Source organism: Perognathus longimembris, chromosome 5, assembly GCF_023159225.1.
Source record: "Perognathus longimembris pacificus isolate PPM17 chromosome 5, ASM2315922v1, whole genome shotgun sequence".
Taxonomy (NCBI): domain Eukaryota; kingdom Metazoa; phylum Chordata; class Mammalia; order Rodentia; family Heteromyidae; genus Perognathus; species Perognathus longimembris.
The window spans coordinates 48,685,009-49,234,656 of record NC_063165.1 but is presented as its reverse complement, the minus strand read 5'-3'; the positions used below and the strand labels follow the sequence as shown (position 1 = coordinate 49,234,656).

Genomic DNA, 549,648 nt, shown 5'->3' with positions numbered 1-549,648 from the left:
TTCATTGTATGTGGTGCTGAGGAATCGAACTCAGGGCTTCATGTATATGGGACGAGCACTTTACCACTAGGCCATATTCCCAGCCCGATAGTTGTTTTTTTTAATGACATTCTGTTTTATAAAAAGGTGCCAATATGTCTACCTCATAAAAAGCATTAATTGGTTCAAGAAAACATAGGTAACATCCTCAATCAATTAATTTATGGTCCTGAAAATCTTAGGAATTTAAAATACTTTTATCCTGGAGGCATATTTTAAATTCTTAAAGTCAGACTGAAAATGCTAGCAACCAAGTATTTCTCTTTTTGTTTTTTACTAAAGTATTTTGAGTTTTTGTATTTACTGTCTTGGATATGATAGAATTTTAAAATCTTGGCACTGATTGTAATTCTACCATTAAGGACCCATATACTTAATCATTTAGCCAATGTCAATATAGCCATTAGCTATATGTTTATTTGTCCTAGCATTTTTTTTTCCTGGTGATATTCTTACTCTACATAGTATGGCTACATCCTGTGCTGACCTCAGACTCACATTCCTTTTGACGCCACCTCTCATATACTGATAACGCCACCTCTCATATACTGATAGTACAGATGTACATGTACCAGCACTTGCAACAATTCTAGAGTCACTTGACACAATGTAAGCAACACATTTTAACTCCTAAAAGCTAAGTCTTGTGCCGTCATCTTCAAGTCACCTGCCTAGCACAATTGAGTTTAGTACTTGGACATGCTGTTACTAGGATGTTTTGCTGGTCCCAGGATACCATTACAGGTCCAGGCTAGACTAGGTCTATAAGTATTCAGGGAATTCTAAACTATTTTCATAGAATTGTTCATAGCCTTTTTGAATTTTCCTTCTAGTACACATAAATTAACTTATTTGGAAGTAACAATTTCTGAAAATACAAATTCAGAAACAAAGTAATAATTCAAGGAAGAAAAGTTGTCTTTCTACTCTCATATCAACTATTACTCATAACCAGTAGCAAATCCTTAAGATTATTGTAATTCTGCAGATACAGGAAGAAAATGGTGTTTCATCTATTAGATGCTGGCAACGCAGATAAGGTTTCTTTGATTGCAGAGTGTGGATGGATTTCATCCCATCAGCGGCAAGCAGTCAGTTCTGTAGAAAGCAGTCAGTTCTGTAGAAGACATGTGGTGGATATCTATCCAATTCACTTCTGACACTGTCTTCTAGAGGCAGAGGCAAAAATCCATAGGTTGAGGGCCCAGTCCCACCAAACTGCCTCCCACTTGAGATGCTAGTCACACATCTAGAACTTCTCTCAGCTGTGAATTTGGGATTCCTATGATTCTTACTAGATCAGTTTGCTAGAGTAGCTTGCACTACACAAGAACTACATTATTATAAAGGACTTGTGTGCTCTACCACTTGAGCCACAGCTTCACTTCTGGTTTTAGAGTTGTTAATTGGGCATCAGTTTTATGGACTTTCATATCAGGGCTGTCTTCAGATCACAGTTCTCAGATCTCAGCCTCCTGAGTAGCTAGTAATATACACATGGACCACTGATACCCGGCTATAACGGGTCTTTTAAAGGGTTTAAATGAGCAGCTAGTCAAAAGCTACATAGGCAGTATGTAGAAGGGTCCTGAGTACACAATTTTCTGTCCACATAGAATTGGGATATGCTAACTCTTGACACATGAACGAGTTCTTATTTAGCTTCCTTCAAGCCTCCACATATTCAGCTGCCCAGAAACTCCAAACCCTGTCCTCTTATTGAGATTCTTGCATGAGAATGATTGAAGCATAGACAGCCATGTAGAAATACAACTGGACAAAAGGATTTGTGATCTAATGCCAGCCAGCTGAGTGGTGAAACCCAGCCAGGCCTGTCCAGATTTTTGGCCCTTTATACAGCATTCCTTTCTCCTGGGAATTAGGTACGCCTGAAATGGGAGTCTTAAGATCTAATAATGTCAGACAAGGTGAGAAAATTTTATGACCAAAGCCAAGGTAGAAAAGTAGGGAAGATTGTAGTGTATTTTAGTTTCTGTGATGTACCTTGGGAAAAATGTTCTAGTTTCTGTGATATGTCTTGGGGAGAAAATTTGGAACAGGCTAGAAAATCAACAAAACAGTGTATATCTTTCCCTTAGTCCTACCACCCTTGGAACTTGGTAAACTTTTTCAGAGATGTCTACTTGTTTTTTAAACTAATGGTGGCATTTATTTATGTCAAGTGCCTTTAAAGTTTTAAAGACTTGTACTAAGTACATGGAAAGTAGGGCAGAATTGCAAAGCTTATGTTGGTAGAAAAGCATATAGGTGATTCACAAATGACCAAGTGTATATCTAATGTGCACACTGTGCAGTGAGCCTGGCAGCTAAAGATTGTTCATTTAGTCATTCAGTGAATGAAATGAGAGTTCTAATATGTGTCAATTACTATTTTAGGCTCTGAAAAATACAATAATAAGACCACCTTTGTCCTCAAAAATCTTTATCACACTGAACATAAATATAAAGGGATAAGTGGTGTGAGTAAAAGTAAATCAGGGCCAGGGGATAAAGAATTAAGGAACTAGGTTTTAGTTACTAAGGTAGGATGCACCTTTTCTAAACTTAGGTTTAAACACTTGAGGTAAAGTCAGGCCCTATTTATAAACTAACATTCCTTTATTTTTCAAACCTATTAATTTCTAGATTTCAGAATTGCTTCAGTTCTAAGACTAGTATACCTTACAGATACTTCAAAACCCCCATCTTCTGTCATGTTTTAATAGACCCCTGGCAGAGAACTGAGCTCAACTTTAATTAGAGCCGTTAGTGGCATCTGGACCTCCACAAGGGTTAACAGAGATGAGATTTCTGAAAGACAACTTGAGTTTCAAATGGCCGTGAGCCATTTGTTTCCAAAGAAAGAATCTCTCACAGTGACAACTACTGCTAGTGAGACCCAAACACTTATGTATATCCCTTTGGTCTGGACCACACTTATGTCCAGGCTCCTCCTAACAAATTCTTACTCATTTTTCCAACCTGAAGTACTGCGTGTCTCTATTGAAGTATGTGTCAGTATACGTAGCAGCCTTTCCTACCTTGTGTTCTGGAGAACAGAATTTATTCACTTTTGACTCATTCATACCCCTTGGGAACTATCATATAATACATGCTAGTAATGACGCTAACTCTCTGACAGATGGCCATCTAGACTTCACTTGATTTTCCCTTGGTGTTAAGTGCCTACAACAATTTATGACTTTACCCTTCATGGAATTGCTGGCATTCGTTTTCTTGTAAGTTTATTCCAGATAATAACATCTAAAGCAAAATTCACTTGTTTTGCAACCTGGTCATCCATCCCATCATCTTCCTCACTGATTTGTGAGCAGAGACATGGAGGAAAAATGTAAACAGGGCCTTAGAAAACTGGGCACTGGGGACTGGGAATATGGCCTAGTGGTAAAGTGCTCGCCTCCTATACATGAAGCCCTGGGTTCGATTCCTCAGCGCCACATATATAGAAAAAGGCTGGAAGTGGCGCTGTGGCTCAAGTGGCAGAGTGCTAGCCTTGAGCAAAAAGAAGGGACAGTGCTCAGGCCCTGAGTTCACATCCCAGGACTGGCAACAAAAACAAAACAAACAGAAAACTTGGCACTGTATAATCTGTAACTTTATTTATAAGGATTCTTACAATCCTGCCTATCTTTTTCTAATGTCTGCCAGTTTGTCAGTGACTGAAGATTTAAAGCTAGAAATGATCAATTAACTCTGGGTGTGATCTGATAAGGCAAAATACAGTTAGAGTACTTACAATAATTTAAAATTATATTACTGATTATATGGCAGATCATAATATTTCATGTCTAGAGTAGAGTAGCATTGTGTTTGGGCAGCCCAGAACCTATCTAGCTCCACAGAAACCATATCCTCGCTGCTAAGTTTCTGACCAAATAAGAAGAGCCCACATTTTCTCTACAACATACTCTTCTTATATGATCATATGAATATAGCTATTGAGCCTTTGTGATCCTTTCCTAAGAATATCCTCCTTTGGTCTCATGGTGTGAATGTGTAGTTTCATATAATTTATCATGTCCGAGTATAAGTTTTTACTTTCACCATGTAAGTTTATCTCTTTGGGGGAGGGTAAGGGGAGCACAGAAATGGTGGGACAAAAAGTGAACAAATACAGCAATGATACTCACTAGACATGTTGAAAATGAACTATACAACTTGTGGGGGATGGGTTGGGAGAGAAAACCAGAAAATGAGAGAAGAGGCGACACTGTTTGTAAAGAAATGTACTTTTTACCTTACTTGTGTAACTGTAACCCCCCTGTACATCACCTTTATAGTAAAAAAAAAAAAAGTCTTCTTGACACCAAGTCTGCTCCCACAGGCCATAAAGAAAGGAGGTGGGAACACTGGAATATCAAACGAAAACATTCAGACACTTCCTCAATGCTACATGCTTAACATCTTAAACTTGGTACTATAGTCCTGAACCTGTTTCCCCCAATGTCAGTTGAATGTCATGATTACTTGGACCCATAAGCCCCCAAATCTGGTTTGTAAACCTACCTCTATGTCATTCTCTATTAGCATGGTCTAATATGGAATTCCCCCTGACTTGTGAAAATTAAACAATGTGAAAATACTTTGTGTGCTATAAACATTAAATTGATTGTAATTACTAATTTTATCCAGTTGGTGTATATGTCCGTACTGTACTAGACACCTAACATTTTGCTTTTTTTTTTTTTTTTTGGCCAGTCCTGGGCCTTGGACTCAGGGCCTGAGCACTGTCCCTGGCTTCTTCCCGCTCAAGGCCAGCACTCTGCCACCTGAGCCACAGCGCCCCTTCTGGCCGTTTTCCATATATGTGGTGCTGGGGAATCGAACCGAGAGCTTCATGTGTAGGAGGCAAGCACTCTTGCCTCTAAGCCATATTCCCAGCCCAACATTGTGCTTTTGAACTAGGAAAGACACTGTTTCTTTAATGGTGATACTTGGGTTTGAACTGGGGGCCTTGTGCTTCCTAAGCAAGTGCTCTGCCACTTGAACCACTTCACCAGCCTTTTGCTGTTGGTTATTTTTTGAGATAGGGTTTTGGCTTTATGCCCAGGCTGGTCTGGGCTGCTTCTCTATGTCACATGGATGACAAGCACAGTCATTGTGCTTCCCCATAGCTGGGGTGACAGGAGCATACCACTTCACTCAGCCATTACTTGAGATACAGTCTCATGAACTTTTATGGCTGGGCTGGCCTCAAATAGCAAATTCTTGATCTCTACCTTCCAAGTAGATAGGATTACAGTCAAGTACCACACCTGGCTTTGTATCATGTGGCATAATGATAGTGAAACAATTTTTCTACCTATCACTTGGCCAATTTCATCAAAAGTCACTCCTAAAGCTGGTTCTAGTACTCACACCTGCAATCATAGCTATTCAGGAGGCTGAGATCCAGAGGTTCATAGTCAGGCTGGGCAGAAAAGTCTAAGAAATTCAATCTTCAAAATAACCAGCAAAAAAGCAAAACTAGCCAAGAATTACTAGCTTATGCCTATAATCCTATCTTCACAGGCGACTGAGATTGGAGGATCAAGGTTTGGAGCCAACCCAGGCAGACAAATCTTAGAGACACATGTCTCCAATTAACCAGCAAAAAGCCAGAACTGGAGATGTGGTAAAGTGCCAGCTGAGCAAGCAAGCACAAGGCTCTGAGTTTACCCCAATAACTTAGAGAAAAAAAGACATTATTGAAATGTCTTGAATGGGCTTACGCTTGCTAGGCAAGGACTTTACATCTAGGACAATATCCCCAAGTTCTCTCTGCTTTAAAATAATATTTTTTTCAGATAGGGTCAAGTGCATTTACCCAGGACCAGGTTCAGACTGTTACCCTCCTAGCTCTATTTCCCATGTAGCTGGGATTACAGGTTTGAACCACCTAGTTTTATTTTCTTTTATATATATATATTTTTTTTATTATCAAACTGAATTACAGAGAGGTTACAGTTTCATACATTAGGCATTGGATACATTTCTTGTACTGTTTGTTACCTCGTCCCTCATTCCCCCCTCCACCTAGTTTATGTTCTAAGACAGGGTTCTCACTAACTTTTTGTGTAGGCTATCCTGAAACCATAAAACTACTATCTTTACCTCCCAAGTAGCCGAGACTGGCATAAACCACTGTAACCCAACCAGAAACTTATTTTAAAATTGAGAAAATCACATGAGTTTTTTTCTCCCGTTGACAGTGGTAAACTGAGTTCTGGCATTTATAGGACAGATCACAGCAGTACTTTCTGCTCCGCTCCATGGGTGAGAGGGTTTATTTCTCCATGGATATCCCAGTGTAACTTACAGAAGTAATACAGACTCTCTGGGAGAAGAACTTGGTCCACTTTGGAGCAGGAGTCTGCTCCAAAAGTGTGATATTAACCAGGAATAATGTCAGCTGCTCCAAAGTAAGCACACAGCCAATGTACATATTTTCAGCCCACCATCCTTTCCAGATTCTGCACTTGGCCATGAGCTCCAGGCCCAGAGTAGGGTAGGAGACCAGAGTCAAATATTTTCAAAGTCAGCTTGCTCCAAAACAAGCAGAACAGACCAGCATGGAAGGTAGTTGTTTGTGGTCTGGCAAGAAGAAAAGAGAAGTCATTTTCAAACCCAGAGCCTTCATGGATGTAGAGAAAAGTCTCTCTTTTTTGGGTCAGTCAGTACTATCACACTTGCTGTCTTGGGACAGGAAGATGGAATGCTGGAAGATGAGACAGAAAGTAAGGCGAGTTGATAAATACACCTTTGAATAAATAGGTCCTCCCTATTTGGAGCAGTGAGCAATGGTCTCCTCCTCCACATTTCCCCCACCACATTTTACCACCAGAGGCTTGGTCCACAGTTGCCATCTTCTCCCTTCTCACGTCTCAACCAGTCCTGGAAGTCTCCATCAGATGTTTGTAATAATGAGTCATGAGGATTCAGTCCCTAACATACCCAGCATTAATTTGATTTGTAGTTTTGTATTTTGGGCCAACAGTTGAGAAACATTTATGGCGTATCATGAATCACAGTAAGACACTTAAAAGGCAGTATGTTAGTCTGTGGGGAAATTCATTTGTATAACATGGTTATTGGAAGAGCAAGAGCAGTGTATCAAAAGTCAGGTAACATCGTGATGGGCTTTGTGTGTTATTTCATGTACAATTTCTTCTCTCCTGTGTGTGCTAAGGGTTCAAAGGCAAGTAAGAGGGTGTGTTTCTGCGGACCTAGAGCTTAGAACCTATTAAATGAGGAAGCATGATTTCAAAGTCTCCTCTAGCTCCAAATTCTGACCTTTCTGAAGAGGATGTTCCCAACAGCTGAGAAACTGGGTACACGGGTATGTACTCCTACCATGTTAGTGTTACAAACTATTTTACTTTAGGATTGCTGTCTTGCTCTCCTTTCTTATTCTTGCCTCCTAGGTACCCTCTCTATAGGTATTTTTTTGCCTGATGTTAACTTCAGAGAATCTTTGGTAACTTTGAGGACTTAAATATTTTTTATTTTACCCTTACATTTAAATGAGTTGAACATGTGGGTTTTCAGTGTAAAAATGGCATTATAATGTTGCCCTTTCCCTACCCCCTTCATTTGTAGAACCAACAAGAACAGTACAATCTCTATTTGAGGGAGGGAACCCAAGAAACATCTCTAAAACTAAGCCACAAAATAGCTAGAAGGCCTGCCAAAGCTGTCGTAATCAAGCAGAAGTGCATATGAGGGAAAGAAGGGGATGCTGCAGCTCCAGAAAGAGCCTGGAAAAGTACTCTTCCCCAAGATGAACAGCTTACACAGAGGGGACAATTTCAAATCTTTAACTTGCAACATGGGACTAGAAGACTTAGGCTTTACTCTCTCTCTCTCTCTCTCTCTCTCTTTCTGTGTGTGTGGGGGGGGGGGGTGGGCAGCATAGGTACCTGTTGCCCTGTGAAGAAGTTAGCCCTAAACAAACCAATGCACAAAACTAATAATTATGGAAAATTCCAGAGTTCCTTACACACAAGTCTTCTGCAAATAGCTGATCCAGGAAAACCTTTCTTATCTGTTTCAAAAATAGGAGTCATCAAGAAAGCGCAGCAGAGAGTCTAGACTATTTTGAAAAAGGGAAAAAAATGGGACACTAAAACTATAAACAAAAAAAACCTTGCCAAGAGATAAGAGCTGGGACTATTTGGCTATGAATTATTAATAATGAAATGGAGCAGTGTGTGTGTGTGTGTGTGTGTGTGTGTGTGTGTGTACCATAGATTGAACATTGAGCTGTTACTTGGCTTACCTGTTTACATCTGGCACTAAACCCCTGAGTCATAACTCCAATCCAGCATTTTCCTGTTAATTGGACATGGAGTCTTTCATACTTTTTTGCTGTGGCTGGCTTCAAAGCTTATTCCTCTAGATTTCAGCCTTCTGAGTAGCATGAGCCCCCAGTGACTAGTTTGGAACAACAACGTATTGAAATCAAAAGCAACGAGCAAACCAGGTATGGCAGGATTCACCCATCATCCCGGCACAGGTGTAGGGAACTCTGAAACTGAGCTGTAAGACCAAATAAGGGTTAAGATGTTGGAAGACCTCCTCGTCAGTACACAGAAGGCTGAGACCTGGACTCTGGAAAGGTTGAAACAGATAAAGTAGGATAGATGTCTAAGTTATGTCTAAGTTGCAGTCTTTGCCCCAAAACAATAAGGGAGCCAGTTATTCAATACGTACACAAACTCTGTTTCATGTCAATGATTTTAATAACAAAATAGATTGATGTCTTGTTTTCTGCAGGGATCTATAGTACCCTTCCTTGTACTAAACTAAATGAATACACTTGCTTATGGGAATTCAGTGTTCAAAAGCTGGTGAGCCTTGACTCCCCTGGCTCCTTGCTTGCTTAACATTTTGTCTGTTCTCATTTTTTTTCTTGGCTCCAGTATCCCGTCATGCCATCCCAGGTTGCAGAAAACAACACATGAGGTGGTTGAGGCAGGAGAATTTCAAGTTCAAGGCCAGCCTGGGCTATATAATGAGACCCTGTCTCAAAAACAAAGCACCTAGAGCAGAGAAATAAATACTTGGGGGCAAGATAATGAGACAATAGGAGCCAGAGCAGGAGTTGACAAAATTAGGAAATGAAGACAAAATTGAAAGTAAAATAAATTGAACTGTGACAGTTTTGCTTTCCTTCTGCACTTACTATATCATTGTCTTTTAGCTCTCAGTATGAGTATGAAGTCCATTATGGAACAGATCCTGTTGCTTCCAAGGTGATAAAATTCTAGAAACTAATGTTTTCTTTGGCTTTGATTCGATCTATTCTTAGCTCTTCTGGGGGAAATTTTTCTGATCTAACTTTTCACCTTACTGATTTGTTCTTTAGTTGAATCCAGCTGATAAACTCACAGAGTTCTTAATTTCAGTTGTTACATTGCTAACAGCTTCTTTTTTACATTTGCTTATTCCTGCTTAACATTTTGAGTACCCTCCCTTATCCTCTACTTTCAACAGTACTGGGGTTTGAATTCAGGGCCTTGAGATTGCTAGGCAAGTTCTCTTGCCAAGAAGGTATGTCTTCAGCCCCATTACCTTGCTAAGTGTTTATTATGTGCATTTAAACTCTTGTCTCTGGTCCACTGCTTCCTACTTCCTCTGGGATAGATGGTTAAGCATGTCCACCCCATTTTTATTATTTTCTCTGACAGCTCAAATTACCTTGGGAATTTTAGGTACCAAGATGGGTGATGCAAAACAAAAACAAAAGATAGGTAATGTGCACCTGGGAAGGGAAACTGAAATCCAGACTGTAACTTAGACTCCTTCTCATGATTATGTGTGTCTTAATGTGGAAAACTCAAAGTAATGACCTTCATTATTTTAGTCTGGGCTTGATCATTCCATTTCCTATATCTCTTTTCTGAGCTCTTCTCATTGTGAAGAGCTTCCTTCTTGATGATTAGGTGGGGGTGGGTACCAGTCAAGCATGAAGACATGGATCTGCACCTGTTGTGAGCTACTCCCACACCAGCCACACTGCAGCTCTGCCATCACACTACCTAACCAGTTCACAAGCAAGCGTGCAATAGCAGTGCCTAACCACCTCCCAAATGAAGACAATTCATTTATAATATATTCTACACCACTCAGCTGGCACTGTCACTCTTCTGCACCACAGAGATGATGAAGTAGCAGAGACTCCTTGTAACAATTTAGGGAAGAGAAGGAAATAAAAGAAGAGAATGGTGACCTTCCCCCTCCCCCCGTTGCATTCCTTCCTTGACTATTATCTTTTCTAGATTGATATTTCCCATGTACCCATTGTCTTCCCACTTCCTGTCATCCCAAAGGTTTCTCCATATTTTCACATTATATTATGCTATCCATTCACCTGTAAATCACTTCTGTGGTATCTACAGGGTGGGTTCTGAAAGGAGGCCATAAACCTATGTCCACTTACCATTTTGTTCTCTTGGCTAATGTGTACTATTTCCCCTGCCGCTCACCAAGCTGTACTCTCTTGGACTCTCAAGTCTGTTTTCACTTCTGTATTATCTGTCTCTGTGTAGTGCTATTTGTTTTACATGTTGAAGATTTACAACACCCTCATATCTGATAGGGTGATCCTTTCTTGCCTGTTCTGGGCCTTTAATTTTTTTTCTCTGTGAATCCAGAGATTAGTGTATCATAGCCTGTGAAAAATTCTTTCGTTTTTATTAGAACCACTTCGAATTTATAGGTTAATTTGAAGTGTTGCCATCTTTATCATATTGAGACCTATAATCCATTAACAGTGTATAATGCGCCATTTACTTAACCCATAAAAATCCTATTAAACTTTTATAGGATTGATTCTTAACTACCTTAATGTTTTAATCATCATTATAAACTCTGAGGGTGGGTTTGCTTTTTTCCCCCCACAGTGAAAATACCATTTTTTTCCTGATCATACAAAAAGAGATATCATCTAGTTAAAGATCCTTACAGTGCAGAAACTGAGCCTATAGGATTTTTTGTGAATCATAGGTCTTAACATGTTAATAAAGCCACCAACTGTATTTTATACAACAGATTTCTTAGCCTACTACTGTCCTTGCCATCACCATGAAAACTGGACCTCGGATGTGTGCTTAGAATGATGGGAGTGGGCTAGTGAGGCAGAGAGCCCACAAGTTATTAGAAAAAGAACATAGAGGAGAGGTGATAAATCATAAGATATTCAGAGTTATTCTTATCAAGGAAAGGGTGAGGGAGCTGAGGTCTGCTGTTACTTTATCCACCCCAGTTGCCGCCTCAAACTCCTGGGTTACAAGCTGTCGCCACTATGAAAACCTTAGCCACAGAATTCCAGAAGCATGTTGAACACTTCTTTCTGGCCAGTGATAGGACAATTTGAGCTTTAAGTAGGGTTAGATTGTAGCAGATTGAAACACACCAAATTTATAAGTTCATAATATTAATGAAGAGGTATCCATGGAGGCTGGAGGTGTGGCTCCATTGATTGAGCTCTAGCCACTGAATGAAAGCATCAAGCATTGAGTTCAAGTCCCAGCCTTAGACAAAAGAAAGAAAAGAAAAGAAGGAAGGAAGACAGAAGGGAAAGAAAGGGGAAGAAAGACAGGAAGGAAGGAAGGAAGGAAGGAAGGAAGGAAGGAAGGAAGGAAGGAAGGAAGGAATGAATATCCCTAATAAATTTACTTCTAAGGAGAATAGAAGGCTGGCTCATCATTATGTTTGAGAAATTAGGTAAATTTCTATTTTATCTTGCTTTTCCTATATGAACTAATAGTAGATGAAAGGAAGCATTTTCTATAAACTTATTCAACTAATACAATACAAAATTATTAGAATATCACCATTTCTTTGCAACCCACTTAAGAAATTTGGAAATTAGCAGGGAGGCAGTGACTAAGATCTGAGAATTGAAGTTTGAAGCCAGCCAGAACAAAAAAATCCTAGAAACTATTACCTCCAATTAACCAACAAAAAGTGGAGATGTGGCTCTAGTGATAAAGAAACTAAATGAGAGCTTCAGGCTCAGTACTGGTGGGGGCGGGGGGGGGAGACAGAAATGAGCATCCACAATTGCTAACATCAGAAAAAAAAAAGAGCAAAGATCAGACATCATGTGTCTCTTGGTGAAGGAATTTATTACCACCTATAATCTTACAAGGGGTATCAAACCTCAGGCTGGTGAAGACTTTGAATCAACTGCCAACTTTCAGTGGGCCAGAGGATCATGCTGAATGTGCAATCACCAGACAGGTCAGTAGGCTCAAGTTTCACAGCAGTGTGGAAAAGCTTAAAAGTTAAAAATGGACAGGATAGTAGGGCACTGGTGGTTCACACCTGTAATCCGCGCTACTTAGGAGGCTAAGATCTGAGGATCATGTTCAAAGCCAGCCCAGGCAGGAAAGTTCATGTGACTCTTATCTCAAGATACTACTCAGAAAAAGCTGGAAGTGGTGCTGTGGCTCAAGTGGTAGAATACTAGCCTTGAGCCAAAAAGTTCAGGGACAGGGCGCCCCAGGACTGTGGAGAGAAGGGGGGGGAGCAAGAGGGAGGGACGGAGAGAGAGAGAGAGGAGAGAGGAGAGAGAGAGAGAGAGAGAGAGAGAGAGAGAGAGAGAGAGAGAGAGAGAGAGAGAGAGAGAGAGAGAGAGAGAGAGAGAGAGAGAGAGAGAGAGAGAGAGGATGCTACAAGAGAGGGAGGGAAGTGGTGACATTGTCCAAAAACAAATGTACTCATCTGGGCGCTGGTGGCTCTCGCCTATAATCCTAGCTACTCAGGAGGCTGAGATCCGAGGATCACGATTCAAAGCCAACCCGGGCAGGAAAAGTTCCTGAGACTCTTATCTTCAACTAACCACTAGGAAACAGGAAGTGGTGCTATGACTCAAGTGGTAGAATGCTATCCTTGAGCTGAAGAGCTCAGGGACAGGGCCCAGGCCCCAGAGTTCAAGACGCACGACTGACAACAAATAAATAAATAATTTAAAAATGCACTCTTTACTTGACTTATGTGACTGTAAATCCCTCTGTGCATCACCTTTATAATAACAACAATAATAAAACTTTTTTTCCCCCCTCAACTGCACAGGATGACCAGGCGCCAGTGGATCAGCGCTTATCATCCTAGCTACTCAGGAGGCTGACTTAGGGCTTTCCAGATTGGCTTCACACATACAAAAAGTACTGCGAGTACTGCATCACCGCTTTGAGGGAAGAGTTACTTTTTCTATAGTTACAGAAACGAGAAACTAATTTTAAGTTTGTCAATACCATTTTTACAGGTAGTGGTTTTCGTTTTTGTGTTCTGGCTTGTGTTGTCTTTGGGAGAAAGGTAAACTCAAGCAGTCACGCGGGCGGCCGTCTAGTCCGTCCTTCGCGCAGAACTGGGATGGGACCCGCCCAGGCAGCGCCAGCCCGTTGGATCCGCGTCCTGAGAGGTTGTGCGCTGGGAATCTCCGCTCGCCACTCGGAGCAGCGAGAGTGGGCGTGGCGGGAGGGCAGCAGGTCCACTCCTGGGGCGCCATGCAAATGACATGCAAATGAGCGCGTGTGAGTCGCCGCCGGCTGATTGACTCCAGACCCCCGGAGCACCGCGCTTTTCCTCGCTCGCCGCGCGCGCGCGGCCGCTCCGCGGTCGGCCACTTGCTGACTCCTTGCTGGGATCTCCGGGTCAGCTTCGCCCAATCCGGCCGCTCCGCGCACCAGGTCCCGGACGTACGGGCGGGCCGGCAGGCTCCCAGCGCTGTCCACAGGGTCCGCGGCGGGAGCGCCGAGCCCGCGCTGAGCGCCTGCGTCCGGGGCGCCCGCCCGCGGTCCGCCTTCGCCGCGCGGGTGAGTGAGCCTGCTCCACGCTTTTGTCCTGGTGCGGTCCTCGGGTGTCACCCCAAGGGGGCGGGGTGGGAGCCGAGGCCCTCCCTGGGACGACGGCCCCTGTCTCCCCGGTTGGAGCGGGGCTCCCAAGTGTTGGGGATGCAAGGGGACCCGCCCGGGGACGCGGGATAGCCCGGCGATACTTGGGGACCGCGGAGCGGACGTCTCCACCGGAATCTCCGAAGGGGTTGCCTTGGATTGGAGGGGTGCCAAGCGCCGCTGGCAGGGCCCGGCGGCGAAGAGTGCGCTGGGCACCCTCAGGGGCTGGAGGCCGCCCAGGCTGCCAGGACCCGGGGGTCCCAGGCCACGGGGCTTTTTGCAGACTCACTCTTACTCTGCACCCCAGCCCAGGCGCCCGCGCTCTGCCTCCTTCGCTTTAGCTTGGGGTGCCATTGTTGAAGGGCCTCGTTTGCAGATTGCTGAGATTGGAAAGTTTTCAATAAACTCATTCCCCGTCCCCCCCCCCCCACCATACTGTGAACTGTTAATGGGTGAGCTGAAACTTAGGGATCTAAAAACCTTTAAGAATCAAACGACGGAGTTTCTAGGATTGTTATTCGTAGTTGCTAAAGATGGGACGTTGGGAAGATAGTTTGGAGGATTAAAAAAATGGAACGAGGGACACTAATTTTACCATCACTCTAAGGAGAAAGACCCAGCTCATTGGGGCTTAGAGGGAATAAAATTAGCTGTTGTGATTCGGGGAGCAGATTGGTGGGGGTGAGGTATACCTGGACAGTGGGCACGATGCTCGACTTTTACCATCTCTCCCCTCCCCCGGGCAGAGCCATGGTACAAAATGGTGCTGTTGCTGGAACACTGCAAGGCATGAGCCCCATCTCATTGGGCTGAAGGATTTTGTGCTAGTTCATCCTTTCATATTCAGTTTCTTTCGTGCAATAATTGGTTAGCTGAGAAGGACATTGTTTCCCCCAAAGGTCAGATCTTGGGGAACAGGTATGGAACAGGCCTTGGTAAGTTCCTGATCTAACTGGCAAGGCTAGGTAGGTTCACCTGCTTCCTGGAGCACAGTAGACAAACAGGCGTAGTCCCTACATAGAGCAGGGCGCCCAGCTGACAGGTGGTGAAGTGTCTGCTGAGAAAGCTTACAAGAGAAGATGCCTGGCCCCAGGTGATGTAGAGTCTCAAGGTGGGGTAACAAACAGGACTTGGTTCTTCTGTAGAGGTCACCAGCAAATGCACTGCGCTCACCATGGACTCACAGTCTATTAGTGGGACCCCCTTTCCTTTCCTCTCAAAATAGAAATAGTTTTATGTCTATATAGTTTTATGGTCCCAGCTACCTAGGAGGCTGAGGTAGGTGGATCACTTGAGTTCAGGAGTTGGAGACTAGCCTTAGTAATGTAGACCTTATTCAAAACCGTGTGTGTGTGTGTGTGTGTGTGTGTGTGTGTGTGTGTGAAGAGCCTAGAGCCTGTGAAGCCCAACTAGTTTATTGTTTCTTTGCCTTTTAAGAGGTTCACAAGGCAGGGACTTGAGAATGCAGCTCTGTTAGGAAGTAGAGGTTCATTGTCTTTTTGAAAACACTTCTTGATATTCTGGAAATATTTCCATGGCCCTTCCAAAGTCCAGCCACCTCTACTCCAGCTGAAACCAAACACCAGTTTGAGAAGTTCATTTGTGAAAGCTTCCCATCCTATGCTTTCTGCAAATGTAGTGAAATTTCCAGAAGCACCCTTCAAAGGTAACTTTTCACAACAGAAGACATTGTTCTTGCGTGAATGTCAAATCATTTTTCTTTGACCAACATAGGACACACACAGAGGACATAGGGCATTGTGATTTCCATGGAAGTCTTATATGTGGGTGCTTGGGTTCAAGGGAGGTAGGCTGGGTGACATGGGGACTCAGTATCACAAAGCTGTGAAACAGAAATCCAAAGTGAGGAGAGAGCAATAAGCTCTTGTGCTATGTGATTCTTGTCTCTTCCTTTTCCTCCTCCTGCCTCCTAGTCCTGGAGAGGTGAGGGGCTAGACAGCATCCTATGCACAAGCCTCACACTCCTTCACCTGTGCCATTGTGCAGATGCATCCTGTTTATGCTTATTGAATTTTGGCTACAGGCCCTTGTATTTATTTGAAGCCAACAGATACAGCAAATGCAGTTTCCTTTCTACACTCAGGTTGGATGGACCTCAGCATTTGTCTTCACTGCGCAGCAGGTGTAGCCCTTCTGCAGTAGTTTGTGCACCAAAGGCCAGAGCCACAGCCCTTGTAAAGTTTGCTGTAGGACTGGAGTAGAAGCAGGGCCAGCAATTGTGCTGGTGACTAGAGGATTCTGGACTTTCTGATGCTCACATGATCTTTTCACTGCCCTCCTGTCCACTGTCCCTGGGTAACTGAGGATGAATGCTCACAATGGACACCCCACTAAGAAGCTGTGTGAATTTTTGTGTAGATCCTGCTTCTCAAATTTCCTAGTGTTGTCCCATCCCCCACTTCTGTGCCCTCCTCTCCTGCCTACCCCTCCTCTCTTGCCTACCCCTGCTCCGCTCCACCCACCCCGCCTCTTGAGTACAGAGCCCTCTGGAGACCTAAAGCCCCTCAGGGACAAAAGAAAGGGGATGAAGAGAGGATTTCCTTTTCTTTCAGATTTGCTGCTTGATTTTTTTTCCCTCCCTGGCTCTGGGCCCTCAGATCTGATGTTAATTTGTCAATCCAGGACCTTATAACTTATTTCTCATAATCCTTCAGGAGCAAAATACTTATGCTATGGGGCTCTCATAGTTGAGTATGTTGATTTTTGTTGCTTCCAGAGGTTGAAGATTTCTGGTACAGAGTAACTCTTTAGATCTCTAGCAGCTGCTTGTGTGAATGGTGAATTTTGAACATAAGTTAAGCTTGTGTTCAGATCCGTTCCACTCACTAATTGGCTGGGTGTTTTTGGATGCTTTTGTGAACTGTCTTCAATTTTCTCATCTGACCATGAGAGCAGTTATAAAAATTAAATGAATATGTGAATAAAGAAGGAGAGACGAAACAAGGGGTAACAATGGTTACATGTATTGAGTAGAGTTCTCCATGTCTATAGAATGACTGTAAATTAGCCAAAATACAATTAAAACAAAGGTCATATGCCAAACAGACTTGGGAGTATAAAGGGAAATGGTGAGCATGAATGAAACAATTCGAAAACCGACCCATCATGTAATTTCTAGGTTTTTATGATACAGACTCAATTAAAGAGAATTAAAAGGTGGCAAGCAATGCCAGGACATTGATAATGAGAAAAGTGGGGGCATCAGACAGGAGAGAGAAGAGCAGGAATACTTAGCTCCAATTCCTAAGGGTTCTCTGCCCCTCATGTGCTGGAACCTGGTGTGCTACCTTTGGCCTTGTGATGCCCTTCCAACCATATATGTCTTCTCCTGAGATTTATTTTGTGGATGTTTTTCATTTCTGGGCTTATTTTCTCTCTGCTGCTAGGAATATTCCTGGAATGGATTCAATTTTATGCTGAATCAAAAATAATGAGAAGCAATTTAAGGCCAGAGTGAAAGCCCAATCCTCTAGAAGACTTTTGACTTCCTAGGGGTTTGTACTGGCTTGTCATGCTTCATTTATTGTTTCCTATTTACCAGTTCTAGAATTGAAGGGCATGAGGACAAAAAGAGACAGATCTACTTGGTCTTTACATTAGATCAAGGAAGTGACAACTTACTGCTTAGGAAGCCAAGATATGGAGTCCAATCAACCAGAGGATGGTGATGGGGTGCAAAGGTACATGGCCTCATCTAAGCCAGAGGAGTGGATACATACCCCTTCCATCATCTGTTCCACCCAGCTCTCTTGAGCCCTTAAAGACTGTTCGCTTTTATCTGATTGTGGCATAAGATGACTATCCCTTCCTTTTGCTGATCTCACTCTGTGATCTGTTTGTCTGCCTCCATGGCCCTTGGGTGCCTAGCATCTGCCCACACACATTCCACTTACCAGAGTCGCACTTACTATCCAGAACCAATGCTATGGTTAGCACTTTATTTTGAGTTAGCCTTGACTCTGGAATGCTCTGTCCTTTACAGAGATTTATACTCTGATGAGCAGTTCTAGGCTTTAACTGACCCCCCTCACTTTTGTAGGATTTCTGACCTCCTTTGTTAAGGGTAGAGTAGTTGGAGTGTCTTCTGAGATGATCTAATGCCTGAGTTTCTGCACTGTCTCCTGTCATGTGACTTCATCTCTATAGGTTTCTGCTTGTGAATCTGTGGCCAGAGAGGAACTCTTCTCTACTTACCTCCACAAAGGGCCTATTGCTTGGTAACCTTTATTTGTGGTAGAGTTGTAAGGAGTGGTGTCTCACTAGACCATGAGCCATGGTTCATTTTTGTGTCATTTCCAGGAACCAGTTGCCAGTCCACTACGGGTGATCCACACACCTAGACTTGGACAAGCTAATGGTGCCATGGGAGGAAGGTGCTCAAGAAAAGGCTTCAAGGGTGGCAGGTGTGACTCAAATGGTAGAGTACCTGCCTCATCACCACAGGCCTTGGAGTCAAATTCTGCTATCACAAAACAACAAAGCAAAGCAAAATGAAACAAACAAGAAACAAGAAAAGATCATATCATTTGCTTTTTGTTGCTTCATGAGAAAGCCCCTGCTACTCATTTACCTGACTTCCCAAAGTGTTTGTATCTTCCTTACAATCCCTTTTTCTTTTCAGCTCACTTCTTTTTTCTCTTCAGCTCAAACCTCCATACAATACACCTAAAATGGATCTGTTTTCTGCCTTTTCCATTATTCAAGTTTTAAGTTTTGATTTGGTGTTTTCCTTTTCATGGTGATAGAGTGATCATTTTCTGAGCTCTGGTGGCTAATGTAGAAGTTAGCAAGCTCTGGAGAAGGCGGTGGGTTGTTTGAGTGTGTGCTTTCAGGATGGCAGTCCTTCCCTGCAGCCTGCCTCTTGGGATTACCAAAAGCTCTGTTTTTCAGTAGAAACTCACGGTGGACAGGGTATAGTTTATGTATTTGCTACTTATTTTTACCAACCTGTGATGTTTTGGGGAGTTGCAGGCTTCTTGTTGCAACTACATCGGAGCTTAGCTCTTTCCCTCTGAGCATCCCAGTTGTCTCAGGCATAGAAACCTCTGGCTTCGTTTTCATGCCTTGCTTTTCCTTTAGTCTAGCCTTTCACTAATTCATGCTTAGAGTATTAGCCACAGTCCTCTACACTGTGCATTTGATTGCTTTGTGAATCTTAAAGCACAGACTGTGTTACTCCCTCTGCCAAAGTTTCACTGTTTCGTTAAGCTGAAAGTTCAAGGGCCTCCCTGCTCTTCTCTCAGCCCAGCTCATAGCAATCACATACACATTGCTCACCACAACAACCAGACTTGTTCATCACCCCATTTATACTGTCTCACTGGATTTGATGGACAGCTCAGCCTCTCCCATAATAGTCTTCCCCTGTCTCTGAGAGACAAGTTCTTCCATCCCTGAATACTTGTTCAGAGGATGAGTAGAGGTCCTAACAGCTGCCTCAAAAGGAGGCTGCCTCTGACCTCCTCAGCTGTAACTTCTATAGCAACTAGGACCGGTAAAACTCTCTGTAAGGTGACAAGTCTTGTCTTACTAGAGAATGTTTAAATTTTTTATTTTATTTCCCTGCTAAAACATTATATCTAGAACTACTTTGAAAAAGTTTAAGGGAGAGACATGCCCAGTGCCCCTGTTTCCTCAGAGCAGCAGTTCCAGAATGGGCTGATAGCAGAATCTCTTTGGGAACCCTGTTTGAACAATAATTCTTGCCTCCCCCATGCTCAGCCCAGACTACCTTTGCAAGGTCAGGAAATCTGTTTTCACAAAGTTCCCTGGGTAATTCTGAGGACAGTCAAATTTGGCAATTAATCCTGGTAGATTTTTGTACTAGGTAATTATTTCTTTGATGTGTGTATTAGCAATGGTTCTTCATAATGAATAGAAACCAACTCTGGCTAGTTGAAGAGAAAAAGTAAAGCTAATGTAGTATAAGATGAAATGTAGTGTAAGATGAACTATCCATGCTTTCTTGACTCTAAAAGTATTAAAGGCTGGAAGATTCATGTCACTTTGTAGTTTCTTAGGAAATAATCTCTTTACAAAGTTTAAGAAAACTTTTTGAGTTACAATATTGTACTTTCCTGTCTGTCAACCACATTTTTATTCACAAAACTTCATGGCAGTTTTATCATCATTATCACAATGGAAACACAAAGATCCTTCTGAACTGTGTTTGTCTTTTAAGACAAAATGCTGTATTTCATCATCTGTTTTCATCATCATGAGTTTTGAATGTTGACCCTTCCTTGCATTCCTGGGATAAATACTTGCTTGTGATATATAGTACTATTTTTTATTTTTGTGGATACTAGAGCTTGAACTCAGGGACTTACACTCTTATTTAGCTTTTTCTGTTCACAACTGAGGCTCTACTACTTGAGCCACAGCTCCATTTCCAGCTTTTTGCTGGCTAATTGGCAATAAAAGTACGTTGGATTTGTCTACTGGCTCCAAATCTTGATTCTCAGACTTCATCCTGTGTAACTAAGCATGAGGCACCAGTAGCTGGCTCGTGGTATACAATTAAAGAAGCACAAAATGGAGGGCTGGGAATATGGTCTAGTGGTAGAGTGCTTGCCTTGTATACATGAAGCTCTGGGTTCGATTCCTCAGCACCACGTATATATAGAAAAAAGCCAGAAGTGGCGCTGTGGCTCAAGTGGTAGAGTGCTATCCTTGAGCAAAAGGTTTTCCAAGGACAGTGCTCAGTCTGAGTTCAAGCCCCAGGCCTGGCAAAAAAAAAAAAAGTACAACTGATAAGTGAATCAAAAAAGTGTTTGTGCACACACACATATGTATGTACACATAATATTTAATATATAATTTAAAATATAATATGTAAAATTCCAAGCTATTTCCCAAGGTGACTATATCACTTTACATTCTCCCCAGCAAGTCATGACAGTTATACTTTGCACATCTATGTCAGCCCTTGGTATTCTCCGATACCAAAATTTTACATTTTCATTTTTGATACTCTTTTTATTTGCCCATCCTGGGGCTTGAACTCTAGTCCTAGGCACTGTCCCTGAAATTCTTTGTGCTCAAGGATGGCCTTCTATCACATGAGCCACAGCTCCACTTCTGTCTGGCTTTTTCTGAGTAGTTTTTTGGAGATAGGAGTCTCACGGACTTTTTTGCCTGATTTGGCTTCAAACCATGATCCTCAGATCTCAACCTTCTGAATAGCCAGGATTACAGGCATGAGCCACTGGCCCCAGGCTATTTTGACATTCTAGTATGTGTAGTTTTATCATATTGTGATAAAATGAATTAATTTGAATTTTTAATAACTAGTGATATTGAGAGCATTTCTGTACTTATTTACCAAACCTGTATGTCTGTGGTTAAGCTCTGTTTAAGTCTTTTGCTTGGGTTGTTTATTTACTCATAAATTCATAGTTCTTTTTAAAATCTGGATAAGAACCTCTTGTCATGTCTGGAAAGTGCATTTTCTTTCTTTTCGTGGCTTTCTTTTTTCATGCTCTTAACAATACTTATCATGGCAGAATAGGAGACTTTAATTTTGATAAATCCAATTTATCAATAAAACTGATAAACTGGAGTTGCTTTTGGAGTTGAATCCAAGAAATCTACCTTATATAATGTGAAGAAATTAGGAGTGTTTTTCTTTAAAATGTCTTATAGTTTTAAGTTTCACATTTCTTGTGAGTCAACTTTTATATGTGCTGCAAGGTAGGGTGTTTTCTTTCTCCCCAGAGGAATGATTGTTCACCACAGTGAAAGATTCTCCTGCTATTGAATTACCTTTGTACTTTGGTTGAAAGACAATTGAGCACGTATGTGTGGGTGTGTTTCTGAGTATTTTTTTCATTGATTTATGTTTTTATACTTTTAGAAATAACAGTCCTGATTTTTATTGTTCCTTTTCCAGAAGGTTCTTCTATTTGCTCGGTGTGTGTGTGTGTGTGTGCGTGTGTGTGTGTGCTGGTCCTGACTTGAACTTAGGGTCTGGGTGATATCCCTGAGCTAAGCTTTTTTGCTCAAAGCAAAAAAAGGCTCTACTACTTGAGCCACAGCTTCACTTCCAGCTTTTTAGTGGTTAATTGGCGATGAGTCTCTCTTACCCAGGCTGCCTTTGAACCACAATCTTCATATGGAAGCTTCCTGAGTAGCTATGATTACAGGTGTGAACTGCCAGCAACTAGTTTTATCAGAAGTTTTGATATCAAGAAGTTGAATCCTTTGACTTCTTCCTTTTCAGAGTTGTTTTGTAGATTCTAGATCATTTTGCTTTTTACTTGGGTGTTAAAACATGTTGGCTTCTGAATGAAATCCTTACCAAAATTTTACTAGTGTTTCACCTATAGATCAAATAGAAGGGAATTAGCATTTTAATATTGTGTCTTCCAGCCTATCAGGTAGCTCTATGACTCTATTCATGTCTTATTTATTGCTTGTAGTTCTTAACGTAACTATTGAACTGTACTTTATTAGACATATTGCTATGCATTTCATGTTCTTGAGTTGCTGCAGTCTTGTGGATGAAAGGATTTTTCTCTTGATAGTTTAGAGTAGGAGTGAGTAAACCTTATTGTAAAGAGGCAGATGGTATATATTTTCAACTTTGTAAACTATACCATCTTTGTCACTTCTGTCACTGCAGCATGAAAGCACAGGGAATATGTTAATTGGTGAACACAGATATATTTCAATAAATCCCCCAAATAGACAACCGACTGGACTTCACTCATGGACCATAGTTTGCCTACCCTTGCCTGTTAATATGATGAATTCTATTGATTGGTTTTCACCTGTGCATCTGCATTTCAGAGATGAAATTCATTTAGTTGAGAAATCTAGTCCTGTCCTTGTGTCTCAGCTTGTGTTGTCTCATACTGTGAGCTTCTCAGGGCAGGGCCACAGTGGAACCACTTCATGACTCCAAGCATCTGGACTATGGCTGCTGAGAATTCATGGTTGGCTGGAAACAGCTGTGTCTGTGGGCAAAACCACTGCTGCAGCTCCCTACATGGGTTACCTCTGTGGCCTGCAGGAAATGGGGCGCTAGGGAGTTGGACTCAAATGTTTGTTGCTGCATTCCATGCAGATAATTTATTTTGGAGACTATTTTGGAAATGAGACAAGTTTTGTCTGTGGGTTTTCCCTTCTAATTACTGTCCTTTTCTTGAGGACTGTGGTCAGCACCATGGCTGCCAAGCCCAGGAACTCAGGCCATGCTGAGTGTTCTAAAAGAAATTGACTGGCCCTGTTGCAGGGCTTAGGTCCCTTCTTTACCCTCGTAGCTCTTCAGTGTGGACCAGATAGAGCCACGGTGACACGTGTACCAAACTGATATAGTACAATTAGATGTCATTGTCCATTCATTGATCAGGAGGGCTGGGTGTGAGTTGATGGAAGGGTCTAGAGCTAAGAAAACTGGGTTTAAATCTCAAGCAGGTCACATCTTATTAGATGAGTGAAACTGGACACATTATTTAATTGACTCTGAACTTAGTTCAGAGTTAAAGGAGGTGCGTGCAACATCCTAGCCTTGTTGTGAGGTTCCATTAGCACCTCCACTCTTCCTGGGTGGGGTGAGGCAAGAGAATGGTAGATACATACAGTCTAGGGAAAAGTGCAAAACAAACTGGAAATCTGTTGGGAAAATCTATAGTTTGGATCTTGAGTCCATCCAAATCTATCCAAGCTAGAGTCTTGGGCCCCATCTTGTGAAGGAATGGAACCATTAAAACTGTGGGGCCCAATCTTGTAGCACATTCTGGGAATCCAAGCTACTCTAGAAGCAGAGATGAGTAAGATTTGCAGTTAGAGGCCAGCCCAAGCAAACAATGTTCACAAGATCCACTTTCAGTCAGTAAACTGAATGTGATAGTGTGTTTGTCGTCTCACTTATGAGGAAGAAATAGGAAGGAGGATTGTGATGTAACACTTGCCTTGGGCCAAAATGCACCAGACCCTATGTGAAAAATGGCTAAAGCAAAAAAAACAAATAGGCTGGCATGTGGCTAAGCAATAGAGCACCTGCTTAACAAGTGGGCAGCCCTGAGTTCAAACCTCAGTACTGTAAAAGATGAGGCTTCAAGGGAGGCCTCAGGTCAGAGTGGGTGTGACCTTACACAGGATGTGGGACCCAATTCTCTTCCTCTCCCTTGTTTGTTTTTTGCCTCCTAGCCATGAGGGAGCAGCTTTGCTCTACCATGTGCTACGGCATGATGTGCTGCCCATGCAGTGGGGCCAACATTCAGACTGGATCCTACAAAACTGTGAGCTTTCTTTACATTGGGTTTCTCGGGTGTTTTGTTATAGTAAAGGAAAGTGACAAGCACTTCGGACTGAAAATTGGGTAGGAGCATTCAAGGATTGAGTTCCTAATTTTTTTGGCCTCTCCTGGGCCTTGGACTCAGGGTCTGAGCACTGTCCCTGGCTTCTTTTTGCTCAAGGCTAGCAACCTGTCACTTGAGCCACAGCGCCACTTCTGGCCATTTTCTGTATATGTGGTGCTGGGGAATTGATCCCAGGGCTCATGTATAGGAGGCAAGCTCTCTTGCCACTAGGCCATATCCCCAGCCCTTGAGTTCCTAATTTTATTCTGAGGCAGGAAGAGCTAATAACCAGATGTCATTTTGGGCCTTCTGTCTTTGGTTATTGAGCCATATTCACCAGGATGGGAAACTGGTGTTTCTCTACTTCCATTTTGGTGGAATCAATTACAAAATTGCCTAGGATGTGTTGGTGTTAGGCCCCTAGAAGCTGGCCACATTAATAAACCTTTTTATGACTACCCAGTGATGAAGAAGTGTGGAGAGCTATCACAAACTGCTAATGTTGCAGTACTGAATGAAGATGTTATGAACTTAACAGTGAAAATTTAAAAGAGGTGTAGCAATTGTCCTTGAGGGATGTCATCTTTGTTGCTCCAGCTAACAAAACGCCCCTGCCAGAGGTGCCTCTGTTTTTGCAGGCGTTCTAGTTTTCCGTTGCTGGTAATAAAATCCCCCATGCAGTGGCATAAAGCAGCAACCATTTAATTAAGATGAGGGACTCTGTGGGTCAGTCATTTGAAAAAGCCATGGTGGGATGGCTTATGAAGACCTGAATGAATGCCTGGGGTGACTCACAGGCCTACAGCCTAGACTCCTGTGTAGATTCCTTTGTCTACCCTCCGCCACCTAGGATGAGATGACTTAAAGGCTGAGCTTTGCTGGGACACTAAGTGCTCCACATGGTCTGGGCTTTCTCACAATGTGCTGACCAGATTTCTAGAGAGTGTACTAGAAGCACATAGGGGACATTTGAAGGGAAAGGATTCAGTGAGATCTAGGTGAAAAGACCAGTCATAGCTTGTCATCTATATTCAATTGGCCAAACCAGGTACAAGCCTGTCCACATTCAAAGTAAATAGGACCTCCATTCCCTTATTTTGACGAGAGGCCTGTCAGTTTACCAAGGGGAACTTCCTGCATTCTCACTGGTACCCATACGAGGGACCAGTCACACCTACTACCTTCTCAACCAGGACTTATGGTGAGTTAGACTGTTCTCTCTGGCTTCTTCCCTAATTCAGCTTCTTCAGGACAGATCTGCTGTGTTTACCTGTTTTGAAGATTTCCTCTTCAAATAAGCAAGAGAGTGAAAGCATACATGAAGAGGGAATAGGTGTTTTTCTTTTTCTTTTGGTGTGATTGGATTCATGCTGGGAAAGTCTGCAGAAGGACTTGAAACCCTTGTCACAGAGAGGTATGTGGTTAAGTACTAGATGTAAATGGACAGAGCATTTGAATAAATGCCTTCCACACAGGTTGTCAAACCAATGGCAAGCATTCAGGCCTTCCAACATCTCCATCTCTAACCACTTTCTCCTTCTCAGTAGAAATAACCAACATTGGCGTGTTGATTATTTCTGAGCACTTGAAGTGTATTAACTTACTTGTCCCTTCACAACCTTATGAGGTATTTTTATTTGGGTTTGGCATTTTCTTTTCTTCTTTATTGTCAAGGTGAAGTGCAGAGGGGTTACAGTTTCATATGTAAGTCAGTGAGTACCTTTCTTATCCAACTTGTTACTTCCTCCCTCGTTTCCCCCCACTTTCCCTCTCCCCCTTTGCCTCTCCCCTCATGAGTTGTACAGTTGGTTTACACCAGATGGTTTTGTAAAATTTATGTATTTTTTTCCAGTCCTAAGGCTTGAACTCTGGCCACTGGTCACTGTCCCTGAGCTCCTTTTGCTCAAAGCTAGTGCTCTACCACTTGAGCCACAGCGCCACTTCTATGGGTTTGGCATTCGTATACTGTGAAGGCCCAGGCTTGGTCCCAGTTTGGCACTGTTGGGAGGTAGTAGCAGAGCAGCACTGAGGTGGCACAGTGGTCTCCAGGTGGGACCAGTGGGTGATGTTGTGGTCATTGGGCATGTGTCCTTGAAGAGGATAGTGGGACCTCCAACTCTGTCCTTTGTCTTCTTCTTGACCATGAGGTAAAGTAGTTTTCTCCACAATGTTTCCTGCCATGGTGAACTGCCAGATGCCCCAGACAAGAGAGCTAGTCCATCATAGACCGAAACTATCAAAATAAGCCTTTTTTAAAAAAATAAGTTAGTTATCTCACGTGTTTGTTATAGTATCAGAAAGATGACTAGTGCAAATGAGCTCTGTCAGTTACCCTGGTGTTTCAGATGCAGAATTAGCAGGACAAGGATGTGAGGGTACCGACACAGGCACATAGGGTAGCCCTGATCCCAAGGGGAGACAGCAATTTTGATCCAGAGCCTGGCTGGCTTGTGCCTTGTGGCACTCTTCTTCCAAATCTAGAGGATTTCTTTCATGACTTTCACATGCAATCTCAGTGTCCAATCAGACTTAACTAAACACAACCTACCCCACATCCTGCCTTGGCATTAATTCAGTTAAAGTAGTCTTAATTCAGAAGAGAAGGCATCGGAATTGCCCTGCTGTGTTTATTGACAAATTTAGGCTGTTTTGGGGCACAGCCCGGAGGTGGGAACTCATGGGGGGTGAGTATCTTGACATGGCAAAGTGACAGCAGCTTGGACTCAGACACAAGAAATAGCCTCAGACAGGGCTTTTTTCCCCCAGTATTGTAAATTTAGCCAGCTGGAATTCTTTTCCATCCTATTCAAGCTTCCTCCTCAAGTCAAGCATTTTGCATTTTATTGGGAAATATGCATTTCATTGTATAGCTAGAACACTGTGTCCTCAGCTGTGGATCTTTGTGAGAAGCTGGGTGTTTATGTCTGCAGGTTCTTGGTGTTGTAAAAGCTCAGATGCTAACACAAGAGGTTGGAGACATAGCAATGTCCCCATCAAAAAAGTGAGAGGCAAACTGTTCCCTGCCTCGTGTTGCCACCCAGGGATTGTATCCAGTAATGTGGGGAGAGTTAATAATCAAGAGGATAGTCACATTGGTTGCTTTGCCGCCTGCCTCTCTCCCATTGCCTCTGGTCAGGAGCCCTGAGCCAGGCCTGCAAGGCCTGAGCTGCTCAGCTATCCAAGGTAGGACAGGGGTAGGGAGTGGGTGTGGGGAAGGATCCTTAAAATAGTCTCTTCAGAGGAAATACTCTTATTCCAGTGATCACACCGCTCAGAAAGGTTCTAGAATTTTTGTGTCAGAGTAGCATTTAAGACTCAAAGTTTTTGTCATAATTAACTTATACTGAGAAGTTCTTTCTTTGGGTGGGAGAATTTTGCTTTGTGTTTTAACTCTACCTGACAACCTTGAAGAAACTATCATTTAACATTGTATATATGGATATAAAATGATGGTTTCTACTATCTAAGGGAAACTTGATGCTGGGATCTTGCCCAAACTGGATGACAGTAGTCATTTAGACATTAAAAAATATAATAAGTAATATGTGACATATCTAAGTAAATGAATGCTTGTGACATTGTTAATCTGTAGGTACTTAGTAAGATTGGGTGTGTTTCCATAATTTTTAAAAGGTATTTGTGAGTTGTTTGTTCTTATCTTTGGCCCATTCTTTTAAAAGTAAACTATCTGCCTTTCCTTCTTGAATTATGGAATTATGGAATTATGATAATGTTATTTGGACAGTCATTTAAAACGCTTGGGTTGTGACATATCTTCCTCTTTTGAACATGGAATTGAGTTTGGGAGGGGGTGACATAAGATAGGGTTGAGTCAAGCTGAGTTGGCTTTTGCCATGTTATTTTCATAGCCATACATTTGGAAGACTATAAACCTGTTATGGACTTGGCATTGGATAGAATCAGAAATAGATAATTCAAGAGAGGTGATTCAGATAACTGCTTGACTAATTGAGAAACTGATGAAAACTTCATGCTGTGTATTTTAAACATTTTAACTTAAACTTTCACTGTGGAGTGACACCTACTCTTTATCTGTGGGTCTGAGTTGGGACTCTCTTACTTTTCTTGCCTATACTATGTAAGGAATTTCTGTCCTTCCCAATTTCAGTCTTAGTAGAATGGAATGGGAAACAGATAGTCATCAGAACTCAGAATTTTTCTAGTTTTTTTTCTTAATTTTCTTTTCTAATAATCTCATCCAAGCCTAACTCACTAATATTTTTAAGCAATTATTATTGTCTAAAATTTATTACATATTTATATGTACTTACTTTGGGTGATATTTAGAGTGTATGCAAACCTAGTCATACAATTTGAATAATAGATATGATTAGCTTAAATAGTTTTGAGGGGCCGCGCCCCGCCCGCTGGGCTCTGCGTCCACCCGCCCAGGGAGCAGCCTGGACGGCGGCCGCGGTCCCCGCCATGTCCCATGTCTGCAGCCATGAGAGAGAGGTTCGACCGGTTCTTGCACGAGAAGAACTGCATGACTGACCTCCTGGCCAAGCTCGAGGCCAAAACCGGCGTGAACCGCAGCTTCCTTGTGCACGGAGCCATCGGGCTGGTGGCCCTGTACCTGGTGTTCGGGTATGGAGCATCCCTCCTCTGCAACTTGATTGGATTTGGCTACCCGGCCTACATCTCAATGAAGGCCATAGAGAGTCCCAATAAGGATGATGGTGCCCAGTGGCTGACCTACTGGGTAGTCATGGTGTGTTCAGCATTGCCGAATTCTTCTCTGATCTCTTCCTCTCCTGGTTCCCCTTCTACTACATGCTAAAGTGTGGCTTCCTGTTGTGGTGCTTGGCCCCGAGCCCTTCTAATGGGGCAGAACTGCTCTACAGGCGCATCATACGTCCTTTCTTCCTGAAGCACCAGTCCCAGGTAAACAGTGTGGTGCAGGACCTGAAAGACAAAGCCAAAGAGACTGCAGATGCTATCACTAAAGAAGCCAAGAAAGCTACTGTGAACTTGCTGGGTGAAGAAAAGAAAAGCACCTAAACCCTTGACTACATTGAGTTTTCCTGCCCTCTGTACCTTTTTAGAGCTTGATGTTATATTAGGGACTGTGGCATAGTCATTTTAATAATGTTGCTTTGGAAACATTTTTGATATATAAAGAATGGAATGTGTTATGTGTTTTAATGTTATTGTCTGTATACATAGGAAGCATTTTAATTTAAACTTAATGCAGTGGGCAATATCTAAAGTTTTGAAAATATATTTTGCCTCTCTGTAGGAAAGTAGGAAAAGACAAATGTCCTACCCTGCAGGAAATACAAACTAAAAATAAAATTATGTATCCCCCCCCCCCAAAAAAAAATAGTTTTGAGGAAAAGCCTCATGACTCTTGCTAGGCACATAACTCACCTGCAGGGGGCAGAAGTGTGCAGACTGATGAGAGAACTGGACAGTAACCTCTTTAGCCCAAGTGTTCAGTGTGAGACAATATATCTTGCATTGGAAGACGGGGAAGTGTTGCTTCAAGAGTGATTGTGGTAAGTGGGAGTTATTAACAAGGGCTTCTACTCTAGTTTCTTTGCAGCAAAGGAAGGAAACAACAGAGCAGAGACAACCTGTAGAAGGGGAGAAAAATACTTGAAAACTATAGACCCAGCAAGGTATTCATTTCCAATATGTATGAGGAACTCATAAAATACAATAACAAGAGGGGCTCAATGATGCACACCTATAAGAACAGTACTTAGAGGTTGAGGCAGGAGGATTGTGAGTACACTTGCCTAGCAAAAGCAAAGCCCTGATTTCAAATTTGAGTACAACCAAAAATAAATTATAAAAATGAGGATAATCTTGCCTACTTTGAATGACTAAAGATTAAATGAGTGTGTAAAACACACCATATTGCAAAAAGATGAACCTGTGATTCTCAGTATGTGTGTTCTATAAATATTTGAATGAGTAGTATATAGCTCAATGGAAAACTGGCTATGTTACGATAGATTAGGCAGAAGCAGAAACAAAAACAACCACATATTAAAAAAAATAACCTTTCTACTCATGTGGTTAGTTCTGAGGTTGATTTGTGTCCTTTAGTTGGGTGACCTGGAGAGTTAGCTTTGGGAAGTTCCCAGAGAGTAGCTGTCTGTTGTAGAGGGAAATGAGAAACAATGGAAGCAAATTTTCTTCCATGCTCATAGGCAAGGAAGAGCTCCTCTCCTAGGAGAGGGGAAAGTTAAGTGTTGTAAGTTCTGCATTCATTGACTCCAGACTCAGTTACGTTCCTTTATTTTGTAAGGACATTGCAAACACTGGAGATTTCACTGCTGAGGCCCTGATGTGTCCTGTGCTGTTCTAGAACAGACTAGTGATTTGGAGTTGGAACACACCAGATAGTTGCTATTTCACGTTCCATTCCTCTCTCTCTCTGTCTAAAATTTTGGCACTTAAATGAATGAGAATGTTTATATTAGTCTTAAACACTTGCCAAAGTCTCATGTTCTAGTTGAGTCAATCAGTGAATAGTTTACATAGAAAAGGAGAAGCCAGACCTCCAGGCAGCAGGTAGTGGCAGAGAGTGGGGTCAGGATGAGTGGAGCCTGTTGCCGTGGGCACTATGACTGACTTGGGGAGCAGCCAGCTTCTGTGAGGTGAGGGTGCTTCTCTGACTCCAGTTAGTAATCAGCATTCCCAAATGATTCCTTCCTTTTCTGTTTTTTAAAGAAATTTCATCTGAGGAGACAAGCTAGGGGTTGCTAATTTATATTATGTTTACATTTTGAAAACTGCCTTTGCTTTGAGCTCCTAGCTCTGATGCACAGAAGAAGGAAGAGGGAGAGGAAGAGGGAGAGGGGGAGAGAGAGAGAGGGAGAGGGAGGGGGAGAGAGAGAATGAGAGAGAGAGAACATAAGAGTAAGAAAGTGAGAGAGAGAGAAAGCAAGAGATAGCATGAGAGCGAGTGAGAGGGGAGGGAAGGATATAACCCGCTTCAGATACACAAATGCTATTGTCCTTCTGTATCCGTGAGGAACTGGCTTCAGGACTCCACCACTGCCCCAGGTACCAACATATATAAATGATGTGGTATTTACATCTAACTATGCACATCCTCCCAATATACTTTAAATTATCTCTAAGTATCATAATATCAAGTACAATGCAAATGCCATGCATATACTTATTAAACTGGACTTTCTGGGGAATATGGAAAAGTCAGTTCAGTACAGCTGCATTTTTTTTTGTCAAGCATTTCTGATGCATGGTTGTTGAATTTGAGGATGTGGAAGCTGTGGACATACACTGCTGACTATACCAACTCCTTGGATCTTTTTTTTTGGCCAGTCCTGGGGCTTGGACTCAGGCCTGAGCACTGTCCCTGACTTCTTTTTGCTCAAGGCTAGCACTCTGCCACTTGAGCCACAGCACCACTTCAAACCGTTTTCTGTATATGTGGTGCTGGGAAATTGAACCCAGGGCCTCATGTATACGAGGCAAGCACTCTTGCCACTAGGCCATATCCCCAGCCCCCTTGGATCTTAAGAGAATTGAAAAGGGTCCTCATCCTGTTCCTGTTTAGCAGGTATGGAAGAGGCTCCTGTGACAAGGAAGAGCTTGACCCGGCATGTGAAAATAACCCTCCGTCCTGTCTAAATATGGTTGGATACAGTTTGTAACCTGGGAGGCTGGTGGGAGCAGGGACCAAAAGAACCTTTGAGAGAGGTCTTGCCGGAGAATATAAGATTAGTTGAGGTTCAGCAAGTTCCTTTGTTGCTAACTCAAGAAGCATATTTGGAGGGATAAGCCCCTTAATTATATCAGCGCATCCTAGCCTTGTTGCCATAGTAACAGTGCTAAAATAGAGGCTCAAAACTCAGAAAACCCTACCTTGGAGAGATTCCATTGGAGCAATGGCTGTTTACAGAGACCCCTGCTATTGGAAGCTATGGAAGAGATGATCAGGAGCTTTGAATACCTCCCTTCCTTCCTGTCCCTGGCTATGGGACCTTTATTTTGGGTTTCTCTCTAATCTTATATGGCATTTGGGAAAGGATACCTGCCTGTAGGAGGAACTGGGTGTCATTTAAACAGACACTTCTCTTTCTCAGACCTTTTCTGTTAACTGGCATTTCTGAAAGCAGTCTCTAAAGCCAGCTTTCCTACCTTGCCCCCCATTCCTGTTAGAGCATGAATCTGTTGTGGCAAGCTAGACATACTCTCCTCCCTGCCCTCATCTAGTGTGTAGGTCCTTGGCCTGCTGTTTCTTCTACCTCATAGGGGAGGACAAAAGATCCCTTACATCAAGGTTAACCTGTGGGACATGGTCATTTGTCATGGTCAATTGACTTACCTGACCTCTTTAAATGGCAATTCAATTTGCAAAGATGTGTTAAGGGACATGGTTGTTCCTTATAATCTGTCAGATATCATTGCTCCTAAATTTGATATCCATCTGGCCTTCTAGGTATCTCTGCCCATTTTGCTTTGTTTATTAAGATTTCCCCTATATTTAAAACAGTAAGGGTACTCAACTATTTAACAAAAATCTGTTGAGTTGACTGAGTGCAGTGGTTCACCTCTGTAATCCTAACTACTTGGGAGGCAGAGAACACGAGGATCACAGTTTGAGATCAGTTCTCCTCTTCCATTAGTTGATTTGTGTTGACTTTATCTGATAAGCTCCTTGAGGACAAATCTTGTATCTTCCTGGCCATTTAGGTGGTACATGCAAGAAATGGGCTATTCCAGAAGGCAAAAGGGGGATTAGGTGGAAAGGAAATCCTGGCAAGAGGTGTTGATAACTCATTTAAAACATGTGAGTGGAAAGGAAAGCTAGACATATTGTGCAAAGGACAAGTCTAACTGTGGATCTTCAAGAGAGAATGTCTGGGGCTGGGAATGTGGCCTAGTGGTATAGTGCATGCCTAGCATTCAAGAAGCCCTGGGTTCAATTCTTCAGTACCACATAAACAGAAAAAACTGAAAGTGGTGCTGTGGCTCAAGTGGTAGAGTGTTAAATTTGAACAAAAGAAGCTCAGAGACAGTGCCCAGGCCCTGAGTTCAAGCCCCAGGACTGGCAAGAGAGGGGTGGGGGAGGAGGGAGGAAGGGAAGGAGAGAATACCTGAAGGCAGAGAGAAATAAAATGGACAAAAAGGAAATGGTGATGATATTAATGTAATAGTGAGGAGGAGATTGTATAGTATACCATAAAACATTATCCATATATATATATATATATATATATATATATATATATATGAATCAGGGTAAACTACATACATGGTATGATTTTTTTTAAATGTAGATAACCACGTATTACTTCATTTGGCTATTATGAATGTTAATTAAGTCCAGTCCAGGCCCCTCCCCGCTTTCTTAGCACAAATCAGAGTTTTCAATAGCAAGGTCATGTTTTTCTAAAGTAAAAGACCCTTATAGTATCCCTGACAGACAGTTGCCCAGGGCCTTTTGAATACTTGTAGGTGCGACTTGAGCAATGCCCCAGTTCTGATTTTTGCTGACTAATTGGAAATAAGACTTGAATTTGTCAGCTGAGGCTTGCAGTTTTTAAGAATATACTTCCTGGTCAGCCTGGCTATAGGTTCATCAATCTTACTCGATCTTTTCAAAGGACAAACTTTTGATTTCATTGATTCTTTTATTTCTCTTTTCAATTACATTGACCTCTGCTTTAACCTCTATTATTTTCTTCCTTCTGACTTGGCCTTTCTGACTTTCCTAAAGTAGATTAGATTATTTAAACTTTACTTCCTTACTAACATAGTCAATTAAAGCTATACATTTCCTTCTACGCTTTTACTTTATTTTTTATTTTTGGTGCCAGTCCTGGGACATGAACTCATGGCCTGGGCCCTGTCCCTGAGCTTGTGTGCACAAGATTAGCATTCTACCATTTGAGCTACATGTCCACTTTAAGTAATTTATCGGAGCTAAGAGTATCATGGGCTTTTTTGCCTGGGCTGGCTTTAAATCGCAGTCCTCAGATCTCCCGAGTAGCTAGGATTATAGGCATGAGCCAGTGGTACCCACTTCTGGGTTTTGGGGAGTTAATTGGAGCTAAGAGTCTCACTGCCTTTCCTGGATGGCTTCAAAATCCTCAGTTCTCAGCCTCCTGGGTAGCTAGGATTACAGATGTAAACCACCTATGCCTGGCTCCCATCTGAAAACTTTTTTTTTTTTTTTTTTTGGCCAGTCCTGGGCCTTGGACTCAGGGCCTGAGCACTGTCCCTGGCTTCTTCCCGCTCAAGGCTAGCACTCTGCCACTTGAGCCACAGTGCCGCTTCTGGCCGTTTTCTGTATATGTGGTGCTGGGGAATCGAACCTAGGGCCTCGTGTATCCGAGGCAGGCACTCTTGCCACTAGGCTATATCCCCAGCCCATCTGAAAACTTTTAATTGGAATTGTTAGACCACTTCTATTTAATGTAATTGTTGACATGACTGGATTTAAATCTGTCTTCTATATTGTTATTTACTTAATTTCTTCTTTTTTCTCCTATTTTCCTTTGCACTGAGAATTCTTATTTCATTTTATTTGTACTATTGGTTTATTATTTGTTTTACTTTTAGAAATGTAATGTTTGCACTAATGTTTATAACATACTTTATTAATAAAGTCTATCTTCAAATAACATAACACCACACCATTTTATATATAGTATAGAATCTTAGAACTAGGCAGAGTGGGATACTCCTGCAATTCTAGCTACTCAGGGGAAGAAACTGCAAAGATTGTGCTTCAAAACTATCCTGAAGGGAAAAAAAAAGTTAGAGAAACTCCATTTCAATTAATAAGATGAGCATAATGGTGTATCTATAATCCCAACCCATACGAGAGACATAGGTAGGAGCATTATTGTTCAATCTGGCCCGGGCAAAAAATACAAGACCCTCTCAGAAGAATAACTGAAAAAACAAAAAAGGATGAGGGTAGAGCTCAAGTGGTAGGGCACTTGCTTAGTAAATGTAATTCCAGTACCACACAACAAAAAACAAAATTAACAATACAAACTAAACAACATTATACTCCAAGTTGTTGATTGCCTAGAGTTGGGGGACTTAGGGTTGATGGGGAATAACTGTGAAAAAATACAACATTTCTTTTCAGGTGATGAAGATACTCTGAAATTCATTGAGGTGATGGCCATACAACACTGTGTCTATACTAAAAATGTTACTGATTTAAATGCAAGGTTTGTCAGTTCTATCTCAATAAAGTCATACACATGTGTTATATATATGTTTATATATTAGATAAGTTTGTGTGTATATACATACAATTGTATGCTTGCATTATATATGTATGTATTTAAATCATCACACTTTAAATTTGAAGGCTCCATTGATAAAACCTAGCAAGAGTCAGAGACGGTCAAAACATTTTACTAATGGTGCTGAGGACAGATGGGACAAAAATATTTCTGAAGGGAACATTAATGGAAGCTGATGGAAGGATAGCATTTATAGATATTATTTTATTCTGTGTTCTACTTTTTTTTCCAAATTTTTATTATCAAACTGATGTACAGAGAGGTTACAGTTTCATATGTTAGGCATTGGATACGTTTCTTGTACCGTTTGTTACCTCGTCCCTCATTCTGCCCTCCCTCCTCCCCCTTCCCTTTCCAAACCCTGTGTTCTACTTCTGATTCTAAGTGTTGGCAACTTGCTCTACTGAACAGTGTTCTTAACCAGTTCCTGCCCTTATACTGGTCATGAATTTTGTTAATTCCTGTAGATAAAATGTGATGTGTGCTTACTAGTTTTATAGATAAAAGAAGTTCCAAGTCATTCGATTACTTTCAGTTCTCACTAGGCATTCAAGCTTCTCTCTGTTGGGTGTCCTGGGGTCCTGTGTCACTCTGTGCTGATGTTACTTGTAGTGTTACAGGTAACATTGTGTGTGAAACACACAGTGGAGCCCGTGGGGAGTTCTCAAAGCTGAGAACTGGGGGATGGTTTAACTACAGTACTACGTGGTAGCCCAAATGGCCTCATCTTCACTGCAGGGAAGATAGGCATGTCCTGGGGTGTTATTTCCAAACACTCAGAACTCTTGTAGGTGGTTTTGGACATTTATGGTATAGATAAACTCCCAGATATATTAAGTGAGAAAAGAAAGGCATAGAACAGTGTGTGTTATGTGCTACAATTTATATTTAAAAAAGAGTAGGGACAAAACACTATCTCTCTAGAAGACAATTCCATGGCTGACTCTGGAAGGCAGTAGGTGCTGGGTACCTAGGAGCATGGTGGGTGTGTACCATTTTAATAGCATTGGCTATTCAAAGAGAAAACACAATCCTGCTAGGATGACTAATCAGACTTCAGACTTAAATTGTCCCCATTTCTCATCTTGAATTTCTTCCCCCTGCAGGCCTTCCACTGGTGACTATTTACCTTTAACAGCATGTGGCTTTCTTCCTCTCAACCTAACAGAACCTGCAGAGGGATGAGGTAGCAGGTTGCCATACAGAATCGAGTCTGTGTCAGAGTCACCGGGAAAGCTCATTAGTATACAGCTTGGTGGCCCTACCTCTGAGTTTCTGATTTGGCAGGTTTAGAGACCTAAGAGACTGCATGTCTAACAAGCTCCCAGGTAATGCTAACCAGAACCGCACATGAGGCCCACAGTTTCTCCAGTAATGTGTGGATGTTTAGTTCAGGTATCCCCACTGTGCCCTCATATCCACCCATGAAGAAATTGAAATCAAGAGAGGCATGTTGCCTTGCATGGTCCGTAGCTAACTGTTGTTCCGAGTTCTGTCCAGCCAGCAGTGTCTGCCCGGCTCCTAACTCCTCCCAAGGCCATATGGCCTCTACCATTGCAGGGCTGCCTCCTCTGTAGATCCCCAAGCAGACATTCCTGTGGTCACTGCTGTCACTTCCCAGCAATTACAGGCTTAATTGGTATTTAAGAGGCAGCATTAAAGTCATGCTAATTACTGATTGCTCTTCTCAGGTTTCATTGCCAGGGTGCTATTAGCATTTAAGGAAAGACATTTCTTTATAATGAGCAGTTTGTTTAATGGGAATAATTGGGCCCCTGACCCCTCAACTCTTCCCACTCACCCCCTCCCAGGAAAAGTGGTGAGGGCTAATTTCCTCTGGTAGTCATGAGATTTATATTAAGGTACCAGACCCCCACCCAAAACCATTGCCTTCCATTCATGCTTTAATATTTTCAGTGCTTTTAAATTAAATGTTAATAATACAAAGGGACCAAATGGTGAGTGTTTCTGAAATCCCATGGTGATCAATCCATTGTGATGTTCAGTGGCCCTCTGGAGAGGCTATTAGTGGTTAGCACTGGAAGGGCCTCTTTCCTGATGAAATGACTTTGTGTCCTCATGGACCAGGAGAACCTGTGTCCTTTGTTTGCCTGAGTATGGGATACATGCAATGCTGTGTAGATTCACTTAGAAATTATCTTTGGAAACCATTTTGTATGTATTATGAGCTTTGATAGTTTTAATTGTCAAACAGCCAGCAGCTTGTTAATGTGTTTTTTCATGACCAAAAACAAGTCCTTTGAAAAATATAAAAGAATAGTGTTTATAGTACAAGGAACTGATAAAGTGGCTATATCCAGAAGTATCCTAATTCTGGGTAAAAGAATGGGAACTGTGGCATTTCCTGGGGCTTGGTACAGGAAGAGGGCAGGGTTGTGGGCCTGAGAATAGGGGGAATAATGAGCTAGCCATGCCTCTGGCTAGCCAACACACTTGGGTGCCTGGGATGGACAAGAAGCCAGCTGTGCCTATGCTGGAGGAGGGGTCAAGGTGAAGGAACTGTGAGCCCTCACTGAGAGTGAAGATAAGATGGGCCGAGAGTTTGACTTTTGTCTTGAAGGCTGTTGGGGTTCAGCTTTGGCCTTGAGGGGGGAAGGGCAAAGGAGAGCTATCCCGAGACACTGCCCTTCCCCGAGCCCTGGGGCAGTGCGGAAGCAGGCCATACCTCCCTGGGTCCGGAACCAGAAGGGCTGGCTTTGCGACCCCCAACCTCTCGCCAGCTATCCCATGTGCTCCCCATTTCGCGGGCTTTGCCCATGGGGTGGTGCTATGCAAGTGACGTTAGCCTATGGGGGGGTCTTAAGACAAGCTCGCCAGCCTATCGCCAGCTCTTGGTAGATACCCCTTTTCTCGTCACCATTACTATATTAGCTGTTAGCCACTCCCTTATTAAATTAGATTTTGCTCTTGAAGCTGTCTCCGAGACTCCGCATACGCCTGGCTTCCTTCGTGGGTAAGGAGGGAGGAAAAGGGATCTTGTTCGGCCACGTGCACCTGAGGTCTTCACTAGCCCCCCACTCCACCCTGGCCTTGCCTGCGGGTCAGGTGACGGGGGAGTGGGTGAGAAAGGGAGCATAGAGAATAGAGTAAGCCTGGCATCCCCGCGCTAGGGGAGGCGAACCTAGCCTGGCAGAAGGCCAGGAGATGTTCTAGTGGGTCTGCCGGGCATAGTTTTGAGAACAATAGAAATATCCATTCTATCTCAGCTTCAACCTGTTCCTGTGGCTACATATGTTCAAGGAGCACCTGGGTACACACAGTCTGGTGCACCTGGAATTGGCTTTCTGCTGGTGCTCCCTGCCAAGTGGAAATGAGCATTAGCTAGAGGACTGAAGTGAGGTGTGGGTGCCATTCCTGGCACTCCCTGTTAGAGCCCTCCCACTACAACCCTTTCTTCATCAGTGGAGGAAAAACACCACCTTGGATGAGATTTTCCACCCTGAGTCTCCTCTGTAGAAGGATTTTTCATTTGACAACTCTACTGAAATGCCATGTGAGAGTGGGTTATTCTCTGGGTTTGTAAGCTGTCCCTTAGCAAACTATTGTACCTTCTAGAAGAGCAGAAAGGCAAGGAGAAGTGGTCTAATGTACAACTTTCCTTGGCAATCATGAGATTTGTAGTAAGCTACAAAAAACAAGTCATCTGTGTTTCTAGCGCATAGATCTACTGTTTACCACAGATAGTTACCTTCTCCTTGGGAAATGTGATTTGCTTCCAGACGGAATCCCTGAAGGAGGATCTTCAGGAGTCTGGGCTGGATAAAGTGGGTAGATCTTGTAGCTGTCATCAGGTGGGTTCTGAGGGAACAGAGGATGAGGATGTGCATGAAGCTCTGGGGGACAGTGAGGGTTGGGATGCCCTCATCTGAGGCCAGACCAGTGTGTGGTATTTTCTTCTTGCTCTGTCAGCCCCTTCTTCCTATAGCCAGGCTCTATTGCCCAGGAGACAGCTCCTCCAGAAGGCCACACACACTGCCTCTCACCTGAAGGAAGTTGACTCCCACCGCCTTCCTCCACTCCCCCCACCCCAGCATCTCCACAAGTACCACCCTCCACACAGTCTTCCCACCTCTGTCCTAGGTGGAGGAAAGAGGCACCTCAATGTGGGCTCTTGTAGTTTACTGAACGCCAGCCTATGTGGTAATCAACGCCACCTATCGTCACCTTTGGGACATTTCCCTGCTTCCACAAAGCCTGTCGTGGGAACTATGTGCTCCTCCCTCCCACTTCCTATGTTGCTGGTTTGGCTTTCCTTTCCTTCTCTCCTCTCTTCCTATCCTCCTTCCCACCTAGGTGGCTTTAGAGTTGTCTCTCTGTGCAGCCTTAGGGCCTCCTCTGCTGGGCTGTCAGCTTCCTGCACCTAGGGAGGCAGACCTCCAGGTCCTCTCTGGCCTCCCAGACCACCTTGTTGCCACAACAAACAAAGGAGAAGCTGCTGGTGAGTGGGCAGAGTTTAAGTTCTCCTGATCCCCAGGGAAGCTGCAGCAAGGGGGACTGTTACCCCCAGGAGAGCTTGGGCAGGTGGGGGTGAAGGCAGCAGACTTTAGCACTATTGATCTTGGCTCATTGGAATTCTAGAACTGGCAACGCTAGTGGGAACTGTCATTGGAAGGAGCCAGGAAAAAGATAGGAGTCCTGCTTGGAGTCCTGGTCTTTGCTAGAGCTTATTTGTGTTGGAGGTCCTGAAGCTTCTCCTCTTGGCTCCAGAAGGCCGTGCTGATGAGCACTGTTGGCTTTGGGGGTCTTTGTCCTGGTGCTTCCCTGGGGCTGGGGCACTGGTGCAACTCTACTACCTGGGCCCGTATGCATAGCTCCCACTTCACCTTCCCTCTCTCTGTCCAGGGAGAAGACACGCATGTAGAACAAACATAGTGCCTTCTTTGGGCAGCTGCACAGTGTAAATATTCTCAGTAACATCTCAAAACTATGGATCATTTTTTGGGATGAGTGTTTCCATTGGTTTAGACAACTTTCCCTCATGAAGAAAGTTACTTTCCTCAGACCCCCTCACACTGTCTTTGAAATCTTACCACTATCGCACTCTGGGGGTTCTTGGCTATATCTGGTGGAGGGTCTGTTCTCTCATTGCAAAGGATATCCTGGGTAAAAGGGGATGAGGATGTCTTCAGTTCTGAGGAGAAGGGTCTGAGGAGCAGAGAAGACGAAGAGGCAGAGATGATGAAAGGAACATAGAATGTCAGATTTTTTTTTTTTACTTAAACTGTTACCCCTTAAAAACACCATATGGCTTCAACCTGAGGAAGAGGGGGCCCCAGAAGGGTCTCAGTGCGTTCTTCAAATGCCTGTTGTTAACTACAGCAGTGGAATGCCCATTGTTCTGTATCCATGTGGAAGTCCCAGATCTGAATGTCTGGACATTTCTGACTGGAGGCAGTGTCTGTGGTAGCATAGCCTCAGATTTTTCTGTGTTGTGCTGCTGCTGTACAGGATATCACCAATGGAGTGATTCATAAAGAACAAAGATTTCCCTCAATTTGCTTTCAATTCTGGAAGCTGGGAAATCTGGTGGCTGGCAATTGGGGAGGGCTCCCTTATTGTGCCATCCCATGGTGGAAGGAGGAAGGGCAAGAAAGTATCAGAGTATGATGAGGGCTTAACACTCTTTAAAATAAATCACTCTTAAAATTATGAATCAGTCCCAGGACAGTGACAATCTATTCACAAAGACAGAGCTCCCAGAACCTCATTACCTCGCCACACCATTACATTGGAGATTAACTTCCCAACCCATGAATTCTGGGGCGGGGGGAGGTACATTAGAGTCATAGAACGCCCCCCCACCCCACACACAGGGTTTAGCACACTGGAAGTTATATAGGCAGAAAGATGGGATTTTCAGTATAAAAGTTGAGTCTATTGTTTCCTCATATAGGAATATAGTGAGACCTGAGAACTCACAGTACCACCGGAAAGGACAGAAATTGCTTGTGGTGGTGGCACTTGTGAGAAGAGATGAAATCCTATCATAAAGGAGGCAAAGCCAGTGGTTGAGAGCTCCTCTTTGAACAAAGGAGACCCTGGATGTGGGATGAGGATAGGCCTTGTGGAACTGAGCTTGGTAAGAATCTCACAGGCTAAGGGTCCATCCCCTGGAGTTTCCCTTGGAACCTAATTACTAAACTTCTTAAGACAATCCCTGATCATGGGACCCGATAAAGTCCAATCTTACTGCTAAAAATATGTTAAGATTAAGGCTGTTTTTATCCATTTGTCATTCATTAAAGCCATCACACATTAATTATTTTTTCAAAAGAAAGAAAACTATGCTACAGTTTTACAAGAAACTTATGACCAGATGTTGAAATCTTGGGATACTCTGCCATGTTTAAAAATATTGTAAGAAATCTTTAAACAGTAAAATTTAAAAATAAAACCCCAAACACTGAAAAGATAAATAATACCAAAGCATTTTTTTATTTCAAGAGTTTTATTGGTCTGCTTATTTTTCTTTATTTCTGGAAAGGATTCATAAGTTATAGTTTAATACCAGATGCTGAGGCTGTATAGTGGGGAGGAAAGGAAGAGAAAACAAGTACCCAAAAGAGAAAACTAAGAAATACTAGTAGTTATCTAAGTAGTCAGTGAATATCTTTATTAGGCAGGTGAATCTTGAATCTAGAAACAAGAAACAGTGGTAGTAGTAATGGCAAGAAGACAGGGGTAATGCTCATGTTCCATGAACTCAATGTGTCCCAGGAAAATATGGAGTGCACTGACAAGTTCTTATCTTCCACCCTTCCACGGAGTTGCCTGGAGTGAATGTGATGTGGCATAATGTTGTCCCTAAAGCCCGCCCCTCCCCCCCCCTTCTTGGCAAACTACAACTGTGGGTGAGAATCCACATTTAGAAGGAGGATCTACTTGGCCTGATGGGAGAAAAGAGGAAAACCAGAGGCCAGTGGTGGTCTTGCGTGTCAGACAACGGACTGTCAAGAAGAGACCTTCTGAAGCCAAAGATGCACCTCACTCCAAAGAAGCCTTGAAATTAATCTCAAAATCAAGAAGACAGAAATCAAAGGAAGGGGTAACATTGTCCAAAAAGAAATATACTTTTTATTTGACTTTTGAAATGGCCAATCCCTTAGTACAATACCTTAATAATAGCAATAAATTTTACTTTTCAAGAAAACAAAAAAACAACATGAATAAGTAAGTCAGCCTAAACATTAACAGAATGTGTTTGGGTAGATGACATTTTCAGATAAGTACTGAAGATAGGAAGTTTATTTTGCCTTGTCTATAGGTTGTTGTTAGTAATCATGAAGGGACTAAAAGCTAAGGAGTTGATTTACCACAGTTTTGTAGATTCGCTCTTTCCTCATCAAGTGGTTCAAGGTCTGGGAACAGATAGTTAGGTCCAGCCTAGCTTCAGTGACCAGACCATGCCACTGCAACTCCCTGATGTTGGGTGGTTCCAACCACAGCCTAACAAGTTGGTCCAGCTGCAGGTGTGGGGAATGTGAAGAATAGGAGCCGTGGCAGCTGACTTCATGACGTCTGTCCCACTCAGCCAGGAGTGTCTTCTATTAAAAGCCAAAGGCTCCCTAAATGTGGTCCTAATTAGCCTGTGCATTGCTTTGAAGGATTACATTTTCATCCAGGAGTTTAGAAGTGATGCTTAGCCCAGTGGAAAGGGCACGAGCAGGAGGTGATCCTGAAATGATGTCTCTCATATCCCAGACATCAGGAGTAACTAAAAATATACTTGTTAACTCTGAGGAATTCTTAAGGCTTAGACCTATCTCCTTTCTCTTTCAACATCCCTCCAGAAAGTGAGAGAGCAAAGGAATGAGCCAAAAAGGTTTAATTATCTACTCTGCTGACGTTATTTTATCTTCACCACTGATATGAAATCTGGACAGTGTTCCAGTTAAATCTCAGTGCTCAAGGCAACCTCTGCAAACGTGGGTCTTTGTCCTGTTGGTTGTGGCCACGACCCAATTTTCTACCCTTTCCATCCTCCCTCAGATTTCCCATAGCTCTCTGTGGCACCAGAAATCACCCATCTGTGGAATGTCCATCCATCAGGAGACTCCCTGGACTGTGTGTGCTTGTCCCCCAGTCCTGCTTCCCCAGCTCAGCCTGGCCATTTGTGGTTGAATTCTGGCATGTACCCATACTGAGAGCAACCAGGACTTGGTAGGATAAATTTTTGCCATAGTTCTGTTATTGGCATAAGCAGAGAAGGAAAATAAAGTCTGTCTAGCTTTTCTTTTTTCTCCTTTACATACAAAAGTTCCCTGTTCAATGTCTTAACTTTTTCTAGCCAGTCAGTCAAATGCCTGGACAGATTTGCTTTGGTTCTCTAACCTTTCCACTTGGTTTAATGTTAATACAGTTACAGCTGGTTTATTTAAGACCCAATACATCATATTGTTACTATTATAGCAAGGTCACATTTAAGGAGAGCTTTCAGCATGCCAAGCATAGTGCTGAGGACTTCAGGCCTTAGAACCACTTGACATGTGTTCTCAACATCTTCTCTGGTTTGTATATGGTTTAATTGTGTCCCCTAGGGAGATGGCATACTGGAAACTCTGTCCCCGTTGTGATGATGTTAAAAGGTGGTAAGACTATTATGCTGTGGGGACCTAGTGGAGGTCGCAAGGCTGGCCCTTCATTGATCCCTGGTTTCTCATCTTGTGATAACCCTTCTTGTGCACATGCCTGTCTTTTATACCGATGTCATGAGGGCTTCACCAGAGCTGGCACCATACTGTTTGGACTTTCAATTCTGAAAACTGGGCCCAGAAACCTCTTCTTTTCATACATACCAGATTCAGGTATCTTGTTATAGTGACGAAAAACTGAATTATATACAATGCTCCCCATGTTACAATAGGCTAAAGGTTTGCTAGAGGTCTTACAACAGAGCTAGGATTAGAAACCAGGCACTGTGATGCCAGTGCTGGTTGGCTGTTCTATACTATTACGTACATATACACACGGATGACACCTTGTTGCATACATATGCACTCTTCTAACGTACTAGAATGCTGGCATCTTTATAAAAACCCTCTCAGCAAAAACATGTGCTGAGAAAAGAATGCTTTGCTGTAAAAGTCTAAAAGATGTATGAATTCTGCTCCTGTCCACACCTCTGAAACCAGGATCACAACCTCCATCCTCAAGACCAAAGCCACGCTGAGCGGGGGTCACTTTGTCTGTTCTGCTCACTGCTGGGATTTGAGAACAAAATACTACTGTACAGTAGTGAGTGCTCAAAAAAAGGTGTGATGACCAAGAAAACTTTCAATAAAGCTGTCATCATTTTTACGGATAAAAGAATGGATTAATTCCAAAAAGCATGAAGGACAGCAACTGAGATTAGCCAACAGCCTTTATAAGATGTACATTGGGCTGCTCTCATCTTCCTTGCTCTCCTGACTGAGTAGGAAGTTGGACATGGCAGATGCTTGGGGACTTGCGCCATAGCTATAGCTGCAGTGGCTCATAGATCTTTCAGGAAGGTCTTGTAGAGGTGCCCCAGGGTTAGGTGAGCATCAGCAGGTGGCACAGTCCCTGGGGGCATGCTGGACCTGCCCCTCTGAACAGCTTCTGCAGGAGAGGGCACATATCTCATGTTTTGCAAGATCACAATAATTGTTTTTAAACTTCATGGCTCCTGGGATTTGGGTCCTTTCCTGTCGTGCTGGATACTTGCTTCACTTTTGAAGTCGTCTCTAACTTGATTGAAAGTCTTCAGTATCACACCATGTGGGAATCTCCTGGTTTGGTCCTTACTGAAACTCTGGCACTGAAGTAGGAAGGTGAAACTCAAACTGGGGCCGAGGAAGAAGAGTAAGAAGCCAGGCCAGGCCAGGTGGTTTACGTGTATAATCCCAGCTACTTGGGAGGCAGAGGTCAGGAAGACCATAATTCAAGGCCAGCCCAGGCAAAAATTTGCAAGACCCTATCACCATATGAGCATGGTGGTGTGTTCCTATAATCCCAGCTACTCAGGAGGAAGTTGTAGGAGAATCATTGCCCAAGGCCAGCCTGAACAAAAGCACTAGACCCTATATAAAAATCAAGCTGAAGGAAAAAGAGGTGTGGGTAAGCATGAGGCTGAGTTCAAACCTCAGTCACACACACACACACACACACACACACACACACACACACACACACGAGCTATAAATTAGCACCAGATAAATTAACAGAAATCGAGATAACTCAAAGCCATAAAAATAACTCAAGCCATAAAAATTCAGTAGCTTTTACACTTTGATTCAATAAACAAAGCTTTTGAAATACACTCTGAGAAAAGAATCTAGACTAGAAGAAAAAGTATGTATATCAAACTGTTACTCGAGGTGTTGCTTTCATGAAATTAGAAGCAGGTTGATGGGGCAACTAGCAGGCATGAGTAAAGGAATTATGATTTTGCTATTTGATGGAATATTATGCAGTCACTGAAAATAAGATTTATAAAGAGTGCTCTGTATCTAGGAAAAAGTTTGTGGTTTAGCTCAAAGAAAAACATGGAAATTGGAGGCAGTGGTAATATGTGTATATTTTTGTTCTTTTTTTTAAATTTATTTATTAATTGAACACAATTTTTTTGACAAGGTGTTGTGCAAAAAGGGTACAGTTACATAGTAAGGCAGTGTGTACATTTCTTGTGATATCTTACTCCCTGTTTTTCTACCCCTTCTCTAGGTCAGGTAGACATATATGCAATATACAATGTATCAAGAACATATACAGTAGCCATGTGGCCATGCCCAAGAAAGCTCGTCTAGGGCTTTAAATGTAATGTCGATATTAGACCATATGTCAACAGTAGTCTTATATGAACGTACATACATAGCTTTTGAGCTATTGTATTCCCCTGAGAGGTCAATTTTTGACCTTTATATGTTGAGTAATTGTTTGGTTTTAGTTACATACTGTTGGGTCGCTACCCCAATCCTGTGGGGAATACTATTTGACAAGCAGTTTTTGGTTTCACAGACTTGGTCTCTACTGTCTCTCCGTCTCCCTTTGTTAACAGTCATATATCAGGGAGATCATGCCCCTTTGTTTTCTGTGTTCTAGGCTTATTTCACTCAACATTATTTGTTCGAGTTCTGACCATTTCCCTGTGAATAACAATATTTCACCATTCCTAATCGCTATGTAGTATTCCATTGTGTATAAGTACCATATTTTTTGGATCCATTCGTCTGTGGAGGGGCACCTGGGTTGTTTCCATATTTTGGCTATTGTGAATTGTGCCACGATAAACATGGAAGTACAAATGTCTTTTTGATATCTTGGGGTTTGCTGTTTAGGATAGATGCCTAGGAGTGGTATGGCCGGGTCACAGGGTAGGTCTATATTGAGCTTTTTGAGAAACCTCCATACTGTTCTCCAAAGTGGTTGTACTAATTTGCACCCCCACCAACAATGGAGAAGGGTTCTCTTTCCCCGCACCCCCTCCAGCATTTGTTGTTGCCTGAGTTCAGAGTATAGGCCATTCTAACTGGGGTGAGGTGGTATCTCAGGGTTGTTTTTATTTGCATTTCCTTTACTAGCAGGGATGTTGAGCATTTCCTCATGTGTTTCTTTGCCATTTTTATATCTTCTCTTGTGAAGTCTCTCTTTAGCTCCTTTGCCCATTTCCTAATAGGTTTATTGGGCTTGGAGGGGCTTAGTTTTTTTGAGTTCTCTGTAGATGACAGATATTAGGCCTTTGTCTGTTGCTGTGCTGGTAAATATCCTTTCCCATATCGTTGGCTGTCTTTCTATTTTGGTGGCTATGTCCTTAGCTGTGCAGAATCTTTTTAATTTGTAGTAGTCCCATTTGTCAAGTCTTTTCCCTATTTGTTGTGCCCCTGGGACTCTACTCAGGAAGTTCCTTCCTGTGCCTATAAGTTCTAGTGTCTTTCCTACTCTGTCCTTCAGTAGTTTCAAGGATTCAGGTCTGATATTGAGGTCCTTGATCCATTTTGAGTTGATCTTGGTGCATGGTGATAGGCTTGGGTCTACTTTGAGTTTTCTGCATATGGCTGCCCAGTTCTCCCAGCACCAGTAGTTGAAGAGGCTATGTTTATTCCATTGTATGTCTTAAGCTCCTTTGTCGAATATCAGCTGGCTGTAAGAGTGCGGTTTTATTTCTGGATCTTCAATTCTAATCCATTGGTCTTCCAATCTGTTTTTATACCAATACCATGCTGTTTTTGTTATGATGGCCTTGTAGTAGAGTTTGAAGTCTGGTATTGTGATACCTCCTGCACTGCTTTTTTTGCCTAGAATTGCTTTAGCTATTCTAGGTTTTTTGCTGTTCCATATGAATTTATGGGTTACTTTCTCTATTTTAGTGAAGAATGTAGCTGGGATCTTGATGGGGATTGCATTGAATTTGTATAACAATCTGGGCAATATGGCCATTTTCACTATATTGATTCTGCCTACCCATGAGCATGGGAAGTCTTTCCATCTCCTTGTGTCTTCTTTGATTTCCCTTATTAGATTTTTATAGTTTTCATTAAATAGGTCTGTCACGTCCTTGGTTAAGTTGATCCCTAGGTACTTTATTCTTTTTTTGGCTACTGTAAATGGAATTGTTTCCATAATTTCCTTTGCTGTTTGTATATTGCTGGTGTACAGAAAAGCTGCTGACTTTTGTGGATTGATTTTGTATCCTGCTACTTTGCCAAATTGGTTTATTAGGTGTAGGAGTTTGGGTACTGAGTTTTTTGGGTCCTTCAGATATAAGATCATGTCGTCTGCGAATAGGGATAACTTGATTGCTTCCTTGCCGATGTGGATCCCTTTGATGTCCTCCTCTTGCCTTATTGCTATGGCTAGGGATTCCAGCACTATGTTGAAAAGAAGTGGGGAGAGTGGGCATCCTTGTCTTGTTCCTGAGTTTAGGGGGAATGATTTAAGTTTCTCTCCATTTAATATGATAATAGCAGTTGGTCTGTTGTATATGGCTTTTATTGTTTTGAGGAATGTTCCATCTATTCCTGTTCTCTCCAAAGCTTTTAATAGGTATGAATGTTGTATCTTGTCAAAGGCTTTTTGGGCATTGACTGAGATAACAATGTAATTCTTAATTTAAGATCTGTTTATGTGGTGAATTACGTTGATTGATTTACGGATGTTGAACCATCCTTGTGACTGTGGGATGAAGCCTACTTGGTCATGATGTATGATTTTCTTGATCAGTTTCTGGATCCTGTTAGCTAATATTTTATTGAGGAGCTTTGCGTCTGTGTTCATTAGTGATATTGGTCTGTAGTTCTCTTTTTTGTTGGCCTGGTTTGGGAATGAGTATGATATTAGCTTCGTAGAATGAGTTTGGGATTTCTCCCTCTGTTTCTATTTCACGGAAGAGTTTGAGGAGTATTGGTATTAGCTCATCACTAAAGGTTTTGTAGAATTCGTTGGTGAGTCCATCTGGGCCTGGGCTTTTCTTTGTTGGAAGGTTCTTGATTACCTCCTGTATCTCACTGTAAGTTATTGGTTTATTTAGTTGATTTATTTCTTCTTGGTTCAGTTTGGGCAGTTTGTACTTCTCTAAGAATTGATCCATTTCTGTAAAATTATTGTTTTTTGCTGAGTAGAGGTTTTGGAAATAGCTCCTTATGATTGTTTGAATATCGTGTGTACTTGTAATTTTTCCGGTGGAGTCCTTGATTTTACGTATATGAGTCTCTTCTCTTCTTTTTTTTGTAAGTCTTGCAAGGGGTCTGTCAATTTTATTTATTTTCTCAAAGAACCAGCTTTTAGTCTTATTTATTTGTTGAATGGTCTTTCTATTTTCAATCAGATTTATCTCTTCTTTAATCTTTTTGATCTCTCTCCTCCTAGTCATTTTAGATTGTCATTTCTTGTTTCTCCAGTTGTTTTAGTTTCATCGTGAGGTTATTCACCTGCTCTGCTTCCATTCTTTTAATGTGAGTGCTAAGGGCAATGATCTTGCCCCTCAGTACTGCCTTAGCTGTGTCCCATAGGTTTCTTTGTGATGTGTTTTCATTGTCATTGTGGCTTATGAATTCATTGATTTCATCTTTAATTTGGTCTGTGGCCCAAGTGTTGGAAAGCAGTGTGGGGTTTAGCCTCCAAGAGTGTGTATAGCCTCTGTGGTATCCGTTGTTGTTGAGGGTTACCTTTAATCCACTGTGATCAGATATAATACATGGGATGACGTCAATACTTTTGTATTTGCTGAGGTTCTTTGTGTGGGCTATGACGTGGTCTATTTTGGAATATGATCCATGGGCTGCTGAAAAGAAGGTGTATTGGGTCTCTGTAGGGTGGAAGATTCTGTAAAGGTCTGTCAGCTCCATTTGGGATATGGTGTTACTTAGGTCCTCAGCTCCCTTGCTAATCCTCTGGGTGTTGGATCTGTCTCTTGGAGAGAGTGGGATATTAAGGTCACCCACTATGATTGTGTTTGCGTCTATCTTGTTCTGTAATTCTGTGAGAATTTGCTTGACATATGTAGGGCCTCTTTTGTTCGGTGAGTATATATTTATCACTGTGATGTCTTGATTCTGGATTTTTCCTTGTTTTAATATGTAGTGTCCTTCTTGTCTTTTTGAGTTGATTTTAATGAAAAGTCCAGCTTGTCTGAGATCAGGATGGTACACCTGCCGTTTTGGTAGGTGCATTTGCTTGGTAGATCTGGCTCCATCCTTTCATTCAGAGCCTGTTTTTGTCTCTTGCTGTAAGGTGGGTCTGTTGTAGGCAGCAGATGTCAACTTTTTGTTTACGGATCCATCCTGCCAGTCTGCTCCTCTTCATCGGAGAGTTTAAACCATTTATATTTAAAGAGATCAAGGATAAGGGTGTTTTTGCTCCTTCCATTTTCTTGTTGGGCTGTTTTTTCCTCTTTTTTTTTTTTCTTGTCTTTAGTGAGCTGTTCTTTCTGTTGGACTTTGGCTATTGTAGTTTCTTTCTGTTTCTGTCTGTGTGTCTTGTACGATCTCTGTTTGGTGGGGCTCCCCTCTTAGAATTCGCTGTAGGGCTGGTTTTTTATTCACATACTCCTTTAGCTCCTCTTTGGTGTGGAAAGATCTGGTTTTCCCTTCGAATGTGGACTCCAATTTTGCTGGATATTTGATCTGAGGTTGCATATTTTTAGCCTGACGTACTTGGATGGTGTTCTTCCACTCACTTCGTGCTTGGTAAGTTTGTGTGGATAAGTCAGCTGTTATTAGAATCCTCTTCCCATTGTAGAAAATTTCTTTCTTCGCTTCGGCTGAATTCAGAATTTTCTCTTTAATCTCGAGGTCTGAAGTCTTGAATATTATGTGCCTTGGGGTGGCTTTTCTGGGGTCTGGCCTGCCAGGTGTCCTATAGGCTTCGGTTACCTGGATGGGGTCCCTTGTGAGATTGGGGAAGTTTTCTGCAATAACTTTATTGAGAACATGTTTAAGCCCTCTGCTCTGGTATTCGGCTCCTTCTTCTATTCCAATTATGTGCAGATTATATCTCTTGTCTTTGTCCATTAGTTCCTGGATTAGTCTTCCCTGAAGCTTCACCGTTTCTTGGAGTGTGGTCATTTTCTGGTTGTTGTCAGCTGCTTCATTGTCCAGGCGAGATATTCTGGATTCTATATGGTCAACTCTTTGTGTTATGGTTTCAATTGCGGAGTTTATGGATGTCAGAGAGCTATTTATGGTTGTCAGATCAGCTCTGATCGTGGAAATTTCTTCCTTTAAAAAGTTGTATTTTAAATCTATTTTTTCATGCATTTCAATTCTCAGGATGTGAAGGTTTTCTTTAAAGGAGGCTTGCATTGTATCCATTTTTGCTTCCATTTCTTTCTTGGCTTCCTGGGTGTCCTTCAAGATTTCCACTCTAAATTCCTGGAATTGTTTTCTGATTTCATTTCTGACACTTTCCATCATTCCTGTTAACATGGCTTCACTTTTTTTTTTTTTTTTTTTTTTTTGGCCAGTCCTGGGCCTTGGACTCAGGGCCTGAGCACTGTCCCTGGCTTCCTTTTTGCTCAAGGCTAGCACTCTGCCGCTTGAGCCACAGCGCCACTTCTGGCCCTTTTCTGTATATGTGGTGCTGGGGAATCGAACCCAGGGCTTCATGTATACAAGGCAAGCTCTCTCGCCACTGGGCCATATCCCCAGCCCCTCATTTGCTTTTTTATTCTCCATCTCCTCTTCAGTCGTGCTGCTTTTTGGAGCTGGCGAGTTGGCTTGCTCTTGGATGAACTGTGTTATGTTTCTTTGTGATTTGCGCATCTGGAGATCTGTGGGTGGCTTCTCAGGTTCGGTTTATAGCTCTGCCCTCCCTCCTGTGTAGGCACGTCTACCAGAGCAGGTGCTGCCACTGTGGCCCCGCCCACCTGTGCGGGGTACTCCTACCAGATTGGGCGCTGTCGCCGGGGGCCCTGCCCACCTGTGCGCTGTGCGCCCGCTACAACAGGCGCTGGCGCTGTGGCCCTGTCCACTTTAGCAGGGTAGGCTTCCCAGAGCGAGCCCCGGGTTGTTGGGTTGTGTTTGCGCCCTCCCACAAGTCCGTTGTGGGGGGCGGTATGTGTGGGGCCCAGTGGGATCGACTGTCCGGGCGCAGGGTAGCACCCCCAGACTTCGCCTCCGCTGCGAGGAGGGGGCGTGATCAGGCCCAGATGTCCCTGCTGTGCTGGTATTGCCCACCAGCGTCTGTGATTTTAGTTGTAAGAGTCCATGAGGTCCAGGCGCCTTGGGTGGGGCTTGCACCGCTGGCCGTCCTCCGGCCCCTGTTGGGAAGGGGGCAGGGCCGATTCAGCCCGTTCAGGATCCTGTGTGGCCTTGGGGCTGCTCCACCCTTCCCCTGCTAAACTGACTTCCCAGCTCCTGATGGGAGCTTCCCGTCTGATTTGGGGGTTCTTTGTTCGCTGGGGGTGGGGAGGGGGAGGGAGGGTGATCTAGCTTCTTTGTAGGGCTTGGGTCTCTGATAGCTGATCTCCCATTGGGTGAGGGGGTAAAGGGGGACTCACTGATCCTGGATTGTGTGTGTGTCCCGCGCAGCCTTTGGTCCCTCAGGGGGTGGCGAAGTGTCGTGGTGGCGTCCCTGGTTCCCCCCTTCTGCCGCGCTGGGTTCCCCAGCCACCGTCCGTCTGAACCCGGTGTGGACCCGAACTTCTCGTCACTGCCGTCATATGTCTTGGTCCGCACCCTCCCTAGTGACCGTGGGGTCTCCGGCTGTCTGGATTCTGCGCTCCCAGCAGCCTGTCTGCCGATCGCCGGGTTCCCCTTTCCCAGCCTGGCCCTGTTCGGGCCAGGGTCGGCTGGTGGGGGAAGGGTGCCCCAGAGATTCTCTGGCTCCATGTAGGTTTTCGGCTCTTCTTTTTTACTCCTTTGTGTTTTCCTGTGTATCTCCACTGCTTCTGGCTGCTGGTTTTGCTGGGTTCTTGATGGGGTGTTGTGTGTTGGGGTTCCCAGCTTGCTATTCAGTTGGAGCGAGTCGGGGTGCCTCCCTACTGTGTCGGTGCCATCTTTCTCCTCCTATTTTTGTTCTTAAAAGCACATATATGGGGGAAAAAAGGACTGTTTGCATGTGCAGAGACAAAAGCAGAGATCTCCATCCCCCAGAAAGATATATACATTTTTATAGGTAGTGGCACTGAGGCAAGCTCTCTGTATTTTCCTGAACTTAAGTGAGAAAGTACCTTGCAGTACTCTGATTCTACTCTTATAAATTGCCACTTAGGAAGTAGGTAGAACTGTGACTCACTTGTGACTTCTTTGCTCTGGAAACCAGGCTGTATGTACAGAGGACTAGAATTTCTCAAAGTCAACTCAGAGGTCACCTAAGCAAGTGCACTTAATGCCAAACCACAGCTCTCTGGAGAGGTAGATGTAGAAATCTGTGTTGGGAAGGAAAAATACTAGGTGAAGGCCTAAACAGAAGCGGGAGAAAGCAGGATGGTGCCCCACTCCATTTGGTTTTAGCCTTGCTATGAGGAACAGTGCTGTCCATGGCAGGCTTGGTTTTCTCCAGGCCAGAAACATTGAGGAGGCCATAAAGGAGAGGGAAGCCCCCACCCCACCCCACCCCACAGGTATGATGGGAGCAGAACTAAAGGCAGGGTTCTATCCATCAGACTCTGGATGCTGAAAAATCCCAGTCTGTCACTGCTTTAGGAAAAGTCCTGCATCCTCAGAGTGAAATTAAAAAATGGCTTGTTCACATATCATTAAGCTCAAGATAATAGTATTCTGGTAAAGCTTAACTAACTGTGTAAAATGGAGGATAGTCTTTAATAGTGGCGATTGGTCATTTAATAAATTTTTTTGTTTGTAATTTGATTGTCAAGGTGATATACATAGCGGTTACAGTTACATACATAAGGTAGTGAGTACATTTCTTGTCAAATTTGTTACCTCCTCCCTCATTTTTCTCCTACCTTCCCCCTCCCTAATTCCCCCCAATATATATGTTTTTTAATATTTTTTGTTTATTGTCAAAGTAATGTGAAGAGGGGTTACAGCTTCATATGTAAGGCAGTGAATACATTTCTTATCAAACTTGTTACCTCCTCCTTCGTTTTTCTCCCACTTTCCCCCTCCCCAGTTCCCTCCCCAATCTCCACCGAGTTGTACAGTTGGTTTACAGCATATTGTCTTGTAAATATTGTTGTTGCATTGGTTCACCTTTTACCCTCTGTCTCTCCATTTTGGTGTTCCCCTTCCCTAGTTCTGACAAATGTACATACAATACCCAGTGTACCAAAGTCAGTTACAGTGACATCAGGGGTAAAACCATGGGGAAGAGAGACAAAAGAAAAAGGCTTAATTTTATATGGTACATTGAAAAAAACAACAACAAAGATAAACCACTTATTTCCAAATCTTGTAGTTTATTTCGCTTGGCATCCTCTTATGTGATCATATGTACATTGCTATTGAGTTATTGTGCTCCTCTGCTAGGACTATCCTAGACAAGTACTAATTGTTTCCAATGAGTGAAACCATAGAGTTTATGTTTCTTTGGATCTGGCTCACTTCACTTAGTATGATTTTTTTTCCAAGTCTTTCCATTTCCTCAGGAATGGAGCCAAGTCATTCTTTCTAATAGAAGCATAGAATTCCATTGTGTATATGTACCACGTTTTCTTGATCCATTCATCTACTGAGGGTCATCTGGGTTGATTCCATATTTTAGTGATGGTAAAATGGGCTGGATATGTGTTTTTTTTTCTTTATTGTCAAAGTGATGTACAGAGGGATTACAGTTTCATACGTAAGGCAGTGAGTACATTTCTTATCTAACTTGTTACCTCCTCCCTCATTTTTCTCCCGCCTCCCTCCTCCCCATCCCCCCATGAGGTATACAGTTGGTTTACACCATATAGTTTTGTAAGTATTGCTGTTGCATTGGTTTGTCTTTTTATCCTTTGTCTCTCGATTTTGGTATCCCTTTCCCTTCCTTAGCTCTAATACACATATAGACACTATTCAGGGTACTAAAATCAGTTACAGTGATGTCAGGGGTAAAACTACAGGAAAGAAATACAAAAGAAAAAGGGCATAATTTCACATGGCATGTTAAAAATAACAACAACGATATACCACTTATTTCCATAATTTGGAGTTCATTTCACTTAGCATCATCTTATGTATTCATATGGACATAGCTATTGAGCTATTGTGTTCTTCTGCTAGGACTATCCTAGACATTGTACTAATTATTCTCAATGAGGGAAACCCTAGAGTCTATGTTTCTTTGGGTCTGGCTCACTTAGTACGATTTTTTCCAAGTCCTTCCATTTCCTTACAAATGGGGCAATGTCATTATTTCTGATAGAGGCATAGAATTCCATTGTGTATATGTACCACATTTTCTTGATCCATTCATCAACTGAGGGACATCTGGGTTGGCAATATTGCCAAAGGCTATCTACAAATTCAATGCAGTACCCATCAATATCCCAACACCATTCTTTAAGGAAATAGAGGAAGCAATCCAGAAATTCATGTGGAACAATAAAAGACCCCGAATTGAAAAAACAATCCTGCTAAGCAGAAAGAACAGTGCTGGAGGAATTTCAATATCAAACTTCAAGCTGTATTACAAAGCTATATTAATAAAACAACTTGATATTGGCACAAGAACAGGCCTGAGGACCAATGGAATAGAACTGAAGATCCAGAAATGAACCTGCAGACCTATGGCTAGATATGTCTTTATAGAACTACAAATTGACTGAATCCATCATGTGTGAGGAGGCCTGGCTAGTTGGCCCCTGTGTCTACCAAATAATAGCTGGCCTAAATTGCTTGAAAATAAATGTCTGCCAACTAGCAGACATCTCAAAGCATTGCAGGGACAGCCATACATCTCTTTAGGGTCCTGTACCTATCTTGTTACTGTAGGGGAGGGGCACTTAATAACCAATAAATGCCATACTGCCCCTAGACTCAATGCTGAAAATAGGATGTGCTGTTGTATGTTAGTAGAGTGATCCTGGCAGGGTGCAGAATTTCAGGTTCAGGAGAAGAAAATCATGAAGGGTTTTAGGGTATTGCCCCACTGGATCCCATTATTCTGCCCACTGGGGCTCTTTTTTTGGTATGTTAATTTGGTTTCTCCAGTAGAAATCTACCAGGACTGTAAATTCCTGGTGTTGAGCCCTCTGTCCTCAAGGTCTGGTGTTCCTTCTACCAGGTATGGGTCTGGCTGATAATTAGCCTTGGCCCTTGGCCTCCCTGGTGACCTATACCAGTACATCAGTCTGCCTTCCCCTTTCTGGCATGATGGAGGCTCCCCTCTGTGGTGAAGGACTCCCTCTCCTCGAATATGTAAAATGAGTTGTGTCTCAGGAGACTGGGGAGGGGGCAGGAGTGGACTCTCTCTCTACCACCTGCCACCTGGAAACCTGCTAAGTGACACTTCTGAGCTGAGGTTCCTCTGTTGACCACTGAATTTCCCAGTGTGTAGTCCCTAGGTTCTTTTCCTCCCTCCCCCACTCTATCTCCCTCTCTTCCTTCCTTCCTCCTTTCCTTTTTCTCCTCTCTCTTTCTCCTTCTCTCCCTTCTTTCCTCCTTCCCTTCCCTCTCTCCATCCCCACCTCCTTTATTCCCTCCCTTCCTCCTTTTTATGAAAATATTGTTTGAATTCCATGCTTTGTGCTTGCTACATAGGTATTTGGCCACTTGAAAACTTGAACACTGCCCTCAGCCCTTTTTATGCTTTAGATATTTTTCAGATTGGGTTTTGTGCCACTGCCCAAGCTGCCCTTGAATCAAGATCCTCCTACCTATACCTCCTATATAGCTCGGGTGACAGGTGCATTCCATCACACTTGGCTTGTTGGTTAAGTAGCTAATTTGTTTTCTTTTTCTTTTCTTTGTTCTTTTAGTTTATTTGTTTAGCAGTACTGGAATTTAAATTCAAGTTTTCACATTTGTTAAGCAGGCAGTGTACCACTTGAGTCGAGCCTCCACTAAATTTTTGTTCAGTCTCTTCTTTAATCATGATCTTCCTGATTGCTGTCTCCTAATTAGAGGAAATTACAGCATGTACCACCATGCATGGACCCATTTTTTTCTAGACAACTAGATTCTAGAAAACAAGCCCCATCAATATCTTCCATAAGTGTACAGACAAAGAGGTAGACATGAGCACTGGAGAAACAGACTGCTCAAAAGGAACATGCCCATCCCTGTGACAACCAATTGTTGCAGATGGAAAAGAGTGGATGCTCTTAGCAACATGATGCGCTACCTTCAGAGGCACTGGGACTGGAGGGTGTCCTTTGGGAGGAAAACAGGCAGGCCAGAGCCAAGGTTAAAAGATTTTTTAAAAAGGTAGTCTAAGTTTTGTCACAGGCATTGTAGCTAGGTGGGAGAAGCTTCACTTGTTTACCCAAGGAGCAATGCATGGCAGGCCAAATTCCCCTAGACTCCTGAGCCTCTTGCAGAGACCTTCTGTGTAGAAGAGATACATATATCACCTCTGCTTTGCAGCTCCATGAAGAGCCAGGGACGGGCTGAGAGCATCTGGTAGAGGCCAAGTCCACACCTGGCTAGAGCTGTGGGCAGGGGAGAGGCCCAGCAACATGCAGACCTGCTCAGGGCCCTGCGGATGGAGCCAAGAGACTGGACAAACTTGAGCCAAATTTTTCTTGTGTGTGTGTGTGTGTGTGTGTGTGTGTGTGTGTGTGTGTGTGTGTGTGTGTGTGTGTGTGTGGATGCTAGGGCTTGAACTCACAGCCTCACACTCTTGCTTGGCTTCTTTACTTACTGTGGGCATTCTTCTACTTGAGCTATGCCTCAATTCCAAACTTTTTTTTTTTTTTGCCAGAACTAAGGCTTGGACTCAGGGCCTGAGCACTGTCCCTGCCTTGTTTTTGCTCAAGGTTAGCACTCTACTACTTGAGCCACAGCACCACTTCCAGCTTTTTCTGAGTATGTGGTGCTGAGGAATCTAACCCAGGGCTTCATGCATGCTCGGCAAGCACTCTAACACTAGGCCACATTCCCAGCCCCTATGCAGTCCAAACCTTTGCTGGTTAATTAGAGATGGAGTCTGCCCCAGCTGGCTTTGAACTAGAATCCTCATATCTCAGCCTCCCAAGTAGCTAGAGTAGTAGGCTAGAACCATTGGCACCTGGCTGGAGCCCTTTCTTCTATTCTCAATTACTTTTTGCTAGTAGATGGAAAGTTCTTGGTGCCCAGGGGCCTCCTCAGAGTCAAAGGGAGGACAAAGGGAGGGTCCTCCCAGGGTTTCAACTTTTCCTGAGTTCCCCGTCTCTTCACCATTCATGGTGTGCATCTTGAGTCCTCCCTCTCAGAAGGCAGAATGGAATTTGAAATGGTCTCCGCTGAGCCCCAGACTCTCCATTGGCACACAAGGTGCTTGACATTCAATGCTGCTGAGGACAGCAATCTTTCCTCATCTTGTTTTGACTGTAATGCCAGCCATTCACTTCATCTGCCTTTGCACAGCTCCACACTTCACGTTCTGGGTGAGTGGGTGTGTGTAGAAATTTCATTGAGGATCAAAATGAATCAACAAGAGACCAAGCAGCCAGGCCAGCCTTGGTAGGGGACTGAGAGTCTCAGGCTCAGCCAATAGAACTCTGAACCTAGGATACCTCACTCACTGGTAGCCAGCAGGGGGCTGCGGATCTAACCTTTCATCTAGAGAGGGGTGGCTTGGGTTGGTGAGGAATAGAGAGTGGGGAGGCCAGATTAGGAGACCAAGGGGTGTCTTGGCTCCTCCTGCTGTACTGTCACTGGGTGGGGGGGGCAGGGGTGTCACACTGTTTAACCTCTGACCTTGCTTGTGCTTGTCGGGAGCACAGTAAACACTAAACACGCAGTGACCATGTGGACAGACTGTGTTTGAGCCAACTTCCTGTTTTGGTATCTGGGTTTTTTTTTTGTTTGTTTGTTTTGAGACAGGATTTTACTGTGTAGCCTTGGCTGGCCTTGAGTTGAAATTCTCCCGCCTTGGAGTGCTGCTTGGATTATAAGTGTGCAACACCATGACTCCTCCCTGCTGTACTAAGAGCACAAAGCTGTTACACCTGGCTTAGGTGGCCCATGTGAGCACTATGAGAACACGAGACCTCATAATGTAGACATCTGTAAGTGGGTGGGAGAGCCCCATCATCTCTGCTAGCTCTTGACCCGCAGTTGAATGGGCCTCTCTGACAGCGTCAGTCTAAGGAATTGGGATTTGAGGAAGATTTCTATAGATAAAAACTTTGGGAATGAATGAACATCTGGAGTTTCCTAGCTGAGGGGAGTATGTGTTTGACCCTATGACTATGACTTCTGTGTGTGTGTGTGTGTGTGTGTGTGTGTGTGTATGTGTGTCTTTCTGTCTGCCTGTCTGTCTACCAGACATGTACCAGGTGTACCATTATTGGCAGGATAAACTGATCTCTGGAGCAGAGTGATTGGGATGCCAAGAAGTATTTGGTAGGGCCCTCCCTACTCTCCTGTGTGAGAGGTTGGGGAAAGTTTTTCTGCTTTCTATGGTGATATATGTGAGTGGCCCCAAGGTTGGGGCTCATATTCAGCTAAGAATGTATTCTGGTACCTCCAGGGAGTGTAGTAGAGGTCTATTCCCAGAAAGGTTTGGACAGTTCCCCAGGGCCTTACTGGGGACAGACTCTGTTCCTGAAACCTGCTGCCTCTGGCTTTCCTTAAGCTGAACTCCAAGCCACTGAGGTAGTATGCCAGCGGCTCGTTGAGTTCTAGGGCTCTGTGTGTAGCCAGAACCAGACACCAGAACCTGGGGCTCTACTCCCAGCTGTTTCATATGGCATCCCTAATAATATGATGTTACCACCCAGGGTCTGAACCCTGGAGTCAAGAGATCTGGGTCCAAATCCAGGTAATAATAAAAACGAGCTGTTACTTATTGGATTTGAGATTTGAGCTGCTCAGTTCAAGGTCTGAGATCTTCCTTTATCCATAAAATGAAAGTGATACCTATCCTGTGGAAGTGCTATGAAAATTAAGGTGAATTTGGGTAAAATTCTTAGTACAGAACTAGCTTCTAGTAAACATTCAATAAGTGCAAAATTGTTTGTTTGTTTTTTTAAATTGTAGCAATCAGTATTGTGACTCACAGTTCCTTCACTGATCTGGCCCTTAGGTTTCCTTTCTATAAAGTGTGAGGTTAGATTAGCTCAGGGTCCAACTCTGCCATCTTCTTGGAAGGAGTTAGGTCATAGCCTGAAGAAGCTAACAGAAAGCTTAGCATTTCCTTCCTTCCTACTTTCCTTCCTCCCTTCCTTCCTTCTTTCCTTCCTTCCTTCCTTCCTTCCTTCCTTCCTTCCTTCCTTCCTTCCTTCTTTCCTTCCTTCCTTCCTTCCTTCCTTCCTTCCTTCCTTCCTTCCTTCCTTCCTTCTTTCCTTCCTTCTTTCCTTCCTTCTTTTCCCTCTCTCTCCCTCCCTCCCTCTCTCCCTTATCCCTCCTCTCTTCCCTCCATCCTTTCCTCTCTCTTTCTCTTTCAGGTGTGTGCATGTGGGTATTGTCAGTACTGGGGCTTGAACTCAGGGCCTTGGTGTTGTCTCTTAGCTTTCTCACTCATGGTTGGTATTCTACCAATTGAGCTACAACTCTACTTCCAGCTTTTTATTTATGTATTTTCTGTTTATGTGGTGCTGAGGAATCAAACCCAGGGCATCATGCATGCTAGGGAAGCACTGAACCACTCAACCACATTCCTAGCCCTACTTCCAGCTTTTTAGTGGTTAATTGGAGGTTAACAGTCTCATGGACTTTCTTGCCTAAGCTGACTTTAAACCTTAATCATCAGATCTCAGCCTTCTGAGTAGCTAGGATTACAGGAGTGAGCCACCAGAGCCCAGCAAACATAGCATTTATTTAAATCCTATACTTATTTGTAATATTTGTTTATGGTTGGTATCCTATACAATAATGTGAATGTATTGATTTTAACATAAAAATTATTCCTCTAAACTTTTTGAGTGAAATATATGTTCCATAATGACATTAGCATCAGGTACCCTCGCAGGACCACCCCTCCCCCGCCCAGCTGTATCTCTCTTGGGATGGAGGTGAGACTGGACAGTTTTAAAGGTCTTTCCTAATGTCTCTCCTAGCTGTGATGTTCCCTGTTCTTGCAGAATGAGCCTCCTCCTCAAAGGAGCTAAGATTGCTGTGAAAGAACCCTGAAGTAACTTCAGAGAGGCTGTCTCTTCGTAACTGTGCCCCTGGTGGGCTAGATAGGGCTGGGTAGGAGCAGAACCAACAAAAGCAAGGAGTAGATGCAGCCCCCACTGGATAGCTCAGAGGTTTGGAAGAAAAGCCCTGCTGTGTCAGCCTGACTTCTTGTCCCTGAGCTGCTAAAGCTAGCTTGCTCGGGTAGGGAACAGTCTACCACCTTAGTGAATTCCAGGTAATGATAAACCATTGTTTCCCATCCATAGTAGGAGATGTGTGCCCTGTAGAAACAAAGGGCTGGTCACATGGCTATTGCATCCTTCTGTCAGCACCGGGCTTGTGTCCAGCCAGTGGGAGGAGAGGAGTGGGAACTCAGAGAAGGACACCAAGCTGTGGGGAGGACACAAACATTTCTTCGCTGTGAATGGAAAGGCAGAGCAACTGTGATCTCTGTGTATAGATACTGTCCACTTGTGGTCAGTGTTGAACAGACTTGTCAGGACTGGCCACTGTGTATGCAGGGTCCCCCTAAGGCATGAGGGATTGGAATGAGCCATCCATTTGTTGAGGACAAACATGTGACATTCCCTGGGTGAGAGATGAGCCACATTAGTCAAGTCTGTGCTTGTCAGATAAAAATGATAATAAGAGTCTCAGAGAATGTCAACAAATGTGGCAAATTTCCTATTGGCTTGGTGCTTTAAATAATAAGATTTACTGGCAGAAAATGAGGGAAGAGGTGACACTGTTCAAAAAGAAATGTACTCATAACCTGACTTATGTAACTGTAACTCCTCTCTACCCCACCTTTACAATAGCAATTAAAATAAAATATAATAGTATTTAATGTATATTCATAAACCTCTCCTAAGCAAGTTACCAAATTGAACCAGGATTCGGAGTTCAGCAGGACTGGATTCCAGTTCGACTTTTTAAAACAATTGGCCTACACTTGTCAGTTTTGTGTTAGTATCATGAAATACATGAGGAAGGCTAACTCACAGTTCTGGAGATCAAAGGGCAACATTGGTTCTGACACTGGTGAAGGCTTAACAGTGGATCATTTCACAAGATGGACCAAGGAGAGATCACATGTTTCAGTTGGAAGCCAGAGACTGTTTTGGGGCATGCTCTCACTCACAGAATTCCAGAGTGTTACCTTAATCCCTTCCAAGGGCAGCTCCCTGTGACTGAGGCTCTTCTCTTAAAGGTCCCACCACACTAGAAACGAAGCTCCCTCCATGACCCTATTGTGACCTTGAGGAGGTCACTTGATCTATTGATTTTCACCAATAAAAGGAGTTTATAAAATACCTCAATATGGTGAAGTTGAAGTAAGGCCTGTTCTTCTAAAATATGACATTTATTCAATGAACTAGCATCATCTTCCTCATAGCGTGTATAAAAAAATAGATGAAGCAATTGTAACAAGTGTATTTAAATGCTCTTTTCAGGTATCACAGTATGGTTAACACTTTCATTTATGGGATATCTAGTGTGAACAACATGAAGTGAGATTAAATTCGGAAAAAAGTTCATAATTTGTTAAATCAGTAGCTGATTGGGTGTTAATTTTAACTAAAAACTTTTTTTTTTCTTTTTCTTTTTGCCAGTCCTGGGCCTTGGACTCAGGGCCTGAGCACTGTCCCTGGCTTCTTTTTGCTCAAGGCTAGCACTCTGCCACTTGAGCCACAGTGCCACTTCTGGCCATTTTCTATATATGTGGTGCTGGGGAATCGAACCCAGGGCCTCATGTATATGAGGCAAGCACTCTTGCCACTAGGCCATATTCCCAGCCCAACTAAAAACTTTTGGTAATGTTAGCTAGGAGCATTGCTCTCCTATGGTCCCTCCACAGCCTCATCTCAGTTAACTTAATGATTGTATTCCTCAAAACTCCCCATCCTGTCCCTTTACCAGATGAGTTTCCCTGCTGTTACACACACATGCAGATCAGCTCCATACTGGCAGTTTACCCATGTGGATCTCCAGGGCTCATTCTCTAACTGTGTCTTACAAGTGTCTTTGAGGATTACATTGCTCTACTCTGGGCCTATGTCCCAGCAACCCCACTTCTGGGCATTTACCCAAAAGATTACAAACAAGGCCATACTAAAGCTACAGCACAACCATGTTCATTGCAGTATTATTTACCATAGCTAAAATATGGAACCAACCCAGATGCCCCTCAATAGATGAATGGATCAAGAAAATGTGGTATATAAACACAATCAGGAAAAATGAAATTGCCCCATTAATAAGGAAATGGAAAGACCTGGAAAAAAATCATAGTCAGTGAAGTGAGTGAGACCCAAAGAAACATAAATTGATTCCATAGTTTCCCTCATTGGTAATAATTAGTAAATGTTTAGGATAGTCCTAGCAGAGGATCTCAGTAGCTCAACAGCTATGTGCATATGACCATATAAGATGGTGTTAAGTGAAATGAACTCCAAGATATGGAAACAAGAGGGTTTTTTAAAATTGCTGTTGTTATTCTTAATGTACTATGTGAATTTTTTCTTTTTTTCTTTCCTATGGTTTATCACCTGTTGTTTTGGTATTTGATTTCAGGACCCTGGGTATTGTATATATGTTTATCTGAATTGGGGAAGGGATGGGGAATATCAAAATGGTCAGGTAAAGGACAAACCAATGCAATAGCAATATTCATAAGACAATTTGTTGGAAATTAGCTGTACAACTTGGGGGGTGGATTGGGGAGAGTAAAGGTGGGAGAAAAATGAGGGAAGGGGTAATAAGTATGACAAGAAATGTACTCACTACCTTACATATGTAACTGTAACCTCTCTGTATATCACCTTGACAATAAAATTAAATTAAAAATATACAGTAAAGGAATGGACAAAGTGATCTAAGTTCCCTCCTATTCCTGGCATTCTGCCAGCCAACCATATTCTAGTACGTTAAGAGTAAACCAGATTTGGAAAGATAGTGGGAAATCTTTTTTTCCGCTGAGGGCCGTTTTTTCACAGTATAATTTCAGCCATATGAAATTATCAGTATAAGCAGAGGGCCTTAGACTACTGACAACAAACATAAGAGAAGCATAGGAGGAGTCTGTCCTACTATGTACCAAGTGATTTTGTGGGCTCTACACAGCTCCAGGGCTAGACATTCTCCATCCCAGCACTCTAATCAGTGAAAAGTAACTGATTAGTTAATTCACGACAGGAATGAAGAATCCATTTTTGTGATTACTGCGGTATTTGAAGGAACTAGAACCTTTGGTGAACACGAGATGTGTGAGGCTGCTATTGGTCTGACATCGCATACTATTTTACAGTGAACTTTTATATACAAATAGAAATGTACTCAAAATAATGGTTACAAGTTCAGTATACACACAAACCAGTGACACCTCCATTTATGATTCATCATGAGATATTAAGCATAATTGTAAACACTTATATGGCTAGTAGCACAGTGGGTTTGTGTAGATCAGCATCAACACAGTTGCATGAGGAATACATTGTATTGGACATCAGGTGGTCACAGTGCTTCTAGGCGATAAGAATGTTCAGCTTCATTAAAATCTATGGATGACAGTGTCAACCAAACTCTCACACCTCCCCCAACTGTGATGACTGTAGTTACCATTTATTGAATGCTTGCTATGTGACAGGCATTGTTAGAAATGCTTGGTATGTTACAGTTACAATGTATTGGGTGTTTGGGGGCAATCAGAGTTATATTAGGTACTTGAGGTTCCTCTAATCACATAGCCCTGCCAAATAGGTTTACAAATGGGACAATGAGGCTTAGAAAGATAAAAATCACCCCAAATCATCCTGCAGTGTGCCAGAGATAGGGTTCATGTGCACACAGGACTTTCAGCAAAGCCTGGGATGTGATCCTTCTACCAAAGCCCTGTCTTTTAGTCACCACGGGCCTCCTCATTGGTTTTGAAAATATTGTTACTGTTGTCACCGGACTTCTGGTGCCCCGGCTGCTGTGATCACCTCTCTAATTAAAGCAGCCCACCTGAAAATCCACCTGGATTAGCACCTTTCCTCCTCCAATATGTAGAGCCACCAGAACCAAGCTGTGTCTTTGGGCTGCTTTTCTCCATACTCACCAGGTATGGAAGGAACACTAGAAACTGGGGCACTATGTGCCAGCCTTGAGCTTTGCAGGCACAGCAACTGTTTGGAGGGAGGAGTTTGAAAATAACTGTAAACTCACATCTTGAATCCCGAAAGCTTGGCCTGGCTCTTGACTCCTTTCCCTTTGCTGTGTTGCACGGGGGAAGGATTTGGGAAAGAAATATGTCTAGCCTCTAAGGAAGGCTTGTGTTTATGTGCACGTGTGGAGCCAGATGGGGGCGTGCACTGCCCCTGGCCCAGGAGCTCTAGGGGGAGCTGTGCTCTGCCTGGATGGGCGCAGCCCTTACTCTTATCAGTGTGCATGTCTCTGTAGCCCTGCCCATGCACAGTGCGTTCTGTCCCCCTCCTTGGGAGACTAGTCCCCACGGAATGCCTCAGGCAGTGATATGTGCTAATGAGATGCATGAGCTTTAGGAGTGTGGCTACAATGTGCATTTGGTTGATTTAGTTTCTGGTTCTAGTTTGGTTTCTTTTGCATGTGACTTGTATTGCTGAAACTTTCTCTCAGCCTCTTGTCATTAAATTCCAACTTAAGCAGAAGTCCCAGCAGGAGGAGAACAGCTCCAGGAGACCAGACCACACTTACTCTGTGAGTATATAAGCATATGCTCTGTGAGGATATGTTTATTTGATTTTGTGTGTTTGTCTGTGTGTATTTTTAAGACCACTTAAAAATACCTATCTGCCAAAAATGTGGGCACTTGGGTTATGCTGGGGAGTGACAACTCCTTCTATCATGGCTTGCTGCTGTGCTGGTGTATCCTGGTTGATATGGGTATCTCATCTGTCTGTAGGGGCCTAGCCACTTGTTTTATGTATATTCTGTGAGTGAAGACCCAGGCAGCTGTTGCCAGGGAGAAGCTACTTGGTGACTGGGAGAAGAATTTAGCAGTGAGGGGCAAGTGTAAGCTAACTTTCCACATTTTTACTTGGTAATGCAGATCTAACTAGCTAGGGGTGCCAGCAGGAAACCTAGAGATCATATCCAGGATGTGGCATGATATGCCTATTTCACAGACAGAAAATCTGAGTGAGAAGCAAAGAGTACAAAGGATACATGCAAAAGTCACATGCCAGGTTTAGAGCTGGGACCGGCACTCATGTGTCTGGAACCAAATAGAATAGGGCTTAGGGAGGTAGATTCTTTATCCTTATGGCCTGTTCCCCTGTTCATCTCATTGTGTACTTTCTAGTGTTCATGAGATTTTTCTAGACAACAAAATTGAATTGAGTCACAGCTTGGAAGTTGAAATCCACAAGTGTTTATTGAGAACTTACCACAGTATGGATTTGTGGTATTCTAGATATTAGAGCTATAGTAGTGAGCAGAACATACAGCCCTGTGGCCTGAGGGAGCTTACATTCCATTGGTACACAGATGTTAATCCAATGACTACTCAGTTATGAGATTACCAGATTCTATGTACAGGATGAACACAAGAGACCAGCTTCTCACCTTGGGGCAGATTTCTGTGTTCAGTGTTTCCCATCAGCTATTCAGAACTGGAGCCCAAATTGCTTTTCACTTATATTTCCTCTGTGGTTCTGGTCCATTGTGCTGATCTCTCAGGAATGTGTGTGTGTGTGTGTGTGTGTGTGTGTGTGTGTGTGTGTGTGTAATTATTTTTGTACTGGTGCTTGAACTCAGGGTTCTCTTGCTTTCACTTCACTTTTTCACTCAATGCTGGTGCTCTTCCACTTGAGACACAGCTCCACTTCCAGCTTTTTTTGTTGGTTACTTAGAGATAATAATCTCTCTGATATGTCTTCCTGGGCTGGCTTCACACCATAATCCTCCAAGTTCAGCCACCCGAGTAGCTATGATTACAGAGTTCTGCTCCTCTTGAGTAGCTAGGATTATAGGAAAGAGACACCAGCACCTGGCTCTCAGAATTATATTTAATCTTCAAGACATCTTCTATTCCATGTGCTTCACATAACACACTTGACAGAGACACATCTTCTGTGTTTTCCTCTGAATCCTTCATCCTGGTTTTGTCCAATTCAGAATGACTTCCAAACTGCACCACCTGCCATTAGAAATGCTAGCTGAAAAGGTTTGAATTCCCTAATTTTCTCAGGGAGAATAGCCTCAGGTTTTTATTAATTTCTACCTCTGTTAGCCATGGACTATTGAAACATCTTCATAAGCAAGGCCTTCCAGAGTCTTGGCTGAGGACCTGTTCCCATCAGCATGGTCCCAAGCTGTGCCTCTCTCTGCTGACAAGTCTCCAACTTTCTCTCTGGAGGAAAAGATGGAATCCAATTAGATGTTGATTTGCTCTCTTTCTCCCTGACCTTTACAGCTACATACCACTGCTCATCTCTGACCACTTCTCCCTCTCCATTGGGCCTTTTAAGGAGTCAAGAGTAGATAGTAACAGGGAGAGCTGGGAGGCTGGCTAAAGCTGGATTCTTTTGTTTGGGCTTTTAAAGAAAACTGTACTTGTTTTTGTCTTTTTTTCTTTTTTTTTTTTTTTTTTTTTTTGGCCAGTCCTGGGCCTTGGACTCAGGGCCTAAGCACTGTCCCTGGCTTCTTCCCACTCAAGGCTAGCACTCTGCCACTTGAGCCACAGCGCCGCTTCTGGCCGTTTTCTGTATATGTGGTACTGGGGAATCGAACCTAGGGCCTCGGGTATACCGAGGCAGGCACTCTTGCCACTAGGCTATATCCCCAGCCCTTGTCTTTTTTTCTTTTATGGTGTTGGGGCAAGCCTTTGCCACTGAGCTACCTCCCAGCCCTAAAGATGGATTCTTAAAATATGTATTGGTCCCTGAGAACCCTTACAAGGCCAATGAAGTCCAACTTACTTTTGGTATGTTGTCTTTTTTAAAAAAAAATCTCTAATTAGGACTGGGAATGTGGCTTAATGGTAGAGTGCTTGCCTAGCATGCACGAAGCCCTGGGTTCCATTCCTCAGCACCACATAAACAGAAAAAGCCAGAAGTAGCCCTGTGGCTCAAGAGGTAGAGTGCTAGCCTTCAGCAAAAAGAAGCCAGGGGCAGTGCTCCGGCCCTGAGTCCAAGTTCCAGGACTGGCAAAAAATTTTTAAAAAGAATCTCTAATTATCTCTCTCTACTGTGGCCTTTCCCAGAAGCTACACGTATTGTGATGGCCCAATAAACTAGATACAGAAGTAGATAAGAAAATCTACCTGTTTTCTATTAAGCCAGACATATAGAACTTTGTAGACTGGATTGCTGCTCAATAGTAGAGGGCATTTTTATTTTTATTTTTTTTTATAGGAAAACTACAGAATTTTTTTATTTGTTGGGAAAGAGATTAATGACAGAAAATTTTATATATTATTAAATAGAATTAAAAAGAATGAAAGAATATAGACATCACAGTAATCAATTTCCAGAAAGGCAACAGATATGTCCTATCATAAAATATGCATAAACAAGATGTCTTGTATCAGTGACCAATTTATATCCAGTTAAGATTTTCTACATTCAAGCACATTTAAAATCAGACATACGGGCTGGGGATATGGCCTAGTGGCAAGAGAGCTTGCCTCGTATACATGAGGCCCTCGGTTCAATTCCCCAGCACCACATATATAGAAAACGGCCAGAAGTGGCGCTGTGGCTCAAGTGGCAGAGTGCTAGCCTTGAGCAAAAGGAAGCCAGGGACAGTGCTCAGGCCCTGAGTGCAAGGCCCAGGACTGGCCAAAAATAAAAAATAAATAAAAATCAGACATATGATGGAAAACTGCACATGACATCTGAAAGTACATCACTCAGGCATTTTAAAAGTCCCAGCCAGTGCTACTCATGGGTATTTTCTTCAACATTATTTTCTAGAGGGCATTTTAAAAGCATATATGATGCTCTGAGTTCTAACTCCAGCAAAACACACACACACATACACACACACACACACACACACACACACACACACACACACACACACACTGCAAAACTGAGCAGCACTTTTTACTAAACTTATTTTTTTTCCTTTGGTCCTGGGACATAACTTGGGGCCTGTGCATTGTCCCTTTTCTGCTCAAGGGTAGTGCTCTACCATTTCGAGCCACAGCTCTACTTCTAGTTTTCTGGTGGTTAATTGGAGATAAGAGTTTCACGGTTTTCCCCACTTCAGCTGGCTTTGAACAGTTATTCCCAGATTTCAACCTCCTCAGTAGCTAGCATTACAGGCATGAGCCACTGGGTGCCTGACTATCTTTTTGCTTTTTTTAAAACCTATACTGGGGTATGAACTCAGAGCTGCATACTTGATAGACAGACCATGTACCATTTTTGCCATACCTCCACTAATTTCTAATATACTAATTTTTTGGTGGTGCTAAGGTTTGAACTCAAAATCTCATGTTTGCTAGGCAAGTACTCTTCCACTTGAAACATACCTCTAGTCTTTTTGCTTTTTTTGTGTGTCATTGGTTATGGGGTTTGAACTTAGGGCCTGGGCACTGTCCCTGAGCTCTTTTGCTCAAGGCTAGCATTCTACCACTTTGAGCTACAGCACCACTTTTGGTTTTCTGATGGTTAATTGAATAAGAGTCTCAGAGTTTACTGCCCGGGCTGGCTTTGAATCACACTCCTCAGGTCTCAGCCATCTGAGTAGCTAGGATTGCAGGCATGAACAACCAGTGCCTGCTCAGTTTGTTCTTAAGATAGTGTCTCATGATTTTGTTTGGGCCCATCTTGGACCACAATCCTCCTATGTTTGCCTCCTAAGTAGCTGGACTTCCCTATACCACTATGCTTGGCCTACTAAATTTGCATAGCAATAATTCATAAACAAAAGCTCTTTGGGATCCTTAATAACTTTTATGAGCATAAAAGGGCCTTAAGATGGAAAAACATTTGAGAAACACTAACCTAGAGGGTTGTGCGAATAGTAGTTCTTCCAGAACCTAACATGACCCAATGGAGCTTAATCTCATGTTATTCCTGACTTAGATGTTTATAGTATATCCCTAACTGTGTGGGTTTCCTAGAACAAGTGATTCCTTGGGAACTCTGGGAACACTGCACCCTGGAGGAGGGGGTCCGGCCTGTGTATCACCATGCACATTGCTCTGAAGAGGGTTCCTGAGGCTCTCTAGATGGAACAGTGTGGCATAGGCTCAGAGCCTGGCTCAGATCTTAGCCTGATTCCTGCCTAGAATGACAGCACAGGCTGCTTCCCAGGCTTACCTCTTCCTCTAGGGATTATAGCCAGGGATTCTTCAGCTGAAGGAAGAGCTGACTCTCAAGAGACATGTATCTAAACCCAGGCCAGATGTGCCAAGGGCTTGGAGTGGCGATCCAGACCAGATGTGGAGTTGGGGGAGTGCCCAGCTCAGTTGAGGGCTCAGCTCTGCCTGACAAGGTCCTCCCTTTGCTCTACACTCAGATCAGAATCTGCAGCTCTGAGCAAGTAAAAACCTGTGAGCTTCCACCCCTAACTCCCCAGGACTCCACTGAGAGCCTCTGCAGTGGCAGCCAGGGGTTTCAAAGGTCACCCCAGCTGGGCGGATTAGAACAACAGATCTCCCAGCGAAGTTGGCTGCCAGGCGGCAGAAGGCAAGTTGCAACATCTGCAAGCAGAGTTAGAACAAAGCCCCTTCACTTTGTCAGTCTGGCCCTGGGCTCTGTGGCACTCGGGCTCTCCTCTCCATTCTCGCCAGACCTTGGACAGGAATCTCAGCAGCAGCTGCCTCACGCCCCGCCACAGTGGGGAAGAGGTCACGGTAAGGTGTGTCCCCACATACCAGTGGGTGGCCCTGCCCCACTTTGCCCTGGTGGGTTTTGGCAAGCCAGCCTTGGCACAGCGGAGGAGCAGCTCACTTCAGGATTATGAAGTGATTAGGGTATTTGTCGGGATTTGAGCGCATTGCAGAGAGGATTAAGGAAGGCTAGCGGGGCTGTCACTGCCTGGAGTGCTCACACATGGGTGGTTTTATGGTCTATGATGTATATATATATTCTTGGGGGGGGCGGTGTCCAGTGGCCGTCTGCCAGGCTTGCCTGGGAGCCCTTCCACTCAGGGAAGGTTTGGTACTTTCAGGATGCACTGCAAACTCACTTTCAGACAGTGACCATTTAAAGTGTATTTATGTTGAATAGGGAACAAATAACTGGCTTCTCTAAACTTATTTTGCTGGATGACCAGAACCCTGAAGTTTTACTTTATTTTCTCCTCTTGGGATTTTTTTTGTTTGTTGTTGTTGTTGTCTCAAAGTTGTTCTCCTTTTGGCCACAGTTGAAAGGGCCTTTTACTGGGTTCAAGGGATGATTTAAAGTATGTTTGATCACACTGAAGTCCAATTAACTCAGTGCTGCTTTGAGTGAATAATAAATTGTGTTACTTGTGGAAACTTCATACGGAGATAGGCTTTGGCCCAAGCATCAGCGAGGGGCTTCTAGCTGTTGGATTATTGCCCATTTGACTCCCTCCCCAGTGTTTTTCTCTTACTCTGTCCTTCCATCTGGATTTACCGGATATTATATGAAGCTCCCTGGCTCATGTGATGGATTGCAGCCACCAAGCATTGCTCTGATGATAAAATTATTATAGACACCATTCAGCTACTTTACTTAAAAAACAATTGAAATAGGGTTCATAGGCTTAGTGAAGGATTTAAAGAGAAAGAATGGTTTGGCTTGATTTATTTTGTTGTTAATTCCCCCCCCCCCATATTCTTTTTTTTCTTATTTATTGTCAAAGTGATGTATTGAGAGGTTACAGTTTCATACATTAGGCATTTGATACATTTCTTGTATTGTTTCCTGCACCCCCAATATTCTAGTAGCTGTTAGTTGGCAATGTGGTGGGAATCTGTCTGTGCTGATGATGGCAATGGGTGAGGCAGAGCGCTAAGGGTGGGTGAGCTGCTTGGTGTAACTAGCCAGCTTGGGACTGAGTTCTGGTTTTTCTTGAGAACCTCATCACAAGGGACTAACTGTTTCCTTGCTGCCTTGCTTGACTTGGCTTTGCCTTTGCAGCCTGAAACCAGACCCCTGCTAGGATAGATGGCTGTGGCCCCTATTAATGAAATCATCTGGGGGTGCCCAGAGACTTTGATGGACTTCATCAGGTCAAGGTGGCCAGTGATGAACGAATGTATAAAGATAATATCTTTCTGTATATTAGAGTGGACAATTATTTACCTGTAAAGAAAGAATGAAATCTCCTGGCCACATCTGGTGCATGCTATGAATTATAAGGATTTGTAGAAAGCATTTCAGGCCTCATCTCAACACTCTTGGTTTCCACCCCCTACCCCCAAAGCAGAGGGGACTTTGCCTTCCAACACCAGGCCTGAGAGCAGAAAGCAGAGTGTGATGGTCAGTTTCTTATCACTGTATAAACAGCTGAGACAAATGATTTAAAAGCAGGAAGGAGTTATTTTGGCTCCTAGTTTCAATCTGTAGTTGGCTGGCTTCATTGTTTGTGGGCCTGTAGTGAGGCAAGGCATCATGGCAGAAAAGCCTAGTAGAGCTGGGCTGTTCATCTCATAGTGGTCAGGTAGCAGAGAGCAGAAACCAACTATGGACAAGAGAGCTCCAAAGGCACACTCCTCTGACCTACTCCCTCCAACCAGGCCCACTTCCTAATAGCCCACTCATCTAGAAATGTATCAGTGGCTTCATCCATTGATACTATTAACATCACCTCTCAATGGCTGGATTCACCAGCTGGGGTCCTTCAACATGTGAGCCTTTAAGGGGACACTCTGAATCTAAACAATAACAGGGAGCTATATTCCCTTCCCTTCTTCCTCTGGGCACCTCCCAAGCCTCTGCCTATTGCATATTTGCTCACTGGGAAGAGCAAGATATGCCTTTGGGTCTCAGAGCCTCCAGGAAGCCAGCAGAGCATGAGTGTCATCTGACATTGATTTGTTTTCCATTTCTGAGCTGTGTGACTTTGGGCAAGTGTAACTGGCTTTCTGGGCCTCCCTGCTTTCCTTTGTGAAGGGGAGAGTCAGAAGTGCCCGCAAGATTGTTAGATAGGGTGAGGTATAATGGAATGGTGCCATTAGATCAGATGGGGCAGTGTTGCCCAAAGCTGCCATTGTCCTCGGGTCTCCTCCCACCTCCTCTGGGAATTCTGTCCTCTGCCTCCTGTGCACATAACTGAAGATAAGGGGACCCCTCGGGACTTTTATCTGTCCTTGGTGACAGGGACTGAATCTCTGAGTTGGAAAGATAGATTCTCTTTGTGAAAGGTCTGCCACGGCTGCCATCTCCCACTTACTGGAAGTTTTTTGTGAGCTCCTATGGCATTATATATGCTCCCATTCAAGTCTTCTCAGAAAACTTGCAGCCAAGGAATGGAAATCGCTTACTTAGCCCACATCAGGAAAGTAGCTGTGCCCCTGGGTTTGTGGCAGGGTCATAAAGATCTGAGCCTCATATAAACTGCTCCTCCTCTATCTCAGCCCTAGTCCTGGTCGAACAAAGAGTCTTTGTCATTTTCCTGATTGGAATGTTGAATATTCCAATGAGTGTGGCCCCAGGTAGCTATGCAAGATGTAAGGACCCCACAGCAAAACTGGGTGCCGGTGCCTCATGCCTATAATCCTAGCTCGTCAAGAGGCTGAGATCTGAAGACTGTGGTTCCTGCCAGCCTGGCTAGGAAAGTCCATGGGACTCTTACCTCCAATGAATCACAGAAAAAGCTGAAAGTGGCGCTATGGCTCAAGTGGTAGAGTACTAGCTATGGGCAAAAGAAACTCAGGCCCAGAGTTAAAGCACCAAGACTAGTTTTTTGTTGTTGTTTTTTTTTTTTTAAAAAAAGGAACCCCACAGCAATTGGGTGATGAATAAAAAGGATATATGCTTATAATCCTAGATACTTGTCTACAACTCATCACCAGAAAAGCTGGAAGTGGAGCTTAAGTGGTAAAGTGTTAGCCTTGAGCAAAAAAGCTGAGAGACTCATGAGTTCATGGCTTCAGAGGTTTTAGTTAGCTTTCTGTTTCTTTTAGGCTTGTGGGAAGTGTGGAGGATTATGAAAGGAAATGTGTGTCAGTTACTCACCTCATGGCCATCAGGGCAGGGTCCCAATATCCCTGTGAAGGACCCTCCCTCCAGTGACCTTACTTCCTCCCACTAGTCCTGGTCTCCTACTTTGGCAGTCCTCTGCAGCCATGCCAAATCCAATCCATAGCAAGTTCCAAAACAAAGCAAGACAGGAGGAGTGAGTTCTATAGATGAGCAAGGCAAATGTACCTCAAGCTTGTAGGCTTACCACAAGTCATTATATTTTATAAAGAACTAGAGAAGTAGGATGGTTAAAGGTTCCTGACACAAGTGATAAATGTGTGAGACAGAAATGCAAATTACTCTGGTTTGACCGTTACACATTGTATATAAGTATTGAAGTATATCAGTATGTGCAACTACCATGACAGCTTAAAACATCATATAACTATTCTGAAATGGTTCTACAAGAATATGGAAAGCACAATATGAAAATGACAAAATGGCTGGGTGTCAGTGGTTCACACTGGTAATCCTAGCTAGTCAGGAGGCTGAGATCTTAGCATCACAGTTCAGAGCCATCCCCAACAGAAAGTCCATGAGACTCTTATATCTAATTAACCATCAAAAAACCCAGAAGTGGAACTGGGGCTCAAGTGGTAGAGTGCTAGCTCACAGGCTCTGAGTTTAAGTGCTAGGGCTGTTGCCAAAAAAAATTTAAAAAGGAAGAAAAAAGACAAAATATAAATTGTTGTATCTAGGTGGCAATTATGTATTCCTTCTACTCTCTGTATGTTTGAAATTCCCCATTGTGATTCTTGTGATTCTTCTTAATTTAAGATTTCTATAGAATTAAATTGATTTTAGTATTTTCTTGTAAAAGCTCACATGTAAAAGCTCACATGTAAAAGCTCACTGTGGGTGACTAGTTTTCACTGTTGGCTATTTAGCAGGTTTTGTTTTGATTTTCTCCTTATAATAAACTATGCTTTTTTCTTGTTTTAAAATTTTTATTTTTTTTTAAATTTCTTTATTGTTAAAGTGATGTACAGAAAGGTTACAGCTTCATATGTAAGGCAGTGAGTACATTTCTTATCCAAGTTTTTACCTCCTCCCCATTTCCCCTTTCTCTTCCTCTCCATTTCCCTCTGCCCCATGAGTTGTACAGTTGGTTTACACCATATAGTTTTGTAAGTATTGCTGTTGCATTGGTTTTTCTTTATATGCTCTGCCTCTCGATTTTGGTATTCCCTTTCCTTTCTCTAGTTCCAATACACGTATATACAATATCCAGGGTACTAAAACCAGTTACAAGTTATCAGGATTTTTTTTAAGTCTAGCTTTTGCTATAAATAATACAATCAATGGTGTGTGTGTGTGTGTGTGTGTGTGTGTGTGTGTGTGTGTTAGTCCTGAAGATTGAACTCAGGGCCTGCGCATTGTCTCTGAGCATTTTCTCAAGGCTAGTGTGCTACCACTTGAGCCACAGCGCCACCTCTAGCTTTTTGCTGGTTAATTGGAGATAAGAGTCTCATAAAATTTCCTGCCCCAATTGGTTTTGAACCATGATCCTCAGATATCAGCCTCCTAAGTATCTAGTGCCCAGCTACCAGAGTAGCCACCAGTGCCCGGCTTCATTTAGTGTTTTTTTTTTAATTAAAAAAAATTAATTTTGGGCTGGGGATATGGCCTAGTGGCAAGAGTGCCTGCCTCATATACATGAGGCCCTGGGTTCGATTCCCCAGCACCACATATACAGAAAATGGCCAGAAGGGGCGCTGTGGCTCAAGTGGCAGAGTGCTAGCCTTGAGCAAAAAGAAGCCAGGGACAGTGCTCAGGCCCTGAGTCCAAGCCCCAGGACTGACCAAAAAAAAAATTTAAAAAAAATTTAATTTTGTTGTCAAGATAATGTACAGAGGGGTTATAGTTTCACACCTAAGATAGAAGATACTGAGTGCATTTCTTGTCATACTGATCACTTAGTATTCTTTCTTTTTTTTTTTTTTTTTTTTGGCCAGTCGTGGGCCTTGGACTCAGGGCCTGAGCACTGTCCCTGGCTTCTTCCCGCTCAAGGCTAGCACTCTGCCACTTGAGCCACAGCGCCGCTTCTGGCCGTTTTCTGTATATGTGGTGCTGGGGAATCGAACCTAGGGCCTCGTGTATCCGAGGCAGGCACTCTTGCCACTAGGCTATATCCCCAGCCCCACTTAATATTCTTATATATGCATTTTGGACTGCATTTTTTATTCTTTCCCAAGAATGTTTTTCCCCAAGAAAATTCTAAAAGCATTAAAAATCCTAAAAAATAAAATTCTAAAAGAATGTGATTCTACATTCTTGGGAAATGAATTACATTCTTGGGAAAAGAATATAGAATGACTAAGGGGAAAAATGACAGGGTTTTGTTGTTGTTGTTGTTCCAGAACCTTTTTGCCAAATTCCCTTCCAGGAAGAGTGTACCAATGCATGAATCCCCTGGGAGCCTGTAAGGGAGCCCGTGCCAGGGTGGCTCACTAGCACTGAATGGTATCTTTGCACATCCATCTGGTTACTTGACAAAAGTAATAGCTTGTTATTAATGTGCACTCCTGGGTTACTATGGGGACTAGGTAATGTTCATTTGTTTTTTTGGTTCTTTATGTGTCTTTAGTGGACTGTGCAAATCATGTCCTTTGAGCTAATTCCTAGAGCAAAGAATTCTGGGTTTTTTTTGTTGTTTAATTTTAATTTGTTTTTTGCTGTTTTGGTTTTTTTCTTTTTTGCAGTGTGGTCTGGTACTAGGGACTAAGCTCCAGGACTTGAGCTGGCATGTCAGGTTCTCCACCACTTGAGCCACCCCTTCAGCCCCCTTTACCTTTTATCTATTTAGTTATTCATTGGGGGATTGAATTCAGCCTTATTTTTGAGGAAGGGTCTTTCTTTGTGCTCAAGCTGCCCTGGGCTGCAGTCCTCTCACTTGTTCTTCCTCTTGTGGTTGGAGATGACAGGTGAGCCCCACTGCACCCAGCCACAGGTTGAGATGGAATTTCACAAACTTGTTTTCTTGTCTGAGCTGGCCTTGGGCCTCCATCTCTCATCTCTGACTCCAAAGTAGTTAGTGTTATAGGTTTGAGCCACGCATCTGGCTAGTCCTTGTTTTTATTATAAACATTTTATCCTAGATTATTATTCATCTTTGATGTTGATGAAATATATACCTAATTTTACATTTAACCCTGTACATGTTTGCAAATTCAACTTCTTTCACCCCTGTCTTGTTACACCAACATAGGAACCCTTGCAGAAGGCAGAAGGATCTGGGTTCAGATGTGACCCCCTGCTATATATGGGCTTGGGTAAATTTCATCGCATCATGCTAGTCTTTACACCAGGGTTGATGAGCTTGTCGGTTGCATAAATTGTCATTTACATAGTATTCTGAAGCGAGAACCGGTGTTTATCATCTCTGAAGTGCTTAGTGCAGTTCTCCATGTATAATAAATGGGACCTAAGTGTTTGCTTTTACAGCTGCCCATGAGTCTTATCATCTGGAAAGTAATTCTGTTTGCAAAGCTAATGCCTTATCAGTGAAAGAGAAAGTGGGGGATGTACCCTGTTACAAACAAACCCCGTACTTCAAAAGTTGAGTTCTATCTTATTTTTCTTAGATATTAAATTTAAACAAACAACTTCTGTGCTCCAGGCACCTCCTTCTTTCATGTCAGCTTTTTAGACTTAGAACATGGGGCTTAAAGATGACCAGTATCCAAAGAAAATGAGTAGAAAAGCCAAAACTAGGACATGGAGTCTCGTCTGTTCAGGTAATGTTTGTCCTATGTCTGTCATGTGTCAGGCATTAGGGATTTCCTAAGGAGTAGGATTGGTTCCCAGCCTGGACTGTTCTAGTCTGTGAGGGCTTGCACTTAGTCTCGGAACCTGGAACTGGAATAATTAGGATATACTCCAGGTGAAAGCAAGAACTCAATGACCTTGACCGGAATCTGGCTGCCTAGCCTACTTTCCCAGAATGATTCTCCATCGTGTCCAATGGATTTTAGATCACGAATCCCTTCCTCAACCCTTACCATCTGTCCAGAAATCCATTCTCCATTTATGAGAGCCAGAATCTGCTTCTGTTAACTGCAATCAAGAACTCAGGTTTCGAAGGCCACTTTTAAAGTTAATACTAAAGAATTCAGCCATAGGAGCTGGGGATATGGCCTAGTGGCAAGAGTGCTTGCCTCGTATACATGAAGCTCTGGGTTCAATTCCTCAGCACCACATATATAGAAAACGGCCAGAAGTGGCGCTGTGGCTCAAGTGGCAGAGTGCTAGCCTTCAACAAAAAGAAGCCAGGAACAGTGCTCAGGCCCTGAGTCCAAGCCCCAGGACTGGCAAAAAAGAAAAAAAAAAGAATTCAGCCATAGATTTAAACACAAATAGTAGGGTTTATTATCAAAGATATAGAAAACTGTCAAGATGTCAGCAAAGGGGATAGTCACACACCCATATGATGGAATGTTTTAAACCACACTTCTTAAAAGCACCTTCCTTCCTTTAAGAAAAATTATGAGAACAAATAGGTAACTTTTTCATATCTATAGTTGTATCTCAGCCATGTAAAATAGGTATTTTTCTGCACTCACTAAGACAAAATTAGAGGAAGATGCACAACCATTTGATGTAATAGGGTGGTAGTTTTCTCAAATTTTCTGTGGGCTGTACAGCATGTCTCCAAGAGCTCAGGGAGCTGAGAAGTCTGAATTTAACCCCAGCTTCTGCCACTCACTTGTAGATGGGAAAGTTTCTGCACCTGTCTGAGCTGGGCTTCTTCATTTGCAAAATGATGATTCCACCTATAAGACTGGTATCCTATGGCACAGTTGCAGATCTATAGTTGACAATGACATATTTCATAACAGCTTCAAGAAGAGCTTCTGAATGCTATGACAACCAAAAAAATGCTGGCTGGAAGCATAGCTCAGTGGTAGAGTGCATACCTAACAAGTGGGAGGCCCTGAGTTCAAACCTCAAAAGGGGAAAAAAGATGATAAATGTTTAAGATGATGGATATACGAACAGTTGTGATCTGATCATAACATAATGTATACAAATGTAAAACCATCCTATTGTACCATGTAAATATGTACAATCATATGTCAATCAAAAGTAAAATAATACAGCCTTTTCAACAAATGGTGCCGGGAAAACGGAATATCAACATGTAGAAAACTGAAACTGGATCTCTATCCCCTGTACCAGTGTCAACTCAAAATAGATCAAAGACCTCAGTGTAAGACCTGGAACCATGAATCTATTACAGGGAAAAATGGGAAAAACATTAGGAATCCTCTGCACAGATATGAACTTTCTGAGTAAAGATCCAGCAGCACAGAAAAATTAAAGAACAAATTGATAAATGGGATTGTATCAAACTAAAGTTTCTTCATGGCAAAGGACACAGTTAACAAGCTAAAAATACCACCTACAGAATGGGAGATCTTTGTTAGCTGTACATCAGAGTCTTAATATCTAGAATCTACATCAAGCTTAAGAAACTTAACTCTCAAAAATCAACAGCCCAGGGCTGGGGATATGGCCTCGTGGCAAGAGTGCTTGCCTCTTATACATGAGGCCCTGGGTTCAATTCCCCAGCACCACATATACAGAAAATGGCCAGAAGTGGCGCTGTGGCTCAAGTGGCAGAGTGCTAGCCTTGAGCAAAAGGAAGCCAGGGACAGTGCTCAGGCCCTGAATCCAATGCCCAGGACTGGAAAAAAAAAAAGAAAAGAAAAATGGTCAGCATCAGTGCCCATCAAGGAAATACCAATCAAAACAACACTGAGATTCCATTTCACCCCAGTTAGAATGGCCAACATCAAGAATAACAGACGCTGGCATGGATAAGAATGAAAAGGAACCCTAGCACACTGTTGGTGGGAATGTAAACTTGTTCAACCACTCTGGAAAGCAGTATGGAGATTCCTCAAAAAACTAAATCTAGAACTACCCTATGATCCAGCAGTTCCACGCCTGGATATTTATCCAAAAGATTACAAACTAGGAGACAGTAAGGCCACCCACACAGCCGTGTTCATTGTAGCACTATTCACCATAGGCAAGGTATGGAATCAATCCAAATGCCTCCCAGTGGATGAATGAATCAAGAAAATATGGCATTTATACACAATGGAATTTTACTCATGCATTAGAAAGAATGATATTGCAACATTTGCAAAGAAGTGGAAAGACCTGGAAAAAGTTATGTTAAGTGAAGTCAGAGCCAGAGAGACAAAGGATGCATGTTTTCTCTCATGTATAGAACCTAGAACTCATTTCTAAATATATAAGTAAACACTTTGGGGGTAGTATCCAAGTGTACATAAGTGTATTAACGGAAATATGGTAGATTCAGGGGAGAACTCAAATACTGTAATTCCTTAGCAAAGCTAACTCACAAGGGGCTGGGAATCTGGCTCAGTGGAAGAGCGCCCGCCTGGCGAGTGCGAGGCTCTGGGTTCGGTCCCCAGCTTTGGAAAAAAAAAATCACAAAAAAAGAAAAGCTAACTCACAGTACAACAAACTAAACACCAGGAAATGAGTACTTGAAAAGTGAGATATGAGTAAATGAATGAAGAGAGGAAGCAGGGAAAATGCAGTTATAAAATTCAATGTATGGGCTGGGAATGTGGTTTTCTTTCTTTTTTTTTTTTTTTTTGCCAGTCCTGGGCTTGGACTCAGGGCTTGAGCACTGTCCCTGGCTTCTTTTTGCTCAAGGCTAGCACTCTACCACTTGAGCCACTGTACCACTTCTGGCTTTTTCAGCAAGAGTGCTTGCTTTGCATGCATGAAGCCCTGGGTTCGATTCCTCAGCACCACATAAACAGAAAAAGCCAGAAGTGGTATGGTGGCTCAAGTGGTAGAGTGCTAGCCTTGAGCAAAAAGAAGCCAGGGACAGTGCACAGGCCCTGAGTCCAAGCCCCAGGACTGGCAAAAAAAATTCATATCCTATAAAATTAAGATAATTGAGGTAAGAGGTGATGTTGGGAGGGATGGAGGAGAATGATGAAAGGGATGACTTTGATGAAGATACATTGTATTTATAAACTGCTTTGTTGAATGGCAATTCCTTTATACAACTACTCAAAGGTAATAAAAAATAAAATAATAAAGTAAAAAATGAGATAATGTATCAAATACTCTATATAGTGTTTGGAACTGAATGAATTTTTAATAGAGGATAATTGTTTACATGTTCATTTACTTATTTTGAGACAGGACCTCAAAATAAAATTTGAGGCTAGCTAGCCTCAAATTTGCAATCTTGCCTGTCTCCAAAGTGGTGAGAATATAGGAACATACCACCACACCCAGCTAATTATTTTTACATATTGATATTTTCAAAGTTTTAGCATGATATACATTTAAGGCTTAATAATTTTACAACCCGAAAGAATTTTTTTTTAATTTTTTTTTCTTTATTTTTTATTAGCATCCATAAGTTATACAAAGAGGTTTCATACATGCATACAGAGTACCCCATCGAATTCAACCCACTATCACTCACTCATCCTCCTTCCCCCTTCTTTTTTTTTTGGCCAGTCCTGGTGCTTGGACTCAGGGCCTGAGCACTGTCCCTGGCTTCTTCTTGCTCAAGGCTAGCACTCTGCCACTTGAGCCACAGCGCCACTTCTGGCCATTTTCTGTATATGTGGTGCTGGGGAATCGAACCCAGGGCCTCATGTATACGAGGCAAGCACTCTTGCCACTAGGCCATATCCCCAGCCCCAACCCGAAAGAATTTTTCGTAACTGTAATTGGTAGTCATGATTTACTTCTCTCACCAGCCCCTTTGTCCCAGCTAACCTTGCTAGTCTCTATCCAACATCTAGTCCCACAAGAGAGTTCAGGCTCAAGGTGTTCTTACCAAGATGACATCATGTTTCCCCTTTACTTACCCACTCTAGGCCTTAGTTATAAATAGAGGAGTTTGCCTGGATCATCTTCAAATACCTCCCTTCTCCGATGCCCTATTACTTTCAAGCTTCTTCACAACCTTGTCCGTATCCTGCTTCTTTCCCTTCATTCAACCATAAGCTCACCTTCTCATCCAGAGCCTTTTCCCATGTTCCTTCTCTTCTTGGGACTCAGCTCCCCCTTTTTCCATTCCTGTGAACTCTTGTAGTTGAAGGCAAGCAGTTTGACTCTCCGCCACAAATCCATTTTGTAGGGTCCATGACCGTTACACAGGTTTCCTGTTCTGAAACCTCTGAGCTATGCCATTTCGCTACTTGTGTCCCAGATACCCTCTCCAAGAAGAAAGGATCAGGGCCTGTCTGGGACAGGCTCTGCCTTGCTTGGTTAGCTGTGTGTAGAAGCCACAGAGAGGACACTGATCCAACTGGACACCTGCATCCCCTCAGACCCTCTCAACCACCTGCTTGTGCAGAGAAGTTGGTGATGATATTTGTAAGGTCTGACCTACCCCTCTTCCTTCCTTTTGCAGGCCATGGGGGACGTGAAGCTGGTTGCCTCGTCACACCTGTCCAAAACTTCCCTCAATGTGGATCCCTCAAGGGTCAGCTCCGCGTCCCTGACTGAGGCACCTGCTTTCATTCTGCCCCCTCGGAACCTCTGTGTCAAAGAAGGAGCCACAGCCAAGTTTGAAGGAAGGGTAAGAAGTGTGGCTGGGTGGTGGGCTGGGAGGGGCTGCCACTCTTTCTTGAACCTTATACTTGGCACGCTGAACATGGTAGAAGGCCTTCTCCTTTGGACCTTCCTATATACACTGAATGTTTTTTCTGTTTCTGAGTTTGCGATGAGCTTTGTGTTGAAGACTCTGGAATGGGGAGGACAAGCAAGTTGACCATCTTGAGGCATTTTGCTTTTTATGTAGGTTGTGTCTGGATAGAATTCACCTACTTATAGGAGACAAGGCCTGGTGGCAGGTTGGTATAAATATGGACTCCAAAATCTGGACAATTGACTGTAGTTTTTCTCTCACTTTCTCTGGGAAGCAGTGTTCAATTCAGCTAGCTGACCATGTATCTCCACCCAGAGCAGTAAGCTCCTTACTTCAGTTCTGTTACCTCTTGCCAATGAATCCTGGTCTCTTGTTCTTCCAAGGCCTCAATTTATTCTTCTGCATATGCATGACAATTCTGCATCCACTTTGTTTTTTTTGTTTTTTTTGGCCAGTCCTGGGGCTTGGACTCAGGACCTGAGCACTGTCCCTGGCTTCTTCTTGCTCAAGGCTAGCACTCTGCCACTTGAGCCACAGCTCCACTTCTGGCCATTTTCTGTATATGTGGTGCTGGGGAATCGAACCCAGGGCCTCATGTATACGAGGTAAGCACTTTTGCCACTAGGCCATATCCCCAGCCCCTCTGCATCCACTTTGTATGAAATAGGAGACATAGACTCTTAAGAATAGCAGATATTTTGCCAGGTTAGAAAGGCAGCCTGACATCACATGAACTTGGCATGGTGATGCAGGAGACACAGGAGCGTAATAATGCTCCTGAGAATAGTCCTGGGGTATCTATCATAGGAAATGCTTTAGAAGCTAGAAGGCTTTGATGTGAGAAATAGCAAAGGGTGATCAAATGGAGAGGAATTCATAAGTTTCTCTGTGACTTTCCAATTTAGGAATTGGCTCCTGAAGCTTATGGTAGTACAGGGACCAGCAGATGGCACTTCTCAGATGACACTGGGCCTCATCTTTGTGTGAGATATAAGGTTGGGTCACATGGTTGTCTTGAAAGTGGGGCTGCTGCCTTGAAAATGGGCTAAGGCTGCCCTGAACTGTGTGCTAGGCACAGACTTGTCTGGTTAGGACCATTTGCTAATGGATATGGCCTAACATCTTTGCATCTTGGTTATTTTACTTAAAAAAAAGATTGTGGGGGATATTGGGAGTGTTTGGGAGTTCTGCTAGCATGCAGGCTCCTTTCTATTACCCTGAATCTGGTTCACATACCTCTCACAGGAAAAAAGTGACAGAAAAAAATTCCTGGATGTTTATTTGTGGCTGAGATGATCATAAAAAAGAAGGAAGAGCTTGTTTATATTCCAGTGTGAATGAGCCTTGGAAACATTATGCTAGTGGAGGAAGCCAGTCATAAAAAAGCTAGTATACATAATTCCATTTATACGAAGTATCCAGAATGGGAATATCTGACTATCAACAGAAAGTACAGAAGTGGTTATGAGAGGCTGGGGAAAAGGAATGGGAGGTGACTGCCAGTGGGCTCAGGGTTTCTTTCTGAGATGATGAAAATGTTTTGAGATTAGATAGTCATGATGGCTACACAACTTGGTGAATACTTATAAATGTTGAACTACACCAATTTAAAAATAAACATTTAAAGCCAAGCACAGGGGGCCCATGCATATAATCCTATAATACTAGCTATTCACGAGATAGAGTTCAGGAGAACAGCCATAGGCTGGGGACTAGTCTTCAATGCACAGGCCTTTAGGCGACATTCAAGATCCAAAATGTAGCAAACAAGTATTCTTGAAATAGAGCACAGTCTATGTGAACATACTAATGCAACAGTTGACTATTGTGTTGATTGCACATTCCTTATGAGTCTGACTTCAGGATTCTTTACTATTTCCCCCCTGTCCCAGCATAGCCCAGAACACTGCCCAGAAGCATGTGGGTGTAGAGTGTACACATAAGGAAGACTGGCTAACTCCAGAGGAGAGGCTGTAAAAGAAAGGGCCCTGTAAAATAGTGCTGCAATCATACATTGTCATTGTAGCCAAGAACATAGAGGGACACTTGCTTCGACGAAGAGTTACCTCCAATCATCCCAAACTAAGAGAGTTTGTTGTGTTGATACCAGAGATGAAGTGCAACTGGAGACATTCCTTTCAGGACTAAGAACTGAGATTGTTTCCTGAATGGTCTGGGCATCAGGAAGTACTAGTTATACTCAGGTATGCCCTGAGCTCACTTCCAAGGCCAAGGAGGGCATCTTCTCATTGACAGGTCATTGCCAGATCTGAGTGCTATGATCAAGAAAACAGCTATTACTTGTCCACTCAAGTGAAGAGGAGTCTTAAGAATAACACAAGCCCTGAGCCAGTGGCTCATGCCTGTAATCCTAACTATTCAAGAGGCTGAGATCTGAGGATGGTGATTTGAAGATAGCTCTGGCAAGAAAGTCTGTGAGCCTTGCATCTCCAATTAACCACCAAAAAAGTCAGAAGTGAAGATATAACTCAAGTGGTAGAGTTGAGTGAACAAGCTTAAGGACAGAACCCAGGCCCTCTGAGTTCAAGCCCTGGTGCTGGCACAGAAAGAGAGAAGAGGAAGGAAGAAAGAGGGGTAGGGGGAAGAGAATAATACAAATCCTTTCAAGTGAAAGAAAATAACACTATTTCTGTTCTCTATAAATTCTATTACACTTCATTTGTTTGTTTAGTTGGTTGAGGGCTTGAACTCAGGGCCTGGGAACTGTCTCTAAGCTCTTTTGCTCAAGGTTAACACTCTATCACTTTGCTCCATAGTTCCACTTCAGGGTTTTGAGTGGTTAATTGGAGATAAGAATATCATGAGGACTTTTCTGCCTGGTCTGGCTTTGAACTGCGATCCTCAGATCTCAGCCTCCTGAGTAGCTAGTATTACAGGCCTGAGCTACTGGTGCCTGCCTTCTATTATAGTCTAGTTAATTCATTTATAACTGCTTGGGTGACACCCTGTGTGCTTATGCTTACTTATAGATTTATAGGCACAATCTAGTTCCCACTAATGAGGGGAACCATGCAACCTGTGTTTATTTGGGTCTGATTTATTTCACATAGCATAAATCTCTCCATCTTCCCATTTCCTTATGAATGGTTCAGTGTCATTCTTTTTGGTGGATGACACAGATCAAGGTGCATTGTATACATAAATTGCTTTGTTAAACGGCAAAAATTCAGTACATAACCTAAAAATTAAGAAAAATGAGGGAAGGGGTGTGGTGGAATTGGTGACAGAATGTTAAAAGGGGTGACATTGATCAAGAGACACTGTATTCACAAACTGTTCTGTCAAAAAGTAACTCCTTTGTACAACTACCTAAAGAAAATACAAATATACTTTAAAATAAATAGATAAAAGAGAGAGAAGAAAGAAAATAACACAATGCCTGTCAAGTGATAGGTGCCCCATACACACATTTGCCTCCTTGAGGAAAACCAGGTGGGGTGGTTGGTTGGTGTCTGAGACTCCATCCACTCTCAGCCATCCATGGGGACTTGGCCAGGGACATCTTCCACAGCCCCATCCCCTCAGGTCCCTTCACTGCTAGCCCTTCCCACCCATAGCTCTCTTCTTTTCCTCAAGCTGTGTCTGCACCAACATATACTTCCTTCCTTCCTCTCCCTTTCATTGGTGCAAGTTCTACTTCCTTTAAACTACTTTCCCTAAGTGTTTTCTTTTAAAGCATTTTATTAGAGTACAGAAGAGCCATGGTTGTGCCATGTGGAAAATTCCTTATAATCTCATAAGATCAATCATGAGTTATAGCCACAGGAAAGGTTTGACTACCCTGGCCTTTAAAGTGTATTACTGACTCATCCCTCTGCCTATAAAGTTGTTATAAAGATGACAACCCATTTTTTAAAACAGAATCTCAAAAACAATATACAAATCTTTGCCTGACCCTCAATTGCAACTCACCAAAGGTAGCTACTATCCATGATGTAGATATCCTTCCAGAAATATTCTAGCAAATGTGAGCATATATTTGCACATCCTGTAATGCACACAAGTATATAAACACTGACCTTGAATTTATTCTCTTTGCTTAGCATCATTTGGCATTCTTTTCTCACATTAGCAGCTAGATATACCTGTTGGATCTAATACTGACCCTTACCTGCTTCCTGAATTTCTGTAATACTTGCATGTAGGGCTTATTTTTCATCTTATCAATTTCTAATTCTGTCAGTTACTTTTTTTTCCTTAATGAGTGAGTTCAAGATCTAGTTTTCTATTGTTGAATAAGATAGCAATAGCCCCAGGTGATTATTTAAATTTAAAAGACTAGTTAAAAATAAATAAAATAGCTGGATGCCATGAGCTCATTTCTGTAATTCCAGCTATCTTAAAGTCAGGGACCAGAGATTGGGAGGATTGTGGTTCTAGGCAAAAAAAGTTTGCAGGAACCCATCTCAACCAATTAAAAGCTTGTCAGCTGTTTTGAAGGCTATGCAGGAAGCATAAATAGGAGGACCACAGTTCAGGGTGGCTTGGGCTTAAGTGTGAAACCCTATCTGAAACATAAACAAAAGTGGATCGGGGACTGTAGAGTACCTGCCTGGCAAGCTTGAGTTATACAATGGTTGGTAATTAACCTCCACCATTTCCAGCTGCCTCCTAACACCGATGCCTCCCAAAACGAAGACCAAGTGTCTCTTGCCACTTATGTTTTTTTTGCTGTTTTCCTTTTCTATGTCTACGTTTATAGTGGGATAAGAGAAGATGGGGAGGAACAGCTTCAAAATGTTTCTTGTCTAGACCACCTTGGAGTTTCCTGCTTAGGTTTTGTAGGCATTTGAGTTTGTGATCTTGCTGTAAATGTCCAATAAGAGAGCTGAGAACAAAAACAAAACTGGCAGGAGGAAGCAATGTAAGTGAGACAAAGTCTTCCTCATTCCTATGGCACTCACTAAATGCTGTAGCTTTGTCCTCCAAGAAATAGATACATGGAAATGGAAAGTAGAATGGTGGTTCTAAGAGAGAGAGGTGAGGAAAGCTTGACCAGTAGATAATAAGTTAGCATTAGACAGGAGTGTGGGTGTCTAAGGTACTACTGCACAGCATGGTGACCAGAAAATGATCATGTTATGCATCTTTCAAAAAGCTAAAAAAAAAAAAAGAGTTTGCAAGTTTCACCATAAAGAAATGATCAACACTTCATCTGAGCATGGTCTCAGTGGTCTTTGAAGTGGGAAAGTAATGCTGAACCTGTCCTTTATAATCTCTAGGATGTGGGCTGTTTTCAAATAGTTGAAGTTTTAAAAGAAAGAAAGAAATGATCAGTGTTTGAGGAGATAACTATGTTTAACCTGATTCTAGATTATATGTGTATAGATATGTTGAAACCTTACATCATACTCACAATAATAGCAGTCATTTGGGGCTGGGAATGTGGCTTAGTGGTAGAGTGCTTGTCTAGCATACATGAAGCCCTGGGTTTGATTCCTCAGTACCACATAAACAGAAAAGGCTGGAAGTGGTGCTATGGCTCGAGTGGTAGAGTGCTAGCCTTAAGCAAGAAGAAGCTAGGGACAGTGCTCAGGCCCTGAGCTCAAGCCCCAAGACTGCCCCCCACGAAAAAAAAGCAGTCACTTTTATATTTTTGTATCCATTGAAAATAAAAATAAAGCCACAGGAAGATTGGGGGAAGGAGATAAGCAGGTAGATATGATGAATATTATAGAATTACACTATATATGTATGAGTATAGCACAATGAAATCCACCAAAACTATTAAAATGGAGGGAGGAGGGGAGAAGACGAGGAAGGATGGAAGGAAAGGAGGGAGGGAGGGGGACAAGATAAGACAGACAGAACTAGACGTTTGTACATGCCTGTAATCCTGCCTACGTGGAGAAAGAGATCAAAGAGTTCTGAGTTTGAGACTAGCTCTGACAAATTTAGAGTGATCCTATTTCAAAAACAAAATACAAATAGAAGGGCCAAGAGTGTGACCTAAGTAGCAGAGCACGTGCCTAGCATGTGTGAGGCCCTGGTTTCCATACCAGTACCACAAAAAATAAGTTAGTAAATAAAATTTTAAATTCAGAAAGAAATATATCCAGTTTTTCAGGTATATGAAGAATATTTAGGTATATTTAGAATTAGGGAGTTAATGATAAGAGAAGAGTGATTTCAGCTGAGCACCAGAGGATCATACCTATAATCCTAGCTACTTAGGAGTCTGAGGCCTATGGATCAAGATTTGAAGACAGCCTGGGCAGAAAAATCCAAGAGGCTCCATCTCCAGTTAACTAACAAAAATCTGGACTGGAAATGTGGCTCAAATGGTAGAGTTCCCACCATGAGAGTGCAAGGCCTTGAGTTCAAGCACTGGTATCAGAAAAGGCTACATCTAGGAATTGATAACCTTGTATGAAGAAGAAAAGCAGAGAATTAAACTTTTTACTAATGCCTTTTACTTTGTACATGCTCCATGACTGGAATTTCTTTTCACAGTAAGTAGAAATTACTTCTGTACTTTTAAAATGTAATAAAAATACCTGTAAAAATATTTGGTACAGCTATCTAAGTTCAGTGTCCAGATTCTATCAGATGAATGGCCAAAGACAAATAACAAATATAACTTACTTTTGAAAAATGTCGACAGTTTCAGCATGGAAAAACATGTAACTCATCAAAATGCGTTACACAACTCTGCTGGCAGTGAAACAAATGGAAATTAAAATACCTTTCAAGTATTTATATACCTGAAAAACAAGCAAAATAACAGCTATGGAGAGCCTAATGCTGGGGCTGAAGGAACATTTCCTTCAGTGGGAGAAATGAATGTTGGCTCAGCCTTCTGGGGTTCAGACTGGCAGAATGTTACAGCAGCAGTAAAACCATTGATCTGCTTTGCCAAGAATCCTGTTTTGACACTATAACTTAACTCATAAAGGAGAAGAACTAAGTAGCTGGTACAAAGATGTTCAGAGCACTACTCAGGAAAAGAAACAATTTGTGCTCAAAGGGAGATCATTAAACAAACACATCAAGATGGCAGTTGTTACATAATCACATACTTGACATTTTTGGTAGCTATATCCATAAATGGAAATATGTGTGAATAACATAACGTGGAAAGAAAGTAGAAGCAGCCTTATCACAACCACATAAAAGCATCTGTGTGTGAGAATTTGGAACCATACAAGTAGAACGTGTTTTGTTGTTGTTGGAAGTTCTCTAAGTATCTGTATATTTGAAATTTCTCAGTGGCAGTTTACCTATGAGAGAAGAGAAGACTGGACCTATCTAGATGTGTCTATTTCTAGTAGTAAGGTCTTTAGGTGCCTTTTGGTTTTCTTTATTAATTTTTACATATTTTAATTGGATTACCTTAAGAAGAACAAAGGGATAACATTTATAAATAGGAAAGGTATCAGGAATATGAAAACCAAGTAAGGGGATATGGATTAATTATTTTTAATATTAGGAATTTTTATTCAGTAGGCAGATTTTTATGGCTCTTATTTTTAAAAAGTAAAATGAGGTGATAGATGCATTAATTTAGTTTACTATATCTGTATGTTTCCAGTGATAAAGTTTGAAATATGTAGGCTCCTGTTTTCTAACTGGTTCTAATTATCTTGACTCTCTTCCTTGAAGGAAAATCAAAGCTGAATGGAGAAGTGAGAAATGAGAGATAGAGGGCCCAGGTTAGGGGTGTTCTGATTCTAACTGTGTACTGCACATGGCCAGAGGGTCAAGGCATGAAATTCTGGGTTGATCTTAGTCAAAACCCTTGAGCTGAATTTCCCCTGTGTTCCAAATGATGGTGGGAATACAAAGAAACATCCTCAATAAATTATCAATGAATGAATCTAATGAATTCATTCGTTGAATGAATCGATCAATTATCTAATGAGTGATCAATTATGCTTACAAAATTAAACTGTGTCCTCTCTGTGTAACCTTTTCCAGGTCTTCCATCCCATTGTGTTCTCTTCTATTGTCATATGATTGAAGGTTATACTAGATGATTAACATCATACACTATAAAAAGAGCCCTGGACTACAGTTCTACTTGCAGAGTTACTTTAAAACTTATGGACAAGTCACTACACCTCTCTCAGCCTCAGGTTCCTTCTTCTAGTCAAAGGTTAGATGATTCTTAAGATCTTTTAAGATCTGAAATTCTGTAATACATACTGTATGATCTCTATTTCACAAGTTTGGTTTTTATGTTGTTATTATTAAGTTTGGCCCCCTCTCCGTAGGATCCACCCATCCTGATTGTCGTTATTAGAGGTATGAGCCACCACATCTGGCCGATGCATGTCACACTCAAATGCCAGTTCTTAGAAGGTATCTGGTAAATAGATTGTTTTTCTTCATTTTAAAAGCATGAATCTCTTGACTAGTTAAAACAAGATAAATTCTGAGTGTTTAGATTTGAGTTTCTCAACTAAAGTTTACTGAGCACTTTCCCATGAGCTACAGTTAGTTGTTCAGAACCAGAAATTTTGAGGAGAGCAGGGCCAACTCTCCTCAGTGATCACTGTTATATTTGAAAGTACAAGTCAGTTTGAGAGCTAGGCCACATAATCTCAACATTTTGTTTTCATCTTTAACATTTTATTATCTCACTCCGAGTTTATTTATATCTTAGTGGTAGAGTTTCTCTTATAACTGATTATACCTTATTATTAATAATATATAATGTATGACACTCTTCCAGATAGAGAATACTGAATACTAATTGCCTCTCTCCTATTCTATTGAGGACAGAAACACAGAAATAGATTGAGTGTAATATATGAAGAGAGTGCTAGGATCTGTCGGGGAACAATGAACAATGTTCTCCAGGAAAACTGGGTGAGGAATGAGGCCTGGTCCAATGGTCTCCTCTGAATTGAATTTGTATACCTGTGGGTAGTAGCAGTGAAGACTTGCTGCTGAGTGTTCCTAAGTGTAAACCCCTCAGCCCTTGCAGGACTATTGCCTATGAGGCTTGTCCTAGCAAGTAACTTCAAGTGCTTCCTCTCAGACCAGAACCCTTCCATGGTTTTTAGACCAGGCTCCCTACCTGGCATTCAGCATCATCCACTAAGCAGCGTCAGTTCCCTGTGGGACAGATGTGAAGGAATGAAATATCTCTAATGGTATTCGGCTAGCATTTAACACTATTAGGAACGTTTAAGGATATTATTGTTCTAATAGGTTTTTATTGCAAGCAAGTTTTAATTATTATTCCTCAAATAAGCTAAGTTGTCAGAAGTGAGTGACCTGTTTGGCTCCTCAGTTGATAGCTGCCAGATCCTTCCCTTGTACCCAGCTGCTTTAGTGGGGAGTTGTCAACCAGGTAGCCCCTTCTTTGGCCGTGGGCCAGACTGTAATCATGACATCCCTACTACTTTGAAGAAGTAGTAGAGTCAATTGCAGCACCAGCCACAGAAAGTGGCTGAAGAGTTCCACTGAGTGACCAGAAGCAGAAGCTGTAGGAGCTGAGATAACAAAAGCCTATGAAAGTACTAAGAGGATGAAAGGGCTAAGTACTGAAAGGATAGAGAGCTAAGACCATGGGCAGCAAACAAGTTGTGAAAACCCAAAGGTGAAGAGACTGGGAAGACTGCAAGCCTCATTCCATGGATAAGTCCCAGAGAACTACCAAAGATAAAATAATCATGGTTCTCAATACCTAAAGCTCAGGAGCTCTAACAGTGCTTTCTGGGCCACTGCGTTCAAAGCAGAGAGCTCTGACCTGACTGCCTTGAGCTGTAAGTCTCCAGCATGGGGCCATACACCTCTAGTTGTCAGGGCCCAGTGCTATCAGCACTGAGTCTACAGACCCAGCTCATAAGCCACTGGCACTCAAGGGCTCAGGCTGCCAATTTTAATGGAAATTTCCCTTCTTATTCACAATTTCTACCAGTGTAGAAACTCTATGATACCCACTAGCTTCTTTTTCATTGGCTTGCTACTTAGACCTGGGCAAGTCTTCACAGTCCTTGAGCAGGTTCTGGGATTTTCCCCCTTGAATTTCTATCACCCTTTGTCACTGGCGTCTGTACCCACTTCTGTCAGAGTGCAACCCAACCTCTTCCAAATGCTCTTCTTCCAGGGAGCTCATTCTGCTTGTCTTTGCCAGTTGTGGATCATTCTGAGGTTTTCTAATACTGTATACATTTGGCTTTATGTTCTTAATTACTTAGGTACTTGTCATTAAAATAAGAGCCCCCCTGGGGGCAACTTCTTACTCATCTTTGGGTTCTCCATACCCTCTAGTATGGAGCCTTGTCCCTAATAGATCTTTAATAAGGCTTGGTTAGCTTATCACTGAGCAATGATGGATTTAAATGTATTTGAGCACTGCAATCATCCTGGTGATGTCATCTACTCTGCTTTTGAAACTTCCTGATATGCGGTTGTTGGTGATGATTAAGGATTGCTGGTGTGGGTCTTCTTGATCTCTATGTAATTTTATTGTTGACTTTAGTTTCTTCATCTAAACTGAGGAGGTCAAACCAGATGACTCCTCTGACCCTTTCTGCTCTAACATTCCGTGATTGCATAAACAAAATTTGGAGTTGGGACCTCCTAGTTCTATTAGCATGCTTACCAGTTGCCCCTCCCCCAAATAGTATGTGACAGTTATGACTCTCTTTAGGCTGGTTTGAGTGTATCATTTACAGGTTGACTCATTTCAGTAAACACTAGCTGTATACAGGATGTTTGCTACTTCTAGAATAAAAAGATGAAAAAGAGTCAAATACTTGCCCTACCCTCAAGGAATTCACATCCTTAAATTTCTGGGGCCTGAGTCTCACCTCTCACATCATTCTACACAGACCAGCCTGAGTGCTAGGATGCTGCGTAGCACTTTGGTGTCACAAGTCAGATCTGATGGCTCCTTCAATCCACTCCCTACTCCCACAATGGAGAGAATAGCGATGGTCAATCCTGTGTCCTAACAACTGGATGAGTGATGATGAGAATGAGGAATAGACCGTTTTTTTCCTCCCCTTAGATGACATGCTGAGTCCCCAGGTCTCTCCTCTTTGAGATGCAGGTTCTTTTCCCTCAGAAAACCTCACCAGGACTGTGGGCAGGACAAGACAACGCGGCAGGGTGGGGCCTGCTGAGGGCTGGAGTTCAGTAGCGCCATCCCAACATCCCGAGCCTGGGAGGGAGTACTGTATGTGAAGTGTGAAAGGCTTGGCTCACCCTACACCCCAAAGCCTGGGAACCATGACAGGGGAGTGAAAAATGAGCCTGGAAGAGTTGGAGCCAGGAAGGCAAGGAAAATTAAATCAAATCTGGATCCTGATTTAAAAGGCATTAGACTGGGGGGAGCCAGGCACCTGGACATACTTTCCACAGCCTGTCACATTGGGCTTGCATCAGCCACCAGCAGCAAGGGAAAGGGGAGCCTCAGAGACTGGTGACCCGGGCCACAGCCACTACAGCCAAGGCCACACAGCCGCAGGTACTGCCAATTGAATGCCATGCTTTTGGGCTGGACGATGAAGACACTTGCCCCTGCTAAGACTAGAAAGGAAAGGGGAGGGTATGTTTCTGGAACAGTTTTGTGCCAGTCAGCCTCCCACACACAGAATGAACGCTTTACATGATTAAGGAATTAATTATCGGAGACAGAGCTCCCCACTTCTTTATGTGGTGGCATTTTTGCAATTTGGAGTTTGCAATTCAGTTCTGGATATATCTTAGTGCCTGAGGCCCTTTGTGGGGTGTTTCTCAAAGTAGGGTCTCACTTGGGCAGTCAGACTCACTAAGGGTAGTCAGAGGGTGGTTCAAAGCATGCACATTTGAACATGCCATCCCTAAGCATGTTATTTTGCAAGCCACCAAAGTGAGAGCCCATGGTCTCCAGAAATGGAAGCAAAGATCATACCGCAGATATCAGCTGTCCATGAGGAGCACATGGGAAGTAGAAGATGAGAGGCTGGACTTCTGCATCATCTCTCATTTTACTTTGGAGAACAGTATGTCTGAGGATCTGTCATGGGAAGGGTGACTCGAGATCATCATAGATCAATGATTCCCAGCCTTTCTTTCACTCACACCCCCTTGAGGAGACCCTTCCCCAGTAAGAATGCTACAATATAAACAGATCATTACCTGTTTATGAATTGTAGGATGCATATTCATAATGTTGTATATGTAAAAAGAGTTCGGTTTTTGCCCTACCCCCCACAACTGTTTTTATAAATCCCAGAAGATATGATAACGCTCCCTTTGAGAATGCATCCTGTAGATCACACTATAATGCCTAGGATCTTCTCCTGGAGTGAAAGTAAAGGACTAGAAAATCACAGGGAGAAAATATGGGTAGAAATAACAAGCCCGGGGCTAGAATAGCATATAAAAATGAGTACTGACCACTTTTGAGTAGTTGCTACAGATATGTTGCAAGTTTGACTACATGCTTTGTACAAATCACCTTTCTTTCAAAAGTAGACACATTTGTTCAGGGCATGCAATCACAAGCATAAATGAAAATCAAGAGACTTGTGCTTATAAGGATACCTGTGTATTTCCCCATGCCTATATAAGGAGTTATCTGGATTTTAAAGGTGATGAGAAATGCTGTTTAGGTAGAGGAATGGAGGGCCTTGGGTCTGTGTTGTTCTTTTCTCTATCATCTCTTTTCTCCTAAGTTAAGCCACAACCATCGGGTGAGTCTTCTCCAAAGTTCCAGGGTAGAAGAGGAGTATGGCAGATTATGGTTAAATACCCCTGTAAGGCCTGGTTCACCGGCATCTTCTTCATGGAACATTGGTCAGCCCTGTATTTGCAAACACGTGTTTTGCAGAATGAAACTGATGTCAAGGCAGGAACCCAAGCTCCTCTGCACAGGAGGTGGAGGGAAAGAGTAGAAAGAGCATGGATTTTGCATCCAGGAGTTCTGGGTTGGGATTTCTCCTCTTTGTGCTCTGAGAGATGGGAATAATCTTTCCTACCTCACTGCACCATTGGAGAGCCACTGCCATAGGCGGCGAGTACCAATAAACAGCCATAGCCTAATAAAGTGGACATTATTCTACAGAAGCACCCTTAATCTAGGGGAGGGGGGCATTCCAAGGTTGCCAGACCCACAGAGTGGATATAAGCTATGTTTTTCACTGTGTGTGCTTGCCAATGATAATTATAAGTTTATTAATTTGTAAATTAGGCACAGTTGAAGATACTAGTTAAAATAAAATGCAACAATTATAATAACCTATTGTAACAAAAGTCACCTAACACTGAAGTTGTTTGTTTCTGAAATTTTCTATTTAATATATTTGGAGAGCAGTTGACCACAAATAACTGAAAAAGTTAAATGTAAACCCTAGGGTAAAGGAGAAACACTATAGAAATAGTGGTGCATACTTTTAAAATCTTGCTTTGAGACTATTTTAAAGTAAAAAGGGAATAATCTGTTAAAAAAGAAAACTTAGAAAAGCAAAAGTATAGTCGTCTTTGCTATATAGTCACCGCCACCTCCCTCCTTCCATTGCTCTCTTACATTGAGCTGCAAACCCAGATACAGTGTCCTCATTTTAGCCTGTGTGTCTTTCTCTGAGCTGGAGATTTTTTTTGTTCCTAAGGTAGGGATAACTGGTACTTATAGGGAAAGGGCAGGGCCAAGGGGGCTTGCTGGAAGAGCACTGACTATGGTTGAGGGTATTTGCGTAGTTGCTAAGTATTTTCCTGCCTATGAAGTAGGAATTACATTTACTTATAGAATTATTTACATGAAATATCTCCATTGCATATGTAATATAGTAAGTGCTTTAGTCATAAGTAAGATCATCCATACTATTTTCTATCTTACTTTTTTTACCCAGCATTATCAGTCATTCTTCAATGCATACTGTCAATGTGATTTTAATGGCTGATAATTCCATTAAACTTGATAAACTACCATTTACCAACTCATTCCCCCAGGGGCTTTTTATTTAGATGGTTTCCAGCCATTTCCTTGTAAAAATTAGATTTGGATGAATATCTTTATTCGTGAAGCTTGTCATTCCATATTTAATGTAATTTCCCTGATTAGTTAGCAACAGAGAGATTAATGAGATCAAAGAATTGAACATTTTTCAACTCAACTGCTTTCCAAAGGGTTAGCTACAGGGAAAGAAGGCTGAACTTAATCCCCTCTCTTAGTCATGCCCTGGGAGACAACTATGAGTCCTGCCTCCTTAGTTGCTCCCATGGCCACTCCTCCATGGGGGTAATTAGTGGTCTGTTAGCAGTTGGGACTTCTCCCTTGGGGTAGAAAAATTTCAGGCCAGTTTTAAATAAATGGTGGCACCTGGAAAGTGAAAACCTGTGTCCTTAGCCTGACCGCTGAGCAACAAACTCCTACTTAAGGCTTCGTGCATATGTATTGTATCTCGTACATATACTTAAACTATGGGATGGCAACCTTGTATATGTGCAGACCCCTCAAAAAACCTATCAAGTCATGATCATTCATTTCCCTAAAATCAGCCCAGCATCATTACTATGAACTCTCCAACCTTAGAAAGATAGAGTTTCTTTAACCATGATGCTGCCCTTTTTATTTCCTTCCCTTCCCTTTCCTTTCCTTCCTTCATTCTTTCCTTTCTTTCTTTTATTTTTTTGCCAGTCCTGGGGCTTGGACTCATGGCCTGAGCACTGTCCCTGGTTTCTTTTGCTCAAGGCTAGTACTCTGCCACTTGTGCCACAGCGCCACTTCTGGCTCTTTCTGTTTATGTGGTACTGAGGAATTGAACCCAGGGCTTCAGGCACGAAAGGAAAACACTCTACTACTAAGCCATATTCCAAGCCCTCTTTTTTTCTTTCTTTCTTTTCTTAATGCCCATCCTGGGGCTTGATCTCAGGACCTGAGAGCTGTCCCTGAGCTCTTTTTGCTCAAGGCTAGCACTCTACCACTTTGGACCATAGATCCACTTCTGGATGTTTTGGAGATAAGAATCTCACAGACTTTCTTGTCTGGATAGGCTTCAAACTATCATCCTCAGATCTCTGTCTCCTGAGTAGCAAGGATTATAGATGTGACTCATTGAGGCCTAACAATCACATTTTCCCTAGATGCTACACTATCTTTCTGTTAAATTCCTTGCTCTGCCACTTTATTTTGTTGTTTGTGTCTTCACTCCTTGTTAATTAGAGAAACCTCAAATCTGGAATCTTCACTTCCAAGACCAGCCAAGGGTAAAGGCATTGTGGTTAACAAAAAACAACAAAAATAACAAGCACTGTGGGGGAGAATGCAGGCAGGGATACATTGTATATACAACAGAATTGAGAAATACAAGGGAAGATGTGGGTCGAAGGTGGGGATGAAGATTTTGAAGTGATGACACAGGTCAAGATGTATTGTGTTCACAAACTTCTTTGTCAACTGGCAAAAAAAAATAAATGGATAACCTAAAATTAAGTAAGGAAAGGGATGTGTTGAGAGGGGTGGGTGAGAATATTGAAAGGTATGACTGATCAAGATGCAAAGATGCACTGTATTCATAAACTGCTTTGGTGCATGGCAACTCCTTTGTACAGCTACTTAAAGATAAAAAAATAAACACACACACGCACACACACACATACACACACACAACCAAGCACAGGTTTCCATGGGCCATCTACTCTCTGATCCACGAGAGCACCTTTGTCAAGTGGAGTGTCTCTCTCCATCTGCCCCCTCTGGCCTTAGCGTGGAGGCTGGCACTTCTCTGGATCTACTAAATTACCTTCTGAGCTGGTATCCTTCTCTGGATGGACTTCAGTCCACAACACCCTTCAGCTTGGCTTGTCCTGGTGCCAGACAAGAATTAGCAAGGCCTGAGGGTACTTGGAAATAGGACAGTGGAGGCCGGAAGTCAGGGAGGTCACTCAGAGCCTGAGCCTTGTGGAGAGGTCTGTGACAGCAGCAGAGGAGAGGAGAAGCAGCAAGCTAACTTGGAGTTCCCATCTCTTTACCCTGGTGGTCAGAGAGCTCCAGAAAGCCCAGGGCTCAGAATACTGAAAGGCCCAACAGAGCACCTGGTATGTGCTAAGTGCTTAAGCAATGAAAATACAAGGCTAGGCAGGGGAAAAGGACAATATGAAATATACAAGGAGAGGTGTGAGGGAGGAGAACCATCTTGCTCTTAGAGGTTCATTAATATCCTCACAGGATGGGCATACTTCTTAGTTTGAAGTGCAAGATCTGTCTAGCCACACAAAGCAAGTCTTATTTCATTTCATTTTATCTTATTTTAGTGTTGGTCTACTGGGGCTTTCACTTAGTGCCTAGTGCCTGGATGCTGTCCCTGATCATTTTTTCTCAAGGCTAATCCTCTACCACAGTTCCACTTTGGCATTTTTTTTGGTACTTAATTACAGATAAGAATCTCATGAACTTTTCCCACCCTGGCTGGCTTCAAGTCATAATCCTCAGATCTCAACCTCCTGAGTAGCCTTGTGTTAACTACATGTACCTGGTCACAGGAGCAAGTCTTGAACTACTTAGAAATCTTTGCTCCTCTTTTGCTCTTCCTTTTCCATATATCATAGCCATGGTCCATGCTCTATTAACTTAAATAAAAGGCATAAATAAAACTTAAAAGACATACCCTTATTCAGAGTGTATGTATACATTTGCCTCACTGGGCCCCAGACTAGAGAGATGCTTAATACCCTCAGGATTAATATTATCCTCTCTACTAGCAAAGGCAAATATTTCCGCTGCTTTACCTGCTGAAATATGCTTGCAGCAAATATTGCCAGCTGTCCACATCTGTGAGTCCTGCGTCTCTGGATTCAACCATCTGCAGATGAAAAATATTCAGAAAAGAAATTTCTTTGGTACTGAACATGTACATTTTTCCTGTTATTTTCTAAACAATAGTATAAAACTATTTACTTGGAGCATGATACCAGTGGCTAGGGCTTATAATTCTAGCTACTCAGGAGTCTGAGATAGGCGAACCAAGGTTCTGAGCCATCCAAGGAGGACAATCCTAAAGAACCTTATCTCCAATAACCCAGCAAAAAGCTGGAATGGGAAGTATTGCTCAAGTGTTAGAGTGCCAGCACGGTGAAAAGACCTAAAGGGTATAAAGTCTTGAGTTCCAGCCCCAGCACCAGAAAAATAAAAAATGTACATGGCATTTACTTTGTGTTAAGTATTATACTGAAAGAAAACTAGAGATGCCATCATGCCATTTTATTATGAGACTTGAGTATCTGTAGAATTTGCTGTCAGAGGAAGGCCCTGGAACCTGTTGCTAACCCCTCTACAAAGGGCCACCTATACTGAGTGAGGTCCCAAAAGGCATGAAATCCTGAAGACTCAGTTCTTACTAAGATTGATGCAGCCTAATTGAGGTACAGAAATGAATGTGCATGTCTGTTCTTCCACTGAACTTGAATTCGTTGTTTTCTAGGCTTCTCCTATGAGAGCCAGCACTCCAGTGGGTAGAAGACAGTCCTTGTATCTAGAGGCCAGTGTTCTGTATCTAGCATGCTGATATGGGAAGATGCTCTATAAGCCTTTGTCCACTGAATGAATAAACACTCGTGAGTGAACCCAGTGCTTTATGGCTAGTATATAAAATACTGTGCAGCTAGGCACTGGTGGCTCATGCCTGTAATCCTAGCTACTAAGGAGGCTAAGATCTGAGGACCATGGTTCAAAAGCCAGCCCTGGCAGAAAAGTCCATGGGACACTTAACTTCAATAAACTACTCAGAAAAAGCCAGAAATGGAACTGTGGCTTTAGTGGTAGAGTGCTAGCCTTGAGAACAAAGGGCCTGAATTCAAGCCCCAGGTCTGGCAAAAAAATAAATAAAATACTGTACAACGTGCAATAAAAGCCATGGGTGAGAAGCATCAGAAGAGCTCAAATAGAAGGTGACATTCCTTCTAGGCCTTTCTAGGAATCTTAATTTATTCAGTTACAGAATAAAGGCATGGTGCTTAATAGTGCTCTCAGAGTATGCCCTGGGGGCCACTGGTAAAACATTTTGCCAAAAGACTAGGTCTTGACGTGGTTTGTTGATACTTGGGGCATTCTTGCCCATGATCCTGTTTAACTCCCCTAAAGGATGGGCTAGGCTGTGGTAGAGCATGTCTGAATTGGGGGCCCTGGTACAAATTGCTGGACTTCTTTGAACTTCATTTCCTTCATAAAATTAGTAGTAATGCTGACTTGGCAGGGCTGCTGAGAGGATCAAATGAAATGATGTGCTTACTGTGTCTCTTTTGTGATCTCCATCCGGGGGACAAGGCAGAAGGAAGTGGAGCCTGCGTTGTCTTCCCTCCTGGCCCCCTGAAAGCCAGTAACCCCAGCCTGACCTACTGCTAGGCTGCTCAGGAGGAAAGCTGAGAAGTGACAGAAAAAATGTTTCTTGTGCAGTTCATGAGTTAAGAGAATATTACTTAATTGCGGGTTTGATGGAAAACATTATGTGAGGTTGGTTCAGATCTTTCCAGAGATCTGCCAGCAACCTCAGAAGTGGAGCCTTATTGGAAACAGCTGGAAGAAGGCTGGTGCCGGGCCTCCCCTTGCTTTTCCATGCCCTGGAGCTGTCTCACTCTGCAGACCCAGCCGGGACTCTGCCAGAGGAGCCTGGCAGCCTCTCAGCTGGGGACAGGCGGTGGCTCTGCCCAGCTCCCAGCTCCGGCTTAAACCTGAAACCAGATGAACTTGAGGAGAGTTTGGTCAGGCCACCAGATAGTAGTTCTCAGAGCATGGAGTTAATGTCCCACTTGTGTCCCTGTGAGAAGAGTTACTGTTGTGAGGTTCTCTGGGCAGGGGATGGGCTGCTGGCTGCAGGCCTGATGGATGGGCTGTGTTATTCTTTGAAGTCTTTTCTGCTGTCCTGACACCAAACATTAGCTAGAGAAAAGGGGATACCATCAAAGCCTAGCACGCACACTGGTCTCTTCCAGAGCCTCCCACTCCTCTGCACAGAGATCTTTCTGTGAAGAACCTGTGACTTGGCCACAGCTGACGCCCACTAGGTTTATCCCAGCTCATCTACAGCCCTGTCATTTTGGCTGAACTTCTCCAAAGACCTATCATGTGCCACTCGGTCTTTCTTTCTCAAGAGAAATTTAGTCACTGCCAGTCTCTTTCTAAATTTACCTTCTAAAAATGTGCTCTATGTTAAGTGTAGAATTCGATTTTAAGTCCGGTTTTAAACTTCTTTTTTCATTAAAGTAAAATATGTGTATTGTACAGTTGCTTTTGAAATGTTGACATAATAGAAAAGGAAATAATCCCATCACCCAGAGATGATAACTTTTTATACATTGGTAGATATTTTAAGCTTATTTTTCTCTATTCGAATAGGAAGAAAGTAAAAGTCTTAATAAGTAAAAGTGGTAAGTGGTAAAATGGTAAAAGTAAAATGGTAAGTAAAAGTTATTATTGATAAATAAATATAGTATTATAAGCTGTTGCTGCCTTTAACTTATTAAAGAACATTTATATTTTCTAAAATTCTTCAAGATAACTTTTTATAGTGGAATCATTTTTGTTTTACTGGTGTACCATAATGATTTAAAATAGACTATGGTTTTGATCCTTAGATTTCCCTTCCTCCCTTTTTCTCACCCTTCCTTCCTCCTCCCTTTTTTCCCTCTGTCCCTTCCTCCTTCCTTCTTCCCTCCCTCTCTCTATCCTTACCTTCTTTCCTATCTCTATCCCTCCTACCCTCTCTCCTCCCCTGGACTTTTGAGACAGGGTCCTGGGTATGTAACCCAGGTCTGGAGCTTGCAGTCCACTGCTTCTGCACCCCAGATACTAGGATTATAGGCACGTACCACCATGTCCAGCTGACAGACTTCTTGAAACAACCTTACCTCGGTCATCATGAGCATTAGGAATTGTCTAAGGAAAATAGTAGATGTAGAAGAATCAAATGTTGCTAAGTCTTTATAGCAGTTTCCAAATTAAGATAGCCTTGCAAGATATCATTACTATTGCTAATATTGTAGGTTTTTTAAAAAAATCTCAAATGATTCTCTTCTCTTGAGCAATGTTTAAGAATTAAAATTTCTCCTACCCTTCGAAGTGCTGATTAACACAACACTGGTCTTGGAAGTAGGCGAGACTGACTAGCCCAAATGAAGAGCAAACAGAAAACAAATGTACAAATTGAGAAATAGGGCCCCCAAACCACTGACCTTAAAGTTGATAGTCAAGAGATTTTTCAGGTTCAGATCTGATAAAGTAATTTAAAATGTTAAGAAAGTAAGTATTCTTCTAAGAAAATAGGATCAACTAAAATGTATTTAAAATGAGTTGAGTACCTGAAAATGTCTTCAAAACAGTTTAAGGAAGGCCTCCCAAGAAAGAGCTAGAGCTGGATAGTTTTGTGGTTGAGTTCATTAAAGCCTTCAAAGAACAGATTATTTCTAGTTCTGCATTTATAACCCTAAGGTTATTTATAATATTAATGGACTATTTCTTTCATGTTCCCTCTCATGTTCCTTTTGAGTATTTAGGCCTATTCAGTTCTTGGAACATGAAGATTTAGGTTGTAAAGCATCTTAAAGACTGTAGTGGCTCCTTGTGACAATATCTCAGCCAGCAAAGAACATCCTGGGGATGGGGAATCTACCATATTGCAGTTGGTGTTTTTGCAGGCATTGTTGCCTGCCTTGTACAAGTTAAGTCTTCCTCCCTATATTTGTTCCCATACGTCCTTTTGCCATCCTCTTATACTTCATGTAAACTTGTGCAAGAGCATATATTGGAAGACATATGTCCTACTTTTGGTACTATGTTTTATTACACACCAAAGGTAAAATTACCCATTCCTCCAGCTGCCCTTTATATCCATTCAGTGAATATCTGTTGCACCCAGGCAAAGTACCAGAGACCACTGACATTGTTATCCCCTGGCAGATGGCAGGCCCTTCATCAGTGCTCTGTTAGCATGTGGCTTCTGTACCCAAAAGCGCTCTGTTAGGATGCCCATGGGGAGTGAGAATGCTGTCTCCTTGTCGGAACACTGTGCTCTGTTCTGTTAATGCTTTTTGAGATTAGATTTTAAATGACTTTTTTTAAGCTTCTTTCACATGTGAACTGCCCTCCAACCCCAGTGTTTTTCCTAGTAGGATGTAGAAACTTCATAAAACTTGTTCTCCCTTTTCTTTCTTGGACTTTTGTTTTTTTAGAACATTGATTCTGCCAGCCAACATGCTGTGTGTGTTCAGTATCAAAGCCAAGTGCAGTTATCATGGGCAGCCTTGTAGTCTTCCTTCAAATAATAAACAATAGTCAGAGATAAATTCACAATAAAGCTAGTAAATATACTGGGCAAGGGAGAAATATAGAGTCTTAGGACCTACATCAGAGAAATTATGCTATTAATTTTAAAATGCTTCTTGTGCCAGGTGCTAGTGGCTTATACCTGTACTCCTAGCTACTCAGGGAGCTGAGATCTGAGGATCAGGGTTTGAAGCCAGCCCAGGAAGGAAAATTTGTAAGTCCCTTATTGCCAATTAATCAGAAAAAAGCCAGAAGTGGAGCTGTGGCACAAGTAGTAAAGTGCTAGCCTTGAGCAAAAAGCAAACCTCAAGGACAGCATCAAAGCCCTGAATTAGTCCTAGTACTGCCACTTCCACCCCCCCCCAAAAAAATCCGGAAGTGGATGTGTGGATCAACTGGTAGAGCACCAGCCTTGAGGGAAAAAAAAGTTAAGGGACAGTGCCCAGGACCTGAGTTTGGTGGCTCATGACAGTAATCCTAGAACTCAGGAGGATGAGACAGAAGAATCAAGGGTTTGAGGCCAGCCTGAGATACATAGCAAGATAATAAACAAAATACTTCTTTATAGCTAGGTATTGTGGTACAGACCTGTATTTCCAATGACTCAGGAGCTTAGGGCTAGCCTGAGCAATATAGTAAAACCTCAACTTTTTAAGAACAACGAGAGAGAGAGAGAGAGAGAGAGAGAGAGAGAGAGAGAGAGAGAGTCCTTTCACCAATATACCCAGCTCTGGGTTGGGATCTGGGAGTTCATTGGTAAGCCTCTCTTCTTTGTATTTGACAAAGTAGATACTGTGCTAAGGCCCCTGAAGGAAAGACATGGGCAATGAGAGCACAACAGCATGGCATGGTCTGGGAAATCAAGATGAATATCTCTTTAGTGACATCTGAACTGAGATGTAAAGTTAGGAGAGCAAGATATCAGTCATCCATTCACTCAGTCCAGCTGGGATTTTGTGGCCTTCTGGGAGTACAGAAATCTTCATAATAAGTACAATGTCTAGTTTCATCTCTTGAGTGACTCAGTTGAGTTTTTTGTTTTAATTAGGTTTGGGGTTTTTTTGGGGGGGAGTGGGGGGGGGGCGGGCAAGGGGATGGGCTGTGGTAGTACTTGAGATTAAACCCAGGGCTTGCTCATGCTAGGCAAGCACTTGAGCTCTACATGTAGTCCTCTTGTATTTATGTTGTTTTTGAGACAGTGTCTCATTCCAGCTCTTTTGGGGTTGTCTGGTGTTTTTTTTTAGTACTGGGGTTGTAACTCAAGGCCTCTAGGTAGGCATTCTACCACTCCAGCTGTGGTTCTATCCCATTTTGTTTTGGATAGGGTCTTAAGCTACCTGGACTGCCTATATATGCTTCCTACCATAGTTAAAAGGACATGAACACACCATCATGCCCAGCTTTTACACTGAGATGGGTTTTTTTTGAACTTTTTGTCCTAGCTGGCCTTAAACTATGAGCCTCCAGACCTCAGCCTTCAGAGTGGCTTGGATTAGAGGTGGGAACCACTGTACTAGATTTATTTTGTTTTTGAGACAAGGTCTCCTTAATTGTGCTCTAGCTGCTTTTGAACTTGGACTTTTCCTGCCTCCACCTTCCAAGTAGCTAGACTGACTAGTCAAATACTCTACCATGTAAGCTATACCCCTAGCCCTTTTGGTTTTATTTGCTTTTGAGACAGGATCTTGTGCTAGCCCCCCCCACCCCCCGCTTTTTTTAAGACAAGGTATTGCTTATCTTTGCTCTGGTCAACCTCCAATTTGAGATCCTCCTGCCTGCATCTCCCAAGTGGCTAGGATTACAGGCATGCACCACCACACCCATCTGGACAACTAAATCTTGTAGTGAATTATGCCCAGCAAACCTGGAATAGCAAAAGCATAACCCATGTGGCTGGTATAAGTGCTGTCATCTCAAATGGTTGTGAGCCACTCAGTCTTAAAATATTCTGATGTTTCCAGTAAAGTCATCCAAATATCCTCAGAGTTCCAATATTTTGAGTTGAAACTCTTACTATGCCAACTCCTTCTTGCACCTGGAAGTAGCCCATAAATCTCTCATCAGATAGTGTGTACTGACTTTTTTATGAAAAATGTAATCCTGTGCTTGCTGCAGGCAGAAAGAAATATGGAAAGTGATGTCATGGTGACTAGTTGCCTTACATTTTCAGCAGTCTTTACTGTGATCAATGTGCATTTTGTGTGTGTGTGCACACACATGTGTGCATGCATGCATGCACGTTCATGTGTGCCTCAATCCTGGGGCTTAAACTCAGGGCCAGGTGCTGTCTCTAAGGTTGTTGGGGTTTTTTTTGTCAGTTATGGGGCTTGAACTCGGGGTCTGGGTACCATCCCTAAGCTCCTTTGTGCTCAAGGCTAGTGTTCTACCACGTGAGTCACAGAGCCACTTCTGGTTTTTGAGTGGTTACTTGGAGATAAGAGTCTCATGGACTTTCCTGGACTTTTTCAAACTACGATTCTTAGATCATAGCCCCTTGAATAGACAGGATTACAGGCGTGAACCTGTAAAACCAGCTGTGCACTGGTTTTTAAATTTGTGGCCACTATAGAGAGCAGTGTAAATTCTGTATGTTGGGAGAGGGAGATTACAGTGGTGGGAGTAATTGCAGAGATTGCCTTGGGACAGAGTGAGTGCACCTGGAACAGTCTTCAGAGGCTGGAAGAGTGATTTCCCTAACAGAGAGGGATTGCATCCCATTTGGTTCCACTGGCCATGCTTAGTTTGGGGTGTCAGGTGGACATATTTCAGAAGAAAAGAGGAGGAGAAATCTGATGTATAACATATTCATAGACCATCAGAAATAGAAGTGCAATTATAATTATCACCTTTTGTATCAGGGAGATAACTGAGAGTTGATTGTATTGGCATTTTTTGTCTTGAATTTAGGATATTCATCTTTTCAGCCTTATCATAAATATGACCTGGAGCTGTGTCCCTGGTACTAGTCTTCATGTGTGTAGAATATCATGTTGTTGTGGTCCAGGAGGCAGCAACCAGGGTCATGAAGGGCACCAGGGATCTTGGCATTAGAGGGGATCTGGAGAGTCATTCAGGTCCTGACTGTCCTTGTTCCTTGGAACTTTCCTTCAAGAGGCTCAGTGGAATAATCAGAGCTGAGAACTCTGCCTCTTCAGTCACCTGTGAGCCTGGTTTATGCATCCACCTTGGTAGGGGAGTAGAGCAGACTACCAGGGCAGCAAAATCACCCCCAAAGAAGCCTAGGGCCAAGGCAGCATTGGCTTTTTCCATTTCTCCACTGTCCAGCAAAAGGAAGGGGAAAATATCAATTTTGGAAACAGGACCCTGGTCCAGACCCAGCTCAAAAGCTCTTAAGAGAGAAATGCCTCTGGAATCAACCCTACCTTTGGGAACAAAGGGTTCTCAGGCCCTACGGGTGCCTGTTCCTTCCCGGCCACCAGGGGCCCAACAACTGGGAGACAACACCTCATGCCCTTGCTGAGGCTGTGGTGGGCACCCGTCTCAATAACTGGCTACTGGGGGAAGCTATTACTGGGAGGCAAGAATTTTGTCAACCTTCCCAGAGTCTAAGACTCCTTGGGGAGCCAAATGGTAATATTTTGGGGTGTCAGCTCTTCCAAGCTAGAGAGGCTCCCCAGGGCATCGTGTCCTTCCAGTTCTTAATCTGATGTAGCCTTCTGAACAACACAAAGTATGAACCCAGCTATCTTCTCAGGAAACATCAGGTCCTCCAGTGCCCCAAGTTCTTTTCAGATATCATGTTCCTAACCACCCCACATCTCCTCCCAGCTCCTCAGATTGGAGGTGACTATCAGATGTATTCAGTTTGGGTATGCTTGTTTGTAGTGCTAGAGACTGAACCAAAGCCTTATGCATGCTAAGCATGCACTGTATCCCTAAGCTACACCCTCAGCCCATGCATGGGCTGCACCTACTCTCTGAGCAGAGGCCTGAGCATTCACCCATATTGAAGCCAAGTCCTGCCTGCAGACCCCTCAACCCAGGGCTACCCGTGGTACTGACTTCCCTCCAGGTTCCTGTGACTACAGTAGGAAAACAGACACACAGGCCATTCTCAGATACCTCTTGATCCTAACTCTTTGATTGAGGATACTTTAGGAGTGGGAGAAGAGCCCCGAAGTTCCCACCACAGGTGACAACGTCATTCTTTTCTTTCTTATAGGCAGTTTGAGAATTAGGCTGGTCTTGAATCCCCTCAAGCCAGTGCTGCCTACTGGGTCTGACAACACACTTTAGGGGAGGGGAAGGTAGCCTAGCCTTCTAGGCAGAGTCTGTGGCTGCTGCTGGTGGAGCTGCCTTCTCTGGGGATGAAGATGCTTGGTGCCAGCCCAGCTGGGCCCCAGCCTCCACAATCCTTCCTCCCCTAGGATCGCATAGTTGAAAGGGACATTGGCAGGAGCGGAGAAAGGAAAGTTTGAGTGTTGTTTTTAACTAAATAACTGGGCAACTTTTCCCTCCACTTTTCCAGATGCTTCTTCAGAAAAGAGAGCTAGTTGGCTTAGACTGGGAAGCCTAAATCTGCTTTAAATGAGTTTTTGGAACTAGGGCTCACACCCCCTTTGGTATTCCTAAGGCACCACCAAAAAAAGCCCAAAGAACCATCTGCCCATAGGCCTGCTCACAATAGGACTTCTTTTGAGGGTTAATGCTATGTGTATCTTCTCTGTCCTTGTCCCCAGGGCACTGCCCTGATATTGCTGAACAATAGCTTGTGACCGGGCTGTGCCTGAGCAACTAAATTGGCAAAGCAGTCATTCAGACAGAAGTGGCTCTGCGTAAACTGAACTGCTTGTGGTGAGATTTGCAGAAGCAGGGGACTCTGGCTCTTCTGAGGCTGTGTTTGCCCTGTCTTGAATCCACCCCTTTTCATAAGTCACCTTCCAACATAGGGTCCCAGAGGACCCCTGCATAAGCTGGGCCGAACTGTAGGGAGATACATCATCTGTACACTTGAATGGCTGCTTCTAACAAACTCTTAGCCTCTGGGCCTGGCCCTGTCAGCCACCTCAGCCCCACCTCCCTTGGGACAGACTGCATCTGGGGATGGCCTGAGGATTCTTACTCAGCTCACAGCAAACCCTTGCAGAGCTCACACTGATGTTTATTCGTAGTCCTCTGATCAGATCTAACCACGCATGCTTCCACAGACTCCCCACTTACTGCACTACTCAGGGGCGGCTCCAAGAGAAGGCCTGTGTGGCCAGAGGAGAGCAGTCGAGAACAGAGCAGGGACCTGAGGGGAGGAGAAAAAAGGCAGGGCACAATGAAAAAAATTTTTAAATAGAAAAGCAATTTCAGTCTCATTTACACTATTTATGACACCAGAGGCCGGGTACTGTTTGGCAGAGGGATAAACATGTGATGAAACAACATACTATTCAGAAAAGGCTCCACATATATACATGGTCTTAATTGATCTTGTGGTAAATCTATAAAACATTCAAGTTACCATTTTAGCCATTTTTTAGTGTCTAGCTCAGTGTCACTAAGGACATGCACATGATTGTGCAACCATCACCAGCAGCCACCTATGAAACCCTTTGCATCCAGAAAACTCTATACCCATTAGGCAATCACTTCTCATTTCCCTTCCCCCAATGCCATTTTCTCTTCTACCTCTGAGTTTTAATTCTCCAGGTCCCTCACGTAAGTGGGTCCTTCATTTCTTTTCCTTTGGTGGCTTGTTTTACTTAGCGTAATGTCTTCAAAGTTTACCCATGTGGTAGCGTGGTCAGGATTTTCTTCCTTCTTACCGAGGAACAATATTCCACTGTACAAGGATGCTACATGTTGCTCATCCATTCACCTGTTAGTGGATACTTAGGTTGCTTCTTACTGTGAAAGTTACTGTGAACATAAGTAAGGAAATATTTGTTAAAGTTCCTGCTTCCAACTCTTTGAACTATAAGACATAATTGGAATTGCTGGATCCCATAATTTTTTTCTTTAATTTTGCTGATCCCAGTGCTTGAGCCCTGGCCCTGGGTGCTGTCCCTGAGCTTTTGTGCTCAAGACCAGTGCTCTCCACTTGAGCAACACCTCAACTTCTGGGTCTTTTTTATTTTTTAATGATTAATTGGAGAGAAGCTTTCACAGACTTTCCTGCCTGGGATGGCTTTGAACTGTGATCCTTACATCTCAACTTCCTAAATAGCTAGGATTACAGGCATGAGCCACCAGCACTCAGCTGATACATATTTTTTTGAGGAGTTGCTATACCATTTTCCATATAGCAGTGGCACCATTTTCTTTTATTCTATATTTTAAAAAGTTATATATACTCTTTTATAATTAGTTTCTAATGAAAGGAAGTAGGGACTAATGGGGACCGACAACAGCAGATAAGGATGTCAGTCACTGATGGACAAAGGAAAGTGAATAGGTAATTGGCCAGGCTGAGCTTTAGCCTCCTCTGTGGCACTATGCCTTGGTTAGGAGAGTGAGCAACAATTTAAAAAGTAAGCCTGTTTGAACCAGAACATTCTCAGAAAAAAAACTAAGTAAATGGAAGCATTCAAAGCCTGGGTTATGGGGCAAACCTGGAAACTGGAGACAATTTTTTTTTAAAGTCAGACTCTTGTCTAATCAGACTTTTGTCTGGTGAGGAACAATTAAGCCCTCCCCCTCTCCCCCACCCACATTCCTCCTGTCATCTGCATGTGAGACCCCATACCCAAGAAAATTGAGGCTTCCTCTGTGAAGATGGAGCCTGCCTTGTGCACAATTCCTGAACATAGGTACAGCTGTAGGTAGAACAAGAAGACTCAAGGGAAGGGGCTGAGTGAAAGAAGACTGAAGTAAATAAAATCCTTCCCCATGTCCTCTCCTCACTCTGTCATTGTCCTAAATGTTGATAGACAGACTTAATTACAGTGTTTCTCTTTATTCCCACTGCATTCAAAGCAAGAAATAGGAATATTCCCCTTCATAGAAGCCAGGCATAGCAAAAGAGAAGATCCACAGATAATGATAGTTGGGTTTTTTCTTTTCAATTAATCTTACTACTGGGAGGTCTAAAAAGTTAAACTTTTGATTTCCTCATATATATGGGGAAATAATATATAAAATATGTTTTTCATATATATGAAAATCAGAAAAGTATCATCAGATGTTCAAAAGTAAAGCAGTTATTAATTCCACAAAAAATGAAAAGTTCAAGCAATTTAATTATAATAAACCATGTGGCTTGGCAGTGAGTAAAGTTAAAATGTAATAAATGATATTATGCATTGGCATAATAAAAGTTGTGAAATGACTGTTGGGGAAAAGTTTATGTGTGGGGGAAGAGATTTGAAATGTAAAGTCTTATATTACAACAAGGCACTTAAGAGATTATCTTGAATCCATTTGTACTGCTATAATAAAATACTACAAATGCAATAATTTATGAATAATAGAAATTTATTTCTCACATTTCTGTAGACTGGGGAGTCCAAGCCTAGTTGTCCCTGGTGAGTGTCTGGTCTCTCCGTTTCCAAGATGGTGCCTTGCTGCTACACCCTCCAAAGGGGATAAATGTTATTATACTCACATGGTGGGAGGCACAAGACTAAGAAGGTTTCTAATCACATTCACCTCCTCCATCACCTCATTCTTAATAATGCTACTTGTATGATTACATTTCAGTGTGAGTTCTGGAAAGGATAAAACACCTTCAGAAAAAATTGATGCCTAAAATTAAGAGTAGCCATATGCCGGTGAATCATGCCTGTGATTTTACTCAGGAAGCTGAGATAGGAGTGGTTGTAGTTTGAGGCCAGCCTAGATAGGGAAGTCCTCAAAACTCTTTTTCTCCAAAATAGCCAGCAACAAGCTGGACAGGAGGCATGGTTAAAGTGGTAGAGCACCAGCCAAACAAGCAAGCCAAGCAAATGTGAGGCTCTGAGTTTAAATCCCCATATTGACATAAACACATAAATGAATGAATGAATGAATAGTTGTGTTTAGAAATGATGGAAGAAATGTCCACATTGAATTAAGTGGTAATGGGGGTGCTTTTTGTTATTACTTGCTGTACCAATTGACTTCTTAACTATTTGCCACTACGGAGAGAATAAAAATAAAACATTTTATTTTTTTTCAAATTTTTATTATCAAACTGATATACAGAGAGGTTACAGTTTCATATGTTAGGCATTGGATACATTTCTTGTACTGTTTGTTACCCTGTCCTTCATACCCCCCCCTCCCCCTTTCCCTTTCCCCCCCTGAGGTGTTCAGTTCACTTTCACCAAACAGTTTTGCAAGTATTGCTTTTGTAGTTGTTTGTCTTTTTTTACCCTGTGTCTCTCAATTTTGGTATTCCCTTTCAATTTCCTACTTCTAATACCAGTATACACGTTTTCCAAAATACTCAGATAAGATTACAGAGATAGTGTAGGTACAACCACTGGAAGGTGATACAAGAACATCATCAATAATAGAAGCTACAGATACAGATGGGACGTTGAAAGTAGTTACAACTGTGATATAACAATCGTTTCCATAACATGGAGTTCATTTCACTTAGCATCATCTTATGTGTTCATAAGGGTATAGCTATTGGGCTCTTGTGATGCTCTGCTATGACTTGCCTAAACCTGTACTAATTATTCCCAATAAGGGAGACCATAGAGTCCATGTTTCTTTGGGTCTGGCTCACTTCACTTAGTATAATTTTTTCCAAGTCCTTCCATTTCCTTACAAATGGGGCAATGTCATTCTTTCTGATAGAGGCATAAAGTTCCATTGTGTATATGTACCACATTTTCCTGATCCATTCGTCTACTGAGAGGCATCTGGGTTGGTTCCAGATTCTAGCTATGACAAATTGTGCTGCGATGAACATTGTTGTGCTGGTGGCATTACTGTGATTTTGTTTGTGGTCTTTTGGATAAATACCCAAAAGTGGGGCTGCTGGGTCATAGGGGAGTTCTATATTTAGCCTTCTGAGGAATCTCCATACTGCTTGCCAGAGTGGCTGAACCAGTTTACATTCCCACCAACAATGAAGTAGGGTTCCCTTTTGGCCACATCCCCTCCAACAATTGTTATTATTAGTTTTCTTGATATATGACATTCTTACTGGGGTGAGATGGAATCTCAATGTTGTTTTGATTTGCATTTCTTTTATGGCCAGTGATGTAGAGCACTTTTTCATATGTCTTTTGGCCATTCTCATTTCCTCATCAGAGAAGTCTCTTTGCAAGTCTTTAGCCCACTTGATGAGGGAGCTATTGGTTCTTTGCGGTTTTAAAACAAAACATTTTAAAAAATACTTTTTCATTTTGATAGTCAGCCCTACTGACATTGCAAAAGGAACAACTTTTGATTCTCAGACGTGACTCACTATGCAAATTAGGATGTCTTTAGAGACTGGGGGTGGGGTGGGGATGGGACGGACATTCTGTCCCAAAGTAACATCTTCGTGTGGTTGCTTTTTGCCACATATGCCAGGCCAGGTGTTCTCCAGCAGAGTCACAGAGATTCTTCTCTGGCCATATTGATGCAGATGGCATAAAAGATCTTGTTTTCATAGGCCACCTGCCTGAACTCAGTAAGAATTTGTACTTTGTGTGGATTAAGTGTGTGTGGGGGGGGGGGTGGAAATGGTAGCTTGGAGAGACAAAAAAAAAAATCTAAAACTAAGCCAACTCCACCACGTCATGGCATTTTCTAATCACCTTTGCTCACCTCTATTTTCATTTTATCATTCATTTTGTTTACTTTAGTGGCACTTTGCAGTCAAACCCAGGGCCTTGAGCATTTATCCCTACTTTTAAACATAAGTGGTTCGTATTCTAGAGAGTTCTCATGGTGCATGGCCCTCTAGGGGCATGCTGGAGCCAGTTTGAAAGTCTGTGGTATCTGTGTAGGGTAACCTGTTAATCATCCATCCTTCCTGACAGTGAATTTTGTATCTTTCTCCAGGTCCTACAAAGACTGGCTAAAAATGCAGATTTATTGCCCAGATTTATTTCTTCCCTACCACTCACCATGTCCTTTGACATTCCAGGGCTGCATTACCCAGTGAGGCAGAAATCCAGGGATGGTCCCCACCTCAAAAGTGCACATAGTATTCCGGGAAGGAAATGATGTGCTTTAGAATATTACATAAAAATACTTTTCAAGTTGGTTTAGTTCTTTAAATAAAAAATGATAAACCAATTTCACTAGAGCAGAAGGTGTTCTTAGTTAAAATGTTAGGCTTTTAATCAAATCAAGAATACAATGCTGGAAGTTATCTGTAGGAATGTAAGGTATATAGGAGACACACAGAACCCAAAATTCACCAAAGTATTTCTTGGCTTAAAAAAAATAGTTTTCACTGTTAACAAAATTAAGAGCTGAATGGATTCCAAGGTACCTTATTATAAATAATTACTGGCTTTGAAGAAGGGTTTTGCTACACTTGAGAATCTATCCATGAGATATTGCACATATGTAATCTCATTTGATCATAAATTTTCCCCAATCTCCATTGTTCAGATATGTAAATTAAGGGCCAGGTAAGTTAAGCAACTTGCCCATGGTCAGCCAGCTGGTGATTGGTGCAGCCAACACAGCAATCAAGGAGGTCTGACTCTAGAGCCCTGTATACTTTCCTGAATCACTTGGATATCTTATTTGCCTATGGTAGAAACCAACTCCAGCATGGTTAAGAAGAAGAGATCTTATTTCATATACCTGAGTGGATCCAGAGCCCAACTTTCCCTGGCAGTATCTCCATGTCTTTTCTTCACCATATAAGTAACATTTTAGTCTCCAGATTGCTTCTTTCTCTTGGGTATAGGCAAGAAAAGAATGGTTGAGAATGGAAGAGGATGGCTGCAGACTGCTTTAGGCTTGCATCTTCCTGGCTTCGGTGCCCAGTATTCAGAGATGTAATTGCAAGGAAAACCTCTGGTTGGGTTGCCTCTGATGGTCTGCCTAATGTGAGACTTAGCACTTTGGCCAGAACATAGCCCTCAAATTGGCTTCCCCACCAGACTCCCATGCAATATGTAGATGGAAAGGGAAAATTCCCTCCCTGCAGGGAGACATGCTGCTTACCTGGAAAGGGAGGGCAGGAGAACCTAAGCTCATCCAAAGCAAACCAAACCAGAGCTTAACTGTTCAACTCTAGGAGGCCACATTGCTTCTTAATATCTTGGTATGTCAGATAGTCTATCTTAACTTGGTAGCAAAAGCTGGAAAGCCTCCACAAGATCCTGACCTCGTGGGTCTGTCTCTCTGGCTGAAGACAGGGTCCTTGGAGCCCCATGGTAAAAGGGAGTGAGGCTAGCAGCCCGAAGCTTTGTGTGGAGGTTCCCAGTGAGGCTGGCTTCCCCCAGCCATGGCAGAGGACCCAGAGTTTAGTCAGAAGGACACTTGTTTTCTTGCTTTTGTGTGAAATGCGTGACTCTGGGAATAATCAGTGTGAGAGGTTCCCCAAATCCTGTGTCTTTGTTGGGTTGTTTCCGAAGATTCAGATCTTGTATTATTAAGGGGGAATTAAAGAATTATGTGTGTTGCTAGAGCATCACCCCTGTAATTCTAGGCTACATGGGAGGCTAAGATCTGAGAACCATGGTTCAAAACTGGCTTAAGCAGAAAAGTCCAGTTGTCTCCAGTTAACCAGCAAAAAGCTGGAAGTGGAAGTGTGGCTCAAGTGACAGAGCACCAGCCTTGAGAGAAAACACCAAGCCAGGCCTCAAGTTCAAGTCCCAAGTATCCAAGTATGCATGCACTCACATGTGCATGCGTGTCCACACACACATTATGTGTATGCATGTCCACACACACATTATGTGTGTTGATAAAAGGAAATGGATCCTTTTTTTTTTCCAGTCCTGGGGCTTGAACTCGGGGCCTGAGCACTGTCCCTGGCTTCTTTTTGCCCAAGGCTAGCACCCTGCCACTTGAGCCACAGTGCCACTTCTGGCCATTTTCTATATATGTGGTGCTGAGGAATCGAACCCAGGGCTTCATATATACGAGGCAAGCACTCTTGCCACCAGGCCATAATCCCAGCCGCCCCCCCCCCATTTTTTTTTTAAGATTCAAAAGGTGTGTATTGTCTACCAGGGTCACCAAGCTCTAAGATGCTTTGTACTGTTGGTGAGGCCAAAGAGGAGTCTCCAGACCTGCACATACAGAGCTGCAGAAGTTTCTGTGTCCTGAGGCCCACAAAGAGAAAATGGTAGATCTCAAGGAGAAACTGTAAACATCTGTCCCTGAAGACCCATAGGCTTTACTGAGCCAGTTAGAGGAACAGTCTCCACACAGACAGTGTTGTTCACGGAATCACTATTGTCCCCATGGTTTCACCATTTGGGCTGGGGAAAGGAGCAGCCAGTAGTGTAAGCCTGTCCCTAGTTGCTGTCTGCAGAGGGCTTGATCGGTATGGTCTCTTCTTGATGCATTCTTTGGATTCAGTTGAGGATTTGGACTGTTGACAAGGGGATTATTCCAAGCCTTAATTAAGTGCTTGCCTGCCGTGGGGCCAAGTGCCAGCTGCTGACACAGGCGCAGACCCAGAAGCTTGATCACGCCCTGCCCATCGCTTGTCCCTCACTCTTCACCCTCCTAATGTGCCCATGAGGTAAGACTCACAGACAGTGGCTATTATCTGATTTGTTTAGTGGTAGGTGGGTGTTTTCTCTTCTCTGGGCCTGTCTGCCCATTTGCTACTCAAGGAAGCTCATATCCAGCGGTGGGATAGGAGAGTGAGTCTTCTACCAGTTGCTCAGCTGTTGTTCCAGTCTCAGATCAATCCTCTTCTAGTCTTTGATGATGGGAGAACTCATTTACTATGGAAAGCTGCTCTGCACCAGTATCATGCTGTAAGAAATAGCAATGTTGGGAAGCTGGTTGGAAAGAGATGTGTCTGGGGAAGAAATCCCATCCAAATGTCCCCTTCTGGCCTGTCCTCCAGTCTCAGCCTTTCCTAGCATCCATCAATTACTCAACAATCAAACACATGCTTGCCGATACCCCCTCAAGTCTGCTGTTCCTGTCCCTAAAGATTCCTCCATCCACTGCTCAGCCTTCTTTGTATGTCTTCCCAGCCTCCAGAAACAAGCTAGACAGTGTTTTCCCCTGGCTTTCACCCAATCCCAGCCGTTCTCTTTTTTGCTCTCCCTCTATCCCTGACATGGGCAGAGCTCTGGCTCCATCTTCCTGGCAGCCCTGACTGACAGTGGGTGTGTCACAGCTGGGCCCTGCAGCTGTGGGGGCTTGCAGTGTGTACATAGGGCCAGGCCTGCCAAAAACCTCAGAGAGTGGCTCATCAAAAGCAGCCAAATCAACTCCTTTCTGCTTGGCACCATGATCCCAGCAGGCAGATGTGTCCCTTGAAGTCTTAGAGGGACTGTGGGGGACAAAAACCCTGCCACTGCTCTGGGCTCAGGCTGGGGCAGCTTGACCTGAGTAGGTGGGGGTAGCCCAGAGACTTTCTCCGCAACCATCCACACACCCAGAGAGAGCCCTCATTCTCTTTAAAGGCCTTTTGAGGCCATAAAGGTTTTTGAGGACATTTTATGGAGTTGCAGTACAGTTTTACTATTCAAAGTTATTATAGGGGTCATGGCTACTATATCTTTGTTTTTATGACAAGTGTTGGTTATGCCCTTGATTTATTTGATACTGGGCTTCTGTTCAAGAACACAACCTCCAATTAAATGCGGTTACTGTGGCAAAAATACAATTCTCCTCAGAATGACCCTCTTCAGGGCTGTTTCCAAAAACTCATTATGGTGAAAATTCAAGGCTGCCTCTTCATGTTCCAGAGTATTCTGCCTTGTGGTCACTTGGTTTTCTCATGTGGCGGATTAGAAGGTACCAAGGTTGTGGGTTAGGCCCAGAGGCGAAGGGAAGGGAAAGGAAAGAACCTTCCTCAAGAACTAAGTGGGTCACCATTTTAAACCATAACACTCTAGTGATGGATAGAGTCACATGTATACCAAGAGTAATTTTCTTCAATGAAAGGAAATTATTACAACCCAAAGAGCTCAGGAAGCCAGGCCAGGCCCAGCCAGACCCAGGCATTCAAGGCCTGGCTCTCTAACTGTCCTCTGGGTGCCATCCTCACTCTCTTTGGCATGCATGGCACATGTGGTCCCAGTCCTGTCCTGCAGAGTCTCGGACAGCCTGAGACTAGGTTGTGCTATAACCTCATCCTTTATCAATGCTTTGAAATTTTCCAAAAAGGAGAGAGTAGGTAACTGCTTTTGCCTCTGTGAGACTAGAGGGACCAGTAGAAACAGACACTCTACAGAACTTGTCCCACCATCACCAGGAATTGTGATGAGGTCCACAGGCAACTATTCAGTTTGGAGACCAGAACTGGGTTCCTAAATGTGCTGTGTAAGATCCCTGGCAAACCCCCCACTTCTCCACCCTTTGTGGAGCCTCAGCTCCACAGGCTAGCTGTGGTTGGCTTTGTGTGTCTGGGAATCCTTGGTGCCACACCCAGGTGTCTGTCACCAGGCCTGTTTCCACTAGCCCTGGGGCTTAACAAGGATTCCAGCCCAAGTCTTTGAAGCTTTGTTCCAGGTATCCCAACCCAAGACAGCTAGTGTCCATAGTATTGTAAAAGTCAAGTAAGATTCTTTATGTGGTGGTCCTCTGACAAAGTACCAGCGTATTTCTACTCTACTCTTGCTGAAAAGAAAAAGTACCCCTGTTGTGTGTGTGTGTGTGTGTGTGTGTGTGTGTGTGTGTGTGTGTTTTACTGGTATTGAACTCAAGGCCCTTTCCATGCTTAAGCAAACACTCTACTGATGGAGCCATACCCTCTGCCTTTTGATTTTGGTTGTTTTTGAGATAGGGTGTACTACCTTTTCTGGGGCTGGCCTCCCCATCCTCCTGCCTCCACTTCTCAAGCAGCTGGGATTACCAGTGTACATGTACAACTGAGTCCATCTCCCAGCTATGGCTTCTAAACTGAAGGCTAGAGGTAAGGGCAGATAAATCCTTCCCCCCGAACTCCCACGTCCTCCAGGGGATAGGATGTGATACTCAGGAATCCCTCACAATGGGCGGATGAGAAGGGGCACACTTGAAGTTTTTAGATGATGTTAGGGGGTACTTGAACAACTTTTTCCCATACTGAGAGGACAAGTGTAGACATTGCAAATCATTCAGACCTTGGAACTGAGCAAGGTCACAGAATTCCTGCCTTTGTTTTCAGATTCAAGGGCTATAAAAGTATCACTTGAAAGCTGCAACTTTCTTACATGATGCCAGTTTCAGCACATGTAAAACTTCTAGAGTATCATTTAATAGGACATTTCAGAGATAACTTTGGGTTATATGAAGACAGGGAGGAGAAAGGAGAAAAACACTGAGGGATCGTGTCCCTGAGGTCTGGAATGCTGGCAATGTCCCCAGTTAATCATTGATACCTCAGGGCCCAGTGGGCGCGCGGCCAGCCTTCTGCGGGGGGCCAGCGTGCTTGATACTGGAATGTTGGGAAGCTTTGGGTGCCATTAATGATTTATCTCCTCTTGGTTGCAGTGCTGGCACCCCTTCTCTCTGAAGCTTCACAGGAGGCCTGGGATCAGCTCTGGAAGAGAGGGTGGGCCAGCCCTGCCTAAGACAGTGCAAGAACCCATCACTGGTGCCTGTAATCCTAGCTACTTGGGAGGCCTAAGATCTGAGGATCACGGTTCAAGCAAGCAAGCATAGGCAGGAAAGTCTGTGATAATCTAATCACCAATTAACCACTAAAAAAAAAGCCAGAAATGGAGCCGTGGTTCAAATGGTAAAGCACTAGCCTTGAGCAAAAATCCTCACGCTATAAGACTAGTATCAAATAAAGTGAGGGAGGTGCAAGAGAAGATAAGGGTGATTTTCAGATTCACTATATGACCAGCCTCCCTCCCAAAGGTCTTTGTTCTATAGGAAAGGATTTCCTTGAGCTGGGAATATGGCTTAGTGATAGAGTGCTTGCCTAGCATGCACAAAGCCCTGGGTTCGATTCCTCAGCACCACATAAACAAAAATCCAGAAGTGGAGCTGTGGCTCAAGAGGTAGAGTGCTAGCCTTGAGCAAAAAGAAGCCAGGGACAGCGCCAGGCCCTGAGTTCAAGCCCCAGGACTGGCAAAAAAAAAAAAAAACACACACACACACAAAAGGAAATTATTTCCTTTCTTGAAAATATAAAGAGGCTGGGAATGTGGCTTAGTGATAGAGGGCTTGCCTAGCATGCATGAAACCCTGAGTTCTATTCCTCAGTACCACATAAACAGAAAAAAACGGAAGTGACGCTGTGGTTCAAATGCTCAAGTGGTAGAGTGCTAGCCTTGAGCAAAAGAAGCTCAGGGACAGTGCCCAAGCCCTGAGTTCAAGCCCTAGGACTTGGAGAAAAAAAAGGATTGGCATCAAAAATATAAAGAATGACTTAACTTAAGAAGTTAGTACTTATCTGAAGTCCCTTTGCCAACAGAAGGCCACAAGATGACATAATTGGGCCCATGTATTGGTCTCACCTATAATACCAGCTACTCAGGAGGTGGAGATCTGAAGAGTCATGGTTGGAGGCCAGCCTGAGTAAAAAGTTATCAAAGCTCTATCTCAACAAATAAACTGAGTGATGGCAAATGCCTGTGATCCCATCAATGTGGGTGACCATAGGAAGAATTTTGATCTGAGACAGGCCAGGACATACATAAAAGGCTCTGCCTGAAAAACAACTAGAGAACAAAGGGCTAGAGTTTGTTTGATTTCTTCATCTTCTACCTGATAGATTTTAGGAAGTTACCCAAAATCTCTGTACCTCAATTTCTTCATCTGTAAAATAGGAACAAATGTGGCATAGACCTGGGAGGATTGCTTGAAGGATGAAATGAGTCTGTTTGTGTCAAGCATTCAGAACCATACAGGAACGTGGTGAGAATGCTCATGAAATAGAAGCTCTTACCCTTTCTTCTTTTTCTTGAAGGTCCGGGGTTACCCAGAACCCCAAATAACCTGGCACAGAAATGGGCAACCTATCACCAGCCGGGGCCGCTTCCTGTTGGACTGCGGCATCCGAGGGATTTTCAGCCTTGTGATCCATGCTGTCTGCGAGGAGGACAAAGGAAAGTACACCTGTGAAGCTAGCAATGGCAGTGGTGCCCGCCAGGTGACAGTGGAGCTGACAGTGGAAGGTGAGTCCCAGGAGGCAGAGCCTTGGTGGGAGCTGATAGTCCCTTTCACAGGCCTTTCATCTCTGTCTTGACTTGCAATGGAAAGCACACCCCAGGCCTGGACTCAGGACATCCAGTATCATTGGAGTTGAATCACTGGACAAGAGAGATAACCCAGAGGACACTTTGTCAAACTCAGAATTACTCCTTTCCCCTTGAACCTTCCTGTAGCTTCTACAACGTGAAGACTAAGTGTGGACATTTATGGTGGCTTACTAAGTCCTGCCACATCTGACAGACTGTGTCCCACCCCTCCTTACCTGCTCACCCAGCATTTTCACACAGGCCCCTTGCTCCTCCTCAAAAAGGCCTTCCTGAGATTTCACCCTGGTATGCCCTGTCTAATGCTCCTCCTGCTGCCATTTACCTAACGCATCCTCACATCCTCCTAGCCTTTTCTCAAATTTTCCCTTCTCAGAGACTCTGTTCTGACTACCCCAGCCCGTGACTGTCATCTTACCCTGTCACTCATTCTTCTAGAGCCTTTCATTCTCACCCTGTGCCATCCCCGTCTATCCCCATTCCACAGGAGCTGTGGGGCTGATGGGGCATCATCCTGTCCACAGTCATATGTAGAGTACCCAGCACACTCCCTACCCTGGTCCATACTGAATATTCAGGGAATGAACAACATTATCATCTTAGCATCATCATGAGATAGTACATGCACCATACTGTGTAATGGGGACATGAGAAATTATACAGGACTCTAGGCATTCACACACAGTGAGACCAAAGGAGGATACTCTCTGGAGACCAACACAAAGGTGCAATGCCTATGTGCATTTGATCATTTAAAATAATGTTTATCAAAATGAACTCCAGGTAATGGGGAAAAAATTGTAACAATATACAGGAGAGAAACATACCAATATGTTAACATGGATTAATTATTGTCTATTTTCCTCCTCGACACTTAAAACTAGGAGAAACATCTGACACTAAGTACAACTGGTTTTATGCCACTGATAGATCATTCAGACATGGAAAACCATTCTAGACCAGGCCACTGACTGATGTTCAGGGGACTAACATATGGAAAGGCAGGGTGGTCTGCCAGCCTCCCAGAAGTAGGATGAGGTTCCCTCTACCATTCCAGGCCTTTCTGTAAGAGCTTACAAACCAGAGGGCAAAACACAATTTTCTCTCTTTCAGAAGACTATCTGCTCTAGGTAGTTTTCAAGGCATGCTGTGTGTGAGGGCTGTGCATGTGAAGGTAGCTAGAGAAAGGCCCAGAAGGGGCGAGGTGCACTTGAGCCAATGGCCACTCTTTACCTTGCCCCCCCCCCAACCAAGCTGGAGTCACTGGAGAGCAAATAGACTGTTTTACATAGCAGTGTACATAGTTTGAATGCTTTCCTTAAATTCTTTAACTGGTAGGTCATTTTCATGACCTTCAAGTGCCTATGGCTAGGGCTTTAGAAAGTGGCCCCTGGCCATTCTCAGGATGGGCCTCATGGCTGCCATTCTGGTTCTGTGCTATCCCATTTTACTCATTTATTTTTTATGCCTTAAGTGTGAGGTGAGGTCCACAAACAGAAAGCACTCTGTCCCCTTTAATGAATCCACATTTGGGGCTGGGAATAGAAAGAATGCTGAGTTGGTAGTCAAAATCCAAAGTCCTGTTTCCAACTTTTGCCAGTATGATATGACATGAAACCTCTGCAGAACAAGGGTGTGAACTCCACAGTCTCCGCAGCCTGGGTCAGCCCTTACCCTCTATGATCCATGGTAAGAAAGACAAGTACATTCAGCATGCAAGGGAGTTATGTAAATTCTAGGTAAGATGAAAATTTTTTCCTCAACTCCCATTGTTCAGGTAATTGGATTTGTTGTCTCATACAAGTGGGGCGATGTTCAGTAGATCCTAGCAAGGAAAGCAGTGGAGTAGGAAAGTTACATAGAAATGAGAGAAAACTTGGGCTCGTGACCCTGGCCCTATTCTTTCATTTGGTTTTACTTGGGGCAGATGGACTCAGACCTTCTAACAGGAGGAGATAGAGAATGGCTTCATGGCCTCATGGCTACAGCCTCTTTGATTGGCGTCCTGTGTGCCTTCTGCCCCTGCATCAGAGGCCTGTGATTTGCTTATATGTGCTTTGCAGCCACCCCAAAGGATCACAAGCCCGGAAGACTCCACTCTTGTCCCTCTTAGTCTGGCCCAGTTGTTGGTTGCACCAGGCTAGCACAGCCTATCACAGCCCACCTGTCTTCCTGCCTACCATCTGTGCTGTGTTTCCTATTTGTGCTGTTTCCTTTTGGAAAGAGAAGAGGTCCTGGAATTAAGGGTATAATTCAAATGTTGCCTTTTAACCCTCTAGTGATCAAGTTTAGGAAACAGTGATGTGCCACAGGTCAAATGGCGTTGGGTTGAATTATAGCCCTGTTGATTTCTAACTGTGGGAAAATGAATACTTCTGAGCCAATCTATCCAATACAGAGATGATGTGAGCTACATGAGCAATCTGAAACTTGCCAGTAGCCCCAGTTTAAAAGTTAGATGAAATTAATTTTAATGAAATATTTTATTTTCAAGTTTATCCAAAATATCATTTCTGTGAATCCATGTTATGTAAATGTTAGTAATACAGTTCTTGACATTCTTCAGTATCAAGAATGTATTTTACCCAGAAATCACATTTCAGTTTATACTAGCTATATTTTAAGTGTTCAGTAACATTTGGCTAATGTCCACTGATTTATGCAATGCATTTCTAGAAACTTCCATTTAAATAGGGATAAACAGGCTACCTATGGGAGAAAATAGAGAGAGAAAAACCCACATGGATTTTCTAGATGGTGAGCAACCCTAGACCGTTGCACTCACATAGTGAGCCTTCAGTGTAGGGGGGAAATTAGGAACGTGTCCCAATGGTGGATGTCCTCATACATAGCAGGAGACAGAGAAGGTTCTGGGCATTCAAGGGACCAGAGAGTCATTTACATCAATAAGAGGTGGTAGAGGGCTAACTTTAAAGACCTATGCTTAGGAGCTTAGGGAAAGGCAAACTGCAGGCCCAGAGCAGATCTGGACCTCAGTGGATCCCAGCCATGTTACAGGGTTGGTAAGTCCACATGCATGTGCATGCTTCACCTAGAGAATCTTGCTAATAGAGATGCGAATTACACAGGTCTAGAGCCAGATCTGAGAGGCTGCAGTTACAGCCAGCCCCACGGGACTACACATGGACTAGCAAAGAGAGTCTATTACAAGTTGGTGGAGATTAAGCCTACACTTGAGTGTGGTATTTAATATCTATAGTCCTTGCACTCAGGAAGCTGAGACAGGAAATTCTAAAATTTGAGAACTACCTAGTTTGGCTAAAGGCCCGCTTGAGATATATAACATGAGCAAAATGGTCTGGGATATAGTTCAAAGGGTAGAGCATTTGCCTAGCAAGCTTGATGCTCTGAGTTCAAATCCCAGTACTACCAAAAAACAAAAAACAAAAACAGCTAGGAAGTGGAGAAACCTTAGTCATCCCAAATGTTCTTTTCCCCTCCTATACACTAGATGTCACCAGAGGCTTGTTTGCCAATAACTAACTACACAGTTCTCTTTTGTCAATGCCTTCCATCCCCCCATGCCAGTCTTGGTAGACATCATCATTATCTAAGCGAAGTTCCAGCTGGTCTCCACTTCTACTCATGCCCCCAGTGCTATTGAAAATATCTTTATAAAATGCACACCATATTTTTTCATTCCCTCCATTTGATTCCTCTAATGGTTTACTATTGTTGCCTTTGAATTAAAGCTTACAATCTTTTTTTTTTGGCCAGTCCTGGGGCTTGGACTCTGGGCCTGAGCACTGTCCCTGGCTTCTTTTTGCTCAAGGCTAGCACTCTGCCACTTGAGCCACAGCACCACTTCTGGCCATTTTCTGTATATGTGGTGCTGGGGAATCGAACCCAGGGCCTCATGTATATGAGGCAGGCACTCTTGCCACTAGGCCATATCCCCAGCCCCGCTTACAATCTTATGCAATGCCCTACTCTTTACTTCTCCAGTCCTCTTTGCCTACTGACTTCTGAAGGCCCAGACTCTCTAGTTCTCTCAGGATGCAGAACCCTTTCTCTCTGAGAGCAGTGGCTTGTGTTCCTATTCCCTTTTGACTTGGATATTCTGCTCCTCCTCTGGCTTCAACTTCATCACTGCCTTGGGCAGGTCCTTCCTTCCTCAGCACCCCAAGGGGGCTAAGTTATATGCTACCCCAAAGCACTTACCTCTTCCCAGTTTTTATTCCAAACTTATTGGTGTTTATGTTGCAATTATTTGTCTTAATTTTTTCTTGCTCCACTAGGTTGTAAGTCTCATAAAAGCAAAGATGGAGGTCACACCAGCCTCCTCATCCTCAAAACAAAACAAAACAAAAAACTTTCTACATTTTGGTGGTCTCTAACTTGCTTTTCCATGTTTTCTTTTAATGTTGTTTCTTTCATTCTTTTTTTCCCCCTTCTACTAGGCTTGAATTCATGCCCTGAGCACTGTCCCTTAGCTTTTTGCTTAAGGCCGGCACTCTATACCGCTTGACACAGCTCCACTTATGGCTTTTGCTGGTTAGCTGGAGATAAGAGTCTTACAGACTTTCTTGCCTGGGCTAGCTTCAAAGCATAATCCTTAGATTTTAGCCTCCTACGTAGCTAGGGAGTAAGCCACTAGCATCTGGCTTCCTTTAAAAGGGATCGTCTCTGCTATTTATTCTACCATTATTTTTATTCTCTTATCCAGCCTGTGCTCTTTTGTTTATGATTTATATGGTATGACCATTATCATTCATTTCTAAATCCAAGCATGTGTTAGGAATTGATGCAAACATCTAACCATCTTATTGTCTTCTAGTGTGTCTGAGAGGTCCCATACTGAAGTAGTCATGCTTGAACTGCTACATACAGACTCTCTCTGTCTTTTTAATATTTTAAGGCTTCACATTTATTTTCTTCTTGAAACCATGTGCATGGGTGACTAGCAGTGAACTCCAACTGAGAATGACACAGAGACATGACTAAGTGTCATAAAAACTGGACGTTTGTTCTGGTAGAATACAAAACCACTATTTTGAACAATCCTTAGGAAACACTTTGAAGTTGGCTCAACTAGGGCGATGACAGCTCACTGGTTTGCCTGGGAGAGTCAAGTATAGTCCTTTTGTCCTGGCCTAATTAATTATGTCTCTTTGTGTTGAGAGTCACTGTTTTCATGATAAATTATATCACCACCCTGTCTGTGTGTGTGTCTGTGCACGCACAACACATCCTGATCCTGGGGCTTGAGCTCAGGGCCTATGTGCTGTCCTTAAGATTTTTTTGGTGCTCTTCCACTTGAGCCACAGATCCACTTCCGGCTTTTTGGTGGTTAATTGGAGATATGAGTCACACAGACTTTCCTGCCCAGTCTGGCTTTGAACTATGATTTTCAGATCTCAGTCTCATGACTAGCTAGTATTACCTGCATGAGCCACTGGTGCCTGGCTTTAACCAGACCTTTTGAGGAGTAGTTCTGCTTGTAGTCTCAATCATATAACTCACTTTTGAGCAGTGTGTCCTGTTTCATTCAGTCTTGCTGTGTCCTTTGACCAAAAACAAAAAGGTGCCATGTTTTAGTTTTATCCCCTTGTCTGTTGAACTTTTCATTCCTAAAGTCTGCCAGCATTCTTTACTTCATCCTTGAAAATCTGAGGTTGAATATTTAAATACCTGCTACATCTTTGTCTTTTCTTTTTCTGGCCAAATCAATCCCGAAGTCTCCAGTTCTCTTAATCGCTTTTATTTTGGCTTCTTACCTGAGTTCTTCTTTCATTTATTTTTTTGGCAAAGGCTTACTGTTCTGCCAGATTTTCATACTTTTGCAAAATTACTTTTGTCTTATCTGACAAATTGCAACTTAAAATCTTTTTCCTATAAATAGGCTCTGTCAGTTTATCTTAGCCTAAATTCTCTTTGTTTGGATGTAAGCTCTGATGTAACTCACACTAAATAAAGTGAGCACTCTTCAGTTCCATGCTGACCTGCTACATATGCATTGCCTTTGAATCACACCCCCAGTTGCTCTTGCTCTGACATGGGAAACCCCTGCCATATCACTGGGAACCAGCATTCTTTGCTACTCCATGAGGAAAGGCAGTATTATTGCTTTTGTTTTATTTTATAAAGAATTTTTGCTTTTGGATTAAGATGTTCCATTCCCAAGAATTTCAAAAATACTCTTTATTGGAGTAACAAAATGCCCCAAAATTACCATCTTTACTTAAAAAAGAATCTTTAGGCTTTGTTTTTTTTGTTTTGTTTTGTTTTGTTTTTTGAGTGAGGGTTTCATTATGTACCCTAGTCTGATCTGGAATTCACTACATAGCCAGGGCTGACCTGGGACTCACAACCCTCCTGCCACATTCTCCTAAGTGCTGGGACTACAGCCTTGTGCTACTACAACTACAGTTTGTAACCACTGTAAGGTGTACAGTTTAGAGTCATGAAGTCATTCACAATATTGTTCAAGGATTACCACTATCTAGTTCTACAACTTTTTCATACCTGCTGAATTTGCTCTCCCTGTTGCCTATTCACCTAAGCCCTGGAAACTATTGCCACCTCCTCTCTCCATGGATTTGCTTGTTCTGGACATTTCCTATAATATATTTAAACAAGATGTGGACATTTGTGACTAGCTTCCTTCACTTATTGAGCTTTTTTTTTTTTTTTTTTTTTGGCCAGTCCTGGGCCTTGGACTCAGGGCCAGAGCACCGTCCCTGGCTTCTTCCCGCTCAAGGCTAGCACTCTGCCACTTGAGCCACAGCGCCGCTTCTGGCCGTTTTCTGTATATGTGGTGCTGGGGAATCGAACCTAGGGGCTCGTGTATCCGAGGCAGGCACTCTTGCCACTAGGCTATATCCCCAGCCCTATTGAGCTTTTTTTTAACAGTACTGGAGTTTGAAACCCAGGGCCTCAAGCTTATTTGACAGGTATTTTTGCCACTGAGCCATGCCTTCAGCCCTGATTTTTGCTGGGTATTTTGAGATAAGGTCTTACTTCCTGCCTGAATACAATCTGAGTCAGTGAGGCTTCCTGTGGCAGGTAGATATTGGCATGTACCACCATGTCTAATTCTCCATTGAGAAGAGATCTTGTGAACTTTTCTACCTAGGCTGGCCTCAACTCACAGTCTTCCCAATCTCAGCCTCCCAATTAGCTATGGCTACGGAACTGAGCCACCAATCCCTGGCTCCTTGGTGAACTTTTTCAGAGTTTACCGAGATTATAGCATTGATTAGTTAGTATTTGGTTCCTTTCTATAACTGAGTAGTAGTTCATTGTTATGGATCCACATTTTGATTATTCATCAGTTCATCAATCTGATTCTTATCAAATCTCTAAAATGATATTAGCTATGCAGCAGCATTGTAAGTGCAGGGAGTTGTATGATAGGTAAGAGCACTAGTGACTGAGTGTGTGAACCAAGCTGTTAGAGCATGCAGAAGAAGCCACGTCTACCCTATGGCTTGAATGGCACATGTTACTTTCTCTACTTCTCTCTTTTTTTGTTACTAGATTGTGTTTTGCTTCATTTTTTCTCAACTACTGTACTTATAAGTTTTAGAAAATACACCTGAATAAAATAACTGAGAGTCTTACCACCTGTCGACAACCACTATTAATAACATGTGGTATCTAACAACTTTCCTAAATCATATGGATACACCTCTCTTTTTTTTCTTCATAAAATTCATTGATTTGCTGAAGCTTTGAATATGTACAATGTTCTGGGGCTTTTCTGGACGTATCTGATGTGAGAATAGAAATTCTGGGTGAGGATATGGCGTGGGGTCACCAGCCTATTCTGGTGTTCAAAGGTGAAGGACTGCCTGAGACCTCCTGGGCCAGAGTAGGTAGAACTGGGAAGGGGTCCACTCGGCACACAGGGGCTTCATGGGGAGGAGGCGGGAGAGAAGAGCAGTTAGGTAAATGCAGGAGCACCTATGTGAGAAAGAAAGCACCTGGAAAGGCTGCCCCATGTAAAGTGCTACTGGCCTTTGGAGTGAGACAGGACAGAAGATCAGCTGTTGGGTTGGGCAAGGTAGTGGTCAAGTTGGAGTTCCATGGAGGTGCAAGGATTCTAGCCTATGTGCAGTGCTCTGGGCAGCAAATAAGATTTTAACTTTAACTTACTTCTGTATGTTTCATCTATTTCTTGAAAAATTTGCAGTGCAGGGGGTCAAACCCAAGGCCTCAATAGGTCTACACTTGGCCTCAGCATTCTCTCTCTCTCTCTCTCTCTCTCTCTCTTTCTCTCTCTCTCTCTCTCTGTTTTGTTCTGGTCCTGGGGCTTGAACTCAGGGCTTGAACATTGTCCCTGAGCTATTTGCTCAAGGCTAATAATGCTCCACCACTTGAGCCATAGCTCTACTTCCAACTTTTCTCGGAAGTTAATTGAAGACTCACATGAACACTCTTGCTTAGGTTGGCTTCAAGCCGCAATCCTCAGATCTCAGCCTCCTAAGTAACTAGAATTGCAGATATGAGCAACTAGTGCCTGGATCCATTTCATCTATCTATCTATCTATCTATCTATCTATCTATCTATCTATCTAGTGCTGGTACTGGGGTTTGAGCTCAGGGCCTCATGCTCTTGTTTGGCTTTTTCCAGTGCCAAGGCTGGTTCTCTACCACTTGAGTAACATCTCATTTTTTGCTGGCTCATCAGAGATAAAAGCCCTTCAAATTTGTCTGCCTATGCTGGTCTTGAGCCTCAATCCTCAAATCTCAGCCTCCTGAGCAACTAGGATTATAGGCATGAGCTACTGGCTCTGGGCTTTGTTTCATCTGTTTTTAAATGTAATTTAATGGCAGAGTGAAGTGTAGTTGTACATTCTACTTAACCACTTATTCCTCTATTGTGTGATATCTGTATTATTCCTAGTTTTTAACATTAAAACTAGGACCAAAATGCACTGCTCTACTAATGTTCTTTTCTCTTTTTAGCATGGTCTCCCTTCTTCAGAGTCATAGGAAGCAGGGTGTTGGTTGGAGAGAAGAAAATCCTTCCAGTTTATGATATTTACTTGCTCTGATTCTTTCAGGAAGATTGGACTTCCTTACTTCCTCAGCAGTGTGTGCGGGTCCAGCATTTTGACTGGCCACATCATTTAGGTCTTTCTAGAGCAAGAACCTTTCTTTAACAGAGATTTTGAATGACAAGAACCAAGCCTTCCTTATGGAAGGAAACAAGACTTGGCTCACTAAGTGGTGACATTAAACAGAAATGCTGTGTAGTAATCACCAGCCACAACTTAAATGTGATTTAAGTGTTTATCATTAATCATTTCTCCCAAAGGATCTGGTACAAAGTTAAACTGGATGTGGCTGAAGGAAATGCTCAGCTGTGATCTTCCTCTTCCATTCTGTGCTCCTATGCAGTCATATAAATGGGATTGATGTGAGAACATAAGAAGCCCACCCTTTCCGGTTAACACCTAGCAAGTCTGCCATATCTGAGCATGACTCTTCCCTTCCCTGCCCACCTTGGGTGACATCTTACACACATTCCTTGCTTGTGCCAAACAACTTCTAGGGTGACCACTCACTCAAAAACATCTCCTCTTCCATGTTCTCTTCATCTTCTTCATGTTTAAAACAAAAAACAAGGGGAAACCACTCCTGGTCATATCACAAATTCTCCCTCCCCAATTGCAGCTGGATACAAGGCCACTGACCTTTCTGGATTTGCTGTTTAATTACTTCCTGCCCAGCATGGTCAGCATCTTACCCAGGATGGGCAGCATCTGGTATGGGAACTTCTTCCCTAGGACTGGCAGTGCCAAGCATAGCAGGACTTTGCCTAGGACTCAGAGGTACCAGGCAAGGCAGCACCGCAGACTTGGGGAAGTGCTGGTTCCATGGTTGAACCTGTCATGAATAGATGCGGTGAGAATAATATACAGGCATCTCCCTCCTTTCTTCCTTCTCTCCCTCCTTCCCTCCCTCATGCTCTCTCACTCTCTCTCTCTCTCTCTCTCTCTCTCTCTCTCTCTCTCTCTCTTTCTCTCTCCTTCTCGTCCTCCTCCCTTGAACTGGATGGTGTTCTGGAGAGCTTCTCGGCCACCACAGGTAATACCCACATTGGCAGATCTGGTGTGACACCTCACAACCCAGCAGAATGCTTAAGCTTTCTAGAATCCAGTCAACCCATTACTCTGTTCCTAGCTTTGACCTTGCATGCATGATTTAATTTGCCTGGATCTCATTCTTCCCACTCATGAAAGAAAGAAAGAAAGAAAGAAAGAAAGAAAGAAAGAAAGAAAGAAAGAAAGAAAGAAAGAAAGAAAGAGTGGTGTAGTGACAGTCTTACTGGATTATTGCAAGAAATTCACAACATAATATGCATAAAGTGCCTGGTCATAGTATCCATAGTGACTCAGCACATGCTTATCATGTGTAGTCATTACCACCATTGTCCCCTTGCCTTGGTGTTGAATCTTCTGTTGAATCTTCTCTCTGTATTCTACATTAATGGCTCACACCTCACTCTTCAGCCTTATTTCTGTTTCATGCTTGCAGGGAGTCCTCTGAAGAAGTATGGTCATCCTGTTGTTTCCAAAACCTTGGGGTAAGTCCGGCAATGTTCAAGCCAGAATCAGGAATGGATTGGCTTTGCCTACTGTCTTGACCAGGAGAGGTGTAGGGAGGGAGCCTTCATCAGCATCTTGGTTGTAATAGCTAAAGAGTGAGAGGCTAGAGAGGTGGGATGGGTCATGCCCATGTTGCCTGCTGACCTGACAGTTCTGCAGGTAACCCCTTGGCTCAGCTGCTAAATTTAATAGGAGACCTGGCTATTGCCTACAGAGACTGTGAACTGTCGAGGCAATGGCTAGAAGATGTATATGAGCAGATCTAGAAAAGGCAAGTGACAGTAGCTGCTATAACAGACAAGCCCCAACTGCAGTAGCTTCACCCAGGGAGTTGACTTCTCAGTGAAGGAGAATTTGCAAGTGTTCTTGGGCAGGCGAGTGCCTTCCGTGTTCTCTTCCAGCAGCTCAAGCTTCCTCTGTGGGGTAACTTTATCTCTTGAGGCCTTTGCATCTAGCCAGCAGATGGGCAAGAAAGAATGTGGAGAATCTTGTAGGAGGCTTCCATGAGTCAGTGCTGGAGGCTGCAGGAAACACTTGGGCTCATGCTCTGTGGGCCAAAACCTAGGCTCTGTGGGTAGGCCAGAGCCCAGTAGAACTCCGGTATTCCTAACTACAAAGGTACCTAGTAAATGAAGTATGACTGTGTGCCCCGGAGGTAAAAAGTCTGGTACCACAGAGTTTTTCAGAGGGTCAGGAGAAAATGTATTAGGCTTAGAGTTGGTAATGCCACCTTTGACTGGTTTCTGACCATGACTGAAGTGACTTGGGTGGGTCAAGGGAGGAGACTGAATTGCTGCCTTGTTTAGACTTCTCTGCTGATTTCTTCCCAGGAACAGGTTTTCAGCACCAGCCATGGAAACTCGTCCTAGCATCTGGGGTGAGTGCCCACCAAAGTTTGCAACAAAACTGGGCCGAGCAGTGGTCAAAGAAGGACAGATGGGGAGATTCTCTTGCAAGATCACTGGCCGACCCCCACCACAGGTCACCTGGCTCAAGGTAAGGTTTTTGTCTATTCTGATTCTGATCCAGGCTAGGAAACCCCAAGATTTCAGGGTTAGACCCTTGGACAAGAGGGAGTCTGTCTCCTATCAGTTCTTTGTGTTCCAACCCTAGGTCATTCTCAAGGGTTCTCTGTTGGTTTGATAGCAATGTTTGTTCTTGCTTGCTTGTTCTTATTTGTATACTTTCCCTCTGCTCCTCAGACCACAGTGTTCCTGTAAGACTCACACTCACTAATCGATGTAAAACTCTTGAGTCAAACATCTCAAGAGAGTAGAATTTGAAGTTAGGGCACTTGTTTTCAGGCCACAGGTCTCTGGATCATAATTTGTGCAAGGATATGATATTAGACTAAAATACAAACTCTTGGAAATTTATTTCCTTATCTGTAAGGTAAAAATAATGGCAGCTATCTCAAAATGTTGGGACACTCCAGGTGCTAGGCTTGATAAATCATTCAGGGGTGAGTGAAGTGAAGACAGTTGGAGAAGATGATAGGATGGGGTGGGAGTGGAACAGAGCAGTGAAAAATGTATGGAGCAGGGAATAAGGCCAAGGAAGAGCAAGTTTTTCAGACAGAAAACTCCTGAATAAAAAGTGAGTGATTGGGCACATTTCTACCTACATTCTCATTCTTCTCAATTTACCCTGAGGGAAAAATAAATAAAAGGATAGCAGAGAAATCCTGAATCTAAGATTCCTTCCTATGTTTCTTCCTCTGAAACAGTTTGGGTCTTTTTGAGATAGTTGCCATGCTTCTGTCCTAAGCTGGGCCCAACTCCATACTAGGTGCATCGACCTCAAGGCAAGCTGCTGGGAGGATCCCAAGATTGTCCTCTGGGTGCCCAGGCTCTAGTGTCTGCCTCACAGGATTGCCAGGAGGCAGAATGACAGTGACAGAAACCCAGCAGACTTCTGTGACCAAGCTCCCTCATTAACATCCACAGGAAAACACCCCATTGCAGCCAAGTGCCCGAGTATCTATGTCTGAGAAGAATGGGGTGCAAGTCCTGGAGATCCATGATGTCACCCAGGATGATGTGGGCGTGTACACGTGCATGGTGGTAAACAGCTCCGGGAAGGCCTCCATGTCGGCAGAGCTCTCCATCCCAGGTATAGGGCCAGGGACTAGTACAGAGGGGCACCTCCTAGAGGCGTCCAGACCCTGCTAGAGTATGCTCATGCATTATACATCTGTGTGTGTACCCACACGGCACACTTTCATACCTGAGCCTTCCCCAGTGATGGGGTCTTTAACAAGAAAGGGGGGTGTGCCTGTAGCACATAGTGAGTCCTGGAGGAAGGTTTTAGGAACTAAGCCAGCTGTCTCCTTCATCTGTGTCCCTATGCCACGTAGATCTTCACCTTTAAAAAAAATGTATCTGTTAGAAGAATGGACATTACTAAAGTCTTATATAATCACTACTGCCGAAAATTCACATGTCACCTACTCTGTCCTTCAAATCAGATATTCTCTCAATTTAATTTTTCCTACTCAGAACCTCACATTTCTTCTCAAAAGACTGGACAGGTCAGCACTCCTCTTCTCCATCCCTGACTCTTCCTTACTTTAGCCTCAGCCCTACCACTTTCTCTGAACAAATCCCTCCTTTCAGTTCTCTTGCTTATAGTTCCAGCCTGGGTAAGCTGGAGCCATAGATGGGGAAAGGACTGGGTATCACTTCATTGGACACAACACCCAATGGTCATAGATTTCACTGGTCACAGACATTAACTTGGGCTTGATTCACCCTTTCTACTCCTTGCTTCCTCTTTTTCCTTCTATGATTTTTCTCTTTTGCTTCTCCTTCTTTTCTCAAGAACTGTCCCTCCTTATTCCCTGTACTATTTTCATCCTGTACTGTACAATATACAGAAAGAAACTTTTTCCACTGTACCCTAGAACATAGTGTGTACATAAAGTCATCTAATTTGAGTCCTGGTTCATGAGGCAATCCCGACTTGTTCTGTATGTGGTACATGCAGGCATTTTCTATTCCAGTGAACACCATTAAAACAAGCAACCCCCCTGCATTGGAAGCTCCCTGTGGATCAGGAACCTGAGTCAGGCATGTGGAACTAAGCTTTAACCACTCTTCCTTTACTTATCCCCCTAGTCTTAAACTTTAAAACTTCTCACTCCTAATACACTTAATGACAAAATGACTGTTGGCTGAGATTTATTTTATACTCTCAAAAACAAACAAGACAGAAGGCAATAGAGAGGAGTGAGAAAACATTGCTCTTTCCTTAATCTTGCTGATAGCTTTCATTCTGTCTACTTTGTATATTTCGAAATTTTTCATGATAAAATTTGAAAAAGAAGAAGCGAAGAACAGAATCTATTACATGCTTATCTCTTGGAACAATGGAATAAGCTTATCTTTTCCTGTATGTTTTTAAAGAATATATTTGTCAAAAAAGAGCACTAATTGGGGAGGGTCTGTTTTTTTTAAGTTTTTATTCCCTGTGGTTATTGTATATGATTTTGGTACACTGGATATTGTATATAGGCTTATCTTAACTAGGAAAGGGAAATAAAAGTGAGGGAGGGGAAAAGAAATGTACTCAGTACCTTATTATGTAGCTGTACCCCTCTGTACATCACCTTATCAATAAAAGTTTTTATTATAAAGGTGATGTACAGTGGGGCTACAGTTACATAAGTCAGGTAAAGAATACATTTCTTTTTGGATAATGTCATCCAGGGGGTCTGTTTTTGAGAGCCACAGGTAAGTTAAAGTGTGTGAGTCTGACAGTTTCTGTTAATAGGCTTGTTTGTCCATCTGTTCCTCCATTGATATTCTTTGCCTCTGTGAAGAGGAACTGTGTCTGTATGCTCAGGGCCTGGCCACTATTGGAAAGCCAGGGAAGACAGCTCTAGAAGCTTGAAAAGTACCCAGTGCTTGGGAGAGATTCTCAGGCTAACCAAAGCCCAGCACCAGGGAGGCTGGAAACAGTGAGGCGGGAGTGAGGGAAAGTCGTGACCAGTAAGTGCTAGGGACATGAAGGCTGTAATAAAGGAAAGGGTAGATGTATTATCATTTGTTTCTCTTGGCATAGAACATTCCACTAATTGCCTTTTTCTTCTTTTCCATTTTAGGTTTGGACAATGTCAGTAGGTAAGTCTAGGTTTTGTGATTGATACCTTTTCGCTCTTGAAATGTCCTTTACAGAAAGAAGGATGCAATCTAGAGTTCTGGATTCCAAGTCATCATATAGGAATGGAGAATTGACTGTTAAGGAGGGGGAGGTGTTGTTTTATCTGAGATGCTTTGCTTTGTTCTCCTGTTATCACATGCTAACTGGCTCTGTATCTGGGTTGTCATTGGCATGAAGACTCTTGAATACTCAATGCCATCTTCTTTCTCAGTGTCCTCAAAATATTTTCCCAAATGAACCATGCTTAAGAGTGCTTTACAAATGCCCCAAGCCAAACATCACCCACTACTTCACTCCATAGTCAGGAGGAACCTCCTTTCCTGTGTATGAGACAGAGAATAGACATTGAGTATCCAAGCAGAGCCAATAGCCTACTGTAATCAACATGTAATTACAACTTGGATCCCTTCATGAGGAAGAATGACAGATGCTAATTTGGATTACAGTGTAGAGGACCCTTTTCAGACAGCTCATGTTTGTAAGAGAAGACCTGTAAAGGGTAATTTTAGCAGGAGAAGAAAACCTCATGGATAACATGTTCTAAACAGAATAGCACGTGTAAAATCATCAGATGAAAAGTAGCCTGTGAAGACCCCCAAAGAACCTTGCTGGGCAGCAGCAGGACCGTGTCTTATGAGGGGCAAGAGGCAGCTGGAGCTAGCACACATAGGGGCATCTCATGATACTCAGATTTATTCTTCATAGAGTAGAAAGCCATTGGAAAATCCTTGCATTTCAAGTGACATAATTAGATTTCTGTCTTTAAAAGATTGATCGCAGTTGCTCTGTGTCAAAGGATTTAGGGAGGAACTATATGGGCAAGGATACCAGTTGGCTGGTTTGAACTCAGGGACCCTAGAGAGAAGAGAAGTATAGATTCATGAGGCTTGGTGTTATGCCTTGGGTCAGCTGACTGCTGGTGCTCTGGCTTGGGACACTGAGCAAGCTGTAAAGAAATAGTTTGCCCTTACTCATCCCTCATCTGTGGGCTGTCGCGATCCCTGGAATCTGCTGTGATGGGGAATGTTGGAGTAACCAGATGACCATTCTGTTGTTGTGATGAGGAATGTTGGAGTAACCAGATGACCATTCTGTCCCTCCTTCTCCTCCCCCTCCCAACCCCTCACCCACATAGGTCATTCTTAAAAGGAGCAAAGGCCTCCAATTCAGACATCAAGAGGGAAGGGGCCAATGGAATGTCCAAGGGGCAGACACTGGGCACACTGGAGACTGCGGCCAGGAGTAAGCACTGTTCAAGCCCCAAGCGAGCTGGCTCCACAGCCTGGGCCACAAACAGCCAGCCACAGCCCCTGCATGAGTCCTGGATGGAACCTTGTGGGGACTCACTCAGAAAGATCCTGAAGGCCCCCATGCTACAAAAGACATCCAGCACCATCACGCTGCAAGCCACAAAAGTGCGGCCAGAACAGACAGCACCAGTCTTGGGGGCTTTCTCTCCTGAAGAGAGGAAGCGACCAGCTGCCCTCCAGCCAACCACCCTCTCTACCCGGTACTCTGGCCTGGGAAGCCCAGAAGTGACGAGCAAGATTGCTACAAGGAAAATTTCCATGGAGAGCCAGAGTGATTCAATGTTCCCCAGATTTGAGAGCAAGCCCCAAAGCCAAGAAGTCACTGAAGGTCAAGTGGTCAAGTTCCAGTGTGAGGGTGAGTAGAACTGACTAGTCACTGGTTCCCAAAACATAGACCACTGGTGGCCACTCCCTTCCTTTAGCACACAGCTGGTCTGCATGTCCCAGATGCCCAGTCCTTTAGACTAGACCCACCAAGAAGCCACCACCCACAGTTTTCCTTTCAAGAAGAACTGTCCAAAAAGCCAGGTGCCAGTGGCTCATGCCTATAACCGTAGCTACTCAGGACACTGAGATTTCAGAATCACAATTCAAAACTGGCCTAGGCAGAAACATCTGTGAGACTCTTATCTCTAGTTTACCAGCAAAAAGCTGGAAATAGAGGTGTGACTCAAGTGGTAGAGTTCCAGCTTTGAGCAAAACAGAGTGTTCAATCCTTGAGTTCAAGCCCCAGTTCCAAGTTAAAAAAAAAGAAGAAGAAGAAAGAAAGAAAAAGAAAGGCCTTTAGAAGCCTGTTGCCTGTAATCCTAGCTACTCAGAACGCTGAAATCTGAAGATTACAGTTCAAAGCCAGCCCAGGCAAAAAGTCTATGAAACTCGTATTTTTTGGTAGCTGGAAAAAAGCTGGAAGTGGCTCTTGACTCAAGCGGTAGAACAGTAGCCTTGAGCAAAAGAAGTTCAGGGACATTGCCCAGGTCCTGAGTTCAAGTCCCAGAGCCATCATCAAAACAAAACAAAACAAACTAAAAATTGCCTGGAAAAGTCCTTTATTCTATAGAAATACCCAACAGTGACTCGCTATTCCTTGTAAGATGGAGCAATGACCTTGTACCTTAACTTTTGCCTCTCTAGATGAAGCAAAAGCCTCATCATCACTCTCATCACAAAGCAGAGTAGGTCTCTTCCTGCCTTTTCCTGGCCTGTCACCCTCACCTTCCTCTACCCCATTGCCCCTGGACTCTGTCATAGGACATTTGCTGTGTGTAGGTTGGGTCGAGGAGGCAGGTATGGGGATGGGAAATGAGCCCCTCCTCCCTGGAGCACCTCCCTCCTAGTGGGACCCTCTCCACCCCATCCCACAACCACCCTATGCTCCCCCAAAGAATTTCACTCTTCACCTGGTCCTGCAGTTTCAGGAGTCCCAAAGCCTGAAGTGACCTGGGCTGTGGAAGGCAATCCTGTGAGGAAACAACCAAGTGTCCTTGAGATTTATGAAGATGGTAGATTCTATTACTTCTGTCTACTGAGAGCCCGGGCAAGGGACAGTGGGAAATACAGCTGCACAGCTTCCAATAGCCAAGGCCAGGTGTCCTGCAGCTGGACCCTCTCAGTGGAAAGTGAGTATATCACTCAGATCGTCACAGATTCTCAGGGTGGGGAGACATTCGTGGGGTGCTTCTCTTGCTGCAGATAGCTCAGCAACTACCACCCTGTATCCTGTGTCCACAACAAACATCAACCAACCCACAAACCAAGGCCAAAGTTGATGACCAGTGAGTGATTCTTAATCAGGATTTCACAGCAGAATCACCTCAAAATAGACATGGCTGGGCTCAGTCCCAGCCCAGCGGGGAGCTACCTTTTTAAGTTCCTCAGCTGTCCCAGTAGTGCCATGACTCAACTTCTAAAACCACAGTGAAGCCAGTACTGGCTAAAGACACAGGTTCAGAGATGTGAAATGGTCCAGTAGGCCACATCGTGTGTGCTGATTATGACATCCACTTAGGAAAATGATGTGTGATCACAGTGTGGTGTTTGCACTATATATAATCTTAAGACTCCAAAATAAATGTTTTAGTGCTTTTAAAACACTGTCAACATTGTGCTGACTTTATAAGCATTATCCTGATTTCTATCCTAATTGACTCATAAGCATAACATCAATATCTTTGAGTATTACTTCATATTCCTTAAAAGTATGGTTTTAATAGCTATATAATATTAGGGGGATGTATAATTTAGACATTTTCTTATTTTGTTGAATGTTCCGGTTATTTCTATTTTTTCTTCTATTAAAATTAAATTATGATAAATAGGCCTGGGTAGTGTGTGGTTCAGTAGTGGAACACTTCCTTAGCATACATGAGGCCCTCCCCAGCACCACAAAAATAAAGCAAAACTCCAAAACTATGATAAGTATCTTTGCATCAATTTGTCTTTCTATAAAAATTTCCCATTGCATTTTTTTTAATGCCAGTACTAGGGCTTGAACTCAGGAACTTGCCCTTTTGCTTGGCTTCTTTGTTCAAGTCTGGCTCTTTGCCACTTGAGCCACATTTTCACTTCTGGCCTTTTATTAGTTACTTAGAGATAATAAAACTTTAAAGACCCACTTTTAAAGTATATTTCAAAAGCCAGGAATGGTGGTGTCCCACACCTGTAATTCTAGTTATTTGGAAGGCAGGAATTGAGAGAATCTTTCTCTGAGACCAGTCCAGGCAAAAAGACTCCCCTTCAATCAATCAGTCTGGAATGGTGGTGTGTGCCCCTGGTGCCAGCCATATGGGAGGCCATAGGTGGATAGAAGGTTAGTGTCTGAGGCTGGCCATAGGCAATATTGTGAAAATTAAAGTGAAAAACACCTGGGAGCATGGCTCAAGTAGTAGAGTGTCCAGCTAGCAAACATGAGGCCCCAAATGCAAACTCTAGTACCAACTAAAAAGAAAGAAGGCAGGAAGGAGGAGGGAAGGAAGGAAGGAAGGAATATAATTTAGTAATTTTTAATGTATTCACAGAGTTTTGTGGCCATCATCACTCTTTAATTTTGAAATATTTGGATACCACTCCTTCCCCCAAAAGAATCCTACCTCATTTTCAGGTACTGCCTATGCTCCCATCCCTTCAGCCCCTGACAATTAATCTACTTGCTATCCCTATGGATTTTCCTATCTTAACATTTCACATGAATAGAATCATGTGATACTCTTTATTTACCAGTTGTAGGGCTTGAACTCAGGGCCTGGGCGCTGTCACTGCCTGGCCGCTGTCTCCAAGCTCTTTTGCTCAAGGCTAGCACTCTACTACTTTGAGCCACAGTACCACTTCTGGTTTTCTTTTTTTTTTTCTTTTTTGGCCAGTCCTGGGCCTTGAACTCAGGGCCTGAGCACTGTCCCTGGCTTCCTTTTGCTCAAGGCTAGCACTCTGCCACTTGAGCCACAGCGCCACTTCTGGCCGTTTTCTGTATATGTGGTGCTGGGGAATTGAACCCAGGGCCTCATGTATACGAGGCAAGCTCTCTTGCCACTAGGCCATATGCCCAGGCCACCACTTCTGGTTTTCTGATGGTTAATTGGAGATAAGACTTTCATGGACTTTCCTGCCTGGTCTGATTGAACCACAATCCTCAGATCGCAGCTTCCTGAGTAGCTAGGATTGCAGGACCCACCAGTTCCCAGGTGTGATATGTGATCTTTTGTGATTGGCATCTTTTCTCTCAGCAGAATGTGTTCAAGATTCATCTATATTATAGCATGTGTCAGTTCTTTTTTCATCTTTATGTCAGTTCACTGCTCATCGTTTTTCTTATCTCATTATATGGGTACTGTCTGCTTTGTCCATCTTAGTTAATTAACACTTGAGTTGTTTCTTTTAGCTGTGGTGAAAAGTGTTGCTTTGATCACTGTAAACAGGATTTTTGTGGTGTTTTTTTTAAATACCTATGGGTAGAATTGTTAAGTTGTGTGGGAGTACTGTGTTTAACTTCCTGCGGGGAAATGACCAACTTTTCCACAGTGGCTATATCATTTTGCCTTCCACTAGAAATGCACAAGTGTTCTAGTTTCTCCACATCATCATGAATACTTGGAGGTTTCTTGTTTTTGTGAGTGTGTATGCTAGTCCTGCAGCTTGAACTCAGGACCTAGATATTGTCCCTGAGCTTATTTTGTTCAAGGCTAGCACTCCCACTTGAGCCAAAGTGCTACTTCCGGCTTTTTCTATATATATGTGGTGCTGAGGAATCGAACCCAGGGCTTCGTGTATACGAGGCAAGCACTTTGCCACTAGGCCATATTGCCAGCCCCCTAACATCCTTTCTTTGGTCTCTTTCATCCCTTACCCCTTGTAGAGACCTTATGTTGCTCCACACATACCTTTGCTCTTCCCAATGCTGAAAGGGGAAAGAAAAATCTTTCCCCTGCTTGCTAATGCTCAAACTCCTACTTTACATCTCCACTCTTCTAGTCCCAAAGCATACTTGCCTGGAGTGAACTTTCTGTGCATAGGCAGCCTCCAGTCACCCAAGGATGTTCTAAAGGCCAGTTCTGTACTAAATACTCTGTTTGCAGTCTTCCATTTAGTTATCTCTATCATCCTTGTTGTTGTTTTTCCTGAGACTGGGACTGGAACTCAGTTTGAAGCTTTCACTCACTGGCTGGTGCTCTACCATCTGAACCACAACTCCAAACCAAAAGATATTTGAGATAATTATAATTGTACCTATTCTTCAGATGGGAATACCAAGCTGTAGTAAGGTTCAGTGACTCATCTAAGAGCATATACTTTGTAAAGCTCTAACCCATGTTGGTCTCAGAGTCATCACTTCAGTGACTCCCGAAGGCTAGTGAGGGAATGAGGGAAGGAGTTGATGGTGACTCTCTACATGTGAGATCATCTTCCCATCCCTTCCTCAATGCCAGGCCTGGTTAGAGGAACCATCTTTCTGTCTTGTAGCTCTTCTCTCATAGAGGAGGGTCTAGGGGATAAGGATGGCTGTGAAGTCAGAGAGCTGACTGCTAAACCACCCCACCACTGGATTTGACTGTAGGAGTTGATGAACTTTGTCTAGAAAATGAGCTAAAAATGGAAGGAACATCATGGCATTGTCACATTCACACCTAGAAAAGTACCTTGCGCATACAGTCCCTCAGGTTTTCTTGGCTGAAACCCCTCAATACAGAGTGGCTTTCCCCTCATCTCTATATTGAGAAGCACCAGCAATGTCTGCTCAGCATCGTGACCCTTTTGACGCATATCCTGCTTAGTCTAGAGATTATCAGTCAACTAGGAATATTTCTAAAACTAGAACATGCATTTTCTTGGGCCCCCCAGAAGTTCTGAACCCTTGATCTAGGTTGGGGCCCAAGACACACTTGGAAAACTACAATATACATGAGGCTTTGTCATTGGAATCAGTCTCAGAACTGGAAAAGAATAGTCATAATAATTGAAAGCAGAAATACCCTCCCTGTGAGCTTGTGGTCTCTAGAAGAAGAGAGAGAGTGACAAGATTGGGTTATCACTGCTGTAACATATAGAAGAGAAGACAGTAGAGCCAGATACTGGTGGCTCATGTCTGCAATCCAAGATACTTAGGAGGCTGAGATCTGAGAATCACAATTCCAAGCCAGCCTAGGAAGACGAATCAGATATTCTTTTTTTTTTTTTTTTTGGTTCACATACAGCAGAGCATGTTTTAATTAAAATTTTATTTTTACTTTGAGATAATAGTAGATTTACATGCACTGAAAGAAGAATCGAAGCCAGGTTTTTAGACCTCAAACCCAATGTCCATGGGTCCCAGAATCAGATATTCTTATATCCAATTAATCAGCCAAAATCTGGAATTGGAAGTGTAGCTTAAGTGGTAGCCCTGGGCAGAAAAAGCCAAGCAAGAATATAAAGTCCTGAGATATAATAAAACACTGTAATGTAGAAGCAGACCAAGAAAGTGGGGAAATAGAACATAGTGAGGGTCAAGAGCAGGCAGGAGAGGCCTAAAGTGAAGAGGAGAGAAGACACTCTGTGGTCCTGAGAAGCCTAGCACAAGGGTACTTTATAACTAGAAGGCACCCTGGCAATCCCCTTGCTTCCAACCTGGGCAGCAACAACCTGGGCTGTTGCTTTCTGATGTGCAGGTAGACAAGGTTTAAGTATCTGCCCAGGAAGCCCAGTACCTTGGCCAGTACCGCATCTGCCGATCAGGCTTGGGATGATTGAGGTGGCCTGTGTGTTCTTTGCCTTCACAGGGCCAGCCATAATGAAGGTAGCCCCCTCGTTCTCCAGTGTTTTGAAGGACTGTACTGTCATTGAGGGTCAGGATTTTGTGATGCAGTGCTCCGTACAAGGGACCCCAGTGCCTCGAATCTCTTGGATGCTCAATGGTGAGTCCCCTGCCCTTGCCCAACTCTCACTTCTTACTCTATCTCAGAAACATGGAGTACAGAGAGCATAGAACCGAATCTGCTGTTAACTGGCTAGGCAGGTCACCAACATGAAAGGCCTTAAACTCCCCATCTACAGGATGGAAATAACACTACAGGGTAGTGGATGTAAGATTCAATTAGTTCACATACATTAGCTAATGAGATGTCCAATACATAGATTACAAGTAATTCCATTTCTTTTTCTGTGATGAGACTCATGAGAGGTCCATGATGAATATTTGAAACATAAACTAATGAATCATACCACAAGTTCTTAAAGGATCTTGTCTGTTATATATAGTAGCAGGTAGACTAGGGCTCAGCAACTAGGAATTCTTTTTTAATGTTAATTATAGCTCTATAGAAATATGCCCACTCTTTTTTTTGAACCAAAGAAGATCTTTGAAAAAATTAATTATCATATGTTATCACTTTTCTCTTTTTTAGCAAGAGCCCTTTTAATCTTAAAGGTGTGAGGAGCTCTGATTTTATAACAAGAACCACTAAATGGGTAAGATTGGACAGCAGCTACAGGAAGGATGAGTGAGGAACTGCCAAGAGTGAAGACCTTCTAGGTCCCTCACTGAGTAGTGGAGCATCCCAGTTCACCTCTCTGGATGCAGGCTCTCTTATCAATGGGGAAAGAGTAGAACAGAAGGCCTGGTGTCTGGGCCAACTCTCACATCTACTAAATCAGGCTCCCTAGGAGCCAGTGCACATCATGTATGCTCCCAGGGGCCCCCGGGTATGTCTACACCGTGGTGCATTGCCTGGGAACCTTCCATGTTGGCAGTTTGCTCAGGCTGTGCTGGAAACAAACTCTGAGCGACAGGAGGTGCTGAGTACCTTCCTGTAGGCAATTGTCATGGGCAGCTGAGAACTGAGGCCTGCCTTCCCATCTACTCCTCACCTGAAGACAGAGCTTCTGGGGAACCCTGGGGCTGATTGCAAGGATACAGTCTCCTTGAAGCTGGTTTAGAAATGAACATAAGAGCTAATAATGGATCTGAATAGGCAAGTTTCCCCTTTGCTTGGCTCAGAGTCCAGAACAGGGTTAACAAACATGATCTCAGAAGGGCCAGGTAGTAAATCTTTTCAGCTTTTGGGGCCATATAAAATTATTTGCCTCTACTGTTGCAACATAAGAACACAGCATAGACAATATGTAAATGAATGAGTTGAGGCTGCATGGCAAGAACATTTTATTGATGGACACTAAAATGTGGATCCTGTGTCATTTTCATGTCATCATATTTTCTCCCTTTTATTTTTTTCAACTACTTAAATTTGTAGAACTATTTTCGGCTTGCAGTTTGTACAGCCCCAAGTAGTGGGCAGATTTGGCCTCATAGATGTGTTTGCTGACAAACCCCTGGTTATACTCCTTCCTGGGGCCTGGATTCTGGGTGACATTTCTGCATGCTTCCCACTAGAGGGTACTCGTGCTCAAGTTGGGTTTCCCTGGCTGCTGTCGCCCAACCTAGGTTCCATGCTGAGAGTTTGATGACTCCCAGTTGTGACTTGTCCCTAGCCAACCACCCTTTTCTCGGGGCTTCATCTTTGTTTGTGGGGCCAACACAAATTGTACTCCAGGAAAAAAAAGAGATCATGATGCGTGTCAGCCTGTATCTGAATAGCAGAGGCATGTTGACAGCCCCTTAGAGAACATGCTGGTGATGTCAAGGAAGAGATGGGCTGGGTGTGGCATTCAGTCCCCTCAGTGGCAGAATCCTAGCCCTTGCTCCCTGCCCCCACCTAGCCCAGTCTGACTTTCATGGAGTGCAGGGGGCTGGGAAGCCTCCCTTCCCTCCAGCCTTGTGGTGTGCTTGGCAGTCTCTTTGCCAGACTGCTGTGGACACGTGAAGTGTTGCTATGTACAGAAGAAAACATCGCCTTGCACAGAAAGCATTTCTTCCTGTAATGTCTCCTTCCCTGGCCACTCTTCCCAGCCACCCACCCCTGATTCTATGAACTGGGGCCTGGCAAACAAAGAACCTGACAGTTTCTTCCTAGATGGTAAGCAGACACATTCCTGCTATAAGGCCAGAATCTTCAGTAATGAGTTGGTTGGGCTTCCCCTCCCCCTTAAAAAATGAAAAGGCCACATCCTGGAATGATAAAAATCCCAAGATCATATAGCATTCAGGAAACCACTAAGTTCATTGCATGGTCTCCTTTGTCCATGCAAAGGACTTACAGAAAGTGACCTGAATATAGGTCTTTTGGTGGAGGGTGAAAGTCATCTTTAGTTCCACATTGAACTGTTCTGTGAATACAAAGATGCACAGAATTAGTGGAGCAAGTTGCAATTAAAGTTGGGATGCAGAATTCTTTCTGATACACAGCTACAATGGAAAGTAAAATCATTGTTCTGGAATCATCTGAAGGGAACTGGGAGCCATATGTCTGGGCAAGGTCTGCTCTGGGCAGTGGGCCGAGTGATCCTTGAAGATTTTTTTTTTCCAGGCACAAACCCTGTGAAACTGAGGGATGGAATGGAGACTATACAGAAAGCTCAGATGCTTGTCACTTTTCCTCGATACACCAAAGTCCTCCAGAGTCACTCTCCCCAGTCTTGCAGGCTGTCTTGCCCATGGTGGACCTGGGCCAGCCCCCATGCCTGACAGTAGCATGCAGCTGAGGCAGGGCTTACTTTCCCATCAGATGCTCTCTGGCCTGAGTCCTCCTGTGCTTCCCTCCTCAGGGCAGCCCATCCAGTATGCTCGCTCCACGTGCAAGGCGGGCGTGGCTGAGCTTCACATCCAGGATGCCCTGCCAGAGGACCATGGCATTTACACCTGCCTGGCAGAGAACAGCATGGGGCAGGTGTCCTGCAGCGCCAAAGTCACTGTGCATGGTAGGTATCTCCAGGATCCTTCCCGGATGCATCTTCCCTGCAGACATGGCTTTTATAGGCAATGGGATGATTGGCCCATATCCAGGGAGCAGAGCACAATCCGCCTTGCTGCACACCGTGGCTGGTAGGCGCCTGCTTCAGCAGACGCTGCTGGAATGTTGAGGGACAGAAGGGAGGGTCTGTAGAAAGCCCTGTCTGTGCTTGAGCCAGGCAGGCAGAGGAAGTGGCTTCCAGGAGCTCACACAAACAAGGAGCTGTCTTGGAAGGGGATATGCTCCCCCATCCCTTCATCCCATGTAGTCATGGGCAGATTCGGGGGGGTGGGAGGCAGAAGCAAAGATTCCAGCAGCTCCCTGTCTGGCAGGAAGAAAAATCACCTCACTGTAAGAAAAATATCCACATGTTGGCTTAGCACACAGGGATCTCACAAATGACCCCCTCTACCTTGGGAAATCACAGGTCGCAGAGGATGGGCACGAAGACTTCTATAGGGTCTCAGGTTGTCCCTCTCCTGCCACGAAGCCTCCCTACCAGCCTAAGCTTGTTTTTACACATCACCAGCCAAAGTGTTCAGTAATCTGATTATCTCTGTCATCTGTTGATCAGCCAAGCACTTAGTCCACAGAAATCACAGGACAGTCACAGACTCAGGACAGATCTGCCTGGGCTGTGGGATCGGTGGGCACGGTGACAATTCCTGGGCCCAAGGTCTTCAGGTAAGCCTGATTACGGCCCTCAATGTGGACTGGGTGTAACTAACCTTTGGTGCTTGGACTGGGTGCAGTATATTTACATTCCCCGCTAGACTAGCATGGGAGGCCACGCTTCTTCCCCCTATCCTGAGGACTCAAGCCTTTTGGGAGAGTCCCACACACACCCCGTAGTATGAAAAGCTACCTTCAGGGAGGCTGCAAGAGATGGTTTCACATAAAATGTGCCAATCACTTTCTGCCTGCTGCTTCACCTTGCCTATTGTACCCCACAGAGACCTCCACAGCTTGGGGTGGGGCTGGGGTCCCTGCTTTATACAGAAGGATCTGGAGGTCTCACAGAGTCATATGACTAGACCAGATGCATAACATTGGTAGAGGAACTCAGTCTTTGAGCCCGGGCCCCGAGACCAAAGCCCAGGCAAGTCTCACAGCTGCCTTTTCTCAGAGGGCATCTTCCCCTGGTCCCAAGGGAGAGGCTGGCCACAAAGGCAGGGAACTGTCCATGCCTTAGGGACAAAGCTACAGGCACTGATGTAGGATGTGATTGACAATGGCTCCTTGAAACTCCCTCCTCGGAGCGGACTGGAATTGCTCTGCAGAAATGCCTCAGCATGTCATCCGTGAAGTGGCTACTCCTATCCTTCTTTCATGAAAGCCCTCCACTCCCAAATCAGGGCTGACATGGCCCCTGGCAGCTTCTCAGCTAGCCTTCCGGTTCACATGTTTATTTATTGTGTGGGTCCTTGGGGCCTCAGAGACTGGGATGGGATTTCCAAAGAAGCAAGAAAGCTCAGAGCCTGGTCTCCAAGGGCCAGAGGAGCAGCGGTCCCCTCCCACCAGGGCAGGCTTCTTGGAGGTCAGTGTGGCCCATAGCCAGTCTGTAATGGGCAGGAGAGTGAGCATGGTATCGGGTCAGTTGTCCCCTCCCACACAGCTCAGCCTTCTTTCTTCTTTTTAAGTGTTATTGTAAAGGTGATGTGCAGAGGGGTTACAGTTCCATGAGTAAGGTAATGAGTACATTTCTTTCCGAATGGTGTTAATACCCCCTCTCTCATTTCTCCCACCCTCCCCCCGACTTCCCTCTCTCCCAAGTTGTAAAGTTCATTTCCAGCATAGTATCTAGTGAGTATCACTGTTTCAGCCTTCTCCCTTTGAAGACTGTCTCATCAGCTCCAGCCAGCAGCCAGCTAATCCAGGCTGTCCTGCCTTGTCTTAGATTGGATTAGAGACCCAGCTGAGCTGTCACCCAGTGACTGTGATAGGATCCCTAGATGAAGGATCAAGAACGCTTTGGAGCTATTTTCCTGGCACCTGATGTTGGAGTAGGGTAAAGGACTATATGATGGTCCATTCAAGTGTGTTTGAAATTAGGAAGAGAAAAATCCAGCCATGGCTCTGCCACGCTTTTCAAGTTTGCTCTCAGGCCAGGCTTGCGTGAGTGAGGTTGTCCTGGGTGGGAGATTTACTGGCCTGTCAAGGCCAGACAGAGGCTCAGAACCATAAATGGTTCTCAGCAAGGCTGAGATGTAGCCTGCCTAGGCCTACCGGCATTCAGGATGTCTCTGCATAAGGCTGGAAAGATGAGCGTGGCACAGTGAGACCTCTGGCATCCTGCCCAAGTCTCTCAGGCAGTGGGGGGACTGTGTCCTGCACCATCCTTAGACTTGAAGCTCTTCTTACTCCTTGCTTACTCCTATAGGCTCCAGGTCCTCTGGAGGCAAGTAGGGGCGCTGGTTCCCTGTTGTCACAACCAGCACTCCAGCCTCTCCTGCAGCTGCCCAGACCTTGCTCTGTCACCCTCGATCACCCTCTGCCCAGTGTGAATCCTACTCATCACATCCGAGCCCTGACCACCCAGGTGCCAACTCCAGGCTGAACCTTCTTCTTCTGTGGGATGGAGACACTCACAGCACTGTAAAGAGTGTGTGACTGCATGTATGCACTGTCCCTGGGATGCAGAAATGCTCAGAAAGCACATACCACCTTTATGACTACTGTCCAAATTTTAAACAGGATAAAGTATCCTTGCAGTATTTATCCCCAAGGATCGACTTGCTATAGTTGTATCTGTCTGTCCAGTCAACAAAAGAAAGGAGTGGAAGTTCGAGCTCAGCCTAGACTACATAATGAGACTAGTCAAGAGAAGGAAGGTGTTGGTTGAGGCCAGATTTCAGTGCCTCTTTGCAAGGCTCTGGCCGCAAGGTGGCGGTATGCAGCAGCGCATAGCCCTCCAGTTGTCTGCTCGAGGTGGTGGTGGTTCCGGGAGCCACTCTGCTGGGGAAAGCCTCCATCTGGCAGTTCAGCAGATACTATTCTGAAGGCCAGACGGAGGAACTCTTTCTCACCTCTTCAGCCTCTCGCCAAGGTTTTGCAATCTTCCAGACGCCAGCCCAACACTCGGTGCTAGTACTTTCCATGCTCTGCGGCTTCTCTGTTGTAGCACAGCACTCTGCTCCTGAAATCCAGGTTAACTCTCACCCTGTGTCACTTTCTCCAGAAAGGCTTTCCTAGGCACCCCAGAAAGCATCCTCTTAACATCCTGTAGTCCCTAACTGCACCTACTTATCAACCAGTCTTTTCTGAGCACCTGTATTTATTTGTTCAGGCATTGTTCTGGGGGCACCACAGTAAGCAGCTCAGACAGGGACCCAGCTTTCTAGTGAGGATGCAAGCAACAGTTTCATTTCATATGCCAACAAGTGCTGTTAAGAAACTGAATGGGGCTTGGGAGGGGTTAACTCAGTGGTAAATCCCTTGTCTAGCACATGAAAGGCCCTGGATTTGATCCTTAGCACCACAAGAGAAAAAGGAAAAAACATCAAAGAAAATGAGCAGAGTATAGGACTAGAGAAGGGCAGAAGGGGTACTTCCTAAGCCATATGGTCAAGGAGGCCTGTGAGGCTCTGATGAGCCAGGTAAGAATGTTTCAGGCAGGTGACAGGTAGGACATCAAGTACAAGGGCTGGGCTAATCAAGAAACAGCAAGATAGTCTGCATGGCTGACAGTGGGCAAGGGACATGACACAAGGTCTCTAAGGGTAAGGAATAAACATTTTATTCTGACAATGACATTGAACTGTGTGTGTGTGTCTGTGTGTCTGTGCATGTGTGCTAGTCCTAGAGTTTGAACTCAGGTCCTGGGCACTGTCCCTGAGCTTCTTTGTTCAAGGCTAACCCTCTACCACTTGAGCCACAGCTCCACTTCCAGCTTTTTGGTAGTTAATTGGAGATAAATAGTCTCACAGACTTCTTTCCCAGACTGATTTTGAACTGTAAACCTCAGATCTTAGCCTCCTGAGTAGCTAGGATTATTGGCATGAGACACTGGCACCTGGCTGTCATTGAACTCTTCATTGCTTGTTTAGTTATCTGCAGTCTCCCTTCAGGAAAGCCTATGTTTTGCTCACTATAGCATGTGTGAGCCTGTGTGTGTGTGTGTGTGTGTGTGTGTGTGTGTGTGCACATGAGCATGTGTGAGTAAGTGCTCCATGGCCGAGAAGGCAACTGAAGTAATTGCATTTCCCTGCATTGCAAGGAGAGGGTTCCTCAATGTACTCACTTATCTGTGTCTCAGGGCCCACTGAAGTGTACAGGAAATCCACAAGTTTGCTCTCAAGAGCAACAAATGTGCACACACACACACACACACACACACACACTCTTTCTTTCATCCCCTAGTGCCGGGCTCGGGTCGCCTCCCCTGGCGCGGGGGGGTCAGGCTCTCCTCTTATTCTAATCGCTCCCTTTCTCACCCTCTCCCCTGGTCACCCGACCCGCAGGTAAGGCCAGAGTGGAGTGGGGGGCTCAGGAAAGACCTCAGGTGCACGCGGACGTACGAGATCGCTTTACCTCCCTCCTTACCCTGGAAGAAAGCCAGGCGTACGCGGATCTCGGAGACGCTTCAAGAACAAATCTGATTTAATAAGGGAGTGGCTAGCAGTTGATATAGTAGGGGGCGACGAGAGAAGGGGTGATCGACCAAAGAGCTGGCGATAAGCTGACGAGCTTGTCATAGGACCCCCCATGAGCTAACATCACTTGCTTAGCACCACCCCAGGGGGAAAGCCCAAGAGAATGGGGAGCACATGGGCTGGCAAGAAAGTTGGGGGGCTGTTAGCAAAGCCAGTTCTTCTGGTTCCTGACCCAGAGAATTGTGGCCTGCTTCCGCATTCCCCCAGGGCTAGGGGAAGGGCGGGTTTCAGGAGCGCTCTCCATTGCCCTTCCCCCTCAAGGCCAAAGCTGAACCCCAACACCCTAGGATAGGGGAAACAAGATCCTAGTGCTAACAAGAAGTATAGCCTGCCCTCTCACCCAAGTTGGAGCCTAAAGAATAATTATTACTCCAGATTACTGCTAAGCCAGGTAGACCTGACACAGAGACAATAATTCACTATGTTTGAACCAACATGGGTAGGGGCTTCCTTCGGTTAGAATACTTTTCCATATATTTCTCCCTGCAGTTTCTCTGTCAAGGCTAAATTCTTAAGTAACTGTATTTATTAATGATCTGCCAGTTGAATCACTTTTAATAGAGTTTCTTTGCCTAATGATTTGTTTATTTAACTGGAGACACACTGGGCCTGTTAAAGGCACCTAAGGACGTAAAGTGTGGGTGAGTTAAAAAAAAAAGAATAAAAATAAGATTTAATAAGAACACTAATTAGAGTATTTGTTTTGATGAAGAGCCTCTGATGAAGACAATAGGGATTTAGCCAGGCACTCACCATGAGAACATCAGAGGTGCAGGTCATCTTCAGATCAGCACAAGCACAGTGGGCTGGCTCTCAGTCACCTACTTGGCTCTTTCCCAGTTATACACAGGTGCTGGGGATACTCTACAATCTGTCCAGTCAGTCAAAGGCATGGACTCCTCTCTCTAGGAACTATGAACACTGACAGCTTTTTTCCCCCCTGTGCCCATACTTGGGCTTGAACTCAGGGCCTCATGTTCTCACTTGGCTTTTTCACTCAAGGCTGGCACTCTACCATTTGAACTACAATTCTATGTTCTTTTGTTGGCTCACTGGAAGTGGGAATCTTACAGACTTTCCTGCCCGGCTGGCTTCAAACCTCAGTCCTTAGATCTCTCAGCTCCTGAGTAGCTAGAGTTTTCACTAGCACCTGAATTGACAACTTTTTAAATCCTTATGCTGGCTAAGGAGAAATGTACTGAAGGAGAACAAGCATTGGTTTAAACTTGCCCCCCTTTTTTTAATATCCTAAGAATCTTAGCTCACACAAAACATCTGTCTGCAATCAATTTAATCTCCAAGAAGTCAAGCAGTCTATTAAATGTTAAGACAACATGTAAGTGATATTTTTGTTTATACAGGTTTGAGGCTGGGGTAGGATTTGTGTCACACGCGGGCCCTTCTCATTACAGAGTTGTGGTCATAGAAGTACCCATATTGGCATAGAACCTAGAACTGAAGCCTCACTTTACTAATTGGACAATTACAGAGATGCTAGCTGTCTAATTCTACAGCCACGGTGGGTCAAGCTACCATTTTCTGGCTAGGAGAACTTGGTCAAGAATGCTGTTGGGCACATAGCCTCGTTTTCCAAATGGCAAAGTGTGCACCGTCTTGATAGTGATGGAGAGTGTGGTTTCCTGGCCTCGCTGATGGGAACATTGGGTGGTTTGGACATGCTACCTTTCTGTTAGGCCCATTATAACTTCTAAGACCATAGGAAGGCTGCAGTTGCCGTGAGCTCTGCCTCCCATCAAGCAGTCCCATCATTACCGATTGGAAATCTTTTTTGGGATGTCATGTTCTTTTCATTCTCTGCCTTGCACATTTCTCTCCCTATTTATTTCTTGGTTTGTGGAGAATTCAGTGGGAGAAAGGAGGACCAAATGAGAACCAGTCTATGGGAGAAGAATCATTTTTTAAGTCCATAAAATTAGCCCTTTTTCTGACTTTCCAAGGAGGTTCTGTGGGTTATGAGACAAAGTTTTGTTGAAAGGAAATTTGGATGCCTCCCTGGGGCCTTACAGCTTGCCAAGTGCCATGGAAATGGGAATTTAGGAAGGGGCTGGGTTGCTCTTCAGCTGAACTGAAGGAGCCTGCCTTTAATGAGTCCTGGAACTTTGGAAAAAGAGGAGACCTATCCTGGATTCCTAGACTCTGCGCACCAAATAAAGAGGGGAGGATTGGCTTCAAGAATGCCCTGTTTGATGGTTTACTAAACTTCCATAGAATAACAGGGTATGTGAGAAAGCAGATTTGCTGTTGGAATGGTATTTTGCACTAGTAACCAAGGAAAATAGCTCATGTTCAAAGACTGTAGAGAATCTTCAGTAGATCCAAGATAAAGGCAAGCACATGGGTGGGATGAAAGAAAGCCATTTATGTTAGTGTACAGGGAGACACTGCATTTAGGCTCAGCCATAGAACTAAGCCATAGGAGGTTCTAAATGTCAAGTCTAAGAGGAGCAAAGGCCTCACTTGTGGCTGGGGATTGAAGAACAGGTTACACTAATTATTGCTTTACAATTAATACCAAAGTAACATACTCTTCCCAGTCAATGTGGCTATTTAAAGCTTCCTCTAAGTAAGATGTTTCCAGCCAGGTACCATGGCTCACACCTGTAATCATAGCTACTTAGAAGGCTGAGATCTGAGGATCATGATTTGAAGCCAGCACAGGCTGAAAAAGTCTATGAAATGCTTTGCTCCAATTAACTACCAAAAATTTGGAAGTGAAGCTGTGGCTCAAGTGGTAGAGTGCTAGCCTTTAAGTGGAAAAAGCTAAGGAACAGTGCCCAGGCCTTAAGTTCAAACCCCAGTACCAGCATCAAAAAACAAAAAGTTTCCAAAATGTCATACTGCCTTTGTTTTTTAAACTAAAACCACAGTAAATTAGTGTTTTTAAAAAGACACATTGTTTCAAGAGAAAAAGTTTAATGTTTGGAAAAGCTGGCTTGCTTTACTTAAATTTCATACAATTATACTTTTGGATTAACTACAAGTAAAAGAAATGATCAGAGAGGTTAAGTCAGCTACCTACAGTAACCCAGCCAATGGGCAGCAGAACTTGGCCTATAAATCATGCAGAACATCTAAGTCATTTGTTTGATGCTTTGGCTATACTAGAGCAAAAAATTATTGTTTAATGATTAGGAATGGTCTTAATAAACAACTCTCAATGAGTCCAAAAGTAGAACAAAAGTAGCCAGGGAGGAGAAACTGTGTAATATCATAAAGGGAAAAGGTGGGGGGTGGGGCGCACATGCTTTTCCCACCTTCCTACTCTTATTTCCTTTTTCTCTTTTCTCCTCTCTCCCTCTCCTCTCTTTTTTCCCTCCCCTCCCTCCTCCTCTCCTTCCTTTCCCCTCCTCCCCTCCCTTTGTCAAGTCCTAGCACCAAGTACTTAGTACCTTAGTCTCCACAGTACCATGTTCACATGGCCAAGTGCTGCTTTGTGAGCAGCAGTTTATTCTTCAGCTTAGTTCCTGTCCTTTCCACAAAGGATAGGCCTGAGCCTTTCTTTCCCTTCTCTCAAATGGAAAGTGACAGTCATCTTAGTGAGAGAGACAATGAGTGACTAGAGAGCCACCGGCTAGTCCAAAGCCCCAGAGCAACAAACAATTCACATTAGATCTTTAGTCCTAGGCCAGTAGTAGAGAAGACAGCTCTTCTGTGCTCCAGAGTTATATGCAGTGCTTCTTTGGGCTTGTTCTCAGCAGAGAGCAGGACGCGACACTGTGGGAAAAGCCTGGGATATATTTGGTTTGCCTCCTTGGAGCTGGGTAGCCAGTCTGTCACCAGGTCCCACAACTCTCCCTTGCTGTTTATGTGCCCTGCAAGGCCAGTGCTCACCTCCCCAGATGAGGAAGACATAGGATCCCCCAGACAGAGATGCTGGGGGGCCTCTGGCCTCCAAGTCCGACCTCCTGCCCCCTTCACCAGGGCCTTGAACCACCACTGGACAAGACCAAAGTGAACAGACTACACTAGATTTGCACATCTCTGGGCTAACTGTTGGCCCTGGGCACATTTGCCATACAGAAAGCTCTCTCTGGATTTCCATACCTTGCCTTTGTTCTCAGCTGGGCAGAGAGAAGGCACCCAGACCAGAATGCAGCCAGTTGTGTCCCTCCGCCCTGCTGGGCACTGCAGCCCCAGGGGCACAGGGAGCCCCCCTTCCTTCAGAGTCCCAGCTCTGCTGCGGAATGGGAGAAATGTTTTCCTAACTTAATCTCAGTGGCAGCTGTTAAATTCCTTTTCTGTGGAACATCCTGGTTTAGAAAACTTGTCTCCTTGTAGTTATCATAAGGTTGAGTTTGCCCAATCTAAAACTCAGTAGAGACACTAAGCCTGGCAGTATACACTTATAATCCTAGCTACTGAGGGGGCAGAGATAGGAGGATTGCAATGTGGGATCACAGTCAACCCAGGCAAAAAATCTAAGACCCTATCTGAAAACCAAACTAAAGCAAAAAGGGCTTAAGGGATGATTCAAAATAGAGATTCAATAAAGAGCTTGCCTAATAAACAAGACCCTAGTTCAAACCCCAGTACCTCCAAAAATCACTTGCAGTAGAGTTAGGCAAGTCAAAAACAATTTATTTTCATACTTATGTGCTAGATAATGCACTGGTTGTTTTACATGTTATTGCTTTTAATTACCTCAGAGCCCTGCTATGTTATATATATATATGGTGCATATGACATTTATCACCATTATATTATTATCAATAATTGATGCTTACTACATAATCACATTAGAGTACAGAACACTGAGGCCGGGGAAGGGTGAGTAGACTTGCTTCAGATCACATGACCAGAGCCATGAGTTCAGAACACCAGTTTCCTCCTTCTTTCCCTTTTCTCTTGCAGTACTTTGGTTTGAACATAGGACCTTGTTTTTGCCAATTGAACCACACTGCCAGCTCTTCTTACTTCACCTAAGTCCATGCAAGTGTGAGCATAAACTGATGCAGACCCCATAGGCCACAGATGAATTGGCATGAATTGTTTGGCTTTGGAAAGAAATTAAATACACACACATAGAGGAAGAACTGGGGCAGAGGTGAGAAGTGTGCATAATTATTAGATAGTTTCAAGTGAAACTATCTACAAGTGAGAACAGTATAAGACAAGTGGCCACAAATGTGGTCCAGGTGATGACCATCTCAGGATCATGACCACCTCAGGATAGTTAGGCAGTGCCTAGTCATCAGGAAGGCACTGTTACCTGGGGGCTGGATACCTAATGCTCTTATCACCAGATGTGGTTCATCTGCCCATCCTCCATGGATTCAAGGATGGGTGCAGGAGAAGGGCTCAGCACAGAGCCATAAAATGAAGGCAGAGGTACAAGGCTTGTATCCTGCTTTTAGTTAACTTGTGGCCCCAAGTAAGGAGTCTGTGCTTTTCAGCTAAAGCAGTTTGGAAGTACTTGTCATCGTCTCACTCCCAGCAAAGTGGGGCTAGGGTGGGGTTCCAGGAGTCTAATTTAGGGCTGCTGAAAGGAAGCCACTTACCTGGAACTCAAGATCCATCTGGATCCTTAATTCCAATAAGGTGAATGTTTGGGTTCCTGCCTTCCTTTTCTTCCTTCCTTCCTTCCTTCCTTCCTTCCTTCCTTCCTTCCTTCCTTCCTTCCTTCCTCCCTCCCTCCCTCCCTCCCTCCTTCCCTCCCTCCCTTCCTCCCTTCCTTCCTTCCTTCCTTTTTCCCTCCCTTCTTCCCTCCCTTCCTTCCTTCATTCCTTCCTACTTTCCTTCTTTCCTTTCTTTCTTCCATTTTTTTTTCTTTTGCTAGGATTAGATCTTGAACTTAGGACCTTACACTCTCACTTGCCTTTTTTGCCCAGGGTAAAAAAGAGCCACACCTCCACTTCCTGCAGTGTGTATATGGGACTGTTGGCCTGTTTGCTTGCCTCAAGAAAGATAAAAAGGTTTGAATGGTCAGGTGACTCAGCTGCTCACTAGCCTGAATTGAGGGTGGCCATGGTGTACATAAATTACTCTATGCTTGCTGGGAAAGTTCAATACAAGCAGGAACTTCAATCTGCAGTTCTGGGAACAGGTTCATTCTGAATGTTTAATTCCGGTCTTTTTATTCTTTTCATAGGGTTTTAGAGAGGAAGTAGAGCTATAGGCAATGGTGACCTTGCTGGGGGAGGGAGGGGTTTGCACAACGTCAGTCCCTCTCATCTCCTCCTGAGGAGATGCAGCAAAAGTTGAATTCCAGTTCACTTTGTGATATATCCTCTAGTGTTATGTGTGTGTGTAGGTGTGTGTATGTGTGTGCATGCACATGCCAATACTGAAGCTTGAACTTGTGTTCTTGTGCTCTCACTTGACTTTGTCTTAGCTCATAGCTGGTACTTTATTACTTGAGTCATGCTTCCAGTCCAGTTTTTTGTTTTTTGGCTGGTGAAATGGAGATAGAGTCTCATGGCTTTTCCCCCCAAATGGCTTCAAACCACAACCTTCAGATCTCAGCCACCTGAATAGCCAGAATTATAGGCAGGAACCTCCCATCACATTTGAATTCTTCTTAGTACTTGCCTTGGGTCACATGAAAATGTCAGTAGTCCTCAGGTGAGGGCCCAGGCTTGTATGTTACTTTTGCTGCTAATAAGCCTACCAAGTAACAGTGCCCAGACAGTAAGTCATTCTAGATCCTACAAGTGATATTCTTGATAACGAATATAATGGTCCTTGGCTTATGATGGCTCAAGTTATGATTTTCAATCTTATGATGGTGAAAAATAAATATACCTCCAATGAAATCCATACCTCCTGTTTTGAATTTTGATCATTCTCTTGGGACAGTGGGGGCAAATGACAGCTCCCACTCAGCCTTGAGATTCTGAGGGTGAACAGAAGAGCTGCCAGTTTGGACTGTGTTGTCAAGCTAGAGGTTGATGGATGTATTCCATGTATTTTATTTTATTTTGCCAGTCCTGGGCTTGAACTCAGGGCCTGAGCACTGGTCCTGGCTTCTTTTTACTCAAGGCTAGCACTCTGCCACTTGAGCCACAGCGCCACTTCTGGCCGTTTTCTGTATATGTGATGCTGGGGAATTGAACGCAGGGCTTCAAGTATACAAGGCAAGCACTCTTGCCACTAGCCCATATTCCCAGCCCCAGGCCAAAATAATTCTAAGGAAAAAAGAGACTGTACCCTAGTCCAGTCTAATTTATCCCAGCCCCTATCCCATGTATTTTTGATTATAGCACTTTCAGCTGATGATGAGTTTACAGGATTGTAGTCTCACTGTGAGTCAAAGAGGGCCTGTGGTTGCATATGGAAGTTCAAATATTATCTCCAGACCTCTCCAAAGGTCTGGGATGGCAGGACCTTTAGAGACTGATGAGGACGTGGAGCTTCAAGAGGAGAGAGGGCCGACCACACCTAGATTTCAGCATAGCACCAGCTTTCTCCCCTGCAGCTCAGGCAGATATGGGCTTTCAGGGCCCAGCAAGCTCCCTCATGGGATGGGGACAGCAGCTCCCAGGACACCCTCGCCCACCTATCTCATTTCCTCCAGGGGCTCCCAGGAAGTACATGTAGGGTTTTAGATTCCAGAGGCAAGATCCCACAGAGTGACTTGGATCTGGGAAGAACCAAGAGAGAGTGGCATCTGCATACCAACTGCCATTGGCTTGAAGGACATGAGCTGCAGTTTGGATGTTTCCACAACACCTAGGAATCTGAGTCCATCTGTGTAGAGCTCTATGAGGCTGGAGCCCTGGCTGGAAGCAAAGAGGCAGGAACAGGGAGTCCTCTGGAGAGATGAAAACATTTTGTCCTCAAGCCTTCCCAGTCTGTGCAAGACAGGAAATTCCTCAAATCTCCTGAGACAGCCAGCTTTCTTGACCACTGCAGTCCACTGAGGATGGATCTGTGCATTTTCAATACTCCCCCCGCCCTCCCGCCCAGCCCACTCCCAAGGCCTCTGCCAGCACTCTTGGCTGCCCTGTCAACATTTGGTATATGGGAGAGCCTCGTCTGTGGCCATGCCACCAGGGGCTCAGCCCTCCTGACTGCACCTGTTTTGGAGAAGTATCCCAACCCCTACCCCCAGGGCTCTCCTGGCCTCTTGAGGCAGCTTTCCCAGACTCTCCCTTTTTCTCCCTCTCTTCCCCCTTTCCACACGTTCAGAGACTGGGCTGTGAGAGCTTTGCAATTGTTTTCAGTGGCTACAAATAAAACTTCAGTGACATGTTTGGAGTTAAACCAGGGGTCCCGCTTCCTGGAGAAGGTTTGGTGTTTGATTCCCTGTGCTGAGAACACAAGATCAACAGTCCTTATCCCAGAAAACTTTGATGTTAAGTTAGACATATTCTATGAGTATGTTTTCTGTTAGTGTAAAAAAAAAATCTCCAAGGCTAGATAGTTTGTAAAGAAATAGTTAAGTTTTTTAAAGTAGGTAGCCGGTAAAGGAGAACGCCACACGGTATTCAGGCAGGAGAGAAAGTTTATTACCGAACTGCTGGCCTGTGGCCAAGATGATCCATGGCCGGAGAGAAGGACTGACCCCCACCCAGCCCTGCCTTATCTAGGGCAGGGGCAAGGGGTGTGGCCAGGTGGATTAAGATGTGACCTCAGGGAAAGGGTAGGTAACTGCCTCCAGGTCTGCTGGTACCCAGGTTAACTGGGTGGAGACTTAATGAGGTGGGGGCATCTACATGGAGCCTTCCAGGGACGGACCTTACAGAAATGAGATTCATTTTGACTCATAGTTATGAAGGCCAAAGAGCATGGCACGGACATGAGCTTCAAGTGAGAACACCCTTTGGTATCATGTCATGACTACTAAGTAGGAAGAGGAAGTGGTTCATGCAAAAGAAGGGCATGGGAGAGAAAGACTGAGGAGGTGCCAGGCTCACTTGAAACAATTCATTCTCGTGGCAATTAATTCCACTCTGTAAGACCCAACTCTTTATTTCTTTTCCTCCCAATCTTTATTTCTTTTCCTCCCAATCATGGAATTTGAAGTCAGGACCTTGTGCTTACTAGACAGGTTCTGTACCACTTTATTTTCCAGATAGGATCTTATTGCTTCGGGGGCGGTGGGGGGGGGGGCGGGGGACGGGACTAGCTTCAAACCATGATTCTTCAGATCTCCATATACCAAGTCGCTTGGTTTACAGGCATGAACCTGAGAGAGGATGAATGAAAATCCACATAACCATACTTAGTTTGGGGGGAAGACAGTACAATAATCACTTCGTGAAGGTAATGGCCCCCTGGCCTAATCACCTTTCAGAGGCCCATCCTCCAGCACCACTGTATTGGGAGTCAAATTTTAATATGATGAGCTAGGCTCTGTGATTCTTCACAAGCCTATCATAGACCTAGCATAGCCTTTCATTCTGAATTCAGTCCCCAGAAGATAGAGATAGATAGATTTAGATATATAGATAGATATTAAAATTTTAACTTAAGTTTTCATGTGTTTAAAGTACAGCACTAGCTCTCGTAGTCTTAAGCTCCACATCTACAAAACCACAGAAGAGGAAGAAAAACAAAACAAAACAAACCCTAAAAGGTACTTATTGAAAGTCAAGGGGCTGGGAATATGGCCTACTGGTAGAGTGCTTGGCTCTCATACATGAAGCCCTGGGTTCAATTCCTCAATACCACATCTATAGAAAAAGCCAAAAGTGGTGCTTTGGGAGGAAGAAAAACAAAACAAAAACAAACCTTAAAAAGTACTTATTGAAAGTCAAGGGGCTGGGAATATGGCCTAGTGGTAGAGTGCTTGCCTCTCATACATGAAGCCCCAGGTTCAATTCCTCAACACCACATCTATAGAAACAGCCAGAAGTGGTGCTGTGGCTCAAGTGGTAGAGTGCTAGCCTTGAGGAAAAAAGAAAGAAAGAAAGAAAGAAAGAAAGAAAGAAAGAAAGAAAGAAAGAAAGAAAGAAAGAAAGAAAGAAAGAAAGAAAGAAAGAAGGAAGGAAGGAAGGAAGGAAGGAAGGAAGGAAGGAAGGAAGGAAGGAAGGAAGGAAGGAAGGAAGGAAGGAAGGAAGGAAGGAAGGAAAGAAAAGAAAGTCAAAGCCACCTGGCTGACAGGACAAAGGGCAGATTGAATCTGAGCACTGAGTGCTGGAGTGGTTCGATGTGAAGTAGACAGCCTTTATCTCCTGGAGGCAGCGTTGAGGCCCAGTTTAGGGGAGGACCCTACGAGTGGGAAAAGACTCATTGTGAATCCATCTCCACAGAGAACTGCATAGGAATGAATCGACTAGGCCTGTACTCCAAAATCACTCTGGTTTTCATCTTTCACTAGCAGCTACAGCTCCTCCCTCAATCAGTCAGAGACTGCTTTTCTGTTTCCTCTCAGTTTTTGTTGAGGTACTATTGGTGTACAGTAAGCAGCATATATTTAAGGTGCTTAATTTGATGAGTCTTGATATATATATACACACTTGAAACCTTTCTCTTCATCTAAGAAATGAACATCTCCATCACCCTCAAACATTTCCTACTGCCCCTGTGTAATCCAACTCCCCACCCCTGCTCCCAGCATCCACTGATAGCAATCACTGTGCTTGGGTTTTTGTTTGGTCTTTCTTCTTCTTCTCTTTTCTGTGTGTGATGCTAAGGAAGGAATCCATGGCCTTACTTGTACTAGGCAAGTACTCTATCACTGAGTTACATGCCAGTCCTGTAGTGTTGTTTGAGAAAAGGTCTATGAAACCCAGGCTAGTCTTGAACTTGTGATTCTTCTGCTTCAGCATTCCAAGTGCTGGATTACAAGTGTGTGCCACAATTCCCAGCTTTTGTTTATTAAAAAATCAAAATAAAATAGTTAGCCACTGGTGGCTCACACCTGTCTATAATACTAGCTTCTCAAGAGGCTGAGATCTGAGGATCATGGTTTGAAGCCAGCCCAGGCAGAAAGGCTTGTGAGGCTCATATCTTCAAATAACCACCAAAAAAGCTAGAAGTGGAGCTGTGGCTCAAATGGTAGAGCACCAACTTTGAACAAAAAAGCTCAGATACAGCTCCAAGTACTGGCACAAAAAAAAGGGAGGAGGAGAAGGGGGAGGAGGAGGAGGAGGAGAAGGAGGGGGAGAAAGAGGAGGAGTAAGAAGAGGAGGAGGAGGAGGAGGAAGAGGAGGAGGAGGAGGAGGAAGAGGAGGAAGAAGAGGAGGAGGAGAAGGTGGAGGAGGAAGAAGAGGTGGAGGAGGAGGAGGAGGAGGAAGTGAAAATGGGGCCTGAGGTTTATGGATCAAGTAGTATATCATATTTTATGCCATAAATTCAACCCTCAGTGCCACTGAGGTAGAGGAAGAGGGAGGAGAAAGCAAAGGAAAATGAGAAGGAGAAGTTGTTTGGGGACACAGTTCAACATGTTCAGTATCTTAGGTTCAGTCTCCAGCACTGATGGGAGGAAGAAGGAGAAGAGAAGGGAAAGATGAGAAGAAAAAGGAAGGAGCAAAAGGCAGAAGAAAGCAGAATCTCCCTATTTTCTGTGTGTGTGTGATACACATAGATCATCTCTGGGAAGTTGAAGAAGAAAATTGGTTGCCTTGGAGAAAGGCTTGATGGTGGGGAAGATGGGTAGGAGGGAGACTCTGGCACCTTTTGAACTTTGTACCATGTGACTATATCACTTACTCATAAAGGTAAACATGGAAGGGAAACTCTCATAAGACACCAGTTTCCCCAAACCTAGGTCCTCTTGAGGAGCCCAAGACTAGTGTGTGCTCCACAGAGGCTCATCGTTCTGTCCCTATTGCCAAGCAGAGACTGGGGATACATTTTCTTCCTGCACATCTCTAAGACCTCCAAACTCACATCTGTTCGCCAGAACCTGAGCCCAAGCACAGCTGTGTCCCAAATGTCACTGAGCCTGTTGAATGCATGACTGCACGAAGGAATGTTCATACCAGGTTCTGTTGTCCCCACACAGAAAAGAAGAGTGACAGGAAGAGGAGGCACCTGCCCCTGGCTTCCAGCAAGTCTGCCGCACCCGTCTTTCTGCAGGGCCTTTCTGACCTCAAGGTTATGGATGGGAGCCAGGTCACCATGACAGTCCAGGTGTCAGGTCTGTTTCTCTCCTCTAGTCACATTTGCCACTTAGGCACTGTTCCCTAAGGAGCTACATAGATCATTGATCCAGAATCAGCATGGAACTGCCAGGCAATGAACCCAAAGAAGTAGCCTCATCTCTTGGCCTCTCTCTTCTGCTCTCCGGGTAGGACTTTCTGCATTCAAGGTTAAAGGGAGGAAGAAGATGGCTGGAGCTAGTGGGGAGAGCGATTAAAGGGAAAACTGTGTAGCCAGTGCAGCTAGAGGGTTTTGAAGCCAGTTCTTACCCAGAGTGTTTGAGAACTTCCCAACACTCATAGAAGATATTCTTAGTTGCATTTTTGAAGTTTTAAGGTGAAAAGATAGAGCAGAGGGCCTTCTAAAATGGGCAAACAAGATCAGAGAGTTCATGCCTCGCTATGAGCTCTCCCCTTTTTGCTGGAGGTAAGCAGGAAACACTCCAGAAGCCCCTGTCTCAGTACCAGTAGCTAGGGGGAACAGCCAAAGGTGTGGTCGCATGCACCCATAGATTTCATCTCCTGCTCAGTGCTTCCAACAGGTTGCAGATCATTTTACTGGTTGCTTAGTTCCTCTTAAACTGCAGATAATAAAGATGAACTGTGAGAGAACTCGTGGACTTACCTGGGATGGATTCTCAGATGGCCTCCTGTTCCTGTGGCTGGAGTCCATCCTGTGACACCCTAGGCAGTAACTGTGCTCCTTTCCTGGTCCACTCTCTCCATGCCTCTCACTGAATCCTCCAGAGGAAAGTGATCAGAGGTGTTCTGTACTTAGTCTCCAGGGATGTGACGAATACTCTTTAAAACTCTCCAGGGCCTGAAGCCCTGAGCCTATCTTCTGTAACGTCTTCCATCTTGTCTGGAAGCAGAACTAATGGTCAGCTCTTACATCAGAGCAAACTCTTCGTGGTGGCCATTTCTTGATGCCTCTACACATTCCAGAAAAGCAGACTGATAAAACCGACAGCACTATCCACCAGGTACCATAAGCCGGTGTCCTGGAACCACATCTATATGGTAGCAAAACAAAATGCCAACTGTGCTCCTTTCCAGTGATGGCTTGAAGGAAAGTTGCTATGAGGCTCTGCTTGCTGCCTCTGTGTGTGTGTGTGTGTGTGTGTGTGTGTGTGTGTGTGTGTGTGTGTGTGGCGGGACACTGTGTGAAGCAGAGCAGGGACAGGTGCAGTTCAAACCCCCTAATGCAGTTACCAGCATGATGGAGACCTCAGTGTTATCATTGTAAAAACCATGCTTCTCTGCTTTTCTTTTTCATCCCTGAAATTATAATTTCACTTCTAAGTTCTTTCTGGCTTCCCCAAAACTGTTGTTTAATCGTCATAACAGCTGTGTACTAGGTGTGTCTTCTCTGGACTAAATGTCATTCTATTGGATAGCTCAGGAAGATGAGGGTGACCCATTTAGTTCCCCAACAGTCTTGGGATCCCCGCTGTGCAGGTGGGGGAGACAGAGGCCTGCAGCTTGGGAGTGTTTCGTAGAACATGATACACCTGAGATGCACCGTGGCAGCTGGCCAGGGAAGTTCCTCCCTGACAGTGGCTCTGCCCACTTTTTCTGGTTCAGGGAATCCGCCCCCAGAGGTCATCTGGTTTCACAATGGTAATGAGATCCAGGAGTCCGAGGACTTCCATTTTGAACAGAGGGGCGCCCAGCACAGCCTTTGCATCCAGGAGGTCTTCCCAGAGGACACCGGCACCTATACCTGTGAGGCCTGGAACAGTGTTGGGGAGGTCCGCAGCCAGGCTGTCCTCACTGTGCAAGGTGAGCCCAAGCCTCCAGCAGGAGGGCGAGGGATGCTTCTGGGGGCCCCTGCTCAATGCAGTTTGGAGAGGAGGGAGCCATGGGAACCTGACTGGGCCTGCTCAGCCCTGGAAGCAGCTCCTTATCTGCAGTTCAAGCTGAGCAGGCTGCCCTACCAGCCTTGTGAGGCCCCTGCCCTCTCTGGGCTCTGGGTGACAAGCTGCGTAGAATGTTGAGGGAAATCTGCAATGCACTTACCTGGGCAGTTTGGGGGATGGGTTAGGGGCTTATGCATTCTTGCATTTAGAGAGCTTATATCTAAGAGGGAAGGAAAGCTAACCACACACACACATACACACACTTCCTACTCAGGTACTTCTGATGTGGACCATTAACATCCAGCCCAGCACCCCTTCCCTTCAGGGCTCTCTCCCCTTGCTGTGGATATAACAGTTTTGTATTAATATTATCCTTTGGGTAGCAAGCAAGCTGCCTGCCACCTCCACCCCCCACAGCATGGAGTGGATGCTCCGTGACAAAGTGCTCCCCTCTCTAACTTTCCCCTTTGCTAACTTCCAGAGCCCCATGATGGCACCCAGCCCTGGTTCATCAGCAAGCCTCGCTCCGTGACGGCCCCCCTGGGCCAGAGTGTCCTCATCTCCTGTGCCATCGCTGGTGACCCCTTCCCCACTGTGCACTGGCTCCGTGATGGCAAAGCACTCTCCAAGGACAATGGCCAGTTTGAGGTGTTACAGAATGAGGATGTGTTCACCCTGGTGCTAAAGAACGTGCAGCCCTGGCATGCTGGCCAGTATGAGATCCTGCTCAAGTGAGTCTGCATACCGCCCCCCTGGCCCTCACCTCCAATTCCTGCTCCCCTAACCTGTGACTGGGCAGTCAGATGAGGCTCACGTAAGTGTGGGGATTGAGCTTCAAGGTAAATCAAGGGCAGGCTTGGTGTAGCTAATGAGCTTTTGTTTCTTCTACTTGAGTAGCACAGGTATTCACAGAGAACCCACTCGCTGAGCTCAATTCTTCAGGAGCCTCTGTCATACCAAATTCTGGATTTTGCACACCATGTGGTTTAAAGGAGAATGTAAAAGGGGGGGTGGTTAAAGGTAGAAATGTAGGCAGATCCATGGAATGTATTAGATACATGTTGCTACATAACAAAATGCCCTAAGATTCAGCAGTTTGAGACAACAAACAGTTATTACCTCATGGTTTCCATAGGCTGGTGTGTTACTCTATTTCTGGTAAATATAATGACATACCTGAGGCTGGATAATTTTATAATGGAAAGAGGTTTATTGAGCTTATAGTTTTAGTGGTCTAAGGCTAGAGGCTCCATCTGGTGGTGGCTTTTTTTCTGGTTGAGTCTTGGAGTACAGAAGATGTCAGGAGGCATGAATGTTTCCTAATATCTCTCATCTTTTATATATGTTAGTATTCAGTTATAGGGGTTCCATCTTGATGGCTTTATCTAACCTTAGCTCCTCCCAAAGGCTGCACCTACAAACACATCTTAATAACTCCCAGTAGAGATTAAGTTCTAAAACATGAAAACTTGGGGCACACTTAAACCATATCCAGACCAGGGCAGCTGGGAGCTGTACACTTCTTAGCAGCATGGTTTTTTGTTTTTGTTTTTGTTTTTGTTTTTTTGCCAAACCTGGGGTGTGGACTCAGGGCCTGAGTATTGTCCCTGGCTTCTTTTTGCTCAAGGCTAGCACTCTGCCACTTGAGCCACAGCACCACTTCTGGCCATTTTCTGTATATGTGGTGCTGGGAAATTGAACCCAGGGCTTCATGCATACGAGGCAAGCACTCTTGCCACTAGGCCACATCCCCAGCCCATGGTTTTTCTTGTTAAGTGGCAGTCAAGACTCAGGAACTGAGTATCAAAGGCTCAACTGAGACTGGAAGCCCCACTTCCAAGAAGGCTCACTCCTGTGTTGTGGCAGAAAGCCTTGGACCCTTACTCTGTGTCCTCCCCACATTCAATGTCTTCATGACGTAACCACAGGCTTCCTTGAGAGATAGCCATCCAAGAGCGAGCACAAGTCTGAACTGACAATGCCATTTGTGACCTAAGCTCAGACATCCTACACCTCCCATTCACCATTCCCTCTGTTGGGAGTGAACTGGTAAGTATAGCCCACCTTCAGAAAGACAGTAATTAAGGTCCATCTCATGGAGAGAGAAAGATCAAATATAACAGACATTTTAAAACCATCATAAGGCAGTTACATTTCTCTGTTTTACCTTTAAAATACTTCAGCTATTTTTTGTTTGTTTGTTTGGTGCCAGTCCTCAGGCTTGAGCTCTGGGCCTAGGCACTCTCCCTGAGTTTTTTGATCAAGGCTAGTGCTCTACCCCGCTTGAACCATAGTTTCCACTTCCAGCTTTTTGATGCTTAGAGATAAGTGTCTCATGGACTTTCTTGCCTAGGCTAGCTTCAAAGTGCAACGCTTAGATTTCAGCCTCCTCAGTCCAACTCTTAAAATTCTATGCCAACCCTAGATTGGTGGAAACAGAATGCCTGTCCTGCCCTGGGCTTGGTGTGAGCCTTGAAGAGCTCCTGTCTGCACCTGGACCTGGGAGGCTATCCCCTATCCTCAGGGTGGTTAGACCTGCACTGGCTCAGGTTTCTTGCTACTTCGTAAGCTTTCTTTCCAGACTTTATCTAGTCCCCATTCTGAGCCCATCACATTTATGACTTAGAGCTACAAATAGGCTCTGACACCAAGTGCCAGTGGCTCATAGCTGTAAATCTTAGTTACTCAGAAGGCTGAGCTCTGAGAATCACCAGCCCTGGCAGACAAATCTACCAGTGTCTATCTCCAGTTAACCAGCAAAACGAGAGAAGTGGAAGTATAGCTCAAGTGATAGAGGGCCAGCCTTGAGCAAAAAAGCTAAGCAAGAGCACAAGGTCCCAGTACTAATACCTCCCCCCCCCCCAAAAAAAAGGCTCTGTAGTCACATACCATAGCTTCTGCCATAATGGAGCACTGTGACTACAATTATTAAAAATCCCAGTATAGGGGCTGGGGATATGGCCTAGTGGCAAGAGTGCTTGCCTTGTATACATGAGGCCCTGGGTTCGATTCCCCAGCACCACATATACAGAAAATGGCCAGAAGGGGCGCTGTGGCTCAAATGGCAGAGTGCTAGCCTTGAGCAAAAAGAAGCCAGGGACAGTGCTCAGGCCCTGAGTTCAAGGCCCAGGACTGGCCAAAAAAAAAAAAAATCCCAGTATAGAAGACACTGCACAAAAGGAAATTCACTCTACCTGACTCATGCAATCATAATCTCTCTGTACATCACTTCTACAATAACAATAAAATAAAGTAAATTTTTTTTAATTCCAGTATATGCTGGGTGCCAGTGGCTCATACCTATAATCCTAGACTCAGGAGGCTGAGATTTGAGGATTGTAGTTCGAAGCCATCCTGGGCAGGAAAACCCATGAGACTCTTATTTCCAGTTAATTACCAAATATAGTTGGCTCAAGTGGTAGAGCACAAGCCTGGAACAAAAAAGCTCAGGGGCAGTGCCCAGGCCCTGAGTCCAAGCACTAGGACTGGCATACACACACATATACAGAAAGAGAGATAAAGAGAGAGAGAGAGAGAGAGAGAGTGAGGGAGGGAGGGAGGGAGGGAGGAAAGAGAGAGAGAGAGAGAGAGAACAAGATGTCTTATTTGGGCATGTGTTTTATACTTGTATTAGCTAGCATTTGCAGTGTGACAAACCACCCCCCTATTTCATAATCTTTAAAACATAGCCATTTTTAAAGCTATTTATTATTTCTTATTATTTTTAGGTCTATTAAGACATTATGCTAATGTGGGCAGATCTCAGTGGATCTCTACTGACCTCAGTGTCCTACTTGTGATTAGCAGTTGCTATTCTGCCAATTGATGTATTCGATTGCTTTCACGGTTATTATTGGGAAGGTGAATCTACCTCCCAAATAGGAGCCCAAGAACACGTGCCTAGTGAACTCAAGGCTCTGAGTTCAAACCTAAGTACTACCAAAAAAATTAAAAATGGATAGATAGATAGATAGATAGATAGATAGACAGACAGACAAGTAGATATGAGGAGTTCATGCTCCATAGACTGGATGGAAATGGATTCCCTGTGAAAATACTTGCAGATGAGCTTTCTGTACTGAAGTACCTTGAGACAACATTCATGTTAATCAAGCTCAAAATCTATAGGATGAGTGATGGGATGAAAGAAAGGCTGAGCCTTGGCCAATGAGAAAGGATGTGGGTAGTGAACTGACCAAACAAGAAAGGATTGAGCGAAGGAAGTGAGAGCAAAGCAAAGGGCCGTGGGAAGTTTGCCAAACCAGAGATGGGGGTTGCCTTGGGAGGCAGACTGTCTGGGGCCAGCTGGGGACAATCATAAAATTTAGCTTGTCCCAGCTGGAAGGGACTTCAGAGGTTTCCTAGCCTTCTCCACATTGAATGATGGGGGAAACAGGTCTCAGGTCATGGGCTTGCTCATGACCACCCAAAGGCCACCAGCACAGCCTATGTTTGAGCCCTTGTCTTTTGATTTAAGTCAGATGCTCTCCCATTCTTGTAGCCTGGCCTAGGGTGTTCCTCTCCGCTGCTCTGGATCTAGGGAGCTGGAATTTGTACTGGTGTATCCACCCTGACAGCCTTCCCCTTCTCCCCTCTCCTGGGAGGCCATTGCCCTGGCCTTGGCTTTGTCTCCAACTGAAAAGGAACAAGTCAGTGGAAAGTTCTCCTGGGGAGTGTGTGGCAGGGCTGCCAGCACCCTCCTTCCCTCCCACTTTTCTTGTCCCAACAGCAGCCAGACCTGGCCTCAGAGAGAACTTCCTCTCTAAGAGGAAGGCTGGGAGGCTGGGAGAAAACGGCAGGGACCCTGGTAGGAGTAGGGGGTCTTATTGCTCCCTGCTAAGATTATGAGGCAGGGATGAGTAGGTTTCTAGCCCTCCTTCCCTCACACCACCCTCCCTTAACTCCTGTACCAAAAGAGAAACTGGCAAGAAAAGGCAGGACTCCAGGTCAGATGTGGTGGTCTACATCCATAATCACAGCTATTAAGGAGATGGAGGCCAGCCTGGGTAGAGCTAGCAAGACCCTATCTCAGAACAAAACACAAAAAGTCTGGAGGTGGAGTTCAAGTAGTAGAGTGTTTGCCTAGTATATGTGAGGCCTGGATTAAACCCCCAGTATGGAGGAAGGGGATAGGGGGGAGGGGAGGGAGACAAAGCTCTAGATTCCCCTTGAAGCATTTGAAATGTTGGTGCTTTCCAAGACATTGTTTATTTAAGCTAATTTTGCATTAAAATCATCGCACAAGTGGGTGATTTAGGACTGACAGGAGTTACTTGCAAGGTGAGGCCTGAGAGTGAGTTGAACAGAAGACCCTGGGGAGTTTATCTGAGTCCAGACTTCCCACTATGGGGACAGATAATGGTAAATATGGGAGTCTCTACATGCTTCTCCCAACAAGGAGACATTGATATACATCACTTCAGCTCAAGGGACAGGGTTCCACATGACTCAGAGCCTCATGGGATGCGTGGGATAAAGTGAGACCCTCTAGTTAGCATCTGTTCCTGGTTTCTGCATCTAGGTAGGCTGCATTATGCTTGTGACAGGAAGAAATCCGAATGAAGGTGTGAGGATAGGACTACCAGGTAAACATAGCCCTTGGGCCATAATGGAGCCAGACACCAGTGTCTCACACTTGTAATACCTGTTACTCAGGAGGCTAACATCTGAGGATTGCAGTTCCAACCTAATCTGAGCAGGAAAGTCCATGAGCCTCTTTTTTGTTGTTGTTGTTGTTGTTATGGAGCTGGAACTCGGGGTCTGGGCACTGTCCCTGAGCTCTTTTTGCTCATGGCTAGCACTCTACCACTTTGAGCCACAGCACCACTTCTGGTTTCTGGTAGTTTGTTTTTGTTTTTTTTTCAAATTTTTATTATCAAACTGATGTACAGAAAGGTTACAGTTTCATACGTTAGGCACTGGATACATTTCTTGTACAGTTTGTTACCTTGTCCCTCGTACCCCCTTCCCTCCTCCCCCTTTCCCTTCCCCCTGCCCCACGGAGGTGTTCAGTTCACTTATACCAAACAGTTTTGCAAGTATTGCTTTTGTAGTTGTTTGTCTTTTTTTACCCTGTGTCTCTCAATGGTTTCTGGTAGTTAATTGCAGATAAGAGTCTCACTGGCTTTCTTGCCAGAGTTGGCTTTGAACCATGATCCTCAGATCTCAGCCCCCTGAGTACTTGGATTATAGGCATGAGCCACCTGTGCCAGGCTCTTGAGACTCTTATCTCCAGTTAAACACTTAGGAGCTTAGGAGCTGAAAGTAGAGCTGTCACTCAAGTAGTAGAGCACTAGCCTTGAGTACAAAATCTCAGCTACAGTGCTCAGGGCCTGAGTTTAAGCCCTAAGACTAGCACCAAAAAAAGAAAAAAGAAAGAGAGAGAGAGAGAAAAAGGAAAAGGAAAGGTTTAATGATATCTGGTGCCTTTCTGGCAACAACAACAAATAATGATTTTTTTTAAAGTGGCAGTCATGGAAACTCAAGTGTACTATGCAAACCACCGTTCTTAAGGAGTCCCAAATTGTCCCCTTGGGTTGCAGACAGCCCTCTCCATCCTCCCCGACCAAAACGGACCTTTCTTGACTGGGCAGTGCTCACAAACACCAGCAGAGGGCAGCCTTGCAGGCTGGAAGAAACATCTTCAGTCAATGTCTGCAGAAGCCAAGGCCCCAGCCCTTTTCCTGAACAGAGACTTCAGCTGTATTAAGGGACAATAAGCACTTCTGTGTGGTAGTAAAGAATCTGTATACCTCCCCATCTGAAGGAAGAAAAGAAAGGGCCACTCCTGCAGGGAGGGGCTTGTTAGGTTTTTAACATGGAAAGTTCTGATCTCAGGGCATTGGTTGGTGAGGGGAGGTTGGCGTGCAGGAGGAAGAGGAGGAGGAGCAGCAGAAGGAGGGGTAAGTGGAGGAGGGCACCAGTAGAAAAGTGACCCCTCAACATGTTACGTGTCTTTGTAGACAGAGCAGCTCCATCAGAGGCCCTGACAATGCTTGATTCTCCTATTGGGTGACTGATTGATTGTATTATATAATAAACCCACGGGAAAAAATATCCCTACTTCTAGATGTCTATCTTAGCTGCAGTCCAGAGTAATCCTTTTCTCCTTCCTCTTTTTGGAGCAAGAGCTGGGAAAATAAAGAGTGACCATGAGATTAGAGAGCCCTGCCCTAAATCCAAGTTTGGGATGGATGACAGGGTGAAGGCTGTGACCTCCATTGTCCTTGGAGGTCTGCCAGCCCACCACCAAGTCCATGCCTGCCTTGGTGCCCCTCACAGCACTAAGGCCTTTTGGTCCTTCTTGATTCCTTGAATTCTTCAGGAACCGCGTTGGCAAGTGCAGTTGCCAGGTGTCACTGATGCTACAACAGAGCAGCCCTACCAGGGCCACACTGCGGTGAGTGTCCCCAAGAATTGCCCCGCCAAGCCCCTTCCTCTACCCATTCCTTCCCCACGGCCTCTGCAGCCCCAGACATGGACCAGAGGCTGAGGCTGAGGCTGCCAGAGCCAAAGGGAGAGATTGGAAAGGGACTCGGGAGGGAGAGCAGAGGGAAGGAGGGGCGATGTGTGTTTCTTTTTCTTTTTTTGCACACGCCCTTATAAGGCTACTGAAGTCATTACCGATGTAATAAACCAAGTAGGCAAGCAAGCAAATGCCTCTCCCCCCCATGTTCCCTTCTATAAACATAGCCTGGCCAGGCCCCCATCTCTCCTCCCCCCTCCTCTCTACCCTCCGCCCGCCCTCCGGGATTTGCTCTCCCCTGACGTTTCTGGCTTACCCAGCCCCTTTTCCTTCGCTACTTTCCTTTTTTTTCCCCCTCACGGGTTACAGGGGGCAGGAGCCAGACAGCTGTGAGGACTTCTGTAGTGGAGGAGTTGATGCGGATGGTGGTGGCGACCGAGATGGGAGCCTGAGGCCTGGCTGGCCGGCAAGAGTACAGGCTTGGCCAGAGGAGGAGGACGGAGAGGACGTGCGGGGCTTGCTGAAGAGGCGTGTGGAGACCAAGCTGCACACGGAGGAGTCGATCCGCCAGCAGGAGGTGGAGCAGCTGGATTTCCGTGACCTCCTGGGAAAGAAAGTGAGCACCAAGACCGTGTCTGAAGAAGATCTGAAGGAGATCCCGGCTGAGCAGATGGATTTCCGCGCCAACCTGCAACGGCAAGTGAAGCCGAAGACTGTGTCCGAGGAAGAGAGGAAAGTGCATAGTCCCCAGCAGGTAGACTTCCGCTCTGTCCTAGCCAAGAAGGGAGCCCCCAAGACCCCTGTGCCTGAGAAGGTACCACCTCCAAAATCTGCCACCCCAGATTTTCGTTCCGTGCTGGGCAGCAAGAAGAAATCACCAGCAGAGAACGGCAGTGGTAATGCTGAGGCCTTGAATGCCAAGGCTGGGGAAAGTTCCACGCCCGTGGGCAATGCACAACCTGCAGGATTCCTGAAACCCGTGGCTAATACCAAGCCTGCTGAGACACTGAAACAGGTGGCCAACTTCAAGTCTACTGAGCAACTCAAGCCTGTGGCCAATGCACAGCCTGCAGAGGCCTCGAAGCCAGACAGGAAGGAAGAACTCAAGAAAGAGGTTAAGAATGACGTGAACTGCAAGAGAGGACATGCAGGGCCCACAGAAAATGAAAAAAGAGCAGAGAGCCAAGGGACTGCCCCAGCCTTCAAAGAGAAGCTGCAAGATGTCCGTGTGGCAGAGGGTGCAAAGTTGCTACTCCAGTGCCAGGTGACCTCTGACCCCCCAGCCACCATCACCTGGACACTGAATGGAAAGACACTCAAGTCTACTAAGTTCATTGTCCTCTCTCAAGAAGGTAAATGAGGCGGGGGAGAGGGGTGGTCGGGAAAGATGGGGATCCTGTGTCAGGGCCACTGTCAGTTCATGAAGCTGTTGTCTGGTGGATGGCTTCTTATAGCCCACAACCTAAGCTGGAATTCCAGCTCCTGTTCCTCCTTATTCACGGACTAGGTTCTCTACTCAGCATCCTTGAGTGCATGCCTGCCCCTTGCTGGGGAGAAGGCTGGGCTTGTAGAACATGCTGTGTGCTAGTGTCTGCCTGGCAGAGCTTTCTCCGCCCCCCACACACACACACCCCAATTTCCCCAGAGTAGACCTGGGCCTGAATTGATTGGTATTCCATAGCCTGGCATGGACAAGGCTAGGAAATGGGGGCCAATGACAGAGGCAGCCAGGGACTCTGAGCCAAGAACTGCTTGAGAAACAGCACTGTAGGTTTGAGGAAGGCTGGGCAATGACCAGACAGTAGAGTACTGTGAGTTGGAGTCAACAATGGACTAGGTCTTGAGAGCAGTGGGTTTGAGGGACCAGCGGGAGAAGATAGAAACCCAAAAGAGCCCCAACTACACGTACTCACTGGCCAGGTTCACAGAACTAGCTGCTCGCTTCCTAATTTGGATGAGACTTTTGTTGTTTGTTGGGATTTCACATTCTTGGATGATGGGGAGAAGGGGGGGGCAGGAATCCTACCATCAGTGGCACTTTTTTTGGGGGAAGGGGGTCTGGAGTTTCTGGATGGGCCAGTTTATACCTGGGGAAGAGAGGGACTACAAAGAGGATTTTCCTGCTCCCACAGAGGCTTTCAGATAGATAGTCCATGTCCCTCTCTGGTGGCCAGAGCTGTCCGAGCTGAAGGCTGAGGCTTGGACTCTGGCCAGGGTAGGATACAAAGATACTAAGTCCCTCAAGAGGTAGAATTTACCCTTGGGGGCCTGAGACAGCCACCAGAGAGGCCGTAAGGACAAGTCCTAGTAAAATGAACTCAAGCAAGTAAGCTGAGCCCTCAGACCAGGCACTCTTCCCTTCTGCGCTCTCTCTCTAGCTTGGTCACCCTCCTCATCCCCTCTTTCTCTTGTGCCTCATCCCAGGCCATCTTCCTCTTCAAGCCTGGAGGGATAACCCTGCAGGTAAGAGGCAGCTCACTTTGCCTCTCTGACAGCAAATCTGAGGCAGCTGAGCATAGAGAATCTCATCAGAGAAAAAGCAGGTTTTTCTGCTAATGTGTTACCACAGGAACTTTTTACACATGCATCCTCAGGTTGGCAGGCCCTCCTGAGGTGTCTCTTTCATCCCTGTTGGCTCCCACTGCCTCTGCTGTGCACACAAGTGGCCATGGAGGACCACCTATGGGATATGCAGAGGAACGGAAGCCGCCCTCTTCCACCATATTCCTGGGAAAGGGGCCTTCTAGTTGGAAAGCCCTCAGATTGATTGGAAACTGTGACCAGGAACATTTCTCAGGTTATGTTGTGGTGATTCTTCTGGGCACGATGGGAGAGTGGGCAGTCACCAGCTTTGGGGCACGTGCAGTGATCTAGGCTAGCACAATGAGTGCTTCATGACTGCACTGCACTAACTTCAGAGAAACTAGGTGCAGACAGTCTTGGGGTCGGCGTGGGAAGAGGGCAAGGCTTTCACATGCTCTCTCTCTCTCCCCCACTCCCCTCAATGAGCCTGTCTTTCCACGGCAAAGGGGAAAGTGCCTTGTCTGAAAAAAATCAGCCCTGCTCCCTATTTCCTGCACTCACCACTCACTTCTGCTTTAAAAGCAGTGCTTTGTTAGGGGAGAATGTATCTTAAGGCTTATCAGTTGCTACTTGACCATGTTCAACAGCAGGGAGCAGGGCATGCTCTCTGTGGAGGCACAGGCTTAGGCTCATAGTAATAATGAAAAGGAAAAAAACCAGGTTGGAGCCAAGTGTCCCTGAATGGGTCACTAGGACTGACCTGAGCCCTGATGCAGGCCAGACTTAAGCAGCAGGGAGGTGGTCAGAAGGTGGACCCTCAGTCAGGGGCCCCTACAGCACCAAAATAGACTTCTCATAAGCCATCTGGGCTGGAGAGGATGGCTTATTCCCAATTTCATCCTATATTATGCCAGGGAATTCAACTCTAAAAGCAATAAGGAGCTATGCAAGACTTTGGGGGTAAGGAACATCATGCACAAAACTAGACCTTGGGGATTCTGATTGACTTTGTGCCCAGAACACAAATCTGGAGCCTGCTTAAGAGTTCAGTGAGTTGTTTTAATCCATAGGCTGTTTAGGTTGTTCATATAGCTGTAATTCATACTCTTGAGTTGCCATCTATTACAGTATTCCACTTAGCAATGTGTGACTATTTAGCAATTCTGTTATTGATGTCTGCTTTTCAGTTTGGAGTTATAATAAATGTGTGAACATTCCTAAAAAAAAAAAAAAAGTTCAGTGAGACTTGGACTAGCATGATGGGCGTGGCCACATAGAAGTCAGAAGTAATAAAACCTGTGGCTTGGCTTGAATGGCAGGGTGGGGGTGGGATAGGTAAGAGGAGGAAGGATTGGCAGCTCAATGTGTGCTTGTGGGCATTTGGATAAGCCTATAGGCCACCAACAGGATTATATCACCCTGGCTAGCACCAAGGAGACCCAGAGAAGATGTGTGTTGGCCATTGGCAGGAGTTAACACTCAGAGAGACCGTCAAATAGAAATGTTCTTCCTGTGTTCCCAGAACTGTAGAGCTACGGTGTTCAGGGTGCTACTAGCTGACCCCTCCAGGGTTAACATTGGCTCTTCTTTTCTAGACCAAGTGCTTTATCTTTCTGCTTTGCTTTCTGCCTCCAGGCCAGGTTTCCCTCCACAAAGCATGTCTCCCAGTCTCATTAGGAGGATTTGTTTTTGTTGCTGTTGTCAAGATGTGACTTATTTTTAATTGCCTTCAGGATGGAATCTTGTCAGAGTTTTTTTTTTTTTTTTTTTTTTTTTTTTTTTTTGGCCAGTCCTGGGCCTTGGACTCAGGGCCTGAGCACTGTCCCTGGCTTCTTCCCGCTCAAGGCTAGCACTCTGCCACTTGAGCCACAGCGCCACTTCTGGCCGTTTTCTGTATATGTGGTGCTGGGGAATCGAACCCAGGGCCTCGTGTATCCGAGGCAGGCACTCCTGCCACTAGGCTATATCCCCAGCCCCAGAGTTTTTTTTTTTTTAATACACAAGTCCATCCTACACGGAAGAAGGCAGCATGATAGTTCCTACTATATGAAAGGTATTATTCCAGTCCTTCCATTGGATAGATTCATAATCGACTTGAAGAACTCTGAATTAGGAATTTTTCCTTCTGTTTTACATTTTCAACAGTAAGTTATGTTTGATACATGACCTTTTCTTGCATAGATAGATCACCTGTTGCAAAAATGGCTTTTGCCTTTCTCAGAATAGTGTGTGTGTGTGTGTGTGTGTGTGTGTGTGTGTGTGTGTGGTTTCCTTCAACTGTATTCCAGGCTGAGGGAAAGAATTCACGGTAGATATGGTCAGTGACCTCAGAGCTAGGTGCAAGAGACAGGCATGTATTTCAGTAATGGCTTTGAGAGAAGTGTCTTGGTCATGGTGAGCTCAGGGTGCTTGGAAGCCTAGGAGAGGTACATCTAGAGCTAGGGACTCATGGGTGATATAGAGGGCACTGTCCCTAAAGAAGTAGCCAGGGGGTGAGTGGCATTGTTGATCTATTCTTACCAGGTGGGCAAGTCAGAGACCCTGCTGAGGAGGCAGAACCTCCAGGCCTTCAGACTATTCCCTGCCCCTACCCCCAGACCCCTCCTCCCTGATCCCACCACCCACTCGGAAAATGAGAGCCCTGGGAGGGATCTGCAGACACACAGCACTGACTCCCTGGACAAGAGAGGCTCTGGGCAGAGCTCCTGCTAAACCACTCAGTGGATTCCTGTTCCCTTTTCCTTTCCTGCTCACCCCCTCAAAATTCCCCACCAGACTGAGACTTCTAAAAAAAAAGAAAAGAAAGAAAGAGAAAAAAGGAAACTCTGGGAAACAGTTTTCTTCTGGAGGTCAGGAATGAGCTGTCCCACAGGAAATACCAGATTCTTCATCTGCTCTGGCCAGGCCATCCCTCAGCCCAGGCCTGCTGGTGGCCAGGGTCTGCTCTGGCTCTTGAAAGAGCTGGGGAAAGGGGGCATGGCCCGGTCCAGACTTCCCTCCCCAGCAGCTCACTACTCTCTGCTGCATGTGTCATTTTTGTTTAAGGCAGCCAGGCATTGAAACTGTAAGAAAACCAAAGACTTGAGACGTACATTCCTGGGAAGTAGAGATCGGCTCCTAGAGCCTCAGCCCCACCTGAGGGAGGGAAAAGTTCAAGGTGGGATCAACTTTCCCTAGGCCTTCGCTTTCAGGCTGGAGGTCATTTTAGCATATTCCTGCTGCCCAGATGAATGGAAAGTTCTCTCTTTAGAGGGGTAGGTGCCCTCACTCCAGTATCCTTGTGTCTCTCTGTTCTCTGGCATGCTAGACTTTCTAAGGTTCTAACAAAGTCCATTCTGCCGCAGTTTCTGCCAGTTGTCTCCTAACCACGGTGGGAAGAGACCCTGGCCAGTTGCCCTCCCTGTGGAAGGACAGAGTGAGGCCCTGTCAAAGTGATAGGATGTGTGGAAGGGTGGAAGGGCGCCAATCAGCAGCGCCGTCCTGGGAAGTCTCAGGCCTTTCCTTTCTCTCAATCTGAGGAAGAGTCTCTGGGCCCAACTAAATGCCATACTTGCTCTCTTGATCTCCTTGTTAGTCAGATCAAGGTGTCCCTCTAAATTGGAGAAAGGACTGGTATAAAGTTGGGTGATGGTATCCTTTTTGAGATCAGAAGACCCCTGTGGGAATTGGGCCCATTATTTTCCCTTCTGGTCTGTTCCTCCCCACCCCAACACACACACACACACACACACACACACACACACACACACACACACACACACGCAGCTCTGAGCTTCTAGTGCCCATGGCTTCTAGGAGGTGGGGATGGGTTGCTCCAGGCAGCAGGATACACGGCTCCTTAAGTGATGGCCACTGCCCTGACCAACAGGGCAGCGTTAGGCAGGATGCCATGCTACTGGCTTATTTGTGTCAGAATGCAGGAACCTAGGGGACTGCTGCCTATATGTCTGGCCCAGTAGGCCCAGCCCTCAGCTGGCCTTTCCCCATACCCTAAGGGAAATCCCAGGATTCCCCTATCCTCCAGCCTTACAGAAGTAGCCAGCGAAAGGTGAGAGAACCCAATGGTCAAAGAGCAGACCCCAGATTCCTATGTGTGCCAATGTGACTGTTCCCCCCCCCCACCAGCCAGGCCAAAAGAAGTGTGTGGGGGGGTGTCAAGGGTAGGCCAGTTAATGATCTGCCTCTCTCTGAGGCAGTCAGAAGACCTGGCCCAAACGAAGACAGCCCCAGGTGCCGCCTCCTGGCACAGTGCCTCTAATCAGCCACAGTTCTTCAGCTCAGATTGTCTTCCTGAAAAGCCAGTGCCGTGGCCCCATACTAGAATCCCCTTCTCCTAACAGATCTTCCCAAAAGCCAGTGTCCCTGGCTGGACAAGGGTTCCTTCCTCTGCCATGCACCTCTTTGTCAAAAATCCCCTTTCCAAGAGACACCCTCAGAATCAGTGCTAGGCCTGGCCAGATCCCCCTCCTTAGCCACTGTAACCAGCATAGTTTTGGAACCTATACCTAATTCCTTTCCTCTTGTCAGGGGCCCAGGGTGCAGGGCCATGTCCATTTGTTCTTTCTATTGCATCAAAGGCTCTCCAGGGACAGAAGCCACTTCTTTTCTTCTCCTGCAGCCTCCAAGGAATGGAGAGTGTTAATGGAGGGGCATACTAACTTCTGGAAGCAGGCTATCAGCAAGAGAGTACACTGACCTCAGCAAAGCAGGGTTTGATTCTCACAGGCCTCTGCTCCTGGCGTCTGCTGTCTTCCAGATGCCAGGCAGGTCCTGAGAGTCTTCCTGGGCTACTCACCATCTCTTCCTGTTTCCTCCACAGGCTCACTGTGCTCAGTCTCTATTGAGAAGGCACTGCCCGAGGACAGAGGCCTATACAAGTGTGTAGCCAAGAATGCTGCTGGCCAAGCCGAGTGCTCCTGCCAAGTGACTGTGGATGGTAAGCCAAGCCCACTCACTCCTTGTCAACATCTCTTAGCGCCTCCTGCACCTGAACAACCTGCTCCCAACTGTTCCCATTCCTCCATAGGCATTCCTTTGGTGAGAATGAAACCATCCTTTACAAAAACAAGACAGGAAGGAAAGTGACAGCCCTCTTTGATCACCCGTATAGTGGCCTCTTCCTGCATCCCCTGCTAGGAGGAGGGGCTCTTCACCTCCTCCTTCTCGTCTTCCCCCTTCTCCCCTTCCTCCTTCTCCTCCTCCCCTTCCTTCTCCTGCTTTTACAGTCCTGACCTCACATCCAGAACCCTCTAAACAGGAACACCAGGCCCTAGGGCACTAGCAGGAGAAAGGACACACCCACAGGAAAATGACTATGAGGGATTTTTTTTTTTTTTACAAGCCAGCAAATAAGAGTGAGCGCTGGTGCCGGGGCACACAGACCCAGCCTGGGTCCCGGGGATGTGAGGAGGGAGCTGAGTGTGGGAACATCTTCGAGGAAAAGGTGAGTCAGGCTGAGGCTTAGGGCAGAGAGAACAGGGCCAACTCTGCTGGAAGAAACCTTAATAGTGAGACAGGGAGAGAGGAGAGAGGTAGAGATGGGAGGAACCATGGGAGAAGGAGCAGACCCATCCGGTGTGAGTGGAATTTCCATCTTAGGCAGGTTAAAAGCCCCACTGGGAGATTTGGGATTTGTTCTGAAGAAATGCAGGAAGTTGGTGTTTGTGACTTTTCTCCTCTCCATAAGGAGTATAGGTAAAAGACTTTGGATAGAATGAACCTTATGATGGCTTAGACTGATACTGTTATTATTTACTATAATTAATTATTAGTATTTTATCATCATCATCATAACAGTATTGGGGATCAAACCCTCCAAGACTGTAAGTACTCTACCACTAAATTATGTCTCTAGCCCCAACACCCTCATTTTAGAGATGTGAGAAAGGAGGCCATTCAGGGAGGAATTAGACTGGTTGAGACCCCCCTGGGCCCTGTATGGTGAGGCAGGGCAGAAGACCATCTGGAGATTCCAAGTCTAGTGCTCTTTCTTTGTATTTTAATACTTGCCTGCAAATGTCTAAAAAGGTTGTTTTGCGAAAACAAGATTCTTGCTCTTGACATGCCTGGTTAATAACCCATCAGTGACATGTCAAAAAGCAGTGTCCAAATAAGGCAGCTGGAAGAACAGCTTTGTCTTAAAGCTTGAGTCCTAAAATGCTAACCTGTTTTCCTGCCACCTTGCAAGATGCAGAATCACTGTCCTCATTCCTGATTGCATAATCTGATCTCTTGATCATAAAACTGATCTACTGAACATAATGAATGGGAGAAAGGGGTCAAAGTCTTATAAAGAGATGTCTTTTAAATACAGTGACAAGGTAAATTAAACCGCTAGCAGCCATAAAAGGAGATGCTGATATCCTCTGAGATTGTGTCTGCTCCCAAGAGTGCTGGACATGGCTGGTCTGAGTCTAGAAAAGCAGATCTAGCCGATCAGAGTTCATGGTGAGCTGAAGCGGGGAGAGAGAAAGGGAGGGAAAGGAGCTGATAGCTCAGACTTCCAGACTCTCCTCACCTAGAGGTCATCACCCAGGTCAGAGTCCTGCTTCTTTCCAGGTGTTTGTAACATTCTGGGGAATTTGACCCTGGAAGCTGATTTCTGACAGCCCTACTGTTCATTTTAGACTCAGTCCATTCACATCAATCTATGTTAATGAGGTTATGTGACTTGGGAATCCCAGACCTCTTGAACTCCTATTTGCAAGGCTCCCTGCAAATTGGAGAGTAATGCATTCTCCTTGTCTGTAAAGTGTTAGAACCATACCCAGATTTGTTTGCAAAGTGAAATTTCTCCTACAGATTCAGAACCTTTAGTAACATTTTTTTCCTTCAAAGTTTAAGGAATTCTTTCTGCAATTTAAGGGACTCTGCTTGCCCTGAAGGCCACTGGAAGATTCTTTTGCTGTCCCCACTAATTTATTTATTTATTTTTTTGTCAGTTATGAGGCTTGAACTCCAGGCCTGGGCTCTGTCCCTGAACTCTTTTTACTCAAGACTGGTTGGTGCTCTACCACTTTATGCCACAGCTGGGGTTTTTTTCGGTAGTTAATTGAAGAGTCTCATACACTTTCCTCTCAGACTAGCTTTGAACTGTGATCCTCCTATCTCAGTCTTCTGAGTAGCTAAGATTACAGGTGTGAGCCACTAGCACCTGGCTTTGTCCCCACTAATACAGTATGTATGTGCGTGTGTGTGTTTGTGTGTATGTATTTGTGTGTGTGCATGCACACCATCCTAGGGCTTGAACTCAGGACCTAGGTGCTATCCAGACTTTTTTGCTCAAGGCTGGTGCTCTACCACTTGAGTCACAACTTCATTTCTGGCCTTTTTAGTAGTTATTTGGGGATTCAACTCTCACAAACTTTCCTGCCCACGTTACCTTTAAAACTCAGCCTCTTGAGTAGCTAGAATTGCAGGCACAAGCCACTGGTACCTCACTGCATTATCTATCTCTAGCTCTTTCATGCTTAGGGTTTGGCCCCTGGCCACAAACTAAGAGCTAGGCTTTGGGAGAAAAGGTAAAAGTGATCAGAGAGAGACTAGCTGAGATAATGGACTGAGTCTTAGTTAGTTGAGGCTGGTTTGGTTTTCAGAGAAAAAGAACTACAGCCACCTTCTCTACTTCTTTTCCCCTGTTCTTATGCTTGGAGAATTATCAGGGTGATGGGTGGGCTTCTGCCACAGTTAGCTCTATTTTTCATCAAGAGCATGAACCTCTCTCCTGCCATGTTACATCATGGCACCTTTCTCCCTCCTTTGGTCTGATGCTCTAACTAGCTGTATAAACTTCTAGTTTTTCATTTATCCCTTCTTCCTCTCAGCTTTCCCCACAGCATGATACTTAGAGATTCCAATGAGTTGGAGTGTCCTTTGAAATTATAGGCATGGTTTGGTACATATGTGAACTAGAGCAACTTTATAAAGAGGACAGTTCATAGTTTTAGTAAAAAAAAAAAAAAATGCTTGAGAAAGTGCCTTGACTTCCACCAGTAATACTAGGTACTCTGGAGGCGGGGATCAGAAGGATCATGGTTTGCTGCTGGGCTGGTGGGGGGGTAGTCATAAGACTCCCCTCCCCCTTCTCAGCCAATAAAAAGCTGGGCATCGTAGCACATACCTTTTATTCTAGCTACTCAGGAAGTGAAATAGGAGGATTGGGGTCCAGGTCAGTCCAGGTATACATATTAGAATCCTGTTTGAAAAATAACCAAAGCAAAAAGGGCTAGAGGTGAGGCTCAAGTTGCAAGAGCACCTGTCTGGAAAGTGCAAGGCCCTGAGTTCAAACCACAAAAAGGGAAGGAAGGGAGGGAGGGAGGAAATGAGGAGAGAGAGAGAGAGAGAGAGAGACTTAAGCCATGTGGGGTGATACACACCTGTAATCTCAGCACTCAGGATGCTGGAAGCAGGACAATCTCAAATTTGAGGCCAATCTGGACTATATAGCAAAACCCTGTTTGGGAACTTTTTTTTTTTCGATGAAAGAGGTTTGGGGCAGGGGGGTGGGGGAGCTACTTGCTGTGAGGAGAAGCTGTGGTTAAACCAGTACTTGAATTTTCAACCAGTCTAGTCATTGTTGGAATCATCCAGTCTATCCACAAACAACTATTTGGCTGACTTCTGGATAGGACCAGTCCTGTGTCCCTCACAAGAGACAGCAAGGTTCTCCTCCTTCAGGTTGCTTTCTCCAGTCACTTAGCAGGGATGACCACACCCCCTGAAAGCTATTCACTGTCATTCAGTCAGTCTGAGCCCAACTGCATTAAAACCACACACTGAGAACTGAGGGCAAGGCTCAGGTGGCAGAGTACCTACCTTCTAAGCGGTATGTCAGGATCTTATAAAAGGGAGGGAGCCCAGTAGAATTCACTGTTTGTGTCATGCACATTATTATTTCCCTTATACAGTAAGATAGGGGAGGTAATCTGTACAGTGTAACATGTCTTGCTATTTTAGTTGTGCTGTTTGGACCTTTTTACTGTGAACATGGGTATTTTGAACATTTTGTGGATTGCTTATACCATCCTTCTCTCCAAACTTAGCAGAAGGGAAGTAAGCCTAGAATGGACAAGGACTTGCCAGAAAACTAACCCAAGAAGGAAAAAAAATATCTGGCCTTCAATATCTGCTGTAGCCTGACCCTAGTGCTTTACATTTCCTATTTATACAACAGCTGGCTGACAACCTTTCTCATGCTCAGCAGCATGAACAGCCTTCCCAGAACAGGCACACTAAGTCCAGGCTGCACCCCTGTGCCACCTGGCAAATTATAACATGGATCACCGCAGGTCTCAGGTGTATCTGGTCCTAGAGTCTTTACTTTTCTATGAGTTGATATGGCACTGTATGCAGGGCCTACAAGAATCCCTCATGGGACTGCATGACCCACTTCCTGGGATCCAGATACACAGGAAGTGAGGAAGCCTTCCTTAGGTGAGCAAAGAAGATAGGAGCCAGAAGACATCCTGGTCCCTTCCTGGGCCATCCAGCCTTTTCCAGCCCAGGCCTCCCTTCTCCAGGAACCAAGGGCCCCAGCTTCAGCCACAATGAGAATAGTATTTTTGACCACACAAGGTCATATATGCCATTTTGGGGTTAATACTACCTACACACACACACACACACACACACACACACACACACACACATTGAAAATAAAAACCAAATAGCACACAGGCGACAAGGCAGGAAGATCTTGAGTTTGAACCAGATATTTAGGGCTGTACAGCAACACTATGTCTCAAGAAACAAACAAAAAAGGAAAATAGAGAGAGAGAGCCACCACATGTCATTGTTCATTCATTCAACAAATATGAGTGCTGACCTTGCCAGGCACTGTTGGAGGAGCCAGCATTTGGAACAGTAAACAGAAGAAGTACTTGCTGTGAGGACTTGACCTTTTAGAGAAGAGGCAATAGTGAAGGTGAACAGATATGTTGCAATGTCAGGTAACACTGTGTGCTATGAGGAAAGCACAGCCCAGTGTTTGGAATACTATTTCAAAGAGGCAGGTGGCTAAGGCCTGTGGAGGAAGGGACATTTGAACAGAGACAGAAGTGAGCAAAGGAGTACCAGAAGATGGAATAAGCAATAGCAAGATGGTGCTATGACATTCCAGGAAGAGGAAACAGGCCAGGCAATTGGCTATAGCAGGCCAAGGTCAAAGTCTCTGAAGCCATGTAACCTGTGATAGGAAGCCAGATTTTCTTCTGAGTGTGTTGGGGCAACAACATTGGCACTTGCAAAGCATCACTCAGATAGAACAGATCCAGGATGTGTCAGGAGTGGAGCCAGGAGACTGGTCTTAGTTAATGACACCAATGGAACCTTAGGTTCAGTAGAGTAGACAGAAATGATGGGGGTTCATAATCTGGTTTGATGTAGAGAGCTCATAGGAATTGTTGATGTATTGAGACTAGACAAAGGGAAAGAGGAGTCAGTCCAAAGGCCTTATGTAGTCTACGCTTTGTTGAAGTCTTAGTTTTCATGGAGGAGTGCAACTCAAAGCTTACACCTACTGAAATCAGTATGTACGAACTGGGAGACAATCAAAAGTTCTCTAAGTGTGAAGCTGAAGATGTCCATTAGGCCAAGGAAGCATATCTCCTTGCCTGATATTTGGATAAATCTGAGACTGAGTGGGGCTGGGCATGAGGAGCATCCATGTGTAGAGTCCATCAGATGCCTTGGGAATTTACTGAGGTCTTAGAAGCAGATGTGGTTGGAACTGGGACAAGGGAGAGAGGCAGAGACCAACAAAGTGAGATCAAGGGTTTGCAGAAAGAGATTGTGAAGCAATGGCTGAAGGGAGAAACCCAGGAGGTGTCCCAGAAGCCAAATGATGAGGATGTCAACAAGAAAAAATGATCAGGATCAATGTATCAAATATTGCTGCTGAGTATGTATAGAGATCAGCCGGAGAGTTGGCCATCGGATTTGGCAATGTGGCTGAACTTGAGGAGGAATGCAGGGGAGTGACAGTAAGAACAGCCTCACCTGGGATATGTAGAGGACATCCTGACTAGTTGAGTAGGAATCTAGACCCAAGCCCTCCACTCTAACCACTGAGGTCCGCTGCCACCAAAGCCATCGGCCCTTCTGATTATCAATCACCTCTGTTGATCTGCCATGTTTCTCAGTCCACTGTCACGTTCACATTTATTCTTTAAATCATCACAGGCAGCTAATGAGTAGGGGACTGAACTAACTAGACCTGCTGGGTTTTTGTTGTTATTCTGGTATTCCTATTGAGGAAGATCAAGGTCTCTAAGGTTCACAAACTTATCCACAAACTCACAGCCACTAAACAGCACCAAAAAGGAACTCTCAAATTTTCTGACTAGAAATCTCTCTTATTTAGCAGGCTGCTTTGTTGTTTGGCAAAGAAAAGGGCATCCTGGGAGAGGCTAGAACCAGGGCCCCCAGACCCACTCCCCAGAGGGTCCCCAAGGCCTCATCTCCCCCTCCCCCAGCCTAGAGGGGAAACAAACAAGCAAAAAATTAAAATAAAAAAATAAAGCCACCCTGGACAGATTTCCTCCAGAGCTAGTCCAGGAGTAGAAGGGGTGAGGCATTGTCCATATAAGGACAAGTTTCCCTCTGTCTGTGGAGGCCCCCCACTTCCCTACACCTCCATCTTCCTCCCCCTATGCTACTTTGGGGGCACCACAGGCCAGCAAAGGACTCCAGCCCTGGGGCTCAAATATAGAAATGAAGTTCAATTTCATCACAAAATGATTAAAATAGACAGAAAACTAAAAGCTGCTCTTTAAACTTTTATTACTATTATTTTTATCCCCCGGGCAGCAGCGTGAGCACAAAGCTGGTTTTGATTAAGCGCGTGGTCTTTCCAGGCCATTCCTCACCGGCGGTTCTCACAGAGGTCTGGTGGTTCCATGTCCCTGGCCAAGCCCCGTGGCACAACGCACAGCCCCCACAGTGCTGGCACATCACACGAGCAGGGAGTGTGGTTCCCCCACCATGCTCCAGGTTTGCTCTGAGAAGGGAAACTTGAGCCCTTTTCCTCACAGCCACATGAAAAGATAAGGCGCGGCCAAGAAACTTCTCAAAACCAGTCTCAAAGCACCACCCAGGCTGGGGTGCTCACACCTCCAATGAGTACTGAGACCATGCTGCGGCTGACAGGGACTGGTCCCCTGGCTTTCTGAAGGTGTCTGAAGAGTGCTCCAGGGCATATGGTCAGCAGAAGGAAGGGGGTTCATTAAAGTAAACAGGGCTTCTCAGCCCTCCAAAGCACACATGTGTGCCTTTCTTTCTTTCCTGGATCTGGGGACACTGAGATAGAGAAAATAGGCATTGTGGTTTTGGTTTTCCTCTGTGTAAACGGAGGAGCAGAGACAGAGGACGGTTTTCATGACCTGTCCAAATTCTGAAGCTGTGAATGACAAAAACAAAATGAGAATTCTCTCTCAGCCTCTGACCATGATGATGCTCTGAAAGAATGCTCAAAATGACCCAATGGGAGAGAAATAATATTAGGCCCCACTCCTATCTTTCAGAAATCTAGGAAAACAGGCTTTTCATCCTTTGCTCACTCCTACCTCAGTTTCCCCATCTGTAAAAACAGAATCCTGATTCTTCTGTCCCAGTCTTCTCTATGCCCTGAGACTCTCCAGGAGAATGCTGAAATAGGAATGCAGAACTGTGTACACATTCTATCATTCCCAATTTGGTGGTGGGGGTGAGGGGAGCAGATGAACAAAGAAAGAAATCTCCTTAAAGTCTCAGGGAAGTGTCTGTCCTTCTCTCCTTGCTCTGAGGTGGGCAAGCTTCCTGACATCTTGGCAGAGCTGGCTCCCAATGTCAGAGACCATGGACTCACCATGTGGAGCTATGTTACTCTTATGGAATGAGGTGGGAAGTAGTTGCTACAATAGGGCAGGGCTCAAGGTAGGGACTGGATTATCAACCTCTGCTTAAAAGGATTTCTTCTATCTTTATTCCCTTACTCTTTACCCCTTCTCATATACTGCTAGGAAGTCCTACTTAAAGTCCAACCTGAATCTTTCCTACAGTTGTACATTTACAGCCCTCAGTATCTTTACTGTTGTTACTGTTATTGTTAGGATTGGGAGCAGACACAGGAGAGTTTAACACTTTGCCCAAGTTTTGCATCAGGGTCTAGTGCTTGCTAGACAAGTGTACAACCACTTGAGCCATACTCTAGTCCTTTCACTTTTAGTTTGCTTTTCAGTTTTACAGTTTTGGCTTAAACCTCCATCTGTCTACCTTCAGAGGAACTAGAACCACAGGCATGAACCAAACCATGCATGGTTTATTTATTTATTATTTTTGAGATAGGGTCTTGCCAACTTTTGCCTGAGCTGGCCTCAAACCTTGGTTCTCCTTTCCTCACTTCCTAAGTAGCTAGGGTTACAGGCATGAACCACCAGGCCTAGCCCTCAGCAGTCTTCAGTGGGACATGGCCTGCTGTAGCTCTGTGACCTCTGAGCGGCCATTCAGTTGGGCCTATACAATACCTGAGCAGAGCCTGTCACTGTGAGCTGGAAAGAGTATGTCCTCAGCCCCTATATTCTATGTTCCTGGTGCTTCCCTCTCCCAAACTCCAGGGGCCCAGTCTAGGCAAGATCAGCCAGGGCTGCCCATCTTAGAGGCGGAGACAAGGCGGTGATGGACCTTCCTCCCAAGCCAAGCCACAGGAATGTGACCAAAGCCCCATCTGGAAAGTCCCCCGCCCCCTTCCTCCCTAAGAGCTTCCTCTTCAGGAGCAGGAAAGGAGGACAGGAAGGGCTGGGGGAGGGGGCTGTCCTCCCAGCCTTGTGTTCCTTGTATAGAGGGAGGCTGGTAAAAACTGGAGATGATGGTAGCCAGTCAGCCAGCAACTTCTTATCTCAGTCCTGGATAGTTTGCCCAAGTCTTAAAGTCCATTCTTCTGGGAAGGGCTGTGCTTCCCAGCCCCACCCTGCCGCGCCCAGCCCAGCCGAGAGTACTGATTCCACCCCACCCCACCGGGGAGAGCTTCTCAAGCATTAACCATGCTTCCTATTGAACCAGAAAAGACAGCTTGAGGCTGAGAGCTGAGAGGCTCCGGCACCCCCCTGTCCAGTACCTCCAGTGCTGCCCAGCAGGGGGCAGCTGCAGGGATCACTGCTCCTGTCTTGGGGGAGGAGGTAGTAGAAGCCCTCAGATTAAGTCCTTGCCTCAGTCTCAGGGATGAAATGTGCCAGCTGCCTTCTCCAAGGCTTTTGCCTGTCCTGGCCCAGAGCAAAAGCAAGTCTGAGAAATCAGAGGCTGCAAGTCCTCCCCTCTGCCAAGTCCATGAGCCTAAGGGCCAGGACCCCATCCCTTTGGAAGACCTTTAGGAAAACCAGGACACTTAGCTGACTGAATTGGGACCCAAGGAAAAAGATGGAACAAGCCAAGCAGAAGGTGTCCAGGTGGCCAGGGCCATTCCTGGTGGCCTTTGCTGCCACCACAGGAGCATTAAGCACTCCCCCAACCGGTGCAACCATCTTGCTGCTCGTGGCTCTGCCATCTGATTTATCAGGCTGATGCAGTGTAGCAGTCTCTCCTTCTTTGGTGCTCCCAGTGGAACAGCCAGTCCAGGCGCCAGGCTGATACAGAGAGGGCCTCAGAGAGGAATGTGGGCTGCTGGGCCAGCACTGGGTCGAGGTGGGGTTCTAACTGAGGTGCCTCTTTTGCTCAGATCCTTGGACAGCTGCTGACTGACGGTGGTGTTGCTTGTTTTGTTCCAGATGCTCCAGCCAGTGAGAATGCCAAGGCCCCGGAGATGAAATCCCGGAGGCCCAAGAGTTCCCTCCCCCCTGTGCTAGGAACAGAGAGTAAGTACTGACTTGGATTTATCATGCAAACCCTGGGACAGCCAGGACTGAGGTGGTATCAGAGGCTTGGCCTCCTGGTTACCTGCGGTGCCCTAAGTGCTTCCTGGAGGTCTGGCTTCCCGGTGCTCAAGCACCCAGCCAGTGACCTCTTATGGAGGCCACAAACTATGTCTTCACACTCATCTGTGCCTGGGGTTGGAGGGTTGCCACTGAGACTTAGATCAGGAGCAGCCCCTGATCTCCCCAGTTGACTCTAGAGGAAGCTTTCTAAATTGTAGTTCTCAATTTCTCACTTGGGCTGACATAGCCAATGGGTCTTCCCAACCTATGACATCCCACAACACAAGTGAAGCTTTTGTTATGTTCATGCCCTGGATGTACCTACCATATATAGGCACGTGGGGCTCCATTGTGTACCCCGGCCACCATCTCTCTTATCGGATCTGCCCCTATTGACTACTCAAGCCAAATCTTTGAAGTCAAGTACTTGACCTTGGGCTGGGAATATGGCCGAGTGGCAAGTGTGCTTGCCTCCTACACATGAAGCTCTCGGTTCGATTCCCAGCACCACATATATGGAAAACGGCCAGAAGGGGCGCTGTGGCTCAGGTGGCAGAGTGCTGGCTTTGAGCAGGAAGCCAGGGACAGTGCTCAGGCCCTGAGTCCAAGGCCCAGGACTGGCCAAAAAAAAACAAAAAACAAAAAAACAAGTACTTGACCTTCTCCTGAGCTTCTTCTTATTTTCTCTTGAATCATTCCCTTTGGATATCTTTCTGACCATTTCTCACTGCAAAGCCACTTTATTCCTGAGGTTTAACCCTCTTCAGCTTAAAGAAACAATTCTGTGAGTTCCCAAAGCATCAGCACCTCCTTCCTCCACTATCTTGCTCCCGGAATCACGAAACTGCATCCATATGTCTTCAGCTGCTCCCTAGGACCCCATCTGGGCCTTGCTCAGGGAAGACCCTTGAAATTATGTGACATTAAAAAGCCAAGGGAGGGGCTGGGGATATAGCCTAGTGGCAAGAGTGCCTGCCTCGGATACACGAGGCCCTAGGTTCGATTCCCCAGCACCACATATACAGAAAACGGCCAGAAGCGGCGCTGTGGCTCAAGTGGCAGAGTGCTAGCCTTGAGCGGGAAGAAGCCAGGGACAGTGCTCAGGCCCTGAGTCCAAGGCCCAGGACTGGCCAAAAAAAAAAAGAAAAAGAAAAAGCCAAGGGAAGCAGGGTACTGGTGGCTCACACCTGTAATCCTAGCTACTCAGGAGGCTGAGATCCGAGGATCACAATTTGAAGCCAGCCCTGGCAGAAAAGTTTGTGAGACTCTTCTTATCTCCAATTAGCCACCAGAAAGCCAGAAGTAGAGCAATGGCTCAAATTGGTAGAGCACTACTAGCCTTGGATGAAAAAGCTCAGGGACAGTGCCCAGGCCATGAGTTCAAGCCCCACGGCCAACAATAACAACTATAAAAAATCCAAGGGGGCTGGGAATATGGCCTAGTGGTGAGAGTGCTTGCCTTGCATACATGAAGCCCTGGGTTTGATTCCTCAGCACTACATATATAGACAAAAGCCAAAAGTGGCACTGTGGCTCAAGTGTTAGAGTGCTAGCCTTGAACAAAAAGAAGCCAGGGACAGTGCCCAGGCTCTGAGTTCAAGCCCTAGGACTGGCAAAAAAAAAAAAAATCCAAGGGAGAAAGAACCTTCACTGGTCACTGTGACCAAGATCATAGCTACTTCTTCTTTATTTATTATTTTATTTATTTTTATCTTTCCATGGCTAACTTATCCATTAGACACCTTTTTAGAGGCCCACAAAACTGTTCCATCTTACAAAATCATAGGAAAAAATAAACTGTTAGTTTTGAGACAATATTTTAAATTCATAATATATTCATCTTTATAAGTAGAGCAATTGTGAACTGTAATTTACATAACTAAGGTAACATGTAAACATATTCTTACATGTATAAATACATATTTACACATATACCTTTCTTTTTTTCTTTCTATTTTTTAATTGCCAGTCCTGGGGCTTGAACTCAGGGCCTAGGTGCTGTCCTAGAGTCATTTTGTTCAAGGATAGCACCCTACCACTTGAACCACAGCTCCGTTTCCAGATTTGAGGGGGCAGTTAGTTGGAAATAAGAGTCTCACAGACTTTCCTGCCAGGGCTGGCTTTGAACCACCCTCCTCAGATCTCATCCTCCTGAGTTACAAGGATAACAGGGGTGAGCCACTTATGTGTGGTAGATATCTCTTTTTTAATGGAGGAAGAAAGGGCCCATGAAGACAGAAGTGCCTCAAAAGTTATAAGGCAGCCCTGGCTTCCCCTATGGTTACCATACTGATTTGAATAGCTGAACTGTCCTTTGATACCTCCAGTTTTAATAGGGTGCAGCATTGTTTGCACATTCCCAGCACACTTAGTCTTAAACAGAAGACAAGTTCTTCCTTACCTGTACTAATAGAAAAAAGCAGTTCACACACCTGTAATCCTAGCTACTCAGGAGGCTGAGATCTGAGGATCAAGGTTCAAAGTCAGCCCAGGCAGGAAAATCTGTGAGACTCCTCTCTCCAATTAACTACCAGAAAAGTGGCACTGTGGCTCAAGTAATAGAGCACTAGCCTTCATCTGAAGAGCTCAGGGACAGCTCCCAGGCCCAGAGTTCAAGCCCCATGACCAGAACAAAAAAAAGAAAGAAAGAAAAAAAAAAAAAAAAGCAGTTTAGCCCGATTCCTCCAAAGCCCATTTCTCTTTTTTAATTGCACAGCAGTATTTTATAACATCTTTTTCTTCGTAAAGTATTAATTTATCTTTCTAAAGCTGACCTTGGGTTCTCTACACATGGTCAGTGGGCCCAAGGGTAGTATGGAGGGGGTGGGTGGCAGCCAAAGTGAACTTACAATTTCTCCTAGGTATGTAATCCAAGTGAGTTCAATATCCATGAGAATAGTGAAGAGATCACTATTAAAGAGCCTCGATTGTTAAGAGTAGATTTTTAATAAGGTGTTTAATAAGAACCTAATAGGGATGGCTTAGATCCTTTTATTCTCCAAAGCTATTGCCTGGGCCTTGCCGTGCTAGTTATGGGACATGTGAACAGACCAGGTGTCCCCTGTAGCGAGCAGGTGGGTGATGTGGTGGTTCACCTCTTGGTCACAGGGGTACAGCCACTCCTGTCCTGGGTTCTGGAATTCTGTTCCAGTGGAATTCTGATGGAGGAGGAAAACAAGTGTGAGATAATGAGCAGACACACAACTGGGCTCTTTGGCCTGAAGAGCTATAGAGGCTGTGGAAAACCCCAATCAAGTTGTCAACATCAAACCAGACCTCTCAGAGGACGGCCAGGCTACGGCTACGTATTGGAGTCTCAGAGTCACCTAGGTAGCTCAGAAATCAAAGCTGCCTGGAACGCCCCTCCACCACTACCACCCTGCATCTCAGGACTGAATCAGAGCCTCAGGGGTAGGACCTGGACTCGGTGGTGCAGCAGGAATCCAGGACCCACTGTTGGTTTTGAGCAGGAGAAGAAGCCTCCTCCTGCTATGAAGTGTGAAACCACTGGGGTCCTCTCCTGCCCACACTTTCAGAGTGTTTCAGTGCCTGTGGGGTTCAGGCAGCGCTCAATATGGAGCAGCAGAGCTGGGAAGAAGTGCTTCATCTTCATAGAAAACACACACATTCATGACAGTATTCCTTGTCTGCAAGGGGTGTTTTACCCTGTGTAGACAGCCTCCTTTTTCAGAGAATGGGAGTGTGTCTCCACAATGCCTCTCTCTGCTGGCCCATCCACCAGCCCCCATCACCTGAAACCTGTCACCACTGACAGCTGGACAGCTGCTAGCCCCTTCTCCCAGACCATAACCATTCTAGGGTGCCCAGCCAGGTGCCCAAGAGACACCATAGGGCTTGGGTCCTGGAGCTGCCTGAAGAGGTGGCTGCCCAGAGATGGGAAATGAAGATGTCTTTTAGGCCTGTGTCCCCAATATTTTCTCCCTTTGTGGGATTATTTATTGTTTTTAACGACAGGAGTTATAGGTGCAAACATTCTTTTTAAAGCATTTTAAACAATTCAGAAATGTACTGAGTCCAATGTGAAAATCTCTCTCCCAATTTTAGGAACTCCAATTCAATTACTGTTCTGTGCAGTTATATACGTATGTATGCAAATATACAAATATCTCAGGTGGAGGTTTTTTGCCTATAGAAATGGAATCCTGCAGTCTGGGCACATTTTTCTTTTACTGTCTTCAGTCCCAGACATGTCTGATTCCATGAGTGATGTGTGTGTGTGTGTGTGTGTGTGTGTGTGTGTGTGTGTGTGTGTGTGTGTGTGTGTGAAGGGCCATGAAGTAGCTAATCTGAGGAGGAAATCCATCTTTCCTGAGGAAAGGAAGAGAGACTTCCCAGTTGCAACAAAGCATAGCCATATCCCTGTCTATGCATACCCCTGTTCCCAGCCAGGCCCATACGGTCATGTGAACCATTTGTCGGGTATGAGCAAGAACGGTGCTGTCTACATGGTGGCTTGGGAGTCCCGGGAGACTCACTTGTGGAGTGTGAGGGAGAAGCCAGGTCATTTGCCCCCCCAACCCAACTGACCAAAGAACAAGAGGCCAGGCAAGCACAGGAGGGAGGAGGGAGGAGTTCGTGTGGGAGGGTTTGGGGGAAGAGGGAAGCTGGGGCTAAGGTTATGAAGGAGAGGAATGCAGTTTATGCGGTTTGGTTGGAGAGGAATGATAACATTGGTGGGGGAGGAAAGGCAGGCAGAAGCAGTGGGGAGAAACAGCATGGATGCTAGGGTGACTCTTGCGAGCATGGTTGAGTTGGGCAGCACTAGTTTTCTGGATTCCTGTGTATCTGGCATCGTCTTAGCTGCTCCATCTACATCACTCCAGCTAAGTTGTTGACTCCACTGTGCAAATCATCATTGTTCCTATTTTACAGATGAACAAAACTGAGTCTTAGAGATGAAACTGCCCAACCCAAGGTGTTACAACTAGAAAGGAGTGGAACTGTGATACCAATGCTAACTTGTTTTCCTGCCATAACCTCTTGGCCTGGCCATAGACTCAGGGCCTTGGTTTGTGCTTAAGGTTGGACCATAGGAAATAGCAGGAGGAGGTGGAGGACTAGCTGATAACACTGACAGAGGTTTGGGTGTCAAGTCCGAGGGAAAAGGAAAGCAGCTGACATGTTGTCTTTGAGTCTAGAAACTCCTCAAGGTGTTTGCTGCATGCCTATCAATTGATTGTTTCTGTTTGTTTGTTCTGTTTTTTGCCAGTCCTGGGGCTTGAACTAAGGCCCTGAGCACTGTCCCTGGCTCCTTTGCTCAAGGCTAGCATTCTACCACTTGAGCCACAGTGCCAATTCTGGCTTTTTCTATATATGTGGTGCTGGGGAATCGAACCCAGGGCTTCATGTATGCAAGGCAAGCACACTACCACTAGGCCATATTCCCAGCCCTCAATTGATTGTTTTTAAGTAACTATTTTTATATAATTTCAAAGTTGCACAAAAGTTCCAAAAATAGTACAAGAAACTCTTACACTGTGCTTTACTTGACATTCACCAATTGTTTACAGTTTATCCAGTTGTTTTATCACTATGTGTATATTCACTTAATATTCATTTAGACACCTCTTTCAAACCAAACTAGAGATACTATGCCCTTGTCTTCCAACTCACTGTGTGTCTCCTGAAAATATCACCACAATGAAATGATCAAAACCAGGAAATTTGACATGGAACCAATGTTATTATCTAACCAATTCACAGTCCACCCTCCATTTTTGTCAGCCGTCCCAATAATGTCTTTTATGGCTGGCTTTCTCTCCTCTTGATGGGAATCTAAAACCAGCACCCCTGGAACACTTCCTCCACTCCTCCAGCCCAGAGTGAGTAGGGTCCTCTTCTGTTTGGGAGATAATACAGGCCTGGGGAGAAGCACCCAGAGTCCTCAGTCTGAGCTGCATATGGAATGGGGAGATAGGAACAACTTGGCATTGATGAGTTCTAGAACAATGCTCAGGCCCAAGGCATAGCAAGATAGCTATGGATCTACAAGGCAGCAGCACAAGAAGGCTTGTGTTCTTTCATTAACTAACTATGAGACTTAAGTGAAAGATTTGCATCCCTCTGGACCATTGCTTCTTCATCATCCATGGCTGACCCTAGGCCTTTTCCAGCTGTGATGTCAGGCCACTGATGAGACATGTTCAGGTGAGGCAACTAACTCTCCTCATGTGATGTGTGGAGACATGAAGCTACAGCTTCCGCTCAGCTGAGTTTGTGGGGAAGGACCAGTTCAAGGTGTTCCAGCTGGAAGAGATCTGATTGGCTGGGGAAGTTCTTAGGAGTTTTGTATTGAGGAAGCCAAGCATGCTGCCTGTGTGATGACAGATGGTCCATGGGGCTCAAAGAATGGTTTTAGAAAATCCAGGTGAAAAAGAAAAAGCACAGATGAGGCAATGCCAGTTGACAACAGACTCAGGGATTCCTCTAACCTGTCTTTATAAGCCGATAGTCTTTTGAAAAAAGAGATAAGTATCTATGCCGGGCATTTACAACATCACAGCTGACCATGAGTCCATTCGTAATAAGTAATTGATTTTTCTAATCAATTTTTTGATTCTCCACTTTAAAGGTCCTTTGCCTCCACTATGGAACAGTAGTTTAAAACTCATACAGGCCCCAAATCCCTTTGGGTTCCATGCCTGGCCTTAACATTCATCTCTGGCATAGGTCACTATGGACCGTCCCGGGGACCACAAAAACCACCTAGATTAGGATTTTTTTTGGTTTCTTGGCCTTGACCTCCATTCATATATGTCTTTCTGTGAAAGTGTCCAGATTTCATGAAGGTTTCCTCATGATCAGACCTTTCTATTAAACATTTTCTACATGCCATGCAAGGTGCTATACCTTGACAGGATCCAAAGGGCTGGAAGGAAATGCAGGAGAGTTTGGATTTTGACGTCAAGACTTTCCTGACAGTGAAAGATGTAGGGAAGAATCTGAGATTGTTTTTTGAAGGTCTCTCAAGATGGGCACCGATTCTATTTACTCCCTACCAAAGAGGAGCTGTCCTTGTTATGGAACCCAGCACCCTACCCCTACCTCCTGCCTTTGCCTGTGACCCTGTGACAGCTGCCCCCAGGCTTCTACTTCTGGCTCCTTCTCCACCATTTTCTGTGCCTTCCATAAGCCTAGCAGGGTGAGTCTTACTCATGGAGCTCCTGCCAAGCAGGCCCTGCTGGCCCGGCCATGCTGGGCTGCCTCTTTCACAGCTATCCCCACATTCCATGCTCTGAAGGTCTCTCAAGATGGGCACCGATTCTATTTACTCCCTACCAAAGAGGAGCTGTCCTTGTTATGGAACCCAGCACCCTACCCCTACCTCCTGCCTTTGCCTGTGACCCTGTGACAGCTGCCCCCAGGCTTCTACTTCTGGCTCCTTCTCCACCATTTTCTGTGCCTTCCATAAGCCTAGCAGGGTGAGTCTTACTCATGGAGCTCCTGCCAAGCAGGCCCTGCTGGCCCGGCCATGCTGGGCTGCCTCTTTCACAGCTATCCCCACATTCCATGCTCTGGGAGCTCAGGGATGAGTGTTTGTAGTAACAAGAGAAACTGTGTTCCTCTGAAATCTTCTAATGTGACAGACAACCTTTGTTATAAGGGAAATAAATGGGTAATTTTCCCAGAGATGTTAATCTAGGAAAACAAGCAATCTGTTTCCATGTGTTTATAAAGGAACATGTTAGAATGGAGGAGGGGACCAAGTCACCCACAACCCTGAACCCACCTCAGTGCCTTCCATACTCAGGCTCCCCTGTGATTCCTGGTTGCTCACTCCACCCTTACCCAGCCTCTGTCCCTTTCTGGGGCCTGTGGCAGGCAGTGCATGCTGATTTTGGGAACGGTGAAGGGTTTAATGTCTATTTTTAGTTAACTACCTAAAAAGGGAAATGTCCCCAGAGAGACAGATCCAGGGACTTCCCGTACCCAAGGCTGTTAACACTAGCTCCCCACTTTCTCCTCCCGGACCCTTTTCATTGTGAGTACGGAAGGGGTAGGGGAGAACTACTCATTTGCCTTCAGAATAGCAGTCCAGAAATTTCTGTGAGGAATTGATCCTTCCCTGCCAGAATGGAAGGCAGGTTCTCAAGGCCAAAACTAGGTTAGGCTTGGGCCAGCTGGGGCAGAAGCAAGATGGATTAGCCAGACACCAGGCATTAGGGGACTGGTTTTCCCCACTCTGCCCAGCCTTCCCAGGAGACTTCTTGATTCAGTGCTTTGATACATGATCATTTTATTGGCCTGTCTCCTATCTATGGTAGACGGCTCAGCCACATGGAGGTTTTTATCTCAGAGGTCACAGGGCAGACATCTTAAGAGAGCCAAGAGTTCAAGCTCCAGGACTATATCTGTCAACATGAGGTCTGGGGCTGAGGTGGGTTATTCCTTGGGAATTCCCAAGTTAACAGAATCTCTTTGGTTCCACTCTTAATAGCAATTGATCAAGCAAATGCCAGGTCTCTGCTAGGTCCAGGATGCAGGAAGTGGGCCTGTTGCTGACCCTGACAGCTCTCTGTGTGGGGTTTGTGGAAAGGTGTGGGTGTGGGTGTGCACTGGGGGTGGTTTTCTGCAGCTGCAGAACCTTAGATGAGTGCTGCAATGGACCCACCGCAGGACAGGAACTCAGCCTGGAGAGAGTGATGTCTGAGTAAGAGGCTGCCTGAAGAGTGAGCAGGAGTCAGCCAGGGGTGAGGGACCAGCAAGTGTAAAGACTGAAGGCAGGAGGCTCAATGTGGAGTTTAGAATGGTTCCAGGCCCATCAGCAGTGCCTGGGAGCCTGGAATCCGTATGTGACAACTTTTCCAGGTGATCATAATGCATGATAATACAGACATTGAGTCTTCAGGGCATGAGGAAGGGTTTTCCTCATGAGGGAAGATCTGGAGAGAAGGCTGGGAAATGAAAGCCAATGACCTTGGACCTGACTTGTAGTGAGCAGACACTGCAGAGGGTTCAACCATGAGATGACTTTGGATTTACGCTTGAGGATGATCACTTTAGCTGCGTGGTATTAGATGTATAAGAGTAGGGAGGGAAGATCAGAGACCAAAGGATGGTACCTTTGGACTGGGATGGGGGTGCTAAGTATGAGCTGGCATTTAGTTGATCAAATTGATGGGATTTGCGACAGGGCACAGGCAGGAAGGGCACCTCCAAAGAGACTGGGATAAGGAGCAATTTGGGGACAGGATCCTGGATTTGGTGTTGGGCATGTGGGCTTGCAGTGTATGTTTGGCATCCCCCAGAGAGACGATGGCCAGATGGTTGGATGTAAAGGTGTGAGCTCTCTGGAGAGAGTGCTGGCTCCAGGGACAATGTGAGTGGGAGCAGGGACAGGAAGGTAACTCTGAGAACAGCCATGAATGAAATAGTCTGGGGGTATGCGAGTTTAGGGAGCAGGGCTATGCCAGGAGTGCTGTGTTACCTGGAGCTGGTTGCTGGGAGAGGTGCCCAAGCTCTCCTCGAAAGTAGACCAGGTGACAAGTAGAGGTATCCTTTCCTGGTCCCCATGAGTGGTAGCCATCAAGGGATTTGCAAATATAGGTAGATTTCATTTTCCTTCTAGAATATTCCTCTGTGATAGCAACTGATGTAGAAAGTTTGGGGTATTATTGGAGAAGGGCGTGAAGGAGAGGGGGCTGATATGAACACTAAGATACAGGTGAGACCAAAGGAAAAGAAACTGATTAGTGATCTAAGGACTGAGAGTTTGGACATCTGGACCAGCAAGAAGAGCATTTACGGCTGGGGATATGGCCTAGTGGCAAGAGTGCCTGCCTCATATACATGAGGCCCTGGGTTCGATTCCCCAGCACCACATATACAGAAAACAGCCAGAAGTGGCGCTATGGCTCAAGTGGCAGAGTGCTAGCCTTGAGCAAAAAGAAGTCAGGGACAGTGCTCAGGCCCTGAGTCCAAGCCCCAGGACTGGCCAAAAAAAAAAAGAAGAAGAGCATTTACTGGAGGGTCTACATAGGGGCCAGGGGATACAAGGTTCGGTGCCATGGTGCTCTTGTGTAGGCACAAGCTGAACCCCACTGAGTGGCATACTAAATAGTTGAAGAAGCTAAATTTGTCCCAGAGAGCAGGAAGGTCCTCTGGGTCTTTGTAAGAAAGAAGGCAAGTAAGGAAGGGGTCCATAGTAGACTGGATTTTTTTTTTTTTACAGTGAACTATACTTCCCCACTTTTTGAAACTGAAGCTCCATGAGATTAAATAATGTGTTTTAAAAGGCATACATGAGTGAGTACTAGGATGATATTTGAACACAAGGTCTAGCTCCAGAGCCTGAAGCCTCTCTGCAGTTCTCAGAAAGACGGTCTCCAGTGCCTCAAGCCTATCATCCTTGCTACTCAGGAGGCTGAGATCTGAGGACTGCTGTTCAAAGCCAGCCTGGTCAGGAAAAACGAGAAATGGCACTGTGGCTCAAAGTGGTAGAGCACTAGTCTTGAGCTGAAGAGCGCAGGGACAAGCACCCAGGCTCCTGAGTTCAAGCCCCATGACTGACAAAAAATAAAAAAACAGAGAAGAGTCTCAAAGTCTTAGATTTGAGGGTGAAACAAAAAGGTAACTCACAGAAAGAAAGCAGCCACAGGCTGACTTACGTGAGACTGTCACCTTTTTCATAAAATGGGGACATGGTGAGGTGGCTGGCTTGTGTTTGGTAGGGGTAAGAGCCACACAGGAAGCTGCCTCTGAGAAAGCAGGTTTTAGAATCCAGGGAGTCGCCTTTCCTTTGTGAGTCCAGAACACCATTAATGGATTCCAGCAGATGGTCACAGAAAATATGTGTAACGTGCAGAACATTCTTAACATTTAAAATTGTTTTTACTGTTAAGAACCAGGGCAGCTTCAAATGCTAACCAATTCAAATGTCAGTAGTTCCAAATTTCTAGAGTAAACATAAAAACTTGGCCTTAGATCCTATTTAACTGCAACATAAAAGATCTATATTGGTTAGGGCCCTGCTCTGATCTTAGATAGGTTTACACAGAGACACCAAGTGGGTGGGGTGGGGGGATTTTAGAAGCCTATGAGTTCATGCTGCCTCTCCTCCTGTTAACCCCAAGCTTACCCCGCAGGGAACGTTACCTCTCTACCCATTCCCACCCCACGGTGAAGGAGCTCAGCCACAGGTATATCAGTCTGCCAAGCCTTTCCTAGGTGAGATGTGGCAGACTGGGCAGCATAAACATAGAAATTTATTTTCTCACTGTTCTGGAGTCCAGAAATCCAAGATGAAGGTCTTTCTCTTTCGCTTGTAGATAGTTGGCTGTCTTTTCTCTGATCTTCCCCTTTGCAAAGCCTTCCTTCTGTGTGTATGTCTAGTCAATGATCTATCTGTCTCTCTATATCTATCCATCCACCTATCTATCCCGACTCATTTCTTCCCTCTCAATCTCTCTCTTCTTATAAGGGGACTACTCAGGTTACATAGGCTCATTTTGATATATCCCGAAAAGAATAATAGAGGGTAAATCTCTTTAAACACATTTGAAAGAGGATTAATAAAGTCAAAATAGATTGTTACAGCTATGAAAATTGAGCAAGTAAACCTGTGAAATGGTTTTTGGAAAGAGGAAAGGTCGGAGAAGCAGTGATAAAATAGTGAGATTGATTGGAATATATTATAAATATGTGCAGAAACATAGCAATGAAATTCTCCTCTAACTAATGTAAGCAATAATTAATAATATTAAGAATTATAATAATAATAATGGCCCCGTCTCCAAATGCAGCCATATTCTGAGGAACTGGGTATCAGGAATCCAGCACATGAATTTGAGAAGACACCATCCAGCCCATACTAACAGTCCTTCTCACAGCTTCTCTGGACAGATGGCCTTCCTCCTCCTGAGATCAGCACTACTCTGATAGAAATCCTCCCTCCTTTTCCTTGAAGACCTCTCTCTTACTTCATGCCCACTCCCTTCTCAGACATTCTGGGTGAGGGCTGGCTGGGGGCTTTGTGGCTCAGCCTGCTATCTGAATCAGTGTCTAGTTTTCCTATGTTCTACCCCTCTAGCATCTTTAGGTTCTCCCTCACTCTCAGGAAGTCCTGGCCATCTACCTCTCATCTCAGGAGGAAACTTGGCTTCATATTTCTTTACCATATTTCTCTTGGTCCAGAATTCTTGACTAAGAAGTGCCCTTTCCTCTCCCCTCTTCTCCACCCCCACCTATTTCCTTGAGCATTTCCCTGGAGTCTCTTTGACTCACCATCCTCTAAACCTGCCCCCCATAGCACCACCCATTAACTCTGTGCTAGCCACACCTGGAGCTCTTTTCCACATCTATCCTGCCCCCTTGTTCACAATGACATTCTCAACACTATCCAGGGCCTTCCACAGCCTTCTTCTTCCCTCAGCTCCTCTCAAAGGCATCAGCTGGGGTTGTCCCTGGCTCCTTTTCATCTTTCACTGAATTCTTTTCCTCAAAGCACTGACCCAGCCTCCCAACTTGCCTGCTTACTTCAGATTTAATCTGAAATCTTTTCTTTCCAGTCTCCACCTAGAACTCTGTCCCTTCTAACTACATATTCCTTTAATACAGTTTCCCACTTACCTAAGGAAGAACTTGCAAAGTAACTTTGGGTTTTTTCCCCTCTTGTTTTGCCCCCTAAATTCCTTTAATGTTTCTTTAATGTTGCATCATCTTTCCTGAATAGACCTTGACCAATGACTAAGAAGATCTGACAGTAGCCCAGTTGTCCCCAAGCAGTTGGGGAAAACTGTAGGGCCTTGGGCACAGTCTGATAGCTATTTGGGTTAGGACACCTTGCTCCCTTAGGACAAATGGCCTAGCTCTAATCTCTACATTAGAAAGCAGCAGCATCCAGGAGAACTTTCTGTAATGGTAGAAAAGGTATGTTTGCACCTTGTGGCTGCTAATCATGTGGGAAAATTGGGCACTTAAAATGTGACAGAGGGATGGAATACTGTCTTCATGCTATTGTTCTCTAATACCAGCCTCTACCAAACACCACTCTGCTCTTAACACTGCTCCCTGTCTGCTGCTTACATGAGCTCCTCTCCATGTCAACTTTCAAGACCTGGGGTACTTCCATGCTCACTGCTGGGCTTTCCAACCATGTCCTTAACACGAAGATTCTGTTTTCTACTCTTATTTTAGTTAATTAGCTATTTTGGTGATGTTACTAGAGTTTGAACTCAGGTAGACAACTGCTTTTCCATTTGAGCTATTGTCTTCTGTTTTTAAACGATTACATCTTGTTGACAAGGTAACAGATCTTTTTTTTCTTACTTTCTTTTTTTTTTTTTTTTTTTTGGTAGTACTGGAGCTTGAACTTAGGACCTCACAGCCCCAACAAGGTTTTGCTTGCTTGCATGGTGCTCTACCATTTGATCTATACCTCCAGCCAGGCTTTATACTGGTTATTTTTAGAGATGAAATCTCATAGGTTTTATTCCTGGACTGGCTTGGAACCACAATTCTCCAATCCCAGCCTCCTGAGTAGCTAAGATCACAAGTGTGAACCACCTAGCTTACAAATTATTTTTATGTATCTTCTTCTTCCAGATTCTATTTCATGTTTACTGTTTCATATGTTCTTTCTTTCCCACTTTTTTTTTCAGTACTGGAGATCCAACCCAACCACATCCTCAGCCCTAATTTCTTTACCTTTCTATCTTTCCATACACACACACACACACACACACACACCTATATGTATATACATATGTATTCTTTTATGAGCAGTTTGAAATTGTACATGTAAACCTTTAAATACATAGTACATATGTCATTCAGTGTGTATTTTTCCTAAAAGCAAGGAAAACATAGAAAGCTAGAGTTTAATGGTGAGAATGGCAAATTAACACTGATATAATACTATCATCTAATTTATTGACCATATTCAAATGTTGTCAGTTGTTCTGTGAAATGTTCTATAGATAAAAGCCTTTCCTGTTTCAAACACCCCAACATTTTGGGTCTTGAGAATAATCCCCAAGTTCTTACATTTGTTTGGTTTTCTCCTCTGTAGGAAACCAGGCTCATAGTGGGTACTGATTGGCACTTTGCTGACACATAGTAGGCCCTCGGCAAGTGTTTGGAGATAGAGGGACCGCTGATGGCAATGAACAAGTGTGTACTCAGGGATAGGTCATCTCTCTCTTAGTCATATGCCATAATCATCACCTCTGTGGTCAGGGTGCTTCTGTTAGGATCCCCTCCTCGCAGTGTCCTCGTGGGACAGTCAACTGGGTCACAGCACTCTCCTTTCTGTAGAAACACACACAGGATCATCCACAAAGTTATCAAACCTGCCTGTGGTCACAGAGCAACCATGGCCAAGCCAGTCCACAGTGCACTGCTGCTCCTCTGTAATCCACAGTAAAGTGAGCCATTGGCAGTGTTAATCTACCTGTTCTTTCAGCAAATAGTTATTGGGAGCTTACTGCATATTGAGTAGGTAGCAGTAAATAATAATAAAAATAAAATTCTGCCCTTAAAATCCTACCTATAGGGGCTGGGGATATAGCCTAGTGGCAAGAGTGCCTGCCTCGGATACACGAGGCCCTAGGTTCGATTCCCCAGCACCACATATACAGAAAACGGCCAGAAGCCGCGCTGTGGCTCAAGTGGCAGAGTGCTAGCCTTGAGCGGGAAGAAGCCAGGGACAGTGCTCAGGCCCTGAGTCCAAGGCCCAGGACTGGCCAAAAAAAAAAAAAAATCCTACCTATAAAGGAAGGAGAAGAACAGATAATAAATAAACAATAAGTGCCAGGGGAGTGGTTGTTAATTCAGGGTAAGAGTAAGAAGGAATGCTTGGGACAGAGGCTGTGTCTTATATATGGAAGATCTCATTGGTGAGTGGCTTCCCTATGCTTTTGTATTAAAGTATAATTTCCCTGTGCACTGTCTTTAGTGCACAGTTCTATGAGTCTTGACAAACTCCTATAATCATTTCATGGGCATCACAATAAAGATAATGTATCATCATACCAACACATTTCCCTATATCCCTTGGTGCTCAAGCTCTCCCCGCCCTCACCTATGGCAGCCATTGGTCTATCCTCTGTCCTTGTAGTTTTCAATTTTCTAGCATATTGCACAAATAGAATTGTACAGTACACACTGAGTATCGGTGGTTCACGCCTATAATCCTAGCTACTCAGTAGATTGAGATTCAAGAATTGCAACTCAAAGCCAGCCTGGGCAGGGAAGTCCCTGAGACTCTGAAATTTTATTTTATTTTTTGCCAGTCCTGGGGCTTGGACTCAGAGCCTGAGCACTGTCCCTGGTTTCTTTTTGCTCAAGGCTAGCACCCTGCCACTTGAGCCACCACGCCACTTCTGGCCATTTTCTATATATGTGGTGCTGAGGAATTGAACCCAGGGCTTCACATATACAAGGCAAGCACTCTTGCCACTAGGCCATATTCCCAGCCCCATCCCTGAGACTCTTATCTTCAATAAACTACTCAGTAAAATGCTGAATATGGGGCTGTGACTCGAGAGATAGAGTGCTAAAGAAGGTCAGGAACTGCACCCAGGCCCAGAGTTCAAGCCCCAGAACAGCCAACAACAACAATAACGAAAGAATTATATAGTGCATAGTCTTTTGACTCTGATCTGTCATAGCTAAAGAGAGACTTTAGAAACATCCATTCATGCTCTATATGTCTGTAGTTGGTTTTTCAATTTATGAGAAATACTCAACTGTATCGTCCATTCCTCAGCTGAGGAGCACAAGAAACCTAGTTTGAAGCAATCATGTGTGTGTGTGTGTGTGTGTGTGTGTGTGTGTGTGTGTATGCAGCTATATGCATTCACACATGGGTGTTTGGGTATTATTCATTTGAATAAATAGAAAAGTTGACCTTTGAGCAAAGACCTGAAAGAAACATGCAGTCAAACCATGAGGATAGTTAAAGTTATGTGTCATATTATTAATTATTCAAATGAATAGATTTGTGCTATGAAACATTTCTATTCAAGTTATTCTTCCTTCCTTTTTTTTATTGGTACTGAGGTTTGAGTCATTTTCTTATTTGAGTAATTTAGAGAAAGTAAAGAAAAAGGAAGATACCACTCATTTATCCATTTATTCATTGATCCTTTCAACAAACATTTTTTAAGTGAAAGCCACAGGTCCACAGTCTATGACTCAAAGGAAGCTTGAGATCCTCAGATCTTACCAAAGACTAATTTTAGTTTATTTAACTAACATAAGTTCCTCACTGAGTTTCCTGAAAGTTAAGAGGAGAGAATTGTGACTTTGGGGTTATCATCTTTGGTGTTGGTAGTATTGTTTGTTTTCTTGGCTTCGGTTTTTTATGGGGGGGGGCAGTAGTGGGGTTTGAACTCAGGACTTTATACATGCTACTTAGGTGTTCAACCACTTGAGTCAGGCCCCAGACCTTTTTATGTTATTTGTTTTAATAGGATCTCATGTTTTTGCCCAAGCTGGCCTAGTCCTAATTATGACTCCCATGTAGCTAGGATAATAGATGTACAGCACTACACTTATTGGACTTATTGGTTGAAATGGTATCTTAATAACTTTTGTCCAAGGGCTGGGAATATAGCCTAGTGTTAAAGTGCTCGCCACCTATACATGAAGCCTTGGGTTCGATTCCTCAGCACAACATATATAGAAAAAAAAGCCAGAAGTGGCACTGTGGCTCAAGTGGCAGAGTGCTAGCCTTGACAGTGCTCAGGCCCTGAGTTCAAGGCCCAGGACTGCCCCCCCCCCCCCAAAACAAAACAAAACACTTTTGTCCAGGCTGGCCTCAAGTCACAATCCTAATCTCATTCTCCACTGTAGTTGAGAATACAGATGTGAGACATTACATCCAGCCTTGAGTTGTCTGAAAAGAAGATTTAAGCATTTTTTAGATGTTTTATCACGTTAGAGGCTTCAGGAATCCCTGAAAAGCACCGCTCCCCCCACTTCCCCAAGAACTAATACTCAAAATGAGGTTGTATACATGAAAGGACCAGAAGACCTCCTAGAAAGACACTTGGATGGTGGTTCTCCTTGAATGAAGGGCCAGAGAACAAGAGAGCATCTTTCCAGGAGTCAGGATCTTTGTGGGATAACAACTGGCAGAAAATAACTTGTAAATTTCTTTGTTTCAGGTGATGCTACTGTGAAAAAGAAACCTACCCCCAAGACACCTACGAAGGCAGGTAATTAGTCACAGTTCCACCTGGGGCCATAGGTGCTTTTCCTTTACCTACTGGATGACTCCCTGGGCATGTAATCAGGAGTCCCTTCCGAAGTTTAAGCTCCACAATCTATCATGCCTCATCTGTTCCTCAAATCAACCTCTGCCCAGCCTATACCTCACCCTTGTCCATGACTGCATCCTTCCTCTGTCGCCATTTGTGTGCCCACAATCACCCAGGGTGGGTAGCTTTCCTGTCCCTTCTGCAAGGTTCTGTGCAAGCTTCTTCCTCTGCTCTGCCCCTGGGGTGGGGTGGTGGATGAGCCAGTCCACACTGCTTCTGTGCCCTGCTCTGCAAGTCCTTGTTCCTCCAGCACTTATCTGTTTTCCATGGAGAGACTTCAGCCAGTGTGAACCAGAGGTTAGATGGCAAGGCACAGTTAAATTAATAAATATGTTAGAACATTGATTCAAACCACTAGACTGAGAAACAAACTCCTGTACAACCATGGTAGAGATATAACATGGCAAGTTCTGTGGGACATTTCTAAGAGTATCAAAACAAAGAGGTGAATCCTCCCAGCAGATTCTCAAGCTCAAGGTTCTAGAGCAGATATTAATGCCACCAGTCTTACTCTGAAGGTAAGAGAAGAGCCAACAGACCAACATTGGACAGTGGCAGCAATAAGATCAGAATGCCTGATGCCCCTCCTCCTCACTCAGTTTCTATCATTCCCCCTCCCAGCTATGCCTCCTCAAATCATCCAGTTCCCTGAGGACCAGAAGGTGCGGGCAGGAGAGCCTGTGGAGCTGTTTGGAAAAGTGGCTGGGACCCAGCCCATCACTTGCACCTGGATGAAGTTCCGAAAGCAGGTCAGTGACAGAAAAGGAGTGGCCCAAAGAAAACCCAGAGCCCCTGAGCTGAAGGAAATTAGAATTTCTGTATAGAGACAGTGTTGTCCTGCATGGCTTGAGAAATGAGAGAGACCATCAGATATGAGGGCTCACACATGTAATCCCAGCACTTGCGAGGATAAAGCAAGGAGGACCAAAAGTTCACGGACATCCTGGACAGCTTAACAAGATCCTGTCAAAATAAGATAAAAAGGGATATAGTTCAGTGGTAGAAGGGTTTATCTGGCATGATTGTACTATGGGTACAATCACCATTTACCCTCTACAGGAAAATAAATTTAAAAAAAATGAGAGAGCCCCACCACCCACCTGTCTCCCAAATCAGAGTTCTTATTAATATTTTCTTCCAAGTTACCCAGTACACCCTGTTTTATGGGCAATTTGTATAATAAAAACCACACACACATGGCCCATCTCATCATGCTGTCTGCTTAGAATCCTATTCAGAATTAGGAAGCTCAAAGCCTTCAGATAACCCTTTAGACATTGTGGGCTTCCAGGCCAGCCCACTGATGTCTGTCTATAATAACAACTTAAATTTACCACATGCCAATGGGATCAAAGTGAACTTAAGTGCTTTTTGCATAGAAAAATTAAGAGTTAAATTGATTTTGGAGGTAGGGCGGTGTGGTTCAAGTGGTAGAGCACTTGCATCGCAAAGATCAAGCCTCAAGTTCACACCCAAAAACCTCAAATAAATAATAACTATAGTAGTGATGGAGCTATCCATTCTGAACATTTTGGGCAACATATATTTTATTCCTGGGATTTTTTTAGGGGAGGGAACATAGTGCTCTCAAGGTTCACCCATGCTATAACATGAATCAGTACCCTATGCCTTTTTATAGATGAATATTCCCTAGATGAGTAGGGACACCACATTTAGTTTATCCATTCATCAGATCTGGACACTCGAGCGATTTCTACTTGATTAGAATCTCAGTAGCCACATGTAGTATTGGACCACCAAAAAAATTAGAATCTTCAGGGTGGGTTTGGCAAGCAAATGATGGCTCAGCTGGGCTCTCCTATGATCCCGGGCTAGAATGGTAATGGGGAACTCCTGAACTACATGCTAGGAGCATCAAGTCCAGTTCTGATCTGGACCCTCTCAAGGGACTTGGCTCAGGAGATGGGACTTTAGGGGGAAGCTCTAAGTCAGACAAGATGGGACCTCAAAATTTAACCAGAGTAGGAACAGGGAAGGAGGACTTTTCCTGACCTGATTCTCTAGTACCCACTCCTGCCTCCTCCACAGATCCAAGAGAGTGAATACATCAAGGTGGAGAACAGCGAGAGTGGGAGCAAGCTCACCATCCTTGCCGCCCGCCAGGAACACTGTGGCTGTTACACCTTGCTAGTGGAGAATAAGCTGGGCAGCAGGCAGGCCCAGGTCAATCTTACTGTCGTGGGTAAGTCTGGGGACCAGACGGCATGAGGATAGGAGGTGGGGAAGGCAGGAGGCATGAACCCCCAGGACTCATCGCCTCAGTGCCTTTCTCACTGATGGAAGCTTCCAACTCCCCATCCTTCCCTCTCCTTTACTCCCATACGACTTCTGTCCTTCCACTTGCTACTGGACTCTAGAACCTGCTCTGACTGCCCACCCTCCATGCCCACCCTTCCTGTGGTTGTTTTTTGGCATGTGTGTGTTAGTACTGGGGCTTGAACTCAAGGCCTGGGCACTGTTCCTAAGCTTCTTTTTTGCTCAAGGCTAGGGCTCTACCACTTAAGCCACAGCTCCATGTCCAGATTTTTTTTTGGTAGTTTTAGTGGAGAGATAAGATACTCACACTTTCCTGCCAAGGCTGGCTTTAAAAAAAAAAAAATTAATTAACTTATTGCCAAAGTGATGTACAGAGGCGTTACAGTTCCATACTAAGGCAGCGAGTACATTTCTTATCAAACTTGTTACCTCCTCCTTCATTTTTCTCCCACCTTCTGCCCTCCCAATTCCCTCCCTTCCCCCACCTTGATGTTCCCCTTCCCTTCCCTAGTTCGGATAAATGTATATACAATACTCAGGGTAACAAAATCAGTTACAGTGACATCAGGGGTAAAACCATGGGGAAGAAAGACAAAAGAAAAAGGCAGAATTTCACATGGTATGTTGAAAATAGCAACAACAATGATAAACTACTTATTTCCATAACTTGGAGTTCATTTCGCTTAGCATCATCTTATGTGTTCATATGTACTAGCTATTGAGCTATTGTGATCTTTATCTAGGACTATCCTAGACATGTACTACTTATTACCAATGAGGGAAACCATAGAGTCTATGTTTCTTTGAGCCTGGCTCACTTCACTGAATATGGTTTTTTTCAAAGTCTTTCCATTTCCTTATGAATGGGGCAGTGTCATTCTTTCTGATGGGAGCATAGAATTTCATTGTGTATATGTACCACATTTTCTTGATCCACTCATCTACTTAGGGGCATCTCGGTTGGTTCTATATTTTAGCCATGGTAAATTGTGCTGTGATGAACATGGTTGTGCTTGGTAGCTTTAGTATGGTATTGCTTGCAATCCTTTGGGTAAATGCCCAAAAGCGGGATTGCTGGGTCATAGGGGAGCTCTATGTTTAGCCCTTTGAGGAAACCTCCACACTGCTTTCCAGAGTGGTTGAACAAGTTTACACTCCCACCAAGAGTAAGGTTCCCTTTTGGCCAAGGTCCCTGCCACCATCCATTATTAGTTTTCTTGATAATGGCCATTCTTACTGGGATGAGGTGGAATCTCAATGTTGTTTCGATTTGCATTTCTTTTATGGCCAGTGATGTTGAGCACTTCTTCATGTGCCAGGCTGGCTTTGAACTGTGATCCTCAGACCACAGGATTACAGGCATGAACCACTAGTACCTGACTGTCTCCTCCTTCTTGAGTTTTAGTAGAGATGCTACGAGGTGATCGGCTGGGTACCAGCCACTTTTCCAAACAGCTGCACAGGCTCTCCTGCATGTGCCTTTGGGCCCTGAAAAAACCTGCACCCTTGCATTCCAGGCACTTCGTAAACTCCTCTATCATGTCCACTAGCACCCCACTCCCTCTGAAACCCTGGCCTGGATCATTGCTTCCTTCTGACCTCACTGCTCCTGTGCCTCATTTGGGAGCACTGCAGCAAGGCCATATCCTCTCACAGACTCAGAGCTAGGCCCTGCTGACCCCTAGGCTCTGTTGAGACATCAGTGCTGCTCAGGAAATCTTTGCCTTTGTCTCTGGTCAATGCTGTTCCTCAGTCTCCCCACCCTGCAGGCCTTTGCTACAGATTCTCTGAGAAATAATGTCATCAGCGTGACTTGGCTCAACCTAATGGTCCCCACACTTTCAGGTCTTTGTCCTTGCATTACTCCCTTATGTCAGCTCTGCGGATGTCCTACCTTTGTCCTTTGCAAGGCTGCTCCCTTCTCCTGCGCTCTAAATTCCTAGCTCTTATTGCTCAACCATCCTCTTACTCTTAACTTCTCCTTTCTTCTGTTCCTTCCAGCAGCCCACAAGAATTGCCATCTTTCCAAATGCCCAGGCATTTGTCTTCCTATAGTACCCCCCTTCTCCTTGCCCACGTCTCCACCTGTGCTGCTTCACCTGCTTTTCAGTGTCCCATATTTTAACTCATTTCCCTTCTTTCCTCTCTTCCTCTGACCCCTTTGTGTCCTTAAATCAAGAGTTTGGATTCTTGATCCAATGCCTAACATATGAAACTGTAACCTCTCTGTACATCAGTTTGATAATAAAAATTTGACAAAGAAAAAAAGAGTTTGGATTCTTGGAAGGTCAGAGACTAGGTGATAGTTTCCATAACTGCCCCCTCAAAAAGAGTCAGGAGCCTTTTGGGGATGTAGCTTGCTATGTGTTTAGACCCATACCTGACAGTACTGGCTTAGCCCCACACCCCATCCTACCAGCAACCATCAGTTTCCACTTTTCCTTAGCGTTTTTCTCTCATCTATCCTTGTTGGATAACTTTGGCCCCAGCAACTTTGAACTGCTTCTCTGGCACCACTACCCCAGGCCCCCACACCAGGCACCCCCAAGTGGTGCCACACTTCCTTCTCCCAGCCCCACGGCACAGGCTGGAGTTCTGGCCTTTTATGGTTGAGTTTCTTATTCTCCACGGCCAGAGCTGACAGGGCCATCGCAGTGGCTGCCTGCCAGCTGGCAGGAGCGGCATGTTAAATACCGTCCTGGGAGGGGAATGGAATGGAGCATGGGGCTTTCTGTCTGCTTCCCTCACCCCCCCCCCCGCCCCCCATAGAGCTAAGAATAGAATCACTCAATAAAACAAGGACTCACATTGATGGCTGCAGTTAAGCCGTATTCATTCAGAGCCTATGAATTCAGAGACTTAGTTCACAGTAAACCTGAGTTAGCTGATTCACCTGTGTGGATCCAGGGACATCTGTTTATTACCTGAGCAAGAGTTATTAAATAAATGAGAGAAAACATGTATATGGCCTGGCCTACTCTGGACAATTTTCAAACACTTTAGAAACATCCATTTACTGTTAAAAAAAAACTCCTGTACCATACATAGTCTTTGAAGATTTCTTTCCTGATAATCTGTGATTCCTTTTTTTTTTTAGACAATGATAAAACTAGCCCTTTCCTTAGTTGACATGAGTGATGTTCAGCTGTTTTAGAGGCTAATTATTATTGTTATATTTTAAGAGGCAGTGCAGAAATTTTCAATGCTGTTTCTTTCTGAGCCTGAGCTCCTGGTCAGCTGCCCAGGACAGGAGGGAGGGAAGAGAAGAGGCAGATCCAGATGCATTCCTTAACATTACTCTCCCAAGCAGGAGAAAAAAACAGGTCTCTGCATAGCTTTAAGGGAGAAAAACAAAGTAGAGAGAACCCCAAATACCCAGTAATCCCCAAATACCCTCTGAGTTTGGAACATGCATGATTTGTAATGGCAGATTTTTCTTCCTAATGCTTGGCAAGGCTGCTAAGAAAGATGTTCTCTTGATCTTTCGACATGATTGCCTGGAAAGTACCAAGCTGGATCTGCAGTTTAGGATCTGCTTGTGGCTCTGTCACTAACTTGCTGAGCTTCCTTGCCTCTGAGGGTCCCTTTCTGAGATCACAACTGATCCAGGTAGATGACTACTGGAGGTCCAGGCAGCAGAGTTCAGCACCCATGGGAGGATGTCTAGGCTGGCCTATGCAAGCCCCAAAGCAGCCTCATATGCATAAACACAAAGAGGGCAAGGGGTGATCAGCCATGTTAATGGGAAGCAGATAAGAGCCTCCCAGATTCCCAGGAATAAGAGCACTGCTAAACACAAAATCCTGAGCTGGTGCCATGAGGGACCCTGAAGGGTTTCCCATTCTGTCAGTCACATCTCCAGGGAGCCCTGGGAGAATTCTGAGGAAGCGTGGGGTCCAGCTCCTGACACTGAGCCAACGTCTTCTCTGCCAGGCACTGCCCAGGGTGTCCCTCCCAGACTGTCTGTCTGTAGCATGGGAGCTCATGGGAGCACCCTGATCTGAGGGTTCTCATTCCTGGCTAGCTCGGCCCTGTGTGAGCCCATAGGCTGGAAATATTGGCCCTATGTGAGCACATAGGCTGGAAATATCAAAGAGCCTAGAAAAGGTGGGAGGAGGGCAAGTCCACTCTCATAGGACACTTGGGTCTTTTTAAAACTCCTTGAGGCACCAAATACCTTGAAAGCGGCGGCATTACACTTGGCATTAAAGCCCCCTCCCCAAATTTTGCATCTTGTGTTGCAGGTGAAATCTGTTAAATGTGAGTTAGGGACATCTGTGTCATGAATAAGACTTCTTTCGTAATGCTCATTTCTCCAACTTGTCCTTTCTTAACCAAACCAAAGAGGGCTCTAACCGTGTCCTTGCAAGACTTCCTAGAGATTTGGGGGGGGGGGGGGGAGGTTGGGGGGGGCAAAGAGTGTCTTTTATCTCTCTCTGAGGCTTTTTTTTTTACTTCCTTAGCTGATCTTGAGAGGATTTGAATCACTTGCCTCTAAGAGTTTTTAAAGCAATAAACATCTTTGCAAACACCAGAAATATTTCCTTAAAAAGACCAATATATCTTTCAGAACAAACAGTTTTCCTGAGAGGACACATTAAACCATGAGTGAAAGTGGCTCCATCAATGGAGGACTCTAGCATGGCAGAGATGCTGGGAAGTGGCTCTGTCACGGTCCCAGAATCATTCCCAGAGCAGGATCCAGGCTTGGAGTGTTGGGGACACACAGATCTGGGAAATGTGTTCTGAGCTGGAATGTAGAAGAGGCTGGAGAGGGGAGGGGTGAGAATGAGTGTATATATGTATATGGATGTGCATTTGCATATGTCTATCTTTGTGTACCTGGATACACACAGGCACATCTGGATTTTTCCTCCTTCCCTATGGACATAGAATCATTTGAGAGAATTCCCTTTGGCTTTCCTCCCTGCCTGGATGGGAGAGACGTGCTCCAGTACTTTACCTGTCTATGTCTGCTTACTTGATGTTTGCCAAACCCCAAGGAGAGGTACAGATCAGCACCATTTTCCAGATGAGAAAGACAGACAAACTAGTCTCAAATTCCCTAGAGTTCACCTACTTATACATCTGTATAGCATGAGCTTAATTGTTGGTTTGTAAGGCTCTGTAAACTCAAACTATGTGGGAGAGAGGGTGAAGGATTATCTGTAACTAATATATCTGACTAAACATTTACAGATACTAGATCTGAAAACCAGAAATTTTATCCCCCCCAAAAACAACTAATGAAAATCAGTGAAACTTAAAGAACTCATAAAGTGTTGGTTGCCATAATTTGACCTGAAGTGGGTCAAATCTAGTTACTGGTCTGTGTCCAGGTCATCTGAACAGGAAGGTAGCTAGCCGAAAGGACTTCTCATTTGTGTCCTCATTTCATTTTCTGTGCCTTAGTAAGTGAGGGATATTGTGGTTTGCTTTTGAAATTCGTTATCTCATTCCATAGAAGTCCTATGAAGATAAAGGAGGAGGGTAAAGTCTGGGGGTACAGCTCAGCGCTAAGGTATGGGTTTGGTACGTACAACATGAGACCCTAATTTAAATCTTCAGCACCCAAAATCAAAACAACAAAGAAGTAGGCGTGATGTGATTTTTCTGTGCTGTAGGTTAGAAATAAACTCCTAAAATAATAATGACAGTAATGACTAATTAAGTCAACCACTTCCTAAGACCTGAGCTGTTATTATCTACATTGTCCATTTGAGGAATCTTAGGCACACAGCATTAATAGCTACTGAGCAGGACTGGATCTGTGTTCAAACCTTGACTTGTCTAACTTCAGAGGTCAACCAGTTATCTGGCCCCTTAGTAAGGACAGGCATTTCTTAAATTCTAGAGAAAGTAGAAGCACACTTCTATTGTATCATAGGTCACTAGCCTCAGGCCTGAAGAACACGCTCTCTCTCCTCTCTCTCTCTCTCTCTCTCTCTCTCTCTCTCTCTCTCTCTCTCTCTCTCTCTCTCTCTCTCTCTCTCTCAAAACATATTTTTGATAGGAAATAGTCCACACCTCCTGAGCAGCTTCCTAGATGTGTTTACTCAGAAAAATGTTTATGACTTAGGCCAACTACAGGAAGTCATGACTTGTAGACTGGAAAACTAGCCAAATAACAGAGTTTCTTTCAAGCAAGAAGTAATATGTGGGGCTTTCTGCACTGGAGGGTGTGGGCATAGCTGCACCTGTGATGTGTGGATGAGAGAAGAGAGCCAGGAATTGGGACCTGGGCTTTGAGGTACTAAGTTGTTTCTCCCCATGACAGAGCTAATTAACAAATGTTCTCAGGAGGGGTGGGGAGGATTTCTCCGTGGTAGAGTGTTTGCTTAGCATGTTTGAGGCCCTGAGTGCAATTCCCAGCAACCCTTCCTTAAAAAAAAAAAAGAAAGAAAGAAAGAAAGAAAAAACAGTTGTTTTCCTTTCTTGTGGAGAGTTTTAGTGATTTTGTACTTCTCCGTGTCTAGATAAACCAGATCCCCCAGCTGGCACACCATGCGCCTCTGATATCCGGAGCTCCTCCCTGACCCTGTCCTGGTATGGTTCTTCCTACGATGGAGGCAGCGCTGTCCAGTCCTACAATGTGGAGATCTGGGACTCAGAGGACAAGACATGGAAGGAACTAGCTACATGCCGCAGCACCTCATTTAATGTCCAGAACCTGCTGCCTGACCTTGAGTATAAATTCCGAGTCCGTGCTGTCAACGTCTATGGAACCAGTGAGCCAAGCCAGGAGTCTGAGCTCACAGTGGTGGGAGAAAAACCTGAAGGTAGGAAGCCTTCGTGTCTTCATTGCCTTGAAATCAATGTATAGCATATGGAGAGACTCAATGAGAGGGCAACAGAGGAATGCTGAAACATCATCATGACTAGCAGAGCCTTTGATGGTCTTGACTTACAAGGTTGTGATGTGGATCCATGCTTTAAAAACAGCAATGTAGAACCTTAAAACAATAACAACAACAACAAAACAATTAGACTGGTGGGCTATGGGTATGGCTCAGTGGAAGAGTGCTTGCCTAGCAATTTTGGTACCTATGACCATGAGGTGATAGAAGCACAGACCTAGAAGGCAGGCTCGGGGGTAGACCTCAGATTCACAGATCACCCATTATCTTCTTCCTCCTCCTCTTGCATTCACAGTTGAATGTCTACTCAGTGTCAGGACTTGGGATATGGAAACAGATAGGAAAGAGCTTAAATCCAGAGGGACAGATTTATGTACAGGTAACTGTTGAAGCAGGGAGTATCTAACTGTAGTAAAATAGAGTCACAGGGACACAGCAGAAAGCATGGAGAATTTTGCCATGGAGACCAGAAGCCTTTCTAGAGGAGGGACACACTGTGTCTTGTAAAAGGCAACAGGAGAGGCTGGGAATATGGCCTAGTGGTGAAGTGCATGCCTTGTATATATGAAGCCCTGGGTTCAATTCCTCAGCACCGCATATATAGAAAAAGCCAGAAGTGGAGCTGTGGCTCATGGGGCAGAGTGCTAGTTTTGAGCAAAAAAGAAGCCAGGGACAGTGCTAGGCCCTGAGTTCAAGCCCCAGGACTGGCAAAAAAAGAAGAAAAAGAAGGAGGAGGAGGAGGAGGAGGAGGAGGAGGAGGAGGAGGAGGAGGAGGAGGAGGAGGAGGAGGAGGAGGAGGAGGAGGAGGAGGAGGAGGAGGAAAGAAAAGGGAACAGGACTCTGAGAAGACAAGGTTGGGCATTCCATATAGAGTACACAGCACAAGCAGAAGCAGCAAGTCATGGATATGGGTGGGATGTTGAGAGGCTTGTGGATACCCAGGACATATGCTATATGAGGAAGAACAGGAAGAAACTGTCTAGGTAAAGCTGTGAGGTTCATCAGGAGTGAGAGTGAGCAGTAGATCTGGTTTCAGAAGGGGAAGTAGGGAGACAGAGCTTTGCTTCTCCAAGGGTCACTGTGGTCCAGCAGCCTTGGCACCCAGGGAGCTGCAGATTCTCAGCCCTGGTGCCCTCAGGTCTTCAGACAGTTCACTTTGACACAAGTTATCCAAAGCTGCTTTATTCCCACATGACGGTTTGAAAGCCCTAGAGTAGCAGACGGGTTGCAGAGGTGGGGGATGCCTGTCTCGCAAGCCATATAAGGCCCTGGACATCATTTCATATATAACGAGACAGATGCATAAGCTTCTTGTTAGCTCTCATTGGGTGCTCATGGCCTATATGCCAATACTGGTAATTTTGTATGACCTGGGAATGACATTATAAATATCCAAATGGCCATTGACAAAGAAAAGGTCCTTCTCCCCTCAAAGGATGACATTGGACTCAGCCCAGGACCAGAATGGCTTCTGTGGTAATATCTAGAGGAGGAGAAGATATGGGAAGCCATGAACTAAAGACCCAGGATGTAGACTTGACCATTCTTGAAGATGTGTGTGTGTGTGTGTGTGTGTGTGTGTGTGTGTGTGTGTGTGCCGCTTGAACTCAGGGTCTTTCACTCTTGCTTTGCTTTTTAGCTCACAGCTGATACTTTACCACTTGAGTCATACTTCTAGTCCAGCTTTTTGCTGGTTAATTTGAAATAGAATTTCACAGACTTTCCTGCCTACGTTGGCTTTGAACCACAATCTCAGCCTACGGTGTAGCTAGGATTACAGGCGTGATCCACTGGCACTTAGCTGAAATGACTTTTCTGGCAGAGTTAAGGTTAAAAAAAAGTTGAAAATCTGTAAAATGACTCCCAGTTCCTGGCTTAGCAAATTTAAGATCTAGTTGGGGATTTATTGTTATGAATCATTGTGGCTAGCATACATTGAGCACCTGCCATATGCTAATAATATGTTAATTACTTACCATGCACCATTTCACTCAGTCCTGGTAGCTTAACGAAGCAGATATGGTTATCACCCTCATCTTGCAGACAGGGAAAAGAAGGTTTAAAGGGGAGAAACTTCACAGAGCTGGGGAATGGTGAGTGGAAGCTTGAACTCAGAGTTGCCTGGCCTGAAGCCGGTGTTCCTGTGTCCGATTGAGGGAAAAGGGCAGTCATACTGTGAACTGCCTCTAGTTCTTTATGTAAATGACTTGGAGGTCATCTTTTTTTTTTTTTTTGTCAGATATGGGACTTGAACTTGGGGTCTGGGCTCTGTCCCTGCGCTTTTGCTCAAGGCTAGTGCTCTACTACTTCAAGCCATAGCCACCACCTCTGGTTTTCTAGTGGTTAGATGGAGATAAGAGTCTTATGGACTTTCCTGCCCAGGATGTTTTGAACCATAATCTTTAGATCTCTGCCTCCTGGGTAGCTAGAATTACAGGTGCCAGCCACCAGCACCCAGTGAGCTATAGTATCTTAAGGCCATTTGAGTCCCAAGCTTGGGGCAAAAGTTAAGCTACAGCTGCAGATTAAGTAATGAAGTTATTAATGCCATGGATATTGAAGAGGTCCGTCAGAGGGTGGTAAAGAATGTCAGCACCAACACCATAAAACAAGAGCCTGAGGAACCAGAAGAAAGGATGGCAAGAAGGCTAGAGTCCATTGTAGATTCAGGAGAAAAAGTGGGCTCAGAGAGCTCAATGAACTGCATCAAATGCTAAAAGATGAAAGTTATGAGGGGTTAGAGGATCTTTGGTTTCAGCCCTTTGCTTAGTGATGATCTGTGAACTCAAATCCACAGAGTGGAAAAGTGGTTGCCCTGGTCAGAAGATGCTCAGGCATGTGGAATGTTTCACGAACAGGAAACAGGTACTGCAAGATAGTAAAAGACAGAAATGAACTGGGCACAGGTAATTCATACCTGTAATCCTAGCAGATTTCAGGAGGCTGAAATCTGAAAAGACAGAAAAGTCCAGAGACTATTATCTCCAATTAACCACTAAAAATAAAGCCAGAAGAGAGCTGATACTCAAGTGATAGAGCACTAGCCTTGAACAAATAAAGCTCAGGGACAGTTTCTAGGCCCTGAATTCAAGCCTCAGGGGAGAGAGAGGTGGGGGGGGAGGGAGGGAGAGAGGGAGGGAGGGAAGAAAGAAAGAAAGAAAGAAAGAAAGAAAGAAAGAAAGAAAGAAAGAAAGAAAGAAAGAAAGAAAGAAAGAAAGAAAGAAAGAAAGAAAGAAAGAGGAAGGAAGGAAGGAAGGAAGGAAGGAAGGAAGGAAGGAAGGAAGGAAGGAAGGAAGGAAGGAAGGAAGGATGGGGAGGGAGGGGAGAGAGGGGGAAGGGAGGGAGGAAGGAAGAAAAGAAAGTGTTCATTGGCTAGAAAGGAAGTCATTGAGATCCCTGCTGTGGTGGAAACTGATCTAGTTTCTAGTGGAAGGGTGGTTGAGGCAGAAGGGACAATGCTCCTGAGGAGAAAGAGTTTAAGAATGGGAAGCAGCGATCAGTGTGAGAGACTAAAGTATCAGAGGAGCTTGGAGTGAGCTCTTCTAGAATCACCACGTAACTAGGAGCATCACAAGTATGAAACTAACTCTTTGTGACTTGATGGCCCTCTTGAGTTTTAAAAACTAGATATAGAATACATATTAAAACTTTGTGTGTGTGTGGCAGTGCTGGGGTTTAACCTCAGGGCTTCAAGCTCGCTAGGCAGGCACTCTACTGCTTGAACCATAACTGGCCATTTTTGGTCTGGATATTTTTTAAATAAGATTTTACTTTTTGCATGTACTCCAATCCTCTGCTTATGCTGGGGTGACAAGCACATGCCATCATGCTCACGTTTTTTTCTCTTGAAATGGGGTCTTGAAACCTTTTTGCAAGCAGGACCAGGCCACCAGAGCTGCTCTCAGCAGGCCAGGGCAGCAGCTCCCAGGCCTACGGGCTGGACCCTGGGGGCTGGGAGGAGTGTTGACAGGCAGGTGGCCTTGCCCTTGAACTTCACAGCAGGAAGTCTTATGTAGCGTCCTCCACCCCTCCCCCCGCCCCCCCCCACCTCCAGCCCTTTCCCTACAACAGACAAAAAGGAAATTGTGAAATTGCTTGACATCCAGGGGAGGGGTACAGGCCACCCAAGGCTTTCAGACAGGAAGTCATCCCATCCCAGACCCAGCTGGATAATCCAAGGGGGAGAAGGGAGGGGAAAAGGATTGGCAAGCTTTAGAGCAGAAGTTGAGACAGGTTGGGGGTTGAGATTGCAAACAGAAACCGTCTATGCACTGTTGTCATGTCTGTGAGTACCAAGCTGGAGAGCTACTCTCTACTTCAGAAGGGAATAGCTTTCAGAGACTGGGGGAGGGATGGCTCAGAAATGGGCTGGATGGAGTAGGAGTCAAAGGTCACTTCTGGGGAACTGTGGGATTGGATCCCGATCGTAGCAAAATCACAGCTAATTAATCCTCGCTCCACAAAGCTCAGCTAGTGGCCCTCTAACATTCAGACAACACTACCCCTCCTCCTGCCCCTCACCTTGGCAATTTCAGTTTTCTCAGTTCCATCCCTGTGTACACTGCAGCTCCTACTCCATTCATTCATCCCAGATGTTGTACAGTCCTATGGTGCTCCAGGGCACTGGAGACTCAGTGGAGGACCAAGTGGGCTTCCCTTTAGCTCCAGGAGCTTCTCTACTCCAGAGCCACACCTAGCCTGACGACTCCCCATCCAGCTCCCCCAAGGTCAAGTGAACAGAGCCCCCACCTTTCCATCCCAGGCCCAGGTCCTGAGTTCTACTCTCACCCAAATCTTGTTCTGGCTCCCAAATTCCCTCATCTTTGCTCCTGATCCTAATTTTTTCTAGGCTACATAGTTTTCCCAAAACAGTTGTGGTGAGGCTTCCTGCTCAGTCCCTCTAGCAACCCATGGGCCGTTAGAGCTGTACAGCCTGGACTGAGCAGTTAAGAGCCATACAGCCTGGGCTGCCCCTGACCGAGGCTACCTCTCTGCTAGGCTCCCAGAGGCTGTGTCCATGGCCAGGCTGCCCTCTAGTGTCCACTTGGCATCCACACAGCATTCTTTGTGCAGCCCTGGGGAAGTGGCAGCCAGTCCCACTGCTCAGCTAACCTTCTTCCAGCACACTCCAGGGTGATGAGACCCTGGCAGAAATACCTCAAGACCCTTTGCCAAATAGCTCTTCCACTTTAGCTCTTGGATCTCATAGCTCATTCTAAACAGATTAAAATAATGTCTAGCCGGAGTTCTTTTCCTCCACAATTGGAGCTCCTTCCTTAGCAGTAGAAAGGAGAGAACCAAGCCGCCCCCTTTGTCATGACTAGGGCCCTCGATGCCCAGTGACCCGTGGTCTCTTTCCTGCGCTCCTCTCCTATTCTTCTGCTCTGGACATCTTGCCTGTCAAACAGAGCAGAGCAGGATGAGGAGTGAAACGGACTCAGCAGCCTGAGGTCTTGAGGATGCCCAGAGCCAAGGCTACTCTGAACAGTGAGCCTCCAATCCCTAAGGAGAAGGGTTTGGTGCCCCAACTAGAGCATGGGAGAGGCAAAGGTGAGGGCAGGTGTGGCCAGCTCTGGGGTTGCCTAGCTGTTGTCGGTGTGGTAGGGTGAAGTCAGCTCTGGAACTGGGGCCTCTCCGAGGAAATGGGGCCTCATCAGAAAATGCCTGGTGCCGGGTGAGTGAAAAGACCCTGGTGGCCCACCGCTCTGTGCCTCTCTGTCACTAACAGAGCACAAACTGCCCCCACCCGTGAAACAACAGGCCAGGAAAGCCTGCCTTGCCACTCTCCCCAGCTCCTCAGAACACTCTGGTCCTCTTACTATACCATGGAGATGTGGCAATGTTTTTTTTTAAAGGCACCCACAAATGAGAACCTCTGTCTCAGAACAGGCACTTGGCGGTCAGGACCATGGAGCCTTCCTGGAGGGAAATATTGCTACTTTGTCTCTAAGACCTGGACTAGGGACTGGCATCCACTGGAATTGAATCCCCTGTGTCCCTTAAAACCCTGCTTGAAATATTATTACTGGACACCTATGGCACCTGTGTGCCCACAGACCCTGTGCGCCGCCTGTGACTGTGACTCCATAGGCCTAAAGCCTTCCTCCCCATGAGGCTTTTGCAAAGGGTCCCTCGAGTCCCAGTATCCGTGAGCTGATGAACAGCTCCTAGCCCTGTTATCCCCAAGGTCCATTGTATGGTTTCCTTTTCAGTCGTATCTTCTCCAGATTTCTTTCCTAACTGGAAACAGCCTTTCCTGATAAGTCTTGACATGGGCAGCATTTCCTTCCAGTGGCCTTCCATAGCTCCAGCAAAACCTTCAAACCACCTACAGCCAGAGTCCCTGCAGCAAAGACATCCAAGGCTCTACCAAAGGCCACAAAAGAATTGTACTTATTGTTCCTGGTGACAGTGCCCTGCCATCTAGAGCAGCAGGTGGAGGAACCGTGGCTGGCATGGGTTTCACTGTGGGTTATAGTCCAGGGCACCATGTGCAGGGCCATGTCTCTAATCTCCCTGAACATTATCTGTGCTCCAACGTCCAGACACATGCCTCTCAGGTCGGCCTAGTCATGGAGGAGTCTGACTTGCCAGTTGATGCCCAGCAGCATGGGCTTGGTAACACGGTTTAGGATAACATCCTGGCAGCACGGAACCCCCAACCCTACTGCTTCACAGCAAGACCTCAAGTCCTTGTCTGTGTCCTCCTCGTTTCATTTCATGGCTGTTTCCTTCCTGTGATTCTTCCCAGTCCTCTCCTGTTTAGTTTCCTAAAACTAAACTTCGTCAGCAGCGTTTGAAGAACTCTAAACAGATCACAGCTTCTGGTTGCACGCTCATAAACTCTCAGAACTCTTTTTCCGCCAAGAGGCACTTAGCCTGTGTGGGATCAGATTACGTTTTCTCTGTCTGCTTAGGTTCCAGTGTCTTTTGCCCTCAGCCTGACGGATGGGCTCCCTTGTCCTCAGGTCCAGCTGTGCCTACTCCCCAGCCCACATCTCTGTCCTAGCTCAGACCTTGCAAAGCACTGAGCGCTTAGCAGCATGAGGCCAACACTACCCCAGCACACTGTCCCATCATAGCACACACTCACCAGCAGGCTGCCCGTCTTCGTCCAACCTTGCTGTGTGGGGCCTTCCACAAGTCAAATCTTTCCCCATCTGACTTTTACTCTCTTGCACATTTTCACACACTCCTATATACAGACACACACAAAGGCAGATGTTCACAATCATACTTCCGTGCTGTCCTTCACACCCATACATTGTCACACCCACACTCCCCCCACATTCATACCCACCCGTGATCATACTCACACATATCCACGCTGCTATACACACACATCCACTTATGCTCAAGCATACTTTAGTAATCTTTTCTTCCCTCTGATTTCTGTCATGTGTTTGTGCTTTTCCTTGGGAATTCTCCTTTGATGATTATCGAGAACATAGCCCAGTCCATGGCTGAGGAGCCCAATGCATCGGTCATACAACATTGCATCGAGGCAGTGCTAGCCTAGGCAGGGCCCTGAAAGTCATGCATTCAACTCCTTCCTCCTGCACACAAGGAAACTGAGGCCCAGAAAGAGAAAGGTACTTAGCCAAGATCGAGAAGCCAGAGCAGCTGTTATTGAGAGGCATATTTCTGTCAAGATGATGGAAAGCTTAGGTCTCTGAAGTGGGTTGTTCTGAGGCCATCTTGCCCGCCCTTCACTCCTGACAGGTCCACTTGATCCTACTTCACTCCAGGTCCACTCGCTGAATTTATCTGTGTGTCACTAACTCCTCAATATACCCCATCATCTCCTGAAGACCCAGATCAAGGGCTGTGTCTTCTGACAATGTTCACTCTGATGTTTTCTTGCCCGTGTTGGCATCACCTTCCTCCCTTGTGCCTATTTGTACTGTGATGGTATGTGTTCCATTACCAAGTATATCAAGTATAGCTGTACTTTGCCTCTCTAAGTTATAAGCATCAAGATGGAAGGAGAGATCCTGCTTTGTATGCAATTTGTTTTTTTATGCCCACATAATGGGCAAGATGCATGTCATACTGCTGTCATTCTGTAACACGTGTTCAACAATTGGTAACTGGGGGACTGGGGATATAGCCTAGCGGCAAGAGTGCCTGCCTCAGATACACGAGGCCCTACGTTCGATTCCCCAGCACCACATATACAGAAAACGGCCAGAAGTGGCGCTGTGGCTAAAGTGGCAGAGTGCTAGCCTTGAGCAAAAAGGAAGCCAGGGACAGTGCTCAGGCCCTGAGTCCAAGGCCCAGGACTGGCAAAAAAAAAAAAAAAAACAATTGGTAACTGGGTTGGACACAGGAAGTGGTTATGAGTCGCTGACTTTCAAACCAAGGCAGAAAGGGATTGCTACAACTGTGTGTAGCTTCTGAAAGTCCAGAGGGACTAGAAGAGACATGGAGGAGGACATGTCTAGAGGCCGCGGGGTAAGATGGGAAGGGGTGGAGATGAGGACCGGTAGAGGGATGGAGCTGGCCAGGGTGCAGAAGCCAGAGCCTGCTAGTTTGCACGTGGCACTGTTTACAGGTTATACTGACCAATTCCAAGGGATGCCTAGTTGAGCTGGTACCCAGGAAAGCCCCTAGTATGCCTTGCTTTCAGTGGCCTTCTGTACTGACGACTGCATCCTTCCTCCCCACCCCCTTGTCTCCCTCAGAGCCCAAGGATGAAGTGGAGGTGTCAGATGATGGTAAGTGCATCCATGGGATAGGCTCTTGGGTGGAGAGGGCTGATTGTGGGGATCTGATCACTCACCATCACCCTGACCTGTGCTTTGTAGATGAGAAGGAAACTGAGGTCGATTACCGGACGGTGACAGTCAATACCGAACAAAAGGTGTCTGACTTCTATGACATCGAAGAGAGACTAGGATCGTAAGTGGAGTGGAATGCTGTCTGGGCACGGGATGGGGATTGCGCAGATGCCATAGTTAAACCCAGTGCCTCTTCCTGTCTTTTCCTGGGCTCAGCTTCCTCCCTAGGCTGAGCCTCTGCGCATTGGTGAGGGATGGACCCTCGAAAGCATCCTCCACTGTAGGTTCTACGTGGAGTTGTTTCATTTTGTTTTGTTGCCATCCTCCAAAGGCCAGCTCTCCACGAACCTTGCACAAGGCCTTCCTTTTCTGTACCTTGATGCACAGTACAGCACTGAAATGGGAAGACAGGGTCTAGGTCCGATGCTTTAGGCTGCCTCCCACTTGGTCCACACACGCAGTTAAGCCTCCAGCAGGAAGGGGGAGAGGAATGAGGAGATCTAAGTCCATTCCACATATATGTTGAAATGTCATAATGAGGCTTATTATTCTGTACAGTTGATTTAAATTTTTTTAATCAAAAAAGAAGCAATCACACTGGGCACCGGTGGCTCATACCTGTATTTCTAGCTGCTCATACCTGTATTTCTAGCTACTCAGGTGGCTGAGCTCGGAGGATCGTGATTCAAAGCCAGCCCCAAGCAGGAAAGTCCTTGAGACTCTTATCTCTAATTAACCACCAGGAAATTGGAAGTGGCCCTGTATCTCAAAGTGATAGAGCACTAGTCTTGAGCTGAAGAGCTCAGGGCCAGTGCCCAGGCCCAAAGTTTAAGCCTAACAACTGAAAAAATGATGAAGGAGAAGGAGAAGGAGAAGAAGAAGAAATCGAGCCTGGCAAGTCCTTGCTGTCTAGCAGTGCCAGGCTTTTCATTAAAAAATGCAGTGGTCCTCTCAGGGTGAACTTGCTCATCACTGTTGACTGCCACCTCCCTGGGGCAGCTCAGATCCCCCCAAGCTATCCATCTTCCCTATCTGTCACTACTTGAAGGAATACAAGAGGAGGAAGCAAAGAGGATGGGGCTCAGCTTTTATTTTCAATGGTTTCAGGGAAACAAAGGAGGTCTACAGAAATCTTAGCAGCCCTGGGAAAGGAGTCACCTTGTCACTAAATCATGTCCCAGAGGAGCTCCTGCTCCCAAGTAGAAGCATGTCCATCCTGGTTCGTCCCCAGATCATGCATGCTGGAGTGAAGGGGAAGGAAGGCAGCCACTCCGTAATTCTGTAATTGAGAACGAAAACCTCAACTCAACTCAGGAGTCTCTCTAAGTGGAAGTGCTCTTGATCTGGAGCAGGGGGTCAGTAAACTTTTCCACAAAGGGCCAGAGAGTTACTGTTGTGGCTCTGTGCTGTTTCCCTGCAGGGCAGCTCTGATGTGACTGGATTCCATTAAAAACCTTAAGCTGAAAAGAGGTAGGCCTGATTGGTCCTGTGGGCCACTTTAGTACAAGGCTTAGCTAAATATGACTTCTTTCTCTCCTCCCTCTTTGTGTACAGTGGGAAATTTGGACAAGTCTTTCGACTTGTGGAGAAGAAAACTGGAAAAATCTGGGCAGGGAAATTCTTCAAGGCCTATTCGGCGAAAGAGAAAGAGAACATTCGGCAGGAGATCGGCATTATGAACTGCCTCCATCACCCCAAGCTGGTCCAGTGTGTGGATGCCTTCGAGGAAAAGGCCAACATTGTCATGGTCCTGGAGATGTGAGTGGTTCCCGCCTGTGTCCTCTCCCCATCCCTTTCAGCCTTCTGTGCCCCGATATAGAACATACTACACACAGGGATGTGTTGAGCAGGGTACACTCCCCTGCCTATTGCCAGGCCTGGCCAGTGGGGACAGCACTTCTGTGACTCCTGAGAACAGCCTGTCTGTCGCTCTGAACTCATTTCCATAGCTGGGGGTCCTCTAAGAACCCCACATCCTTCCCTTTCTCATCTTCCCACGTGAGGGCAAAGCTGCCCCTGGCTCTTAAGTTTCATGTGGGAGCATTCTCACCTTCAGGTGGCTCAAGCTGGAAAGGAAGGATGAGGCAGCTTTCTGATTTCTCTGAAAAAGAGAAGGGGCTCAGAATCCAGGAGTGGAACCTGCCACTGTGCCTTTGCCATTCTTCCTTTGTTGGTGCTGTTTGACTTCTCACTTATCAGGGTTGTACTTTCTCAGCTGGGTTTGTGCAAAGGCAGGGGAATGGACCAGAGGATCACCAGGCAAGGTTCTCCCAGAATCCATCATTTTCTTTACCTCCCAGTCCTCTCTCCTTCACATACACACACACACACACACACACACACACACACAGCACACACATAGCACACATGTACAAATACACCTTGACATCAGTAAGCCAGGTTTCTTCCACAACATCTGTGTCTGAGTTTTTCCCCTTTTTTATCTGAATTTTTGAATATGCATAATTACACCAGACAATTACAAGAAAATACAGTCTTATTCACCATAATTCCATTTCTCTCCAAGTTAAACCACGACTTCCAGAGGGAAACAGTTTTGTTGGTTTTGTATATGTTCTTCTGAAATTTCCTTATGAAAATACAAGCACATATGAGCATAGATATTTTCAGTTTCCTGTCTTTTAACACAAAGGTAATGTATAGTACTCACAACTCCACATTTTTGCCCTGTTCAGCAAGTCACTATAATAGCCAGTACCCCACAGGATCTCATTTGATAGGTACGTCACGCAGCATGTAGTCTGTCTGCTTAGCAAGGGGTCAGGTGGTCTCAATCTTTGGCTTTTGCAAACAAGCCAAGATGTGTACACCTTTTCACTCATGCCTGTAATATTCAGCAGTGAAGGAGCACTGGGCTGGGTATGTTCACTTGAAAATTTAGAGCTATTTCAGAACTGCCTTGGGCCGCATTGAACTTTCAGATCTCAGTCTACTGTAGAGGACCCATCAGGATGTGGGCCTTCTTCCCCAGGAAAGATGAGGCCTTCAAATCGAATGGTGCCCTCTCCCCTCTCCTCACTGCAGTCATGTTTGGAGACATTCCTTTCAGAATGTGTTTCTTAGAACAGGCAAAAATGGCTGGAGAGCACAGACGTGAATCAGATAACTCTTAACTTCAGATCCCAACCCCACCTCTTGGTTTTCTTTTTTTACCTTGAGTAAGGTACTGGACTATGCCAGTCCCCATTTTTTTATTATCCACAAATGAGGGTGTTAAGGCCCCTTCCTGAATGCTACTAAGGCTGGCAGGCGCAGTGCTCTGTGGCTTTCAACTTGCAATCCTCCTGCCTCCTGGGTGACTGGGAATTAGGCATGTTCCACCCTCTCTAGGAAGCAGCTTTTATATTTGTTCTAGAGTAGGTTGCTTGGTCCATGCAGTGTGGGCATGTGAGGACAAATGTCTTATCTTTAGAAGTTAAACCTTGGGCAAGTTCGTGAGGGGGGGGGGGGCAAGAGGAGTCGAGCCTGGGTAGCAGCACTAGTGGGCAGAATACCATACTTAGCTTGGAATCGGGAGTTGGCAAGCTGGATGGAAAAAGTAGGGAGAAATGTAAGGAGGTTTCAGCTGGTCTGGCTTTCATCCCTCCACCCCACTCCTCCCCCATGGACAGGAGCAAGTCTCACAGGCCCAGATGCCAGAAGATTTGCCTGCACTCAGGGTCTGGAGCTCACCTCTGGACAATCACATGCCCCATTTCTGTGTCCCATTAGCTTAACTAGTCTAAGACTTGGCCCCAGACAGGAAGAAGGTTGATGGTCAACAGTACAATTTGCCTTCCTTGTTTGATAAAGGAAATGAGATGAAGAGAAGGGCGATGCCTGCTGATGTCGAAAAATTCAAATGTAATTCAGGGTCCCTGACTGTGCAGCTTGTCTGAGGTAATGTGGGTAATAAGAATGGTTGTGTCTTTTTGGCCTTTCTGACTTCTGGTCCCTGAACCAGCCCCTACCAAGCAGCAGTGTTGCTGAGAAGCCGAGTCCTTCTGGCCCTTTGCCTGAGGCCTGGGCCTCTCCTCTGTGGAAATATCTAGGACACACTACATGCTGGTGGGACCCTGAATGCTGAAGAGGATGTGAAGTTTCAGCTGAGTCACTGCAAGCTAGCCTCACCCTTGCTCTACCCTTGCAAAACCCATCTAAGTATCCAGTTAGCTGCTGTAAGACAAGGAGGAGAGGATCTGGGGTTGAAGCCCCAGATAGTTGATAGTGAGGGCTGGCTGAGGCCTACAGTCCCTCAGAGTAGGTAGCATTGGTAATGGTAGAAATCCACTCATGAATTTGCCCACTTACTACCAATTTGTCAAGAGATTAAGTATGTGTCAGCTTTCTTTTTTTTTAAATTTTTTATTTATTTATTTATTTTTGGCCAGTTGTGGGGCTTGAACTCAGGGCCTAAGCATTGTCCCTGGCTTCTTTTTGCTCAAGGCGAGCACTCTGCCACTTGAGTCACAGCGCCACTTCTGGCCGTTTTCTATATATGTGGTGCTGAGGAATCAAACCCAAGGCTTCATGCATACGAGGCAAGCACTCTTGCCACTAGGCCATATTCCCAGCCCCTGTGTCAGCTTTCTATTGCCATTTTAGGCTGGCTTCTTTCTATCAAACCAACATCTTCTACCCATATTCCTGAGCATTTTGTAAAACCATTCATCCTGATTGTTTAACTCTTCCCATCCTAGGCAGTGGATCACGGGAACACTTCCCAACAGTTTTACATATATTTAAATAGAACAGGACCTGTCTGAACTGACATTGAGCAAGGTAGCTCTAGATATGCAACAATAATTATCTCCCTAGTTCTCATATCTACCAATGGTTGCTCAGATACTCCCAAGGACACTGAAAATCATACTTGCTTGTGCTGAATTATTTTAAATTTAAAAGCAAACATTTTGGAGCACCTTGTCTATGCCAGATGTGGAGAATGGCTAGGCTTGTTTGACAAGTGAATGAGGGAGGCTCAATACATCAAGTGTAGAGAGAGGTTATGGTAAGAACAAATCATTTCATATAGGGAAATGAAGAAGTGATTTCTACAGAAATGTGATTTTCAGCTCCTCCTCTTAGAGGAAACAGAGTAAGGCAGTATTCCTAAATATGTCTGCCCCTCAGAGTGATCTTGGAAACCTCTTAAAAATACTGGGGAAATGAAGAAGTGGTTTCTACAGGATTGTGATTTTCAGCTCTTCGTCTTAGAGGAAACGGAGTAAGGCAGTATTCCTAAATATGTCTGCCCCTCAGAGTGATCTGGGAAACCTCTTTAAAATACTGGTCTTTGGATCCCTTCCAAGATTTTACAAAGTCATCTGCAGGGCAGAAGCTTGGGGAACTATTTTCCCTAAGATCCCAAGCAATTCTTAAAAACGTAACAGTTGATAATTAGCATGCACTTGCTTCTCCCTTCTGAGTACCTCCCGTTAACTCGTTCCATCTTTGCAACGTCCATGTGAGGTGGTGTACTTTTCATCTACAGCTTGCAGATGAAGAAATTGAAAAGATGTTAAGAAATGGAGAGATATTAAGAATTGGCGAAGTCAGAACAGTGTAGATTAGTGTTTGTCCTTGGAGCCTTGGTAGAGAAATGGAGGGTTTCAAGGCCAAAGGTGCCACCTGCTGGCCATGCAGGGACCTTCTCCTTGGATGCCTTCTAAATTGGGAGTTTTGGCTCCTCCTAGTGGCCACTTGCACATATTGACACCCTCCCCTGCCCCATCCCCATCCCCCCTTTCCTCCCACCACCTCCCAACTGGGTCCTGTGGACAAGATGTGGTATGCTAGGCTCTGTTGTTCATACCTGTCTGTCTCTCCCACAGGGGTCAGTGGTAAGATCCTCTGGCCTGCTACATGATACCAAACAACATGTTCTGAGCACCTCTTATGTGTTAGGACGCTTTACAAAGGGTCCTACATTCCTACCCATTCTGCAAGGTTAGGGCTCAGAAAGATTAACTTGCCTGAAGTCACAAAGCCTGTAAAAGGCAGGAACAGGACTCAAATCTTTACAATGACTCCTCTTAGGAGGAGTAACCCCCACCCTTGTATTAAGACCATCCCAGGAGCTTGGAGGTGTGGCTCAGTTGCTAGAGCACTAACTAGCCAGTGAGCAAAAGCTTCAACTATCAAGTAGTTCCAGTCCTCGTCTTGGACCTCAGAGAAAAAAAAAAAAAAAGACTATCCCAGAATGAAGCCCACTCAGAGGGGCCTTATCTGGTGGCTGCTGTAGAAAATTGAGTTTAAAATGTGTGGTTGCTACATAAGCTGCTAAGCACAGGCTTTAAATTTACTGAGCAGTGAGTGAGATAGGAAGGTGAAGAGGACTGGCACACGAGACCTGAGCTGGGATGCGGCACCTGGGCAGCAGGGCATTTGTACTGAAGGGTGACACACTGGCTGGCTGGTGCCCCGGGCAGTCCGTCATTAGTGAAAGATCCCCAGCTGTGGGTTCCAGAAGTCAGCATCTTGGATTGGAAGTGGCCAGAATCTAAAAAGAGTGTTCCATAGAAAGGTCTATGCCTCCAGGCTGGGCAAGGAAGGGGTCCTGGCAAGACAAGTTGGTCATGGCTGGAGGGAGTAAACTAATTTGCTGCAGTCAGCAAATCTACTGCCAGTTCAGTGGGTTACAGCCAACTAATTCCAGAAATTTTGCTGAGGCTTATGATTGTTGAAAGTATTTTTTTCTGTCGCTGGTTTATGCAAACTAAATGCTCATATAAACTTTTTCAAACTTCAGTTCTCTGCGACTCAAAGATACTGCTAGGATACAGGAATGTTCCCCTGTACATTTTTGGTCATATAAGGGAAAGAGTCTATTCCATGGTCACCATTTTTGCTGAGGAGACAGCATCCAGATTCTCACACTACCAACCTCTAACACTGCCTTCCTGTGAGCTCCCCTGATTTCAGACGCTTCTCGGAGTCCCCAGCAGCGTGGTAGGTGTGGGACATGGTCCCCTGTGCCAGAGGACAGGAGCTCAGGAAGTGTCAGGGGGTGCTTCTCCCCCCAAGTCTTCCTGGGCCAGCCACTCCACCGGGCTGGCCCCCTTCCTACCTCCCTTTGTCCCTGCAGTGTGTCGGGGGGTGAGCTGTTTGAGCGCATCATTGATGAGGACTTCGAGCTGACGGAGCGAGAGTGCATCAAGTACATGAAGCAGATCTCTGAGGGAGTGGAGTATATCCACAAGCAGGGCATCGTGCACCTGGACCTCAAGCCAGAGAACATCATGTGTGTCAACAAGACAGGCACCAGGATCAAGCTCATCGACTTCGGCCTGGCCCGAAGGCTGGGTAAGGACAACTATCGGCCCTGTGGTCGCTGCTGTGCTAAGACAATGGCTGTATATGTTCCCATACTGTTCCCGTAGAGAGGATTGATAGGATTGGGAGCAAAGCCAGAGACTGCAAGGACAGTGCAGGTTCACGTGGAGCCCCTGCCACTTACTGCTATGTGACTGTAAGCCTCAACTTCCTCATCTGTAAGATGGGACAAGAGCAATCCCTCCCGCTACAAGATCCTATAGGGTTCTTGGGAAGACCAGCAGAGATAGGGTGATAGCAATGCCTTGTGCCCCAAAAGCATGACACTGGTGTTGGCTACTTGCTGCATGCTGCTGCTGCCGCCGACTCGTTTTGGTGATGGTGGCTCTTCACACCTGCATCACGGTGTACAGTTTCCAGAGCATTACACATTAAGAATAAACACACAAACCAGATCTGGTAGCATGTGCCTATCATCCCAGCTATGAGAAAGATAGAGATCAGATTTTGGTTCAAGGCCAGCCCCAGCACAAACAAAAGGAAAGTTAGTGACATCTGTTTCAAAAACAAGCCAGGCTGGGCACCCATGGCTCAATCATGTAATCCTCACTACTCAGAAGGATAAGATCTGAGGATTAGAATGCAGCTGGGGCAGGTAAAACAATAAGACTCTTATCTCCAAATAATCACTAAAAAGCCAGAAGAGAAGCTGAGGCTCAAGTGGTAAAGTGCTAGTCCCTTGGACTCAGGGACAGTTCCCAGGCCTTGAGTTCAAGTCCCAGGACTGGCACAGGAAAAAAAAAAAAGCCAGGTGTAATCCCAGCTACATGGGAAGTGGAAGGAGCAGGAGGATTATAGTCTGAGGCCAGCCCAGACAGAAAGTAAAAGAATCTATCTGAAAAATAACTAAAGCAAAATGAACTGTGGGTGTGGCCCAAGTAGTAGAGTGCTTGCCTAGCAAATACAAGGTCATGACTTTAAAACCTCAGTACCACCCAAAACTAAAAATAAGTAAAATAGTAAAATTTTAAAAAACAACCCAATATCACTGATTTTCACTGGAGGTCAGCAGGACAGGATTTCTGAGTCTCCAGTTGTAGACTAGGACACCAAGGTTTACCACAGCTTTGCCCAGGGAGTGTGCAGGGATCGTTCAAAGACCACGTGCGCAGCTCTGGGTGCTCCAGAGCCCACCCCTCTACTGTTCACACACTGAGGAGGAAAGGGGCTGGGAATATGGCCTAGTGGTAAAGTGCTCGCCTCATATACATGAAACTCTGGGTTCAATTCCCCAGCACCACATATATAGAAAAAAGCCGGAAGTGGCGCTGTGGCTCAAGTGGCAGAGTGCTAGCCTTGAGCAAAAAGAAGCCAGGGACAGTGCTCAGGCCCTGAGTCCACGCCCCAGGACTGGCTACAAAAACAAAACAAATAAACACTGAGGAGGAAAGAAATACAGTAATGGAAAAAGTGGTTAGAGCCCCATCACCAACCGAGAGCCATTTTGGCCATTGACTGTGTGCTCACATACAAGGTCCTAGGCATCCACTCTGTCTCTGTGGCTCCTTCGTGTCGCTGGTCACTCCCCAGTCTGGCCACTGTCCTGTTCACATGAAGTCACCACCCTGAGATAAGAAGGGAAGTTCTGGGCTCACGTACTGGCTCCATCTTTCCCGCTTACAGGTGTGGAGGCCTGCCCGTGGACAGTAACCACCATACACAGAATGGGTAGGGGGGAGGGAGTGCTGGCCTTAGCAGCTGACCCAGGTCTGTGCTGTGAGACTGGGCGGGCTTTGTTTTGGAATATTTGCTGTAGTCCTTGCAGAGTTAAACCAGAACAGATGTGGCTCCTGGCCCAAGCTTGTCCTCCCCCTTCCCTGCCCATGTGTGTGTGTATGTGTATGTGTATGTGTGTGTGTGTGTGCCTGCACTCGTGTAGACACACACACACACACTTCTTCTGCCTTATCCTCCAGCTACTGGTACTGCCCTTAGCACCTAATGGGCCTGCTCATTAGTCCTGGTCCTTACGGCTGACATCCACCACTGAACACACAATATTAGGGTTTAGGCCTCTGCCAGCTACCCTGGCAGCACATGGGAGGAGGAAAGACATGAGCTTAGGCTAAATACATAGGAAGGGTAAGGAGGCTGGCTCTGTAATGGAACCACTTACTAATGAAATAGGTCAGAAATTGCCTTGCTTCCCCAGGTCTCACATTTGTCCTTGGCAACCTGGGCACTGCACCTGCCTCTTAGGATTGTTGAGTATAGCAAGTAGAAAAGTCCTTGGAAAGCTGGCAGCAGGCACACGGGCCATGTGAGTGCTAGAATCAGTGAGCCTGCGGGATCGCTGAGCAGGAGGCATGAGCCCTGCCCATGTGAGATAGTTCATGGAGACTGACAAGCAGAGAACCATGAGGAGCCAGGGCTTCACGGGCCTCTTCCTCTCCTGGCCCTGCTCAGGACACCTGAAGTGTGTGTGTGGCTTGCAGGCTTCCCTAGGAGGGGGGAGAGGGGACAGGGGTTGATGGGCTTGCATACGAAGATGCCAAGTGTCTCAGCTATCTTCTATGGAGACAGCACCTGAAAGACCTAGCAAGCTCCTCTCTATGTCCCTCTGATGTAGGGACCAGGACCCAGACCAGGGCAGAAATGCTTCCCTTGAACTAACTGGCTCTGTGTGCAGCACCCACTGACATCTCTCCATCTTGGTTTCAGAGAATGCAGGGTCCTTGAAGGTCCTTTTTGGTACCCCAGAGTTTGTGGCTCCTGAAGTGATCAACTACGAACCCATTAGCTACGCCACGGACATGTGGAGCATCGGGGTCATCTGCTATATCCTGTGAGTCCCAGGGCGCGGGGGGAGGGGGCCAAGAGGCACACTGTGCAGGCCCCAGGCAAGTCGCCATGGGAGCCCAGGGAGAAGGGTCACAGTCTTCCAGCTCATCCCATCCCTGCCTCCAGAGAGCCCGTGCCCCATACCACACTTCTGATGCGACATGTGACAGCCACACCAAGATCACCATGTTGGGTGCCTCATTGTCCCCACTGTGGGCCACCTAGAGCTCCTGGTCAGGAGCAGGGAAGGGTGGCTAGCACCCCAACTTGTGTACAGGACCCACAGAGAAGAGAGGGAACCAGGTGCATGTCTGGGCGTCTTTGCTGTCTTTTTTTTTTTTTTTTTTTTTTGGCCAGTCCTGGGGTTTGGACTCAGGGCCTGAGCACTGTCCCTGGCTTCTTTTTGCTCAAGGCTAGCACTCCGCCACTTGAGCCACGGCGCCACTTCTCGCCATTTTCTGTATATGTGGTGCTGGGGAATCGAACCCAGGGCCTCATGTATATGAGGCAGGCACTCTTGCCACTAGGCCATATCCCCAGCCCCCGTCTTTGCTGTCTTTTGAGGGTGGTCCCCATCTGGGGCAGGGACCCCACCTGACAGCCTCTCTGATTCCAACGTGTGTATTAAGTAGCACCTTTGATGATAGATCCATAAATGGGACCAACAACCAACAGAAAACAATGCAGTTGTTAGAACTAGGAGATCAGGTAGAAAGCGCGCGTGTTGTATGCACGTGTGCGCATACATGTATCTGGAACTCAAGACTTCATGCTCTTACCTGGCCTTTTTGCTCAAGGCTAGAGGTCTACAATTTCATCCACCAAAAAATAAACAACAAAACAAAACAAGCTACATCTTGCTCTTTGGAGATAAGAGTCTCCTCAACACTGCTGCCTTGTAATCCTTACATCCCAGAACCCTTAGTAGCTAGGATTACAGTTGTGAGCCACCAGTGCAAAATTTGAAGCCACTTAAATTAGCATGGCTGGAGAAAATGAGGAAAGGCAGAAACCTCAACCAGTGCCTTGCAAGCATATTGAATCCCCAAATCTCCTAGATGCTTCCCCGGATTGCAGGCTTTGACTGGGGTCTGGGATTCCATACTTCTAACAGGGACCAGGTTGCCCACATGCTGGGCTAAGGACATAGTTGGAGTACCAAAACTTCTGAACACACTGTGAGGGGTCTCACTAAGGTGTCAGGCTGCCAGACGAGCAATTAGCCCATGAGCTTGCTTGGCAACACAGGGAATATTCTCCCCAAAGATGCAGGCATGCATATGCATCCATTAGAAAATAATTTTTGTCAGGCCAGCTATGGTGGTGCATGCCTGTAATCCCAGCTACTCAGAAAGTAGAGATAGGAAGACTGTGGTAGGAGACTAGTCCAGACAAAGGTACAGGAACTTTCTGAAAAAGTTTTCTTTTTTCTTTTTTTCTTTTTTTTTTTTTTTTGCCAGTCCTGGGCCTTGGACTCAGGGCCTGAGCACTGTCCCTGGCTTCTTTTTGCTCAACGCTAGCACTCTACCACTTGAGCCATAGCGCCACTTCTGGCCGTTTTCTATATATGTGGTGCTGGGGAATTGAAGCCAGGGCTTCATGTATACGAGGTAAGTGCTCTTGCCACTAGGCCATATCCCCAGCCGCATGAAAAAGTTTTCTTAATGTGTCTGAAAAACTAAAAGCAAATGACTGTGGACATGAGCTAAGTACTAGGGCACTTGGCAGTAAGCACAAGGCCATGAGTTTACCCCCCCCAAAAAAAAAAACAACTACACTCACGTGTACACACACATCAAAAGGGAAAGTCAGTGCTTCCATAGAAAACTAAAGGATCTGAAAAATCCCTCAGACTGGCCCTGCGTTGAGAATAGGTTCTTGGTGGCTATGATGCTCTTTAGGAACACAGTGGTAGAAGTGTTGGCACACATGGGGGTGGCTGTACAGTGGGGCTTTTCCACATGCTCAGAAGTTTAGCTTTTGGGCTAGGGATATGGCCTAGTGGCAAGAGTGCTTGCTTCGTATACATGAAGCCCTGGGTTCAATTCCCCAACACCACATATACAGAAAATGGCCAGAAGTGGTGCTGCGGCTCAAGTGGCAGAGTGCTAGCCTTGAGCAAAAAGAAGTCAGGGACAGTGCTCAGGCCCTGAGTCCAAGCCCCAGGACTGGCAAGAAGAAGAAGAAGAAGAAGAAGAAGAAGAAGAAGAAGAAGAAGAAGAAGAAGAAGAAGAAGAAGAAGAAGAAGAAGAAGAAGAAGAAGAAGAAGAAGAAGAAGAAGAAGAAGAAGAAGAAGAAGAAGAAGAAGAAGAAGAAGAAGAAGAAGAAGAGGGGAGAGGGGAGAGGGGAGAGGGGAGAAGGAGAAGGAGAGGGGAGAAGGAGAAGGAGAAGGAGAAGGAGAAGGAGAAGGAGAAGAAGAAGAAGAAGAAGAAGAAGAAGAAGAAGAAGAAGAAGAAGAAGAAGAAGAAGAAGAAGAAGAAGAAGAAGAAGAAGAAGAAGAAGAAGTTGTTTAGCTCTTGCTGTGGCCTTTGAGGGCAGCTCCTCTCAATTTTGGACCCATGCTGCAGCATCTGTTCTCCAGAATCACTGGTTTCCCACCCAGGGTGGCTGCCCCAGGACCAGGGGTGTTGTTCCCTGTTTCTCCCCATGCCTTTGCCATCCAGTAGGGGGCGCTGATGAATAAGTGTATTGTTCTAGATGTCTTTCTCTTGCACCTGATAAGGAACCAGAGGGCCCTTGAATTTGGCCTGCCCTTTTTGGAATTGCCCTGGGCCTGGCTGGAGCTGACATAGATTTCTGAGTCTGTCGGAAATACTCAGCCCTGCAGAAATTGTCCTTAACTCACTCGTCAAGACTTTATTGCCCTAGGACCTAGCTTGGACCCTGGATCCCATCTAATCATAAGAGACTGTTGTGACACAAGGATTGTCTGTTGGCACTGTCTTTAACTCGGGGGAGGGGGAGGGAAAAGGTTAGGCCTTAGCAGGAACTAGGGAGTAGGTCATGGCATGGGTTCATGGTCGTTGAGGTCACTAGGACCATGTGGCTGTCCACTTCCCACAGTCTGGGCAGGTGGCCAACAGTCCCCGTTTGCCCAGGACCAACAGTTTCCCAGGATACAGGACTTTGAGTGCTAAAATGGGGACAGTTCCAGGCAAACCAGGATGGCAGGCCTAGCCAGCAGCAGCAGTGACTGAACTGCTTAGCAAGTCTTCACAGGGAACGCAATCCAGCGTTCCACAGCTCACCTGAACAAGAAACTCAACAAGACAGGAACCTCGGCCCGCTGGTCCTCTCCCAGGTACTGCCTCAGCCGCAGCCATTTTCTCAACATCTGCCATCCTGGGGTAGGTCAGTCTGTTATTGAATCTTATATAAATGTAAGCACACTTAAAGGAAGTGTGTGGCTTCTTTTCCTCCACATTGTGAGCCTCATTCGCAGTGCTAAGCAAAGTGGTAGATTGTTCATTCCCAGAGCCAGTAGATATAACCCATGTGTCTATTCTGGGTGAATGGGGTTTTGAGTAGCTTCCAGTTTGGAATGTTCCATTTTTAGTGAGCATGCTTATGCATTTCTGTTGGATACACAATCTGGAAACTAGAATTACTGTGTCATAACAGCACTTTTATTGTGTTTATTTTAGGTGTGTGGTAGAATGGTACTCGGGCTTGAACTCAGGACTTGAGTGCTGTCTCTAGCTGTTTCACTCAAGGCTGGCACTTGACCACTGGGTCCACAGCTCCACTTGCTGCTTTTTTGCTGGCTAAGTTGGAGATAAAAGTCTCATAGACTTTCCTGCCAAGACTGGCTTTTACCTGAGATTCTCAGATCTCAGCCTCCTGAGTAGCTAGGATTACAGGTGTGAATCACCAGCACCTGCTTAGCACTTTATTTTAAAGTAGAAGCTCTTTCAGGTAGATGAACGTGGTAGTTCGGATACTATGCTAATTGTTTATCAGATTGCTTTTAAAGCTAAGATCAGGAAATATGACTTTTAGAAGGTGGGGGTAGCTAATTTTGGTGTATGGAAAGCAGCCTGGAGGTGTCTGGGTGTGATGTCAGGAGGGAGGATGCAAGTGTGGCAGGGAGACTGATGAGTGCTGCCTGCCCCCACCATCGCTAGCCCCTACCTCACCTCGGCGCTCTTCTGGGCTCTTTCTTCAGTGCTCATCTGAGCTTGAGATTTCCCCTCTGGACCTTGGGCTCTCAGAAAGAGTACCTGGTGCTGAAAATATTAGTTGGCTCCTGACACCACTCCTGGAAGCGGTTCTCTGGGACCCTCAGCATCCTCTACCTGGCTCTGTCCCTCTTTGCAGCTGGTTGTCTGTCCAGCTTCATATAGAGAGTCCCTCTTCCCCTTCTTTCTGGCACCAGTGAGAAATGTGAATGGGGCCAATGTATGTGGTGCACACCTCCCTCACTAGAGATGGGTTGTTCACATCTGAGAAGGCCAATCTGAGGTCACAGGCAGCCTTTTGCAAAGCCACTATCGGGGAGATACTGGCCAGCTCCATACCAGCCCTGTTTCTCACCGGATTCTGAACAGACAGATTTGATTTCATGAACCTGAAGAAGACACCAGTCTTCTCTGATTCAATCAGAGAGGCACCAGAAAGGAAGAGATGTGTATGTAGACGGGGGTGGGGGGGGACAGGGAGCAGGTGAGCATTAGGAAAAGCAGTCCAGTCAGCTGAGGAGTACCCAAGTAGAGCTGTTGGTGCCTTCAGCTGTGGGGTCCAGATGTAGGGTTGTGCTGGGAGAGGGGGAACCTCTGCCTATCCCACCCTAGGCTGCCCTGCCCTGCCCTGCCTTGCCCTCTGCTCTCTACTGCTGAGCCCGTTCTGAGTCCTGAGCAGACTCCCTGCTCTCACACCCAGCCCAGTTACCACCTTCAGGCTTTGGTGTCCAGAGACTGAGACTCAGTTCTTCCTGCAGGCCTGTTCAGACTGCATAGCATCTGAGGATGAAAGTGGGATGAGGACTAAGCCTTTCCTAAGAACTCAGTCATTCTGATGAATATTTGGTCCCTTTAGCTGACTGCTCATACAGCCAGTTCATGAGTCTCTTAGCTTGAGACAATGTCGTGTCCCCTGCTCTCTTAAAATTCTTCCCCAAGAATAGCACAACCCACTGCCCTAGATTGCCTGAGCAAGGAGATTAGGTTAATGTCAGAAATTAGATAAGGGTGGAGATCAGTGTTGAGAAATTTGCTTGGCAAGCTCAAGGCCCTATGTTTGATCCCAGCACTGCCAAAGCAAACAAAAAAACAAAACACTCTAAGAAGTAAGAAATGAGAAGGTTCTGCAGTTGTGACTCTTGTGACTCATTAGCATTCAGAATAAGTGTGAAGACTCTACATACTTGAGATGCCAAGTGGAAAAAAATAGAGCACCTGAGAACTTTTCCCAGACTGGTCTTCTATACAATAATGTGAAAACTGGATCCATCTCCTGTTTTAAAATTAAGACTGAGAAGAGGGGCAAAAGTTGTGTTTTAATGGAGCATCCATGACTGGATGATTTTTAACAAATAAAGACATGTAAAAACCCTTAGGCAAATTCTAGCAATGAAATCCGAAAATAAAGTTTCTTTTAAAAAAATCGAAGCTGGCATGAGGGTACATGCCTATAATCCCACTACTTGAGAGGTGAAGGCAAGAAGATCAATAAATAGTTCAAGGTTAATCTGTGTTAGAGAGTGAAGCAGGGAAGGGAGGAGGAAAAAAGAGAAAACCAGCAAAATCCCATCATGCAGAAACATCATTACTGAAAATTTAAATGCTCTGTTCATCATTAGGTTATGTTGTATGTGTGCACACACTCCATGGTTTAGTCTAGGGTCGTGGTCCTCAGTGGGGAGAACGTGGGATGCTTGGGCAGGCGAGGAGCCAACTGGCTGGAGGCTGTTTCTGATGACTGTGCTGCCAGGCGGAGGGATGCTAAGGGCAGAGGCTACGGGCTCTCCCTGCCTGCAGAGATTAAGACCTATCTCAGAAGGATTACAACTCCTAATTAGGAAAGGAAGTTTGCAGAAGGGGCCCCTTTGGCATTCCACAGCAGGATTGTTTGCTTTTCCTGCCATCTTTCAGAGTGCTGCGGGACTTCCCCTTACTTCAGATGGAAAATGCAGACCCGAAGAAGCAGGTAACAAGCAGAGACAGGCAGGCTGCTTCTTAAGGGGGCTAGCTTAGGCCTCATGGGGTCACCCGGATCACACAGAGATGGGGGAGCTGGGAGCCCCATCCTATGTGTATAAAAGAAAGAGAGGCCCAGAGAAGGGAAAGGCCCAATACATAACTGGGCAGACTTGGGAACTGGTAAATTCCTACTTTTCTCTCACAGAGACTCAACTAAGAATGATTTCCTCTTTGCCTTCCTAAAACATAAACTAGGGCTGAGGGTGTGAGGGTGTGATTCAAGTGGTAGAGTGCCTGCATGTCAAGCACAAGGGCAGGAGTTCAAACTCCAGGAACTACCCCCACCCTCTACACAAACATACATCAGTGTTTTAAGAAAATGCATCTATAAAAATGATACCAGTGGGACTGGGAATATGGCCTAGTGGCAAGAGTACTTACATGAAGCCCTGGGTTCAATTCCCCAGCATCACATATATAGAAAAGGCCAGAAGTGGCGCTGTGGCTCAAGTGTTAGAGTGCTAGCCTTGAGCAAAAAGAAGCCAGGGACAGTGCTCAGGCCCTGAGTCCAAGGCCCAGGACTGGCAACAAATAAATAAATAAATAAATAAATAATAAAAATGATACCAGTGGTTCATGCCTGTAATCCTAGCTACTCCAGGGGCTGAGATCTGAGGATCACAGTTCAAAGCCAGCATGGGCAGAAAAGTCCATGAGATTCCAATTAACTACCTTCCCCTTCCCACTCCTTCCCCGCCCACCCTGCCCAAAAAAAGAGCAAGAAATGGAAAGCGAGCTGTGGTTCAAGTGGTAGAGTTAGCCTTGAGCACAAAAACTCAGGGACAGCCTTGAATTCAATCCCCAGGACCAATACACACACACACACACACACACACACACACACACACACAAACCTTTTAGTTCAAAAACACAAATATGGGTGAAAATAGGGTGAGATAATTCACATGCTAAAGCATTCCTCTCTTTGTAAAAGTGTTCATCAGAGCTTTATTCCATGGCCAGCTTCTCTCAGTATTTCAGGAAGGGGTTGTTTCACCAAGCTCAGTGTTCACATGCAGGTGTGTTTCACAAGCTGAGGCCTCTCTGTTGCCAAAACTATGAGTCTACTGTGATTTATAATGATGGAGTCATAAGAATTTGGGAGAAGGGACTTTGCAGGGACTCATGAAACCCTAACTTAAGGGGTAAAAGGCCCAAGACCCAGTTACATAATGAAAAACTCATTTAGACATTTACACAGTGAGACCAAAGGAGGATGTTTTTAGGAGAGGAACACAAAGGTACAATGCCTGTTTGCATCTGACTATATAAAATAATATTTATTGAAGTTAATTCCAGGAAATGGAAATGAGGCATTTTCTTTGTTGCTATTTTTGGTTTGTTTTCTTTTCTTTTTGTCTTGTTTATCTGTCTTTGGGGAAAAGGTAAAGGGGGGGCATAGAAATGGAGGGACAAAAGGTGAACACATGCAGCAGTGGTATTTACTAGACACTATGTTGAAAATGAACTATACAACTTGCAGGTGGGGGCAGGAGGGAGAGACTAGGAGAGAGCGAGGGAAGGGGTAATATTGTTCAAAAAGACATCTGCTCATTACTTGACTTATGAAATGGCAACCACCCTGTACAGTACCTTAATAATATTTTATTTATTATAAAGATGATGTGCAGAGAGAAGGGCTACAGTTACATGTCAGGTAATCAGTACATTTCTTCTCAGATAGTGTCACCCCTTCCCTCATTTTCCCCCAGCTTCCCCCTCCCATCCCCGCCCACAAGTTGTCTAGTTCATTTTCAGCATAGTGTCTAGTGAAGTACCACTGCTGCAAAGAATAACTTTAAAAATCTTAAAAGAAAGACAGTCCCATTTTAGGGCAGTGATAAGATTAAATGAGCTCTCTACCTGGAGATGTTTGCTGCTGAAGAGAGGACCATCCCTGTAGCTAAGTGAGAAGCTTTCTGTAGAGTAGGAAGAGAAGGTGACACAGAGATGAGGGAATGGCCCAAGGTTTCCCAGCAGATACTCATACTTGTGGCCTCCGACCTCTGCCCTGCCCCTTCATCTAGGCTTCCTGGAAGCCTGGCCTACACAGCTCAGCGGCTCTCAACTCGGCTTGCTGACTGAAAGTCCTTGTGTTCATTCATCTCGGAGCTGTCCCTGCATGCTCAGCCTCTTCCTGGAGCTTAGGGTAGGAAAAGAGAGAAACGGAGATTTGGCGATTCTCCTTGGAAGAGAAGACAGGACTAAGAGAGGTGTGAGGGCCTAATCAGCTTCAGGATGGAACACACGAGGGGATGTCGCAGCCCCTGCTGTGCACACGTGTGCACCCTGAAGTGCAGGAGTGTCCAAGAAAAGACAGCACCCCGGTTATGTAGAGGGAGGGAAGGGCTAGTGTGAGTTAGGGTGCGGGGCTTTGCAGCCCTCCCCTCGGACCTTAGTACTCACTTGGAGAGTTGCATCCCTTTGCCTCCCCACCGACCTCCCTTTCATCCTTCTTTCCTGTTCTCCTCCCCCAGGGTTAGTGGACTTTCCCCCTTCATGGGTGACAACGATAACGAGACCTTAGCCAATGTTACCTCAGCTACCTGGGATTTCGACGACGAAGCTTTTGATGAGATTTCGGATGATGCCAAGGATTTCATCAGCAGTTTACTGAAGAAGGACATGAAGTAATGAGTGGGCTCGTTGGTCGCTGCGCTGGTGCTAGGCAGCGAGGTTTTTCTCTGCTTATTGGGACTCCCTCCTCACCCCTGGCTCCACACCAGTCCTGGGCTCCCTGAGGCAGGGAAGTGGGGAGGGTGGCCCCCCGGAGGCCTTGCCCATGATGAGATGGGAGCAGTGGCTTTCCTCCCAGATTCCTCTTTCCTGCTGCCACACAGTGGCAGGTGCTAGGGTTTGAACTCAGGGCTTCAGAGTTGCTAGACAGGTGCTCTACTGCTTGAGTCATGCCCCCAAGCCTGTCTCACTTTCAGCCTGGCCTGGCCTGAAACCTTGGTCCTCCCAATCTCTGCCTCTCAAGTAGATGGGATCACAAGTGTGAGTCACCATGCCTGGTCCCTAACATCCATCTTTAGAAGCATTAAAATATCTTTAAAGAATATAGTAAGCCAGGCACTGGTGGCTCACACCTGTAATCCTAGCTACTCAGGAGGCTGAGATCTGAAGATTGTGGTTTGAAGCCAGCCCAGGCAGGAAAGTCCATGAGACTCTTTTTTTTTTTTTGGCCAGTCCTGTGGTTTGAACTCAGGGCCTGAGCACTGTCCCTGACTTCTTTATGCTAAAGGCTAGCACTCTGCCACTTGAGCCACAGCACCACTTCTGGCTGTTTTCTGTATATGTGGCGCTGGGGAGTTGAACCCAGGGTTTCATGTATACGAGGCAAGCGCTCTTGCCATTAGGCCATATCCCCAACCCCTCCATGAGACTCTTATCTCCAATTAACCACCAGAAAAACTGGAAGCAGAGGCTGGGAATGTGGCTTAATGGTAAAGTGCTTGCCTAGCATGCATGAAGCCATGGGTTTGATTCCTCAGCACCACATAAACAGAAAAAGCTGTAAGTGGCGCTGTGGCTCAATAGGTAGAGTGCTAGCCTTGAGCAAAAAAGGAAGCCAAGAACAGTGCTCAGGCCCTGAGTCCCAAGGCCCAGGACTGGCAAAGAAAAGAAAAACTGGAAGCAGTGCTGTGGCTCAAAGTGGTAGAGCTCTAGCCTTGAGCCTAAAAATTCAGGAACAGGGCCCAGGCCCTGAGTTCGAGCCCCATGACGGACAAAAAGAAAGTACTAGAAGGATGACCTTTGAGAGAAAAAAAAAATCACAGGAAGAGGGTAGCTATGTGAGTGATGACAGCCCCCTTTATTTTTTGTATCAGGTGTGGCCCCAGGGCCCCTTCCATAGGCCCTCTGCAAGGAATGTGCCTTTGCAGTGTGCAAGCACAGACACAGAGGCAGTTTGGAAACTGTTGGAAGGTCTTCGTGTCTCCAGACTGTCCTGGCTTGGTGTTTTTTTCCACACATAATCTGTTTAAGAACTACCTGTCTGGATATGAAACGGTTCCCTCTGACACAGAACACAGTGGCAAACAGTGGGAGGCTGGGTTCAGGAGGCCACCTGTCGGTGATCCAGCAGGGAGGAGTGTCAGGCACAGGGCCTTCAGGGCTTCCTGAGGCTGCAGAATGGAGCTGAGAAAGAGACTCCAGTGGAAGAGGCTAGCTGGGGCAATGTAGCATTGGTGGTGTGCAAGCAGAATTGGCTATGTTGAAGTAAGAAGATGAAAAGTCTCTGCACACACAAAGAGAGCTGCCTGGGGCAGAGAGCCATGGAGATGTCAGCTAAGACCTCTGGTCCACTGGACATCCTACTCACAGTAGATGTGGGCAGATGAGGCAAGGCCTGGCTTCAGTGCCTCTGTATTGGATTTGGCAATAAGGAGCAGGTGTGATTGTGGCTGTCCCAGTGTGGTGATAACATAGGTGGAAGTCAGATGAGCAGCAGAGGAGGAACAGCCTCATCTGGCAACAGTTTGAAGCCAGTCCAGATGGAAAAGTCTACAAGACTTCATCTTTATTTAACCACCAAAAAGGAGGAGTTGGAGGTGTGGCTGAAGACCTGAGTTCAAACACCAGGCCCTGAAAAACAAAGTTGATCTTAATTATATAGATGAAAACACTTGATTTCCATAAACTCTTGTACTCAGCATCTCTCTAACCAGAAGCTTCTTCTTTTAAAAAAATTGTCATAAAGTAAAATGTAGAAATTGTAGAAAATAGAAGTACCCATAATCCTTTTACCTCAGAATTAGTACATTGTGCTATACTTCTTTGGAGTCATTGCTCTATGTATGGTTAGCATTTGCTTCTTTGGACTTATAGTTCTGTCACAGTTGAAGAGATGGCTCAGAGAGATTAATCTCAGTGAGATTAACTGAGTTTCAGTGCAGTTCAAAAGTTGCCATGATTTATTAGTTGTATGGAAGACATACTGCTTTGATCTATAATAAGACAAACCTGATTCTCAACCATTACTGTAAGGCAGGGGTTCAGTGATTCTCAGGGATTTTCTTTTCTAGAATTTCACTCTCCCCTCCCCTCCCTAGATGAGGAGACAAAAGATTAGACCCCAGATGGCCACAACCCCTATGTGACCATCAGAGACCCCACTCTGGAATATGGTGTCAGGTTTCCCAGACAAGTCCACCCTTCAGCACTAGCCCTTCCTGCATTCCAAGAGGAGATCATGAGATGCCAAGTGCTCTCCCGCTAGTTTGTGCTTCTTAACATTAGTCTGTGCTGGGTGAGTCAGTATAATTCAGACCGAGAGGGGGGGAAAAAGGCCAAGTGCAAAGTGACCCTGATCATGTCAGATGAACCAAGAGAGAAACTCTGGGTTGTGCCTGGTGTGACCAGGGACAGGTGACCTCCTGTTTCTGAGTTCCCCAGTAATCTCTGAGTTCCCCTTCTGCTCTGATCTCTACCCCTCTCAGAGACCGTCTGAATTGTACCCAGTGCCTTCAGCATCCATGGCTGATGAAAGACACCAAGAATATGGAGGCCAAGAAGCTCTCCAAAGACCGGATGAAGAAGTACATGGCACGAAGGAAATGGCAGGTAAGGTAGGCTCTTTGGGACTGATATATAGTTACCACATTTGCTTTATTCAAGCCGTTCTTATTAAAACTGGCCCGGGCCTGGCTCCCCAGAAACTTTGCATTTGTTCCTAAAATAGTCTAGGACCTCCTTAGGCAGCTGATTCAGATTCAGTGTTACCTCTTTGGCTGACAGGAAATTAGCTGCTCAAGGACAGCTGTCTCTCCTATCCTGCTCAGCTCTGTTCTAGAGGAACCAATAAGGGAGACCTCAGGCAGCCTGGCCCTCTCTCAGGTTAGGCTGCTGGTGTTGCTGTCTTCATGGCTAGGGATGAACGCCATTACCTTGCCACTTTCTAAGGAGGCTGGGTGTTGCTGTGAATATTTAAGCAAGGACTGAGTCTTACTGTGGGTTTATTTTCTCATCTGTGACATGAGACTGCATTGATGAGACTTCTCTGAGATAATCTTCTTATGGCCTTTGTCACAATACCCAGCACACAGTGAGCCTTTGAAAATGTTCCCAGTAGTCTTACTGTGGGTTTATTTTCTCATCTGTGACATGAGACTGCATTGATGAGACTTCTCTGAGATAATCTTCTTATGACCTTTGTCACAATACCCAGCACACAGTGAGCCTTTGAAAATGTTCCCAGTAAGCTAACATATATGGAGGGCTGGCTGGGGGTAAGGGGATATTCCAAGCACTTGCTGTGCAGTAAGTCTTTAATCTCAGGTAGCAGGTACTATCAGTAGCCCTGCTTTACAAGCAAACTGAGGCAGAGAAGATGTTAGAAAGTCATCCAGGATCACATAGCTAAGTGGAAAAGTCAGTAGTCAAACAGAACCTGGCTCTTCAGAGTATAGTCTCCATGACACAGAACTGCCTCTCATAACAAGATGAATAAAACTATCATCTGAAACTGCAGAGCAGTTTTTACCACCAAGTTATAATATAAATAATATAAATTACTATCACAATGTATATTATATCTTGGACTCCGGAGCAGAATTTCCATCCCTGGTTTCCATACTCAGGGAATGTATAGTGCAGGGGAAACTCAAACACATAGACATAAAAGGACATAAAGCCCACAGGAACTATAAACTATCAGTATAGCTATCCATAACCAAATATGTGAGTATAAGACAGAGGGGGTCAGCCCTAGTCAGAGTCGATGCAGTTAAAGGAGATGCAGGAGATGCGTGCAGAGGCTGGAGCTGGAGATTAAGCATGGAACCTACAGGGGAGGAAATGGCAACATGACTGGGGGTGGGGGTGGGAAACAGAAGTGGGAACTGAGCCCACACTGGCTGGAGCCTCTGGAGACCTGACAGCACAGAGACTTTGCCCGTGTGGTAGGAAAAAAAAAGCAAGTCCTTTGTCACACAGTTTTCTGGAGAACTACAACTTCCCATAGATTTAAGAAGGCTTGAAGGAGCTTCAGGGCCTGTGGTGTGGTTTTTCAGAGACCAGTGGCCTAAGAATGCGGCAGCCAGGGCTCCTCCACAGTGAAGTCAGGTCTGGCTTAGCACATGCCCCACCCTTGTGAGGGGATGTGTGGGCCAACAAAAGGTGCCTTAGAACACCTGTGCTTCCTCCTTTCTGAGGCCTTTAACACCAGAGCAGCAAATATTCTTTTTTAAAAGGTGTCAGAAAAAACCAAGATCAGCTTTGCCAATGATATCTGGCCAGCAAGTATCTCTCAGAGAAATATTTCTGGAAAGATAGGATGGAGCAATAAGTCTAACTGGACCTCACTTGGAAGAGGCTGTGTGTTAAGGGGCAGCCTTATCTCCTTGGAACAGCTATAGGTGCCACAGTGCCAGGGAGATGTTCAACATCAGGCTCAGCTGTGAAGATGTAAGATATGAAGCAAATGAAAGCTAGGCACTAGTGGCTCATGCCTGTAATCCTAGCTACTCAGGAGGCTGCAATATGAGGATTAAGGTTCAAAGCCAGCCTGGGGAGGAAAGTCTATGAGACTCTCATCTACACTTAACCACCAAAAATCAGAAATGGAGCTGTTGCTCAAGTACTCTGGCCTTGAACAAAAAAGCTCAGGGACAGTGCCCAGACTCTGAGTTCAAGCCCCAGGACCAGCATAAACAAGCAAATAAATAAATAGAAGCAAATGAAATGTCAGCCATATCCATCATGGAATTATAATTTTCCTCATATTGTAATCCTTTAATTTTTTCTTGTTATTTACAATGTTATTAAATGGAGTATTTTCCTCAATGTAGGATAGGGGAGAAAAACAATAGAATTCAGAGAAAGAACCTTATTCTTTTTTTTTTTTTTTTGCCAGTTTTGCAGCTTGAATTTAGGGCCTGAGCTTCTTTTGCTTAAGGCTAATACTCTACTACTTGAGCCATAGCACCACTTCAGGCTTTTTCTGTTTACATATTACTGAGGAATTGAACCCAGCGCTCCACACATGCTAGGCATGTATTCTACCACTAAACCACATTCCAAGCCCCTTAATTCCCTATTTTAATACAGGTGGAAACACCTGGAAATTATTTTTCCACAAAACCAGCAGGGAGAGCTGGGCACTGGTAGCTCATGCCTGTAATCCTGGCTACTCAGTGTTATGGGGTAAGAAATGTTATGGGGTTTGAGGGAGGGGAGTCCCCATCTCTCCAAGAGTCCACCACTCAGAGACAGTCTCAAGCAAAAAGATGGATTTATTGGGGAAGCAAAAAGCAAACTGACTGGCCAGGGACACAGCACGGACTCGGGAGCAGAACTGCGACAGTGAAAAGTGGGCTGACAAGCCAGGGACATAGTGCAGATTCGGGAGCTAACACCGTGACCCTGAGCAGTCCTCAAATTGGGGTTTAGAAAGGTAAAAGTGTAGCACAGATGTAGGGGGTTGACGCAGGGGGTAGAGCAAGCAACAAACAAGTTAAGCAAGCCATTTATAGAAGCAGAATTTTGGGATCAGGTTGACCTAATCTACTCGCCCCAATATTTCCTACCATGTTTCCCTAGTCAAAATGGAGTCAAGGGCTGGGATGTAGCTCAGTGTCAAAGTGCTTGCCTAGCAAGTGCAATGTCCTTGGTTCGATTCCCAGTACCAAAAAAGAAAAGACAAAAAAAAAAAAAAAAGATGGAGTCAGCTGTGCTCCCTACAACACTCAGGAGGCGGAGGTCTGAGGATCACAGTTCAAAGGCAGCCCAGGCAGGAAAGTCTGAGACTCTTATCTCCAATTAACCACCAGAAAACAAAAAGTGTAGCTGTGGCTCAAAGTGGTAGGATGCTAGCCTAGAACACAAAAGCTCAGCACCTAGGCCTTGAGTTCAAGCCCCACAATTGGAAAAAACAACAACAAAAGCAGAAACAGAAAAAACAGTAGTCAGGCATCACAAGATTGTACAAAAAAGTAATCTACAAAATCTCACCCAACACCAAACATCCCTGAAGCATAATTTCATCAGAAATGGTTCAGCTACATCTGATCAGCCATGTTAGGTCACTTCCTAAGGTACATGTTTTCCATATTTAAACTCTAATCCTAGGACCTTAGTTCCCCTAGGGCAGGAACCCCTTTCAGAGTAGCCACAGCTGTATTTAATAGAGTAGGGAGGGGTAATCTGTGCTAAGTGAGAGGTTAAGTCAGGTTATAGATAACCCAGCCAACTCTACAAGGAACCCTGTAACTGTTCAGGAGTTGTGGTTTTCAAAGAGGTCCCAGAGGAAGGAAGCAACATGGGGACAAATCCCTCCATGCAAGGCTACACTGGGTATAGATGATTCAGTGTATTCTGACCGTAGAACAAAGTTATTCTAAAAGAAGTATATTTTAAAATTTATATTAGGGCTGTGATGTAGCTCAGTGGCAAATAACTTGCCTAGCAAGTGCAACGTTCTGGGTTCCATCCCCAGTACCAAAACAAAAAAGACACACACAAAAAAAAACCCCAGTTAAAATTTCTATAAAAGAGTTTTATAAAGACATGTCAGTAAGGATTAGCAGTAGGGGTAAACTGGGCAGGATAACAGGGCCAATGTATACAAACTGGAAGGAAAGGACTAGGAATTAAGAGGCCTGTATGCAAGTACCATTAGTTTCTGGGAACCACAAAGTCCCCAACAGTATGGATCAAGTGCAACAGAAGAGAAAACATGAGACTTGGTATAGCATATTCTTGGCCATCACATTTGGACATTATGCACTGTACTTTTCAGAGAAAACTGTAATTGTGGGACTGTTGGTAGATAGGTAGGGCCTTATTGGCTGGCTAGTGCCAGGATGACCAACGTTTACCAGGGACTGTATGAATATTAGTACTGTATGGCCTAATACTGAGAATCCCACAGTCTTGGGTGAACCAAAATGGTTGTCATTCTAGCTGGCTCTCCAGGAACTGCAGAGTTTGCATGGTATTTTTGAGGCCCAGACAAATACTGTCCACCATGAACACAGGAATCCAACCTCCACAATAGCTCTCCAAAGATAAAAGAGCTTTCAAAAATAAAGATGAAAGTTCGAGAATTGAAACTTTGATGTTTTGAATTTTGTCCCAAATAGTTTCCAAAGATCTTGGCAAAGTAGCAATCTTAAGCTCAGAGCCATGAAACTAAAAGACATGAATATGGATATTTATTTTCTGGTTCTGATAAATTACTTCCTTACCAATTGTTTTTCACAAATCAGCTTCCAAAGGTTGAATTCTAATGTTGATTTAAAAAAAAATTTATTAAGCACTTGCATTTCTCCATGTTTAAGAAATTATATGCAGGGGCTGGGAATATGGCCTAGTGGCAAGAGTGCTTGCCTCCTACACATGAGGCTCTCCGTTCGATTCCCCAGCACCACATATATGGAAAACGGCCAGAAGGGGCGCTGTGGCTCAGGTGGCAGAATGCTAGCCTTGAGCGGGAAGAAGCCAGGGACAGTGCTCAGGCCCTGAGTCCAAGGCCCAGGACTGGCCAAAAAATAAAAAGAAAAAGAAATTACATGCTAAGCACCTGCATTTGCTGGAAATGTTCCCTGTATAATATATTTGCTTATTAACATATTTGTCAGTCCTCTGAAATATTTCAACTCCTTGAAAACTTGTTAGATATTCAGTTACAAAATCAAACCAAGAAGAAAAAAGGCATCATCTTTCTGCACCACACAAGTGAAGAGAGAACTGGTCTGTCCCAACTTAGATATCTGGAATTGGGGAGCTCATGGGCTGGGGCAAGTAACACCATTTAGTCAAAGTCTTTCTGGGATGATTAGAATGTTTCTAACCCAGAAGTTGGACACCAAGGTACACAGAGGGGAGCTAAGAGGGACTCTATCCACCATTGCCAAGGTACCCTCTGAGTTTAGAGATTCCTAGACCCAAGGCAAACCAATCTGCACTGGATAAGAGAAATAGAGAGGGGCTGGGGATATGGCCTAGTGGCAAGAGTGCTTGCCTTGTATACATGAGGCGCTGGGTTCGATTCCCCAGCACCACATATACAGAAAATGGCCAGAAGTGGCGCTGTGGCTCAAGTGGCAGAGTGCTAGCCTTGAGCAAAAAGAAGCCAGGGACAGTGCTCGGGCCCTGAGTTCAAGGCCCAGGACTGGACAAAAAAAAAAAAAGAGGAATAGAGAGCTCAAAGGGTAGGGTGTGGGATTTGGCGGTTAATGGAGTAGGCTGGTCCAACCTGGTGTTACCTTCTGTTTTTTTTTTTTTTTTTTGGCCTGTCCTGGGGCTTGGACTCTGGGCCTGAGCACTGTCCCTGGCTTCTTTTTGCTCAAGGCTAGCACTCTGCCACTTGAGCCACAGCACCACTTCTGGCCATTTTCTGTATATGTGGTGCTGGGGAATCGAACCCAGGGCCTCATATATATGAGGCAGGCACTCTTTGCCACTAGGCCATATCCCCAGCCCTGGTGTTACCTTCTTAATGATTCCTAAAGGCAGGGTAGATTCCTGTGGGAACCAGTTTTATCACACTCCTAATACTACAAAGAGACTAACCACGGGGCTGGGAGTGTGGCTTAGCAGTAGAGTGCTTGCCTAGCATGCATGATTTGATTCCTCAGCACCACATAAACAGAAAAACCTGGAAGTGGCCCTATGGCTCAAGCGGTAGAGTGCTAGCCTTGAGCAAAAGGTAGACAGGGACAGTGCTCAGGCTATGAGTTCAAGCTCCAGGACTGGCAAAAAAAAATAACCAGCCATCAGTTAAGTAACAGCCTCTCTAAGAAGAGTCGGAAAGGCTGCCATGTGGCCTCAGTTTGCAGGGCACTCCTTATAGAGCCTGGGCTTCCTCACTTTTATTCTTTTTCCCTCATCACCCCACTCCTGGGCCTCCTGGATTATGTTTGGAGTGACCCACCTACACTGAAGCAGGCGAGGGCCAAAAGTACACCCACAGCACTTAGTGCTGTGTGCAGAAGGGCAAATGGCCAGAGGACAGAGCCAGTTGGAATGTCTGTTCAAAGTGCACAAAAATCATCTGCCTTTGGAGGAGAGGGGACATGGAGGAAAAGTGATTGTGGTTACAACAGCAAGTCCTTGCTTAAGATAGACACAAGTTTCCACATGATCCCTTAACATCTTGAAATTCACCACTTTTGAAATAATCATCTTACCCCAAACACTGGCTTTCCCTATAGTCAAAATAGAGAGGCTTTCCTGAGATTTGTGAGTGTGTGAAATTAGTTCTGGAGGAAAATGGCTTTGCCAGCACAGCTTGAGGTTCAGTGAGCTAGTGCATGGCATCTGCCTCTGAAGAGGCAGTTTCCTTCCTCTCTCAGAAGGGGACAAGAAGACAATCTGTGGTGGCGTCTGTTCTGTGGGTTCAATGTCTCTTGGTGCCTAAGAAAGCTGCGGGGGCTGGGGTAAGTATGAGTGGAAAGACTAGTCAGTTATGTTTGAGTTATCTTAGCCATTCCCCTTGACCTCAGAGAGATGACCAGGAGAGAAACTTTATCAGAAGATGAGAAACAGACAAAATTTCATTCTTTGAGCATCTCTCTTGGCCTTAAATCCTATGCCTGGTAGGATTTTTGCAGTGTGAAGACATTACATCTCAAGTTCCAATCCTTTTCAGCAGAATCCCATCCTCTCCTCTCCCAAGGTGCCTATTCGGGTGCTTCTTTCAGATCCCTAAGTAGACTTAGGGGTATGCACAACCATGGAGGTGTGCTGAGGCCACCCCGGGTGCTTCTTGAAATCTCTTAAGTATCTGAATCATAAACAGAAGTAAACAGGACCCTGGAGACCATCGTGCCCAACCTCCTCCATATACATAGAAAGAAGAAATAAACTGCAGTCCCGAGATGAAGTGGCTTACCCAAGGTCGACTCTCTTTTCCCCCATGAGGACCCATGGGATTTGTAGTAACTGTCTTCTTGACCAGTTAAAATCCTATCACGGACATTGTTTTATGAGAAACTGCCTCGCTGGGCCAGTGAGCAATAAGTCTTTGGAGCTGTCTCAGCCTGCAGTTGCTTTATATAAACTATCCCTTTTATGGGAGTTGAAGCACAGTATGAAAAGGGTTTTTGTCTCATGTTGACCTTGTTTAGTCACATTAACGCACACTTCAGTTCCAGGCCCCATTCCATTCTCCGAACATCTTCTGACACGCTGACAGTGTGAGCAGAGCAAGGCTGGCTCACTCTCAGACAGGACCTGCGCTTGCTCACTCTCAGAAGACACTGGGTCCAGGGAGCCTCTCTTGGACTAGGCTCTCCTCCCAGGACCCCTGAGCACAGGCCTGCTGCAGTCAGGGACACTGCCTGAGACCAACCTCAGTGTCTGTTTTCCAGAAAACAGGCAATGCTGTGAGAGCCATTGGAAGACTGTCCTCTATGGCAATGATCTCAGGGCTCAGTGGCAGGAAAGCCTCGACGGGGTCACCAACCAGCCCTCTCAATGCAGAGAAACTAGAATCGGAAGGTAAGGAGCACCGAAAGGGCTTCCTCCTATCAGAGGGAGAGAGAGGATTGCAAATGGAGGGACATTTTGAGGATTTGAGGTTTGCTTTTGTTTTCCTAATATATCCTACAGGAATAAATTCAGGACTTTTGGGGTTGCCCTGACAACTAGTAAGTCTAGCAATTATTCTTTGTTAAACTTCAGGCTTAACTATCTTCAGAAGGAAAGCTATTATTTGTCTGATGGAACTAGTCGATTGCTCATTCTTCTCCCTGTGCTTTGTGTAAGAACTAACAAAGGCTTTATTAAAAATCTTTCTCTTTTTATTACAAAAGCAAGACTTGGGTACTAATAGGCAAAACCAAAAGCTTTATAAGATGGTATAACGTTTAAAATGATCCTCCCATTCTCTACAGTCCTTGTGTTTTTGTTTTCAATAAAACTAACTTGAATATTCCATATTCCTTCACATTATTCATGCTGCAGAAATGTGTGACTATCAAGCTGTGATCAGCAGGCCCCTCCTAGGGCCTACAGGCCTAGTTCCTTGCCTCCCACCTTTGGGAGCAACCCCAACCCTCTCTGCAGTAAAAGCCTTGGGCTCTTCTTGCTCCAGGTTCACATAGATGGCCCTTTCTTATCAATGTGCCTTTCTTCCATTGCCTGGTGTTTTGGGTATCCACAAGTGAAAAGCTGAGCCTAGTATCCCATTGGGGTACAAAGTTAGGGCAACTGGCAAGATCCATAGCTTGGCTACTGTAGAGCTTCCTTGTAGTCAGGGACAGAGCCTGAAGCACAAAGGCCTTATGCCTCCAAACCACTCCTACCACAACCCAGGTAACCCTGGTGACCAGAAATAGCCTGAAGGGAGGAGAGGACATAGAAGCCTCTGACTTTTTCCTGGATCTAGCCCACATCATGATTCGTAGTCCTACCACGTGCAGGCTGAGCACAGAATGCTGACAAGATGAAGGTGCCTCTAGACCTGGCTGCTCCCTCTCAAGGCAGGTGGAGGACCTGCTGCAGCAGGGGGACAAGGGACATTGAGACTGGAAGGCTGGAGGTTCTGTTCTTGAATACCCTCCATGGTTCTGAAGCAGCATAAAGTGCAGCTAAAACCACCTTTGTAAAGATGACTTCCTTTTTCAGTGTGTCAGCATTGGGCAATGGGAAGCTGAACATTTCCCCATTTGGGGCACAGCTTTCTGCCAAGTGTTTTTGGCAGCAGGCCGACTCATCCGTAGGAGAAAGGCGTGCTTGTGATTCACTCCTCCAACCTGCATTATTTGTGAAATTATAGCAACTTTTTTTTAAAGCCAGCCCTTTTAATCTAGGGGAGACCAGAAAATAGGGAACAAAGGAATGACTTGGTCTTCTCTCTATCTTCTAGAAGATGTCAACCAAGCTTTCCTTGAAGCTGTGGCTGAGGAAAAGCCCCATGTAAAGCCCTATTTCTCAAAGACCATTCGGGATCTGGAAGTTGTGGAGGGAAGTGCTGCTAGATTTGACTGCAAGATTGAAGGTAAGTTATAGCCAGGCCTCTTCACCACACCTGGGGACAGCTGCATAGTGGGTTCCTGGGAAAGATGTTAGGTCTATACAGCTCAGAGCCACAGGAAGACCTGAGGGAGGGACACTGGGTCAGGAGGAGCTGCTCCAGAAGAGCCACTCAATCCACTCCCCCTTCTAAACATTAGTGCTCCCAAGTAACTGTTCTGGGTGTCCACTGATACTTTATCTGACACGTCACTGGACCTATGTTTTAAAATGGCTTCTCATGGAGCTCCCTAGCCATGGCACCTGCATAACAAAGCAGGCATTGCAAACCTGAGAAAGATGTGGCTCACCCACAAGAAGCTCTCAGAAAAAGGTTGGTGAAAAGGTCAGAGAATTCAAGTGGGCTGGCGTAGCTGCTCCTCAGCAGGCTGTGTGACTTGGGGCAGTGAATTCATGCCAATGAGTGCAAGCCCCTCACCTGTACAACGATATCCAGTATACAGAGCAGACCTGAGCATTGTGAGGCCACAGGTGCAAAAGGAAGAACCTTTGTAGCGTAAGAGGTCATGGAGTAAAGGGGGAAATGGTAGTGGAGGGAGCTGCACTATGACTTCAAACTAAGTTGGGACCCAGGCAATTCAGTTTGTGCCTTGTTCCTTGGAGAGCCTCTCCCCCAGAAATGGTGTAGCCACAGAATGACAAGCAATTAGAGCTCAAAGACCTTAAGGATCTTAGCATGGCACCTGAGAAACTAGCAAAGATAATGACATATCACCTTTCTGGCTCTATGGATTGCAAAATTCTAGGAGGATAGGGGGCAAGATAAGACAGGCCTCTTCAAGGCTGTGACTTTCATGTACCAAGCAGAGTGGAGAGTTATCTCCCATCTTGTTCTGCACAAATAAAATGCAAGTTTATTTAGCCATTTCTCCAAGGTCCTCCAAGCACCTCCACGAGAGCAAACCATACACCCACTATGTCTGACTCTCTAACGCTGTAACTAATGCTTTCTGAAGAAAGTAACCCTATAGTGGAAATGGAAAGACTGTTTTGCTCCTGTACCTTAAGCTTATTAGGATTCCATGCTGGCCCACTGGCTTATGATTATAATCCTAACTACTCAGGAGGCAGAAATCTGAGGATTGCAGTTTATGAAAGTAGTGCAGGCAGGAAAAGTCCTCAAAACCCTTTATCTCCAGTTAGCCACCATAAACCAGAAGTGAAGCTGTGGCTCAAAGTGGTTGAGCAGAAGCGCTCAGGGATAGTGCCCAGGCCCTGAGTTCATGCCCCATGACCAACAAAAAAAGAAAAATGGATGCACTAGGGCTAGCTGTAGAGGCTCAGTTGTAATCTCTAGTTCGTGGGAGGAAAGATTAAGATGATTATGGTTCCAGGTTAGCCCAGAGTAAAAAGTGAGAGACTTCCTCTCAAACAATCAGCTATTGTGGCATATACCTAGCATTCCAGCATGGAAGGTATAAATAGGAGGATTCTTGTCCAGGCCAGCCTAAAATATAGGACTGGAAGTGTGGCTCAAGTGGTAGAGCACTTGTCTACCAAGTATAATGCCCCAAATTCAATCCAGGACTGTAAATAAAAAACAAATGCAAAAAGTGTTGGCATATGGCTGAAGTAGTAGAGTGCAAGGCTCTGAGTTCAAACTTTACTGCCACCACCACTCCCCAAATTAATTAATTAAAATAAAAAGCAGGTGTGCTACCTTCAGTAACTTAAAGTCCTCATATTGGGAATTTTGCTGAACAGGGTGCAGCCGCAGCCTATCATGGCTCACCCTCTTTGAATCTTCTGTGATTTTTTTTTCTTTTTTATTTCTGGTGGTCCTGGGACTTGAACTTAGGATTTGAGAGCTGTCCCTGAGCTTCTTTTGCTCAAGTCTAGTCCTCTACCCACTTGAGCCATAGCTTTACTTCCAGCTTTTTAGGTAGTTTATTGGAGGTAAGAGTCTCTTGGACTTTCCTGACCTGGCTGGCTTTGTATAGCAATCCTCAGATCTTAGCCTCTGGAGTAGCTAGGATTACCTGCGTGAACCACTAGCACCCAACTACTTTCTCTTCTTTTTATTTATTTTGTATGTAGGCTGGTCGTGGGACATGGTTGAACTCAGGACATGGTTGCTTTGAGCTTTCATGCTCAAAGCTAGCACTCTACCACTTGAGATAAAGAGTCTCATGGACTATACTGCCTGGCTGGCTTTGAATCCAGATCCTTGGATCCCTGCCTCTTGTAGCCAGGATTACAGGTGTAAGCCATAGGCTCACCCAGCTTTCTTTATTTTCTTACCCCCTTGGGATTATCTTCTTGGTATTTAAATAGCTTCTGGCTGGAGGGATGAGAAATTATACTGTATGCATGATATTTTGCTTAAAATTATACTTGAAAAGAATACTGAAAATTATATATACATACATATGTATACACATAAAAACACAAGTAATATATATTTGGGGGGGTGCCAGTACTGGGGCTTGAGCTTATGGACTTGCACTCATTCATTCATGACTGGCACTCTACACTTGAGACATGTCTCTACTTACAATGTTTTACAGATTAACTAGAGATAAGAGTCTTGCTTAGAGCTGATGACTCACACCTGTAATCCTAGTGACTCCACAGGCTGAGATCTGAAGATTGAAGTTCAAAGCCAGCCCAAGCAGGAGAACATCTGTGAGACTCTTATCTCCAATTAATCACCAGAAAACCAGATGTGGCAATGTGGCTCAAAGTAGTAGGGTGCTAGCCTTGTGCTAAAGAGCTCAGGGATAGTGCTCAGGCCCTGAGTTCAAGTCCCATGACTCCCCCCCCCACAACAAAACAAAACAAAAACCAATGAAAAACAGAGTCCTGAGAAATTATCTGCCCAGGCTGTCTCCAAATTATAATCTCAAATCCTAGCCTCTTGAGTAGCTAAGATTATAGACATGAGCCACTGGTACTTGGCCTTGTATATAATTTTTATTCTAGTTGGGGTTACACTTTTTTTTTTTCTCTAAAAGTACTTCTCAAGGGCTGGGAAGGTGGCTCAGTGGTAGAATGCTCACCTAGCATGCATGAAGCCCTGGGTTCAATTCCTCAGTACCACATATACAGAAAAAGCCAGAAGTGGTGCTGTGGCTCAAGTGGTAGAGTGCTAGCCTTGAGCAAAAAGATGCTAAGGGACAGCACTCAGGTCCTGAGTTCAAGCCCCAGGACTGAAAAAATAAATACTTCTCAAAAATTTCAGTTGGAATATATTACGTAGTTAGTATGTATTTATGTAGTTAAGAACAAGCCAATTGGAATATATATTGATGTCATATATTCCAACTGACTCACCTATACACACACATATACAAAGAGCCAATGTTGGTGACATATATACACCACTTTTGAATGCATAAATGTTTCATTTTTTTTTTCATTTTTACTCAGATATTTTTAATACTGAACTTTACAAAAACATAACTAATACATACCATGTGGTCAGCCATGTGGTACATTCTCAGTTACCTGCATGCAGACTTCCTGCTGATAGATGGACTAAAACAGGCTTTCTTTTTCTTAGCAATATTACCAGTTGCTCTATCAAATGGTTTCTTCTATCTTATGGTTTAGTTGTTATCTTTTTTTTTACGTTTCTTCTTTTTTTTTTGGCCAGTCCTGGGCCTTGGACTCAGGGCTTGAGCTTCTCCCTGGCTTCTTCCCGCTCAAGGCTAGCACTCTGCCACTTGAGCCACAGCGCCGCTTCTGGCTGTTTTCTGTATATGTGGTGCTGGGGAATCAAACCTAGGGCCTCGTGTATCCGAGGCAGGCACTCTTGCCACTAGGCTATATCCCCAGCCCTAGTTGTTATCTTTTTTGAATAATTATTTTATTGTCAATGTGATGTACAGTTTCATACATAAGGCAGTGGGTACATTTCTTGTTCAACTTGTTACCTCCTCCTTTATTTCCCCCTCCCCTTCCCCCTTTCCTTCCACCCCCCCCCCAACCCTATGAGTTGTTCAGTTAGTTTACACCAAATGGTTTTTCGAGTATTGCTTTTAGAGTCATTTGTCTTTTTATCCTTTGTCTCTTGATTTTGATATTCCCTTTCCCTTCCCTAGTTCTAATACAAATATATACAGTATCCAGGGTAGTTGTTATCTTCTTTACTGAGTTATAATTCATAAAATTTATGTAATTTATATGTCTAAGTCAATTTTTTTTCATGAGTAGTCATGTAGCCATTAGTACAATCCAACTTTAGAACATTTCCAGGACCCCCAAATCCCTTTGTGTTCAACTATTCTCTTATTTTTAATTTAAATTTGTTTAAGGTTTTTCCCACCCAGTCCTGAGGCCTGAGCACTGTCTCTGGCTTCTTTTTACTCAAGCCTGGGAGTCTACCACTTGCACCACAGCACCACTTCTGCCTTTTTCTGTTTATGTAGTACTAAGGAATCGAACCCAGGGCTTCATGCATGCTAGGCAAACAAGGATACCAGAACAGACCCTAAGAACCAACATCACAACCATTTTCTTTAACCCCACCCCACCCCCACCCAACAGTAGCTTACGGAATGAGTTGATGAGAAACGGAATAACAGGTTCTACAACTTGTGCTCTCTTCCTATGATGCAGGATATCCAGACCCTGAGGTTGTCTGGTTCAAAGATGACCAATCAATCAGGGAGTCCCGCCACTTCCAGATAGACTACGATGAAGATGGGAACTGCTCTCTGATTATTAGTGATGTGTGTGGGGATGATGATGCCAAGTACACCTGCAAGGCTGTCAACAGCCTGGGAGAAGCCACCTGCACAGCGGAGCTCATTGTGGAAACCATGGAGGAAGGAGAAGGAGAAGGGGAAGAGGAAGAAGAGGAAGAGTGAAACAAAGCCAGACAGAAGCAGTTTCTTGCTCACTTTAAAGAACTATTTCTTTAAAGCTCAAAAAAAAAAAAAAAAAACTCAAGATAGTAAAAGCACCTAGTATGGTAGTATGATAGATTATCTAGTTAGGTTATTTGGGGGTTGATTCATCAGCAATAGCAGTTGATACCTACCAGCATTATTGATGGGCATTAATTTGAATTAGTTGACACCTTATTAACATACTAGTGCAGCTAGATTTCATTTAGAGAAATCACCAGCAACTTGTCTGAACAATTGATTTTAGAGAGAGAATAACTGAAATAAATAGTTCTCTGGGTAAAGTCACAAACTCCCTGACTGAACACTCATGAAAAATAAGGCTGCATCAAGGGCTCTGATTCCTGCTGTGGCAAACTCAGCCCAGAGCGTCTCTGGAAATGGAAGATCTTTTTTCCCCAACCTCTGGCCCAGAGACCTGAGTCTTCTGCATACTGCAGCATTTTATTCTGAAAGCAGTTGAGCCACTCTGATGTATGAGGCATACTGTATCCCAAAACACACAATAGACATTTGAATTCTCCATTTCTCCCCCCATTCCACCTGTCAGTTTTTCTGGATCTGAATTTGTCATGAGTTTCAGCACTAAGAACATTATTTATGTTTCTTCCGTTGTGAAGATAGGTCCCTTGCTCATGGATGATGAGCCCAGCTTTCTTGGGAAAATAAGACCTCCTTTCTTCTGAAATTAGTAGATCTAAACTTAGCCCTGTTTGTAATTCTCTACCAGCTTCAGACATTTGGATAAGAACCTGTCTGTGTGGTGGGAAATCCTTGCTAATGTTTTTCTTCTTAAACCAAGATTCAAACTTATGCTGTTACACAGTATCAGCCTGCATGTGTCTAAACTAGGAAAACCAGTCTACTGAAACATTAGTCTTAACTATTTATTGGGCACTGTGGAACCCATTTTAACTGACCAACATCTGTAATTGCAAGACAGTCTGAGTTCCATACATCTTCCTTCTCAACACTTCAAAGAGTTCACCTTACCTTATGGGTTCCATGATATTTCCTTCTTCAATGGATATCCATTATGCCTTTTCCCCAACCTTGAAATATATTCTTAGACCTGATCAATGCACTCTTACATCTTACATCTTTAGGAATTTTTAACTTTCTTTCACTACATTACTACATTGGCACTTAAATTTTTTTCTTTATAAAACTTTTGAAGGTCACAAAGACCATAAACTGATATACCTACTGCATTTCCTGTGTGTGTGTGTGTGTGTGTGTGTGTGTGTATGTATGTGTGTGTATGTGTAACTTTCCAAATACATTTTTCCCTCCACTGTTTGCAAAGTGCAGCAACTTAATATTTCCAGGGACTTTTTAAAATAGTTCTTTAACCAGTTTTAAATTCTGTGCAATCCTACACAGTATCAACATTAGAAATCTGGTATTAGTTAACCTTATGTTATCTGCTATTCTATTTTAAGCTGCTTTTCGCTGCTAGTTTCCTATTGTCAGTATTTTCCTTTTTTGCTTTTAAAGTTACAGTAATTTCCAACATAGCCACAGTATTGCCACAATTTATAATAATAAAGGGGTTTTGATTTGATTTAGAGCATTTAAAGTGTTTTTTATCACTTATGTTTTGATTATACTATGGGTGTGTGTATGTTGTGTGGCTGGTATACATGTGTATTTACAGGTTAATACCTTCTTGGGATTATGTTAACGTTCTCTCAGTTCATTGTGCCATCAGAACAGTAAATGAGAACACTGACTGTTAACTCACAGTTTTTAAATAAAGGATAGCACAGTGCATGCTGTTTGTTCAATCTTTGTAGACTTCTCTTTTTTTTTCCGTGCACCTAACTGTAGAGTCCACAGAAACACCATGGTAACTCCAACAAAACACTCTGAAGAATGGGCCTATATGGTTGTGTTTTTATAGGAACAGAAGGACTTTAAGATAGTTCCTGGTCATACAGGTCATCTATTTTACACATTTAGTTCAAAATTCCACTGAAACATCAATGTCTAGATAGTCATTACATTCTCAAAAGATGTTTTATACAGTTTTAAGTCCTCATAATGATAAACTGAGGCTTTTTTTTTTAACCTGTGATAGAACCATCATCATCATTAATATTATCTACTAGAGCTTGGTTTGAATTGCCAGACTTGAGGTTCATTATTGGCAGCCACGTCTTTTTTTGTGTGTTTGTTTTTGTTTTTTTAATTTGCCTGTCCTGGGCCTTGGACTCAGGGCCTGAGCACTGTCCCTGGCTTCTCTTTGCTCAAGGCTAGCACTCTGCCACTTGAGCCACAGCACCAATTCTGGCCATTTTCTGTATATGTGGTGCTGGGGAATTGAACCCAGGGCTTCATATATATGAGTCAAGCACTCTTGCCACTGGGCCGTATTCCCAGCCCTGTTTGTTTTTTTAACTGTATTTTTATTGTCTTTTCTTTTTTGGTACTGGGGATCGAACCCAGGACATTGCACTTGCTAGGCAAGCGCTTTGCCACTGAGCTACATCCCAGCCCTACAGTCACGTCTTTTTTCCATGTTTTGGCATTAGTTATCAGGAAACAGCCTGTCTTGACTTACATGAAGTCTAGTATCAGATATCACCAGTGAGTCTTCTATGTCTAGAAATGTTTAAGTGGTAGATATTCTATAAAGAATTCAAGATATGCTATTAAATGTTAAACTAAATGATTCTGCGCTTCTGTGAGGGTAGTTGAAGAGAAACAATCCATTGTCCAGTTTATTACTTTTTTTCATTTTTATGATGACCACAAGCCACAAATCTTCACAATGAAGAACTTCCTGTTGTAGATAGGAAGACAACGGAAACTAAATATTACCCTAACAATGCACGTTTCAAAGAAGTCTGGAACTAAAACTTAAAAGCCTCAGCAGGCGGCTGATGGCTCATGCCTTCACTCTTAGCTACTCAGGAGGCTGAGATCTGAAATTCACATTTCACAGCCATCTGGGGTAGGAAACTCCCTAAGACTCCTTATCTTCAAATAACCACCAAAAAGCCAAAGTGGAGCTGTGGCTCAAGTGGCAGACCATTAGCCTTAAGCAAAAAAGCTCAGGGACAGTGCCCATTCCCTAAGTTCAAGCACATGGACTGGCACCAAAAGAAAGAAAAAGAAATCCCCACAATAACACTTAAAAGCTTTTGTGAAATCAGTCCGGAGAGTATAATCTAGATTTCCATCTGTTATATGGGTTACTGGAGATTGAATACTAGTATTCTCAATCCATTATTTATATTCACATATACATTTCTATTAAGAGCTCTTTAAAGTTATAGTACTGTGTTTGTCACAGCAAAATCTAAATATTCCTGTAATCCACAAGCAACTACTGGGTTACTTGTGATATGATATGAGCAAGGCCAAACTTTTTGGGGTTGCTATGGCAGGATTCTCCAACAGTGAACCAAAAGGAAAGGGAGGAGCCACCTTGACAGTTGTAATCATTGTAACCTCAGCTGGCTTTCACTGTAACTCCCACTGGAATAGGAAACACTCAGGAGATCTACAAAGCTTCAGTCAACATAGAATGCCTAACTGTTGATGTTCTGAAATTTCAACTCATAGATTTTGCTCACATTCCAAATGCTCACACACTACAGAAAGGCTTCACAGTGGAGAAGGCTGAGACTAGGAGGCCCTTAATTCCAGGCCAGCCCAGGAAAGTCTGCAAGATTCTATCTCAATGGAAGAAGCTGGGTGTGGTAGTACACAACTGTCATCTCTGCTATGGCAGCAAGTCTAAATAAAAAGAGGATCAGAGTCCAGGTGTGTACCTGGGCTGGAAGAGAGACTCTTATCTCAAAAATAATCAGGACAGAAAGGGCTGGAGGCATGACTTAAGGCCCTGAGTTCAAACTCCACTATCACCAAAACTAGAAATAAATTATGCAATGAAGTTTGCAAGGTCCAGATTTGTCTCTCTAGAAAGCCCCTGGCAGATTCACTGAAGCAATAGTATGGTCAATACCTCTACCTAACCTGGCTAGTCAGCTACGTGGAAATAGTTCTACTGGAAACTAACATGTCTAATTTAACCACACATTTCATCCCCTCTATAAAATAATTTATTACTTCATTCTATACCTGTGTAGCTTGTGCCTGTTTCATCCATAAAATTAGCAAAGTAATAGTTCTTCTCTCACAGGTTGATATAAAAATTAATTAAAATCATGCACAGAACCTGGGTATATGATATGCCCCTCTTCTGGTCCTCACAGATGCTATGATATGCCAGAAACACCCTCTAAGGCAGTCTATATTAGTACACTTTTTTTTTTTTTTTTGCTGGTCCTGGGGCTTGAACTTTGGAGTGGCCTGGGCACTGTCCCTGAGCTTCTTTTGCTTAAGGCAAGCAGTCTACCACTTGAGCCACAGCATGACTTCCAGCTTTTTTGAGTAGTTTGTTGGAGATAAGAGTCTCACTGAGTTTCCTGAACAGGATGGCTTCAAAGTACGATCATCAGATCTCAGCCTCCTGAGTAGCTAGGATTATAGGCACGAGCTATCAGCCTAGCTTAGTTACACTCTCGTAGAAACAAATTGTGTAAAAAAGTTACATGTTATGAAAGATGGAAATTATTTAAGCTCTATACACCTCCCAAAAGAAGGATCTATGACATTGAAAGTGCTCATGCAACTGCTCACGTACAAAAATCAACCCGTGAGACTGAGAAATTTATTCAAAGGGGACACTGTACCTCAGTCCTGAAACAACTCCTTTCTTCATTGTGAAAGTAGATAGCTAATCTGACCTTTTGAGTTTCACCTTACAAAGAGTAGGAAAATTTTCAGTTAACTTGAGTTAAATTACACGTAACCTTTATCCCAATAAAACTTCCCATGTTATTTCAACTGTTATTTACAAAAGCTAATTCACTCTGACTTGTTTCTGACTGCATATTAGCCACAAAACAAACAGGATCTGCCAGGGAACCACTAAAAAAAAGCTGAGTGTACACTATTTGCAAGCTGTCTTAAAAAGATAAAAACTTAGCTTTACATTCTGGAAAATCAGGAGACAGGCTTAGGAAACAAGAAGTTACCATACTAGACAGAAAAACCAACACAAACTACTAAGGACAGGTAGGAATTCTGTACTCTTTGAAACTTCTATTAGATTTATAGTAAAAGAACACACACACACACACACACACACACACACACACACACACACACAAAAGAGGCTATAAACCAGCCAAAAGCTATGGCTCATTCTGTAATCCTAGCTCGTTATTAGAGAGCTGAGGCTTGGAAAATTGTGCTTCAAAGCCAACTCAGGCAAAAAAAAAAAAAAAAAAAAAAGTCCTCCAGACTCTTATCTCTAATGAACCAGCAAAAGGCTAGGCTGGGTAGAGAGAGAAAGTGAAGTGGGCACAAGGCCTCAAGAGTTCAAGTCCAGGTGCTCATAGTTGGTGCTCTACCATGTGAGCCATGCTTCCAGTCTGGCTTCTTGCTGGTTAGTAGAGATTAAGAGTCTGGAGCACTTTTCTGGTCTCCCCCTTTGGAGATCTCCTTGGAGCCTCACCAGTTCAGGAAAAAAGGCTGGTTTCTGGGGTTCCAGTGGTGGGGCATTAGTCTTGAGCGCCCGGGCCCTGAGTTCGAGTCCCAGGATCGGCACCCAAAAACAAAGGCTGGTTTTTCCTCCACCTGTGGGATGAAGGGAAGCCTGGTCAGCGTCCAAAAGGCATGCTTCTCGAGTAAAGGCCTACTAGCTGAGGCCAAAAAAGGAACAAGAAGTACAGTCATACTGATGCAACGTGGAGGCAAAGGTGAGACGAAAGCGAATGGCCAGGAACCGAGCACCAAGCTGGCCACGGGCTGGCCAAGAGCCCCGCTGGCCCAATCCAAGATGGCGCAGGAAACGGTTCCCAGCCGCGCGCCGGGAGGGCCGGGATTACCCTGATCAAAGATGGCGGCGGCGGCTGAGGCGAGCCGCGGGACGGGAAGCGCCAGCGGCGTCTCGGCCCTCATCAAAGATGGCGCCACCATGTGGGCCCGGCCCCGGCCCCGCCCCTGCGCTCCCCGGCCCCGCCCCCGCGCTCCCCGGCTCCGCCCCACGCCCCGGCCCCGCCTCTCCCTCGGCCCTCACTCCGCCCCGCCGACCTATAGCGTCCAGCGGGGGTGTTCGCGCGCGCAGAGGGGGCTGCGGGCATTGACATGGCGGCAGCGGCAGCGACTGCAGCGTCCACGAAAGGGAACGAGGGCGGCGGCGGTGGCCGAGCCGGGGCTGCCAGAGCCAGTGGCGGCACGCGGAAGAAGAAGGGCCCGGGGCCTCTGGCCACGGCGTGTCTGGTCATCTACAATGTGGTGATGACGGCGGGGTGAGAGGCTGGAGCTCGGGGAGCCGGGGAGGGAACTCTGCGGCCAGCGGCGTGGTGGTGGCGTGGTCCGGCCCTGCCCAGCCCTGCCCGGCCCGGCCCCGGCTCGGCGTGCTCGGGGCAGCCTGGGCGGGCGGTGCCTAGGAGCAGCAACTGGGCGTGGAGGCGAGGCCTGCGGGCTCGAGGGAGGAGGGGGGAGGCACCAGCTCGGCCAGGCCTCGCGTGGACCGGTGGGCCGGTCACAGCTGCAGGTGTGGGGCCGACGCTCGGGCGGCCGGTCGCGAACCGCCAGCCCTCGCCGCCCCGGAGCGTAGTCCGTGGACCACGGCTGCGGGTTGACCGTGCGGTTTAGGCGGCTGTTTTCAAAATTCCGAGCGAAGCTTTCACCTGAGATGTGAAAGGGGGAAATTTCGTTCGAGGTTTTTGGCCTGCTGCTATATGCTTCGGGTGAATTTAGACTTTTTATGGCCCATTTGGGTTGAGATGGGGAAATAACTGGGGTATGAAAGGCAGAGTTGCTAGGAGAGTTGGGGGGGGGGGCGCGGGCAGCGGGAATAGACGGGCGGGATGGTTTTACCTCTCGCATCTCCCTCAGTTCAGTCCATCCATTGTAAGCAGGCTTTTAGTAATTCTGACACTGATTCGCTGTGTGACTTGAATAAATCTCCTTTTCCTGGGCTTCCTGTTTTGTTTTTTCATCTATATAAACAATAAAACGTTGGGCTAAGTGATCTTAAGATTCCTCCATCTCTGCAGTCCTTTGATCCCTCTTGGTAAAGAAGATCACAAGATCAGATTATTATGAAGTTTTAAATTGTGTTCATTTGTTTGAAAATGTTAATCTCAAACCTTTTTAAATGAAAAGTTTCAAGCATATAGAAAAGGCCTAAAGAATGGTATAGGGAACATCCAATTTTGATTGATTTAGTCTAAATTGATTCATTTAGTCTGTCTAAATTCAAGATAGGCTCAAGATAAACAGTGAAAATCTTCACATGGAACTTCCATTCCATGCCCGAGGCAGTGAATTTCTGAGTCCTTCAGCTGCTGATATAAGTACACACTAGTATATAGTCACACAAATATTGCAATATACTGGCACTAAAGTACCTTGCCTTTTTCATGGGGCAAAAAAATCTTTTGCTAGTATTACAAATAGTAGGTGTTGAAATCTAGGCTGGGAGAAGTTGTAACTTGCTTGAAACCATAGAACTTGGTTCTAGATTTATACTCACAGGTCAACAAGTTATCGCAGATACAAGTTTTCTTTCACCTAAGTAGCCACAGATTGATTTAAAAAAAAAAAAAAGAACCCAGTCAGGTGGATAGTAGAGGAGTGTCTTTGTAAACCAGGCTGGGGATTTGGAATTGTGTCAAGTAATACTTTAATTTATTGCTAGTAAATTATTAGCAGAAAGAACACATTTCTTTTGCAAACTCTATTTGATGTTTCTTGTACTAGTATTGCTTTATTTTTTGAACTTAGGGCCTGGGCACTGTCCCTGAGCTTTTGTGGTCAACACTAATACTCTACCACTTAGAAGCATGGCACCATTTCCAGCTTTTTGATAGTAAATTGGAGATAAGAGTCTCACGGGATTTGAACTTTAATCCTCAGATCTCAGCCTCCTGAATAGCTAGGATTATAGGCCTGAGCCACTGACACCTAGCTGTTTTAAAAGTAACTGAAATTGGGGCTGGGAATATGGCCTAGTGCAAGAGTGCTTGCCTCGTTCGTATACATGAGGCCCTGGGTTCAATTCCTCAGCACCACATATACAGAAAATGGCCAGAAGTGGCGCTGTGGCTCAAGTGGCAGAGTGCTAGCATTGAGCAAAAAAGAAGCCAGGGACAGTGCTCAGGCCCTGAGTTCACGGCCTAGGACTGGCCAAAAAAAAAAGGAACTGAAATTGCATATCTCATTGCCTAGTTGATATAAAGTTAGGTGAATTTATAATTCTCTTTCAGGAGACATGCCATAATAATAAACACCTATTTTTTTCTGATATGGAACTTCAAAATTACCAAAGCTAAACATTCATTTTTGAAAAAGGAAGTTGGAGCCAAAATGGAATTTTTACAGCTGTGTGCCTAAGTACTTGTTTTGTCTTTTTCTAATCAATAGGCCTATTGATTTGTCTTTTCTGAGTTGGTTTGGGAAAATTCAGATAAAAAGCCAACCTTTAAAAAAATTTTTTGTCATCTCTTCCCTATCCTTTCCCAGTTTTTCCCTCCCACCTCTACCCTTAAAAAAAAAAAAGTCAACCTTTTCTTTTTTAATTTGCAATTTTGAAGTGTATATTCCAGTGAGACACTTGTAAAAATAGTTTAAAATGTTTCCATTGTTTTCAAAGGCCATATAACTACACAGGCTATTAAAAATTTTTCTTAAACACATTTTTTTCCCCCTTTGCCTCAGATTTTCTGGCATCTGGTTTCTCTACACAAGGACCATTTTAGCTTGTTCCTTTCATTTTGGCCTTGTTCTGACCAAACAAGATAGCCAAAAAGGCGAGTTCCAGATGGGGAGGTACCATGACACTTCTGCCAAGTACTTTAAGTAGGATGCTGTTGGTGTAGCACTTCTGTTCCTTATAACACAAAGTCTGTGTGTTAGTCACCTGTATAGCATTATAATATCTGAGACAATTACCTTATGAAAAGGAAAGGTTTACTTTGACACACTAATTTAAATGTTCAGTGCATGAGCAAATTGGCATCAATTGCTTTGGGCATTTGGCAAATATAACACATCAGCAGGAGTGGATAGCAGAGTAAATCCACTCACCTTGAGGCCAGAGTGGTAAAGTGAGAAAAAGGAAGACAAGACCCACAATCATCTTTCAGGCCATACTCCCAGTGACTTAAAAGACTTCCCCATAGGCCCTACCCTTTAAAGGTTCCAATATCTCCAATAGTGCTACTCTGGAGACCAAGCCTTTAACACATGGATGTTTGAGGGAACATTTAAGATCTAAATCATAGCATTTGATAATCTAAGATCATTGGTTCTTTAGGAAGAAGCAGAGCTGTCAAAGAACTAAGTTTGCCACATCTTTTCATTACCTTAAATTCTACCTACTTTTTCTCCCCTTCCTGATTGTTCTTTTCTTTCTTACTAGGTGGCTGGTTATAGCCGTTGGTCTGGTCAGAGCATACCTGGCTAAGGGGAGCTATCATAGCCTTTATTATTCAATTGAAAAACCTTTGAAATTCTTCCAAACTGGAGCCTTACTGGAGGTAGGTTTGAGATTTTGTTACTCATTTCAAATGTTATAAAGTAGAAAACAATACTAAATTACAGCAGAGTAACAGTATATGTTGCATTTGGGTTAGGTTTTGATATTTTGTCTCTTAGAATATTGTATTGATACTTGTTATCTTTTTGATAACTTACCTTTTAGATAAGATAAACAATTTAAGTTGTATACTTGGGATATATTTTATATTGGGCTTTTCTTGGAAATCAAATGATACGAACTTACTAAGATCTTTACAGGGCTGGGAATGTGACTTGTGATAAGAGTGCTTGCCTGGCATGCATGAAGCCCTGGGTTGGTTCCTCAGCACCACATAAACAGAAAAACCTGGAAGTGGTGCTGTAGCGCATGTGGTAAAGTGCAAGCCTTGAGCAAAAGAAGTGCAGAGACAGTGCCCCGACCCTGAGTTCAAGCCCCAGGACAAAACAAAACAAAAACAAGATTCTTAAACATTCTAATACCCTAGGGAAGTGTTGACAAATATACTTTCAAGGTTTCTGTAGTACTTACAGGGTAGTTAGTGGGCATAGTGTGTGAGGAGTGACAGATAGGAGAGACAGTAGAATCTATCTAAAGGTCTCCAAGTTAAAAAACAACTGAAGTTGTAAAGGACAATGTCAGAAAACTCAAAGAGACTTTCAGGGTCCATTTAATACAAACAGTGAAATTGGTGGTTATAAATATACTTATTCTGGTCCCTACTCCTAGAATAATATAAGTTCTCAGATTATTGTGAGGGGGGAAAAATGAATGTTTTATAGATCAAGAATTGTTTCTGTACAAGATAAAAGGAACCAACTGGAGGCTTGAGAACCAGGATTTGACATTGTCATCTTGTGCATTTCTGTTCCATGTCTGCTTCTTTCCATTTCTCCTTGAGTGTTGTTCTTAGGCTCTTGCACTGCACTGCACATGGCATTCACATGGTGGGAAGTAGAGAAGAAGGTGGTTTTCCTCAGGGTCTGTCCACACTTGTAGGGAAGGTTCATGGTTCACCCTTTTTATATTAAAGACTCTTGCCATAGATGCAAGGCACTTGCTTAGTGGGAAAGGGGAAATAGGGATATTTTGGAGCCTGTAAAATCAATAGCCACTACAGTTCATTGTGGTATAAAAAGCTTTTAGGTTGTAGGGAAGATCTGCTACATTGTTAGTTTCATTTCCCTTAGATTCCAGGACAAGTCTATCATGACATTTCTACAAAAAGGCAATTTTTACAATCTGAACCTGTGGCACATAATGGATGAGATTATAGTTCTTCCTGTTAAGAGAGCAGCTAGTTGAAAACAGAATCTTGCTCCCAGTTCTGCATTCCAAATGAAGGCTTAAGTAGGCTAGCTTGAATTAGGTGTAAATTCCTGAACCAACCACCTGTAGACGTGAACAGAGTGACAGTAACAATACAGGAGGGAAGGGGAAAAAAGGTAAAAAGGCCAAGAACTGTTCACCAAAACACTCCCAGATTATAGTGTATAATATTTATTTTATTTATTTATTGAAATTGCATCTCCCTATGTTGCCCAGTCTGGTCTCAAATTCCTGGACTTAAGAAACTTTCTTGCTTCAGTTTCCAGTACCTGGGACTCCAGATGAATACCAGCATGCCCAGCTGTGATATGATTTACAAGTGGACTTAAATAAAATGTTGATAGTGTTCTAGGCCAAGAAATCATTGTGTGAATAATGTGTCTGGAGTTAAATTATAAGTAATTCCAAGAGCTAATTAGCCTAAACAATGAAAAAAATTTTGCAAAATGCTAAAATAACAAAACTGGTATATTCAAACCATAAAAATGAATTACTGATAGATGTAATGCCTACATGACCCTTGAAAGCATACTATGTGAAAGAAAGCAGACACAAAGTCACACAGTGCATAATTCCATTTATATGAATTGTACAGAATAGATAAGTCCATACAGAAAGAACGTAGGGAGCTGGGCACTGGGATGGCTCTCGCCTGTAATCCTAGCTACTCAGGAGTCTGAGATCTGAGTCAGGGCTCAAAGCTAGCCCTGGCAGGAAACTTCATGAGACTCTTATTTCCAATTAACCAGAAAACCAGAAGTGGCACTGTGACTCAAAGTGGTATAGTGCTAGCCTTGAAAAGAGCTCAGGGACAGCGCCCAGGCCTTGAATTCAAGCCCTGTGACCCACAAACAATAAGAAAGTAGATAATGAGAAGAGGGGATGAGGAGTGACTGCCTAATGGGCCCAGGGTTTCCTTTTTACATTCCTATAAATATACCTAAAACCAATGAACGCCTTGAAAGGGTAAATTTTATGTAATGTAAATTTTGTTTTTTAGAAATGCTATTCTCTAATGAGCAATAGGTGAGTTTTCATCTTCATTCTTTTCTTGAATCCATGATATTCATTGATAAGGCAGACTATTTTTGTAGCTTTGTTGAATAGAATAGGTTGATGCTTCATTATGGCAGCTTAAAATTTCTTATTTAAGCCTTTGGTTAACTAACATAAGACTAATTATAACAAAGACACTTTAAGTATGCACAGTCATGTTGCCTTTTGATTGAGAGTGAGGATTTGAATAGGTCAAGATTGCTCTGCAATGCAAAGTCCTCAACAGGTGTTGAGCCTGTTACAGACTCTCCACCTGTGTATATTGCTTTGTACATTGTCTATCTGCCACCGTCCTGGGAATGCCTAGGAGACCACCACACTCTCTTTTTGTCCTATCCCCTTCTCCTGGAAGGAAAAATAATAAAGACTACATGGCCTTGTTAGATGGTTTATTCTGAAGATTCCTTCTGAGAAAACAAATCTTATAAAGAGATCTGAAAAGCCAGCAGAACAAGTCATAGTGGAGATGCTTATCACAAACTAGATGGACAGCAAATCCCAGAAAAGCCTGCTTCCGAAACACTGTGAGAACCAGAAAGGAAAAAAAATGAACTTGAGTATAATTAATGAGTGTCACAACATTAGATGGGAAGAAGAACTTGTGGGAAACAGGAACCCACCCACACAGGCTTCATTGCTTGACAACTTAAGCAAATAGAAGCAAAATGAGATGGTGTTCAAAGAGGCGAGAAAGCTAACGATTGTATAATGGGATGTACTGAAATTAAGAAAGGGAAAAAAAACAACCAGAAATAGCTATGGTGGCAGTGTAGAGCAGAAAAGAGGCCAACAGTGCACAAAAATGGGTGAACCTGAAAATTCAGGAGAGGCAAGTGTTCCCAGTTTTAAATTGTCATAGGAAAAAAAAGACTACAAAGCAGAAACTATTGGGAAATGGTTAGAGTTCACTGTTTGTAATGTATAAAAAAAATTGTGAAATTTGGAATGCCCATTATGAAATTTGGAATGCCTAGCACAGCAGAGTTTCTATGTGTTGGTGGAGTAGGCTGATTATCCTACCAACAGGAAAATATTTAAATATATAGAAGTAACAAAATTCAGCCAGGCACCCATGGCTCCTATAATCCTAGCTTCTCAGGAAGCTAAGAGCTGGAGAATCAAAATTCAAAGCTAGCCTACGCAGAAAGGTTTTTGAGACTCTATCTCTAATTAACTAGCAAAAATCTTGGTAACAAGCATGAGGCCCTGAGTTCAAAAAAGGACAGAAGGGAGAAAGAGAAGAAAGAGTAGTGATACCCAGTAGATTAATAATAAGCAATAGAACTAAGGTATCTGTAAAATTCACTGAGGGTATATAAGCTTTCCAAAATAAAGCTACAGCTAGGTGCCGGTGTGTCACTGCAGCTCATCTGCTCAGGAGTCCAGGATCTAGAGGCTCACCATTAAAAATGAGCCCTGGCAGAAAAATCCTCAAGACTCTTTTTCTCCCAGATAACTAGCCAAAAGTAGGGCTGGAGGTATGGCTCAGTTGGTACCAGCCAAGCAAGCAAGCTGACTAAGTATAAGGCACTGAACTCAAATCCCAGTTTTCACTTAAAAAAATGAACATAGCTGGGCGTTTGGATGGGGAGTGAACGTGTGTGTGTGTGTGTGTGTGTGTGTGTGTGTAAATTGTAAAATTTCCTATAACTTGGCCATCATACCACCTTTGTTAGTGAAGCTAACCTGGAGGACATGCTTTAATATAGTTAGTGTGTGAGCCAAATGGGTTTGCTACCTGAACTCCAGAATTAAACTCTCCACTACCCACACTATTCCAGGTGGCAGCAGCCACGGTTGTGTGGAAAGAACTGTGAGAACTTGGAGTTCTGGAATCCATAGGATGAGGCTGAATTCACTCTATTTATAATTCCCAGGTTTACCACTAGGATGAATCATTCCTGAGATTAAAGAAGTTGAAGGTGGAGAGAAACCAATGACATTTGGTAGTCTTTCCCCTCCTTATAGACAGCAGAGGAGTTGAAGATACTTTCTTCTAATAATAATTCAGTATCATATATTGTAGAAAAACACAGATAAGCATGAAAAGAGGAATGCTTATTATAAACGCACTGTGCAGAGATAAGCTACTCTTAACGTTTTTGGTGTGTATTCCTCAAGCTTCAAGGCTAGTTTGGGCTGGTAGTGTACCTCAGTGATAGAGTGCCTAGCATGTATAAGGCCTTGGGTTTGATTCTTAACATATTAAAAAAAATAAACAACCTACTTTATATAGTTGCCAACTCAGAGATTTTTGTTGTTGTTGTTGTTGGTTATGAGGCTTGAATTCAAGGCCTAGGCGATGTCCCTGAGCTTTTTCACTCAACGTTAACATTGTTCCACGTTGAATCACAGAGCCACTTCCAGTTTTCTGGTAGTTGAGTGGAGATAAGAGTCTCACAGACTTTCTCCTGCCCAGGTTGGCTTTGAACAGTGATCCTCAGATCTCAACCTCCTAGTATCTAGGATTATAGGTGTGAGCTACTGATGCCCAGCTTAGCTCAGAGATTTTTATTCTATCTGGAAATTCTTTTTTTTTTGGCCAGTCCTGAGGCTTGAACTCAGGGTCTGGGCACTGTCCCTGAGCTGCTTTTGCTAGCACTCTACCACTTGAGCCGCAATGCCTCTTCAGCTTTTTCTGTTTATGTGGTACTGAGGAATCAGACCCAGGGCTTAATAATGTATACTAGGTAAGCACTCTACCACTAAGCCACATTCCCAGCCCAATTCTTCCTTCAAGCTAGAGTTCTATGACTATTTTCTGTGACTGCTGTACTTCTTAGACAATAGCCAACCACTGATCCAGCAGTGTCTACTTTTCCTAAAATGGGCTGATCAGATTGGTTTTCTTCTCACCTATTTAAAATTGAAAAATAAGAGATGGAGAATCACTGTAACTAGTTACATTAAATTCATGGACTATAGTGAAATCTCCAAAGCTGCTTGGATTCTGTTATGACTTAGGTGCCCTTAATATTTACTGAAGTCTTTTTTGCTAGATTGTTTTGTTTGTTTTCTTTTTGGTTAGTTTTGGGGCTTAAACGCTGGGCATAGGTGCTGTCCATGAGGCTCTTCAGCTCAAGGCTAGCAACTCTACCACTTGAGCCACAGCGCCACTTCCTGCTTTCTGGTGGTTTACTGGAGATAAGAGTTCTGTGTACTTTTCTGCTTGTGCTGGCTTTGAGGCTGGCTTTGAACTGTGATTCTCACACCTCAGCCTCCTGAGTAGCTAGAATTACAGAGGTGAGCCATGGAGCCTGGCTTGTTGTTTTTTTTTTTTTGGCCAGTCCTGGGCCTTGGACTCAGGGCCTGAGCACTGTCCCTGGCTTCTTCCCTCTCAAGGCTAGCACTCTGCCACTTGAGCCACAGCGCTGCTTCTGGCCGTTTTCTGTATATGTGGTGCTGGGGAATCGAACCTAGGGCCTCGTGTATCCGAGGCAGGCACTCTTGCCACTAGGCTATATCCCCAGCCCTGGCTTGTTGTTTTTAACCTTAGATTAAAACTGAACCTTAAAAAATTGTTGGTTACTTGCAAAAATAATGCATTTTTATTAACATATATTAGTTGTACAAGGGGAGTTTCATTATAAGACTTGCATCTATACATGATGCATACAATGTACTCCAGTTAGACTCACCCTCTTCCTTGCTTTCCCTAATCTTCCGTCCCCCTTCATGTTTTTCTCTTTTTTTTTCTTCTTTTTTCCATAGCTGGAGACTGAACTTGCACTTGTGAGGCATGTGCTCTTCCACTTAGCTAAATCCCCAACCCCATTCCCCTCTACTTAAAACAATTTCAACAGATTTTATTGTTCTGTTTTCATACATTTGTGTAAAATACTTTGATCATATTCACCCTATTGTCATCTCTACCCTCCCCTCACTTGCTAATACTTACCCCCTAAGAGATCCCATTTTACTTTCCTATCATTCATTTTCAAAACTGATTTCTTTATTGGTTTGGGAAGCAGGGAGTGACAGAAACTGGGCCTAATCAAGGTACATTGTATGCATATATGGATACATCAAAATGAAATCCCCTTTTGCAACAATTGATACTAAAAAAGTAAATAAAATAATTTCTTTAGTTCAAAATACATTTGAAATTGAGATAATACTTTAAAAATCAATGCAGTAGGGCTGGGAATATGGCCTAGTGGCAGGAATGCTTGCCTCGTATACATGAAGCCCTGGGTTCAATTCCCTAGCACCACATATATAGAAAACGGCCAGAAGTGGCACTGTGACTCAAGTGGCAGAGTGCTAGCCTTGAGCAAAAAGAAGCCAGGGACAGTGCTCAGGCCCTGAGTCCAAAGCCCAGAACTGGCCAAAAACAAAACCAAACAACAACAACAAAAAAATCAATGCAGTATTCAATAGGTAATAAGGGAAAGGCTCAGGAGGTAAAAGGGGCACATATTTTTTTTGTCCCAGTTCTGGGGCTTATTCTTTGAATGTCACTGACTTGCCTTGCCCTTCTGAAGGAGAAGATTGCTTTTTTTTTTTTTTTTCTTCCATCAGTACTAGGTAAGATCTGTACTGAGGGCCTTATGCTTGCCAGGCTAGCACTCAATCACTTGAGCCTTGTGCCTCCAACCTTCTGTTTTTATTTATTTTTGTGGTACTGAGTCTCAAACCCAAGGCCCTGAATGTGCTAGAGAATTGCTTTTCTTTCTCTCTCTCTCTCTCTCTCTCTTTCTCTCTTTCTCTCTCTCTGTGTGTGTGTGTGTGTGTGTGTGTGTGTGTGTGTGTGTGTGTGTCTTGAGGCTTGAACTCAGAGCCTAGGCACAGTGCCTGAACTTCTTTTGCTAGTCTAGTAGTCTATCACTGGAACCACAGGTGCACTTCCTGCTGTTTTAGTAGTAGTTTATTGGAGATAAGAATCTCGTGCACTTTCCTGCCCAGGCTAGCTTCAAACTATGATCTCAGCCTTCTGAATAGATAGGGTTACAGTCATGAGCCGCCAGTGCCCAGCTGAGAACTGGCCTTCTTTTAAAGGACTCTGCCTAGTTAGATTAGGTCTGCCCACATAAATAATCTGTGTACTTTAAAACCAGTTGACTTGAGACTTTTTTTTTTTCAAATTCCCTACTCTGTAGTACCTAAATGAGTGTTTGAATAGCCAAAGAACAGTGTGATTTTAGGGGGTTGTCTTTAAATTTCTGTTGTTGGTCTAAACAGAGAAGCTTAAGTGAAATGAAGATAGTGTCTTGGAATAATCTGTTCACTCTGTACATTCTGTTCTTCTGGAAGTACTAGAGCATTTCCTACTAGCACACTTAGGGAGTCTAATGTTTTAGTGTTAGTTCTGTAAAAGTAATGAGACTGATGAAAAATATGTATTGAGAGAGTTGAAATTCTTGCTCACTTCAGTTATTAAATTAGTGGGAAGGTTTGAAAAGTGAGAATCTCATTAGATTTCTTTAATATAGACAACTCTAATAAAGTTTCATTGTGTGTGTGTGTTAAAAAATCTTGGTTGTGAAATAGTTTTATTTTGAGCTAGCTGTGGTTTTTCATTTTATCCTAAGTTATCCCCAATTTATTACAGAATTGCTTTAAAAAAATGTGATCTCCAACATCTTTTTATAGTCTAGGCACTGGTTGTATTCCTCAACAGGATTTAAAGAGAGAAGGATAGGTTTTGTGAGATAGTTTCAATTTATTCCAATCCTTGGCATAAGCGAGGAAATTATTTTGGCACCATACTTTATACATAAACAAGTGCTAACTTACTTGAGATGATATTGTTCTGCTTCAGTTTCTCTACTTTGTTAACATTTTGATTATTATGTCTTAGTACTGTTTTGCCTCTTAGTGTTAGTTCATACCTCTGCTCTTTAATTCTCCTGTACTTGGTCAGAGTTTTTCCTCGTCGTTTTATTTTTAAATTCCAAGCTTACTTATAGTAAGTTTGTATGTACACCTGACTGCCTGGCTGTCATTAGACCTCTAGACATTTATATATTGAAATACGCACAAGCTGAGGGCCTGGTTAAAGAGAAATACACATAACTGTGTGTGTATGTATGTATATGTATATGTATAATATACATTTGGCAGTATGAACTTAGGTGTATATATGTGTGTATGTATAAATGTAGTATATCATAGGTATATGTATGTGTATCCCATTGGGTAGTACTAGAGTTTGAACTCAGGGTTTTGTACTTGCCAGGCTGGTGTTCTTCTACTTGAGCCACACTTTTTTTTTTTTTGGCCAGTCCTGGGCCTTGGACTCAGGGCCTGAGCACCATCCCTGGCTTCTTCCCGCTCAAGGCTAGCACTCTGCCACCTGAGCCACAGCGCCCCTTCTGGCTGTTTTCCATATATGTAGTGTTGGGGAATCAAACGGAGAGCTTCATGTGTAGGAGGCAAGCACTCTTGCCACTAGGCCATATTCTAGCCCCTGAGCCACACTTCTAATCCGACTTTTTGCTGGTTAGTTAAGAGATGGAGCCTAGTGAACTTTTCTGCCTGTGATGGCCTGGAATCCATAGGCCTCCAGATTCCAGCTTTTTAAGAACTTGGAGTCTCACATTCTTGCTCACCTTTTTCTGCTTGTACTTTACCACTTGAGCCATATTTCCAATTTGGGAATTTTTGCTGGTTAATTGGAGACAAGAATGTTATGGGGGCTGGAGATATGGCCTAGTGGCAAGAGTGCTTGCCTTGTATACATGAGGCCCTGGGTTCAATTCCCCAGCACCACATATATAGAAAACGGCCAGAAGTGGCGCTGAGGCTCAAGTAGCAGAGTGCTAGCTTTGAGCAAAACAGAAGCCAGGGACAGTGCTCAGGCACTGAGTCCAAGGCCCAGGGCTGGCAAAAAAAAAAAAAAAAAAAAAAAAAGAATGTTATGGATTTGTCTGCCTAGGCTGACTTCAAACTGTGATCCTAAGATCTTTGCCTTCTGAGTAGGTAGAATTACAAAAGTAAGTCACCTTTGCCCAGCTTTCTTTTTCTTTCATGTGCAGTTAAGTCATATCATCTATGATTGTCATTCTTGACATTCATTTCTCATTCTAATCTAGATAAATCTTTTTGTTTGCTTCAGCTTTGTAATTAGAGGTTCAGCTTATCTTTTAGTAGCCACACATTTAAGGTTCTTAATACCATCTTATTTTGAAAACAACTATATGCTTTGGAGTATGGAAAGAATTTTTTGTTCTTAGTTATCAGTATCAGCAAATTTATACAGCTTGTTTTTTAATCCAAGCCCTTTCCCCTCTGCCCCTGACAAGAAAAGAAGAAAAACCTAGTGAAGTGTAGTTTTTTTAGCAGTCTTATCAGCCATGTTTTAGATAAATTTTGTCAAGCTCTGGCCTCTATAGGTATCTCATAATTACTGTATAGTGAAATAATATCACAGACAAAGTAGAGAGATAGCTGTAGTGGTTCATACTGTAATCCTAGTTACTCAGGAGGCAGAGATCAGGAGATTCAACCTTTGAGGCCAACTTGGGGAAAAAGTTAGCAATACCCCATCTCACTAATAAGGAAGACATGATATGTGGAATGAACAGGGAGGATAATTGGGGTCTTGCGGTTTCTGAGCAAAACATGAGACTGTGTCTGAAAAATAACCTGTAAAGAAAGAGAGAGGGTGAAAGAAAGAATGAAACCAAGGTTTTGGGTCTTGGCCATCATTTCCTACCTTAGGCAGAATCCAGAGCCTACCTTCTCTGAGTTTTGTTATATTCATCTGCATTCTGTCCTCCCTGTCTACCAGGATTATTAGAGGAGTTCTATAGAAATTCTAAAAGCTATGAAGTAGGATCTGAAAAGCTTTGGTTATTAAATCCTTTTGTAGATGGCTTTAAATTAACACATATATGTTATATATGTCTATATTCATACGCATATATACATACACAGATATATGTGTATATATATGAATACACATATACATATGTTAATATATAGACACACACACACACACACACACACACACACACACACACACACTACCATCACCAGTGCTAAACTGATGCTATGAATTGGAAAGTGATTTAGAAGAGCCTAATTGGCCATTTGAGGAACTTGAGGTAAGATGGAAATGGAAACTCACTGAAGGTACTGCAAGTAAGAAGATAGCAGCTACAGTAGGACATGGAAACCAGTTAGAATTAGGCTGAGAAATTGAACCCAAATTGGCTGGGAACTATTTGGGTGATCACAGGCAGAGCTTACAAAGAACAGTGGATGTACTTTCCACCAAAGCCAGGTTTGAATTGCTACTGGTGCAGTAGATGGATAATTCTAAAGTAGCTTGAATGTAAGCCTGGAGCTTGAAAGATGTAGGGTTAGAACTGGATCAGGTAATACTCAGAAGTACTCAGAAGGTAGAGCCTTGTAGAGTCAATGTGTGCATTGAAGGGCTAACAAAGGCCCTTCTGACCACATTATGCATAGTCTGTCTCCATAGTCTATGGAGAATGAGACACTGGAGACCTCATAGCTTTACTGCTCTTGTGAGATTTTTGTGTTGCAAAAGAGACCTTTGGCCTCTGACAAACCTCTGAGTAAAGATTAAATCTCCCTTAGTATATCTTCTGAATATGCAAAAACTAAAGTGAGCAAATGTAGCAAGAATTTACATTTTGTTCAATACCCTGTAGCCAAGTTTAAAAATGGAATGTTTTGTTTTTCAATTTCAGCATTGCTGGCAGACAGTGTTCAATTCTTACTGAAAGAAGTTTATATGAAATGAAAGTATAATACTGATCCTTACTAATTTTTCCCCTCCCTTTTTTCCCCTCTAGATTTTATATTGTGCTATAGGTAAGTATGAAACTTTCTCCCTTATTACATATACATTACATATTACTTATGATAAATTGTGCCTTTAAACAGTTATACACAGTGAATTGTGCCTTTGTTTTTAAATCATAGATGATAGTCTTACTTTGATTCTTAATGAATATCATAAGCCATTTAGTCATATATAAAATTTCTCAAATTGAAATGGCTTTTATTTTCTAAAAGCACAGATACTATTTAGTTATTATCACTGTCACAGTGTTTCTCTCTTTGAATTTAAGAGAAATATTTTCCCCTTCTTGGTACAAGGGCATTGGAGAAATAAGTATAAAAGTATGGCTTGGGTCCAGGTGCTTGGTTCTGTTGAAAGGCCCTCTCTATGATCACCTAAAGGATATATTCTCTGCTTAACCTTAAAATGGGAGCACTGTGTATATTGCCTTCCTCTCAAATGAGTATTATATTAACACAAAAATATAAAGGTTTGTAATGCCAGTGCAAGGGATTTTTACTCAAAACATACATTATATAAATTGTATCTTTCTCTTTGTGTGTAGGGGATAAGGGAGATATTTATTTTGCCTTGGAACTGAGGCATAGCTTCTAGAATAGAGGTAGATCTTTCTAGTTATGTTACAACCACTTTGGAAAGTTAGCAGAGCCTATAGAGCACGCTTATAACACTTGCCATGATTCTGGATCTGTCAGGATATGAAGTTGATGCTCATTCAGAAGCACCAGAAGTCTGCAAACCTGAGAACTATGAGTCCAAAGTCTTATGACCATAATCATTTTAGCTCACATCTAAAGTGTACACTTATTATATTCAGGGCATTGACCTTGACACTGGTGACTTCAAGATGAAGAGCCTTAGAGTTGAAGACACACGAGTGGAGACTGTCCACTGTGATACCTACTCCCACAACTGTTTAGGAAGACAAAATGCCTTCAGTATATAAAGATCTGCACCTCTGCTGTTTTCCACCTCTTACTTGGGGCTTGTGGGTGGAATTCAGGGACCTCACAGGGGAGTTGGGGGTAGGGGAGAATTCAGAGCTAATATTAGATTATCAGAAAATGTGTGATTTCCCCCAAAGGCTATTTAAATGCTGCTTTAGAACCTTTGAAATATGCATTTGAAAAGAACTTGTGCTCACCTGCCACAATATTTGCTCTTGTAGAGAAATTTAAGTGACCTGGCCCAGGCTGCACCGCTGGCAAATATTGTGTGACTTTGGAACCACATCTAACTCCAGAGCCTGCCTGATTGATTGTATTCTAGGACATATGGATTTGAGCTATGTGCAGTCTTAATACACATTTCCTTTTTAGCCTGTACTTGCATTTTTGAGATGAAAAATATTATCCTTCTTAAATGGTTTAATAAATTTTAAGCATAAGCTAGTATATTGGGCTAGTATATTTGGTAGAGGAGAGTTCTGGAACCAATTTAGGCCTTTTCCATGTGACTGAACCATATATCCCATTCTTCTCCACTCTTAACCTTCAACTACCCTTCTATAAAGCACTTTGATGCATACTTTCTAAGTATTTTAGTCTGTGGACTGCTATAATAAAGTACTGGTGGCCTTTGATGATTTGACTTTGACTGTTTCCACTAGATTATGGGGCAAAACTCTATGCATTTGGTAGAAACTGTACTTTGAATGTTGCTCTTTCCTAGGCCAGCAATATGCAGTATGGGACTCTTGCAGTGCTGATCAGTAGTAATGAACTACAGCTCCCAACCAGCCATGTGATCGTGAGGGGAAACAGCTAATGTTCTAGCTTGCATTGTGTTGCCCCTGAGCTAAGATGTATGCATATTTTCTTCCTAGCCTGGGCCATAATCCATCATAAATTGAGCAATTTTCTATAAGATGGATGGCTTGAAACAAACATATTTCTTTCAATTCTGGAGGCTGGGAATTCCAAGATTAAGGCACTGGCAGATTGCCTGGTGGAAGGCTTGTTCCTCATAGACAGTTTATTTTTATTGTGTCTTCATGTGGTCCATAAGGGTCAAAAGAATTCTCTTGGGCATCTTTTCTGAGGCCACTAATTACATTGTGAGTGTCCTATTGACCTGATCACCTCCTAAAGACCCCTCCACGCTGTATTGGGAATTAGGTTTCAACATGTTAAATTAGTGGTGGATACAAGCAGACCATAGCACTTAAGACTGTATACTATGATTTTAGTTAATATTTAATTGTTTTAACACCTTCAATCCCTTTATCTGTCTTAGGATACCCTTGATACAGCTTTGTAAAATTTTGTTCATTTACTCAAAAACAATCATTGAATTGCTGGTGGACCTGGATCCCAGCCACTGTTGGACAGCACAGTATGAGTGGTGAGCAGCCATAGACTTGGGTTCAAGAAACCCACTTCAAGTGGACCTCCCTTGCCCGCCACTGGCATGCCATGCTGTACCCGAGCACTAGCATCCACTTCACACTCTGCCTGTCTGGCACTGACATTTCTGCTGAATCCTGAGGACACATTTGGAACATAGTGGGTTTCTCAGCTACACTGGGTCCCACTGAACTCCCTTCTTTGAGTTTCTGCTCCATCAGCTTCCATTGTGCTAAGCTCTCCCAGTTTTCCTTGGCTTCTCCAGTTCTTTTTTTTTTTTTTTTTTTTTTCATCTCTGGGTGATCTATTTTTGTCAGGTGTATTCCCAGGTTGTCTCAGTTTATTACTCTTCTGACTTGAGCATGCCTTTAATAGGCAATCTCATCCCCTTGCATGTATGAGATACTCAGAACCATTGGTTCTCAAATTCCCAGCCACACCTGCACCCACACCCCAGATTTGCCCATTGACCTTGTGGTCACTGCTGCGCCTGCTTCTCTTCACAACCCTCTCTCCCAGACCTGTTCTCTGTACTCTTTTTCAGAGGCACCACTAGTAACAGCCTTTCAGCCACCAAGCCTCTTCTTCACCTATACCTTACAGAAAGGTCATCATCAGATTTTGTCAATTCTGTTCCCTAAATATTTGTCAAGATTGTCTTGTTTCTTATCTCTGGTTTGTGTGTCTTATCTGGTCTTGCATATGGGTCTTCCAGGGTTAACAGTAACAGCCACCAGTTTCTGAGTACTTACTCTATTCTAGTACTTTATATTATTTTATTTCTCATTTTAAATATGACAAGACTGCTAGAATCTGGTGGCTCACACCTATAATCCTAGTTACCTAGGAGGCTGAGATCTGGAGGATCACCTTTCAAAACCAGCCAGGCAGGAAAGCCCATGAGAAAAAGCGGAACTGGAAGCAAAGCTCAAGCAGGCTGAGTGAGCAAGAGGCCCTGAGTACAATAGCCTCAGTGTCCTTTGTGAAAGACAGTTCTGAAGAGCTTACTTCCCTATGTAAAACCCTTCAGTACTTCAATTTTTTTCATAATGTGTGCCCCACTTATCCCTCGTCTTGCCTGTCCCTCTTTCCTACCTCCCACTTCAGCAGCCCCGATCTTTTAGTTAGTCACCCCGTGAAGCACAAGGATGCACCACTTAATAGATCCGTGTCTGCACCCATGCATTGCTCTCATTCTAGAACATGTGGAATACTCAGCCATTGGCTAACTCTTTGCTCTTCTTTTTTCCAGTATACTTCCTACCACCCATTTCTGGGTTAGGTACTGTGCCTCACTTGGCTGTAAAAACCCAAGTCTTGCACTTTTATTGCATTTGTCATAATGTATTATGAATAGTCCAACCCCACCAATATCCCCAAAATGTTGGGAAGGGAAAATTGTTCCTTACTGACCCTGTGTCCCAGCGCATACAATTAGTGGGAGCTTGTGAACATTTGATCACCACCTTACCAAATCTTGAATTTGGATTTGAGTGCAAAACAAATTTTTGATTTCCAGTCTTTTCCTTAAAAAAAGAAAATTAATGATAGCAATAACAGGCTGTTTTTAATTTTAGCCTAAAGGCATTGCTTCATTTTTTTTACTCACAAGTTACTTTTTTTTTTTTTTTTTTTTTTTTTTTGGCCAGTCCTGGGCCTTGGACTCAGGGCCTGAGCACTGTCCCTGGCTTCTTCCCGCTCAAGGCTAGCACTCTGCCACTTGAGCCACAGCGCCGCTTCTGGCCGTTTTCTGTATATGTGGTGCTGGGGAATCGAACCTAGGGCCTCGTGTATCCGAGGCAGGCACTCTTGCCACTAGGCTATATCCCCAGCCCACAAGTTACTTTTTAAATGATTTTACTGCAGCATTCTGAAAAGTTTCACTGTAACAATCTAGTCTTTTAAAGACTTACTTTAGAACCTTGAGGTACTTTATTTTGCATCTAAATTAATAAAAAGGTGGTTATATATAGCTGTCTGGTAAGGTCATTAGAAAACTAAATAGACAAGTATGATCAGTACATGACATCCACAATATCTGAAACATGGGTCGGTCGAAGCTATTGTTATTAACTAAAAATATAATGCCACGAAAGGTTAAAAGTTTCATTCTACATTTAATATTTAGTTTTACACAAATGAAAGTCTAGGTTTATATACATGTAGTTTTCATATTCTTATTTTTCTTGAGCCAGTTACTCAGTATGGGTTGGACTTGTATCTTGTTCATGATTGTGGTTGTGCAATTTGGAAAGTCTACAGAGACAAAAATTCAAATTCTAAATGAGGGGTTCTTCCTATGAAGACATGAAGATATAAATGAGTTCCCTTGCCTCAACTTTTCTTTTTTTTTTTTTGGCCATTCCTGGGGCTTAGGATTCAGGGCCTGAGTACTGTCTCTGGCTTCTTTTTGCTTAAGGCCAGCACTCCACCTCTTGAGCCTCACAGTGCCACTTCTGACTTTTTCTGTTTATGTGGTGCTGAGGAATTGAACCCAGGGCTTCATGCATAATAGGCAAGCACTCTACCACTAAGCCACATTCTCAAGACTTTTTTCAGAATAGGTTGTTTGTTCTCTGTTAAGAATATGAGGGGTGGGGGACTGGGCTGGGAATGTGGCTTAGTGGTAGAATGTTTGCCTGATTCCTCAGTACCACAGAAACAGGAAAGGCCAGAAGTGGTGCTGTGGCTCAAGTGATAGAGCTCTAGCCTTGAGCACAGAGAGGCTCAGGGAAAGTGCTCAGGCCCTGAGTTCAAGCCCCAGGACTGCCCCCCCCCCAAAAAAAAATGCAGGGACAGGAGTGGTTCTTCTCAAATGCCTGGATATTAGCCCTCAACTTTAGGTTTGCAGTGCTTCGTGTTTCGAAAGTGTTTTCCCTTTAGAAATAAGAATTCACCAGAACCCACTGTGAGCATGTTTCCACAAGACTGTATACAGGAGCTGTGGCTTCTTCACCTATGTGTAACATTATGTTCCTTTTTTCTCTGGGTTGTCTTGGAGAGTGTGGAGGAGACATGGGATGTGAGGTGTTTCTCTGCTTATTCTCCCCCAGGGTATGGTCTCCTCGTTTCACAGTGGAAGTTGTAAGTAGTAGGAGTTGCTAATATATGAAATTTGCTGAACATTTGGTAAACCTTCCTGCTGGAAGTTAAACTGTTGGTGTTCTTTTAAGTATCTGAATAGGAACTCAGTCTTTGTTCAAAGGGTAGAATGTATATGTTGTGTATTAAGACTATAATTTCATAAACACACAGGGACAAGGCCTTTTACCTAAATACCCTGGAATGCAGTTTCAGATATTACACATTTCAGCATGTACTTCTCTCTCAAACTGATGATAGGATACCCTTTGTTAGATTTCTGGAGGCTGGATATATAATGCATAATAAAGCCTTAGGCTTTTATTAAGTGCAGTTTCTTGACCCCCCTCCTCCAAAGCTCTTTATCAACACCTTATCAAACCTTAATCTTTCCCAAATCAGTTAAACTCTTGAGACAAGACTGGCTGAGCCTCCCTTTGACTGGCTGTAGTTCATTCTGTTGTCTGTTGATCTTTCCTTTTCCTTCCCACTTGAAGTGAGAAAAACTAGTGTTGACACCTGCACCTTCTGCTCCTGACACACAAGGCTTTAGCTCCTGCTCTCTGAATAACTGCTTTTTCACATCTCTAATTTTGCACGTGGTTTCCTCTTCCAGGATCATCCAGCTCTGTTAGTTGTTCACTGTTTAGTGTGAATGTAGTGAGATGAAGGGAGGGAAGAAAAGAAAGGTAGTGCATGATCATTAGGACACCAAAGTACCTGCATGGCAGGGTGGCTTTCCCAGGACTGATTGTACTACCTGGCACTGAGTGTGCCCTCATCCTGGACAAAGTGCACCAAGTACCAGTGGCTCACACCTGTAATTCTAGCTTACTCAAGAGGCTGAGATCTGAGGTTCAGTGCTCAAAGCCAGCAAGCAAGGTAAAAGAGTCCTCAGGACTATCTCCAATTAATCAACAGAACAAAACTAGACGAAGTGTGACTTGAGTGGTAGAGCACCAGCCATGATCAGAAAAGCTAAGCAAGAGCACAAGGCCCTGAGCTCAATCTCTGACACCAGCACAAAACAAAACACAATCCCTTAGAGCTCTGTGCCTGGTTGTAGTTAGAGTTCAGAAGAGGGAGCCACAAAGGTTTTCTCCTCTGCTGAAACAACTTTGACCGGACTTATTTTTAAGATATTTAAGTCAGGCAGGGTGACTTAACTCAGCTACTCAGGAGGTGGAGACTGGGAGGGTCTAGCTGCATGACTGAACCCAGCAAAAAGTTCACAAGACCAATATGCTGGACCTATAGTGTGATCCGAGCTATAAGGTGGATTGTGGAATGAAGCCAGCTACGGACAAACAGTGGTATTTGAAATATCTCTAGAAGACACTTCTAAGTTTCCCGTTCAGTCCATCAGAAATGAAGCTTAGGCAACCTTAAAAGAAACCAACCTGCCTGCAGGCCTGCCTTCCTTCCTTCCTTCCTTCCTTCCTTCCTTCCTTCCTTCCTTCCTTCCTTCCTTCCTTCCTTCCTTCCCTCCCTCCCTCTCTTCCCTCCCTCCCTCCCTCCCTCCCTTCCTTCCTTCCTCCTCTCTGTCTCTCTTGTTCCTTTGTTGTTGGTTTTTGTATAAACCAGGGCTTGAACTATGTATCTGATGCTTGCTTTCGTTCATTGGCCAATGCTCTGTAACCTGAGCCATATTTCCAACCCCCAAATCCTTTTCATGGTTTCTTTTTAGAGTTTTTTTAACTCAAGGCCTTACACTTGCTAGGCAGGCACTCTACTGCCTGATCCATGCCCCTGCCCTAGAAATGTTTCTAGATATGTGACAAGTCAGGCAAGGTCCCACTGGTTTCATTTTCACTCCTGAAAAATAAGATGTTGAAGAACATGCTTGACCCTTAATGTTCTGAAATTTTTTGACATTGATGTCACTTCAGAGATTGAGTGGTGATGGCACCTAGGCATACTAGATTTTTCAGTGTACCTGTAAATGAGTATTAAGAGAGTAATTTCAATTACAGTTTTATTACCTCCCCCTCCTCTACAATATATTTTGAAAATCATACCCAAAAGCAAAATTGGGATAGGAGAAATATGATTTTCTGTAACACATTATTACAGTCATCACTAGGGGGCACCCTTGTATTGGTAAAAATTTCCCTAGAGGTTACAGATCCTAAGGAGGCCTTTTCTTATGGAAGCAGATGTCAGATAAAAGCTGAAACTGAGAAGGCAGCAAGTTAACTAGAGGAAAGAGGTGGATGCTTTCTGTCTCTTTTGTGACTTCATCATTAGTATTTAGGTAATTAAAAAAAACCTGAAACTTTCTACATTGCCTTGGTGGTTCTAGAAAAATTTTAATATATATTCTTTTTTTTTTCACTTTTGATGTGAATTTTATTTGAATACAATTTATTTTAAGATTTTTAACATTAAGAAAAGTAAATAAGGGCTGGGGATATGGCCTAGTGGCAAGAGCGCTTGCCTCATACACATGAGGCCCTGGGTTCAATTCCCCAGCACCACATATACAGAAAACAGCCAGAAGTGGTGCTGTGGCTCAAGTGGCAGAGTGCTAGCCTTGAGCAAAAAAAAGAAGCCAGGGACAGTGCTCAGGCCGAGTCCAAGGCCCAGGTCTGGCCAAAAAAAAAAAAAAGAAAAGAAAAGTAAACAAGTACAGATTACATTATAGTGACCAAGGCAGTAGTCTACATGACAAAAATTAAAACAAGACAAACTTATCAAGTAAATGTACCGCTACTGAACAAGCATATACTTAACACCCAATCCAGCCTGTATAGGCATAAAATGATCTGACCACATGCTTATGCAAAATAAATTATTTCTTAGAATACCAAAATACCAAACATTCTGACAGTCACTGCCTTACTCCCCTGGTGAGTATTTTGAGACCTTCTAGATAACATGAAAAAGAATTGACATGGCACTTTAAAACTACAAAAAAATAGAAAATAGAACACAATTAAAAACATTTTTGTAATGTAATCCTGTATAAAATATACACAGTAAATCTTATTAGTTAAAAAAGATTTTAAAATAAAAGACTCCCATTAGTAATGGTTAAAACTTCATCATAGAAAAATGATTATCATTTGTACATTACTGGTAGAAAACTGATTGTTGAAAGTAGGCCAGGGAAGATATCTAACTTGAGATCATTACTTTAAAATGTGGATAAGACTTTAATTCACTGCTTTACTCCTTTGCAAAATGTTTTTTAATATATTTTCTAATTCTAAAATATCTTTTAGGGACTGGGAATATGGCCTAGTGGCAAGAGTGCCCTGAGTTTGATTCCTCAGCACCATATAAACAGAAAAAGCCCGAAGTGGCGCTGTGGCTCAGGTGGTAGAGTGCTAGCCTTGAGCAAAAAAGAAGCCAGGGACAGTGCTCAGGCCCTGAGTCCAAGCCCCAAGACTGGCTAAAATAAATAAAATATCTTTTAAAAAGGAGCTTCATTTTCTTGTGAGAAAAGATGCCACTTTTTAGAAGTTCTCTACTGAGATGATTTGGCAGTTTGAGGTCAGTTAACCTTCCACTTAGGTTCTAAGCTTCAGAAGGCAGATTAATTAGTCCACTGAAATCAGGGCCCTGTACCAGTAAAATCTGGTGAACTCCCAAGTGAAAGTGGAAAAATTTGTGATTCTGTAGCTGAAGTTGAATGTTTAAACTATGATTTAATAAAGGGAGCAAGTACTATCTGTTTTAATATCCATTTCTCTAGTGTAGAATCATGTACCATACATTTTCATTGTGTATTTGCCATCTGCATATCTTTCCTAATAAGATGTCTAGATTTTTTTTTGTTGGGGGGAGGGTGCAGTTCTGGGGCTTGATGAACTCAGGACCTGAGGACTGTCCCTGAGGGTTTTTTGCTCTTCCACTTGAGCTACAGCTCCATTTCCAGCTTTTTGGTGATTAATTGGAAATATGAGTTTCATGGAGTTTTCCTTCCCAGTCTGCCTTTGAACTATGATCCTCAGATCTCAGCCTTCTGAGTAGGTAGGAGGATTACAAAGCATGAGCCACCAGTGCCCAGCTCATTCCATCCCTTTTTAATTTTCATTTTGAGATGGTCTGTTGTTCAGGCTGGACTTGAAGTTGTGATCCTCCTACCTGAGTAATCTGAGTGGCTGAGATTTCGCATGGTGCTGCCACCTGAAATGGCTAGGCTAGATCTTTTTATTCTTCCATTGAATTATACTTTGATGTAGGATCATAAGTGCTTTGCTTTGTTTTTATTTGCCCAATAAACCTTGGTGTATATTGAGTTATTTTATTAGTATAGGAATGGGATTTGTAGTGTGAGCCAACTTATAAATCTCTTGTGTGGGCTTTAAGCCCATTCGTTGTACTCTGTTATTTATTTATTTTGGTATTTTAGAAGATGGTTTTTGTTTTGTGTTTTTTTTTTGCTTGGTTGTCCTGTAGCTTATTTTTTTTTTTTTTTTACTTTATACTCTAATGCCCTCAATCATCTGCTTTCTTTTGTCATTTTTTACTTTGTCAAATTTAAAGCCATCTTCTGACTCCTACCTGTTGCCTTTGCAACAATTATTCTACATTGCTTTTTTTCCACTTTAAAAAAAAATGTCTGCCTTTTCAGAAGATATGGACATTTATATATTCTTCTGTCTGTGCCAGTCTTAAATCTACATCCCTGTTCCATTAAGTGTTCTCTCTCAATTCTTTTTCCCAAGTTTTCAATTGCCTTTTTAGTTAGATGAAACTTATCTCTAGCAAAAAGTGAAAGTGTCAGGGGCTGTGAAGGGTCAGACATTTTATCCTGCTTATAAGGTAGTAAATTTGCTTGTTACTATTTCATGAATGCTTACCAAAGACACAAGACTCTTGGGGCAGCGACAAAGGAGACTTAATTCCTTATCACAAAAGCAGTAGCCTAAGCTTCTTGTTCATTTGCATGAGTTCTACTCATTTCTTACATTCTGTGAGGATGACACGGGTGGGTTTTCTACACCTTATCTCTCCGGGTTGCTTCTTGAAAACAAAGCCCTAGAAAATGAATGGGTGAAGTGGAATTAGCATGTTTCCTTTTGGCCTGACAGTAGGACTATGCAGGGATACCCTGGGACAATGGCAGATACCCTCTTTCAGAATTTCCAAGCAGGGCTTGTAGGCATAATGTTGCTGAGTTCACATTTAGTCAATTTGTATATCTGAAGGACTGATTTGCTAGATATTTCTTTAAAATGCTGCTTCATTATTGCCTTGCTTTTTAGGTTTCTTTTTGGAATTCTGATACCAGCCTATTTGTTTTTCTCTTTTATGCTATTTAGGGTTTTTATCAGAAAATTCTGTGTGTGTGTGTGTGTGTGTGTGTGTGTGTGAGGTGTATGTTATGTGTGTATATACTGTTAGGTTTTTAAAGTAGGTAGCCGGTAAAAGAGAACGCCACGCGGTATTCAGGCAGGAAAGAAAGTTTATTACCGAACTGCTGGCCTGTGGCCAAGATGATCCATGGCTGGAGAGAAGGGAGAGAGAAGAGAGAGATAGGAGAGAAGGGAGAGAAAGAGAGCGACCCCCACCCAGCCCTGCCTTATATCTAGGGCAGGGGCAAGGGGTGTGGCCAGGTGGATTAGGATGTGACCTCAGGGAAAGGGGAGGTAACTGCCTCCAGGTTACCCAGGTAACTGGGTGGAGACTTAATGAGGTGGGGGCATCTACATGGAGCCCTCAGGGAGAGGACCTAACATATACCACACACATATGTGTATGCAGCACATCTAAAAGATCTGACTTACTGCAGGACAGAGCTCACTGATTGCATATGTTTCCCAGGTGCACAGTAGATCTGGGCCTTCTATTTCCAGAAAGTGTTATTGGACTATGGTTTTAGGATTTCTCCATTTTTGTAGGAGCTTGTTTATCCTTTCTTCGGTGGCTATTCATATACATATATTGGTTCAACTTGCCTTGTCTTCTCTTTCACCTGTGTTTATTTTGATCCTTCTGTATTTGACCTTTTTATTTATTTATTTTGTTTCCATTCTTCAATGTCTTCCTCTTCTGGACACCTTGAAATTTAGACTTCAGGTAAAAGTTGATCTTTTCTTATATTTTTCAAGTTCAATTATTTATTTATTAAAAAAAAATTTTTTTTGGCCAGTCCTGGGGCTTAAACTTAGAGCCTGAGCACTGTCTCTGGCTTCTTTTTGCTATAGGCTAGCACTGTACCTCTTTTTTCCCCTTTATTGTCAAAGTGATGTTCAGAGGGGTTGCAGTTTCATATGTAAGACAGTGAGTACATTTCTTGATTTCTTGTTCAACTTGTCATCTCCTCTCTCATTTTCCCCCTGCCTCCCCGCCCCCCTCCCATGAGTTGTATGGTTGGTTTACACCAAATGGTTTTGTAAGTATTGCTTTTGGAATCGTTTGTTTTTTCATCCTTTGTCTCAATTTTTATATTCCCTTCCCTAGTTCTAATACACATATATACAGTATACAGGATACTCAGATGAGATACAGTGATAGTGGGGGTACAACCACAGGAAGGGAATACAAGAGAAACAAACAAAAAAAGCTACTGTTTCACATGGCATGTTGAAAATAATTACAACACTGATATAACAATTGTTTCCATAACATGGAGTTCATTTCACATGGAGTTCATCATCTTATGTGTTCATAAGGGCATAGCTATTGGGCTATTGTGATCTTCTGCTATGACTAGCCTAAACCTGTACTAATTATTCCCTATGAGGGAAACCATAGAGTCCATGTTTCTTTGGGTCTGGCTCACTTCACTTAGTAAGCTTTTTTTTCCAAGTCCTTCTGTTTCCTTATGAATGTGGCAGTGTCATTCTTGCTGATAGAGGCATAGAATTCCTTTGTGTATATGTACCACATTTTCCTGATCCACATGTCTACTGAGGGGCATCTGGGTTGGTTCCATATTTTAGCAGTGACAAATTGTGCTGCAATGAACATTGTTGTGTTGGTGGCTTTGGTATGGTCTTGCTTGTAATCTTTTGGGTAGATGCCCAGAAGTGGGGCTGCTGGGTCATAGGGGAGCTCTATGTTTAGCCTTCTGAGGAACCTCCATATCACTTTCCAGAGTGGCTGAACTAGCTTACATTCCCACCAACAATGTATTAGGGTTCCTTTTTGGCCACATCCCCTCCAGCATTGTTATTGTTAGTTTTCCTGATAATGGCCATTCTTACTGGGGTGAGGTGGGATCTCAATGTTGTTTTGATTTGCATTTTGATTTGCATTTCTTTTATGGCCACTTCTTCATGTGTCTCTTGGCCATTCTCATTTCCTCCTCAGAGAAGCCTCTTTTTAGGTCTTTTGCCCTCTTGTTATTTGTTTTGGAGGAATTTAATTTTTTTAGTTCTGCATATATTTTAGATATGAGGCCTTTGTCCATTGTATGGCTGGTAAAGATCTCCCAATCTGTGGGCTTTCTGTTTATCTTGCAAGCTATGTCCTTTACCTAGCAGAAGCTCTGCAGTTCGATGCAGTCCCGTTTGTCCAACCTTTCTTTGAAATGTTGCATTTTTGGGCCTTTATTAAGGAAGTTTCATCCTGTGCCAAGGAGCCCAAGTGTTTCTTCTACTCTTTCTTGTAGAGTTTTCAGGGTATCTGATTTTACTTTGAGGTCTTTGATCCATTTGGAATTGATTTTGGCGCAGGGTGATATATAAGGATCTAGTTTTAATTTGTTACAGGTGTTGAAAGTTTTGCCAGCACCATTTGTTGAAGAGGCTATCTTTTTTCCATCTTATTTTTTTTAGCTCCTTTATCAAAGATTAAGTACCCATAGTTCTGCAGGTTCATTTCTGGGTCCTCATTTCTGTTCCATTGGTCCTCAGTCCTCTTCTTGTGCCAATACCAAGCTGTTTTTATTACTATAGCTTTGTAATACAGCTTAAAGTTTGGTATTGTAAGTCTTCCAGCACTGTTCTTTCTACTTAGGATTGTTTTTGCTACTCAAGGTCTTTCATTGTTCCATATGAATTTCTGGATTGCCTCCTCTATTTCATTAAAGAATAGTGTTTGTATATTGATACGTATTGAGTTGAATTTGTAGATAGCCTTTGGCAATATTGCCATTTTGACAATGTTAATCCTCCTAATCCAGGAGCTTGGGGGGGGTTTTCCATTTCCTCAGTTCTGCCTTAATTTCCTTTTTCAGGTTTTTAAAGTTCTCATCATAGAGGTCTTTCACTTTTTTGGTTAGGGTTGTTCCTAGGTATTTTATGGTTTTTGAGGCTATTGCAAAAGGAGTTGCTCTCCTGATTTCAGCCTTGCTCTTCGAGTCATTGACATATAGAAGAACCATTGATTTTTGAGGATTTATTTTATATCCTGCTACTTTGCCAAAGTTTTAGATCAGCTCAAGTAACTTGGGAGTAGAGTCTATGGGGTTCTTTAGATTGCTTTGGCAGCACATATACTAAAATTTGAATGATATAGAGAAGATTTGTGTGGCCCCTGTGCACTCTACCTCTTGAGCCACAGCACCACTTCTGGCTTTTTCTGTGTATGTGGTGCTGAGGAATTGAACCCAGGGCTTCATGTATACGCAGCAAACACTACCACTAGGCCATATTCCTAGCCCCTCAAGTTCAATTTTTATTTTACCTCTGGCTGCTTATTGTCCATTTCTGGCCTCTGTTTTTGAATTTCTGATTAAACATGTATTTTAAGCCCCAAGTGTCTATTTAGGGATATTTGATTCTGTTTGGAGTACATTTTCATTAGTTAAAATATTTTGATTCCTTCTTTTTTGAGAATTTTTGTAATTACTTTTACCTGGACATTGTGATCAGTGTTAGGAACCTGGGTTGGCTAATAAAACAACTAGTTTGGCAACACTGTCATTATAAAAGTAGTGAAATCAGTGTCTCCACTGGGTAGATTTTATATAAGGAAAGGGATGTAAATTCTGGTCATTTTAGCCCTTCATTTGTTGTAGGATTTTGAATTTGCTCTCTCAGGCTTTCTCTTTCACCATCAGTCACTAGAGGGCAGCTCTTCCTTCCTTTATGTTTCTGCCCCAGAGGCAGTGCCTTCAGATTGACCCTAAAGTCCTACAAACCAACACTTCTCTGTAGTTGGTGCTCCTGTTGAGAAGGAATTCTTTCAGTGCTTTTGTACCTCTACTCTTTAAGAGTTGATTTAAATCATATTCAGGCCCTCTGCTCTGCTTTTCACTCGTCCATGACACTTTTCCAAATTCTCTTTCCACAAAGGTTTGCAGTAGCGTTCTGAAGATAGTAGTGCTGGAATTTGTTTTTTGTTTTTTGGGTTTTTTTTAGAGATATGTTTTATTTTTTTAATTAAATTTTATTGACAAGGTGTTGTGCAAAGGGGGTACAGTTACATAATAAGGCAGTGAATACATTTCTTGTGATATCTTACACCCTCATTGTTTGTTTGTTTTTTAGTGTATAGATTATTTGAACCTATACAAGTCTATGTCTTTCAAGTTGTATTGAGGATATTTGTGCGATGATTGTAGGTTTGGAAAGATGTATTCAATTATATACATATGTTGTGATATTCCAGCTAGTATTGATCTGTTGGTGGAGTTCTTGTTCTGTTTTTGTTTTGTGGTGCTGGGGATCAAACCCAGAATCTTGTAAATAAGAGATTGTAACTGTAGCTGTAGCTATATCTTTGCATATACGATTAGTCTCCATTGATATGTTCCTAGAAAGAAGTAAAAGGAAATACCATTTTTAGAGCCTTTTGCTAATGTACAACCTCAAACAGGAATGTTAAGTAGCACAGAAGAGTATGGTGAACTTTTTGCCCAGAGGATATACTCAATTGTAATGGAAGAGCAAAGAGGCAGAGGCCATAGTGCTCTGTGAGGCCCTTTTCCATTATAAACAAACTCACCTCTGTCTTTTCAAAAAAAAATTAAAAAATATTATAAAGGTGATGGGGGCTGGGGATATGGCCTAGTGGCAAGAGCGCTTGTCTCATATACATGAAGCCCTGGGTTCAATTCCCCAGCACCACATATATAGAAAATGGCCAGAAGTGGTGCTGTGGCTCAAGTGGCAGAGTGCTGGCCTTGAGCCAAAAGAAACCAGGGACAGTGTGCTCAGGCCCTGAGTCCAAGCCCAGGACTGGCAAAAAAAAAAAAAAAAAAGGTGATGTACAGAGGGATTACAGTTATCTAAGTCAGGCAGAGTGTATATTGCTTTTTGGACGTCACCTCTTCCCTTGTTCCCTTGTTCCATCCTCACCTTCAAGTGGTACAGCTCATTTTCAATGTAGAGTCTAATGAGTACCACTGTTGCATTTGTTCCCCCTTTGTCCCTCTATTTCTGTGCTTCCCCCCCTACCCTTCCAAAGACAAACAAGACAAAAAAAAAAAAAAACAGAAACAACAACAGAGAAAAAAGCCTCTTGTATTCATTTCCTGGAATTCATTTCGATAAGTTTTATTTTATATGATCAGAGTCATTGTGCCTTTGTGTTCCTCCTGTAAGAGTATCCTCCTTTGTTCTCAGTGTGTGTGGTCACTTCTGTCTTCCCAGAGCACTCTCAGCTTTCCTACCTTCATGAAAACCTGACTGTTCCCAGGACAGCATTCCCCTTGCTATTTCTCAGGATGAGGATGTACACTCTCCCATCTCCTCCAGTGCGTCTCCCAGCTCTGGTCCTGGGACTTCAGCCACCTGACATGTTTCTTCGTATGTTGTCAGTGTTGGTGGTCCTTCACCTTTTTCCTTTCTGAGACAGTGTCCTTGAAACTACCATTCCTTCTCTGGACCAGTGGCTCCTGAATAATCACTTCTTGGCCCCATCTTTTCTCCAAATTTCCTTCCTCTGTGACCCCACAAACTCAATATATACAGAGCCTCCTTCATCATTTTACCCCAGACCTGCTCTGTTAGTGGCACCAGCAGCTTCTCCATAGTTCACAGACAGGAAAGCTGGGGTTGGCCTTTGCCTCTTGTCATTTGCCTTTGTTTCTCTCTTCCTCTTTTCCTTCAGAGGATTTTTATCCTTTAAGACAATCCAGTTTGCTCTCAAGTCTACTCTGAATGTTCCTTTTCCTGTTTGCCTTTTCTTTCTTCCCTATGTTTTTCTTGCCTCTTCATTTTTGCTCCTTTTTGTTTCTCTTTTTCCACTTGGTGCCCTAGGCCTTTCTGCCCTCAGACTCCTCATGCCTCACTTCCTAAGCACCAGTCTGGTCATCACTCTGTTCTTCCATTAGACTTTTTCTTTTTGGCCAGGCTTGAACTCAGGGCCTAGGTGCTGTTCTTTAGCTTTTTTTTTTCTTTTTTTTTGGCCAGTCCTGCGGCTTGAACTCAGGGCCTAGGCACTGTCCCTGAACTTCTTTTGCTTCCAGCTTTTTTTTTTGCTTATGTGGTACTGAGAAATCGAACCCAGGGCTTCATGCATGCTAGGCAAGCACTCTCCCACTAAGCCACATTCACAGTCCTTTTGAGTTCAAGTATGACAGCTTAAGATTGTCCATTTCTTTTCTTTCTTTCTTTCTTTTTTTTTTTTTTTTGTCTTTTCTTTTTTGGTACTAGGGATCAAACCCAGGATGCTGCACTTGCTCGGCAAGCGCTTTGGCACTGAGCTACATCCCAGCCCAAGACTGTCCCATTTCTAAAGTGGGGCTGGGGTGGATAGGGGGATCAGGCAGGAGAGGATGGGTAAGTAAGCAATGTGTTAAATACTTTGTTTAGAAAGCAACCCACTGCTTTTCCCTTTTTCATTCTATACTAAGAAGGAGGCTGGTATTTGACTTTTGAGCACACATAGGTTCTCCTGTGACACTCTGGGTTTATAGACTACAGTTATCACTTTGGGGCAGGAAATATCAAGTGTGATAGAGGAAACATCAAGTCTGATAGAGGATTTTTTTTTTCCCCTCAAGGCTAAAACTCTGCCACTTGAACCGCAGTGCCACTTCTGGCTGTTTTCTATATATGTGGTGCTGGGGAATCGAACCCAGGGCATGTATAGGAGGCAAGCACCCTTACCAGGAGGCCATATTCCCAGCCCCCATGATAGAGAATTTCTGAATGATCTTTAAATCATGAGGGCTTTCAAGGAGTGGGTCAGTTAGTGAGCAACAGCTAAGCTTGATGTTTTTGATGGTAGCTCTTCTGCACAGCCTTTTGGAAACATAGTTGCATCTTTAGTTTTTATCCCTGCTTTAGCTTTTAGAAGCATGACTAATAATTCCAGGAGGCAGTTAGGTTGAATAAAGTGTTTCAAATTCATAAATTGTTCTCTTAATGACAGCTACTCAGAAATGAATCAAGGGTCTATAAATAATGGCAGATTAGCAAATTGAATAGACTGTTGAGGATCAAATAGACAGCTTGTTTTTATAGATCTTTGGAGGTAGAAGATATTGCTCTCTTATTGACTTATAAGAAAAGGCATGGGAATGTAAGTCAAGAATAATCTCCCGACATATGTATGTTCCTGCTTTTTTATTATCATCATCATCACTATTATTTGCAGGGGGTGGCTGGAGTTGAACCCAGGGCCTTCATATATCCCAACTGCATGCTGTATGTTTGAGTTGTACCCACTAGCCCATTTATTGATACAGTAGAACAGAATTTCAAAAACTAGTTAATTTATACTTCTGAAAGGATGCAAGGGATATGTTATTCTTTCCTTCTGCAGTGATCAAAATGGTTACTGCTTCCAAGGATTATACAACTGATACCTTACCTAAAAGTGATTTGATATTGGAAATATGATTTTGATGAAGGGTTCTGTAGTAACTTTTTTGTAGTGGTGGTAGCATAGTAGTTTTACTTTTAAAATTATACCAAAACCAAGTGACTTGTTTTAACAACAAATGCTTACCTTACTGCTTGTGGGTCAGGACTTAAGGATCAGCTTAACTGGCTGGTTCTGGCTCATTGTTATGAGCTGATCCAAATGTTCCTTAGGACTGTAGTCATCTGAAGATGAGATTGAAATTGCAGAGTCCTGCGACAGGAGGTCTCTCTTTGCTGAGTGGATCTCTCCATGTAGGGCTGCTGAAATGTTCCCCAAAATATGGCAGCTGGCTTCCCCGTCAGAGTGAGTACAAGGAGGAAGCCAACAGTGCCTTTTATGTTATAGTCTATTAAATCATATCTACTACGTTTTTATTTGGAAGGGGCAAGTTACTGAGTAAGTACACATCCAATGCACATCCAAGAGGAGGTTCTATCTCTTGAAGGGAAGGACATCAAAAAATAGATGGGCATATTTTAACACCACCTCAGGCTTACTTTTGCCTAATTGTTTCTTTTCAGAGGTTGGAGATGAAGAGTTTATTAGTTAAGAGCATGGACTCTGAAGCCATGTGACCTTAGGTTTGATTCTGCTTCAACCACTTGCTTTTTGTGCGTGATTTGGTTAGTGGAAGGTACTTGCCTTCTAATATATGAAGAAAATAATAGTACCTCTCTCCTTGATAGCAATGTTGGCAAGCTATAGGACTAGGCCTGGATGAATATACCCTTAGTAAATGTTGGCTTTTAATAATATAGCAAGATAGTCCAATTTATTTCTTTATAATCTATGGCAATGTAAGGGCTAAGACTTCCCACCTAACATAATTTGGTGATCTTGATAAGGCTTTTAGGAAGAAGCTAAGTGAGCTGATGGCTCTTGATTCAAAGTTCATGTATAGTAGGGATAGCATGTGGGTGCTTACAGCTTAAGCAAAGCATCTCCCTTTCCACTCCAAAGCTCTATAGCCTGGAAGGAGCTTGCTACTGAACCGTTGTATAGTTTCTTTTTTTTTTAATTTAATTTATTTATTAATTGAACACAAATTTTTTGGACAGGGTGTTGTGCAAAAAGGGTACAGTTACATAGTAGGGGAGTGTGTACATTTCTGGTGATATCTTACGCCCTGTTTTTCTTTCCCTTCTCTAGGTCAGGTAGACATATATACAATATACAATGTATCAAGAACATATACAGTAGCCACGTGGCCGCACCCAAAAAAATTCACCTAGGGCTTTAAATGCAATGTCGATATTAGACAATATGTCGACAATAGTCTTATATGAATGTACATACATAGATTTGGAGCTATTGTATTCCCCTGAGAGGTCAATTTTTGACCTTTATGTGTTGAGTAATTGTTTGGTTTTAGTTACATACTGTTGGGTCGCTGCCCCAATCCTGTGGGAATTACTATTTGACAAGCAGTTTTTGGTTTCACAGACTTGGTCTCTACTGTCTCTCCGTCTCCCTTTCTTAACAGTCATATATCAGGGAGATCATGCCCCTTTGTTTTCTGTGTTCTAGGCTTGTCTTGCTCAACATTATTTGTTCGAGTTCTGACCATTTCCCTGCAAATAACAATATTTCACCATTCCTAATCGCTATAGTATTCCATTGTGTATAGGTACCATATTTTTTTGATCCATTCGTCTGTGGAGGGGTATCTGGGTTGTTTCCATATTTTGGCTATTGTGAATTGTGCCGCAATAAACATGGAAGTACAAATGTCTTTTTGATATCTTGGGGTTTGCTGTTTAGGATAGATGCCTAGGAGTGGTATGGCTGGGTCATAAGGTAGGTCTATATTGAGCTTTTTGAGAAACCTCCATATTGTTCTCCAAAGTGGTTATACTAATTTGCACTCCCACCAACAATGGAGAAGGGCTCCTCTTTCCCTGCACCCCCTCCAGCATTTGTTGTTTCCTGAGTTCAGAGTATGGGCCATTCTAACTGTGGTAAGGTGGTATCTCAGGGTTGTTTTTATTTGCATTTCCTTTACTGCCAGGGATGTTGAACATTTCCTCATATGTTTCTTTGCCATTTTTATTTCTTCTCTTGTGAAGTCTCTCTTTAGCTCCTTTGCCCATTTCCTAATTGGTTTATTGGGCTTGGAGGGTCTTAGTTTTTTGAGTTCTCTGTAGATGACAGATATTAGGCCTTTGTCTGTTGCTGTGCTGGTAAAGATCCTTTCCCATATCGTTGGCTGTCTTTCTGTTTTGGTGGCTATGTCCTTAGCTGTGCAGAAACTTTTTAATTTGTAGTAGTCCCATTTGTCCAGTCTTTCCCCTATTTGTGTGCCCCTGGGACTCTATTCAGGAAGTTGCTTCCTGTGCCTAGAAGTTCTAGCGTCTTTCCTACTCTGTCCTTCAGTAGTTTCAGGGTTTCAGGTTTGATACTGAGGTCCTTGATCCATTTTGAGTTGATCTTGGTGCATGGTGATAGGCTTGGGTCTACTTTGAGTTTTCTGCATATGGCTGCCCAGTTCTCCCAGCACCAGTAGTTGAAGAGGCTATGTTTATTCCATTGTATGTCTTTAGCTCCTTTGTCAAACATCAGCTGACTGTAAGAGTGCGGTTTTATTTCTGGATCTTCAATTCTAATCCATTGGTCTTCTGATCTGTTTTTATACTAATACCATGCTGTTTTTGTTATGGTGGCCCTGTAATAGAGCTTGAAGTCTGGTATTGTGATACCTCCTGCACTGCTTTTTTTGCCTAGAATTGCTTTGGCTATTCTAGGTCTTTTGCTGTTCCATATGAATTTATGGATTGGTTTCTCTGTTTCAGTGAAGAATGTGGCTGGGATTTTGATAGGGATTGCATTGAATTTGTATAAGAATTTGGGCAATATGGCCATTTTCACTATATTGATTCTGCCTACCCATGAGCATGGGAGGTCCTTCCATCTCCTTTTGTCTTCTTTGATTTCCCTTATTAGATTTTTATAGTTTTCATTAAATAGGTCCATCACGTCCTTGGTTAAGTTGATCCCTAGGTACTTTATTCTTTTTTTGGCTACTGTAAATGGAATTGTTTCCATAATTTCCTTTGCTGTTTGTATATTGCTGGTGTACAGAAAAGCTGCTGACTTTTGTGGATTGATTTTGTATCCTGCTACTTTGCCAAATTGGTTTATTAGGTGTAGGAGTTTGGGTACAGAGTTTTTTGGGTCCTTCAGATATAAGATCATGTCATCTGCGAATAGGGATAACTTGATTGCTTCCTTGCCGATGTGGATCCCTTTGATGTCCTCCTCTTGCCTTATTGCTATGGCTAGGGATTCCAGCACTATGTTGAAAAGAAGTGGGGAGAGTGGGCATCCTTGTCTTGTTCCTGAGTTTAGGGGGAATGATTTAAGTTTCTCTGCATTTAATATGATATTAGCAGTTGGTCTGTTGTATATGGCTTTTATTGTGTTGAGGAATGTTCCATCTATTCCTGTTCTCTCCAAAGCTTTTAATAAGTATGGATGTTGTATTTTGTCAAAGGCTTTTTGGGCATTGACTGAGATAACAATGTGATTCTTGATTTTAGTTCTGTTTATGTGGTGAATTAGGTTGGTTGATTTACGGATGTTGAACCATCCTTGTGACTGTGGGATGAAGCCTACTTGGTCATGATGTATAATTTTCTGGATCAGTTTCTGGATCCTGTTAGCTAATATTTTATTGAGGAGCTTTGCATCTGTGTTCATTAGTGATATTGGTCTGTAGTTCTCTATTTTTGTTGGGTCTTTGACTGGTTTGGGAATGAGTATGATATTAGCTTCATAGAATGAGTTTGGGATTTCTCCCTGTGTTTCTATTTCGCAGAAGAGTTTGAGGAGTATTGGAATTAGCTCCTCACTAAAGGTTTTGTAGAATTCGTTGGTGAATCCATCTGGGCCTGGGCTTTTCCTTGTTGGGAGGTTCTTGATTACCTCCTGTATCTCACTGTAAGTTATTGGTTTATTTAGTTGATTTATTTCTTCTTTGTTCAGTTTGGGCAGTTTATACTTCTCTAAGAATTGATCCATTTCTGTAAAATTGTTTTTTTACTGAGTAGAGGTTCTGGAAATAGCTCCTTATGATTGTTTGAATATTGTGTGTACTTGTAATTTTTCCGGTGGAGTCCCTGATTTGTAAGTCTTCCGGGGGTCTGTCAATTTTATTTATTTTCTCAAAGAACCAGCTTTTAGTCTTATTTATTTGTTGAATGGTCTTTCTATTTTCAATCAGATTTATCTCTTCTTTAATCTTTGTGATCTCTCTCCTCCTAGTCAATTTAGATTCATTCATTTCTTGTTTCTCTAGTTGTTTTAGTTTCATCGTGAGGTTATTCACCTGCTCTGTTTCCATTCTTTTAATGTGAGTGCTGAGGGCAATGATCTTGCCCCTCAGTACTGCCTTAGCTGTGTCCCATAGGTTTCTGTATGATGTATTTTCATTGTCATTGTGGCTTATGAATTTGTTGATTTCATCTTTAATTTGGTCTGTGGCCCAAGTGTTGGATAACAGTGTGGGGTTTAGCCTCCAAGAATGTGTATTGCCTCTGTGGTAACCGTTGTTATTGAGGGTTACTTTTAATCTACTGTGGGATGACGTCAATACTTTTGTATTTGCTGAGGTTCTTTGTGTGGGCTATGACATGGCCTATTTTGGAGTATGATCCATGGGCTCCTGAGAAGAAGGTGTATTGGGTCTCTGTAGGGTGGAAGATTCTGTATAGGTCTGTCAGATCCATTTGGGATATGGCGTTACTTAGGTCCTCAGCTCCCTTGCTGATCCTCTGGGTGTTGGATCTGTCTCTTGGAGAGAGTGGGGTATTAAAGTCACCCACTATGATTGTGTTTGGGTCTATCTTGTTCTGTAATTCTGTGAGAATTTGCTTGACATATGTAGGGCCTCTTTTGTTCGGTGAGTATACATTTATCACCGTGATGTCTTGATTCTGGATTTTTCCTTGTATTAAAATGTAGTGTCCTTCTTTGTCTCTTTGAGTTGATTTTAATGAAAAGTCCAGCTTGTCTGAGATCAGGGTGGCTACACCTGCCGTTTTGGTAGGTGCGTTTGCTTGGAAGATCTTGCTCCTTCCTTTCATTCGGAGCCTGTTTTTGTCCCTTGCTGTAAGGTGTGTCTCTTGTAGACAACAGATGTCAACTTTTTGTTTGTGGACCCTTTCTGCCAGTCTGCTCCTCTTTATCGGAGAGTTTAAACCATTTATATTCAAAGAGATCAAGGATAAGAGTGTTTTTTCTCCTTCCATTTTCTTGTTGGGCTGTTTTTCCTCTTTTTTTTTTTCCTTTTCTTTAGTGAGCTGTTCTTTCTGTTGGTCTTTGGCTATTGTAGTTTCTTTCTGTTTCTGTCTGTGTCTCTTGTACGATCTCTGTTAGGTGGATTTCCCCTCTTAGAATTCGCAGTAGGGCTGGTTTTTTATTCACATACTCCTTTAGATCCTCTTTGGTATGGAAAGATCTGGTTTTCCCTTCAAATGTGAACTCCAATTTCGCTGGATATTTGATCCGAGGTTGCATATTGTTAGCCTGTAGTACTTGGATGGTGTTCTTCCGCTCACTTCGCGCTTGGTAGGTTTGTGTGGAGAGGTCTGCTGTTATTCGAATCCTCTTCCCATTGTAGAAAATTTTTTTCTTTGCTTTGGTTGAATTCAGAATTTGCTCTTTATTCTTGAGATCTGAAGTCTTGCATATTATGTGCCTTGGGGTGGCTTTTTTGGGGTCTGGCCTGCCAGGTGTCCTATGGGCTTCGGATACCTGGATGGGGTCCCTTGTGAGATTGGGGAAGTTTTCTGCAATAACTTTATTGAAAATATGATGAAGCCCTCTGCTCTGGTATTCGGCTCCTTCTTCTATTCCAATTATGCGCAGATTATATCTTTTGTCTGTCCATTAGTTCCTGGATTAGTCTTCCCTGAAGCTTCACCGTTTCTTGGAGTGTGGTCATTTTCTGGTTGTTGTCGGCTGCTTCATCGTCCAATTGAGAGATTCTGGATTCAATATGGTTGATTCTTTGTGCTGTGGATTCAATTGTGGAGTTTATGGATGTCAGAGGGCTACTTATGGTTGTCAGATCAGCTCTGATCGTGGAAATTTCTTCCTTTAAAGAGTTGTATTTTAAATCTATTTTTTCATGCATTTCACTTCTCAGGATGTTAAGGTCTTCTTTAAAGGAAGCTTGCATTGAATCCATTTTTGCTTCCATTTCTTTCTTGGCTTCCTGGATGTCCTTCAAGACTTCCCCTCTAAACTCCTGGAATTGTTTTCTGATTTCGATTCTGACAATTTCCCTTATTTCTGTTAACATGGCCTCATTTGCTTTTTTATTCTCCATCTCCTCTTCAGTTGTACTGCTTTTTGGAGCTGGCAAGTTGGCTTGCTCTTTGGTGAACTGTGTTATATTTCTTTGTGATTTGCGCATCTGGGGATCTGTGGGTGGCTTCTCTGGTTTGGTTTTATGTTGTTTCCCGCTGGTCCGCCTGTGGGAGCCTTGTGTCCTGGTGTCCGGGCTCTGGGTTTGGGTTTGGCTTTGAACCTTGCTTCCCAATGAGTGAGCATGACCTTCTTGGTTGTTGCTGAGGTGGTCACTCTCCCTGCTCTTGGGGGCCAGTAGGTTCTGTGTCTTTCTCTGCGGGACAGTGTCCTGGCGCTGTGCTGTGCTGACCCTGCATGCCCCTGTTGGGGGTTTGCTGGTTGCTGATTCAGCGTGGCGTGGAGGCTTATCTCTTCTTTGGTTCTTTTTTCCACTCTGTATCTTGGTCAGAGGAGTTCACCTCTCAGTCAGTTCGCCTTCCTGTGTGGACTGCTCTGGGGCGGGTGTTGTTGAGGGGTGGCCCACCCACTTGTGCGGAATGCACCAAACTGAGTGGGCACGGGCCAATGGACATCTCTGCCCTCCTGTGTAGGCGCGCCTACCAGAGCGGGTGCTGTCCCCGGGGGCACCGCCCACCTGTGCGCTGCCGCTGGGGCCCCGTCCACCTGAGTGGGGTATGCCTACCAGAGCGAGCCCCAGGTTGTTGGGTTGTGCTTGCGCCCTCCCGGGAGTCCACTATGGGGGGCGGTATGTGTGGGGCCCAGTGGGATCAACTGTTTGTGCGCGGGTTATTGCCCTCAGACTGCGCCTCCGCTGCGAGGGGGGCGTGTGATCGGGTCCAGGTGTCCCTGCTGTGCTGGTATCGCCCACCAGCATCTGTGATTTTAGTTGTAAAAGTCCGCGAGGTCCAGGCGCCTCGGGTGGGGCTTGCACTGCCTGCCATCCCCCGGCCCCTGTTGGGAAGGGGGCATGGCCGACGGCCAGTTCAGGATCTTGGGCGGCCTTGGGGCTGCTCCGCCCTTCCCCTGCTAAACTCCTTTGACTTCCCAGCACATTCTTGGCTCCAGAAAGATGTTTTAAAATGCTGTTCCTGACACCGCATTTCATATTGCAAAAGAAAGCAGACTAAATTTTTGCATATAACATACTTGTGATTTTTATAAGGTAGGAACTGCCTTATAGATAGATGAGTTAAACATTGTTCACCAGATGAAATTATTCCACCAAATTTCTGTCATCTTATTTCTTTTTTTTTTTTTTTTTTTGGCCAGTCCTGGGCCTTGGACTCAGGGCCTGAGCACTGTCCCTGGCTTCTTCCCGCTCAAGGCTAGCACTCTGCCACTTGAGCCACAGCGCAGCTTCTGGACGTTTTCTGTATATGTGGTGCTGGGGAATCGAACCTAGGGCCTCGTGTATCCGAGGCAGGCACTCTTGCCACTAGGCTATATCCCCAGCCCCCCATCTTATTTCTTAATGAGGCCATTAGTTTTTATGTCCAGAAAAATAAAGTGGGTTAGAGGCATGGCTCAGGTGGTAGTGTGCCAACTGTGAGTTAAAGTGTTAAATACCAGATTTGAATTCTGGTCTTACATCAAAAGAAAAGAGTAATTGGAATAGCTTCCTGCTAGGGCCTGGGTGCTGTCCCTGAACTTCTGCTCAAGGCTAGCACTCCACCTCTTGAGCCTTGAGCCACAGCTCCACTTACGACTTCTTTTTTTTGGCGGGGGGGCGTAATTAATTCCAAATAAGAGTTTCACAGACTTTTTTCCCAGGGTGGCTTCAAACTAATCCTCATATCTCAGTCTCCTGAGTAGTTAGGATTACAGGCGTGAGCCACTGACACCCAGCAAAAATGTTACCGTTTAATTCTAGTATAATTTGTTCAGCCTCTTAAGTTTATTTTGCTTCTCTTCAGATTTTGGGCTTATTTTCTCAAGGGTCTGGACAACCCATTTCCAGGTCCTGCTGCTTACTCTCCTGAGTGGTGGCCTTTGTCTTTACTAAATTAACTATTTACAATTGGGGGAAGGGGAGAGAATAAGGGTTGCTTTATTTTGTATAAACCAGAATTCTGACTATTGTGGCTTTAACCAAAAAGAATTTTGTCTTCCTGTCTACCATCCTTAGTTTGTGACTTTTGTCTTTGTGCTGTGGTCCCATGGTTACAAGACGTGACAATTTATGTGGTATCATATTTACATTCCAAGGAGAAAATGGCTGCACAAGCAAGGCTTTCTAGCCATTCAGCTTTTTTTTTCCACTAGTCAGAACAGTGCCACATGGTGTCCTCAAACTGCAAGGGTATACCAAGGAAGCTAATCAGTTAGCAAAGTACTTTGCTGCCTCAAAGATGATCAGTATTCTGATAGTGAAGAAGGGAGAGCAATCGTATAGTAGTGGATAAGCAACTAAAATTGTCTGCCACAAAAGATTTGGATCTTTCCAAAAATCCCAACTTGTTTTCATCCACTTGGTAACAGAATCCAGTGGTATTGTATTTGGTGTTAATAATTACTTTGCTTTATTTTCTTGAGGTTTTAATTGAGATACAAAAAACAATTATTGCCTTATCTTTAGGTGATATACCTTGGCATAAGTCTCAACAGTGATCCTGTAGACAATCTCTTTTTTTATTTTTTGTTGCTGCTGTTGTTGCTAGTTAGCTGTTCCTGAGCTTTGCTGCTCAAGGCTAGTGTGTCACCATTTGAGCCACAGTTCCACTTCTGGCTTATTTGTAGTTAATGGGAAATGAGAGTCTTACCAGTTTTCTTGCCTAGGCTGGCCTCGAACCACCATCCTTAGATCTCAGCCTTCTGAGTAGCTAAGATTACACGTGTGAGCCACCAGCTCCTGACTCACAATATCTTTATATTTTCCTCAGCAAAATCATTAGTATAAGAGATACTTTAGCCAGTGGCTCACGCCTATAATACTAGCTACTCAGGAAGCTGAGATCTGAGGATCATGGTTCAAAGCCTGCTGGTGCAGGAAAAGTCCTGGTGAGACTTTTATCTCCAATTAACCAATCAAAAAACAGAAGTGGCACTATGGCTCAAAGTGGTAGAGAGCTTGAGCACAGAGAGCTCAGGGACAGCACCCAGGCCCTGAACTCAAGCCCCTCAACCGACCGAAACCAAAACAAACAAACAAAAAAGAGTCTCACAGACTTTTCTGCCCGGCTTACTTTGAATCACAATCCTCAGATCTCAGCCTCCTGAGTAGCTGGATTACAGGTATGAGCCACTGGTGCCTGGCATTACTGATTCAATGGAAATTCTACCCTTTTTGATTTTTAACAATTTTCAGTACAGTGTCTGTTAAATCAAAGTGTAGTAAATTTTTTTAGTGAGAAGACATTCTAATTTAAAAGTAAGACAGTTTTTTAAATTATCTAATTCTAAGACATAATGATGGTTAAAAACAACAACAACACTGTCTGCCCTACTACCAAGAAGTAATTACCATTACCATTTTATAATTGTACTTTAACACTTATTTTAGAATAATATATAGGAAATATATTTTCGGATTATTAGTGAACATAATTTCATTGTGAATAAGTTTATTAGCTGAGCTAACTTCACACAAAAGTCTGGAAGACTAGCTACATTTTAGTTTCTAAAAAGTTAACATTTGATTTTTATTATAGCTAAAAAATGTTGAAGTATTGCTAAAAAAAGTTTGGCATCAATAAATCATTGAGATTTTGATTTATCTTGTAACAAGAAATGAAAAGCTTCTACTTCAAGTCTAGGATTTCCTTATTTCTCCTTTAGGCCTCTTATTTATTTTAGAGGAATCACAGTTGAAATATCATCAGAATAATAGTGGATGATTGATATGAAAATGTATTTTCTTACAATGACCATTTAAAGTTATGTGTGGGTTGGGTCTTTTTGTACTTGAACACTCATTTGCCTATCATTTTCAAGCTGCAGATGTATTCCACCTCTCTAGTTAAAATTAGCTGAAGAATTGTTAGGTTCAGGTTATAATTGCTCTTTCTCTTCTCTTCACTTTCCCAGCCTCTGCAAGTACTTTGACAAGCTTCACTCCTCCTGCAAGCAGTGTTTTCAGTGTGTGTCTTTTATGTGCTGTCGACAGGCTCTTTCCATGTGCTGCTGGCCTCCTACTCAGTGAATGCCACCACCATCACCACCCCCTTAGCAGTACAGGGAAAGGGAAATTGAGCTGGCAGAGGCATGTCTACTTTTCACGTCTCCTGTATGAGCAGGCCTCAGTAAGCTCCTTTCTGTAATGCCCCTTGGACCTCTTACATAAACACTCAAGTTACCCCTAAATGGTTTTGGTGCTTTGATTGGAGACCCAAGATTCAAATAGCCAGGCATTCCTATGCTAGATGATAGTGAAAACAATGTTTTCTATAGAAATCCCCCTTAACACTATTTATTAGAAAAATAACATTAAATAACACTAGAATTCATTTTCATAAAAAGAAAATCATGACCATAAATTCTGTTGGTTTGGTCAGTTTTATTTTTCTCTCTGCTTCTAGATCTGATCCATATACACTGCATTGTCTACATCAGTCTAGCATTTTTAGGGGTTTTTTTGTTAAAGTTTTTTAAAAATAGGATCTGTGGATCAATTTCTCCCAAATTTGTATAGCGCAGGGCTCTGAGATATTAATCCCCGCGTTTTGGAGGGTGAACTTTAGGATTTTAAGAGGCGAACTGTTTCGCCGACTCTGGACTTGTCCCATCCTCTTACCTGGGGTGGGAGGACCACGTGTCTCAGAATTTCCAACCTGTTTTCGTCAGGGTCGGATGGGAGCCAGGCTTCCTCGTGTGGATTCGTGTAACCCACGTGGGCGCCACAATGTTGGGGTTTTTTGCCCCTCCCTGCTCTGACTCTTACTTCTTCCTTTCCACTCTCCCTTTCACGCCCTCTCCCCTAGTCATTCGACCTGCAAATAAGCTAGAGTGGAACGGGGGAGATAGCTCCGACCTGGCGCGCACGTGATCTGCCGCAGATATGTGCTCGCCTCCTTATGCTAGAAGTCTGGCGTACATATGCAACGGGGCCCGCTTCTTAGAGGGAACTAACTTTATTAAGAGAAGGACAAGGGGAGATGATTCCGAGGGAGGAGTTTGGCCAGGATGTTGATAGGCTGAAAGGTATCACCTGACCCCCAAAGGGCTAACGTCACTCGAGCGCGCTGAGCCAGGGCGGGGTTGGTAGGCGCCGGGGGCGTGGGTTGGGTTGGGGGCTGTTTGCCCAACCGATTTCTCTGGATTCCAATCCAGAGGGGGTAGCAGGGCCGCCTTCCCCAGGGCTGGGGGAGGGGCATCAAGCCCCTTCCATCAAGGCGAGAGATGGATCCCAACAACTTTTCCATTTTGTTACATAACTTTTTAGTGATGAATACATGATTTTTTTCCAGTAGGCCATTCATTTACATGGTACCAAAGTTCGAAAGCTATAAAAAGAATATGCAGTGGAAAGTAAATCTCTGTCCTATTCCAGTCTTATCACTACCCCTCCTTCCCATGGTTCTTGTGACATAACAATATTCTATTGGTTTTACTTTGACTCTTTTCCTTGACTTAATCAGGATATTGTCTCTTCAAAAAGAAAAAACAATAACTAAATTCTACTAATAATTCTTTATAATACTACTAATAATTCTTTATTTGAGGTAAATGTTATTCCAGATTGCATTCTTTTCAGACATTAACATAAGCAGAAAAAGTAGAAAGTTAAAATATCAAGATGGATAACTTGTAACATAAAAAAAATGATATTTTTATTTAAAAAATTAGTTTAGCTGTGACCAGTGATAAGTTCTAGCTACTCAGAAGATGGAGATGAAGAGTATCATAGTTCCAAGCCAGCCAGACCCCATCTTAACCAGTAGCTGGCACAGAGCACACACCTATCATCCCATAGTGAGATCAGCATGGTCATGTTTCTAGACCAGCCAGGCAAAATGTTCACAAGACTCGATCACCTAGAAAGGCTGGGCATTGTAGTTTATACCTGTCATCCTAGCTATGATGGGAGATATAAATAGGGAGATTGGGGATTTCAATTCAGGCCAGCCCAAGCAAAAGACTCATAAATAAACTGAGTTTAAAGGGCTGGAAGTATGACTGAAGTAGAAAAGTAAATGCCAAGCAGATATAAAACTTTGAATTCAAACTCCAATTTGCCTCCCCCCAAAAAATTTAGTTTATCAAAGTAAAACTTTCTATACCATATGAACAACATATTTAGCTAAATTTCAGGTGTATACAATGTCTTTAATTTTCTTAAGGCTATTTAGACAATACCTCTTTTGTTCTGTTGTATGTATGTGCAAGTGCACACACATGTGCATGCATGTACCAGCCTCTTGCCCAGGCTGGCTGGCTTCCAATAGTAATCCTCAGATCTTAGCCTCCTAAGTAGCCAGGATTACAGATATGAGCCATTGGCACCCATCTCCTGGGTTTTGTTGTTGTTTTAGCAATGCCTTATAATTCCTTGACTTTAGTATTGTCACAGTTTTCTATCTTTTCTTCCCAGAATCATCCAGTTTTAAATTATGTTCTTAATTCGTTATTGTAGTTTTTAAGTATTTATATTCAGTTACCAAAATTACTAGAGTTGTCTAATCTTAGTGTTATGTTGGAACAGATTCAGTCTACTTTGGGTCCTTTTCTATGTTGATTTACCTCATTCTCATGAATTTCTAACAGCATATATTTCTCAGTAAGGTCACATCAGCATTGCATGCTAAGTTTTTCCTGTTTAGTGATGTCTTCTTTTACACAAAAATGTTTGAGTGGGTATAATACTCTTGGACACATTGCCTTTCCTGCAGATCTTTACATTGTTGCTCCATTGTCTCTTTTATGTCTGTGTGGTACTGGGGATCAAACCCAGAGCATTGCACCTGCAAGGCAAGCACTTTGCCACTGAGCTACATATATCCCAACCTGCATTGTCTTTTGACATTGAGTGTTTCTCTGCAGAAGTCTGGAGCCACCACTTTATAGGTAACTTTGTAAAACTCTCCATCTTTTCAGCACTATTTTTATACCCCAAATCTTCATTTTCAGTTATTCAATGTGAGTTGGTGTGCAAAATCTAGTGTATTCTTTTGCTGCAGATTTAGTTCTCTCATTGCAGGGGAGTTTCTTGGGTTATACCATTGAATGTGTCTGCTCCATTCATTGTGTTCTTTCCTGTGGGGATAGGTTATCCTTTTGTTGGTTTGTCTTTGTCTTCCATAATTTTTACCTTGCTTCCATTGCTTTAATCTTTGGCTTTTCTTCCTCCTCTGATTCAGTGCATGCTTTCTTTTTCTTTCTCTTTTCTTTCTTTCTTGTATTTGTGTTTTTCCTGTGCCTTTTCACTTTACTAGTTTCCAACAATTTTACTGGCTATGATACAGGTAAGAGCTGAATTCTCCCTGACCCTATTTTCATAGAATTTGGGATTTGATCATCTTCCCTTCTGAGCTACAGTTTAAATTAAAGACTTTCCTACTTCATTTTGCTCTAAGGACAAAGGGGGCAGAGCTTAGGACTGAAGATAGATAGTAAAACATTACAAACCCTTAGTAATAAAAATTTATGTGCTAATATAGAAAGCTCTCTAGGATATATTCTAATAGACTAGGATATAGAATGCTGCTGTTATATACAAAAAAGACTATAAATATACATTTACCTACATATTTTCTCTCTATCCCTAAAATACATTCCTGGGTTAACAAAAGAGCCATTAACAGCCATTTGTCTGTGAGGAAAGTGCCAGGGTGGTAGTAGGATGGGATTGGGAGATGTTTCTATGCATATCTTTTTATACTTTGGAAATTTAAAACAATGTAGATGAGTTATGTGTCTAAAAAAACATGTAGGCTCGTCTGAGATTTGTTAAAGTTGCTCTGCCATGGTGTTCCTGAGCTCTGTAGGAAGACTATCCTGTTTTTCCAGGTAAATTTGTGTCCCATCCTCCCGCTGCAAGGGAGGCCTGAAAGGCTCAGTGTGCATGAGCTGGCCCAGCGCTCACCTTCCAATGTCACCTTCACTTTGAACCTCCATTTCTACCTCACTACAGACAAACATGCATGTTTCTCTCAAGATCTGGCCCTGTACCTACCCTCCACTCTTCTATCTCTTTTTTTTCATCATCTGTCTTCTTCCTTCTCTCATTTTACTCTCCTCTGCTGTCTTCTCTGTCTCATCTGGAATTGGTTTCTACTGCTGGTTTTGTCATTTTCATTTAGTGTATTACCTTTGATTGGTATTTGATTGAAGAAATTCTGTAATCTAATTTTACTTACCAGCATTTAGTTTTAATTTTTGGCACTGACTTTGAGTCTCCTGTCTGGCTTTGGTCTGGTCTCCATTCCCCTTGCATTCTTCAATGGTTGGCGCCTTCCCATCCTACTAAACTCCTCCCTGTTCTACTCTCAGTCTTGTCTTTAAGATATTAACCTTCATCATGGTTTTGGTCACATGTTGCCAGTCTCCCAGTTCCTTTCACTGAGCCCATGGCTGCTCTAGGCAGGGGGATTTGCAGAGCTCAGTGGTTCAGGCAGTTCTTGGAATGCATAGATTCTGGGAAAACAAGCAACTAATTGCTAGATCCCCTTTATGCAGCTTTTTTTTCTTTTTTTTTTTTTTTTTTGCCAGTCCGGGGCCTTGAACTCAGGGCCTGAGCACTGTCCCTGGCTTCTTTTTGCTCAAGGCTAGCACTCTGCCACTTGAGCCACAGCGCCACTGGCCATTTTCTATATATGTATTGCTGAAGAATTGAACCCAGGGGTTCCTGTATACAAGGCAAGCACTCTTGCCACTAGGCCATATTCCCAGCCCCTTTATGCGGCTTTTAACACACACACACACACACACACACACACACACACACACACACACACAGTTATTTTTCTTTTATCTGCCAGTGTTTTATTCACAACATAATATTCCATAATTATTTCTCAACTTCTGCCCTTACCTTGCCAAAAGTTTGTGCTGCTGGCAGATAGCTTTCTGAGACCAAGATATGATCATGCCATTCTCCTGTTTACAAATGTCTAGTGCCCTCTCATTGCCTTCAGGGAAGTGTCCTCAAAATAAGAACTCTCCTGCTGTATGTCTGTCACAGCCAATAAGCTTGTGCTCAGGATGTTCCTCTCACTGTTACGTCCCATATAGAGAACAGTGATGGAATAGAAGGTCCTCCGATAAGTAAATAGTAAATAAAATTACAGTAGGTGCCTACTAAATCTTTGTAAAAGGATTTTTTTTTGGGGGGGGGTCAGTCATGGGGCTTGAACTCTAGGCCTGCGTTCTGTCTCTGAGCTCTTCAGCTCAAGGCTACCACTCTACCACTTTAGCCATAGCACCACTTCTGGTTTTCTGGTGGTTAATTGGAGATGAGAGTCTCACGGACTTTCCTGTCGGACTGGCTTTGAACTGCAATCCTCAGATCTCAGCTTCCTTAGTAGCTAGGATTACAGGTGTGAGCTATCAGCACCTGGCTCTTAAATGAATTTTAATCTAGAGTTTAGTGATAAGATTGTATTCTGAATACACCCTAACTTAAGTAGCTAGCAAACAGAACACCTGGAGTTTGGGATTTAATAAATAAGAGTGATAGGAAATAAATGCAAACATGGTAAAATTGACTCCAAGAAGAGGATCTAGTCTGTCTTATCTTCATATTCCACAAGGACTGTGGTAATACACATAAAATATAATAATGTATATAGTTTGCCTCAGATGGGGCCCAAAGCTTTCTGGTTACTATCAGGTAGAAAATGGTAGCTGAGTTATGTAATTCTTACCATTGGAAAGGAAAAAACATAACTTTAAGATCCAGAACAAATTTCCCACTGGGGTTTTATCTAAAAGACATTGACTAACAGGTGGACATTATACTACCAGTAAATTAGGTAGTATCGTGACCGTTTCTTACAAAATCTACACTAAGTCCAAGTCAATGATGCCGGTTCTGTTCAGAGCTAAGATAGCCTTTTGCTGTTTGTCAATTGAGTCCAAGGATAGATTCAGAGCTAGCCTTCAGATGGTCTTCCTTAGAGATGAGCCCCTTTTACTGCTGGTATTTTCACTGGTCCATTGGGGTAGGTATTTAGAGATTGTGCTGTCAAGGCTTGCACTACAGCTTCCTGGGTGGTAGATTAAAATGAGTAGATGTGCCAGGCACTGAAAGTTGGAATGAATGACATCATTTGGGGAAATTAGGATCCTAACTGGGGAGCCCCTCTGATTAAGGACATCAAGAGGACTAAAGGCAAGGCCAGATACTTCCTCAGCATTTGTGCCAAACTAGAAAGCATTGATGAGCTTCTTATTGTGGTATGCATTCTTTCTTGCACATTGCTGGTAGGATTATAAACCACCTTTGAGAGCAGTTTGACAGTATATGGCAAGAGTGCCTTGAAGATACTGTACAATTTGACCTAGTAATTCTTCTGGGAAACTGTCCCAAGGAAATCAAAATGAAGAAGCTGGGCGCTGGTGACTCACACCTATAATAATCGTAGCTACTCAGGAGGCTGAGATCTGAGGATTGTGGTTCAAAGCCATCCTGAGCAAGAACGTCCATGAGACTTATCTCCAATTTATTACTCAGAAAAAGCTGGAAGTGATACAGTGGCTCAAGTGGTAGAGTGCTAGCCTTCAGCACAAAGAGGCTCAGGGACAGCGCCCAGGCCCTGAGTTCAAGCCCCAGGACTGGGGGAGTAGGGGGATGGGGAGAAAGATCTATGCCTCAGAAAGTTTTAAGTGTAACATTTCATTCTTTATAGTATCAGGAAAATTGAAGCAACTCTCACAGGGAAATAAATACAATGCATTCACTACAAGGAATACCATGACTCAAGTTAAAATGTTTTGAAGAACATGGAGAAAATATATAAAATTTTAAGTGCAAGAATAACAGTAGAAACAATAGACCTGAACTGTGTTTTAAAATATGCTTAGAATAAAAGAGTAAATTGTTTTATCTGAATACTAAAATTTGTTTTAAGAAAAACATTCTGATAATTTTTGTTTAGCATTTTTTGAAAGAAAGGCACATTACTCACATTGCCTAGAAAGAGTGTTTCTGTTGGGAAAGGGATAATATTTTTTTTTAAAGGAATAATTAGTACTCCTGTGCTGGTGTGAGGCATAGCTCAGTTATAGAGCACTTGCCTAACATTCATGAGGCCACCCTTGGTTCTAACACTGGCATCACACACACACACACACACACAAGTATATTCAAGTACATTTGCACAATTTTTCTCCAGACTTTCTTGATTTTCTGTTTGAGGTCATACTTTGTAAGTACTCCACTTTTGACATAAAAAAAAAAAAAACAACACTAGATGAGGGTCTCCGAAATCCTTCTCATACAGCTTTTTCAAAGGCTTTACTGTTATTATAAATGAAAAGTTGACTTTTGGGTTTATCGCCTAATCTCTATGGCTCTGATTAGTGTAAGTCAGTCTCCAGAACCTGATTCTTGCTTGTGAGTGGAATACAATTGAGATTTTGAACTTGAAAATCTGAGGTCTGGTCCTGAACATTTTTTTATTGCTTAGAGCAGTGCTGGCACTATTAGCAGTGTAGTCCATTGTTTAGTGGAAGAAGTGTCAGGGAAAAGTCATGTTTTTATGTGCTAAAAAGCACTTAAGAATGGAGTAGGCAGGAGGCTGAGATCTGACAATTGCAGTTCAAAGCCAGGCAGAAAAGTCCAAGAGACTTTTATCCCCACTTAACCTGCAAAATGATAGGAGTGGAGGTGTGGCTCAAGTGGTCAAATGCCAGTTGTGAGCCAAAAAAGCCCAGCAAGAGTGTGAGGCCCCAAGTGTGTTGTTGTTAAGAATTTCAGTTTCTAAAGCCAAACATGTCATTCTGCCCTAGAGACAACTGCTTTCAATCTATTAAAAGAATATCCTTTTACTTAAAAAAAAAATGTAGCCTTTCCTTAAAGGGCATATACTTAATAACTCATAAGAAATGCATTCTTAGTATTTTTTTTAATTTGTACTTCTATTTATTTTATTTTGCCAGTCCTGGGGCTTGGACTCAGGGCCTGAGTACTGTCCTTGGCTTCTTTTTGCTCAAGACGAGTTAGTACTCTACCACTTGAGCCACAGCGCCACTTCTAGCCGTTTTCTGCATATGTGGTGCTGGGGAATTGAACCCAGGGCTTCATGTATACGAGGCAAGCACTCTTGCCACTAGGCCATATCCCCAGCCCCAGTATTTTTTAAATGTCTTCTTGCTTGAAGTATGATGTAGTTGAGTGTACTATATTCACTGTTTGACAAACTAATTACCTTCTTTAGGTATATTACAATATATAGTTATATAACCAGACTGTATACTTCACTCGTGTTTATTTTTTAATAACAGCTTTATTCAGATAATAATTTAGAGTGCATAATGAATTGTACAACTATTACCACAATCGATTTAAGAATACTTGCATAACCCCTGAAAGAAATCCTTTAGCAGTCACTACACCTCCAGCCTTAAGTAACTACTCCTCTACTTTCTGTCTTATAGGTTTTCTTATTTGGGATATTTCACATAAATTAAATCATGCAGTATGTGGTCCTTTGTCACTGGCTTCTTATCATTCAGCATAATGTCTTGAAGGTTCATCAGTATTCTGACACATCATGACTTTGTTCTTTTTGTCTATTATTTTATTCTAATCTTCCTTTTTATGTATGTATGCCAGAACTAGGGCTTGAACTCAGGGCTGAGTGCTTTCCCTTAATTTTTTTTTTTTTCCTCAAAGCTATCACTCTACCACTTGAACCACAGTTCTGCTTCTGGCTTTTTGATGATTATGCAGAGATAAGCATCTCAGGGACTTCCCTGCCCTGTCTGTCATCAAATCTCATCTGATTTCTCAACCTTTGGAGAAGCTAGATTATGACCATGAGCCACCAGCATAAGGCTTTAATCTTCCTTTTTAAAGACATATATCTTATTTAGTCATTTGTGGAAATTCTTATTTCTACCTTTTGACTCATGAATACTGCTGAGAACATACATGTATATACTTTGTGAGAGCATATATTTTTATGTGGACACGTGTACATCTAGAAGTAGAATATGGTAATTCTATATTTTGATGTCCTGAGGAGCCAGCAAGTATTTTCAAGTAGCTGTATTATGGTACAGCTATATATGAGAATTCCAGTTTCCTTTAAAGCAGAGAACTTTGTAATCTGAAATTTTGTAATTTTTATGAAGTTCGTAATTTTCATTTTGTGTGCCTTTGGTATTATACCTCATAATTGCCTAGTTCAAATGTACAAGATTTATACCTGTGTTTTCTATGAGTCCTATACTTTTAGCTCTTGTGTTAGGTCTTTACTTTGAGATATGTCTGTGTCAAAATCAGATCCAAGGACTTGCATGTAACACGTACACTACATCCTAGTCCTGAGTTGGATTTTCTATATGATGAGGAGGTCATCTAGTTTCTTTTTGTTCTTGTTGTTGCCATTTCCTGGAATTCATTTTTATAAATACTTTTATATGATTAGAGGCACATAGGCATTGCGCTTTTGTGTTCCTCCCGAAGAGTGTCCTCCTTTGGTCTCGCTCTGTGTGATTGCCTAGAACAATTTTTTTGTTTGTTTTTTTAAAAAACATTTGGCTGTCCATTTGTCCTAGCATTATTGGTCTTAGTGCTGTTATTGGAAATCAAGTGACCATAAATGTGAAGGTTTATTTCTAGACTTGTGAGCACTATGTAAATATATTCCATTTATCCACATTCTCTGCATTATATGTACAGATAATAGGTTACATATACATATATGCAATATGAATGATAGTGCATTTCTATTTTTCTTTAATTTTACAGGAATCTCTTGGGTACCTGTACATACGAAACATTGTCCTTGACCGTATCCGTGTTACTTTCTTTCGGGAACAAAACTATCCTCCTTCAAAGCCCATATTTTCTTTAAAAGATTTACTTTAGCAGTCTGTAGCCCCCCCCATGTGTGCACTCTCTCTCTCTCTCTCTCTCTCTCTCTCTCACTCTCTCACCCCCCTCCCCCCTCCCCCTCTTTCCCTCTCTCCCTCTCTCTCTCCATCTCTTTTTCTTCCTTTCTTTTTTTTTTTTTTTTTGCCAGTCCTCAGGCTTGGACTCAGGGCCTGAGCACTGTCCCTGACTTCTTACTCTACCCCTTGAACGGCAGTGCCACTTCTGACTTTTTTCTATATATGTGGTGCTGAGGAATTGAACCCTGGGCTGCATGTATGCGAGGCAAGCACTCTACCACTAGGCCACATTCCTGCATCTCTTTTTCTTAATGAGACATCAAGTAATTTTCTGCCTTATTCAAACCTATAGAGACAATTGTAAGTCCATCTGATTTGTGTATGTACCTTTTGGCAAGTTGTAGTTTGTCCAACTATATAAATGTTCCAAAGTCTGAGTGCATTTCAAAGAATGAACAGTGGCCAGGATGGTCCAATGACTATTGATGAAGATGAAGATGAGATTAGATTTTTTTTTTTAGGTTAACATTTTTGTCTGTCTGTTTCTCAGTTTTGTACTAGTCCTGGTCTTAAAGTCAAGGCCTGGGCACTGTCCCTTAGTTATTTTACTCAAGGCTAGTGCCCTACCATTGAAGCCACAGCTTTACTTCCAATTTTTCTTTTGTGGTTAATTGGTGATAAGAGTTTCATGGGCTTTCCTGCCTGGGCTGGCTTTTTATTTTTTTGTAAATATTTTAAAATTGTTGTTATAAAAGTGATGTACAGAGGGGCTGCCATTACATAAGCCAGGTAAAGAGTTCTTTTATTTTTGGACTGTGCCAGCCCTTCCCTTGCTCTCTCCCAGTTTTTTCTTCCTGTCCCCACCCACAACTTGTGGGTGGGGAGTTTTCAGCATAGTGTCTAGTACCTACCACTGCTGCGTTTGTTCACCCTTCATTCCTCCATTTCTGTGTTCACCCTTACCCTCCTAAAGACAGATATATGAACAAGACAAAAATGAAAGAAAATGGAAACAACAAAGAAAAATCCCTCTTTCCATTTCCTGCAGCTCATTTTGATATACATTTAGAGAGAGAGTAGGTAGATAGATATAAAATCAATCACATATATGCATATATATGTGTGTATGTATATATACGTGTGTACACACACACACACAGACAGAGGCTGGTTTTGGGGTTTACTCAAGGCCTGGGTGCTGCCCCTGAGCTTTTGCTCAAGGCTAGCACTCTACTCCTCCAGCTTTTTCTGAGTAGTTTATTGGAGGTAAGAGTCTCATGGACTTTCCTGCCGAGGCTGGCTTTGAACCGTGATCCTCAGATCTCAACCTCCTGAGTAGCTAGGATTGTGGGTGTGAGCCACGAGTGCCTAGCAAGGTTAGTTTTAAAGTGAAACTACCTGGCAGGTGTAGAGTGCCTATATGCAACTTGAGTGGTCCAGGAAGTTGGTTAGTATAGGTGCCAGCATCAAGTTAGCCCAGAGAAAAAGAGCTGCCAGGTTGAGTGCCCAGAATTATTTTAGTAGCAGTTCCTTGCCAGGGTAAAGTTACAAAGAGGAAATGATATTGACAGATATTGACTTCATTCTGGGTTTAAGAATTAAAGGAGGCAAGACATATATAGTGGTTTTATCTCTAGATTGGCAGCATTATGCTCATATCAATTGAAGGGATAGGCCAAAGAGCTGTAAACTTAGCAGAATTTGCTGATTATCTTAAGTAATTAAAGATATTCCAATGTTTTAAATTGAGAACATTGGAAAGATAATTATACCAATGCTGTACTGAACAAATGGCTTTAAAGATAATAATCTTTTATTTTACTGTGCTTGTTGGCAAAATATTCAAGTAGATAATAAGAGGTACAGAACTTAACCATTAAAGAGCTATCATGTCTAATACTCAGGAGCTTTCAACAATTACTAGACAACAGTAGGGCTGATTTCTACCCATTGTTGCTTATTCACTCTAAAACACATATTTTAAAATGAACTTTCTCTGTGCTAAAGGTTAGGTAGCTGTTTTGTTTTCTCTGTATAAAAAAATAAGGTACTTGGTCTTTACTTGTTTTTTTGTTGAGGGGGGGGCAGTGCTGGTGAACATTTCACCTCTTAGACAAATACTCTCCTACCTGAGTCACATCCCCAGGCTGTTTTTGCTTTAGTTGTTTTGCAGATAGGAGCCCATATTTTGCCAGAGTTGGCCTCAGGTCATTATCTTCCTACTTAGACCTCATCCGTAGTTGGGATTAAAGTGTGAGCCACAGTGCCTGGCATTGATGGTGGGTTTTGAAAGGCTTAAAAAAGGCCCCATGATTGGGTAGTGTTATGAGCAAAACTTTGTCAATATAGATAAGTTTTAATGACTATAAACATTTAAATTTGAATTTTTAATGTATTATGTGATAAAACTAATCTATCCTTAAAAATTTCTTTTAGGAATTGTTCCCTCTTCTGTTGTCCTAACTTCTTTCCAAGTGATGTCAAGAGTTTTTCTAATATGGGCAGTAACACATAGTGTCAAAGAGGTAAGTAAAATAATAGCAGGAACATCAGCTTGTCTCTGTACATGGTTGCTATGACTAAAGGGCGTATGGTCTGTAAGACATGGGTCCAGATCTTCAGTGTTGCTAAAGATAAGACTGAAACATGGAGTTGGAGGTGTGGCTCAGTTGGTAGAACAATAACCAGTGAGCAAAAGCATCAGGACTGAGTTTGAATCCCGGTCTTGCATCATAAAGAATAATAAAGAGAAGAGTCAGTGAATTCCTGGAGTAAATTCCCCTGAAGGTTTAGTGGGGATATGGTCTGCAACTCAGTTATATTTGTTTGTATCTTGTTTATATCCAACACACTGAACTGGGCATCTACATCCTTGAGGTGGGAATGGAGAACTTTGACTCATCTTCCGAAAGACCAGGAGAAACAAATTTGTCTTCCACCCAGACCAGCAGGCCTAGTGGAACTGCCAAGTGTGCTATTTAGCTGTTCTGAGAGTGCTCCATACCAGGCTTCAAGTGGCAAACACAAGGAGGACCAAGGTCACTTACCGGAAGGATTTGGGAAAGAAAGCCACCATTACCATGGGTGTGAATCCACAACTGACTTGTAGTTTTGTTTTGTTTTGTTTTTTGTTCTGATACCAGGGCTTGAACTCTATGTCTCATGCTCTCATTTGACTTTCTTGCTTAAGTCTGGTACTCTTTACCTCTTGACGACCAGCTTTATTGCTGATTAATTGGAGATGGTGGAATCTTGTGGATTTTTCTGCTAGACAACTTGAATTGTGATTCTCCAAGTTTCAGCCTTCTGAGTAGATAGGATTACAGGCATGAGCCACCAGTACCCAGTGTGACTTTGGTTTGGTTTGTTTGGCAGAGGTGGAGGATGGGGGTATTCTGGTCTTTCAAATTTAATTATTTCTTGGTAATGTTACCTTAAGGTATAGTAAGTAGGTACAAGAAAGATTCAGTTTTCTAGTGACAGTGACCTCTCACTAGCATTATTGGATTTTTTGGAGTTCATGAAATTGTCAACATTATTCTGATGTATTTTTTGTTCCCTATTATTCTTGAAGTCCCTGTCACAATATTTTGTTTTTCAGGATGTGGGTTTTTTTGTTTGTTTTTCTTTTTTGCCAGTCCTAGGGCTTGAACTCAGAGCCTGAGCACTGTCCCTTGGCTTCTTTTTGCTCAAGGCTAGCATTCTACCACTTGAGCCACAGAGTCACTTCTGGCTTTTTTCTATAAATGTGGTACTGAGGAATCGAAACCAGGGCTTCATGTATGTGAGGTAAGCACTCTACCACTAGGCCACATTCCCAGCCCCAGGACATGTTTTGACAGTTTCAATTGTACTTCAAACTAAAGAGGTTTTTAAAAACTTTTTTTGTTGGCCTATGATATACGTAGAAAAATGCACATAGCTAAGGAATTCTTAGCCAAAGTTTAATGAACTTTGATTTAAAATAAGCTATTATTTTTGTTACATTCACATGGAATTTGCAGATCCTGGACTTTGTCTTCTAAGATCTCTATCACTTATAGAAGATGTTTTAATTTTCTGTGCATAAAGAATGCGAAATAATTGGTATTACATTAAGTAAAAATAGGAAATAAATCTTAATACAATATATTGCCCTTTGTTCTCACTAATTTTTATGTTGTCAAGAAAGTTACATTTACAATGCCAAATCATCTTTCCTTTCACTTTGAATCCTTTATATATATATATATATATATATATATATATAATTTTTAACCTATATTCCTTCCTCCCATACTTTTGTTTATATACTATCCCCCTTTCATTGTAATCAATAGCTTCTAACAGTCTCAAGTAACCTAACATTTGTTCTTAGTAGTAACTCATTCACATTTTTTTTCCTGTTTTTTTTTGTGATGATGCTGGAGATTGAACTAAGGGCCTCATGCAAGTGTGTCTTAACAATGAACTATACCTTCATCCTTCATGTACATTCTTAAATATGTAATTATGTATTTTCAGTAAAATGTGACATAGGAACTGTTCAGTCACTTTGCCAACTTAGATAGTAATGATCCAAGTTTTAATGGTTCATCTGCTTCTGTGGCCACTCCTACTTTTTAACATGTCTCCAAAAGAGAGCAAGAAGAACCTAAAAAATGCTAGAAATTCAAATCAAGCAATTGTGCTGGTCAGTATATATATGCATCAATGCTGAGGTTTTGGGGTTAGAACTCAGGGCCTCATACTTGATGCCCTTGCCCCAGATAGTATTCTTTTATGACATGTAAGGATTCACCCATCACCTATTGTGATACCTTGAACACCAGAATGTTCAAGAAAAAAATGTGGGGGCTAGGGATATGGCCTAGTGGCAAGAGCACTTGCCTCATATACATGAAGCCCTGGGTTCAATTCCCCAGCACCACATATACAGAAAATGGCCAGAAGTGGCGCTGCGGCTCAAGTGGCAGAGTGCTAGTCTTGAGCAAAAAGAAGCCAAGGACAGTGCTCAGGCCCTGAGTCCAAGGCCCAGGACTGACAAAAAAAAAAGTCACACAAAAAAAAATGTGGTCTCTATAATCAAAAGGTTTTTCTTGACCTAAATAGGAGTATCTCTCCCACTTTTCTCCATTTAGAGACCTCATACAGGACCAGATGGTACAGGCTTATAATTGTAACTATGGAGGAAGAGTAGAATAAGAGGATCATGGTCCAAAGGCAGCCTGGGAGAAACCAGTAGGAAAAAGAAGGCATAGCTCACGTGATAGAGCACAAGTGCAAGGCCCTAAATTCAGTCCCTAGTACTTTGACAAGAAAAAAGAAAAAGACACATATATGAACAAAGAGAAGCTCTGATGTAACAATCATCTTGGGGAGCATGAAAATACAGGAAGTATTCAGCAGTTCTAGCCCTCCTATTTCCTCCCCAAGCTTTCCCTCTATCTCAGACCTGTATTGGCTCCTCATCAACCCTTACCTACATCTGGCCTCTCCTGATATCTGTTCCCTCACTCTCCTGTCTAGGCCTGGTTCTTTGTCTTCTTGCTGAAATCAAACAGGAGTTCATTTTTCAAAATGAACTGCAAGAGTAGACCTCTGTCTGTCATGACTTCTCTTCATAAACAGACTAGCCCATGGGGCACATAGGAGCTAAGAGCTTGTCTTGGCTCAATTCCTGGCATATAAGGAACATTTTCCTGGCTCAGCCTTCTTTGGAGAAGCCACCCTAAGTCCTCTCTTGAGAGTCTTTAAGTCCTCACAATGTGCTCATGTTTGTTCCCACCATTTGAGGTTGCTTCTCACTAGCTTCTCTTGTCCCTAGTGACTGCACATGCTCTTTATCCCTGATGGACATGTACCATGAGCAAGACATGGTGGGGTAAAGCAGGAAGGGCAGTTTGGGATCTCTGTCATCAGTGAGAGAGGAAGATGTCACATCTGGAAATGAGTTATTCTCCTGTGCCTGGACCATAGCTATGCCATTCTGTCTTGTGGCCCCATGCCCTTACCACTATGACATGCCATCCCAGTTAACAAAACTCATTGAGTTGCACTCAGTATCCTCTGATCCCCTTGAAAGCAGAATGTCTAACATTTTCCCATCCTAGTCCATCTATTTCCTTACTTTCTATTTCAAATAATTCTGTAGGTGGATTTACATCACCTTTTAAAATTAGCTCCACTCTTAAAGGTAGAAATATTTCAGTAGTTGATTGCTAAACTGACACTGAAACTTTAGACAACTCTTTGGCAAGTGAGTAGTTACACGAGTGCTGCTTCTCCATCTATTAACCATGGACACATAAAGATGGTGTTACTTACTGCCAGTATCTAATTTGCATAATCATATTTAGTATGGGTAATTTGGGCAAAAGTAAGAATGGCTATTTTTCTTTCAGTGTTTTTCTGTTTATCGATTTCCAGTGTTTTCTTGTACTGTGTATAAAGGATTTCAAACCACTGAAAGATATTTAGATCCATTAGGTTAGACGTAGGTTTGCTTCTGTTATCCCATGTTGTCTGTTTCTTACTGTCTTAGCTTCTTTTCAACCCTCAGAAATCTCCACTGGAACTCAGTTGTTCAAAAGTTGTTAACTTCAAATGCTGATTAAGCTGGTTATGTGTTTAAACTATGGAAGCCAATATTATCACCCTTTAATACAGAGCAGAGCTCTTCTTTCAGTTTATAGTTGGATGGTTCTCAACTCAGCAAAATCAGGAAATTAGACCATCCTTAACATCCTAACCATGAGGACTTTGCCCCCACAAACAGCCGGCACTTGAAAGTCTCTCAGGGCATTTTCTTTAGCTCTTGTTACAAGGGCTAAAGACTGACATGCACCATTTCCAGTTGTTCATTTCTGTTTGAGAAGGGACAGCTACTTCTGCAAATTTCCTGGGAGACTGTACAGTTGTCTTTATTTTGAGAAATCTCACTCAGATGAAAAGGGTCAGAGCCTGCCCTGCTCCCCCCCACACCCCCAATCAGGTTTCTTCTGGACTCAGAGCTGGTCCTGCCTTGACTTACCCATTCCAGACTGTCCTAGCGGTTACCTAGTCCCTTCAGGCTTCAGGAATGATCAGCCTCTTCTTTCTCTTTCAGAGAAGGGAACCCCTCCCATTTAGTTCACATTCTATATACATTCATGCAGTCTTTGCTCCTATTTTTGGTAATGAAATTTTTGACAAGCTAATTGTTAAAACACAGCCTCAACTATAAGGCATGTGGATACTATGGTATATGGGAATTGTATGCCATGTGTATCCTGTGTACATATGTGTTGTAATATATGTATGGTTGTTCTTTACAAATAGTAAGCAGCTTGTTTAGGATTAGTTCCTAACAGTCTTAGAACTAACAGAGATGCCTGACTTTTTGCCACTGTCATGGAAAAGGAACAAGAATGAAGGAAGAAGAGTAATAAAGAAAACAATTGTCATCTTAGGCTTAAATGATGGTGTTCGTGTAAATCTCATGAATGTTTAATTGTTTCATGAGTTTGGATTCAGAAATAATTGGCAGAAACAAAGTTCTATGTCATAGAACTATGCCTACTAGTTGTATTATCAGTGGAGAAACATTAGTGAGTTCAAACCAGCTTTTTTTTGTCAGTTGTGGGACTTGAACTCGGGGCCTGGGTGCTGTCCAAAGCCTCTTTGTACTCCAGGCTAGCATTCTACCACTTTAAACCACATCACCACTTCTGGTTTTTGAGTGGTTAATTGGAGATAAGCGTCGCACATGGACTTTTCTGCCCAGGCTGGCTTCAAACCACGATCCTCAAATCTCAGCCTCCTGAGTAGGCTTACGGGTGTGACCCTGGCACTTGGCTGAAATGGATTAAGATGCTTAGAGGTTCTGGTGGTGATGATGGTGGTGTGGGGCTTAAACTCTGGGCCTGGACTCTGTCACTGCACTCTTCAGCTCAAGGCTAATGCTATACCACTTGAGCTCCAGTACCACTTCCAGTGGATAATTGGAGATAAGACTCTCACTGTCTTTCCTGCCTGCCGGGGCTGGCTCTGAATCATCCTCAGATCTCAGCCTCCTGAGTAATTAGGATTACAGGCATGAACCACAGGTGCAACTGGCCAAGAAGCTTAGATTTAGAGTATTTATTTCTTTATTTCCAACCAAACAAAACTACTTTTTAAATCTATGCCTGTGTGGAAAGATGTTGGTTATTACTAGATGCCAATGGCTCACACCTATAAATCCCAACTACTCAGGAGACTTGGAAGATATCAGTTCAAAGCTACCCCAGTTAGAAAAGTATATGAGATTCCATAAAAGGTAGGCTGGAGGTGTGGTTCAAGTGGTAGAGCAGCCATGAACATGAAAGGCAAATAAGAGTGTTATGTACTAAGTTCAAGTCCCAGTGCCATCTCACACACACACACACACACACACACACACACACACACACAATGAAAGATGTTATCAGTATACTTTCAGATTTCTTTCGTAAGCCACACCCTAGTACTGTCCAAAGGACACTGACATGATGCAAATGGTCTGTGTAACAATATTGTTCAGTACACTTGCTGCAAGCTCTATGTGAGCACAGTGAACTCTTAAAATGCTGTTAGTATATTTATACTAAAGGGACTGAATTCTAATTTAGTTTAAATGGCTATATGTGACTAGAAGTTACATTTAGGATAGCATAGTTCTTGCTATTAGCTAAAGGGAAGATATTATTTACCATTCTTTTTCAGTCAGGAATGTTTTCATGTGTTCCTTCTCATGTATATATGTGAATTGATACTCTTTTTTTTTTTTTTTTGCCAGTCCTGGGCCTTGGACTCAGGGCCTGAGCACTGTCCCTGGCTTCTTTTTGCTCAAGGCTAGCACTCTACCACTTGAGCCGCAGCGCCACTTCTGGCCATTTTCTGTATATGTGGTGCTGGGGAATCAAACCGAGGACTTCATGTATATGAGGCAAGCGCTCTTGCCACTAGGCCATATCCCCAGCCCCTGATACTCTTTATTTTTAAAAAGAAGCAAAATGTGGAAGGCATACTTGATATGCTGTCTGTCTTTCCCTTTTTTTGTGTGTGTGTGTGTGTGTCGTGTGGCATAAACTCAGGGCTTGGGTGCTGTCCTTGAGCTCTTTAACTTAAGGCCATTTTGAGCCACAGGGCCACTTCTGGTTTTCTGCTGGTTCATCAGAGGTAAGAGTCTCACAGACATTCCTGCCCAGGCTGGCTTTGAACTGCAATCCTCAGATCTCAGCCTCCTGAGTAGCTAGGATTATAGGCATGAGCTACCAGTGCCCAGCCATGCTGTGCTTCTTAAATCAAGAAATTGTTCACTGTAGATGAATCCTCATGGAAAGTGTGTAGTGGCAGTGGTGCTACTCCCCTCATCTGTACAGAGGGACCAGATGCCATTCCTAATGGCAAGTCCCAGGGCCTAACCAGCCTCACCTTTCAGAGCTGGGTTGGCTATGACGGCATGTCCCTGGTTCACCCTTGAGAACCATGTCACATGCTGCTTTTCTCTGATTTAAGTTGAGTAGTGCCATAACATATAGTCAAGTGTTATAATCTTGATGAGTTGAAGAGTCTTGTTTTCCACTGTAAAAATGAGGTGATTGGCAAGCATCGTGAGCATTGCTAGCATATGTCAGCAAAGCCAAGAGAAGTTAAAAGTTCTTACCTATAAACTGCCTTGAAGCAGATTTGCTCCATAGTACATTGAGTGGCATTTTTTTTTTTTTTTTTTTTTTTTTTTTTGCCAGTCCTGGGCCTTGGACTCAGGGCCTGAGCACTGTCCCTGGCTTCTTCCCGCTCAAGACTAGCACTCTGCCACTTGAGCCACAGCGCCACTTCTGGCCGTTTTCTGTATATGTGGTGCTGGGGAATCGAACCTAGGGCCTCGTGTATCCGAGGCAGGCACTCTTGCCACTAGGCTATATCCCCAGCCCTTGAGTGGCATTTTTTAAGTGTTGACTAATAGTCACTTTAAAACTTTTAGTTTATGGGGGAAGGAACTACTTCTCATGACCTGCTTCTTCTAAAGCAGTCTTTCATATTTTGTAACTTTTTCAAAATTTATTTTGAAGCCTGAGTATAGGGTACCAGACAAATTTAAAATACACATACTTGGGGCTGGGGATATAGCCTAGTGGCAAGAGTGCCTGCCTTGGATACACGAGGCCCTAGGTTCGATTCCCCAGCACCACATATACAGAAAACGGCCAGAAGCGGCGCTGTGGCTCAAGTGGCAGAGTGCTAGCCTTGAGCGGGAAGAAGCCAGGGACAGTGCTCAGGCCCTGAGTTCAAGGCCCAGGACTGGCCAAAAAAATAAAATACACATACTTATCCAGGCATGCTGGCTCATTCCTATAATCCCAATTACTCAGGACGAGGGGGTCAGGGTTATGGTTCTGGGTCAGTCCAAGCAAAAATGTTAGTAAGACCTCATCTCAGCAAAAACATCTGTGCATGGTTGTACATGCCTATACTATCATTGCCGCTATTCCAGAGGCATAGATAGGAGAATCTTGGTACAAAGCCAGCCCTGAGTAAAAAATGTTAGACTTTATCTGAAAAATAAAGCCAAAAGAGCAAGAGGCAAGGCTTAAGTGGTAGAATTCAAACCTCAGTACCACTTAGTAGAAAATAAAACATACACACTTAAGGAGAATGCCAGTACTTTCTACTTCCTGAGAGTTGCCGCCCTGCACAGTGGATACAGTAAAGCAACTGGCATCATTGGAAATCTCAAAGACCACAGGAGAGAGAACCCGTGCTCCTATGCACATGTATGATGCGCACGTGTGTGTGTATGTATGTGTAATATATATTCATGTCTTAAGGGAAGTAGGTTCAGTAATCATTCCTAACTTATCCCTATCAGAAATCCTTATACTTAGAAGCTCTCACTATCAACTGTGATACATCGTAAAAATAATAAGGTATGTTACTAAGTTGTCTGCGTTTTCCAGAGAGAGGACCCTTTCAAGTCTGGAGTAAAGCCCTGGTGCACTTCAGGAATCTGTACGACGACGTGACTTGGTACACATGTGGATATGCGTGTGTGCATGCACAGGGTATGCTTTGCCTGAAGTCAGGAGAAAAACTAATTATTAGCTTGACACATGATGAATTTTAACTATGGTTTTCTTCAGATTGCTGCAATAAGTGTTTGTTTTTTAACAGGACAAATTTCTGCCATTTGCTTCAGCTTATTGCCAGAGTAACTGAAAACTCAAAATATAATTGTGCATCTCTTTTGCCCTTTGCCTCAGTGATGCTTTCTTACTGGGTCAGGTTTAAGGGATCCTCTGTTGAGTTCATTACCTCAAAGAAAAGTATGTTCAGCGTTCCAAGTGTAAACATGATTCAGCCTTCTAAATAACATTTTATAGTTTTTCAGGCATGTTGCATTACATTTGTGTAGCAGCATTTTACCATGTACAGGCTATCAGCTGGTGGCAGGGGTCTCCCTCATAGATGGGACTGGGAATGTGGCTTAGTGATAGAGTGCTTGCCTTGCATGCATGAAGTCCTGGGTTTGATTCCTCAGTACCACATAAACAGAAAAAGCCAGAAGTGGCGCTGTGGCTCAAGTGGTAGATTGTTAGCCTTGAGCAAAAAGAAGCCAGGGACAGTGCTCAGGCCCTGAGTTCAAGCCTCAGGATTGGCAAAACAAAACAAAAAAACGGGGGCTGGGGATATGGCCTAGTGGCAAGAGTGCCTGCCTCATATACATGAGGCCCTGGGTTCGATTCCCCAGCACCACATATACAGAAAATGGCCAGAAGTGGTGCTGTGGCTCAAGTGGCAGAGTGCTAGCCTTGAGCAAAAAGAAGCCAGGGACAGTGCTCAGGCCCTGAGTCCAAGGCCCAGGACTGGCCAAAAAAAAACAAAACAAAACGAAAAAACGAACATCTGGACACTGGAGGTGTGAGCAGTCTCCTGCCAGATATGCTGCTAATGGTTAAGCAGTCTAGATTTTTAAAGAAAGGCAGAATTCCAGTCCTGTTTTGTTTTTTAATGTGAAATCTTTCTGTTTTTAAGAACTGGTTCAAATCTTTTTTAAAGCATCATACTAACTCATACAGCATCTCTGGATGGGGACCATAGGTCCCTGTTTTGTTATTTTTACTCCAGGAGGTGGTGTTTTATAGTTATCACACTGTCACAGAATGAAGAGAACCATGTGATTTCACAGTAGATATTTGACAATTGGGGAGGGGTGGCATTTTAGTTACATGACTGGCAATGATAGCCTCTCAGATCCTCTGTTAGAGGGACATTGGGATTCTGCTTTGGAGATTTATGGGCAGATGATGAGGTATGTCCCCGTCCTTCCATTAGGGTCCATGGGAACCCATTGCTGGGAAGTTTGGTCTCTGGGCTATTGATGTAGTTAAAGAAATATTATCTTGGGGCTGGGAATGTAGCTTACTGGTAGAGTGCTTGTCTAGCATGCATGAGGCCCTGGATTTGATTCCTCAGAATCACAAATAAATTTATTTAAAAAAATTAAAAACATTATCTCATAGGATACTTAAATTGGGTTGGATATGTAAGGCCCAAGTATATGAGACTAGATATGATACCATTCTAAGTCAGTTCTGTGTGGGGGATGAGTCGAAGGTGATAGTTGCATGAAAGTTTTCCAGTTGGTAACACGCTCTTTGGAGGTGAGAGTCTCAAGCAGGATGTGGGAGGAAAACTGGGAAAGGCTGCAGCAGGTGAGATCTGTTAACAGATGTATGGTAGCCATCAAGAAAGGGAAGCAATGGCATATCTTAGCAATATTTAAGCAACAGAAACAACTTGTAATTTATTGTTGATAGTTAAGCCTAAGATTGTTGAATCCTAATAATGACTAGCATAGATAATTGGAACTCAATAAATACTTGTTGAAATGAACTTTTCCTTTTCTGGAAAAATAATAACTGCTAATTGATTAAGCATGTTGTAAGTAATTAAGTCCTTATTCCAATCCTGCAACAACTGCGCAAAGACAAATACTTCCAGCTGATTCAGATAAGGTAAGTAACTTGTTCTGGGACTGCTAGGCAGCAAACACAAAGGTCTGTTTCATTGCATACTTGTACTTGATTGGAGAAGGGACCAGTCACAGTGACTAGCTAACCTACTTGGGCTTCCTACCACCCCTCCTTCAGTTTTCCAGAATATAAGGTGAACAACATTGAAGTTGGACACATGAGAACCTCTGAGCATTCAGAGCGGCACATCTGACTGTGTCAAAATGTAGAATCAACACACATTGTTTGTTGACTACTTGCTTATTACATGTTTCTTATTGCATGTTCAGAAGAGTTGGTTTCATGATTTGGGTTAGATGGTCCAAAGTCATTTACATTGAAAAAAAAAATCATACTAGGGTGTGGTGACACATGCCTATAATCTTCAGTACTCAGGAGGCTGGGGCACTATGGTAAGAGCTTTTTAACCAATTTTTTTGTCACTGTAATAGCGTAAACAAGATTTTTTTAAAAAATTATTTTTGTTGCATAGTTTTTTATCCTCTACATAGAATAAATATTAATTATTAATTAATTAACATTAATATGACTTACATTTTCTATAAAAAGGGGATAGTGTTTCCTGGTTTGCTTTATATCCTGTCGTGGTTCAATAAATATTAAATCACAAAGGGTACTTTAGACATCAGATTGGAGGGGGCATGTGCTCATGTGTGCACACATGTGCACTTGAAGTGGACTTGAAGTCAGTGCCTGAGTGCTGTTCCTTAGCGTTCAGACTTAAGGCTGGCATTCTACCACTTGAACCACAGTTCCACTTTCAGTTTTTTTGGCAGTTGATTAAGAGATAATAGACTCACAGACTTGTCCTTTCCAGGCTGGCTTCAAACCATGACCCTCAGATCTCAGCCTCCTGAGTAGCTAGGATTACAGGTGTGAGCCACTGGCACCCAGCTCAAAAATCTATTTTTAACTACCATTTCAGTGTTCATCCATCTTCCTTCCCTTCCCCTTCCCCTTCCCCTTCCCCTTCCCCTTCCCCTTCCCCTTCCCCTTCCCCTTCCCCTTCCCCTTCCCCTTCCCCTTCCTCCCCTTCCTCTTCCCCTTGTTTGGTTTATCCTGGGGCTTGAACTTGGGGCTTGGGCACTGTCCCTGAGCTTTTTTTGCTCAAGGCTAGTGCTCTACCACTTTGAACCACAGCACCACCTCCAGTTTTGTGGTGATTAATTGGAGTCTCACAGACTTTCTCTTTTTTTTTGGGGGGGGGGGGGCAGTCCTGGGGCTTGGACTCAGGGCCTGAGCACTGTCCCTGGCTTCTCTTTGCTCAAGGCTAGCACTCTGCCACTTGAGCCACAGCACCACTTCTGGCCATTTTCTGTATATGTGGTGCTGGGGAATTGAACCCAGGGCCTCATGTATACGAGGCGAGCACTCTTGCCACTAGGCCATATCCCCAGCCCACTCACAGACTTTCTTGCTTGGGCTGGCTTTGATGATGATCCTCAGATCTCAGCCTCCGAGTAGCTAGGATTACAGGCATGAGCCACCAACAAGCCTGACGTGTATCTTTCTCATGAAAGATAAAACTTATTTTAAAAAATAGCCAAATAAGTTACATTTTTGTTCAAAAAGGCTTAATTGGGTTAGAAAAAGGACCAGAGTTGTCCTCAGAATTCTTCTGTTGTCTGTCCCAAGCCCTTAGCCCAACCAGGAATTAGCAAGGCCCTGCCCCTCCTCCCTGTGATGCTCCAACTAGTCCAGAGCACACAGGTTTGGATGTCTATCTTGGTCTCATTGACCTAAGAAGTAAGGCACCTGAAAAAGGGAAACGCTGTCACCACCCTTAAAGTGCAAGTACAAATGCAAAGTACAAGTTAGAAGCAAACTGATTGCAGTTGACTTGTAGCAGGATGGATGATAAGGCAGAGGGAAAGGGCATGCTGGGATCATTGGTCTTGCCTCACCCTTTCCAGGAGTCACACCAGTCTTGTTGCAATCTCCTGGGTCCGGATGATACCCTCATGAAGTGGTTCTAGAGAGTGCTGTGAATTAAGCATACAAATTGACTAGGACCATGTCTGGCACTAAGAAAGTGCTCAGTAAATGGTCGCTACATATTAGTTACAATGTGACTAATATTTTCAAAAACTTTTTATTAACCAATTTGTTTAGCTATTTTGAAATCTTTAATCTTTTCTATGTCCTGAGGTTATAACAAATATAATCGACTTCTCACACAAAAAGGAATATGTTCTTTATACTTACTAAAATAGTTTCACAGTAGCTGGTGAAAATTTCCACGTAATTACTTTTATCCTACTTAAGGAATAATTATCCCTGCTAATGGGAACTATCATTATCTTAATCATCATTATTATCCTGATCTAAAGCATTTATTAAGAATTTGGTTTTGTGTTTTAACTAAGCTAGCCCTCTTCAGAGGCAGTTTGTGGCCCTGTTCTTGGGGTAGTTATGGTCTAGCTGTTATAATTGCGTCATCACAATAATAAGGTAACAGCACAGATGAGAGTGGGCACTTCACTGGGCACTGAACACTGCTCTGCTTGTAAAGCTTGTTTCGTTTTGGGCCAGTTCCAGCACTTGCTCCCACTTGGTGCTTTTTGCTCATAGTTAAGCAACATCTGAGCCACACCTCAAGTCTAGCATTTTGCTGGTTAATGGGAGATAAGCATCTCACAAACTTTTCTGCCATGGCTAGCTTCTAACCACAGTCTTACACGCCTCCGCCTCCTGGGTAGCTAGGATCATAGATATGAGTTACCAACAACCAGCATTGTAAAGCTCTTTTTTTTTTTAATAAGAACTTTTTTTTTTTTTTGGTACAGAGGAGTTATATAAAGCTTGTTAAGGAACTTTAACTACCTTCCCAGAGATGTTCCTTTCTAAGATTGCTCTGCCTGATCTTGAGGAGGATGGCTGTGGTACCTCCAATTCGGGTCTCAGTGACTGGTGGGGATAATGTGGTCACCTAAACAAGTGACCACTAGTAGCTGTTCACTTTCTATATTCATCGAACGTTGAATGAATTTAGTGAAAGAACAATGATGAGGTTGGGAGAAGGAAGCAGGCTGACATTTCCATGTTCCAGTCCCCTAATCCTAGGGAAACTGTATGAGTGTGGGGTGGGGCACCAAGCAAATTGAGAGCACCGAGAGGGGGCAGTGGAGGACAAGCGTCTTAGCTGGTCCCCTTAGTCATGTCAGAGCCAATTTGAGGGGCAGAGGACAAAACAGAACCTTGAAAGCAGTATGCTAACCATGCCCAACACAGAAGGACACATGCTGAATGATTCCACTTATATAAGGTACCCAGAATAAACAGCTTCTTTTGACAAAATAGAATAGTGGTTACCAGGGGCTGGGAGACAAAGGCAGGGACTAGGATCTTAATGGGTAAAGAATTGTGTGTGACATAATAGAATAATTCTGGAAAGGACTGTAGATGTAGTTCACTGGTAGAATCCTTGCTAACATGTACCTAGGTCCAATCCCTAGCACTCTCACACACTAGCAAATAAGAATGGATAGTGATGATAGTTGCACAGCATGGTGAATGTACTTTATCACACATACACAAAGAATTCTTTTTGTCTGCCAGTTCTGGGGCTTAAACTCATGGGCTACTGTCTATGAGCTTTTCTACTCAATAAGGCTAGTGCTGTAGCACTTGAGCCATAGCTCCACTCATGGCTTTTTGGTGTTTAATTGGCTAGCTTCGAACTGCAGTACTCTGATCTCGGCCTCCTAGAATTACAAGCATGAGCACCAGCATGGGGCCAAAGAAACATTTGAGATTTTAAGATTACATAGCATGAAAAATCTGCCTGTATATATTCTTGCAAAAAGTACTTTTCTTTTCCCAAGGTATTCTCTAACTATAGGTACAGTCACTCAACATTTAACTATTTCAGTCAACAGTGAGCTGTACAACAGTGCTCTCATAAGATTAAAATGGAACTGAAAAATTTCTTTTTTTTTTTTTTTTTTTTTTTTTGCCAGTCCTGGGCCTTGGACTCAGGGCCTGAGCACTGTCCCTGGCTTCTTTTTTGCTCAAGGCTAGCACTCTGCCACTTGCACCACAGCACCACTTCTGGCCATTTTCTGTATATGTGGTGCTAAGGAATCGAACCCAGGGCCTCATGTATATGAGGCAAGCACTCTTGCCACTAGGCCATATTCCCAGCCCCTGAAAAAATTTCTGTTACCAAGTGATCTGTGATAGTGTAGCACAACACATGGCTCAGAAGCTCATGGTGATACTAGCAAACCCACGGCACTGCCAGTTGATAACCTGTTGTAGGCTGTGTCACTTGTTTGTGTAACTACATTCTGATGTTCACACAATGATGAAATCACTTGACACATTTCCCAAAATGTATCTCCCAACCATTCAGAGGCCCATTCTTCTATATCAGCTCCCAGGTCCCTCACACAGTTTGTTGAAGGCTGGATAAAAACATTGTTCTAAGAACAAAGTTGAGAGACTAAATGAATCTAGTACAGAACCAAATCAAGCCTACAATTTGTAATTGGTTTTACTTTGAGGGGGGGTGCACAAGTGAGGTAGTATGTGTGCAGGTCCTAGGGTTTGGACTCAAGTCAGGGCCTAGAGCTTCTTTGTTCAAGGTTAGTGCTCTGTCACTTGAGCCACAGTTCTACTTCTGACTTTTTGGTGGCTTGTTAGAAATAATTTCAGACTGTCCTGCCTGAGCTGGTTTGGAACCATGATTCTCAGTTGTCAACCTCCTGAGTAGCAAGGATTAGTTGTGAGCCACTAGTACCAGGCCTGTTTTTACATTTTTTATGGATGTAAAGAAGTTCACGCCAGGAGCCAGTGGCTTATGCCTATAATCCTACCTAATCTCAGGAGGCTGAGATCTGAGGATCACAATTCAAAGCCAACCTGGGCAGTAAAGTCCTTTTATCCTTACCTCCAATTAGTTACCAAAAAGCTGGAAATGGCACTGTGGCTCAAAGTGGGAGAGTACTAGCCTTGAGCACAGAAGCTCAGAAACAGTGCCTAGGCCCTGAGCTCAAGCCCCAGAACTGGCACACACTATGCATGCACATACGCGCATGCATACACCCACACACAAATCAAAAGATGAAACGTATGACACAGTCCTAATGTAATGCACAACCTGTTATTTACTATCTGGAGCCCTTTACTAAAAGAGGTTGCCAACATCTGGTCTATGGTGCCCTTACTGACATACTCACCAAATGTGCATTGAAGCTCCAAGTTCCAAAGAGAGTTCATGGTATTTGGTGTTGGGGCCTTTGGGTGATTAGTGCCTTTTAGATGAGGTCTTGTTATGGGGATACCAGTGAGCTCACTAGCTCCTCCAAGAACACCCTCATGTATGTATTCATTCGAAGGAAGCTATCTGCAAGTCTTCACCAAAGCAACCATCCTGACACTTGGTCCAGACCTCAGCCTCCAGACTGAATGGCTGGCTATCCATCATCTAGTGTTTTGTTTGAGCAACCTGAGCACACAGACATTGAAAACAACAACAAAGAACACTAGTACCTCCTGCCATAATCACTATTTTTCACCTTCTTTTCTCCTTGCTCCTCATGCCCTCTCCTTTCTTCCCCTTTCCTCTTACCATAACACTAATCTTGAGGGGGAAAAGTAGGGAAAGGAGATAATGGAGATTAAAAAGGGAAAGCAGGAAAAAGGGCAGATTAAGATCAGTTGCTAAGTATTTATGTTTACCATAAAGGTTAGACAGAGGAGCATGGAGGTAAGCAGTGGTTTCCAAAGTGTCTAGAAGAGTAAGGTTTTTACAGTAGCAGCTTTCTTATGTACACCATCTGTTTTTCTTTGAGTTTTACCAATGTGACAGCTTTTCATGTGCTGATACTCCCTATGCCTTTTGAAGTCAAACATATGATGCTATTTGTGTGTAAAGGTTTTTCTCTTGTGCCCATTTGTTTCTCCAGCTTGGATTTCTATGTAAACTCCCTTGGCTAAACCACACAAGCCACCCACACCAGGCCACTTCCTTCTCTTCAGAGCAGGGGGTGGGAACAGCATCTGTGGTGTACAGCCAGCACCCGGCACACTGTGCCTGGGAGGGAAGACCTCCCCAGGTCAGGGCCATCCTCCTTGTGAACATGCAGCTCTGAAACAGCTCTCAGACATTCTTGGCAAGCCATCCTGAACACGCCCTTGAGCTTACCTCTTCTCCTTTGTAAACCTTGATAAATCATCCCTTCCTTTTTGTTACCCTAAATGTCAGTATTTGATTTAAAGAAAACCTTCTGTCCTCCTTAAAATTTTATGGAGAGGTAAATTTTTAAAGTTCAACCCTATAAGTATGTAATCTGATTGTGTTCAGTGAATTTTTTAAGTTCACCTTAATATTGTCAGAACATTTCCAAGCTGCGTACCCATGGCCCATACCTATAAACCTAGCTACTCAGGAGACTGAGTTCCAAGACTTGTGATTTGGAGACAGATCTTCAAAACTCTAATCTCTAAAAAGTCACTTAGAACATTCCATCACCACCGTATGTCGTCTCTGGCCTTTAATAGTTAAGTCCCATGCAGCTCCTGGCAACCACTAATCTACTTTCTGTCATATAACATTTGCATGCAAATAATTTTGTTGTTTTCCTTTGTTTTTAGGATAGTCTTACTGTGTAGTACAGGTTGGCCTCTACTTCCCAAGTGGTAGGATTACAGGCATGCACTGTCACCCCCATCGTCTATGCAAATCTTTGTTCAAATACATTAAGTCTCTTCTTGATAATTAACAAAGTTGTATGCTTTTGTAGTTTTTTTTTGTTTTGTTTTGTTTTTTTTGGCCAGTCCTGGGCCTTGGACTCAGGGCCTGAGCACTGTCCCTGGCTTCTTCCCGCTCAAGGCTAGCACTCTGTCACTTGAGCCACAGCGCCGCTTCTGGCCGTTTTCTGTATATGTGGTGCTGGGGAATCGAACCTAGGGCCTCGTGTATCCGAGGCAGGCACTCTTGCCACTAGGCTATATCCCCAGCCCCTGCTTTTGTAGTTTTTAATTTAAAAAAAACAGCTGATTTAAGCTTTTTGTAATTCTTGTCTTTTGCCCCTTCAAAAAAAAAAATCTTCCTAAAGTAAATTGGCCCTTCCCCCCCCCCAAAACTATTAATTTATTTTCTCCTAGTCACTAACTTTGAATAGATAGGAGCCCCCGCCCCATTTATTATAAAATATTCCCAAATCTGGCTTTAAAAAAAAACCCTCCAACTTAAGGGGCATTGATTCTACCCAAACTTATACCAGGTCTGAGTAGGGCAACTTTACCATAAAGAAAAAGATAAATACCCAGAGAAATATTCCCATCCCACGCAGTGGTCATTATATCACTTATTTTTAGTATATCTTTTTTGTTTTCCTTTATGCCAATACTGGGGCTTGAACTCAGGGCCTTAGTGCCGTCCTTAAGCTTTTTTATGCAAGGCTAATAGCCACTTGAGCCACAGCTCCACTTCTGGCTTTGTGGTGGTTAATTGAAGATAAGAATTTCACAGACTTTCCTGCCCAGGCTGTCTTCAAACCAAGATCCTCAGATTTCAGCCTCCTGAGTATCTAGGATTACAGGTGTGAACCACCAGCACTTGGCCTTGGCAGTAAATCTTTTATTACTTTTTTTTTCTGAGAGAGGGTCTTACTGTGTTACCCAAGCTCAAGTGATCCTCTCATCAGCTTGTCTGTAGGTATGCATATCACTATGCATATCTCCCAGCCCCTGCCTTCTTGATAAAAATAATTTTTTAAAGGTACTATTAAATTCTGTACCCATTTCCCAACTTAAATAAAATTCAGCTTATAAAAGGGAATTATTAGCCCAAGTCTTATACCTTTCTCACATAGAGGTTTCACGCTGACCTTTCTCAGGAGGAGCCTCTGGAAGTCCCACCTTCCATCTTGCAGAACGGGCCCTGGGAGCACACACTTTCTTGGGGTAGTCCGTGTTATTAGTCTGTTGGCCTGTTATACAGATTTTCTTAAACTGCTGATTTTATCCACTCGTCTTGCATCCATGTTCTTCTGGCAGAGACTACAGTATAGAAGTGGCTGGATACTGGCCATTTGTTTGAATAACCACCTCATGCCCTGTTGGCTCCTATCAAGCTTGTAGCTCACTAAGATCCCATGTATGGGTTGCACTAGCTAAAGTTTTTCCAGTCTATACCATAGTTGTTGCTGCTTAATCATTCGCTTTAAGTTTTTCATCTTTTTTTTTACTTCAGTTGTGGTAAAAGGCACAGACTATAACATTTATCATTGTAATCATTCCCATCATTGCCCTCCCTCTCCAGAACTCTTCTTCTCAAACTGAAGCTGCATACTGATTATAAATAAATCCATTCCTTGTTACCCCAGCTCCTGGCAACCTGCTGTCTCTACTTTTGGTCTCTGAATTTTACTACATGTGAGTGGAATCACAGAGTATTTTTCCTTTTGCAAGTGGTGTACTTCACTGGGCATAATATCTTTACAATTCATCCATGTTACACCATGTGTAAAAGTTTCCTTTTTAAAGTTAAAAGTAATACTCCATATTGTGCATATATATGCTATATTTTGTTTATGCATTCATTCATTGATGGACACTTGATTCCTTCTACCTTTCAACTGTATGCCTCTCATGGGTCTCACTGGTTTTAACTCATTGCATTTTGCCTTGTTTTGTGTTATTCTGTATAATGATATGCAATCCAGGGCCCCTATACTTGCTGTGCTCGCTTGCTTGGCTGGCATTCTACCACTTGAGCAGCCAACAAGCCTCCAGTCCTGCCTTTGGCTGATATTTTGGAAACAGTCTCATGGACTTAATTGCCTGGACTGGAATCAAACTGTGATCCTCTGAATCTCAGCCTTCTGAGTAGCTTGTAGTTCAGATATAAACCATCAATGTTCAGCCAACTTATTTCCTAATGGAGACAGGATCCCTCAGGTTGGCCTGTAATTCTCTATCCCAGGTTGACTTTGAATCTCAATCCTTAGATCTTCACCCCCTGAGTGCTAGAATTCCAACTGTGAGCCACCACACCCAACTCTAATGTCTGGCTTTATCCAAATCCCTTTTTTAAAACAATGGTATATTTCCTACTAATCTGAAGTTACCATTGCACAAAAGAACTGTTCCTGATATCCTCAGACATTTTTAAAGACTTGCCACCCTGACCTTCACAGATGTACTCTGGGAGCAGACTTAGTGCGAAAGCTATCAGCTCCCACCATCCAGCTGTGAAGACTGTGTCAAAAGTCTTAAACCATTGGGTAGACTGGGTCAAAGTTAGTGGTTTGGAGGCCTGTTTTATTTGTGTGTGTGTGTGTGTGTGAGAGAGAGAGAGAGAGAGAGAGAGAGAGAGAGAGAGAGAGAGAGAGAGAGAGAGAGAGAGAGAACCAACTACTAAGAGTACACACAAACTGATATCAGGCATCAAAAAGAAGAAATTAAGTCCTACAGTGACCTGATTAGGTTGCATTCTTTTCTTCACACATATTGATTGAGTTCCTATTTGTGGAAAGTACTAAAGTACTTTTAGAAAACAAAAGATGAATAAAACACACTCCCTGCTTTCACGATGATTTACAGAACAAGACACTGCAACAACTTGCTATTCTGCCTCCGTGTTGTGTGTCTCCTTCAGGTGAGGAGAATACAAAACTAATGAAAGGACCCTGAGCTTCACACAGATAGATTGTAGCACAGATTTGTGGAGAGACTGAAAAATCTCAGCATGAAAGTGTTTTAGGTATTTAGCTTTCACTTTACTTCAGTTAGTAGAAAAGCACCAGGAAAACAGAAAGTACTCTTGCTCTTGACAGTATAAAAATCTTATTATTTTTAGAGAATAGTAACTATGCATTTATGAAATTCTTTGTCAGAGCAATTTGGTTAATAGCTATGTAAATGACTATTACTTTGCTGTGTAGGTGGATCCCTCCATGTACACTTTCTGAGAAAGAATATAAGTGCTAAAGACTGTTAGCCCTGAGACAGAAAGAAGCAAAAGTGAAGCCACAGTGCTGCTAGTGAGAGATGAGAGGGATAGTGGCAGTGTCTTTATTTTGCCAAATGGTATTTCTTGTACACATACAGCTTACAGATTTCTTTTTTTTTTTTTTTTTTTTTGGCAAGTCCTGGGGCTTGAACTCTGGGCCTGAGCACTGTCCCTGGCTTCTTTTTTGCTCAAGGCTAGCACTCTGCCACTTGAGCCATAGTGCCACTTCTGGCCATTTTCTGTATATGTGGTGCTGGGGAATCGAACCCAGGGCCTCATGTATATGAGGCAGGCACTCTTGCCACTAGGCCATATCCCCAGCCCCATTACGGATTTCTTTTTTTTTTTTTTAATCATTCCTTTTTTTTTTTTTTTTTACAGTATTTATGTGTGAGATTTTATTTTATTTTTTATTTTTATTATAAAACTGATGTACAGAGAGGTTACAGTTTCATACGTTAGGCATTAGATACATTTCTTTTACTGTTTGTTACCTTGTCCCTTACCCATTACGGATTTCTTAAGATGAGTGGAAACTAAAGTGAACTGTGTATTTCTTACTGGTTTTTGTTTTGTTTTGAGGTGGGGGGGATGGTTATAAACCAGCTGGGATGGGATGGTGAGGTGCTAGAAGTTCATGCCACAGCCATCAATTCCTATGCAAGAAAATATCTCCTATAAATCACGTGCGGGTCATTTTTTTTTAAGTTATTAGGTTTGGGGGTTTTTGTTGTTTGTTTTATTTTTGTTTGTTTTTTTTTCAGCATAAAAATAGCTTCAGAGGAGGTAGCAGGGCCAAAGCTCTAATAGTTCTAGCAACCACCTATGGCCAGCATGGAAGCTTCTGTACTTGTGGAGGAGTGAAGCCAAGCCTGGTCTTGACAATTAAGTCAGCAGTGAGCCAGCATAAATGGGCCTGCCTGGTTGATAGTTCCTAGCTCTTTCCTCCCTATTTTCTCAATGAACTTCATCTTCTTCATTTGTGCTAGAATTACTCCCCTTCTTTGACGTATCTGCAAGTTCCTAATTATCACATAAACTACATTCAAATTCTTTGTATTGGTGATCCCAAGCTTTGCATCGGTTTGTCCCTCCCAGCCTCCCCTCCTAACTTGTTTTGACTAGCATCAGTTCACTTTCTCCATGTCAGAAATCTTGCTTCTTTCTGGGGCCTAGGACTCAACCCATTCCCTTTCCTTCAGCTCCCACTCATCAGTATACCAAGTCCTTATCAATTCTTCTCACAAAGCACCTGGGCCTATACATTGCAAGCCCTCTCCAGCCTATGTCATGGCCACTGAGAAGACTAATTGTTGGGCCCTGCTGGCCATCCTGTGAGTGCTGTATACCAAGTGCTTCTTTCCTAACATTCATGTTTGCTTTTGTGTCTGTTTCCTTTTCCTCCAGGTGCAGAGTGAAGATAGTGTCATTCTCTTCGTTACTGCCTGGACAATCACAGAAATTATCCGTTACTCCTTTTATACATTCAGTCTATTAAACCATCTGCCTTACCTCATCAAATGGGCCAGGTAAAAAAGAAAATGGCTATGCAGTTAAAACTGTTGGAATTATCTATCACATTTTCCCATTGTTGCCTAGTACTGTTTTTCCTTTGTTTGGTATGTGTGCTGGTACTCTGGCCCTGAGTGCTATACCCATTAGCTCAAGGCTACCCCTCAAGGCTAATACTCCACCACTGGAACAACAGCTCTCTACTTCTGGCTTCTTTCTTTCACTTTCTTTCTTTTCCTTCCTTCCTTCCTTCCTTCCTTCCTTCCTTCCCTTCCTCCTGTCCTCCCTCCCTCCCTCTCTCTCTCCCTCCCTCTCTCTCTTTCTCTCTCTTGAAAATAAGTCTCACAGGCTTTCCTGCCTGGGCTGGCTTCAAACCAGGATCCTCAAATCTTAGCCTCCCAAGTAGCTAGAGTTACAAGCCTAAGCCACTGGTGTCCTGCCTGAGAATTGCTTCTTAAGTTTCTAAGACTAAAATTGCATGGGACAGAAATCCAGTGTGTAGATTTCACTAGGAAAAGGACTTATCTCTGATTTAATAGGAACACTAAAGGTGTGTGTGTGTGTGTGTGTGTGTGTGTGTGTGTGTGTGTGTGTGTGTGCCCACGTGCATGCATATGCCAGGATCAGGGCTTGGACTCAGTCTTACCTTTTGCTTGGCTTTTTGGCTTTTGACTGGTTATTTCTCTTTTTTGTTGGTTAATTGGAGATACAATCTCTTGGGCTTTTCTACCTTCCAACTTTAATCCTTAGATCTCAGCCACCTGAGTAGCTAGGATTACAGGCTTGAGCCCCAGTAACCCAGCTTAATTTTTTTTTTAATGTTGGTTGTGAGGTTTCAGCTTAGGCCTGGGCACTGCACCTGAGCTCTTTTGCTCAAGGCTAGCACTTTACCACTTTGAGCCACAGCTCCACTTCTGGTTTTATGACAGTTAAGGGTCTTGTGGACTTTCATGCCAGGATTGGCTTCTAACCATAATCCTCAGATCTTAGCCTCTTGAGTAGCTAGGATTACAGGTGTGAGCCACCAGCTCCTGGCTTTAAATTTTTAATAAAATCAGCTCTCAGTCAAATTACTTTGGTAAAGGTTTGGTATATTATACCAAAAAGATATATTACCTACTTTCATCTTGTTGGAATTTTGCCCATGAACTTCTGCCATTCTGGTGGTTTGGGATCAAACCAATTTTTCTGTTCTCAATTTTGTCAAGTTTCTGACTCTTACATTAATTTTCAGTTAGTAACAAACATATGTTGTTTTACCTCTAAGAGTTTTGTTTTACTTTGATTATTTTTACCAGTAATATTCAATTATGACTTGGGCAAAGGGTGATAGCTCATCATTTGTCTTAACCAATGAGATGGCTGTTAGTTGTTTTCCACACTGAAAAAGCTGATAGAATCTAATGCCTTTTTCCATAGAAGGAAAACAATGGTTAGTAGGCAGTTATGAGGTCAGTGATTAAATAAGAGTCGTCATCCATTGTTTTCCACCATTTGAGGCAATAAATATTTTTGTTAGGAAATTATTTTTCAGTAAATGCTTTTGTTAGGAAGGAAGACTGGGAAAAGAACCTACCAACCAGCCTACACAGCCCTGGGCAGCTAGAGCTATGTCCTCAGTTTATAGGGATGGGTTTGACTGAGGCCTGATTTTCCTATTGGAGAAAGACTCTTTTAACCATTTTCCTATGGCCTATAGAAGAGTCTTCCTTTTCCAGTGTCCTCCCTCATGAGCTAGGCTGGCAAATGGAATACATCTTCCATTTTTCTCATAGATTTCTCAGCATAACTCTTGGGCCTGGGAGTTTGGAGTCCAGCATTCATTGTGAGCCATGAATAGCCAAAAGCTTTTTAAAGTCTGAGCTGGTGGTGATGGTTTTCACAGTGCCAGCACCTCAGCATGCTTTCCAGGCTCTTTCCCTGAGGTAGTAACTTCTCCCTGAATTCTTCTGAAACAGACAACTTCCTAAAGTGAGTATTAGTGTGTAGATTCTTTTGTGTAATAAGTGTAATTGGGATTTTTCAAAATTGAAATTTCAGAGCTATTATAAAATTTTAAAATGGCTAAAGGTAGCATATATTCCATTTTTATAATAGCATGTATAGATATTTGGAAAGTTTTGCCATTATACATATTTGATGTGTTATTTTTCTTCTTTCTACAGACCAGACCTGGTATAGGTTTCAGGAATTCTTGGATAATCACATGTCCTAACCACTTCCTCTTGATCCCCTGCTAAGCCCCCATTCCTTTGGCCCACATGGGGCGCCCTTCAGTATAAATCATGACTCAGTACCCCTGTGCTGCTAGTATGTGGCATAACCTGGACTGCTTTGAAGCATTGTTTACTTACTTTAAGGCTGACTCAACACATTTATTTTGTTATAAAGCAGTAAGAAATATACCTGCTATGGGCTCTTTTGGAAAACTGACTTGTAAGAGCTGGATTTAAACAATAGGTAAACAGGAAATATAGAAACAATCGCTTTTGTGAAAGACTAGTGCTGAGTGGAAAATAGGAATGTGTCTTTCTGCCCACAGGGGCTCTGAGCCTCAATAATGAGAATCTTGTCTTATTCCAGGTACACGCTTTTCATTGTGCTCTACCCGATGGGAGTGTCAGGAGAATTGCTCACAATATATGCCGCTCTGCCATTTGTCAGACAGACTGGTCTGTACTCCATCAGTTTACCAAACAAATACAATTTCTCCTTTGACTACTATGCATTCCTCATTCTGATAATGATCTCCTACATTCCCAGTAAGTAAATGGTGCATATATTTACCTGTGTTTTAAGTTTTGGCTCTGCAGTACCTAGAATTAAATGCATTTGATTATCCTTGTCCCATATCCAAGTAAATGTAAATCTAATATCTTGGGAACATTTTATTTTTATTGACTGTTGACTGTCAAAGAAAAAAATTTTTGTAGTAATTAAGTAAAGATGAGCTCTTTTTGGTACAGCTGTCAAAATGCAGCCCTTCTTTGTGTGTAGGTTTGATACAATGAATTACCAGGGTAGATGAACTATGTATTTGGGGGGAGGAGGGGTGGGAAATACAGAGTAGAAAACATAAAAGCCATTAAAGACCTTGCCTTGGGTTTATTTTTCTCTTTTGAGAATTACTTATTATAGTTTTTAAAAACATTGTAAAAGGATTTTTGTATTGTTTACTGCTTTAAGACAGTTTTATTTCATCTTCAGGGATCAGTAGTTGACTAGAAACAAATAGCAGAATAAAAACAGGGTTGTTATCTTTTTTCAGCATTTCTCATTTTCTTGTTGATTAGTAAAACTGATGTTCCCTTCTGATGGCTTCTAGTTATTCCAGTAGTATGGCTAAAGCAGAGGGGAAATGACCTGCTTGAAGCATTTGTGGGAGGGGCATCCTTGGTGCTGAGGGCAGGAGTGTGGCCTTCTTCCCAAATGTTCAGTTCTGCATTCCAAGGACATAGTCATATTTTCCTCATTTAGCCATTCCTGTAGCTAAATTCTGAATCTTACCTTAGTCTATAAAGATGCTAGCCAGGCACCGGTGGCTCACGCCTATAATCCTAGCTACTCAGGAGGCTGATATCTGGGGATTGTGGTTCAAAGCCAGCCCAGGCAGGTAAGTCCATGAAACTCTTATCTCCAATTAGTCACCCAAAAACCAGAAGTGGCACTGTGGCTCAAGTGGTAGAACACTAGCCTTGAGCTGAAGAGCTCAGGGACAGCACTCAGGCCCAGAGTTCAAGCTTCACAACCGAACAAAAAAAGAAGAAGAAGAAAAGATGCTATAATTTTTCCTAAACCCCAATTAGCTTTAGGCAGGGATGAATTTTTTTCCTTAGCCCCACCATTATCTTGAATGAATCACCATAGCAATTGTAAGTGACATGTTTGTGTCTCTCTGTGGAAAATTGCATTTCATGCATTGTGGGAAAAAAACTACATCCAGATTTCAAGTGAATGTTTATTTTAGAGAAATTTTTGGACACAGTCCTGCTTCATGATTCATTTTCCACTGTATTCATACAAGGCTCCCCTCTTTAATGATGGAACCATGGTAGATAAAGGCCATTCCTCTTTATATGTCAACAATAGTTGATTTTCAAACAAAAGACAAACGTTGAAGACTTGATGTTTAAGTAGTAAGACTAAAAGTCGTTTTTAAAAAACATTTTTTACCTTTCTAATTTTTTTTTTTTTTTTGCCTTGGATTTATTTCCCACTGGTGGAGCTACAACCCCTTGTTGTGCTTTTCACCATGCCCAGTGTAGCACATGTTATCTCCCAGGGTGCCACAGGGTTTGTTTCAGTGCAGTGTAATACCAGGGTGCATGGGAGATATGCACCTCATTGGAAAGAGGGGACAGGCACAGATGGGCTCACAAACTCTCTCCTGTAACAAGATGCTGCCACACTATGATAGAAACCAGGGGTCCCAGCCTCAGGGTTGCTGCCACATTTCTGCTCTGTCTACAAAGGAGGGCTTTGATTCTGGAGCCAGCTGCCCCCAGATCTGTTTGTCTCCTTTGTGCCATCGTGGCCAACTTCTGCCAAGTCTTTGCGTCTTCCTGCTGCCCACGTAGTGGTGGGCAGGTCACACACAGCCTCCCATGATAATAGGACTCCTGAAGGAAAACATAGCCAACTCAGTGAGTTTACCACCTTGTCCACAGAGAGAGAGGAGACCTTAGGGCTGCCTTCTAGAAAGTAGGGTAGGGCAATGATCCAACAGAACTATCTTTTTTTTTTTTTTTTTTTTTTTTTGCCAGTCCTGGGCTTTGGACTCAGGGCCTGAGCACTGTCCCTGGCTTCTTCCTGCTCAAGGCTAGCACTCTGCCACTTGAGCCACAGCGCCGCTTCTGGCCGTTTTCTGTATATGTGGTGCTGGGGAATCGAACCTAGGGCCTCATGTATCCGAGGCAGGCACTCTTGCCACTAGGCTATATCCCCAGCCCAGAACTATCTTTCTTGACTTGAGCTGCTTCCTTTGGTAAGAGAATCTGGCTTGGTGAAAACCTAACACCCTTTGTTTTATTGGACAGCCTTAAGGTAGATTTCAAAGAAAGACTTAAGGATTTTCTTAAGGTCACTGTGCACATCTTGCCAGTCCAACCCAACTCCTGCTGGTGCCCACCAGTAGCCTCCGATGTGTTCAGTAATTCAGAGAATTGCTACAGTGCCAACTGTACATTTTCAAGTGCTCAACATTTTTTTTATTTATAACAAAATAATGCAGAATCAGGCAAGTTTGTTGTTGATATTGCAGTATTTTTCACCAAATATGGCTTTCTTTCTGAGGTTCTTTTAGTCCTCTCTGATAAGGAGTTGGTGATATGCACTTAGCATTTAAACAAGCACCTTTTCTTTATGCCTTGATCCATTGCTGCCTGTGTAGCTCATATGACTCATGGGCCTCAGCCCCAGGACTGGTTCTGAGTTAGGGGTCCTCTGAGTCACTGGCCAGGCATTTCTTCCCTGCATGCTCCAGCCCATATGTACAGCAGCCCCATAATTCACCATCCACAAGGTTCAACAAACATCTAGGTCCTGTTGACATTTTCTCCCAAAACTTGGCAAAAATTAGTATGGGAGTGAGGACCAAAAAAGGTTGAAAATGCTGCAGGGTGGGCACCTGAGAAGCTAGCCCTGACCAGACTGTCAGGGATCGTAGCCTTATGTCACCCTTACCCCACAGAGGCAGGCACACATGCGCGTGGTGACCACCTCCCTTCTGTGTGTCCTGAACTGGAAAACAGAAGGTAGAACAACCTTGAGTACCCTGTTCGTTGTTGTTGTTGTTTTTAATTTTATTGTAAAGGTGATGTACAACGGGTTACAGTTACATGAGTCAGGTGATGAATGCAGTTCCTTTTGAACACTTGTCACCCCTCTCCCTCATTCTCTCCCAGTTTTTCCCCTCCCAGCTTCCCATACACAAAGCTTTGGGTTCGATTCCTTAGCACCACATATATAGAATAAGCCAGAAGTGGTGAGTTCAAGCCCCAGGATTGGCAAAAAATAAAAAGAAGAAGAAAAGAAAAAGTCACTACTGGCTGAGTTCACATCTATAATGCCACCTGCTGGGGGGGACAGAGGAAGGAGGATTTCCAATTTGAGACCAGCCCAGGCATGGTTAGCCAAGGCCTTGTCTTCATTTAAAAAAAGAAAAAAGGCTTGAGGGCATGGCTCAAGGGTAAAGTACTTTTCTAGTAAGCCCAAGACACTGAGATCAATCTCCAGAACCAGGAGATAAAATAAGGCACTGGGGCCTCCCATGCTTATTAGCCTTGCCTCCAGCACCCACTGAGAAGTTGTAAAGGAATGAGAAGGAAGCAAGTGAAGGACCTGGTTCGCTTGCTTTCCTAAGGACTTACTGAATGGCTTTTGAGTCGCTAGCCTCCCTCAGATCTCCTGAAGTAGCCAATGAGGCTGTTGCACTCTGTGCGATAGTATAATTACAAATATAACCAGTGAGTCCAGCATGCTCATCTCACAAAGTTTCCCTTCACTGAAGTAAACCTAGAAATGACTGGCACCAGGTTTTTACATGGTTACAATTAGCTTTACTTATGGCTTAATTACTTCTAATTCTACATTTTATATTATAGAACTTGTCAGATGTCCTGGCTTTTGTACCAAAATAGTTCTGCCACTATTCTACATTAGCTGGGCATTTTCTGTGAATAACTTCCTGCCAGGAAATCCAAGTGGGATGGAGGACAGCAATGTTCAGCACCTGAATCTCCTGTTCAGTCCTTCAGCTCTCTGTCTGTGTACATCTCCTCATGTTTTGGTGTACTTTGAAAGTGTCATTGAAATTTAACCAACTTGGAATCTCTTCAAGAAGCTAGACACTGTCCCAGAAATTAACCTCCCTGAAATACAGATTATTGTCTAAAACTTAGAGATGGAGCAATTGGGGAGGGATAGGGAGAGTATGATATACCAAAAACCATTTTGTCCATGGAGTTGTGTACATAGTGATTGGACCATGGTATACAGAATCCATGTGAAGGCCAGGTGTCTCAACCTGGCAGTTCTCAGTGGGCATTTGGGGTGGACAGTTCTCAGCTGGGAGAACTATTGCATATTACAGGATGTTTTAGCATCCCTGGTCTCATATGCAAAATGTCAGTAACCTTTCCACCCTCTTTCCCATTTCCAAATGTTTCCTAAGGAAGAAATCTGCCTATTAATTTAAGAATCAATATTTATTTAAGAATCAATATAAAAAATGCCTGTGAAATGACCATAAACAGAAGATTCCAGATACTGACTCCCTTCCCATAATGACTTTTTATATTGGCTTAGTTTTGTTTAGAACAAATGTAGCCCACCTCTTCAATCTTTGCTGAATGAGAAGAGCAGCCTTTCTCAGGAAATGCTCTGGGGAGATTCCTTTCCCTGACCCCCAGGATAGACTGGGCTGACAGGAGCCCAGTGCCTGGTCCTGGCTGTCAGTGAAGTGCTGTGGGACCCGAGCTAGCCAAGTTGCCTGCCTTCTCTGGGGCTTGAGGTCTTTCTTGGAAACAAAAAAAGAACTCCATCGCCACTCGGCTTTATCTGGTTGTTGGAAAATTAACCAGAATAAATGTGAGGAGAATATGAAAGAAGGTTACTTAGCAGGGCTGAGGACATAGCTAAGTGTCTAGTATGTACCCTGTCCTGGCTTCAGTCCCCATCACTACAAAACGAGAATGGTAATAGGAAGAAAAATGTAATTATGACAATGAGGATGTTATTTGGGGCTCTGTGGCATTTTGACGGGTCATGGTAGTGACAGCAGTGTCTGGCACTCCATTCTGAAGCACTTACCCTTAGCTAAGCAGGAAGATGTAAGTCTTAAGAATGTTGTTTCCCTTCCCCAAACCTGCCTATTACATCCCTGGTCACTGGATGAGACGGTAGACAGAGGGGCAGGCAGGACTACAAGTCCATATGCTTTTAGCAGAACATAGTTTTAAATGATTTGCTTAACTTCTTTTTTTTTTTTTCCAGTTTTCCCCCAGTTATACTTCCACATGATACACCAGAGAAAAAAGGTCCTTTCTTATACTGAAGAACACAAGAAGTTTGAATAGTTCCTGCTTTCTGCACCATCCCAAATCCCCAAAACCAAACTTTCCAATGATCAAAAAATGCTGCAGACTTTTTGAGTTCCCAGTATGTTTCATAGAAAATAAGCAAGAACTATTTTTTAAATATTTTAAGAAAAAGAAAAAAAATCCAGTGTCATATGAATCTGAGATTTTATAAAATAAATAAATAAAAGGCTGTTATAAAATGTCCTCGCCGGTCCTTTCAGCATGCTTTTCCAACTAAGAGTTCCCAATATTTACAATGGCCCTAAGAAAGTGATTTGGCATTTTGTCTCCTCCTGTGCCCTTCATGTATATGGTAAATAAAGTCTGTAACACGAAGCCCTTGAGAGTTACAGTCTGCATTACAGGTGTAAGTAATGAAGTTGCTCTGACTGACTGCCCAGCCTGCAGTAGAAGTTAAGTTTCAGTCTGCAGTATGTTTAGCCTTCCCCTCTCAAAGTACTTGACTGCATGCTGGAAACTTTGTACTTTTGAAACAGCAAAGTTTGTCCTCTGGAATGATCTGAAGTTCTGGCTGGGCCCTCGCCCTCATATCTAGTGAATGAATTATAAAATGTATATGCCTATAAAGCTTTGGGGTAGTGCCTGTAACCAGGAAACCACTAGGACCCTTTCGTTTGTTTTCAGTTAAGTCACTGCCTGCCACTAAGAAAGGTGCTTGAATTTATTAAGTATGTGTATATTGTAAAGAACCTTCCTTGCCTAGAGCTCAGCCCAATTATATTTTAACAAATGACAATTCTCAGAGAGGGACAGACAGCTCAATAGCCAGGACTGCTCTCAGAACTCCTCTGAGTAATGCCAACGTCTGTTCTCATTTATGGACTTGCAGTGTGTCTTGTCACAGAGGAGTAGGAAATCTGTTATTAAAGGCACATAGATCGTGTTGCTTTAGAAATGCAGTTGGTAAAACATTTATGCACTGTTAATTTTTATTTGCTTTTCTGTTTAGATGTTTTTTCTAATTATAATCCTGTGTTAATTCCCACCAAATTTCAAGTCCAGAGGCAGCTCATGTTCTTAGGTGGGTAGACTTGAGCTAAAGCGGTATCATCGCTGCATGTGGAAAAGCCACAAAACACTGTGATCCTGTGCATGTTGTCTAATTACCATCGCATCTTGCTGGGTGTGGTGACACATGTCTGTAATCCCAGCTACTCAGTGACAGGCATTGGGAAGGATCATAGTTTAAGGTCAGCCTGAACAACAACAAAAACGTTGAGTATCCCCCATTTTAACAAGCTGGGCATGGTGCATGCCTGTGATACAGCTACAAGGGAGGTATAGGTAGGAGGATTGCTGTCTGTGGCCAGCTTGGTAAAAAATAAAAAAAGGTTGAGGGCATGGCTCAAGTGGCAGAGCACCTACCTAGAAAGCCTGGGACCCTCTGTTCAAACCTTATTACAAAACGTCTTGTCTTTATAGCATATAGCTGTTAACTGAACATTTAAAACACCTCCAAGAAGGGTTGTATGGAAATGAAAAGCCCAAGTTTAGGTACACTAGATTTTAAACATGATGGCTTTATGGAGCCTTTCCTTTTTCTTGGTTCATCTTGAAGTCTTTGGAAGTCTAGCTTAGTGAGTAATTGTCATTTAAAATATAATTGCTACTACAAGAGACAAGTCATAATGAATAACTAAATTTTTAAATGCTTATTTTCACAGAATCTTGAAAATCAAATACAAATGTAATAAATTATTTTTAAGTTGAACACTAAAATTCTGCTTTGTTAAGTCAGCACTCTAACATGGGTATGTTGAGATTTGAATCTGTTCTTGTATTTGACACACAAATATGTGAGAAAGATAATTTCTTGTGCATTTTCTCTCTTTTTACCCTTCCAAAATGGATTTCTCCTGTAAAATAACTTGGGTTATATTTGCCTTATTCCTTTATTTGGTTAGGACTGTTTCAGTTCTCAGGTGGTTGCAGAAGATAGTAGGACAATTGCACATGTTCCAGCATTGCAGGACTGGGAGTTTTCTTCAGGCCTTTGGATTATAAGTGGTCACTTCATGAAAAACCTTCTCTTGCTGTCAGTGATGTTGCATTGAACTGAACGAGGCAATGAGAACACAGCCAACAGCTCACTCTTCAAAAAGTCTGAACCCCAAGAGTGTTTTTGTACATCAACTTTAAAATGCTTATATCAGATAAGTACGGTGTGTCACTGTGTCCTTCGGTAACCTCTCTAAGCAGTTGGGTTCTTAAATCTCTAACATGAATTAATTTCTCCTTTGAAGTACAGGTGTTCTTTTATAAATTGAGAACATCCACCTTGCCAGATGTCACATTTCACAAGGTGAGAAGGAGGAAGGTGTTTTTCAGTGGGTATTTTGTCACGAGTAGGTGGTTTCATTTCAGCCACAGTGAGACACTGTCCCCTTTGTGCCCACTTGATGGTGTATCTCAGATCCCCCAAGGGGCCTTCTTCTGAGAATCCTTTGAGATGAAGCGCAATGCTTTGTAGAGCTGCTAATCTGCATCTTGCTTTGTTCTCTTTGCTGTTTGCACCATGGTTTATCAAAAGCCCCATGGAGTCAGCCATGGAGTCAAGTGCTATCCTCCCAGACCAGGAAGTTGCCCAAGGAAGATGTAGTGCTAAAGAGGCAAATGAAAGGTTATGTCCTCATTTCTCACTGTGTTGGCAATTTGTTTCTAGTAAAAGACTGACACTGATATGGTCCGACCTGCAAATTATTCTCCATTCTGAGTTTCAGATAAACCATTATTATAAGACTTCAAATTCGGTACACACGACTTTGAAAATTAGGCAGAAAATTAGACAAACGTATATACAGTCATTTTTGTATTTTTTCTATGTTGTGAAAACCAAAATTGTAATTTTATAAAGTCTTTGATTCACTAAAATTATATAATTTAAATGTATTTTTTGTATATTTAGAAATAAGGAATTCAAAGACCATGCTTAACTTTCTATGCATGCATTTGAAAGCTGTTTTTACCTAATAATGTTAATGTAGTAATAAGTTGTATTTATAAAATACTGATCTGTGTTGCATTTCAAAATAAACTGGTGTGTGCTCTGCCTGGATTTGGCCTGAATGCGGTGTTACGGGAATATGAAGAATCTCAATTCTGTCAAGGATTCCGGCTCATCGTTAGACAATTTTTAAATCCGTTTCTGCTATCCTTAATAGTTCTGTGCTTAGACAAAAACTAAACAGATTTTATTAGGTTTCCAGAAAGTCATTCAAGCTCACCAACCCAGGCTCTAGGCTCCAAGCTTGCTACACAGGGATAGGAGGTGTTTCTCTATGTGGAACCAGGAAACCTTAAGAAATTAGTCAGCTAAAAGAAAAGGTGGAATTCTTGTCTTAGAAGGATGTGGGGGTTTGTTGTTTTGGTTTATTTGGGTATTCAGTTGAACATTTTCTGATTTACACTAAAATAGAACAAGGACAGCCCAGCAGGGTTGGTCTTATAATGAAAACTAGATGCAACATTCAAGTGCCTCATGCTGAAAATGGCGCCAAATCTAGAACATTCCTAGGAACTTCTTCATTCACACCTGGCAAGCCCATAGAGCTGTTTCTTCCTCCCTCACATGGCTTTCTGTGCTATGCACTTTCTACTTCTCTGTGCCCCCTCTCCAGTGCTTACAGCAGTACCGTGCTCCCACCTGATCTTTCTCAGAGCCAAGTTCTCCTGAGAACTTCTTCCAAAAGGCCATCTGCCCGTAGTGTAGGTGCTCCCAGCAGGCTGGCTAGACCATCCCTCTCCTTGTGCAAATCTATTCTGTTGCATAGGATGGCTTTCATTTACGAAAATACAAATAAGATGATCACAACAGAAGCTGAAAGACTCTGATAAAGGTAATAGTCAAAGCTACCCTACAATCTTTTAGGGTGGTGTCTACTTGGTCATTGTTCTATTCCCTGGCAATTATGTGTGCTATGTGAACATAAGTTTAGCCTGGAGGAGGTACTGTTTGTGTAATTAAGAGATCCACTGTTACACAAGGCATTCCAAAAATATTGCTATGTTGTCTTATTCATGTAACAAGAATGAAAACTAGCTTTGCAATTCCTCACATATATTTTTTTAATCTTTGCCTCACAAATAGCCTGGCTCATTGTCATACAGTTTAGTGTTGTCATACAGTTTAGTGCTGTTCTAAGCAACTATTACCAAAAATAGCCATACCTCTTAACATTTTCCTGCCTGTAACTAAAAACCAAGGTTGTACCCCCCCCCTTTTTTTTTCAGAGCTACGCTGCTTTTTGGCCAACGTTTTCTTTTAAACACATGGGACTATTTCAATTTTTTTCCATTTACAGTGATACCTAAGTGTTACTGAGGCAAGTCTCATTACCAAAAATAATCTTTCCCACAAAAGGCAATTCACCATAAGTGTCCCATTTGATGAGCAAAAATAAAATGTAAGAGGCTGTGTATTTAAGCACCTACTGCCTGTCATAAATCATCTTATGTTGGGAAGTCACGTTTTCTGCAGCTAAATTCTACTACGTAGACTTCTTACCATAGCAGCACTCATCTGCCTGGCCTTGAGTGGATGTAAAATAAACCAGATATGTTTGCAACTCTGCACTTGGGGAAAGCCAGGAACACCATTTCTTCCTCCGTGTTCTAGCCTCGTCTTCCCGCTGGGGGGCAGCACCTCACAGGTAATCTGGGCTTTGAGAGCCGTCGGAGTTTGAAAAACAGTGCCTGGACACCAAAGGGGCTGACAGGAGTGCTAAAGAAAATTAGCCAGGCACCTTCATTTTTCTGTATAAAACAAAGACAGGTCTTAAAGCACATTTTGGGGGGCGTACAGAAAACAGCAATTCATAGACCACTAAGAAAACCAGCTTTGGTGCAGGCCTTGAGGCCCAGTCTGTTTCCTTCTGGCTGTGATGTCCTCCCTATCGGAGACCCTGCAGCCTGTAGGTTTTGAAAAGCCAAGAAATTTTGAAGCTGGGTGCCAGAACAGGTATTAGCACTCCCCTGTAGTGAAGAGCCTGCTTGTTAATATTTGAGAGGTCCAGTTCCCACTATTACTCTGTCTCTGGATATTTTTGGAGGGCAGTCTGGGCCATGAGAAAATGTCAGGGCACCTTATAAGGCGGTGTCTGAACCAAGTACCCCGACTGCAGCATGTTCGGTACACTCTGGACTTAAGTTAACTTGGACTCTTGGACTGTGGATTTTCTCACAGATTTAAAAATGTTTCTGCCCATGCCATGGATTTTTCTCACTGTTGAATAGACTGAAAGTCTTCCTTCAGAGACAGCTGTTTAAATAATGGCCATGCTGAACATACCAACGAGATAACCAATGGGCTAGCCAGATGTTCATCAACCACGGCTGGATCTAGCTGGCTAGTGATAGGAGTGCCAGTAGATATGGTCAGGAGAGGGGTCCTGTGGTTTAAAGGGGAAATGAAATTTAAGTTTTCTCTGCAGTTAAACATTCAGTCCTTTCGTATGTGAGAGGCGGGGCTCAGATGGATCTAGAAAGGTTGTTCCTTGTTTCTAAGGGTGTATTTGTCTCCTCACCCCCTCTAACAAACACACACACACACACACACACACACACATTAGGAAATGAATTATTGCTTGAGAATGGGCCAGATGGTCAGATGTGGTGGCTCTGTAATCTTAGCTTCTCAGGAGGCTGAGATCTGAGGATTACAATTAAAAGCCAGCTTGAGCGGGAATGTCTGTAAATCTCTTATCTCTATTAGACTACCAAAAAGGCCAGAGGGGCTGGGAATATAGCCTAGTGGCAAAGTGCTTGCCTTGTATACATGAAGCCCTGGGTTCGATTCCTCAGCACCACATATACAGAAAAAGCCAGAAGTGGCGCTGTGGCTCAAGTGGCAGAGTACTATCCTTGAGCAAAAAGAAGCCAGGGACAGTGCTCAGGCCCTGAGTCCACCCCCCAGAACTGGCAACAAAAAACAAAAAGGCCAGAGATAGGGCTGTGGCTCAAATAGTAGAGAAACTTGGGAAAGAAAGAAGCTCAGGAAAAGTAACCAATTCAAGCCCTGAGATCAAGCTCAAGACTGAAAAAAAGAATGGGCCAGATGAAGCTGGGCACTGGCAGCTCACATCTGTAAGCCCAGCTATTTTGGATCTGAGGATCAAGGTTCAGAGCAGCCCAGACAGACAAATCCAAGAGATTTAGCTGCAGTTAACAAGCAAATAGCAAGAAGTAGAGGTAGGGCACAAGTGGCAGAGTGCCAGACTTGAGCAAGAAAACTAAGCAAGAGCTCAAGGCCCTGAGTTCAAGCCCTTAACACCAGCATGAAAAGTAAAAATCAATGGAACCACAGATGGATTAGTTGTTCGCCATTTTCCAGTGGGTGTAGAAGGCTCCTTCCAGTGGATGTGAAGTTGTCTGAGCGATGGGCCAGCAGCCCCTCTGCTGCCACACAGGCTGGAAGCCCCACACTGAGATTGGTGTCCTCTCCTTCACCCTTGGGACTGCCTACCTGGCACAGCTGCCCAAAATTTCCTTTAAATCCCAACCTCCTTTAATCAACTTGCAGCCCAGCATTCTTCCTGATTTCCCCCAAGAAAATGGCCAACAGACTATAATCCCAACTTTTTGCTGTCAAGTCTCTAAACTTACCTGTCTTGGGTTCATCCTTTCCTCAAGCTAAAAATGCAAGAGGTGAGCCTTTATCCAAAGCCAATTCCCACCTTGTGCTCTAGAACCTCTCACGCTCCCTCCATATGTATAAAATCCCCTTTGCTTGCTATTCCCATCATGGCTTTGATCCCCTGTCCTCCAGTCTTCCCACCTCCCTCCTGTTCTCTCTCTCCCACCTACACTCCAGCCTGGTTCTTCCTGTTAAGCCACTGACACACTTCTGTTCGACGTCACTAGTGATCTTTGTATTATGAAACCCAGTGCATACTTTCTGGTTCTATGGTGGAAACGGTGCAGTCCTACTAAATATTAGAAATCTCGGTATTGTCCTACTAAATATTAGAAATCTCGGTATTGCTTGTATGGTGCCTCATGTGTATAATCCTAGTTACTCAGGCTGCTGAGATGGCAGTCCAGTGCAGCACCAGCCTAGTACAAAAAAAGTGCCTGAGACTCCCATACCAACCAATAAAAAGTTGGCTGCAGTAGTGTGTGCCTGTCATCCCAGCTACATGGAAAACATAAATAGAATCTTGGTCCAGCCTATTGGGTAGGCATGAGGGAGGAAAACGCTATTCAAAAAAACTGATAGAGCTCCTGCCTAGCACAAGGTTCTGAGTTCAAATCCCAGTATAGCCCCTCCCAAAGCCCAGTCCTACCCTAGAACTGTCATTTCCCCTCTATGCATCCCCAAAGAAGGTATGCACAAAGAGTCAATGGGAAGTAAGCCAAAAGTGATAACTGTGGCTTGACACCAGGACACAGTTGAGTTCTGGTGGAATGGGAAGGTCCTCCTAGAACGATCTATGATGTGTTGAGACATAGTCACTTCGGCTAAAGGAAATTACGAAATCTGCCTAACTTCCCTTGTATCCCCTCATCCCAACCCATTCTAATCCATCCTACCATGTAGATCTCAAACACTGAGGACAAAGGTGGGTCCAACACCACCAGTTATTTTTTTAATTTTTGAATTGTTATAAAAATGATATCCAGGGGCTGGGAATATGGCCGAGTGGCAAGAGTGTTTGCCTCATATACATGAAGTCCTGGGTTCGATTCCCCAGCACCACATATATAGAAAACAGCCAGAAATGGTGCTGTGGCAGAGTGCCAGCCTTGAGCAAAAAGAAGCCAGGGTCAGTGCTCAGGCCCTGAGTCCAAGGCCCAAGACTGGCACACACACACACACACACACACACACACACACACACACACACACACACACACACACACACATTGATGTCCAGAGAGGTACGGCTGCATAAGTGAGGTGGAGTACATTTCTTTTTGGACAATGTTCCCCTTTTCTAATTTTTTTCTCCCATTTTCACCCACAAGTGGTATAGTTTGCCACAGTGTCCACTGAGAACCATTGCTGCATTTGTTCACCCTTTGTCCCTCCATTCCTGTGCTTCCCCTAATACTCCCAAATACAAACAAACAGAACAAGAAGAAAAACAGAAAAAAGGAAAACCTTGTTTCCTTTTCCTGGAGTTCATTTTGATAAATATTATTTTATATAATCAGATGCACATAGGCATTGCACCTTTGTGTCCCTCTCCTAAGAATACCCTCCTTTGGTCTCCATGTCTGTGAGTATCTAGAGACCTGTATAATTTATTATGTCAAGCCTTGAGTGCTTGTCAACCTGCCATGATTTTCTCCTACATCCTAGGCTGAACTTTCTTCAGTTTCCTGCCTTCTGCTTAATTCAGAGGGTCTCAAACTTGAGTCTGTCTCAAGAATCCTCCAAGATGCTTATTATAGTCAGCCCCAGGCTTTCCCCAAACCTACTGCATTAGAAACACTATGAGAACCGGGCACTGGTGACTCACAGCTGGAGTCCTAGCTACTCAGGAAGCTGAGATTGGAGGGTCATGATTCGAAGCATACAGGAAAATGTGTAAGAATTTTCTCTACAATTAGCCACCCAAAGAAAGTGTCATGGTAGAATACTAGTCTTGAGCAAATAAGCTAAGGGTTAGTACTGGATATGCCCCGGGTTCAAGTCCCATACCATTACCGTGCCTCACTGTGCCTCATTAACAGAACTATAAATGGTGCTCAAGGTCCACTTTTAGATGATCCCTATGGTGGTTCTGTTCACAAGGCCTGGCAGAGCAATCTATTACTCTTCCAAGGGCTCCTGGGAAGTTCTGTCTCAACCCCCCTCTCACTTCAAGTCCAACACAAGCAGTCTCCACAGCAAGCCTGGCCATGGACAAATTCTATTGGGCCCTCATGATACATGGGAGTTTGCTTGGGGGCGGGGGGCACTTGGGATTAAAAGAGGGGGCCTCAAGCATGCTAGACAAGCGCTTGAGCTCTCAATCCTCCGGCCTCTACTCCTGACTAGGTGGGATTACAGGTGTATACCATCATGCCCAGCTGGTTTTTTATTTAGTTGGGTTTGCATTGAATCACTCTAACCTTGAGAGATGTCTCACAGTCATCTAAGAAAAACCAGAAGGTGAGGTAGCAGGTGTGCACAGCCATACCTGTCAGGCATGGGTGGCAAGCTGGAAGGGTCGCCCCCATTGAATCTAGTGCTAGGGAAAGGATGGAGCTCAGACTCCAAAGCTGCTTGTCCAGAGACAGGGACATGCCTGGCCCTGCCTGACCAGATCCAACAGGCCTCTGAAACATGCTAGAGAGAAGCACAGCTCTTCCGGCTTTGTGATCCATCTTGGTGCTGCGGACTCAGGTCTTGTCTCAAACTTGCAGCTTCTTTAGATTCCTCCAGCTATCTCCACTGTGATCCATGGCACCCTAAGCTCAGCCCATAATCCTCCTCTCTCCTCCTGCCACAAATCGTGCCCCCTTTTCTCCTCCTTCCCTCCTGATATCTGGGCCTCCAAATAGCCACCCCATCCACCAGGCAAGAAACGGAGCCATCTTGTTGACGTGTTGATTCTCTCCTGAGGATGGACCTGGTCTGTTTCCCTTCCTGCAGCCTTCTCGCCTGACCAAGCTACTCTCTTTCAGCAGGAAGGCCTCAGAGGCTCCTTACTGGTCTTTCAGCTACCTCTGCCCTGGAATATTCTATACATGGCTGCTGAAACAATCTTTTAAAATTGCAAATTTAGGCCTTGTGCTGGCAGCACACATCTGTAATCCTAGCTACTTAGGAGCTCTGAGGATCAAGGTTCAAAGACAGCTCAAGCAGAAAATACAGAGACTTTTTTGTGTGTGTATTGGTTGGTCTCAGGGCTTGAACTCAGGGCCTGAGTGCTGTCCCTGAGCTTTTGTGCTCAAGGCTAGTGCTCTACCACTTGAGCCACAGCTCCATGACTGACTTTTTGCTGGTTAATTGGCAATAACAGTCTCACAGACTTCCCTGCCTGGGCTGGCTTTGTTTGTGGCCTTCAAGATCTCAGCCTTCTGAGTAGCTATGATTTACCTGTGTGAGCCATTTGGTACCCAGCAAGACTCTTGTTTTCTAATTAACCAGCAAGTCAGAAATGGAGGTATGGCTCAAGTGCTAGAGTAGCAGCCTTAAATGAAAAAGCCAAGCAAGAGCATGAGGCCCTGAATTCAAGTCCAAGTACTAACACACACACACACACACACACACACACACACACACACACACACACAAAATCTGGTCATGCTTGTTCTTCTTTGCAAGCCTTTCATAACTCTGCTGCTCATGAAGTATAATCCCGAGCCCTAAACAGGACCCAAAGACATTCTTAGACCTGTGCCTATATAAACTCCTGCCATCTCCTCCCTATATGAAAAACACTTGGTTCTGGATTTTATACACTACAGTTCCTCCCCAGCTGGCTAATTTCCTTTCCTCAGGTGTGGCTGCAGCCTTACCTCCATGAAATGTCTGCCTGAGGTCCAGAGCCGGCTCCCGCACACCTCCTGGATGGCCCACACTGCCAGGGTTGCAAGGACCAAACAATAGAAACCTCAGATCAGTTTGAACTATGGACAAACAGTTGGAGGATGCTTTCGCATGTGGTATACAATATGGTTGCCAATCTGTATGTGGCCACGTAAACATGTCTGTGCTGCTTCTCGTTGTAGTCTTTACCGTCTCCCCTTACCTGTGAGCTCCCTGAGAGGGACTCGTCCAGGTGTGAGCATCACTGTATTCAGACATCAATACATAGCCAAACTGGATCATTTCAGGTTCTAGGGAGAAACTTAGCCAGTGGGGTAGGGAATGTGACCCAGCAGGGCCTCTCAGATAAATGGTGGATGCAGGATTTGAACCACCTACACATCCATCACCCTACACCCTAACATCATCCCTTTCCTCCACCAGGCTGCCTTCCTTGTTCCCTGGATATAGGGACTTGTTTGGGGCCCAAAATGAAGGTCATGTGGGTAGCCTCTAAGGCCACGCCTCAAGTCACAAAGCCAAACATGGTGGCAGAGTTGTGTAGTTCTAGCTACTTGGGAAGTTGAGGTGAGAGGATCACTTGAGACCACTATGCAAGGTCAGCCTGGGTGACAGAGAAAAACTTAACCTCTAAAATAAAATTAAAAGTTCACAGAAGCTGGATCCAAAGAGGCTGTAGTCTTGCCTAGTGTTTGGGGCACTCTTGGACTAAGTTCTATTTTTGTTCTTGTTTCTTACCAGTCCTGGGGTTTGAACTCAGGGCCTGGCACTGTCCCTGGCTTCTTTTTGCTCAAGGCTAGCACTCTGCCACTTGAGCCACAGAGCCACTTTCAGCTTTTTCTGTTTATGTGGTGCTGAGGAATCGAACCTAAAGCTTCATGCCTGCTAGGCAAGCACTGTACCACTGAGCCACATTCCTGGCCCTCTTGGGTTAAGTTCTACAAGCACAGTAGATGCCACAGGAGGTCAGAGGCCTAGGAGGGCTCAGCCTCCTGGGTCCCAGGTACGGCCCTATTCATGGCTGTCTCAGGACTGTGTTCAAAGCCTTCCTAGCCTCAGCTTTTTCCTCTGGGCCTTGTCATTTGCAAAGCTGCTGACAGCTGGGTGTCGGCTTGCACAATTCCTCAAGGCCTGCTTTGTCTGCAGCTGCCCAGGAGCAGAGCTCCCTCCCCAGGGCTGGACAGGGCCCCATGGGAAGAGTGCCTGGGGGAGCCCACCGCATGCCAGGGAACTCTGAGAGTACCACTGAAGTCTACATTTCATGGGGTTTCGTTTGTGTGGTCATGGGGCTTGAACTCAGGGCCTGGGTACAGTTCCTGAGCTCTTTTGCTCAAGCTTAGTGCTTTACCACTTTGAACCACAGCTCCACTTGCAGGTTTTTGAGCAGTTAGTTGGAGGTAAAAGTCTCATGGGGAATTTTTTCTGCCTGGGCTGGCTCAAACCACAATCCTCAGATCTTAGCCTCCTGAGTAGCTAGGATTACAGGCAAGATCTACTGATGCCGGCTGAAGTCCACATTTCTTTAGGTTATCTCGGCCCATGTTCTGTGCGGCATCTCTGGATCTGTCATGGGGAGACCCATGGAGGCCCTGGAGAAGATGTGAATATGAACGGAAGACTGGAGAACACAGTAAGGTCCCGGGGCTGGGAAGCTTGGGAAGGGCTGAGGACAAGAAGAAGAAAGGTGCCTGTGGCAAGCTTCTAGCAGGTTCCTCTAAATGTTCTATGGTTGTTCATCTTCACCTGGGCCTGTGAGGGTGTTCCTGTGGTCCAGAGAGTGTTTATCCAGAAACGGAAGTCTCACCCCCTTCCACCTCCCTCCACACTGAAGAAGTGGAGTGCGGGATGCAGCCCACAGTATGAAATCCAACGACTCACCTCCCGTCAGAAATCTCAGTTCTAAGCCAGGCAGCTGTTTGGTTTGGCTGGTATTTTTAGAAAAGTCAGGCTCTGGTCTCTCTCTGCTCTCTTGCAAAGTGTGAACTGTACCCATCACATGGAAACGTGATTCACTTCTCAGCAGAGGCTGTGCTGCTTCCCACCGCTTCTGAGCCATCCCTCCCTGCCTCCTCACTCGGCCTCTCCGCTCCGTGTGCAGCTGAGGGGCCCAGCCGCCAGAGGCAGAGTGCTGGTGTGGCCAATGGCAAGACATCCCTTTTGTGTATGGGGTTGGTAATGCAATGATCCTAGCTTGTTTCCTCTCTGAACATCTGAATGCTTGTTTCCTCATAGACTCCCTCCTCCTCCACACACACTGTAGCTCCTGTGGTCTTTCACAGAAGACTCATATGTACTCTCCATCTAGTGGTAAGATTCTTTTTTTTTTTTTAAGTATATTTTATTATATCTTTTTTTGCCCAGTCCTAGGCCTTGAACTCAGGGCCTGAGCACTGTCCCTGGCATCTTTTTGCTCAAGGCTAACACTCTGCCACTTGAGCCACAGCACCACTTTTGGCCGTTTTCTATATATGTGGTCCTGAGGAATTGAACCCAGGGCTTCATGTATATGAAGCGAGTACCCTTGCCACTAGGCCATTTTCCCAGCCCCTTATTGTATCTTTTGCTCAAAGCTAGCACTCTACCACTTGAGCCACACTGCCACTTACGGCTCTTTCTGTTTATGTGGTACTGAGGAATTGAACCCAGGGCTTCATGCATGCTAGGTAAGCACTCTACTACTAAACCACATTCCCAGCCCTGTAGTGGTAAGATTGTTTTGGTTGGTTTTTTTTTTTTTTTTTTTTTTGGTCAGTCATGAGGCTTGAACTCTGGGCCTGGGCGCTGTCCCTGAGCTCTTCAGCTCAAGGCTAGCAATCTGCCACTTGAACCACAGCGCCACTTCCAGGTTTTTAGTGGTTAATTGGAGATGAGTCTCACAGACTTTCCTGCCCAAGTTGGCTTTGAACCACGATCCTCTGATCTCAGCCTCCTGAGTAGCTAGGACTACAGGTGTGAGCCGCCAGCCACGGGTGCCTGGCTTAGTAAGATTCTTTTTTTTTTTTTTGGCCAGTCCTGGGCCTTGGACTCAGGGCCTGAGCACTGTCCCTGGCTTCTTCCCGCTCAAGGCTAGCACTCTGCCACTTGAGCCACAGCGCCGCTTCTGGCCGTTTTCTGTATATGTGGTGCTGGGGAATCGAACCTAGGGCCTCGTGTATCCGAGGCAGGCACTCTTGCCACTAGGCTATATCCCCAACCCCTAGTAAGATTCTTATACAAACAACTGCAATAGGTTGAACACAAGCAGCTGCCAGGCTGTTTTCTATTTTCCTGAAATACTTTTAAGCTGTTTTGGTTACCAGCATTTTAAAACTAAGTTCACGTTTTAGAAAATTAATCTCCTCCATGTGAAACCATAGTTTCTATTGTTGATGATCCTCTTGTATCCCCTTCCTGTGGCTGTACCTGCACTATCACTGTATCTTATCTGAGTAGACTGGAAACTGTATATACTGGTATTAGAACTAGGGAAGTGAAAGGGAATATCAAAATTGAGAGACAAAGGATAAAAACAGAAACGACTCCAAAAGCAATACTTGCAAAACCATTTGGTGTAAACCAACTGAACAACTCAGGGAGGGGGGGGAAGATAAGAAGGAGGGGGAAAGGGGGAATGAGGGAGGAGGGAACAAACTACAAAAAATGTACCCAAGGCCTAACGTATGAAACTGTAACCTCTCTGTATATCACTTTGACAATAAATAAGGGGGGAAAAAAGATAATCCCATAAGAAAAAAAAAAAAGGAAAATTAATCTCCTGCTTCACTTAAAGAAAGAGGTGGAGCCCCTGCAATCCTGGGCCCCATTTCTCCACAACTTGGTAGTCCCACAGGGACCAGGTGAAGATTGACTCCCTTTGACAGAAGGGTTCGTCAGGTCACCCCGGCCTGTGAGTTCCTTTGTGTTCCCAGAAATTGAAGCTTGGGAGTTACAGTCCCACACATTCCGGCTTTCTATCACAACAGGTATCCAGTAGCATGGAGACACAAGGGAGGGCCTGATTTCTCCACTGCCACCCTGAAGTTCTCATCCTCCACATTCCTCAGTCTTCTGAGGTTCTCTCCCTTCTTTCCCCTCTGACATTCCTCTCTCATGCCCTATATTATTGCTCATGTGCTTCTATTTTTGCCAAGCACCAACCTCCCCAATCCCTGACTGGTTCCTTAGAGACAGAGCGCTATGCCTCAGTCAGGCCTGAGTTGGATTCCCGCTCTACTGCTACTTGCTTCAGGAGAGAGCTGGGGGAGGCTGTGGCCTCCATCCAGGATTGTAGGAAGCTCTGACCTTCCCCACTCAGGTCTCAGGAAATACCTTATGTACAAGCCGCCCCACCCAGAGGGTCCCACAGGAGGCAATGCCTCCAACCTTGGAAGGCAACCCCGCCCCTCCTTAAATGGCAAGTGTCATTGGCTGAGGCACTGGACAGACCCAGATAGAATTCTGCCAGGAGGCCTGGTCATGGTGAAAAATCAAGGCCTTGGGGTGCACCTCCTCTCCTCTCCTCTGATCCCAAAGATGTCTGGCCAGCTCAGAGCCTTAGCATACATGCCTCAGATCTCCCACCATGCTGGGTCAGAAGGGCGCAAGCAGGAGGTCCTGGTTGCCCTAAACCCATGGACTAGAAATGACAGACAGTTGTACAACTTGCAATTTCCTCTGCCTTTGGAATGTGCTGGCATATCTGATAAAAGAACACTGGACTTTGTGAAACGACCCCACTATCCTTGGCTTCCTCCCTGTTCTACCTTCTCCTCTGATCAATGATGGGAAGTCTTCCACCCTGACCCCATGAGATTTAGTGGAGAGGAGGGAAATAATTTTTAAAAATGTGTTGATGGTATTGAGGTTTGAACTCTGGGCCTTGCAGTTGCTAGGCAAGCACTCTACACACTTGAGCCTAGTCCTTTTGCTTTGAGTTATCTTTCACATAGGATCTTGTGCTTTTGCCCGAGCTGGCCTCAGAAATCTCTAGTTCGCTTCCACACCTGGCTAGAAACTGTTTTGAGAGGAGCAAGCATAGCCTTGAGAATAGTCAGGGGCTATCAAACCTGTATGAGCAACTGTGGGGAATAAAAGAAATAAATCCAGAAAGGCAGAACTGAGGCTTTCAGAGTGAAAGAATAAATATCTGGATCAAAAGTGACCTTTTCCTTTTTTTTTTAGCCTGGATCCCCACCCAACTCTGCCCTGGATGTCATCTTCCCCCTAAAACATCATTCCACGGGGCTTTTGCCACTATCACAATAATGACAAAGGGCTTGGGAATGTGGGAAGCTCCTTAGGCCAAAGCTACTCCTCCCTAAGGGGCCAGAAGAGTCATAGCACAGTGGCCTTGGCCCGTGGAAGACATACGACAAGGTCTCTGTAAACTGTGCTGGATTGGACAAGACTGTGGATCCCAGGGGTGCCTTCTCACCCTACCCTCTGAACCTAAACTTGACTCCTACTGCTGATTTGAGAGGCCTGAAGTGAAAGGGTTTGATGACGGGCAGGATCTTGGAGAGAATGAAATGGGAAAGAGTCGGTGAAAGATGGGCCTCTCTTCCCCAGAAAGGCCTTGGTCAGCTTACTGAACTTGCTGCCTGGGCAGAAAGAAGAGCAGAGCCTCCCACTGGCCATTGCTTCGAGTACAGCTTCTGTTGCCAAGGTGAGCCCAGGAAGCATAGCAGTAGCTGATAGGATTTCAGACACTGTGCCAGGCACTATACAGACTGATCTCTCCCATTCTCCCAACAATCCCATCGTCCATTATTCTTACAGATGAGCAAATGGAGACACAGAAAGGTTAAATAAATGGCCACCCAAAGTCACCCAGCAAGTGAGTATCCAAGCCAGTGGTGCTAGAACCTGTATCTTTTGCCACTACTCTAATTATATTGCCTTTACTGCAGCTCCAGGGACACTGGGTGCCCAGAGATGAGCACTCAACCTCATCACCACCATCTTGAATCATCTCCAGCTGCAGCAGTCCAATCTAGCTCCTGAGATGGTAACCAAAGAGTTCCAACGATGGCACAGCCCAAACAAGACGGGCCGCAGGCAAATGCCTAGAGTTTCAACTTCATAAAGCAGCCTCTCTTGTCAAGTAAAGCACATGGTCATACAGGGAAAGCAGGGGCTCAACAATGCAGCCCTCCTTTCTTGGTTGCCTCCAAGAAACAGACCAACAAAGTCTTGTGTGCCTCCTCCCTGTTTTAGTCTTCCTGCTCAATCCCAGCTAGACATGAGTGCTAGATGTAGCTCCTTTGTAACTGCAGACAGTGTCCCTGTCCCTTAGGACTGGCAGTGCTCTGTCTGACTCCAGCCCCAATCTCATAGAAAGAACATTCTCAGAACACAACACAATGTTAACTACACTGCCTTCTTGCTTCCTGGAAGGGAAGGTGTGCCAGGCAAAGGCCAACAGATAGAGAAGAAAAAGTGCAAGACTGCTTGGATCTGCCGTGCCAGGAGCCCAACCAGCCTCAGCCTGCAGCACTCCTAGGCTGTCTGGGTTGAGCATCACATGTCTGAAGAACTGATCTTCCCTGAGAGCTTGGTGGCTCTGCTTGGGACACCTTTGGGTTTCTTGAGCCAAGCCTATCTCTATGGCCTGTTAACTCCTGAGTCCTTCAGAGCCTAGGGAAAACTTACCTGATTTCAGTGTGTGTGTGTGTGTGTGTACACATGCGTGCACATGTGTGCATTCGTGTGCTGGACCTCGGGCTTGAACTCAGCCTAGGCACTGTCCCTGAGCTTTTTTTTTTTTTTTTTTTGGACAGTCCTGGGGCTTTAACTCAGAGCCTAGGTGCTGTCCTTGAGTTTCTAGCACTCTCCCTCTTGAGCCACAGTGCCACTTCTGGCTTTTTCTGTTGATGTGGTATGGAGGAATCGAACCCAGGACTTTATGCATGGTAGGAAAGCAAGCACTCTACCGCTAAGCCACATTCCCAGCCCTCCCTAAGCTTTTTTGTTCAAGGTTAACACTCTACTACTTGAACCACAGTTCTACTTGCAGATTTTTTGGTAGTTAATTGGAGATAAGAGTCTCCTGGAATTTCCTGCCTGGGCAGGCTTTGAACAGGGTCCTTAGATCTCAGCCTCCTGAGTAGCTAGGATTACAGGCGTGAGCCAACAGCACCTGGCCCATACCTGATTTTTTTTTCTATAGGTTTCCATCCACTCTTGCCTGCTTTATCCTTTGTGTTCCCCAGACCTTGATGATGGCACTCGCTTCTGATAACAGCATCAAGTCCTTTAAGGCTGTATGCAGAATGATGACTTTCCTGGAAGGCAAAGTCCCTCGGCCCTCACTGAAAGCTGGGATGAAAGAGCAAAACTAGGAAAATATGGTGGAGACACAGAACTGTGCTCCTCCTTGCCCAAACTATCTGAGTGGCCCAATGACAATGGATGGCCGGACAGACCCACCCGTCGAGCCTTGACAGGCCAGGCAATCAGGCTTGCTACTAGTGGGGAAAGCACTGAGAACCCCAGCTATGGTTCAGGTGTGTCGCCTCAAAGTTCATGTGTCGCAGTCTTCGTTCTTGGTGCTGTGAGCTGGGAGGCAGAGCCCTGTGGGAAGTGTTGTCCATAGCCCTCATGAATGAATCAGTGCCTTTTGATGGGGGGGGGGGTGCAGTTCCCCACCCCTTCCTGTCATCCTCTTGCCCTTCTGCAAAGGCAACTCATTATGAGTTGAAACAACACAGATCCTTAGTCAGAAGTCAAGCACCCACTGCTGATGTGTGCATGGACTTTGCAGCCTCCAGGAACCCCAGTCTCAAGCAATCTTTTAGAGTCACAGAAAGAGGACCAAGAAACTTCACTCAAGCAGGAGCCCCATCTGTCCTCTTAGGAAACCTTCTTGTCCCACAGAACTTCCCTGACAGGAGCACAAGGCTGCTGTTCCCTTCTGAGGCCATGCTGTTCCTGGGAGTGGCATGCAGCTCAGGGGAAGGAGCCTCAGCTCCTGGAGCTCTTGCTTGTGGTGGTTAAGACAAATCTGGGACTAATTCCCAGTGTCAGCTGATTGTCACTCCAGGAAGAAGTGGTAACCTGACTTTGCCTTGATGGGAAGGGAAATACCTCCAGACTTGTGGTGAAGACAAGGCTGTGATCACCCACCACTGGCTCCCCAGGGAAGAGCTTGTTCCATTGTGGTTGGAAATCAAGCAGTGGGCAAGATCCTGTTCCTTCTGAAGGCTCCAGAGAAGCATTCTTGCTTTTCTATCTAAGTGTCTGGTCGCTCTGCATTTCTTCTAGTATGGCAGCGTGACTCCAGTCTCTGCCGATCTTCACATGGCCTCTCCCTGGAACCTTTGCGTCTTGAATCTCCCTCTCCTTTTCTTTGCCAGGAATACCAGTCATTAAATGTCAGATCTACCCTAAATTCAAAATGACCTCATCTAGAAATGAGATCACAATCTCATTTTAGGATGTTAAAAGAAAACCTCAATCCTTAAGTATATTTATAGACTTCATTTCTCAAACACAGTAGTCCCCTCACTCTTTATCTGTAGGGAATATGTTTTAAGATCCTCAATCCCTAATGGTATAATGGAGTACCAAACCATATATATTTATACATATATAATATCTTTTTCCTATAGATGTCTATGAAAATATTAATTTATAAATCAAACACAGTAAAAGATAAAAATATACTGTAATAAAATTGTCAGCATCCCTACTTTTTTGCATTCTAAAGCCATTATTAAGTTATATAAAGGTTACTTCGATGTAAGTCTTTCAATACCTTCAAAGTCTAATAACTGAGATGTATGTGAAGTGACAATGGGAAGGCAGTACATGCAGTGTAGATACCCCGGACAAAGGATGATTCATGACCTGGGCAGGATCAAGAAAGAAGATGCAAGATTTTACCTCGCTACTCAGAATGGCATACAATTTAAAACATAAATGGTTTATTCCTGAAAATTTCCATTTAATGTTTTCTGACAGCTGTTAAACACGAGTACCAGAAACCATACTTAAGGGGAAACATGGTAAAGTCACATTTACAGCACTGGTGGTTAGAACTTGAGCATATCTCTCAGGAGGAGACACACATCAGGGACCCACTCTATTTCATTTATTTCTCTTTGAAACGGGGATCACGACCCCTGCCTTATAAGGTTGTTGTGAGAGTTACACGGGTTATAATACACACAACGTGTAGTATCTGGCACATAATGAGTGCTCAATGAATGTTAACATTCACGATCGTTCTTTTCCCATCTCCCCATTTCCTCCTCCTCAAGATATAACTGGATGCAACCTTCTCACCCACACAAATCCAGTGGTCCACACATCTTCCTCTACAGATGTGGTAGTGCAGTGGGGTATAGCCCTATTGGCATAATCTCAAGCTGGTTTCATCTGCAGGCCTATTGGCTCCTTTGTGTCAACAACTGAATCTTATTTATCTCTCCCTTAAAAAATAATTACTCTCTTTGAGCCCAACAAAAATATATCCAGGCCACAAGCAATACTAGGAGTATAGAGACATCATGGAAGAATACCATTTCATCTTCATGAACCAAGATGTTTTCGTTTGGCCCTGACAATTTAGCTGGTCATCACCTCTGTCTCTCTGGCACCTAGTATATAATCTGCTCCACCGGAAAGATACACTACCAATATTAATTGGTGATACTGAATAATTCAATGTATCAGCCAAATGAGGGAAGCGGCCTGAAGGTCATTGCAGCATTGAAGGAAGCCACTGGTTGTACTGCCTCAGGAGGCTTCATTCAGGGAACAGGTGCAGGTCTGAGCTGACAGGAGGAGGGAAGAAAGGCCTTAGGGCACAGAACAACCAAGATACAAGAGGAAAGTGTTAGCAGTTGAGTGCCACCAAATGCTACCTAGCTTCAAGAAAAGCTCTCACTCTGATCTGTGACACATCTTGGCTTCTCATGAGACCCACCCATCAATCATCAATAAAATGTCCACCAGCTTTTATAAAAAGGCTCCTCAGTTACCTTTGTGTTTGTGGAATGTTTGTTACTTAGGGACAATTGCCGTGCTGCACTGTAGTGGGTATGCACATAATTATGTGGCAGATTAATTTTGTTATTAGCTTCCTTTGATTATACCACTCTACAGCCCCCAAACAAAGAACAACAACAACATTGAAGCCTCACTGCAGGAGGTGGGTAGGCTTTGGGCCCAGGCTCCACAAGGTGAGCTATTCCCTCAGCTAGAGTGGCTCTTGTGGCTGCTGCTGTTCAGAGCGGCCTGTCCTGAGCACTTGCTGTGCTGGGCTGAGTGTCTCAGCTCCTTCCACCCAGCACAGCAACCCTGCTAAGACCCACTTTACAGGCACAGCACTCGGTGTGCACCCCCTACCCCCACCAGGGAGCAATTTCCTCTCATATCCTGGGCTTGGGAAGGGCTAGCAGGTTCCATAGCTGGCTGTTGCCTGAGATGACTCCAGAGATGCCAGCAGGTGTCTGTTTTCCCCCCCTGGGGGGCCCATCCTGCCCCACCCTCTCTGTCCCCACCCCTGCCCATGGCCTGGCCACAAGCTCACCTGCGTTTCATCCCAGGGTTCTCTTGTTCTCAGGCTCTCCTGTCCCCGGTTTCTACAGTGACCAGCACTGCAGAAATGCTGATGGACTCTTCCAGTGGTAGCCAGAGAGGGGTGCTGGGAGGAGGCAGGAGCAGCAGAGAAAAAAAAAAAAGCCAGGCAAGCTCTACAGCCACACGGTGACCCTGACATTTCCAGAAGGCCGAGAAGAGCTCTATGGAACTGTGCCCACCCACCAGGCCACTGTGGGCCTCACCTGTGTGCTCTGTGCACCCGCTTCGTGGTGCCCATCCATCCTCAGGTACAACACAGGAGGGTTACCCCTCAGCGTGCAGCTCTTTTGAGGAGAAAGCCTTTTGGAGACCTAGAGGCCTCCATTCTCCCCCACTGTTTCCCACACCCCAGAACCTTCTCAAAGCCGTGCCTTAGCTCCTTCAAGGATAGCTTTAGAGTACCTGACATCCACAGAGCAGTGACTCCAGCCACTCTCAGCTCACACTTGTGGGGCCCCATGGGCTCAGAGAGGCCCTGAGGCAGGAGCTGCCATCATTGGCCTGGCCCCTCCCGGTCCCCCACCAGGGTGAGCACCTCCAGGACAAGTGGGACTTAGCAGGATGCACAGCCAATGGGCTGCTGAGGCAGGTTTGAGACCTGGGATTGTTCTGCTCTAGAATCCCAGGCTTATCCTCAACACCACAGTGCTCCAGTCCTGTCAGGATGCTCCATGGGTACTGGTTGAGGGTCGTTTGAAGCTGGCCCTTGCACTCGGCGCTGAGGACGTACCACAGCATGAGATGCAGAAAGCTGGTGGAGCCAGGGTCCAGGCCTGGCAGCGCCCTAGGTGAATTTTGTTCTCCTGGGGATTTAGTTGTGGAGATGCACTGGGGAGGGTGGTGTCCCCCGCACAGACTCCATTCCCAGCCCACAGGCACAGTATCTGGGATCACCAGCACCCACAGCACTGTGGAGGAGGCTTTGGCTGGGCCAAGGCACTGGCACTGGCCCCAGAGGATTGAGACTGCCTTGTGCCCCATTCTCTTCCGGCCCTCATACCAGCTTCCACGTGTGGCAAGTGCTCTGATTGGGAGACTAGGAGAAGTAAGTATGGAGGGGGAAGAAATATGGAAAAATAGATTCTGCAAAATCTTGTCATTGCAAGGCCTTTCCCCGTTTAGGAATTGCTCAGCCTCCATAGGAATTTCACAGACACATGGCAGCCTGTAGTCACGGAGTCAATTCATCTGCCTCTATCCCAGGACTGAGCAGTTTCTCCTCCTCTCCTCCTGTTTCTCCCCCTCTTCCGTTCTTCTCAAAGCTCCCCCACAAAACTCAGCTTTGACTTTGTGGCAGTGATTTATGCTCTATGGTCAGGGAAGTTCTGAGAGTCTGACCTCTATTTTTCATACCACATTTTACATCTCATTCCCCCTCCCCTTGAACACTATCAGAGCTACATAGTTGCTTAGAAACCTTACAAGTGGTTTTCAAGTAAATTTTATTCCTTCTAGGGCTGGCTTCAAACTACCATCCTCAGATCTCAGTCTCCTGAGTAGCTAGGATTACAGGCATGAGCACTGGGCTTCAAGTAGATTTTTGTTTGTTTGTTTTTGCCAGTCCTGGGGTTTGAACTCAAGGTCTGGGCACAGTCCCTGAGCGTCTTTTGCTTATGGCTAGAGCTCTACCACTTGAGCCACAGTGCCAATTCCAGCCTTTTCTGTGTATGTGGTACTGAGGAGTCGAACCCAGGGCTTCATGCATGCTAGGCAAGCATTCTACCAATAAGCCACATTCACAGCTCCAGGTCCCTGAGCTTTTTTTGCTCAAGGCTAGTGTTCTACCCCTTGGGCCACAGTGCCACTTCTGGCTTTTTTGAGTAGTTTGAGATAAGAGTCTCACAGACTTTCCTTCCCAGGCTAGCTTCAAACTGTGATGCTCAGATCTCAACTTCCTGAGTAGCTAGGATTATAGGTGCAAACCACCAGCATCCAGCTTATTTATTTATTTTTGTAGGAAAATCTCTTCCAAAAATTCAGAATCTAAACTCTAAAACGTTAAGTTGACAAAAGATTTAGCCCTGTTTAATATGAGGTAGGATCCCTCTTGTGAGTGATTCTCCAGCATATCTAAGCCTAACACTTCATGAGAAGACCCTGAGAAGGGAAGCAATTTGCTATAAGAACAGCCAACATTGTTGGACTGCAAGGAAAATCATAGTTTCAGAGGTCTGAAGACGTGTGTGTGTGTGTGTGTGTGTGCGTGTGCGTGTGCACGCTCGCGCAAGTCCTATGCCTGGGCTTTCCTTGAGGTGTTTTTTGTTTTGTTTTGTTTTGTTTTTGGTTTTGTGGCTAGTGTTCTACCACTTGAGCCACAGCTCCACTCCTGGCTTTTTGGCGGTTAATTGGAGATTTAAAAAAAAAAAAATCTCAAAGAAGCTGGACACTGGTGGCTCATGCCTGTAGTCCTAGCTATTCAGGAGGCTAAGATCTGAGGATTGTGGTTCAAGGCCAGTCTGAGCAGGAAAGTCTGTGAGACTTTTATCTCCAACTAAGCACTAGAAAACCGGAAGTGGCCTTGTGGTTCAGGTGGTAGAGTGCTAGCCTTGAGCTGAACTGCTCAGGGACAGCATCCAGGCCCAGAGTTCAAGCCCCAGGATGGAGCCCCCCCCCAAAAAAAAATCTGGGAGAGTTTTCTGCCTAAGCTGGCTTTGAGCCATGATCTTCAGGTCTCAGCAGCCAGAGTAGCTATGATTGTAGGCATGAGCCACAGTGCCCAGCTCTGAAGATATATACTTTTTACTTTTATTTATTTATTTTGAAACAAGGGCCTCATTATGATGCCCAAGCTGGCCTTCAACTCTCAAACCTTGAGGACTAAGATATGCATCATGATACCTAACTAAACAATGTACTTTGTAAGTATATCCCAGTATCATCTGAAGGCCGTGTATTGTGTTTGCTTTGTTTTGTATTCTCCGTTATGATACTTGGTACTTCAATATGCCAAAAAAAACTCAACAAGAAGTTGGCAATGCAAATTGTACAAACATGTTTTGCAAATCTCTACATCTTTGAACAAAGATGGTCATCACATTTTCCCAAACTTTTCCATGGAATGAGGCCCATGTTTTTTGTGTTATTTACTCATTTATTTCTTTTGGAGTGCATTTGGAGCACAACCCATCTGACTGCAAGAAAGCTCCAACTGGAATGAAATGGCAGTGCCCTTTGCGCTGGGACTCATTAAGCGTCTCTGCCCCAGGGATCCTGGAATGCTCATGGAACAAATTTCCTTCTTGGGATCACTAACATTATCCCCTAATTGAAGCTCTGAAGGTCCTGTTAGTGGCCAAGGCAGTGGGCCTCAGTGAGCCCCTACCAGACTACATTCCCAAAGCATCAGGACCAGGCCTCATGTCTGATTCCCACAAGATACATGGCTCACTGGCCCTCCCCTGCTCCCTTGCCCTCCTCCTTCACCTCTAGCTGGTTACCAGAACCCAGAGCCAGGGACTGTAGAATGTCTCCAGTGGACAGCTCAGTGGTGTGTGCCATGGCAGCACTTACGAGAGACTCATTTTCCATGCCGGCCTTAGAACTTTAGCTTATATGCGTATGTCGACTGCAGCAGGCACACTGTGCACGCCATATATCCCAGGCACTATGCCAGACCATCTAGTCCTGTTGACAAAGCATGGCAGCATCATTTTCTCCACTGCACAAATGAGAACTCTGATTTGTGAGCCGGAACCAATATTATTTCAATGAACCAATATTATTTCATTTAATGTCACATGTATCATTTCATCTAGTACTAAGAACAATAGGTAACTGTTTTGTTGTGACTTTTTACTGTTGTTGCTGTTTCTGCCATTCCTGGGGATTGAACTTGGGGCCTAAGTGCTGTCTCTGAGCTTTTTCCATGCTCAAGGTTAGAACTCTGCCTTGAGCCACAGCTCCACTTCTGGCATTTTAATGGTGAATTGGTAATAAGAGTCCTGCCTACGCTGGCTTCCAACCTCTGCTGTCAGCCTCCCTAGTAGCTAGGATTACAGATGTCAGCAAGCCACTGGCATCTGGCTGGTCCTTTTTCTCTTTTGCTGCCTCATGTCCATGAGGTGAGCCATTGGCTTCATCATGTGCTTCCTGCAATTGCCATGTGTATCAGTCAGTTTTTCACTATAAACAACAATAACACAAAAAAGTCCTTCAAGACAATTAATTTATATAAAGAGGAAAGGTTTATTTTGGTGTCATGGGTTTCTCTACATGGTCAGTTAACCTGGTTGCATTTGGGCCTAGAGTGAGGTAGAACATCATCGCAGGAGTATGGTGGAGAAAGGCTGCTCACCTCATGGCAGCCAGAAAGTGAAAGAGAGGAAGAGTCCCCACACCCCCTTCAAGGGCATGACTCCAAGGTCCAGACCTCCCGCCAGGACCCATCTATTATAGGTTCTAGGGGCTGGGAGTAAGGCCTAGTGGTGAAGTGCTTGCCTCATATACATGAAGCCCTGGGTTTGATTCCTCAGCACCACATATATAGAAAAAGCCGGAAGTGGCGCTATGGCTCAAGTGAAAGAGTGCTAGCTTTGAGCAAAAAGAAGCCAGGGACAGTGCTCAGGCCCTGAGTTCAAGCCCCAGGACTGGCAACAAAAATAAAATAAAGGTCCTACCACTTCCTAATTATTCCATTTGGTGAACTAAGACTTTATCACTTTGAGGGCACTTACCCAAACCTGGTATCACCTGGAACCCCCAGTGGAGGTCTAAAAACAGTGGGTTGGTCACATCATGAACTGGACCTTCTCAGATTATGAACCAAAAGAAACCTTTGTCTTCATAGGTTGTTTCAGGGATCTTGTCACAGTGATAGAAAGTTGACAAGTACAGAAAAGCTGACAAGTACAGCCTAAGTCTGTGCCCCTCGCCCTTCTAGGGATTTTTGTTCTAAATTCCTGCAATAAATTCTGTTCTGCTAGTGATCATTATACTTGCAATTGAACCCTGACTGATACATTGTGATACACTGATTGTATCATTTCATGGAAGAAGGCTAAAAATTAGGACAAACATAATCCTAAAGGGAAAGGTTTAAATTTGTTAAATCAATCCCAATGAAAGACCCAGTTCCTCCTTTTCTTTTTTGCCAGTGGAACTTTAATGCTACTGATGGCTCTAAAGGAAGTAGGATGATAAGTCATTTATCAACTATTTAACCACAGCACTAGAGGAACATGGCCCTGGTACCCATAGTATTCAGGGCCCATTTCAAATGCCCCAAACAATGTTTCTATGGTTTCCCCCCACACCCTATTCTGAACCAGAGTTGGGGACCAATGAGAACTTTTGATGGGGAGAGGTGGGCAAGAGTAACATTTGAGTAGGTTGTGTTAATTTTGAGGTGCTGGGGATGGAATCCAGCACCTTGCACACAGTAGGCAAGTTCTCTGTCCCTGAACCACACCCATAGGCTTGGTATTTGAAATGGAAATATAAAGGTCAAGGAAAATAACTCTGAAAAGAAAGTGGGGAATCATCCAAGGGGATGCAATGAAGCTCCTGAGGTGTAAGGAGTCTTGCCCAGGAAGGAACGCAGGAACGCTCGGCATTCGGAGTCCAGGATGATCTGTCTACCATCCCTGCCCTGCTCAGCCATGGCTGCATCAGCACTGAGGAGACCTCAATGCAGAAGCCTGGCTGAGGAAGGCTCCAGACTCAAGGTTGGAAGTAGCGGAGGAAGGGTGGGTAATTACCTACATTCAGCCAAGTTGGTTTGCTCAGCTGGTACCCTACTACTGGAGCCACTTGTCCAGCCCAGCTTTTTGCTGGTTCTTTTTGGAGATGGAGTCTTGTGGACTTTTCCAGGTCTGGCTTCCATCAACAATCCTTGCCATCTCAGCCTCCTAGAATTCCAGGCCTGAGCTACTAGTGACAGGCTGCAAAGTGGGTCTTGATGCCATCAGCAGAGCCTGGCGGATGGGGATATGAAAAGACCTGATGCTACAGGATGGACTTACAGAGACCGGAAGTGTTGGTCATCTTCCAGGTCAGTGTTGTAAGAGGTGATGTCCCCCTCTCTCTGTCTCTCTGTGTACCTGTCTTCCCCCAACACTTTAAAATGGAAAATTTCAAATACATACAAAAGTAGAGAGAAAGGTGTCACAAACCTCTTATGATCCAACACCCACAGTACTCATTTCTTACCAATCCAGCAATGTCTAAAATTGTTTTACTCCCTGATCCTCTGTTCAAATACAACCTTATGTGCGGGTAGCTGGATGAGATTATGAAGTGTTAACTCACACCTTTCCTCTTCCCCTTCTTCCATTCAGCAGTGGTTAGGAGCATGACCTGCTCTCTCTAGGGGAGTGTAGAGGATCTGCCAAGGGAGATTAATCAAGGCATCTCAGGTTTGGTGGCTAGGACAATAGAAATGTAGTTGCCTACTGTTTTGCAGATGAGAAGTCTGAAAGCAAAGTATGGGCAGGGTGGACTCATTCTGAAGTCCCTGAGGGAAGGATCTGCTCCAACCCTCTCACATTAGCTTATAGACTGCTGTCTTCTTTCTTTTCTTTTCTTGTCATCATGATTCTTCTTGGGGCTTGAACTGAGGGCTTGGATGCTGTCCCTGAGCTTTTTCACGCAAAGCTAGCAGTCTACCACTTTGAGCCACAGCTCCACTTCTGGTTTTTAGCTGGTTAATTGGTGATAAGAGTCGCCTGGACTTTCCTTCCTGGGCTGGCTTTGCACCACGATTCTCAGATCTCAGCCTCCTGAATAGCTAGGATTGCAGGCATGAGCCACCAGCGCCCAGCTGGACTGCTGTCTTCTTTCTATCACTGCCTGTCATCTTTCCTGTGTGAGTGCCTGTGTCTACACTTTCTCTTATATAAGGACTCTGGTAATATTGGATTAGGACAGATCCTGGTGATTTCATTTCCATTTGATTATCTTTATAACAATACTATCGCCAAAGGAGCCGCATTCTGAGGTAATGGGGATTAGAATTCCAGCAAATGAAATTTTAGGCACTGCAATTCAGCTCATAACAAGTCCCCTGACCTAGGCTGAATGAATATCTTGAAGAAACACAAGTTGATTTTTGTTGGGCATGGAAAGATTTTTCTCAGGTGGGAGGGCTGGCAAGAAAGCTCTTTGGGATGAGGAAAGAGAGGGAGAGGGGACACTGGGCAGCTTCCAAAAGGCACTCTGTGCTTAAAGTGGTACAACATCAGCAGGAACAGCTGTGACCACTGGACAGAGAAATGGCTTATGAGTGAGCATCCAGAAGGGAGGTACTACTTGGGAATGGAACCCCAAGAATATTCAGTTTGGGTTTGGTTTTATTTTGCCAGTCCTGGAGCTTGAACTCAGGGCCTGAGCACTGTCTCTGAGCTTTTTTTGCTTAAGGCTAGCTAGCACTCTTGAGCCACTTGAGCCACAGCACCGCTTCTGGCTTTTTCTGTCTATGTGGGACTGAGGAATTGAACCCAGAGCTTCATGCATGTGAGGCAAGCATTCTACCACTAAGCCACATTCCCAGCCGCTACTGTGTTCTTTTGATATGTTCCCATCAGTCTTACAGGGCAACTTTGCTTTCTAGCTCAACAAAGCATTCCAAGTTCACCGGAACCATTCCCTGTTCTAAGTTGAACTATAGTAGCAATTTGACAAGAGGAAGGTTTGGGAACTCATGATACACTAGGGGAAAAACACTAGCAACAAGATATTTCCATAATAATGATTTCATTATTATCCAATTAGGTCATTTTGCTCAGAAACTAAGTCCCTTTGCAGAAATGGCTGAGACCATCTTTGTAGAACATATCCCTAGCATTTTGTTATACATTCCTTTCTGCTTTCATTGGTGAGAGTGAGTTCCTTTTTCTGGGTAGATGACCCGTACTCAAAAGGTGAGTGATACTGGGGTGATGGCAAGCAACCGCCAATCACAGAAATGAAACTCTGAGACTATTTGTCCTCACTGGATGGGAAGGCAGAGATCCCATCAGCAGTAGGAGAGAGCATCTTGATACTCCACATTCCACAATGGGACCTGAATGATTACTTGTGGGCAGCTAGAATGAAGATAGAGCTTCAGTGGACAGGGCTACAAAGTCTGGGGCGTGGGCTAACTGTTTCAACAGTGTCTGAAGGAAGACATTATGAGCTGAGGATTTTTCTTTCTTTCTGGGAAAAAATTGTTTCTGCATTATAACTAACACATAAAATGTTCATGAAATGTACAGTTGGATATGTTTTGACATATTTCCATACACTTGTCTCTCAGTCTTCATGGGATTTTAATTCTAGGACCTCCTAAAGGATACCAAAATCTATGGATGCTCAAATCCCTTATGTAAGTGGTGTAGTATTTGCATATGTCATGCACATTTTCCCATGTACTTGAACTCATCTCTACTTATAATACCTAATATGATGTAAATGCTATGGGGATAATTGTCAGATTACTGTACATGGAGTAATGACATTAAAAAGTCTACACTGGGGGCTGGGGATATGGCCTAGTGGCAAGAGTGCTTGCCTCATATACATGAGGCCCTGGGTTCAATTCCCCAGCACCACATATACAGAAAATGGCCAGAAGTGGCACTGTGGCTCAAGTGGCAGAGTGCTAGCCTTGAGCAAAAAGAAGCCGACAGTGCTCAGACCCTGAGTCCAAGGCCCAGGACTGGAGAAGAACAGAAAAAGAAAAACAAAAATCCGCACACCTGTTAGAATTATTAAAGCGTGAAATAGTTGAAGTTCAAAAAAAAAAAGTCTACACTGTTCATTCAGTACAGATATACCACATTTTTTTAAATGTACGAAGTAAAATGCTCATTATGACACTTTCATACATGCAGATAATGTACTATGACTATATTCACCCCTTATATTGCCCTTTCTTGTCCTCCCACTTTCCCTTTTCCCTCTTCCACATCCCTTTTACCATCCTGTTCCATATACTAGCTTTGTCTTTCTGAGTCTGGCTTATTTCACCTAACCTGACTATCTCCACTTCCATCCTTTTTTTCTGCAAGCAATACAAATCTTCATTCTTCTTTACAGCTAAATATTCCATCTCATATATATGTACATATGTGTATATATATGCACTTATATACCACATTTTTTTTATTCATTCATTGATGGACAACAAGGCTAATCTCATAACCTGGGTATTGTGAACAGCTCAGGCATAAACATGGATATGCAAGTGTCTCTATAATAAGTTGACCTTAATTCCTTTGGGTATATTCTCAGAAGTGGTATAATTGGATCATAAAAGTTCTACTTTTGATTTTTTTTTTTTTTTTTGCCAGTCCTGGGCCTTGGACTCAGGGCCTGAGCACTGTCCCTGGCTTCTTCCCGCTCAAGGCTAGCACTCTGCCGCTTGAGCCACAGCACCGCTTCTGGCCGTTTTCTGTATATGTGGTGCTGGGGAATCGAACCTAGGGCCTCGTGTATCCGAGGCAGGCACTCTTGCCACTAGGCCATATCCCCAGCCCCTACTTTTGATTTTTGAGGAAACCCCCATCCTGATTTCCATGGTGGCTATGCTATATTTCCATCACCAGTATATAAATGTTTGTTTTCTCCAGTATATTTCAATCACAGATAAGAAGCTCTGTGGTTGCACATCATGTCTGTTTCAATAAAACTTTATTTACAAAAATAGGAAGTAGGCAACTCCATCTATAGAGTCCACTCCTGCCTTGCTCAAAGGTCTGTAAGACAAGGTTCTGCAGGAGGATGTCCATGATTCTCATACCCTACCTTCCACTTCTTTATTGTCTTCACACCTGTAAGTGGGATCAACTTTGGTTTTCTGTATGTCCTGCAAGACCACGTGTGCGAACTGACGCAAAAGAGCTGCCTGTGTGCCAGGATCACAGGTGCACAAAGCAAAGTGCTGTGCTATGTCATCCAACTTCATCCTCTTTGCCTGCTTTGAGATGATTAAAAAATAAGAACTTAAGGTTATATCTAATTCTGTCCCTAATACTATGGGCTCTTAAGTTACTCTCCTCTCTCTGCACCCCATTGCGAAAACATTTCTTTCCCCTAACATTCTTTATGTTACTGAGTAGACAACAACGAGATATTTCTTACCTGCCTTGGGTCACTGTCTACCAGACAATTCCATTGCTGTCTTCTCCTAAAGGCTATTTTCCAGATTTCTTTTTAAAAGTACTATACAATGCATGGCATTATTATTATTAATTACTATTATTATTTTAATTCTGAAGTGATTCTAGAAAGCCCAGTCCCAGGATTTCACAATCTGTCACCATCCTTTGGTGGCCCAGCCTGTTGCCAGGGAGAGAGATTATCTGGGTTTGGGGAAGGTCAGCCAGCCCCAGCATGATCTCTAACACAGCTTGGCTTGCCATCCCTTGTCACAGATTCACAGGCAGAGACACTGAGCCTGGGCCTGGACAGGAGCTCTCCAAGGCCGAGCAGAGTGGCTACTGAGAAGAGAAATAACACTTAGCACCACTCCAGCTTTCTCCAGGTCATTCTAATCACCACCTACGCCCGCAGGAGGACAAGGCTTACTAGGCTGCAGGCAGGCTGCAGGCTGTCAGGATCCTGAAAGAGGGAACCAGGGCCTCATCTGCATGGCCCTGGGGGCCCTGCTTTGAACAGAGTAGAGATGAAAGAGCAGATCTCTAGACCACTAGAGGAGATGGAACACAGACAGCACAGACACGAAAATATTTATCACAGTCCTCTATAAATATATGCAAGAGCTGGAGGCCTAGAAATGTGCCTTCTTCCACGCCAGCTTCAGAAATGAGCACTTGCACCTATGAAGAATAAATTTATTCATTTGTTATTATAAAGAATGCCTCTCATTTCACATGAGGGTGAATAATTTGAAAAGGATTTTCATATCATTATGAAATTCTGTTCTTCATAACAAGTCATTCTAGGAGGCAGGAGAATGTTATTATCCTGGCTGAGTCTGCAGGTGGCAGGTGAAGTGACTTGTGTAGAGGGAGCACAGTTGGAAAGTAGTAGGGCTGGTGTAGACCCTTCAGAGTCTGACTTCAGGCTTAGTGCTCTGCCCCAGAAGCCTCCTATGTGGAGTGGGGAGGACTCAGTGAGGAGACGTGGAGAAAGGGGAAGAGATGAGCTATACAGCAGAGTTGGCTCTGCTTCCAGACTATTAAATCCTTCTCTTTCTCTCTCTCTCTGTGTGTGTGTGTGTGTGTGTGTGTGTGTGTGTGTGTGTGTGTGTGTGTGTTACTAAGGTTTGAGCTCAGGGCTTTGAACTTCCTATGCAGGTGGTCTATCACTTGAGCCACTCTACCAGTCTACGTTGGTGGGTTTTTTTGTTTGTTTGTTTTGATTTTTTTTTTTTTTGCCAGTCCTGGGGCTTGACCTCAGGGCCTGAGCACTGTCCCTGGCTTCATTTTGCTCAAGGCTAGCACTTGGCCACTTGAGCCACAGTGCCACTTCTGGCTGTTTTCTATACATGTGGTGCTGAGGAATTGAACCCAGGGCTTCATGTATACAAGGCAAGCACTCTTGCCACTAGGCCATATTCTCAGCCCCTTTGTTTTGATTTTTTGAGACAGGATCTCAGTGTATAGCCCAAGCTAGCTTCTCCATCCTACTTCCTCAGCATCCTGTGCTAGGATTACAGGTGTTACCCACTGTGCCTGGCCCTATTTCCCTCTCCTTACCTTGCAAAATTTCAGAACCAATATATTTTCTAAATAGACATTATGTTTTCTTTTTTTTTCAATCTGTCATGATGCTTGAAATCTGGGCCTGAGTGATGTCCCTGAGCTCTTCAGCTAAAGGCTAGTACTCTACCACTTGAGCCACAGTGCCACTTCCAGTACCCTGGTGGTTAATTGGAGATAAGAGTCTCATGGACTTTCCTGCCCAGACTGGCTTTGAACCTCGATCCTCAGATCTCAGCCTCCTGAGTAGCTCACAGGCGTGAGCCACCGTGCCTGGCTTATGTTTTCTTTTTTTAAAAAAAGATTTTCCATTGAAAATGGTAACCCCTCTGTACCTCACCTTTATAATAACAACTTTGTTTTTTAAAAAAAGAGAGCTTTCAATGGTTAAACTCCTGTGCACATCTAAAATGGGGTTCAAACCCTAAAAAATGATATGTAAACAAAATTTGGGGAGACAACTTAGGGCGACATCCATAGAAGGTGTGAAGTATCAGAGTAGGCAATTACACGTGTAGAAAGCTAGTGGGATCTGTGGTCCCAAGGGATGGGATGAATAACCTGACAGACGTACAGGTGCCTGACTCTCTCTCTCTGATGGCATGTCAGGGGACTGCAGGCTCACAGTGTGAGTGTGTCTATGGAGACACCCTCATGGGAAGGGGCATGTACGTGTGGGGGAGCCTAGCTTTCAGAACGAAACCTGAACTTCATCGATGTTGCCTTTCAAGAAGGTTGCCTTTGACTTTCCTAATGAAAAATTAATAGCCACTTACTTGCTGCTGCCTTTAATTACATTTGCTAGAGACAAGTGTCTGCCATCTAGCCTGACTCTGGTTGGCTTCCTTGCTGGGTCTGCTCTCAGCAAAGACCATTTGGTTTGAGAGGGAGAAGGGTGCCATTTTGGCTGAGCAGCTTGAAGAAGCAGAAACATCCTGGGGTGGAAGCCTTCTTTCTGCTAATAGATCCTGACCCATTAACATCCACCTGACCAGAAAGCCGAACCACACATACCTGGCAGGGTGTGGATGGGCTTCTAAACTGTGGGCTGAGGTGTTCTTAGGGAAGCTCTGTGTGTAGACATAATAAACATGCTCCCCCCACAAATGCAAACCACTTTTCTAGCATGTGTAGACACTACTAGGATTGGTGAGTTATTAAGGTATTTAATTACTCAGTTTAGTAACAGCTTTTTACCATTATGTATTATTGTTAGCTTAAAAACCTAGCCAGGTGTGGTGGCGCACAACTGCAAACCCAGCACTCAGGGGATTGAGGAGCAAGAATTTAGAATTGGGCTATGTAAGGAAACAGTCTCAAAAACCCTTTTTTTAAAAAGTACATATACACTTCTCTGAATTGAGTGTTTTCCCCTAAGGGGAGGCCTCCCTAGTGGGAGGTGAATGGATTCTCACCTTTCTGGAAAGGAGCTTGGCCCTTCTCAGGTCTTCCTCCTGTGTCCCCTGGCATTTCCACTTTGTACTGAAAGGTAAAACAGCTTGAGGTCCTCACTAAACTTGAACTTTCGGTTTCTAGAACCATGAGCCAAAAGAAAATTCTTTCACAAGTTAGTTTTAAGGATTTTTGTGATAGCAGTAAGAAGAAGAGCAAGAAACAATGCATATTTGGTAACTGAAGTTTTTTCTTTTTTATCTTACACATGGGCCTTCAGACAAGAAAAGAATAAGAACTTAAAACGAGGACAGCCTCTTTGTAACTGTAAAAGAGGAATACTGGAAGAATGCCTTTTGTTTTTATCAATATTATTTTATTGTTTTTTTGTTAATATCATTTTATTGTTATTATTAAGGTATTGTACAGAGGGGTTGCCATTTCACAATTCAGGTGACATATACATTTCTCTTTTGGACAATGTCATCCTTTCCTTCACTTCTCCTGATCCTGCAAAAAATGGCTTTTTTTTCCTTTTAGCTTACTTTCCCCCATTCCATTTTTATCAGCTTTAGTGTGATATGATTTATGTATCATAAAACAGGCACACATTAAAGTGTGTAATTCAATGGTGTTTAGTATATTGACAAGGTCAAGGGGCCATCACAATCAATAATCTTATGACAATTTTCAGCACTCTACTATACTCATTAATGATTACTCCCTATCCTTTACCTCTAGCTCCAGGTCTAAGCAGCCATTGATATACTTCATTTCTTTTAGGTATTTCATATAAATAGGATCGTACAATACTTGGTCTTTTGCCACTAGCAGAATCTAGTCTCTGCATATCCAATACCAGAGATAGGATAGATAGGCAGAAGGGAAGAAGAGGTGACTAGGGTTGACACAACCATAGAACTATATTATACCAACAAACACATCCAGTGACCACTCACCGTCAAAACCCAGACCACCAAAGCCAGTTGGGGCCAACATGGCCAGCTGAGAGGACTGCTTCTTGTCCTTTGTTTCATTATAATGGCACCTCTGTGTCATTAAGGTTGCTTGCAGCTGATACTCTGCATAAGCTGCATGGCCCATCTCTTCTGACCCTGGTGTGCTTGCTCTCTGTTCTCTGGCTCTATCTGAATTGCTCACTTTTCACTTCTTGGGGGCAGCATGCTGCTAGCATACTACTTGGGCTTCCTCCATTCAACTATGCCGAATATCATTTTCTGCTTCCAATTGGCAATCAGTTTGTGTGTTAAAAGAATACGTGAATTATAGGGATGGTTCCCTGATTTTTAGGAAAGGGGATTTAGGAGAAAACACAAGGAAAGAAAATGAATACCAAAAATAAGAATAAAGATAAAGTGTAGACTGGACATTAGTGCAAAGGCTGGCCAGGCTAAGGCTGGCCTTTTAAGGTGATTGGAGGGACAGTAAAAGGTCCCAGGATGCAATGGGTCTCCCATTTACCCTGGGTAGGTAACTATGGTTAGAACCATATTAGTCACTTTTTTTGCTGGAGGCATTAACTGCCTCCATTAAAATGCACATGTCAACATGAGGGAGATTGCTCTGTTATCTGCCTTTTCCACTTCAGCTCCAATTTGAGTTCTCACCCTTTCCTATTCCCTGAGGCCCAGAGGTTAAGAGGTGAATCTGGTTTGGAAAAATTTAGGGCCTACTTCTAACCGTGACCAAGTACAAATGTATCATCTTGGCTTCCAGGGAACCAAAGGTTAAGACTGAGAGCTGATGTCCTTGGTTTGCCCTTCAGAGTTCATGGCTGGGAATTGGGGGGCAGAGAGAGGAGGATAGTTTGGCTTGGAAGATGGCTCTTAGGGACCTCGGACATCATTTGTGGTCTTGGGTAAAACAATGAGTCCTAAATTCTTATGGACCGCCAGCCCTCAGGCACCCAGTGCTCTCTCTAACCTGCTAGCAACTCTGGGACTTGGGAATTAAATAATTCTCTCTAGGAAAGGTAAATCTTCTAACTTGAAGCATGGGCCTTGCTCAGAAAGCACAAATAGGATTCATACCTAATTGTAGGGATGGGATGGTCATTAAAATCCTTTTCATCCCCGGTAGTGCTCAGAAATGGTACTCAAAGTATAATGCTTTGGCATAATGAATACTTTAAGCAAAAGGAGAATCGATGTGATACAGAATTCTCTGCTGTTACTCTCCATGGGTAGAGCTCATGCAGCCCTCCTGGCTCCACAGCCAGCAGAGACCACTGGGTGTGCAGCCTGTAGTAGGCAAAGCTTGCATAGTGTTACTGCTTAGTGGCCCGACAGTGTCTACTAGTGTTGCAGCTCCGAGGCCAGTGCTGCTAGGCCTCCATTGCTGGGCCTCCTCTTATCTCAGGACTTTGGTGAATGAAGCGCAGAATAATGCATGATGAGTGTGAAGAAGAGAAGTACCTCGCTTGAAGACTGTTGCTATTCTGTCTAATCATCATCGGTTCTGTCAGTCATGCATCTTCTCTTCTTTAGGTGGCTGTCTCTATTCATGTCTCTGAGTTTAGGCGTTTTTATATCCTGGGCTATGCTCTGATTGGTTGCCTCTATTATAATTAGGTAGCCCTTCACTGGTCTGGTCCTATAATGTTCAAATGGGATGTTAATTCTTAATCAGATCTCTTATGCAAATCCTCTTCTCAGAATCCAGGGAAGTCATAGAAAGGCAAAGGGGCTAGGGATGGGCAGAGACAAGATGTTCAATACAGTATTTCTGTATTTCTTTTCTATCTGGTTTTGGCTTGCTAAGTGGTGGTAGTTAATGTCTGGATCCTAACTAATTTGCTCTTTGAAAAGTTTCCCTGACCTTCTGCTCTCTTGTCCCTTCATTCCTGACCTGCAAGAGATTTCTCTGTAATCCCCCCATCAACATGGATCATCCAGCAGATTAGCTCAAGTGAATTTGGTCCCAGGATATTTTCTGTTCTTTGGGTCCATTCATCTCTCCCCAAATTCATTCATTTCCCCGCCCCCCCCCCCGACCTCCCACCCCAAAGATTGCCTGCAGTCTACATCTGCTCTGCAGTAGCTTCTGGAGCCATCTCCTATCATGCTTGCACTTGCTTTCCAAGTGTGGCTACACTATTGATAATTTGCCTCCCCAAATGGAATGGACCTGATCACCCCTGTCCTCAAAGCCAGGAGCTCCTCTCTGTCTTTAGATCCAAGCTCCTCTGTGCCTGCAGAGAACCCAACCCACCTGTCCATCCTCGCTCACCATCTCTAGTTCCCTCTCTCACATACACCTGGGGCTCCATGCCACTCAGTACTCCCAGGATTTTTATCTTCGCGAGTGGACATTTCCTGTGTGCTGGGCAACAGGCTAAGCACTGCGTACAGAATGAACATCAACTCTGTCTTTAAAGAGTTCAGCAGACTGTGGCAGCACTTCTGTAAATGAGTCAATACCATGCAACAGACATTAGGATGGTGACATAAGGAAGGTGCACTGGAGTGGAAGACGAAGGGTGCCTACCCGCCTAGAAGCGGGATGGCAGAGAGGAGGGGCATTCATTTAACTTGTCTGCAGAGGTATAAAAAGCAGTTCAGGGTGGCTGAGTGACATGGGAAGTGGAGGGTGGTGAAAGCTGGCAGGTAGGAAGAAGCTGCTTTGTGACAGTCTTCAGTGGAGGATGTGATCAGACCAGGGTGCAGCAGAGGACAGGTTTGAGGATAAGGAGGCAGAGTTGTTGACTGCCCAGGAAAGAAACGGGAGCGGGGCTGGGAATATGGCCTAGTGGCAAGAGTGCTTGCCTCCTACACATGAAGCTCTCGGTTCAATTCCCCAGCACCACATATATGGAAAACGGCCAGAAGGGGCGCTGTGGCTCAGGTGGCAGAGTGCTAGCCTTGAGCGGGAAGAAGCCAGGGATGGTCTCAGGCCCTGAGTCCAAGGCCCAGGACTGGCCAAAAAAAAGAAACGAGAGCATCTGGACAAAGGCAGTTGTGAATGAATGTGGAATAAGAGACACAGGTGCACAGGCAGGGTAGGGAGAGGCTATCACTTGCAGTATGTTTGGAGAACTGACTTTAGTTTTAGATGTGTGCAATCAGGGGGCTGGTATGTTCCAATAGTGTACAAAGGCAGGAGGAAGACTGGAACTGGAAAAGAAGGCAAGGGCTGGAGATATAGATTTCAGAAATATCTTAGGGAAAAACATGTGCTTATCCTTTGACCAATTTTACTTGTAGGAATTTCTCCTAAGGATATAATTAAGGATGCATGTGAAGATTTATCTACAAAAATGCTCATTGTTTATAAGGGTAGAAAGGCTAGAACCATTTTATAAAATGCTATGACAGTGAAAAATGCCTAAAAGTAGAGAGCTAGTCAATTGAATTATACTATATCCATAAAAATAAAATTCTATTTTGACAATAAAATGGCTACTGGGTGGACATGGGTGCACACCTGTCATGCCAGCATTCAGGATAATGAGGCAAATGAATCATGAGTTCAATGCCAGCCTGGACTACAGAGTAAGACTTAGTCTTAAAAGTAAAATAAAATGGCTGGGCAAGGTGACTTACATCTGTAATCCTAGCTACTTGGAAGGTGGAGATCAAGAGGATCATGGTTTGAGGCAAGCTCAGTGAACAGAAAGTTCTTCAGACCCCATGTTCAGCACAATAAAGCTGAGTGTGGGGGTATGTGCCTGGTATCCCAGCTACATAGAAAGCATCAAGGCCTTCCCTAGTATAAACTTGAGACCTTATTCAAAAAATACCTAAAGCAAAAAGGGGTGGGGGAATGGCTCAAGTGGTAGACAGCCTGCTTAGCAAGCAGAAGAACTTGACTTCAAAGCTCAGGGCCACCTTAAGTAAATAATGCTTTTATTAATTAAAAAAACAAACACCCAGTAACAATATATGTTAAGTAGGAAAAAATAGACTCTAAAATGTATTCGGGGCTGGGAATATGGCCTAATGGCAAGAGTGCTTGCCTTGTTTACATGAAGCTCAGGGTTCGATTCCCCAGCACCACATATATAGAAAACGGCCAGAAGTGGCGCTGTGGCTCAAGTGGCAGAGTGCTAGCCTTGAGCAGAAAGAAGCCAGGGACAGTGCTCAGGCCCTGAGTCCAAGGCCCAGGACTGGCAAAAAAAAAAAAAAAAAAAAAAAAAGTATGCAACCAAATTCCCTTTTTTTTTTTTTTTTTTGGCCAGTCCTGGGCCTTGGACTCAGGGCCTGAGCACTGTCCCTGGCTTCTTCCCGCTCAAGGCTAGCACTCTGCCTCTTGAGCCACAGCGCCGCTTCTGGCCGTTTTCTGTATATGTGGTGCTGGGGAATCGAACCTAGGGCCTCGGGTATACCAAGGCAGGCACTCTTGCCACTAGGCTATATCCCCAGCCCCCAAATTCCCTTTTAAGAAAAAATTAAGACCTTAATTCCGTTCTTTTTCTAGGAGGTAGGATTATGAACTTGCTTTCCTTTTTCTTTTAAAAATTTCCTTACATTAATCAGAAACACCATATATGGCTTTTGTTGTAGGATGATTTTTGAAAAATCAAATCAAACAAAAAAGAATGATACAGGGGGAGCTCAGGGAAGAAGAGGATCAGGGGAGATCCTTTAATCACTACCATCGATATCTCTGGCTGGGCTCTATGTCCTGAGTTTCTCTCCATATTGTGTTTGCTACATGGCTGCATAGAAAGCAAAGAGCAGTCTGCTATGAGCAGTGGGCCTCGGGCAGACTCAAATTTCTCAGCCTAAGTTTCTTTACAATGAGGAGAGTAACACTTTCTTCAAGTGATTATATGAATAAAATAAATTTAAAAGAGACCACTGGTTTGGATTCAATTCCTATACTTGTCCCAACAGACCTAATCAAAATGGAATTGCTCATGATCATGCCCGAAGTCTCAGGCCACCAAGCTAAACTAAGTTCCAAGAAAGTGGGGGTGGGATAGGAGAGAATACGCGGGCATAGAACTGCCAAAACAGGGCAGCACCAGCTGGCAAGATGCGGAAGTCTCCTCTGATTTACCCATTACCAAGGAAAGCACCTTTTTTTTTTTTTTTTTTTTTTTTTTGGCCAGTCCTGGGCCTTGGACTCAGGGCCTGAGCACTGTCCCTGGCTTTTTCCCGCTCAAGGCTAGCACTCTGCCACTTGAGCCACAGCGCCGCTTCTGGCCGTTTTCTGTATATGTGGTGCTGGGGAATCGAACCTAGGGCCTCGTGTATCCGAGGCAGGCACTCTTGCCACTAGGCTATATCCCCAGCCCCAAGGAAAGCACCTTTGATACAACCTGTGCACTCTTTGTTCTTACGTTTCTGCTTCTTCAGACCTTTTCTGTCAACCTCCTCTGCTCAGCCCATTGGATTAATCTATTTTATAGAATGAGGTGTTGCCTGATTCTTGAATCACAAATAAAAGCTAATTAAGATTTCTAAATTGAATCTGTGGAAGTGCTGTCTTTTGGCACTGTCACTGAACTATTTGCTTACAGTGCACAGTAGTTAATAACAATTAGCCCATCTTCCCTTTCTTCTTCCCAATGCTAGACCTGGATTCGACCTACAGAGTCTTCGGGGCTCACAGTGGGAGGTGATGCTGCCTGTTCCAACACTGGACATGCTCTTTACCTCATTGGTCACTGACATGCTTCTGGGGTTTCCTTAAACAATGAAGCAGGCTGACCTGGAGACAAAGGCCAACTCAGCTTCCCTGAAAATCTCCTGAGCCAGGTTGGTCATCTCAGAGTTTCACATACTGGGGGTGTTCAAGACTTTTTGTTGCTTAAGTATATGCTGCTTTTTTTTTTCAATTTAGGTAATCATAGATTACTCAAAGTCTTGATGGTTACTCAAGGGCTGGTTTACTCAGATCTCCTGGAATTTTTCTCCTCCCAGTCTGTAGCTCTGGCAAGGTCTGTCTTCCGGTTGGCAGAGATGACCAACAGAAAGAGGGCAGCTCCCTGGGACCTCTAGACTCCTTACCAGAAGCTCTAGGGATCAGGGCTGGAGGATGAGGAGGGAAAGGTGGAGGATGAGGAGGGAAAGGTGAAGGCTGTTACTGCCTTCCCTGGGTGTGGTCACTCCTCCCAGGTGGAGACTGCCCCAACACATCAGCAGGATGGCTTTGGAGCCAGGCGATTTATCATTCCATAAAGCATTCGGGAAGTTCAGGTTTTCTTTGACTCAGAAAAGTCATTCTCACCTCTTCCTCACTTTGACACCTTGCTAGGGTGGGAATCCTTCCTGTGAACGGCTTGTTGGTTTGGGGAGGCAGTTGAAGAAAGAGCTTTGGGTTCAAGTGAGGTGACCTAAATCAGCTATGACAAGTTGGTTAATTTCTTCCAGCCTCAGTTTCCGCATCTAGAACAACCACACAGACATTGTCCCCTGTCACAGAACCGGGGTTATTGAGAACCAAACACAAATTGGAAACCTAGGATCAGGCAAAGAGCTTCTTATAAACGCTAAGTGCTCCCAGCGCGGTCTGTGGGGCTCTCTCTTGGTAAGGACGCACGGAGTGGTCCTGTCCGCCCCGCCCTGGCTGCATCGGCCTCACCCACTGCATCTCCATCTTTTCCGCCGCTGTCCTCCAGCGCTTCTGAGATCCTCGGTCTCGGCGTCTCCCGGAGTCCATTGCCTGGTCTAGTTTTGGGGCCTCTCTGGCCTCTCCTGGGACTCCGGCTCTGGCTCCTGGAGGCAGTCGCCGCCCGGACGCCCCCCGCCCCGGCGCGCCTTCCTTTGGCACAGCCGCCCGGTTCCGAGGATCGCCCAATAAGAGCCCCGGACTCCAGCCTGACAGCCCGGGAAGCGGCCAATCGAGCCGGGCTAGGGAAGGGGGCGCCGCGCCGGGGCTGAAGTTAGGTTGAATGGGGGGTGGGGTGGATAAGAGGGGGTATCTATTAGGGGAGGGAGGATTGGGGGTGAACGAACCCAAGCCGGGGGCGGGGGCGGAACGCTCGCCACTCGGGTCCGGCAAAGCGAGCACAGGCTAGTCTCGGCTCAAGGCGCCAGGCAAGCAAGGGAGCAAGGGGGGGGGGGGGCGGGGGTTGGCGCAGTGAACATTGCAGGTGAGGAAGGGGAGCCGGGGTCCCCGTGGCTCCCCGGGCCTAGGCCTGAGGATGCCCGCGGAGCGCCAAGACTGGGGCTGGGGCCCAGCCGAGGGCGGAGGCGGCCGCGCGCCGCGGTGAGCCGAGGCCCGAGCGGCGCGGGGGGTGGGGAGGCGGCGGGAGGAGGGGATGCGGAGGGCGCTCAGGCGGCGGCGGCGAGCGGGCGAGAAGGGAGGAGCGGCGCGAGCGGCCGGAGCGGCGCAGGGCCCGAGGCGTGCATGGCGCGCCCGGAGCCGGGCTCCTGCGGGCCCCTCCGGAGCGCCCCCGGAGCGCCGCGGCTATTCGGCGGGCCGACCCTCTCGGCCGGCTGTGTGTGAGCCCCGGCCTTTCATCTCTGGATGCCGCGGAACCCGGGAGAAGCCCGCCTGCGTTGGGGCAGCGCGGCGGCGGCGGCGGCGCGGCGCCGGATTCCGCCCTCCGACTAGTCGTGTGGTGCGCCCGGCCGCGGTGGGCCCGCAGGCGGCGGCGGCGAGGAGCCTGGGCTTAGGCAGCCCTGTGGAGCGGCGGCTACGGGCCGGCCCCACTGGGTTTGGGGGAGGGGGGGCAGGCGAGAGGCGAAGGGCCGCACCGCGGGAGCCGGTCCTCGCCCTCGCCCCCTGCGCGGACGCGCCCGGGGCTCGGCTCCGCTCTCGGTGGGGCCACGCTCCCTCTCTCCGCGCGCGAGGTGGGGGATGCGGGGAGCGCCCCCCCCCCAGCTCCAGGACCCTCCCCCCGGGGCTCCGGAGCGCTTGCTCCGCCCGCCGCCCCCTCCCCCGTCCTCGCCACCCCCCCATCCCACCTCCCCACCCCTCGGAAGAAAATAATGCTGGCGGGCTCCCGCACCTCTCAGTCGCTCCCGGTCCGCCTCGGGGAAAGGGCACCCGCTGCGTCCCCGCGCCCGGACCCCTGCCGAGCCGCCCTCGCCACCACCTCGCGCCGAGAGCCGCTGCGCACCGCTTAGGCGGGATCTACTAGCGCCGCGCCCCAGCACCGCCAGCTCCGGGAAGGCGCCGCCCGCAAGGACACCGCTCTGTCCCGCCTCGTCCGCAACTCCGGCCCTCGTCGGGCTCCACGCGAGCCAGGAGTCGGGACATCCCCGTGCGCGCCGCGCCGCGGCTGGAGCGGCCCTCGCTGCCGGCCCTCGCCGCCAACTCCTCCTCGGACCCGAGACTCCAGACGCGGCTTCGCAGCGACTTCTCCTCACACCTCGGGGCTGCCCCGGTCTTTCCGCTCGCCTCCCCCGCTGCCCTCCAACCGCTCAGGACGGGGGTGCCAAGATGCCCCGCTACTGCGCAGGGCCCCGGGCCTCCCTCGACGTGTGACCCTAGCCTGGTCCCCCTGCTCGGCCGTCCACCCTCCCCTTGGAGACCCCCGGCCCGGCCCCCGGGGGTGGAGGAGGACGAGGAAGACGCCGAGCCCGAAGGGGGAATGTCCGGCTCCCAAAGCGTGAGCCCCCCGGGCTACGCGGCGCAGACCGCGGCGCCGACGTCCCGGGGAGGCCCGGAGCACCGTTCGGCGTGGGGAGAGGCCGATTCCCGCGCCAATGGCTATCCCCACGCCCCCGGGGGCTCCACGCACGGCTCCACCAAGAAACCCGGGGGGGCGGTGACCCCGCAACAGCAGCAGCGCCTGGCCAGCCGCTGGCGCGGCGGCGGCGACGACGACGACCCTCCGCTGAGCGGCGACGACCCCCTGGCCGGGGGCTTCGGGTTCAGCTTCCGCTCCAAGTCGGCCTGGCAGGAGCGCGGCGGCGACGACGGCGGTCGCGGCAGCCGGCGGCAGCGGCGGGGCGCGGCCGGCGGGGGCAGCACCCGGGCGCCCCCTGCGGGCGGCGGCGGAGGCGGCGGCGGCGGCGGCGGCAGCTCGGCGGCCGCGGCCGCGGCGGCGGGCGGGACGGAGGTGCGCCCCCGCTCGGTGGAGCTGGGCCTGGAGGAGCGGCGGGGCAAGGGCCGCGCGGCCGACGAGCTGGAGGCCGGTGCCGTCGAGGGCGGCGGCGGCGGCGGCGAGGGTTCCGCGGATGGCGGCAGCTCTGCAGGCTCGGGCTCGGGGCCCGGCGCCGTGCTGTCGCTGGGCTCCTGCTGCCTGGCCATCCTGCAGGTATTCCGTTCCAAGAAGTTCCCGTCGGACAAGCTGGAACGGCTGTACCAGCGCTACTTCTTCCGCCTGAACCAGAGCAGCCTCACCATGCTCATGGCCGTGCTGGTGCTCGTGTGCCTGGTCATGCTGGCCTTCCACGCGGCGCGACCTCCGCTCCAGCTGCCCTACCTGGCGGTGCTGGCAGCCGCCGTGGGTGTGATCCTCATCATGGCTGTGCTCTGCAACCGCGCGGCCTTCCACCAGGACCACATGGGCCTGGCCTGCTATGTGCTCATCGCCGTGGTGCTGGCTGTCCAGGTGGTGGGCCTGCTGCTGCCCCAGCCGCGCAGCGCCTCCGAGGGCATCTGGTGGACCGTGTTCTTCATCTACACCATCTACACGCTGCTGCCCGTGCGCATGCGGGCCGCGGTGCTCAGCGGGGTGCTGCTGTCCGCCCTCCACCTGGCCATCGCCCTACACACCAATGCCCAGGACCAGTTTCTGCTCAAGCAGGTAAGGGTGCCGGGACTGGACTGTGGGGTGGGCTGGGGTGGACACCTCACTCCACAGAAAGAGATCCCTCGGGACACCTAACGTCTTATATGTAAAACAGTGGTCTTGTGTTATTTGTAATGTACCTGGCTGGGTGGACAGTGAATTCAAAACCAGTCATCATTGCCCTGAATCAGTGAGGAAGGAGAGTTACAGAAAATCACGTGCGGGGAAAGTCTCCATCTCTCCCTGAGCTTGTGTCCTTGTGTACAAAGGCTTATGATAGGAGTGGCCCAATTCTCTAGTGGCCACACTCTCCTTAGTGCCACTGTGGGTTTTCTGTTATTCCACACCTGGATAGAGGGTTGGGGAAGCACCCCTGGGCATCCCGTGGCCAGTCTTAAGGAGGAGATCATAGCTCCTGGACATATCTGAGGCCAGGGATTTGGGAGTTAGAGAGATCCTTGAACTTGAAAGAGGATCGACAAGTTTGCTTTGCCCAAGTGCCCAAAGCTTCTGTGAACTAAGATGGGAAAGAGCACTGAGAGGTGTGTGTCACAGTGTCCTTTCTGATTTGAACAGAAAGCTGGTGGTGAAGGTTATACCCTTCAGCAGGTGCTCCTGGTTGTTGCCTGGGGCGGGGGGTGGGGGTGGGGTGTGTGTGTGTGTGTGTGGGTGTGTGGGCAGGGCCGGGGCTTTTTTATCCCTGCTAGGATTTGAGTGAGCCTTGAACTGTAAGATGTAAAACTTCTGCCTAGTTAACAGGCAGCTCCGGGCTTCCGGAAGAGATCCCTGCTTGCCCTTATGACCATAGGGTGACACAGCTCCTCTGACATTAACGCTTTCCCTTAGTATTCTGTGTCTGTCCCACAGAACATGATGGTTTGCATGCTTATCCCCCGGAAAGAGTCAAGTGGGACATTGGTGTAGATGAACAACCGCGAACCACTCTGCATATTCCTACTGCCCTCTTGGTATCTGCTTCTTCTCACAGAACTTCCTAACAGTGGCCCATTGCTATTATTTTTTTTTCCTCCCCACTACTTCTACCTTTTTCCTTAGACTGTTATCTTTTGATTACTGCACTCTTTTGGGGTAGTCTCTGGCTTCCTGGACACTTAACTCTCCTATAGGACTATCACTTGTATGAGCTACAGAGAACTGGGCTCTTGCTGAACTGCAGGGTGCTCTGTGTCTGGGAAGGAGGGAGAGATTGTGCCACCTGTCTGGGCTTTGGCCCATGAGTTCTGTTCCTGGAGAAGGAGATGGTTAATTATGCTGATTTTCCTTAACACCAGTGTCTAGACTCACCTACTGGGAGGAACCTTTTCCTGTTCTAGCCATACTGGCTTCTCCTTTTCTGTATGAGTAACAGTAAAATCAGATCCATAGCACTTTTCTTTTTCTTCCATTGCCCTTTGGCTTTCCATATTCAGTGTAGCCTCCTTTGCAAAGATTCTGAAGTATGTTTTCCCTTCTCCATGCTCTCCTCCAAGTTTTCTTGCATAGTGAAGAATATTTAGTAGTAATTCAATGAGTTCTTGCCAGTTTGGTTGGGGCTCACAATGAGTAGAGTTGATGGAGTTCTTAGTGTTTGAAAGTTTTCCTGATCTGGGATCAGAGGGAAATAAAAGCCCTTAGGGATCAGCTTTGACCTGGAGAGAAATCTTTTGGGAGATGTTGGTTTGAAAAAAGTTACTACTATGGAGTGTTTAAAAAGGTTCCAACCTAAAGACCCACACTTTTAGATGGGTGTTAATGTGTCTGAGTTGTGTTCCTGCCTTGGATAGGTATAGTTTTCTGCAGAGGGAATGACATGCCATCCACATGGAGCAGTGGAGGTTTACAGGAGAGTTGCAGATGCTTTCTGAACCAGACTTAGGACATGGAGTCCAATTACAGCCCTAGGTTATCCTGGATGTATGATCTGAGGAAATTGTATCTCAGAAACAGGGTGCTGAAGCTGAAACAGCCCCATCTCAGTGTGAAAATGCTGTTGCAGTCCTGTCTGGCTGGCAGACTACTCTCCTGGCTCCAAGAAAAACCCTTTCTTTTCTCTTTCTTTCCCCATCAGGTCCCACCCCAGGCATCTTTACCCACTATGGTCTTTAGACTGTCACTTAGCTGCACAATTTCGGGTGGATTTATACTTAACTTTTCTTGATCTGACTATAGCAGAGCTTGTTATGAATGGTCCAAGACAAGGGAATGCAAACATTCCTTCTATTTGTCTTCAGAGAAAACTGTATCTTTTTTTTGTTTGTACTTGATTTACCTTTCTGATTGTGCATGCTATAAAATTTGTCTTTCTTGTGCAAACTGTGCTGGATAGCAGGCAAATATTAGTGGAACAGTCCGGCATTAACTTCTGCCTCCGATTCCTTTAGAGTGTAAGTGTTTGGAGGTGACTTGGGTTAGATGCTTAGTTGTTCTTCTTTGATGATGTCCAGGGAAAGAGGCAACAGTGAACCATTTCTAGTGCTGGGATTTGAAAACTCCCTTTCTACAGTTCCTCAGCATACAATAGGCCCTTAATAAACTTTGTGCGTATTTCTTCACTTCTCCTGCCAGGATGTCCCTCTCAAATCTATATCCCAGGACCTCAAAATCACCTGACCTGAGTGAGTGTTTTATTTTTCCCCAGCCCTTTGGTGTTTGGGCTCTGTCCTTGGCTTCATCAGAAGTAGCATTTTTATTTTCTTCTGTTTTTTCTTTTTGGAGCCAGTACTGCAGCTGACTCTCTCTCCCACTTGAGCCATTCCTCTAGCCCGGCTTTTTGATGGTTATTGGAAATGAATTCTCATAGATTTTTTTTTCTGTGCAGACTGGCTTTAAAATGTGATCCTCCAAGTCTCAGTCTTCTTAAGTAGCTAGAGCTACTGACAACTAGCTAGCATGTGGTTTCTTAAGAGGTTGGTTTTTACTCAAGAGACAAACAACAGGCAAAGTGTGGTGGCCTTTCCTTGTGGGCCTTTTCTGTTGGTAGCTCTTTCCTTCCCCTAGGAGCTGTCATAATCAGTTATATCTTAGTTCTGCCCATTCTCTCTCCCTGCCTGGACCTTTTCTCTCTTTCTTAGTTCCTTTTTCTGCCATCTCCATCTGGACCTCTGTTCTGTCAGCCCATCTTTCCTTTCCTTGGCCTTCCTGCTTTTCTTTCTTTTGCTCCCCATATCTGGCCTCTCAGCCTCTTCTGTGCCCTTGTATTGCTGTTGTCTCCTCATCTCCTCACAAGAATACAGTAGGAACGTCACAAGGGTGTTTTTTTCCCTCTTCCTTTGCCTGTTAGAAGTCCCTCTGCTATACCCATACCATAAATAACACTCGAGCATCTGCCAAACACATTCCTCACTTGTGTTAATAGGCTGCAATGATGCTGGAGCCTGTTTCCATGGCAACCTCATTTTTGTTTGACTGTATCCCACTCTGCTTCATAAAGCCTCTGCGAGCACTCACACACAAACAAGCAGGCTCCCACAACTCGTACCCATGCTGAGCAGTTAAATATTATTTTGGAGACAATGTCTTTAAGTCATGTGGGGGTGAAGTGGTCATTTGATCTCAAGGAGATTGTCACCTCCTCCATCCAGTAATACCCTAGGACATGATGGTGGATAGAAGAGCTCTTTGAAAAGTAGACAGTGCTATTCAGATGTGGGGAAATATTTTTACTCAACTACATTAAACATGCTTAGCATGGCTTCCGGAGGGGAAGATCGGGATTCCATCTAGGTCTCTGGGAGCTTGCTGTGAGGGATGTCCCCTCCCTCTTCTATCTTCTTTCAGCTCTTTACCTCCTTCTCCCCTCCCATCCCTTTGGGAGAAGTACAGTAATTTCCTGCATTTCTTCCTATGTGCCTGTTTGAACCCACAACTGTCACAGTTGTTCGAGCGATCAGAATGGCACTGGCACTGTGTGGGTGCTGTTCTGTGACTGAGCACGTGTGAGTGTCTGTTGAGTGGAGGCAAGGGATGGGGGTGGGGATGTGGACCAGGAATCGTGCTCTGTAGCTGCCCAGGGATAGGAGCATGTGTGTGAACATGCACGTGCTCCAGTCTGTCTGTCTGTGAGCAGTTTGGCTCTAGTGGAGGAGATGACTGGCAAGCCGTTTGTATTAACTTTGAAAGATTTACAAGCATCCTGGTCCCATTTGTTCTTGGCAGGCAGGCGGCTTCCTAAGGCAGCCTTTCTGACTTGACTGCTCTTTTTACCTTGACCTCTGGCTCCTCTGGGATGTACCCTGTGTTGCACTCCCTCCCCCGTTCATAGTGAGACTAGGGGCTGGGCTTGATTGGTCAACTCCTCTGACCCCATGGAGTTCACTCTTCTTTACTGCTGCCCACCTGATCAGCATTCCAGTGAGCCCCACTGAGGAGCTGCCTCCTTGCTCTGGAACCTGGCCCACAGGCCTTCTGGTAGGTCACCGTGGTTGCCCCAGGTGCGCTGCTGGCTTGTGTGGAGGAAGACTGCTTCACAATAAAGGCCAGGCATTGTTTGCCACCAAATTACTTTTCTATCACCTACATTCTGCAGAGGAGAAATCTGGCTACAAGTAAACTCAGTGGCAGCAGCAGGCTGGGTTGGAGATTGTCTTTGGATTTGGAACAGAGGAGGGTCTGCTGGCCTTGCTCTAGGCTAATTGTATTAGCCAGTTGTATTGGCTAATTGTCTTTGATTATATTGCTCCCTCTCCAGACAGCTGGAGAGGGGGCTTGGAAGGGAGCAGAGTGGCTCCTGACAAAGGTTTGAGTGGGGCTTCTGGATAGGGGGTGTTATCTGTTAGGTATCAGGAGAGCCCTGATCCATGTAGGGAAGACCTCAGGAATGATGGAGAACCAGTCGAGTAGAATGCACAGCCCTGCTATTTGCAAGAATATACACTGTTAATAATTTAGTCCAAGTTTGATCTGCACACGAGAGCATGAAGTCTGTGTACTATAGAGCACAGAACAGCATGTTCATGTTTGTCTATGGAGAGGACACACGATGTGTTAAACCCCAGCACAGAAACCTGCCCAGCTGCACAGAAGAGTTTTAAAAATCAGTGCAAAAGGGTCCAATACAAGCTTTCCTCTTCAGACAGACAGGTCTCAGCCATGAGTCCCGGTGTCAGAGGTTGCATTTGGCTGCAGAAGAGGCTGTGATCTGGGCTTGGGCTAGATCATCTTTCCTATTGAGGTGTGTGATCTACCACCATGGTCCTAGCCGAAGGTGGAAGTGGAAATGGAGCAGGGGATCTCAGGAGGGAGTCTCCCTTGATTGTCTCTGCCAGTGACATGCTGTCCTTGCTACCTCAGCTAACTTCATTGATCTTATGTTGGGTTCAGCTTGTCAGTTGTTTAACTTCTCAGGAGCAGAGTCTGTGTTGGGAATGGAAAGTTTGCTCTGGGAACCACACATGCCTGTCCCTATGAATCCCTCAGGTACAGTTATATAAGTGATGTTCTTACATATTCTTTTCTGTCATCCATGCAGATGGGAAGAGCTGGCTTGTGGAAAGCTCTCTCTGTGTGTATGTGTGTGTGTACGTGTGTGTGTGTGTGTGTATGTGTGTGTTATACATTTCCCTCACCAAGGCACTATCTTAATGTAGGAGGATAATTAAGAAAATGGATTGTTTTCTTGCTAAAGAAAATCCTCAGCAAGAAAATTTTGCTACAACATTGTGAACAAGATCTGGGAGTTTCTAGTTAATTGAAAATGAGCTTAAGGTAAAACTGTGTTTTGGGTTTACTTTTTACTGTTAGAAAAAGTGGACAGGAATCTTAGTTCTATTTATAGGCAGATCCAGTTCACAGGAAGATTGAAATATCATCTGAAATATGGCATTTGATTCTAAAATTCAGAGGAAGGTTACTAGTTTGTAAGAGGGCTGGAAACTTTGAGTTCTGAGAGAAAATTTGTTAGCACAAAAGATATTAAGCAGAGAGAAGAGTAGATTGTAACAGACATGGAAGTGAGCTAGGCAAGGTGTTACTGCTGGGATCCCTTTTGTAGGCCATCCTGTAAGAGGAGCTGACTTAGTTCTGGTTATTTCCAAGGGCAAATGGATAGAGAGGGTGGACAGATTACAGCTGTAGGTAGGGGATTCTTTTCTAGCCAGTGAGGATAGATGCTCTTTGTCAGTGGATGTGTTTAAGTAGAGACCAGACAGCTGTTTGCCAAGCTTATTGGGGAGGAAATTGCCTGTATGGGCCAGTGAATCATTGAATCCTAACTTTGGCTCATCATAGTCCCTAAGGAATTTTTTAAAAAGAAAATGGAGATTCTTAGGTTCCACTAGAAAGTGCAGCTTCCAAAAGTCCAGGCCGGGGTTCAGGAATGGATCTTCTTTATTTTTAGGTTTTTATACTAGGGATCAAACACAGGTCCTTGGGCATGCTAAGCATGTGTATAACCCCAGCCGGAATCTACTTTTTAACAGCTTATACATCATATTTGAGCTCATCCAGTGGTCTTGATGAGCAACTCTTAGGTGTAGGGCCAAGATGAGTACTTAGGTTACCTGGGATTTGGTGGTTCAGTGTTTTAGGGCAGATGGCTGCCTCTTTAAAGGCCTCTGTGGTATCTTCTCATCACACTCTTCTCAGAGTTTTGGTTAGCTTGTCATCACCATAACAAAATCCTGAGTTAGCTAGCTTTATAAAGAAAATTGTTAATGTACAGCACCTATAGTGGTTCTTTCAGTGAAGGTAGCAATAGCAGAAGCCTAGTGTAGGGCCCAAGTGGCCCTGTCTTTAAACTGGACAGAGAGAACTGGGGATGTAGCCAAACTCAGGCTTTTATAACAACCATCTTGTGGGAACTACCAAGGAGTTGCAGAAAGAAATACCTCACACCCCCAATAATACCTCACACCCATTAGGATTCACTTCCTAAAGGTTCCATGCCTGCCAGCAGTGCCATTCTGGAGATCAAGCCTTTAGTCATGATGGACTGAGGAGGGATATAAATCACGTTCATCGTCCTCAGCCCCTGTTTAAAGATGCAGAATCCCTGCATCCCTGCAGACGCACTGAGTGGGGTCCGGGTGGGGTTGATTAGACTAATGAGAGAAGACAGATCTGGGAGGGGGACTGGATGGTAACAGCAGTGAAACAGAATGGCAGAGGTACTTAGCCCCTTGGACTCATGTTCTCTACTGCACCATTCTCATCCCCACTTCCCTTCAGAGGCAAAGCAATCTGCTTTGGGATCCTAATCTGTCAGGATGAGGGGGCGGGTGGTGGTAGGATGGACCTAGGTTTGCCTCTTGGTCCACTCATTTCTCTGGTGAATGGCTTTGAGAAGCACTGAGGCCATGCCAGGAATGGATGGTATAGACTGTGGAAGAGGTGGTCAGGAGTGCAGCAGCAGGGCAGGAGACTCGGAGGAGATAGGGAACTAGGAGATGGTTTGAAGGAGGGAAAACAGGACTTTGGGAAAGCATTGGAGATTGGAACTGTGAGGAAGGAGAGGGGAAGGACTTGGAAGTGGGGGCAGGGGTGCCTCTGGGAACAATGGGATGATATAGTCACCAGAGAAGAGGGAGGCAAACAAAGCCTAAGGGCATAGTGGAGGCTTTGTTCTTTAGGCCACATGTCAGGATGAAATTATAATGACACTCCTTCCCCTCCCAACTACCTCTTGCTCTGGAGTGGGGTTGGTTGGTTATGGGCTGCTGTTTTTTTTGTCCTGAGCCTCCTGGCTGATATTGCTTTTTCAGGGCCACCTCTCCCCTCCCTTGGGGCCTCCTGGGCTTTACCACAGAGCTCACTGTGCTTTTGGAAGGGGCACAGAGGGATCCAGGGACTCATGTTCATCAGCACTCAGCACATAGTAGGTCCTTAGTGAAGATTTGAATGAATGAACAAACGAATGAATGGTGGAGTGGGTGGATGCCTGCACGTAGGCTCTAGGCTGTGCTGAAGTGCTAGACCAACACCTCCACAAAAGGAAGCCACGCAGCTCGGCTGGGAAGCTTATTTTGGTGGGTTGTAATCCCAAACTCTGAACAGGGCTTCCAAAACCCTCCTGCTGCAATTTAAAACATGTGCCTTAGAAACAGACAGAGCTGTTGCCTGGCACTGCTGGTACTACATCACTTTACAGATTTGGAAACCATCGTAAAGTCAGTCATTCTTTCAGCCCCCTCTCCATTCATTCTGCTAACCATCAACTATTTCGTGCCCACTGAATACCAGACACTGTGTTAGGCACGGGAGCTGCAGAGATTGTTAAGACTGGGCCTGGTCCTGGCTCCCCCAGTATTACCTTTAGCCCAGAGTCTCCCATAAGTGTTCCTGGGGGTGTTGTTAGTCGATGCTTCGCAGATACACATATGGTCTGTGTTAGATAAATTTAGGAAATGCAGTTGGCCTTCTGTATCTGCAGGTTTTTCATCTGTGGATTCAACTGCAGATTGAAAACACTTGAAAAAATTTCATGTTTGTACTAGATGTATGCAGATTTCTTTCTTGTCTCTATTTGCTAAGCAATGTAGTATAACAACTATTTACCCAGCGTTTACACTGCATTACATAATAGACATAATCTATGGATTATTTAGTACATGGTAGATATGCCTAGGTTATATGCAATATTACATTCTTTTATGTCAGGGACTATAGAATTTGCAAATTTTGGTATCTGAAGGGGGGTCTTGGAAGCAATCACCCAAGTATATACCATGGGACAACTGCACTGAGTTAGACAGCGTTCTTAGACTTCAAAGCTTTTAATATGTTCATGTGCATAAAGAGACTCTGAGAGAAGAGACCCGTTTTTCAAGCACATCCTAGAATGAGGTCATTTGTATGGTACTTCAATACTTGCTGGACTTGCCCCAAGGTCCAGCCCCTGCCTCTGGGGTAACTCTGCCCAGAGGCACCAAGACAAGGGGGTTTGTTTGGCAGCTTTCTTCTCTCAGAAAGGAGATTGCCCAAGCTGTATTGGCTGGCTGCCTGTTTTCAAGTCTCATTCTCCATCTGGGTCAGAAATGAAATCCTTTTATAAAATAAAATGATGGGGCTGGAAGGCATCAGGGCGATACCTCCATCTAGCTTCAGTTTCTTTTAGGGGATTTTGGCTGGCATTAGATATTTGAGCAGTTGGGCATTTGCATAATGACCATTTGGGGGTGTGAGCTCCATTGAATGTCTTTCTAGAACTTCTGTTTCAGGCACTTTTGTGGCTTACCCTGGAGAAGTAGTGATAGGCTACTCCAGAGCATCCTTTTTCTTGTTTGTTCTTTCTTTCCCATCCCCACGTCCCAGAAGCAGGAAGAAGCTCATAAAGAATAGGATAATAAACAATGGGCATGTACTGAGTCACTACGCACTAAGCATTGGGCTAATGCCCTGCATGTACAGCCTCATTAATCCTTGTATCAATTCTATGAGGAAGACACTTGTTCTCAGCAGATCACTGCAGAATCTGGGAGGAAAAAGTAAGTAATTTCCCCCAAGCAATGTGTGAGATGGATAGGTCCCCTCCTGTATAACTGAGGTTGTACCTTTGACTCTTACTGGCCAGTTTTCCAGCTCTTAAGCACCTGTAGGTGTTCTCTGGCTTTGAGCCAGGACTCTGACCAAAGGCTGCTGGGTGTTGGGGGTTGAGTAATCCATCTTTCTTGCTCTCGGGGCTAGGGTTTGTGTTCTACCTTGTTACCAGATATCAGTGGAAGAAGTAAGCTCTAGCTGCCCAGAGTAGCAATGGACTTGACAACACTTCCCTCCTCCTCTCACTGTTCTTCCTCTTGGCTTTCTTCCCTTCTTCATCTTAATTCACCAGCTTCCTTCTAGTGCATTCTGGGCTCACTTCCCAGGTAAACTACCAACCCTTGAACCCCCTTTTCTTGTAGTCCTTTCTAATGTGAATCCAAATATAGAGTGGAGAAGCCAGAAGAACCCAGGTTTGATTTGAACACTCAGGAAGGGGAGGTTGCTTACTAGCGACAAAAACATGTCAGATGCAGAACTTCGTGGTAGATTGTAAAACCGTGAACCCACTTGGGGCTTGCTTTCCTATTTGATACCATGTTTGGTATTGGTACATTGGTTGTGGACTAGATAAATAGGATGTGAAATTTAAGAAACATTTTTTAAACAGCATTTTACTTTTTTAATTATATAGCTTTATGAGCCCTTCCTGGTTGGCACTCTGATCTGTGTACAGATTTTTAAGCTACTTTTACAAGGTGGAGATAGTTCTAGGACTTTTGGTTTGGAGCAGTTTTGCTAAGATGCAGGTCTGAAAGCAATTCTGTGCTGACTAAAGGGCCTGCTAGCTCATTGGCTAAGTTGTGACATTGTTTGGTTGGTAGAGGACTCAGCCGTTTTTCTCCTGGAGTCTGCAGGAGATTCACTAGCTAAGGTGGTGTGCTGCCTGTGCATTTATCTCAAGGGATGCTTGGCATGCTTATTCTTATGGACTTTCCCAGATCATTACGTGTGGACAGTTAAAACTCAGTGTAGTTCAGATTAGTGCTTACTTACTAAACTTCTCTGTGTGGTGTGGCTGAAGGAATGAGACGTAGTTCTTGCTCGGGAAGACTCTACCACATACTAATTGAAGAACTTAGGCCAACTATGACAGTGGGATCAGTTGCTTCTGTGGTCCTGTGGGTGAGACCACTTATATAAGGCTTTCTAGAGGTAAGATTGGGACATATCAGAAGTTGAGACCAGGACTAGACAGTGGGCTTAGTCCCTCTTTTTTTTTTTTTTTTTTTTTTTTTTTTTGCCAGTCCTGGGCCTTGAGCTCAGGGCCTGAGCACTATCCCTGGCTTCTTTTTGCTCAAGGCTAGCACTCTGCCACTTGAGCCACAGCGACACTTCTGGCCGTTTTCTGTATATCTGGTACTGGGGAATCGAACCCAGGGCTTCATGTATACAAGGCAAGCTCTCTTGCCACTAAGCCATATTCCCAGCCAGGCTTAGTGCCTCTTGATGGCTCAAATATCTCTACACTTTAGCATTTTAGAGGTAGCAAAGGAGGACAGTGTATGATCTCATTTGCTTCTCATAACAGCTCTGAGGAAGTAATGGTTAGGATTGGGGCAAACCTGGAGTCCTGGAGACAGCCCTCAATGTATGATCCTGGCCAAGTTGTCTTCCTTTTCATCCATCAGGATTCTCTCCTGTATGGTGGCAATCTAATATCCTCACTGGAAAGGTTCGTTGCCAGTTAGCCACAAGGTTAGTATATCCGAGGGCATTCTGTAAGCAGGCATATCACACTCCTGTGTGGCTGAGGTCTTTTTTGGAGAGGAGGAAACAGAGCTCCAGAGAGATTAAGTGACCTCATGCAGGCCACACTGTTAGTTAATTTGCTTAGGAGCCACCGTGTACACATATAATTCTTGGACTCTAAACCCAGGGTTCTTTTCACAGTTGGGCCCAGCACTGAGTCTGCTTGAAATGTCTTTTGAAGCTATAGAAGGCACAGCTGCTCTCAGGCAGTTGTCTTAGCTTGGTTTTGGAATGTGTGTGGTTTTTTATTTGTAATGCCTTTCCTTTTCCTCATGGTGTCTGGTGCAGATGAGCATTAAATGAGTTGTCATTTCCTAGGCTTGCAGTGATGCTGTGCTGAAGTGTGCAGGGGCCACCTGGAATCCACTGCTTACCTGGAGAGGGCTTCTGAGTAGTTTTATGGATGATGTATAGGACTGAGACTTAGAAGAGAGGTCAGAAGGAACACTAGGATTGCTTAGCTCAGGGACAGTGTTACCTCATTGCTATTCTTCTGGTGGCATAGGTGGGGCAGGAGAGAGAGGGGAAGAACCTGTCAGATTTGGAACACTTCCTGGTACTGCTCTGGGGACAGATTGGGGATTGTTCTGGAAAACAGCATCTCATAGATATATGGTTTAGTGCTTAGTATGGTGTTTAAAGGCTATCTTAAAAAAAAACTTGGGGGTTGGAAATATGGCCTAGTGGCAAGAGTGCTTGCCTCATATACATGAAGCCCTGGGTTTAATTCCTCAGCATCACATATAGAGAAAATGGCCAGAAGTGGCGCTGTGGTTCAAGTGGTAGAGTGCTAGCCCTGAGCAAAAAGAAGCCAGGGACAGTGCTCAGGCCCTGAGTTCAAGACCCAGGACTGGCAAAAAGAAAAACAACAAACCCCAAAACCAACAACCTCCCTTCCCCCAAAACCCCCCAAAACAACAACAGCAAAAAACACCTTGGATATTCAGAACAAAAAATAGTATCCCCCAGTATCCTTATAGCTCTGATTCAAATGTACTTCTGTACTTGATAGTCTTCCTAAGAAAACTAGAGGAAAAACGATAGTCTTTGGCAGAGTGGGCTTTTGGGATTCTATTTCTACACTTTATGGGGATGCGAAGGCTATTTGTTCACTTAACATGCCCTAGTCCCTAGTCTTCCTCTAGCCAAGTCCTTTTTCCTGTAAGCATTTCACCATGCTACATGGACAGAATCCATCACTCCCTGCCGGGCTAGGGCAGATAGTGCCAGCTGGGAAGTGCCTTGGCTCTGACATCTTAGCCAGGAGGCTGCAGAGGCAAGAGGAGGGAGAGCAGAAGAGGCTGCCTTTGTAAAATCTGACCTGTGGGACTTAATTGGAGACATCCTCCTATGCTGGATTTTTGTTTTTAGTAGTACTGGTGTTTGAACTCTGGGTCTCCTGTTTGCTAGGCATTGTTCTACCACTTGAGCGATTGATTCCGCCTTTCGTTGTTGGTTATTTTCAAGGTAGGGTCTTATTTTAGGATTGTTGATGCTTCCTGCATCACTAGGACGTCAGGCACATGCCACTATGCTCAGCAATTGGTTGAGACAGAGTATTATGAACTTTTGCGGGGGAGGGGGCTGGGCTGGCCTCATACCACAATCCTCTGATCCCTCCCTCCCAAGTAGCTAAGATTATATAGGCTTTTCCTTCTACAACTCTAATGCTGGAGATTGAACCCAGAGCTTTGTGCGTGTCATTCAAGGGCTCTACCTCTGAGTTCTACCCTTCAGCCCTGGTTGGTTTGTCATTTTTTCTTGAACTTACTTACCTGCCTTTCTACTTGATCATTGGCTCTCTGCAGGCAGGCACCTTGTCTGTTCGGTACCTAAGGTGTTCACTGAATGCCATTGGCTTTCAGATCCCCCACTTTCCCAGTACTGGAGGTAGAAGACAAAAAGTTTGCACTCTCAGGTTCCACAATGAGTTCTAATTTTAGCAGAGGGGAGTTCCTCATGGTGCTCCCTCTCCGGACTGGCATCTCCTCTACCAGGGTACACTTCTCATTCCTGATCTTAGGAAAACACTGGTGTTTATCATTACCTCCTCCATCCTTGGGCCCACTCTGCAGGAGATGTCAGGAGGGGCTCTACAGCACCCATTCGCCCATCTCTCTTCCCACCTTTCTTCTGGTTTCTTTTCCCACCCATTGCTTCATGCCCACTTTCTTCTTTGGAGCTGGGAGCTGGGAGATTCTTGAAGACTCCACAGGAGACAAGTTCCAGAATATATCGTCAAGACCACTGTTATGAACAAGGATCACTACTCAAATTTCAAAAAGCGTTCTTCATTCCTGTTAAGCCATTCTCAGGAAGTAGTCATTTCCACACTGCATTGCAAGTTTCCCAACAGTATTTTCATGTATACAGTGTGTTTCTGTTTCCATTTTCCCTTGCAAACTCCCCAGTCTGAAATGTAGGCTTTCTGTGTGGGTTAACCTCAGGCAACACACTGGAGTGTACCATGTCAGAAAGGAAGGCCCATCTAAGAGTTTCTACCTAATCCCAGGGGCTGTGCTCCACTGAGGTGACCCGGGCCTCAGTGTTATTTATTTATTGCTAGTGTTAGGAATTGAACCCAGACCTTGAGCATGTGCAAGCACACACTCCACCACTGAGCTCCTCTCGCATTATGGGCATTGTGTAATGCTTCTGGGGATTCTAATATGCAGGACGCTTGAGGACTAGTGCCCCCGAGCCTCCCCTCATCTGCAGAAGGGTCATGTGGATGGTGCCAAGCCTGATTTATGACTAGATTGAAAGGCAAGTTGTTTATATCTAAAGGGTTTATTGTGGTGATTCAGTAAAAAGTGATGGCCACTAAAAATGATTGCAGACATGTAATAAGGGAAGGAAACTTGCTTGGTGGTTGGTGTATAAAATCTTGTCAGGCAGGAGTGTGGTTTGGTATATTTATGTTGCTCTTATCACCAGCAATTAACCCCAAATGTGGTTCGATAAATGGCTTAGTACAGTGCTGTAACAACTGCAAGAATATTTTAGAAAATGACTGCTGGATGGGCCTCAGCAGAGCAGCAAACTTTACTCTGCATTCCTGTGTGTTAGATCCAGACAGAGGTTCATTGGTTAGTATTACCGCTTCCCTGCTTTCTTTAGTATACAACATTTCCCTTTTTAGTGGGGAGAGGTCACAAACACCTGGACTCACCAGCCTTGACTGTGCTCATTAGTTTTTGTCTTTCTCCCACTGGAGTATAGCCTAGCAGGGTCTGGAGTAGGTGCTCATTAAATGTCATGTTGGATGCGTGAATGTATTTGTTCAACATTACATAGCAGATAGATAGCAAGGTTAGTCCAATACTGTTGTTTTTCCTTCAGCACTTCACCTTATAAAAAGCAAGCGATGATGTGGTCGGTGCCTCCCCATAGGCGTCTGTTATCGTGTGTTGCAAAGACTTAAGAAAGTAAAGGCAGGTGAGATGTGGGGTGAGGAAGCGGTGGGTGGGTACTTGAAGAGAGTCTTTTCAGTCCACTGTGATGTTAGTTCTTTCCCAGCAAGTAGGATATGGCTGCTGTGGCCTCTGTGGCCTGGAAGCCTAGCGAGGTGGATGGCACTGCCCATGTGAGGGCTGAGAAGACTGGAATGTGCCTGCCATGTGGAGTGGGGCCTGTGAAGCTTCCTTATCCTCAGGTTAAATGTTCTACTGAGGGCCACGTATAGATTGTGGTGTGGTCTTCCTTTAGAAAAGGGTTATCTGGGGATAGTTAATTTTGGAATTTGCTTTACATTTATTTTTAAAGCGGAATATCTCTCCAGCATTGGTGACAGTGGCCTAGAAAAGCCAATTAGTCACCATATGACGTCCTCCCCAGTGGGGTGTTGCCACCCTCACCTGCCATCGGTAGGATGACTTCAGTTCTCACAGGCCTTGGGGAATCACACCTGCAGACAGTCTGTTAGTTTTCTTTTGAGACTGGGGTAGGGTCATCCTTCATGTCTGTCCATCCTGGGGGCAGCCTTATCAGAGCATGCAATAGAGCGTCCTGCAGCCTATTTTATGTGCTTTTGTTTTGAGATAGGATTTTATTGTTTTAAAATAGGGTTTTACTATTTTGTTCAGGCTGGACTAAAACTATTGGACTCGGGTGACTCTCCTGCCTCAGCCTCCCGAGTAGCTGGAACTACAGGTATACCACAGTACTTGGCTCCCTTTGTCTTTGAGCTCTTTGCCTTTTCTCTGTGTCTTATCCTTTGAAGTTCAAGAAGACCTGAAGAATAGACCTGATTTCTTTTAAGGGAAAGACATCCTATCCTTAAAGCTGGGGAATGTCCAACCCTGAGTTCCCTGGAGTGGAAAGAGGGTATTTGCATCTATGCCACAGGCCATCACTGAAGAGTGAGAGAAAGGACGAAGCCCCTACCCACACCTCTTGACCAGAGATGGGTCTTAGAATGATGTATAGCACATTCCTTCACATTCCTGCTACACCCCTGAGATTCTACTGGGGCAGTCTCTTCCCAGAGAGAGTACATAAAAATTTTCCAGAGGTTGAGAAGCTTGAGTCAGCCACCCAGGTGGGATATGCATACATATGTGTGTATATGCGAGATATATATATATATGAGATATGTATGTGTGTATATATATATATATATATACATACATATCCTACGTGTTACAACATTCTCTCTCCCCTCATCCTGGGCATAAATTACCAGGTAATATTAGAGGAAAGGGTCTTGCTCTTCTCTTCATTAAAGTGGGATGGTCTCTGTGTTTATGTGAACTCTGATTCTAGGTCCCTGACATGGAGCAGACTTAGAGAAGCTTCCTTTTTGGCAAGTAGGAACTGGGAAGATTGTGTGGGGTGCCCCTGAGAAGAGATGAAGGAGAATACTTTGCCTTCTGTTTTGAGGAGAGGAAGGCTTGTGATCCCAGAGGAAGTCTGAGTATAGCCACTCCCTGTGGGAGGAGGCCCCTTGTAGATGTGGAAGTATCTCAATAGCCTGCATGAAGCAGGCCATGGCATCCAAGGGTCTTGGGGACAGCAGCTCTGTTCTTTTCCATGCACCAGCCTTATCACACTGTCCTGATGAGCCCCACTGGGCTTTGGGCATGGGGAGGGAAGAGGAGACTTTGCCATCCCCTTGGGGAGTGTTTATTCAGTTGGAAATGTCCCTTTCAGAGACACTCAGCCTAAAGATAGGACAGTATTGCCAAGTCCTGCCATTTGTCACACACTTAACCATCTGCCAGGCACAGTAGCAAGCACTTATTATAATTTATTTGGACACCCCCCCCCCCAATCTAGTAGGTAGATGCTGGGGTTTTTAAATATCTACCAGAACTCATGGGCTGGAAACAGTCCCTGGTGCCACAGTGTCATAGGTGCCTTGGTGAGGAGATGGGGTCTATAAAGGGCTCAGGATTAATCTTTTTCTCCCTAGAGTGAGTTCCAGATAAAAGGATGAGTTCTTTTTTTCCTTTTCTTTCCTAGCCTCTAGAACCATGAGCCACATAAACTTCTGCTCATAAATCTGAGGCATTCTTTGTAGCGGCACAAAACAAACTAGACAGTGGCTGGTTTTTCTTTTTTTCTTTCAGATAAGATCATTGTGTAGATAAGGAATGGAGGCTGAGAGAAAGTGATACAGTTAGAAAGTGACACTGTGGGGTTGTAGTGTCCACACTCCTAGCTAGTGCTTTAGTAGTACTCCAGTCTGTGTGTGCAAAAATTCCCCAGCAAGTCTATTGAACAATTCCATTTCTGGACCTCTTGCTAAAGAGTGATCTACTAAGTCTAAAGTAGCACTCAAATGCCTGCATCTTAAATAGGCTTTTCCAGAAACTAGAGGCAAATGCCCTGGGGCCTTTTAGTGCCCTACCTTGGAGGAGAAAAAAACTGAGGATGCCAAGGTCCCCTTTCTAGGTGATGTGAGTGCCAGGCTATTCTGCAGAGATGGGTTTCTGTGTGGATTTCACTGGCAGGCAGGCTTAGGAAAGGTGAAGTGTGATGGTTAGATTGTGGATAGGAGGGAATTTTTTTTTACTGAGCCTGTGCCTAGTGATCCTCAGGGTACAGACTGGAAGCCAAGTATGATGCATAAATTAGCCTGGGGTTGAGAGATGAGAAGTAGCTTGGTAGCAGAGCCTAGATCAGTAGCCAGAGAGAGAAGGCAGAAACATCAACTTTGATACTGTAGTGCATGACTTTAGGTACAGCAGTGCTGACAAGAAGGCTCCATTTTTCCATCTGCTTAGCAACGCTCAGATGGTCTTAAAGGATTTTGCATGAGGAACAAATAAGGAAGTGCTGTGGGAAGGAATACACAGACCTGGGGAGAGAGAGCCACTTGGCCAGGCAGAGCATAGTTCTCAGATTCTTGTTTTCTAGTTATATAATCTTTTTTATGAGTCTCTGTCTATCCTTTTCCCGGTCACTGTTTCTCCATCTGCATTTGCCTAGTTTGTTCCCAAACAAAACTCATCATCTCTTTATTTTTGTTAATATCAATTCTGTGTTTGCATGGGTACTGGCATTCAACATTTGTTGGAGTCAATTATATAATAGCTATCTGTTATATGTTGGGCATCCAAACTCTGCTGTCAATACTTAACCTATACACAGCGCCTCCTGTGTGTCAAGCAGTGTACAGACATATAAAGAGTTTCTCCCTGTGGACCTGTGTGTTTGCATGCTGGCATCGTTATCCCTACTTGCAGAGACCATGTTGAGATATGGCAGCTTAAGCAGCTTGGCCCATGTTCATACAGTGAACTAGGCAGCCTGCACTGGAGTCTGGGCTCTGCCCTCTAACCTCTGCTAGTGGAAGAGTCCAGTAGGGGAAGAATACATATTCCCCTTGGGCACAGCATGATACATGTGTTTCAGCAACAGAGACAAGGCATGCTGGTTATTCCAGGGAGGAAATGGTGTAGCTTGTCTGGTTTAGGGAGGAAGTCATAAGTTTCCCCAGAGAAATGTTCAGTGAGCTGGCTTGGATGATGAGTGAAGCATTCAATAGCAGAGATGTGGGAAGGGCAGTCCAGGCACAGAGAACAGCAGGGGCTAAGGCAGGGAGATGTGAAACCACTCTGCTGCTTGGGAGGATGGGAGAAGCCCAGTGCAAAGGTGAGGCTGGTTCATGGGAGGGGCTAGGCTGAGAGGAGACTGGGTGTAGGAGGCAGGGGAGTCTCTAGGAGACTTGTGTTTAAGGGAGTAAATGCACTTGATTGTGTTGTACGGAGAAATGTGGCTCTATGTAAGTGTGTTTGTTGGTGCACAGAGGTAGAGCCTGAAAATGTTGACAGGTGGAAAACACTGGGGCACAAGCACTAGCCTGTTAGCTTCCCTCTGTCTTGTCTACTAAAGGTCAAACCCTTACTTTGGGTCCCCTAACCAGGAAATTGTCTCAAGCCTCTGACTATCTAGGTATTATTCCCTCCTCAGGCACCAGGGTGGACTCCAAGGGCCTTTCTTGCTTTTTCTTAGGTTTTAAATATTCCATCTCAGACTCCTTCTCTCATATGAGGGCTGTGCCTTCATGCAGATGTTAGGCACCTAAAGATTCAACCTCCTTGCTCCTCCTTTCTCTGGAATCAGAGGACTTGGTGGCCCTGGTTGCTAGCCTTCAAGGATCTGTCCTTCTGTGGGACCCTGGTGTCCAGATACTCTGCCTCCTAGTCCTCTCATTTTATTCCTTTCTTCTGCTGGGACTCCATGTTGGTCACAGCTGCATTGCACTCCCATCCCTACAGGGTGTCTCTCTGGAAAAGCTCCATATCCTTTCTGGCCCTCAGTTTTTCCTCTGGAAGGTGGAGGTCAACAGTTTGTTCTCCCTGAAGCCTGTGTGGAGCCCTAGCTGTGATGTGAGCAAAGTGCTCTGCACAGGACAGCCAAGTGGATAGCCCTCAGTAATGACTTTGGTCTGTCTCACTGCTGTGGTTTTGCACTTGAAGGCCCCACACATTGCAGGACAGTCAGTGCTTCTCTTGTCTGCTTGTATATTTGGATGTCTGTACATAGAAGAGCTTATATTACCTCAAGAGGAAAGTAGAGTACAAGAGCTAGATTCTAGAGCAAACCATGGACAGGCTCCTTCCTTGGCCCTGCCTTTATTCTGGTTGCCTACTACCTAGTCATCAGCATAGCTTTCCCAGGAGTGAGATCAGCTGTGAGCTGGGAGAGGGGTTGCCCTGGGCCAGTGTAAACTGAGAAGTAGGCTTTGCCAGTTCCCCCTGAATTCAGGGGGTGACTGCTGCTGACATCAGCCAGTGACCAGTGTCTTCAAGGATCAGTCTGGAGAGGCTGATAACCTGTTGATGGTTTTCTTTCCTTTTCCCCTTCCTTCCTTCCTTCCTTCCTTCCTTCCTTCCTTCCTTCCTTCCTTCCTTCCTTCCTTCCTTCCTTCCTCCCTCCCTCCCTCCCTCCCTCCCTCCCTCCCTCCTTCTCTCCCTCCCTCCCTCCCTCCCTCCCTTCCCTTTCTTTTCTTCTTTTTTTTTTTTGTGTGTGCTGGTCCTGGGGCTTGAACTCAGGGCCTGAGCAGTATCCCTGGGCTTTTTTTTTTAAGCTCAGAGACAGTGCTCTACCACTCAAACTACAGCTCCACGTCTAACTAATTGGAGATAAGAGTCTTACAAACTTGGCTGCTCAGGCTGACTTCAAACTGCGATCCTCAGATCTCAGCCTCCTGAGCAGCTAGGATTACTAGAGGAGTAAGCCACTGGCACCCAGCCTGTGGATGGTTTTGCAAAGGTAGCTGGCTCTGCTAGGGAAGAGAGAAGGACACACATGTGTTTCTCCAAGATATGCTTCATTCTGTAACTTTCTTAAGACATACACACATATAGCAAAGGACAGCAGAACCACTTATAGGTCAGCAGAGCCTCAGTGCTGAGAGAACTCCAAGCCAGGAAGCTTGTGAAGTAGAGGCCTTTCTTTGTCAGGTGAGTCACCCACAGGATCTGCTAGGGTCAGTGACAGCTATGAGTATGGGACAAGTTTCTTGCTCCCAACTGAGTGCTTAGGTAGGGCAGGACCTATGCTTGGGGTGTGAGATTGTAATGCTATCCAGAACATTCTTCTGCCTGCTTGGACCATTGGGGATGGACCCAGGGCTAGCCAACTGGGTAGACAGTTGGAAGCCTGCTGAGACGTGGCCTGCTGGCTTCCTGTGTGTTCATTATTACCTTGTGTGCACCCTCCTCTTTTCTTCAGCATTCCATTCCTCTGTTCTTCTGAGAGGGCCCCTCTCATCTAAGCTGTGTTCAGTTGCCTGGGGAGGGGCTATGCTAGCACCAGAAACCACAGCAGACCCTGGCCCCAGCTGATTGTTGGAGGCAGTCTTGAGATGGACCTTTATTTTCTTTTTGGCTAAATTAACATTTGGCATTTCAGGGTGCTGGCCCCACGCCCGGCTGCTCTGGCCTTCTGCCTGTCAGCTCCTTTGAGGCTATTTTTGCCATTTACTTATTTATTAACTATTATTGCTCCCCAGGACAGATGGGCACACATACTGACATTCTTGTATGTGTGTACACACATCCATACACATCTCCTTCAAACTAGAGCCATCACAAAAACCAACCTGCACCACTATGATGAGCTTGGACTGGAGAAGGGAGAATCAAAAGGATAGCCATTCTGAGTCAGGCTGGTGGGAGAACTGTGGGAGTGACAGGAAGCAGCGACCTCCCCAGAAATGTCCCCACCCTCAAGGCATCTTCTCTACCTGTTCTCTCACCTCCAGGGTGTTCAGCCCTGGGAAAGGCTGAAGGGTAGGAGGATTGTTGCTCCTGCATTGGCCATTTCTTCAGAGAAGCCAGCAGGGACTCTGGGAGCCACAAGACCCCTGTTAGAACTTAGGAGAGCACCCCTCCTCTTGGGAAGCCCTGAAACCTACTTCTCTGATGCCTTTTCCAAGCTCCCATTTTCCAGAGGAGAAAATCTTGGCTTCTGCCTTCAGAGCACTCTTGGCCTGGTACGGAAAACCCAGGCTTTTGCTCATGAGATGCCTCATTCAGTGTGTCTCACTATTCAGAAAGCATATGCCTGAGCAGAGAGACAGCATGCACAGGCCCTGCCCACTGATTTTAAGTCAGACACCAGCCCCTTGGTCTACACAGACCTGTGATCCTTGCCTGTGCAGGACATTGTATGTGAGCAGGGGTGTACAGAGTGTTCTTTTGAGCCTTGCGGCTCATTGTCTTAGAGCAGTTCCTCTGTTCTGGGGCTGGGGCCTCCCGTGTGCCCTCCCCATGGGAGGTGTGTGATACTAGCATTCTCCAGGGCAAGTATGCAAATGAAGGCAAACAGGAGGGACCCGGGGACTTTCAGCCATGGCTACCTAAGGCTTTTCATGGACCTTGGCCTGTGTGCATGAGAAACAGGAAGGCAGTGAGTGAGGCTATCAGAAACTGTGTTGGTGGCTACCTACAACAGGTGCCAACCAGGCCTGAGTCCTGGGGTGACTATTCTCTCCCGTTCAGCTGTCAGCCTGCTCTTTCTTCTTAAAGGATGTGCTGTCTGCTTTCCTGCTCTCTGAAGATCCTCCTCTGCTACAGGCAGACCCTGCACTCACGGGAATGGGTACTGCTGCCGTGGGACTGCTAGTCATTGGCACTGCCCTGTAGGACCTTCTTGCCTTGGTGCTCAGTGATAGGCTGCCTTGGAATGGTATGGGGAAAGCCCTTGAGGGTGAGGACTTATTCTTTCCCATCAGACTGCAAGCTTGCTGAGGGCTGGAACTGTACCTGCTATCAGAGTAGGAGGTTCTGAAGACCAGTATCATGACTGCCTCATTAAATTGGGAGTTCCCTGTGAGGCAGGCAGGGTTTAAGTTTGTCCCTGCCACTTTGAAAACTCTGAGATGAGTCCTTTGTCTGACTGAGCTGCCAGAGGATGGAGCTATGTCTGTTCTTCCCTCCCTTCAGGATTCAGTTTCTGCCCAAGGTGTTCAGTCCTAGTACTTGATAAGCTGGGAAAGTGGCTGTGAGATCTTGGTGTCAACTTGGTTCCATTGAGAAATGTCTCAGGGAGGACTAAAATACACCTCTGGCTATTAGTTGCTTCTGGAGAATATGGACTGACATTGACCAGTCCTGAATGTGGATGGTACAGTCCCATAGACTGGGGGCTCAAATGGAATAAGAAGAAAGGAGATAAAGGAGAAAGCCAGCTAGTATGGGTGTTTTCTCTCTCCGTGTCTCTCTGTGTCCTGTATACAGTATTGTGATCTGATCATGTCTCCTGTCATGATGAACTGAAACCTCTGAAACCATGCGCTCAAGTAAATTCCTCTTCCCTTTTAATGGTTTCTGTCTAGCATTTTTCTCACAGTGACAAAAAGTCTGACTTGCACAAGTCCTCATAATGTAGCTAGGGGCAATGTAGCTGGGAAGATAGAGTCACTAATTTTATCATCTCTACACTTCCCTCCACTTCCCTTTCTCTTCCAGGGTGGGGTAGGGATGGGTTTTATAGCCAGTGTCAGGATATCATAAGCCTGATAGCCCATCCAGCACTTGGGGTTGTGCCAGGCTTGGATGTGGTGAGGCAGTGTGGGTGTGGCTCTGGGATGGCAAGCAGTCCCGGGTGGCAGAGGGGAATATCAAACCAAGTTATAGGGTAGGGCTGCTGCTTCTTGCTGGGCTCAGAATTAAGGCCTGAGGTCTTCTGCACCATCTTCCCTCAGGGAAGATAATAATCTATTCCTGATGTTTCTCTGCACAAAGTTGATGAAGAATGTCCTCAGCTCTGCATGTCCTGATTAAAGTTCCTATGAGGCTATGATAGTCCTGTGCCTTTGTCTCCCCTGCTTGAGAAAGGACCATCCCACTGATCGGTGTGCCTATCCATTTTCAAGAATAATCATAATCGTGGGCTTTGTGGAACCCTTGGCTCTGGGGGCTTCTAGTGGCATGATGAGTAGGGATGATAAGAAAGGAAAAAGCCTGCTACTAAGTGAGTCTGACCTTCAAACTGTTGACCGATGGCCTGGGAAGAGGTAAGTCCTAACTGTGAGATCTCTTATCAGGGCTGGGGGTGGGGATTTGCAGTCCATCAGTCTTGAGCTCAGTTTATGACTCTAACCCTATATTTGACAGGTGCAGGTGCAGTGGCAGATGCTTAGCCTTCATAGTGGGGCAGCTCTGGATTTGCTCTCCTCTCTGCCACCTACCTACATGCAAGTTCCTTGGACAAATAATCACAACTGTCTAACCTTCAGTATCGTCATGTAGCAGCCAGGGTTGTTGCTGTCCACTCCATGTGGCTATTGTGAGAGTCAGTGCACCAATCTGTGTGAAGTGCTCCAAAATTCCCATTTGCCCCGGAAAATACCACAAGAAGGTCAAGGGAAGCCCACTAACTGCCTAGCTCCTCTGGACACTGTGCTTACCTTCATTTTTCCTTGGTCCTCTGTAGTTCAGCTTGTGACTGCTTTGACTGCTCATCCAAATCTGATGAGCATTTGGTACTACTTTGCGGAGAGAAGAGAGAAAAAGCTGGTGGGAATAGGGGCTGGGCCGTGCCCTTCAAAAGCCTCTCTCTGCCTGGGAAGAAGCTGGCAGTCCCAATGGCCACACAGTTTTTAGACTCCAGTGAAGACTGCATTATTATGAGCTAATGTCTGTCCTGTCCCCGGAGTGGCCAGGGAAGAAACATCGGGTAATGTGATTACTACAGCAGTAATAATAACAACAACAACACACCCACAGTCATGGGGAAGGCCATGAGGGACATGTTGGCCCTCAGCCAGGGCTGTGGTTAGTGCCCCAGGGATGATGGTGGCACTTGGAAGCAGCAGATTTCAGGCTCAACTCCCTATCTTATAGTCCTTCACCAGTAAATAAAAAGCCCTACAGGACAAATCAGTATCAGTAAATCCTTTTCACGATGGCTGGGCAGCTAGGTCTGATACAATGGGGTCTAAAGGGAAGCAGTGGCCTCCATGTTTCCGTGTGGTCCCTGCCTCTCCTCTTCACACATCCTTTCAGATTTTCTTCCTCTCAGACCTTACCCATTTGCCTTTAGTGATTTGAGCCAGGGTGCAGGGAGCAACTGACCTGTGTGATTATTATAGAGCACTAGCTAAGGACCATCTGAGTTTGAATCTTGATGATGTCATTCATAAACTGTGTGACCTTGGGAGAGTTACCTAACCTCTCTAGATCTCATCTTTCTTATCAGGAAGTAGAGATAATAAAATAACCTAAGTTGTAGTGTTGTTAAACATGTTTATAATAACAATTGTGACACATAGTAAGCATATAAAGAATTTCCTCATTATAGTTATTATTTAACACGAACAGTAGTACTTATAATGATTCCCATTGTTAGGATTTACTGTTATGTTGGATTGTCTCTCAAAGATGCTTAAAGTCCTTATCCACAATACCAGTGACTATATTTGGGAATAAGATCTTTGTAGATGATTAGGGCAGGCCCTATTTCATAATGACCCAGTGCCCATATAAGAAGGGGAGATTTGCACACAGAGACAAACACATAGGGAAGACACAGTGAAAATCTGCAAACTAGGAAGGCCTGGGACTGCTGGAAGCTAGGCTGGAAATTGCGAACAGATTCTTCTACCTGGCTCTCAGAAGGAAACCACTCTGCCGACACTTTGATTATGGATGCCTGGCCTCCAGAACTGAGGCCATCGGTTTCTGTCATTTGAATTTCCATGCTTGTGGCATTTTCTGTGATGAGTGGTATGGTGTACAGCTCCTGCTTGGCATCTTGAGCCACCTTCTGATTATGCCAGGGGCCAGAGATCTAGGGCCTGCTGCAGATCTTTGACTGGCCTTGAGCCTCTGCGTGTGCCTCAGATGGTTTCCAGCCTTTGTCCTCACAAATGAATGGAGATGGCCATTTACAGAGCCTAAAGTGGAGATTATGCCCTTCTCCCCCAGCCTTCCTGCCCCTTGCCTCTGCCTCTTACAGTGTTCCTCATCCCACCCTGGCTGCCAGCAGGAGGGAGTGGAGACAAGAGGGAGAGTAAACTCTGGAGAGGGCAAGCTACAGTGGGCTTGGGCCTGAATTTATCTGCCTTTCTTCTCACATATCTCCTAGAGCTTTATCTCAGATCTCTTAGCCTCCATGCTTGGAGTAGGTCTGTGTGTGAATATGAGGTTGGAGAGGGCATGTCCCTTATTAAGTTGCTGTGGCCTCGTGACCATGACTCATAAACTTACAATCAGGCTGTGCTGGACAGAGGAGACCTCTCTGTCCCCAGGGTGGGTGATGCGCTCCCATTGTAGCAGCCAGCGCCAAGGCCCTCCACAGCGCACCTTGGCAGCCTGCCTCACAGCCAGCTCCCTCCAAAGAACGGGTTGTTCAGTTTCACTTGAGGGTACAGCTGTGCTGCGTGCATCTTCTGATGCAGACACCGCAAGGAGGAAGGTGTAATCCTTGCCCTTAGGGAGCTTGTTCTTTATGTGTGTGTTGGGAGAATGGGGGGTGTTTTGGGCAAGTACAGTTTACACTTCATTCGAGGCAGAATACTAGAAGGAGAGGCAGGGCTGAAGAGGGAGCCTTTGGGGTGTGCTGGCCAGAGGCAGAGCCTCAGGCAGGAGATAGTACTGGAGTTGGCTCTGCAATACTGGCATTGCTGGTGAGGAATAGTGGGTATAAGGGCTAGGAAACTAGAGGGTGCAGAGTGCATCTGGTACACTGAATCTTCTCTAGTACAGCGCCCCCTGGGACAGATGGGAGATGAGATGGGAGATGCAGGACTTCATGGCTGCCCTTAGATGTGTGTCTGTACAGTGTTGCTGTACAGGGGATCCACTGAAGTGCAGAGCAGGCACGCATGGTGCTGCCTGGGCTCTGGAAAGGTAAGTTGGACAAAGGATGTGGATGGGGAAGCATTGCCCTGAGAGTCCTAGAAGAAGCTCTTGCCATATGAGAGAGAAGGACAGGGTGAAGTCCAGGTGTTGCTTTGAGAAGAGTAGCAGTATTTGGCAGGTGGGGAAGAGGACGTGAGAGATGGGCCCGAGTGAGGGAACAGTGCTCTGTTGTTGTTTTTTGACAGTCCTGGGCCTTGGACTCAGGGCCTGAGCACTGTCCCTGGCTTCTTTTTGCTCAAGGCTAGCACTCTGCCACTTGAGCCACAGTACTACTTTTGGCCGTTTTCTATATGTGTGGTGCTGGGGAATCAAACCAGGGCTTCATGTATAAGAGGCAAGCACTCTTGCCACTAGGCCATATTCCCAGCCCCCCACTGCTCTGTTTTGAGAGAAGTGGCAGGCACCACTGTGGGTCCATGTGAAGGAAAGGGGTTTAGACCACTACAGAAGCCTCTGGGGAGCAAGGAGTTTGGGATCATCATGCAGCAAAGGCATATGGGACCTCTCCGGGCACCAGGTAAATCTGTCAGTTTCTCTGGTAAACAACCAGTTGGATTTATATGGATAGGTGGAAAGAGATGCATTATGAAGGACTGACTCTCCAGCTCCAGAAATTTGACCCCCCCCCCCTCATCCTCCCCCTGCCTGCCATCTGTATCCTGGAGAAACAAGATTGCCAGTGTTCCAGCCCAACCCAAGGCATGAGGACTGGAGAAACCAGTGGCCTAAGTCTTAGTCCAAGTTCCAAAGCCCAAGCACCAGAGGTTGATGATATAAAGCCCAGAGTAAGTCCAGAGGCCTGAGAAAGTGGAGTCAATGACTAAGGACAGAGGAAGATGGAGGATGTCTCCGCTAAAAAAAGAGAGAGTGACTTTTCCCCTCCTCCACCTGTTTGTTCTATTCAAGCTTTCATTTGGTGACTCAGCCTTACCCACCTTTGATGAGGGCAGTGCTCTTTTACTCAGTCAACCATTTGAAATGCTAATTTCTTTTCCAGCCTTCTCAGAGATACACTTAGAAATAATGTTATCAGCTACCTGTGAATCCCTTGGCCCTGTCAAGTTGATACATAGATTATCTCTCACACCAGACATGGTAGGGAATGGAGCAGGTGCTGAGGTAGGGTCCTTGGCTGAAATAAATGTGTGCCACTAGCTCCTGGAGGAAGCAGTGACCCGTGTGAGCTCAGACCTGCCCCTGGGGTTACCAAGCAGACACGCCCACTCTGTTTCCTGAAAGCAGAAAGAGTTGGTAGCTGTGGCTGGCTCAGGGCTTTGCTGTGTTGGAGCCTTCCAATTCTGCATTTTCCTCTAGTACATTGCAGGCATCTCAGGGCATCTTATTTTGCAAGTTTTCATTTGTGTCATTTCACTTCATACAACTTCTAGAGTAGCCCCGGGGCCAGTGGGTCATGCCAGGAGGCTGAGATCTGAGGATTGTGGTTTGAAGCCAGCCCAGGCAGGAAAGTCTCTGAGACTCTTATCTCCAATTAACTGCCAAAAACCCCAACAACAACAACAAAACAAACAAAAAAAAACAACAACCCCAAACTGGAAGTGGAGCTGTGGCTCAAGAAGCCTTTGAGCAGAAAAGATCATAGGCCAGCACCTCTGCTCGGAACAGTTCAAGCCCCAGAACTGGCACAAAAACCAAAGGAAAAGAAACGAAGTGACTTCTAGAATGACAGAACTGGAAAGACCTGTAGACATCATCTTCCATTGTCTCTCTTGTTTTCAGTGGTAAAGTTACCACCCCAGGTCACTTAGCTATTCCCCACAGCTCATGTTTTCTCCACATCACCTCCTTTCCCCCACCTTTTATTTCTGGCTTCTTTGATAGTCAGAAGCAATGTGTCCATCTCCAAAATTCAAGAAAGTGGATGTTGGGTAAAGACTTGCCTGGATGAGAGGATAGATACTCAGGCAGTTGCAGGGAGCATGGACTTAAGGCAGTGCCCTCTTTGGGGACCTGGCTGGCTAGAGCCTATAAGGGAAGAAGGACTCACTGGCCAGTGGGCAGCTATTTCCCTCACTGCCCTCTTCCAGGAAGAATAGCCAGGAGGGGAAGGTGGTGGCCTCGGGTTGGTGCAGACTCCCCTTTCTTCCCTGGAAAGGTAGATCTATCCGTGGCTTTTTCATACCTTTGATCCCAGTCTTGCCTGGTGCCGCTGAGTTGGGGGAGGACTCTGCCTTCAAGGATGCTAGGAAATCAGGAGCACTTGAGCTGGTCAGGTCTGCTTATGGGGATATATGAAACTGCTACACACCTTGGGGTTCGGCTCTCTGAAGAGGGGAGTGTTATTGATCAACTCTGGCTGCCGTAAGAAAATAACCAAACACTAGTGGCTCACCCAACATGTTTATCTTCTTAGAGTTCTGATGGCTGGAAGTCCAAGATCAAGGTGTCTGATGAAAGTTCTCCCTGTAAGAGGCAAATGGCAGTCTTTTCCATGGATCTTTATGTTATCTGTTTTCTGGAGTTCCTTCTTCTTATAAGGGTACCAGCCTTATAGTATTAGGCCCCAATCTTAGGATCACTGATGGCCTGATTGCTTCTCCAAAGGCCTTATCTCTAAATACAGTCACACATACTGGGGGTAGAGATGAAGAATGAATTTGGCAGAGGGCACAATTCAGTCTGTAGTAGAAAGTATTTGCCAATGAAAACCATGGTTGACATTTGTGGGAGTAAAAGACCCAACTGGATATGGTTCAGAATCTCATGGTCTTAGTACCTTCAAGCTATCTCCCTTTTTCCTTGTCAACAAAAGTTTGCTTACACCTTCTCCACTGCTGGCCAGCCTGGTATTTTCCCAGTTTCACTGGACAGACTCTCCTGCTTATAAAGGTACCAGGGAATGAGATTTTTGCCTTTAGTCCCATTTAGGGAAGAGTCTGAAGGAAGGCCTGAGCAATAACATCTTAGGCATGGGGCTTTCAGAGGGACAGCTGTTACTACCTCCTCAGGCACACTTCCCCTTTCCCTGCCCCCTTCCTGGGCCTTCACCTAGGTTCCCTGTAATAACCCTGCTCCTGCCTGGGAGCACCACTGCAGATTTTTTTTTTTTTTTTTGCCAGTCCTGAGGCTTGAACACAGGGCCTAAGCACTGTCCCTGTCTTCTTTTTGCTCAAGGCTAGCGCTTTACCACTTGAGCCACAGCGCCACTTCTGGCCTTTCCTGTGTGTGTGGTGCTGAGGAATCAAACCCAGGGCTTCATGCATGCTAGGCAGGCACTCTACCACTAGGCCACATTCCTAGCCCAGATTAAAAAAAGAAACACTGCAAAGTAAAGAGTAATGAACATGTCCATCATTGAGATCCAACAAAGGTAATAACTTTTGCCCATTTATTTATTATTTTCCCTTCTTATAGAAATGTATATTAAAACAACCCTCATGTCCATTTACTCCTATTTACCTAACATACTTTTGAAAAAGGCCCTATACCTGTGCTTGATTTCTGCCTCCCTGCAGGATCCCAATGCTACCAGCAGTACCCTGCCACTCTCTGTCCTGCTGTGCATTTTCTCCAAAGGTATGGGTTGGGTCAAAGGTGGGTCAAATATAGGGAACCCAACAGGAAAGGCGGTATAGTGAGAAGGTGCTCCAGAATAAATCCAGAGGCCTGGCTTGGTCATCCTCTTGGAGCTCCTCCCCAAGGCCACAGAGCTGCTGTGGGACAAGCCATCCCTCCTCTCCCTGTCTGGTCACAGGAAAAGTAATCATTTTCTAAACGGTCCCACCGGCACTGAAGAGAGGCTCATTTAGTTCTCCCAGGGGCTGCCGTCACCTCTGGGAGGACAAGTGGCCCAGCTCTGAGTGAATCTGGGTCATTTTACTCAGCGCCATAAAGACCTCCCCAGGGCTCTGGCGAGAAGTGCTCTGACCAGCTGGGACCACATGCACAGGGACACCTGGCAGGTCTCCTGTGACGGTGGTGTGGAGGGGTACCCGTATACTGTGAGCTGGGAAGAGGCTGAGAAGGACCATGTGCAGGGATGGAGGATGGCCCCGCCCTGTCCCCTGGTCCTCAGCTGAGCCAAAGGAAGTTTTACGATTCCATCTCATTCCTTGCTAAGAAAATGAATTTCTCGCCTTCCCCTGGCAACCCAAATCATGTTTACAGAAAATATCAGATTCTAGAATCTAGAATAAACAGTTCCTATCAGGCCCCAGGGCCAGGGAGGGCCATGAGAGAGAACGAGTGGATTTCCTCCCTGATGTGTGTGGGGTGGAAGGATTGTGGCTGACTCAGCTGTCTCCTTAGTTCTTCTCTCTGGATTGTGTGTAGAAAAGCTTTGGAGTCAGACATCCCCACATTGAAATCCCAACTCCAGTCATAAGGACCTATGTGACCTGGGGCAGGTAGCTTAGCCTCTGGGAGCCTCAATTTCCTTATGGATAGATCCCAGGGAGGGTTGTTTTGAAAATGAGCTGTCAAGTCGAGCCCTGGGCTTAGAGCTGAAATGTAGAAATGCTGCTTTCTCTTCTCTCTGAGTCAGAGCTCCCACATTTCTCTGGTGTTTAGTATTAAATTCAGGCCAAAGCAACCATGGCCACCAAGGCCATGGCAACCATGGCCAAAGCAACGTCGGAATGGCCACCAAGGAGTGTTTGCCATACTATTCCCTCCACCTGGAAATGGAGAAGGTGGAGTGGCGGAGAAGTGGCTGTGGGTCTTTGAAGATTCCATGTTCCCCAAAGTCATCCTTCATTTACCTGCTGCAAGCAGGTCTCCCTGAAGCTTCTATATGTCTCCTCATAAAGTATTGTGTAGCTGACTGCCACAGCCTCCCCACCATGCTCTGTCTTCCCCTGAGTTTTTGGTTTATTTGGATCTGCCCTGCCAGGGACTTGCAAGGTTGTTTGCCTGTGCTCTGTCTACATTGTCCCCAAAGTGCACAGAGGGAAACGACCTTTTCTGGGTCACACAATGCAAGATGGAACTGTGACACAGCTCCTGTCCTCCCTTTGTGTCCCCTGGTCTCCAGTGCTGCATGCTCCTTCAGGGACAGACAGTGGAGCTGCCACATCACACCCGGCACACCAGGCTTACTGAACAATTCAAGGGGAGATGAATTGTTCTCTCTGCGCTCACTGTGACCAGGCAGATCAGCTCCCCGGGGTGGCCCTGCTGCCTTGTGTCTGTCTCTGAAGGTGTGCAATAAGCCATTTTCTCCCTTGAGAACCTCTGTGGTTTGGATTTGTTTGGGGGAATCCTATTTAGGTCTGGATACATGATTAACCACTGACCTGGTCTATCAATCTCAGGCCTCAGGAGTTTGAAGGAAGACCCTGTTTGAACCGAATTTTCGGATTCTGTCTGGGAGGGAATGTCTTTTTTCCTTGCTCAGGCTGAGATCAGATGCCTCCCAGAAATAGACAACCATTCCTGGGCCCCAACCTACCAATGAGCCTGAGCTCATAGCTTAGACATCCCACCAGAGATGGGCAATGTTCCCGCTTGTCTGAGATTTGGGTTTAGGGGAACATACGCATTTTAGGCACACACTGCACTGTGCTTGTTGAAGGACACTGCTTCAGGAAACAGCCTGGTCCTTGGCTTGGCCCATCTGACAGGGGCTGCAGCTCCTTGCTTGTGAACTGGCAGCATTTCCAAGATGAAGATGGGAGAACAGAACAGGGAGTCCAGCTCATCTTGTCCTGGAGGAGCCTGTGTCTGCTTCCCACGCCGAGGACGTCTCCAGGGGACTCTTTTCCTTCTAGATTTCACAAGGGGACAAAGCTTGGGGCTTGGATGTGATGCCATACTGTGAAGCTGTTCTGAGCGCCCGTATTGGGCTGTCGGGCAACACAGTCACCAGCTGTCCTGACAGGCATGTGCGTGTTTGGGGCTATTTAGGGCAATCATTGAACGAGCACATAACCATGACTGTCCTGTTTTGTTTGTTTGTTTTGTTTTTAGCCTGAGGAGGGATCCAGATGTTTCTGGTTCTGCAGATTTTTAAAGACCAGAGAGGGATAGGAAGTGAGGGACAATGGGGAGACAGATCCTAGAGCTACCCACTTAACCAGCTAACTTTAGTGGAGCACAAATTTCTTCTCTACAAGACCCTTACTTTAAACCCCTGGCTCTCACGCACATTTCTTAAGCTCCTTCTAGAGCTCTCTGTCTGCCATTCTTCACACAGCAGCCATTGGCAATAGAACTGCTGTCATTGTGCTTTCAAAACACCACCCAAGAACCTAGGCCTGGCCCCGTGGGTATCCGGAGTGCTTGAGGACATTGTGGTTGCATTGATGATATCCGTTAAATCAGAGAGCCTGTGGGGCCACTTCAGTCCATCTTTTCTCTTTTACTTTGTTCTTTGGGGAGGGTAGAAGAGATCTTGCTATGTTGCCTAGGCTGACTTTGAACTCCTGGGCTTAAGCAATTCTCACTCAGTCTCCCAAGTATCTGTAACTACAGTGACTCTGCCTTTTTTTTTTTCCAGTCCTGGGGCTTGGTACTCAGGGCCTGAGCACTGTCCCTGGCTTCTTTTTGCTCAAGGCTAGCACTCTACCACTTGAGCCACAGCACTACTTCCAGCCTTTTCTATGTATGTGGTGCTGAGGAATCAAACCCAGGACTTCATGCATGCTAGGCAAGCACTCTACCACTAACCTATATTCCCAGCCCCTGACTTTGCTTTTTGTCTCTCCAGCCCATGACCTCTTCCTGGTGGGGAGAATGAATTCTCTGAGGATAGCCTGGTATGGAAATGTGAGGTGAGGTACCCTGGTGAGGCCCTGGGGTAAAGTGTCGGCTGCACAGCTTTCTTTCTCTTGTCCTCCATAGATAGAGGAAGACTTGAGAGGGAGGATGTAATTAGGACTATCTTGAGGGGTGAGAATGGCACCCTGAGCTCCTGGCTACTGGACAGTGGTCTTTGCTTGTGAAGCTCTTGCTACCTGTTGGAGGAGGAGGCAGGTTGATAAAGTGTGAAGTTTTGGTAACTGGACGCATACACTGCTGGGATGGTACCAGCTATACATGGGGAGGATGATGAGGCTGCAGGCCATCCACCTGGACCTCTGTGTGTAGTCAACATGGTGAAAAGCCCTGTTGGCTTGCTCACCTGTGTTGACATGTCAGCCCAGCTGGCCTAGGAGGGCCAGTCATTCCTGGATGTGCGTGCAGAGCCAAAGGCTTTGGTCCATGCATGAGTCTAGGAGTAGCTTCCACTGGCCTGCCTTGTCCATAGGACCTCGATAGGGTCCTGGGGCAAGTCTGAGAACACCACTGATCAGCTCCTCTCTGTGGAAGCCTAGCTTAGAGCTAGCTCTAGTGAATGGGCTTCAGTCCAGGTTGGGATTTAGGATGAGTTGGAGTCCTGGGGAGGCCTAAGCCATTGTCCTCTATCTACTCAGGACTCAGTGGCCTCTGGGAAATCTGAGGATACAGCCTCTCAGAATGTGCCTAGGCCAGGACAAAATTCTCCGACACCTTGAACAGTGATGGGTGAGGCTGAAGATATCCTACAGCCTTCGATGTCTCCTCTGAACCTGGAAGAATTTCCTGTATTTTCCAGATATTGCTTTGCTCTTTCACTGACTCAGCCCTCTGTGAGGGACCCCATAGTGGGTGGTGGTCATTCTTTGAAGCAGTTGCTCGTTCAGCCCTGACCTCTGCCTTCAGGATGTCCTGTAGAATATGGGGACAAATGAAAGGTACACAAGGCAGGAAGAAGAGCTTTCTGGTGCGCAACTTTACCCCTAATCCTAACTCTAATTCCCAGTGTACTGGTGTAGCACGTGGCTTGCAGATGGGAGGGAAGGACCTTGAAGGACTGGTGCTGGGATTGCTACTCGGTAGAGGACAATAGCCGGTAGCCATTGATGATGATGAGCAGCTGTAGCTAAACCTTCTTTATTCTACACTGTGTGTTTAATCTCTTGATTTTCTCTTACTGAAGCCTTCTAGGTACAAGCAATCACTCTTCTTTCACTCAGCTAGTAGGAATTGGATGGCTGTGGCTTAAGACTGTGGAATAACAGGGGCATCTCTTCCCAAACAGGCAGTTCACCCTGCATGATCCTTGAGAAGTGGGGAGAGGTTGGGAGGAGTGGTCCCCAGGTTACTCCTCCCCAGGGAGAAGAGGGAAGGGGGAGAGGAACTCTTCTAGGGGCAGAGCTTCCCTGCAGGGAGCTTTTGTGAGTTATTTCCTGGGGAATTCTAGAGAGGAAAGTCCCAGTTACTCTGCTGTCCTCAAGAGCAAGGAGCTGTGTGTCAGCTCTCACCCCTTCCTCCCTCCCCTTTTTCTTCTTCCTTCACCCTCCCACCTCTGAAGGGAGCCCTGGAGGCGGATGGGGCTTCCTACTGTGTTGACAAGATACTCTGCAAGCAGGGCCTTGTAGGGAGAGAAGAGCAAGTCCCATGGCATCCTGCTGGGGACCTCTGGGTTGTAGGGCAGTTGCCCCAGGGAGAGCGAGGTGTGGGACCAGTGGCCAAGGAAAGAGCCCAGGGTTATCAGCACATTTATTACTGCTCTTTCCCAGTGGCTGGTAGAGAGAGAAAAAGTTAATCTACATGTAAGTGATGGATTAGCTACTTGTACAGCAAAAAAAAAATCTGTCATTTCCCCCCTCCCCACCCCCATCCACCTTGGCTGTTGGGAGGGCTCACCGAAGAGAGCTTGGGCAGTTTTCCCCCAGTTCCTGCTAGGCTATGTTAAGGAAGCAGAGGAAAGCAGGGGAGCCCTGCCTAGCTTCACTGGGTGCCAAAGGTTTCTGAGGTGGCCACAGATCTACATTTCTAGCCAGTTTCCAGATGCTACTGTTGCTGCTGCTGCTGGAGAACCCCACTTTAGAAGCCATTATACTAGAGAAGTGAGAATGTTTGCCCTTCTTTTGCCCAGATTTGTTGCTTGAATAGCACTGTTATCTGGATCATATTCTCTCCATCCACAAAAGCTCCATCCTGGCTCCAAAAACACATTCTTCTGAGGCCATACTGAGACCAGGTTTGCTGGGCCTTCCACTTGTTCCCTTTTTCACATTTTTCCTGGTTTTATGGTACTGGACTTGATGGTGTCATCACCGAGAATGGGGATTTCACCTTCCCAGTTTCCCCTTCTCCCCTAACACGTCACACAGAGCCCAGGCACACAGGGGGAAATGGGGACTGAGTTGATCTGGTGAAAGCATAAAACTCAAGAACAGCAAGGGCCAAGAAGGCAGAACATTTCACAAAAACTTTCCAGGCTATTATGAACAGAGGCAGATCTAGAACTTGGTCTGCCAGATTTCTAGTTTGGGAAAAACCAACTACCTACCTTTTAAAATCTTTTCAGTATTTTATTTACAGAGTTACATACTTGTATATGTAAATGCAGATCATATAGCTAGCATTTTGGATTTTAAAAAATCCTTATCATTTTGTATACTAATTTGCTTGGTGAGCATACAGATGGGTGTCTGGGTGCTGTCACAACACGGTCTCAGTTCTCAGGGCAGCACTGAAGACCAGTGTATTTGGTAGTGGTGCATCCCATGGAGGTAATGATCTATGGTTTGTTTGATGTTTCCCAAGCATCAAATATGAAATTGGCATTTGGAAGTTTTGCTGTAGGTCCAGGGCTCTTTGCATTATCCCAGGCCATCTGTTACATTTCTTTTTATATTGCCCAGCATCCACTGCATGTCTCGGATACATTATCTAACACCATTCCTTCAAAAACTGGGGTGAAATCCATTTAACACAGAATTAGCCATTTCAAAGTCTATAGTTGAGTGGCAGTACATTTTCAGTGTTGTGCAACTATTCCTCTATCTCCTTCTAAATATTTACATCATTTGTTTCTCCCCCCCCAGTAGTCCCTGGTAACTGCTAGTCTGCTTTCTGTCTCTGTAGATTTTTCCTGTTCTAGATATTTCACCTACACGGAATCATATATAATACATATGCAGCGTGTCTGGCTTCTTTTACTTTGGCACAGTATGTTTGAGGCCAATCTATGTTGCATTGTGAAATATTTCATTCCTTTTTGTGACTGAATAATAGTCTATTTTATAGATAATATGGCACTTGCTTTATATACGCTCTACATGCTGAGGTTGGTGCTAAAGTATGCTGTTGTTTTATGAGAAGGGAGGAACATCTTGATGGGGGAACCACATGGGACAATGGGGGATATGTGAGAGGGTCAGGGTGTCTTACAAAGGTCAGCGTTGGGACTGGATGTGCGACCTTGAGGAATCAGGCAGGCAGAATGGGATGATGGAGGCTAACCATCAGGAAGGGCACTGAGGGGGTAGCACGGTCCCCAAACAGGAGCAGTCAGTTTTAGGATATATAGTGGCCAAACTTCAATGATGGCCCCATATCGGAATGTGCATGGCTTTGAGAACGTTTCCGCTAAAATGTCATGGTTTTCCAAAGGAATAGAAGCAGTAGCAGTGGCCTGGTGGACAGAGTAGGTGTACTAACAACTCTGGGATGGCTGCCAATGTGCTCCCAGAAGGAGTGGGAACAGGGCTGAAGTGTAGAGCGCCTTCCACTGGGTTCAGCTGAGTGGAGTTGTGGGAGGGCAGACTTGCCAGCCCAAGTCACCCCCCTGTCCTTGTCCTTCCCATCATTACAAGAGAGTAGCCAGTGCTCATTAAACCATTATCTGTGCCATTTTGAGTAACCGTGGGAGAAATGGAACGGGAATAACACTGAGTCTCAAGAGCCCAATTTTAGAAGGAAAAAAAAAATTCCTTCCTTTCTCCACTCCTGCAACCAACATGAACATACTACTTGGCTGGTCACTGTCTTTGTGATTGCCTAGAGAGCTCTTGGTGAGCGTGTTTTAAAATACAGACTTTAGCCAGGCACTGGTGGCTCACACCTGTAATCCTAGGAGGTGAAGCTTTGAGGATCCTGGTTTGAAGCCAGCCCAGGCAGCTTATCGCCAATTAACCACTAGACAGTGGAGTGGTGCAGTGGCTCAAAGTGGTAGAACGCTAGCCTTGAGCAAAAAAGCTCAGAGACAGTGCCCAGGCCTTGAGTTCAAGCCCTACAACTGACCAAAAAATAAAGTGTGTGTGTGTACTTTATTCTTTAGGTATATGGTGAGACTGGCAGATTAGGATCATAGTTTCTTGCAGCTCTCAGGAGGAGTGGGGACAGGCCACACCAAGCCATATGGGGGCCATGACGGGGAGGCAGAGGGAACAGGGGGAAAACATGAGTGAAAGGTGTTTTTCTGTTTTTTGGCAACAGTGAGGATTGAACTCAGGTCATCGTGCTTGGTAGGTAAGCACTCTATATTTGAGCTGAGCTTTACAATCCTTTTTTTTTTTTTTTAATTTTGCTTTTAGTTTGTTGTTCAGTTAGTCTCATGTTTCTGCCTGGGGCCAGACTGTAATCTTCCCACCTTTGCATTCTGAGTAGGTATGATTATAGGCATCACATCTGGCAACAAAAGATTTTATTGTGGTTTCCATGGGAAGGAACAAATGAGGGAGTGAGCAGGGCCATTTCTGCTGCTTGGCTCTGGCTAGAGTTGGAGAGGAGGAGCCCAGAGTATGAGGATGCAAGGTAGGTAGTGATTGGGACTGTGGTCTCTGGCCTGGTTGGTTTATGTGTGAAAGGTACTCTCACAGGCATTTGCTGGCTCTAGGAACTGGCTTGTTCTAGGAGGGGCACTTGGTCCCTTAAGGGACACACAGGCTTCAGATGTCAAAGCACCAGAAGTGTGGAGAATAAAAAAAAGTTATGATGGAACTGAAGGGAGGCCACAGTCTTGTGTTTAGCCTGGCCCCACTCAGGCTCACCTCTGGCTCTTTCCTCTTTGCCTTCTGCAGCTCTTGGGTTCTGGAGGAAGGGATCCTTCTGTATGAGGACCCCTGCTCTGGAAGCATTTGCATCTGCTGTGGTCACAGTTGTCTTTGTCCCCACCGGAGCTCAGGCTGAGAGACTTGGTCCCTGTGAGTGTTTGCTTTATGAAGGATGAATAAGTTAATGACTTTCTTTCTGGCATAAGTAAATTCTTGCTCTTGAGAGCTGGATTGTGACCTCAGGAATGGGATGTGATACAGAGTCGCTGCCTCCTGTGTTTTGTCTCATCCTCGTTTGCCTACTTTCCAACGTGAGTTAGGTTCTCACCAGATGTGGCTGCTTGATCTTGGACTTTCATCCTCCAGAACTTTCTTTTATAAATTACTCCATCTTGGAGAATTATGAAAGGGATGACAACATTGATACATAAGATACATTGTACTCACAAACTGATATGTTGAATTGAAGCCTTTTTGTATAACTACTGAAGGATACTTAAGACACAAACTAGCTGAGCACCCATTACAGGCTCATGCCTGTAATCCTGGCTACTCGGGAGGCTGAGATCTGAGGATTGTGGTTCGAAGCCAGCTGGGGCAGAAGAGTCCCTGTGAGATTCTTATCTCCAGTTAACGCCTCAAAAGCCAGAAATGGAGTTGTGACTTAAAGTGGTTGGGTGCTAACCTTGAACAAAATTGCTCAGGGACAGAGCCCAGGCCCTGAGTTCAAGCCCTATAACTGACTAAAAAAAAGAAAATGACCTCATCCCAAGTCTTCTATCATAGCAACATAAAACAGACTAGGACTTACTCCAGCAGGGGAAAGACTGAAGCAGATGAGTTGTCTTGGCGCTCCTTTCTCTCAGCTGTGGACTCCTGCTCAGAGACTCAGCAAGGGGTAGTGGGAGGAGTGTGGGGCCAGGCTGCTGTGGGCTGGTTCAGGGCCTGAGTCTCTTGGCAGGAAAATCAAAGCCACAGCAAGGGGAGGCCTGTCATGGGGAGCCTGTGCTTGTTGATCCCTCCAGGCATCTTTGCTTTCAAGGGGCTATTCCAGCAGAACAGCAGTGGGGATGGGTAGCACTTCCCAAGCTGCCTGTCCCTTTGGCATTTGTGTCCTCTGGTAGACCTAAAGGCATAGAGGAGAGGGTTAGCTGTCTCTGCAGAATGTAGGGAAACCAAGGCTCAGTGTTAGGTGCCAAGACCCCACCCAGAGCAAGCTCACTGATCAGCTCACACAGACAGAATTTCTCTTTCAAAGTTCACTGAAGATGATCTCTGGAAAGAGGGAATGAGACAGACACCTGCCAGCTGGAAGACTGATTCCCTAAGAATGTGCATATCGTCCAGGCTGGCCATCTTCTTTGCTGTTCGGGATGGTGGGTCTTGACTTTATAGCTTTCCCATTTTGCTCTATCTGAGGAAAATTCTCAGATGTTAAACTCTCAGCATCTGACAGCACACAGGCCCTCTCTGGACAGGCATCCTCATCTGAGGGGACCTTTTCCCCCTGTGGGGGGCCTGTGTGAGTGTTTGTTCTGAGCACAGTGCACATTCTTCTCTCCAAAACACAGCTGGAGAGAGGGGCCAGGGCAGGAACTAGGCCTCAGACACAGGCAGGGAACTTGGGCTAACTGCCCACCTCTGGCCCTTGACTGCTGTCCCCCATGGAGCAGGAGGTACAGAGTGAGGGGTTGAAGAAGGGTTGAAGGTACCAAGAGGGCTCTGCTTCATGTTCTGAACTGGCCAGCAGCTCAAGAGGTGGTCACACCAGGACACCGTGTGTCTGGCAGGGGTTGTGTTTGTGCAAGGTCAGGAAGTCACGGGATGTGGGAACTGTGCCTCTTTTGGTCTTGCATTCTTCAGTATTGGAGTGCTCCCTAATCAGGCCTTTAGTCTGCACTGAAAAGTTCCCTTGCAAAGTGCCCACGTCTCTCCTGCCCTCTGTGGTGTCTTTTGAGTGTGGTATATGTAAGTCTGACAAACGGTGCCAATTGATTGTATCTGTAGAGCTTCATGAGATTGACTACTCAACTTCGCTCAGCATTTCCTGGCATGCAAATTTCTTTGCTTCTCTATGGATTTCAGGTTCTTTGAAGGAAGAGAATCAGTTTCCATTCTTTTCCACTAAGCAAAATCAAAGTGTTTGCTAAACGGGAGGAATACCTATCAGGAAGCTTGTAAGGAAGGGTATGGAGAAAACTCCCAGGTTGAAGATATCAGTGCAAGCCTGAAAGATGATGGACTTCCAAAAAGGGATGGGATTGCAAGCCACAGGGACCCAAGAGCATGACAAAGACACACAGGGAAGAGGGACTCAGGTCTGTTCCAAGTAGCTGTGCAAGGAGAGGCCCCAGGAGACTGGGAGAGTAAGGGTCAGGGGACACTCATTTCAGAGACAGCAGTGGCCCTCTGGGAGCATGTACATGGTGTGTAGTTGGTTAGTTCACTAGGCAGTGGCATGTGTGTGTTGGAAGGACAAGAAAGTGGTATCCTTAGGAGGCCACCAGTCCCTCTCGCTGTATATTTGCCACAGCAATCCTGCTAACTGGTCATCTCCATCCCACTAACAAGGAAACAAGCCCAGTGGAACGGACCATTTATGGTGGAGGCACAAATCAGACCTAATATGTCTTGATCAGTGCTCCTAGTGCTCCTCCAGATGGTAGCAGATGTGTATGGGCCCATGGGAGGTGCTGGGAAAGAAATTTTGATTTTTTGAGCTTTATGTCCATATTGAGGAATGCCTTAATGGTTTTCCTTTTCTTCTTTTATTAATGCTATCTTAAGTTATATAGTAATTGTAACATAAATACATCTTATTACCCCCAATAAAAAGTTGTAGACAGCTGGGCACTGGTAGCTCATGCCTAGGATCCTAGCTACCCAGGAGGCTGAGATCTGAGGATCACGGTTCAGAGGCAGTCTGGGCAGGAAAGTTTGTGAGACTCTTATCTCCAATAAACTATTCAGAAAACTATGGTGCTATGGCTCAAGTGGTAGAGCACTAGCCTTGATCACAAAGAAGCTCGGTGACAGCATCCAGGCCTAGAGTTCAAGCCCCAGAACTGACAAAAAAACAAAAAAAAAGCTGTAGTCTAGAAGCTTCTTTAAGCACTTTCCCCAACATTGGTGTTGTGAGCTACTCTTTCTTGGACAGAGAGGTTGATTGCATTTCAGGGTCCCCTGAGCCTGCCAGTATTGTCAGCATACTGCCACCAGGCACAACACAGACCAGTGCTGTCAGATAGCCAGATTTGGTCCCAAGAATAGTTACTCTGGGTGAAAGCCATCCACTATAGACCGGCATTCTGCCTCTGGGCCAGGCCCAAGTGGAGTGTTTAGAGTGGAGGGCTGTCCTCCTAACCACCAGCCTTAAATGGTCTTGCTTGTGGTCCAGGCATCCTTCACATCCCTTGATAACTGCATGCTTCTGCTTCCTTTACCTTATCTGAAGCTTCCCTCAGCTCATTATCCTCAGCCCATCTCAGCTGTTGGAAAGAAGGGGCCATGGCCCTCGCTGTCCACTGGGTAGAATACACTCTGCTTATGTGTCCCAGCTGTGCTCCCTGAAAGTGCTCAGGGGCTCCCAGTCCTGGCCATGGAGGAGCTGATGAGCAGCCCTGCCTTGTCCCCGCTGCTATATGTGTGGCTTTCCCACTGCATCTGCTCCAGCCTGATGAGACCTTGTCTGAAATGTAACCTGGACAGCCTCCCATTGCCTGTGGATTCTGGGGGTACAGGTCCCATGGGGTGTTCCAGAGAAATAGCCAAGTCTCCTGCTAAGTTTGTACAGTTCTGTCTTAGGCAATAGAAGTTCTCTGAATTAGTTTGGTAATAGCTACATGTTACAGCAGAGAGCAGCTGAAAGGAGATAGATGGTTAAGTTGACCCTGCCATGAATATTGCTGACCAGTGAGAGGTCAGGCCTTAGAATGATCCTCGTTTCTCTTATGTACCCTTTAGACATGGTACCTGGACCTTTCCTCCCTTTGTCTCAACAAAATATTGCATACACACAAATGGGCAAAACCATTAGGTGCCTGGCTCTTGTTTCCCTACCCAGCTCATCTGACTCCACCACTAAATGGCCTCCTATGGATGTGAGTTGAAGAATCAATTGCTCTAGGATGTAGAGTTATCAGATTGTGCTGAGTTTTCACTCTTGAGAGCCAATAGCTACAAAAATGGTTGTGTGTGTGTGTGTGTGTGTTGGTACTGGGGCTTGAACTCAGAGACTCGATGTTGTCCCTTAGCTTTTTTGCTCAAGACTGGTACTCTGCTACTTTGAACCACACATCTACTCCTGATTTTTTGTTGGTTAATTGGAGATAATAATCTCACAGACCTTTTTGCCTCAGCTGGCTTTGAAATGTGGTTCTCAGCTGCCCAGATATATATGTATGTATGTATGTATGTATGTATGTATGTGTGTATGTATGTGTATATATATGCACATACACATATTTGTGTGCATGCATGTGTGTCTGTGTGTGTGTGCATGCATGTGCAAATTTGTGTTTGTTGGTACTGGGGCTTAAACTCAGGGCCTCAGTACTGTCCCTAAGTTGTTTTTTTTGTGCAAGGCTGGTAATCAACCACTTGAGCCATAACTCCACTTTTGGATTTTTGGTGGTTAATTGGAAATAAGAGTCTCACAGGTTTTTCTGCCCATGTTGGCTTTGAAGTACAACCCTCCAGCCTCTTGAGTAGCTAGGATTATAGGTAGGAACCACCAGAGCCTGTCTTACTTTTTTTTTTTTAAGTATGGACAGTCACTCCTCATTTGGACATGAGTTATTCTGGCCCTGGTCTCCTGGGCTTTCCACACAACTGAAAATTGAAGTGCAGCTACTTGGCGTTTCCCTGGAAAAGCCAGCTAGGGGCCTGGCCTCAGCAAGAGTGCTCACCCACCACCCAGGCCTGCCAGAGCAGAGAGGATTCTTTGGGCAAATTGGGGACCATTCAGACGTGATGCACTTTTTGTTTCCTTACATTTTGAGGTAGGGTCTGACTGTGCTGCCCAGGCTGGCTTCAATGTTATGGGCTCAGGTGATCTCCCAACCTCAGCCTTCTGGGTGGCTGGGAGTACAGGCATGTACATAAGTAGATAAGAACTATATAGTCATTATTCGTATGATTGTGAATTCCCTTCTAGCCTTTATGAACATATGTGTTCATTGCAGCATTTGTTTCTCTTAAAAACGTGGTGTTAGCTTTTTAATATTCTCTTTTTTATCTTTTAGAGGAGCCCTATGCCCCAATAAACAAAACTAAATCAAACAGATATCTGGCTTTTTCCATATGCGTTCTTTTAAATAACTACCTAATACTTCAATTCTTCCTTAAGTGGATTCGCCCTATTGTTTAACCATCCTCCTATTTATTATCAGACTCAACTCATTTCTAGCTTTTTGGTGTTATAAATAGTGCCGAGATGAAGGTCTTTGCACATAAAGCTTTTTCCTTATTTAGGGTTATTTCTGTAAGATTCTTAGAAGTGGAATTACTGGGTCAAAGAGTTGGAACATTTCTGAGGCTCTCAACACATATTGCCAAATTACTGTACAAAAGGATTCCGCTGGTTCATTTCTCACTAGCAGGGTAAGCAGGCATAGATCTGGATGCATCTTGAAGTATCCAGCTTCTGTATTACAGGTGAGGAAACCAAGGATGTGAAAGTAGTGATCCAAAGTGGGCATGGTTTCTGAGGACCAGAGGTGATACTGGAATCCACAGGGTTCTGTTTTAGATGTCTTAAGTCTTCTTCTCATCATTTGTTCCAGGCCCTTCTGGTGTATGGTCAGTCCTTCTGGGGAAAGAGAGAATGTATTACTGGTGCATGTCACTGCTTTACATGTAGCCGTATCTATGGGTCCAAGGTTTCATCACTGCCTTTACCTCTCACATAACTCCTGACCATTGTTATCATTGCTTGAGGTGTTCATGCTGACCACCTATTCCGTGGAGTCACAGCGGTTAGTACTGTGAATAGCATGTGCTTCTAGGACTTGGCTATTCTAAAGCTTTCCTGGACCTTCAGATTTGTCCTTAGGTCAGTAAAGGTCTAAATCAATTAACTGACTTTCAACATCAGTTTTTTCCAGAGACATTCAGATAAGTGTGCCCTAAGATTATACTATGAAAAGATTGCTGTGGCATAATGTGCATATAGTTAACAATGCTATATTAGCCACTTAAAATGTATTAGGAGGGTAGAATTTGTGTTGTTTCTAACCACAATTTTAAGAACATACTGTTCTTACCACATTTTAAAAACATGATAAAGAAAGCGGCATGGAGAGGGAAAGAAAAGAAAAATGAAATATAAGACTAATTTCAGATGGGACTGTTATCTGAGGGTACTGAAAGACACTTGAACATACAAGATGTGTGATTGTGATGGGAAAGCTAAGAGCTCAAATGTGGGGCTGAGGCTATGTGGTAATCCCTTTGCGAGTTCCCAGTCCAACTGGGGCATCTTGGAGCCTAACAAAGAACAAAGTTCTCATCTTGATGAGCTTGAAATATAGACCCACCAGTTGATGATCAGATGTTGCTTTGCTGAGAAGCATTGCAGTAGGTGCAAGTATGTATAGTGAAAAAACCACATGTAGCATGGCTCGCAGAAGTAAATGAATGTCACCCCAAAGCTGAGAAGCAAAAGGCAAGGATGAAAGTATAGAGGGGAGAGTTTGAGCAAAGAAAACATGGCAGGGAACAGAAAACTAGCATAGAAAAATGATGGTCTTGACTGGACTGGCAGGACCTAAGGCTGAGGTTAGCATGCTAGGGATGGGGGTTGTGTAAATGCCATAACATGTAGATCTGATCTGATAAGCTGGATCAAACTATTTTAGGCACTTGAGCTGAGGAGTGATTGGATACAAATGGCATTTGAGGAAGATTATCCTGGTGGTGGTGGCCCTGTGTGCTACATGATTTGGAGCAGAGGGATGTGTTTAGATTCTGGGCTAGAGAGTGAGCGAATCTTTGTAAAGGCATCAGGAGAACTGATCCCTTTGTAGGATGCTGTGTGGTCTTGGCCCAGGAAACCCTGATGCAGCCATCCATCAGGTGGGGTAGGAAGAACTGCTGGTTTCCTTGTGGCAGGGCTTTAGTTAGAAATCACTTGAGGATGGTGTTGCTGGTGAGACCCACTCTCCAGGTGCCAGGAGAGCTGGTTGCCATGGCAACGGACACACATCTACCAGGGAGTGCCCTGTGCAGGAAAACATCAGATGATTGCTTTGGTGTTGCAGGGCTGAGGGGCTAGAATGCTCAGACACTGGGTATCTGAATCTCAGGGCACCTAGGAGTAGCATGTAGGTCCTCAGTAGCCAGGTGGACTTTTTCTTTTCTTTCTTTGTCTTTATGGACTGAGATCAGGACTCAAACTTAGTACCTGATACTGTTGCTCATTGGTGAATACTTTACCAACTGAATCTCGTCTCTAATCCCTGGATGGACTTTTTGATGGGTTAGCTATTAAGTTTTCCTTCTTGCCCTTCTCTTTGCCCTGTCTCCTCCACTCTGCGCAGCAGTCATTCTTCTATCTCTACCCTCCACAGTCCCCTTCACTGTTTTGTCTATATCATGTTTGCATCTCTCCTCCCAGAATTTGAGCCAGGAGCATACCTGCTGAAGTCCTACTCCTCATCTTCCATCTCCTCTCTTGTTTGGAAAAGTCTACTTTACTTTTAGATCAGAGGGTGAAAATGGTTGTCCTCTGCACAAGACAGAAGACAAAATATAAGCCAGTCATCAGAACAAAATTTACAGTCATGAATTAGGGCTTGAATGGACAAGCCAATCATTTCTTTCCTTGACTATATTTGTGCAGAGGAAATGGGACACAGGAGAAAGTGATCCTGAGTACTTCTGAGCCTCCACCTCTAGTGTGCCCCAGCAAAGAGTAAAGAGAAAGTCAGACCAAGCACAGAGGGAAGTGTTGGCAGAGCTCCCTTTCCTTCCACCTAGTTCCACCCATTCTCAGGAACACTAGGACAGAGACAAATTTAGCAGAGACAGGATGAGCATAAACCCTTGTTGGGCAAGAGAGATTCCTTCTCAACCATTCCTGCTTCAAGTTGTTTCCCCTTCCAGGAGCTTATATATATATATATATTTTTTGGCCAGACCTGGGCCTTGAACTTAGGGCCTGAGCACTGTCAAGGCTCAGGCTAGCACTCTGCCACTTGAGCCACAGTGCCACTTGTGGCTGTTTTCTATGTATGTGGTGCTGGGGAATTGAACCCAGTGCTTCATGTATACGAGGCAAGCACTCTTGCCACTAGGCCATATTCCCAGCCCCCAGAAGCTTACATTGAGTTTAAGTTTTCTTACAGTTGCACTATTTGTGCAGATGCCTGTGGCTTACATGCTCCTATGTTCTGGAGTGGGCAGAGTCTGGGTCTGCTGTGTGTGGACCTGGGTTTCCAAGTCCAGTAGACAGTATCAACATTACATAGCCTGAGGACCTGTCTACACAAAGATTGCAATCCAGCCAAGCAGGGAGGTCAACCCAGACAGAAGGAGCCTGCCACAACAAGGAGGATCTCCTCTGGCAGAGGGAGGTCTTTATGGGGAGGGAGGCTGAAGGACCATGGCAATAATGAGACTGGACACCATATAAGTGAGAGGTGGAGAGAGGAGATAGATAAGCCACAGGGGAGACAAGTGGGTTCCGAAGGCCTGGTTGGACTAGGAGAGTCTAGGACAAAAATATCCTGTGGACATTTCAGCCTTCTGAGTGGAGGGGAAGCCCATGTCCTTGAGGGGGAGCCTCACTGCATAACTTGCAAAGGCCCACCAAAATTGGGTACTTCCCAAAGGGTAGTTTTTGCTTGGGGGGGATAAATTTGCATAATAATAGCCTTCCCTCCAAGACCCTTGGGAACAGGCCATTCTGTGTGGCTTGAGTGTCTGGGTAATTAAAAATTGGTGCTGGCATTTGTTACTATTAGCACTTTTTCTGATGGAAGTTTTCCTAAAATATGTAATTTCCCCCCCTCACCCCCCTTTGTCTAGTGACTGCTACATAACCTGCTGTGGGTGTTCAGGGCTGTGTTCATGTAGGTCAGCCATTGTCCTCCAGAACCTACAGGGCAGCCTGGGGAGGAGGGGGAGGGGGATGTGTGCGCTTCTGTTCAACAGCCACAGCCACAGCCACAGTCACTGCTTTTGGTTTTTTGTGGTTTGGGTTTTCTTTCTTTCTTTTTTTTTTTTAAATAAGTTATGCAACTTTTAAAGAAAAAAATTCCTTTTTTTGACTTCTTCATTAATAGGCTGTGACTTGTCACTTCTCCATGTTCCTGCAGAGGGCCCAAGTAGCTCTGTACCCCACCCCCCACCCCCGCTGCCAATTTGCTATTTCTAAACTGCACGAGCTTGACAAGTGTTATTATTAGAATTGGTGCAAACTAGCAGTTATCAGGCACTTAGTGATAACCTGAGATTATCACTTATGGCGAAGTTCTTGAATGTGAGTGCCTAGTTTAAGTGACATCAGTTTTGTCCTGTAGTTGCTTTTTTGGCTATTTCTTATTTCAGCTGTACTAGAGATAGAAGAAGTGTTACTGTAGGTACACATTTTTTTTTAAATTCATTCAAAAACAATGAGAATGCCTAGAAGGGTACATGGAAACACTAGATTTGTTAAAATGGCAGGATTGGAGGCAGTACCCTTTATTTTTGACTTAGATGAGAAAGAAGTGTTTTAAAGTCATATCAAGTTAAGAGGATAAAGAAAAACAATGTGTATTATTTTAAGGATAGAAAAATTGAAAATACCACCAGCTTAAAGCTTGTAGTAGTTGTACACAGTCCCAAAAGGGTCCTCAGCAGCCTGGGCTAGAGTCAGGCTGGCCTGGGCTTGGTGGTTGGGATGAGAAAAGCTGATGCTTCATCCACAGGGCCTGAGCTCATGAGAAGCTACCATGTGGTGAGCCCTGACAGGCAGCAAGGGACCTTTGCACCTCCTTCACATGCACCCCTAGAAGCTAACACCCTCATTAACAGATTGGGATATGGGCTCAGAGAAGAGGAGGAAGGATCCCCAAGGCCACAAAGCTCTGAGAGTAAGGAAATAACTAGGGTCCATCTTGTTCTCACAGGCCATGCTCCTGTGGATTATCAGGGCAAGCGTGTTTCCTGGGCTTGCAGGATGAGGGAACACGTGTGCCTGGCTGCTCACCTGCCTCTGGCTGTTCATCTGTTCTCATGTCAGGGACTGGAAGTTCCTAGTTTTTCTCCTCTTTGCCATTTAGTCATCAATCCTGGAGCTTCTTAGAACAGGAGAGACTATGGAAGACTTCTGGGATGCAGATATATTCCTTCCTCCCAAAAGTGTTTGTCCTTTGGGGGGGGCGGTGGTAGGTAGGTAAGAAGAAGTGTGAGTGAGGTATTGTGTAATGAGGTGTGTGTGACAGAGACAGAGAGAGAGACAGTGAGATGAAGAGGGACAGGTAGGGAGAGATGCAGAGAGAGAAAGTGTTTCAGATAATTAAAATAGTGTAGGCTGCCTGGGGCTTGAAGGCCTGGGTTCAGACTCTGGCCTGGGCATCATCCACTGGTTGGTCACCAGCCATGAAATGTGAGGGTTGGAGATGGTTTTGTGGCCTCCCTGCTTGCTCTGTGCTGTCTTTAGAGCCTAGCATGTGGCAGTGTCCAGAGGTGTGGACCCTGTTCCCCCATCCCCTCCCATGGTGCAGAATGCTCACATAGGAAGTCTTGTGGTGGGGTGAATCTTCATTGCATGCATACTCACTCATCTTTGTCTGGTTATAAAATCCATGTTTGTCTGGGGAAGGTAAGCTGAAAATTAAAGAGAAAGGTAGAGTTAGCTGGGCACTGGTGGCTCATGCCTATAATCCTAGCTACTCAGGAGGCTGAGATATGAGGATTGTGATTCAAAGCCAGCCTGGGCAGGAAAGTCTGTGAGACTCTTATCTCCAATTAACCACCAGAAAACTAGAAGTAGCGTTGTGTCTCAAAGTGGTAGGATGCTAATCTTGAGCTGAAGAGCTCAGGAACAGTGCCCAGCCCCAGAGTTCAAGCCCCGTGACCAACCAAAAAAAAAAAAAAAAAGTAAAAAGTGTATCAAAGAAAAACCAGTTACACATAGTTCTACCACCCCATTTAGCTATCTCCTAGAAAGCAGTTAAAGCTGAAATTTGCATAATGTGGGATTGTGAGTTACATGGTTTTATAATTTGCTTCTCCTTCTCTTGCCAGGCCAAATAGTGGATCTTTCTTAATTATATAGTAAGTTAAGACAAACATTCTAGAAATGAAGAGGAAATGCCTGGTTAGAGCAGCAGACTTTCTTTTTATGTAAATTAAATTTTATTGACAAGGTGATGTATAGAGGGGTTACAGTTACATAATTAGGTAGTAAGTACATCTCTTGTCATATTTGTTACACCCTCCCTCATTTTTCTTTCCCTTCCCTAGTTCAGATAAGCATATATACAATATCCAGTTTACCAAAATCATATACAGTGACCACAGGGGGTACGCCACAGGAAATTCACCTAGTACATTAAACATAACGACAATGATAAAATCCTCCTGTTTCCATCTTTCGGAGTTCATTTTGCTTAGCCTCATCTTATATAATCATATGTACGTAGCTGTTGAGCTATTATGATCCTCTGATAGGTCTATCCTAGACCTGTTTATGTTTATCTAGTAATTGTTTGGTTTTAGAGACTGATCAGCAGACTTTCAATAGCTACTGGCTCTTCCTCACCTCCAAAGCCCTTGTGTGACAGAGAGGCTTTGGGAGTTTCAAAGGGCCTATATGTGGAGACTAGCAAGCCCCTGGGGGAATTTGGCAAGTGGTAAAGGAGAGACTGTAGAGCCCTGGGCTGCTCCAGACTCTGGCCTGTCAGCCTGCAGGGCCATGGCATAATATCCTGGAGCCTGCTGGGAGCTGTATGCCTACGTAGTCTGCACAGTGAGTGATACCTCCTGCCTGTGTCATCACTCCTGCTTAACAAGACCCCTGAGCCCCAGCAATGGCTAGTTACATTCTTGGGGTGAGAGTATTTGGGCAGTATGTCAACCCCATGGCATGTGGACTTTGGAAAGGGTGACAGTGGAGTTTGGACTAGAGCAAGTGGGCAGAGACAGCCCAAGCAGGGAAGGTCTTTGGCTGAGAGGGCTGCCTCCCAAGGAAGCTGTCCCCCATTATCTGTCCTCAGTCCTCAGCCCCAGTCTTTCCTTCTTGGTGGGAAGACTTAATTGTAATTTATAGCTTCCCTTCCCCAAGTGATAGACTTTCTCTCTACTTTGCCCTCCCTTCCTGGATCTCAAGGACATCAAGGAATTATTTAGACAAGTCTGTTCATTGGGGGAGAAGGGTGGGTTCAGCCTAGTATAGTGGTCCAGACTCACAGGCTTTGAAATTCTCAAAATGTAGCTCATTTTCCTCATCCCAGACCAACATACTTTTGCTTCATTTTCCATCTGTCATCTCTCCACTCAGAGGGATCAGTTGCACTGCCTCCTTTGGGTTCCCAGGAACCCCTGACAATGTGTTTAGGCAGCTGGTCCTCTGTGCAGGTGCACTGGGTAGCCCCCGGGTCCCTGGAGGGACAGATGGGAAGTGTGTTGGCCCTGGCCCAAGACTGGATCAGCACAGTGTCCTTGTAGTATTTGGTTGCTGGTTTTAAAGAGTCAACTTGGGGCATGTCATTTCAGGGAGCAGAGAGGACTCCCTGCCCACCATGTGTCCCCATGAGTCTGTACCATACAGTTACAGGGGGAACAGGTGGAGACTTAAGGGCAAGGCTCCAGCAACTGATGCAGAACTGTCCTGAATAGGTAAAGGAGAGAGAAGATGAGTTCATTCCAAGGATGTGACTAGGTGGCTCAACTCAGGCCACTCTGCACCTGCAGCCTTGCTGGCCCAGGGGATTGTGAGGAATTGCTTCACCCCCACCTGCTAAGCCCAGATGGAAGCCAAGTCCTGTCCTTGTTGCTCCCTGATAATCCCCTCAAGCAACATTCAGTTCTACTTTGGGAAGAAACGGAAGGATTCATCTCCTCTCCCAGCCCATTGGGAGAAATTAAAAAAAAAATTTCAAGAAGGCTCAGGCTCCAAGAGAGCTCTCTGTACACACTGTAGCAGGCCCTCCAGCTCTAAGGTCTCACCGGGAGTCATTGCAGAGCCCATTCCATCTAAGTAGTTAGAGATGCAGCAGGAGGCATTCAGTGTTAGCTAATGACACCAAGGAGATTCTGAAGGATGTGCTGACATCCTGCCACAGCACTGGTTCAGCTCTGTCTTCTTTCCCCTTTTTCCACAAGCAACAGAAAAAGTCAGTGGTGGCCATGAGCCCTGTCTGCTGAGGAGGAGACAGAGAGGACAGCTCTGTTCTCTGAGCTGATGGCTCCAGTGTCTGTCTGTCTATCTGGTCTGAGACTGAATCTGATCTATTGATAGCCTAGAGGTAGGCAGTCATCCCACCACTGTCATTCAGGGCCACATGCTCTGTCCTGGGGCTCCTAGCCCTTCACAGGGCCATTTCCTGTTTCCTATGGCTCTTCCCCCATTGTACCCTCTACCACCACTCTCATTTTTTAATTTTTAATTTATTGACAAGGTGATGTAGAGAGGGGGTACAGTTACATAATAAGCTAGTGAGTACATTTCTTATCATACTTGTTACACCTTCCCACATTTTTCTTTCCCTTCCCTAGTTCAGATAAGCATATATACAATATCCAGTGTACCAAAATCATATACAGGGACCACTTGGGGTACGCCACAGGAAATTCACCTAGTACGTAAAACCTAAAGACAACAACTAAATCCTCCTGTTTCCCTCTCTTGAAGTTCATCTTGCTTAGCCTCATCCTATATAATCATATGTACGTAGGTGTTGAGCTCTTGTGAGCCTGATAGGTCTATCCTAGACCTTTTTATGCTTATTCAGTAATTGTTTGGTTTTAGAGACATAATGTAAAGTTGCTGACCAAAACATGTGGAAATACCATTTGAAAAGAAGTTTGTTGTTTTACAGACATGATCTCTATTGTTCCTCCTCCCCCGCAACAACCACATATCAGGGAGACTATGCGCCTTTGATCTCTGTGTTCTAGGCTTGTCTTGCTCAACATTATTTGTTCAAGATCTGACCATTTCCCTGCGAATACCAATATTTTATCATTTCTAATCGCTATGTAGTATTCCATTGTGTACAGGTACCACATTTTTTTTGGATCCATTCATCTGTAGTGGGGCATCTGGGTTGTTTCCATATTTTGGCTATTGTCAATTGTGCAGCGATAAACATGGATGTGTAGATGTCTTTTTGATATCCTGATACCTGTTGTTCAGGTTAGATGCCTAGGAGTGGTATGGTTGGGTCACAGGGTATGTCTATGCTGAGTTTTTTGAGAAGCCTCAAAAAACTGTTCTCCAGAGTGGTTGTACTAGTTTACACTCCCACCAACAGTGGAGAAGGGTTGCTCTTTCTCTGCATCCCCTCCAGCATTTGTTGTTGCCTGAGTTCAGAGTATAGGCCATTCTGACTGGAGTGAGGTCCACCACCACTCTTGAAGGTGAGAGCTATCTTGCATGTAGAGCTTAGAAAGCCTGCAAGGACATTTATGTGTTCTCTGCTAGCTTAGTTCTGGTTGTGTGTGCTTTACTCTGGAGTTGATCCAACTCTCAGAGCCATGGCCAGAGAAGCACTTAATTCTGGGAGAGTTGATTGACCCTGTGGTCAGTGAGGGGGAAAGTTATAGGTTTTTCTAACCTCAGGGTTAGTTTCCCTCTCTTCTGCTTGCCACATGCCTTTCTGTATGTGCTGTGCTGCTGGGGATTTACTATGAGCAAGAAACAGATGTGAGCCAAGTGCCTGTGTGTGCATGCATGGTGGGGCCTGGGGTAGCATTTGACTTTCTTTTTGTGAAAACTCGTCATATGCTAATGGATCTTGTTGGAATTTGGGGAAAGTGATGCAAACATTAGGAGTGAAGGGTCAGAATTATACATCCTACTCCAGAAGAGAGTCTTAAACTCCCTTAGCTCATCCAGACCTGTCTCTTTAAGGCCAGAATTCCTGGCAAGGATTTTCTGATGATTTGTTATTTTCTTCATATTCTCCTCCCAAGAGTGACCAGCCTGAGTCCTTATTACCCCCTGTCCTCTTTATAGAACCTGTCCTGTGTTATCTCCAGAGCACTTTCTGCATAAGGGTTCCCGGTGTTTTTGAAGACCCTTTATCTCCCATTCCTCCTCAGCTCAGCTGCTCAGCTCTCCTCTTTGAGCAACTCAGCTTCTCCTCCTGCCCACCAGGTTCCCTTCACTGGCTTGGTCTCCTTTCTCCTACCGATGATGAATTGATCTAGATAGCCCTCCTTCTCTCCCAAGCCTCCATGTCAGAGCAGTTCTCAGCTTGCGCCAAACTCACACATCCTCTATGCCACTCCTGTCTGGGCTTCTAGCTGCTGATAGATGACTCCCTGTGCTTGTCACCATGTCCTTCCTGACTCTCCACATTCTCTCTAGCTGCTTTGGCTCTGTATCTTGGCTGAGCTTTCTGTCCTCTCCTTCTTCCTTAAGCATGGTTTTACCTGGGCTCTATCTTGGGCTCCTCTAACTGTTCTGATCCATTACTATGACTTTTTAACTGTCCCTGTATCTGTTCCTCTGTCACACCTTGCTGGAAATACACCCTCAGATTTCAAGCCCACTGAAGTCCCTACCTCATTCAGCTACCCACTGTCCACTGCTTCTCTGCAGAATCTCTGCTGTGCAGTTGTTATTGACGGTTCTCACTTTCAGATAGTCTCAGCTGAGGAGCATCCTCTCCATTCCCTACCCCCATGCCACCTAGTCTGCTGTACTGAATGAAATCCTTGTCATCTCTCATCTGGACCTTTGCAATGACTGTTTAACTGATCCTCTTGATTTAGCTTGCCTCCTCATTGGGCCATCTACTACACAGCTGAAATGTTGCATTTCCAAAACTCAGGTCTGAGCACAGAGCTTCCTGGCCATTCTGATCCTGCATACTAAACTCTCCTCGTCTACCTTACACTCCTACACAACTTCCCTGCAGCCACTGAGCTTCTTGGAATGCCTTCTGTCTTTCCTGCTATTCTTTGCCACCCCAATTGGTGTTCTAGAACCCAAGTCAGAAATCACCTCCTTCAGGAAGCCTTTCTGAGCCACCCACCCTCCAGTGTACAAAGATGGGCTCTTTCCTTCCTTGGTGTTCCTCTGTGGTCGCTTGTGAGGCAACTTCTTGACTCCCCTGCTTTTATTTCTTCTGGTTGGTGTCTCAAGTTCCCAGACAGACAGATTTGCTGCTCATGTTTCAGCCCAAGCAGAGGACCTAGCTTGCCCTGGGTCCTAGGATGTGTTTGCCTAATATATAAAGGTATTTTTTCTTGCATCTGCTACAAAGCCTTTTCAAGGGAGCTACTATTTCACTTGCTTAGTTTGTGACTGGAATGGGCCCATGAGGAGGAATGTCCTCTCATTAAGGGTGGCTTTTCGGGCTGGGGATATAGCCTAGTGGCAAGAGTGCCTGCCTCGGATACACGAGGCCCTAGGTTCGATTCCCCAGCACCACATATACAGAAAACGGCCAGAAGCGGCGCTGTGGCTCAAGTGGCAGAGTGCTAGCCTTGAGCGGGAAGAAGCCAGGGACAGTGCTCAGGCCCTGAGTCCAAGGCCCAGGACTGGCCAAAAAAAAAAAAAAGGGTGGCTTTTCACTGTAGGCCAGGGATTTGCATGTTTTCATGACTTTCAACTATGCTCTCATTCTGTGGTTGACCCCAAATTCCTCCTGTGCTGGTTAAATCCTGGGCAATTAATCTACAGGACCAGATCAATGGGTTTGGCTGCACTGATTCTTCCATTTGGGTAGCTTCATTTTCTATGAAAGGAGAAGCAGTGCCTAAGCCTGAGTTCCTTTAAATAGCATTGTAATATCACATGGGCTCAAGGGTCACCAATGAGACAATTTTTTAAATCCCTTTTTAAAACCATCAAAACTTTGTGCCCACAGTTCCTGAGGGTTCTTGGAGTGGCTCACACCCCAGAGCCTGTATAACTAAATGTGTATATATGCACACGTCTGTCTGCACCTGCACCTACATCTTGTAGGCTCTTGTATTTGTTACCATTGGTTATAGGATAGTCTTGAACTTGGTTGGTTTTTGATAAATTTTTGTTGAATGAATGATCAGACAGAGCTGAAAGGAGGAATTATTTTTCTTCTTCTTGGAACAGTGGGACTTTCTCACGGATCCTATTGTATCACTCCCTGAGGTGGGATAGCACCTGGCAGTCTCCCTTCTCTCTGCTCTGGAGTGGCCTGGCACTACCAGTGGCTGTATGACCTGTGGTCCTTTGAGATATAGAATAGACTCTGAGAGTCTGCCTCGGCATAGTCAGCTGAGGGGCTGACAGTGTGGGAAGGAGGTTCTGCCACTGAAACAGGAAGACAGGTGGTCATTGTGTTTCCTGAAGGCCTTAGCACTGCCCCTTGGAGGGTGGGATGCCCTTGGTTGGCTCTGGAGCCTTGAGGGAAGGTTGAAGTATATTGACTGTGTGAAACCAGGACATATTTGAGAGTGGAAGGAGGAAGGGTATCATCAGTAATGTCCAGGACAGCAGGTAGAGGTGGGCCTAGCACACTGGCCTCCCAAGTGGAAGACAGGCTTGTTGTGAAGGCCAGTCACTTATCCCCAGGGTACCCCACAGGTAAGATTTAGCAGGTCCTAGAGTGTTTTAAGAAGCCAGTAGGCTGCTAGGCTAGGAAGTAGAACCCCAGAAATTACTCATCTTGTGGAATCTGTCCCTTGAGGGAGTTACTGACAGTTATAGCTCATGATGGCCCCTTCTAAGAGTTGGAATTCCAGGCCTCTAACCCTAGATTTCAAGTGTCAAGGCTGAGCCACCCAGCTTGGTAGCCTGCCTCATGCACATCTTCTCCCCTAGAACTGAGCCTATCAGTCTCACGTGCTTTCGAGAACTTCACTACCTGCTTCTGGCCTAGAGTCCTAAGGGCCTTTCAGAACCCTATCCTCAGCCTTGTAGAGCTGTCAAATTCTTCCCCATTTCCGGGACTTCATTCTCGGGCCATATCAAAGCCCCTCTGAGCCTCCATGTCATCATTTACAAGATGGGGACAAGAACATACATTTGAGGGTTGTCTTGCGATTAGATTGAGGATATTGGTGACGACAGTCACAGAGTTGTGTGTGTGTGTGTGTGTGTGTGTGTGTGTGTGTGTGTGTGTGTGTTTTGTAGACTATCAAGAGAGGAAAGAAAAATGGAGAATGGGTAAGATGCCCACCAAGGTTAAGTAACTTAGCAGCCAGAAAGTGGTGTTGTGGCAGACACCAGACTTTCAAGCCAGTTTGAGGATGGATGGATGGGGCCACATGTAAGAGTCCTAGGAGCTGCAGGGGGCAGGGATATGCCTTCAAAACATAGTGGGTCTCTCTCACCTCTCTCTTGCCAACCAGAGAATAGAAAATAGAAGGGTCATGATTTCAGCCACTGAGCCTGCTTGTCTGGCTGGAGCTAAGTGAGGCTTATTTATGAAAGCTTTGAGTAAAATAAGCGTTTTGGCTCTATTGACGTTCCCTCCCTCTCCTTTTTCCTTCCCTCTTGTCCTCTCCCCCACACCCTCACACAGACAGTTTTGGCTCCGTGTGTGTGTGTGTGTGTGTGTGTGTGTGTGTGTGTGTGTGTGTGTACACGGTGGACATTTTTTGCCCCTAGAAGGATGTGCCCAGCTCTCCCGTGCAGGGTGTATGTGTGTGTGTGTGTCTCTGAGGTGGGGTGGCCTCTGACTGCAGGAAGGGCAGCTTTTTGGATCAAGCCATCTCCAGCTGGCTCCTGCTCAGGGACTAGGTTTCTTGCTTGTTTATTTCCTTTATGGGGGTGGGCTGGGGTTCAGTGTAAGGGGGGCTGTGTTCAGATTGTTCAGAGACATCTGCTGTTTGCAGTAACTTGCCAGCCAGGCAGAGCTGCTGGGTGGCTCGCTTTGCGGTGTTCCCTGTAAATATTATGACTTCGAGGACCAGGGAGGGGCCCAGAGACTTCACAGAGACAGAAGGGCTGTTTGCCTAGGTTTTCTTGCCCTCCTCCCTCAAGTACTGTTGTTCCCTTGGTCCCTCTCCCTCGGGCTAAGGGCTGGCTCCAGGAAGAGCAACCTGGTCAGGGTTGACCCATCGGACTCTTTATGCTCCTTAGATTAGAACCCTGGGAATTCCAAGATTTTCTGTAGAGCTAAACTTCAGAGTGGGTGATCAGGAAGAAAGGGTACTCTGGAGCCTCAGGCCAGCTCCTAGGGCTGCCATGGGGAGAGAAGAGAAGCAGTCATTTGCTGCTGCAGTAGGGTTTAGATGATTCTAAAGTCCCTGTGATCTTGGTTCTGGGGTCACAAAGAAGGTACTGTCTGTGAATATACCTGGCTTTAGACACTGGCTCCAGCTTAGGGACTTCTTCAGTTATACTTGCTATGTGACCTGGGCAAGACCTCAGCTTTGTGCAAGGGTTCCTGAGGGTGTCTGAGCCATCCACCTGCCAGCATGGGCAAAAAGCCAAGAGAGTGATACTTACCTTTGAGGACTCACTCACTGTTCTAGGGGAGCCTCTGAGTTCTGTAGTTTTGGTTCCTTTGCTTGGAAAGTTCATCCTCAAGGCACCCAAATTCCTTGACAATGAGTGCTGTCTAGCTGTCCTCCTCTGTTCTCACAAGAGACAGCTGTTCCTATCTTGTTTGTTTTTAAACCTCCCTCAAGGCCCCCCAACCTCCAACTGGGTCTGAAGGGTCATGTGGCTAACGACATGGGATGTGCTTCCCAGCTCAGAACTGTAAGGCAGAGGCAATCCTGCCTTGAAGCATGCATGGATTCCCCTTCCAGGTCAGGAAGGCCATGTGCAAGGGCATACTGCAAGGAAGGCTGTGTATGCCCACAAAGGCCTGTGCCAGTGGTGTGTATATACATGTGTGTGCACACATGCATGCACCTGCCTGCATGCATGCCTTTGTACAGGTGGATATAGGCATCTCCTTTTCTTTCTGAATTGGTTGTCCCATAGCTCAGCTCCCTTGGCTGAGCTGTGGAGGGGCTGTGCTCAGGGGCTGCTGCATTCCTTTCCCAGAGTCTGTCCATCTTACCTGGGCACCCAGGGCAGCCCAACCATCTCATGGATCTTTGGGGCTGACCCAAGCACCTTTTTACTTCCCCAGGAGACCATTCCCCCTTGATCCTCATTGGGAAAAGTCCCAAATGGAGAGTGAGTCCTTGCTTCTTCTCAAATACAGGCCACACTGACTTGCTTGACATTTCCCAAGGAGGTGAAGGGCCGGCTGATAGGCTGAGCTGCAGAGTCTGGTAAGGCCTTTTTCTCTCTTCTAGATACACATGGAAGCCCCTGTCTTCCTGACTTCCTGTCTTCCCTGTCTTGATTTGGCTTTGCTTGGATCCCTACTCCTAGTGGCAGGGCTCAGCTTCCTGAATACAGCCTCAAAACTGCCTTTCTCTTGAGCTTTCCACCTGTTCCCAAAGGCTCAGCTCCTCAGCAAGGGATCACGGACTGGGCTGCATGAACTCATGTACACACATGTCCTGCACACACACTGGTACTAGGGACAGCAACAGAACTGCAAAGACCCACTCCAGCCAGGACTTGGCCATTGCTGTGTATCTCTTAACAGCACTCTAGATCCAGGATGGGTATGGAAGACGCTAAGGGTAGTTGGAGAGAGTGTAGGACTGAGGTGGATTATTCTATGTTAATTGAGAATTGAGTCTTTCACACATGCTTTTTTATTGTCTTTTTAAAACTTGTGTTAAAACAATACACTTTAAAATGTACTATTTTAATAATTTTAAGTTTACCAATTTGTGGCATTAAGTATATTTACCATGTTGTGTTACCAGAATCCATTTCCAGAACTTTTACATCACCCCAACCTCTGTACCCATTAAGCAGTAACTTAACATTCCTCCCACCTTCCAGCCCTCACATCAGTAAATCAGACCATATTTATCCTCTCATGTCTTTCTCTCACTTAGCAAGGTTTGGCCATTCTGTAACATGTCTTAGAATTTCATTCCTTTTTAAGGCTGAGTAATGTTCCATTGTATATAAATATATTTTGTTTAACCATTCATCTGTCAGTGGACACTTGGGTTGCTTCCACCTTTTGGTTGGTATGACTCATGCTGCTGTGAATATAGGTGTTCAGATACCTGTGTCACTACTTTCAGTTGTTTGGCTTATGTCCCCAGAAGTGGAATTGTTGGATGCGATGCTATAGTACTTTATATATTTACTGTTTCCCACAGTAGGTTCATCATTTGGCATTCCCATTAGGAAAGCCTGAAGATGGTCCACATTCCTACAAACACTCCATACTCTTTCTAAAGGCCAAATTAAGTGTCTATCTATCTGTTACAGATGAGATTATCTTAGAAGATTTTTCTGACACAAACGATGTCTGGTCCTTTAGGGAGGGATTATCTGGCATAAGTGTTCTATGCAGAAGAGATGGCCAGGGCACAAGCCCTGGGATAGGAATATTCCTTGTATCCTCTCTGTAGATGTCTGAGGTAGTATGGTTGGACCAGGGAGACATAGGTGAGAGCTCCAGGAGATGAAATCAGCAAGGAAAGATAAGGATAGAGATCATGAAGGGTCTTGTAGGAGGCTAGTAGGACTCAGCCTTCTTTAAACTCTGAGGGCGATAGTAGCCATTGCAGGATCTGAGCAGAGGAATAGCCTGATTCTGGCTCACATTTTAAAAGAATCCTCTGGTTGCTTTGTTGGAAACTGAGACAAGTGTAGATGCCAGAGAGCAGTCAGCTTCCAGGTGAGCCCTGCCACAGGAGAGATCTTAGATGTGGAGCCTGGATCCAGTGATGGCTGGCCCCTGTTTGCTCTCTGGAGTGGGAGGAACTGATGAGTACCTGAGAAGTCTGTATTTGGTCCTGTTAACCCAGCCCTCTGATTCATGGAACCAGGCTCAATACAAAAATGAAAATGGGAGGCCTTCCCATACAAAAAGCACTAGGAAATTCTAGATAGAAAGAGAACACTGACCTTGGCTCAGAGTCCTGTGCTCCGACTTCAGTCATACATGTGTGATAGTTTTTGTTGTGAAATCCCCCAGCTTCTCCTAGTGCACGATCCAGCTTGAGATTTGGCAAGAAGATGCTGGCACCTGCCCCTGCTGAATCCCAGGTCCAGCTCTGGAGACAGGCTTCTGGACTGGCTTTTGTGCAAAAGAAACTTCCTCCTCTAGAATCTAGTGCAGGCCACAAGCTCAGACTCTGCAGACACGGGAGCCTCCATGCTGACATTCTGACAAGACATGAATAAAGGAAACCACGACATTCCCAATCCTTAGCACGTATAGAGGGCTTGGAAGGAAGTGGCTGTCCTCCAGTAATGGAAGAATGATGGCATTAAACTCTTTCTTAAAACATGTTAGCACTTTGTACAAATTATTGCCTACAACACTTCAACCACTCCACTGAGCAAGTTATCTTCGTTGTTAGCTCCAGGGTGCAGATAAGAAAACAGACTCAGAACAATTAAGTTACAGCCAGGAATGGACTGTGAAGCAGGAGTTCTCACTAGAGACCAACTCCTGCTCCCCTCCCTTTTGGGGATCAACTCTCAGGCTGATCCCCCTCCTTAGAGACCCATCCCTGCCATCCTTTCTCAGCAGTCAGCATAGGGTATCAATGGGGGTGCCATTAGAAACTCATCCCATGCTAACTAAAGGGTGGAGTCCTTTCACAGAAGAGAAAACTGAGGCACAAACAGGAATTTTCCATGGGTAGAGATAAAGCCTTTAGTGGGTACTAGCTCCCTAAGAAGAAGGATGAGGTCTGAGATGCCTGGAATGCCAGCCAGCACTGTGGTATGTGCCTGTGCTGATTTTTAGGGAGGCTGCACCCATTGGGCATCCTGATGCTTGTGTTTATAGATGGCCAGATGAGGCAGTGTGAAGGATGTGGTAGGGGTCCTCAGGGCTTATGTGCCCCTTCTCTCTGTATGGATCTGGGAGTTCTGGCATCGATGCCCTCCAAATATCACCAGCTACCTCCAATTTTGGCTGCGCTTGAGGACACAAAGCCACCTGAGGACAGAGGTCACTTTCTATTTCTTTCCTTCTGTTCCTGCACCAGAGCTGCTCCCTGAAAATGTCTGTGGTAATCATGCTGATAGCATTGGAAATTGCAACTGGGATTTTTTTTTCCTGGCTTATTTTTTCCTTAGGGACCAAAATGTGTTCAAACCTGAATTCACTGTTTCTGAGAAGACAGAATTAGTTATCTAATTCCTTGTAATTAGGGAAGTGGCCTTAATTAGGAGCAGGGTATTTCCTCTATTGTTGAGAGAAGGAAATCCAGACCCAGAGATGTCTGGGCACACCCTTTGGAGTTAGAAGGACTTGAATTCTGATCAGTTATTTTGTCTGTGTCCTTTGAGTTGGCTGCCTGTGAGTCTTGATTTCTTTTATAAGAATGAGAATATTCCATTACAGCAGACTTGGTGCTGGGCCTTATGCTGTGGTAAAAAGGAGGAGAAATGTGACTCACCTTGAGGAACTGCTTCAGGCTGAATCTCTCTGCTGTTCACAGAAAGTCTCCTCAAAAGTTGGACAAGACCTGGGAGCAAACCCTGTGTTTCTGAGCCCCTGCAGTTTCCCACCCTTCCCCTACCTGCCTCCCTGCCTCTCCTACGCCTGTGCTGTCAACGGGACCTCTCTTGACAGCCTCCATTGTCTACAGAGCCCACTCTCTTCTGCATGCCTCCTCTCCACCTCCCACTGCTCCCTCCCCCAGCAGCTACTGTTTTGGGTTCTCTTAGGCAAACTTCTTCAAAACCCACCTGCTCCGTGGGCTTGCAGCCTCTTGCCTCCTACCCACTGGCTCCCTTCTTACCTCACCATCACACTCCCCAGCCTCGAGATCAGGTGTTACTTCAAAGAAGCAGGGAATCACCTCAGAAGCCCTCCCTGAGGGGAGTAGGTAGAAGGTCATGGCCCTGGGTAAGGCTAAAACCAGCACCCTCACCTTACGCCAATCACACCTCCAAGCTCTCTAACATCTGCCTGAAGACCAGGTGTGAGTGGTTGTGTGACTGAGTGGCCCTGTGTCCTTGCTGGAAGGGGAAGAAGTCTGCATGAGAATGGAAGAGTGAAGTGCAAGCCCAAGACTAGTATGCATCATATGAACATCTGCCTTGAACACTGAGTGTGCTGCTGGAGTCAGTCTGTGGATATCACCTTGGCTCAGAGTTTTCACCTTGAGAGCCTGGACACCAGACACATCCTCTGAGGAGAGTATGGAACAGGACTAGCATCCAGGTCTCTCCACAGAGCACAGCCTTGGGAGTGACTATTCATAAAAACTGATGTCACTTGCATCTGGGCGTCACTTCTTGCCTCTCCTCTTTAATCCATACACTAACCCTGGGATGCAGGGAGGAGTTGGTGCTGAGTATCTCCATGCCATCTTTGGGGAAAACAATGGCAGGAAAAGACACAGCTTACAGACAGCCAACCAGTCTTGCCAGGACCTGGGCCCAAGACGCACCCTCCATGCTGGGCTTTTGACATCGCTGGCTCACAACTGGGATTTGAGTTTTGAATGCTGAAGTTAGGCTTCCCGAGATGAGTATCAAGCTGCTGTCTCCCAGACTGGGACCATCAGGGCCATCTGGAGCCTGAGGAGTGAGTTTGGGTGGTCAGAGCACAGGGTATGGGCTTGCTTACCACATTCCTCTCATCCAACTCCCATAGCCATCTGGAAGGTGACTTGATGATTTCTAGGAGGGTCTGGCCTTTTCCTTGAGGTTTCTCTGCTCTGAGAAACTTGGCTTCCTGGTCATTGGGTTACCTAAGGGCAAGAGTCTTTGTCCTTCTAGTACAGATGGTTGGTGGAAACACTGGGTCACATCAGGACTCTGGATGGAAGCAGGCCTAATCAAGAGCAGCTCAGCATTGGTGTAGAAGATCCCTCTCTTTATGGGCACTTGGGAAGACTGTGTTCCCAAGCCTCCCTCACAGTTAATTTGTGGCTACAAGGCTGAAATTTAGCAAGTGGAATATTCATGGACACTAGGATATGTACCATGTTTAGACCTAGCCTATAGAAATCTCTGCTAAACGGTATGTGGCACCTCATGCCTGTAACCCTAGCTACTCAGGAAGCTCAGGTTGATAAGATTATAGTCTGATACCAGCTAAGTGAAAAGTTTGCAAGGCCCCATCTCAACCAATAAAATCTGGGCAGGGTGGTATGCACCTGTCATCCTAGCTACATAGGTAGTATAAATAGAAAGATCATAGTCCAGCCTGGCATAAAGCATATAAACCAAAGACCATATTCAAAAAAATAACTCAGTTGGCATGACTCAATTGGCAGAGTACCTGTGTTGCTTGTTCCAATAGTCTGGAGAAGGTTGGCTCCTGGGCTTAGGGTGAAGAAGGAGTGGGAGTGCAGGCATTTTCTCTGCATTGTCCCACCCAATCTGCAGTTTTGTGTGCCAGGGTTCCAGTTATCAGTGTCTTAGGTATGTAGCTACAGGAGAATACATGAGTAAAGGTTTAGGTACTTTTTGAGGGCCTTGGAACACGTCCTCTAGCCATAAGGGGGACGGTGGTACATGAACTGTTTCTTAGCTTTGTTCTGAAGCTTTAAGTGCTTCCACTTCAAATTGTGAATTGCTTTGGAGATTGCCCACAATCTCCCAGTGGTTTGATTCTCTTGTTCATTGGGTCCTTTGGACTGTACTGGTCACAGCTAGTATTTCTTCATCCAGACACTGTGCCAGATGCTGAGTGTGGAACGCCACAGGTCTCACAGATCAATAGGTGGCAGGGAACTGTACTCTACTGAGTTACACCAGTCATGGTAAAATGCTCTGTGCTGTGGGTCCACCGTGACTTAAAGAGGAGCCCAGAGTGGTTCCTTCTCAGGAGTGTTTGGTTGCAGGAAGAAAAAAGGCACCTAGACCAAGTGTAGGCTTGAGGTTTTCTGAGAGACGGTTTATGCAAAGCCCCATTAGAATGGGTTAGTGATGGTGGAAGGCTGGAGAAAAGGAAGGAGCCCCAGACTCAAGCCATATCCAGCTGAATCAAGGAGATTGGGTTTTACTCCATAAACCTGGAACTTATCAGAGTTTGAAGTGGGAGAGGGTCGTTTACACAACCAGCTTTGTATTTTGAAAAGATCATCTTGGCTGCTGAGTTAAGCTCAGTTCTCATTTCTCTGCACTTGTCAGCTGGAGGTGGACAGGTATGTGTGGGGAGGAACATGAACTCAATTTTAGAAAGGCCACAGCCCATGCTTCCTCCTCCTTTCTGGGGTGTGACTACTTAAGCATCTCAACACCGAACTGCTCTCCATCCATGCCTGAAATGCCAGAGGATGCAACTGCCCTGGGGGATGATGGGAAGTCACCGGATACAGAGCCAGTTCTGGGAAGAATGCTAGTGGAGAAAGGAACTATGGTCTAAAATTAGGCTTTGGAAATATTTCAATGAGGCATATTCTTCCTGCCTCTTCCTTGATAAAGGCCCATCTTTATTTTCTCCTTCCTGCCTGCTCCTACTTTCATTTTCCAACCCAGGCCCTCTAATAAACATTTAGTCTTCTGGAGCACCTAATGCTGATCTCGAAGAGCCTGTTGTCATTTATTTTAGGCCTTCATTCACCTAAGGTGGCAGGATATTGACTAAAAATGGTTTCCACTAAGCAGTCTATGTTCTGAGGCCTTGCAGGTTATAGAAATAAAGCTTCTAATGACTTGCGCATAAATATATGTGTATATATATGTGCACACATATATGTATATATATAAATAAATAAATGTGTGTGTTTGTGTGTGTGTGTGTGTGTGTGTATACTGAATGAGGAGACCCTGGCCACAGGCAGAAAGAATTCAATCTTTAAAAGCAGTTCTGAATTCTCTTATAGAAACCAACATCTGGAGCCTGTGTGGCATCCCTTAGATTAAGTGAGGCCACCTCAGCATTTCTTTGCTTGCCAGTGCTATGGCCCACAAGCTGAATACCACCTTAGCCTGAGTCCTTCTGAAGCTCACATGACTTATCAAGCAGACCTTGAGGCCCTTCTGTCCCCCTCCCTGCAGCTCCAGGAGAGTAAGTAGATGAGGACCTGGGTATGTTGCACACATGCCCTGAAACAGCCATAAAATGACTGGAGTTTTCCTTGTATGTGTGTGCTGGTCCAGAAGCTTGAGCTCAGGAACAAGGTATTGTCCCTGAGCTATCTTGCTCAAGGTTAGTGCTCTACCATTTCAGCCAAAGCTCCATTTCTGACTTTTTGGTGGTTAATTAGAGATAAGACTCTCACAGATTTTCCTTGCCTGGACTGACTTTGAACCATGACCCTCAGATCTCAATCTCTGTCGGGATCTCTGAGGACCCCTTCTCCTCCCTTCCCCGGAGGAGATGTTCCAATGTCGGGGTCTCGAGGACCCCTTCCCCCCCCCATCTCCCGGGGGGAAATGCCTGAACCTCGATTCTGTGGAAGAAATTCCGCCCTACCCCTCATACCAGCAGAAGGAGTAAGGCGTGTCCTTTCTGGACTGCTCTAGGATGAAATGGGATGCCGAAATCCCTTCCTCGGCCCCCCATAATGTGTCAGGAACCGCAGGACAAAGATAATGGGGAGACGGCTGGATGGTTGAATGAGTCTCAAAGGATTTAATTGGGAGGGGGGCTTATATAGCGGTAATGGCGGGAAAGGGAAGGACTTGGGCCATTGGCTAAGCCAAGCTGCCCATCAGGTGATATCATGAAACTTCCTTTGTGGGCTGGACAACCCTATCATGGTGGCACACACGTGTTCGTCCCCCAGGGGCGGGGGGCTTCTTTTCTGGTTGAGGCCGGAAGGTGGTAGGTGCTTCCCTCCCACACTGTCCCAGGGCTGGGGGAAGGGCAGCGTCTCGCTCTTGGCGCCCTTCCCCCACCAAGGTCAAAACTGAGTCCCCAACACATCTCCTCTGTGTAACTTGGACAAGCATGAGCCACCAGTGTCTAGCCATAACTAAACTGAATGTCACTGCTACAACTCCTGTTACAACTTCAGACCCTGTATGGAGTCCCAGCTGTAAGACTATGTATACTATACATCTCACTTCTAAGTATTACCAGGGCAGACACAATTACATGGACAGATGAACAAAGTGCTTGATCTCCAAGGGCTACTGAGGTCTTCATGGTTAGTCTACCCAGACTTCTAGTTGTCCACCAGCTGCAAAGTGTCTTGTCTTGCTTCCTAGGATGTCAGTGTGTCTAGCATACTATTAGCCCTTAGGAGTCCAAAGGATGAAATAGGCCCTTCAGACACCCGCCCGCTGGAGACCTCTCATCCCCCTGACTGCTTCAGCATTTTTAGGGGAAACCCTTTGTGCAGAGATTCTTTATCCAGGAAACAAGACAGTGTCTGCTGACCTTGGGCCGTAGCTGTCCCTCTCTCTGGGAGCTGGGAGTAGTCTGGCTGGGCTGCTGGGGTGACACCTTGATGACAGTTGGAGCCCATCAAGTCCTCAGGAAGGACACCCTCCTAAGAGCCTTATTGGATGGGATTATTGGCAGCAGGATCTGAGGAAATTCAGTGCCTGGTTTCTCTCAGTTTGTCATCCCCTGAGGAAAAATGAGAGAGTGCTTCCTTCTCAGAGGTGGAGATGTTTATATCTGCAGGATCTTGACATGCTCACACACCCTTTCACATGCACAAACTTGAAGATAAATAAGTGTCCCAGTTTGGACTCCATGGTAGAGAGCAGACACTAAGCAGACCCTGTCCATTTCCCCTTGCAACCAAATGCCTGCCCTGGAAAAGGTACCGGTGGTAGGGGAGGAGGTATCATCAGCAGATGGGGCCTGTAAAGGGCTGCAAATGGTTGGGAGCTTCCTACACCTGAGAGTTGTCTGTGGAGTTCCAAGGTGTACAGGATGGGAGAAGAGCATCATGTGGAAAGATGTGAGAGCCTCCATTGTACAGTCAGCTCTCCACTCTGTGGTCTAAGCTCATCACCTGCCCTATAATCTGTATCCTTCTTGGCTTGTCTGCTTATGTCAAGGAAACCTCATACATTGGAGTCTCTCTGGACTTTGGATGGTTTAGTCCAAATCTTGCCAATACTTGTCTCACAGGATCTTCGGGTTGATCTTTTCCTCTACATGCTCACGTTCTTCATGTAGTTCTGGTCAGCAGACCCAGCCTCCCTGAAAATGTTTCTGCTCTTTCTTATATTTATTTGCAACTGCAAACTACTCTTGGGTAAATGCATAGTTACAGAGTGATTATGAGCATGGGTTTCAGGATCAGCAAGCCGGGTTCAAGTGCCAGCTCCACTGCTTCCTGGTCTGAGCAAGTTGCTTACCCTCTCTGATTTCCTGTTTACAAAACGGGAATTCTGATTGCACTTATCCTGAGGATTAGATGAGGTTATACCTGCACGGTAAACACTCAGTGGAGGTAGCTGCTGTTACCATTTTCATCATAAACCCTCTCCTATCTTACTGCTTGTGAGATCAAGCCAAGCTTCCTGTCCTGGTAGACAGGGTTCACCATCTGGACTTGTATGATGTAATTCTATTACCTATTACTCTCTGATCCTACTGTGTTGGCTTCTTCATTGCGTGGCTACATTATAGTTTTTGAGAACTATTGGTTTTATCTGAAAACTTTGCTTCTCCATCCAAACCCCATTCGTCTTCTGTCCCAAATTTTACTCCTTGATGCACATCTTGACCTCGGTAGCCTGCAGAATAATTAGTATCATGGACCTAGCCATCTTGCTCTTCATTGCCTTCATGTGGGGTTTCCCCTATGCTTTCTACCTTGAAGGCTAGAGCCACACCCCAAAGGCCTTGTCCCACTATGCTGGTCACCTACTCACTCTCCCTTAATATAGAGAGTTAGGAGTGGGTCATGATCAGTAATGGAGAGATGTCTGTCAAATGTTGGGAAGCCCAGTCTTGATTTTATAGAAACTCAAGTGTCAAGAGATGTGTCCTAAGATGATTGAGCAAGTCTGCAGTTGAAATGGGCTGGAAACTTGAGCCTGGAGCCTAGTCCTGTCACCTGGGGGAGAGGTTCCTGTCCTCTTCTTGGCCACATTCCGAAGCACTGCGAGTGTCTGTGAGGGAAGCTGGGGCCAGTCTCAGGAGTGCTGGCAGAGGATTTGTTTTGACAAGAATGATTCAGTTAAGTGACTTGCACTAACACTTGGGGTGCTCATAGCAAGGACCTGGCTCACTCATCTGTCAAAGAACTTTGCCCACATTCACAGTACCTTTAGAGCAGGGAAGGAGGGAGTGGTGCATTCTTTGAGAACCTGCAGGTGAGGGCTTGGTGTCTGTCCCTCCCCTGGCCATCATCTTCCCAGTCTTCTTCTAGCTCTTGGGATAGCTCAGCTGAGATTCTCTCCAGCTCTCTGGGTGTCATTCCAATTAGCTGCATTATGCCAAGAAGCCAGGGGTACGGGTAATACACAACAGCAGAGGACTTCTAATTTTACTGGAGGGTTCAGAATGTGCTGGGTGATTCGTGGCAGGCTTCCTCTCTTGATATTTGGCTCATGCTGAGTTTGGATCAGTCTGTATTCCTTGTGTTATATCAGCTGCCTGGAATGGCCGTGGGTGAGACAAAGCAGTCTTCTTTTGATGTGCATACCCCTTCTCCAGATTGGAAAACAGTTATTGGTTCTGCTGCCTGCTAGGTGCTGTTGGAGGTGCTGAAGGCTTTGTGAGGCAGCCCCTGCCTGGGTCACCGGAGGATATTTTGCTGTGGATAATCCCCAGAGCAGACAGAAGACCTTAGCTGGACAAGATGAATGTTGCATTGCCCAGTGTCTCTAGTATCTCTCCCCTTTCCTGTTCTTTTGAGTTCAAGTAGGCTGGCTTTGTCTGGGCACTGATGGCTCATGACTGTAATCCTGGCTACTCAGAGGCTGGGATCTAAGGATCACAGTTTGAAGCCAGCCTGGACAGGAAAGTTTGTGAGACTCTTATCTCTAGTTAACCACCAGAAAACCAGAAATGGAGCTGTGGCTCAAGTAGTACAGAGGTAGCCTTGAAGCAAAAATGTTCAGGGACAGAGCCCAGGCTCTGAGTTCAAGCTCCAGGACTGGCATGGGGCGGGGGAGGGAGAGTATGCACATGTACCCTCCCCCCACGCACCACAAAGTAGCTTTGAAGACTCTGCTTTCTGATGTACTTGTGGCCCTCACAGATTTGACCCACATCTGAACTTTCCAAAACTCATTTATTAAGGGAGCAGGCATTTGCTTTGCATAGAGGACTATAGAGGACATGCCCTAGTTCTTTGTCATGGCAGCCCTCTTTCCTCTGTCTTGGTGTAGACTTCAAGGAATAGTTCTTTTGTTCTGTAGTTCTGTAGCCTCTTTGGCTCCTAGTGGGCTTACCTGTTTTGGCTACTGGTAGAGGAGATAGGCACGAGGTGGTGGTAGGGAGGCCCATGTGCCTCATTCTCCTTGGGGTCCTCACACTCTCCTCCGAGGCAGATGTGGGTTCAGGGTGCAGGTGGTAGGGAGACTTGGATAGCACTCCAATCTGCCTGTCTTTGGGCTTGAGGCTCTTTCCAGCCACGTCTGAGCAATGGAGGATGGGGATGAGGGAGCAGTGGCTCTTCCAAAAGGCGGGAGAAGAGACACTGCACTCTCTCCTCACCTGTCTGTCTGGGTCCCCAGCAAAGGCCAGTAGTGTGCTTGGGTCAGTCACCTTTTAGTCACTATGACAAAATATGAGAGAAACAACTTAAGGAAGGGTTTTTTGGTTTTGTTTTTGGCTCATGGTTTCAGAAGCTTCGCTCCCTGGTTAGTTAGCTCTATTATTTTCAATCCTGCAGCGAGGCAGAAGATGGCAAAAGGGATAATAGAACATCGCAGCTCAGTTCATGGCAGCAGGAAGCCAAGGAAAATGAGGAAGGGGCCAGGAGCAGATGCACCCTTTGAAGTAGATACTCCTCCACTGTGACCTCCTTCCCCCACCAGGGCCCCATTCAACTATAAACTCATCAATGATTAATCTGTCCCTGAGGTTAGCATCTTCATATCCAGTCTCCCTGCAAATAGTGTCATCAAGTGTAGACCAGGCCTTCAACACATGAGCCTTTGGGAGCAGTTTTATGTCGAAACTACAGTTCTGCCTTATGGGGCATCGGCATTAATGCTGTCTTTTTCCTGTACGCTGGAGCGGTCTGTGCTATTCTTGACTCCTCTAGGGAGAGGAAGAGGAGTCTGGGTGTAAGCCCTGCAGAATGGCAATCAAAGGGTGCTATGGGGTCGTCAGGGACAGCCTTCCTCCATCTCCTCAGTTTGAGAAAGAAAGGAGCTTGGGTTATGGAAGTGAAGGAGAAGAAAAGAATCCAGGAAGACCAAGGAGTTGTAGGGTAGGACCTTAAGCACTGCTAGTGTGCTCACTGCAGACCCGGGTTCTTCACCTGGACCATCTTCTTAAAGATACTTTCCTCTCTGCTCTAAAGCTGGTTGAGGAGGAACAGGAGGCCCAGATGTCTTTGAGATTTGGACCAGGTAAGGTTCCTTGGACACTTTTTCCTTTCCTGCCTTTGTTCATATGGAAATGCTGAGTATCTTACTAACCAGAAAAGGAAATCCAAGTTCCTATTCTGGCTCAGGATTGCCTGAACTTGTTGGGTCCTCCAAAGAGGTCAAGGCTTTACTTTTATACAACGTAGAGATGTGGCAAAGATCTGGTTCCTGCTTTTAGATAAAAGGACATGCTAATTGTTGTCCTGCCATCTCCCAGAGCCTGACGAGATGGGACAATGGTGAGAAGACACAAGTCCCATCTCTTGCAGAAGGGAGCCCCGTCTCTGGGACCCCTTGACACTCATGGCATGAGACTGGCAACACCACATGGTGTTTCCAGGGGTGTGGGGATGGCACTCTAAATCCACAGTTCTTGTTCAGACCTCCAGGCCTGTGTGCAATAATCTGGGCTGCTGTACACAGTGCCTCTGGACCTGAACCTGCTTGACTGTGGGCACGGGTCACACCACCACATCTGAACCTTGGTGAAGCACTCAGCTCTGTACCTGGTGCTTGAAGACACTTGACAAAAAGTCCCAGTGTTCTTATCTTCCCCATCCCCTGGCATTGGATGGATGGGGCTCCCTGTTTCTTGCTTCTATTCTGAATCTAGTAGACAGTGAAAGAAAAATTACTTTTTCTGACATCTTAAGATGATATGGCCTAGTGGCAAGAGTGCTTGCCTTGTATGTACTCCATCACCTACATCTTCATACAACCCTTAACAAGTAATAGTATCTTCCCATTTCATAGTGGAATCTGAGGCTTACTGAAGATGAAGTTCTTCAGTCCCCATCACTCATAAAGGACCTGAATGTATGCTATCAAGCCAGAGCCCTGGTGTCTGCCCAAACCACACTTCATCTCCCTGAGATACTACAGAGCTTGCACTCTCTTCCTCTGGGCCTCTATTTCCCAACACTCCAAGTGCGGCCACTGTACTTCCTTCCGTTGGGAGGCTCCAGCTCCTCTGTCTGCTTGTCTCTGGTCTCAGTTCTGGGCTTCATCCCAATGCTTGTCAGGAGCACAACCCAGAAGCCTTCAGCTCTGTGTGGAGTGCCTTGCATTTTCACACCTCATCTGTGTCCACCTTCCCTGGCTTTGTATACTTCGTGCATCGCAGTTTTTTTCTTTTGTCCCTGTAATGGTGGTATGGTGGGTGGGAGGGAGAGAATGGAGTGGGACTATAACTTGAACCCTCAAAGTGATGCTGTTTGCAGGTATATCTGTGAGGGCCAAGGCACAGATTTTTATAACAGAGACACCATGGAACAGTGACTTTCAGAAGACGGATTCCACTTCCTTTGTGTCACAGCCCTAATGTAGTGGTCGGACTGCTCACAGTTCCATGGGGGCTGCTCTCCTATTTGTCTTAGGGTCAAAGCTGGGTTTGGGCCCTGTCTGCTTTTCAGCTCAGAAAGGGAAAAGATGCTGGGCCAGGTCAGGTGGAGCTAGGGTGAAGTTGGAATGAGCTATACTGTAGAAGTTGCACATGTCATTTCTGTGCACACTCTGGTTACACTGGTTGCAAGGCAGGCTGGGCATGGCCACCTTAATGGGCAGACAGGTGCTCAGCAAATGTGTATTGCTTCGAGAGGAATTTAGAAGGACAACTAACAGACGTTGCCGTGGTTTTTTTTTTTATTATGTTTAAACAAGGTTGATTGCATTTAGTCACCTAAAGGGATATGTGTATAATTATAATCCATCAGAGGGACCTCAGTGGAAGACAAATTCTTATGGGGAAGGATGCAGGGAGGAGGGTTAGTCTTTAGGAACATTTGCCACCTTCTTCCTCCTTCACTGCTTCTTTTAGCAACAGTGGAGTTGACTAGCCCGCTCCTTGGTGCCCAGGTCAAAAATCTATTGGCTCCTGGGGAGAAAACTTAGCAATGTAAGCATGGGACAGGGGTGCTGCTTGTGGCCTCAGTGCCAGTCCTAGTCACCCTTCCTGCTCCTTGTTAGCAGTACACTTGGGGGTGATAGAGACCAGGGGAGCCTCATAGATTCTCTCATGGGGGCTGGATCATATCTTAGAGCAGAGCTCCAGAGTCCCAGATGTCAGTACTCCCCAAGGGAACAGCTGAAAGCCACCGGCTGTATTCTTTTAGTTTTGCATAAAATGAGGCCTCATGGGACCCAAGAGCTGAGGAAGTGCCCCAGCCAGCTACCCCTAGAGGAAAAGGGAACACTTGATAATCCACAAATGAATCCTTTGCTATTCTTAAGACTTTCCACAAGCCTCATTCCCACATTATCCCATTTTTTTCCAACAGGGTAGGCCAGTTAGCAAGGATTTTGCCAACAGCACAGTACAGATCTCCCAGTTCCCAGGACAACAGAGCTGTGTACCCCACTCACAAGGACACAAAGAAGTCACATGGTTCATCTCCCTGGTAGACATGGATTCCAGCTCTTAGTGGCCATGGCAATTAGCATTGTGCTCATTTATGAGTCTACTTTTTTTTTTTACTTTTAATATAGGCCTAATGCACTCCCACAGGTGAGATCCTAGAACATTTCTCCTGCCTCATGTTTAACTCCAGAGGCAGTGGTGAGAGCCTCCGGTGGGAACTGGGGTGTGTTCTGGTATGAACTCAGGTACTCAAGGCCATAAAAGGGCCACACAGCCCTCAATTTCCTTTTCACTCATTTATTTATTAAACAAGGTGCCTGCTATGTGTCAGCCTCTGTGTCCTAGATATAAGGACACAATAAGGAGGACAGGAGGCCTGGATAGGCTACCAACAGCATTACTAGCCCCAACGAGATTGCTCCTGTGACATGTTTGTAGTAGCATCTTATTAGTAGGTGTCATTAGCACCAGTGTAGAGATGAGGACATTGAGATTCCAGTAGCTTACATTGCTTTCCATGTTACAAGGCTAGTTGAATGACCTCCTGAGTCCCAGGACAGCCCTTTGGTCTTGGTATTTCCCTACCTCTCTTGCCTACACAATCTCTGGGCTCCTGAATCCCTGCTGAGGTAGGTAATTGATAAGCAGCCCCAGGATCCCCTCCATCCTGGGAAATAAAGCAATAGGCCATGAACAGGACTGCTTGTGTAGTGCAGGCTGGTGCCTAGGCTGCCAGACACCCAGCCATAAGCCCATCTGCAGTCTGTATTCAGAACTTTAGGTTAGGTAAGCATCTGGCTGTCTCGTTCACTGTTTTAGTGATTTTTCCTCCTTCCAAATTTGGCCAACCTGAAGTGATTTTCCCCCTTCCTAATTTGGCCAATCTGAATGGATGCTTGAAGTGAAGAAGGAGTAAGGAGGTATGGGTGAAAGTTAGGGATGGGAAAGCTCCCACTTTACCTGTATGCGATGGGAGCCAGAGCTCAGTGTTTAGGTGGGGTTGCATGCTTCCCTCCCCTGAACCCCTTTCCTCCACCTACACAGCCCACATCACACTCAGCTGTCACTGTGGCTCACACAGAACAATGAAAGCTTGTCTAACTTTTCTGGGAGAGAGAGGGAGAAGTTAAGGGTGGAGGAACAGGGAATGGGGGAAGATAATTGTTCTTCAAGATGAGATTTTTTTGGAAGAGAGAAACGTTATTGCACTCAGCTTATAAATAAACTTCTAGCCCACAAAACTTCTTCTCAGGCCACAAAGCAAACTCTTCCTTACCCCAAAGGTCAGGGAACTATGGGAGAAGCAGTCTGTAGGTAGAGGAAGCCACTATCCAGCTTCTCTAGAAAACCTTCCCTAGGTACTCCGAGGCCTGCCTCTCATTCACCCTGTCCCCTCCACCCCAATTCCTGTCCTTGGTGTACTGGGTTGTATATGTTTCTTTCTTTCTTTTTTTTTTTTTTTTTTTTTTTTTTGCTGCTGCTTTGGAGTATGATTCCCACGCCTTGAATGGTGGATGAGGTGGGGCCATGGCCAAGATTAGATTCTGAAGGACATCAGCTTCCTTTGGGATTCCCCACGAATTGGTTCCAGAACAGGTCAAAGTCTAAGATTTCCCACAGATCCACACAGCTCAGATGGTGGTGGTGGCAGCCCTGTATGATCCCTATGTGTGATGGAATGTCTTAGCACCATGTGTATCTGCCTCCACGGTGTGGTGATCCTGCCATTGCATTTCAGGAGATGGGACATAGAAGATTTGAAAGCAGGACTGGGGATATGGCCTAGTGGCAAGAGTGCTTGCCTTGTATACATGAGGCCCTGGGTTCAATTCCCCAGCACCACATATACAGAAAAAACGGCCAAAAGTGGCGCTGTGGCTCAAGTGGCAGAGTGCTAGCCTTGAGCAGAAAAAAAAAAAAAAAAGAAGCCAGGGACAGTGCTCAGGCCCTGAGTCCAAGGCCCAGGACTGGCCAAAAAAAAAAAGAAGAAGATTTGAAAGCAGGGGTTCAGAGCATCCTGCGTGTGGCATCTCTACTGATAGTTGAATCATCTTGTTCCCTGCCTGAACAGCCAGGGAACCGGGCTGCAGCCACTCCATAGACTTTGCCAGGTGGCAGAGACCTTAGCCATTCCCCCACTGCCTCTCCTTTTGATGGATGAAGACATTGAGGTTCATAGTGGAAAATGCCTTTCCCAGAGGCATAGTACTCATTGTTTGCAAATACAAGATGAGCCCTTGGGTCCTCTCAGTTCTGCTTCTCTGCACTGAGAATGTTCCTCTTTGCTCTTGGGGGTTCCCCTTTTCCCCATGGTTTCAAATCACATACTTTTTCTCGTGGCCCCCCGGTTTCATGGCATACCTAGAGAAGTTGATTTTCAGTTTGAAACCTTGATCCATGTCCTAGAGATAGATGTCTGCCTTTGCTCCTACCTTCTCGTGCCTTGGGGTATTAGGATTGAGTTTCAACTTCAGTGTACCTCTTCCCTTTTCTTCCTCCTGAATCACAGAGAGAGGCCACCAGGGGTGTGCCATGAGTGTGCCCTCCAAAGTCTGCTGTGAGCCTGATGGAGGAACCCAGGCCCTGGGGAAATGATCCTTGAGGGCCCAGAGGGAGACAGATCTTTGCTTCCTGAAGATAAGGTTCCCATTTGTCCACCAGTGTGCTATTCTGCAAGTCTGCTTGTGGTCTGTCTCTGGTCTGCTGTGGTCAAGATTCCTCCCCTCTGAACCCCTCTTTGTTCAGTAGTGCTACTGTCCAACAAGTCTAACAGTACGGCTTATAATGGAGGTATGTAAAGTCAACTGCCAGTAGCTGAAGAGTACAGGCTGAATAAATGCAAAACCCCACTGGTGCAATTGACTCCAATAATATATTTTATTCTATCCAGTAGATCCAGACTATCATTTAAACATGTAATTAATATAAAATTACCCTAAATCCTCTGCCTGACCCTCTTCTTATCTCTTGTTCAGGCTACCTTGTGGGGTCCTAACAACCAGAGCCTCCTATAGCACCCAGCTCTGAGCTTTTCCTACCCTACCTTGAATGTCTCCCTTCTTCTTAGCTTTCATGACTCTGAACTAGAGTTATGAGCCTTACTCATGTTCCATTCACCCCACACAGCTCCTTCACTGCACGTTTCCTTTTCCTTCTCAGGGCTAGAATCATCTCCCAGGCTCCTGGACTTCATCTGTGCCATTGCCTACATTTCTTTTTGGCCTTTCTACCTGTGGCATCTCCCTCTTTGCTGCCTCCTCCCAGCTGTCAAATGAATCCTCCTAAAGTGCAGGTCTGATCATACAGCCCTGGTGAATGCTGGCAGCACTTGGAGTTGTAATCATAGGGGAACATGCTTCTGCTATAATATTAAGTGAAGAAAGCAGGATACCAAATTATGTCAACAGTAAGATCACAGCATCATGAAAGCAAAAGGGCTTGAGTAGATTAAAGAAAAAGAATAAAAGGAAATGTTAATACTGCTTGTCTTTGGGTGGGAATTGATTTTTGGTCTTTCCTGTGAGCAGAAAATTACCTTCTATAATGAACGAACCTTTTATAATTTGAAAATTTAATGTACTTTTTATTTTTTCAAATACTGCCAGCCATCAGGAGTTTTCCATGCTTCTGGCTGGTGTGCCAGCTCCTTCCCTTAATCTAGAATTCCCCTTGATTAGCTCTCAGCACACCTCATCAGCCCTCTCCTTGTTGCCTTAGACTCCTCTCCTTCCAGCCCGTTACTTTGAGGTTCTGCCAAGTGCATGGTCCTCTGCGGTCAGTGGTGCTGGACACATTGTGAAGCCCATCTTCAATGTTTCTCCATACAGCCTTCCGAGGTCCCTCTGTCCAGCTAGGGTTCCTCTTTCTGTTCAGCTCTCTTCTCCCATTCAGCTTGCTTAACCTGGCCTTACAGACATTTAAATTCTCATCTTTGCCATATTCAGGGTAAAAGAACATTTTTACTTCTCTGTGAGTTCACAGTTTTCTAAGTTTTCCATTATATTATGAAAGAGTAATATAAGCGTGGGCATCTGTGGCTCTTGTCTATAACCCTAGCCACTTGGAAGTCTGAGATCTGCGAATTGCAATTTGGAGCCCACAAGGGCAGCCAAATCAAAGGATATGAATGTCTTCTAAGGTTCTTCATAGAGATTGCCACATTGTTTGTATCTCTGCTGATTGGGGGAGGAAGCTATTTTAGATACTTGCATCTTACTCACATTATGCATAGCATGAGGGGTGAGGATCTTTGCTATTTTAATAGGTAAAATATGGAGAGTTTTTGGTGCTACTTGGGTTTGATCTCTCAGGGCCTTTGGTTTACTAGGCAGACATTCTTGCTGTAAAGCCATGCCTCCAGGAAAAATATGACTCTTATGTGTATTTCCTTGCTTATTAGGTTTCATATTTTTATGCTATGTTTGTAAGTCCTTTGTTTTTTTTCTTTTTTTCATTCTTTATTTTTTTCTATTTATTGTCAAAGTGATGTAGTCCTTTGTATTTTTACTTTGAATAGCTTGTATCCATATTACAAAAAAAATGGTTGTTATTGTTGTTAAGTCCCAACTATTTTGTGACAGTACTAGGATCTGAACTCAGGACCTTATACTTGCTAAGCAGGTGCTTTGCTACCCGAACCATGCTGCTGGCCATATATTCTACTTATTTATTGTGAATTTGTAAAGTATTAATATACTAAGGGCATGATTCCCTGGCATGGTTTTGATTTTTTTTTAAACTGTTTGGGAGACTGACTCGATGGTAGAGCTTGGAGGTTGTGAGGCCTGAGGCACTTAGTCCCCTCAGCAGCCCCTGTGCTTGTACCTTACCAGCACTGGAATCCTGCAGAGTGGGCAGGTGGCCAGTGAGGCCAGGTTTCTGACATCTTGGTTTCTCAGACACTCAGCTCAGTGCTCAGCTCAGGGACTCAATCAGCGCTGGTTGAAGGACTGATAGGCTTTCCTGTTTGAAAAGTACTATTACATGAAAGCTGTTACTTCTCCATGAGTTGCATACACAGACTCAGAGGTCTTCTCAGGAATGATTAGTCAGTGATAATAAAAGAAGAGTATACAATGTGGCCACTTCTCTCTAAAGACACAGACTGTGCTGCTTACAGAATACATGATCTCACTTGCTGTTATTACTATTTGCTTTACAAATTTGAAAGAAGAAAAACCACAGTGAACTAACACTTCACTCTTCCTAGTATAGCTGTCATAAAATAAGGATAATAAGCAAAGATTGGGGAGCATGTGGAGAAAGTGGAACCTTCATGCAATGCTAGTTGGAATGTGAAATGGCTTGGAAAACAGTTATCCAGGTCTTCAAAATGTTAAACACATCAGTTACTGTGAGACTCAGTTGTTCACTCCTGCATATACACCTTAGAGAACTGAAAATGTATTACCTCATGTAAAATTTGCACATGAATGTTGGTCACGGCAGCATTACTCACAATAGCAAAATAAATGGACACAATTCACATCTATAACTGATGGTGGGTAAATAAAACATGGTAGGTCAAGGCTGTGGAATTTGAACCATAAAATAGATGAAGTACTGATATGGATGTGACAACCTGGATAAACCTTGAAAATATAATGCCAAGTGAAAAAAATCTGTCTGTTGTATGATTTCATGTACTGACAATGACTAGAATAGATAAATCCATAGAGATAGAGAGTAGATTCGTGTTTATAGGAGCAGAGGGTGGGGACAGGAAATATGCAGTAGGCATGGGCCTTCTTGGGAAGGAAGCTATAAGTATTTTGGACTGAGTAGGGAGAATTGCCTTGTGAATACATTAAAATACTAAACTGCACTTTCAAAAGGTGAATTTATAGTACATGTGTTATCCTCATAACAAAATAACTAAAGCAAGATTTGGCCTCATGCGGTAGATGCTGGCCATTCTCTTAGTGGCAAGTGCCTTTGAGGGTGTGTTGTAGAGGCAGGCACCGAAGGATGCTCATCAAATCTGTCAGTGACTAGGAGCAAGTCCTTCCTAATCAGTATTTTATGTCACCAGATCTATGAAGAAGGCCTGGGGCAACTAGGATAAGGTTGAAAGGAAGCTAAGTGTTTCTTTTTTAGATAAAATAAAATGAAACTGGTCCTAAATTAGGTTGGGAATAAATGACCACTTAGTTTGGTGAAGTCAGATGAGCTCTGAGCTTGGAAAGATGAAGCTGATCTTGGTTATACCAGAGCCTTGCTGTGTAACCTCAGGCAGTGTCTCTGCTTTTTTCAGTTATAAACAGGGTGATATCTGTCCTCTGCCTTGTCTTACACAGAGATGTGCCCAGTTATTCCAAAATACTTGTCTTTCTTTACATTTTGATCTATTGTTTTGAGATAATGGGAATAGAACCTGGTAGCTTTCATATTCTAGGCAAGTGCTGTACCACTGAGCTGTTCTCTCATCTTTGAAAATACTTTAAGTTGCTGGGTGCTAGTGGCTCATGACTATAATTCTAACTACTCAGGAAGTTGAGATCTGAGGATTGAGTTTCAAAATCAGCTGGGGCAGGAAAGTCCATAAGATGTTTATCTCTAGTGAATCACCCAAAACCCAGAAGTGGGGCTCTGGCTCAAGTGGTACAGCACTAGCCTTGAGCACAAAAGCTGGGACAGTTCCCAGGCCTTGAATTCAAACCCCAGGACCAGCCTCTCCCCCACCCCCGAAAAAGCATTAAGTGTAGATGCTAATTATTCTTTTGTTAGTATTTAATTCTCTGAGCATAATAATTGTAGAGTTATATTGATAAATACTTTTGGAATCATATTGTGTTGACAGTTCAGATATAGTGAATTAGCTGGTATGTCTGGGGGAAGATGTTAAACTAGGTACCTGGTCTACAGTGAGACTTGAAGGACTCTGTGCTTCATCTTTTTTCTTTTTTTAACCTTTTTTTAATTAAATTTTATTGACAAGGTGATGTACAGAGGGGGTACAGTTACATAATAAGGTAGTGAGTACATTTCTTATTATATTTGTTACACCCTCCCTCATTTTTCTTTCCCTTCCCTAGTTCAGATAAGCGCATATACAATATCCAGTATACCAAAATCATACACAGTAACCACATGGGGTACGCCACAGGAAATTCACCTAGTTCATAAAACCTAACAGCAATGATAAAATCCTCCTGTTTCCTTCTCTTGGAGTTCATCTTGCTTAGCCTCGTCCTATATAATCATATGTACGTAGCTGTTGAGCTATTGTGAACCTCTGATAGGTCCATCCTAGACCATTTTATGCTTATTCAGTTAATTGTTTGGTTTTAGAGCCATAATGTAAAGTCGCTGACCAAAACATGTGGAAAGACCATTTGAAAAGAAGTTTGTTGTTTTACAGACATGATCTCTACTGTTCTTCCCCCCCCTCCCCCCAACAACCACATATCAGGGAGACCATGCGCCTTTGTTTTCTGTTCTGAACTTCACCTTAATGGAGACTCCTGGAGGGTCTTTGAACAGACAAGTAAGTCTGGAGTCCCTGTAGGAGACATCTTAAACAAGGGTTGGGGGGGGGGCGGGGAGGGGGGATCCTGGGCTAAAGAGTGTGACAATCCCAGAGCAATAGATTAGCTGGAGTGGAAAGGAAGGGCTTCCTGCTGGGGCAGGCCTCTGGTAAGAATGAAGAGAGCAGATAGGTGAGCTTGCTTCTGTTTGTCTAGAGCTGAAGAATAGAGTCTACCTAGCACCAGGATGAAAGAAGATTTCATCACAAAAACTCTGAAGAGGTGATCATGTGGCTTTAGTCACCAGAAACACAGATCAATCTTGATTTTTTGTCAAGGAAACATTTTAGAGGTAGTATCTCTTTGAGGATTTAAAAAAAAAAATAAAGACATTAAGCACCTAATTGAATACGGTACTATAGACAAGGAACCATGCTGGTAAGTCTTCTTAGAGTATATAATTTAAGGTTGTCTTTCCTTGATTTATTTGATTTTTGTATCTTAATGGGATTCCACTAGGATTCCACACTCCCACTGTGGAGGACAAAGGAGGTCTCCTGTAAGGACTGTAGGAATGTAAGCTACTGTGGTGTAAACTGGTAAAGGTTTGGGGCAGGAGTCACAGCTAGGGGGTGGGAGAACAGGCATATCCTTCTATTCCCCCAGGAGGTGCTGTTCCCCATCCCAAAGGTCCTAGAGTCTCTTGGCTCCTTGAGTCTGGGTGGGTGGGTGTGGGGAATCACATATGTCTTCTCTGGCTTGCAGTCATTGTCGTCACTTCAGACTGTGATGTCTGTCAGAGAAAGTGCCGTGGTTTCCCTGCCCATTGATAAGCAGGCACTACTCAACCTCTCTGAGGAGGAATGGGGTAGTGCAGGAGCTGAGTGTTCTTCGGGTCTCTTCACCAGGCACGGGGTGGTCAAGGTTCGGGTGGTGTAAGTGGCTTGAAAAGGCTCCCTGCTAGGGTTTCCAGGTAAAACATGGGTCACCCAGCTCCACTCGAATTGAGTGGGAGCTACTTATACTAAAAATCATTCATTGTGTGTTTGCAATTCAAATTTAGCTTTTCATTGCGCTCATCTTCCATTTTCAAATCACACAATCTGGGTCCCTAAAGAATTGTGATTTCTACTCCCTCACCTGTGAACCAACCATACTGCTGAGGGACTCTGTGCAAAGTCCAAGAGCAAGCTGCAGTCTTCCCAGCCCTTGTCTTTCCTTATTTCTTTCTACTCTAGACCCATTTATTCCTCCTCTCTCTTGTCTTGAACCATTTCCAGGATTGTAAGGAGTCTGTCACAGTGGTACCCCCACAAAAACTCTACAATGTTAATAGGTCAGCTGCTTGGATTTCTTTGAGTCTTCTGCCAAGAGACACTGCATAAGCCTAGCACTGTAACTTCACACTCATGGCCCAAATCAAAGCTTGCAGCCTGCCAGCAGCCAAGAGATTGGCTTTCAGAAGTGCTGAGGTTTGAGAACTATTAAATATTCATAGCCATCTCTCCTGGGTTTCCACTCTGAGAATAGAATTCCAAACATTGTTCCTCTGGTAGAGTTTCCCCCTAGTGTGGTCCCAGGACCACTTGGGGCTGGTCCATGGGCAAGGCATGTTTGAAAAGCCAGTGCTGAGGGCTCCTCCAGAGCTGAGGTTTGCTGCATTGTTAGGACTCCTGATTCCACTTGTTATGGTATGAGTTTGTATTCCCCTTCCCCCATTGCCAACTCCTCTCTCTCTCTCTCTCAATCTCTCTCTCTTTCTCTCACTCTCCTCTGACATACATGCAGGTATGCACATGCACATATGCATATGTATTGTGAGTGGTTAGGTATATCCCATATGGCTTGCAGATAGAGATAAGGAGGGGAAAGAGAGAAGCTAAAAACCCCTTTGCTTAAGATCCTTCTCTCAAATCCCAGCACCCTCTAGCCACTCACCTCGTTTTGAGTTTCTTGAGTTTCGTGAATGAGATGAACACCAAGGAATACTTAGCTTAGCAAAGCCATTTGGACCCCTATTGAGTTACAGCCACAGGTTTACCTGGATTTGCACTGTCTGCTTCTATTGGTCTTCTGGCTGTAGAAGGGGTCAGATTACAGCAGGAGAGACCAGGGATTAGGACTGTTAGTTGATAATTACCTTGGGGTCATGTCTCAAAACCGGCCCTGGCCTCTTTCTTGCTGTTCCTTTCCTGTCCAGCCAGTCCCTCAAATTCTCTCTCCTAGTCCCCTGGATCTGACTCCTGTTCTTTTTCACTGAGATCATTTACATACAGTAGGAGTCACCCTTGTTAGCATATAACATACCTCTGTTGGTCCTATAAATGCTCATAGATCTGTAAGTACTAACACAATCAAGATCTGGAATTGTCCCATCGCCCCAAAAGATTTCCTCATGCTTCCCCTTTGTAGTCAGCCCCACCCCTGCTCCCACACAATCGCTGACCTGTTTTCAGTCACTGTAGTGTTGCTTTTCCCAGAATGCCATATGAATGGAATCATATGCTATACAGTCTTTTGAGTGTGGCATCTCTCATTTAAGCATGTTTTTGAGGATTGGTCTGTGTTGTGTGTACCAATTGTTCTCTCCTTTTGATAGCTGAGTAGTTGTCCATAAACATTCGTGCACTGATTTTTGTGTCAACATAACTGTTTATTTCATTTGAATGAACACTTGAGACCGAAGTTTCTGTATGGCACATGCAGGTGCATATTTACCTTTAGGAAGAGTTACAGAACTGTTCTCAAAACTGGCTATACACTTTTAATTCACTCTAGCAAGGTGGAGGAATTCTAGTTCTGCCTTCTCACTATTATTTGGTATTTCAGGTTGGTTTCCTCCTTCTTCTCCTCCTCCTTCTTTTTCCTTCTTCCTCCTTCTTCCTTCTTCTCCCTTCTCCTTCCTTCTCCTCTTTCCTTCCTTCCTTCCTCCTCATTCTTCTTCTTTATTTTCCTACCTTCTTCCCTCTTCCTTCTTCCCCTTCCCTCACTCCCTCCTTCTTTCTTCTCCCTTCCCCCATTTTTAACTTAATGTAAAATTATCTCATGTTTTTTAAATTGGCATTTTCCTGATGACTAATGCTGTGAATAACATCTTTCCAGGTACTTATTGTCAGCCTTATATCTTCTTTGGTAAACCATATATTCAGATTTTTTTTTTGCCTTCATTTATCTATTTTTGGACAGGACTGGGACGTAAATGCAGGACTTTGTGATTGCTTGGCAAATGCTCTTTCACTTGAGCCATGCTCCCAACCCCTCTTTGCCTTAGTGTATTTTTTAAAAAATAGTATCTTGTGCTTTCCTTGCCAGGAGCTGATCTTGGCTCATGATCCTCCCAAGTAGCTGGGATTATATGTATTCCACCACACCAACTTGTTGCTTTGAGATAGTCTCTTTAGCTTTTCTCTTCTTTTCAGGCTAGTCTCAGACTCTGATGCTGAGTAGTTGGGATTATGGATCTATAATACTATACCTTGACTCTTTTGAAAAATGGGGTTACAATTTTTGTGGGTTCCTTATAAATTCTGGGTACTACTTTTTTAGAATAAAAAACATCATTTGTAAATAATTTTTTAAATTTATGGCTAGTTCTTTCATCAACAGTGTTGTGTGTGTATGTGTGTGTGCATTTGTGTGTGTGTGTGTGTGTGTGTGTATGTTGATGGATGTTAAACTCAGGACTTTGTGCATACTCTGTAAGCATTCTACCACTACATTCCCAACTCATCTTTACGGGCCAGGTGTTCATAATTTTGATGAGGTCCAATTTATCTAATTTTTTTCCTTTGGTCATTTTGTACCCAAAAGGGTATAATAAGAAATAATTGCCTAAATCAAGATCATAAAGATTTATTTTATTCTTCCCTTTAAGAGTTTCATAGCTATAATATTTATATTTAGAGATCTTCATTTTAACTCTGTTTTCATCTACAGTATAAGTCAGGGGGTCTAGCTTCACTCTTACACATGTACATAATCATTTATCCCAGCACCATTTATTAAAGAGACTGTGTGTTCCTCCTCTCTCGGTACTATTGTTAAGGAGGTTATATTTCTTGACTCCATGTTCTGTTGTATTGATCTATATTTCTATCCTTATGCCAGTACCACACAGTCTCAATTATTGTACATTTATAGTGAATCTTGAAATTGGGTAGTGTGTGGCTTCCAACGTGGTCCATTATTTTCAAAATTATTTTGGCTGTTCTCATTGCTTTGGAGTTGTGCTACAATATAGATCACTTTGGGGAAACTGACATCTGAACAATATTATGTTTTACAGTTAATGATATGTTTTCATTTTTCTTAAGTTCTTGAAATTCTTGTATGAATGTATTCTGTAGATTTCAGTGAGCAGATCTTGCATATTTTGATCTATTTATACTATATGTAACTATTTTAGGGGTTTTGATGATATTTAAAATTTTTCACTTTTAATTGTTCATTGCTTGTATATAGAAACACAATTGCTTTGTGTGTTCATTCTGTGACATCTATGTTGTTACATGTTAATTCTGGTAGCCTATTTTGTAGGTTCTTTAGTTTTTGCTACATAGACCGTCATAGCTCAACAAATAGAGTTTTATTTCTTTTCCTCAATCTATCCATCTTTTTCTTTCAGATGCCCCTGTCATGTTGCTTAGTCTGGTCTTGAACCGGAGGGGTCAAGTGACTCTTCTGCCTCCGCCTGCATGTACTACCATGCCAAGCTCCAGTCTGTAGGTCTATTCTTTCACTCTCGTATTTCTAGGACCTCCACTATGATGTTGAGTAGGAGTGACAAGGGGGAACAACTTTCCTCTGTTCCCAGCCTTTGGGAAAGCATTCACATTTCCTCCATTACATATAATATTAGCTGTAGATTTTTGTATATACCATTGATTTGATTAAGTGAATGACTTAAGGGGCTGTAGATGTTTTTGTACATACCATTGATTAGACTAAGAGACTGATTTGGTGAATTTTTTTTTATTTTTTTTTGCCAGTCCTGGGGCTTGGACTCAGGGCCTGAGCACTGTCCCTGGCTTCTTTTTTGCTCAAGGCCAGCACTCTGCCACTTGAGCCACAGTACCACTTCTGGCCCTTTTCTGTATATGTGGTGCTGGGGAATTGAACCCAGGGCCTCATGTACACGAGGCAAGCACTCTTGCCACTAGGCCATATCCCCAGCCCCTGATTTGGTGAATTTTTAAAAAAAATCATAAATACATGTTGCATTTTGTCAAGGGTTTTCTTTTAGTAGCTTTTGAAATATCAGTTCCTGCTTTATTTTGTTACTCTGGAAGAATGAATTGCTTGGTTTTTGCAGTTCAGTCAGCCTACATTCCCGGGGTCACCTTACTTGGTTGTGTTGTCACTTGCGTTCTCTCCAAATTACTCCTGTTTTTTGCCACCTGCCACCTCCCCAACTCCTTCCACACAGATGTTCCCTAACTAAACTATCCTTTATCTCCTCCTCACTTTCTCTCTCCTTATGTGGCACTTAGTGGTCCCCAGCCAGTTCCCAAAGGCTTATTCTCAGAGTCTCTTTTCATAATCACTTGTTTTAGGGGGTCTTCCTTTTGAGTCAGCTCTGGTCTGCCTGTTCTGCCCGCCTCTGCTACCTTTGGGTTCACCAGTCTTCAATGGCTCCCACTGTGAAAGATTGTACCGTGTTCTTTCAGTTTGAGCTGTATCTATTCTCTGGAGACTCAGAAAGTCAGCATTATTTATTCAGGAGCACACAAAATATACTTCCTGTGCCTTCAAGCCTCATTATACATCACCCTAACTCAGAGCGCAACATACACCAAGCCTGCCTACCATTGCTGCTTCTTTGCTTTTCTCCACCTAGCACTCCCCTCTACTTTCTGTTTGATATGAGTCGATTTCAGCCTCATAATGCTGGTTCTCCTTCAGTTTTCATCAGTTCTCTCCTTGACCTAGATAGTTTGGATTGTTACCAGAATGCCATAGAGGTGTCATTAGGTAGCTTATAAACAAAAGCGATTCCTTTCTCATAGTTCTAGTGGTGGAAGTTCAAGATTGAGGGCCAGTATAGCCAGGTTCTGATGAGAGCCTCTTTCAGGTTGCAGATGGCTGACTTCTCCTGTCTTCACATGACAGAGAGTAGAGGCAAGGGAGAAAGCATGTCCCTTCTTACAGGGGCACTAATCCCATTCATGAGGGCCCCACCATCTGATCCAATCACCTCATACCTGCTAAGGTCATCACACTAGGCATTAGGATTTTAACATATGAATTTGAAGGGTTGTAAACATTCCAGCTGTACCATTCTTCAACAGGATTGCAAGTTCCTGTTGACCAGGCAGAGATGTTCTTTCTTTGTCATGACTAGGTTTTCTTATGCCATATGCTCACATAAAATCATGATGATGAGACTAAAGAATGTATTTGGGAAGTTGTGGGACTGCAAGTCAGCAGCAAGTAGCCAACAGAACAAGTTGAGGAGCTGGTCCCCTGGGCCTGCTCCTCCTCAGAGGCACATCCAGGAGGCCCATGGGGGTCAAAGTATTCAGCCAGGAGAGAGACAGACTTTGAAATGGGAGACAAAGTCTCTTCCTCTTCATGGAGCAAGGTAGATACCTTCTAGAACATCTCTAGGGAAAGATGGTATCATAGCCAGCACATGTGGCCTCTGGGTCTCAGCTTGGGAAGACCTGGTTGAGAATAAGACCATCTCAGACTGTGATCATAGGCAGAAGTGTTCAGGTAGAGTACAGACTTGAGGTGAAAACAGAGCTCGAGACCTGTGTTTGCCCAGAGACAGAGGTCCTAGAGGGGAGTATGGGAGTCACCTGCCCATCCACTGCCAGGTAGCTGGAGTCCCAGAGGACAATGCTGTTTTACTCCAGGATTGGGGACCAACACAGGCTCCCCAGAGATAAAGGGACCACAAAGGAAGATGCAGGGCTGTTCTGGGGTTGGGACTAAGAATCAGGCTTGGCCTACCTATGTGGTTATATTGGATATTGTATATACGCCTACCTGAACTAGGGAAGGGAAAGAAAAATGAAGGTGTAACAGATATCACAAGAAATGTACTCACTTACTTTATTATGTAACTGTACCCCCTTTGCACAACACCTTGTCAGTAAAATTTAATTCATTAAAAAAAAAGAATCAGGCCTTGGAGGGGGCATTGAGGTATAGCACAAATCTCCAACTGCCTGCAGGCCTAAGCATCTTTGCATGGTTCCTGACCCATGTGCACTTAGGTAAAGGAGGACCAGGACCATCAGGCTCTGTTCCACAGACATTTTTTGCCTGCCAAGATCCATTTAGACCAAACATGGGCTCACAGAGCTCCGAATTGTGTGGTATTTACTTGCTTATGTGGGTTCTACTGTATCAGTTTGTTTTCCCTTAGCTTTGCAAAAAACCCAGCCTTTTCTTTGCAGGATGAATGGTTGTACTTTTTCATATCTGCTCCTCAGTCAGCATGGAGAAGGGTCTATGAGGAGCGAGCATGGAGAGGGCAGACACACAACCACTGGTTTGAGGGTTATCAGGAAGCTCGGGCTGGAGCAGAGAAAGAGGAGAAGTGTGAGGAGGAAGGAGTTGAGCCCCACTCAGGACACAGATCCTCCACACTGGCCAGACGCCAAACCCTTCCTTCATTCCCCAGGATATATAGCACTTGTAGGGCTGGTGGGTGGCCAACAAGTCCTGGATTTAAGGGACCAGAGTGGATCTGTGGGAGTCACAAGCCACGGATTCTCTGGAAAGAACCTTTGTGTGTGTATGTGTTTTTCCCTAAGCCAGATTTTTATGAGACTTTCAAAAGTGACATCCCACCACTTCCATAGAATCTTCCTCATGAAACCCCTTCTTTCTCCAGGACATGTTATAATTCGGGATATTGTGGACAACGCAGTATGATTATTCCATGATTCTGTGTCCTTCAGGGCCACCCAAACCTTGGGTTTTGAAGACACCAGAAAACTCAGATGGATCATTTGGCTTTTCCATGTGTCTGGCTGTATATATGGGGGATATATGGGCATATGTGCTGTATATAGGGTGTCCTCAGCATTTACTTGCTAGAAGCTAAGTGCTTGCTAAGTTGTGGTCTGAGGACTTCATGCTTAGGATGAACCAGTGCTGGCTGCAGGCCTGAGCTCAATGTGCTTGTCTCCCCTTTGCAGCTTGTCTCCAATGTCCTCATCTTCTCCTGCACCAACATTGTTGGCGTCTGCACCCACTACCCGGCTGAGGTCTCCCAGAGACAGGCCTTCCAGGAGACCCGGGAGTGTATCCAGGCACGCCTCCACTCCCAGCGGGAGAACCAGCAACAGGTGAGTGAGGTTCTCTTGCTGTGGCATGGCCGGCCCAGGGGCAGGGGAGAGAGAGCCATGATCTGCCTCATTGCCCCATGGGCTGCTTCCCTCCCAGTTGCCTAGCTTCAACCCCCAGGGAATATTTCCCCTGTGGAGAGCCAGCATTCCTCTGTGGGAGATCTCCTCTTGGCCCTCCAGACCATACCCATATTCTCCACATGGCCTTGTGGTTTGCACATAAGCCAAGCAGCAAGGTAGCTTCTCCTCCCCTTCTCTCCCATCACCCCATGAATTGGGGGTGAGGGGTGGGGATGGGGATGAGAACAGTCAGCATTTCTAGCTGGGATTGAGATGTGCCCCCTAGAGGAGGGAAGAGAGGAAAAGGAACAGGCGTCATGAACACCCCTAGTGCCCACACCAGGTGTTTCCTCTTCACCCATTTCTGGGTGTGGTGGTTTAGAGAAGGAAGATCTTCCATTCATGACTCCGATAGGGCTCCCCAGTGAACCCTGGACTAAGGGACCTACTCTCTGGAACACCTCTCTCTGGTAAGACGGGGTGGGGTGAAGACTGAGGTCAGCTTCATGGTTCCAGCTGTTCCCACTCTGGGGGCAAGGTCATGTTGGGGGCTCAGGTGTGCTCATCACTATCGCTTCTCCTGTGTGTGGATGACAGAGGTCATAACTACAGTATAGAGCTGCTAGCACTCAGCCCCGGGAGAGAGTGTGGGCAGTAGCACGGTGGTAGGTCTTCATGCAGTAAGGTTACTTACAGCAGATAAGAGAGCCCTCCTTCCTCAGCCTTTGGCACACATCACTGGAGTCCTTCTCTATGCCAGGTCCCATGGCAGATGTGAACATGGAGGATCTGCCTTTCAGGTAGGCAGAGGGAGAAAATGGGTGGGCTAGCAGTGGAGTTACACTGTGGCTGCTCCCCACAGCAGTGTGGGGCTCTCTGACTCGTCAGATACATGTTTGGTGGTCACAGTGACATAGCTGACAACATCCAAACAGGTGAAGGGGTGCAACACCACAGTAATAGCTCTCCATCTCCTTCTCCACCTGTTCTCATGTCGCCACCAGCACTGTCTCTGTGGGGTATATCCTGTCAAGTGCCTGTACATTGGCCAATCTGAGGCTTGACCATCCCCATTCACTCTTGGCCTTACCAGGGCTTCTGGCCCAGCCCCTTGAAGGAAGCTATGCTCAGCAATGTTGCTGAAGTCTTCACCCTCTTCTTTGTCCACAAGCTTACCTCGCCTTGGGCACACTGAATCCTGTTCACTCCCTAAACCTCACCGTCCCTCCAGAGTCCCTGTCTTTATTCCTGTTCCAGGGCTGGCCTCTCTCCCCTATGAACTGGCCACATTTCCTCTCCTTCCACTTTATGGAGTTGGCCCTCTTACTCCAATTGATACTATTTTTTTCTTTCTGTATCAGGGTTGTCTAGGTGGCCTAACTATTAGACCGGCAACTCTCATCCCAATTGCTGGGATTCCATGCATATACCATCACAGTCTACTCAAATAAGTGCCATCTTACAGCGTATTAGTTTACTTGCTCTTCTGTTGGTCAGGCTGTATGTGCCACCAGATAATCAGGGCTTGGTAGGAGAAACTATTTTTGCCATACTGTGTTCAAAGTCAGGGCACTAGGAAAGGGCAACGTGGTTCCTGGGATTGGCCCTTCTCAGCCACTCATGCCATGCGGAAAGAGTTTCTTAGGGTCTTGTGTGATGAGGAGATTCCTAAGTGTTGCCCCAGCTGCTCCTGCCTGGGATACCCAGCCTTCGGTCCCAGCAGTAGATATAAATGTAGGGAGATCTCTTCTGAATCTACACAGCTTATAGCTTACTTTTTTTTATCTGTCCCTTATCAGAGAAATGTCTTTAGCTCTTGTATCTCTCACCAGCAGCTCAGTAAATGTGAGATGGCCTTCAAAGACTGTGAGATGGCCTTCAAAGACTATGTTCACTGATGCCTGGGGAAACAGACCAGTGGATAGCTCCATTCCCTCACTTACCAGTTTCCCAAACATAAAGGCCCTGGTCTGTAGCATTAGAGAAGACAGGGCTTCTGTCCCTAAGAGGCCTCTCCTTACATTCACCGAAGGAAGGAACTTACCAGGGTAGTCATGGCTCTATAAAAGAGGTGGGAGTGTGGCAGCCAGAGCCAGGCCTCCTGGCAAGGAGGACTCACAGAAGAGCTAGGCGTAGCATCTGAGGGCATTGGTTCTAGTCCTGTACCAAGTCAAGGCAAACTTCTGGAAACCCATGGAACTTACTGTGGTTTACTACATGTGGAATGGAGTATAGGTTTTGTTCATGGTACTAAGAGAGGAGGTGGAGATAAGGAAGCCAGATAGTAGAAACTCTGAGGCCATGCTAGGGGTATGGGCTAATTCTGGGAGCTCAGAAGGCCCCAGGGAGCCCTTTTTTAGAGAGAGACCTCACTTGGAGGCTGCCCCGGCAACAAGGCTTGACACTGAGGGTTGCCTGGATCTGGGAGAGGCCAAGGCTGGATGCTGGAGAGGGCACATCAGCAAGGAGAGTGGCAACCAGGCCTGGCTGAGACACAGGAAGGGGACAGTGGATGAAGGCATTGGGTCACGATGGAGGAAGGCATTGAGTTGCAGGGGAGAATAAGGAAGAGAGCCATGTGTGGTGTGGCTGTGTTGAGCAGAGGAGTGACATGGCAAAGGCAGTATCTGGGAGCCACTGGGCTCAGGCATCAGGGAAGGCTAAGGGGAGGCTGGTGCTGCCAGAGTCCCAGAGTGAGGCAAGCACTGCACATACAGTGCAGGAGGACTCAGAAGGGGAAGGACACATTCCAGAGCTGTTTCCAGTTCATCAGGGCTTCAGTGCTAGATACTAGGGCTAAGCCTGGGGTGGAGGGGAGAAACCAAGTCCAAGAGTAATATCCGAAAACTGAAAGTAGTTTATTTATATGGGTAGGTCTTGACTTTGGACCTGTGGTGGGCAGAAGCCTGAGGATGCAAGGATGGGAAGGCGAATCTGATTGGAGTGTTAGGTCAAGATAGGCAAGACATCCAGGGAGACAGCCAGAGACCAGGGACCCTAGGCAGGAGCTGTGGGAGGTGGTGTTAGAGCTAATGGATGGTGGAAGCTTGGCATTCGGTCCTCAGGGGCAGGAGTGACAGGAAGAGGACTCAGAGGTGGTGTGTTCTTTTGGCACTGGAGATGGGAAAAGAACCAGAAAGGACATAGCAATAGTAGAGTCTCAGACCCACCTGGAAGGGGAACCAACATTTGGTGCTAAGTGACCAGTGTGAGTGTGGCGAGGGGAAGGCAGCTAAAGCAAAAGGCCCAAGAGAAGGGAGCTGAGTGAGTGAGCCTGTCACAGGGCTGTAGTAGGCCTCCTGGAGTTCATCCTTCATGAAGGCAGGTACACATCTTGAAGTAGACAGGCCCAAGAGAAGAACTTGGAAGGGGCAAAATCCAGACCCCATAGCTGGCTGGCCTGACCTGTTATGATGTGGTCCTATGCCTTGTCTCTGTTTCTCCTAGTTCCTATTCCTAATTCATTGGTTTTGACTTCTCTCGATTCCTCAGAGTTGGCTTGCTCTCTCTCTTTTCATGAGCTGCTTTCCCTCTGTGGAATTGGAATGCTCGCTGGTCCTTCCCTGCATCCTTCTCTGATGATACCCCCCCCACACACACACACCTAGGTCAAGCATCCCTGCGCAGTGCCCTCATTGAACCCTCTCCCCCCTGAGCTAGACACTTTATGAAGGACGAACCTTGCCTACCTATAGGCACAGTTGGGACTCCTGGTACTCAGAATGGTATCTGGGGCATAGTAGGGACTCAGTAAATTACTTGACTGAATGAATACCGACTGATTGAATGAATTTCATTTAATACTGCCTATAACTTTATCCCTTTTACAGATTGTAAGCCTCATTTGGGTCAGAGAAGTTCAATAGTTTGTAGAAGGTTACATATCAACATTCTGTTTCTAACTCAAGGTATTTAGCCCTCACAGGTGCACCAGGAGTGCCTTCCCAGCAAGCAGGGTGACAAGCTCAGAGGAAGGACCAAGAGATGTCAAAGAGAGCCCTAGTGCATGACTCCAGCTGGCCCTCTCCCTCTAGACATCCAGGTGCTAGGAGAGCCTGAGAGGTCTTCCCGGGCTAAGGGCAGGGCACAGGTGTGGACGAGAGGAGGCTCTCCAGGCATGAGAAAGAGGAGATGATGAACGACACGTCTGCTTCCCTCTGCAGGAGCGGCTCCTGCTGTCTGTCCTTCCCCGTCATGTTGCCATGGAGATGAAAGCAGACATCAATGCCAAGCAGGAGGATATGATGTTCCACAAGATCTACATCCAGAAGCATGACAACGTGAGGTAGGGGTGAGGGCAAGGTGGCTCCTCTCCTCCTTTGAAAGGGCATAGCCTGGCAGGTTGACTGGAGCCTGTGTTGTCTGGGGCTGGCCAACCCTGTTCCTCTATATGCCAGGGGAACTGTCACTGTGCCCTGGTTAACTTCCTTCAATGCTGAAGGGAGCATGCAGGCTGCAGGAATAGGTTGAGAAAGAAGGGAGAAAAGGAAAAGCAATACTAACTGCTTGAGGGACTCCTAGCCTGACAAGGGAAGCAGAAAACATCAACCGGGGATCCCCGTGTCCCCTCATTGCAGCCTTCATCACCCCGGCAGTTTGTGTGCCTTCTAAGCCTAGGTATGCCAGCTGCTATACCAAGTATCACTGTTCTTTTGTTTTCTTTTTAGCAGTTTTTTGTTTTCTTTTTACTGGAGTTTGAACTCAGGGCTCCATGCTTGCTAGACAGATGTTCTACCCCTTGAGCTACTCCACTCACCCCTTTTTGTGATGGTTAATTTTAAAATGGGGTCTCGTTTTATGCCCTGCCTGGCCTGGCCTGCAATCTTCCCTCCTGTTTGTGCTCCCCCCTTGCTGGGATATCAGGTATGCACCACTGAGCCCACAACATAGGTAGAGATGGAGTCTCTCAGAGTTTTATGCCCAAGCTGGTCTCAAACTGTGACCCTCAATTTTTGCCGCCCAAGGAAATAGGATTACAGGCTTAATCTACCCACTGTGCCAGCCTCACAGATCCTTTCAGTATCCATGCAAGATGGACCCAACAGTGCTTCCAGTTTCTAGATTCAACTCAGAGTGATAGAGATACCCTTGTGCAAGGCCCCCTGGCTGGGGATGCTGAAGCCGGGGTTGCACCCAAGTCAGAATGCAACTGAGCTCACACTCCTCTCCCTGTGTATCTGCTGCCTCCCTAGATAGAAGCTGCTGACAGCAGGGACGTACAAACAGATATAGATTAATAGAGTGCAAAATCTGCTTATGGGTTCCATGGGACGTGAAGCAATACCATGGCTTTCGTCTAGCATGGCTTCTGGAGAGCCCCTAATCCTCCATATGCCCAGGAAAGGGGCTACTGTATGAGTTTCCAGAGTTGCTTTCTCCCTGGGTGAATTTTCCCAAGATTGGGGCTGCATTTTGCATTTTCAATAAAGGGAGTCGGTGGGTCATATAAATTGTTACACACACACACACACACACACACACACACACACACACACACACACACACAACCAGCTGGGGCAGGAGGGACCACATGTAGAGAAAAAGAGCCCCCAGTTCCCCATCATGTCCTTGGGTTACAGACTGCCGATCTGAATTTGCATAATCCATCTGTCTCTCAAAACTGGGAGGCCAAGTCTTTGTGAGGAAAACGTAGCTGCACCACACATTTGTGCCCAGTTTCCAGCCCCTGTGAAGCCCGCCCATGCTCCATGTCTGGCGGGGCTGGGTAAGCAGCAGCAGCCTTGGTCTCCCAGGAAGAAGTAGCCCTAGCTAAGTCTCTGGGCCCGGGAGTTATCCCTAGGGGGCTGAGCCCAGAGATTGATGGAGACAGTGGGGTGACTGGTGAGCCCATCAGGAAGCAATGTGTGTGGGCTCCTCTGCTGCTCCTCCTCACACCTGCCTCTGTTCTCTAGGTACTGTGGCCACTTGGGACCAAGTACCTGCTTCCGCACAACAGACTTCTCCCAGCCACTGCTCCATGCATTCTTTTGGCCCCCATTGCCCAAGTGAGGAAACTGAGGCACTGAGGTTTATAACTTGTACAGAATCCCACAGCTTGCTAAGTAGGAGGATTGTTCCCCTGAGTTAAATGCTTTCTGCTTTCAAAGTCTCTATTTGACCTGACTCCGGGATAGATGGTATGTGTGTACATAGGAGAGAGGGTCTGGACAAGGACTATAAGGTGTGAAACTCTCAGGCTAAAGGGGAAGTGAAGAGAGAAAGGCATGTGTGTAGAAAGGAGGAAATAGCCTTTCTGATTATGACAAATCCCAGAGACTCAAATTTAACATGGGGGAAACAGTGGCTCAAAAGTGAATCCATTGCAATGAGCAGAGCCTCTGAGTTCACCCTTTGTGGAATTTTCTCTCAGTCCAGTTTTGTCTTTTCTGTTTCACTGGCCCTGGCTATCGAACCTGTTCGAGCTGGAGCCAGGTGCATTCCTTGTTTATTAGCTCAGCAGAGCTTTCTGCAGCTTCTCGTTCAATGTAAAACACAACACAAAAGAAATCTAGAGATTTTACCACTCAGAAACAGCCTGGCAGAGTAAGGCAAAGGTTCTCCATTTGGCACAGCAATGGCTCTATGACCCTAAGCCTCCTCTGTGTCTCTGCCCAGTCTCTGCTCCCACAGGCAGGCATTACTCCCCTTTCCATCCCATAGCTTCAGGCTCTCAGGACCCCAGGTCTCCAGCAAGGGCATTTGCTCTGAGGGACTGACTCAGGCCTGGTCACGGTGATCCTCTCAAGGAATGGATGCTCTCTTCAGTCCTCCCTACCCCATCCCTTGGAGATGGTGACTTCAAGTGAATAAAAGAACAGTGCCCCAATCACAGCATCCTGAGCCTCCCCATACATGAGCCAGGCCTCAGCCACAGTGAGGGTATTTCTGTCCAGGATGTGCCAGGATCAATGACAGCTATCAGGAAAGAGATGAAAGAAGAGAAGAACTAAAGGGCACGATTCTCCAGGGGACTGAATAATCACCAGAGATAGAGGTGGTTGGCGCACATCAGAGGGTGTGGCACACCACCACAGTCTTAGGCAAATACCCTGTGGACTGTTAGCATGCTAGATGCAGCCTCGGGGGGAGAGAGGGTGGAAACAAGTGCTTTTCTCTGGACTGTGTTTTGGGGTTGGAGTTGGCTTGGGTTGGGGGTTGAGCATCATCATTGAAAGCCACCCTTCGGGACCAGGATCTTGGAGATTCCCGTGGGGTCCAGGCTAAGCGGCTCTGCATGTCATCCCAGCTCTGCTGTGCAACCAGAGTCAGTTTCAGGCATGAGCCACACGGAATCTCAGGCTCCACATCCACATCACAGGACAGAAAGAGTGCTTATGAGTTCTGTGAAGTGTAAATGGAACAATGTGGGGAAAGTGCTTGGCACCGTTTCTGACACGTGAGTTCTGTAATTGGGAGCTGCAAGGACTGTTGTGGTAGTTTATTTTTTTACTTTTTAAATGATGATTGTCCCACCCCTATCAACAGAGAAAGGCCTGGGGTTCTCTAGCTGGAGAAGGGAAGGTGATGAGTCACATTCATCAATTCTCCACAGAGTTGTAATATTTAGAGGGTGATGACATGCTGTTCTCTGGCCCCACCAAGAGCAAGGCCACAGGAAAAATAAATCAGTTCCACAGTGTGACAGATTCAGCAAAGATCTAAGGTCTGTGCGGGGGAGAGAAGACAGACAGGGGCCACCACTCTCTGAGGCTACATCATCCTCTGACCCAAAGGAGAATATTTGTAGAGCATGTAGTCCTGGGGTACCAGCTAGTACTGGCCAAAGAGACTGTAGGAAGCTTTGGTGCTAGGCCAAGACTGACTGTAGGATGAAACAAGCCGGAGGCCAGGGTGCCACTAGAGGCCCCACTCCTAATGCCCACCATGTCCACCACCCCAGATACCACTCCCTGATCCCTGTCAGCCCCCCTGACAGGGACTCTGGTCCCCATCAGACCTCTGGCTTTGGAGCCATAGCACAAATACCTACTCCCTACATCCACTTGTGTCGGTGGTGAGGACTGTGTTGCTCGCCACCGCCCCCCGCCCCCCATCCCCAGAGAGGAAGTCCCCAGAACATCCAACAGAGGCTGCTCTGGGAGCAGGGAGTGTTATGGGGTCCTAAGGGAAGAGAGAGATGAGCCAGCCTCAGAAGGGCTCAAAGAAGAGGCTAGCTGGAGAAGGCACCACACCACCAGCTCCAGGAAAGGCAGACTAGACAGACTTAGGGCACTCTCAACAGTGGATCTTGTGGGCTGGAGCTGAGTCTCCATCTGGAGCACACTGTGCACACCCCAGCTCTGCCTGTGGGGAACCTGGGAAGGAAGATCTTTTCATTTTATTTTTTTTTTATGTTACTGGAGTTACTCAGATGTGTTTTACCTCTGTCTGTGCCATGGTGTCCTAGAGCTGTGAAGAACAGTTTGAAATTCTCCTCTCAAGAGAACACAACCACTAGATAATGAGGAGTTTTTGGTAAATTCTGAAGTCATTGCATGCTTGTTTCATGTTGGGCACCCTGGGAAGAGTTGGGTGAGCCACCCAAGAAATGAGGACCTTGCAGGGCATCAATATTAAATAACTTAGAGTATGATCATGCTTAGAGTGGTAAGATACATATGAGAAGCAGACCATTGTGGCTGCCAAGGCTGCTGGGAAGGTGAACTGAGGGAAGGCTTGGAAAGCTCCCAGCTCTCACCTGCCCTGAGGCTGCAGGCTGATAGCCTTAGAGGCAGAAAGATTGACAGGACAGAATCAAGGTATTGTAACCTACTACCCTAAAGAGCAGGGCACAGTTTGGAACGCCCAGGACTCTCCATATCCACAGTGGGCCCTCCCAAATGAAGATGACTTTATATTTAACTAGATTGGCTCATGCTTATGCCCCTTAATTTTTAAAGGTTGTAGATGGTAGAATGGGCCAGAGATCAGCCCCATGGGGTATCGGTCCTGTAGGGGATGGCTATACCTTTAAGACCTGGGACTGTTGGCTGCCAGCTAGTCCCACCTCCTTCCGGGTCTGAAACCAGAAGAGACAGCCAAACCAGCCTCACCTCTCATCTACGAGCACGTGTGTTGTAATGGCGCGGTCGGACGCCCAGAAGGTGGTTCTGTGGGAAGTGACATTAGCCCGTGGGGGAGGTCCTAGGGCACTGCTCTTGGATGGACATGCTCACCAGCTTGTCGCTAGCTCCTGGTCAGTCCCTCCCCTTCCTTCGTCATTACTGCTATAAGTCTGATTGCCCCTCCCTTGAATAAACGAAAAGCTCTTGAAGCTGACTCCGAGGTGTCCATGCTTATTCGGCCTCCTAGGCCAGGTATTATAGGGAGGTATAGTGTAGGGTAGGTAGTATAGGGAGGGGGAAGGGCATTCTTGCAACCACACGCTGACCAAGACTATCCGTGTCCCTCACTCCCGCATTACTTCCTACTGGCCAGAGGATATGCGTTGAGAGCAATAGGGGAACACAAGGGGATGAAAGGCTTGGTCTCTCCACAAAGGAGAGGATAGAAATAGCCCGGCAGGTCCCATGCTAAGGAATAAGATTCCTCCCAAGGCTCCATCAGTGCTCCCAGCATCCTCCCCATTCAGCATAGAGTTGTTGGTGGAGTCTTGATTCCAGCACTAGGATAAGACTGTTGTATTAAGTCAGGTGTCTAGTGGCTCATGCCTGTAATCCTAGCTATGCAAGATGCTTCCGTCACAGTTTGAAGCCAACCTGGGCAGAAAAGTCTACCAGATTTTTGTCTTTAGTTAACCAGCAAAAAAGCAGGACCAAGTAGTAGCTATAAATAAGGAAGCCAAGCTAGAGTTCAAGATAGCAAAAAAAATAAAATAAAATAAAAAAGCAGGGGAGGGGCTCATATCTTGACACCCAGGAGCTCTGTGTTACAGCTATGGTACTGGCACTGGGGGGCTGCTGACATGGCCTATGAATGAGAAAACAAGCCCCCTCCACAGAATTCAGGATAGAGGGTCTAGGAGGAGAGACGTCTGTCTGGCTCTTAATCCTCTGATCCCTTCTCCTTAACTCCTCCCCCTTTAAGGTTATTATTTCCTTTCTTGTCTTCTTCAAGGACTTGGCTGCATTCCCTAGGTTGCTCTGGTGTCTGGCTCAGGTGTGGTTCTGAATGATAATGACCGTGGATCCTGTCTAAGATGCTCAGATACCCATGTGTAGATGGTGCCCCCTGTTGGCAGAGGGTGGAAAATGTTTACCTCTGTGCATGTCCTCGGCTTGCAGACCACACAAGAAGTGACCCATAAACACCTTGAGCCTGATGTTAGGCAAAGTGTGTCCAACTCTACTTCCATACCAATTTATAGACACAAGTGGTATTTATGTGGCTGTTTTATTCCTTGCACAACTGATCTACTACTACAAGCTAGACTATCACTATGAAAAAGAGAATGTCATTGTTTCTTAGAAAATTATCCAGCCCCCAGAGTGAGAGAAGGACTAAGTGAAATGCTATGGGAATGCAGTTTGACAACCTAGTCAGCCCTCTTGGGGGAAACTGAGGTTGGATCTATTATATCTGTTTGAGTTGTGGTAAAAAAAAATATATATATATGTATATATACATATATATACACATAGCCTAAGAATTATCATCTTTTTTTAATGGTATTGGAATTTGAGCTTAGGACCTCATACTTAAGGCTTGAGGCCTCACTTGAGCCCTGCCTCCATACCTGCCTTTTGCAAGCTATTTTTTTGAGATGGAGTCTAGGGAACTTTTTGCTCAGGCTGGCCTCGAATCCTTCAGATTCCAGCCTACTATATAAGTAGGATTACAGGTCTGAGCCTGATGCCTGGCTAGACTTTAAAATTTATCATTTATGAGTATACAACTGAGTGGTATTAAGTGCATTCATTCTTATGTAACTGTCACAACACCCACTTCCAGAAACATGTTTTCCCAAACAAAAATGGTGTACACACTAAACAATAACTCCTCACCCCTCAGCTAGCAACTGGAAGCCACCATACTGCTTTCTGTCCCTGCGAACCTGACTACTCTAGCTATTTCATGGAAGTAGAATCATATGGATTCTGCGCTTTTTGTGACTGGCTTGTTTCACTTAAGTGTAATGTTCTCAGTGTCTTTCTGTGTTGTAGCATGTGTTGGAATTTCCTTCCTTCTAAAGAGTGAATGATATCTCATTTGTCTGTGTAAGCACTGTTCTGTTTATCCATCTGTTGATGCACACCTGGGTGCTTTCACCTTTTGGATGCTGTGATGCTGCGGCAGTGCACATGGGCGTACAAATACCTGTTCCTGTCTTTGCTTTCAGTTCAGTTCAGTTCAGTTCATTTGGGTGTATACCCAGGAGTGCTGGCTCTGTGCTTAATTTTTTCTTCTTCTTCTTTTTTTTGCCGGTCATGAGGCTTGAATTCTGGGCCTGAGCACTGTCCCTGAGCTCTTCAGCTTAAGCCTAGCACTCTATCACTTGAGCCACAGTGCTACTTCCAGTTTTCTGGTGGTTAATTGGAAATAAGAATCTCATGGACTTTCCTACCCAGGCTGGTCTTGAACCAGATCCTCAGATCTCCGCCTCATGAGTGGCTAGGATTATAGGCATGAGCCACTGGCGCCTGACTTTGTGTTTAATTTTTTGAGGGACCATTCTGCCTATTTTTATTTTCACCATCTGACCTTCCTACAGCAATGCACAAGGTTTTCATTTTCTCTGCATCCTCATCTGGGGTGGACAAAGTCTTGAGTCTGTCCTGGATCACTAAATGGGGTCAGTGGGGAATGAGCCATCAGCCAGCAAGAACTTTCTGTGTCTTGTGGTCATTTCAGCATGTCTGCCAATACCTTTGTCATACTTCGAATCCGTTGTGATTTGTGGTTTTGATTTATTAAGAATTCAGACATAAGGATTAGTTTGAGCTAGAGTAGGTCAAGGAAGATATCTAGAAGAGGGACAGGTTAGAATCAGGTCCTAAAAGAAAAACTTGATTTGTTTTCAATCTTTCCAACATAAACATTTTATTACACAAGGGACTCATGTTTTTTGTAGTAACATTTAGAACCTAGGCACTGCAGAGAAGACACCTAAAGTGCCCAACATCTTGCTACCTGTAGATGGGTCTTAGTGCCATCCCTCCTTTTACATCTATCTCTTTTACAGAGACTTTCCCCAGGTTCTTCAGGACCCTGCACACAGAATGTGGTATAGTCAGTTCCATTGTATGGATGGTAGAGATAGAATCTGGGTGAGGGGTAGGATGGGGTCTGTGAGAGGCCCTAAGGCTAGCACAGGGGATTGTAGGACTTTCCTTGACCCTAAGTCCCCTGTCGCCCCTTTTCTTGGACTCTACTTGCTGAAGTGTCTCATTTCTATAAGAGTAGAGAAGGCACAGCTGTCCCAAGGCAGAGTCTCTTGTTATTGGATGGTATTTGTGTTCAACACACTGTTCTTTGCCATCCCCCCTGCCCTTTCCCAGCCTGTGCCCTCAGATGGCTCTGGGTATTGCCAGCTCATCAGGCATCCTCTCTTGCTTTTTTTTCCCTACCACCCCTTGGAAACCAGCTCTCTGGTGTCTGTTCACACCTACTGGTGCTAACTCGCCTAATGGATGTGAATGACGCATTGCTCCTCCTTTACCTGAGGAGGGGGTGGGGTGGGGAGGGGCGTGCGCCCAAGTGACTCTCCACACTGGGTGATTTGGAACAAGAGAGAAGACATGCTGATTGGGACAGTCCTTGTTGGTCACAAACAGATGACTGGCTGATAGATACACCCAGCTACTTCACCTCCCTAGTCCACGCTCTAGGGGCCTGCAGGGTGTTCCTGCCACAGCACCACCATCTCCCGTGGGGCAAAACATTCTGAGGTGACTGAGACCTTGCTACACCACTTCCTGCTCCAATTCCCCACTTAAGAACCCCCAACTTGACTCGGGATATAGGGTAAGAGCTCTCGCAGTGCCTCGTACTGAGGGGCTGGTTGTCAGCAGTGCCACCTTGCCCAGGCCACAAGTGGAGCTCAGCCCTGGGTGTCCATTGATGCTGCAGGATATGGCTGTATACAGAAGCAAGGCCAGCTGCTGACAGGCCTGTTGGCAACAAGAGGGAATAAACAGTGAGGAAATGCCTGGAACAGAGCTGAGCTAAACCTGTACAGGGAAGCAGAGAGGTCCACTGGATAACTGGAGTGATAAGCTTGGTATTTGTGCCTATGGAGTTAAGGCAAGAGTCAGTGTGAGTGACGGGAGAAGGCGGTTAGGGAATTTGCTTCCATGGTGGGCCTTACCCCAGCATCTGGAACCTACCCTGTGGGCCTGTGTCTGTCACCAAGAGGACCTCTTGAGTGGGGCTGACTGATGAGTGGCTCCTCTTCCTGCTCACCAAAGCCCAATGCTGGCTTGTGAAGTGGCTTCAGAATCCCCACTGAACTGAAAGCAAAGACAGGAACAGGTATTTGTACGCCCATGTGCACTGCCGCAGCATCACAGCATCCAAAAGGTGAAAACACCCAGGTGTGCATCAACAGATGGATAAACAGAACAGTGCTTACACAGACAAATGAGATATCATTCACTCTTTAGAAGGAAGGAAATTCCAACACATGTTACAACACAGAAAGACACTGAGAACATTACACTTAAGTGGCTTTCAGAATCTGAAAACCGAGGCCTTCTGCTCTTAGGAGACCTCATGAAAAAAAGGAGCCTCAGCAGAAAAGAAAGTACAATCCTCCTCCAAAGCAGCAGAGGGTTGACACTGCCACCTCCATGTTGCCTCCACCTCTGACAGGAGGTGGCAGTGTCCACAAAGAGAGGCTGTGGGGGCTGCCTTCCAGAAGCTCAAACAGAAGCTGTGCTGTATATGGCTTTTTTCTGGCCCCCTGCAAGTTACTTGCCTTCCCTGGTTCCTAAGCAGCTGAGGAGAACCTTGAGGTGTCCAGAAGAGCAGAGCCTAGGCACTGCAGAGACTGATTTCTAAGTCCCGTGGCCCTCACATGGCCATGTTATTTCCCAGGACTCCTGGCCCAGGACCAGGGAGCTGTCTGTGTTCTTGGTAACCTTGCCTCCCACTTGTTCCAGGAGTTGTGGGATTATTTGCCAGGGGCCAGCCTCAATCCTCAGGTGACATGTTTGGGACTCCAAGAGACCCTGTCAGGCAGAAGAGAGAACTCATCTTAATTTGGAGTTACTAGTTTGGCTTTTTCTTACCTTAAAATCCTGAGCATTCTTTTCTTTTTAACAAACAAACATCAGGCACTATTGTGGGTTGAACCATGTCTGCCTAACAGATATATCGAAGTCATAACTCCTGGTACCTGTGAATGTGGCCTTATTTGGAAATGAAATGGACACCCTTCTCCAAGATTCTGCTTTCTGAGGTTTTAGTTACCCCTAGAGAACCTCAAGAAGAAGGGGAAGAAAGGTGGAGCACCCGACAGTAAGCTATTTTGAAAGAGAGACCACACACAGGTGCACATAACTTTTGTTATTATATATTGTTATGACTGCTCTATTCCTATTGTTAGCAATTGTTTATCTCTTGCTGTATTTATTTATTAAACTTTATCATAGGTATATATCTATAGAAAAAAAAACAAAACATAGTACCCATAAAGTCCTGTGCTCTCCGTGGTTTCCGGCCATCCCCTGAGGGTCTTTGAGCAAAACCTCTGTGATAATGGCATTTCTATAGTCTTTGGAGACCAAATCAGGTTGAGAATACAGTGGGCCCCTCATCCAATATGACTGGTGTCCTTGTAATAAGGTGGAGACACACAAGGAGCAAACTAAGCAAGAACAGAAGCAGAAGTAAGCTAGTGATGCAGCTACAAGCTGAGTGCCAAGGATTGACCAACCCCCACCCTCCCCCCCCACCCCCAGCGAAGCTAGCAGGAAACAAGGATGCATTCTGCCAGAGTATGGCCCTGCTTGTGCCCTCATTTCAGACCTTTAGTCTCCAGAATAGTGAATGACAAATTTCTGTTGTTTAAGACACATTGTAACGGCAGTCTTAGCATAGTAATGTGGGTTCTCACTATGTGTTGGGTATTATGTTAGATGTGGGGGCTACAGCTGCCCCTCATTTAGTGAGTCCTTTAATCGGGAATTGTAGAGGGCCTGGGAGATAGCAAGAATCATGAGTTCAAAATCTAGTAAAGGGAGGGAATATGGCCTAGTGGCTAGAGTGCTTGCCTCATATACATGAAGCCCTGGGTTTGATTCCTCAGCACCGCATATACAGAAAATGGCCAGAGGTGGCGCTGTGGCTCAAGTGGCAGAGTGCTAGCCTTGAGCAAAAAGAAGCCAGGGCTCAGGCCCTGAGTCCAAGCCCCAGGACTGCTAAAAAAACTGCTAAAATCTAGTAAAGGGAAACAGAGAGGAATACAAATAATACCAATAGTAATAAACATTGCTGTTATCAGCCCTTATCAGAGCAGGGTATTTTCTAAGCCCCTGAGTAGATGCTTGAACCACAGGTTTGGCTTTGAACCCTGTGTATTTTGTGGTTTATTTTCTTCATGTGCAAGCAAGTATAACTACTGTGAGAGTTCATCCTTAAAGGAAGTACTTCAAAAGCTTCTTTGACATATGAGTTGCCAGCATTACTGTTCTTGCACTTTGGGGCTATTAATAATTAAAATAGGATCACCTGAACAGAAGTACTATGATAACTACACCCATCGATGTAGTAACTGAGCCTTCTGCAAGGTGACTACCAGGCAGATGGTATATACAGTATACAGACGCTAGACAAGGGATGACTCCTCGCCAGGAGGAGACAGACAGAAAAGGGTGGCACAGGGTTTTTATCAAACTAGTCAGGAGGGCATGCAATCTATACCTTCATATTTTCAGGTCACAGTTGGCCACAGGTGACTGAAACTGGAAAACAAAACCAGCTAAGGGGTGAGAGTATTATGAAAAGGAAAGTAAGGCAGGGAATAGACATTACGGGAGTAGTTATAAGTTGAAACAGGATAGTGGAAGTTTCCTGGAGAAGGTGCTGTTTAAGCAAGCAGGGGTTCTCAACCCTGGCTACCTATTAGAACAACCAGGTGAGCTTCAAATAAAAACAAAACAGAGTAAAGAATGATTCAGTGGTGCAGCCCCAACCTACACTGATGAGGTCAGAATCCCTAGAGCCTCTCCATAGACAGGCTCCCCAGGGGATCCTAACAAACACCAGGATGTAGGCCCGAAGAACTCTTGTCTAATATAATACCTGTGGCAGAGAAAAGAGCTCACGCAGCTGGTGAGGTCATCTGCGGACAGTGATCACAGGCCTGAGCATCACAGTGTTTGTCCTTCCTGAGTGGCTTAGTGAACTCAGAGCTCAGAGAAGCCTCTGGGTCTGTACACCTCCTCGTGTTTCTGGGGCTAACCCTTGCTCCTCACGTCTTCTGCTATGCTTGGTATGGGCGGGGGAGGGGGTATCTGTCTCAGTAGCAGTCCTGCCTTAGCTTGATAAGGAATCTTTTCTTTTTCTACCCTTGTCAGCCCCAAAGCCTGGCTTTGGCTGGGTAGCCTTGGTGCCAGGGTGACCCAGCTACTGAGCCTGGTGTCTGGCAGCCTTGCATTTGAAATACTGATGCTACATATTAGCCAAAGGGACAGACACTTGCTGACTAGGTTTCTTGGCTCATGTGCAGCAGATCTTGATCCTAGCTTGGTTCTGATTTCCTGAGAGATGAACAGTTTCCAGGAAATTACATAACAGGTGCTTTTTACAGAGACTGGGAGAGACCTCCTTGTCCCGAGATAGATTGGGGTGGTCATCTGAGACACAAGGAGACAGGGCCAGATTGGAGGTTTACAGTGTTGCACCAGCATACTCGGGTGTCATAACAGAGCTTCTCTCCATGCAGGGCAGAAAGCCCATCCTCCAGGACCTCAGAGTTCATGCCTCTCATCTCTGCTACCACACTGTGGAGCACTGGCCCACTTGAAGCCGCCTTCTAAGTCCTTTGACTATTCTAGATGGTGTCTCCTGTGCTCCTCCCCTTTCCTTCTTGTGTTCTTATCTGCCGCATGCTTCATATCTGTCCTATTCCCCTCCCCCCCATTCTTTCTGCCCTCTCTCCTGCAATTGTTACTGGTCCAGACAAGGACTGGAAGGCTGGGTCCCTCAGGTGTGACAGAAGCTCCTGTGTGTCCTGGGAGGTGGACCACCTGGCCCCAATCCCTGACAGGTTCCCTGAGGGCCCCTGCCTCTTGCACTTGTTTGGTGAATTACTTTGTCTGGTGAGCTCTGGAGAAGTACCTGTCTCAGCAGGGCCACAGCAGCCTGGCATAAACCCATCTGTGGCAGCTCACCCTGTGTGTCTGTGCTTTCCTTTGCTCCATAGACAGCACCAGGGGGTCGCACTATGTGACAGTTCACTTGAGCTGGCTGAGGGGCTGACAACACTGTAGTATATATTGGTTCTGCTCCTGGCGTTTGGGTCCACTTGCCTAGGTCTTACACTAGTGACCCAACCCGTCTGTGCTTCAGTTTATCTCACCTGTAAAAGGATACTGAGCTCGTGGAGTGGTTGTGAGGCATACGTGTACTCTCGTACATGCCAGGATCAGAAGGCAGTGCATTTTCGCATGTAGGTTTTATTATAGTTACAAGTATGGCGAGGCTGAAAATGAGGAGACAATTACTCTTGGAAAGATTATTACCGTTCCCAAGAGGACAGGCCTCTCTGGCCACTTAGGTCAGGGCCAGCCAGAAGGCAGCAAAGGAAGGAGTAAATGGGAGGGAGGGAATTTACTGTGCTCCCCTGGGAAGGAATGGCAAGCCAATTTGAATGATTTCACAGAGCTCTGGGTGGAGGAGGTACCTGTCTCACAGGCACTGGCTAAGCATGTTCACTCTCTCTGACAGCAGGGCCTCTGGTGACATACCACACAGAATGAAAAGACATGCTTAGTCAAATGCCAACCCCCAGGGATGGTAGTGTTTCTGTCAAAGTGGAAGAATTAATAGTAACTTTGAGGTGATCCGTATGCTAATTAGCTCAACTTGATCAGTCCATATTATGTTCATATTGTGCACCATAGCATCACCATATCTCATAAGGACACACATAAAGACACATAATCTGTTGATGTGCAATAAAAAATTTAAAGACATACTTAATACACCATCACATTTTTGGAATGTCATGGCAAGATATACTCAGTTCTTATTCTTAATTTTACAAATGAGACCATGGGTCTTGGAGCCTCAGGAGTCCGGAGGCTCACTAGAAAGAGTTTGGGCTTGGCAGAGTGTGGGCTTCCTGTGCTGCTCTCTCTGTCTCCCTGGCTGAGGCCTGGCCTCTGCTCTGTGAGACCCTCACTCTCTGGGATGACATGGTAGCAGCTGGCAGCTCAGTGCCAGGATTGTTTCAGTAGTGAAGGTTCGTGTATTTTTGTTTTACAAGAAAAGGACGGGGAGGGGAGGTAAACAACATCAACAGCAAACACCATTAGGAGTCCTTTATACCCATATCCATTCTGGCCCCAGGGCCTTCCCTCGTGGTCTGTTTCAGCAGAAACATTTAAAGGACGGGAGCTGGAGAAATCTAGCCGGCCAGATCTGTACCTGGTGGGTACCTATGCTGGTGCACCCGGACGGTGGGGCTGGAGGCACTGGTGGATGAGCGGCAGGCTTTCAGATGCCAGTTGGGAGGGGTGTATCTTTTCTCTCCTTCCTGAGTTTGGGGTCTGCTTGGGGCTGGGTTCTCTTCCATATGGGACAGGGAAGTGAGATCTTTGTGGAGCACCATTCTGGCCTGAAGTGCCCTCCAGAGCAGGTGCATAAAGTACCCTCAGGCACACTGCTCAGATGTCAACAAGGGAGGATTGAGAGGCTGCTTGGAATTTGGGGGGGGGGTTGGACCCAGACCCCTCCTGCTTCCTACCCTCATGATTGGAAGTGAAGGTGCAGTGAGCATTTGAGAAGAGCAGGAGCAGGGCTCCCAGCCAGCAGGACAGGCCAGCGTCCTTTGTTCTCCAAGGTGTGGGTCTCTGTCAGCCCCCCAGCAGCTGTCTGGGGCCTCTGAGGGGACTTGCTGACCACAGCCCTCCTAAGACCTGAGGTGCCCAAGCTGGGCCCTAGCTGTATCCACTACTCTTCCTTCCTTGAGAAGGCCAAGACTAGTCTGTTCAGGCTGGTGTAATGGAACACCAGACCAGGTGGCTTGTAAACAACTGTAATTCTCACAGTTCTAGAGGCCGGAAGCCTGAGATCAGAGAGACAGCTGGTTCTGTTAAGGGCTCTCTTAAAGGTTGCAGACGTGCATCTCATCATGTGTGATGGCAGAGAGCAGAGAGCCAGGTAGTTAAGCTCCTGTGTTTCTTCTTTCCTGGAACTCCATTTGTGAGGGCTTATCACCTTGCACAAGCTCCAACTATACCCATGGGCACTGGGTTAACACCATCCCATTTGGCCTTGGAATTTACTGTGTGAATTTGAAGGCAACAGCAGGGTCTTCCTCCTCCACCTCTCTCCCCAGCATCCTTTTTGCTGACATCGAGGGATTCACCAGCCTGGCATCCCAGTGCACTGCGCAGGAGCTGGTTATGACCCTCAACGAGCTCTTTGCCCGCTTTGACAAGCTGGCTGCGGTGAGTCGCCCTGAACTGGGGCCAGAGGGGGATGGCTCAGAGCTGTTGAGGGAGGGACCTGATGTCAAGGACCTGCTGGCCCCCTGGGGTGGGCACAGGCCAGGGTGCAAGTTCTGCTGGACAGAACCTGCTCTTGGGAACAGATGGCAGGCAGAGGGGCCCCCTGGACTGCAGACAAGTACCTTACACCCCACACCAGCCCTGGTTCCACAGTCAGAGCTCCACAGAGCTACCTATCTGATAAGGTTGGCCAGAGAGATAAGAGAATGCACACCATCCCTGGAGATTCTCCAGTGTTTGGATAAAGTGCAGATAACAGCAGGGAGCGGTGAACGACACACTCTTCAATGGGCACTCTGGAATAAGCACTCTTACACCACCATCCTTCCCTGGCCTAGGCTTTTACAGAACCATTCCATTTAAGTAGCTACTTAATACAGTGTCCACTGGCACATAAGCATGGCCTTGGTTGCCATGCAGGGCTCCAGGACAAACATTAGAGAAGAGGTCAGTGTGGTCTGGAGCCATTCAGAACCTCTGCAAGCATTGCTAATGGCTTTACATCACTGGGCTTGTGCTCAGTGTATAGCCATTCTTGTCCCCTGGGTGTTGAACGGGGCTCAAGTGAGTTGAGGCCACACAGACACTTAAGTCCCAGAGTCCCAGTCTCATGGCATGCCTTGACAGCTCATAATCGCTGATTGATGACAGCCCATCTGACTCCCGGTTATGGGTTGACAGTGGCCTGCGTATCCTTGCAACACTTCCCTCAGCAGGAACAGTGGCAGGTGCTACAGCTTCTTGGCACTCACATACTCACCGATTTCGCAGAACGATACTAAAAGTCTCAGGAAAACCAAGAACCAAGCAAAGTTTGGTTCAAGCTTATTTTTGCCTGCTCCAGTCTTTTTTGTGTAACAAGAATAATAAAACTACCATGGACTCTTGGGCAGAGAGTCAGAGTTCACTCCTGGAGCATGGATGGGACCAGGGATGCTCCTGCTGTGACTGAGGCCTCCCCGAGGCTGGTAGGACTTCTCTAGTGAGTGAGGGCAATGGGCCAGCCAGATGCTCAGCAGTGGTTCATGACAGTGAGCTCCTAGGCCTGGAAAGGCTGCAGAGCCTCCCCCAGGGCTGCTCACCTGCTCCTCAGCCCACCCCCGGGTCCTGCCCTGCATCTCCCCGATAAGCCTGTCTGGGGCCAGACAGGAGTTCCAGCCCTGACTGCATTTGCCACGCTAGAAGGCAAGGTACTCAAGCATGAGGGTGATTCTGATAGCTTCCCATTTCTTTCTCTCTCACTCTCTCCCCCACTGTTTTAAACTTTTCATGTGAATTTCCTTTGCAGGAGAATCACTGTTTACGGATTAAGATCCTGGGGGATTGTTACTACTGCGTCTCTGGGCTGCCTGAGGCCAGGGCTGACCATGCCCACTGCTGTGTGGAGATGGGCATGGACATGATCGAGGCCATCTCGTAAGTGCCCACCTCTGCATGCTGCCCACTTCCGGAAACTGTCCCACGGCTGGACCTAAATGACTGACCAGCCAAAGGACTGATGAAGACAGGACTGATTATCTGGGTGCAAGAGGCTTGGCCTGTTGCTCTGTACCACATACATCACATGGACATTACAAGGAAAGAGAGACAAAGTGTTATGAGGAAGGCGCTGCTACAGTAAAAGCATTCACCGGGTGGATCCTAGGTCAAGAGAAATGATGGGTGACCTGAGTGTTCCAACCTCTGATAGGGTGAGGAAGAGGGCATATGCCAAGTCAGATGACTGGTCCCGTAAGTTGGCTGAGTAGGGGTCCATGCTCAGGCTGTGAGGGAGGACTGGTCCCTAAAAAGTCAAAACTACGTGGATTCATTTGCCCCCAGCATCTACATCCTCTCCTACAGGTGGTGGGCAGGCTGTGAGTCCCAGACACAGCTGGGTTGCCACCCTCCTGCTCTGCAGCCCCCTTCCCAACATGGGAAGTAATATGTAGAGGATGCACCCCATCTTCTGTGGATCCCTGAGTGCATGTGCAAGTAGCAGGCATAGAGGCTGCCCTGTAGGACATGGAGTGCCCCCTGGCCCCTGTGCCTACCCATGCTCCCCTTTTCTCCCGATCATGGCCTATGTCCTCCCCTAATACCCAGAAAACCACCTTTTTCCAGCATCCCCCTAATGTTGAAGAATTAGCAATATGGATCAACCCAGTAAATAGATAATCCAAAGTCCACTTTTGTCTTAGCCATAGAGCATTATGATTTGGGTTTGGAGTGACTGTAATTTCTCTGTTGGATCCCAGTTGGCGATGAAGTACCCCTGCATTTGTCTGAATATAGTCTATAATTGACTCTGTAGCAATGGACTGGCGGGGTGGGGGGTGGGGGTGAGGGTGTTAGTGTGCAATACCCCGCCACCTTGTGGCCAAGGTAAGGAACAGCACTTTTCGGGCTAGTGAACCTGGGCACCAGTTCAGATCACTGTGCAGTCCCTTCCCTCAATCTTCTTCAGATTGAACATCCCGCGCTCTAGGCCAGACCAAAGGGAAATGCCTTTTTGACTCTACCACCTTCCCACTCCTCCCACCCTCAGCTACACCTTCCAGCCTCATATCTACTCTGTGTGCCTGGCCCCTGACCCTCTCCCAGCCTTACCCCTGCTCCATCCCCAGGTTGGTCCGGGAGGTGACAGGGGTGAACGTGAACATGCGAGTGGGAATTCACAGCGGGAGAGTACACTGCGGTGTCCTTGGTCTCAGGAAGTGGCAGTTCGACGTCTGGTCTAACGACGTCACACTGGCCAACCACATGGAAGCTGGTGGCAAGGCTGGGTGAGTGAAGGCTGTGAGGCGCAGGATCCAAACTCCTCAGTCTGGGGGCTGGACTGCATCTCCAGCACTGGGGGGACAAAGGAGAAAGGAGGGGGGATTTCTTTCAACTTAGCAAATCATTGAACTCACACCACAGGGAATCTGTAGAGAGGTGTCTTAGATGAGATGTAATAGAGTCACTTTCTAGAGGACAGAGACTAATTCCTAGTGGCCAGGTGAAGTGCCAGCTAGTCTGGTTAACTCAGCAGGGTTTGGATGGGTAAGAAAAGCCGAGGTAGGGAGAGCCTGGGACTGAGGGACTAAGCAAAGAGGAGGCCCAGGTGTGGGAAGTCACATTACTAAAGACTAAAAGTAGAGCAGACGGTCTTTTAAGGTGACAACTAGGAGAAACAGAGCATGGGTGCCAGGCTGGGAAGATTTGGACTCAGACCGTAGACATCAGGAGCCATTGCTGACTTCTGAGTAGGATTGAGGTTTGTGAGGCTGGAGGACATGCTCTCTAGACAAGGGACGTGGGCCCATGCTAGGTAGAGGGTGAAATTATGTGAGTGCAGTTGTGGTAGGCTGGAACTTGACCTTAAGTGCTGTGTTGACAATATGACAGGGATATAGTCAAAGTTGGGGTGGACATTTGAGCCAGAGTTTGGGGGCCTGTGATTTTCATTGGGCTTTGTTTTGAATTGGAGCGTGAGTGGTGAGTTCACATTTTCTACTCCTCCCACCTGCAGACGCATCCACATCACCAAGGCCACACTCAACTATCTGAACGGGGACTACGAGGTGGAGCCAGGCTGTGGGGGCGAGCGCAATGCCTACCTCAAGGAGCACAGTATTGAGACCTTCCTCATCCTGCGCTGCACCCAGAAGCGGGTCTGTGGGCCAGGACCTGGGGGCCTGGGGCGGGTTCATTTCCAGAGGGATGTTTTCACTGTCATGGCTGGTCTCTCCTTTTCATTTTCATAGCTGGCTGCTGCCTTCTCTTCTGTTTTCCTTGAGTAGAGTTACAAATTTCTTATGCAGTAGTGGCCCCTGCAGGACTGAGTCAGGCCTTGCAAAGGCCAGTAGCAAAGAGGACACATGTGTCTGTTGTTCAGATGCAACAATCCTCAATTCCTGTCATTGTTCTCTCTCTCTCTCTCTCTCTCTCTCTCTCACTCTCAGGATTGCTGTCACACCCTTGCTCTCTCTTGCTCTTTCTCACCATCATTCTCGTTGTGTTGGACATAACCTGTGTCAACCTCAACCTTCATCTATGTCTTCATTTCTTGAAGCTGTCTTTTCCTCTTTCTAATTTCTTATCTCTTTCTTTTGTCCCAGCCCATACTTGCCAGAGTATGAAACTGAATTATTAACAGGCTTCAGGGTTCTATTTTTAATAGTGTCATGTTTCACATTCTTAATTTTTTAAAGCAAATGAAGAGAACATTTTCTATTTCTCTCTAAATTAAAATGCCTTAGACCTCCCACTTAGCTGATCTGTGGGTCAGTGCCCTTTGGTGGATGAAGGCTTCCTGGCTCTTTTCCTCAGGAGTTTGACTGAAGATACAATAGATGTGAGAACCGCCCAGGGGAAGTCTTGGATGGTAGCAACACTTGATTTTCAAGAGGAAGCACAGCTGATAGAGCAGTTCCCTCCCTGAGAGGGACAGAAGAGGGGCACTTTGCCCTGCATACCCCTCTGAGAGGGATCCTGGCCTATGTAGGGGCCGCATCAGACTCATCCACTCACTGCAGAAAAGAGGTTTGGGAGAATTCCGGATACCTTGAGGAGAATCTCACAAGACCTCACAGAAATATTTGTACACATTTGCTGGTTTCTTGTCCAGAGTGTGAATGAGCTGATGCCTTCTCACACCCTTCACACATTCTAGCTTTTGGCCTGTGGTCCACAGGGCCTCCTGCCCACCTTCCTGTTCTGGGTTCTTCCAGTTGACAAATGGCTGAGAACAGATGAAGTAGAGGCAGACAGATGGAGAGAGCGACAACCCCATCCCACAGTGTTAACTGAAGCACACTGAGTGGCCCCTAGCCCCTCATCCAACAAAGGGGGTAGATGAGGAGAGGGCTACCCCAGGGCTCCCTTACCCTTTACCTCTGATGCTCACTTGGGTGAATAGGCAGGTGGGCAGCAATACCAGGGAGAGTTTGGCTCTTAGGCAGCTGGTGGAGGCTCTCTTTGTACAGTCATGTCCAATCTGAATCATAGGATTCAGTGACCCAAACTTGGAGCAGAAGCACATCCTACTGTCCTCTGCTAGAAATTGCCTGGGGGAGAAGTTGAGTGGAGTCTGGAGTCCTCTCCTGAAGTCTTGCCTGGAGCACCTTCAGCCCCAGGTTCTGTTCTTCCCCAAGGCTGTAGACAGAGACATGCCTTGTGCTGAATCCCCACTCCAGTGAGCAGAGGTGGTAATTATCAGAGTAAGAGGCCTGGAAGTCAGCAGGCCTCGCTGCCTGGGAGAGCAGAGTTGATGCTCCCCACCCCCTCCTACAGTGCCCCCAGAGCCAGGAGGAGAGAGGAGGCACGGAGCAGGCAGCCATACATCCATGAGGTCTGTGGGAACATTGACTATCCGGGGGAGGGAAGGATGTGAACTTGGTTTTAAGGGGCTTCGGGATAGAATTTTGTTGCCTAGCTTAAAGACAGAACTGCTTAAAATCAACCCCTTTCTCACAAGACCACTTTTCACCTGCACTCCCTTGGGCCAGTCCTGGCCGGAATAGGAGTTCAGACATCTGAAATACTAGTGTTTGGGAGCTCTAGGATCCTGACAGCCCTTAGGCTGTGTGCAAAAGTGAGGGCAACTGCTGCTAATGCTGCTTAGCTAAGTATGTATTCCTGAGAGGAGTGAGGATCTCCTACACATGCTTCCCAGTGGGCCTATTTGCAGGCTTATGCTTTTGGGTCACTTTCCAGAAAGAAGAAAAGGCCATGATCGCTAAGATGAACCGCCAGAGAACCAACTCTATTGGGCACAACCCGCCACACTGGGGAGCTGAGCGCCCCTTCTACAACCACCTGGGTGGCAACCAGGTGTCCAAGGAGATGAAGCGGATGGTGAGTGGCAGGCACTGTGTGGTCACACACATTAGGCCTGCATCTTCTATGGGTTTGAGGGCTGCTCCGGCCTCTGAAGTTGCTGGAGGAAATTTGAGGAGCCATACAGGAGAAAATACAGCCCCCTTAACTTCAGACTAGGAGCTAGCGCACCTGACCAGGGCCTAGGCAGGCTACATGGGTCCTACCACCTGGTGGAATGCCAGATTTGGCCTAGGGCCAGAGCAGCAATACCCTCTTGTAGGATAGGAGCAGGAACTTTTCACAAGACTTGGGGTCCTCCCGGGGCCCCTAGGTGTTTCCTAGGGAGCTGGGTGGACACTGATATCACAGCCCTCTTCTAGTACCTACACGTCTCCTAGATAATTAAAATCATATCTTTGGCTCAGTTGCTTAAAAATGACCCCAAGTCTTTCTGGCAGGGACCTGCCTGGTGACAGACCCCTTTGCCCTTTGTGCTGAGAATCTACCTTGTCCCAGCTAGCACTAGTTTCTGGTAGGTGCATACAGGCCATGAAGGGCTATCACCTCTACCTCAAGACACTCTTTCTGCTTTGGGACAAGTGTCCCCCAGCAGTCACCTCAAATACCAAGACATGCTAGTTAGGACAAACTTTGTTGAACTATTATGGCAATGACAGGAAGATGGACTTGAATGGTGGGAAGACTAGAAAGAGGATGACAGGAAGCCAGATTGTTACAAAGTGTTTATTCCTTGTAAAGAACTTGGCCATGCTGCTCAGGTAGAGCCACCCAGTGGAGTTGTTGCCCACACTAAGGGCAGGTTGGACTCAGCTGTGTAGACACTTTGTGAATAAGCTGGGGCAGGCTGTCGGGGCTGTGCTGTGACCTTCTAAGTTCATGGTCCATGGATCAGACCAGAGGGGACGGAAGATAGGCCTGTGGGACTTCACAGATAGGCCATGGCCCGAAAGGGGATCCAGTCACTCCAAAGTTTTGCTAACAAGTAACAGATTAGGTAAGTGTGGGGAAGAAAATGAGCCTTGTTCAGAACTCCATTTATGATCTTGATAGTAGTTAAGATGTTCAAGAGACTGATATTATAAGGGAGAAGGCAGGAGAGTCCCAGCCTTCCTCCAGGACTTGATGGTCCACAAACCTTGTCAGTACCAACTGACCCTCCCTTCCTCAAAGCAAAGAGCTGATGGCCAATACGCCTTGTTACCTCCACTGTGCTTAGTTTCCCCATTCTTTTTCTTGGCAGTACCAGGGTTTGGACCCAGGGCCTCAAGCTCGCTAGGCAGGTACTGTTATCACTTGAGCCTTAGCCCCAGCCCTTTGTGTTTTATTTACCGTTGGAACAGGCTCTTGCATTTATACCTGGGCCAGGCTCTGGACTCTAATCCTCCTGTTTATTCTTTCCATATAACTAGGATGACAAGCATACACAACCCTACCCACATATGGGTTGAAATGGGGTTCCTCTTTTACCCAGGTTGGCCTCAAACAACAATCCTTCCGGGGGCTGGGGATATGGCCTAGTGGCAAGAGTGCTTGCCTCGGATACATGAGGCCCTGGGTTCAATTCCCCAGCACCACATATACAGAAAACGGCCAGAAGTGGCGCTGTGACTCAAGTGGCAGAGTGCTAGCCTTGAGCAAGAAGAAGCCAGGGACAGTGCTCAGGTCCTGAGTCCAAGCCCCAGGACTGGCCAAAAAAACCCAGAAATAAAAAACAATCCTTCCGATCTCCAAGTCCATAGTAGCTGCTGTTAGAGACATAAATCATTATGCCAGGGTTAGGGACAGTCTACTGCTGCAGGGTGTCAGTTGCTTTAACTGCATGGAAGGAGAGTGTGCAGAACAGGGTCTCCCTGCAGCTGTGGCTCTCGGTCCTGATGAGGACACAGCCATCAAAGCCCAGCCTCCTGAACCAGCTCATGTTTCCTCTCATATGTGGATGCTAGACTTAAAAGATGAATATATATATATATATATATATATATATGCATGTATAGGTAGCTCTAAAGTGAATATAATTGTAATCATGTGCCTGTGTGAGGGGATAAGCTCAGGAGATGGGGGAGGAGGGAGAATATGAACAATACTGAACTACATTGCATCTGTGAGCGAGGAAACTCACTGGTTGGTAGGGGGATGGGGAAAGGAAAGACAAAGTATATGTACATATATATATATATACACAAAGTGTATATATATATATATATACACACACACACACACACACACACACACACACACATGGAAATACTGCATTGAAATCCCTTCGAACCTTTAGCATACACTAAAAAAAAAAAAGAATGTGAAACAGGTCATGTCCAGGTTGTGGACACTAGTGGGAGGGAGAGGGCAAGCAGAGAGGGTGAAGGAAGGTGAATATAGCCAAGATGCTTGATGTGCATGTGTGAAAATGGAACAAAGAAGCATGTTGAGACTGGTTTGGGAAGAAGGGAGCCTGACCAAGGTACAGTGTATGCATTTCTGTACCTGTCAAAATGAAACCCCCTTGGACAACTAACTGATGCTCATAAGAAAATGAGACAAAGAAGGGCAGCCTCCTCCCCTCCCCCACAGCCCAGCGGGCCCACTGAGTCTCTAGACTAATGACAGAGACAGCAGTGGCTTGGAAGGCTGTTGGCTTTTAATGTTCAACTTACCAGAAATCTTTGAGCAAAGGTGTCTTTAAAAACAACAGAAATCGGTCTATTGAGGGAGGCTGAGGATTTGATGCCGGAGTAGCAAGCATCATGGTTGGGAAGATTCTAACTCCTCAGCAGTGTCATTATGTTAAATTGTGATCTGAATGTGACTCCGTTTTTGAAGTGCTGTGACAAGCTGTGCTTGTCAGGTCTTTAAGTTTGCTTACCAATAGAAGGCTGATGGTGGAAAGCCTGGGGACCGAACTCCTTCGACCAAGCCCAGGAAACCTCCGTGTCTGTGCTCCACTAGGACCTACAGGCAAGGAGAGGTGAAGTGACCCTCCTCCTAGCACTTGTGAGCAGGGTAGGATTGCACCCAGCTTGCAGGACTGTGGCTCTTGTTTTGTTCTGTTTGTTTTTGCTGTGTTGGGGAAGGAACCAGAGCCTTCTATGTATTAGGGAAGTGCTTTACCACTGCAGTGGTTTATGAACTAAGGCGTTTTCTTCCCTGTTACCTAATGGACCACTGCAACCCTATACTGTGCTCTCCACACTGACACAGCAGTGTGCAGAGAAAGGCCCTGCCCCCTGCTTAGCACAGGAGGGAAGGTAGGAATCACACCCACCTCAGCAGACAACCAGGGGAGCATTGGAGAAAGCTGGGAATAGGCTAATTTTTACTATAATTATGTCCATTGATGGTACTAGAAATTGAACTCAGAGCATCACTCTGGCTAGGCAGGTTCTCTACTGTTTGAACCATACCTCCAGTCCCTTTTGCATTGGTTATTTTGGAGGTGGGTTTTGCTTTATGCCTGGGCTGGGCTGTGATCTTCCCACTTGTGCTTATTGGTATAACTGCGGGCGACAGACATGCCCATGCATTGATTGAAATGGAGTTTTGAGAGCCTCTTTTTGCACAGGCTGGCCTCAAACCAAGAACCCCCAATGTTTGCCTTCCAAATACCTAGGATTACAGACTTGAGGCACCATGCCTGGCTGAGAACAGGCTTATTGAAAACACTTGGGAGTTGCTTTGAGATGGAGAGATAGGCATGTGTAGTCCAGCCTGATTGTTCTCAGTTGCATAGAAAACTTGCTGCAGCTCATGGGATGGATTTCAGTAGTCAGTGCCCGGTAGCAGCACTCTTCAGAGAGCTTGCCTGTCAGGTTCTCTGCTGCCAGTCATGCTGTGCTCTGAAGAGTCCTGGGAACATCAGGCAGGACACTCATCGAGGACTGGGTGGGCCACACAGGACAGTAAGTGCTGGGTGGTTCTCAGAGGACAAGGAGGAGGCTTGCCTGGGCAAGCAGATAGCCAGTCAGCCATCCTGGGCTGGGTGCAGGCACTTGGGAGCAGCTCATAAGGAATGGTTGGTCGCTTAAATGGGTCCCTGGAGGCTGCTAAGGCTGTCGGAGCCCCCAGCAGGGATAAAGATGAGGGAGAGTGTTTCAGTGCCACATGGACAACGTGTTGTCTCAGCACCAGGTGGCTTTGACACATGCGGAAGAATAGTCCCTGTTTTTGTGTTGTTAGATCAGCTCTTCAGGGGAGACAGAAAGACATGGATCCACTTGAACTCCTGTTCACTCAGCACTTGCCAAACTATTTGATTCTCCACAATTCACAGACTAACTCTAAGTAGGGCTTTGTGGTTGTGAGAAGTACTAGGGCCCCCGTCCCTTCCCTCTCTGCCCATGGGATGAACAGCAGAGTGACACCCACACCGTGCAGATAGTTCCTGACCCATGAGTCCCCTTACTATCGGAGTCTTACACCAACATGTTGCCTCTCAGATAACCAAAAAGCTAGCACAGGTCCCTGGAACTGATATTTTAAGTATGAGGCTTGTGAACTTCTGTAGGTTTTTGTGTGGTGTGTGTGTGTGTGTATGTGCGCGCGCACGCGTGCGCATGTGTGTGATGCTGAGCAGCTCAGCAGTTTCTGATGGGAGTGGTTGGCAGAATTGGGAGGGGACTCTCTAAACCCATGGGCCAGGAAGAGGGGAGAAGTTAGAGGGCACAGAGGGAGTCAGAAAAAGTGCAGACACATGGACTTTGCCAAAAATAGAAAATGGAGTGAAATCACAGTGCACAGAGCTTTAGGAAAGACCCCAGCATGTTTGAGAAATGAAGGGAGGAAGGGAGCCCACAGCCCTGTATGCAACGTACTGGTCCACAGCAGGGAGCAGGGAGCCGCTGTCCGGCAGGCCTGCTGGCCCTGCTCTGGAGCCTGATGCTCGCGATGTGCCCTGTCCTCACACTCTTCTCTCTCTGTCCTTCTCTTCTAGGGCTTTGAAGACCCCAAGGACAAGTAAGTAACGTGCCCTTCTTCCTTCTTGCCTCCCCCGTCTGGGGACCAACAGCTCCCCCATGTTGCCACGGAAGACAATCCCACAGACATTCTGAGCTGAGAGTGACAGGAGCTCCTGCCTATGTCCATGCACCCTTCACCCAGCACTCTACACACACAGCACTGTACACGCATACCACACAGGCCATGTCTTCCCACTAGATACACACACAGATGCATGCAGGTGTGCAAGCATGTACACACACACACACACACACACCTGGCTTCTGGAAAACGTACACCTTGCACATTCATCAGCAGGATCACACCCAGTTCCTCCTCTTTCTCTCCCACTTTCCAGTTCTCGGGACTTTCAGAAAAATCCCTTTCGCCTATAATCCTAGCTATTTGGGAGGAAGAGCTCAGAGAATCGTGGTTTGAGGCCAGTCTGTTCATAAAAGTTGGTGAGACACCATCTCAACCAGTGGGTGGGTATCATCTCCAGCAACATGGGGAGCACAAACAGGAGGACTCCAGTCCAGGCTGGCCCAGGCATAAAGCAAGACCCTAACTGCAAAAATAATCAATGCAAAAGGGACTGGAGGTATGGCTTCAGTGGTAGAGTACCTGCTAAGCAAACCTGAGGCCCTGAGTTCAATCCCTAATACTACCACCAGAGGAGGAGGAGGAAGAGGTTCAGGAGGAGGAAAAGACTCCAGCCTGAGGAACAGGGCTTTAAGTTCATTCCCCAAAGACCATAGAGCCTTCTTCCCAAGAAGGACTAGAGCCCCATTCAGCAGACAGGTGGACCACATCCTGGTGGTGGGAGTCCCACCTTCCAATCTCAACCTTAAGTTCAGGATGAGGAGCTCACTGGAGAGTCAGCAGAGACTGTGAGCTGTGGGAGGAAGCAATGGAAATGCAGTGTTAACCCACATAATAGAAGTCTGTTCCCGTCCTCTAGCAGCAGTCCTGGGACTTAGGTGGCTTTCTGCACACGTGCTGTTGGAAGAGTGCCGGCTTGTGTTCCTGGCTTCTGTGGCCCCAATCCCCCCAGGCTGTAGCCCCCCAGGCTAGGACCGACAGTGGGAAGCCTCTAGGCCTCTCTGGTCAGTCCAGGTGGTCATGTGACAGCACCACTCATGGCTGATCTGCTTATGTCTGCACTCCCTGCTCCCCAGGAATGCCCAGGAAAGTGCAAACCCCGAAGATGAAGTGGATGAGTTTCTGGGCCGGGCCATCGATGCCAGGAGCATTGACAGGCTGCGATCTGAGCATGTTCGCAAATTCCTGTTGACTTTCAGGGAGCCTGACTTAGAGAAGAAGGTATGTCATGGGGTGAGGGCCCCGGGGGAGGCCACCAGGGGAAGACATGAGGGTCAGGATGGCTTCCTCCTTCTTCTACCACCCCGGAAGTTGCCTCTCTCATCAGTTTTCCACCTGTGAGGCTACACTACGGAAGGAGTCAGGGGTCTAGGGAGACTTTCTTGGTTAGAAAGGATAAATCTTGAGCACTCTGCACCTTGCTTTCCGTAGCTAGAAAGCAGGGATATTAAACATACCTACATCAGGATCAGAGTTAGGATTAAAGGAGGGCTTTCTGCATAAAACACATTAAATGGAATCTCCCACGTAGGAGAGTAAATATTGGTGTTGTCTTATTGCTGTAACCATTGGCAATCCATCCCTTGGGGCTCACTAGAAGCTCTGGGTATTAAGTTGGAAGGGATAGTCAAGCTCTCTCTGTCCTATCCCCTAAGATTATGAATGAAAAAGCTCAAGCTGAGGTATGACTCAGTGGTGAGTGCCGGCTTAGCAAGTGCAGGGCCCTGAGTTGAAACCTCAGTACCACAAGAAAGGACGGGCAGGAAGGATGGAGGGAGGGAAGGAAAGAGGAAAGAAGGGTAGAGTGGATGAAGCTCAAGACAAGCTTGGTGGTGCACACTTGTAATCCATCTACACTTGGGAGGCAGAAGCAGGTGGATCACAAGTTTGAGTCCAACTCAGGCAGAGTTAACTAAGACCTCATCTCAATAGCAACAAAAGGCCTGGATACCTGGCTCAAGTGGTAGAGCACCAGTCTAATTTGCACAAGGGCCTGGGTTCAGTCCTCAGTATAGTAAAAAGAAAGAAAAAGTAACAGCTGAGAGTGGTCAAGCAACTTGTTGTGGGCCTCCTAGTGTAGTGGTGACAGAACCAGAGCTGGGCCTGGTTAGGTGGTTCTCTGTGTCCTGTTGCAGGGTCTCCCCAGTGCCCGATTACAGTGTGCTTGCGAGTGCTCAGGACAGCACTGACTGAGGCGAGCCCTATTAGCAGAGTGATACTGTGGCACAGGAAGGAGACCTGACTTACACATTACCTGCCGGCATGACTGTCACAGTTCCAGCTCCATAAGTAGTTGGTTAGTGTCATGGAGGAGCCAGGCTTGGGGGAGAGTCATGGAAATCCTCAGGGCTACAGTTTTCTTCTGAAGTCGAAGTGCCGGGAGTCCTGTGCTCCTTCCATGCTCTCGTGAGGATGATCCATAGTGAAATAGCGCGACACTGGCTGGACCAGCATCAGGTTTCTAGTACTCAGGATTCCAGTCCCTCTCAGCTGTGCTCCTACACACACTACCATGAAGCCACTGGGGTTGGTGGCTTGCACTCTTAAGTCATCTGTGGCTCCCAGGTCTGCTCTGTCCTGGAGTGGGGTGCCCCAGGGTGGCTGGACAGACCTGGTGCCTTTGCCCTCACCCCACATGTCTCCCCTCAGTACTCCAAGCAGGTGGATGACCGATTTGGTGCCTACGTGGCATGTGCCTCGCTTGTCTTCCTCTTCATCTGCTTTGTCCAGATCACCATCGTGCCCCAGTGAGTATCCCCCATCTTGGGCTTCCTCTTCCACCATGGGGGTTCCCTGGGGTGGGAGGGCAGTGACTTAGAATAGTGGAGAAGGGAGTTTGGGGTGAACCTGTTCAGGCTGGAAGGCAGGTTTTCCAGTGCCCTCCCCCCTCCTGCCGTATGATTTGGAAGCTAGGGGATATAACCTTGCATAGTAGCGATGGAGGCCTACCCAGCAGACAGAAGACGTCCTGCGGGGTGCTGCCCTCGGCAGGGGAACCCCTTTTCCTCACTTCATCACCTCATTGCATTTAAGCACATTTCCACTGCCCTGTTTGTCCCCCACCCGAAGTGTCCGTCTGCCAGGCTGGCTTCTCTGTGCCCTTTGGATCTTGAAAAACAAAATCCATACATCTTCAAAAGATAAATGTTTTTCTCTACTGTGGGTATTTTTTTTAATGGATTTCAGGTTCTGGAGGTTTTTCAAAAGGAGGTGCTCCTGAACACCTCAGGACTAGCTGTGTCTCTGAGAGCCTTGGGCTTCCACGGGGCCCACTTCTGAGTGGGCAGCGGGGAAATCTGGGCTCAGTGGCACGTCCCTGAAGCCACAGCTACTATGGAAGTGTAAGAAGGCAGCTCGGGAGACCACGGCCAGCCCGGGTGAAAAAAATAATGAGAGTCAAAAGGTCTGAGGGTGTAATTAAATGGTAGAATGCTTTGCCTAGTAAGCTCAGGGCCAACTTCAAACACCAATCCTGCCAAAAAAAAGGAGGAGGAGACTAAGGAAGAAGGAGGAGGCAGCAGACACAACAGCAGTGGGCTTTGGGAAATGAAGTTTAGTAAATAGTCATTTACACAAATGCTGTATATGTGTGTGTATGCATGTGCATGTATCCGTATTTTTATTCTTTAGTATTAAATCATTCAAACATGCAGAAGATTACCATTGCCCATCCTATAGACAAAACAGTTGTTAGTATCTTTCAATATTCAGTTCATCTGGCTTTTTTTTTTAATTTCTCAAAGTATATTTAAGGATATTCCCCTCCCCCCCAAAAGCCTCAACAGGTACCTATTATAGGGGCATTTTCCTCCCTAGTCACAAAACCTTATACAACAAATAAAATTCCCTACTCTAACCTAACATCCAATCAATAGTCAGGCTTCCAAAACACTTCCTTCAATGCGTTCTACTTGTAATGTACAGCCTGAGTCTCTAGAAGATCCATTGGGTACAAGTGCTTCTGTCTTCTAAGTCTTGCTTACCCTAAAGCATTCCACACCCAGCACCTATTTTTCAATTGAAGACCCACTGAGGACTTGCAAAGGTGCACAGAGAGCTTCTGTGTGCCTTTAATACATTTCCCTCGGATGTTGACAACTCCGTAACTGCAGAGTATAAAGCCCAGGAAAGCCACAGGGAGCAATACTGCTTGCTCAGCTGCACAGTGCTGGGACCCCACACTGCCTTCCTTTGTCCTTTCCAAGCTGGGATAGATAGATGGTTCCCCAGCCTTGCTTGTCTTTTGATGACTTTGACCCTTTAATGAGCCCTGGGCAGTTAATTGTGCCGTGCTTTTTTTTTTTTTTTTTTTTTTTGCCAGTCCTGGGCTTTGGACTCAGGGCCTGAGCACCTTCCCTGGCTTCTTCCCGCTCAAGGCTGGCACTCTGCCACCTGAGCCCCAGCGCCCCTTCTGGCCGTTTTCCATATATGTGGTGCTGGGGAATCAAACCGAGAGCTTCACGTGTAGGAGGCAAGCACTCTTGCCACTAGGCCATATTCCCAGCCCCGTGTGCTGTGCTTTGATTTGGGTGTATCTAGTATTCAGATCAGAGTAGAGTTTTGCATTTTGATGAAAGTTACATAGTTGCTCTTGGTGTATCTTACCAGGAGGCACACGATATTGACATGCCTTATTTCTTTTCTTTTATGATTACTATCTTTTGAAAAAATTGTTATTGTACAGAGGGGTTACAGTTTAAAAAGTCAGGCCATGTGTACTATGATTATTATCTTCAAGTAATTGTACAGGAGATTTTAATTCCATAAATCAGTTTATGAACACAATGCTTCTTGATCAGTGTTATCCCTTCCATTGTTCTCCATCTTTCCCAACACTTTTTTTTGTGTGTGCAGGTACGAGGCTTGAACTCAGGGCCTGGGCATTGTTCTTGAGCTTTTGTGCTCACGGCTAGTGTGCTCTACCACTTGAGCCACAGCTCCACCTCTGGCTCTGTGTGTGTGTGTGTGTGTGTGTGTGTGTGTGTGTGTGTGTGTGTGGTGTTAATTGGTAGATAAGAGTCTCACAGACTTTCCTGCCTGGGCTGGCTTCAAACTGCAGTCCTCAGATTTCAGCCTCTTAAGTAGCCTAGGATTATAGGCCTGAGCCACTGGCACCCTGCTGCTGCTACTGCCCCTCCTCCCCATCCTCATCGTTCTCCTCCCCCTCCTTCCTCCCTACCTCTTCTTCTTTCACCTTCTCTTTCCTCCTTCCTCCCTACCTCTTCTTCTTTCACCTTCTCTTTCCTTCTTCCTTCTTCTTCTCTTATTGTTGAAAAGCTGCCCCTTACATTGGTATCTGCTGTGACTGTCAGGAAACCACAGGTGAAAAACAGCTCCCGGCAGCTGGCTCCAGTGACTGCAACCGAGCCCATTGCCCTACACTGAGGCTATTGCAGACCTGGTGGTATTGTGGGTCCTAATTGGCACAGAACCCCATGTTTCTGCATTGGAATGGCATAATTAGGGACTGGAGGTATCAACAAGCAAGCTGGGCCTTTGTCCCATCACAGTTGAGAGTCCCTTAGCTTGAGTGCACACTCCTTCCTGTTTCCCACTTTTCTTTCTCTGCAGCATGGCCTGGGGGCTAGGCCACACCAGGTCCCTGCTCTGTCTGCAGTGGCTTCATTCCCTCCCCTGGCTGAAGCGCCCAGTGTCTAAGGCATGTCCAGAAGCCATTCTAGCCATCTCCTCTCTAGGGAAGCCTTAAAAGCCACTTTAAAGGTCTTTCTTTTCCTCTGAGGAATTCTTATGCTGCATTTGTGAAGGCAGCTAAGTGCTGCGTATGTAGAAGCCAAGAACAAAGGCACTGAGCCTCCCCAGGGGTATCCCCTCTGCCTAAGTACTCTACTGGCCTATAGCCTGCCCGCAATGCTGGGCATCCAAGCTGCCCTCCTCCGTCACAACCCAGTGGGATGGCAGGTATACTGTTCTCTGGATAGTAATGGCAACGAAGGTCACTTCTCTAGTGCTTTCTGCCTTCAGTGACCTGCAATTTGCATCCAGGAGATCCAGGAACGGGGGTTAAGGATCTGGTCCTCCTGAATACACAGCACACCCTGATTCTCAAAGTGGATTTTTATACATGTAGGCCATCCATCAAGTCCATTTTCAGTCTTCTCAGTTACTTATCAAGTCTTGAGTAACAATGTGGAGTGATAGATAACCAAGATGTGTTTTAAAATTGATTTTCCCAGCTCAAGTGGAGAGTTCCTGTGAACAGCTAAATTAGGCATGATATTGATTGGTGTCACCTGGGTTTCTCCTGCTTCCGTGTGGGCTGTGGTTCCTGCTACAAGGGTAGCGATGGGTGGAAGAGCAAGAGCCAGGCTGTCATGGCTGTGTGAACCCTTCTCAGAGAGCTATGGGAAGGACGGAGCCATGGACTTCAGGGAAATGGAACCATTTGGGGTTCCACATCCAGGGACCTCTGGAGCCATGACGATGCAGTTGGGACTTACGATCTGTGTGCTGGGGAGACTCTGGGGTCAGCTAGCTCAGCACCACCCCTGGACATGCTCTTCCTCATCTTCTCTCCTCCCCCAGCTCCCTGTTCATGCTGAGTTTCTACCTGACCTGTTTCTTGCTGCTGACCTTGGTGATGTTTGTGTCCATGATCTACTCCTGTGTGAAGGTGAGTCCCCTGAACGCCAAGCCCACCAGCCAGCTCTTCCCAGCCTGCCGTGGAGGCCGCTCCAAGGATTTGAGCACCATGCTTAGCCCAGGCAGGGAGATGTGTGGTGGGTTGTATGATACTGGGTCACACCTTTCTTGATTGGCATTGGCAGCAAGCCGTGTTCCCATTGGTCACCTTAATCAGCCTGGTATACCTGCAACAGGAAGATGCTGGCATCCATCCCTCAGGTGTCAGGTGGGACCACAGGAGTGCCAGAACCTGGCACAACACAGTAATCAGTGAGCATCCGCTGAAAGCCTGTGTGTGAAGGAGGCCTCTCATGTTCTCCAGTGGCCCCAGGCATCCTGGTTGAGGACCATAGTGCAGATGAGGAATGTGGCCTTTGAGAGGCCCAAAGTTTCAGAGCTAGCTCAGGTTGGCAGCACGTGTCCAGGACTAGGAACCTGGCTTGTGTTTTGTTTTTCTCCCACACTTCTCTTGAGCATGCTGTATCCCCCTGTCCACGCTGTGTCTCTTGGCCCCAGGCCTCATCCACCAAGCCTTTTCCCTTGCTTCCTTCACCAGGTGGTCAAGGACTTTCTCTCCAGCCTCCAGACAAAGCCTTTCATTAGACTGTGACTGCCTGGTCACCGCACAGTCAGGGGCTTGGTGGACCAGGGGTCAGATCTGGAAGGGACCTGAGAAGTCATGTGGCCTGGCTCAGCCTTCCCAGGGCAGCTACACAGGAGGATTTTTCAGAGAGGGGTGGGGTCAAGCTTAGGAGAAGCGTGACAAGTTGTTTCCAAGGTCATAGGATGTCTTGGTCCCTGTTCCTCCACAAACACTTAAAGGTCATTGGCCTGCTGCTGTCTGCTCAGTCACCACAGCTTTGGTCTTGCTGAGGTTTTCTTTTTGTTGTTTTTTTTTTGTGGTTGTTGTTAATTTGAGATAGGGTTTCATTTCACTACATAGCCTAGACTGGCCTCAAATTCTCTTACTTTCCTGCTTCAGCCTCCTGAGTGAGTACTGGGATTACAGGCATGAACCATCATGCCCAGCATGTTCTTGAGGTGCTTAAGATCACCAGCCTGCTTCTTCTCTAGCAGACAGTTCACTTTTTTATGCTATAGCTATTAAAAAAAAATTGGATAGTTAGAATAGCCAGAAGGCAAACCTGACCCAAGTGTCAATCAACAGATGAATGAATAAAACATGATGTAAAACTGCAATAAATTATTATTTACATGTAAGACAATAACACACTGTTCTATTATATGATTCTACTAATATGAACTGCCCAGAATAGGCAAATTCATGGGGACAGACAGCAGACTAGAGGTGACCTGCAGCTGACCAGAGAGCAAATGAGGACTTACTACTTAAGGGAGCTGGTGCCAGGCGAACTCCTTTTTCTGAATGGATTTCTGCTTAGAGTGAAGACAAATGATGGTTGTACAGGATTTCAATTATAACCAATGCTACTGATTGGCACACTTACCAATAGTTAAAATGGCAAATTTGTATGTGTGTACCAGTGCCTAACTACTATATATATATACAACCATAATAAAAAATGTCACAATAAGAAGTGATGCTGTGGCTCAAGTGGTAGAATGCTAGCCTTGAGCAAAAGAATCTCAGGGACAATGCCCAGGCCCTGAGTTCAAGCCCAGGAATGTTGCTTAGTGGTAGAGTGCTTGCCTAGCATGCATGAGACCCTAAGTTCAATTCCTTGGTACCATATTAGCAAAAATAAGTAAAATTAATTTTTAAAAAATTAAAAACATGTCACAGTAGGCTATCATAGTAGGGAATGCCTATAATCTCAATACTGCAGAGGCTGAGGCATGAGACTTAAAGAGTTTGAGGCCACCCTGGGCTGCATAGTGAGTTCTAGTCCAGCCTGAGCTGTTTAATAAAACCATTTGGAGGAAAAAGGTGACAATAATCTAAAGGAAAAAAATCCCACTTCAAAAATAATATTGCTTCGTTTAGTTATGTATGGAAGCATCGTTATGTGTGTGCTTCAAATACTTAATGGGGCTATTTAAATCAGAATCAATGCCATAGGTAGTCCACCATTTTTTAAACTGGAACCCAAATTTCCTCTTTTCTATTGGCAGTTTTATAAACCCGAGCTGTTCTGACTCCCTGTCATAGGAGCTCCCTGCTTTGTACATGTCTCTGGAGAGCCAGAGCCTCTTCTAGGCAGATGCCTGCGCTGGGAAGCCAGGAAGGCACCCCCACCCACCGTCCCACAGCCTGGATGCAGGCAAGCCCCTCGTGCTGGCATCCTTCCACTCTGCCCAGACTCCTGCACACAGTTTTGAAGCTAGGCCCTACTGCACAGTCAAGGAAGCCTTTTGAGAAGTGCCAAGGGAAGGCAGGAAGCTCTTCCATCCATGGTGTTTACGTGGCATGGCGTGGGGGCAAAAGAGTTGAATGTTAAAGCAAGGATTAGAAACCATCTGTCATACTGTTTACAAGTAAGAGCCTCACCTGGTGTGAAAACACTTCCTTCAACTGCAAAACCCATTAATAAGTAACAAGGCCAGCCACTTTTACTGGCCCCATAGCTTTTTTAAAATGCAGACGTTAGGCTGGAGGACAGCGCAGTAGTAGAGTACTTAGCTAGTGTGCATAGGCCCTGGGTTCATTGCCAACACTGGAAAGGGGAGAAAAAAGAAACTTACTTCCTAACTAACTTTTCTGTTGCACTTAACAACTGGAAAAGCACTTTCAAACATAATCACATCATTGAGTCCTTGTTTGCCTTTGGGAAATAGATATTCCTTAATTACTCATCAGGACACTAACACTCAGTGCAGCTAGTAATGTCCACAGGCTGAGCAGGATTTTTTTTTTTTAAATAATCAAATCTTTGCTGGGCTCTGGTGACTCAACCTGTAATTCTAGCTACTTAGGAGGCTGAGATGGAGAGGACTGCTGTTAACTGCAAGCCTGGGCAGAAAGTCCAGGAGACTCCATGACACCCTGCTACAGGCTACAGGGTGGGGAAGGAGCACTGTGCCAGCCTGTCAGAAGCAAGGCCCTGAGTTCAAACTTCGGTACTGCCAAAAAAGGGTGGGGGGGGGGGATATACAAAGTATAAATAAATGAGAGATACAAGATTTTTATTGAGTTAAAACTCATACATTGTAAAATTCACCTTTATCAATGTAGATGGCCTTGTAACTCTCAGGTCTTCAGTATATTCGCAAACTTGTACAATTATCGCCACTATCTACTTCCAGAATATGGTCATCATTATAAAAGACAGCTCATATTCATCGATTGTCCATCCTTACTTTTTGCTTGTCACAGCTCCTGGCCACCTTAATCTACTTTCTGTCTGTATGAATTAGCATGCCCTCAGCAGCTTATATAAATGGAATCAAACCTGATGTGGCCTTTTAAAAACATGTTTCTTCCTCCTAGCATAATAGTTTCAAGATTCATTCACATTGTAGCAATGTAATAGTGCTTAGTTCTTTTACATGTCTCAATAATATTCCATTGTATGGTTGTATTACAGTTTACTTATCCCTTTAGCAATTAATTGATGGGCATTTGAAGATTTTCCATTCCAGCTTTACAAAGAATGCTGTCATGAGCATCTATACAAGTAACCTGCTTTTGATTATTTGGGGTATATACAGCAGGTGGAATTGCTATATTTTATGATATTTCTGTGTTTAATTTCTTAAGTCAATATTACCTTCCACAGCTGTAGCCTTACTTTACATTCCTACCAGCAGTGCTCAAAGCTTATTATGTCTTTCGTCCTTACAAATATTTCACTTTCATGAGGTTGTTTGCTGCACAAAAAATTTGATTTTGATGATGTTCACTTCATATTTTTTCTCTTCTTGCAATGCTTCTGATGTTCTCTCTAAGAAATCACTGCCCAATCCAAACTCACAAAGATCTGCTTGTATATTTTCTTTTAAATCTTCTTTTTGGTAGATCATGGGGTCAAGCCTCTGGGCCTAGGCGCTGTCTCTGAGTTCTTCACCTCAAGGCTAGCACTCTACCACTTGAGCCACAGCGCCACATCTGGTTTTCTGGTGGTTAACTGGAGATAAGAGTCTCACAGACTTTCCTGCCTGGGCTCGCTTTGAAGAGGGATCCTCAGATCTCAGCCTCCTGAGTAGCTAGGAGTACAGGTGTGAGCCACTGGCACCCATCTTAAAAGTTTTATAGTTCTATTGAACATCTACATTTCAATCTCTGACCCATTTTGAGTTAATTTTTGTTTATGGTGTGAGGTAGAGACTCAACCCTGAAGATTTCCTTTTGCTTTAGCACCATTTGTTGAAAAGATGACTTTTCCCCCACTGTTGAATTGTCATGGTACCCTTGTCAAAATCTGTCAGTTATAAATGTTAAGAGTTTACTTATGGACTCTTATTCTAGCGTATCTCTATGTCTGTTAGTCAGAATTTTAATCTAAACTTACATTCTAAAAATCACAACGATCTTTCCTCCTGCCACATAAGAAGGTTCAGGAAGAAGGTCTCTTATAATCCCAGGAGGATACCCCAAGATAACCCTCCTGACCAGCAGCGGAGTCTGCCACTGCTGGCCTGATCAGTGGTGTGCGGCGGGAACCTCCTAGGCCCAGAGGTGTTTGGGAAAGCCTGTGGAGCTAAGATGAAGACTGGCAGGCCCATCAAGCTCCTCCACAGCCCTCTGTGGGATCGTCATTAAGTGCTGTTCCATCTCTGCCTCCTCCTCCTCCCTGTTCCCAGCTCTTCCCCACCCCGCTGCAGACCCTCTCCCGGAAGATTGTGCGCTCCAAGATGAACAGCACCCTGGTTGGCGTGTTCACGATCACTCTTGTGTTCCTTTCGGCTTTTGTCAACATGGTAGGTAGCTCCACGTCCTTACCAGTTGTATCTCAATAAACTCTGTAGCCAACACACACAGGCTGGGAGGGTGCCTTTCTGGGAAATCCTTTTCATGTTCCGCCTCATATATGGGATCATATGTGACTCTTCTATTAATGTCTCCCGGGAGCTTGTTTGTGTCCATCCTGGGACTCAAACTCAGGACCTCAGGATCTTGCTTGGCTTTTTCAGTCAAAGCTGACACTCTCCTACCTGCTTCCATTTCTGGCTTTTTGCTGGATCATTGGGTCTCACAAAATTTTCTGCCCTGGCTGGCTTTGGACCGAGATCATCAGACCTTAGCCTTCTGAGTAGCTTGGATTATTATAGACTTGAGCCCCACAGTGCTCATCTGCTTGAGAGCTTTTACTTCCTTGCTCTCAAGGCTGAGAGAACACAGGGAGATTCCCGAGGCAGGCTTACGAGCCTCGTCTCAGGGATGGGAAGGCACATCGCCCCACCCAGTGCACTTGACAAGCTGTGCCTATCTTCACACTCTTCCAGACTCTTCCTCTTTTGTACCTGGTACATGTGCAGCTGCACTGAGTCAGAAGGCATGCTGGCACCCACCTGCTGCCCAGTGGGATGGGTATCCCCAGCCTGCCCCCCAGGGGCTGACACCAGCCCTTGTGCCTTCTTCCCCACCATAGTTCATGTGTAACTCCAAGGACCTGGTGGGCTGCCTGGCCCAGGAGCACAACATCACCGAGAGCCAGGTGAACGCGTGCCATGTGGTGGAGTCGGCCTTCAACTACAGCCTGGGTGATGAGCAGGGCTTCTGTAGGAGCCGCTGGCCCAACTGCAACTTCCCCGAGGTATGGGGTGGGCCAGGGCTGGAGCAGGAGCAGAGGCAGGCCTTCCTGCCCTTCCCACCCTGCCCAGCTGCTCAGGAAAGGTCAGGGCCACCCGTTCACTGCTGGCTAGAGACCCCTGCCCCCAGCCCACGTCACACACCTCATGCAGAGCCCAAGGGCTGCCTCCTCAGCATTGCTGTAGCAATGACAGCCACATCACTGTGGGTTGTACAGTGTCTCCCATTTCCCACACAGAGTGCTGTGTCCATTCAGCAGTGCTCGTGGGTTCTACTTTCTCCATTATAGAGCTAAAGCACCCAACCCCCCAGGGTTTGTAATGTGCCCAAAGTCTCACAGCTGGCAAGCCACAGAGCTCTAGCTCGCTCACATGGTCTGCCTTTGTGTTCGCTCTCCTAACTCTTACCGCAGGCGAGCCCATCTGAGCCCTGGCTGCAGGGCCGGTGAGCAGGGAGAGGAGCAGAAGAAACCCAACCCCACGCCAGAACGACTATACACTGCACCTGTTCCACGTGCACAACCCACTCGCCTTTAGTGTGTTCACAAATTCATAGGACCATCCTCTTCTAGAACACTATAAGGATTTCTTTTTTCTTTTTGGTTGTACTGGAGTCTCAACTCAGGACCTGTGCTTGCTAGGCAAGCGCTCAGCCACTTGAGCTGTGCTTCCATCCTTTTCTTTCATTTTCTTTAGGTTATATTTTAAATAGGATCTTGAAATTTTACCCCAGCTGTCCTGGACTGTGATCCTTCTATCTGTGGCCTCCCACACAGGCAGGATGCCACCACACCCAGCCTATTTGTTGAGATGGCATCTCACTAACTTTTTGCTCTGTGTAGGTAGGATTACAGATGTGAGCCACTGCCCCAGCTCCTGAAAGGAGTTTTGTACCTGCAGGCATCTAGATTCAAAAAGCAATGCCAAACTGTACTTCTTTGTACAACTACTTAACAATAATAACAATAATTTAAAAAAAAAACAGTGCCAAGAGAATCCTTATAGAGAATGGAGGAAGTTAAGCACCCACAATCCCAGCAAGTAGAAAGACAAGCTTCTAGCTGGTGTCCAAAATGGCATTCCCTACTCCCGCCTCCTCCCCTTGGGGTGCTTGCTGGGGCCCTGAATGGTGATGGCCTTCCTGGCCTTGTCTGGGGAGAAGGTGTGTGCTTTTGTCTAGTTCCCCGAGGACCCTCGACTCACACAAGTGCTCAGAACTGATGGGAGGGCTGGTGGAAGCCGTCACAGCACTGGCCTCCTTCCCTCATCCTGAGAAGGAGCCTGGCCATTTCCCTTCTGTGTGGACAAAGCCACAAAAGCCCAGGGACAGGGCTCAGTGGCACCCACCAGCCGGGTGCTTCCCCCTCCTCTGCAGCCTGCCCCTCTCTGTCCCCTCTCTGCCTACCCTCTGCCCCCAGCCACAGCTCAGGGAGCCATGGCACACCCTCTGCTTCCTAGGGGGAGCGTGCCAGGGTGCTGAGGCCTTCTGTTTTTTCCCAGCTGTGGACTTGAAAGCTGCAGGTCCGAGCCGGAGGCCTGTGCTTCCCCACCAGTCCTCAGCGAGCCAGGGGTCTAGGGAGCTCCTGAGATAGGTGGCCTTGCCCATGCAGAAACTGAGCTCAGAGAGATTGAGTAACGGTCTGAGGACATAGACTGTAGTGGTTCGGGGTGGATAGGTCAGTCTGGCCCAGAACCCTGCTCTCACATTACCTTGTATCCCCTCACTGGCCCACTGGGGCCCAGCAGAAGCATTCCAAAAAGACTAGCCGTTCACCCTGGTCAGCTCCCGCTGGAGGCCGGGACAGTGTGTGTATGTGGGGGCGGGCAGTGCTGAGGGAGCTAATGCCAGCAACGCCCTCCTCTCTCCGTAGTACTTCACCTACAGCGTGCTGCTCAGCCTGCTGGCCTGCTCCGTGTTCCTGCAGATCAGCTGCATTGGGAAGCTGGTGCTCATGCTGGCCATCGAGCTCATCTACGTGCTTGTCATTGAGGTGCCTGGTGTCACGCTCTTTGACAACGCTGACCTGCTGGTTACCGCCAATGCCATGTAGGTGGCCCCTCCCACCTAGCCCTGGGCCTGGGGGGAGCCGGAGCCTGGAGGCCTGGTAGCTCAGTACAACTTCAAGGGAAGCGTCTTGCTTCTCCCCTGCCCTGGCCACCTGAGGCAGAGAAGGATGGGGTCTTGTCCTTCCCCCTTTTCTCATTCCCACACTGAGACAACCAGCACCCCTGCCTTCCTGGCCTCAGCTACTCACAGGCCCCAGTGAATTGTTCTCCACTTCCCAGGGGCAGCCACTGACAGGGCTGAGGCTACAAAGGGATCTTCCATCTACCCATCTGCTCATGAATTCCAAATTATTGATGGAGGTCCTACCATGTGCATGCACTGAGCTGGGCAGTGGAGAACTAAATAGATAACCTGACACAAATGCCTTAAGCAAGAATCTTGGGAGTTGTAGGACTGTGGACAGGTGACTCGAAGACACTGGGCTGTCCTGGAGGAAAGGGGGAGTGGAAAGGGGCAGGGGGATCAGGCCAGGCCTGGGGCTGGAATTGGGACCTCTTTCCTACCCTCCCCCCCACTGCTGAGGACAGTAGCAGAGTCAAGGGCAGTGCTGTGTCCAGAGACCCTGGCTTGAGTCACGGGCAGTGCTGCTCAGTAGACAGAACATGCAAGCCGCGTGTGGACTTTAAAATCGTCTGGTGGCTGTAATTAAAAAGGCCAAAGGTGCAGTTTGTTTTGCAGCACTGGGATTGAGCCATGTACAAAGCTAGACAAGTGCTCTACCATGGAGCCCTGTCCTCAGCCCCAAAGTGCAATTAATTTTAATAACACTTTTATTTGCCCAAAAAACTATCATTTAAATATAATCGGTTAAAAATGAGCAGTGACCTACTTTGATCTTTTCCCACACAACCCGGTGTGCACTGGTACACAGTGCACATCGTGACTTGCACTGGCCATGGTTCAAGGATTGGGAGCCATCTGGCCAGCAGCTCGTGTGCCCCCTGGGACAGCGCGGGTGTTGGGTTCCCCTGGACGGGGGACAAGCACCCATCCAGATGGGTGTGAGGCAAGGGCAGCTTGGCAGATGGGGTCTGTGCACGAGCTGGGTGGTGGGCAGGGCGTGCACACACTAGCTTGCTCCCTTCCCTGTTGATGAGCGTGGGCTTCGATGCCGATATGGATGGGTGCTGGATGGCAGGGCAGAGAGCAGCAGTGGTGAGGGCTGCAGAGCCAGGCATGGAAGGGCTGTACGTTGGGGGTGAGTGGACTTGGTGGCTGCGTTACACAAGAGAGTGGCCTCAACAGTCTCCCCCAACCTATGTTCACAGAGACTCCAGCAACAACGGGACCTCCCAGTGGTGAGTGAACACTTGTTCTTTAGCCGGGCCTCACCCTTCCCTTGGCCCAGAGGGGACAAAGAAGGCCACTGGTGTCTGGGTGGGAGGGGATGTGGGACTTGGTGGGCAGAAAATGAGCAGGCTGACAGGCCCTCCTCTGCCTTACTGCTTTGCTTCCACCCTGGCAAGGTGATCTGTAGACTCATCAGGGCCTCAGATCCATCTCCAGGCCTCGTTTGAGAGCATTTAGCCCTGGGCCCTGTCCAGGGAGGGGTCCATACAGTACGGGAAGCGATGCCTTCTATTCTTGCCAGGGGAAGGGGAGGCAGAATGCTCAGGAGGCCTGAGCCTTTGCAGGGTAGGGCTCTGTCTCCAGGGCTGTTGTAGGCAGCCCTTATTAAGAGCCTTTGTCAGTGTTAAGAGGATTTTTAAGCCAGTTAGGGAGAGCCTCCTGCTTACCCAGTGTCTCACCTGGCATCCTGTATTCAGTAACCCACCCCTTGTCACCATCTTGAAATGAGGGTTTTATCCCATTGTACAGCTAAGGAATCCTCAGTGCAGAGAGGTAAACAGACCTATCCAAGATGGTCTAGAGATGGGAGCAGTGTGGCCTGCTGGGTACCCTTTTTCCTGTCTGTCTCACCCACTGAGAAAGACCTGGGGTATACAGGTTGCCTTTTGGAAGGACTAACTTCATCTCCCCAGCCAATCAGAGGGGAGCACTGAGTTGTGGGGGGAGGGCACCAGGGGAGGCATAGTGACTGTGGAGCTACAGGAGGGCTTCCTAGAGGAGGCAGTGCCTCAGGAAACTTGAGCAGGAAGCAGAGGAAGAGAGAGCTAGAGAAAAAGGAGAGAAGGCCTGGGGCAGGAGCCTGGAGGCTGCTGGGAGGTGCCAGGGTGGACTCAGTTTGGGAACCTTGCCCCCACAGCCCCGAGCATGCCACCAAGGTGGCGCTGAAGGTGGTGACGCCCATCATCATCTCAGTGTTTGTGCTGGCCCTGTACCTGCACGCTCAGCAGGTGGAGTCCACCGCCCGCCTGGACTTCCTCTGGAAACTGCAGGTGAGCGGCTCTGGGCTGCGGCTGGGTGGGGAGGAGGCTGGGCTTCACAGGGCTTAGGAATGAAGGAGCCCAGGGAACCCACATGTGGACATGGCCCCAGGCACTGACCAACAGTCCTGCCTCTGTCTTTCTTAGGCTGATTCATTTGCACCAGTGGCACGAGTCCTCCAGGCCCTGCAGCTCCTGCGCTTCCTTCCCTTCCCTCACCTCTCCGCCCACTCTGCCCTGGCATGCTGGTCCCCACTCTGGTCCCTTTGCTTCATCAGGCCCTATCTAGAGGTCCGGCAAGGGAAACCACTGATCCTGTGCCCTCCATTCGCCCTTTCCTCTGAAGCTGCCCAGCAGACTATGGGTGCTGGCTGGTCCTTCTGTCGCTCATGCTTCTCCTGGGCTTTGGGGAGCCTGGAGGACAGCATCTAGCAAATAGCAATAGGCAGAATGTGGAAAGCAGGCCTCTGATTTGGGGAGAGATGGTCACAGTCACCTCCCCCCACCCCCGCCCCCAGCTGTCCCTTTGCTGTGGGCTATTTCCTGTCAGGAGGGTGTGTACGATAGGAGGTCAGGCCCGGGTGCCTGACTCCAGGAATGCAGCCTTGCCAGCAGGGCTCCTTCTCCATTTGACACTGGGTCCCCTTTCTGCTCCCTGCTTGGCAGATTAAAGGAGCTGAAGTACTTCATGGTCTCCCTGGCCCAGGCACACAGCCTAAGCAAGCAGGAGGAGCAGGACAGTCAGCAGGCTTCTCATGGTGCAGCCTGCAAGGAGAAATATAGAATCCACCCCCCCCCCAGCCTCCTTCCCAGGACCACAGTCCAGAGCCTCACTCATGGAGAAGGATGTGGTCACAAGAGCATAGGTCACCAGGGCTGGAAAGCAGGGTGCATGCCACTGGATTCCCTTGGCATCTGAGGGTAGCTGGGCTAGGGGAGGCAGGACCCATTGGGGTGCAGGAGCTTCCTCAGGAGTGACCCCAGCCTCACTGCACACCTCCCTGGTTTCAAACTCCAGCCAGTATGACCAGAGGATCTTCTTATCTCAGGGGCAGAGTTTAGAGCTGAGCCACCAAGCTCTCCTCCACGGCCCCTGACCCTATAATCCTGGGGAGATACCAGCTCTTTCCTGTGGATGGCCACCACCCCAGGGAGAATCAGGGCCCCTGAGGAGCTGTCATGGCCTCAGGTTGCAGTCCAATGGAAAGCATCTCTCATGAGAAATGGCCCAAGCAGGCCAGTTAGATAGTTCCACTGGCCCTACTAGCGATCCTTTTCCTACGTGCTTCAACACACCCCTCTGCAATCAGGGCCCCCATTTGTTTGCAGTCAAGGACAAGGAAGCCAGCTGACTTACTCTAAGCCCTAATGCAGTGGGCAGATGATTTTATACCTGGGTGCACAGGTGCCTCTGCTTTGAACTCATCTGCTGCACTACTGTGCTTGTGACTGGAGACTCTTCACTTTTCCTTCACCTGGGGGGTGAATGACCACAAAACCCAGTGGTATAGATCTGGGACCCACACTGGGAGGGGTGGGGGAAGCAGAATCAGTGGTGATGGCCTCTTCCCACACTGACCGGCACCTGCTCTCCTGTCTGTTGCCGGCACCTGTTCTGGAGGGAGTCCGCTCTGTCAGGAACCAGGGACAGGCAGACCTCCAAGCTGTTTGCTCCCGGGAGCCCTTGGGTAGCCCGAAGGCCCGTGCAGATGTGGACTATTGCTTTCCCCTGCCAGCTGCTTCTAGTCCTGGGCAAACAAGATCTTTTCCACCTCTCCACCCACACTCACGTCTCTGCCTCCTCCAGCCTCAAGCCCTCATATGTTATTTGGCAAGAAGCAGGCAGGGAGAGTCAGATGGCTCACTAGTGTCCAACTCCCATCCCCTGCTGCCATGGTCAGAGTCATGCTTTGTAGACAACACTTAAAAGTAGAGACTGTGGACAGGACAGGAGGGGAAACTGAGGGAAAGTGAAGGAGGGAGTGACATTGCCCTAAAAAAGGTACTCATTGCCTGACTTATGAAATAAATGGTAAACTCTCTGTACAACACCTTAATATCAGTAAAGTTACATTTAATAAAAAGGCTGGGTGCTGGTGGCTCATGTCTATAATCCTAGCTATTCAGGAGGCTGAGATCTGAGGACTGTGATTCAGAGGACTGGGCAAGAAAGTCTGAAACTCTTTGTCCTACTACCTACCAAAAGAACTGGAAGTAGAGCTGGGGCTCTAGTGGTAGAGTGCTAACTTGGGCACTTGCTGAAACCTGCTGGCATTGGTGTGACTCATAGTGTGTGTGTGTGTGTGTGTGTGTGTGTGTGTGTGTGTGTGTGTGTGTGTGTGTCTTGAACTCAGGGCCTGGGCTCTATCCCTGAGCTTTTTTGCTCAAGGCTAGTACCTTGCCATTTGAATCATAGCTCCACTTCTCACTTTTTGGTGGTTAATTGGAGATTAAGTGTCTTATGGACTTCCATACCCAGACTGGCATCACACCTCAGTCTTCAGATCTCAGCCTCCTGAGTAGCTCGGAGGACAGGTATGATCCACCGGATGCTCTGCTACTCAGACCCCTCTTGCCGGTTCTTCTCTCCTCAGGCCACAGAGGAGAAAGAGGAGATGGAGGAGCTGCAGGCCTACAACAGGAGGCTGCTGCACAACATTCTGCCCAAGGACGTGGCTGCCCATTTTCTGGCCCGTGAGAGGCGCAATGATGAGCTCTACTATCAGTCCTGCGAGTGCGTGGCTGTCATGTTCGCCTCCATCGCCAACTTCTCCGAGTTCTATGTGGAGCTCGAAGCCAACAATGAGGGCGTCGAGTGCCTGAGGCTGCTCAATGAAATCATTGCAGACTTCGATGAGGTGCTGGGCAAAGGGTGGCCGTGGGATGTGGGGGGGGGGCATCCCACAGGTTCCCAGCTCCCCCTCCCTCCACCTTTGCCGGGCTAGATTCACCTCCCCTGGTGCGGGGATGCTAAGCTTACTCCCTTATCAGTGCTCCCCTTTTCACCCTCTCCCCTGGGCGCCCGCATGGGCAGCCAAGGTGGAGCGAAGGGACATGAGCTAGCCTAAGGTGCACGTGGCCAAATGAGATCCCCTTTTCCTCCCTCCTTACCCACCAAGGAAGCCAGGTGCACACGGATCTCGGAGACGCTTCGGAGAGCAATCTGGTTTATTCAGGAGGGGCTTACAGTAATATAGTGATGATGACAAGGATTGAGCAGGAGCTGGTGATAGGCTGGCAAGCTTGTCCGTCCAAGAGCAGCTCCCAAGGACCTCCCTCATGGGCTAACATCACTTCCCATAGCACCACCCTCTGGGCAAAGCCGGTGAAAAGGGAGCACCCGTGCTCTCTGGCTCAAGGTGGGGGATGGTCTCAAAGCTACCCCTTCTGGTTCCGGACCCAGAAGGAGATAGGTGTGGCTCACTTCCACACTGCCCCAGGGCTGGGGGAAGGGCGGCATCTCGGGAGCGCTCTCCTCGCCCTTCCCCCCTCAAGGCCAAGCTGAATCCCCAACACACCTTGGTGTGTGAGCAGTGATGGTTCTGATGGCAAGAACCTGGCTGTCTCCTGGGCATTGTCCTAGGCACCTGGCACTTGATACAGATAAGATCTAATGTTGCTTACCTGAGGTCACTGCCTGTGAGGGCCAGAGCTGGGCTTTTAGTCCAGGCTGCTTGAACTTGAACCTTCATGGTCCCAGGGACGTGGCTAGCCCAGAGCCCGTGCCCAGGGCTTTGAGAGAGTCGGTGGATGGAGGAGTCCTCAAGTGAGAGGAGGAGGAGACAGGTAGAAATGTGAGGCCTGGGCAGCAGTGGCAGAAATAAGCCATTGCTTCCTTTGCTTCTCGTTCCAGTGTGTGCAGCCCAGGGCAGTCTGTGTCCTCTACTGAGTGCGAGCAGTACAAGCTCAGTGGGAATACAGGCCATGGGGCACAAGGGGAGCTGGACTGACGGAGCTGTGGGGGGGAGGTAGCGGCAGCCCATGGATCCCTGAGGCAGCTCAGTGACTGCAGTTGACTGGAAGTGACGAGGCCACTGCTGGCTGGCTGGGCTGTCTCTGTCCTGAAAACGGGGCTCGTGAGCTACCAAATGGGGAAAAAGCTGTTTAGTCACTGAGGGTGTGGTGGGAAGGCTAGTGGTGACCTTGTCCTCAGGGCTCTTGGTGTGGCGTGGGCAGGTAGAGCACCTGTAACAGTAGGTGAGTGTGCAGTCTTACTGTGCCATTGAGCCAAGGCCCAAGTCCCCTGACCTTCCCCGCAGACCTCAGTGCCTCGGTGCCTCAGGCTTGAGGATGACCTAGCTTTGGCCTCCTTCTGTCCAGATCATCAGTGAGGACCGGTTCAGGCAGCTGGAAAAGATCAAGACCATTGGCAGCACCTACATGGCCGCCTCGGGCCTCAATGACTCCACCTATGACAAGGTGGGCAAGACCCACATCAAAGCCCTGGCAGACTTCGCCATGAGGCTGATGGACCAAATGAAGTACATCAACGAGCACTCCTTCAACAACTTCCAGATGAAGATCGGTGAGGGGGCCTAGGGACTGGTGAGGGAGGGCTGGTGTGGGCTGCCACCCCCATCCTGCGTTTGCTGTAGCCATTCAGCAGGAGGTGATGTGGCAGTATGCTTTACTGCCCGGAAGCAGAGCGTGCAGGCAGCATCGCTCAGTGCTGGCCTGGCCTGGCGTGCTGGGTTGCAGGTGATTCAAGCTGACCCTTCTCTCTGAGCTCCAGCCTTGCCTGTGTGTAGGGAAGGCTGGGTTGCAAAGGCTTTGTTGGGATGCTCTGCGCTGGCAATCAGAGACTTCTGGTAGCTTTGGGTGGAGGACACTGCAATTTACTTGCAGCACTGATGTAATCAGTAGTGGTGACTTACTTAGAAATATTCCAAATTCAGGAAAAACAAGCAGTCGTATCAAGTATTTATGTATAAACATCTTACTAGTCTTTGCATTGGCAAATTATAAAAGTAATGGGCTTATATTCCACAAGATTATTAGCAAAAGAAGAGTAAAGTGAATTTTTTAAAAGGCCAAACATGAAAAGAATCAGGTAATTCTGATAATGCCTAATTTCAACTTTTTGAAGAAAGAGTAGGGCTGGGATGTAGCTCAGTGGAAAAGTACTTGCCTAGCAAATACAATGTCCTGAGTTCGATCCCCAGTACCAAAAAAGAAAAGAAAAAAATAGTTAAATAAAGAGGAAGGGCTGGGAATGTGTGGCTTAGTGGTAGAGTGCTTGCCTAGTATGCATAAAGCCCTGGGTTTGATTCCTCAGTACCACATAAACAGAAAAAGCCGGAAGTGTTGCTGTGGCTCAAGTGCTAGAGTGATAGCCTTGAGCACAGAGAGGCTCAGAGACAGTGTCCAAGAGTTCAAGCCCCTGGAAAGGCAAAAAAAAAAAAAAAAAAAAAAAGAGTAATCTTCAAAAAAGCAAGTGGATTGGGGGTTGTTATTGAGTTCTAGGCCCTGTGGGAGAAAGGGAGGGAAGTGGTGGGATATGACCAGTAGAGCCCATGAGCCCATGAGTCTCTTTTCTACCTTTGATGCACTTCATCTTTGACAAATGCCTTGCCCTTTTTGCATGGCTTCAACAGAAGTTGGTGGACATACGGTGTGTCCAGAGGCGGTGATGGGGTTGTTGGAGAAGAAGAAGTAGGTCGAGTAGAGACAGTAGTGGGATTGTTGGAGAGGGAGAGGCCTTGGGTTGCTGTCAAAACAGAGACAGGAAGATTGCTGGAGCCTGGGTGTTTTGAGTCCAGCCTGGGGCAACATAATGAGTCCCCCATCTCCAAAAGAAAACACTAATTATTTTTTTAAAGCAAACAACAACAACAAAATCATTGAACACAAGATGTAGGAATTATTCTTTTATGCTTTGAATTTATTACCAATTTTGATAACTTCAGCTCTGCAGAGTGGACAATGTAGTAGTGAAAACCTACGCGCATCCATGTACTTACCCCGCCCCTCCCATCCACAGAGGGGTTTGAGTGGCCACTCTGAACGCATCCTGTGAGGTGCAATGTGTTTCTGTGTTCACTTATCTTCTCTTACCCAGGACGCACAGTCCCACAGAGTACAAGTCACTCTTGTAATGGAGACCTTGTCGAGTGTCATTCTCTCCTCTTGAGGTTTGTGGAGGCAGAAAATGCCTTCTGAAAGCAGATCTTTGTTTTCTTCGAGTTTTGTGCATTAGCAGTATGTCTTCAGTATGTCTCAAGCCTTAAATGATTCAGATTTCAATTTCTTAAAGGCAACAGTTAATTCACCCCAAAAATATTTGTTTTCAATACCAGAACACTAAACTGAAACACTGAGTTATGAAGAACAAATATTGTGATCATTTATATCCTCAAGAGACATTTTTTTAATTTAATTTATTTATTAATTGAACACAAATTTTTTGACAAGGTGTTGTGCAAAAAGGGTACAGTTACATAGTAGGGCAGTGTGTACATTTCTTGTGATATCTTACGCCCTGTTTTTCTTTCCCTTCTCTAGGTCAGGTAGACTTATATACAATATACAATGTATCAAGAACATATACAGTAGCCACGTGGCCAAGCCCAAGAAAATTCGCCTAGGGCTTTAAATGTAATGGCGACATTAGACAATATGTCGACAGTAGTCTTATATGAACGTACATACATAGCTTTTGAGCTATTGTATTCCACTGAGAGGTTGATTTTTGACCTTTATATGTTGAGTAGTTGTTTGGTTTTAGTTACATACTGTTGGGTCGCTGCCCCAATCCTGTGGGAAATACCATTTGACAAGCAATTTTTGGTTTCACAGACCTGGTCTCAAGAGACATTTTTATTCTGGCCTGAATGTCAGAAATCGGGCTGTACTGGCCAGTCTGCTTATCTTGTCCTCTAAGCACAGTGATTTGCGGACCTGACCAAGGTGCTGCTTGTCACTGGCTACTACAAAGCCCCAGAAAAGACAGCTGAGGTCTGCCAGAACTGACATGCAGCCTGGCTCTGTGTTAGTTTCACCGTTGGGGTCATGTAAGGTTGCATTCCACACATCTTATTTTTGTAAAGTTCCTTAGCAACTTTATCGGGCTCAATAACGTTTGCTAATCCACCAAGAGTTAACTAAGGAGCCTTGAAAAGAAGATTCAAGAACGTCTTTGGGAATAGTCAGAAACTGTCCAGACTTGGCGTGGCCAGTGAGGTGGACAGTTGTAACGGCATGTGGGGTGAAAAGCTGCCTGTGGCATAACAGAACTTGAGAGAGGGAAGAACCTAGCAGGGAGATGAGCTAGGAACCAATTCCTAAGAATGAGAATGGCAGAGACCCACAGGAGTAATTAAGACAGAAGGGGAAAATCCTGTATGTAGAGTCGGAGTTAATTTTACAGGCACCAAGAGGGAAGATTAAGAACTGGGTTATGCAGGAGGCCTTGAAGAGAGCGCTCCTGGCAGTGAACTTGCAAGGACAGCATGGGTGGGTAGTTAGGGTACCGAAGTGATGGAGTATACACAGGTTCCCTGTCTTCAATTAGCAATGCCCCTGGTTATCTTCTAGCCAGGGATCGGAGAACCTCGATTGTTCAGAGATGATGCTAGTGAGGATGAGCCCCACAAGCATTTCTGTTCACTTGATGTTGTGTCCCCACAGGGCTCAATATCGGCCCTGTAGTGGCTGGGGTGATTGGGGCTCGCAAGCCTCAGTATGACATCTGGGGCAATACAGTGAATGTGGCCAGCCGCATGGACAGCACTGGTGTGCCTGACCGCATCCAGGTGAGTATAAGGAGGTGCGGGGGGCTTCATGGCAGATCACTCATCATTCCAGGTCAGAATTTCTCTCCAATTCCAGGGGTGATGGAAAAGTTGCTCCTAAGTTCTAGAAACTTGGAAGCTGGGAGAACTCAAAGGTTTCAGGCTATCAGTACCTTGGACAGATCTTTACAGGGCTTGTGCAGAGCCCTCTACTGGGCACAGAAGTGGCAGGTGAAAGTAGGCAGTGTCGCTATGGGCGTGCTAAGGCTGCTCTAGGGAGCCATGGCACCCCTGGTCCAGACACACAGGACTGAAGATGTCTGCACAGAGCAGGGTCCTACCCAGTGACTCACTGTTCTCTGTGCCTGATTCAGTAAAACCAGTTAAGGCTGCTCTACCCTTATCCATCAAGCCCAGCTGTCAAGGGAGCAGCCAGAGGCCCAGGCCCTTCTTTTCCTCTCTTCATCCTTTGCAAACTGATGTTTGGATGCCCAAGCCTATAGCTCTCCAGCCACCCTTCTTCACTTTTTTCAGGGCCTCTTGCCCAGTCTTACACAAAGGCTCTGAACTGGGTTCTTGCACTGCACTGGCTCACCAGCAGGCCTCTGTGCAATGGTGGAAAGTCAGCCTCAGCCTTGGTTTTCTTCAGTGCTCATTGTGCCCCCTCCCCTTTTTTGCCGGTCCTGGGCCTGGGTGCTGTCTCTGAGCTTCTTTTGCTCAAGGCTAGCACTCTACCACTTGAGACACAGCACCACTTCACTTTTTTCTGAGTAGTTTATTGGAGATAAGAGTCTCACAGACTTTTCTACCTGGGCTGTTTTTGAACCTTGATCCTCAGATCTCAGTCTCATGAGTAGCTAGGATCACAGAGGTGAGCCACCAGCACCCAACTAAGATTAAAGGTATGAACCACTGGCACCCTGCTTAATTATGCCATTCTAAAGGCTTCCTGATCACATTAATATTGCTGGAATTACAGGACCTCCAAGCACAGCCCTGGCCATGTCAACCAGTTTTGTGGATCCTGTATGAGGTGCCAGGTGACATGGCCTATTTCCCCCTCCATCTCTGTGCTAGGGCAAGGAAGGAGGTCCTGAGAGTGATGGGGTGCAGAGCGCCATCTAGGGACAGCCAGGTACCATAGCACCAGCAGCACTAGGGCCTCTTCATGCTGAGAGCAAAGCTCATAACAAAGCAAGCTCATCTTAGCAGCCCACCCAGCACACTTACTTAGTCCTTGGCTGGTGACAGCCAGGCTGGGAAGCTGTGCATGGTTGCGGCTGGCAGTCCTTGTATCAGGAAAGCACGCGCAGCGTCCTGTGAGGTGTTGGCCACTCGGCCTCTCTCTTTGTCCATTACAGCAATATACTCAACGAAGCTCTAGTGAATTCTCTTCTTTGATCTTAAAGCTAAGGCGGAGACATGCACAAGATCTGGAGCAGTCCAGGCTGTGCCACGTAAGCAAAGGCAAGTGAGGTAGATTTCCTAGGCGTGGGGGTGATACCTCTGGAAATATGACACAAGCAGTGGTTCCCAGATGATGTTTTAAACCTCGGTGCTTAGGCATCTTTCTGGTCTGTAATGGTAATGGAGTGATATTCCTGTGGAAGACCGTGTCGTTCTGCACTCAGCTACTGGTTGTGAGTGATCTCTCTGAAAGCGCCTCTGCTCACATCCTGCCCCGGACCCCGCCTTGTCTGTGCACAAGCAGTTAGGACATGTGGAGTATCTCTGAAGTAGTACATGGGAGGGGCTAAGAGCCATAGCCATCGTCATTCCAGGACAAGCCCCTGGCAGTCTCCAGAGCTCGGTGAGGGGCTGCCCCATGCCTATGTTGGGGAGGTGGACAGGACCGGAGGTAGGCATTCAGAGGAACTTCTGCCCCCATAGCAACCCACAGCTAGGGTCATCGGTGGCCTGTTCTCTCACTTTTGCCTCCTCAGGTCACCACAGACATGTACCAAGTGCTGGCTGCCAACACATACCAGCTGGAGTGCCGAGGCGTGGTCAAGGTCAAAGGCAAAGGCGAGATGATGACCTACTTTCTCAATGGAGGGCCCCCCCTCAGTTAGCAGCTGCCAGCCAGGGTGCCAACAGCTTGGCCTCCAAAGGAAAGGAAACCGCTCTTACTGCACCATGTGGGCAGGTGGGGGAGCCGGACCCCAGCCACATAGCCATGCTGGTGAGATTTCCACTTTAACTCAGAAGCAGCTTCTGCCTTTGCTGGTGGGTGTGGCCTCCGGCCAGGGCCCCAGTGCCAGCGTCCTGCAAGCACCAAGCTGACCAAAGATGATTCTGCAGAAGACTCTGCTCGACTCCAGCTGAAACATTGCGTTTTCTGACAGGTGCTGCCATTGCACGGTGGGGCGGAAGCATTGCTGGAGCCTTCACAGGGGAGTGCAGCCTAGTGCACAGTGGCAGGCTTGAGGGAAGCCTAGATGGGTGGGCAGGTGGGCTCAGTGCTGTCTGGGGGCACCCAGGGACTCTGAGGGTCTGCTTTTCCATGTGAGCCTTTAACTGTCAGAGGCTGCACCCAGGTTCCTGGTGGTGCTCTGGGGCAGGAGTGCTGGCTCTGGAGGGCCGTGGCCTTTGCCGTCCTCTGCTCACATCTCCACGTACACAGACAGTGCCCTGTGAGGGAAGGAGGACTTATCATGAAAGGGAGGCGAGAGGGTACCAGGTAGGGAGTGGTGGCTCTGAGAAAAAGAAAATATTTATTAAGTAAAACAAGTTTTCTGTGCCCTTCTTTAGACTATGCTAGTTGTATGCGTGTAAGAGACACACAGCAAATGAAGATATCACTGGGGTGGGAGGGTGGGTACCCCAACTTGTCTTTTTTGTATTTTTTATTTTGTATTATTGAAAAACCTTGGAGATCTAACAGATATACCAAATTCTATATTTTGTAAATTCTCTATATTAGAAAACAGCTGTGCACAGTGGGGCGTTTGTGCTCATTTGTACTGTATGGATGTCAGTGTATGTTTTGGTGTGTGTATCTGTGTGTTCAGGCTGTGGAACTGGTCTCCTGCAGCACATGTTCTCATCTCAGACTTGGCAGCTTTGGGTTTCCCCAGGCACTCTTTTGGGGTGTCATATATCCAGATTAAGTAGGAAAATGCAGCGGCACATTATCCCATCTCTAACAAAAACAATCTCTCTCTCTCTCTCCCACTCCTCTCTCTCCAAGCACCCTGAGTTAGTGCAAGAGCAGTGAGAGGAAGACCAAGCTTCTTTCCAATCCCCACTCATAGGGAAGCACCGCAGTCCACACAGGCAACCAGCCCATTGCCTGCCTCCCTTCTGTTCTCTGCATGCACTGTCAGCATTTACTGCCTGAACAGAGGTGGCAGCCCTGGCTGACTGTGAAGAGCTCAGGGATGGCCATGCCTCCCCTTCTCCCCCCACCCGAGGGCTGGAAGCCCACCCTGTGTGACCTACTCAGCTGGCTGAGCCACAGGTCACCTTCCCTGGAGATGATCGCTGTGCAGGCCTCAGGATTGGGGAAGGAGGCAGCCTTGCCCTTTCAGCTACAAAACAGAACGGGTAGAGCCAAGAATCCCTAGGAAAAAGCTCACAATTTTGTGTAGTTTTTGATTTGGAGGGAGGAGGAGGAAAATTTTTTGAAAATAATTTCTGAGGGATGCATTTAGAAAATGATACTCTATTGTAGAGGTATAAATAGCATCCTTAGGGCCCAAGCCAATACTTACCTTGCTTCTCAGGGCAGAATTATTCTCCCCTCTAACAGGAGCTTGAAGGTCCGGTGGCAGCTGTATGCCACCTGCTGATATGTTCCTTTGATGTCTATCTGCACCACCCCACCCCAGTATGAACAGCTCTGAGAGGCAGTGTATGGACCCCAAAATGCCAAGCCTGAGTGTGTCCTGTGCTTTTTCTGCTCTACCCTTTTGAGTTCTGTATTGCCCTCACCTCTGGTTCAGGGACTGCTTTCTTCCACTGTGTTGTTCTCAGTTCCTGCCCTCCATATGCTCACCAGTGTGGTGGGGTTTCCTTTTGCTTCCAGTCTGAGTACAGTGTGTGTGCTGAGTTCATGCCACGTCCCCATATCGGTCACAGCCTCGTGAGGCCCCTCCCCACCCCAGCAGTGACTGGTGACGGTGTGCAGTGCTAGCTCTTCGTTCCCTCTAAGGGGTGTGCACTCTTTTTATTCCTGCTCTTGCAAAAACGGATACGATTATGATTTCCCATGGAAATTGAAAAGTCTATTTAAATAATTTAACTATTAAACACTTTCACTGGTAATGTGTCCTGGTCTGATTTCTAGCTTGGGCCAGGGCCCAAGGAAGGAAGTTTTAAAACAAGGCGTGCTGGGGCTGGGGATATGGCCTAGTGGCAAGAGTGCTTGCCTCGTATACATGAGGCCCTAGGTTCGAGTCCCCAGCACCACATATACAGAAAATGGCCAGAAGTGGCGCTGTGGCTCAAGTGGCAGAGTGCTAGCCTTGAGCAAAAGGAAGCCAGGGACAGTGCTCAGGCCCTGAGTCCAAGCCCCAGGACTGGCAAAAAATAAATAAATAAATAAATAAAACAAGGCGTGCTAAAAGAAAGGCAAAACCACCACAATAGAACACAAACTAGTAAAAGGACCTAAGCGGGTAGGAGGGGACAGGCTGTGGGCCAGAGATGAACTGATTTGACCTTCATGGCTAATGCCAGCTGTGTCGCCCACCCTCAGCTAGGTACCACACAAACATCCTCTTGACCTCATTTCACTGATGAGGAAACAGACACAGACTGGTTGCACTGTTTGCCTAAGGCCACACAGCTGGCAATTAACACAAGATGTTTCAGAGCAGGCCTCTTTGCTGTCAAAGCCCACACCAGGGATCTTTTTCAGCAGTTCTTGTCTGCTGCGTCAATCACATTCAAAGTTATAATTGGGTTCAGAAATGAAATCCAGAGGGGCTTGAGCAAACTAAGTTTAATGTGGGTGTAAATGAAGGAACCATGAGTCTGCTGGTTTCACTGCAATGGTGACTGCACAAGAGGCATGGGTGTGGTGATATTGGGCATAGTGGGGCTAGAATCATTAGGGCTTCAGATACACACAGGAAAGAGGTGTTTTTCTATCTACTCTTAGAAAGCTAATGTATGGAGTTTATTGGAAAAGATAGTAGTGATACATGGGGTCACACATGTACACACATGTACACACATGCACACCATTATGTCTGCTGATAGCAAAAACCAGACATCAACTCAGAGGCAGATTGGACTGGAGTGGGAAGTTGGCATCAAATTAGGGGGAGACACTGGGAAACTTGGCGTACTGAAGAGGCTGAAGCTAAAGATTCACCAAGGAGCCACCATTGCTCTACGACTTTGAAAATTACAAATATGGCTGTCGCTGGACACCAGTGGTGCACACCTCTCCCCTACCACACAGGAAGCTGAGGGTGGGAGGAGTGAGGTTCAAGGTCAGCCCAGGCAGAAAAACCTGTAAGAGTCTATCTCAAATCAGCTAAAACAAGGCGGGAGGTATGACTCAAAGTGGTCTCAAAGCCCTGAGTTCAAACTCCAGTACTGCCAGGACAACAACCAAAACATTTTTTATAAACCTTCCCCTAAGCAAACGTTGTTCATCCGTAGCCTCTGAGCTTCCCAGAGCCCAACAGTGATGTGTAGTTGCCTGGCTAGAGGAGTTGCACTGCCCCTGGCCTAGACAACAATGACAGGAACACACACTTCGAAAATCACAGCTTTTGTCTAGATCAAAACAATACAATGAAGTGGGCTGGGGATATAGCCTAGTGGCAAGAGTGCCTGCCTCGGATACACGAGGCCCTAGGTTCGATTCCCCAGCACCACATATACGGAAAACGGCCAGAAGCGGCGCTGTGGCTCAAGTGGCGGAGTGCTAGCCTTGAGCGGGAAGAAGCCAGGGACGGTGCTCAGGCCCTGAGTCCAAGGCCCAGGACTGGCCAAAAAAAAAAAAAAAAAAAAAACAATACAATGAAGAGAACAATGGCTCACCTTCAGAACAAAGGGAGCTGGCAAGACTTGGACACGATGCTTAGGACAAGTGTCAGGGGAGCAAAAGGGCGGGTGTTGACGTGGCATTATTTACTCATGGTCCTCTTTTGTTTGGGTGACCCATGCACACAGCACAGAACACTCTCCTTGGCCTCCCTGAGCCCTGAAGGCAGTTGAGAGAACGCTGCTGCACCCGAGGCTACATGGATGCTTGGAGACAAGCACTTCTGTTCAGGGTGCCCATCGGGCCGCTGGCAAGAACAGGGCTCACCGCTTCTCCAGGCTAATGGAGTGTGAAGTGAGATCTAGTTACTAAAAGACACTTCTCTTGTCCTTCCAGATTTCCCAAAAGTCCTGGGGTGGGCGATTCTCCTTCTAGTCTTAGGAGGGAAGGTGATATTTGCTGTCCTCTAGTCCATCCTTCCTTCCCACCTACACCATCTGAAAACTCACAACATGAACACAAGAACGAAGCAAAATGAGAGGCAGAGCCTGGCTGGTCTCCCATGTCTCTCCCACCGCTGGCTTTCTCTGATTCTAAATACTTGTGTAATCCTCTTTACACTCTTTAAGTGCCAGACCACATGCATGGCATAAACCTAAACATAAGCAGAGTCCAATGAGGCCAAAGTATCTGGACAAGGGGATCTATAGGATTCTCACCTTCAAACCAGTCAGAAACTGTTTTGCTTTGTCTAAACAGCACCCAGCAGCAGCTGTGCCATAACACAGTCAGGGGCCGGGAAGGGCCAGGTAGAGGGAAATTTAGATTTACAGAGCTACTGTGGGTGCAGAGACAGGGAGAGGAGAGAACAAGGATAGAGAAGGAACAGATTCCTTTAGGCTTGAGGGTTCAAGAGACAGCTTCCCGTCCCCACTGGGTTCCCAGCCCCACACCTTAGCTGCCTGTATTGCTAGTGAGCAGAGCAGTGCCACCCCTGCACATGGTAAGAGCACGTCAGCCCAGCACCCCTCATAGTGCCCGTTTGTTAGGCTGCGAATTTACAGAATTCTCTCTGGAATCCATTAGAACCTCATCAGTTTTTGCATCAGCCAATTTCTAATTTAGGCCTGGATGAAATCTTACATTTGTCAGCATCTCTGGTTAACCCCACTTATTTCAGTCTTCTAGTTTTGCAAAATGTGCTTCTCCACTGTTACTCAGCCACAGTGGCACTCTTTCCTGGCTCAGAGGTGATTTCCCACCCCCTTGGAATGGTGCATCTGATTTCATAGCCATGCTTCATTTGTACTGTTCAAGGGTGTCTCTTAGCCAGGACCGACCCAGCATCTGTACAGAACTGCAGGATAAGGCTGCTGGCTGCCCACCTACCCCTCACCTTCTACTGATGCACATACTTACGACGACCTTGACAGAGTGGTAGCATCAGGGCAGCTGCCATCCAAGAGTCCCTGGTAGACCTGAATAGTGTATTCAGAGGAAAGCATGTTGGAGCTAAGATGCAAGCACCATATTACACAGGGCAAGATTCCCAGAGCTACCTATGTCATTGCCTAACACGGCTTTGGGACCGTGGAGAACAGGAAGACACAGCCTATCCCTTTCAGGTAGGTGACACTAGATGACTGCATCCTGCCTCCTTAAGAGGACCAGGTTAGAGTGCAGAACATTCTGTACATAAAGCACCTGGCACACAGCGAGCATTCAACACACAGCAGAAATTCAGCAACTATCTCTCAATTCCCTTCTCTTTGGATGCATTCTAGTGTTCTTGCCAGATGTCTGTACTCAAGCATCTGCCAGGGGAGGGCAGGGCTGGATATCTCAGCAGGATTCTCACTTAAGTGGCTCCAGTAGAGTTTTGTGCAATCAGTTAGCACATTCGGAGAAATCTGCAATTTAAAAGACTCTTTACTATCTCTGAAGTACTAGTGAACAAGCCCACAATGTGGCTGGTGGCAATCCCTTTCCTAGTACTTCCTGTGTCAGGCCCTGTTGGAAGTTTTTCCCACTTACCTACTCCCTGGATCCTTACTAACCTACCCCCACCCTACCTGCGAGGAAACTAAGCCGGAAAGGGAATCTGGATCCAAATTCTTGCTTGCTAGGCTGTAAAAAAATTACCTCTTACTTGGGAGCCAGTGGCTCATGCCTGTCATCCTAGCAGCTCAGGGGGCTGAGAGCTGAGGATCGTGATTCAAAGCCAGCCTGGGTAGGAA

General features: G+C 45.2%; 4 protein-coding genes and 2 long non-coding RNA genes across 8 annotated transcripts; 4 read left to right on the top strand and 2 right to left on the bottom strand.

Moving 5' to 3' along the window:
• The first annotated feature begins 28,718 nt into the window (after positions 1–28,718).
• LOC125351782 (receptor expression-enhancing protein 5-like) lies at positions 28,719–29,565 on the top strand. The gene is given in 2 exon segments (XM_048346786.1): positions 28,719–28,992; positions 28,995–29,565. Coding segments are annotated over 2 exon segments (567 nt in total). The 3' UTR covers positions 29,288–29,565.
• A 41,253-nt stretch (positions 29,566–70,818) lies between these two features.
• Mylk (myosin light chain kinase) lies at positions 70,819–263,282 on the top strand. 3 transcript variants are annotated; one of them, XM_048346780.1, is made up of 32 exons: positions 70,819–70,983; positions 82,707–82,874; positions 121,082–121,289; positions 131,877–131,925; positions 132,778–132,943; positions 133,894–134,059; positions 136,050–136,068; positions 137,244–137,773; positions 138,828–139,034; positions 143,664–143,798; positions 146,545–146,697; positions 163,293–163,427; positions 165,013–165,210; positions 165,769–166,018; positions 172,612–172,686; positions 173,122–174,104; positions 180,095–180,211; positions 190,011–190,097; positions 207,287–207,337; positions 208,061–208,188; positions 209,489–209,642; positions 216,193–216,495; positions 225,258–225,290; positions 225,381–225,474; positions 226,908–227,111; positions 232,441–232,658; positions 235,350–235,473; positions 244,144–244,296; positions 247,108–247,231; positions 254,980–255,109; positions 256,479–256,610; positions 261,206–263,282. In XM_048346780.1, exons 2-32 carry the CDS (start codon positions 82,710–82,712, stop codon positions 261,454–261,456), a joined length of 5,742 nt encoding a protein of 1,913 aa, XP_048202737.1. In that variant the 5' UTR covers positions 70,819–70,983; positions 82,707–82,709; the 3' UTR covers positions 261,457–263,282. The 3 variants fall into 3 exon arrangements, with proteins under 3 accessions (XP_048202737.1, XP_048202738.1, XP_048202739.1); XM_048346781.1 differs by lacking the exons at positions 70,819–70,983; positions 82,707–82,874; positions 121,082–121,289 and adding an exon at positions 122,959–123,109; XM_048346782.1 differs by lacking the exons at positions 70,819–70,983; positions 82,707–82,874; positions 121,082–121,289; ... (12 more) ...; positions 173,122–174,104; positions 180,095–180,211 and adding an exon at positions 180,324–180,718.
• LOC125351783 lies at positions 190,456–191,080 on the bottom strand. Its single transcript, XR_007211016.1, has 2 exons — positions 190,817–191,080; positions 190,456–190,589 (listed from the first exon to the last, which is right to left on the bottom strand). It is a non-coding gene; the product is annotated as an uncharacterized LOC125351783 (long non-coding RNA).
• LOC125351784 lies at positions 246,355–267,306 on the bottom strand. Its single transcript, XR_007211017.1, has 2 exons — positions 267,258–267,306; positions 246,355–246,615 (listed from the first exon to the last, which is right to left on the bottom strand). It is a non-coding gene; the product is annotated as an uncharacterized LOC125351784 (long non-coding RNA).
• A 277-nt stretch (positions 267,307–267,583) lies between these two features.
• Hacd2 (3-hydroxyacyl-CoA dehydratase 2) lies at positions 267,584–353,553 on the top strand. The gene is made up of 7 exons (XM_048346785.1): positions 267,584–267,821; positions 270,941–271,058; positions 282,208–282,226; positions 323,093–323,181; positions 345,038–345,159; positions 347,726–347,904; positions 353,135–353,553. Exons 1-7 carry the CDS (start codon positions 267,658–267,660, stop codon positions 353,215–353,217), a joined length of 774 nt encoding a protein of 257 aa, XP_048202742.1. The 5' UTR covers positions 267,584–267,657; the 3' UTR covers positions 353,218–353,553.
• A 42,636-nt stretch (positions 353,554–396,189) lies between these two features.
• Adcy5 (adenylate cyclase 5) lies at positions 396,190–545,736 on the top strand. Its single transcript, XM_048346779.1, has 21 exons — positions 396,190–397,981; positions 486,348–486,497; positions 490,721–490,842; positions 506,023–506,134; positions 507,483–507,610; positions 508,801–508,959; positions 509,688–509,829; positions 511,874–512,014; positions 516,927–516,949; positions 518,110–518,254; positions 519,683–519,780; positions 523,577–523,664; positions 528,398–528,514; positions 529,186–529,350; positions 531,217–531,392; positions 532,682–532,711; positions 533,620–533,752; positions 536,335–536,598; positions 538,061–538,265; positions 541,367–541,491; positions 543,414–545,736. Exons 1-21 carry the CDS (start codon positions 396,821–396,823, stop codon positions 543,540–543,542), a joined length of 3,813 nt encoding a protein of 1,270 aa, XP_048202736.1. The 5' UTR covers positions 396,190–396,820; the 3' UTR covers positions 543,543–545,736.
• The last annotated feature ends 3,912 nt before the right edge of the window (positions 545,737–549,648 follow it).

Bases quoted from the DNA above. Each gene is read 5' to 3' on its own strand.
- Mylk (XM_048346780.1), top strand. From the start codon at position 82,710: ATGGGGGACGTGAAGCTGGTTGCCTCGTCACACCTGTCCAAAACTTCC. The intron at 180,212-190,010 runs GTAAGCCAAGCC...GTTTTGTTCCAG, and splicing joins CTGCCAAGTGACTGTGGATG to ATGCTCCAGCCAGTGAGAAT. The intron at 256,611-261,205 runs GTAAGTTATAGC...CCTATGATGCAG, and splicing joins ATTTGACTGCAAGATTGAAG to GATATCCAGACCCTGAGGTT.
- Hacd2 (XM_048346785.1), top strand. From the start codon at position 267,658: ATGGCGGCAGCGGCAGCGACTGCAGCGTCCACGAAAGGGAACGAGGGC. The intron at 267,822-270,940 runs GTGAGAGGCTGG...CTTTCTTACTAG, and splicing joins AATGTGGTGATGACGGCGGG to GTGGCTGGTTATAGCCGTTG. The intron at 323,182-345,037 runs GTAAGTAAAATA...CTTTTCCTCCAG, and splicing joins TAACACATAGTGTCAAAGAG to GTGCAGAGTGAAGATAGTGT.
- Adcy5 (XM_048346779.1), top strand. From the start codon at position 396,821: ATGTCCGGCTCCCAAAGCGTGAGCCCCCCGGGCTACGCGGCGCAGACC. The intron at 512,015-516,926 runs GTGAGTGGCAGG...CTTCTCTTCTAG, and splicing joins CCAAGGAGATGAAGCGGATG to GGCTTTGAAGACCCCAAGGA. The intron at 533,753-536,334 runs GTGAGCGGCTCT...TTCTCTCCTCAG, and splicing joins ACTTCCTCTGGAAACTGCAG to GCCACAGAGGAGAAAGAGGA.